The sequence below is a fragment of the Pinus tabuliformis genome, chromosome 4_2, assembly GCF_031772625.1.
Source record: "Pinus tabuliformis cultivar Carrire ecotype Pingquan chromosome 4_2, CPIR1, whole genome shotgun sequence".
NCBI lineage: Eukaryota > Viridiplantae > Streptophyta > Pinopsida > Pinales > Pinaceae > Pinus > Pinus tabuliformis.
In genome coordinates, this window is record NC_142304.1 from 889,846,121 (window position 1) to 890,422,836 (window position 576,716).

At 37.0% G+C, this 576,716-nt stretch overlaps 1 pseudogene; it reads left to right on the forward strand.

Moving 5' to 3' along the window:
• The first annotated feature begins 124,254 nt into the window (after nucleotides 1-124,254).
• Nucleotides 124,255-125,997, forward strand: LOC149172563 (glucan endo-1,3-beta-D-glucosidase pseudogene; annotated as a pseudogene).
• Nucleotides 125,998-576,716: the final 450,719 nt, after the last annotated feature.

Here is a 576,716-nt window from a genome sequence, read left to right on the forward strand (position 1 = left end):
TACAAGAACAAAATCATTACAGAATTTACGAGGTACCATTCCAAATGAAACAGTGTAATTTCTTTGCGAAAATAAAGCAAGCAGAAATAGACAAATTTTTGAATCATTTACAGTCCCAAAATATACAAAATACATTGCATGTTTGACAAGGGGACTGGGTTCAAAACACTAGTACTGAAAAACAAGCAAACTAACTGTGAATGCTACACCTAAAGAAGACCTGACAGAGAGTACCCATCTCAAATCTATTGAAAAAGTAGAACCAGAAACGACTGATAGGAGAGTCGAGGCTCAGACCCTAGAAACCCCAATTGGTTACAAGAGATAATAAGAAAAGACCCTACCTGTTTGAGCCAGTAATAGCCAAACCAGAGTCCACACCTAGAGTGCTCGACAAGCCACCTGCAAAGACAAGAACCAAAAGTTAGAAGCATGGAACCTTTTAAGCATTGAAATGGAGTAATGTGTAGAGAGGGTTTGTGAGCTTTTTCTTACTAGAAGAGCAGCGTCGAACTGAAGGAAGGTTTCGACCGGTCACCAGCCAGCAAGGGAGCCCTGCTAACAGAGGAGAAAGACCCTTAGTACAACAAGAAAAACCAACTGAACATCTAAAGCATAGAGAGCAAACTTACCACCATTTAGCCAACGAGTTGAGGCTGAACGTCGAGTTCCCAGATGGTGGCAACTTATTAAACCACAGTCACAGAACCAGTCGGATCAAAGAATACATATGGCGAGAGAAGAAGATAGTGTAAGAAAAAATGCATTCAGAAGACTTTAATCGCAAACAACACCCACGAAACCTATAAGGCAAAGGAGCCCAGTAGTAGACCACCGAGGACCACATCTCAAACCCCACAAGCTCATTGATGGAGCAGGAAGAATAGACAGAGCCATCTGGCTCTCAAAATCTAGATGAGGAACAATGTTGTGGTTGAAAAATACCAACAGAACCAGTGAACAGAGGAGAGGCCGAAGCCGAATGCCATAGAGACAACCACCAGAATTGCAGAGGAACAGTCTAGAAACCCTCTCAGCCATCGAAGAATGAAATGAAAAATTCCAAATGAACAAGGGTTTGGTGTATAATCCAAAGGTGGGACAACGAGTTTCGAGGATGGGACAGGTGTTTCCCTTACATCAATTCACAAGTACCAATCATTAATAAACAATCAAAAAATATCCACTATCAAATCACCGAGAGTTTAATTATTGTAATCACCACACTAATCATCACTTAACCATTGATTAATTGCGAGGTTCAAAAGGGCTAGAACCATCGAGTGGTATCATAGCTGGAAAGGATTTCCTGCGGAAAGGAGTTTTTGCATGTGAAGAAAGAAGGGGTACAGTTTTTTTGAAGATTTGTAAGCTTGTAATTTTTTATTTTATTTTGTGAAGGTGAGAAGATTGCAGCAAACCTAGAGTAGGAGTGCTCAATTGGTTTGAGAGGAGAGAACCACAGAGATGCCGAAAGAGTAAGCTCAGGAGAGAAGCTTGGTAAGGTATGTGGTAGAAAGGAGGACCTGCTATTGCAGAGGTTTGGTTACAGCTCAAAGAGGAGCATGAAGGCAGTTCCACTGAAGAACTGAAATAGTGGGTAGAATTGCTAAGGACAAGGAAACGCATATGACCAGGAGGTCATAAATTTTTGTACCTTGGGAGTCTGATGTAGGAGCATCTGAGTACCTTAATGAAAAAAAACTAGAGAAAGAAGACACGTGGACAAATAGGCCAACCATGAATAAAATTTAGTTAGTTAACAAGTTTTAGTTAAAAATTCAGTTAAAACTGCCATGTATGTATAACAAGATATTAAAAATTCATTAGTGAATCAACAAACAGAGAAAAAAAACATGTGCGTGTGAGAGATTGGAAGGAAAAGGATACAATGTAGTTTTGGGAGAATTGGTGATTAAGGTTGAGATGCCTTAAATTGTAACTGAGTTTGTAAATAATGAAAATGTGTCTTTGTGAATTTATATGGAAATGCGTCTTTGTGAATTTGTGTCTGTGTATCTTCTGTTTGAATTGTTTGCCAGAGACTTGGGTTTTCAAACCGGGACAAGGACAATGACAGGGGAATACCACGGCTTGTATTAGATTCGCCCAGTTGACCAAGGAATGATCCATTGCCGACATCATCTTTATCAGACCCTCCAAAGGTCGATGTGCCAATGGCATGGCCGAGGATTTGCTGGTCGTGGTGGAAGATTTTTATCCAGGGGTGATGAGGATGTGGAGAACAAGCTTTGGAAAGTGTTGTCCCCATCATTTAGGCATTTAGAGTGTTTTCATTTTCAAATATTTTGTTTGCAATTGTCATGATGTTGAACGAGGTCTCGTTTTGGAGGAGCGACACATCTTTCATTCCCTGCATGGGTTTGTGGCGAGTCAGAAGCTAAGAGCTTGTGGATGTGGTTGGCTTTTCATTAATATATCCATAGGCTATTAGAAATATTCCACTGATATACTGCAGAAATGATTGGTGCCATATAAACTATATATTTTTAATCCTTCATTGGATGGCATTGGAAGTGAAATACCTCATTGTGACGGGTGTAGCTGGAAGAAGTCGAATGGCTATTGTTGGTGGTGATAGAGTGTAGTGTCTACAGGTTTGTTGGGTTCAACCGTAGCTGGAGCATGGATGGACCAGGTGTGGCTTTGAGCAGAAAGAGCGGCAGCAAGAATCTGTGGAAGCAACATGATCAAAGAACCCCGAAAAGGAAGTCCGTGTGTGGCGAGGGCCTTCAGTATTCCAAGAAAAAAGCACAATTCTTGAAAAGATGAATGAATCATTGGCCCATAAGGCAAGTGAGACAATGAGAAGCATTGCGGATAGGCTTTGTGGGCCCATAAATCTAGGCTCGTATTAGTTGTGCACATCAACACAAAATTTGTCCAACATTTGATCAATCTAATCAACTGAAATATGTTAAATATGATGAGTTCCTCCTCTTCTAGATCTCATGCATATTAGGCATGCATAAATATTAAACATCTGAATTGCAACATATGACTCCTCACACAAATGACATATTTGAACTTGAGCTAATAAAAAAAAATCACAAGATTTTCAATGTGCAATATTCATATCAATGAGAGTTACAAGTTGATATTAGACATAGCTATCTTTTAAACATATTTTTTTCATAATATTTTGATCCATATTTATGTAAGAACGAAATGAAATGCAGACTTAAACATAAATGCAAAGCTATAACAAAATTTAAACTTCAATTCATTAATACAAAATACTAAGAAATTGTTTACATGAAGGAAGGAAATAAACTAACTCGGGCAATGGTAGCTACCTTTGAGAAGAGATGTGGTGGCTATAGGCCTTCTGAACTATGTCACAATGAAGCTCAGAGGTCTTTTTATTATTTAGAAACAATGAAAAACCTCAAACATCTATAAACCTAACCTTAGGAGATGAAGCGCCAAAGGCCCCATTGGGCTTAGTTGGAATGCCAACTTTCTAGGGTCATATTTTGGGCATATGATCTCTGTTTGGTGCACATGATACCTCATTAGAAATATCTATCTAAAAAAGTACTAAAAAGAGAAAGTTGTGCTAAAATTAAGGAAACTGAAAGGAAACAATGTAGTGGGTTCAAGTGGAATAGTCGGGTTGCCACCAATATCCACCTAGATCATATTTTCTTTTTCATCTTTGTACTATGCCTAATTTGGTTGAGCATTTTTTTCTTTGTTGATATGCTTTTTGTTATTCATCTTTATGTTTCCTCTATTATTCATGTTCTTAAATTTTTATTTCCTTTGCCTTCTTTTTGTTGTTTTCCTCTTCATTGTGCATTTTCTTGTATTCTTTACTCTTGAGACTATTCAATTGCCATTTGTTATGCCTTTCTTTGTCAATATACACTTTGATATTCTTTTTGATATAATTTTTGTTGTTCAATTTTTTGCTTTATCTATTCTTATCATAGTTCAATTTTCATTTGTTGTGATTATGTTTGTTAATCTGCTCTTTGCTTCTTCCTTTGTTGTTGACACTCCTCAATAAACTACCATTTCTTATGCCTTTCTTTGTTCACTTGCTCTTTATTTTTCATTTCTATTTAAGATTAATCTAAGCTGGTGATTAAGATGGATCTAGGCTCTTTGTTGTTTATTTCTATTTGATATGTATCTAGGTTGATGATTATTGTAACACAAAAATTAATGCCCGACATCAATAATTACTTTGTCCACACACTAAAGAAAATGCATATTATTAATTTAATTAATTTGAAAATAATGCACATTATTCATCTATTTACATTATACCACAAATTAACATCTGCACATAAATAAATGCATCATCATTTGCCATTTTTGTGTCTTTTTCTATCGATCTACTCTTTATTGTTCATTTCTATTTAAGATGGATCTAGACTTACGATTAAGATAGCACGGACGATCGGTTGAATGAAAGCACATCGCAGTGGGTTCAATGGTGGGCGGTGGCACACAACGAGCACAAAGGTGAATGGGTGAAGTGTTGGGTGAGTCGGACCCAAGCACTGGGCGCTCCTGCTCGTGGTTGGGGTGACACAACATGACACGAAATGGTAGTGCAGGGGAAGGCAAATGCGGGCGCGAAGGTGATGAGCTGGGCGCCCTCGCCAACGACGAGTCAGGTAAGTGACCCGAGGGCAAGGGCACTCCTGGCTAAGCGTGAGTCAAGCCGGGGTAAGGCTAAATGAAGGACGAGTTGGTGAATTTGGCATTTGTGAAGGTGAATTCTGGGGTTGCCTTACAACGTCTGAAAATTGTAAATACTTGTAAATTATATTATTATTATTCAGGCAAGTTCTAAATAGGGAGTTGCCCCTCCCTTTGAAATATGTATTAATCCGTTGTGCATACTTTTAATGATGATGATGATGAATGTTTCTACTATGTAAAAGAATGATGAGTAGTTAGTAGAGTTGAAAAATATTCTAAGTATTGAATGTTAGGCGTAGTCCGTACTTGAGAGTGTTGGTGAAAAGAAATTGGGTAGCTGTGTTGCACCTGCTGATGAGCAGTTTAAAGACCATTGCTAGGATAGAGGTGTGGCAAGTTGTACCAGAGGCTTTGATTCAGTTGAAACAGATTTATAGAAGAAGCAGATACACTTGCACTTCATGACAACTGGTATTAGAAGTTGATATTGGGTTTTTGAAGCTGATGAGTGTTGAGGGTAAACCAGGAGTTGAAGACTTTCCAAATGGATGAAGATGGTTGAAAGATCATTTCAAAAACTTGAAGACATGACAGGTTATTGGAAAGATGAAACACAAAAACGCTATGAAGCTCTTGTACAGGAGTGGGAACTCTTGATACATATGGGAGATAAGATTGTGGACATGCGGAAGGACTTGAATAATCTTCATGGGAATATTGATGAACTCAATAAACTTGATGAGAAGATACGACAGGGTGATCGTAGACTCCAAGAACTCATGGATGAACGAGTTTGACTAAGGGAGAAGAGCACCATGGTGCAGGCAAAAGTCAAGGAACTTGAGGATGAAATTAAGAAGGACTTTCTTGGTAGGAAGCTTGTTGTAATAGAGCAAGATGAGCTTGATTACATTGACAGACTATCACCGAAACATGAAGGGAGATGTTCGGAAGACTGGGCCACTTTGAATGGAAGGAGCCAATGTGTGCTTGATACGTACACTTAAGCAGGATGCGATGGAGGACAAGCTTGAAGGAACTCAAGTTGAGCCAGGGTTGAGTTGCTTAAATGAATCGAACAAGGAGTTGAAGTACCTTAAGAAGGAATTTAGGTCGAAGCATAAGTCGAAAGACTCTTCTATGGTTAGATTATTGAAGAAGGTTGTTGAAGTAAGACACAAGATCATGCTTAGAGAGGATGGTGATGCCTTGAAGCTAAGTTTTGTGCAGGTAATCGTACGTGACTATTAGCCTCACTCTCTTAAAAATCAATAATAAATCCAATTATTAAATTAAATAAATATAATCATGAGAATTCCTCAAACTAAGGAGTCTAGTTTGGATGATAGATTCTCTCCAACTAGCTCTCCTAAATTAGTGTGTAAGTTGAGAAACTGTCTCAACCAAGTGAGTCTAAGATAGACGCACTATATTAAGACCACTTACTCATGTATTTAAATGTATTATTAAATTATTTGAATAATGGGAATTACATGATCATGAGAGACCACATGATGGCTCTCTGCCTTTTCCGCAAGTTTAATTGTTGTATGTTAATTTGCTGTGCATATGGTTATATGGCTTTGTGATTCTTCTTCATGTGGTATCAGAGCTTATGGTTTTCTCTTTGAGAGTGAGAGAGTAAGTGAGTAAAGAATGGTCTCTTTCTTCATTGTAATCTACATAGAGGTGTAATCTCAAGTGAGTGGACTATTGCATGAGAGGAGGTTCTGTAGACTTAGTGTCGTGGTGAAACCTATATGCAGTGAATGGAGGGTTGAAGTTTGTGTGTGAATATGCCTAGGAATTGAGAGGGCATAGGCGTTCGATGGAAGCTGCGTGTGATACCACTTACATAATCGCAGAAGCATATTCGTCTACTAATTTTTAAGATGAAATGGGAAGCATAAGGTATTGGATGCTTGCATCCTTAGATATCTTACTCCTTACTGTCACAGGAATTGCAGGCGAGCTTCTGCCTCTATAATTGCACCATAACCATGATACATTATTGGCGGCATCAAGACTCATCTTCATTTCTCATTTTGCGTGCTTCCCAAGATGGACATGCATGATAAAATTGGTGTTGTATGAGATCCCTTATGCGAGAGCAATGGTGGTTCTGGCACGGGATCAGCCCTTGCTTCTGCCTGTGAAAAACCTTCCGGGCCAACCCTGTCATATAGTGATCGTTTTTCATCATCTTTCAATACCTCATAAGCACGTTGAATTTCCTGAATTTTTTTTCTCTGCATCTGGATCCGCTTTATTCACATTGGGATGTTTCTTCTTAGCAAGTGCATAGTAGGCCTTCTTGAATTCTCCTGGAATGATAATTTGTGGAGTCATCTGACATCTTGGAAGAAGTGAAGGCATTGATTGTAAACAAAATTCACCAAGTGGAGCCATCAAGTGCATCGATGCAAGAGAATTTTGAATGCTTCGCTTGACATAATATGCCAGCTGAAAGCGCTCGTTCCATTTTTAAAATTGAGATCCTGTGGTATATGCGAGTCGTCGTTGTAAATGAAGAAATAGAAACAAGCTCCTGAGTTTTGTCGGTGATATGTTCGCGATCTTTTGGTATGTACATAGAAAAAGTTACACCATCTCATACCTATCTGCAACTTGACATACGACTTCTCAAATTTATTGAGGTCGTCTCTTGAGAAACTGTAAAGTAAAGTTCGTCTGCTGATCCATGCTTAACATATAGTTACTTCATTAGATATTTCATGGTTGTGATCAGATGTCTCATTACCAACTCCAGTTTCTGGAATTTTGATTTAATTAGCTTGTGAGAAAAGAATTTGTTATGCGTGACACAACATTGATTTTAGGGACCACAGTTGCATTGATTGTAGTGATGGTAGTAAACACAGCTGCATTGACAGGTAGATAAACTATTGTAGCTAGAGGACCGACTATAAGTTTCTGTTGATATTGGTGCAGGCGTATATTCATTAGATAACTCTCTTCCTTCTCCTCAGTGCTATCCACTTTTGTGTTTCAAATGCTAGATGGGATGAACAAAAACATGTTCTCCAACTCTTTGAGTTTTTTATAAAAATATTACGAGCTTCATTGTTCACAAATTGCAACAACCTTGGAAATGCACTACTCTTGTTTTGATTCTGTTGATTATCGCTCCACATATTCGAACATCATATGCAGCCTGAATTCCCACAAAGATATGTTTAACAAGGCCAACTACACTGCTCACCTGAGCAAGGGGGTATTTTCATTGAGACATTCCAAAGCTTAATCCAGTTGATGGCAAACGCTAACAAATGATTTCTGCACACCCTTGACAGATAGCCAATTATAGAGTGGAATGCCCAGCATGTTTGACTGATATGCGTGGAGTATTTGGCCTGATACTACTCATTGTTGACCTGGAGCCCTTTGGTGATTCAAAGATTGTGTGTCTCATAGTAGGCATGGTACCGACTACTACGTTGAAGTGGCGAAAATTTCCATTGTGGAGGACTTGCCTAAAGGTATGCGCCCAGAAAATTACAAACTTTTTGATACATATGGTGAATATTATTCAAATGCATTTTCCCATTATTCACGTATGGTGAATGCTTAAAAGAAAAAAATTTAATTCACTTCTTTCAAAGTGATTTAAAAAAAATGAAGGAGAGATAAGTAGTGTTTGTAAATTTTTTATGTAACTTATATTTTGAAGTGATGGAGAAATAAGGTATATTTTTTAAATGAGTGATTTTTTTAGGAGAGATAAAGAGAGGTAAAAAAAATATTAAAGTTAACTTTGACGCTAGAGCTTGGTATTATCATTGTTTTAGAGTCAGTTTTTGAAGACAATTTGACACCAAGGAGTTCTCAGTCTATGCTTGAGATGCCTCACTAAAGACATTGTCATGATGACGCATCTTGAAGGTTAATAAAAACATATCTTTTTGTGGTGAGCGTGTCCTAGATCAGCCTGAAATTGAATAAGAGGATCATAGGTACACTCAATGTCATGAATGTGCTTGCATGATTTGAGTCGAATTTGTAAAACACTCTCTTTATTATGCTTAAACAAAACAACTACATGCACATAAGAAAATTTACATATACAATTAATCAATCAAGCTCCTGAAATCAAAGCTCCCATAGTCAATTAAGTTCATAAGCACAAAGCTTCACATCATCGACTTGATAAAAGTAATATTTTGCAACAACATTTCACAACAGCTAATTCACACCATCAAGTTAAGGACACTACAAAATCAAGCATTTCAAGCCAAGACGACATCAACATCATCAACACTTTTTGTATCACTTGCAAATAAACATTTTTTAACTGAATTGTACGGGTGCATTCTTGGTTGTAACTGACACCCTAATTTGACTTGTTAAGGTGAATACATTAAGTCAAGTAAGTCCTCAACTGAGTCATCAAGATTGAACTTGTCATTTGTATCTTGGGTGCATTTTCGATAGTGTTTGACACCCTTTCCTTTTTTTACAAATCATCACATTCAATAAGTACATTCAAGAAATCACAAGTGTCAGTAATCAATCAAGCAAGTTCAAGTGAGCATCAAATCAAGCCAGTGTTTAAAGCGAGTGTGTCATTCAAACAACCAAGCAAGCGAGCATGTCAAAATCAAGTGCGAAAGTTCAAATCATGACATCTACAACAAACGCGCTGGTGTGAAGTTTATTGAAGCATTCACAAAGTCTCAATGAAGCATTCAAGCAAAGCAATCGTCATCAAGCAAGCATGAAATCAAGAGTTCAAGAAAACAAGTTATAAAATTCTAGCAAGTGTTTATAGCATCAACAATAAGCAATAGTACTAGCGACCCTGAATTCAAATTGAGCAAGCTAACATGGCGACACACATTCAATTGTCCAAAATTCTTACCAATTTGATTTTATCATCAACTGGAGACATGGTGAACATCAACAAAACAACTCTTGCTAAAATTCAAGCGCATATTCAACATGCACATGAAACGATTGAGTTCCTTCAACTGGAGTCGCAACTGTAGAGAAATGAGTTGCAAGAGAAGTGTGTTGCTTCCAAGTCTTTGACCAATCCAGAGACAACTGATCATTCAACTTCATTCATCCAACCAACTTCAAGTGTTGAAGTTGTTCCAGTTCAACTTTCTTCCAAACCAATCATCAAGCCATGGGAAGAAATTCAAAGTAATCGAAATCGATGCGGATTAGGATATGACAAAGATGAAAACAACTTGCATATCCCCGATTATTCTAAGCCGATCAAGTTCATCAGTGCAGGGTTTCTTGATCAAATAACATCAATAAGCCATGAGAAAGTTGCAGACAAACAAACATGCATACAAACTCAAGTTGCAGCCAAACCGAAATGTTCTCATTGTCAAAGAACCAGTCATCTGGAAAATCAATGTTTTGATCTCCATCCTTGTAGCCATTGCGACAAGTCAAATCATACATCAAATAAATGTTGCAACCAATGATAGTCAGCTAGATTGAAGATAAATTATGCATGGATTGGTCCCTAGGAATGGTCATCCACAGCCAGTAGATTGTACAAGTTTTACAATCAGATTCACTCACACATATTGCAGCCAACATCCAAATGCAGATGGTACTCTCCTGTAATTGAACGGGGGAGTACAACAGTGAAATACTCCACCTGCAGGGGGGAGTTCAGATATAATTTGGATAAGATTGCCTCTCCTTTCAGCTGACAAAGGGAGGAAAATTTCAATGAAATTGACAAGTGGTTGTCATATTGAAAGTCTCGACAACATCAACAAAACAACTAGTGGGCATCTTCATCAGCCAATGGGCATTCATCAAATTGTGTGAGTGGATATCGGATGTTGTTTTCAAGAAAAGGATAGTTGGATCCTTTTATGGCTTGTCACATGATGGAGCTGTCAATAAACATTCAGAGATGAATTAGTCATGCAGCTGACTCATGGTCTCTTCATATTGTAGTTTTTTTAGCATCCAGCTTTGTAGGTTTTTCAGGCAAATGTTTTTTGAGGATCAACTTGAGAACTTGGAAGATGGTTCCTTGTTTGTTTTGGATTTATCATTTGGGGGGGGGGGGGGAGATATTAGCCTCATTCTCTTAAAAATCAATAATAAATCCGATTATTAAATTAAATAGATAAAATCATGAGAATTCCTCAAATTAAGGAGTCTAGTTTGGATGAGAGATTCTCTCCAACTAGCTCTCCTAAATTAGTGTGTAAGTTGAGAAATTGTCTCAACCAAGTGAGTCTAAGATAGACACACTATCTTAATACCACTTACTCATGTATTTAAATGTATTATTAAATTATTTGAATAATGAGAATTACATGAGCATGAGAGACCACATGATGGCTCTCTACCTTTTCCGCCAGTTTAATTTTTGTGTGTTAATTTGTTGTGCATATGGTTATATGGCTTTGTGATTCTTCTTTAGTGACAAGAAGTTTGCTACATTGGTGGACACGAGGGCTACTCATAACTTAGCAGGAAAAAAGAAAAATATTTTGAGAAGAAAGTTGAATTGGGAAGAGAGTGGAGTGCTTTCAAAGCAGTAAACTCTACCATGAAAGTTGTGACTAGTGTATTGAAGGACACTCAGGTGAGAATGGGTTCATGGTTTGGAAACTTGGACTTGAGGACTGTTGACTTGGACGATCATACTATGGTGTTGGGGCAAGACTTTTTGAATGTTCCATAAGCCATACTAATGGTAGACTGAGACATTCTCTTGATTACAGCTGAAGGAAGAACTATGTTGGTTCCGATGAATAGGAGGAGTTGCTTGGGATATAGACCAAAGATGGCTTATGTGACTTTGTATCCAAATGATCCGAATGTGAAGCATGACCATGTGGAGAAAAGAGGGCTTGGATGTATGACTCAAACAATGAAGGAAAGGAAGTTAGTTGACTTTGTTGCAAGAGCTAGAAGGAAAGATGAAGGTGGAAAGTCAGTTTCACACATCTTGAAACACTTGACAGGTGCATCTTCTACGGAGGATCTTCACCATGGAGTTGCGGATGGAGGGAGTTTGAATAATTCTTCAAAGGCAGTGGTTGGGGAAGATTATGCAAGTAGAGATCCGACTGGCATAGTGGATTTTTGCAAGTATGCCATGGGCATATATGACTTTCAGTTGATGAAAGAAAAACTTGAGAAGCTTGGTTGTACACATGAGGAGGTTGAAGCTCTGCAAGTACTTGAGGACACAGTACCAATCAGATGCATGGGTGGATGAGAGTCAGGGAGGGAACTTCCTAGACCTCCTTTCTTGATAGACAACCAGCTTGGAGATAGGTGTGTGTAGGTCCTTGATTATCTAGGAGAAATGCACCACCTTTACAAGGGGCCTTGGAGATAAGGCTTCTTTCTTTTACAGGTTGATGATGCTTGGATGAATGCGACTATATGACAGCACATTGACATTAGCATAATGGGCAACATGTTGCAGACGAGATGATGGACATGTCATGGATCTGACCATGGCTTATTTTACACTTGGATGGATTCTTGATCAAGTTGAGATTGTGACAGGATGCTGAGAAACAACCAATAGTGGCATGGGGAGGTACATTCTCATGGGTTGAGAATTATGGTTGGATTAGCTACCCAACTAGTTCGATGACATGGGGACATGCAGTGCACCAAGTTTGTGTCAGATAGATGTCTTGGTTATGACCGAGATGTTGTGTTGGATGGAGTATTATGAAGTGGACCACATGATGATGATACATGATGAGAGTTATGGATTGAGGAAAATTCCTATTTATGGATACATAGACCTTAGCGGTTTATGTGATATTGGAGCAGAGATGGGTAACATGAGCATTTTTGGATGTTGAAGCTAGCGACATTTTGCAACGATAGATGACGATTTTGTCGAGTACGACAATAGTTTATAGTGGGGGAGTATGTCATGTCCATGAGTTGGCGTTTGCGATGTGCGATGGGCGGTGGCATGAATTTCAATTAAAGTCGACGAGTTGGCATGTGTGACAAGCTAGGCATTTAGTTAAACATGCCTGTGCGAACAAGACACAAGTTGTGATGAGACAACACAAGGCTTGAAAAATCAAAAGGTGAAATTTGGCTAACTATGGAGACGTGCGACAAGTTTATTGGAGGGTCGAAAAGCCGAAGGGGTTGGTGGAGCCGATGCATGGTTGGGGCGAGCTGACTTAACACAATGGTGCAATGACTAAACTACATGGTTGGACTGGGCAGGCCGACACACCATTATCCATGGAGGATGCATATATATTGGTTGTAGAGGCATGGAGGAAAATCATCGAAGTTCAATCATCCAAAGAAAAAACCAAGTGAACTCATTACTTGGGAAGCATAGGAGGAAGAACGAATGAAGGGGCCGAGAGTGTAGGCAGATAGGGGCTGCAATAATTGGCCAAAAACAAGAAATAATCGAACTAAAGGTATTCAAATCGAGCGAGGTCGGAGCTACATGGGCGAGTTGGGTAGACAAGCCGTAGGGCGCGTTGTCAGGGCACACCTGCCCAAAGGTCTGAACAAAGAGCGATTGAAGTGGAATGGGTTACATGGTTGGGTGGATAGCCAGACTACGGTGTGATGGGCGGTGGACAGTAGGGCAATCGAGCTGAATGATAGTACGAGTGGTCAAATGAATGGAAGCACATTGTAGTGGATTGAATGTGGGCAGTGGCACACAACGAACACAAAGTTGAATGAGTGAAGTGTTGGGTAAGTTAGACCCAAGCTCTAGGTGCTCCTGCCTGCAGGTGGGGTGACATAACATGACATGACATGGTAGTGCAGGCGAAGGCAAATGAGGGCGCGTAGGTGATGACCTGGGTGCCCTACCCAACGACGAGTTGGGTAGGCGACCTGAAGGTGAGGGCACTCCTGCCCAAGCGTGAGACAAGCCGGGGCAAGGCTGAAAGAAGGCCGAGTTGGTGAATTTGGCATTTGTGAAGGTGAATTTTCGGGTTGCCTTACAAAGGCTAAACATTGTAAATACTTGTAAATTGTATTATTATTATTATTATTATTATTCAAGCAAGCTCTAACCAAGGAGTTACCCCTCCCTTTGAAAGAAGTATTAATCTACTATGCATACTTTTAATGATGATGATGAATGTTTTCACTATGTAAAAACAAATGATGAATGCTTAGTAAAGTTGAAGAATATTCTAAGTATTGAATGTTAGGCGTAGTTCGTAATCAAGAGTATTGGTGAAAAGAAATTGGGTAGCGGTGTTGCACCTGCCTATGAGTGGTTGACAGACCACTGCCAGGATAAGGGCGTGATAGAGAGGGTGGTGGTGTTTTTTTATTTTATATATATATATATATATATATATATATATATATATATTTAATTTAAATATTTGTTAATCTAAATTTATTTTTTTTAATTGTTTTAAATTTTTATTTTTATTTTTATAATTTAATTTTTTGTTTTATTTTTGTTATTTTCTTTTAATTTAATTTTATGTTATTTCTTTTATTTTATAAGTTTAAATTAAAAAAATAATTCTTAAAATTTTATTTTATTTTATTTTTTATTTTGTTTATTTAAATTATTTAATTTAAATATTTTTTTTAATTGATTTTTTTATTTTAATTTTAATTTTTTTTGTCTTAATTTTTTTTGGTTTTTATTTTAGTTTTTTTTCTAATGATGTTTTTATTTTTTATTTATTTTTTTAACTTGAAAAAAAAATAAAAATTGTTTTTAGATTTTTTAACAACAAACCACCTCGTTACGCTTAGGATCATTGTGAAGGAATGCCACAATGATAAATCCAATCTCTTTTGTTCCTTTGTGGACTTTAGAAAGGCTTTCGATCCGGTTCCTAGAAACAACCTTTGGAACATATTAGAAGAGCTAAAGGTTCCTTTTGAGTTGAGAGTTGCCGGTATAAGGTTATATGAGAATGTAATTGCCAAGTTAAAGAGAAATTAGGGGTGGTCTAAAGATATTAAGTGTAATATCATAGTTAAACAAGGTTGCCCCCTCTCCCCTACCCTATTTGGCATTTACATTGACAAGCTAGAAGGTTGTTTAGAGGAAGCAGTATGTGCTGGCACAATCTTAGCTGGGATAGTCATCATCCTTCTTCTCTGCGCTGACAATATTGTTCGTCTCACAAGGTACCCATCTGATCTTGATAAGAAACTTATACATCTTAAGGATTTCTGCTCTACCATGGGTATGATTGTTAACACTGACAAAACAAAAGTTATGATTATCAAATCCAAGAAGGACACTTACGCTAATTTTATGTATGACAATAGTAACTTGGAGGAAGTGTCTTCATACAAGTACCTAGGAATTGATATTCATCACAAGCTCAACTGGAACTATAGCATTGATAAAAGGATTAATGGGGGATGGAAAGCTTATTTTGGTCTTGAAAATAATTGTAAAATGACAAACCTCATAGTGTAGGATAGAAATAAGTTCCTCTTTGAAACTTTTTTCACTCTGGTTATCTTATATGGATGTGAGGTTTGGGGTTGTAGCATCTCTAGAGAATCCTGGAGAAAGATTGAGCAAATCCAGAAGCATTTTATAACATATAACCTCAAAATTAAAAGCAACACACCCTATCCTATTCTCCTTATAGAAGTGGGTCTTTCCTCTATCGAGAGCCTAGCTATGACTAGGCTTCTGTTGTACAAGCACAAACTCAATAACATAGGATACCATAGACTTCCTAAGCTAGCTTTAAATTCCGTCCAAAACCACCTAAGGCTCAAAAAAGGTTGGTATAAAGACACGAGGGCCTGGTTAAACCATTGGGAGATTGATGAGAATGTTGCATTGCGAAACATTAATGACATTAAAAATGTTTTTACTTCTAAGTTCAAAGAAAAAATGTGGTGTGAGAAAGATTTAGCAGCTAAAATAAAATTAAGATATTATAAGGAGGTCATCAACCCCACCCTAGAAGATCAAAAGTATCTCTCTGTTTTAACTAGCTTAAAGAAGAAAATTAATATAGCCAAGATTAGAACGAACTCTCATGAGGTCCATAGTGAAACAGGTCATTGGGTAGTTCCTAAAACACCATGGATGGAAAGGTTCTACCATCTCTGTGAGAATACGAACATCGAGGATGAAAATCACTTCCTCTTAGAGTGCCCCGCATACAACCACATTAGATCTCAGTTGCAAGATCTTTGTTGCAATACTGACCTTCCTAGCCTTTTACGTTGTCAAAATTACAGTGAGCTCGAGAGGCTTCTCTCCAAGCTTTTTGAGCATAGGAATAAAATCTTAAATCAAACTAAATAATTCGTTTCTTTAGGTCCAATAGACCAAAGTTTGGTCTCAGTGGATGTTAACCATCATCATCATCATCATCATCATCATATATATATATATATATATATAATTTATTTATTTATTTATTTATTTATTTGTTATTTTCCGTTAATTTTTTATTCATTTTTTTTACAAGTTAATTTTGGTTTTTTTTTTTTTACATTTTTATAGGTTTTGTTTTTTTCTTTTCTTTATATATATATATATATATATATATATATATATATATCTATATCTATATATATATATATATATATATATATATATATATATATATATGATGATGATGATGATGATGATGATGATGATGGTTAACATCCACTGAGACCAAACTTTGGTCTATTGGGCCTAAAGAAACGAATTATTAGATATATATATATATATATATATATATATATATATATATTTTGTCATGTTTTTTATTTTTATTTTTATGTTTATTAATAACATGAAAATCACAACATTTAAAAAAAAAATTATCCACACTTAATTCATTAGAAAATTTAAAGTGTAAAATGTATGCCCTCTAAACAAAAAGGGTTGATGCTCATCAACACTTTCCAAAATCAAGATGAAAATCACTAGCAAAATAAAATGTTCACACTTGATACATACAAAAATTTAACGCATCAAAAATAAGAGCTCTAAAAAAATGTGTTGATGTTGCATCAACACTTTTCAAAATCAGCATGAAAATCACTAACATTTAAAAAAATTGTTCATACTTGATACATAACTAAATTTAAAGTGGCAAAAATATGCTCCAAAAAAAGGGTGTATTCTGAATCACCATTTTTCAAAATCAAGTTATTTTTTGTTACCTCAAAAAAATGGGTATTAGGTAATTTTCTTGTTTGTTCGGTAACTATGTTAGTACATCTCTTAGTTGGGTTTGCAGGACTGGTTGGCATTGTCATATAATCTTGTCTTCAGTAACATGCATGTGTGCAAACACAAAATTCATTTCATGCATTTCCTCTACATGTCTTGCTTCATTTTCACTTGTTTGACCAATAGTCATCTTTGGCATGGTGATTGCTATGTCATGCTTGCGACCTTATTCTGGTGATATCAAAGGTTTTTCTTTGTGTGCATGAGTTGTTCCGACTATGTAAACACCCATCATACTCACACCCGAAAGATGTAGACATTGTCGTGCAAGTGTCGTCACAATCATTCAATGACCCATCTAAAGTGTCGAACTTGTCGCTCTTACCTTTAGATGGTTGCACTGAGCACATGTTGTCTTGTTGGTTTGAGATGTCTTGTCATCGAGTCATGTTAAGTGTGTGTTCACAAGGTCATATATACACAAGTTCTTGTGAAGAAATTTACTTCATAACATAAATAATTACTGAGACGAATCAATATAAAAAGAACCAGCAACAACCATAAACACATAAACACAAATGTTCATCCAGGAAAACCCAAAATCCAGGGAAAAACCCATCCTAATAAGATCTCATTAGCATTGGCCAATACCCTGGCCAATCTGACCAAGTGAGCCTTCACCGCTCACCTCTAGGTCTTGCATTACAATGAAGTCCTTCTAGCCTTTTATAAGCTCGATTACATATAATACCACAGGCAGAATACTATGGGTGCACAATACCATGTGCCCCAAAAGCGTCACTGTTTAACCTAGTCAACTTTGACTCTATCCTAAGTCAAGTTTTACCTAACAATTCCCCCCTTAAACTTGACTTGGGGTTCCTTGACTAACACCAGCCAAACCTGCTAAGTGAGGCAATCCCGCTCACTCTAGCTCTTACCCCCCTAAGAGTTTTTACCCAAGGTATTGTTAACCCAACATCCCCCCTATCACCTAGGTCTAACCCAAACTTTACCGGTCATTACCCAGGAGTACACATGCCTTACTAGGTCTTACAGTAGTATGCCCATTTACATGCAATAGTTTTGACTTCATTATTTTTTTTTTGTTTATTGCTGCTACGATTCTGATCCATCCTCTCTCAATTTGATTTGCTCAAAAACTTCTATCAAACCTCTCCAACTGCAAGCCTGACCAACTGCGAGCCCGACGAGAACCTCGTAGATTCCAGCAGCAATGGCCTCACGTAGCAGAAAAGGAACAATTTTCGAAGCCACATGAACAATTTTCTTCTACTGACCTTTTTTAAATAGCCTCATGAATCCCAAACAATTCATCAGCATGTTCCAAACCGGTAAGTATCGCAAATGCAGTGCGATCCCTAGCAGTTATGGCACTATCTTCCGCACATTCTCCTTGAGGTTCTTCCGCGTACGATTGTCCCACCATTATTTTCAGACCCAGATATGTAAAAAAGGTTGCATTGATCTCATCAGGCACTATAAACCCCTGGCGTCAAAGAATCCCTTTGAAGCCAATATCTGGCTCTGATACCACTTGTTTATAAATTTACAACATAACATAAATAATTACTGAGAGGAATAAATATGAAAATAACTAGCAACAACCATAAACACATAAACACAAATGTTTATCTGGGAAAAGCCCAAATCCAGGGAAAAACCCATCCTAATAATATTTCATTAGCATTGGCCAAAACCCTGGCCAATCCGACCAAGTGAGCCTTCATCGCTCACCTCCAGGTCTTGCATTACAATGAAGTCCTTCCAGCCTTTTATAAGCTCCATTACGTATAATACCATGGGCAGAATACTATGGGTGCACAATACCATGTGCCCCAAAACCATCACTGTTTAACCTGGTCAACTTTGACTCTATCCTGAGTCAACTTTACCTAATAGTTCTCTCGCTCATACACACAACCATTTTCCCCAAAAATTTGTCGACCGGACAACCTTCCATCAAACGAATCTCCACTGAGCTGCACTACGCAGTCTCAGCCCTCAGTGACTCTGGATTGTTTCCCAGAATTGCGTAAATCTTGAGGCTGCCCTCCTAGGAAGCCTGAACTACGGCATTCTGGAAATGAGCCAACTGACTGTCTCCTAGAACTGCACAAAAGTTTTCGAAGAATCCTTTCCAATCCATGCTTCCCGCAAGACCATTCACCAAGCCTCCCTCTGGTCAACCGGAAGATCTAGCTTGAGCTGTGACCCAGGGCTACACTCATCCCCAAAATAATGCAGTAGCTGTCTAGACTACCTGCTTGCACTACCTGTAGAAACTTTGCAGACATCAAGGATAGGCCTCTGCTTCTTGTCACTACATTGTCTCGAGAAATTGCGCAGTTCTTCCAGGGAATTCACCTGTTGTGCCGCTCTGCTCTCCTGCTGAAAATTGTGCAGTTTTAAATTGCAACCCTCCTGCTGCCAGACACTCCACTCAGCCTGGAAACTACACAATCATGTCCTGCCTTGACTATCTCCCAGAACTGCGTAGTTTTGACTAGCAGCTCCCGCAACCTGATCACGACCTCCTGAGGAAAACTGCACAATTTTCACTGCTAGTGCTTCAGGCTACCCGCACTGCCTCCTCAGAAAAATTGCACAATTATGCCTCCCAATTGAGCCCTCTCTCACAGATGTCACTATTTTCCGAGGCTGCTCAAATCTACCTCCCAGTGACCTCTCCGCAGTTTTTATAATAATGCCCTAGAGTCTCGCATCTCGGCTTGAGTTGTGCTCTTCACAGTCTCAGTACCTTGTCCTCCCTCCTGGTCACCTAGACCGATCACAGAAAACAATGCATCATGGTAGATTAGGATATTTCTGGATTTGATGTCGTCTCGTCATGAGTGATTGCAAAAGCAGGTACATGAATGGAACATGGCACGACAACGAACAAGATGAAGATGGAGAACATGCTAGAAGACTTGCTCACAGTTGGACGAACACACAAAGCATACCAAGTAGAAAGCGAAGGAGATACATACACATGCATGAACCATCAAGCGAATACCAAGACCATCAAAGACCCCGCACACTTTGTCATGCAGAGGTGAAGATATGATACACCAAGAGAATACTTATCACCCAGCAGCATAGCAGCTCGACACAGACACCACAGTCATCATGTTCATGTCAGCAGAGTCATGTCAAGTTGTTTCATGAGTTGTATTGGCCACATCACTACTTTGGACCATACTTGTTGTAATCAATGTAATGTAACATGGAAGTCCAAGAGACCCATGGATGAATTTGAAGAGTCATGTAATTTGAAGAGTCATGAGGGAACTCGAAGAGTCACAAGGGTCAATTTCACCCTTGGCTATATATACCCCCTCATTTGTACATGCAAAGGAATTTTCACCTTGGCTCCTGTCACATAGGCTTAAGATTCTGTAATGTTTTATTTGAGGAGTGAGCAGTGGCTCCAATGCTCCAGTATGGGGCTAGTGATGTATAGTGTACAAATGTGTCTTAGACCTTTTTCTTAATTCAGAAGCCTGTCAGAGGCCATCAAGTTTTCATGCATGCATTGTATTCGTTTGTAAGACTATTCTTTAAAAACTTGTAATGCATGTTTAATTAACTTGTACTAGGATAGTTCAACTACTTCGGTTATTCTAGCGCATATATATGTGAAGATGTGCTGTAATGGTCGCTATTTTTGTCTCGCCAGTGTGGAATACTTCGCTGGACACTAGACATATTGTTATGAAACCAGCTCAAGAAAAAGATAGAAAAGATAGATCAACGCCTTAGAATTTAGCCCCTTTGAGAGGGCAACCTCCTTTACATTACATAAATGAACAATTCTTGGATGATACAAATGAAAAGACCTCCTTTCTATATATAGGAGTCTAAGGGGTCATAACATAATTAGAGCCGACATAACAATAATAATGTAAGGGCATAATAATAACAATAGTGGGCTTCTATGGGGCACAATAGTAACAATATGGGCACTACATGGGTACATCAATATAATAAGTGGGTTGTACTAATAACAATAAGGGGTTACACTAGTAGTATAGGGGCCTAGCATGCCCCTCTCCTTCAGAAAGAGTTGTCCTCAACGCTTGAGTAGTTCTTGATTCTTCTGTATAAAATTCTTGTCCTCCCATGTGGAATCTTCAGCAGGTAAGTTCTTCCACTTGATGAGATACTCTGGAATTGATCGATTTCGTAGCTGTTATGTTCTTGTTTCTGTGACTGCTCCAACCTCCAATATGATTTTCCCTTCCTCTTCAATTTCTGGCAATATTGTTTGAATTGGGATCTTTTGCAACTTTTGAATAAGTGGCCATACTTCTTCATCCTTCTTCCATTCATCCATTGCTTCGTTCATCCAATCTAGTTGGATAACAGAATTAGCACAAAACAATGCTTCCACAACCTTATCCTTAAAGAGTATTCCCATTCGGTAAGGTCGCCATTTTTTAAGTGCATGTAGTATTGCCAACATTTCCTTTTCATAAATAGCTTGCTTGAGATGTAGCAGTAAACATACCCAATCACCTACATCAAAACTTATTTCGTTGCGATGTTGATCTACCTGTTGTTTCATTCGATTCTGCACCAAAGTGGTGTTATCCTTTAAAAGTTGGAGAACTTGTTGTTGATGCTCGATGTGACCTTTCACTGCTTTAACCTTTTTCTTCTTGGTATGTCCTTCTACCTTGAGAGTTTTAGGAGTGTTAATTTCTTCCAATGCTTTATAAGACAAGGTCGGATTCATTTCTTGATGCTTGATGTGATCTTTCACTTCTTGAACATTTTTATTCTTGGTATGTCCTTCTATATTAACAGTTTGAGGAGTGGTAATTCTTGCCAATGCTTTACAGGATATGGTCAAATTCATTTCTTCTTTCTCTAGACTTTGTTCATGGAGTATATCCTCTTCTTTTGACCTTTCTTGCTCCTTTTCTTCTTCCTCTTCACAATCTATGTAGAATAATTTCTTCTCAGCACACTTATGACCTTTAGTGTATTTGCTATCACACCTATAAGAAAGCCCTTTTTCTCTTTCTTCTTCCAATTGTTGTGGTGTCAACCTTATAGGTTATGGAAGACTAGCGGCAACAACACTTCCGTCTTTATAGTTGTGAATGGTATTCTTCCTGGTTGCCATAATTTTGCTTTCCATTTTTCTTGCTAACCTGAATGCATTCTCTAATGAATCGGGTTCTCAAAGGTGAACATCATGTTGGATATTATCCTTTAAAGACCCTATGAATAAATCAATCCTATGTTCCTCTAGAATATCTTTTACCCTTATGTTCAATTTTTGGAACTCCTCAATGTGCTCCATTATTGAACCCTTTTGTTTGAGACTTATCAATTGGCTAAAAAAAGTGTTGCTTTTTGTATCCTCATAATGTGCTATCAATTGTTCCGTAAAAATTGCCCAAGTGATAAATTGTTTGTGAGAGAAAATCCATTGATACGATACAAACTGATTTGGTTGCAAATATAAAGTTGCAATACGTACCTTTGGTGTGTTTTGCACATTATTGAGATCGAAAAATTGCTCCATCTGTAATATCCATGTTGCAGGATCCTTGCCATCAAACTTCCTCATATCAATTTTTGGAATATGGTGGGTCTTTGATCCAACATTAGAGTCTATGGAATCATCATTAACATTTCTTTTTTTCTCCTCATGAGTTTCCTTTACTACCCTTTCACCATTAGTGACCCTTCTTGTAGCAACTTATTCATATTTATCTTTAATTCTTCCATGTATGTCTTCAAATCTATCTTCAAATCATCCATCTTAGCTTCCATGTCATTCATCTTAGCTTCTACACCTTTCTTTAAACAATCCATCTTAGCTTCTACGCCTTTCTTTAAACCATCCATCTTAGATTTTGTTCCTTTTTGTGCAAGGGACAGTTGTTGCACTTGGTCTTGTAATTTTGATATATCATGTTGCATTTCTTCCTCTTCTTCATGAGTCATGCTAAAGCTTTCAGGTTCCTTACTAGGTGTTTGCATTTTCTTTCCTCGGGGCATCAGTTACCGATAATAATGCTCTACTATGCCCTTTGAATTCCTTTAAAATAAATTTTCAAACCAAGCTTAAGCAAAAATTTAAGAAAATCTACACACCTTTTTTCACTTTGTAGGAGCTCGATATTGCCTCTGATATATCTCTATACTTTCCAATCATCTAGATCTGAATTTGTGACCTGCAGTAGCCCTCTGTGTCCTCTTTCCAATGCCACAAGTCTGACCCAAATTGGATTCTCCAAAGAAGAGTTATGCGAAATATCCCACAGTGACTTGATTATAGACTAGTTCAATAGAGCGAACTTGTACGACGTGCCACGAGTCACTCTTTCGACCTTTGGATCTGAAAAATGTATACAAAAAACTACAGTCCGTCCTCTTTCTGTACCTTCTTACGAAATTTCAATCCGATTCCCAGAAAGAAAGTTATGACGCTTTTCCGCAGGTCACCTGGTTGGAATGTAATTCAGGAGTCTGCAAAAAGACCAACTTCCTCAGATCATATCTCCGCAAATATAGCGCTAACATCTCTAATATTCGGACCCGAGGTACAACGCTATTTCTTCTCAAATTGGGTTTTTTTGCAACTTCTGAAATGTCACAGAAAAGAAGTTATAGTGAAAACTCCACGATGACCTGTTTGGAGTAGTGAAACCCTAGAATCCAAAGCTTTGATACCAAATGTTATGAAACCAGCTCAAGAAAAAGATAGAAAAGATAGATCAACGCCTTAGAATTCAGCCTCCTTTACATTACATAAATGAACAATTCTTGGATGATACAAATGAAAAGACCTCCTTTCTATATATAGGAGTCTAAGGGGTCATAACATAATTAGAGCCGACATAACAATAATAATGTAAGGGCACAATAATAACAATAGTGGGCTTCTATGGGTCACAATAGTAACAATATGGGCACTACATGGGTACATCAATATAATAAGTGGGTTGTACTAATAACAATAAGGGGTTACACTAGTAGTATAGGGGCCTAACACATATTCATTCTTGTATGTTTATTATAACGACCATCTCATCTTTGTGGACTACTCCACTGGGTGTTGTACATGTTATTTATTTACCTTAGTGTTTGTGACTTCTGCATAGGTGTGGACTACTCTGTCGGTGGCTGTGCAGATCCTGTTGTGTTGTGTGTGTCTCTACCTGAGGTGGGACTACTCCCTCTCAACCAGAGAATCACTTTCACTCTCCCCCTCTGTAGTGAAGGAACTTAGACATAAGTTACACTAAGAAGTCACGAGGCACACACACATCACTTTTTAAGACCAAGTATATCGCTCTCATGTGCTGACAAGCAAGAGATAAGGCATATCTTTAAGATAATGACAACCAGACCATTGTACTAGATGGGGCTTCTACACCAAATAGTGTGAGGTCTAGTTCGGACTTCATACCAAGGAGATCCCCTGAATGTTGGTATGTCTAGGATAACCAATAACAAGGAAATTTACATCAAGTGAAACCATGTAGAGAGATGGATTGTACGAGAGAAAAAAAAAATTGACTTAGTTTGAGGGGCTTACCAAAGTTGTGAGATCTTGAAATAGCCATCAACGGTAGTTGAAGTGCCTTGACTCCTTGGTAGGTCCCGCAACTTCCCAAGATTGTAGAATTGCATTTTGAAGCTTGGACCAAATCATGCATGGTTTTAGGATAGTTGTTATTGTTTGTTTTAGTAAGACCACTTCTCATTGGATAGCAGCCATCTCTGTCACAAAATTTATTGGATTTTTCAACTTCAACAACCAGATTGCTCAAGTCGGAAGACTCTTCTGATAAAAAATTAAAAGATAAATTAATTGGTGAGATCTCATGGGTAAGCTAATTTGAATAGTTTTCCTCATTCAATATAAGAGATGATGAGAGGTAGGAAGGGTTCTCTATGATCTGACTATTTTCAATTTCATCATGGACATCCTCACCACCTTATGTTCATCGATGGGATAACTCATCGAATGAAGAAACAAAAGAGCATGGAGCATCTCCTTCGCAAGTAGATGCATTGCAAATGGTAGCACACAAGGGATATTGAGGTGAAGAGGAAGTTTTGATATGAACATCTTCTTTAACTGAACCAGATGCTAGATCTAAATTAAAATCTTCATGAGAACCTAAAAGATCACTTGATGTGCTTGGGCATTCATCATGACATATAACAATACAACCATTGTCATTAGAATGATTACTGCCGAAGATTGGGGGTTTATTGAAAGAGTTGATTTCATTGGATGGTCTACCAAGATTAGTATATTAAGAATCATCCAGGAGTGGAAACTGATTATTTTGACATGGAAGATTCTGAAAAAGAGAGGAAATATTAAAAGCATCTTCACCTTTCTTCTCCTCTACCCATATAATGTGACTTCTTTATACCTAATTGCAATTTGAGCCAGCGGCTTGAGAATAAACAGAATGTGAAGAACTAGCTCGTGGAGCATATTGATCAAAAGGGTCATGATACATAGAGTCAAGATATGTAGATGATAGAGTATAACAAAAAGCTGGATTAACTTTGAGACTAGAGTTGTGAATGGTGACATCATCTTATAGAATGGAGGAGTGAGGCTTCACTGTAGGCTTCATGAGCGATTATGAAATTTCCTCCATTGAATTAGAATCATGCAAAGCGGAAGAGTAATGAGAAGATTGACTGGAGATTTGATGTGCATATTTCCTAGTTTTACAACCACCACAGGGAGGCACCCGCATTGGGACTGGAAAGTGAGGAAGACAAATAAAAAAAGGGGCAGTAAGCTCCTCCTTTAAAATTTGAGGTGTCTCATTATTCACGAGAGTTGGGGGAGTGGAAAAATCAAGAGATTCAGGTTCACCATATGAAGAGACAAGAACCAAGTGCTCAAACTCCTATCTCAAGAAATCCCAGTTCAAATGTTCTTGAGGAATTTCATTTCAGAGGTGAGGGAATCGATTATAAAAATCTTCAATTGATTCATCAGGCTTAATTCTTAAAATATTGATTCTTCCATAAACATCTCGGTAGTTATACTTATCGAAGGCTTTATGAAGCTTCTTGGAAAGCTAGTCGAGTGAGTGGATAAAAGTAACGGTAATGTATCAGACCATCGATTAATATGAGCTTTGAATGTGAGGGTTAGTAATATAGCCATGACATATTTGGAATGTATTCTATTAGAAAGACAAATATGAACAACTTGAAACAAATGGTCATGAAAAGTTGATTCACCCTCAACATCGAACTTAAATTCGGACAGGATATGAATAAATTCTGTTGGGATGGTACAATTAATCTCTTTAGAAAAACATTCCACGATTATGATTTATGGAAGAGCCATTTTAAATAAGAGATTCAAACTAGACCCAACGAGCGCAACCTATCGTTTGACCCTCCTTCTAGCACCATTTTATTGATGGTGTTGGACATTCGTTAACCAAGGGGATCTCCTCAATATAAAGTCACAATCAGACCTCACATTGTTTGATGTAGGAGTCCCATCTGGTGTAAAGGCCTGGTTTCCAAATCCTTAAAGACTTTTCACCTTGGCTCGTCCCGCAAAGAATTAGAGAGATCAACAAGTTCTTTGAGGAGCAAGGAGTGGCTCAAATGTCCCACTATTGGGGATAGTGATGTACATTGTGAACATGTGTCTTGGAACTTTTTCTTAATCAAATAAGCCTTTTAAGGCCAACATGCTCTTCACGCATGGACTATGAATCTTTGTAAGACTATTTTGTGGATGTTTGTATTTCATGTTTTCTTTCACATGTAAAAAGATAATTGAACTATTTCATTTATTTTATTGTTTATCTTATTGAGAATGTGATTTAATGGTTGTTATTTTTGTCCCATCCTTGTGGACTATTCCACGAGATACTGGAAAAATATTTCCTTGTTTGCTGGTTGTAACGACTGTCACATCCATTGTGGACTATTTTGTTGGATATTGGAAAAATATTTCTGGTTCTTGTGTGTCTCTTCCTCGGTGGTACTATTACCTCTCACTTAGAGGTTCACTTTTCTCCCCCCCTTTGCAGTAGAAGAACCTTGACATTGTTGCAACTACAGACCCACCACACACACCTCCCTTTCTTTTCGAAGACACCATTGCATCACTCTTCTATTAGGACAACTAGAGCCAAGGGAAATCTTTAAGGATTTGGAAACCAAGCCTTTATACTAGATGGGACTCCTACACCAAATGGTGTGAGGTCTGATTGGGACTTCATATCAGGGAGATCCCCTTGGTTGACAAATTTCCAACATCATCCACATGCTCACACTTAAATTTCTAAATAAAATTCCTTGAAAATTGTTAAAAAGTGGTTTTCTTACCTCTATTCTATAAACTCTCTTTCTAGTAAACATTTTTTTAAACCCTTTTTCCAATAAAATATGGCCATAACCTAAATGCATCTCACATATATTAAACAATTTTACTACAAAACATGATCTCTTATTTTATATTCAATCAGCTATAGTAAGACTACAAATACCATGGAAATTCAAGTAATATACAACCACTTTATTCTCACACATTAAAGTTCTAGAAAAAAAATACCATGAAAATTGTTAAAAAGGTGTCTATAAACCATCCTTTCTATAAATATTTTTACAAACTTTTTTTCCAATAAAATATGCCCATAATCTAAACAAACCTCATCGATCTTAATTTTTTTTATTGTAAAACAATATCTCTTAGTTTATGTATCCTTTCTCTAAACATTTTTTCAAACCCTTTTTCTGATAAAAGTATTACCACAACCTAAACGAATCTTTACTTTATCAAGTAGAACGATTTATGTGCCTAATTTCTTCAAATAAAGCAACCTCTTTGGAAAAAAATAAAATTAATTAGAATTTATGCCTTCAAATAGGTTACATTAGAGAAAAGATCATGGGAAAAACCACGGGTTTTCAAAAAATGGAGTTCGAAAACCATTGGTAATTTGATGGGGTCAAAATGTTTAGATAACATAATATTAACATAACACGACAATACATTACAATATCTTTTCTATAATAACACTTCTTGGCACAATAAAATTTAATAATTCAAATTGAAGTGTAATTAAATAAATATTTGTGTTTATTTGAAATAGAAGTTTCAAAAAAATAATTTAATTATCAATAATTATGTTTATAAATATTGTTGTTTGAATATGCCCTAAAACTACTTTTTTTAGCTAGAGCTCGTCTTCCTTAGATGTAAGGAAACAAGTTAATTTTGGAAGACCCAATGACATTTGTAAGGAGTAAAAATATTTCCTTTTATGGACCTATTGATGGCCAAAGCTTACCATGATCAACATTAGGGAGGTTGCTTGTTCATGACCCCAATTAGGCCTTATCAGTTTGAGATGGCGATTCCAACTGGTTAAAATGGGTCTAGTTACCCTTTTCCTAAAACTAGCCTAATCTAAAGTTAATCTAATCTAACTCTAAATATACCTTCTGCTAAATAATGTATGATACTACTCTTTGTTATAACCAAACAAAAAATAAGGCAATTGTTTGAAGAAGGTAAGGATTTGAGTTAGCTGAAACAAGGGCTCTGCCAATCCACATTAATGTTTTCTCTTGTGAAAGTAGTCTTTTGAAAATATGTTTAATCAAATTAAATGCAAAATGAAATCTACTTCAATATGTAGCTAATAAAAATAAATCTAATCTCTTTCATCACAAAAAGATATACATATCATCCCAGTCAAGAGCAAAGATGAAAATAAATTGACCAAAATTGAACCTAAGATTAAGGTGGCCTAACAAATCAAAGAAATAGTTCATATGATTTGTAGCTAATAAAGTAGATGTGTAGATATGAATATCTCTATAAATAGTTATGAAGATTCACTTAAACACATAATTAAATTCAATTATAAATGAATTCAAAATAAACAATACCATTGCATTAAGGAAATAGTTCTCATAATACAATCATAATTAAAACAAAGATAAATGTGTCATGAAACCGCTAATAACTACATCAACCTGCTCATAATTATTAGTGATAACATGGATATATATATATATATATATATGAGTTAATTGCTCAAATATCAATCAAAGTTTCACAATGAAAAAATAGTTTTCCAATTATTTAAATAAGCAATACAATTTAATGGAATTTAGAATAGTGGAAAACTTGTAAATTAAACACTTATCTGGAGAAAAAAATAAATAAATAATTGAAAGAAAATGAAGCCAATCAACCAATCATTAACTCTAACAACACTGTACATGAGTTTTGGATCTATCTGAAGCATTTATAGTACATAAAATCTCAAGAACTTTCATGATAACATGAAATTATTGAAGTTGTAATATGTCCCAAAATTTGCAATTTCCTCCAAGGATTTGACTCCTAAAATAGTATAAATATCTTCCTCTCTTTAGAAATTGAAACTTCTCTCATGTGTTCCTCTTTCTCTTATAAAAATGAAAATTTTCTTTCCTTCATGATTTTGAGCCTCCAAAATCTCTATTAACCATTTGTAATCCAAAAAACTAACTATTTTAAAATCCCATATTATCTAAATAATCAAATTAAAACAAAAATAAATGTTGGAGTCACGGTTGTGTTGTGGTCACCAACAACCCCCCTCTTTGTTTGATATTAGTAATAACATCAAGCAAAGGGGGACCCTTAACCAAAAAATCCAAAAAATATTTTTGTTTGAAAAATCTTTTGTATTAACTCCCTAAGAGCTATATCGCATCGCAAAGGAAAAAGGAGCGCTTTCCCAAAGCGCATAAATACACTGAGGAGGAGCGACGCGAGAACTCATCGCATCGCGTGCATTAAAAGCGCTCAAAAAGGGAAAACCTAAAGAATTGCCGACGGCCGATATGCGACGTCGCTCGTCGCAATGTCGCATAAAGCAGCACAGAGTGACAAAGCGAAAAACTTGCGACCTTGCGATATTGCGATATGCGATCTGCGACCATGCAAAGCTGCGACCTGCGATCTATGGTGTGCGACAAATGAGACTATCAATTGCTGCGATGCCACCTATTTACATCGCAATCTTCGATGCTGCGATGCAAATCACAGAAGCCATTCGTTGCAGGAATTCCTCGGCATGATCTGTGAGCCCAAAATTAGGCGCGCACCTTACGAGAAATTAATGATTGTACGCCTATGTATCCAAAGATGATTATGTTGCGTTTTTCGAAGAGTCAAGTCATAATGGGTGACATGATTATGCATTCATTAGAACTTAATGCTTTCATGTCAATCTTTTCTTCTGTCTCTTTTCATTTACGTGAACTATAAGACAGCTACTGATATAAATCTATATGTAGGAAACATCTAAGGAAAAGCGCCAGAGCTAGAAGAACAGAGAGGAGATGACTTCGTAGATGGATACTGCATACAGCAGGGCCGCGGATTCCAGAGTATCACTCAACAAATGCTGATGGAAATAGGCTATCCAGGACTCAGAGTCAAAGGCGCACAAAAGCAAAGCGTTTATGAAAGATCCTGAGTCCCAAATTGGGTAAAGCAAAAAGAAAAAAACTTAAGGGGAAAGACGTCTCAGAAAATCCTGGAACAAAGAATGGAAACAAGTTTCAATTGAGAAAATCGTTCATGCAACAAAATCCCCAGCTCATTGAGTCATTCGCACGGCCGGAAACCGAAATAGCAACAGCACAATCAGTTTGAAAGAAATCTGAGTTGTACTAAGTATACACGCCGTGAAGACACTCCTCCAGAATAACACTTTCAAAAATATCTTCTAGTTTGTCAGAAAGAGGTTCCAGCTCTTGTTATTTCTAATTTTCAAGCTTGAACAAAAGGAAAGGACAAGCAACCGACTCTTTCACGGCGAACAGCGCATCGCTTACAGCACTAAGGAGCAGATACAGAAATGGTTAGAAATTAGATTCAGTTTCTAGAAATAAATTTGTTTTAGTAAAAGGGTGGTCATTTGAAGCTGTTCCCTAAATTTGTGTAATTAAAATTAGCCGGTTAGTAGTATTTAACCCTTCTCGTTGCATTGGAGAAGGGTCCGGAAATTTGTCAAAAAACTTGTCCTCAGAACATGCACTTTTGCACCCTCGGAGGGGGTTTTTGATGAATGGACGGATCAAGATTTATTTATGTTTGCATTTTAATACCTGCTACTGATGTTGCACTTCTGTACTCTTAGTAGGCATTAGAAGTGAGTAGAAATAGATCGTTATTGCTTAAGGTCTGTGAGTATAAAATCAGTCATAAATGGTACTTTTATCTCTTGACGAATTTCTGCTTGCATTCTTAGAGTAATATACAGCTGATGTTGTTTATATGTTAACGTATGAATGAGTGGACTACCATTTGGCACTTTTGTACGGTGGAGTCATTAATTTATGCTTAATACATGAATAACTGATTATGCGATATGTTGTTCACAACCGTTTTGCTTAACTTTTTATGCAGGATGGTTCATCTTAATTGATTTATATTCTCATAATAGCTGAATAATCTTCATTACCAATTATTGTGTGAAATCTTTCTAGATCGCATAATGGAAAAAGTTCTATCCCGGGTTAGCGTAGATTAGATGTGTTGATTTTGATAGATTAAAGTAGTATAAAATTCAGTCTCAGAGTTTAGAATTAGATTAGCTTAGAAATAATTCCATATTTTCATTATCATATGCTACACACACACACATCACCAAACTCTACACACACACACCCCCCTTAGAACGGGAAGCTGGTCCCGTTATCCCCAGTCGGACCCGCTACACCAAACGGGCACGGAGCCGCCAACCAGGTTCCCGATCGGGTGGGTATCCCCCTTGTTTTTGACCCGATTTCAGGGCCCTCAACATATTTGGCACTAGAAGGAGGGCTCGAACTATGAATGGCACCTAAAGAAATATCTAAATACCATTCTGAGAGTAATACACCCTCATCAACTCCCTTGACTTCTCCAACACGGTTAAACCCGGAATTTGAAGTCACTCGAGTATCTACCACTGCTACATATTCGAATATATCAGACTAATCTATCATTGAACCCCCTGAAATTCGAACTTTGATTCGTAAACTCCAGGGATTCTCTATTTTTAACCAGAAGTCTGATAAATCTAAAAGCAGCGTGACTTCGCAAGTACAACCTTGCTCATCCCCTTACCAGATCAAAGAGTGAAAAATTTGGCATACAACCAAGTGAACTCCCTCTCCCTACCAGGAAAAGAGCAAGGAAAACACCAGCAGAGTCTGACAGTCAGACTCCTTCATCCACTTCGTCCATATCAACTCCCTCACCGTGAAGTCAACCACCCACTCTTTCATTCCAACTCACTCACCCATCTTCTACAAACCTTCCTCTTCAAATATCAAAGATCTTAATATCTTCATCTTCTCAGCATCAGGGATCATCTTCTGCACTTCCATTAACTAGCAGCTCAGCGATGGCCCAGTCTCCATGGAACAATCCTGGGGCGGTTTTAATGCCTCCACCCCTAAGCCCTATACCGGCCCATCCTGAGAAATGGCTGCCTAAATTCAATCCGGAAGCAGGAATGCTAGCCGAGGAACATATCAATAATTTCATGCTTTCTGTTAATCTCAACGGAGACACTAATGAAGACACTGTTGTCCGGCTTTTCCCTTATACAATGCAAGGAACAACCGGGTCATGGTACTTTTCGTTACCTTCCGGATCCATCACAAGCTGGGACATTTTTCAAAGTCAGTTCCTCACCAAGTTTGGTGATGACAGATCCACGGCGACATTGATCAATGACCTATCTAATCTTAAGGCTGAGGCTAGAGAACCCATTAAAGATTTTAACTTACGGTTCAATAATATCCTCAACAAAATCCTCGCTGCCTCACAACCCAGCGAGGAAGTAAGATGTGAATGGTACATCACGGCTTTACCTCCAAACTTTGCTATCTTCGTATATAGGGCAAACAAGACCACCTTAGTTGACAACTTGACATAAGCGTTAGCAGTGGAAAAATGTGTGGTAGCCCTAGAAAAGAGATCCGCTATAGAAGAACGCAAATCTAAGAAGATCTCTTTCAAAGAAGACACCAAGAAGAAGCAAACGAAAGATCCTTTCGATTTGGAAGGATTACAAAAAGTGTTGAAAGCCATGTCCAATGAGATGATTGATATTAAGAAACAAGTAGCAGAGACTTCTTCGAAAAAGCCCTTTAGGACTTTTAAAAGAAATCCTCCCATGGAGGTAAGACCACCTAGTGTTGTCTCAAACGTTGAATCTGAAGAAGACGGAGAAGAAGAGAATACCACTGAAGGGCAGACTGACGAGGAAGAGGTCGTAGAACTACAAGGAATGTGGGACTTCATCCTCCCACAAGAAGAGGATCAAGAAGCATTTCCTGTTAGCACGAGAAGCAAAAATCAACTTGATCCTCCGCTAACTACCCCAAAACAAAAGGGCGCAAGCCCTGCATTAAAAGAAAATGTCGCAACAAAAAAGACAACTGCTAAAGCGACCCAGTTTAGCCCAGTCCAATCTGATCAAATGCCTCCATCAAGAACACTAATAGTGTCGGATGAAATGGAGTATAACATCATTGATGACATGAAGAAGACTAGGGCTAATATCACTCTGTACGAATTGAGTAAATTGAAACACCAGCAGAAAATAATGATGAAAGAATTACATGCTGTGCCTACTACATCTTTACCTACAGCTGTAGCTTCCCACAATCTGGGAAGGCCTCCAACCAACACGATCAATAAAATTGATCCAAATGACATCGCCTTGATTGGAGGAAGATCAAGATCTCATACTCCTCCTTTTCTTCTCACATATGAAATATTCAACAAAAACGTGCACAATTGCTTGGTCGATTCTGGTGCTTCAACGAATATTTTACCCAGGTCAATATGTGCCAAATTGAATGTGCAACCTCAAAAATCCGCAGTACGTATAGTTCAACTTGATCAATCCCAAGTCGAAGTCATTGGTGAACTTAATCAGGTGACCATAAGATTGTCGTCTAACCCAAAAGTGTGTCAGGTTATCAACATTCTAGTAGTTGATATCCCTGAGTTCTATGGTTTGATTCTTAGCAGGGATTGGTCGGAAAAACTCCACAGATATTTTTCAACCGATTGGTCGCACATGTGGTTACCATACAATGGTAAACCAAATCAGATAAAGGTTTAACGAGAGTTGCACCAAAAATACATAGTGACAGAACTGGAAGGAGAAAATGAGGCCATAACGTACAATAGCAGCATTGTAGGCAATTACGCAATAGATTCTTTCCTAGGTAATTTCAATGCTCATATTTCACCATACTTAGAGAATTCAGTTTTATCCCAAGTTGAAAATTTCTCCCAAACTGATGACTCAAAATGTTTTAGTTTTTTAGATAATTCTGTAAATACATTTTTATTTTGGAAATTATATTTTGACGGATCTAAATCCAATGAGGGAGCAGGACCAGGATGCGTTCTGATTAACCCAGACGGGAACAAGATTATGCTCACATGCAGACTTGAGTTCGATTGCACGAACAACACAGCGGAGTACGAAGCCTTGGTTCAAGGCCTATACAAAGCAATCGGATTGAACGTTAAGTATCTTCAAGTCTTTGGAGATTCGGAGATCGTCGTAAAACAGGTACGTAACACCATACATTGCCTGTCAAGTCATTTAAAGCATTATCAATCATTAGTTCAAGATCTCACTGCACATTTCGTAGCATTCAACATCTCGTCAATTCCAAGAATTCAAAACGCGAGCGCATACCTGTTAGCTAACGTAGCCTCTAGACTTATCCCTTCCGAAGATTTTAGTCCTGATAGGTTTTCAATAGAATTAATCTTTAGACCATCCATCCCTGACAATATCACCAATTGGAGAGTGTTCAACGACGATCCTGACATCGTAAATTTCCTTACTTCTGAAGGATCCTACTCAAATCAGATAATCGACGAAGACCACCATGATCACCAAATACAACAAAATGGCTCTGACAATGCTATACCGAAATCCGTGGTCAAGTTAGAAGATTTATATGATTTGAAAAGTCGGTTTAAAAGGTCCGCCAATGCTAAACTTTGCAGTTCTACCCTGAACTATGAATTAGTAAACCTAGGGACCGATCAGAAGCCACAAAACGTTAACCTAGGTCACGGCCTAACCCCTGAAGAGAAATCAACATATATCCGTCTTCTGAGACAATACAAAAACGTTTTTGCCTGGAATTACGATGAGCTAAAAACATACAACACTTCTATCATTCAACATGTTATCCCTATGATTGACAATGAAAAACCTGTCCAACAGAAGCTCAGAAAAATACACCCTAACCTAGAAAATCAGATAAAAACTGAGCTTAATAAGTTGTTGAGAGCCAGAATAATTTTCCCCGTAAGGCATTCTAAATGGGTATCCAATATGGTGCCCGTTAGGAAGAAAAACAGACACATTAGAATCTGTATCGATTTCCGAAATCTCAACAAAGCCTGTCAGAAAGATAACTTTCCCCTCCCACCTATGGAGCAAATATTATAGGCAGTAGCAGGCTCAGAATTAATGTCATTCCTGGATGGATTTTCAGGATACAATCAAGTACTGGTGCATCCCAATGATCAGTTAAAGACTACGTTCCGAACCAAATGGGGCACTTATGCATATCGGAAGATGCCATTTGGTCTGATCAATGCTGGAGCTACCTTTCAGAGAGCCATGGACATCGTGTTTAAAGGGTTAGTCAATAAATCAGTAGTGATTTACCTGGATGATATAACAGTGTACTCCAAAAAACGAAACAACCATCTCAAAGATTTGAAGCAAATCTTTCAAAAATGCTTGAGGTATGGGATTTCGCTCAACCCAAAGAAATCTTTCTTTGCATTAAGCGAAGGGAAATTGCTCGGAATCATAGTGTCGAAATCTGGTATTCACATAGAACCCGACAGAATCAAGGAAATTTCCGAAATATCCATACCTCATAACAAGAAAGCCATGCAATCCTTCCTTGGACAGATCAATTTTGTCAAAAGATTTGTCCCAGATTTTTCACGTATTATTTCTCCCTTACAAAATATGATAAAAAAGAATTCAAGTTTCAAATGGGGTCTAGATGAGCACGAAGAATTCAACTTAATCAAACAAGCTATCATCAATGCTCCATCTTTGGCCACCCCAATTTTTTCGGAATCTTTTATCTTGTACACTTTTGCCTCAGAGAAATCCTATGCCGCGATTTTGACCCAAGTAAATCAAGAGAAAGCGGAAGCTCCAATCACATTCTTTAGCTCGAACTTACAAGGTGCTGAAATTAATTACTCAGACGTAGAGAAACAAGCATATGCTGTTTTCAAAGCGATCAAATATTTCAGACCTTTCTTGCTTAAATTCCACACTAAAGTCATAGTACCGTTTCCGGCGGTAAGAAACCTTTTGGTGCAGAAAGACGTGGGCGAAAAGAGAGCTAATTGGATTACCGCTTTACAAGAATATGATCTCGAGATCAAACCAGCAAACATCGTAAGAGGTCAAGGCTTCTGCAAGATGTTAGCTGGAGCATTGCAAATCCCGGAGAACTCATCTGAAGAGATACAAGTGTACGAGGTAAGCCTAAACGATGCAGAATCATCATATGCTGACACCATTTATTTTCTTAAGAACGGGTATGCTCCATCACGTCTGGATCATACCAAGAAAAGAGCTCTGAGATTAAAAGCTAAACAATACCAGCTCATAAATGATGTCTTGTTTAAAAGAAATTACGATTCTATGCTTCTTAGGTGTCTTGAGAAAAATGAAGCTGAAAAGGTTTTGCAGGAACTCCACGATGGACCAGCGGGTGGACACTATGCCGGAGATGCGACTGCACATAAAATCTTGCGTGCAGGATATTATTGGCCCACGCTATTCAAAGACTCATACAATCACGTAAGGAAATGCCAAGTCTGCCAGACTGCTGCAGGAAAACAAAGGAAACCGTCCACGCCGCTACAACCAGTCATCATCGACCAACCATTCAGTCAATGGGGCTTGGACATAATAGGTGAGACCGTTCCTCACTCTTCTAAGCAGCATAAGTATATCCTTACGGCAACTGATTATTTTACCAAATGGGTAGAAGAAGTTCCTCTCAAGACAGTTCATTCTGAAAATATTATTGAATTCATAGATCAATTTATCATCACTAGGTTTGGATTGCCAACAGCATTAATGTTTGATAACGCTTCATATTTTTCTGGAAATACTATGACTGAGTTTGCGCTTAAAAGAGGGTTCAAACTGAAATATTCTGCCAACTACTATCCGCAAGGTAATGGATTGGTTGAATCAACAAACAAGAACCTAATCAGAATTATCAAAAAAACAGTCGACCAAAACCAAAAGAATTGGCACAAAGCGCTGGTAAATGCTTTATGGGCTGATAGAATCACGAAGAAAGTTTCAATCGGCACTTCTCCCTTTAATTTAGTTTATGGGAGATAAGTGGTTCTTCCGACTCACCTAGTCATTCCCTCTTTGTCTTTAGTGCAATATATCGATGAAGTACCTACTTCCTCTTTACAATTAAGACAAATGGAGATAATCAAACTAGAAGAACGACGAGAACAAGCTAGGAAAATCCATGCTCATCACCAAGCGCTAATAAAATCTTCTTTTGACTCAAGCATCATAACCAGAACAAACTTTCAGATGGGTGATTTAGTTTTGAAATGGGATAAGGCTTATGAAGAAAAGGGCAAACATACGAAATTTCAAAAGCTGTAGCTTGGCCCTTTTCAGATTGTAGAAGTCGTAGGCCCGTCTACATTCGTGTTGCAGGATCTGGCAGGAAGGAGAGATTCTTTACCTATCAATGGACTGATTCTTAAATTATACTTTCCATAGAAGAGAAATCTTCTATTTTTTGTAGGATAGATTTAGTTTTTAGTTTTTATTTTGTTTTGTTTTTCTCTTTTTATGAATAAAACCCGTTGTAATTGATCATTTAAAAAGGATTCATGAAAGAGCACGCCAATTCTCTATCAGATTTTGATTTCGCTTGTACAAATAGCAAATTTTTTTGAAAATCTGAATTTTATTATTGACAAATAGAGTTAACTTCACTTTGATTACGATACTCGTTTCAACCTCTAAAAAACTTTGACAAAAGCAACCTTTGGTAAAAGAATTGTTTTGTATCAGCACCACGAAAGGTATCATCAATAATAAAATAAGCATTCTCTGCAAAGTTGTTGTTTTCAAAAACTCTATTATTGTCGTCCAGAGCTTTCTTAAGGAAAAACAATGACTTCCTCCCTGCTAAAAGGAAATTACAACATTCAGAGAAACAATCCAAGCAAAACACTATATCTCAAAGAATAAGAGGTCTCATCACGAGCCGACTTATCATGATCACAGATATTATAACTTGATGACTTTGCCAATACTGTCTATCAAAACAGGGCAATGACCTAAGATTGTTGCAATCAAAAGACAAGAGGTCTCATCACGAGTCGGCTTGTTCAGCAAAAGTGTAAATCAAGTGAATGACTGTGTCATAATTTGGCCACCAAACCAAGACATTGTTCTTTAGATAATTAAAAAAGGAAAAGTGTGTCAAAAAGGATTTTTCTCTGGAATGTTGCGAGTAACCTCAAGAAGGAAAAAGGATCATTGTTGGATAACATGGTAACCCTGTCGAGGCTATGGACGCTTGCGGGCAGTAGAGGCTCTACCTACGACAAATGAGCATACTTTTAAGCCAGTACGCAGAGAAGACCTTATTTTATCTTTAATCAAGACCAAGTAATGTCTGGTGCGAATGCAAAAAAAAAAAAAACCTAAGGAAGCAAGCAATTGGGATATGAAAAGGGTTGAGACAAAATATCGTTGACAAGGTGAGGGGTAATCTACTCTATCTGTCCATAACAAAATTTAGACATATAAAAATTTTGTTGTTTCGGAAGTGAACGGTCAATAGAAATGCAGAGATAACTGGTTCTTCACAGTGAATCGCCATTGTTGTGGTCACCAACAACCCCCCTCTTTGTTTGATATTAGTAATAACATCAAGAAAAGGGGGACCCTTAACCAAAAAATCCAAAAAATATTTTTGTTTGAAAAATCTTTTGTATTAACTCCCTAAGAGCTATATCGCATCGCAAAGGAAAAAGGAGCGCTTTCCCAAAGCGCATAAATACACTGAGGAGGAGCGACACGAGAACTCATCGCATCGCGTGCATTAAAAGCGCTCAAAAAGGGAAAACCTAAAGAATTGCCGACAGCCGATATGCGACGTCGCTCGTCGCAATGTCGCATAAAGTAGCACAGAGTGACAAAGCGAAAAACTTGCGACCTTGCGATATGCGATCTGCGACCATGCAAAGCTGCGACCTGCGATCTATGGTGTGCGACAAATGAGACTATCAATTGCTGCGATGCCACCTATTTACATCGCAATCTTCGATGCTGCGATGCAAATCGCAGAAGCCATTCGTCGCAGGCATTCCTCGGCATGATCTGTGAGCCCAAAATTAGGCGCGCACCTTACGGGAAATTAATGATTGTACGCCTGTGTATCCAAAGATGATTATGTTGCGTTTTTCGAAGAGTCGAGTCATAATGGGTGACATGATTATGCATTCATTAGAACTTAATGCTTTCATGTCAATCTTTTCTTCTGTCTCTTTTCATTTACGTGACCTATAAGACAGCCACTGATATAAATCTATATGCAGGAAACATCTAAGGAAAAGCGCCAGAGCTAGAAGAACAGAGAGGAGATGACTTCGCAGATGGATACCGCATACAGCAGGGCCGCGGATTCCAGAGCATCACTTGACAAATGCTGATGGAAATAGGCTATCCAGGACTCAGAGTCAAAGGCGCACAAAAGCAAAGCGTTTATGAAAGATCCTGAGTCCCAAATTGGGTAAAGCAAAAAGAAAAACGCTTAAGGGGAAAGACGTATCATAAAAGCCTAGAACAAAGAATGGAAACAAGTTTCAATTGAGAAAATCGTTCAGGCAACAAAATCCCCAGCTCATTGAGTCATTCGCACGGCCGGAAACCGAAATAGCAACAGCACAATCAGTTTGAAAGAAATCTGAGTTGTACTAAGTATACACGCCGTGAAGACACTCCTCCAGAAGAACACTTTCAAAAATATCTTCTAGTTTGTCAGAAAGAGGTTCCAGCTCTTGTTATTTCTAATTTTCAAGCTTGAACAAAAGGAAAGGACAAGCAGCCAACTCTTTCATGGCGAACAGCGCATCGCTTACAGCACTAAGGAGCAGATACAGAAATGGTTAGAAATTAGATTCAGTTTTTAGAAATAAATTTGTTTTAGTAAAAGGGTGGTCATTTGAAGCCGTTCCCTAAATTTGTGTAATTAAAATTAGCCGGTTAGTAGTATTTAACCCTTCTCGTTGCATTGGAGAAGGGTCCGGAAATTTGTCAAAAAACTTGTCCTCAGAACATGCACTTTTGCACCCTCGGAGGGGGTTTTTGATGAATGGACGGATCAAGATTTATTTATGTTTGCATTTTAATACCTGCTACTGATGTTGCACTTCTGTACTTTTAGTAGGCATTAGAAGTGAGTAGAAATAGATCGTTATTGCTTAAGGTCTGTGAGTATAAAATCAGTCATAAATGGTACTTTTATCTTTTGACGAATTTCTGCTTGCATTCTTAGAGTAATATACAGCTGATGTTGTTTATATGTTAACGTATGAATGAGTGGACTACCATTTGGCACTTTTGTACGGTGGAGTCATTAATTTATGCTTAATACATGAATAACTGATTATGCGATATGCTGTTCACAACCGTTTTGCTTAACTTTTTATGCAAGATGGTTCATCTTAATTGATTTATATTCTCATAATAGTTGAATAATCTTCATTACCAGTTATTGTGTGAAATCTTTCTAGATCGCATAATGGAAAAAGTTCTATCCCGGGTTAGCGTAGATTAGATGTGTTGATTTTGATAGATTAAAGTAGTATAAAATTCAGTCTCAGAGTTTAGAATTAGATTAGCTTAGAAATAATTCCATATTTTCATTATCATATGCTACACACACACACATCACCAAACTCTACACACACACACCCCCTTAGAACGGGAAGCTCGTCCCGTTATCCCCAGTCGGACCCGCTACACCAAACGAGCATGGAGCCGCCAACCAGGTTCCCGACCGGGTGGGTATCCCCTTGTTGTTGACCCGATTTCAGGGCCCTCAGCAGGTTGCCATGAAACACATGGGAGCGTTGGATCAACACTGCCATTAACAGAGAGCACAACAATCTCCCCCCTCAACGCGAGCCAGGTGTGGTTCAAACTCGAGACCTTTGGCTCTGATACCACACCGTTACACCAAAACCCACAGGTGTTAGTAAACGAACACATCGCTAGATTTAAGCACATGCCATGAAACACACACGGGAGCGTTGGATCAACACTGCCATTAACGGTGAGCACAACAATCTTCGCCCTCAAGGCGAGCCAGGTGTGTTTCGAACTCGAGACCTTTGGCTCTGATACCACTTGATAGAGTCACGATTGCCGTTACACCAAAACCCACAGGTGTTAGTAAACAGACACATCGCTAGATTTAAACACATGCCACAAAACACACAGAAGCGTTGGATCAACACGGCCATTAACAGGGAGCACAACAATAAAATCTAAATTAAAATATAAAATAACAAATAATAAAATACTATTATATAAAAAATATAAATTAAAACTTTGACAATCTAAAAATAAAATAACTAAAACTATTTATTAAAATAACACTAATTAAATAATATTCCAATAAAATTGAAATAAAAAATTAAATTAAAGTAAGTTTATATATTTTTATAAATAAATTAGGATAAAGTAAAAGCTAAACTATAACAAAAGTGAACGTACACAAAAACTAGATCCAAAATAAGTTCAAGTTGAACTAAATTACAAAGCACTTAAAACTATATTAACAATAAAATATAAAAGAAATAAAACTATTGAAATATGAATTAAAATTAAAATTAAATAAAAGTAAAGATATAAGTTAAAATTACAAAACCTAAAAGTACATTAATTTAAAACTAAATCCAAGGTTAAAATAAACCAGATTATAGATTAGAATTAAAACAAGATCAACTTAAAATAAAGGTTAAAATAAACCAGATTACAGATTAGAATTAAAAGGGTGATTAAGACTTCGAAAAATAAATAAATTAAAGTGAAACAAAAAGGAGGGCAGCGGAGTCAATGGATCTCACAAATTTTAAGTTTAAAATAGACCAGATTACAGATTAGAATTAAAAGGGTGATTAAGACTTGGAAAAATAAAAAAAATCAAAGTGAAACGAAAAGGAGGGCAGCGGAGTCAATGGATCTCACAAATTCGCGTGAGGAAGGTTTGAAAAACACCTTCCTATTTTATGCTAAGGAATTCTTCTGCATTTCAACACATGCAAAATCTACGTGTGTTGATCGAGGTGGTTCTTGACCTTTATTTGCATGCACAACATCATTTGGGAATCTCTTGTACATATTAAGGAACTGAAATAAGACTGATTGAGATGCATGTTTCCATAAATACTGCTTGGATTCTAGTTAAGAATAATTGAAACCGGAGGAATGAAATGTAACTGTTAAGAATAATTGAAACCAGAAAAATGAAATGTAACTGTGATATAAGGAAATTATTATGTCAAAAAGGGAGGAAGGGAGTTGTTTTAAGCATGATTTTGAATTCAATTGAAATTTTAATTTTTGTTATTTAAATTGGGTTTTTGATTTTATATGGATTCAACATTGATATAAAGAGGAAATTGTTGTGCCAAAAGGAAGGGGAGTTGTTTTTAGTGTAATTTTTTGGACTTTCTAGTGTTTGAATTTAACCGAAAAAATTGAGGTGAAATCTTAATTTGTGTTATTTAAAGTGGTTTTTTGATTATATGGATTCAACACTGATATAAAGAGGAAATTATTGTGCCAAAAAGAAGGGGAATTGTTTTTAGTGCAATATTTTGGACATTCAATCTAACTGAAAATTTTGAGGTGAAATCTTAGTTTGTGTTATTTGAACTGGTTTCTTGATTATACATGGTTTCAACACTTTCAAAAACCCCAAAGCTCTTCGATTGTGCAAGGGTTACCCATCGCACTGAAATAAAAGTGTTAACCGAGCTAAAAATTGCAAAAAACAAGATTGGATATTTTTTTTCAAAGTTGTTGCAGGTTTGGTGAAGATGGCCACTTGGCGTACTCCGATTTATTCACTAGGGACTAAAAGGTAACCCAAAAATAGCAGAATGAATGCTTTAGGATAGTATCCCCAACTCTTCCATTGAAAAACCTTGGTGAGCGGATCGGAGTAGATCTTCCTTGCGCGACACTCATGAGACATTTTACACTTCAAAATTTCTGAGCGGATCGGAGTAGATCATTAATGCTTGCGAGCAATTTTGTTTTTGACTCATTTTCCACGGTTGGCTTTCATCGACTGATGCATTAGTTTCAACCTGTCTGTGAGCATAACTGCTACTGTTTGACCTGCCAACTATCGAATATGGGATCTCATGTTGTCAACTGTACCAATCTGCTGCTGAGATATGGAAATAAAAAAGCGTGTTCTTATCGGATATATATCTCTGTGATCTTCTCATGGAAATACCATGTGATCCTGTCATTGATAAACATGTGGCAAATCAACCTTCTCCCAAACTGCAATGAAACACCAAGTGGATCGTGCCATTCCTCACGAGATCTCATTCGAAAATGAATTAATTTTTTATTTTTTTTTAATTGCGCCGAAGACTTGTCTATTTTTTTTAATTGCGCCTAAGGCTGGGTCTATATTGGAATTTGTGTTAGAGAATTTTGTTTTTTTATTAAATAGATGAATCAGATTAAATTTTAAAGGAATATTTTTTTTTCTCATTTAATTAATGATATCAAAAGGTTTTTTTTATCAAGTTTTTAGTTTCAAACTTTAATTATTTTTTTATTTTTCCACATCTTCCATTTCATTTTCTTTTTTAGATGAAAAAAAGCTTGGTTGATATTATATACTAATGAATTTTCCAGAATTATAGGATTCTATATTGTCATACATTTGTCACATCGATCCAAAAACTTAAGTAAGGTGGACATATTCATAAAAAGAGACCCACATATCAGCCCATTCATAACATGGACACAAAAAGGAAATGCAATATGTATCATAGATCCCCATATGACATACAAAGAAAATCAAAGAAGTCAGCCAAAAATTGTAGATGTAGCAAGGAGGGATCAAAAATAGAAATAACGAGAGTCATGGTAATGGAACTCATCCACATTCCTTGATATGATCAAAATCCAAGAGGGTGTAAGAGAAAGAACTTGAGTTTGCGGAGAGGCCCTGCTTGGAAAGTGTAGCAGCTGTCACAATTGCCTCCCTGAATATAAGCTGGAATGAGATGGAGGTGAAGGATTGTCTAAGGAGTTGGATCTGAGCAATCGATTTATGGAGATGAGGTGGACAAAAATTTGTATTAGTAGTAATTCCATCAATTAGAACACCGAGTCACCATATACATGCAGTGAGTCAATAGCCAAATATCTAGAGAACCATAGGAGTCCCCAAAGGGCCAAAACCTCAGCCCTCATATTGGTGCTAGTACCCCCGGACCAAGTGATTTTGTAGTCACTCTGATGATCCACCCGAAGCCAAACACCACAAACACAACATCCTCTTTGAGCCACGCTGTCAAAGTGCCCAGCCAGAAATCATGGAAGATGGGGAATGAGTCTGCTAAAGAGATCCTTTATCTTCCGGGGATGTAAAGTTGTATTCGCTATTCACAATAAAATTTTATGTGATATATTATGTATGTTGAATTGCACACCATCAAATATAAACATGTTCCTAGCTTTCCAAATTTCCCAAAACAAAAAGAGAGGAGTTTCCTAAAATTTCCCACCAAAAGCTAGCCACCAACTAATACATTGTTCAATACCTGTGAATCTCCTACCAGCAATCTCCAGTGAGAAAAAGATGTAGTCCCAAATCATGCAAGTCATGTTGCATTCGAGAAATAGGTGAATATTGCTCTCAAATGTTTCACAACATAGAGGGCATCTTTCGGGACCACTAAATCCCCTATTACATAGACATTCCTAGGTAAGTGCCTTGTTCTTCCAAACTAACCACACATAAAGAATGATCTTTAAAGGAACATCTAGTTTCTAATTCTTTCGGAATCAATGAGTGTGATTTAGTGAACAATGGGTCAATATAAGATACCTGTAGGATTTCGCGAATTCCACGATATTATTCTTCATTTTCCCATCCCATGAAATATGGTCGCCATCCTCTGATCTGCAGAGTCCCGCCCGCCTGAGATTCTGTGTGTAGGACTCCAAATTCCGCACATTATGTCTATCTAGGCCAATGACCGTTGCCGATTTCGAAATGGGGAAACTACCATTCCAGCTAGAAATGGCCTCATTTAAGAAAAATATTCCTCTGAATTGTAAATGGGTCAATGTTTCCACTGACAACGAGAGTGTATCCACCATGCCTTAGATATTATCCATGTCAATGATAATATGATTTCCATTTCCAAAAGACCAATTAATCCCTTGAAAAAACAAATCTTTCACCTTATTGAAGTCGTTCTAGATGTAAGAACCATAGTTGATCCCAATGTTTCCACTCCTGGTCCAATCCTCAGCGTTTTTGTGACGAATATATTTTGAGTTGATGATATCTCTCCAGATGTCTTCATTAAAGACACCTCTCCACAGGGATTTTATGATAAGAGCCAAGCCAAAAATCTTAATATCCAGGATTCCACATCCACTAACATCCTTAGGGATGGAAAACTTCTCCAATTTGATTAGGTGAAATTCGTGCATTCCCCTGATCCCAACCAGATGAATTGGACCATGATACCTTTAATCTTCATTATAATGGAATATGGTAAAATGTTGAGGTGTGCCTAATAAACCACCATCTGTTGTAAAATGACTTGTGTTAATATGTATCATCCACCAAGAGATAGCCATCAATGTGCCCAACAAAAGAGTCTTTTCCTAAATTTTTCTACAAGCCAATTGCAATCTGAAACTCTGTAGTTATTCGGCTTCGGGTGAAAACTGAGATAAGTAAATTCGTCATCCAAGGGCCGAGTGCCAAAATTAAAAATCTGGGAAATGTGATTTATCTCAACAAGATCTTCATACGAATGTAATATAATAGACTTATCCTCGTTAGTTATCATACCTGAGGCAACACCAAATATAATCAAAATATGTGAAATACCATCTATTGGACCCTCGAAACCATACAAAATGTGAGCATGTCATCAAAAAAAAAACTGAGTGATATAAATATCTTTGCCCAAATGAATGCCTTTAAAAACACCGCTGATTGGGCAACATTTAACTTGAGACTGAAGAATTCCATCACCAATATAAATAAAAAGGCCAAGAGTGAATAGCCCGGTCGTAGCCCCCTCCGAGCTTTGAAAAAGTTAGAAGAAAACGATCGGGTTAACAAAGTGTACATTAGTCACACAGGCCATGATCCATTCAATATTCTGAACAATTAGATCAGCCTTGGAAAGTATGAGATGCATGAATGCCCTGTATACACAATCGTAAGACTTTTTTAGGTCCACTTTCATAATGAGAGCCTTCACTTTCGTGGTGTGTATAGAGTGTATCACCTCCCGAGGCATGGCCACAACATCATGGATCAGTCGATTTGGCAGGAATCCAAACTGTTCCCCAGAAATGACACTTGAGAGGGTACTGTTAAGGCGCGCAACAATAATCTTGGAGATAAGTTTGTATACAATATTACAAAGATAAATGGGCCAAAAATCAAGGAAATTATTTGGGATCAATACTTTAAGAATAAGAGCGACAAAAGTGGAATTAATGGATCCCAAAACAAAGTCAGTGGTTCTAGACTCTTCAACCAAGTGTAGCAGGTCCAATTTCAACAACTCAAAAAAGCAAAGAAATAATTTCAAAGACCAGCTGTTTGGACCTAGGCATTTATCCAAAGCTAATTGTTGGCTTAATGGGCCCTAACCTAGGTTCAACGTTAAGCAGCCAAACAAATCCCTACACTACTGGCCCTTTCAGCATCAATCCGCGGAGCACGGACTGAAGTCTCACCTGAAGCAATATGGGGGGATGTAGGAACCAAGTTTCTGCACCCTGAGATGGTTTTGATGTGGGTTTTTAGACCTTCACTCTGTCTTCATGCATATAGATAAACCCTTTAGGGCTTATCAATGTACTTATCTTATTCATCCTTGGAGCCTCTGCGGAAGTCTCCGATCGTACTTCATGGACCCTAAATAGATAGATCAGGTGCTTACATGCCTCTGTAATTATCCTTACTTCTGTGTCTACACACATTAGCTTAAGTATTGGCTAACTTTAACATGCATTATGGTTATCTTCGTGTAACATATATTCTTACTTGCATTCATAGGACAGAGTGAAATACATTGATTCACGCATCAATATAACATTAATTCATAACCCCAGTATTCAACATAGCATAAATGCATCATTCACAACAGAAATAGAATAACACATACACATATGGAAAGTACACAACAATTTCAGAATACTTCTCTTTATTGATGATTCAGATTCTCAATACATACTCTATCTGCCCTGTGCACACAACTGCAGGGGTCCGTGCACTCAGTTACGGACTTCTACCCTAGGCATCTACGCACTCAGCTGCAGAGCCTCTTCCTACGCTAAGACTCTTGCTCTTGGCTCTTTATAGACTCATCAAGTACTTCTACTTGCCCCCTTTTTTCCCCTTAGACTCCTCTAAGACCTCCTTTTATACAATCCCATGGTCCGCAAACCAAGGGCGGGTCTCCAAAATCAACACAACCTATCTAGACTAAGGACGGAAAACCCTTTTTGACTTTAGATATCTTCATGCTCCGCGGCCACAAAATGTGGAGACTTTACATTTATTTATACAATCTTCGGGTCTTCTACCCCAAAACTTGGGTTTTTAACCCCGAAATTGACCCCTAGGGGACCTGTTCCTAGCAAGTCCCCTACACAAACATGGCGACTCGCCCTCGAGTCACTCGGCTGGCGTGAAGATCTTGTCATGAAGACCTCCCAGCTCAACTTGGAAAACTGCTACCTTAGCAGCGCACTGTGTTGCTGCCTGCTTCATCTTCTCAACAACCTGCTCTGTTGCCGACCTTGCATTGTCAGAATTAATCTTCTGCTGAGTCTCCTGAGAGTAGACAACTTTCCTTCAATAGTGGTTGTGATCAAGTAGGCCTCGTCCAACCAAGGCTTCAAGCGAGCCTTCAGAACAGTTTGCTTGTGCTGAGCTTCATCTACCTACTCTTTCAATGCCTTGGCCTCCTGCAGCTTAGCTAACCTCTATGTAATGGCGATAGTGTGCGCTATTGCTTTGACTTCGTCATATCACTGTTGCAGCTCTCGTTCTTCTATTTCCAGCTATTGTACCGTAGGATCTTCTTGTAGGCAGGTGACTACCTCGAGCGACTACTCGAAAAGCGTGGTACAATCATTTACTGCGCTCTCCACTACTACTACCTCGTCTTTCATGGCGGTCTCGCGTTTCTCTCTAATCTTTAGCGGAGTCGAAGCCTGAGCCTTCAACTGCAATCCTACAATTTTTAGATTCAGCTCCAGTTGAACCTTTGCCAATTCAGTTCGTGCATCTCGCACTCCAACAACGAGCTTCTGAACCCTCACATCGATCGGCTCAGCCTCGGGAATGCCCAACTCCGGGATAGTCCTGCACGCCTCAGTTACGACGGTGGTAATGCATTGGTTCTTGTCTGTAATGTCTTTGACAAGGTTAAGGGCGGAGTCTCTCTGCATGGTTAGCTAGGCATTATTGACCTTCTGTTCACTGATCACCTATAATGCACGTTGTTCACGGGCCCGAAGTTCCATGATCACGTTGTCCTACAAAAGGTAAAGCGCCTCATTCAGAAGCACGGCCAGGTTGAGTCCAACTCTCTTGAGTGCGCTGACAATGGGTCTGTCAGCTTCAGTCTCTGTTGTTAGTGCTCCATCTAGCAGCACTATTGCTTAGGGATCCCTTCCGTGCAACATCCCTGTGGCTTTTGAGGTGTCGGGCGCCAAGCTGGTTGACATCGTGTTGGTCTATATCTGTGATGCGTGGATCTACAGCTTGCACAACCCCATCTGTATAGCTCCCAACGCTTGCTACTGTTGCTGCTCAAACTGCTGCAAAAGTTCCTCAATGGCATCCCTCACCGTATCACCTATGTCGTTTAAGTCCCCCTCTGTTAGGGTGATCGGATCCAAAGACATCTTGCTAGCTTATGATTTCTTCTGTGGCCCTACTTTCTCTGGATCTCTGGTGTGCTTGGTGTGGAATGGAGTTGCCTATAGGTCTGCTCCACCTTTCTATGTCTGATCATCTTCTTCCTCGGTCTCCGGGGAAGGCAACTTTTGACTCCAGTCAGAGTCGCGCTCTTCTTCGCTTTCCTGTCCACCCGACTACTACGCGGCAACGCGCTCTACCTTGGCCTTGTTGTTAGCCTCCTTCCTCCTCTTCGCATCGAATTGTTCCATATTCAGGTTGGCTTCTTCATTCTTCCATTGCATGGAGATCTTGCTAGACCCCACCATCGAGTCCGTGGCATTGCACTAATCTGCCCACCAGTAGTCAAGGATTGCGACAATTACATCATCAGTGGCCAAGTATGGTAGTTCGTGCCATTTCTTCTCAGGGTCCTTCTGCGCCCATATTGACACATGGTGGAATTTAGCCTTGAATTCCATGTATTCCTGTAACTTCTCAAAATTTGTAGGTGTCAATTGTGGCTTGTCGTTGATGGCCATATGTATGCTCATTTCCATCGAGATCCAGACTCATTTCCATCGAGATCGAGAAGATCTTGCTGTCTTTTATCTGCTGAGGATCCTTCATCGCCCACACCAAAGAGAACTTCGCTGTTGATGGTAGGTCTGGTGTGATCGGAGGGAATCGGCTATCGTCAAATCATGAACAATGACTTTAACAGTCACTTTTCGGCTATCCTGCGCATTTTTTCCTTTGGTATCACAGCTCCCCGCGTGGTTATGTGGCCTTTGTTACATATCTTTGTTCCGCAAAGTTTCTTGATCGCACAGCTCTCCGAACTGGGTAGTGTAGTTTATAGTCCCACACTTCCTCTTAGCTACCTTGAGTGCTAAGACTTTGCTTCCCTCATATAGTCACCTAGCTGGATCACTGGTGTATGGCTTCAATCGGCTGCCATTCACCTTCCCTGGTATGAGTTCTCCATTCAATTTAACTAGTTGAACTGCTCCACCATTGGTAATCTCCTTGATAACATATGGACCTAGCCACTGCATCCTAAATTTCCCTGGAAATTTATAAAATTTATTTTCATATAACAAGACCAGATCATTTACCTTGAAGGTGCACAATTTGATGTGCCGATCGTGCCATGCCTTTTCACACTCCTTTTGAACATGTTGATGAAATCCAACTAGAAATTGATCCTCCTCAAGCTCTGCTAGTTGTGCAAGCCTCTCTTCCAGGGCTTCGCGATCTTCCATTCCTGTGAGTGCCACTATGCACAGACTAGGTACAATGTATTCCATTGGCATCACAACTTTTACGCCATACACGAGTCTGAAAGGCGTTTGCCTAGTCAGCTTCTTGCAAGTTGTTCTGTAGGCCCATAACATTGCGGGTACGCGCATATCCTAGTCATTTCTCTCAGCATTGCAGACCTTTGTTAGTGCACTCTTCAGTATCTTATTGAATGCTTCCACCATCCCATTAGCCTACAGATGATAAGGCGTACTTTTCCGATGATACACCTGAAATTATTCTGTCAACACGCTAATTGTTTCATTAAGAAAGTGCGTATTGCGATCGCTCATCAAGATCTTTGGACAACCAAATATTGTCAACATATATTCAAAAATAAACTTTTTTGTTGTCACGCCTGTACAATCCTTCATAGGCCGTGCCTCCGCCCACCTGGTCAAGTACTCAGTCACGGTGATGATGTACTACACACCCGTCTTCTTTCCTTGAGGCTGAATTGGACCCACAAAGTCAATCACCCATTTCTTGAATGGTTGTACTGTCAGCTGTGGCATCAGAGATAGTCCATCCCTTTGCGACAGCCTACCAGTCCTTTGACATGCGTCACATGCCCTAAAATATGCTTTCGAATCCTTATGCAGGGTCGGCCACCACAACCCAGCATGTAGAACCTTCTGCGTTGTTGCTTTCCCTACATAATGTCCTCCTGCAACTCCTCCATGAGCCTTAGCGAGCATGCTTCTTTGTTCAAAGTCAACCACATAACATCGCAATATTTTCTCTGACCCCATTTTGTACAAGTGCCCTGCAATGATAGAAAAGTCTGCCACACACACTACTAGTTCCTTCTTCTGTTTACTTGTATAACCTTCTGGAGCTGATCCTGTCGTCATGAAGTGGATAATATCTTCAAAGTGACTGTCCACGATGCATATCGCAAAGAGTTGCGCATCAAGCAGCCCTTCCTCCAAATTAGTAGGTTCCCCTCTCATTTCAATGCACGACAGATGATTAGGTCCTCCATTTAGTCATCCTAGCTTCACAATAACTTCAAATCCGTACTCTTAGAACAAAAACAACCACCTACATACTACCCCGCCCCAATATAGGCTTGTTGAATAGGTACTTCAACGCGGAATGATTCGTATACATCTTAAAGTTTCTGCCCAACAAATAGTGCCTGAACTTCTAGAGCGAGTACACCATAGCTAATCCTTCACGCTCTGTCGTGGAATAATCTTTTTCTGCTTTAGAAAACTTCCAACTCGCGAACGTTATAGGGTGATCCAGTTCTCCCTCACTAGCTTGTGTCAGCACGACCCCCAACGCAATACATGATGCATCCACGTGCACATGAAATTCCTTCTTCTAGTCCGGGAAGACTAGGATCGACGTGGTGACCATTTTCTCTTTTAGCATGTCCAAGCTCTTCTGACATTCATCATTCCAACAGAATGTAGCATCCTTTTTCAACAATTTCTCCATTGGCACGGTGATCTGGGCATAGCTCTTAATGAACTTCCTATAGTATCCGGTATGCCCTAGAATTGCGCACACATGTTTCACATTCCTTGATGCCTCCAGGTTGATTATCACCACGATTTTTGTGGGGTCTACAATCAATCCTTGTCTGCATACCACATGACCGAGCAGGATCACAAAAGGGACACAAAACATACACTTCTTTAGATTGAGTGCGATCTAGTATCTCTGACATGTATCTAGCATCAAGCGCAGACTTGCCACATGGTGCTTGACCAATCCAAACACTGTCCAATCGTCAAAGTAAACCTCCAGAAATTTATGAATGAAGTCTTTTAATGCCACAATGACTACACGTGAAAAGATTGCTGGTGCATTCTTTATCCCAAAAGGCATTACGGTGTACTGAAAACATCCCCATTCAGTCACAAGGGTCATCGTGCTTCTATCCTTAGGCGTGATTTTGATATGATGGTACCCAGAGAACCCATCAGTAAAAGAGTATGCTTCTTGGCTACCTACATTATCCAAGACCTCATTAGTGAATGGGGTCGGGAAAGGATCATGCACACAAGCATCATTCAATTTCCGGAGATCCATGCATATCCTTATTTCTTTTTTTTGTGTCTCTTCCTAAACCACTATTGGGCTTACACAATCAGATTCTTCCACTAGTTCAATAATTCCTACCGCGAGCATCTTATCTAATTCAAAGTAGACCGTTTCCTTATACTTCAAATTAAGGCGGTAAGGTCTTCGTTTCATAGCTTTCCTGTCTGGTTTCAAGGTGATCTTCATGACACCCAAGTCTCCTATTATTCCCTTTAGATTCGAAAACTTCGTGGGGAACAAACCTTGATATTCACATAGGAGCTCAGCGACCTTGTCTATTGTCGCATCATCCCAATTGTCCCCAATCTTTACAAATTTCGGCTCCGCCTCTTTGTCAATGTTGACCTGCCTAGTTATCAGTGGCGTGGTTATGTCTGGATCCTCTATCTTCTAACCTTCAACCTCAAAGTGACCCTCAGTTTCCAGAATATTAATCTTTTTTGGATCCTCGTCTTATTCTTCAATGGTCACGTTATAGCATTTGAGCACGTGGTTCAACTGGGTAGTCCAATCAGGTTGTATCAGGTCCAAAGGATCCTATGGTATCATAAAGATCATTGCTTTAACCTCCTGTAGTGCTGCGTCAATACAATCAAACCCATCCTCAAACATGAACGTCATTATATACCCCAGGCGCAAGATGTCCCATTCTTCAGTGCCATGGTGGAGCTCTATTTCCAAGTACCAATTCATTGGTATGACATCCAGGGTATGACAAAACATATGCACCCATTCAAGCTAGGGATCTGCTCCATAAGCCTTAGTCCATTTGGTCAGGTGATCACACGGATCATCCTTTCCATCATATTTGTTTGTTATTTGCACTTTCGGCTGTCCAAAACATATTCTCATCATCCTCCTATAGTCGTACCAATCACCGAAATTATCCTTGTGTGTACCCCACCATCTTGCGGGCGTAGCGCATAGTTCCCAAGCCAAGGCTCAAAAGTGATGCTTCTCTGACACTTCTATCTCAAATGCATCCAAAAAGCAGTCATAATTAGTTATCCCATGATAGTGAGGCAAATTCCTTGCATCTAATGATACGCAGTGCAGTGGATTGGTCATCATATTACAATGCAGCATAGATACTTCATGCAGCCGGTTCTTCCAGTGATCTAATTATTTGTCTGAATTTGATGTGTAGGAGTTCTTACGGTCCCATGCAATACGTCTGTCTGCTGTCGGATTTAGCAAGTCCCAGTCTCACACCATTATCTTGTAAATTTGTTCCAAATCGTCATCACTTTCATAATCACGGACTGGTTCTATATAGTGTGGTCCTTCTGCAGGATCTAGTGACACCAGTATGCGGAGCGATTTCTTTTCAAATATCATCTTTCGCTTCTTCAAGTTGATTACCCTATTCATGTCAATGGCCCAATCGATTCCAAGGAGCATAGGGTAGGGATTGCTATCACCCATAATCTCTATTACCTCAAAATCTGCCAGTGCGCTCGCACCTTCGATGTCAACTGTTATCCCCTGCAGTCTCCCCATTGGGATAATTTTATGTTGATTCGCAATCCTCAACGGGATCAGAGACCACTGGAGTGCACGTCGCCCCATTCTTTCCCATGTTTTTTTTTGCAAAACATTTGCATCAGACCCATGATCCAAGATAACTTAGTCCATTTCATATTCGCTTATCTGCATAGTGAGCCTCATCTCACGCCCAGTCATTGCCTTATGCTTGCCAAGATTTCGAACTATGCGCGGTTCACCAGTAGCGCCATCCTTGCCAGCACACTGATTGATCAATTCCTGTAGGCCCTTCACAGCCTTACTATCGTGGAGCAGTTTCATGAAGGTCTCTAAGAACGTGGTAATCATGGACGGGTCCATTTCTTTAATTGGTTTCTCCTGACTTCCTGATCGAAAGGCCTCAACGAAGCTTTTCTTTACTTCCATAAATGTTGCTTTCGCGTGCTCCAAATCAAACCCAGTCTCCTTTTCTGGTGCTATATGAACCCATTCACCTTCTACAGGCTTCTTCTCTTTATCCTCCCGGGTCGCCGTTCTGCTCCACAACATAATTTTTACCTTAGGGTCTTCCTCACGAGGCTCAACCCTCATCATCTGGAGGTTTTGCATCGGCTATGTCCCCTTTTCTCGAATCTTAGCCAACAATATAGGGCAATCCTCAGTCGCATGGTCAAACTGAGTACAGTAGCAGCATGAGAGTCGCATCAGATTTGGATAGTCTCTCGCGTAGTGTCCTGGTCCTCAACAACTATAATAAATAAGCTGCCCTCAGCCTCTACCAGGCCCCCCTCCACCTCAGCCTCAGCCGCACCCTTGATACTCACCTCGTGTTCCCCCAACACCTTGGTTTGGAGGCTACGTTTCTGCCTGCACCTGGTATGCAAGTGTCATGTCCATCATTAATTCGTAGCTATGGAAATTGCACTCGTCATGACCTACTGATTGACAAAAATTGCAGAAGAGTTGTTGTAGTTTCTGTACAAATTTCTACAGCAAATGGAAATTGTTGGTCGCATGTTTCCCGACTATTTGTCATATGGCACACCATAGCGTGGGCCCTACACTTTTCTCCACTGTAGCTTCCAACCTTAGAGGCATTGGTCCCCCTACTGCAACATAGTTCCCAAAGACTAGACAACGATCCTTGTCATGCCCCTGACCTTTTCATTTTAGGCACTAAACTTCTTCGCACGCCTCTGGATGAGCTATTTTGTCTTTCTTCAGAATTTTCATTTCGAGGCAAAGGTTTTGCAACTATGCATGAATTTGCTGAACCCCCATATTAACATCTTGCATTGGTGTCTCATGCAATCTCATTGCAATTTCTAGAGCTTCTTCGTGGGTCCCAATCTTCTGTTGTGACAGCGCAACCCATAGGTGGGGCAGGAGCGAGGCCAAAAACCATTCACGGTGCTGCCCATCAGTTAGGTTCATGTTGGCTTCATGTATCATATACTTCAATCTTTGATCCAAATCCGAGGGCGTCTCCCCAAGATTCATCATGATCTCCTTGAATCCCACAATTGATTGTGCTTGAGACTTAGGTCTAATGAATTCTCTATTCAGTGCAGCTTGGATATCTGCCAATGTGGACGTTGGGTTATGATTACTATACTTAACGTACCATGTTAGTGCGCAGTCCTGCAAAGCACTAACCATCATGGATTTCTTCATTTGGTCATCGGTGATACCCTAAGCTTCCCACACAACCTTCGCGACGAACCAAAATTAGTCTAGATCTTCATTCCCTACACCCTTGAATAAAGGTAGCTTTACAAAGTTCACCATTTTGAACAGTGGTGGAGGTGACAGTGGTGTGGGTGATGGGGTGAGTGGTGGAGGTGAGGATGGAGGCAGTGTGGATGGATGGGACGAGGATGGGTGCAGTGTAGGTATTCGCAGGAACCTTTGTCCTATTAGATGAATAGAACTCAATGGAGAAGACTGCATTTCTCCTTCGTCGTCACATAAAGGAGGTTCAATCAATGGGCTATACTCATGACCTTTCTTTCCTCCGTCCCTAAAAGACCTTCCACTTCACATAGCTCCAAAAATCAAGGTAACTGCATGACCCACTTTTCACACAATAGCATCTTAATCCAAGTATTTAGTGATTTTAAATACTCATCTCGCGGTCCTTTGAAGGAGCGGCACTCTACCTCGTTGTAACTGGCAGAAGTATCAAATGTGAATTCTGGCACAAATCCTCCTAGGATGCATTCGAGCTAATGGTCAACAACACGTGCGATATTATCTTCAGAGGATTCCAATCTCTTCACTAACTCCGGTGTCCAAACAATCGGATTTTCAAGCCTCCACCTTCCTTGGCCATCTGCCAACTTCGCGATTCACTCGTATAAATCAACTGGGAAGGAACAGAAGAAGATTTCATGTATTTCTGTGTTTAGATATATGTCCAACCATTTTTCTTTAATCAATCGGAGATTCTTGTTCTCTTGCGCTGTGAATTCGTGGATCTTTCTATCCAACCAGTTTTCGATCTCTTTCTTAGTTAGATTCCAATGATACGACATCACACATCTCATTATGCAGGTCTCGTTCCCCGAAACGGAACCATTTGTTGGCTTAATGGGCTCTGACCCAGGTTCAACATTAAGCAGCCAAGAAAATCCCTACACTACTAGCCCTTTCGACATCAATCCACGGAGCGCGGGCTGAAGTCTCACCCAAAGCACTATGTGGGGATGGAGGAACCAAGTTTCCATAGCATGAGATGGTTGTGATGTAAGTTTTTACTTTCACTCTGCCTTCATGCAGATCGATAAGACCTTTACGACTTATCAAAGTACTTCTCTTATTCATCCTTGGAACCTCTACAGATGTCTCTGATCGTCCTTCGCGGACCATAAATAGATAGATCAGGTGCTTACGTGCCCTGTAATTATCCTTACTTCTGTGTCTACCCATATTAGCTTAAGTATTGGTTAACTTTAACATGCATTATGGTTATCTTCACATAACATATATTCTTAATTGCATTCACATGACAGCGTGAAATACATAGATTTGTGCATCAATATAGCATTAATTCATAACCCCAGTATTCAACATAGCATAAACACGTCATTCATAATAAAAATAAAATAACACATACACAGATGGAAAGTACATAGTAATCTCATAATACTTCTCTTTATTGATGATTCAGACTCTCAATACAGACTCTATCTACCGTGAACACACAGCTGCAGGGGTCCATACACTCAGCTGCGGAATTCTACCCTAGGCCTTTCCGCACTTAGCTGCAGACTTCTACCCTAGGCCTTTCCGCACTTAGCTACAGAGCCTCTTCCTATGCTAAGACTCTCGCTCTTAGCTCTTTACAGACTCATCAAGTACTTCTACTTCCCCCCTTTTTTCCCCTTAGACTCCTCTAAGACCTCCTTTTTATATAATCCCATGGTCCGCGGATCAAGGGCGGATCTCGAAAACAGACAAAACCTATCTAGACTAAGGGTGGAAAACCCTTTTTGACTTTAGATATCTTTGCGCTCTACGACCACAAAATACAGAGACTTTACATTTCTTTATACAAACTTCAAGCCTTCTACCTCAAAACTTGGGTTTTTAACCCAAAAATTGACCCCTGGGGGACCTGTTCCCAACACTAATGACTTCAAGACCCGATGGATTTCCTCAATATTGACAAGGCTGAAGAGGGCATCATTCTGAGCCTCCTTGAACATGTGAGGATAGTCTTGAATACTCCAAAGTAGGTCATCAATGCCCACCTACCTGTGAGCTTGGAAGAAATTCTCCAAGTAGTGGGTTGCTTCTAATTGAATATCCTCAATAGTGTATATCATGTCCCCATTCCTATTTCAGATCTGGAAGATTGTGTTCACATTCTTCCTGAATTGGAAAATTTGTGTAAATAGTTTGTGTTCTGCTCTCCCTCCAAGAGACAGATAACTCTTCTCTTCAAGCTCCAAGTAGATTCCTGGATGTGTAAAATCTATTATTTCCTAAATTCCAAAGCCTTGAGCCAGTCCCACAATGGTCCCGAAAGATCCCCTTGATCCAGGGAGTGATTAACTTCAACAATGTCCTAGAAGATATTACGAAGTTCCAGGGAATGTTCCTTATTTTTTCCCCTTTCCCACACTCTGACCCGACTCTTCAGTGCATGTAATTTATCAGAGAAATACAACATCAGGGAGTTATGCATCTTCCGCTCAAATGATTTCCAAATTTTTTGAATTAAGTATTTAAATTTCTCATCTTCTAACCATGTTCTGTTGAATTTAAAAGGAATGCGCAATTGGAAAAGTACCTACTGCCACTGTAAAAAAATGGGAAAATGATCCGATAAATGTCTTCTTACCACCAAATATTTCAAAAATCCCATTCTTTCCAAAAGATTTATGTGTACATAGAACCTATCCAGTATTTTCCCAATATGTGCCTCCCCTGAACGACTGTTGAACTAGGTTGGGGATAGAGGGTGAGGTCGAATGTCACAATATGGTTGGAATAAAAAAGAGATTGTAGATAATCAGTGAGAGTATCAGTGCGACACCTCTTACCCCAATATTCCTCCCTCATCTGTATCACATTGTAGTCTCCCACCATGATCAACGAACAAATCTTATGGACATCACAGTCCTCCATCCACTTCCAAAATGTGGTTTTGTCTTTATAAGGGGCATATAAGTTTAGAAAATCAATTATACCCTGATCTTCATGGATATGCCCAGTCAAAAGTATACCAGCAAAAAAATTGTAAGTTGTAAGGGATGCCCATATGTGATCCTAGAGTGCGGCCAAACTACCCGAGAGCCCAAATGAGTCCACGACCACCATATTCCAATCAAGGAGAGTTTTACTGAAATATGAGAAAACCTTATTTGAGAAAGACATCATTTCTTGTAATAAAATAATGAAAGGGCAAATGGATCTAATCTGTTGTTTGAGGGATAAGAGTTTCGAGTGGTTCCCCAATCCACACATGTTCAAAGAAAGACAATTCATGGAGGAGGTTGCAACATGGGCACATCATTTCTAAGGGCCCAAGGAAAAGAATCAGTAATGGGGATGTCACGCAAGTCCACAGAATCACAAAAGTGGAGGGATTTAGTAGATGAACCAGGCTTAAAGTACTGAGAACCCTGCCCCCCTTTCTTGTGGATAGTAATGTTTCGAGTGAAATTAGGACTAATAAGAATCGGGGATTTATGGGAAGGGCCCATGTGAATAGATAAAGTAGCCAAATCCATGGCTAGATTTACCATAAGAAAATCGATATTTTTTCCAACCAAATTATGGGGGGATTTTTCCGGGAACATCCTAGCAGGGGTAGGGGGAGAGGAAAAATGAAGAGGTCAGAGTGAGGTGTCTAGGGGAGGGTGTAAGTCCTGAATAGGGGTAGTGTATGGGTGGTGAAAACCATAAATATCTTAGGAGGGGTGGATGGAGAGTGGATCAGGGGAAGTGGAAGGAAGAAGAGGAAGGGGAGAATGTGGAGAGTGGGGATATGGGAGGCGTGAAAGGGGGATAGTTACAAGACGAGTCAAATGTTTTCTCATTATTAGCCCATCTGGGGGGGCACTAGACTCAGAAGGTGACAAAACCGAAATGAGAGCATTATGGGGAGAGGAAGAAGACAGAGAAGAGGGAATATTGAAAATAGAAGGAGATTTATTAGAGGAGAATTTTGTACTTGAAGTCTCCAGAGGGTCACAAGAATAACTAATATTGTGGCCCCGAAACGGTCCTTCCCAGCGTCGTAAAATCTCGCTATGTGAGAGCCTTTGGGGGCAGTTTTTCAGAAGATGGCCAGTGTAATGACAAAGGAGGCAACATAATGGGATGAACCAGTAATTGATTCATTGTCGATGGACCACTTGTCCCCATGCCAATTCAATCTGACCCAGAAGGCCACCAGAGAGACTCAATTCCACCAAAATCCACGCAACTCTTTTATCTTTAGCACCAAGGCACTTCAAATCAACATATATAAAATGTCCCATAACATTACCAATCTCATTCAATATCTTGCACATCCACTATTCCAAAGGTAATCCAGGTAGCTTTACCCAAATATATTTGTTATTGGGTGTGTCCTGAATTGGGTTGAAACCCACATACCAGTTATGGAAGTGTAATAATATTAATTCCCGAACCCATGGTATTTTCTTAATCCTCTTAAGGATATCTTGATGCATGAAATGGAAACTGAACTAGTTTTTCATTAGTCTACTAGCTTTAGCAGGGTAGCCAAGAATCATCTCCCACTTCTTCTACACCCACTCCTGCATATCCAACTCTGAGAGATCCACAAAATACCATCTACCAACAAGTGCATGCTTTTGTAGCCTGGAAACTCTATTCCACATAACATCATAGCCAAAAAACAAAAGTTTGGTCTTCGGTGTAGGGTTGATAGCTCGACGACATGTAGGTTTCCCATGTTGATGTGCAGCAGTGTGGAATGAAGCCCCAGAGTCTCCAGGCACCGCATGTGAACCACTAGGTGGGCATGTAGTGCAGGGTAGTGTGGTCAAACAAATTGGGTCCACCAGTGGATAAGTGGGGATATTATTGTGGAGGAGAGCACATTCTGCATGCAAGGTGGCCGAAATAAAATCCTCATGGGATGACACATTAGCGTCCAAGATTGAAATTATAGCATCAAGATTCATGAATGGATGTGGAGTGGCCGGAAGCGACATACGAAAACGAGAAAAAATAGGGATCAACCATTCAAGAGTAAAGCATGAGGGTATATGAAGAGGTAAATGTTGAAAATAGGAAAGGGGTGACAAAGGGTGGAAAGAACAATGTGATGTCACTAAGAATAAACATATAGGAGGAATATAGTTAATAAGTCTAGACCAGTCAAACCAACAACTCCCATAAATGTCGCCAGTCTAGAAACATGCACAAAAATTCCACCGTAAGAAATACTTGGCGTTTATGGCCATCATTTTCCAAATAAGGAAAAAGTGGGTGATGGGGGATGTAATATAAAGTATTCAAAAGCACACATCACAAGAGATATCGCTTATCAGAAATCCAAAAATAGGCCGGGTCCCAAGAAAAAATATAAGTGATAAACCTTCAGGAGGGAGGAATATATTTCAATCAAAAATAGTAACCCACTAACTCATGCTAGACTCCCAACATATAACAATTAAATCTTCCACCCTAAAGGAATCAAGATCAAGAATTCCAGTTAGGAAATATAAGAATGAAATCCAACATTGAATGATCAAGCCATTAAATTAGAAACTTTTGAAAAATCACCGAGAAAATATGTGGAGCCACACCAAATAAAATTCGGTCTATGATGAGGGCTCATGAACAACCCCAGGGCCACCAAAAGTCAAGGAAAATGCAGCACCAGACCAGGGAAGGAAAGGATTGCGTAAACATATGAATTAGACACAATTCTAAGAGTGAATCTAACCCCCAAAAAAATAGCCAGGAACCTATGTGGAATACGAAATCACACCACCATGTTCCAACTATTAATTTTTCATAGTACTATATTGTTCTTTGCTTTGATAACTGCATTTCTCGATTAACACATTAAGTTCACCTTAGAGAATAATTAAATTATTCATATTTACATCATTATTCATCAACATATGCAACTATGGAAAAATATAAATAACATCATCATCTGTTCAACAGAACATAAAGGAACAAGAGAAGAAAAACATGCACACATAGAGACACCAGGATTAGTCGGAGACCAGGGAAAAATCCACTATGGGGAAAACCCTTGCAAATATTCTTCTAATATATTGTCATCAAATGATTTAGCAAAAGAGAGTGCAATGATCCATATCTTCAAAACAACTAGAATAGCCATGAAATGCATCTACACATCAAAACTTTGATTTAGATAATTGTAATGTATTGTCATTTCCTGTAGCCTGCTTCCGAACACTTATGTCATTGAGAGAAATCTTCAGAACACTGAAATATCATATTGGAGTCCCGGATGCAGGGAGGATGAGATATGCAAGCTACTATGACAAGCCTAGTCACTCTTTGTGAACTACATGATAGTGACTATGGTAGCTCAGACGCTCCCATACCATTCTGTGCGAGCGACTAGGGACCAAACTGACACAGACTCTTGGTCTCTATCATAAAGACTCTGCGCTAGCATCTAAGGGTCCTTGGTTACTCTCATGACCTTTGTGTTCCAATGTCTAGGTACTAAAATGCTCAGTTTTGTGTGAGCGTCTAGGAATCAGAAAACAATAGTTCAGTGCAAGCTTCACCCTTTAGCTTCAGACCCTTGTGTGAGCTTCCTCCGTTAGACCTGTGCCAGCCAAGACAAAATAGAAGAGGAGAAGAGAGCTTGATCAATATGTCCAAATGAGCTCGAGGTATCTTCTATTTATATGCTTCCATGGGGTTCCACTTGACATGTCCAATCGTACATGTGCATAGGGTTGACATGATCCTGAATATATGTATGAATAAAATAATTCACAACTCAACTTAAGCTTTTCCAAATGAGGTGATATTTAGGTCAATTTTTGTCCTCTCGGAAAGAGGAATTTGATGCCATCATCATATCCATCAAATGAGTTATCCAAAGTGAAATTTTACCACAGTTTCATATTTTAACTCTCCCTTTCAACTATGGAGAATTCTGGTGGGCTCCAATATTCCAACAATAATGCTGCAACTCCTGGGGCTTCCTTCTTTACTTTTATCAACCCAGTAGTTCATAACAAACTTGGAAGCGACGGTGTTGTATGCATAAGTACTAGCTCTTACTGCAGGCTGCCACTTGGTCAACTGGCGCAAGTTTGCTAGGAGCTTAAGCCAACTTCTATGAGTTCTCAGAAGAAGCTTTTAACTGTGATGAAAGGAAACTAAATCTACAAGGGCTATTCTACTTGCAGAAAGAGAAGAAAAACTGAAATGAAACGCAAACCCTAGCAAACCCTAGTTTACCTACTAACCCTACTTTTTCAAGAAAAGAGATGGAATCTAATGAAATGAATGCCATTGACTACTGAAAAGGTAAATTGCATTTATTTAGGCTACCTCTGAAAAGGAATGAGAACAAATCATCTTTTTTGTAATTTTGAGTGTTATTATGTGAAATTACTATGCTTGTGATTTATTTGGTTATGACTATGCAGAGGTTTGGTGGCAAAGGAAGATGGATTTGGCTTTTGCAGAGGGTGAGGAAGGTGTGGAGATATCCTAAGAGACCCTTAGTACCCTTCTGAAGACTTTCATAGTGATCGGACTTGGAAAATTCACTCACAGGAAGTGCTACAGGAGGCTGTAGGGGATCTACAGGAGGATCTACAAGAGGAGGCCGAAAGCTGTTTTTGGAGTTTTGAAGGTGGAAAAATGATGGGAAAGGGGAAATGAAGGCTAGATGAAGGTGTTGAAGTGTCTATAACTTGTCAAGGAAGATTAGGGACAAATGTGATGGTCAGATTTTTTGAATGGCAAGAAAGCAGCTTTATGGAAAAAAACGCAGAAATTAAGGCAGATTGGTGAAATGTCGTGAATGAGTTGGGAAATCTATGAGAAGTGAGCTGGTGCTAGCTTTTTTATGGAGGGACGGTGAGTTGAGATATCCTGCAATAGATCTGCACATTTACTTATCAAAACTGACCAAAGAAAGAACTAAAAACTGAAATTTCTCTAGCTTGACCTAATTTCTGACCTGAAAAATAGAAAACATTGAACAGTACCTTATAAACAGAAAGGAATGAGAGAGAACTATGGTAAAAGAATAGGAAATGATCTAAGCAAATGAATCTGAATGAATATCAGCCTTTCCAACTCAAACTATCACACTAGCAGTTGCATGGAAGAGCAAAAACTGTGTTTTTGGTGGCAACAGAAGTGCCTTGACCTCAAATCATAGTCCTAGGAAGGGAGAAAAGAGATCAAGGCCTGTTGTTGGACTTTTTGAACCTTTTTCTGTCACTACAGTAACCTACTTGAGTAGCTGAAACAAAAACAACTATGCTAACCATCAAAAGCAACCTAGTCTAACAAAGTAAAATGAACCTATGCAACAAAAATTAACTCATGAATGGAAGCAAAAACATATAAGTACACAGAGGAGGTGCTGGGAAACTTGGGTTGGGCCCGAACCCAAGAGCTTCAGCCCTCTGAAAGAGATCAGTGCTGGTTCAGGAACTGTTTTATCTTCATTATCAAAAATAATAGTTACATTACATAAATTATTCTCAAAAAGGAACTCGAAAATGCGCTGAACACAATGTTGCATAAAAGTGCGAAAATCTACTAATAACTGACTAACCTACTGAGGCTCTAAGCCTTCTTATTTTTACAAATGGGGACTTCCAACAGTCCTCCTAAAATCAGGTAACTCAGCCTCCTAGAACTGAAGATAAACAACAGTCCTACTTGACTTGCTCGGTTGCCCCTTGGAATCATCAATGTGGGCCTTTGTGCTCAGAGTTGTTGATGGAGGATTCAAGGAAAGGGGTAATTAATGAAGGAGACACCCCCCTACAAGTCCTCTTCCTTGTTTTCCTCGAGTTTTGGCTACCATTTGCTCATAAATTCCTTGTCTTTGTCCAAAAGTGTCCAAAAAATCTGCATAAAACACTCATTAGACTACATGGCGAAGTGACTAACCCAATTCACTCTATTAGCATAAATATATTCAAAAACATGCAACAAACTAATGAGAATGGTGGATTAAGTTGAAATAAGACACAGAATGAGCCCATATAATTACCTATTTCTGGGGCTCATCAAATTCCACCTAATCAAGATGACATACGTCCCATCTCAAGTATCTAATCATCTCCGATCATCAATGTAAACCTCTTTCTTTTACTTACCTAACTCTTGATCCTTCTCATATGCTGAATATTCTTGAATCTAGAAGAAGAAGAATTGTCTACTGGAGGGGAGATTAAGCTACCACCCTCTATTCATCGGGCTACAACCTGAAATATCTATTAGCGGGCTACTACCCAAAATATCTGTCAATGGGCTACTACCCAAAATATCAGACGACAGGCTACTACCTAGAAATATGTCAATGGGATACTACCCATAAATATGTCATAAGATAACTACATGAAAATATGTCGCCAGATTACTACCTGAAAAGTCATCGGGCTACTACCTGGAAAGATGTCATCGGGCTACTACCTGAAAAGTCATCAAGCTACTACGTAGAAATATCGACGGGGAATCAGATCTATGACCCACATCATCTTTGGAGAGCATATCATCAGGGAGCACATCTCATACTAGAACCACATCAGGGAGCTACTACTCAACCCAAAATCTCATGGGGGAGCTACTATTATGACCCCATATCGTGCAATAGGTGATATGGGGGAGCTACTACTCAACCCATCCTATTTCCTACTTAACTTCCCATCAATGACCTTGAATAGTCAAGTGGTAGAAAACCTACATCATAATCCTATCTTGGGAAAGATACCTGACTTACCAAAGGTAAGGCTCACATCCCCAAGCCTCCTCAATCGTTGGCCAGACAGAGAGGATTAATCCCAACAAGCCCAACTTGTGGGTATGATGCCAACTAGGGTATACTCTGTAATAACCAAGATAGAGTGAGCTACTACTCCAAACCTATGGGTAACAGATAGGGGTAACACCCTATTGTCCAGAGTTCCCTCAACTCCAAGAGCGCTCTATCTTAATTCATCACCCTAGGAGCTCACACAGGGGGGAAGATTATAGCTCAGTTTCCTTGATCAACGTTGATCTCATCATACTCATATCATCGTACTTCTATCAAGAAATCATCATCTACCAATCATATATATATGGGATTCTTTTCCAATCAGATCCCACTCTTTATTATTGCAATGTATCCATGTCATGTCTAGATCATGTTCATACAACTCTCTTGATCCGAACTTAAACAAGAAAGAAACAACTTATAGATATACTCATAAAAATAGAGATGCAGTAGAAAAACACTTCATTTCATTAATATAAAAATACTAAACTATGCTTACAAATAGAATAGAAATAAGATAGCTTGGGTGATGGTAGCTTATCTCTAAGAAGAGATGTGGCAGCTGCATGCCTTCGAACTGAGTTACAATGAGGCTCAAGGGTCTTTTTATTATTGAAAAATAAGAGAAAACCCTAAGCAACCAAAACCCTAATCCGAGGAGATGTAACACCAATAGTTTATGGGCCTCGTTGCGGTTAGTTGGGCAACCAACTTCTCGGGGTCGTAACTTTGTCATATTATCTCCATTTGACGTGTATGATACTTGTTGGAAAGATCTATCCAAAGACTACAACTGCTGATGTGATTACTCTTTAAATTTCTAGAGGAATTTTTCCAAAAAAACGTCATTTAGGGCCTCAAAATGGCTCCGGAAGTTTAGGACCCAAAAACTGCCAAAAATAGTAAATTGTGCTACAATTAAAGAAACTAAAAAAATGAAATAAACAATGGTGAGGGTAGAACTGGAATAGGTGGGTGGCCACCAATATCCACCTAGATCAGTCCTCCCCCCTTAGGAAACAATGGCCCCCATTACGTTGAGTTCCTCGATTAGATGAGGAAAATTCTGCTGAACTTGGTCCCTGGTGAGCCATTTGCCTCGGTGAAGGAGTTGGTCTGTTTTGACAACTTGATATAGCTGTATCCATTGTTTTTTAGTGTTCTTGATCTATGTGTCCATGATATGATTAGTTGTGGCATGTTCCATGTAGTCTGGGTTGAGCTCGGTTGGTGTGAGCTATTCTGCAATGTCAGATGTGTCCAACGATGGTGGAAAGTATGGCCAAAGGCGATCTACATTGAACACTAGGTGCAGAACAAGGAATGACGGGATGCTGACCTCGAAGGAATTCTCCCTGACGGCCTTGGTGATGGTGTATGGACCATATCGGAGCGAGTGAAGCGTGCAGTGGGGTCCAACAAGACACTCCTTCTGCAAATGTAGCCAAACTTTTTCGACCACCTAGAATTTGTGTGGCACTCGATGCTGATCATGGCACTACTTATACTTAACATTGGATCTATCCAATATATCGTGGACTTGTTGGCGGATGTGTTGAATGTGCTCAATGGAGTTGTTAGCCATTTCAGCTTTGTACTGCATGTGAGCCGACTCTACCTGAGTGGCTGAAAATGGTATGGCCACATCAATGGGCATAATGGTTGAAATCCCAACCCTACCTGAAAGGGGTTGTGGCCTTTTGAGCTGTAGAGAGCACTATTATAGCTGTGTTGGATGTAGGGGATACTTTCATCCCATGTGCGTGGATGCTTTGAGTTGTACATGTGTAGAATATGTACGATCATCATGTTAACAACCTCTATTTGGCCATCAGTTTGGGGATGGAAAGCCATGGACTTACTGAGTTTTGTATCCAATATCGACCAGATACTTGACAAAAATGCACTCAAGAAACTACTGCCTTGATCTGAGATAATGGACTATTGGATCCCAAATTGTACCCACACTCGCTTAAAGAAGAGCTTCGCAGTGGCCTCTGCTTTTATACTCTTTTTGCAGGTTGCCATGATGGACATATTAGAGAATCTATTAATGAACACGAAAACACAATCATTGCTGTGCTTAGTAAAAGGAAGGCCTGACATATAATCCACGGAGACAGATTCCAAAGGCCGACTAGGAGTAGGTATAGGATTATACAGGCCTTGCTTCTTGATGGTTGGTTTGGCAATGACGCAGACGGTGCAAGATCCTGAGGAAGTTTTGGTCAATAAAAATACTTTTTCAATACCGCCACAATTTTCTCTACTCCAAAATGTCCAGCAACCCAGCTGTAGTGCACGTCCCAAATCATCTTGGCATGCTCACTTGAAGGAACACATATGTGTCCCAACTGGCATAACAATGCATCTTGAAGGTGAAAATTTGGAACTTTCTTCCCTTCCAGGAGTGTCTGGTATATGCTACCAAGTTATGGATTGCCCTTGTAAAGATGCAGTCATCTTGATGTCTCGTGCCCACAGGAGTCGAGCATAATGATTATCGCCATGACTGGTGCTTGGCTTAGGCAATCAGCCACATTATTGGTGTTTCCCTTCTTATACTTAATGTTCAAATGGAACTGTTGCTGATAGGTAGACCATTTCTGATGATGATCATTTTGCAACATCCCTTGTGTTTTTATGAAATATAGAGGTCGGTGGTCTGTGTGGATGACCGTTTCCTTCCCCAGAATGTAGTGCTTCCATTGATGAAAGGCCTGCACAATAGAATACATTTCTTTGTAGTAAGTGGGGTACTTTCAGACTGTGTCTGAAAGTGTCTCACTGTGGTAAGCCACTGGATGCCTATGTTGAGTAAGAACTACACCAATAGCATAGTCTGAGGCATTTGTCTCAAACTCAAATGGTTGTTGCAAGTCTGGTAATGTGAGCACTAGTGCAGAACGGAGGGATTCTTCAACTCAGAGAACACCCGCTGCTAGGTTTCCAACCAAAAGAACTTGGATTTCACTTCACCGTTAGTGACTTGACTTAAAGGCCAAGCGATATGAGAGAACCCCAACACGAACCTACAATATAAATTGGCAAGACTGATGAGCACCAGTATTGCAGCAAGAATGTTGCAACCCCTGGGGCTACCAACTTTACTTTATCAACCTGAGGTTCATACAAACTTGGCGGTGACAATGCTATATACACAAGTAAATGTGATGGGTTTGCTCTTAGTCACTACTAATCTGGTGACAGACCACTAAGGTTTTTTAAATCGGGCTTCTATTAATTCAGAAGAAGCTTGATTACCAATGAGGAAAAGAGAAATATAGACTAAAAGAAATCTTGTCTACAGTAGTAAGGAAAAATACTGAAATCAAATGCTTAAACACACCATTCTTATAATTAATTTCTAAGAGGCTTTGCTTGAATAGAATGCTAAGTTAACATGTATGCAAACCTACTTTCCTAGGCATGCAAATTAAAACATCAAACATTCTAATGTTGTGCATGTAAATGAACAAAATAACTTTTTTTTGTCCTTTTTTGTGTGAATGTGTGAAAGCTAATTTATTTTGGTGATGTGGAAGGTGGCTTAGGGATGATGGTGAATGGTAAGAAGGCATGGGAGGCAAGTAAGGGTCATTTTCTAGCATTCTAAGGGCTTTTTCCACAATTCAGCCTCAAAACAGGCCACTACAGGTCAACCCACAGGATTTCCTAATGCATCCTACAGGATGTCTTGAATTCCTACAGGTTCCCCTGTATTCCTACAGGGTACAACCAAGATCAAAAGGAGGGGTTTAGAAGGTGAGTAAGGCTTTGGGAAGGTGGTTGGTGGATGGAATGAGGCAAGGGAGTGCCTAGGATCACTACAGAGCTCAAAATCAAAGTTGTGAGATGGTTGGATTTGCTCAACAAGATTGAAGAAGTATTCTTATGGAATGATTAATTTGGTGAGGGATTTAGTGAAAGAAGGTGATAATCATGGATGGATGAAGTTAGGATGAGGTTGCTGATCATGAGATCCCACTGTACTTCCGAAACTCCTGCCCTGCATCAATCATTGACATTTATCCATAAATCATGTAAAAGAGAAGGATTTCAATTAACTAAGGAAAACATAATTTCATGAGCTAGCTTCCTATTTCATGCATGGGAAAACTTGCAGAATAGTATGAAACCTTGATCAGATCTAATTTAAGACTGAAGATAGAATAAATGGAAATCAAATCCTATTCTTGCAAACTAATAAAATGCTGGCCTAAGTAACATAAAACCCTAAATTCCATGAGAAATCATAATTCTATCTTTTTGGGGCTACATAGGGGTTCCTTCCTCAAACCATGATCCCTGAAGGGAGGAGTGAGGCCAAATCCACCTAGTGAAATATATTTAATATTCCTTTATCTCTTATAAGATGCTGCTGAAGTAAGGCACAAATGGAAGTAAACTAATCAAATCCACAACTATTTGCATTGAAATAATGCTAAAGACAATTAAATCATTAATTTATGAAATCAACTAAGCATACAAATACAAGAAGAGGAGCCTTTTATGCTATGGTTGGGCCCTAACCCAAGAGCTTCATTCCTCTGAGTCAACTCAGTGCTAGATCAAGGAAATGCTCATTCTCATTATCAAAACAGAAAATTACATCACAAGGTCTTCCACCAGTCTTGAACTCGAAAATGACTTGTGTTTTTACAGCAATACTTTTCAATCAAAATAGAAGGCTTTTATATATTCTTTTCACTTTGAAAATATTGGAAAATATAGATCCTACCTCCTTATCACTGCCTGATGAAGCCAACCTCTAGATTTTCCCTTTAAAAATGTTCACTGCCAATCCTATAGGTGTTGCTCTGTCTCCTATAGGTTTTCCTATAGGATCCTGTAGGTGCTCCTGCGTTGGAAAAAAAGCTCACTATCTTTCATGTAGACTGCTCTAGGGACGAGAGCACCTTTTCTTTGGTGTAGCCTCAAGAATGTGAATGCCTCTTATATATGGGAATCAACATTTTATTTCCTCATATGGGTGATTTGAGTGGGATGGTGTGCTGGCAGTCGAAGTACGAGTATCCATTTTTGGATTGTTGGTCCCATTACCACATCATCATTCTCCTTACCTCATAACCAACTCCCACTTCGGGCATCCGTAGCTTAACCACTTTCGACGTCATCTCTTCTTCCTCTCGACTTGACTACTGCCACGTGTGAAATAACTAACTGTACTCTCCTCGTTGACTGAGCGAAGGTGGCCAAGTTAACTGGCCACCTTTAAATTATAAAACCAACTCTTTCACAACTTTACATGTTTGATCATATTATTCTATTGAGAGAGTGGAGGTGAGATACATACTTGTGGTACTGATGCCTTGATGTTGTTTGTTGAAGAGTGAAGTCCTTGCTATGTATTAGCTGCATGTGTGTGTGTGTGTGTTTTTTATTATCCTCTGATGTTTTTCTCTGATGTGTAGGTACTGGATGTTGATGTTGATGATCCTGATGTTGTTGCTAAGCTCTAGAGGAGCTTCTTTGACCTTTGGATCTTCATGCTGAAGCTGACTACAACCTCTATTATTTATTTATTTTTTTGTGGGATAGGATGCTATAGGATTTCCTACAAGATGTCCTATAGCTGTCTCTCCCTCAATTTTTTTAAGGAGCATGAGGATGGTTGGCAAGGGTAGATAAGGGGTCTAGGGATTGGTGAATGAGAGGTATAGCTTTGAGGTGTTGTCCCCTTGTTCTATGTCTTCTTCCTCTTTTATTTGTTTTTTCCATTTGAAAACTGTAAAAAATTTTGAAACTGAATTTATTGGATGAATGCAAGGGTGATCATGGTGGAGAGAGACAGGGTGATGAGATGGTGAAGTAGACATTTTTTTTTTGACATAATCATGTCATTCCCTTGCTCTAGGTTTACTTTCTTTAGGATTCCCAAGCCACTGTAATTCCTACGGGATCATCCTGTAGGTTTTCACGGAATCCTGTAGGTTTATAGGGAATCCTATAGAAAACACAAAACCCTTGCAACCTGAGCTAAATGAGTAAAAAAATGGAGGGAATGATGAAATGATGAAAGATATGGAATGAAGGAATGAAAACATGAATTGTATAGCTCCTTTTGATCCTCTCTTGTTGCTCTGATCCTTCTCCTGCTAACCTGCAAACGATATTTTCAAAGTATTCTTTTCTCTTATTTATTTATTTATTTTCTTTTTGAAAGAAACTAGTCTGCCTCCAAGAGGTGTTCATCCTAGGTGCTTGCCCTGGGTGCCTCAAATGAGGTTTTCACCCAGAGATATTATTATTTCTCTCTTTTTTTTTTGACACCATTGGGCCGCTCAAGAGGTTTTTAACCCAACATTGGGACTCAGGGCCTTATGGAGGTTTTCACATATCTCCTTTTTTTTTCTTTGAGTGACTAGATGAGGTAGAAGCTGAGAGTTGCTCCACAACCATCACTGACTTGTTGATTCCATCAATGAATTATTTCTTTGACAAGGGCTTCTTGTAAACCTTCAATCTGTGCCCATTAACAAGTAAAGGAATAGCCTTTGTATCAATGGTTCTTATCCACACTCAACCATTATCATGAAATTTCTCTATGACATAAGGCCCTAAACATCTAGTCCTTAACTTGCCATTAAAATATTTGTATCTAGAATCATACAACAAAGCCCAATCACCTTCTTGAAATTTTTTTTTCCTTTATGTTCTTGTCATGCCAGATCTTCCTCTGAACTTGAGTCACCTCTATGTGCAGGAGGGCCTGCATTCTAAACTCATCTAACTCATTCAGTTGGAGAAATCCCTCTTTCTGTGCACTGGTGAGATCTAGATCCAGTTGGGCTGCCATCCTCAATGTATTGTACTCAAATTCAATGGACAACGGGGCCTTCTTCCCATAGACCAACTCATAGGGATTGAATCTAGTGGTGGTCTTCCAGGTGGTATTGTAGGTTGAAGTGGCCTCAACTAATCTATCTGCCCAATATTTTCTGCTACTACTAACCACTTTGGTCAGAATGCTCTCCAGCGCTCTGTTGGTCACCTCAACTTGCCCATTAGCTTGTGGGTGATAAGGAGTGGATGTTCTATGCTTGATCTTGTGGTAGCTTAACATGTCTTCAATCATGTTAGATGTAAACTGGCTTCCTTGATCGACCAGTTCTCTAGGGTACCCAAACTTATAAAATACATTTTCCCTTAAGAACTCAACCACTTTCTCCTCTGTTGTTGCCTTGATTTCTTTGGTTTCAGCCCACTTGGTTAAATAATCAGTGCACACAATGATGTACTATTTTTTCCTAGATGGAGGGTCAATAGGTCCAATGAAATCCATGCCCCAATTGTTAAATGGCTCGAAAGTCACTTGAGGTTGCAGAGGCATTTCATCCCTCGGAGTAGGTTTTCCCATCCTTTGGCATTGATCACACTGACTAGTATACCTTCTCACATCCTGATGAAGAGTGGGCCAATAACAACCAGCTTGTAGCACCTTGAATGTTTTCCTCTTGGCTGCAAAGTGGCCTCCATAAGGCCCATCATGACAGGTGAGAAGGATGTCAAAGACTTCCTCCTCCTTGACACATCTTCTCAGAATTTGAACAGGCCTATCTTGAAGTGGTTTCCCCTAATCCAAGTGAATGGGGCACTCTTCCTCACAATCTTTCTTTTCTGTTTGGAGGAAAAAATCAGTGGGAACTGTGCAGACACCAAGTAGTTTGCTATGTTAGCAAACCATGGAGAGAGAACTGAAATGGCGAATAGGTGTTCATCCGAGAACTGATCATCGACCATTCCTTCCTCCCCTGCAGGCAAAGTTAATATAGACAAAAAATCTGCAATAACATTCTCCTTGTGAGGCTTATCAATAATAGTTAGATCAAACTGCTGTAATAAAAATAACCATCTAATAATCTAGGCATTCACATCAGGTTTATTCATCAAGTATTTAATTGCAGCATGGTCAGTATGTACAAATTTTTGGTAACCTGTAATGTAATGCCTAAATTTGTTTAATGAATGCACAACAACTAGGAGCTTCTTTTCGATTATTTTGTAGTTCAGTTTGATCTTTGACAGAGTCTTATTGATGAAGTAAATGGCAGATAACTTGTCATGTATCTGGCCTAGAGATGCTCCTATGGCTTTGTGAGAGGCATCAACATGTATATGGAAAGGAAGGGCCCAATTTGGGCCTCAAAGAATAGGTGTAGTGGTCAAATTGTCCTTCAGGGTGTCCAGGGCCTCTTGAAAGCTTTTTGACCATAAAAATTCAGAGTCTTTGGCCAACAACCCAAATAAAGGAGAATATTTTTTATTTATGTAGCAAAGTTGTTCAATCACCCCTCTAGTTCCATGATACACATCTTTTAGTCCAGGTAGAGAAGGGAACTTGCCCGTGGAGTGTTTTTTTCACAGACCGAGCAAACTTCAATCAAATTTAATGGACATTCATTCCTAGGGTGCCTCCTTGTGTATCTATGGTAGAAAATGGCTAAGGCTCTCTCTGCCTCCTCCTGCTTTCTCTTGATGTGCATAGTGTCCATCTGTAGGGTAAGGGTTTGCAACATCTCACTCTTGAAATATTCTAACATATTTCCATCTTCACCCTTGAATGATGTATTGGAAGAGGATGGACTTACCATAGGTTGACTACCCCTACCCTTTTTCCTAGCCGCCTTAGAATGATTTCTAAATACAATATTGATATATTCATAGGGTATCCAATAGATGTCCCCTCATACTAACAAGTTTAGGGTATCCAGAGGATCTTCCATTACCCCTCTAAGTAGGACTAGCTTCAGTGACTCAAGATCAAGTGTGCACCTATCCCTTTTGTAGCTAAGCTAGAATCTTTCCTCATAATACTCTAGGGATTCATCATGCCTTAAGGTCACCCTAAAATTTTTCTCTTTAGTGTCTTTTGACCTAAAGTAATCTCGATACTTGTTGTTGAATGCTTGCTGCATCTCAGGTCAAGTTGTGATGCTATTCCCAGGTAAACCCGTGAACCAGTGCAAAGCTGCATCCTTGAGAGTGGATGGGAATAGTTTCAACTTCTGCTCATCATTGGTGTAATCATAGGTTCTTCATATGACAACAAACTCAAACAAGAAAGTGTCTGGATCTTTTGAGGTTAGGCCATGGAAATGAGGAAGAGCGTAGGGGCTTATATTCTTCATCTTGGTATGCCCATTAGTTTCTCTAATGGGAAAAGAACCCTCAACTCTTTCTCTATCTCCTCTGTCATTTATATTTTCAGCCATTGGGTCAGTTGGAATGGGTTCTGCTTCTTCTTGTCCCCCTGTAGGATCTTCAAATATCTCTGGTTGTTCACCTAAGGGGTCCTCCAATTCACAGCCACCGAAGAAGAGGGAAGGTTGGCTATTTGAAGCGGTGGGGGTATTGGGTAGAAATTTTCCTAAGTTATCCCTATTCCTATGAGGCATGAAAGAGGTGTTTTTGTTTTGTTTTGTGTTTTTTTCAAGATTTGAAAATAATTGCGGAATTGAAATCACAAACTGAATGGAAACTAACTGACTGAACGAAATCTCACTTGCATAATGGAAAAGAAGGAAAACTAAATTACTTTTGTATAAATGACGCTAATAGCAAAATGTCAGAGATAAGAAATGGAAGAAAGAAAGCAGAAATCACATACTACTCAGACACCTCCCCGAAACGGTGCCAAAAAGTGATGAGCACTAGTATTGCAGCAAGAATGATGCAAATCTTGGGGCTACAAACTTTACTTTATCAACCCGAGGTTCATACAAATTTGGAGGTGATAGTGTTGTATGCATACGTAAATTTAATGGGTCTGCTCTTTGTCACTGCTAAGTTGGTGATAGACCACTAAGGTTTTTCAAACCAGACTTCTATGTTTAAACACACCATTCTTCTAATTAACTTCTAAGAGGCTTTGCTCAAACATAATGCTAAGTTAACATGTATACAATCCTACTATCCTAGGCATGTAAATTAAAACATCAAACAGTCTACTGTTGTGCATGTAAATAAACAAAATAAGTCTGTTTTTCTTTTTGTCTTTTTTTGTGTGAAAGTGTGAAAGCTAATTTCTTTTGGTGATGTGGCAAGTGGCTTAGGGATGATAGTGAATGGTCATAAGGATTGGGAGGAAATTAAGGGTCCTTTTCTAGCTTCCTAGGGGCTTTTTCCACAATTCAGCCTCAAAATAGGCCACTACAGGTCAACCTACAGGATGTCCTAAATTCCTACAGGATCTTCTGTATTCCTACAGGATACAGCCAAGAGAAAAAGCAGGGGTTTGGAAGGTGATGTAAGGCTTAGGGAAGGTGGTTGGTGGATGGAATGAGGCAAGGGAGTGCCTAGCATCACTACAGAGCTCAAAATCATAGTTGCGAGATGGTTGGATTTGCACAACAAGCTTGAATAATTATTCTTATGGAATGATGAATTTGGTGAGAGATTTAGTGAATGAAGTTGATAATCATGGATGGATGAAGTTAGGATGATTTTGTTGATAATTAGATCCAATTGTACTTCTGAAACCCCTGCACTGCATCAATCATTGTCATTTATCCATAAATCATGTAAAAGATAAGGATTTCAATTAACTCAGGACAACATAATTTCATGAGCTAACTGCCTATTTCATGCATGGGAAAACCTGGAGAATAATATGAAAACTTGATGAGATCTAATGTAATATTGAAGATATAAGAAATGGCAATCAAATCCTATTCTTGCAAACTAATAAAATGTTGGCCTAAGTAACATAAAACCCTAAATTCGATGAGGAATCGGGATTCTGTCTTTTTGGGGCTGCATAGGGGTTCCTTCCTCAGACCATGTTCCCTGAAGGGAAGAGTGAGGCCAAATAGAGCTACTAACAAATTTTTGGTATTCCTTTATCTCTTCTAACTATTGTTGAAGTAAGGTAAAAATGGAAGCAAACTAATCAAATCCACAACTACTTGCTATGAAATAATGCTAAAGACAATTCAACCATTAATTTATGAAATGAACTAAGCATACAAATATAAGAAGAGGAGCCCTTTATGGTAGGATTGGGCCCTAACCCAAGAGCTTCAGCCCTCTGAGTCAACTCATTGTTGGATCAAGGATATGCTCATTCTCATTATCAAAATATTAAATTACATCACAAGGTCTTCCGCATGTCTTGAACTTGAAAACGACTAGTGTTTTTACAACAAAAATTGAATCCTAATTAGGCTCTAGGCCGCCTTATTTATACAACTGAAGTCTCCAATGACTTCCTTAAATATAGGAATGCTCAGCTCCAAAACTCGAGATAAACTAACTCTTTAACTGTCACTGGCTCAACTGCCTTTTGATCTCCATGACTTGGCTGCTTGTAACTCTGAGCTAATGTGATTGATGGAGGAATATTCGAATGAGTGATGAGTAAATTAGGAGGATCTGTCTCCTACAATATCTCATCCTTGTCTCATTTGAGTTTCAGCTATTAGTTAGCCAAAATTTCCATGATTTTCTCTCAAAAACCTGTAATCAATGCACATTAGTCTACTAGTCATAATATCTCAATTTGACTCATCTCATTAAGAAAAATACAATCAAAACATGTAATAAATTATGAGAAGAGTTGATTTGAATAATCTAGGAGGTGTATTAAGGTCCATATAGTTACGAAAAGATGAGGCTCATAAAATACCCAAAAATATGCGGAGCTCTGTTAGGGTGGTTGGGGTTGGCCAATCCCGAATGACTTGTATCTTGGATGGGTCCACAAGTACACCATGATCATCAATGGTATACCCCAAATATTGAACCTGGGTTAGGTCAAAGGTACATTTCTCCAAGTTAGCACACAACTTCTATCGTCGAATGGTTTGAAGGACCTATCGAATATGGTGGAGGTGCTCTTCCCAACTCTGGCTAAAGATCAAGATGTCATCTAAATACACCACCACGAATGCATTATTGAAGGGATGCAAGATGTCGTCCATCAGTCTCATGAAGGTTTTAGGGGTGTTTTTCAATCCAAACAACATGACCAACCATTCAAAAAGGCTCTCCTTGGATTTGAAGGTAGTATTCCACACATCAGAGGGTTCGATAGGCACCTGGTGATAACATGATTTCATGTCAATATTGCTGAAATATTTCGTCCCCTTGAGCTGGTCCAGAAGGTCATTAATTCGTAGGATTGGGTACTTATTCTAGACAGTGATATTTTTCAGTGCCCGATAGTCAATACAAAGCCTTCAAGTCCCATCCTTATTCTGTACCAATACAATTGGGCTCCCACTAGGTGATGAGCTAACATCATGTCATTTCCATTAGTGTGGTTGTCCTAAAAATGCATCAGAAACTTCAAGAGGAGAAAGTTCACACAATACCTGATCTATGAATGGCTTGATGCTATAGGGAAGGTGACACTGTTGGCTGACGTGAAGATCTCATCCTTGGTGAAGCCACCCAATGGTGTACGACTGTGGATGTGTTGTAGTCTTTAGGCCTGGACACTTCACGACTTTTGAGGAAATGAGGTTCTTTTGGCTCCTGCTGTCAACAATGAACTACAGCGGAGAACCCTTCACCCACATCTGTGAGTAGAAGAGGTGTTCCCCTCCTCTGGATCTTCGGCTCAATTTTCTAGATCTTTGTGGTGGCCACAGTGGCACTCAGCTCCACATTAATGATGTGCTTCCCTTTGTCACTCCCCTTGTCGAGTTCTGATTAAGGGTTGGAACCTGCATCTAATTTGGAAGCCTTTAGCTTAGCCACAAGTGGCTGCTTGGACCAATACTCACTTTTATTGTGAGTGGATCTCTTATGGAACTCACACCATTTTCCCATATCCTTCTTATTCTTCATGGTGTTTTTCTTTACTTGGGGCTTCAACGGGTTGACCTAGGTAGCCATGCCTTGGCTTGCTCCCTTCTTCTATGGTTTGGGGGTGCCTTTTCCTTGCTTTGGATTCGTAGATCCAAAGTCTTGCTTCTTCTCTTTAATCTTCTTCTCAATCTTTACAGCGTGCTGATATGCCATGCTGAGCGAGGAAATATCTAGGAATTCCATCTTGTCCTGGATGTACTTGTGTAGACAGTCGCGGTACTTCAGAACCAAATTCCTCCTAGTATCCTTGATACCTAGCTTTTTGTGAAGGGTATGGAAAGTATTTGTGAACTGCGACACATCTTGGTCCCTTCCCTTCCGTAGTGTGGTACACTTTATGTATTTATCTTCATAGCTTTGGAAAGGGTAATATTGTTCCTTGATGGCATCTAGGAAAGAATTCCAAGTGGGGACAACTGAAAGCAATGAGGGTTCACTCTTGTCCTTTTGTTCACAATAGGTTTCCCACCAGTCCTTGACGTGTGGGGTGGCTTTGAGAAGTGAAAATGTAATATTTTCCCGATTGGAAAAGTCATGAACTGAAAAATATCCTTCGAATAGATTAACCATTTATCTATGACGTCTGGATCTATGAGGCCTTCAAATATGGGAATATCGAAGTTAACTTGTACCTTAAAAGGAGTGGTTCCTCCAGAGTGGCTACCGAATGAAGATGCATTGCCTGTGGGTAGCCGTTGAAGGATCTGGGAAAAGTTATCCATCATCGCGTCCCTCTGTCGCTCAAGTGCTTCTTCGAGCAACATTTTGAAAGGATCTCCTAGTCCCTCATCTTTCTTTTCTTCCACCATGGGAGATCATCGGGTTTTGCGAGGCTGATCCTGTAATGGTTCAACCAGATCGAGCCCTAACTCCTTATACCCTGACCTCGTTGGGGACATGCAAAGAAAAACAGAGAAAGCGCAGGCCCCTCTGATACCATGGATCTAAACTTAAAGAGGAATACAACAACTTAGATATATACTCATAAACAGAGATGCAGTAGAAAAACACTTCATTTCATTAATAGAAAAATATTGAACTATGCTTACAAATAGAATGGAAATAAGATAGCTCGGGCGATGGTAGCTTATCTCTTAGAAGAGATGTAGTGGCTACATGCCTCTGAGATGAGTTACAATGAGGCTCAAGGGCCTTTTTATTATTGAACAATAACAAAAAACCATAAACAACCAAAACCATAACCTGAGGAGATGTAACACCAAGAGTTTATGGTCCCCACTCGGGTTAGTTGGCACCCAACTTCCCGGGGTTGTAACTTGGTCATATTATCTTTGTTTGATATGTATGATACCTCATTGGAAAGATCTATTCGAGGACTAAAAATTTCAAGGTGACTAATTTTGTAATCGCAAGAGGAATTTTGCCAAACAAACGTCGTTTAGGGCCTCAAAATGGCTCTGAAAGTTTAGGACCCAAAAAACTGCCAAAAATAGTAAATTGTGCTACAAGTAAGGAAAATTATAGAAACAATGGTGAGGGTCCAAGTGGAATAGGCGGGTGGCCACCAATATCCACCTGGATCATCTCTAAGAAGATTCTTCAACTTTCTCATATCTAGTCATGTTAACAACATCATACTTAACCTGGATTGTGCCACGGACTTATCATCATGTCATATTTCTTACTAAGGCAACACTCATATGTGTTCATCAATAATCAACATCGGCATCTACATATAGTTATATATCATAACAATATCTCAGACCAAGAATAGATCGTATCATGCAGATTCTTTACGACAATCTGTATGAAGTGGATCAATCATGAACTTATTCAGGTTATATGCACATCATATATATACATATGGATGTTCAAAATGGAACATCAATGCTTCAATCAACTGTCAGGTTCCAGGTCAAGTTCAAAAACATTTTTAGCTTCAAATTAGAGTGCCCAAGGATTTTCATTTCCAATTTTCAAATTTTCTTCAATAGTTTTACAATATAGATTACCTTTTCCCAACTTCAGAAATCAATTCATCATGCCAGGATACATTATTACAATCTTCAGAATCCATCTCCCTCTTACTTATATCATTAGGGGTTCTTTATCTGACAAAAGTAGATCATCAATATATAAAAACCAAAGTCAAAATCAAAGTCATACCTTGGAAGACTTCTGAGGTAAAGGCTTGGATCAACACATCATCTTCGCTTCATCAGATAATTGTCAATGCGGACATATCTGGATCGGGGCAACTTACTTCATGCAATTCTCACTGCAACCATAACACTTTACCAAACCATCAACCTTTCATAAATTCTTATCGTGCAATTAAATCATATCATCAAAGCTTATAAGGGAGATCAATACTAATATCAAAAGTCATCAATATCTTAGTGTCAATTCTTTGAACCAGATGACAAGTAGGTCTGTCATCAAGTCATGAAATCATCTATTATCATGCCAACAGGTTGTCATCAACCATGCAATATCAATCAATTAATTCCCATAATACAAATCATTGGAAGTCACTATGCTCATATATCATTGTCATCAAGTAAAATCATCAGTCGGCAAGTCAAAACATTAGACATCATGTCAATATCCAAATTTTCTATCATAGTAAATTCTATAGTCCAAGACGTATCTCAATCATTGAGTCAGAGATATAGCTCATCATCAGACATCATACAACCCATATATATCAATCAAATAAATTATGTCAAACTCTTATTGCATAAACTCAAAAAATAATTACATATCTACATGTATGTCATGGTTACCTGCAAACATTCAAACTTCCCTGTTTTCATATCTTTCAGATATATGCTACTTGTATGTAGAACTGACATCCTCTAGGTGAACATATTGATTTAGAGTTCAGACAACTTCAGAAATATTCAAATGATGTTCAATTGTAGTCAAACTTCTAGATGCTCCCTTCAGGTTAGCATGTGAGTGACTTTAGATGCCTGGACGCTACCTGGGCCTTAGCATGCGTGCGTCTAGGAATGAGTATTCCCAATTCTATGTCTGCAACTGGAGCAAAAACCCTAATTTCTATACAGGTTTTAGATCTGATACCTTGTTGTAGATCAATAATGTCAGGTTGACATAGATCATATACCAACAATACATAATGAAAATAGTAATTAGACTAAGAATATTGAGAAGAGATTCTCCCTCTGACTGGGAATATACTTCATTCGTCTTCTTTCATGTCATCAACTTTTCTTTACTATATTCACGCAACATCAGATCTATTAGATCATGGAATCAAACATATATCCATCATCATCATATCAACTACTACATCATCACATCATGACATCGATATTTCATCAAAAGTTTAAATTCACATGATAGGGATAGTGGACAGGTTTGAAAACATACTTCAAAGATCATGAACACAATATCACTTCTATCAAGTCAATCCATCATGCTTAGGTAATTCATTTTTACAATATTCCATTATCAAAGACATGACCATGGTTAATAAGAGATCTAGAGTATCAATCTCATAGTCCTATCATCAAGGTTACCATAGGACCAAGTAAGGTCATTCAATAAAAAATTACCAAAACAACAAGAGTGTCAACATCATTTCATCATACTTATCACAAGAATTATCAGTATTAATGAGGTATCCTACTATAAGAAATCCATCTGTCTTATGCATGTCAAGTGTCAAGAGTATCAAGGTACTAGCCTTCTTCACAGAATCAAGTTCTCCAAGAATAATATATGTTAGCCAAACATCAAGTTATGCCACTATATCCAAGATTGGCAATAAGTAACCTCATAGAATCAAGAAGATTAACATGATCAAAATTTTCAATAGCAGGTGCATCAGTTCATCATAGGAAACATAAATCCAAATTTATTTCATATGAAAGCCTGAGCCATTTGCGAAGGATACATTCTCAACATACCATAAGGATTACCTAGTCATCCAATGTTGTAGCTGAAACATAACATTGAAGAAATATACCTTTCATACCTTGTAGTGTTCACATACCTGTGCACCTTCTCATAGGTAGCTTGTAGTGCTTGTCACCTTTTCATCAAGTGCCTCTTTACTACTTTCCAAATCTAGATTTTCTTTCCTATATCTCAGATGCTCCTCAAGAGGGATATACTTATCACATCTCATCAAGGATGTTAGATACATCCATACACTCAAATACATATGCAGGAAGTATAAGCAATGATCAAAACAATAATCATAATAATCAAATTCATAATTCTAAATAAGAGTAAAGACATATAGTACCATCATAAGTCAAAGAGCACTTATCTTCAATGAGAGGTGATCCTCTCCCTCTTGAAATACCATTCAAGAGTGATTGTGATCCATAGCCCACATAAGATGTTGCCTTCAATCAACTTTATGAACAAATAGGCCATCTTGGGCTTCATCAAATCTGTCCTAGGTGCTTGAGCATATTCACATAGACCATGCTAGATTTTCATACATCAAATATCAAGTATTTTCCATAAACCAAGGTTTATCTCAAACCATAATCATCAAATCCTTATGCACTAACTACCTAGGGTTTCCTTCATACCATATCATTCTTTTAGGCCTCTGCCATCCTCTTCTTGCTTCCATCAAAAGTGTCTCCATGGGGGTGATCTCCATGGCTTTTATACAACCTAGATCTGAAACCATGTTAATTTTTCATAGGATTATATTGTTCTTTGCTTTGATAATTGCATTTATCCATTAAAACATTAATTTAACCCCGTAAAATCATAAAATTATTCAAATTTACATCAGTATTCATCAGCATATGAAACTATGTAGAAACAACAATAACATCATCATCAATGCAACAGAACATAAAGGAACAAGAGAAGAAAATCATGCACACAGAGACACCAGGATTGGTTGGAGACCAGGGAAAATCCCACTATGGGGAAAACCCTTGAAAATATTCTTCTAATAGATTTTCATCAAATGATTTAGAAGAGGAGAGTACAATGATCCATATCTTCAAAACAACTAGAATATGCATGAAATGCATCTAAACATCAAAATTCTTATTCAAATTAATATAATGTACTGTCATTGCCTGTAGCCTATTTCTGAACACTTCTGTCATTGAGTGAAATCTTTAGAACACTAAAATATCATCTTGGAGTCCCGCACGGAGGGAAGAGGTGATATGCAAGTGACTATGACAGACTTGGTCTCTCTCTGTGAATTGCATGATAACGACTTGGTAGCTCGGTCACTCCCATACCATTATTTGCGGGCGACTAGGGACCAAACTGACAAAGATTCCCAGTTGCTCTCACGAAGACTTTATTCTAGTATCCGAGGGTCCCTCGTCGCTTTCATGACCACTGTGTGCCAGCATCTAGGGACTCAAATTCTCAGTTCTATGCCAGCATCCAAGAATCAGAAAACCCTATTTCAGTGTGAGCTTCACCTTGTAGTGTCAAACCCTTATTCGAGCTTCCTCCATCAAACCTATGCGAGCCAGGAAAAAATAAAAGAGGATAATAGAGATTGATCAATATGTCTAAATGATCTTGAGGTCTCTTTTATTTATAGGCTTCCATGAGGGTCCACTTGACCTGTTCATTGGTACATGTGCATATGGTTGGCCTGATCCAAAATATATGTATGAATAAAATAATTCATAACTCAACTTCCTCTTGTCCAAATCGAGTGATCTTTTGGTCGATTTTGGTACTCTTGGAAAGAGGAATCTAATGCCATAATCATCTCCATAAAATGAGTTGTCTGAAGTGGAATTTCACTATAGTTTCATATTTTAACATCAACATCAGCGAATGCTCCATATCATGAGAACTTCATAGAGATTTGTTGACACATCAAGATCAACCCTAAACAAAAAAAATCATCTCCTCTACGAGATACTATAATTCAAGCCTCTTATACCAGTGAACCCACCCAATACCCAATCATTCCAATTCCAAAAGATAAATCATCAACCCAAAGCAACCAAAATCTAGTCCTCATACACCATCAAACCCACCTAGTACCGAGGAGTGTCAGATCTAGAAGATACTTTATAATCAAGAAAATACAAAAATACACAATTGATATAGTAAACTAACAACGTCAACAACACCTTTAACCCAAACATTTCCACCATCTTCAAACTAGACCTTAAGAAATTTTCGTGAGAAGTAAACTAACAACAAGAACACCATCAACACCCCCATCACCTCCACCATTTATGGAAACATTTGAAACTTAAATAATTTCATGGTCGTGAGATGTTAAAATTAAGAATTCATTTCTTCCAGAGATAAATGAGCTTAGTCTGGTCCTACGGGATCCTAGTCTTGATGTCCTCCTCCAATTTTAATACCTAAAGAAAAACCTTTCCACCTAGACATAAGGTCTCCTAAGCTGAGCGACACAATGTTTAATGAATTTTAAATAGAGGATATAGATATCTGCAAGGAATAGTAGTCCAATATGAATAATCTCCAACATGAGGAAGTTAAAAATCCCTTGTATATGTACGGCCTCCGAAAATCCTAGGAGATGACACAAACCTTAGGTGCAACCCCAATGACAAACTCCCATTATATCCAATATGGTCTATGTTGCCAATCTAGTGACCCCAATTTTTAGTCTTCCAGACTTCGTTTCTCTCACTGATGAAAAGAATTTGGTGCAACCCCTATGAATAGATCCAGCTCCATCTCCATCCCAATATCTAACTTAAGTATATGTCCTCAGGCCTAAATATTTTTGCAACTGACACTGTCAACATCATGGAGTTATTGTTCTCACTTTAATTAATAAGAAGGCCACTAGTTCTGGCACTTATATTGACTTCCTACCTATTTTGATTTCGATTTATTTTCCACTAGTGCACTATGTTTCGATGCGACAAACGTTTTGAACATGGATTGATATGAAGTTTTAATAAAAATGAGCCAAAGAAGTTGAGGGTTTTGATAAGGTTTGTCAAAAGGTGTTCCACCCTGTTTTGAAATTAAATTGTTTAGTTGGTCAAGACATTAAATATAATCATAGAGATAAGTAGCTAACATATTCTTATTGATGCATGCCACATTATTGTAACAGGATTTGGAATGGAATAAATTAAAGCCGAATTTTCCATGGTTAGTGAATCAAGCCCTATGTATGCTTTTAAATTGTTTTGAATTCTTTCACAATAGACATTTTTTAAAGAGTTGTTCAATATACTAGTGTGTTTAGCTGTCAAATGCTATAACTGATTCTTTCATATTTTATTTAAATATTTTTGTAATCTTTGCGAACAATATCTAGGCCAATCATTAACACACTTCTGCAGATTTTTGCCCAGTTCTGTATTCCAAAATGAGAAAAATTAAATGTTGTGATGCACTTAATAATTACTATTATGATGCAATCAACCCATAGAATACCAAAACATCCTATCTCCAGTTCAATTTAAAATAACCAATTTAAGCAGTGTTGGAATCACATGTGGTGGAATTGTAAACATAGTTTTCTTCTCATTCTCAGATTTTGTATCAATTGAAGAGCCAATATTCGCAATGGTTTAAAAAATGAATAAATAGAAAAGTAAAGGAGTCATATAGATCCTAAGCTAAAGTGATTGTTTCACTCAAATAACATAGAACCGACAAAATCCAAAGCATTAATATGGGGACTACATGGGCACAACAATAACAATAATGGGGTTACACTAGTATTATAGGGACCTAATATGCCCCTCTCCTTCAAAAACGTGTTATCCTCAACACTTCAATAGTTATGGATGCTTCTGTATAAGATTCTCATCCTCCCATGTGGAATCTTCAATGCGTAAGTTCTTCCACTTGATGGAATACTCTGAAATTGATCAATTTCGTAGTTGTCGAGTTCTTGTTTCTATCATTGCTTCATGTTCTAGTATGATATTTCCTTCCTTGTCAAGTTCTAGCAATATTGTTTCAATTGAGATCTCATCACCTATAACCTTATTTAACCATGAAACATGGAAAAATGGGTGCACTCAGGAAGATGCAAGAAGCTCCATTTTGTATGCCATAGTACCATTTTTTTGCAACACCTTGTAAGGACCATAGTACTTTGGTGATAATTTATTATCCTTCTTAGATTTTTTGAGGGACATTTGTTAGTATGGTTGTAGCCGTAAAAATACGTAGTCGCATACATCAAAACTTCTTTCGCTACTATGTTGATTTTCCTGTTATTTCATTCGATTTTGTGCCATTGTGAGGTTATCCTTTAAGAATTAGAGAACTTGTTTTTGTTGGTCAATGTGATCTTTCACTGCTCGAACCTTAGAAATTTCTCTTAAACATGATGTGATGGATGGTGGATGATATCCATAAAGTGTCATAAATGGGGTTATTTTTTGTTGTAATATGGAAGGAATTGTTATACCACCATTTAGCCAGAGGTAACCACTTGACCCATTATGTTTGTTTATCAGATAAAAAGCAACAAAGATATCCTTCCAAACATGTGTTCACTATCTTAGTTTTCTCATCAGATTGAGGATGATGAGATGAGCTATGAGGTAATTGAGTACCTAGACAAGAAAATAATTTCCTCCAAAAATTTCTAGTGAAAATGGGACCTTTATCGCTTCCAATAATATTTGGGTTTCCATGGAGATTTTCAATTGTTTCCATAAATGCAGTAGAAACTATACTGGATTTAAATGGATGAGATAATGCAAAAAATGTGCATACTTGGTAAGTGTATCAACTACCACCATGATGACACTCTTTCCTTTGGACTTGGGTAAACCTGTGATAAAATCCATTAAAATATCCTCCCAACATTGACTTGGAATGGATAAAGGTTGTAATAGACTCAGGGTCTTAATTGTCTCAACTTTATTTTGTTGGCAAACCAAATATTCAACCACAAAATTTTGAAAATCAAATTAACGGCCATCCCAAAAAAAATCCTTCTTAACCTTGTGGTAGGTTTTTAAAAATCATGAGTGCCCCCCTAAGGGAGAGGTTTTCGATTCCAAAAGAATATTTTGTTTGAGTAGGGAATTCTTAGAAAGATATAAGTGATCTTTGTACCATAATGAATCATTTTTCTGGCTAAATGTATTAGATGTACTGAGATTTTGCTGCAAATTTTAAATGAGTGTCCACACTTCTTCGTCATTCTTCCATCATCCCTTGCTTCACTTATCCAATATGATTGGATAATAGAAAAGGCACAAAGAAATTCTTCCACCTCCTCATCCTTTCTTGAGAGTGCATCTGCTACAACATTTTTCTTCATTTTTCTGTAGATGATTTCAAAGTCATAACCTAATATCTTTGTCACCCATTTTTGCTACTCTTTTGAAGTTAATATTTTTTCCAAAAATTATTTAAGACTATCATGATATGTTTTTACCTTGAAGTGTCTTCCCATTAGGTAAGGTCGCCATTGCTTTAGTGCATGTAGTATTGCCAACATTTCCTTCTCATAAATAGGTTTTTGTAAATACTTTCCTTTTCTTGGATGAATTTCAAAATAAATGGGTCTTCCTTCTTGCATTAAAACAACACCAATTCCATTTCCTAAGGCATCACATTCCACAATAAAGGTTTTTGTGAATTTTGGTGTAGCTAAGAACGATGCTTGGCACATTGCCTCTTTAAAATGTTCAAAGGCCTTAGTTGCTTATGGAGTCCAAGAAAATGCATCTTTCTTGAGTAATGCTGTTAGAGGTGTTGCTATTCTCCCATAATTCTTAACAAACTTACAATAATACCCTGTCAACCCGAGAAATCCTTGCAGATGCTTTACGATTCTGTAGATTTTCCATTTCTTAATGGCTTTAATTTTTTTAGGTCTACCTTAACACCTTCATGAGATACAATATGACCCAGATATTCCACCTCTTGTAGTCCAAGAAAACATTTGGAGGTTTTTGCATATAATTTTTTCTCCTCCAATAGTTTGAGCACCCTATCAACATGTTGAAAATGAGCCTTCCAAGACTTGTTGCTGATTATTATATCATCAAAAAATACTAACACAATTTTTTTATGGAAGAGTTTGAAAATGGAATTCATCAAAACTTGAAATGTAGAAGGTGCATTGGTAAGGCCAAAAGGCATGACCAAAAATTCATAATGACCCTCATGAGTTCTAAATGTTGTTTTCAGAATTTCTTTAGTCTTCATTCTAGTTTGATAATATCCTAAATGAAGATACAACTTGGTGAATTAAATTCCTCTATGTAATTCATCCAATAATTCATCAATGTCAGGAATGAGAAATTTATCTTTAAGAGTGAACTTATTGATCTCCCTATAATCCTGACACATGCACCATGATCCATCCTTCTTGTGCACCAATACTACTCGTGTGGAGAAAGAACTTTGACTAGGTTGAATTATACCAACCTCTAGCATTTCTGCAACCATACATTCAATTTAGCTCTTTTGGGCATAGGGATATATATATATATATATATATATATATATATATATATATATATATATATATATAAGGTCTAATGTTTGGAGGAACTCTTCCTGGGATCAAATGAATAGAATGATCATGATCAAAAATAGGTGGAAGGCCTTTGGGAGTCTCAAATACCTTGGAATGATTGTCGAGTACTTTTTGGAGATCTAGAGAAATAGATGATTTTGGTGTTTGAACCTCCAGTGAGAATGATTGTGAAATTACGCCTTGTTGTTCTTTCTTTAGAAGATTTGTCATGCCATTATAGTTTATTATATTTCCTGGTTTCCCCGCGATACCCCTTAATTCAAATTAATTTCCTTCCCAAAAAAATATCAAGAAAAGTTCTTGAAAATTAAAAGTTATCGTACCCAAAATTTGTAACCATTGGACTCCTAGTACAATATCAGCACCACCGATTGGAATGGAAAGCATTCAACTATTCAATACATATTCCCCCATGGTTAGCCTGATATTATGGCACTTTCTAGAGAAATTTATAGTTCCTCCATTTTCAACCATCACTTGAAACTTTGGTGATGGATATAGGAAGAAATTCAATTCCTTGGTTATCTTACAGTGAATAAAATTATGGGTACTACCCGAATCAATCAACACTATTGCATTTTTCTTCTTTTATGTCCTTCTATCTTGAGAGTTTTAGGAGTGGTATTTCCTTCCAATGCATTACAAGATATTGTCAGATTCATTTCTTCTTTCTCTAGCGTTGATTCCTGGTGTATATCCTCTTCTTTTGATGTTTCTTGTTCCTTTTCTTCCTCCTCTTCACAATCTATGTAAAATAATTTCTTCTTAGCACACTTATGACTTTTGGTGTATTTTTTATCATAACTGTAACAAATCCATTTTTTTCTTTTTTCTTCCAATTGTTGTGGTGTCAACCTTGTAGGTTGTGGAAGGCTAGGAGAAACAACAATTCCATATTTATAGTTGTGAGTGGTAGACTTCCTTGTTGCCATAATTTTTCTTTCAAATTTTCTTGCCACCATAAATACCTTCTCTAGTGAATCAGGTTCCCAAGGGTGAACCTCATGTTGGATGTTATCCTTTAAACTTCATATGAAGCAATAAATACTATGCTCCTTTAGAATATCATTTACTCTTATATTCAATTTTTGGAAGTCCTCAATGTGCTATGTCATTGAACTCTTTTGTTTGAGTCTTATCAATTTGCTAAAGAAGGTGTTTCTCTTTGTATCCTCATAATGTTGTAGCATTTCCTTTATAAGAATTGACCAATTGACAAGTGGTTTATGAGAACAAAGCCATTGATACCATACAAACTGATTAGGTTCTAAATATAAAGTTGCAATGCGTACCTTTTGTGTTTTTTGCACATTATGGAGATAAAAATATTTCTCCATTTGTAGTGTCCATGTTACCAGATCCTTGCCATCAAAATTCCTCATATAGATATTTGGAATATAGTGGGTATTCAAACCAAAATTAAATTCTATTAAATCATGATTAACATTTCTTTTGTTCCCATCATGATTTTCATATAATATATTTTAGCCATTACGAAGCAATTCTTGTACCAACTTTGCCAAATCTTGTTTCAAACCTTCCATGTCTACTTTTAAACCATCCTTCAAACCTTCCATTTATGATTTTAATGTTGGCATTATGATTCTGGTCTGGTTCAATGGTTTAGGTGTTGTACATGATGGCAACTCACTCAAGTGGCAAAACTCTGTTCAGGCTCTCAAAATGATGGAAATAAGAGGTTCGCTGGTGCATCGTTCAAAAGGTGCGGACCCGCAGGTTCACCATTCAGGGAGTACGGACATACCCACAGGTTCTCCGTTCATAAGGTGCGGTCCCCCAATTCACTCTCTCCAATGCAGAGAAGCGCGCTCACGTGGGGTTTCTTATGTTTGGGCCTTGGTATTTAGCCCGTCGATTCATGATCCTATGGTTTTAACTCGTGGCATAGGATCTAAATTATTGAACCCCGGTTTGGATCCCTTGTATTGGTTTTTGATGGTTTTGTCCCATGGTGTGGATAAGGGTTTGACTATAAAAAGGGGAAGGAGATCACTTGGCAAAACACTTGTGAAATTTGAATATCTTAAGATCTGAAATTTTGGGTGTTTGGTTTTACAAAGCTAGATCTAAATCAAGGAGAAAACTTAAGGCGAATCTATTGATAAGTCGTGATCTCTCGGGTGCATGATCAGATCTGTGGATCTGACTGTCTGTGACACATTGGAGGACTGTTAATTTGGCCCTAATCAGAGGTTCGTAGGTGATCCACGGCGTAAGTGCGGGGGTACGCAGCGCAGGAGAAGACACAGTGTGGGGGTACGCAGCGCAGCAGAAGGCGTAGTGCGAGGTACGCAGCTCAGAAGAAAGCACATTGCGGAGGTATGCAGAGGCACAAAAGGACCAGTGTGGAGGTACGCTGTCAGATGGACAGTGAAGGTGCGGACCTGAGCTGAGGTACGCAGTTCAGCAGAAGGAGTAAGTGCGGTGGTACGGAGAGTAGCAGAAGGATCCAATGTGGATCTGAGCAGTTCAAGCACAGAAAGACTGCGGATATATGCAGGTTTATGTTATATACCTAGGGGGGATAATATGGGGTACCAAGGGTGGTACCCAAGGTAATAATGTAATAATGGGATGGGCCATAGTAATAAATAAGGTGGTTAACCCATGTCATGTAAGGGACCACAAGTAGTTAATAATAATGTAATGGGCCCATGGTATTAGTTGATGGTATGAGGGAACCATGGTAATGATGCATGGTATTGTATGTATGAGACCTATATAAAGGCTAGAGACTCCACATGGAGAGAATATGAAGAGAAGTATTATTGTATGAACAAGCATATGGGTTGTGGAGTGTTCTCCTTCCTTAAGGAGTGAATGTATGGTGTTGCCCTACCTTAAGGGTTTGATAATAAAGAATCATTTCATATTATTTCTATGTTTATTTGAATTTTATTATATTTTCATATTAGATCTATAATATTCCTGGGTTAGATCTACAACAAGTGGTATCAGAGCACTTTCTTGGGCACCAAAGTGGGGATTTTTTTTTTTTTTTTTGCAGGGATTTTTGGGCGGCGAATTTGCAGATCCGATCTGTACATTTGGGTGCCAAATCTGCATAAAATAATTGCAGATCGGTATTTCTTGTGAAAAAATATCCAAATTCAAAAAAAAAATCAGTTGAATCGGAGTCCGGATGAAGGAGATATCGCTGATTTAAAAATCAGTGGGGTTGTAGACAATTTTCAGGACAGCGAGTTTGCGGCGCAGATATAGAAGTCCTGGTGCCAGATCTGCAAGATCTAATGGTAGATCTGGAATCTTTTTGAAAAAACACATGATTTCAAGAAAACAATAAGTCGAATCGGAGTCCGGATGAGGGAGATATCACTGATTTAAAATCAGCTCTTTTTGCAGAAATTTTCGGTGACGGTGGGAGAGTAGCAGCGCAGATCTGAAATTCAGTGTCTAAATCAGGATTTCTATCACATGGGCAGATGCAGAAGGATTTTTCCATTTCCAAAAACAGGTTATAATAGAGATTCTGAGCAATATTTACGGATTTGTAACCATTTCAATTTTTCACCAATATTTTTGTGATGGCGGGCCTAGATCGGAGTTTGAGGGACTTGTATAAATTTGATGGCTCTCATCCAGTTAAATGGCTAGAAAAAATGGAGAAATATTTCAAATCAGAATACATCTATGATTATCATGCTCAGTTGAGCAGGGGAGAAATGTATTTGGACCTTGAAATATGCAAATGGTGGCAAGAGCATCAACGTTCCAATGGAAGGTTTTTGACTTGGGATGCCTTCAAAAAATCTCTTATAGAGCGCTTTGACCATAAATCTAATCTTGTGGATAAGCTCACACAGACAGACACACAGCCTAGCCAAGCTTTTATTTTTACAGGAAAGAAGGAAACCAAGGAACCAAAAGGGTTATTTTTGGCGGGTATCTTTGTATTGCAGGTTCATGGATTGATTCAAAAGGAGAAAATCATTGTGTCTATCAATCCGAGTTGCAAACAAAATCTTATAAATGTCAACTTGGCAAAAAATTTGCAAGTCCCAGCAAAACAAATTGAACATACACAGGTTGATGATAAGGATGTTCAAATCTATAAGGATTTGAAGCTTTCTATGGACAAGTATGTGTTTCATGGTGATTTTTATGCTTCAGATATGGATAACATGGATGTTGTTTTGGGATATCCTTGGATGGAATCCTTGGGTACTATCAATATTAATGTGCAGAAGAAATTCCTGAAGCTATGGTATAAAAAGAAGAAAATTACATTACAGGATATTTCCATCCATAAACAGGTAGAGCACATGGAGTTTGAAGCAGAAGAGGTTCAAGGGACTGACATATCAGATGATGAGCCTTTGATGATCGACAATCAAACACAAACAGAGGCTGCAGAAGAAAAGGTTACAGGTGATGATACATCAGAGAAGGGCTTAGTGGTTGAAGTCATATTGAAAAAGAAGACACCACAACAGGCACCACAGCAAGGTGAAGTCAAGCAAAAGCCATCATGGGTTAAAACTTCAACATATCATCACCCACATCACCCCGCAAGACAACCATCATGGAAACCAAGTAGTCAAATGATGGATAGAAAGGAGAGACGATCCACCTACTACAAATCAACACATAAGAGCTGCCATGGTAAACTTCCATCTCAAGTGAGCGAGGCACCAGCGAGATCGAGGGTTCACCTTTCTCTTCGATGGCTAGATGCACGTGCATGGTATCAGTGGACTACTCTTTTGAGTAGATCTTATTGTTTGTGTTCTTCCCATGTTTCGGGGACGAAACATGCTTAGGGGGGTGGAATGTTATATACCTAGGGGGGATAATATGGGGTACCAAGGGTGGTACCCAAGGTAATAATGTAATAATGGGATGGGCCATAGTAATAAATAAGGTGGTTAACCCATGTCATGTAAGGGACCACAAGTAGTTAATAATAATGTAATGGGCCCATGGTATTAGTTGATGGTATGAGGGAACCATGGTAATGATGCATGGTATTGTATGTATGAGACCTATATAAAGGCTAGAGACTCCACATGGAGAGAATATGAAGAGAAGTATTATTGTATGAACAGGCATATGGGTTGTGGAGTGTTCTCCTTCCTTAAGGAGTGAATGTATGGTGTTGCCCTACCTTAAGGGTTTGATAATAAAGAATCATTTCATATTATTTCTGGGTTTATTTGCATTGTCTTATATTTTGATATCAGATCTATAATATTCCTGGGTTAGATCTACAACAGTTTATATTGGTGAAGTTGCGGACCTGTCTTGAAACATTTGTTGGCTATCTTTTATCTATTGCTGCAGAGTTCTGGGTTTAGATTTCTGGTATTACTTTTCTGTTTACAACATTCTAAGAAGTTGGGTGATTCATTGGTTGATTGTATAAGGAGATTGGGTGATTTTCATGTACTTGATGATTATTTGATCTTCTTGGATCCAGTCTGAAAATTAATGAAACGTGGTCCTTAAAGAAGTAGAAGAGAAAAGGGGGTTGTAGCTCCCTTCCAGGAGAGACTGAAAATGAGAGAGAGTTGTAGCTCTCTGCATGTTGCAGCCTGCATACTGGTAAAGGACTGCACGAGTACAAAATCCTTGTAAAAGAAGTTTCTAATTGAAAGAAGATAGAGACATATTGCAGCAGGTGGTTTTCACCCAATGTGTGTTCTTTGGTGTTCTTATCTGTTTTTCTTGTTCTTTTTCATTATTATATGGCACTGACATACAAATTAATGATCAATATCTGAAGAATAAATTAAATTATAAACCTGGAAGGCATATTGAAAAGAATTTGATAATACTGATTCTCCCCCCCTCTCAGTATTATTTCCAACAATTGGTATCAAAGCAGGTTCTTCAGAAGAAGCTTGATCACTTGAAGAAATATCTTGCATCATGAGCAACTACGAGAGGGAAGCATCAATCAGGCCATCAATTTTTGATGGGACAAACTTCGTTTATTGGAAGGTAAGAGTTACTACCTATCTTCAATCTCTTGGTACAGAAGTCTGGGATATCATAGATACAAGGTATACTTTTCCATCAGCAACTCCTACAGATCCTGCTGAGAAGAAGAAATATGAAACAAATGCAAAGGCGATCAATACTCTATTAGGATGCCTATCTCAATCAAAATTTGTCAAGGTAATGTAGTTTAAATCTGCAAAAGAGATATGGGACAAGATTGTTCTGAGCTATGAAGGAGATGATCAGGTAAAACGAGCAAAAATTCAAACCCTCAGGATTCAGTATGAAAATCTCAGGATGTATAATGATGAAAGTGTGCCTAACTATTTTCTTTGTGTAGATGAGATTGTTAATTGTATGAAAAATTTGGGTGAAGAAATAAAAGAGGCTGTTGTGGTTGAAAAAGTTCTAAGATCTTTGTCCCCTAGGTTTGAATCTAAAGTTTCTGCTATAGAAGAAAAAGAGAATCTACAAAGCCTTAAAGTGTCACAGCTGCACGAAATTCTAAATTCTTATGAAATGAGGAAAGGAGGTCCATCAGACAGGAGAGAAGCTGCCTTCAAGGCTTCAGGCAAAGGCGAGTACTACGAGTCAGGAGACGTGTCAGAAGAAGAAGAAGAATCAAATTTTGTCAGAAATCTTCAACGGGGTACTGGATGGTTCCGAGGTAAGTTACCTTTCAAATGCTTTGCTTGTGGAAGAGTCGGTCACTATGCTACCAAATGTCCTCACAAGGATAAGATTGAGAAAGGGAAGGAACCTGTTAGATGGAACAAGAAACAGAATGCAACTAAGAAAAGTTACTACACTCATGAAGACAATGATGGCCTATCAAATAGTGACGAAGATGAACGAGGTAATGACTATAAACTTTTAATGGCTTTTCAAGATGATGATTATATGGATGCTATAGATGTGGATGACATTTATGAAGAGATTTCTAGACTCAAGACATGTTTAGAAGAAAAGAATGTGATTATTGATACTCTGCAATTTCAACTTGATGAAAAAGAAAAATCTCTTGAGAAGTTAGAATGTGAAATTATTGGCCTTAGAAAAGAAATTGAGAAAACAAAGGTTATTAATCTTAAGTTTGTTAAAGGATCTGAAAGTCTAGATGAGATTATCAATGTATAGCGTTCTCCACTAATCAAGACAGGTCTGGGTTATAATGGAGAAACATCTCAAGCATCCACCTCAAAGAGTTATCTTGATGCAGCAAGGAGGAATGAGCAAAAGCCCAATGGAGATCATCAGGTAATGCAGGGATGAATTACATCAAGAACAAATGGATACTACCAAGTAAATCAGGGGGAATCCATCTTAAGGGTGAACAAAAGCTACAACCAGCCACAGGTAAAAACTTCTCAATTTACTTCAAGAATGGATGACAATAGAAATTACAATCATTTGGCTGGTAGATTTGATAATCGCAGAAGTTTCTTCAATGGTCAATGTTTCTCTTGCCATAACTTTGGTCACAAAGCAGCTCAATGTGTTGCCTATAAGACAATCATGACTAGAGAAGCTCAAAAACAAAGAAGTATGACCAGGATTACGAAAAGGACCTATAACAACTTTTCGGCCCTTGATAATGAAATTGAATGTTCTATTTGTAATAACTTCGGTCATGAAGATTCTGAATGGAGGAGCAGGTTTCGGCAGAAAAAGGAACAAGCCTCAAGCACCCGAACATGGAGAATAAAGGAACCACAACCAGAAAGATGTGGGATAACTTTTTATGTAGAAGGATAGGAAAATCTATGGTACATCGACACCGGATGTTCGAAGCATATGACACGTGATAAAGAGAAACTTGAATCATATACTGCTTTAGAAAAGGGTAAGAAAGTTTCTTTTGGAAATGATACCCCTGCAGCCATAAAAGGAAAAGGCACTGCTCAGTTGAAAGAAAAGGTCAAAGCTGGAAATGTTTTGTATGTTGATGGCTTGAAGCATAATCTACTGAGTGTCAGTCAGATGTGCGATCAAGGAACCGAGGTAATATTTCGATCAAATGGATGTAGCATTTGTGATCTTGATACAGGGAAAATAGTGATCAAAGGCAGAAGAACTCCAAATAATCTATACATATTTGAAGAAGGACAACAACAATGCTATTTGAGCAAGGATGATGAACATTGGTTATGGCACCGAAGGTTGGGGCATCTAAGCTTTTCACAAATAAGGAAAGCATGCAAATACCAGGCAGTTCGTGGTCTTCCAGATATCAAAATTCCAGACAACACCATATGTAAATCATGTCAGTTTGGTAAGCAAACCAGAACTAACTTCCCTGAGAAGGAAGGATCAGCCAGCATGCCTCTTCAACTAGTCCATACAGATGTATGTGGTCCATTCAGGACAAGGTCACCTCGAGGAGAAGAATACTTTATATTATTCATTGACAACTTCTCCAGGATGGTTTGGTTGGGACTTATGAAACACAAGGACGAAGCAATCGAAAAATTCAAATCTTTCAAAGCCTTGGCTGAAAACGAATCAGATCACAAAATTAAGTGCCTCAGGTCCGACAGAGGTGGGGAGTTTACCTTAAATGAATTTTTCGATTTCTGTGAAGAACATGGAATAAGAAGGGAATTCTCTACAGCTAGGACTCCTCAGAAAAATGCAGTGGTGGAAAGGATGAACATAACAGTCCAACAAATGGCTCGTGCTATGCTTGATGAGTCTGGGACTCCCACAACCTTCTGGGGTGAAGCTGCATTTGCTGTGGTTGTTATTCTCAACAAAACAAATGTCCGAGTGAACAACACTCAAACTGCTCGTGAGCTCTGGTATGGTGAGACTCCTTCGGTAAAGCATTTCAAAATTTTTGGGAGCAAATGCTATATTAAGAACACTGATGAACAGCTTGGCAAACTTGAACCTAGAGCAGATGAAGGCATTCTCCTTGGTTATTCTCCCCACAACAAAGCATATAAGTGTTACAATAAAAGACTTGGAAGAATTGTTGACAACATTGATGTAGTGGTTGATGAAAAAGGATACATCCCCAGGCAAGTAAATCATGAAAATATCGAAGAGCATGAAGACTACTCTCCAAATTAGACAAATGATGAAGAAGAACCTCAAGAGGCACCTGAGGAGCAAATAAGGATAGAAGAGAAGACTCCATCCAGGTACGTTCAAAAGAATCATCCAGAATCTCAGATTTTGGGGCAGAAAGAAGCAGGTGTACAAACAAGAAGAACAATTGCAGAAGCCTCAAGCTATTTGGCATTGCTCTCCTCCACTGAACCACAAAATGTAAGAGAGGCATGCAAAGATGAATGCTGGGTCAAGGCGATGGATGAAGAACTTGAGCAGATAAAAAAGAACAACACTTGGGAATTGGTTCCTAGACAAAAAGATAAGAATGTCATAGGGACAAAATGGATCTTCAAAGATAAGCTAAATGAAAATGGAGAAGTAATTAGAAACAAGGCTAGACTTGTGTGTAAAGGGTATGCTCAACAAGAAGGAATAGACTTCGAAGAAACTTTTTCTCCCATTGCTAGACTTGAGGCCATCCGATTTTTCCTTTCTCTCTCAAGCTTTCAAAAGTTCAAAGTTTTTCAAATGGACGTGAAATCAGCCTTTCTGAATGGGGACTTAGAAGAAGAAGTGTACATTGAGCAACCAGATGGTTTCATCCTTGGGAATGATCCAAATCTTGTATGCAGACTAAAGAAGGCTCTCTATGGTCTTAAACAGGCTCCAAGGGCTTGGTACTACCATTTGGACAAATATATTCATCAACAAGGTTTTTCAAAGGGATCGGCAGATAGCAATCTTTACATAAAAATTGAAAATGACAAATTACTAATACTTTTTGTGTATGTAGATGATATTATCTTTGGCAGCAATGAAGAAGCTATGAGTCAAAGCTTTGCCTTGGTGATGCAGAAAGAATTCGAAATGTCTTTGCTTGGAGAACTGACATATTTTCTTGGATTGCAAATCCAACAAAATGAAGGCGGGATCTTCTTGTCTCAAACCAAGTATCTCAAGTAGATTTTGAAGAAATATGGCATGGAAGATGAAAAACCAGTATGTACCCCCATGGTCACAGGATGTAGCCTCAGTGAAAATGATGAATCAGCAGCAGTGCATCAACCAACCTACAGATCTATGATTGGAAGTCTACTTTATTTAACAGGTACCCGACCAGACATCATGCATGCAGTGGGAATAGTTGGAAGATTTCAGGCAAATCCAAAGGAAACTCATCTTCAGGCAATGAAGAGAATTTTCAAGTACCTTCAAGGAACTCAAAACTATGGCTTATGGTATCCTAGAGATACATATCTCACACTTCATGCTTATACAGATGCAGATTGGGCCAGAAGCGTGGATGACAGGAAGAGCACAAGTGGTGGTGCATTCTTTATGGGTTCCAGATTAGTATCTTGGTTCAGCAAGAAATAGAGTTCGATTGCTTCATCTATAGCTGAAGCGGAATATGTGGCTGCTGCATCTTGTTGCACTCAACTCCTTTGGATGATGCAGACCTTGCAGGATTTTCAGATCACTTGTACTCCACCTATCTCCATCTTATGTGATAATACAAGTGTAATCAGCATTTCAAAGAACCCAGTCATGCATTCAAAGACACAGCACATACCGATCAAGTATCACTTTCTCAGGGAACAATTGCTTCAACAAAAGGTCAAGTTGGAGTATGTTCCTTCTAAGGAACAAGTTGCTGATATACTCACTAAACCATTGCCCAGGGAGACCTTTGAATACCTCAAGCAAAAGCTGGGGGTTGTTGATGCATCATCCAGTTGTTGAATCTCATCTGTTTCAAAGATTGTTGGTTGTACGCAAGTTTCATATGGGGTATACGCATACATTGGTCAAAGATCGAATGGCACAGGTTCAGGGGGAGCATATATTCTTCTAATAATGCATTGTTGGCATTATGGTAGAAGATATTGGAGGAAGTACAGAAGCAGAACATGGATGCTGATCTGAATATTGCTACAATATGCCTCTATCTCTTTCACGGTCATGTATGGTGGATTATGGTTCTTCTTGAAGAAATTTTTCGTTTTCAGATCTGATCTTTAGTCAGGGGGAGCATGATCAGCAAAGCAAATTCCTAAGCATGTTCTCAGGGGGAGCATAACCCTTTTCCCTTGATGTCAAAGGGGGAGAATGACGTTGAGGATCTTGAGGTTGCCATCAAGTCCAAATGGGGAGATTGTTGGCATTATGATTCTGGTCTGGCTCAATGGTTCAGGTGTTGTACTTGATGGCAACTCACTCAAGTGGCAAAACTCTGTTCAGGCTCTCAAAATGATGGAAAATAAGAGGTTCACTAGTGCATCGTTCAAAAGGTGCAGACCCGCAGGTTCGCCATTCAGGAAGTGCGGACATACCCGCAGGTTCTCCGTTCATAAGGTGCGGTCCCCCAGTTCACTCTCTCCAATGCAGAGAAGCGCGCTCACGTGGGGTTTCTTATGTTTGGCCCTTGGTATTTAGCCCGTCGATTCATGATCCTATGGTTTTGGCCCGTGGTATAGGATCTAAATTATTGAACCCCGGTTTGGATCCCTTGTATTGGTTTTTGATGGTTTTGTCCCATGGTGTGGATAAGGGTTTGACTATAAAAAGGGGAAGGAGATCACTTGGAAAAACACTTGTGAAATTTGAATATCTTAAGATCTGAAATTTTTGGTGTTTGGTTTTACAAAGCTAGATCTAAATCAAGGAGGAAACTTAAGGCAAATCTATTGATTAGTCGTGATCTCTCGGGCGCATGATCAGATCTGTGGATCTAACTGTCTGTGACACATTGGAGGTCTATTAATTTGGCCCTAATCAGAGGTTCGCAGGTGATCCACGACGTAAGTGCGGGGGTACCCAGTGCAGCAGAAGACGCAGTGCGTGGGTACGCAGCGCAGCAGAAGGCGCAATGCGAGGTACGCAGCTCAGAAGAAAGCACATTGCGGAGGTACGCAGAGGCACAAAAGGACCAGTGCGGAGGTACGCTGTCAGACGGACAGTGAAGGTGCGGATCTGAGCTGAGGTACGTAGTTCAACAGAAGGAGTAAGTGCGGTGGTACGCAGAGCAGCAGAAGGATCCAGTGTGCATCTGCGTAGTTCAGGCACATAAAGACTGCAGATATACGGAGGTTTATATTGGTGAAGTTGCGGACCTGTCTTGAAACATTTGTTGGCTGTCTTTTATCTATTTCTGCAGAGTTCTGGGTTTAGATTTCTGGTATTACTTTTCTGTTTACAGCATTCTGAGAAGTTGGGTGATTCATTGGTTGATTGTATAAGGAGATTGGGTGATTTGCATGTACTTGATGATTATTTGATCTTCTTGGATCCAGTCTGAAAATTAATGAAACGTGGTCCTTAAAGAAGTAGAAGAGAAAAGGGGGTTGTAGCTCCCTTCCAGGAGAGACTGAAAACGAGAGAGAGTTGTAGCTCTCTACAGGTTGCAGCATGCATACTGGTAAAGGACTGCACCAGTACAAAATCCTTGTAAAAGAATTTTCTAATTGAAAGAAGATAGAGACATATTGCAGCAGGTGGTTTTCACCCACATTGGGTTTCCACCTTATATCTGGTGTGCTTATCTGTTTTTCTTGTTCTTGTTTATTATTATATGGCACTGACATACAAATTAATGATCAATGTCTAAAGAATAAATTAAAGTGTAAACCTGGAAGGCATATTGAAAAGAATTTGATAATACTGATTCACCCCCCCTCTCAGTCTTATTTCCAACATTTAATCCATCCTTCAAACCTTCCATTTTTTATTTTAAACCATTCTTCAAACCATCCATCTTAGCTTCCATTTCATTTTTGGATACTCTTTGCGAGAGCGAAATTTGTTGCACTTGGTCTTGTAACTTTGATATATCATGTTGTATTTCTTCCTCTTCTTCATGCTTCATAGTAGAGCTTTTTGGTTCCTAAATAGGTGTTTCAATTTTCTTTATTTGAGTCAATTTGGAATCACACAATGATATTTATGCTTCACTATGCCCTTTTGAATCATTAAAAATTGTTTTTCAAACAAAATTTATGAAAAATTTAAAAAATACTCACCTTTTTATTTCTTTTTAGGAGCTAGATTTTGTAGTTGTTGTATCTCTATAATTGAGAGTCTCTAAGATACAAAATTTCTTCCTGTAGTATTCCTTTGAGTCTTATTTTCAAAATAACAAGTTAGACCAAGATTGTATTCTTCAAGAAAGATTTATTCCCAATCTCCCACGATGACCTGACTAGAGACTAGTTCAGTAGAGCGAACTTGTACAGAGTGACACATGTCACTGTTCCAATATTTGACGCTAAAATTGATACCCAAAAAACAATAGTCTGTCCTTTTTCCGTCAATTTTTACAAAATTCAAATCCGATGCTCAGAGAGAGAGAGAGTTATGATTATTTTTCCTAGGTCACCTGTTTGATATAGAATTATGGAGCCTGCAAAAACCCTAACTTCCTCAGATCATATCTCCACAAAATATAGCGAGAAGATCTGAAATTCGTACAAAAAGTTCACCAAGATTTTGGCTCTATGTGGTTAGAATTTCAACTTCTGGAGCTTTGTAGAAATTTTTTTATAGTGAAAATGCCACAATGGCTTGTTTAAAGCATCGAAGCCCTAGAATCCAAAGCTCTGATATCGAATGTTATGCAACCAACTCACATAAAGATAGATCGACGACTTAAAAATTATCCTCTTCGAGGGGGAAACCTCCTTTACATTACATAAATGAAAAATTCTTGGATGATACAAATGAAAAGACCTCCTTTATATATATAGGAGTCTAAGGGGTCAAAATATAATAAGAGCATACATAACAATAATGATGTAAGGGCACAAGAATAACAATAGTGGGCTTCAATGGGGCACAATAATACTAATCTGGGGATTACATGGGCACAAAAGTAAAAATAATGGGGCTACACTAAAAATAACAATAAGGGGATACACTAGTAGCAGAGTGACCCAATAGAGAAGACCACAATGGATGACAACAAAGGGAAACAAATTTCTGATTTGTTCCTGGGTTCTTAAGGGACCAATGCTACATTTTTGTTTGATCATTTGGAGTATGGGAGGAACTTCTCTAAGTGAGGAGAACTTCAAGATACCTTTGGGGGGCTAGACGGATGAGATTGGCTTTCTCTAGAGTCCCTTGATAGCCTAGGGAAAACTTTTATCCCTTAGAGTTCTAGAAAGAAGTTATGGAGTGTCTTTTGCTTGTTCCATTTGGTTTTGCAGTGTATTCTCAATTCCCCTTGTTGGGTAAAAACAATGTGTGATATGTGCAGCATCGAGGTTAAGCCTCTCGATTCCATGGAGCTCATTGGTTTTTGAAAAATTATATGGTGGAGGTAGTGGTACTCTCAATTCCCTGGAGCTCAATGGTTGTTGAATAACTATAGGGTGGAGGTAGTGGTCCTCTCAATTCCCTAGAGCTCATTGGTTGTTGAAAAAATGGAGGGAGGAGGTATCAGTCCTCTCAATTCCCTAAATACTTGTTGATTACTATCTGATTTGTGGTTGGAGGTAGGGTAACCTTTAGAGTGTCTATTTCATCCAACAGTTGTTCTACAATCCCTTGAGAAATCCATCTCAGTCTTTGGAATCCAGCTCGGGGATGCTAGCTGCAAGGGAGAACTAGTTTTAGTTATCTATTGTTGGGTGGAGATTCATAGTCCCAAGCTTAGTTTCCCAAATCGTTCCAAGATAAGTGTTCTTATGTATTTGCAATGCTAGTGAATATAAGATTGCATTTCTAGACTTGATTGATGCATATAACTATATCGACTATTGTTTATTTTCTTACTATTTATATGAATGACTAATATATTGTGCAATGTCTTAAGACATCCAAATTGCATGTAGGAATATTTATTTAACTATATAAATATTAGCATGATAACTTCTTTTTATTATGAGAAGATGAATGCATCGACAAAACTTGCATTGAAATAGTATACATGTTACACTGATTTGTGATTTTATACAAGGAAATTATTGAAGCCTTCATTTATGTGTTCATGGATGATGGGTCTACACATCCATTTTCCTAGGACTTGGTCCAACATATTTATGTTCTCTATTGTGTATGGCACAACTTCATAATTCGATTTGACTTGATTTGTACCATTGCATCTTCTGCAATATGTGTTTCTGTTGTCGATGCATTGATGTTGAATCTTCCAAGGATAGGAGCCATATACTATCTTTTGTCCTAGTGTTGGGATAATGTGGTAAACCTGGCTTGGAAGGCTTGCTACAACCATGGTACTCATGTAGAGTGGAACCTTGCCAATGTTTATTTATATATTGGTTAATTCTGTTAGTAGGTTGTCTAGAAACCTTCCATAAGTTGTTTTGTTCTTGCCTTTCATGTAGGAGAGCATTTATATCTGTATAGATAACCACTGTGAGGTTGTAATATGAATTGAGTTAGAATTGGAGTGTGTGGTATGCATGTTGGATACCCTTCAAGAGTCACAAAACGTGTAGCAAATGGTATCTAACAAACATATGTGTAGTCCGTGTGAACAATTCTTATCCATAATAAGGGAATGCTGGTATGCTTCAAATATTATCATTCATTCACCTACAATTATTATTTATTCCTTCAATGGGGGAAGGGATCTCTATTTACCTAAGGAGTTATAATCTCCTTGTGGTCCTTTTGGCACCATATGCCTTATGGTGACTCTTATAAGCTCACGGTAATTTTAGATCCTTAAATGAGACTTGTAGAACTATAAGCCAAGACGTGAATGACCTCGATAAGGTATTGAGGACCTTAGGGTCCAGAGATCCTTGAGGGCATAAATGCATATTTCCATTATCAATGTTCTTTGCTTCAGACACTGAGAATTTAGAGGGAATCGTTTTGATGCAAGATCAGGAAGGATAACACCACCAGGTGTCATAGAAAATCTTAGCAACCATGGTTGGGCCTTGTTGTAAGCCCAACCTTTTGTATAACCACTGCAATCTGACCATGTTGAATTTCCTTTGTGAAGTCCATTATGAAAATCACTCGACTCAAGAATGCACATGACACCCATAGCCATGTTCCAAAAGAGCCACGTTATCTAAGTCATGGATGAAGCCTCTCAATGAATGGCTTCATGTAAATATAAGCATAAGGCTTAGTATTCCAGAAATAAATAATTTATACCTTATATGAAAGGCCTAACAGAGGCTCTGCATGGGAATGACAAATTGGGTGGTTAGATTATGACTTATTTCCAAAAGGTCAACGAAGGCATAAACCTAGAGGTTATAAGGCCACACAAATGGAAACAAGTGAAGTAGTTGATGGAAAAATTCACGTCCCAAACTCTATCACATCGAGGCAAGTCTTGGCACATTTAAGAGGAGAGCTTGGATAAAGGGGGGACTTGGCATACCTGACAAGACACCATCGAATATGAGTTCTACTAGCCAAGTGCATGCCAAAGCATTGGGAGGAAGGCCCTAGGATGACATGTCCTAGGAGTTCCATCCTGAAGCTAAATAAAAAATGCACAGAGGAGGAGGTTTCTAGGAAAGTAAGGGTAAGATGACTTGGCATGGGGGTGTGTGGACCCACAGTACAGGTGTTATCAGGAAATCTAGTGTCTATGCAGAGCTGCTAGTCCCACTAAGGCTGGTAGCTACATTAGAAACAAACAAACTAAAACCACTTTCGTTTTCCTTTATGAGAGATAGATAAGAGGGGAAAGAAGGAGACCAACCTCTGTCTTGCGCTTGGTTCCTTTCTTGATTCCTCTCCCTTCTGGTAGATCTTCGCCACTTGCATCCTCATTTACCCAACTTCAAAGAGTACCCGTAGAATCAAAGAAGCATAACACTATCCAAGAATAGAGATCTACTATCATAAACAATATAGGACTAGATATATATTGACCACACAAATGCATATATCATCAATCATCCAAGAATGTGGAGGAAAACTCGAATAGATTTATTAATAATAAAGAATAGCAAAGAGGATTACAACCAATTGTTGTGACCCAGCGTCATCCTCTCAGCAAGAAATCCCTTCTTCACCTCATGAAAAGCTTAGATCACACAACACTATGATGTTACACCAAGAAACCAGCAGCACTTCCTTACAAGATACAAAATTCCAGCCTCTGGATCTCTGGGATGAGGGATCCATATATAGATGTTTGCAAGGGGGGTGAGTCAGCTTCTGAGATTTGATTAGTGTCTTCTCTCTGATATTTCTTGATTCCACTTGGATATTGATGATCTCTTACTCACCCCTTGGCGAATGCAGAGAGACAAGTGTCACAGGAGAAGTTTATGGAAGATTCCATGATCCTCCACCTCACAGATTGACCCTGCCATTTGTCCACTCTCGCCCATCATACCCCATAGAAGGGCTTTTCAGTATGCATGGCACCTCCCGTGTGCATTTAGGTGGGATGCAACGCACTTTTACCATGGAGCAGGTGAGATGGTCCAGTTTTGACCAGTTCTGAGTAGTTTTTCATGGAGAACTTCTGGGAGATGCTGTAATCAGTTGACCTTGTTATTTTAGGGGTTGGAACAATACTTTTAGGGACTTAAGAGCCCTTGGTTTATGGACATTTATGATTGGGTTTGTAGTGCCCAAAAATGTCTATAACAGTTGCCCCCTAAAGCATGAGGTCGTTAATCTTTTTTGATGTCGGGTGAAATGTTTTATCATGAGGATCTGGAGTTTTTTCAAGCTGGAAGGTGACCTATAATAAGATACAATACAACACATTATCTTCATAACATTTTCATGATCTAGCTGAGGCGGGCATTCCCATGCTCAGCTTTATAAATTCATTTTCATGTACATAAGACAGACAATCGTCTGTGTGCAGACTGATGATTCTTGTAGAGCCATCATCCCTTGGATTGGATGATTATCTGTGCAGCAATGATGTACATTTGATGTCTTTATTTTCTTGAATATATATTGCAGCCCGGATGGATGAAACTAGATCCGGGGTCTTCAATATCGTTCGATCTTCACTCAAAGTACAAGTCGATCCATGTGAGAGATGTTCTAGAGTCGAACATGGAAAGACATCGCCTGATTACCAGCCAATTATGTAAGTTGTTAACAGGCGCGAGAGGAATCACCGATAATGATGATGACCCTCAAGGTACTATAGTACAATTCACGTGGTGTGAATAAGGGACTTGGCGTCGAACACCATGCAAAATCTTTTGGTCGAAGGCCATTGATGTAAACCTGTCGCCGGAGGTGAGAAACTTGCCATTGAGGCATGCAAGCTTCAAAGTACTGAAAGGGTTGTTCCTAGATCAACTTCCTGGATAATGAGCTGATGTCGACAAGAAGTGATCCGTCATAGGAGGGCCTTAGTGAATCCCACAACATGACACGGAACGGAGAAAATGATTTTAATGGAGGTGAAAATGATCTAATGACATAAGATTCAGGGTGGAAGTCATGAAATAATGGAGCATAAATGTATTGCAGTGGATGAGACACAGGTGAATTCTCTAAGCGACTTCTCTTAAACATATCGGCGAAACTGACATGATGGATTGGTAACATTAACCCAAAATATGGATGGTGTGATGGACCAATGGTGATATGACCAGTGAACGAAACAACCCAACCCGACTCGGATGCGGAGTGAAAGTGTCATGTTCAAGAGCAACTTGCTACCAATAAAGTTTCTTCAAATTTTCTTCCCAATTCTTCCCCAGTCATTGCTAACCAGTACCTCTTTATTTTTTTCAATCTTGACGATGATAACATATGCTTTTTCTATAATCTGCCCTTCGGGCAAACCCATCGCTATGTTTTAATGAGCCTAGCGATAGTGAAACTCGTTCTTGTCTATATGGACAAGTTTGTCGCTATTCGGTTTTAACGAGTTTAACGACAAAGATAACTCGGTCCTTTTCAATTTTAGAGAGTCTGAAAAAGGGACGTAAAGAAAACTCCAATAATCATTTTTCGTCATATAATCCCTTAAGTCCCAAAAAGTATAAAACAATACAAAAGGGATGATTTTTCGGTACTTTTAATGAGCCGAACAAAACAAGCGCTCGATATTTTTGTGTAATAATCCCTCAGGTCCAAAATATATTAAAATCTAAAGGAGGGATAGCACTTCCAGTCACTTTAACGAGCTGGAGAGGCCAATCGCTCGACAATAGTTTCATATTTTACGAGTCAATTGAAAAGAGCTTAAAGGAGACTCATTTTTTGAGGAATGAGTGATAAATTTGGGTAGCAACTAATTCCAAGTAAGGTTTGAAATTTTCCAATCACGACAGTGTCACAAGGATGGCTAATAGGATCACTCTTCGCAGCTGTTCCTCAAAAAGGGTAAACAATCAAATGGAGGTGAATGATCGGCCCAAAAATAGAGTGGAGGTGATGATGAGAACACGACCAAGGCTTCAAAGGCTGATGATAATACATTCACGATGGTTATTTACCGGAAATTATATCATTTTTTAATGAGCTTAAACTCTGGGGGAACATTTGCTCATTGCTTATGTTTATTTTTTAACGAGCTCGAATTCCGCATTAAAACTGCTTGATCCAGTCATATAATAAGGATGTCTCATTTAAAATGGCATTTTTTCAAAGCTTTGCCCCGCATCCTTTCTTTGTGCAAGTTAGGAAATGACCAACCCTACCAGTTTAAAGGGTTAGAGGACCTACAAATTTAAAAAATAAATGGTCGCTCTTCGCTTGCACACCAAAAGGTTTGCATGCCCCCAGGTATAGCGAAAAATTTCCGGGTTACCAAAGATTGTTCTATCCATACTTCAGGCAAAACACTTCTTCAGCGATGTCTACTGAAATAAACAAAGGTGAGTGGCACAACTGGCTCCACTCACATAACTTTGATGAAGGAATCTTATTCCAGTCTAATTTCATAAACTAGTCATATATCCTTCGCGGAAACCCACCCTATACCCAAGGTTTTCCTATCGAAACAGGCCAGGGTGCATGCCCCATGGGTTTCAGTCATGTCCTTCGAATCACTCGCACTCATCTGGAGGATGGACTGGGGATTGATGAGACATTCCTTGTGTGAAAAGACCATTTAGGGATGGTATTTGACTATTTGCTATGTGTGAACCGGGAAATGAAAGTTGGTCTACGAGCTTGACCACTCTTCCTTCATGCGGAAAACACATTACTCTAAAGAGTGAGGAGACAATGGCTCCCATGCAATAAATATAGTTGCGCCCAAGGAGTAGATTATAATCCAGGGGTCCTTGGACTACCATTATGTTCATGTGAACGGTTTTCCTTCTCAATGTTATCGGCACATTGGGAAGGATCCCTAACGGTCGACTGGTTCCTTTGTCAAAGCCTGTTAGATTTCTCATTTCAGGCAAAAGCGATGGCGAACCAAGCACTTTCCAAGCAGTTGAGGAAAGGATACTCATAGAAGCCCCTTTATCTATGATGGTACCGGCCATGACCATCCTATATATTTGAGCAATGATTCGAAATGGTACACTAGCCAGTAAACGGGGTTTGCCTAGGAGATTCCAATCGAAGGAAACAACTAGGTTGCTTGGAGGTGGGACCGAATAAACGGCCGGATATGACTCTGACGAACTTCCTTCCTGCGGTAAAGGAACGGGTAGACTGCCCCCATGTTCGTCGAAGTCTGTGCTTACGAAGAAAATTTGGACGGTGTCATTCTTGTTCTCTTCGGTGACTGTATCATCTGAAGATGGATCCTCTGAAGGCAAGACTGGGTCAATTGTCACCTCGACCTTTTGAATTTCGTCTTGTGTGGATTCAGATGGTTTATCTTCAATGATAGATGCTTCGGCCGACCACAATGGCGTGTCAGCCAGATTCTCAACTAGTGATGGACTCGGCAAGAGTTTCTTATATCTAGGAGGAAGTCGTAACGATGAAACCAGACGGTCATCCAAAACTCTTTTAGCCTCGTCTAAGAAGGGACAATGGTGGGTGGCATGATCACCTTCACACAGTTTACAAGGAAATTTACATTTTCCTTTTAGTCCAGGGGCTTCACTTTTACTAGTCGACGGTGTATTTTCAACATGATCATCAGAGGTTGATGACACTGGATTGTGCAAATGAGGAGACCAGTCCCTTAAGATCCGAGGGATGCAAGGAAAATCTTGATGATAGTGGTCTCCTTTGCAAATGACACATCGCGATCTAGGGCTGGATAGCGTAGTGTGTGGATTTTCGCTAGAAGATGCCTGGTTGCCCCTTTTCGCCTTTGGCTCCTTCTTCTTCTTCTCCTTCTTCTTCTCAGTTACTTGATTTTTGGCTTTACCAGCTTTATCAAGTGAAGAGGAAGGAGGAGAGGGAGAATTGGACGAAGTAGAAGGTTGAGGGGTAACTTTGGTATCGTTTAGTTGCTGACTTGATTGTTCAGGAATCATGGTGCTCTGAATGACAGAGGTTGAGAAGATCCATATGGGCAAGCCGACTGTCAATCCGGGAAGCGACAATGTGGCCATATGGGGTGCACCAACATCTCCCCAAGAGGGGAAAGCACTAGGATTTCCCCCAAGGGGAACTCCTTGGTTGGTGGACTCCATTTTCTCAACCTAAGACCAACGTATGAAAGGTGATGTTTATTCCGATTAAAATAAATTTTAGACGCTTTGACACAACTTGTTTTTTCAATTTTTAAGAGTCGAGAAAAAACAAAAGATGACTCTAGTCGCCTTCGATTTTTAATTAGCTTGAAGTGACAAGTGCTCAGATGGACCTTTTCCTTTAAGGAGTCTGAAAAGGAATGAAAGAGACTACTCTAGAAATCTAGACAGAGGGATTACCAAACCAATCACAAAATTGCAGAATACTTTTTACGATATGGCAGTCAATCTTCCTGAATGCTGTGTTCAGTGCATTGCGATCGATAGGGCGGCAGACACGACTTCCTATGGATAAAGGATAAAGCCTATTGTGGTATCCCAATATATAATCGACGGTACGTGGGAGCACAAGTCTGTACTAGCACTTATCGTCTCAAAGTGGAGGAATCACCCAACCAGCAATGAAAACAACAATTACCAGGCTTTACGATGCCAGAATACGTCTCTAGCCTAGCCTTCTAGGTGTTGTGTGTTAGTTTCCAAAGCATTTTTAGATTCATTAAATTTATTTTACAGTTGATCTTGCTTAAGAAATTTGCCTTTCAGGTTCCTCGCATGATGTAGATATACAATTTCCTAAAATGCAATCTAAGATGATAAACAATGATTTAATCTTCTTTTTGCAATGAAAATCCTAGCTACTAAGGAAAGAGAGATGATATTCCTTCAACATAGAGCAAAGAGCACACACTATATGCACTGTCCTAAATCAAACCAAAAAACAGTATAAATGCAAATGCACATGCATGTATTTTTTTTCAGCCTTCTTAATGTGTGAATGATAAAAAGAAAGCTAAGCACAAAACTGAATTATTTTTCAAAGTGACATTACTAACAAGTTTCTTTTCAAGACAAAATGAAGATAATGACGACACTTTGTGATTTAGAATTGAAAACTTTCTTTCGACACTTGAAAAAATATTATTTCAAACCAAATACAAGAGTAACAGTGTAATCAACTATCAAGAACAATCGGATTCTCTTCTATGACTGAAAATGACACTTGCGACACTTCCAAATCAAAAACAACAGTTCAATTACGCTACTTCTTTGTAAACGAGAACTGAAAATGGCTCAAAATACATAAAAACATTGACAGTTCTTTGCACAATGGAGGCGAAATAATGGCAAGGAAGGGGGTTTCAATAGAGGTATACTGACTACAGACAGAAAAACTCCTGAATAGAGCTGAAAAGAGTGGACACAAGAACCAAAATCTAAGAGCAGAAGAGGCCTTGTCTGATCAGTGCACCTGTAACACAGGGAAAGTGAGATGTAGAACACCTACCACACTTGGGAAGTGCGATGCATCTAGATTCCAGAGAAGAGACAGTGCGATGATCTAGGGATGAGACTTCAACTGGGTTCCGGGTCACAATTTGCAGCTTAGTTCAGGGATTTAGGCCGAGCAAGTGGTAATCAGTAAATCAATCACAGGGGTAGATCTAAGGAGGTTACTAGAGCCACCACAAGGGCAATTAGAGAGCTTGTAAATCAATTGTTCAGTTCATAAACAAAACCCGGAGATAGACTGAAGCAGCATTGATCTACTTTGCACTTGCATAGCAAATGCAGTTCGAAGGCTAGCTGGCTTGACTTCAGGCTCCATCTGTAAGTTTATAAAGCAAACAAATATAGACAAACAAACAATCTATTCGCTCCCCAGCGGAGTTGCTATTTTGTTATCGGGAAATCTAGTGTCTATGTAGAGCTGCTAGTCCCACTAAGGTTGGTAGCTACCTTAGAAACAAACAAACTAAAACCACTTTCGTTTTCCTTTATGAGAGATAGATAAGAGGGGAAAGAAGGAGACCAACCTCTATCTTGCGCTTGGTTCCTTGCTTGATTCCTCTCCCTTCTAGTAGATCTTCGCCACTTGCTTCCTCATTTACCCAACTTCAAAGAGTACCTGTAGAATCAAAGCAGCATAACACTATCCAAGAACAGAGATCTACTATCATAAACAATATAGGACCAAATATATATTGACCACACAAATGCATATATCATCAATCATACAAGAATGTGGAGGAAAACTCGAATAGCTTTATTAATAATCAAGAATAGCAAAGAGGATTACAACCAATTGTTGTGACCCAACGTCATCCTCTCAGCAAGAAATCCCTTCTTCACCTCATGAAAAGCTTAGATCACCCAACACTATGACGTTACACCAAGAAACCAGCAGCACTTCCTTACAAGATATAAAATTCCAGCCTCTGGATCTCTGGGATGAGGGATCCATATATAGATGTTTGCAAGGGGGGTGAGTCAGCTTTTGAGATTTGATTAGTGTCTTCTCTCTGATAGTTCTTGATTCCACTCGGAGATTGATGATCTCTTACTCATCCCTGGGCGAATGCAGAGAGGCAAGTGTCACAGGAGAAGTTTCTGGAATATTCCATGATCCTCCACCTCACAGATTGACCGTGCCATTTGTCCACTCTTTCCCATCGCACCCCATAGAAGTGCTTTTCAGTATTCATCACACCTCCCGTGTGCATTTAGGTGGGATGCAACGCACTTTGACCATGGAGCAAGTGAGATGGTCCAGTTTTGACTAGTTCTGAGTAGTTTTTCATGGAGAACTTCTGGGAGATGCTGTAATCAATTGACCTTGTTCTTTTAGGGGTTGGAACAACACTTTTAGGGACTTAAGAAACCTTGGTTTATGGACATTTATGATTGGGGTTGTAGTGCCCAAAAATGTCTATAACAAGAGGCGAGCCCAAATGCCACTTCGTAGAAGCACAAGGTGGAGCAGTCAATTGAAAAGGTGGTATGATGACATAACCCAAGACGTAGTGGAAATCATGTGACTATGTTAGTCCATTCATTGGCATAAAAGGGGCCCCACAAAGAATGTTATCCCAAAACATCATGCTTAGATTAATTAGTGAGTGTGCTAGTAGAATGGGCTAGGCTAATGGACCTAGGAGATGGTGAAAGTCTCAATTAGCTGACGACCTTCCATATATATATATATATGGCATAGTTCGATGGGCAACCAAAACCATCAATGAGTTGGTAGCCTATGTATATATATATATATATATATGGCATAGTACGGTGGGCAACCAAAACCATCAACAAGTTGGCAGCCTATGTGCTCATGCTAGGTAGCAGTAAGAGGCTGAATAGAATGCCATTGTCATGTGGCAAAAGGATAATGAGGCAGTGGGAAACTATACATAACCTTAAATCTTGATCCAGAAGCCAAGTTAGGAAAAATTTTATATCACCAGAAATGTCTTATCATGATGGTTACAATAGTGATATTCATTTTCACTACTAAAGATAGAAAAGAAATTGATTTTATCTGATTTCTCGAACTGTACAAGAGAGATCGGAATACCAAGTGAAAAATTTCATGCTCGAATTGAGGTGGGGGATGTTTACAGGTGGTATCAGAGCATTTAGGTTCAACGTTTGGATTTTATGGTCTCTATCATGGGCAAATGACCAGTAGGGTACCTATAAAGGGTTTAATATTGATTTTTAGAAATTATCTAAATGAATGTGTAGGTGTTAAAAGTTGGCATATAATTGATTTATTGCATGCATGGATGATGTGGTTATATTTTAATTTAGATATGTAGCATGGCACTAACAGTTTGTATTAACTAATATTTGATTGATGAATATGTAACACAGAGGAAGTGATGCTTGTGGCTTGATGTTGATTATCATGGATATACTAACATGTCCTATTGTGTTACAAAAAAATTCAACATGGAATCTTCATAAGTGCAAGTTCAGTCTTATGATTGTGTTTATTAATTTGTCTCATGACATATCTAACAATTGTGTTCAGATGAAAACACAACAATAACAACAAAATACAGTGAAACACATAGAAATGAGGATCAGAATGGTGTAATATAGCTCCGACTAGTCACAACATGGAAATGAAGAGGCTAGATCAAATGAAGAAGAAATATCAAATGGCTAATGGGGAGGGGAAAACTCTCTGATTAGCTAGATACTTTGAGGATCCTAAGGGTTGAAGTTAGAAGTGTAACCACCCAATCCGACATTTACCCATGTTCACAACCTACCAAGGTAAACATGAGAACAAAGAGTTACTATGACATGACCTGACCTCCAAGATCAATTTAAGGAAGTGGGTCCTACAATTGACCATGAACTGACAACTCACAACATCCCTCAGGGCTACATGTTAAAATTTGCAACTAAGGCCAAATTCCACCTTGGGACAACTCATTTTATGGAGATGATGATCGAATTAAATTCCTCTTTTCAATAGGACCAAAATTAATATAAATATCATCCAATTTGGACAAGAAAATGCATGTTTTTGAATTTATGCCCACACATATGCAAATTATTTCGGTCATCCACATTATCGTGTATGCTCATGAATCCCAATGGACGTGACTCTTCACCCTCAATGAATTTTATAAATATAATTTTCCTCTCACCTCATTTGGAATCATCATCACTCACACATTCTTCTCCTTCCTTCTCTCATTGGTTAATACAGCATTGGGTATTCTCTATCTCTCACATGTGTGGCGGAAGGAGGTCGACTTTGTAGAAAAAATCGTAGGGCCAGAAATCTCAGGAGTTGACCCACCTTGGCTAGCGTTGACCATAGACTCTTCGACCATCTTTGACTCCGACTTTTGGTGGATTATTTTTGTTTCTTTAGGATTCTTTTTGGACATATAAATCAAGAGAATTTCAAAAATTTTGACCAGCGATGACTTCAAGGTTGACTACAACTTTGACGACAGAAAGTTGCAACAAAATTTCTCTATCCTTTGACTAAATTTGACAAGACTATTTTGGGCTGATTTTGACCAAAAAGGAATGGTTAATTTGACTGTGGTTGACTGAGCTCAAGAAGGAAGTTTTAACAATTGTGTTGACCATATTTGACTTTCTAGTTAGGGTTGAGTTTGATTTTAGTTGACTATAGATTTGACAGGGCTAGTTTGACTTGAATTTGGCAAGTCAATTTTGAATTTTGTACTCTCTCTCTCTGTTGAACATTTGATATAATAATAATAAGAATTGATCAAAGAGTTTTCCCCACATTGGGGTTTTTCCCTAGCATCTGCCAAATCTGGTGTCATCTTCTCGTGGCTTCCCTTTGGCATTCTATCTTATGTTTTATCTACAATTACTGTCAATGTGATTTATGGTTATGTGATTGCTATTGGAATACTAAATTGGAAGTTGTCATTGGGCTGCTAAAGGAACATTGAAGTAATTGTGCTAAGCATAGAATATACCATTGTTAAACAAAATTAACACTACATGACACTTAAGGGCCAAAGAACCACCCTAGGTGACCAAACCCTTAGGTGGGGATGCTTTTGAATTACTTAGACTCCCAAATTCATGCATGATAAGCCCTGGTTGTGGTTACAGGCGTCCAACACAGAGAAAATTTTAAGAATGGAAATTAATTTTAAATTTTAGAAACCTCAAGGAATCTTACTGGTTCCTAATATCAAAACTATAAATATTTGGAAATATCTCAGTAAAAAAATTCAAATTTCTAATGATTTTCTATATAATATCTATAAATTTTTGGTAATCCTTAAGGTAAAATAATTTTATATCATAAAGTTTGGGCGAACCATTTTTAGAAAAAATGAAAATTGGCAAACATTTTTTTTTTAAGCATGGAAAATTAGCCCACTTATGAATATGATCCCCTAAAATTTTCCATGCTCCAATTGCATGCAAAACGCTACCTGAGTGCAGTTGTGACCCAACTTGCCTAGTTCAGAGGGTGCGATCCTGATATCTGAGCCACAATTCCAGATCAGCCTCCATACCACTACTCAGAACTGCATCAATCTTTCCAAAATCATAAATGACATAATGACGATGTTATTTATACAAAACTTGAATAAGAATATGACCTAACCAAGTAATTCATTTCATCAAACTTATGGTGAACATGTAATCTATAGGTCATGAATGAATTTCTGATCATATTAGTCTGAAACTTATATGAGAATCACCAAGAATGTCTAATTCCCTCTCATAATAGTTCGAATAACATTTGTTAGTCCATGCATTCATCAAACATTCATACATTCATCAAAACATGTGAAGAGTCATAAGTAATATACATCACATAACTAGCATATAACCAGCATAGAACCCATGGAAACTCAACCATAATATTTCCAACATAATTGCTACAAATGTTCATACATAACAATAACGAAATGTCTCATAATAACATATGAAAATAACAACCAAGCCAGGGACTTCGACGTACCACCCGACCATAGGGTGGGATGAACCAAATCTCACTTTCATCGAATCCCCCCATGCCATATTCGAAGCATGAATGTGGGATCTCATGGAATAAACCAAGCCAAATCAAGCCAAGGGTTCTAGAGGCCAAACCACCTCAACCCTCAACCCCAATGATTCCACCTTAATGATTGGACATTACTAACACCAACTAGATCAATATTTATCCAACTTGTCCAGGGATCCAAGAACTAGTAACTCAACCCAAAACCTTCTAGGGTTGTTGGCTTTTTGGGGGCCTCACACATGTTTGGAGTTAACTAGCAAAACAAATCCCTACACTACTGGCCCTTTTGGCATCAGCCCACAGTGCGCGAACTGAAGTCTCACCTGAAGTAGTATGGGGGGATGCTGGAACCAAGTTTCCACACCCTTGAGATGTCTAAGGTGTCGATTTAGTCCAACAGTGCTTACCTTAGCACAGGTCACTTAGTGCACTATCCTGACCTGCGAGACCTTCGCGATCTGTTAGGATCGCTTTTCGCGCAACCCTAACCAGGGGCTGAGATGATTTTGTGCTGCTAGGGTAGCGATCTGCACTATTTCACCAAGTTACCCCACGTATCTTACTTATCTTCTTACAATTGTTAGTTAACTTCGCCTAAAAAGATACTTTATCTCACATTCACTTAATGAACACAATCAGATATGTTTGTGCACTGTATAAACAACAAAAATGCAATTTATACCCAATATATTCAATGCAAAAAACAGGAAATAATTACACAGAATTGATACAAAAACTTCTCTTTATTAATGCTTCCATGGTTACAGACTCGACTCACCCTGCACACTCAGCTACAGGGGTCGGCGCACTCAGTTACAGAATACTAGGCCTTTGCGCAATCAACTGTAGAGCCTTCTCCTACTATATGACCATTCTTCAAATTCACCTACTCCAAGAATAATCTATTTATTAAATTATTTCTAAAATCTAAACTCCAAACCAATAATTCAATTTACCACATATATTATATAGTGAAGAAATTTTCTATACTAATTACTTATAAAAATTTATAATGGATTATTTGAACCATTTAACATTAAACCAATGATTTAATCATTTTTATACCTATCACATTTGATGAGCTAAATTTATAAAATTCTATCAAAATATATTCCAATAATAACCTATTAATTAAATTAAATCTAAACTCCAAATCCAAACCAATATTACAACTCAATCACCATACCACATATATTATAGTATGGAGGAGTCTTCCATACTAGATACCTATACAAAACCATACCACATATATTAGAATATGGAGGAGTCTTCCATACTAGATAACTATACTATTGGATTATCAAACCATTTAACATCAAACTAATGGTTTTATCATTTTTATCACATTTGATGAGTTAAATTTTGAACAACTTGTCAAATATGTTCTCAAACAAAAATAAATCATTATGTAAAATGTTAAAAGTTTAGGCATGTTTGCATATTATGCTTTTTGGGAATTGGAAAAATGATGATTTTATTTTTAATTACTTTTTATTCATAATAATGATTTCATTTTAAAATTATAGTGTGTTTAGATATCAAATTAATACTTGAGACACTTTTTCATTGAATAATGGATCTTTTTTATATAATGATTTGACCATTTATTTTATACATGTATTGATATCGATTAGTTCATTATATTTTTTTCATCTATCTCAATGCTTTTAGAGTGGAAAATGTGGAAGAATCAGCTCATAGGACCATTTTTTCGGTGGGACCCAATTTATCAAATTGGGGTGAGAAACCTTCCAAGAGAATTTTGAGGCATCAAATGACATTTTTGGGTAAAACTTTGCTTCTTTAGATGTGCACCTTTTTTTCCTATTCTATACATAGATACCTTTCCAACGACACAAGAAGCATATCAATCAAATTCCATATGCAAAAGTTATGTCACTTAGAAGCTGGCCTTTATGTTTTCACCACCATAATTTGAGAGGATGCCTCGTCATCCCTTATTATTCATGGAAAAAGGGTTTGACATGTGATTATCATGAAGAATACTCTAGAATAATTCATAATTTAACTCTGGTTAAGAGTCGAGGTAGTCAAACTTAACCACTAGTAGGCTATTGGGTTTTGTTATAATTGGGCTACTAGGAGAAAAGGGGGTTCCATTCTTCCAAGTGCATTTGTTTTGTAGATGAGAAAAAATAGTCGACAAGGATAGGAGATAGAGCACACAGAGAGGATTTGTGCATTGTAGTAGCCCATGAGCCGCAAGCTATACTTTTTCGTAATCACATCCAACTTTTATTCAAAGAAAGATAGTGTTGCAAACTCACCTTCAAGCTGATCTTTATTCAAAAAGTGTTTACCAAGTTATACCTTGTGTCAAATCATGGTTTGTGATTTTTATTTCATTGTTCTTTTTTTTTGCATAATTTTAATTTGCATGTATATGCAATTAATAATAACCAGCAGATCCATAAATTTAAAGAGAAATATAGCTTTAGTATATATGTTGTGATAAGCTGTCCAATGGAATATCCACGATAATTTACAAATAAGTTATACATTGTTTATTTCTCTTTGCAATTGATCATGTAGTTTGAAGAAAGAAAAAAACATGTTCTTAACTTATAAAATACTTAGAAACGATTTATTTTACTTTTAACTCTCATTACAAGGAAATCTAGTTTTAGTGAAGAATTTAGTGAAATCCCTTTTCCCTTTAGTATAGATTTTTAAAAAAATGATCTTTTTGGAATATAAATGTTTGAGTGCATAATAATCATATAAGCACAATGATGTAATATATTTAACAATTTGCTAGTGCATCAAAACTAGAGAAACCATGGTGGAGAAATTAATTTGGTACTCCACACTCTTATATTTGCACAAGTGAATAATGCATTAGGGAACTAAAATGGGTGGCTCATCATATTTAAGGTAAAAAGGAAATAGCAATGGGTTTATAATTTTTACCATTTTAAATGCATTTTCCCTCTTGAATGAAGTATGGTGCTTATGAAGTTCTGATTTGGTCCTTACTCTTCATTTGTGATTTAAACTAATTAAAAAAAAAAAAAAAACTTCTATTGAATTTTCACATTTCCAAAGACATTTTTCATCTACCATGAAAATAAAATTATATAATTTTCATTGTTATGGCTTATTTCACATTTCCATGTTTTTTATTATGGTTTTAATATAAATTTATTAAAGTAAAAAATAAAAATAAAATCAAATATTGATGGTATGCTTATATTCAAATGTTTTTAGTTGTGGATTGGGTATACATAGGTTGCACCTTCACAATGTAAAACATTATGTATTGGACATATTGTTTTTTCTAATACATCACATATTCTTCTATAAAGCTTAATACATTATTAAATTGGCATGCCATCATTGATATGTTATATCTTTGATATATTATATCTTACTTTAATAGTGATATATCCTTAAGCCATAAGAAAAAAACTAATATAGTTAATATACATCACCGAATTCCTTTTAAGCTAATTGAAGACACTTTCTACCATATATAACAAAAATAAAATACACTAGATCATCAAAATGCATCATCATTTTGATGTAATTATGTATTCATGATTAGAGATATGTTCTTTCTATGTCAATGCTTCTCAATAACCAAAGAAATATTTATACTATGATAAATATAAAAACAAAATCATACAACTTGCATTTTGATGTAATTATGTATTTATGATTAGAGATATCATTATGTATTTATGATTAGAGATATGTGTTTATGCTCACATATCTAGCATGCACGAGATAGCGTTTATGCTCACATACTGTAAACCCAGGTAACAACTTTGACGAAAGTAAAAATAAATGTAAGACATTATTGCCCATGTCACCAAGTAAATGAAGGGTGGCATCATCCATCTGGAGAAGGGTGGCTTAGTGTCATGCCCGTTGGGCGTTTGACATTTCCATCCCACATTTATAAATTTATATTTATATTGAAGTTCGACCGTGAGTGAATCCTGAGGGAAAATCAGTACACTTGCAAACCTGGTGGATAGAAATTTATATCCAGAAAACCATAATTTGTGATTTTCAAGTTTTACCTATTTACAATTTTCCTATTGATTATAATGTTTGGCTTTCAAATTCCTATTCCTTTGTTTAAAGAATGCTTCATACAAAATTAACTAAAGTAATGTTGGTTCCTAAGAAACATCATAATATTTTATTTTTTCGAAATCCTCATTCAACACTGGACTAGAGTTTGATTACAACGTAAAAAAAACCTCACTTTCATAGAGAGTTTTAATTACGAAGGTTTATCAAAAGTTTTGATTATGAAGGGTGGTTTCTAAGATTGGCTATGCGGCTCTGCACTGGGTACTTTGTTGGTAGTTTCTTTTATTTTTTAAACTCTTTCCAGTCATTTCCCAAACGAATATGGCTCCCTATAATTCATCCTCAGGATTTTTCAAGCATTCACTTAGGGTTTTCAGGCATTCCCTTAGTCTTGTTTACTCCTTCACAACACATTCTAAGCTACGACGAGGATTGTGGGCAATGTTCCATGTCTCGTCATCGGGTACTCTTGCAACTAAATTTGTATTGCCTCTGTATCACCATCTTAATTTCCTGTAAATTATTTTAATTTCTAGTTTTGCTTACAGACCGTTCTGGAGACTCCAGCCCTTATTTACCTCAAAATACAGATAATATTCTGGGTGCTCTTTTGTTGCAACAATTACTCATTATGCTTTTCTTCCTTCCATGAATTTTACTAACAGTAACCCTTGCATACTTTCAGGTTTGATTCACAACCAGATGTTGTTTTAAAGTAGAACCACACTATGTTACCAGGTTCCTTAATAAATCCCCTCTTTTGTTTCATTGTCGCAGGCCCCCTTTTTTGGTGACCATACCCTGACATGTTTCTCGACATTTTCTTGAAATGATTGATTGCGTTAGAGTTGGCGAATAGTTCTATACATGTCGTGTGGTTATTACAAATTATATAAAAAGGCCTTTTGTTATATACTTCTTTTGTGATGTCTCCATACACAGTCCATCTGCCTTAAACTTACTTAAGCTCAATTGGATACTCTAAGTTATGTCTGGACTTTTATGTTAGGGTTTCCTTTGAAAACCCTTGTTCAAAACACTCCAATTTAGAATTTGATGATAGAAAATATGAACCAAATATAAACCAAGGATGCCAATTGAGAGCTTGAAATATACTAATAAACTCTTCGGAGGAACTGAATCTCAGTCAATGATCTAGGAAATTTGAATGTCGATGAAGCACGTGCTCTTGAAAAGGCCCAGAAAAGACATATGTTGAGGATCCATGTGTAGTGCGACATGATTTAGCAAACCAAAAGGTGAAGGATGCACATGCAGCTTAAAAGAGTATGTCAAAGATAAATGGTGCACTTTGGGGGCCTGCCAAACAACTTTAGCACCAGCCTCAAGAGCATCTTTTCCTGGTGAACAAGGGCAGTTGAAAAAGGAGACAAGAGATACCCGTAAAGATAAAGAACATGGATCTAAGGACATTGAAGGGAAGAAAAAGGCAGTGAGGAATTTGATTTAGTAGAAACTATTACCGAGAAGAATATAACCAAATCTAAAAATGATGAAAAAAATTTCCGAGCAACAAAAAAACACAAAATGAAGAAATGATGGCATAGCTTGAAACACCGATGGGTGTGCATAGTCACACTTGGTATGAGACAAAGAGAACTATATTTATATTCCCAAATATTCAAATATTTATTTCACTTGATTAATTTTAATCCTGAAAGGACATTTAACCATATATATTATGGCTATGGAACTCAATTTATCAAAATCCTTACCATTTTAGAAATTCCCAAATATTTGATATTTATTTCACTTGATTAATTTTAATCCTGAAAGGATATTTAGCCATATATATTATGGCTATGGAACTCAATTTATCAAAATCCTTACCATTTTAGGAATGGAAGTCTTGCTGAAGTTTTTCTAGCTTCTCTCTGTAGCTACATAATTATGAATGAACCCTATTTCCTTGTTTCACAAGCACCCAAGGAAAATTTATATAAAAGGATGTTATAACCCCAAGGTCATTTTGCAACAAGATGTCATGTGGTTCAACTTGGTAACTATGGTAGAAGGTTAGCAATTGATCAAAATTTATTTTCTTGATTATATGCTTATTATATTTCATCTCTTCTATGTCTAGAAAACAAACTACAATTAACATGTTTGAAAGACATAAAGTTTAGTTGCAAACTATGGTATGTGCCATTACAGCTACCGTGATAAAATTCACATATATCCTAGTACCATTATTATACTGCTACTCTGCCTATGCCAATAATCAACATGATTAAATAATGGTGTCTTTCATATGTATGTGTATTTATTAGCACAACTCACTTTTGTTGAGTCTTATTGGAAGCCATTCTTTAGCATGGAAAATCCCTATTTTTTCATAGATAAAGTCCAACTATAGGAGTACCAAGGACGCACAATTTCCATATTAACATCACATCATATCCCACCTTTACACGATGGCATCATACCATCTGTGTCAAACTCTAGGAAATGTCGCAGTTATCCATAATCACACGTGACTTGTCTTCATAGAGTTTTGAAATTTCAATAGTGAAGCAATTTTATGGTTTGAAAGTTTCAATAAATATTTTTTGTATTAGAGTGGGGATGATTAGAATGGATTGGTTTTTGAAGTTCGCAGGGAGGGGCCATGGTGGGTACATGTAATGAATGTATGAGGCCAATGTGGTTGTGGGGTAGATGCCTACAATATTTGAATTTTTTCCCTTTTCTTTGCATTTTGATTGTGCTTATCGATGACTTTTGAAGGTCAATTGGCAGCAGGATTTTTTTTTTAAATGGATAAGATGACATTAGTGGGTGTATATTTTAAGTGTATTGAACATAATGAAATGGGTTTTATTGAATATGTTTTGAGCCTATTTAGCTTGGGTATGAATAAACTCAGATGTTTGATCTTCTTTTATTACACCCAAATAGTTACACCTCAATTCTATGAGAAGCGTCTTGGCTTGATAAGGTTAGATACGTGTATAAAAACCTACAATTTCCTTATTATTTGTTTTTAATAGTGTATATCTTAGTTACATAATCTAATGACATAAGTAACCACTCTCTCCCTGATCACTGGTTAGAGCGAGGCTTGAAATCCCCCCAAGACGGAATTAGTTTGCCTACCAAAGGCTTGTTCTAGAGGAAGGTGTATGGGACTTTACTCATCCATGTGAGTGGGTTATATAGTATCTTATTCTCGGATTCAAAATAAAATTTTAGACAAGGAATTTGGTATGGGTTTAATGCACAAAGAATGCAAGAATTTATCATTCTAAGTGAATAAGGTTAGTAGTATAGAGGTTCATTGCAGGTCTCAAGACTGTATCTCTATTCTAGATGGATTGTCACAGAGTGCATTCATGTAAAACTCTAATGGTTGTTGTCTATATTTCAGTTCTTTTAATTTCAACAAGTAAGAACTCAATCTAATAACTTCATTATCCATTACATATATATACAAACTTCATCTTTTGAAGCATTAGTGGTTGCATGTTGCGTTAATGTGTGTTTTTGAAATTTGAAGGGTTCCTACATCCATTAAGGCCGAAAATTGGGTTAATGTGGGTTATGGTTGTATGTTGTTTGGTATTGCACATTGCAGGGGAAAATGAGCCGGAGGAATCACCACAACCAAACCCTAGAATTGGTGTAAACTATGGAATAGAAGGGAACAATTTTCCATCACCGAAGCAGGTAGCCAAGATGCTTGGAAACACCATTGTCAATAGAGTCAAGATCTACAACTCATATCGCTTTATACTACAAGCATTTTCCAACACACACATTGCAGTTGTTGTGAATATTGAAAAAAGGAAAGTGCAGAGGATAAGTGCTAGCCCAACTGTAGACCAAGCTTGGGTGGGTCAGAGTATTTCTCCTTACTACACTTCAAACTTAATAATTATGATCACTGTAGGGAATGAGGTCCTTACAAATAGTGATGGGTCATTAGACTCTCCTCTAGTGCCTACAATACAAAACATTCATTATGGTTTGGTTTCTTAAGGTATCTACCCCACATAATATGTATATCCTTTCAAGTTTATTTCCTCCTTCGGCCTCCACATTTTCTACTAGTTTACTACCAATTATGAGGCCTCTCGTCAAATTCTTGGATAATATAGTTGCTCCATTTATGTGGAATGCATATCCTTATTTTTCATACAAAGACTATCCCAAAGAAGTTTCATTGAGCTATGTGTTGTTTGGGAATTCTCTAGGGATTTCATATCGAAAAGGGTTCACCTCTAACAATATGCTAGATGATTGAATTGATTCCATTTGATTTTCTATGGTTTCTTTGGGTCACAATGACACTATCCCTGTAACTGTCTTTGAGACCGGTTGGCCTTCCAAAGGAGACCCAGATGATATAGGAGTGAATCTTGAGAATGCTAGAAACTATAACACCAGAGTCATCAAACATGTTACTTCCAATGAAGGAACTCCAATGAGGCCTAATAAAGTCATAAAGAACTTTATTTTTTCACTTTATAACAACAACGATAAGCCAAGGCCAATAACTAAGAGGAACATTGGGCTACTAAACCCAGATGGTTCAAAAGTATATGATGTATATTTGAGTTGTGGTTGGTGTGTATCTCCTCCTCCACCATATTCACCTCCTGCAAGTCCATGGGCTAACCCGATTTCTTTATTCTTAGGACCAACGAAAGGTTCAAGGGGAGGCCTTGGTACTGTTGTTTGTTGCATTGTCAAACCAAGTTCTGATCCATTTGTTCTTCAAGAGTCTTTGGATTTTTCTTGTGGGTTTGGTGGTGTAGATTGTGCTTCAATTCGTTAGGGTGGACCTTGCTATAATCCAAATACCACTGATGCCCATGCTTCATATGCAATGAATAGTTACTATCATTTTCACAATACAAATTACTGGATTTGTGATTTCAAAGGCACTCGTCTGGTCACATTTACTGATCCAAGGATTCTTCCACTCATTTTCTCTTCAAAGGAATTTCTTCCTTTACCATTTCCTTTTTTTTTCTGGCTACTTGAAACATATGATGCATTATTTGTTTTTGTGCTTCATATTTAATATGATTCAATACATCAAATTTCCATATATTGGGAATTGGACATGGAATTATTCTTCTATATTCCAATTTATGCACTATAATCACTCATAATGTATAGTTCAAATTTTTAAACCAAAATTTCCATGAAGATACCAGCTTGCAGGTCACTAAAATTTTCAATATAAACTATTAAAATGAGGGTCTGACTAGTTAGATCATGTGTTATTTTGGTTTAGGCTATGGATCTTGTCACTATCCTCAAGAATGAGCATCAAATAAAATTGGCAAGGTGCTTTCAGTAACTCAATCTTATCCCTTCCTCTTGGATATCAATGATTGTAAAAGCCAATCCTTTTTCCAGAACAATGGACTGATTGTAATACTCATTATCTGAACCAGTTGGTAGTTGTGATGGTGTGCTTACAAATGATTTTGTAAGCCTGAGGAATTTTAGCAAGTTATCCAAAATGTGATTTAAACTTAATCGTCACATGTATTAATAGAACCATTGGAGCTTATTCGACATATGTATTTATAGTACCACTGCCTAGATATGAAATTCAGGGAACTTATTATCATTTCTAATCAATTGGGATCGAAAGTGTAATGCGTTTGAATGAATTGTGCGAATATTGCTAAAGAAATACATCAATTGTGTTATGATATTGGTTCAGGGTAGAATGAGGAATCTCTTTCACCCTTGGGATAAGGGAAACGGGGAACAACGAAGCATGAGATATTTGATTCACTGGGAGAATTGAAGAGGTTGGTGGAACTTTCATACGTGGGTGAATAATTGGTATCTAATGATAGCACCCCATCTCAACACCTCTCTGAAGCTTAGGAATAGAATAGATATGAAGATTCATAGCCCATATCCATTGTGTGTGTTTCTCTTCCAGCCTCGTTGAAGTTTTTCTACTCATGATGGGAATTGTGTCTCTATGAACTCTAAGCAGTGGTAGTAGTTAATGCATTTTATTATTGTTTGGTCTGCTTGATAGTTGGGAAATACCCTAACTTGGTTCTGCATAAATACTTTCTATCTTTATAATGCATAAACTGTGTATTGGTTTTGTCTAATTGTATTTTTGCTTTTGGGTGTTGTTGCAAGATATATTTACTGTATTGGCTTATGTTTGACACATTCTTCAAATGGGTAGTACTGCCTATATACAATTGTAACCTTAATACAGATTAGGACTTCCATTTTTCTGGGAAACTAACTATTTAGTTTCACTTTGTTAAACATAGCTTATACTTGAACTTCTTGTGTATTATCCATGTTTTTTATCAAATGAGTGGATCTACCCTGAAAGAGTGTTTGAATTCTTCATTGTATTTGTTTTAGGCATGCTGATCAGCTGGTTCATTTATTTTTATTGTCACCCTATCCGCAGTAATCAGGTCCCATGAAGAAGATTGTTTAGTATGTTTGATTGAAATTTGTGGAGATTCTTTTTTATGTAAATTCCAAACGGTTAGTTAAATTTGTTATCAAATTAAACCATCCAATTAAAATTAGTTCATACTAACATGACTTGACTAATATGAAGATATTGAATCAAAACTAGGTTTTTGTGATATGACTTAATTGATATGAATCCAATTCAATGATGGGTGACTTGTTGGGTTGGTGAAATCCTCACTTAGGATACACATTTTATCTTTCCAGAGCATTTGTTTTCCTTCTAAATTCCATTTGACCAATATTTGTAGCTAACTTGAATTCTAATGTGTACAGTTGTTACTAATTACATCATGCTATCGAATTAAAGTATTTTCATTCACCATGGTCCATAAGAATTGGTTATAAGTCATAACCAAGATATTTTTGAAAAATTCTTTCTTATGGAGTGAATATACAAGGAAGGTGCTTATAAGAATGAACACACATTAATAAAACAACCATATAAACATGGTGTCTTCTTGTATCTTCCTCTCATAGTGTATAGTTGTATTGCATTGGTGTTACAATGTGCAGTAGCTATAAAAAAAAAGAGAGTGAGAATAGTGAACAACAAGTCTTGAACTAAGGGAAAAGTGGTAAGAATGTAAGAATGTTTTCCTAGCATATAAAGGCCTCAAAGGGGTTCAAAGAATGTTACAATGTACATTCCCTTAAAAAACAATTGAGAGTAAGAATAGTGAAAATCAAATCTTGAACTAGGCGAAAAGTAGTAATAATGTTTGCGGGGCATACAATATGTTCAAAGAAAGCCTTCTAGAAAACTATTTATACAACATACATCATTATACATGGAGAATGGTTTATGTTTGGCCTTCCTATTGGGATGTCATATTTTGAGTCGGTCTGGATGCTCCTCATCAATTTTTTTGGCTTTTTATCTAATGCCAAATCAAGCAATAGATAGGGGTTGTAAAGTGTTTCATTTAGTTGACTTGAATATCCATTTTCATTTTCAAGTCAAGTGTCTTCATTGAATTTGACTTAAAATTAAAATTTCCAACGTGTGTTGAATCATATCTTTGATTTTGAAAGAACTATGGTTTGAGATAATAGAACATAGTTAATTAAATTTTAAAAATATTTGGTTAAACCAAACAAAAATGGCTAATTTTGATCAAAATTTGTTGATTTATAGTATGATCTTCCACCTTCTTGTATTCAATGAAAGTCTTCATCGTTGAATCATTCTACATTGGTGAAAATTTTTACTTGATTTGTTATATATATTGTCTATATTTGACCATATTGTTCCCCATAATGTCAAATCTTGTGTTTGCTGGATTTGTTGATCAATGGTGGAAGCAAGGTCCAATATTAATTCAAGGTGATCTTGATCAATTTTTCCTAATTGTTTGAGCAATATTGAAACATATGGTTTGAGAACTTTGTCATTGAAAAATGCATATTACTACACATTGTTTATAAATGAAAGTGTAAGGTCCATACTAGGGTCTCTAGATTTTCCATTTTGGGTCTCTGAATAATGCATTTTGCAAGTTTAATTGAACAATATCTTTAAGTTTGAACTAATGTATGAAGTTGTGGAAGTTCCATTACTATTTATACTTTATTATTGTTAATTGGACTTATTGGTTGGTTGATGCAATCTATTGGATGAATTATTTATCACACTATGTTAATTATTATTCCAATGCTATGTCTTGATGGTATTTCCTTGTTTGAGTTGCTAATGGAGATGGTTCTTTAAAGACAATGTTATCAAATATTGGGATTAGAAACCCAAACATACTTGGAAAGAATTGAGCCATGGTGTGTTGTGGATAGCCCTTTATGTGTTGGGTGTGCATGGTTGTAAATTTAGCATATGCATGGTTGTACATATGTGATATATGGACAATTCTTGATCAATTTTGTTTTTCTCTATGATTAGGGATAGGATTTTTTCAATTCATTGAGTTGGGTGCTAAGCACATATGAGAATATTTCCATAAGTCATTCATTATCATATTTCCACCTAACTGACATCTATAACTAACCTTAATTCTAATAAATGAATAAATTATTAATTACATCATGGTATTCATTTAAAATGTTTTTATCTATCATGTGCACTAGGTACAAATATTTTTTTTTTGACAAACTCCTGCCTATAGTGTGATATACTTGTTCGTGAACAATAGTTTTCCCTCTTGGGAATTCCATTTGATAAAACTACATTGATAGAACATGAATTATCAGATGAAAATCCACAGTTCCCTTTTATGATTTCTATTTGATTGACCAATGTTGATAGCTAACATGAATTATTATTTGTATAATAGTTTCTATTATAGCATGTTATCAATTAAAGGTGCTTCCATCATGAGCACTAGGTGTTATCAATTAAAGGTGTTTCCACCAAATATTATAAGCCCTAGGAATAATATTATAAGTCCAAGGGATTATAAACCCCAACATTAATATTATTTTATATAATTAATATTATAAACCGTAAAATTAATATATCAAACCTAAGATTAATATTAAACCAAAGAGAATAATATTAAACCATAAGATTTATATTATAAACCCTCGGATTAATATTATAAACCCTACCATTATAAACCTTAAGATTATAAACCCTAAACCAAATATTATAACCTACAATAAACCCTAAACCTTAAACCCTATGATTATAAACCATAAACCCAATATTATAAAGCACAATAAACACTAAACCCTAAACCTAATATTATAAAGAAGAATATTAAAACATAATATATTCAATGTCATACTAAAACATTTAATAAATTGTAATGTAATATATCATTGTGACAATGTCTGTCACGTTGTTTATCCAATTGCGATGATGCTTATCACACTTCGATGTTGCTTATCACAGTGCGACGTTTCTTGTCCCATGGTTGACCACGGTTGATTATGGTTGAACATGTTTGATCATGGTTGACATTGATTGACCATAATTAACCATGACTGACCATATGTAACCATGAACAACTAAAGATTACTATGGTTGACCATGATTAAACTTAGTTGATCAAGGTTTACCATATTCAACCATAGAGACTTTGATCATGGTTGGCAATGGTTATGACTATCGTTGACCAAAGGTGACCACAACCCAAGGGATTAACATTATAAACCCAAGGGATTAATAAACATAATCGATTAATATTATAAACACTAGGGGTAAATATTATAAACACAAGGGATCAAAATATCAAACCTAACATTAATATTATAAACACTAAAATTATACACCCTAATATATTATACATATTAGAGATTAATATTATAAACCCAAGGAACTATTGATATTATAAACCAAAGGGGTTAATAAACCCAGTGGAATAATATTAAACCGTATGATTTATATTATAAACCCTAGGATTAATATTATAAACCAGAAACCCAATATTATAAACAAGAACATTAAAATCTAATCTATTTAATGTCAAATGTGGCATTGAATAAGTTACAATGTAATATATCATTGCGACTGATTACCACACTACTTATCGCATTGTGACAATGCTTGTCAAATTATGATGTTTAATAGATTTATGTACCATTCCAACCCCACAATATTAAACCCTAATACTATACCAAATATTATAAACCCTAGGATTAATATTATAAGTCCAAGGGATTATAAACCCCAAAATTAATATTAATTTCTAGAATTAATATTATAAACCGTAAAATTAATATATCAAACCTAAGATTAATATTATAAACCCAAGAGAATAATATTAAACCATAGGATTTATATTATAAACCCTAGGATTAATATTATAAACCCTACCATTATAGACCTTAAGATTATAAACCCTAAACCAAATATTATAACCTACAATAAATCCTAAACCCTATGATTATAAACCATAGACCCAATATTATAAAGAAGAATATTAAAACATAATCTATTCAATGTCACAATGAAACATTGAATACATTGCAATGCAATATATCATTGTGACAATGTCTGTCATGTTGCTTATCAAATTGCGATGATTCTTACCACACTTCGATGTTGCTTGTCACATTGTGACATTTCTTGTCCCATTGTTGACCACGATTGATTATGGTTGAACATGTTTGATCATGATTGACATTGATTGACCATAGATAACCATGACTGACCATATCTAACCATGGTTGACCAAATATTATCATGATTGACCAAAGATTAACATGATTAAACGTGGTTGATCAAGGTTTACCATTTTCAACCATAGAGACTTTGATCATGGTTGATGTGACTATCGTTTACCAAAGGTGACCACAAGATTGTCACCATGGTCGTGACTAAGGTTGGCCAAATATGAGAATGATAGACTGTGGTTGAACTATGTTTCGCACGGTTGAAAATGATTGTCCATGGTTTGATATATTTAGGCATGGTCAACCATACTTTTCAATGATAAAATATGGTTATCCAATTTTACAGTGGTTGGCCACGTTCAAACATAGAGAGCATGGTTGACCATGCTTGACCACTCTAATATCGGTTGATCCTAGTTGGTCATTAGGAAGGGGTAGAGCAACAAGTTTTCTAGGTTGGGAGGGATGGGAATGGTTGACCAAGGTTGACCATGGATGAACATGGATGACCAAGGTTAACCATGGTTGACTATAGCTAACTAAGATTGTGTATCATTGAGAATGGGTGACAATGAGTAACAATGATTGATCATGTATGACCATGATTGAGTTTGTTTTACCATGTTTGACTTTGGTTGGTTTTGTTTCTCCATATTTAATTATAATACAAATATAATCAATATTATTTATTAATATTAATCCCAATAATAACAATATTAATATTAAAAATGTTAATGTTAATATCTTTGAGCTAAGACTTCTGTGATCCATAATATTATTAACAACATCTTCCAGAAAAAATCACATAGGAAATATTCTTATTGACGTGTTTCGAACCATCTAGTGTGGTTCATCTTTAGGATAAGATGAGGTACCAGATCAGGGCAATGAAATAAATAGATGTAGAGAGCTACTAACTAGTCATTAGTGAGTAACGACTAGTTTGATTGAGGACAGAGGAAAGATTTGAATTAAAATTTTTTAAGTTAAATCAATTAAATATTATTTTTTAGTGGAGGTGGAGTGGGTGAAGATGGAGGTGAGGGAGGTGACATGGGTGGAGGTGGTAACTATGGAATACGTTGCTTTATCAAGTGGATCACACTTCTCAGAGAGAACCGAGTGAGCTCTTCCTTGCTCTCTCACTACGGTGAAATTAATGGACTGTTTTCTAATTCCTTGCTACCTTTCTAGATTTTTCCGCTCCACGTCGTTGCAAACATTAATGTATTCGCATGACCCGTTTTTCCCATAACAACATCTTAATCCAAGTATTCCAAGATTTAATATACTTACCTCGCAGTCCTTTGAGAAAATGTCGTTCTGCTTCGCTGTAGCTCACGGTTGTGTCTATCACAAACTCAGTGATGAATCCCCCTATTATCCGGTCGAGCCAGTGGTCCACAACTCTCACGATCTTGTCTTCTAATGCCTCTAGTCTGCACACTAATTCCGGAATCCACACTATGGGTTGGTCGAGCTTACACCTTCCCTGACTGTCGGCTAATCTCGCGATCCACTCATATAGCTCAGAAGGAAAGGATGTGAAGAAAATCCCGTGGATTTCTGTATATACATACCAATCCAGCCACCTTTTCTCAGATGCTTGCGGAGTTTTGTTTTCCTGTGTCACGAACTTGTGAATCTTTTGGTCCAACCACCCTTCAATTTCCTTCTTTGTTGGGTTCCAGTGTTCCGACATTAGACATCCCTTAGGCAGATCCCAGCACCTGCAATGGAGCCATTTGTTCGCTACGTGGGGCCTGACCCAAGTTCAACAGTGAGTTTAGCCAAGCAAATCCTGGTACTACCAACCCTTTCAGCAACAGTCCGCGGAGCGTAGATCGAGGTCTCACCTGAGGTAGTATAGGAGGGTTCTGGAACTAGGTTTCCGCACCCTAGGGATGTCTTGTTGAGGATTCTGGAGGTGCGCGATCCTAAACTATGCACTGCACTGCCCTCCATAGCTTTCTATCCTTCGCAACCCATGCACTCCTTGGTGAACACAGTATTATCCTAATCTCGATCATTACTGTGCTAATATATTAGTGCTTTTAACTTAGTTTGTGCGAGCCCAGTGTTCTTATAACTTATTCACTTCTCGATAAGTGTGCATAACCAAAACACATACTAATGCATAAAGATAAACAGTTTATAGAAATCCAGATCTACAAATAGATGCACAATATTTTGAATCAACTTATCTTTATTAATCAGCCTTTCCAAGTTCAGTACATTACAGACCCGACTTCGCCCTGCACACTCAGCTGCAGGGGTCCGCGCACTCAGTTGCAGACTCTACTAGGCTTCTGTGCACTCAGCTGCAAAGCCTCTACCTACTACTATGACCCAAAACACTTCAGATTCACTCCTATCTTTTAATCATGCCTTCACATCTATCTATTACTTGTTCATCCAACAAAACTTGAGACTCTACACATAGAGCCTCGCTCTATTTATACAATCCCATGGTCCATGGACCATGGGTAGGCTGACACACTTTTCATTAAACTATATTATTTTAGCGCGGACAACCCTAGACTCTCATGCTCCGCGCCCGCATTTTGCAAGGTCTTTACATTACATTGACTAGAACTTGGGCTTTAAGCCCCAAAACCTTGCTATGGGGGGATTTTCTACCCAACAGTCGTGTATGTTTTCATATGATGAAAAGCAATGGGACAAACTCAAGAAAAGGCTCTAATATGCTTCAGACAATTATTATTTGGTTTTCTTGTTTTGGTGATTGATGATTATAGTATGTTGATTCTATTTAGAAGTGGCTTTGGATTTGTATAAATTGTTGATGCCTTGATGGATAACTGATTGATGAACATAATTTCATTTCCTTACTGATATATGAGATAATATGATCAGATCTGATAGTGAACAGTTGGCACAGGTTTAGGGGGAGCATTTTCTATGCTTCTAATAATGCATTGTTGGCATTATGTTTGCTTGAGAATTTCTTGTTACGTAATGATGCTTATATTAGTGATGCTCATGTTCCCGAAGTTTTGGAATGATGCATCATTCTTTTTTGTGGTTATGGGTTTTATTCATGGATGATTACTTAAGTTGCATATTGATGAAGTGGTGTTGGTGTGATAGTTATTCTTGCATGAAGAAAATGGGCCAAGAGAATGATGTTGCCGTAGGTTTCATGAAGAAATTTGCTAAATGATGCTTGGAGACATTTCATCCTTATTCACATGTTGACGATGTTGAGGAATGATGCTACTTTTCCCTATATTTCTTTATGATGATATGCTTGGTTCTCACATATCTCGGTTGATGCATGAAAATATATGTTGCTTTGATGAATGTTGATTGAGGCTATTCCTACAAAGGGAAAGAGAAATTTGACTTTGATAAGGCCAAGAGGTCGAGTTGATAGCGGATCTCTATGGAAAAATCTTATGATGGCGATGTTGCATACTTGGTCACAGGTTGATGATATTGAATCTAAATTGTCTTATCTTGCAAATTGATCATGAAAAATGTGCTACTGACAGATGCTTATGGTGCAGATCCTGTATGGTGTATGATAGTTTCTGATGACTATCATGGTCTCTTTGAGGTTTGTTTGGTCACGGTTATAAATTTCATATATGTCTTTTGATGTAAATTTCATGTTAAGATCTATGAAGTAATTGTAATATTCAGTCATGATTGAACTATTGAGGTAAAATCTATTATGAATGTAATCCCATTTTGGCTAGTTGATGTAATAATGAAGTCAAATATGTAGCCCCACTGTGATTGGGTGATTGATGTAAGTTTGAGTCCTTGGTAATAGGAAAATTTATATTCATAGAGTCATGTACTTCATTGCGCATCCTTTAGAAGTTTCAATGTGTGCTTAGAGGGAGCATGGTCGGGATTCAGTGTTCATACTCAGTAGATTAGATCTACAAAACTCATGTCAACAAAGGGAGAGAGGCCTTCATTCATCATTGGTCAGCCCTTTGCCCTTGATGTCAAAGGGGGAGAGTAACTTGGTGTTTGAAAATATTGGTGCTTATCTTGATGTGGTTTATAGGTATTTACAGGTTGTGGTGACCAAACACCAAAGTAGTTGCCATCAAGTCCAAAGGGGGAGATTGTGGGCATTATGACTAATGTGTTTTCCTTCACGGAAACCTACTTAATGAATATGTAAACAAGATGTGTCTACATGTGACAGAGAGTTTAGTCAAAGGAATAGAAGTTGAGAGATAGAAGAATTATAAAGATGAAGCATGAAGAACTATATGTGGGTTCTATGAACCAAATTCACGTACAGACGTGGGTATGAAGAAGAAAATGCATGTATGGTTTCTGTACCATGGTATTCTAAATATCAATGGTCTTTACCATAATATTGACCCATGGTATTGATCCCAACAACAAATATTTGATCCAGTCAAAGAATACCAAAAGTGTTAGTGTGGTTTTGACCTGTGCTGTTGGATAACGGCTAAGCTATATAAGGAGATGAAGATCAAAGCATTTTTTGCGCAAGTGATGGATATTTCATGAATAGTTAGATCTAAATCAAGTGTGCATGTAATGAACTATTAATAAATTGTTTTATCTAAAACTAAGTGTGCACACGAGAATTTGATGATGGATCACATCCAATAGATCTGAAATAACTATATTGATATTGGATTGATTAGATCTGTAATATTTATGTCTGAGGCATGTTTTTTATATATGTGAAGAGATTGGTTTGTTATGAAGATATGATGTGCAACAAAGCTAGAAGTCAGTAATTGCAGATCTATACATGGGTTTGATAACCTAAAAGGTGCATACATACGCCGGTTTAATACTTGTAAGTCGCGTATCTATTGAGATCTATATGCGGGTTTTATTCCTTAAAATCTTGTATACATCCGGAAGTGTTTTGAGGAAAGAACATACATAAGTTAAGGATTTTGTTGAATAAGATGTTTGGTCAGTCTAGTCAATCTTGTTGTGTTTCTGTTGTCTGTGAATGAAGTCTTACTTGATGATCTGGGTTTAAGAGTGATGATTGAAGTTGAATTGATTGATTGAATAGTGATGATGATGCTAGCTATATGTGATTGAAGATTTGTGATGGTTATGTCATTTTCTCATAATGATCCAGTGGTTCAGGGTTTAACTTAGTGCGTGTTTCAAAATAATAGTGATTATGTTTAAGGGTTCATTGTTTTGATATTTGTACGTGGGTATGCTTCAAGGAAGTCGCATATACATGCGGATTTTCTAAAGTAAAGTAGCGTATGTATTCTGACATTTTATTGATCAGGGTTTTCAGTTGGTTCATTTGGCTGATGAAATGTTTGGGTTCAGTATTGGTATTCTGGTTACAGTGATCCAATTGCTTTGGTTGCTTGAGAATAAGTTGATTGATTTGGGTCTCAGCTGGTTCGGTGATTAGTTGATTTAGTTGGTTCAATGATCCAATGATTTTTTGTAGTGAACGGTTTCAGTTTTGATATTTGATATTCGGCTTAAATGATGGTAGTGGCTCTAGTATGAAAAACTTATGAAACATGGCCTACAAATTTGATGTTTTGGTTTAGGTGGATCCAGTCTGAAAATTTATGAAACATGGTCCACAAAAGTACAGAGGGTTGGATTCTTCAGTAAGGGAGTCGAATCTTCCTTCCATTGGTAGTTGGTAAATCAGATCATGCGGTAGGAGCTCCCTTCTGGTGGGTGTTGGTAAATGATATCAAGGGGTTGGAGCTACCTTCCAGTGGATGCTAGAAAACGAGAGAAGGTTGTAGCACTCTACAGGTGGGTACCTCCGTGATGGTATGACTCTACACCATTACAATATTGTAAGAAGTTTTTCATTATAATAAAAGATGAAGACAAACACGACAACAATGGTGGTTTTTTCCCACATTGGGTTTCCACCTAAAAATCCGGATGTTCATGTGTGTTGATGTGTTGCTTATGTGTAATGGTTTATTCTATTCTTACTCCACATGGTTACTATTTAATTAATGCCTATTGAAGTACTGATACACTGGTTTAAGTTAAACAAATGATGAATTAACTGAAAAGTAATTTAACTCGATATATGCTAGTTGTCTGCATAACAGTGCCGTATATATGCAAGTTTCTTTCAGTAAAGTTGCGTACAGAAAGATGAAAAAAGAATTAAAGTTTAAAGTGAGTTTTAAATACACTTCCCTCCTCCCTACTCTTAGTGTTTTTTTCCGGCACTATGTTGTTTTTTTAAGTGTCTAAGTGTGTGATCATAGTGAAGTCCTATCACTATTCACATTAGTTTCACTGATCCCACACTTAGCCAAATTTCTGAAAATTCCCAGCAACTTAGCCTCATCTGGCCTTTTTGAACTGTGCATTGTGCAGTTCCAACAATCAAGCTGCAACCTTACCTCTTGAAATTGTGCAATGCGTAGTTCCTTTCTCCCACGACTATAAAATAAGCGGTTTTAGTGCTCAAGCCCGAGCCTTGGCCTCCAAAATTACGTAATTCAGCCCTCTAGCTTGGCCCCAACTATGCATTGTGCAATATATGGGCTCAAGCTCAAACCCTGATCTCTTGAACTACATAATTACATAATATCTATGCCTACTCTTCCTCCTCGAAATGTACAGTTGGATGAAACAGTACAAAATCCCTCATCCTTGCACACTAACTCCCAAAACTGCCCAATTTCTCTCTCTTGCCCAATTAGTAATCCGCATTGTGTAGTCTCAAGGCTTAAGCCTCAACCCTGAGCTCTTGAACTATGCAATTTCGCAATCACCTGGGTCCCTTTATCGTCAAAAACTGTGCAGTAGGTTGATCTAGTGCCCATCCCTTTATCCTACCACACTAAGCTCCTAGATTGCATAGTTTTATTCCTTAGTCTAGCTTGAATGGTGCATTGCATAGTCTAAAGGCTCAAGCTTCACCTCTAATTTTCTGAGATGTGGAATTGCACAATCATTGAGCTTCTTTCCCAGCCTATCGCCCAGTTCTGACTCAGTTAGTGGATCAATATGCACCATATTAGACTAGGGGTTTATCAGAGTTATGTTGTCTTGTCATGAGTGGATTGCAGATGCAGGAACTCTATCATGCTATGGCAAGGTGATAAAGAAGGAGATGGATTAGGAGGAAATGATAGAAGACAACTCTGTAGCTAAGGAGATAAGATGATCATCAAGAAAGAAGAAGAAGGAACACCAGATAATAACAGAAAATGAAATATCAAGACCACATGGAAGTCTCCTTATCTTCAAGTTATAAGGAGGAGGAAGAATAAGAAGATGCACCATATTTTCGAGAAGACACAAAGAAAGAAGCAACAAAGAATGGATTGAAATTTCCATGTCGTCATGTAGTTCATATCATCAGTGTCATGTCATGTCATTTCATGTAATTTCATGAGTCATCATGTGCCACATCATTTTGTAAAATACGTAATTCAATATTGGATAAATGTATTGTAAAGTGGAAGTCCAAAGGACATGTACAAAATATTGGGAGATATAAAGTCTAAAAGTCATGGGAAGTCAAGCAGTCATGAGGGTAGTCAAAATGTCACAAGAAAGGTGAAGCATCACCTCCCCATTGGTTATATATACACCTTCATTGCGTGGGTAAAGGAATTTCACCTTGGTTCCTCTCGCAAGGCATTAAAGAGACCAACTAGTTCTTTTGAGGAGCAAGGAGTGTCTCCAATGCTCCACTAATGGAGTTAGTGGTGTTCATTGTATACATGTGTCTTGTAATTTTTACTTAATATCAAAAGCCTTATGGCAAACATGTTCTTCATGCATGGATTATAAATATTTGTAAGATTGTTCTGTGAATTTTTGTAATTCATGTTTTCTTTCATTTGTGCTAAAGTAGTTGAATTATTTCAGTTATGCTGATACTTATAATATTGAGAATGTCCTGTGATGGTTATTATCACTGTCACATTCTTGTGGACTATTCCGCTGGATATTATACAAATATTTCTTGCTGTATTAGTTGCCATGACCTTCACATCTCTATCGACTGTTCCACTAGATGTTGAACAAATTATTCTTGTTTATGTGTGTCTCTACTAGGGTCGTACTATTACCTCTCTCTTACAGGCTCACTTCATTTACCCTTCTATAGTAAATGAACTTTGACACACATATGAAAAAACACTCACCAGGAACATCCCGTTTCTTTTCGAAGAAACATTTGCATTCCTCTATCTTTGCTGATAATTAGAGACAAGGAAAATTTGTAAGAATACATGTTAACCATGCCAATACTTCAGATGGGGATCCTATTTCGAATGATGTGAGGTCAACTGGAAGGAGGTTCTTGCATCTCTCTTGTTATTCACTATGTGGGAGCAGTCCTTGGTGGGCTCCTACCTATCTAAGTGGTTTGTAGAGAATAAGAAATATAGATTCATCCCATTCTATATCATATGGGGTATCTAAATGGCACAAAATGCTTTGATTTTTTATCAGAGGGAGATGGGCATGAGGGATACTAGGATCAAGATGACACACTACTTTCTAGAGAAAGGAACTATGATCCATAAACATCCTAGAAGATGCATTATTATGAAGGATTTTAAGCACAGTTTCTTGGTCATATTTTTTGATGAGGATGCTACTTCAGGGGTTTGTGGGAGTGGAATGTTGAATTTTATGAGTCCTATTGACTTCTATAAGTTTAAATGGTGTAGTGGCTATGGCAGTAATACTAGGGAAGAGTTAATTTCTTATTGGGGCATCCTCTATTGTGCCAAGTGGCTAGAAATTGAAGTGATCAATATATTTGTAGACTCTAAGGTGATCATCAATTGGAAAAATCAACGTTCATATTTGCAAGCTCCTCCCTTTCCCACTAGATGATTAAAATTGGGTCTTTGTTTTCAACATTTCATAGGCTATCTATCTCCCACATTTATAGTGAACAAAATGTTGAATAAAACTCGTTATCTAAAGAAGGTTTTAGGGTGTCTTTAGATAAGATTCATTTCCAAGTATATTCCAATAGCACCTTTATGTGAGATGGAAAACTAGATATATGAGGGGATCCTTTACTTGGTATTTTTTTGCACAGTTTTGAGGATTGGCTTTAGTTTATTAATTGAAATATCCTGGATTTTTGTTACTACTTTGTTTTGTACTCAAGTTTATTTTGGATTGCAATATTTGATCATCATAGGATAGAAAATGGGATAGAGGCGACTTCTTTTTCTTCTCTGGGTTGGAGGAGGTTCACATCCTCATTTTGTTGTATATTTCTAGTATCATGCTATCATATATATTATATAGGTTCCTAAAGGGATGATGTCATTGTTAAACCCATGCACATTGTAATTTTTTCATACATGAATGAAAAATTCATTTTTTTCTCTTGAAAATAATAATAATAATAAGATATATATATATATATATATATATATATATATATATATATATATATATATATATATATATATATATATATATAACTTGAAAAGAATACATTTTTATGGTTAATCATTTCAATGTCTTATCATCCTATATTTTAGTTCCTTTCAAGAATCTACAAAGATTTCTTACAATTGCAAATTTAACCTATACACAATCTCGGTGTCTAATGCAATTTTTAAAGCATTGATTCCATTTATGCATTTTAATTCAAATAATTACAATTACAACAAAAACATAGTGAATGTTTCAATCTCTATCCCAATGTAAATATAGCGAAGATACACTACAAAGAATGAATGAATAAGGTAGTTAAATAATTAAAGTAAATGAACACTCATAATTTCAATTTTGAATGTTGTACAATTTTGTTAAAGCTCATACAAATTATTGGCAAAAGTTTGAAAAATTTAAGGTTTTATATACTATTTACCTAACACTCTAGGAAATAAATTAATACTTTGCAAATGAAATATAAAAAACACATAAGATGAAAATATATAATAATAAATGAATCTTGACTAGAAAATTATTTTGATCATATATACAAATTAAAAATAAAGATGTCCTTAAACTACATCATTTGAGTTTCTAGTTTCATTTACACATAAAATGACCAGTGTTCTTGCATGAACAATAACTGAAACTAATTCTTCATCCTAATAAAAATGAATAAAAAGGTTTTAATAAGTTTTTTTTTTACATAAATAAACAATTTAATTTAATATTTTATGATTTGTGACTTATCGTTTTAATCTAAAATTTAACATGATTTCTCATTTTTCATTTTTTTTTACCTCAACCCAAATTGTAATCACTATAAAAATTTGAAACAATAAATTAGAGGAAAATATATATTTATAAGCATTCAAAACAAAACCATGCCTAAAAAAAATTCATCAAAATGTTATTCAAGATCCATTTTTAAAAGAAACAGAAAATACAGATGTGACAAAATAAAAATATAGATTAATTTATTTTACAAAAATGACTCCATAAGAAATACTAACATAAAAATACTTTTCATAATAAATCCCTACATTAATTATCTATCAAAATTTTAACAACACTATCAATAAACATGTGTGGGTTTCTTTCTCAAAATTTGTCTGTAATAGTTCTTAACCCTTCAAATCTATTATAATTGTTTGAAGAAATAGATAATTTAGAGAAATTGTAAACTTTGCCACCCATTAAAAAAATTCAAAAATATATATGATTGCGTGACTTTGCAAACCCAAATATGGATAAAAAAATGTCATCAAAATGTTTTTGAAGAAAATAAATTATTTCAAAAATTTGAAAATAAATAAATTATTTCAGGAGTAATCTTGAGGAAGTAAATTATTAAAAATATTCTTCAAGAAATATTTAGTAACACCTAGAGGGACACTATTGAGAATTATTTATTTGTCAAAGTTGTTATACCTGCATAATGCAAATTAATTATTCATAAGATCGTCTCCTTTTTTCTTCAGCCATTGATTACTAACAAAAAAATACATATTCATATAGAAATACAACATAAGGAATGTAACAATCTCAAACATTACCATCCAAATCCAACACACAAACCACTCAAAGCATCCAAACACAAACACACAAACTATTCAAAACATCCAACATGGACTAGGTTAAAGAAGATAATGATAAGTTCATCTTAGGAAAAGAAAATATAATATAAAGGCACCACAAATTTTTTTAACAACAATAAAATGAAGAGAAAAAAAAACATGATGTGAATCCATGACTAAACTTTTTAACAACTATAAAACAAAGAAAAATAAAAACATGATTTAAATTCAGAGGCTTACCATGAAGCTTTTTAACAAAGACTTAATGTAGAAAAAATGCCTACATGCTTTGTGTATAATGACAAGATTCAAAATTATAAACTCACCAGTCTCAATCCAAGTCCAATGAGGATTGTATCGACACATTATTGCTTTAATCTTCAAGTAGATAGATAATAATAAACATGTAAATTTCAAAGTATGAAGTTTATCTCAAACATTTAATAATAATGATAATGTCAAAATGAGACATTGTTGTCTTCAAGTAGAACCAACCTAGATCCATCTTACTCGGGATCTATCATGTGCCAAGATAGATCAAATCCCTCACGATGCAAACCTTTCATCAAGCTCTACACTCCAAAAACAAGGTTTGCACCTGGAGGGATTTGATCCTTCTTGACACATGATAGATCTAGAGTTAGTTGGATATTATTTATTAAAATTAAACTTAAGTTATTGTGTAGATAGGGGCATTCTACAACCTGATACCAAGGAAATGTTTAATTGCTTTTATGTTCAACTAGAGTTGACACATGTCCCTTTTAAAATAAAAATAAAATATTCGTTAAATTAAAAAAATAATGTGAGCTATAATTAAAATAAGAAATGAATATACATATTTGGTTAGTTTTACTTTAAAATATTATTAAACATAGTGCTACTCTAATTGTACTCATTGAATTTGTTGTTGATATTAAAACCCACAAAAGAGATATTGTAAAAATATTTTTCTCTCATTCTCCATTATAAATAAAATATTTTCATGCTTATTTTTATATCAATTTTTAAAATTATTTTAAAGTAATTAAAATAACAAAAAAAAAGATATTATTTATATTTTCATATTTCAATAGAAGATATAAATAAACTATTTGAATATCCATGTTAACTATTTTATTTTAATACCAACGATAGAGAAAACATAAACATATATACATAAACCCCAATAAAATATTTCAATGTCCAATGAGAATAAATAATTGAAAATAAAAATATACAAATGCCTAATTCATTCAGTGCTTAATATAAAATTAATATATGACATTTAAAAATATTAATAATAATTAAAAAAATCAATATACAACATAAATAAAATATTTCAACATATACAATAAAGTAATATTGAAATGTATGTAAAATATATTAATGAAAGAACCTTTAATGTGGAATTTTTTTTATATTTATTATATAAAGAAATTGAAGATTTAATTTCTTATTGCACAACTCAATGTCGACTATAATAAAAAAGAAAAATTAATATACACCTTTGGTTACTTTTACATAAAAGTATTATAAAACATAGTGTCACTTTAATTGTGCTAAGATATTACAACCTAATATTAAGAAAATATCGAAGAGATATGATAAAAATATTTTACTCTAACTCTTACTTATTAACAAAGTATTTCCATGTCTATGTGAAGTAAGATATTTTTATATCAATTTCTAAAATTCTTTTAAAGTAATTAAATAAATAATATATATAAAATATTGACTTCATATTTCAACACAAGATATAAATAAATTATTTGAATATCCATGTTAACTATAACACACACACACAAACCTCAATAAAATATTTCAATGTCCAAAGAAAACAAGTAATTGAAAGTAAAAAGATATAATTCCTTCATAATAACAATACTAAGAGCGAGATGCGTAATTTATTTAGTTATTAATATAAAATTAATATTTTACATTTAAAAAATATTAATAATAATTAAAAATTCAACGTGCATCATAAATAGAATAGTTCAATATGTAAAATTAAGTAATATTGAAATGTATTTAAAAATATATTAATGAAAAAAAAAACTTTAATATGGATAATGTAATGCACAAATAAAATATTCCAATTCCCATGTTAACTAAAATATTTCCATGTCAACAATTTACATATTATATATATGGTTAAAAAATTCTTTTAAAATATTAGTACTTTAAAACTCAAACCTTGATTGTATTTCATGCAAATAGTCTATCAGTTGGGACACCACTTGTCCGGAGTACTAGCCGGTGTTAATTTGGCCATGGCTTCACACATTTTTTCCTAGACAGAGCTTAGTCTCAAAGAAGATAGTGACTTGTGCAACAAATCTATTTTTCCAGCATTGGCCTAAGACAACTCCATTTGTCGCTATTTATTGACTTGTTGCTCCATGTTTTTCCTTGGAAAAAATTGACATCACCTGTCGGGAAACTGCCATTTCAGTGGAGTCACCCCTTCTTTTTCTCTATGACACTATAGTGTATATGGTATTTTAAAATTTTCCCACAACTTTAAGCTCATTTTGCACTTACTTTCCTCTTATAGATTAGATGGCAGTTCAATCGCTCTCATGCCTAGGCTCTTATGCAATAAATTTTTAAAACTTATTCCTTTTGGAAAAAGGCTTTGGATGTAGCTTTTTTGAACTCCTCCTTGCTTGGAAATATTTTCTAGATCCATGCTTCCTCTTTTGTTTTTTAGTTTTCCCCCATCTCTTTTATGCTTATCTCTCTAGTACGTTTTGATCAATCTTGCTCTCTGTCCACTCTCATATCTTATTTTATGTTTTGGGGCGTATTGTAGGCTCGAAATGTCTACTTCAACATTGGGGGAAAACCACTCGATTGGGACCTTAGAGAAGATCATTTTCCATTTGCAATGGTGGTTCCAACTAGTTAAACTAGGTCTAGTTACCTTCTCTCTATCTCTACTAGCTTAAAATATGACTTTCACCTACCAATAGAGAAGGGATATCACTTTGACTCTTCTTGCTGATTAGGCAAGGAAGTGATCCTTAAGCTAATCTAGGGCTCAACCACGCCACTATTAAAGTTTTCCTCTTTGATAAGATGACTTCTAGAAATGTAATGATTAATCTAAATGAAAACTAATCCTAGAATGCAAGCAAAATGAAAGAAATCCCAAGCCTATCTTGATTTGGAAGATGATATATAATCCAACCGAGAGAAAAGTAATTAAATGTTTTGGATTCTAAGCATGTACGATTTATGATGAATATCTGGCTAATGAAAACTTTCTACTAGCTGATATTATAATTACCAAAACATCTTATGTTTGTAGGTCATTTAACAATGAATAATTGACTATCAAAACCAAGAAATAGTTCTCATCATTCCAATAGTAATTAAAATGTCTTTTGATGACATATTTCCAAGTAAATAGTTACTTAGAAAGATGATTTAAATATTTGAGCAAAGAGAAATTAATAACAGATCTATGTGACAATGAATTAGATAGCTAATCCAAAAGACATTTTTTCTCATATCAAACATGAATGCACAACATGAGAAAATTTTACATAGATCTACCATTACATAAATGATTTGCAATTAAATAAAAGTATTCAAATTACGAACTAATGAAACCTGATTTCTTGCTCCGTTTCTTTAAATCTGATCTCCTACAATCTCCTCCAAAGTATAAACTTTGCTGTTAAAAGCAAGAGTTGCAGTGCAAGTTTTGCTTCTCATACATAGTACATAGTTCAGAATGAAAATAGACAAATCCCAATAATCCACAGATATAAGATTGATCCTCTCTACCTACAATAATGAAACCCCTATTACAATAGTGTTTTAAGAATTCCAAAATTGCAGAAAAGAGAAACCCTTTGTTCATTCTACAAACCCTTATTTATAATTACAAAAATGAATTCAAAATAGGAGAGTTGTTGAAGAACAAATATGGTCCAACAAATTTCATTGGTCAAAATTTGTTTTCTTCTATTGTGGGAGCAATTCCATTGATTGAAGTCTTCTCTTCCTCATCTCTTTAATTGTTCTCCTACCAAAACTATCAAAATTTAATTAAATAACAAATTAAAATAAAAAATATCAAATCTCAAAAATAAAACATCTTCCAATCAAAACATAATTAAATAAATAACTAAAAGGAAATTAGAGCTTTTCATTGATCCTTGTAAATATCTTATTGGTCAAAGAGAACATAGTCAAATGGATCTACATTTAATAGAGGTTATGAGCAAATGAAAATGCAAAGAATTAAACTCAGAAAATTTATTTTGTTTACAAATTCAGAGCTTGATTTTCTGTTAAATTTTAGACTAATTAAATGACCAAATCTGGTAATGAAACCACTTTGGAAATATTCTCCATGATTTTATCTATCTAACGACTCGACCTCGGCATTATTTTTCTAAGTAAAACTCAACTTATGAGCTCCCAAAGTTGAAGTGTCAAAATTTCTAGAATTCTAGAAAAATCATTACCTCGAACAAAATTAAGAGATTTTAATTAAAATTTAATATTAAATTAAAAAACAATTTGTACTTAATTAATATTAATTTAATTATAATTACAAAATTAAATTAAATAAATTACAAATTAATTATATACGATTTAAAACAAAATTTAAATGAATTAATTATAATTGATTAAAATAACACCTAAATTATAATTAAAATATATTAATATTAAAATTAAAATTAAAATTAATATATATATATATATATATATAGATATTAAAATTATGATTTAAAATATAATAAAATTATAATTTAAAAATCATTTAAAAATTTTAACAAGATGATTTTTAAATTATAATTTTATTATATTATAAATCATAATTTTAATATATATATATATATATATATATATATATATATATATTAATTTAATCAAAGCCACCCATTAAATTTTTTAAATGATTTTTAAATTATAATTGTATTATATTTTAAATCATAATTTTAATATATATATATATATATATATATATTAAAATTATGATTTAAAATATAATACAATTATAATTTAAAAATCATTTAAAAAATTTAACAAGTGGCGTTGAGATCCATAATCCATCCATCGAATAAAAAGTTCGAAGCGGATTTAGATCCATAGGATGGATCGAAAAACAAAGGAGGGGCCGTTTACGTGAGGGGACATCAGGAAAGATCCACGATCGAGTGTTTTTTTTTAAAACACAAAACCTATGGCATAAATAAAATGCCGATATTTGATATCCGAGCTTTTATATATCAATTTATTTTTATATCGGGATTTTTTTGAAATATCGATTTTTTTTTTGATCTAGATGATTTTTATTTTTATTTTTATTTTTTTTTATATCCGGATTTTTAAAATATTAAGAATTTTATTGTGTTTTTTTGTATAAGAAGTTTTGATCGAGATTTTTATTGGGATTTTTTCATCGGGAGTTTTGTAAAAGAGTAAGGAAGGAAGTGAGGTGAAGAGGGGCCCACTTGGAGTGGAACACATCAATTATAAACTACAGGGGCTTCGTAATTAAAAATCTGATAAAATAAACTACAACCACTTTGCAATTTTGAGATTTCTGATTTCGTAATTTCTTTTAAAATTGAGAATTGGAATCAATTATCGAGATATCGAAAACACATAATTTCAATTGTTCTACACTTTGGCTAGACGATTTTATAGGACCATTAGTGAAAAATGAAATTATTAGTTAAAATTAACTAGGAATCAATATTTACAATCAATTACTAATTTATTTACAAAAATTAAAATAAGCTAGAGAAAATTAAAACTCAACAAAGCAATCAAAATAAAAATTTAATGAAAATGAAAAATTGGCAAAATTGTAGGACACTTAACCAAAAGAAAATATTAAAAAGGTGATTTAGCCAAAAATTTATGGAAAGGGTCCCCATTATTTGAAATAAATAAGTAAAAAATGGGGGTGTTGAGTTTTCACTACAGCACTAGCGACACATCGGAAAGAACCGTTATCTTTGGTTAAAGATAATGAACTTTAATTTACCCAAAAGTTAAAAATAATGGATTCCACAAAACTGTCTAATAGTAAAAAATTTAAAATGGGTCCCACATAAACAGATTAAGCAATATGAGTTCAAAAATATAAGTACTCATAGGAGACTTGAGTAAAAGTCATGAATCCAAATTTTGGGCAAAAATTATTTTAAAATGTTCTCGTATGAGAAATAGAAGAAGGTACAAATAAGAGTTTTTTGATAAAGCATACATCCATTGTTATCAATGGTCTTTGACATCTCTTCGCTACCATTGAGCCTAAATAGTACCCAGGAAAAATTATCTTTTATGCCATACAAACATAGCCCCGCTGCCAGCGAGTGTTCATAGCCCTGACGTGTTTACTTGTATTTCTCATGCTTCCTCTTTTAATCATCCTTTTGATAAGTGGATTTGCGAGATTTTAATTTATGATGTACCTGAGTGAAAGAAGTAGGATGGTAATAAAGACTTATGTTAATGGATATAATACTTCCATAATGTTGACTCCAAATTATTTTCTCGTGACTATCAATTAAAGGATTTTATAAAGTGGAGGGATGAGAGGGTTTCATTGAGTTAAACTTAGATCAGTTCTTTCCTTGAAAAGGTGAATTATATCACTTATAAAGGATGTGTTTTTCTCCATGAAAAAGTTTTTAAAAAAGAGGGATTTTTAGTTCCATAAATATATACCTTTAATTATAAATGAAATTCATTGAAATAGATAAAGTAAAGATTTCTCATGTATGCCAATTGTTGTTAAGGAAAAGGCCTTCCACATAAATCATAGAACGTCATCAAAATCAAGCCAAACCAAAAGAAAATGAAAATGAATTCCAAATTAAAGTGAAAAATAAATGAACAAAGTCCAAAAAATATAAAAATGAATAAATAAAAAGCTAAAAGAGAAAATATCGGATTTACAAAACCAACTCCAATAAGATTAACTATAAAATGTCTCAACAAAAGAAAAAGGGGAAAATCATGTGTGTCTGTGCTATGTTGAGAATCTAGTAAATGTTATCCTGAGGAGTAATAAGTGATTAGGCTTATGAAATTAAAGGGTGAATAACAGTCTTTAAGTAAAATTTAGCCCAAATAAAAAGTCTTTTTCTGCTCCAAAAATTTTTGTTTCAAAGCAAAACTTGCATAAAACCATCTTGACAATTTTCCAATAAAAGCAATGCTTATGAAACAAATACAAAGTTCAGGGACTCCCCAGTTTAACTAATTTGATTAAGATCATTACTGTTGCTCCAAAACCCGGAAAAAAATGATAAAGAGAATGAGTTCCCAATATGAGCTGGTAGATGAGTAAAAACGTTTATGAAGAGAATTGGAAAATTTTGTTTGATCTTACCTTAGAGATATCATTTTCTCCAATAAAAATAAACTCTTCTTTTGATTAAAATTAAAGACATAAAGAATTTTTTTTCAATGTAGTTCTCATTGGCCCAAAATCATCATTTATTAAATCTAAACTAAGGCAAACAATGAACAAGAAGAAAACAGTGTTTCATGTCCAAGGAATCTGAGGTAAATAAAATCCATTCATAAATGAGAATGATGATGTGATTTTGCAGCGATGATTTTCCTCTCTATATTTCAGATTTCATGTCAACTCCATGATTATCAAGACCAAGACCAAAACAATGTAATGCATATGTGTAGATGGAGAGGTCTTGAAATTTTGCATACTAAATATAGTGTGATATATCAAAACACAAATATAAGAGAAATCAAACATGATTTAACCATGATCCATTAACTTTACTTGTTCGAAATTCCTTACCAACTTTTGCATTACCATAGTGGTTTCTCAAGAGTTCCTTGAAAATAAAATGAAGATGCACACTAAAAAGATGATTGAGATAATGAAATGGGCATCCAGAAGTGAGAGAGGAAAAACATAAACGAACCATAGGTGATGAAATTTCTCATTAGCTAAGAAGTTTTCTGATAAGAGTAAAAAGAGGCCCATGTGCACACACCATGAAAAATGTATATCCCCAAAGTCACAAAGTCATCGTGATTAATGAATACTTGGATTTGATGAAATTATAATTAAAATACATCCAATCTTTTGACCACCATGATAACATGAAAATGAGCATATATACAAACATAATCAGATAGGACTTCATATAACCATAGTATAAGATCAAAATGAATTGATCAAACACTTGTGAGGATACTTAACCCAAAATTTTGAAGTTCTGAGGTTCTGAGAGAATCAAAGTGAAAGATAAGAGCTCCGATAAATAGGACTTCCGAAATGGGATCAATCATGTGATAGATAAAATTCCGATAAATAAAGATTTTGTTATTTAAATGTTTTTGGCAGAATTTATTTTCAGAGGCTTAATTGATTTTTACTTTCGATATCATAAATCCAATATAGATTTTCTTGTAAATCTTTTAAATAAGAGTTTTAATAAAAGGAAGACCAAAATTAATATTGGATAAAAACATAATATCGGAACTCGCATACAGTAATAAATCAATATGATGTCTAGATTATGACATCGAGGAATTTGAACAGATAAAATAAAATAGGACTTGTGGATCTTAGATAAATTCCTCAGTGTTTTCAATTGGTTCTGATGTAACATAAACCCAAGAATTCGATATCAAAAAGTGAACCACAGAAAAACATTATTCTGATAGTTACCAGATATAGGCTCTGAATCGATCTAGAAGAAAAAAATGTGAGAGAAGGGGACGTAAAATGAATGAGCGCAACGGAAAGGTTTCTTAACTCAATCAACAAATATAAGATTCAAAACAAGCATAGATAAAATCATGGATAAGATCATTTGCTATAAGATTTTTGTGCAAATTTTCCTTTGTTTATAGAAAATCTGAGCAATAAAGAGTATATTTCATTTCAGTTACATCGATGAGAGGCAGAATATGATTATTGACTCATATTTCTAAATGTACGAAGGAAGGAAAATATGAATAGAAGAAAAACTAAATAATACCCAAATTATGATAAAACAACAAATACCACCCTGGACATGTTACAAAATAGAAAAGGGTTAGGTGCTTGCCTATCTAAAGTCTCCAAAATCAAGCCAATGAAGACCTCATGGATCTTCAAGTTCTCCCATGAATTTTTCAAAATTCGCATATGTTCAACATCATCTACTTATTCAGTAAAAAATGCTAAGTAATGAACTTTCAAATTGTGTCCACTTCAAGTTTACATCGAAGGACAAGAGTGGTGAAAATGAGCTTTTAGAAATACTTGTGAATAAAAAATTGCCCAGCCATAGCAATTCCCTGGAACTTCTTCATATATGACTTTATTACAAAAACATTTTTTAACAATGTGATGAAGTTTTGCAAAAAAAATGCAATCAAGCACATCATAACTGTATATAATATGACTATATAAGAACATTGATATGTTCTAAGCCATTTTACCGGAGAATAAAAGGGGATGCTAAGGGAAAATCTTGGACTCACTACTTGCTTATTGAAAGTCCGCAATAACAAAATAACTACAAACATGAAAGGAAACTAAAGTATGGATTAACATTGAGAAGGTTTCTAGAAGTGTCCCATTATTTATCAAAATTCAATGATGCACTCTCAAGAACTCAGGTTTGTGAAAAACTTAATTGAAAATCAGATATAAATTGGGTAAACATGATCATCAAATAAAATTTCAAAATAAAAAGTAGTTGATGATCATGTTCGAAATTCTGAAATTGGTTTTCGTATAGGCTTATTACTTTACTTGACGAGTGTTTATAATTCGAATGCTCAAAATTCTAGTGTAATGTGTTTAGAAATTTAAAAATGAAATTCGAAAGAAAAATGAATTCAAATCGAAAGGAACCGAAAATGAAGCAAATTACAATTTACATTAATGTTACAAATAATAGTACAACATGGTTGGGAGTCATTTGCACAGATTTATTTCCCACAACTATCAATAAAAATTAGAAAGTTAAACTCATTATTTTCATTCACTTGCGAAGAAGAGAAAGTTTCAAGATTATGATCCCAACAAGATATGTCATTGTCGTAGGAATAATAGATTGGAATGGAGTCATGAGTACTAAAATTACTATGATGATTTTGAGAATGGACCAAAATTATTTCTTGATTAGTATTATTCTCATCTTCAAAAATAGATTTTCTTAAGGAATGAGAAATATGGGATTCAGTTAAACTTGTTTTTGAAGAATGAGGGAAATGAGGTTCATAATTTTTAGTTTTCAATTCATCATTACAAGTAACTTCATACGTGTCATTTTCCTCCGAATTAAATAAATCAGAACCAGGTAAGTGATTGAATACCAAATTAAGAGAATCTTCAGGATTATTGTTTGAATTAACAATTAAATTTTCTCTACCAATATTTAATAATTCATTATTAATATCAGTTTCTTTGTCTTCTAAAATTAAATTTGAATTCAAACAGATTGTTGATTGATTATGAATTAAATTAATATTGTTAAAGATATCAGGGTATAGAGAAAAATAGGAAGTTGAAGATATATACCTGAAGGTTTCTCTATGCATAGATGATTTCTGATTTTCCATAATATAAAATTCGAACTCTTTATGCATTTGATCAATCTGTAAATTGTTGTTGAGTTGCTCCATAATTTGCAATTTATTATCCGCAGATTGTGAATTAATTTCAACAGTATTTTGTGCATTGTTGTCATTATGTGGTTGATTAAATTGTTGTTGATTTAATTGTTGCTTATTGATGTTGATAGAATATGCATCTTGTTTAATTTCTTCTTGATCAACATTTTGTAAATCTTGAGCATTTCCAACACAATAAATAGGATTTGTAATTTCATTTTGTAAAGAATCGGAGTTGCCATTTTGAGCAAATGAATCATTATCAACAAACGATATACTTTTTGGTTTTTGATATTTATCATAGGACAAAGACACTAAATGTATGAACCATCCAATTAATTGGAATTGAGGAGGAAAATCTTTGGACCAAAATTGCATTACAATTAATTTAAATATAACATGAAACATATACAAAGTCTCACCTTCCATCATACGCAATTCTTCTAATTGATCACACGCCTTTTCATAGTCATACTCTTAAAATGTGTGAAGGAAAATCTTTGAAAACTTGTCCCAACTACGTACGGAGGCAACTGGACATGATAAAAACTAGTGTTTGGATTTTCTTGTCAAAGTAAGTGTAAAGATCCTATAAATAATATCTTAATCAATTTTGAAATTACTGCAACTTAAAATAAACTAAAGGAGATGGTTAAAAGCAGACGTTTTACCATTGTATTTTACCTAAGATAGGGTTTGGACTTCTCTTACTGGAGTGGAAGTTGGACTAGGTCCAATAAAACAACTCCAAGGAAGTCTTTTACATGGAGCCATATTAATAAAATAAAACCTTGAAAATTTTCAAAGAAAACAATTTACTATGACCTATCCTTCTAGCGCCAAAAATGTTATAGGCTCGAAATGTCTACCTCAACATTTTGGGAAAGCCACCGAGTTGAGACCTTAGAGCATATTCTTTTCTATTTGAAATGGTGCTTCCAATTGGTTAAACTATGTCCAATTACCTTCTCTATCTCTACTGGTTTAAAATATGGCTTTCACCTACCAATAGAGAAGGGACATCAGATCGATTCTTCTTGCTAATCAGACAAAAAAGTGATCCTTAAGCTGATCTAGGGCTCAACCAAGCTACTATTAAAGTTTTCCTCTTTGATAAAAGGACTTCTAGAAATGTAATGATCAACCTAAACGCAAACCAATCCTAGAATGCAAGTAAAAGGAAAGAAATCCTAAGCATATATCGATTACGAAGATGTAGATCTAACCCAACCGAGAGAAAAGTAATTAAATGATTTGGATTTTAAGCATGTCTAGATTATGATGAATATATGGCTAATGAAATAGTTCTACTAGTTGATATTATAATTACCAAAACATGTTATGTTTGCAGGTCATTCAACAATGAATAATTGACTATCAAAACCAAGAAATATTTCTCATCATTCCAATAGTAATTAAAATGTATTTTGATGAAAAATTTCTAAGTAAATAGTTCCTTAGAAATCTTATGTAAATATTTGATCAAAGATAAATTAATAATAAATATATGTGACTATGAATTAGATAACTAATCGAAAATACATTTTTTCTCATATCAAACATGAATGCACAAAATGAACAAATTTTACACAGATCCACCATTACATAAATGAAATTTGAAATTAAATGAAGGTATTCAAATTATAAACTAATGAAACATGATCTCTTGCTATATTCTTTAAATATGATCTCCTACAATCTCCTCCAAAGCATAAACTCTGCTACTAAAAGCAAGAGTTGCAATAGTGCAAGCTCTACTTCTCATACATAGTTCAGAATGAAAAGAGACAAATTCCAATAATCCACAGATCTGATATTGATCCTCTCTACCTACATCAATGAAACTCATATTACAACAATGGTTTAAGAATTCTAGGATTGCGGATAAGAGCAGCCCTTTGTTTGTTCTACAAACCCTTATTTATAATTTCAAAAATGAATTCAAAATAGGAGAGTTGTTAAAGAACAAATCTCCTCCAACAATCTTCATTGATCAAAATTATTTTTCTTCTATTGCTAGAGAAAATCCATTGATTAAAATCTTCTCTTCCTCATATTTTCAACTATTCTCTTGCCAAAACCAATCAAAATTTAATTAAAATAAAAAATACCAAATATGGAAAATAAAACATCTTCCAATCAAAACTTAATTAATTAAATAAATAAAAGGAAATATTAACTTTTCATTGATCTTTGTAAAGATATTATTGGTCAAAGATAACATAGTCAAATGGATCTGCACTCAACAGAAGCTATGAGCAAATAAAAATACAAAGAATTAAATTAAGAAAATTGATTTTGTTTACAAATTCTGACGTTGAATTTTTGCTAAATTTTAGACTTATTAAATGATCTAATCTGGTCATGCAACAGCTTATGAAATGTTATCTATGATTTTATCTATCTAACGAGCTATTTTGAACGTCATTTGGTCAAGTAAAGCTCAACTTATGAGCTCTCAAAGTTGAAGTGTCAAAATTGCCAAAATTTAAAAAAAATTGTTGTCTAAACCAAAATTAAGAAATTTTAATTAAAATCTAATCCTAAATTAAATTAACAATTATTACTTAATTAATAATAATTTAGTTATAATTACAAAATTAAGTTAAATTAATTACAAACTAATTATACATCATTTAAAACACAATTTAAATGAATTAATTAAAATATATTAAAACTCAAATGAAATATATTCAAAATATAATTAAAAATATAATAAAATTATAATTTAAAAATCATTTAAAAACATTGTAGATCGGTGTTTTTTTTTAAACACAAAACCTATGACATAAACAAAATGCCGATATCTGATATCTGATATCATAACTTTTATATATTGGATTTTTTTTTTTTATATATTTGGTTTTTCTTTTTTATATCGGGATTTTTATATTTGGTTTTTTTTTATTGGGTTTGTTGTATTATAAGTTTTGATCAGAGTTTTTATCGAGATTTTTTCATTGGGATTTTTATCGTGATTTTTTCATTAAGACTTTTGTAAAAGAGTAAGGAAGGAAGTGAGGTGAAGTGGGGCCCACTTGGAGTGGAACTCATCCATTATAGACTATAGTCACTTAGTAATTAAAAATCTAAAAAGTAAAATGCAACTACTTTGTAATTTTGAGATTTCGGGTCTCTTAATTTCTTTTAAGATTGGGAAGTGGATTACTAAGATTCCAAAAACACAATTTTAATTTTTCTACAATTTGGCTAGGCGATTTTGTAGGACCGTTAGTGAAAAATGAAATAATTAATAAAAAATAGCTAGAAATTAATATTTATAATCAATTACGAATTTATTGCACCATTTGTAAACCGTGTAACGAAATAAGATTAAACAAGTATCAATAGAAAGCTAACAAAAATTCGAACTCACTTAAGCAATCAAAATAGAAATCTGATGAAAATGAAAAATTGGAAAACTTGTAAGACACTTAATCAAAAAAAATTTAAAAATGCGATTTAGCCAAAAATTTATGGAAAGGGTCCCCATTATTTGAAATAAATAAGTCAAAAATGGAGAAGTTGAGTTTTCAGTACAACAGGACCTTAACTACTAGTTTTCTTCTTTGTTGATTTTATAATCTTTGCCATGCCTATCTCAAGCCAACTTCCTTCTCCCTTGCGTTGGATGTTGCTAATGATTTCCCTTAGTCATGGCTATTATCACTCAATCTCTTTCACCCGTGTCTTTTCTATGTGGCCTCCACCCGTATATTTTGCTGTTCCTATCTCCCCTCCCTTATCCCTCTACCTTATTCTCGTTTTATACCTCTCATGCATGCCTTGCCAACGTGCAAACCATGTCCATATGGGTGCATCTTACCATCAAGAGTGGGCCTATTGGGGCAACACACCTATGCACCACAACTTGGAGGACATTGTTGCATGTTCTCACAAACACACTTCGAGCCCCATCCAAGAGGAACTAACCCATATTGATGAGGAGGGAACCTCTCATAGGCTCTAGCTCTTGGGCATTAAGGTACTTGCTGAGATGGTAGACTCGGTACTTTGACATTAGGCACACCCACGGACACGTCAAATAGGATATGCACATAGTTGATTTGTATCGGCACATGAAGTTCCTCTTTGGAAAAACCTTATTGGATTGGCACAAACATCAATCAAATTCATTCGTTCACTTGACAATATTCATTGCCATACGGAGGACATATATCGAAGGATGGAATGCATTGAACAACACCTTGGCATCCAACCCCTAGCTAGAGGCATTCTAGGTGACAATAATGATTCCATGCAGGTTGCCATTCTTTTGTTCTATTGGTTTTTGGTTCCTATTGTACACTTCTAAGGTTAGTTAGGCGAACTTTTCAATTTTTGCATGTTAATTTTTTACTATCTCAATACTCTATTATCTCTTGCCTCTCTACGGAAAATGAACATTTGGCTTTGGTCTAGTCTCCCTAGTGAGAGATTGACAAAAGATTTTTCAATAATATTGTACTGCATAATACAAGTCACTCAAAATAAAAACAAATGAAAAGAAAACCTTCAATATATAATATAAATCAATTGAAAAAATAAATTCTTATGGTTATAACTTTTCTAGTATCATTATTTTTACATTTTGGCCTTTTTCTAATGGTTATTTTTTAATCAAAAAAATGTTGGTTGGAATTGCATGTTTATGCTATGTAGTTTACACAATCCAAATATCGAGGGGATTTTCAAGGAGTTGAATCCATTTATGCAATTTGATATGATATGATATATATATATATATATATATATATATATATATATATATATATATATACACACACACCATGATTTATGAAGTCTCAAGAGAGATCAAATTTTTGGAGGTGCAAATCTTTTAAATTTTGTATTATAAAAAGGGTTTGCACCTAAAGGGATTTGATCTCTCCATACTTGTTACATTTGTGATTAAAATGAAATATATATTAGTTATATAATTATCAACTTTTACTATGATGAAAACTATTTAAAAATTCCACGAGGGCTTTCACTGGGGGAGCAATACCATATCCAGGACAAAATGACATAATATATTGAGCATATAATAGGGGCTAAAGGATTTTTATATTGGTAGGTATAAAAAATGGAGTTCAAAGTTAATGAAAAAATAAAAAAAGGCATAAATGAAAGTAGGGGTTTTTTAAATTAGGAAGGTATATTGGGTTCGTATGAGGGGTTTAAATAATGTGATTTTTAGATGTATTTTCGAAATTGTAGTCAAATTAAGAGTATTGTTTAATATAAAAATCAACTATATACATTTTCTTATCATATTAATGAGATAAAATAATTAAAACTTTACATTGTAATTGGTTTTCAATTTTGTTTGGGTAAAAATTCTATTTTATTTACTGAGAAACAAAGAGTTAAACTTTTTAATCAAAATTTATTTGTAATTGGATGGAACTTTTTTGCCCCATATATATCATTTTCTACAAATTAAATATAATAATATATATTAAAAAATTATAAAAACAATTCAATTATAATATTATAGTAACATATGAATTTAAATTAAGCATATAGTCGTAATAACTCAAATTAAAATAATTAGAGATTAAAATTATATACAAAATTATAGTAAATTAACTCACCAAATCTTTAAAGGTTTAAATTCTATATAAGACATTTCATTTACGAATCTAAAATTAAAAATTATTAATAAAAATCCAACAAATAAATAAATGTATAAAAAAGAAAAGGAAAAAAAGATGAAGAAGAATTAAACAAATTAATTAATTAATTAAACAAATTAAATAATTAAATAATAAATAATAAATAATAAAATTAATTAATTAATCAGTTTTTTAATTAATTAATTAATTAATTAAAAAAATAAATAAATAATTAATTATTTTGTTTAATTAATATAAAAAATAATTAATTAAACAAATTAATTAATAAATAATTAAGAAATTAATTTAAAAAATTTAAATATTAACAAACTAATGAGATAATGGCCAACCAAATTTTTTATAGTATTTCTTTCATAACTTATATATATACTCTGAAATGCAACTCACATGGATACATCATTAATATCTTCAGAATATCTATTGATGGAAGTTAGTCCAAAATATTGGGTTCATAAAACCCTATAATAAGACAGTCCTCCTCTATCTAAAACTATCCTGACTTGTATAGATTCATTATTTAATAAATTTAATTATAATTAATATATAATTGGTATAAATTCATTATTTAATAAATTCCATTATAATTAATATAGTTATTATTATCATGTAAAAATATTTATTATTTATCATACATTTTCATTGAACGTATATATCTTTAAATTGTTTTATCTTTTTCAAAATAATCATATCACCCAAGTTCATTTTGACTAAAGTATACAACATATCTGCATCGCCTAAAAATTTTGTGTCCATGGCCTAAAAATTTTGTGTCCAGATCGTTTGAAAATCTTAATTTTCAGTTATAAAAGCATATTTTGAAGATTGACGTTGACTGGGAAAATATAGAGGAATTTCTCAGTAAAACATATAATTTTAGTTGTTTTTAAAGATTGACTTTTACGCTAAAAATATAGAGGAGTTTCTACTTTAAAAAGAGTGAAACATATAACGTGTTTTTCATGAGGTAAGTCGGGCAAAAGGTTAGGGGCGTTGTTTATGAAACATATAATTTTCCTTTTCATCATGTAATTCGGGCGAAAGATTAGGGACAGTGTTTATGCCTTCACATTTTAATTTTGCGTTTAATGCTCTACTTCGATTAGGGCGAAATATGAAACAAGTGTGAACCTGTTCGGGCAGTACAACGTTTGCAACTAGTGAGTTGTTGTTTAATCCGCCCTACTTACTACCCATTTTCTCACTGCTTTCCTTTAGCGCGTTTTCTGACTGCTTTTCTTTAGTACGTTAGGTCGGTGCAGTCAATTTTTTGATAGCACTCATATCTGTAAGGAATATTTTGAGAATTTGCAATCGATTTAAGTTCAGAGGTTTGGGACGAAGACACAGTACACTTTCAACTCGTCAGTTCTGTTTGCCATGGTCCAACCATACTCATTTTTCGCTCAATCAACTCGTCAGTTCTGTTTGTCCTGGTCTAACTATATTGATTTTTTTGTTTAATCATTAAAATTTAGATAATATTTTGATAAATTTTGCCATGGTCTAACCATACTGATTTTTTTTGTTCAATCATTAAAATTTAGATAATATTTTGATAAACTTTAGTGGAGATTTTTTAATTTCAAAATTATAAGGGTTTTAAAAAGTTTTGATAATTCTAAAACCATTTTCATTTAAAAAAATATAATTTCTAAATATTTTTCCCAAATTCCAAAAAAAAAATTAACTGTCCAGACAATTCCTCCCATATTACCTACTGTCCCTTTTGTTTAATCCGTACTACCTACTAGCCATGTTCTCAATGCCTTTCTTTATCGGGTGACAGCTCCGCTGGCTCCATGACTTGTATATATGTCTCTTTCGTATTGATTTTGGGTTGTCTCTGGTCTCTACCGTTTTCAGGATCAAGAGCCAATCTGTTGCGACCTCGGCTTTTCTGCTTTCACGTGGTTGCCGTTCCTCTGCAACCGCATTAACATCAGCATCTTCTTCTCATTCTCTCGTTACCACGCCTCTGCTCTGTCCATTTCCACAATTTTATAGAAACTATTGGGTAGGTTTGCATGCTCTCTTTCATATTTATTTTGCATCGTTTTCAAGATTGTTGAAAATATAATTTCAACTATGCAACAGTTGAGCCATGCAGCAGCATGAAGACTATAGCCGCACACTTCACCAAGGATCGGGAGGCAGAAACACTCAAAATTTAAAATTGCAGAATAAAGGATCCACTTTAAATCTCAACCGTTAAATCTGGCCGATCAGCGGTCCAGATCGTGTCGGCATATCGGCGGGTTGGAGCATCGGAGGCAGTCAGTGGCAGCAATATGAAACATCGCCGATGAGCGATCGCCGATATCGCATCAGCACATCGCTATCGGCAATGTCATAAGGTCGGGGTCTTTAACATGAGTAAAGTTGCGATGCGATGAAGTGCGGACCCGATGGCTTCCCAAAACCAAATTGTATAATGTTTGTCTTTTAGTTGACCGCCGTGGAGGAAACGCTGAGGCCTTTAATGCATTTACGAAGGTTGGTGGAGGCCCGTCTTAAATGATTATGGGCACATACGTAATTTTTGGTGGAGTCCCATTAATATGAGCATGGGCGCATAGTTTTAATTTTTTTTTTATATGTTTTATATTTATTATATACGGCATGTGTTAAATATATAATGTATGGCATTTTTTTTTATATGTTTTATATTTCTTATATACGGCATGTGTTAAATATATAATGTATGGCACACGGGAAGTTTTTTTTAAGGGTGTGCTCACAAAAAAAATACGAGGGTGCAGTAAAAGAAAAAAAACACACAGCAGTGTGTAAAATGTGAAGAACCAGGTGATGTAATTTTTTTTGGTGTAGAGAAAAACCATGTGTGGTTTTGCACCGCAGTGCATAAAGGAAATGGTGGAGCGATTTTTGTAAACCTGTGTTATTTTTATTTACAGCAGTAAACTTATGTAAACTTTTATTACAGCAGTAAGTTGTTGTTTTTCACAGCAGTGAATATAAAAGGGATTTTACAGTGGTAAATCTTTGCATCAGGTTTTAATGAATAGAATGTTTTAATGGTGGTGAAATACTCTGTTTCTCAGTGAATTTTTAAAAGTCTTCTGTGTGCACAAAAGATCCTGGAGTAAAGTAAAACAGAGCATTGCCTCTGTGTGTTTGAACATCTGGTTTTTGGTATTTTCCCCATTAAAAATACCCAACAGTGGTATCAGAGCAGGCCCAGGCTCTTTGAAGGTGACAAAGAAGCTGAAAGAAGGACCTGTTGCATCAGTAAAACTTCTCAAGCAAAGTGAAGGCTCAGTCAAGAGAATACTCAGGTATTTCACAAAGTTTTTTTTGTGTTGCTGAAAAAAACAGTCAGCTGTTTAAACACACAGTCAAGGATTTAGTGGCATAAATCAGAATACAAGGAATGGCCAGCACAAGCACTGGTATGGGTTTGTTTAACACCCAGCTCCCACAGTTTAATGGGAAGAACTATGATTATTGGTCAATAACTATGACAGCCCTGCTTGCCTCCCAAGACTTATGGGAAATAGTTGAAGATGACTTTGAAGAACCAGCAGATGAAACTGAGTTCAATGCATTAACTCAGGGAGAGAAGGATCTGCTTAAGAACAATAGGAAGAAGGATTCAAAAGCCCGAGTGTTGTTGTATCTAGCAGTAGACCAGAGTATGTTTCCAAGGTTAGCAGCAGCTAAGACAGCCAATGAAGCATGGCAAACCCTCAAGACAGCCTATCAAGGCATGGAGAGAGTGAAGACAGCAAAACTTCAATTGCTGAGGAAGGATTTTGAGAATCTGAACATGAAAGAGTCAGATAACATTGACTCATTCTTCACTCATGTGATTGGTGTAATCACACAAATGAGAACTCATGGAGAAACCATTGAAGACAGAAGGATTGTGGAGAAAATATTGAGGGTCTTACCCTCAAAGTTTGATGCCATTGTCACCACCATTGAAGAGACAAAGGATCTCTCAAGATTTTCAGTTGATGAGCTACATGCATCACTGATAACACATGAGCAGAGGTTGAGTAGGAATGAAAACTCATCTCTAGAGCAAGCCTTCAAGACCCAGATGTCTTTTGAAAGAGGAAGAGGTCAAGGTAGAGGAAACAAGAGAGGAAGAGGCAGAAGCTAGAACAGAGGAGGAAGGAACAGCTCATCAAATGCACAAGGAAGATGCAGCAATCCAAATCAGAACCAAGGCCAAGGCAGCAGCCAACAAGGAGGACAACATCATGCTCAAGGACAAAGGTATGAAAAATCCAATGTCCAATGTTATTACTGTAAAAAGTATGGGCATTATGCCAGTGAATGTAGGAAGAAGCAGCACGATATGAGTAGTAGACAAAATGCAAATGTTACTAGGGAAAACAGCAGCCAAAATAATGTGTTGTTAGCATGTAACATGGCTGAAACACATAGTGAAGACATATGGTTCTTAGACTCAGGTTGCAGCAACCATATGACAGGAAACATTGCCCTCTTCTCAGCCTTAAATCAAAACTTGAAATCAGAGGTCACATTAGGAACTGATAGTAAAGTGTCTGTTATGGGAAAAGGGGAGGTAAAAATATTTACAAAACAAGGAGAAAAGAAAACCATAGCAGATGTATACTATGTCCCCGGAATGAGATGTAACCTATTGAGTGTTGGACAGCTTATCCAAAAGGGTTACAATGTTTATTTTGTAAATGATGTGTGCACCATCATGGATATACCACCCAGCAAAAGATGCATTGCTGAAGTGAAGATGACAAGGAACAGGATGTTCCCTCTCCGGATCAGGGCAGACATGAAGAACAAAAGGGAAATAGCAGCAGTCACCCAAGAGGCCTTTCAAAGCGTGCCAAAGGATGAGAACTGGTTATGGCACTTGAGATTCGGGCATCTAAATTTTGGAGGTCTGAATTTGTTGAGTAGGAAAGGAATGGTGAAAGGATTGCCATTGATAGAGAAGCCGGACAGCCTTTGTGAAGGCTGCATATTGGGAAAACAACATAGAGAAAGTTTTCCATCAGGGAAAAGCATAAGGGCAAAGGCACCCTTAGAGATTATCCATTCAGATTTGTGTGGACCAATGCAAGCTCCATCATTAGCAGGCAGCCTATATTTCTTGACATTCATTGATGATTTTACAAGAAAGACTTGGATATATTTCCTCAAGAACAAAAGTGAAGTCTTTGAGAAATTTCAAAACTTCAAAGCACTTGTGGAGAACCAAAGCGGGCTGCACATAAAAGTATTGAGAACTGATAGAGGAGGTGAGTATATCTCCAAGGAATTCCTAAGATTTTGCAGAGAAAATGGAATTCATAAACAGTTTACAGCAAGGTACACTCCGCAGCAAAATGGAGTTGCTGAAAGGAAGAACAGGACCATCATGGAGATGGCAAGGAGCATGTTGAAGGCAAAGCATTTGCCAAATGAGTATTGGGCTGAAGCTGTACATTGTGCAGTTTATATATTGAACAGGTGTCCTACAAAAGCAGTCTTGAACAAAGTGCCAGAAGAGGCATGGAGTGGAAGAAAGCAAGGAGTCACCCACATGAGAGTTTTTGGATGTGTGGCTTATGCACACATTCCAGATCAGCTAAGGAGGAAGTTGGACAGCAAAGGGGAGAAATGTCTATTCATTGGATACAGTGAGGAATCCACAGCCTACAGGCTGTATATCCCATCTACCAAGAAGTTTTTTGTCAGCAGAGATGTTCAATTCATTGAAGAGGAAGCTTGGGATGGAAGCATAGAGAAGACAGTTAATGTCAAGAACTGTTTGTCTCATGATGAAGATGAAGAGGAAGTGGCTGAAATGAATCCCCAAACAGAAGCGCCAACACAAGGACAACAAGGGACACCATTGAGGACAACACAAGGACAGCAAGGTACACCATTGAGGATAAATGAGAGTGCTTCTCCAAGCACACCACAAGGAGGAAATTCAAGTGCATCTTCAAGCACTTGCACACCAAGTGAACGAGGTAAGAAGTTTAGAAATCTAAGTGACATTTATAATGAAGGAATGAATTCCTTATTTGCCTTGTATTGTCATGTTGATGATCCTATTCATTTCGAAGATGCAATTAAAGACAGGAAATGGATAGAAGCTATGGATGAGGAGATGAATGCCATAGAGAGAAACAAAACATGGGATTTGGTAGAGTTACCAAAAGGCAAAGAAGTCATTGGTGTGAAATGGGTCTACACGACCAAAAGCAATGCTGAAGGCAAGATTGAAAGACATAAAGCAAGGCTGGTTGTCAAAGGCTACAAGCAGCAGTATGGGAGAGATTATGAGGAGACTTTCGCACCGGTTGCAAGAATGGAAACCGTGAGAGCAGTGCTGTCCATAGCAGCACAAAACAAATGGAAAGTCTACCAAATGGATGTGAAATCAGCATTCCTAAATGGAGTGTTAAAAGAAGAGGTTTATGTTGAACAGCCTCTCGGCTATGAGAAGAAAGGTGAAGAGCACAAAGTGTGCAAATTGAAGAAAGCTCTTTATGGGCTGAAGCAAGCGCCAAGAGCATGGTACAGCAGGATAGATTCATATCTATTAGATAATGAATTTGACAAATGTGAAGGAGAACCCACAGTCTACATCAAGGAAAAGGATGGTAAAATTTTAATTGTTGTCTTGTATGTAGATGATGTTATTTTCACTGGAAATGACAGTTATCTTATTGAGAATTTTAAATCAGTCATGAAGGATGAATTTGAAATGACTGACATGGGTTTGTTGAGATACTTCTTAGGCATAGAAGTAGATCAAAATGAAAAAGGAATTTTTATATCTCAAGCAAGATATGTAAATCAAGTTTTGGGCAGATTTAACATGGAAGAATGCAAGGCAGCCATCACTCCCACAGTAATGGGATTAAAGCTCAGCAGAGAGGACAGCAGCAAGGATTTTGATCCTAGCTTGTACAAAAGTATTGTAGGCAGCCTTATGTATTTAACAGCAACTAGGCCTGATTTAATGTATGCTGTTAGTTTAATTTCCAGATTTATGGAGAGGCCAAAGGAGGCACATTGGCAGGCAGCAAAGAGAATTTTGAGGTATGTCAAAGGCACTAAAATGTTTGGAATTCTATATCATGCCTCAGAACATTCAGATTTAATTGGTTACACTGATAGCGATTGGGCTGGAAGTGTAGATGATCGGAAGAGCACTTCCGGTTATGTTTTTCATATGGGTTCAGGAGCCATTTCATGGGCTTCTAAGAAACTGTCCATTGTAGCATTGTCTACAGCAGAGGCTGAATATGTGGCAGCTACAGCAACAGCATGTCAAGCAGTGTGGATGAGAAGGATGTTGAGAAGTCTAGGCCAAGAGTAGACAAAAGCAACAGTAATTTATTGTGACAATAGCTCTGCTATTGCATTGTCAAAGAATTCAGTGTTTCACAAACGAACGAAACACATTGATACAAGGTTTCATTATATCAGAGAATTGGTAAGCAATGGAGAAATCAGTTTGCAACATTGCAGCACTCAGGAACAGGTTGCAGACATCTTGACAAAGCCATTGGATCAGAAAAGCTTTGAATTTTTGAGGAAGTGTTTGGGTATGATTGAATGCCCGACAGTTGAAATTAAAGGGGAGTGTTGAAAATATAATTTCAACTATGCAACAGTTGAGCCATGCAGCAGCATGAAGACTATAGCCGCGCACTTCACCAAGGATCGGGAGGCAGAAACACTCAAAATTTAAAATTGCAGAATAAAGGATCCACTTTAAATCTCAACCGTTAAATCTGGCCGATCAGCGGTCCAGATCGTGTCGGCATATCGGCAAGTCGGCATATCGGCGGGTTGGAGCATCGGAGGCAGTCAGTGGCAGCAATATGAAACATCGCCGATGAGCGATCGCCGATATCGCATCAGCACATCGCTATCGACAATGTCATAGGGTCGGGGTCTTTAACATGAGTAAAGTTGCGATGCGATGAAGTGCGGACCCGATGGCTTCCCAAAACCAAATTGTATAATGTTTGTCTTTTCGTTGACCGCCGTGGAGGAAACGCTGAGGCCTTTAATGCATTTACGAAGGTTGGTGGAGGCCCGTCTTAAATGATTATGGGCACATACGTAATTTTTGGTGGAGTCCCATTAATATGAGCATGGGCGCATAGTTTTAATTTTTTTTTATATGTTTTATATTTCTTATATACGGCATGTGTTAAATATATAATGTATGGCACACGAGAAGTTTTTTTTAAGGGTGTGCTCACAAAAAAAATACGAGGGTGCAGTAAAAGAAAAAAAACACACAGCAGTGTGTAAAATGTGAAGAACCAGGTGATGTATTTTTTTTTGGTGTAGAGAAAAACCATGTGTGGTTTTGCACAGCAGTGCATAAAGGAAATGGTGGAGCGATTTTTGTAAACCTGTGTTATTTTTATTTACAGCAGTAAACTTATGTAAACTTTTATTACAGCAGTAAGTTGTTGTTTTTCACAGCAGTGAATATAAAAGGGATTTTACAGTGGTAAATCTTTGCATCAGGTTTTAATGAATAGAATGTTTTAATGGTGGTGAAATACTCTGTTTCTCAGTGAATTTTTAAAAGTCTTCTGTGTGCACAAAAGATCCTGGAGTAAAGTAAAACAGAGCATTGCCTCTGTGTGTTTGAACATTTGGTTTTTGGTATTTTCCCCATTAAAAATACCCAACAAAGATCAAGAGCCAAATGCTGTGTTTCATATTTATTCTGCATCGTTTTTAACTCTGCTATTTTTATAGTTTTAGATTCTAGTTGTTGGACCTCTTTTCTGTTGCAGTGACAATAACAGCGTTGTCGATATCGTAGGTTCATCCATTAGAAGATGACGCTGCCAAAACTTGCCCTCCACTTGTCTGCGTTCCTCCTTGCCCTTTTTCTAGACCCATCATCTGCTCTTCCCAATTCTTCATTCCATGGAGATGCCGCAGTGCTTATTTCAATGAAAGGACAAATGATTGATCCTCATCATGCCTTAGATAGCTGGAGACCCTCCAATTACACCGTCCATTGCTCATGGGCTGGCGTCCAATGTGATCATATAGGTCGAGTAGTGGCTCTAAATCTCTCTAACATGGGTATTTCAGGTCCATTCCCCACTCAAGTCACAAATTTACGCACCCTCCGTTCACTAGATGTCTCCTCTAACAACCTCAATGGAAGCTTCCCCTCCAACATATCAAAATTGAGGAACCTAGAGGTCCTCGACGTCTCCTATAACTCCCTCACTGGAAGCCTCCCCTCCAACATATCAAAATTGAGGAACCTAGAGGTCCTTGATGTTTGGGTCAACTATTTGTCAAGGGCATTGCCACTGGATTTGAGCTATATCGTGAAGCTCAGGCATTTAGACCTAGGAGGAAATCTCTTCTCGGGCAGCATTCCCAGCGAGTATGGGAAGCTCAAAAATTTGGTATATTTTAACTTGGAGAGAAATAATTTGAGTGGAAAAATACCCGCAGAGCTCGGCAATCTCGTGAACTTAGAATACATGTACCTATGTTCTAATAATCTCTCTGGCGAAATACCCGTGGAACTCTTGGCGCTGGAATTGTTGAGAGAGTTGCGTCTGTGCGGCAACAGATTGCATGGCGGGATTCCATCTTTCATTGGGGACTTGCGAAATTTGGAGGCTTTAGATCTTTTTGCGAACAATTTCACAGGTCTCCTACCTCAGCAATTGGGTGGAAGTGGAAAGCTGAAGTATGTGACGGCTTTTGACAACAAACTAACTGGTCCCATCCCTCCGAATCTCTGCAAGGGTGGAAGGCTGCGGGTTTTAGATATAGATAATAATCTATTCTCTGGCCCGATTCCTTACTCTCTCGGCACATGCAATTCTCTGGAATCTCTCTTGTTGGGGGAAAACTATTTGAATGGTTCAATTCCTCCAAGCTTGTTATACTTACCCATGCTGGTTTGGATCGATTTGCATAGCAATTATCTCACTGGGAGCATACCGGGCAAAATTAATAATGTATCCTCCACTCTATGGTCAATGGATATTTCCAATAATCGTCTTAGTGGCTCTGTTCCTTCATCAATATGTACGTCACCTTCTATGCTATTTCTCGTGATTGGTGGAAATCAATTAACAGGTACTATACCGCCAGAGATTGGCCAATTGAGGAACATTGAAGTGATCGATCTCAGCGAAAACAGGCTTTCTGGTATGATCCCTACAGAGATTAGTAAGTTATCTACATTGAGCACTCTTCGGATCAATGGAAATCAATTAACAGGCAATGTTCCACCAGAGATTGGTCGACTGAGAAAGATTGAGGTTATAACTTTGACCAATAACAGGTTTTCTGGTATAATTCCTAGAGAAATTGGCAGCTGTATTTCTCTGGTACACATTGATCTTAGCCAGAACGAATTTAGTGGTCCCATCCCACATGAAATCGTCAGTATTCTCGTTCTCAACTATCTGAACGTATCCAGAAACCACTTGAATGGGAGCATTCCCAGTTCATTGCAAAATATGCTTACTTTGACCAATCTGGATTTCTCTTATAACAATTTTTCCGGCCGTATTCTAGAGGGCAGTCATTTTTCACATTTCAATAAAAGCTGGTTTGCAGGGAACCCCTACTTATGCGGGTCACAGTTGGGCCATTGTGGGTCAGCACACATGGAGGTTGGACTTGTTTCTGCTCTCTCAGCTCTGGGATTTTTACTCTTCTGCTCTCTAGTGTTAGCATTTTGGTCAGTCAAATCTAAGGCAACAGCCATCAAGAAAGAAGGCGACGCCAGGTCGTGGAATATGACCACCTTCCACAATCTCAACTATGGGATCGGCGACGTGTTGGAATGCGTAAAAGAAGAGAACATGATCGGCAAAGGAGGAGCGGGAGTTGTGTATAAAGGTATAATGCCTGATGGCCAATGGATTGCAGTGAAGAAATTAATGGGTACTACAGCCTCTTCAAATGATCGTGGTTTCTCTGCGGAGATCAAGACAGTGGGAAAAATCCGCCATCGGCACATAGTCAGATTGTTGGCCGTTATCTCCAACCACGACACTAATCTCCTGGTGTATGAATACATGAGTAATGGAAGCCTGGGGGAGCTGCTTCATGGAAACAATGGTGGGGATTTGTATTGGCAAAGTAGATACAAAATCGCAGTGGAAGTTGCGAAGGGTTTGTGCTATCTTCACCATGATTGCCACCCACTCATCCTTCATCGTGACGTGAAATCCACTAATATTCTTCTTGACTCCAACTTTGAAGCCCATGTTGCAGATTTCGGCCTCGCCAAGATCTTGCATCATTCCGGTGCATCGGGAAGCATTTCTTCAGTAGCAGGCACCTTCGGCTACATAGCTCCAGGTAAATTACTGTTTCACATTTTCCCTACCTTTTAATTTTGGGGATCAAACTCTTAATTTTAATTCCTGAATTTACACAGAGTACGGGTACACACTGAAAGTGGACGAGAAGAGCGATGTGTATAGCTTCGGAGTGGTTCTGCTTGAGCTGATTAGTGGCAAGAAATCAGTGGATGAAAGAGAATATGAAGAGGGCATGAACCTAACAGGGTGGGCGAAGAAGATGACGAGCTGGAAAAGAGAAGAAGTTATGAAGATTATTGATGCCAGACTCACTAACGTTCCTGAGGAAGAGGCGATGCATATATTTTTCGTAGCTATACTGTGCACACAGGAGCAACCTGTCCACAGACCCACCATGCGCGAAATAGTGCATATGCTCACATTCTGTAAACCCATGCAATAATTTTGACGTTCCCATGTGACCATGTGACCCAAGAAAAAAAGGTTAGAGACGTTAATTTTCACATTCCCATGTGACCAAAGAGAGAAATGTAAGAGACGTCATTGTCCATAAGGGTGACATCCTCCCTCCGTCTAAACTCAGGATAAGGCGGTTCATTTTATGGAAATGTTATGGAATCTGATCCCTATTTTGATCAATAAAAAAATAATTGAAAGGTTTCCCACGTTTTAATAATATACTAGTAAGATTATGTAACAATGACTTTGAAGTTTCGGTTTAAGTGATCAATATTATATTGAATTTATTTACTAGATATGAGCATGTTGGCATATGAAAATGGTTACCATTAAACCCAATATTCTAAATTGGAGTGTAATATTTATATTAATAAAATAATCTAACCTCATCATCTAAATTCAAATATGATATTTTTAATTAGTTTCAAAAGTAAATATATTTTTTTAATTAAAAAATAAATATATGGAAACATAGTATATGAATTATTTTTATATCTTTATCTTGATAAAAGTTTTGTGTGTAGTTGTATATGTATTATTATTGGTAGGATTCTACTAATCTATTTGTGACTTGATTGCTATTAGTTTAGTTTTGACTTATGTAAATCTTAATGTTAAACTTTAGAAATAAATAATACATTTTTATTCGAATTAAAAAAATTAATTTGTAAATACTTGATTGGAAAAAAAAAATTGATGTCTCATTTCAATTTTAATGCCTTATGTCTCAGTCTCACTAATAAAGTCTCCTAACACTGAGATGTCAGCAATATTCAAGGTCAACATATGCTATCATGCTTACAATTGACATGTTGATACTTCCAATTAGACGTGTGATGAAACAATATTGGTTATCATCCATGAATTCACTCACTACTCTGAATTTGTTAATGACTTGGTGATTTATGCATTTCTCTCCGTGAAAAGAAAAATTAACTTTTTTTTTCATACGATAGACTGTCCACGACCAATAACTGACCTAACTACTAGAGGGTTGATTTGGCTTGTAGCAATTGTGAGGTCTAGGAATTTAACAAAAAATTTGAGGCATTCAATAACACAGAAATTATGGAATTGCTTCCATTAAGCAACAGTTTCGGTTCAAACCCAAAAGGTACATAAACAAATATAACGTTGCGTGTGAAAATTGAACTAACAAATCGAAATTACAAGTACTTTCTGTTGAATTCTATAGATATGGGATGTCTTCATAATTAATATTTTAGCCCTTCAAATCTATGTAATGATAAATATAACACATGTTCTTCATGTTAGTTTCAAAAGGGAAAATTTTAAATTTTTGGCTCCAAGATAATCAAGTCGGCCCTCCATCAATTCAAATCGACCCCAGTTGAAGTGACACCCATTCAGCCTCCCAAAATACTATAAATATGGCACTCGACCTCCTTCTCTTGACACATAATTCAGATCACTCATCTATTCTTTTGTTTATCTATGCGAAGGAGAGAGAGAACAAGAAGTGCACATGAGTCACAAGAACCATGCACGAGTCACAAGAAGTGTGCATGAGTAACAAGAAGTGTGCATGTGTGCATGAGTAACGCATAGTTCACATGACTTATTGAAGTCGAGTATCGTGGGAAGTTTGACTAGGTTTGACCAAGCTTATATTGCTAGTCGATGTCTAGGGAGGGAAAAAGAAGTGCACACGAGTCACAAGAACTACACATCAGCCATAAGAAGAGTGCATGAGTAAAAAAATGTGTGCATGTGTGCATGACTAACAAGAAGTTCACATGACTTACTAGAGTCGACTATTGTGAGAACTTTGACTAGGTTTGACCAGGGTTGTATTGCTCACCATTTTGACTTTGTATTTGACTAGAAGTGTAGGTTTTAACCCTGTATAGAAATTACCTGCTTACAAATTCTAAAACATAGAAAATAAACAATAGCAAGAGAATAACAGGTAAAACAAATATACACAGAGATTTTCCCCTGCATCCGAAAACTGGGACTACCAGATTGATTTTTCATTATGTTCCTTTCAATGTTACAATACATATATATACATGCCGAAGCATCCAATACCATGGATCGAAAACCATCGCGCTCAAAACCATGTGTGAAAACCATGCACAAAACCATAGGTAGCTTCGTCCAACCTAATATAGGGTCCAAAAAATTTTTCCCCAGGGTGCTACCCCGGACCCCATAGAGGGGGGCTAACCACCCCCGTCAAACCCCGTGTGACCCCCCCACTGCGCAATTGGCACAATGAAGGGGGGGCTTCGCCCCCCCTCTAACCCCCCGATTAACTAGGGTGGCTAGTCATGGAAAGAATATAACACAACCCAACAAGAAGAAATAGATGTATCTCTTGTTGAAATGAAGAATTTATCTAAGGAAAAGGTTGTTGGGTTTTCTTATGGTAAATCTTGCATTGTCTTTGTGCATTATTATCTCTACTATCCTATTGCTTTTATGGTTGAGTTTCTAAAGTGTAATTGCTTAATGATAAACTAAAAGTGCTAAAATAATATCTATATCATTAGAAGTAATTATTAGTTTTCCGAAAATAGTGCTTGTATCTATTGCACTTGAAAAATCAACATAGTGTCATATTGTTGGTGAAAAAAAGGGCACTAAGATCACTTTTGAAGAGACCTATATTTACAGTTCGATTGTTTGTCTATAAACATGGGTTCCTCTATGAAGTTAGAGAACAAGTTGGAAGGATCTAGAAATTTTAGGGCTTGGAAAATAAGGATTGATCTCATTCTTGAAAACAATGATGTTTTGGATATTGTGAAGGGAAATGTTACTAAACCTTCAGATAATGAAGGGAAAAGAAATACATGAAGGATGGCATCATAACCATGAGTATTATTGTGGATTCTATTAAATATCATTTGATTCCATATGTCTCAAATCTTGACACTTCAAAGAAGGTTTTTGATGCCCTGGCTGGATTATATTCTATCAACAACATTGGTTAAGTAATGTATTTGAAGAATGAGCTTCATGATGTTAAAATGACAAGAGATGATATCGTGGCCTCATATTTTATAAGGATCTCTCATCTAAGAGATCAACTTCAAGCAATTATTTCTGATAAAGAACTTGCAGCTACAACACTTAATGGTTTTCTTGGCTCATGGAACTTATTTGCATCTAGTATTTGTGGCAGAGAAAAGATTCCAAGTTTTGAGGATCTATGGACCTCATGTACTCAAGAAGAATCTATACTTTTCTCAAAGGGGAAGATTCCAAGTCCTCAAGATGATCACTCTCAAGCGTTTACAACCCACTCTAAAAATAGTAGAGGAAGGAGAAAATTTAGAAAATTTCAAAGGAATGCAAGTAGAAGACCAACCCTCAAAAGTAGGATATTTAATGTTTTCATTGCCACAAGTTTGGTCATTATAAAAATCAATGTACTGAAGGGAAGGGCGATAAGAAGAGGAAGGGAAATGGTGATGATGAGCATCCACATTAGGAGAAATCCAAGAATGACACTACAAAATCATTAAGAACTAATGATAAGGACAAGTTTTACTAGGTTGATAAAATTGCAAATAGATCTTTGATTTATGCAAGTAGGCTAGGAGCAAAAGGGATATGAGGGGGTCTTTCACATAAAACAAGGGAAGTTATAAACTCTGTTCTATGATCCCTTCTTGGAAGAACTGATTTACAAACTCTAGAAATCTATAATTCTTCGATAAGAAAACCCTAGAGATTGTGGATAAAACCCTAGATTTATACCTAAATCAACGTTTCTACTGAAAGATTAAATCCTAGCTCAGGTAAGAAAGAAAAGAAAAACAACATGTTGATGATGAGGATGAGGATGATGAAATTGCAGATAGATTTCATTCATGCAAGAAGACAAGGATCAAGAAGGAGTTGAAAATTCCCTACAATCCTCAAAATATAAGTACTTTATATCTCTCTTACTTAATTATGATTGTTTTATTATTAGTTAGCTTCTTGTATTAATTTCCTTTTTCTAGGTTATAATCATTTCTTCCATGATGTCCTAATGAGGGCTGCAAGTACATCGTAAAGGTTTCAAAGGATTTGGTAGTAGATGAAATCATTGTGAAGAACAAAGCAAAGATTGAGACAAGAGGATTCTCCTAGAGTGATTTATCCTCAAGAGGGAGAATTTGTACTACCATCTAGAACCATGTATGATGACTAGAAGAGTTCCTATATTAGAGGAAGAAGGTAGGTCAACTAGTTTGAAGGATGCCATAATGAAGATTGTGTCAAGATTTGAAGAAATTGAATGGTGAATTCCTAGTGGATATACAAGTATATGGTAGTGTTGACGGTGTTGGACCCACCAACATTCATGGGATCTCCCCGATATGAAGTTCCAACTAGACCTCACACCATTTAGTGTGGGAGACCCATCTTGTATTATGGCCCAGTTTCCATTATCTTAAAGATATGCCTTAACACTTGCTTTTCAACACATGAGAGTGGTATACTTAGTCTTCCAACAATGAGGTTCGTGTGCCTGATGAGTGTTTAGTGTAACTTGTATCTAAGTTCTTTCACTGTAGAGGGACAGGGTGAGAGTGAGTCTCAAGTCGAAAGGGAATAGTTCCAACTCAGTTAGAGACACACAACACAACAAGATCTGTGCAACTTCCAGTAGAGTAGTCCACATAGATGCGACAATCACAAACAAAAAGTGAACAGGTAACACGTACAACACCCAATGGAGTAGTCCACACGAGTGTGAAGGTAGTTATAACAAGTTTACAAGAATGAATCTATCCAATGTCCGACAGAGTAGTCCACACAGGCGAGACATCGTTAACAATTGATACAACACATTTCCAACAACATATGCACTAAAACAACCAAAATAGTTCAACTATCTTAGTACAGGTTAAAGCAACATGCATTACGAGTGTCCAAAGAATAGTCTTACAAACGAATACAATAAATGTGTGAAAACATGCTGGCCTGTTAACAGGCTTTTGAATTAAGCAAAAGTTCCAAGACACATTTGTACACCATACATCACTAACCCCAATAGCGGGGTGTTGAAGCCATTTCTCGCTCCTCAAAGAAAAGAATACAAACTCTCAAGGCTATGTGGGAGGATCTAAGGTGAAAAGTATTTTGCATGTAAAAATGAGGGGTATATATAGCCAAGGGTGAAACTGACCCTTGTGACTCTTCAACTTCCCTCATGACTATTCGACTTACATGACTAATAAACTTACTTGACTCTTTAACTTCATCTGTGCGTCTCTTGGACTTCCATATTACATTACATTGATTACACAAGTATGACCCAAAGTAGTGATGTGGCCGAGGTGACTCATGACACAACTCGACATGAGACTCCTGGTATGCACATGCTGGTTGTGCTATTTGTGTCGAGTTGTTGTGTTGCTGAGTGATGAGTGTGCTCATGATGTACCATCAAATCTAGAAATAACCTAGTCTACCATGATGCATTGTCTTTTGTTTTTGGGTGCAGCTGACCAGGATAGAGGACAAAGCTCTCAAACAATGCAGAGCACATGTCACATTGGGATGCGAGACTCCGAGACATTTTCGGGAAAAACTACACAGAGGTCACTGGGAGGTTAGGATGAGCAGTTTGGGAAAACAGTGACATGTGCAGGATATGGCTCAGCTCGAAGGCAGAATTGCAAATTTTTTTTGGGAAGGCGATGCGGGTAACATGAAGCACTGGTAGTGAAAACTGCATAGATTTCCATAGGAGGCCAGTATCCGGATGTGGGAGCTTGCTAGTCAGAAGTGTTTAGATCTGGGAGGCAGTCAAGCAGGTTGATGTCCGCGCAGTTTCCAGGCTCAGCAGGATGCTGGGCAGAAGGTGGACTTCTTGAAAAATCTGTGCAATTTTTGAGAGGAGTGGCAAGTAGGCTGGCAAGTGGGACTACTTGAAAAAACTATGAAATTTCCTGGGATAGTGCAATGACAACCATCATTCTCTTGTCCCTCATGTCTATGCAATTTCTTCAGGAAGTGCAGGCAGGCAGGTTAACAACTTCTGTGCATTTTTTGGAATGAGTGTAGCATTGATTCACTGCTTAAGTCAAATTCTCTAGTTGACTAGCAGGAGGCTTGTTAGGTAGGCTTGCGGGAAGCGCAAACTGAGATGGATTATTGGGAAACTTCTACACTTTTCTGGGTGATAGTCAACCAGGTTAATTCCAGGATTGTGCAGTGCGGATTGTCTGGAGGGAAGCATCAAGATCTACGTAGTTTTGGGCAACAATTCTTGGTCACTGAGGGCTGAGACTGTGCAGTGCAGCTCAGTGGAGGTTCGTCTAATGGAGGGTGGCTTGGTCAATAGATTTTCGGAAAAATGGTTAAGTGTGTGAGCGAGTGAACTCATTTATACATGACCTTGTGAACACACACTCAACATGAGTCAACGACAAGACACCTCAAACCAACAAGACAACATGTCTCAGTGTGATTGTCTAAAGGTTGAGAGTGACAAGTGCAACACTTGAGATAATTGATTGAATGATCGTGAGGACACTTGCGCAACATTGTTTACAACTTCGTGTGTGAGTGCGATAAATGTTTACATAGAGAACATGAATTATACACACAAAGAAAAACCTTCGTTATTACCATAATAAGGTCGAAAGCATGACATAGCAATCAACATGTCGAAGATGACAGTTTGTCAAACAAGCGAAAAGGAAGCAAGACATGTAGAGGAAACACATGAAATGACTTTTGCATTTCCACAAATGCATGTTATTGAAGACAGGATGATATGATAATGACAAGCAATCTTGTAAACTCAACTAAGAGGTGTACTTAGAAATGTTTTCTTTACTTACCATACTTACCCCGAGATGATCATGCATCCAACGAATTTTGCATGCGGTCATAATCCTTTACCATCACTTTGTCCCTTGGTTCTTCTCCTCAACTCCTTGGGAGTGATCTCAACATGTCACCTTTTCATGTAGTCACTGAGAGATAGATCAGCACAGCTTCAGATGGTAGTGACTGTTGTCGGGATGAGGCCCTCGGAGGCCCAACTACGTAATTTTTGTATGCAAGATAGACAAGGTAGCTTGGACAACAGTGTGTAGATTTGAGGCACAAGACACTGCTGCAGGGTGGGGGTCCTAGGAGGACACCTCTACGCAATCTTTGAGTGCAATGCAACTAAGAGGAAATACTACATAGTTTCTGGATGCAAGGCACTGCCATGGGATTGGTTCCGGGAGGACACATCTACGCAGTTTCAGGTTGCAAGGAAGAATGAGCAGCTAAAGGACAATACTACGTAATTTCTAGAGACAATGGGTTCCGGTTGGGGGAAAGACACTTGGGGAAACCACTGCACAGTTTTGGATGCTAAGGGAGGCTGGCGTCTCTGTGCACTGTGCATTTCCAGTAGGCAAGGGAGAAATCTTGAGGGTTGCAGAAGCAAAGTGCACAGTTCTAGGAAGCTGGATGAGGCTAGGTTTCTTGGGAAATGGCTAAATGTGAGATCAGTGAGACATATATAAGTAGTGATAGGACTCGTCTACGATCACAGAAGAACACTTAGTGATACAACGTAGACCATCCAGAATGTATAAAACATAATCTGCTTGATGCAACAATCTTCATGACAAGAGCATGTTAAGTGAGTGTGAAACATGTCTATGATTATAACAACTCATGTTTGCATGCTTTCCCTTGAAGAAAAACAACATTCCCTTTGCATGACAAACAACAATCCCTATGCCCAAAGATGACACTTGCTACATGCATATGAGAACATGCAAAACTCTTAATATCAAGGAGGGGAAGATTGAGATCATCAGCTCACCAAAAAGTGATTAAGGACGATCGATAACAGGATCGAAGGTGGGCTCCAAAAGTTGCATGCGAGCCAAAATTTTGGAGGGTGGTATAGCTGCTACAACATTGGCGACACACTGGTAGAACTCCAGTTCTAAGTATGGATCTTGTTTCGTGAAAAGTGAATCTAACCCTTCCGAAAGTATTGTTCGATTCTTTGATCGTGATGGCTTCCGCACTAGCTTGTGTGAAAGATGTAGTTCCTACCATTCTCTTAATCGGTCAGCACACATTACAAGCCAATACAAATTAGTTGTTTCAATTAGGGACGAGGGGTATATTGATGTCCAAGTAATATAACTATCAGAGTTTAAGTTTCATCTCTGGTGTTGCTCCGCTACTAGCAGGTCTAGACAGTACCCTAACAGAGTCATGCAGGAACACAAGCATCGCTTCGCCACCAGCGAGCCTGGTTAGTACCCTGATGGAGTTTCTTGCATCACCTCTCTGTATGGGAAGACTTTCTTTTATTTCACCTGATTCATTTTTCATTTTTCATTTTTCATTTTTTTCATTTTTCGAAGAACTATGCATAGGAACTTATTTATTTCAGATGCGGAAGAGGGATACTGACTTATTGAAAGAAAAATAGGTTGTTCCTTCAGAGAATTATGTTATGTATACCTCTAACATACTTGTTAAGGTTTACCCCCTTACCTTACTCTACTTGACTGAGTTGATAATGGTTAACCCAAAAGAACCGATTAGAGTAGGTGGTACTAGTTAGCAATGCAACCGTTATGTTTTCACCAAGACTCACACTAAACATAACGCATTTTCCATCAAGGCATCATCGACTGAAGAAAAAATTCTCTTCATAAAGAGAGAGGACAATAGATAACCATATTTTGATAGTTGTACAAGTCCTCTTATATTTACTCAGCTTGTCTTGAGAGCCAAACACAGTTTCATGTAAGGCTAACCGATGGACACGAGCAAGCAAAGAAAGAAAAAAGCAAAAAGCAGAAGTAAAGCAAAAGAAAAAATAGTAAGCAAAGCAAGCAAGCAAGGAAACCAAACCAAGTAAGCAAGCAAAGCAAACATGAAAACCAGGAATCAAAGCAAAGAAAGAAGGAAAACACTACTCCTACTCCTATGCTAAACAATGCATGGGCCTACTCGCGTGAAGTGATATTTCTAATGCAACCACCGTTGCATTGGTTGGCCCATGTTGGTGAAGGCATGGTAAACAAGAAAGCTATGCATGTAAACCAACAAGAAAGATAGATCAGTGAAGACCAACACGTTCTGAGTTCTAAAGCATCCACGGAAAAGAATAGAGTGAATGCACAAGACAAACATTTTGTGGACTGAACATGATGCTGTGACACACTGCATGCAGATGATACACATGCACACTCTCTTGACTATGAGAGACAAGAAAACATGAGAAAGAGAGACAACTTATGCCTTGCAAGTGTGTTGACTGTGTATGATTCCTCTAATGCATTAGCGATGGGATCATGTGATTTGAGTGGAGGAAGTGAACACGGTGTCTTAGATTGATCTTCAATGTGAATCAGAGAGTGATGATGAGCCTTAGGTGTTTCAACAATTTTCTGATCAGAAGTGGAACTAATCTCAGGACAACAAGGGCCTGACATAACCATCAGCTCAAGCTAAAGTGCCTCGATAGCCTACAGGGTTTCCACTTCATCAATAGATAGATCATCGGAGGCCAATGGCTTAGGAAGATTAACAGTGAGTGAATCAACATCATGATCAAATGAAGAAGTAAAGAGACCATGAAAAACATGACCAAAAAATTCAGGATGTTCGTCAACATCCTCATGATTTGATGAATCATGCAGAGGGGTAGATGATAAACAAGGATGTTCACCCTCTGTGTTTTCAGAAATGACAGATGACATATGGGATGGATTTTCAGAGGAAGATATGTCCTCTCCGCAATGTAATGACATGCTGACATCTAATGTGTCTTGTGAATGATCTAATGTGGAAACATCAGGAGATGAGTTTTCAAAGGGGAAACCAAAAGTGGCAAAATCACAAGGGATGTCAGGATAGAGTAGATGAGGCACATAGGGAAGGGATTCATCTTTCATGGTGTGTTCTTCTTCAGATTCCGGCACACACTCATCATGAATGATAGCACAGGTTGTCTACACAACACCAACTCTGTCGACAACTTGATCCTCGTGAACAGAAGATGTGGAGTTTGGAATGGGAGAACACAACACCGTATAATTCAGAGGATCAATGGAATGTGGGGACAAAGTTTGAGGGAATGAATTCACATGACAACGAGTAGACTTGCAAGCCAAATCTGCGGATACATTGAGAGCAGGTGGGGTGGGAGGATGTGATAGTTCAACAAATGTGTGTGCACCTTCTCCCACCTCGCACTACAGAGCTAGAGTTGTTTGATGAGAAGAGGATGGACAATCACTTGTGACAGTGACCTTGTCCATCTTAGATTTGGCAACTCTAACACCGAGGTATGCTGGGAGGGGTTCAAATGATTCCAAGAATTGTGGATTTTCGGAGATGTAAAGAAGATACTTAAATCTTCCATCAAGGAATTCCCAATCAATTTCATCTTCAGGAAATCGATATGCAAGATTATGAAAGTGCATGTGAAATTGTTCAATGGATTCATCAAGTGCTTTCCATAATTTATGAATTTCTTGATTGAGTGCTTTACAGTCAAAATAAATGAAAGCATGGGCTATCTCTGCAAGCAGATGATGGGAAGAGTGAATATATTTTTTGGGCAGCGTGGGACACCATAATAGTGGGTGCCCTTGAAGCGTGTATGTGAACAATGCGCAGGTCATGTAATCTTCATAGATGTCATGCCTTTCGCAGTATCCTATAATGCCAACTGTGTGTCTAAGCAAGGATTCTTCACCTTCACCATCGTATGTTTTACGTGACAAGTTATTCCAAAGCTCTTCTAAGATTTCAAAGTCGTTTCCATAAGACATACACTCCAGAAGAGAAATTTTGTGGTTAGTCATGATAAGTATGTGAAGACTCAGAACCGATTTTGAGGACTTAGCTTGTCATCTGGCCCTCCTTCTAGCGCCAAAAATTTTGATGGTGCTAGACCCAACAACATTCAGGGGATCTCCTCGGCATGAAGTCCCAACTAGACCTCACACCATTTGGTGTGGGAGTCCCATCTGGTATGATGGCCCAGTTTCCATTATCTTAAAGATATGTCTTATCTCTTGATTGTTAGCACATGAGACTGGTATACTTAGTCTTCAAACAGTGAGGTTCATATGCCTAGTGAGTGCTTAGTGTCACTTGTATCTAAGTTCTTTCACTGTAGAGGGAGAGGGTCACAATGAGTCTCGAGTCAAAAGGGAGTAGTCCCAAATTAGTTAGATCAACACAACACAAAAACATCTGCACAACTTCCGGGGAGGTATTCCACATAGATGTGACAGTCACAAACACAAAGTGAACAGATAACACGTACAACACCCAATGGAGTAGTCCACACAAGTACGATGGTCGTTATAAAAAGTTTACAAGAATGAATCTGTCTAGTGACCGGCGGAGTAGTCCACACAGGCAAGACAACATTAACAACTTATACAACAAATTTCCAACAACATATGCACTAAAACAACCAAAATAGTTAAACTATCTTAGTATAGTTTAAAGCAACATGCATTACAAGCATCAAAAGAATAGTCTTACAAACAAATATAATACATGTGTGAAAATGTATTGGCATGTTAACATGCTTCTGAATTAAGAAAAATTACCAAGACACATACATACGCCATACATCACTAACCCCAATAGCGGGGCGTTGGAGTCACTGCTCGCTCCTTAAAGAAAAGACTACAAAATCTCAAGGCTATGTGGGAGGAGCCAAGGTGAAAAGTATTTTGCATGTAAAAATGAGGGGTATATATAGCCAAGGGTGAAACTGACCCTTATGACTCTTCGAATTCCCTCCTGACTATTTGAATTAAATTATTGTTCAATTTTCATGACTCTTTAGCTTCATACGTGGGTCTCTTGGACTTCCACGTTACATTACATTGATTACTATTATTGGGAAAAGTGTCTATTTAGAACTACTCTATCCCACTAAGGTGTGACAACTACCTTAGAAACAAACAGAGAAAACTACTTTTGTATTCTTCTTTATGAACTATAAACAAAGAGGAATAGGATGAACCAACCTGTGTCTTGCGCTAGTCCTTTGATCCAATCTCTCTCCTCTTTGACAGCTTCCAGCTACCTGCTCTCTCACTTGCCCAGCTTCACCAAGTACCTGCAAGATCACAGAAGAAGGAAACTATACAAAGACATGGGTTTATATTCACAAATAACTTAGGATCAGATTTAAGTTAACCATACAAATGTAACAAGCATCAATGAAACACATGCATGGAGAAGAAACTAAAATAGTTTTATTGATATACAAGAAGATCCAGGAGGATTTACAACCGATGATTCCTGACCCAGCATCAACCTCCCAGCAAAGAAGTCCCTTCTTCAACCCCAACAAAGCATAGATCACCCAATTCTCTGATATGTATCTCAAAACCAACAACAATTCCTTACAATGTGCAAAATTCCAGCCTCTGGATCTCTAGGATGAGGGATCCATATATAGATGTATGCAAGGAGGATGAGTCAGCTCATGATTTGATTAGTGGCTTCTCTCTGTCAGTTTTTGCTTCCACTTGGAGACTGAAAGCCTCTTACTCATCCTTGGTCGAATTCAGTGAGGCAAGTGTCATTAGAGAAGATTCTGGAAGCTTCCATTGTCTCTCCACCTCGTGGAATGACACTGCCACTTGTCATTTCCCGCTCAACGCACCCTGGTAGTGCATTTAGGTGCGTTGCAACGCACCTAGGTAGTGGACTTAGGTGCTATGCAACACACTTGGCTAGTGGAGCAGCTGAAATGATCCTGTTTTGACTTATTTTGAGTAGTTTGTGGTGGAGAACTTCTGGGAGAAGCTGTAATTTGTTGACCTTGTTCCTTTAGGAGTTAGAACAACACTTTTAGGGACTTAGGAGCCCTTGGTTTATGGACATTTCATGCTTAGAGCTGTAAGGCATAAAAATGTCTATAACAGTTGCCCCCTAAAGTATGAGGCCGTTTATCGGGTGAAATGCTTTATTAGGAGGATCCGAAGTTCTTTCAATGTTGGGAGGAGACCTGTAATAAGATACAATACAATACATTATCTTCATATTGTTTTCATGATCTAGCTGAGGCAGGCATTCCCATGCTCAGCTTTAAAAATTGATTTTCATGTACATAGGATAGACAATCGTCTGATGGTAGACTGATGATTCTGATAGAGCCATCATCCTTTTGGTAGGATGATTATCTGTGTTGCAATGTTGTAGATTTCAATGTCTTTATTTTCCTGAATATATATTGCAGCCCGGATGGATGAAACTCGATCCGGGGTCTTCAATCTCGTCTGATCTTCACTCGAATTACAAGTCGATCCATGTGAGAAATGTTTTGAAGTCGAACATGGAAAGACATCGCTTGATTACCAGTCAATGATGTAAACTGTTAACAAGCGCGAAATGAATCACCGATAATGATAATGACCCTCAAGGTACTGCAATACAATTCACGTGGTGTGAATAAAGGACTTGTCGTCGAACACCACGCAAAATCTTTCAGTCGAAGGTCATTGATGTAAACCTGTTGCCGGAAGTGAGAAACTTGCCATTGAGGCATGCAAGCTTCAAAGCACTAAATGGGGTGTTCCTAGATCAACTTCTTGGATAATGAGCTGATGTCGACAAGAAGTGATCCGTCATAGGAGGGCCTTAATGAATCCCACATCAATGACATAGAACGGAGCAAATGATTTTGATGGAGGTGAAAACGATTTGATGATATATGGTTCAGGGTGGCGGTCATGAAAGAATGGAGTATAATGTATGGTAGTGGGCGGGACAGAGTGATCCGGATTTAAACAGGAACGCAACAAATTACAGAGATAACCATATACACAGAGATGCAGCGGAAATAATACTTCATTTCATTAATGGAAAATACTGAAATATGCTTACAAACAGAAATGGAAATAAACTAGCTAGGGCGATGGTAGCTTATCTCTGAGAAGAGATGTGATGGCTACATGCCTCTGAACTGTGTCACAATGAGGCTCGAAGGCCTATTTATTGTTGAGAAACAATGGAAAAACCCTTAACATTCCAAAACCTAACCCTAGGAGATGAAACGCCAAACTGTGGGCCCCGTTTGGGGGTAAGTTGGTACATCAACTTCCCAGGGTCGTAACTTTGGCATATGATCTCCGTTTGACGCTTACAATAGCTCATTAGAAAGATCTATCCGAGCACTATCATTGTTGGAACGAGCAACACCAGTCCATTCCATGGACTCGTGTTGCTCCTGGATTCCCAAAAAAACGTCGTTTAGGGCCTCAAAACGGCTCCGGAAGTTCAGGACCCAAAAAACTGCTAAAAATAGTAAGTTGTGCTACAATTAAGGAAACTGAAAATGCTGAGAAAGAAAATGGTGGGGGTCCAGGTGGACTTGGCAGGTGGCCACCAATATCCACCTGGATCATTCCTCCCCCCTTAGGAAGCAATGGTACCCATTGTGTTGAGCTCCTCCATGAGATGAGGAAACTTCTGCTGAACTTGTTCCCTGGTGAGCCACTTGCCCTGCTGAAGGAGTTGGCCCGCTTTGACAACTCGATACAGTTGGATATTCTGTTGGCGAGTGTTCTTGATCTGTGTGTCCATGATCCGATCAGTTGTAGCTTGTTCCATGCAATCTGGATTTAATTCTGTGGGTTTGAGCTGTTCTGCAATGTCGGATGTGTCTAGCAATGGTGGAAAGTATGGCCGAAGGCGGTCCACATTGAATACTGGGTGCAGGCCAAGGAATGGGGGAATGCTGAGCTCAAATGCATTGTCTCCCATAGCCTTAGTAATGGTGTAAGGACCATATCGGAGTGGTATCAATTTCCGATAGGCTCCAGTAAGGCGTTCCTTTTGCAAATGCAACCAGACTTTGTCGCCCACCTGAAACTTGTGTGGCACCCGATGTTGATCATGTCGCTGCTTGTACTTGGCATTTGATTTCTCAAGAATGTCATGGACCTGCTGGCGAATATGTTGGATGCGCTCAATGAAGCTGGTGGCCTTATCTGTTTCGGACTGGACATGAGCTGAATTCATGTGAGTAGCTGCAAGTGGCATGGCCACATCAATGGGGCATAGTGGCTGGAATCCCAAACCCACCTGAAAAGGGCTATGGCCAGTGGAGCTGTGAAGAGCTCGGTTGTAGCTGTGCTGAACGTAGGGGAGGCTCTCGTCCCATGTGCGTGGATGCTTTGAGTTATACATGCGCAGAATGTGCACAATCATCCTATTGACAACCTCTGTCTGGCCATCAGTTTGAGGATGGAAGGCTGTGGACTTCGTGAGTTTGGTGTCCAGCATTGACCAGAGACTGGACCAAAAGGTGCTGAGAAACCGACTGTCCTGATCTGAGATGATAGACTGTGGGATCCCAAAGTGCACCCACACTCGTTCAAAGAAGAGTTTAGCAGTGGCTTCTGCTGTGATATTCTTCTTGCAGGCCATCATAATGGCCATCTTTGAGAACCTGTCGACGACCACAAAAACACAGTCATTTCCATGCTTAGTGGAAGGAAGGCCTGACATGTAATCCATGGAGATGGATTCCCAAGGTCGACTAGGGGTAGGCAACGGGGTATAGAGGCCTTGCTTCTTAATGGTCGGTTTGGCAATGGCACAGGCAGTACATGATCGGATGTACTTCCCAACATCCTGTCGAAGATTCGGCCAATAGAAATAGTTTTGCAGTACTGCCACTTTTTTCTCGACCCCGAAATGCCCAGCAGCCCGACTGTAGTGTGCTTCCCAAATCATCTTGGCACGCTCGCTTGAAGGAACACAAAGGTGACCGAGGTGGCATAATAGGGCATCCTGGAGGTGAAAATCTGCAACCTGCCGACCCTCCAAGAGTGTCTGGTATGTGTGGCCGAATTCTGGGTCGCTTTTGTAGAGAAGTGGCCAATCAGAAGTCTCGTGCCTGCAAGAGTTGAGCACGGTGGTTAGCGCCATGATCGGTGGTCGACTGAGGCAATCTGCAACATTATTGGTGCTGCCCTTTTTATACTTGATATTCAAGTGAAACTGTTGCAGGTATGTAGACCACTTCTGATGGCGATCATTCTGCAATTTCCCTTGGGTCTGTATGAACTGCAGAGGTCGGTGGTCTGTGTGGATGACCGTTTCCTTCCCCAAAATGTAATGCTTCCATTGTCGGCAGGCCTGTACAATGGAATACATCTCTTTATCATAAGTGGGGTACTTCCGGACTGTGTCTGAAAGTGTTTCACTGTGATATGCCACTGGATGTCCATGTTGAGTAAGGACTGCCCCAATAGCATAGTCAGAGGCATCTGTCTCGACCTCAAATGGTTGTTGTAAATATGGTAACGCGAGCACTGGTGCCGTGCAGAGGCGATCCTTCAACTCCCTGAATGCCTTCTGTTGAGATTCAGACCAAAAGAATTTTGCTTTCACCCCGCCCTTGGTGACTTGACTCAAGGGCCAAGAAATATGAGAAAATCCCAACACAAACCTGCGGTAGAAGTTGGCAAGACCTAGAAAGCTGCGGAGCTCTGTTAGAGTGGTTGGAGAGGGCCAATCCCGAATGACTTGGACCTTGGCTGGATCGACATGCACCCCCTGTTCATCAATGATGTATCCCAGATACTGAACCTTGGTCATGCCAAAAGTGCATTTCTCCAAATTGGCACATAGCTTGTGTTGCCGCAGTGTTTGGAGAACCTGTCGGATGTGGTGGAGGTGCTCTTCCCAACTCTGGCTGAAGATCAGAATGTCATCCAAGTATACTACTACAAAGGAGTTGGTGAATGGCCGCAAGATGTCATCCATTAGCCTCATAAAGGTTGCAGGAGCATTCGTCAATCCGAAAGGCATGACCAACCATTCGAAGAGGCCCTCCTTGGATTTGAAGGCAGTCTTCCACACATCTGAGGGTTCAATTGGTACCTGGTGATATCCTGACTTCAGATCGATCTTGCTGAAATATTTCGCCCCCTTTAGTTGGTCTAGGAGGTCATCAATCCGTGGGATCGGGTACCTATTACGGACAGTGATCTTGTTCAGCGCCCGATAGTCAATACAGAGTCTCCACGTCCCATCCTTCTTCTGTACCAACACTATCGGGCTCCCACAGGGCGAAGAACTCGGACGGATGTGACCTTTCTGCAGGAGCTCCTGAATCTGCCTCTTGATTTCATTGTTCTCCAGAACGGAGCGCCGATAAATTGGTCCATTGGGTAGCGGCGCACCTGGGGTCAGATCGATGGAGTGCTTGACTTGACAGTGCAGAGGAACCCCTGTCGGGGAGGTGAAGATGTCTTCGTACTCCTCCACAATCTTGTCCATCTGTAGCTGCCATGCAGAGGGACCCCGTTTGGAGGCTGCGGCCACTGTCTTCTTCTTCCCTTGAGGGCATATCATCAGGAAAACAAATTTCCTGGTTTTGGAAATGATCTTACTGCATTGTTTTGCAGTAATCAAAGAGATGGCGACAGGTGGTGCTACCTCTGGTATCCTGAACAACTTATTTCCCAATGTAATAATAACAGCACGGGGCCTTGATTCATACACAACATGTCGCTTCCACAAGTATGGTTGTCCTAGTAATACATCACAAACTTCAAGGGGAGCAATGTCACACAATACCTCATCCATGAAGGGCTTGATGTTGTATGGAAGGCGACACTGCTGGCTCACGCGAAGATCTCTCCCTTGGTGAAGCCACCCAATGGTGTATGGTTGTGGATGTGCTGTGGTCGGTAAGCCCAACCGCTTCACGACCTCTGCCGAAATGAGGTTCTTTTGACTCCCGCTATCAACAATGAACTGTATCGGGGAGCCCTTTACCCACATCTGGGAGTGGAAGAGACGCTCCTCCTCCTCTGGATCTTCGGGTTCATTTTTCTGGATCTTTGCGGTAGCAACAGTGGCGCTGGGATCCGCATCAATGATCTGCTTCCTTTTTTCATACCCCTTATCGGTTTCTGACTCAGAGTCGGAACATGCATCTGATTCTGAAACCTTTAGCTCAGCCACCAGTGACTGCTTGGCCCGACACTCACTTGTGTTGTGAGTGGAGCTCTTATGGAACTCGTACCATTTTCCAGTGTCCTTTCTCGGCTTCGCAGCGTTGCTCTTTGCTTGCAGCTTCGGCTGGTTGTCGGCTGTCCCGCCTTGGCTTTGTCCTTTGTTTTGTGGTTTAGGGGCACCTTTCCCCTGCTTTGGATTCGCAGATCCAAAGTCTCGCTTCTTTTGTTTAAACTTCTGCTCGACCTTGACGACATACCGGTATGCTGCGCCGAGTGAGGGGATTTTTAGGAACTGTATTTCTTCCTAGATGTACTTATGCAGGCAACCACGATATTTGAGTATCAAATGTTGCTCCGAATCCCTGATACCCAACTTTGTGCGAAGGGTATGGAAAAGATTGGTGAACTCCGGCACGTCTTGGTCCCTTCCCTGCCGCAGCGTGGTCCACTTTATGTATTCATCCTCATAGCTTCCGACAGGGTAGTACTGCTCCTTGATGGCATCCCGGAACGAATCCCAGGTGGGTGTGGCTGAAAATAGTGAGCCAGTACTTTCATCCTTCTGCTCGCAGTAGGTTTCCCACCAGTCCTTGACGTGGGGGGCTGCTTTGAGAAGAGCAAAAACAATCTTTTCCTGACTCGAAAATTCATGAACAGAAAAATAACCCTTTAGCATATTTAACCATTTATCTACGGCATCGTCATCTATCTGACCCTCGAATATGGGGATTTCAAAATTAACTTGTACCTTAAAGGGTGTGGCGTTTCCAGAGGAGCTGCTGGAAGCCGATGCGCCGCTTCTGGGTAGCCGCTGAAGGATCTGCGCAAAGCTGTCCATCATCGCGTTCCGTTGTGGCTCGAGCGCTTCTTCGAGCAAGATTTTGATGGGTTCTCCAGCCCCCTCGTCTTTCTTCTTGTCCGCCATGGGAGGCCGTCGGGATTTGCGAGGCTGGTCTTGCAAAGGTTCAACCAGTTCAAGCCCTAACTCCTTATATCCCGACCTTGTTGGGGACATACAAAGAAAAACAGAGAAAAAGCAGACCGCTCTGATACCACTGATCCGGATTTAAACAGGAACGCAACAAATTACAGAGATAACCATATACACAGAGATGCAGCGGAAATAATACTTCATTTCATTAATGGAAAATACTGAAATATGCTTACAAACAGAAATGGAAATAAACTAGCTAGGGCGATGGTAGCTTATCTCTGAGAAGAGATGTGATGGCTACATGCCTCTGAACTGTGTTACAATGAGGCTCGAAGGCCTATTTATTGTTGAGAAACAATGGAAAAACCCTTAACATTCCAAAACCTAACCCTAGGAGATGAAACGCCAAACTGTGGGCCCCGTTTGGGGGTAAGTTGGTACATCAACTTCCCGGGGTCGTAACTTTGGCATATGATCTCCGTTTGACACTTACAATAGCTCATTAGAAAGATCTATCCGAGCACTATCATTGTTGGAATGGGCAACACCAGTCCATTCCATGGACTCGTGTTGCCCCAGGATTCCCCAAAAAACGTCGTTTAGGGCCTCAAAATGGCTCCGGAAGTTCAGGACCCAAAAAACTGCTAAAAATAGTAAGTTGTGCTACAATTAAGGAAACTGAAAATGCTGAGAAAGAAAATGGTCGGGGTCCAGGTGGACTTGGCAGGTGGCCACCAATATCCACCTGGATCACACAGGTGGCCTTTCTGGATGACTTCTCTTGAACATGTCGGCGACACTTATGTGATGGATTGGTAGCATCAACCCCAAATGTGGATGGTATGGCGAGACCATGGCGATGTGACCGGTGAATGAAACAACCCAACCCGACTCGGGCCCGGAGTGGAAGTGTCATGTTCAAGAGCGACTTGCTACCAATAAAGATTCTTTGAGTTTTCTTCCCAATTTTTCCCCAGTCATTGTTGACCAGTACCTCTTTATTTTTGTCAAGCTTGAGGAGGATAACATATGCTTGTTCTATAATTTTCCCTTCGGGAAAACCCATCGCTATGTTTTAACGAGCCTAGCGATAGTGAAACTCGTTCTCGTCTAAAGACAAGTTTGTCGCTATTAACCTTTTTAACGAGTTTAACGACAAAGATAACTCGGTCCTTTTCATTTTTAGAGAGTCTGAAAAGGTACGTAAAGGTAACTCCAAAATTCCTTTTTCGTCATCTAATCCCTTAAGTCCGAAAAAGTATAAAACAATACAGAAGGGATGAATTTTCGATTAGCTTTAACGAGCCGAACAAAACAAGCGCTCGATCTTTTTGTGCAATAATCCCTCAGGTCCAAAAAGATTAAAATCTAGAGGAGGGATAACACTTCCTGTCCCTTTAACGAGCTGGAAGGCCAAGGACTCAACAATCTTTTCATATTTTACGAGTCAGTTGAAAAGAGCTTAAAGAAGACTCGTCTTTTGAGGAACGAGCGATAAAATGGGTAGCAGCTGATTCCAGGTAAGGTTTGGAATTTTCCAATCACGGCAGTGTCACAAGGATGGCTAGTGTAATCACTCTTCGCAGCTGTTCCTCAAAATGGGTAAACAAACAAATGGAGGTGAATGATCGGCCAATGAAAAGTGGAGGTGATGGTGCAAACATGAGCAAGGCTTTAATGGTTGAAATGCTACATTCACGGTGGTTATTTACCAGGGCATAGTTCATTTTTTAACGAGCTTAAACACAGGTGGAAACATTTGCTCGGTCCGGGGTTATTTTTTAACGAGCTTGAACCTCGCGGTAAACACTGCTCGATCAGATGGTCTCGTTTTTATTTTTTACCATAAATAGCTTTGTCCTTCCAAAGATCGTACAGTATTTTCAACTGCTTCATCAAACTAGTTAGAAATGAACAATATTTGCTTGAAAACGAGATTAAAACGCTAATATTTTACTTTGAACTACGTAAAAGTAATTAAAAAGTGTTTTTTACCTCTCATTTTACCATTTCATTTGAACTTGGTTTGTTGGAGCTTTGGAGGTGCTTTCCCCCTTGATTTTCATCAGTTGATTTCGGGAGATTCTGTGGACGATTCTCGGCGTCGTCTGGACCAGGTAGGAGCTAAACCTGAGCTCTTTCATTTCATGGTTTCCATTTTGCATTTTGAGCCTAATTCCCTGCTTTTCTGAGCCCCTGGGGTTTGAGGGACTCGTTCTGCCATCAACGCACCCCCAGTGTATCGAAACCTGCGTTGAATGCTGGCTTGTATGAAGGCAGTTTGACATTCAACGCACCTAGAACACTGCTGCAGGTGCGTTGGGCGCAGAAAGGGAATTTGTTGCACAATTTTTGATGGAATTTTTCCCTGTTTCTCACCAAAATCAGGATCTAACTCCTCTCTTGTTGGTTTTTCAGAGATCTTGGAGCAAGATGACCCTTACATGGCGAGAACGTGAGCATGAAGAAGAGGACATGATTTCCCTACATGATCCAGTTACAGTGAACGCGCTGCGGAATTGTGGCTTGCTGAAGTTCTTCCGCATTTCTAGCATGAGACAGCAGATCAACTTACTGTAGTATTTTCTCGATGCTTGGGATCCTATCAATCAGGTTTTCCAGATTAGGGGCAAATCTATCCCCTTGACTGCAGTAGACATCTATTTCTTGACTGGCTTGTCGAGGCAGGGTGCCCCCATCTCTTTGTCAGGTTCGGCCCGAGGAGGCGATTCTGTGAGAGATTATGTCCGCCGGTATTGCAGAGAAGGATCTCAGCCGAGTAAAGATGGCAAGATCATCATCCGTGATGTCACTGACAGGTCCCTTAGGGCTATCCTGTTTACTTTTGGTAGGATGGCCGGTAGTGCGTCTCTTCATGTAGCCAACAGATCCTATATGCAGCATGCCTTGGAATGCCTCCAACTGAAGGTGTTCAACTGGTGCGACGCAGTACTTCTTGTGATGAAAGAATAGTTGACCAAGATAAAGAACGGGAGGTTGAAGAACTTTGGATATGGTTCTATTTTGACCGCCTTTGCCTTGGAGAAGATACCACTGATGCAGCCGCAGTACATTGCACTCGATTTACCTTCTCCTACTGAACCACGTATGCAGAGATGGGTTGACCATATGTCTAGGCACGCTGGTCAGTCTCAGATTTCATTTTCGGACACATTCTTCAGGTGGTTTGATCGTCAGGAGATGGTTTATTCCGAGTATCCATATGCTGGCATGGACTTCCGGGGTGATCCAGATTTAGTACTGCCAGATGGCGAGCAGTGGGGTGCTATTGGTAAAATCTCTGACCATATTGCTGTTTACTGTTTTTGTTTATAATGTCCTTTTGATTTGTTCTATCAAGACTCTAATCAAACTCATGTGTACATGCAAATGTTGGTCTTGTTCGTCCAGTAGTTCGCCTGAGAGTACCAGCTGTTGCCCCAGCAGGAGAGGCCGCCGGAAGGGCTATTCTTCGCGACCTCGATGTGGCCGAGACTCTCACAACTTTGCAGGAGTAGGTTGAGGGACTCACTCTCGGTATACTAGATGTGAGGACTGACGAGCTACCTTTGCAGTTACAGCGGCATACTACTGGTGTGCCCAGACGATGGACTCGTCTCCTACGCATGATCACACAGGCTGTGACTTGCTATCACGAGCATCATTAGACTAGGGTGCCCCCTAGCATTTTGAGTTTTTGGGTCGCTTGACCGATTTTGTCTTGGTTACAGAACATTATGTGTAAACCATAAACAGCTATATATATTTTTGATTTTCGGGGTTTTATTTTGGTTGAGCTATATGATCCACATGTAAAACATTGATGATGTGTTTCTTTTTATAAATGTTGCAAATGTCTATCTAACACATAGTTTGCTAATGAGTCGGTTAATGTGTTTAAGTTTCTGGAAATATGTTGGTATTGAATAAGATCAAATTGTCTTTCCAAAATCTTAACCCTTAGGAACATGCGATAAATAGCTGGGTTTCAGACGGAATATATACCATTGAGTTGTAGAATTACGAGCTGTGAGTCTAGCTGGACAATTAGTCGGCGTATACCATGAGTGATGGAATTAGTGAGAAGTTCTATCAACGCGCTATACTCAGCGATGTTATTCGTTGATCGACCAATACATACACCTCTGAAACTTACTAACTCGCCGCTTGGATAAAAAATGGCCCAGGCTGCAGAGGACAGGTTCCGCGAACTACGACTCGCTCCGTCGGCATATCCAACACATGGCTCCAATGGGTTTGACATCTGCAATAAATGTAAAAAGGTGGATTACTCGACCAAAACAAACACTTTAGCGAAAACAAAAATATAACAAAAGCATATTGGTTACTATTACGCATAGTAACGCTTGAGGTACAACCCATTACGAGGTTGCGCCAGTGGAATTCCGTCATAATCCATTAACTCGTAGGCTCCCTTTGCTAACACCCGCTTAACAATATAGGGGCCCATCCATAAAGACTTAAATTTACCTGCTCCCAATTTATCGGATTCTTGGTCGTAAAGCAAGACCAAGTCACCTTCTGAGAAGACACGGGGTTTGACATTTTTGTCGAACTGCGCCTTGACTCGTTTCTTATGGGCTTCGTTAGCCAAAGCGGCGTCACGAAGGGTTTCATCCAATTGGATTAATTCCAAGAAACGAGCCTCTTCTTCTGAAGTTCCGAGGAGGAGATCAATTGCGAGTTTGAGAGACGAGATTTCACATTGGACTGGTAAGACTGCTTCCAGGCCATATACCAGTTGGAAGGGTGTGAACCCGGTTGCATTCCTTACCGATGTTCGGTAAGCCCACAAAGCTGAGTACAAGATTAGGTGCCATCTTCTTTTGTGAACTCCGATTATCCTTTGCAGCATGCGTTTCAGGACCTTGTTGATCGCTTCAACTTGTCCGTTGGCCTGCGGATAATATGGAGTAGAGCTGTCGTGAGACAACCCTAGTTTGGCAGCTAATTCAACCATCATGTGATTGCGGAAATGCGATCCATGATCTGTGACTATAGCCTGTGGTACGCCGAATCTGGCGACTGCATGATTGAAAAAGAATAGGGCAGTTGTTTCACCAGTATTATCTAATGTAGGCATCACCTCGGCCCATTTGGTAAAATAGTCAATTGCGACTATGATATACCCATGCCCCGCGGTCGAGGTGGGGTTACATGTCATGAAATTGATGCCCCATTTGGCAAATGGCCCAACAACAACTATTGGCTGTAGAGGTGTGGGTGGTCTTCTGGTTTTGCTATCAAAAATTTGACAAGCATGGCAACTTCTGACTGTGGTTATGAAATCTTTGAACATTTTTGGCTAGAAGTATCCTGCTCGTAATTTTTTTTGTGTTGTAGCATATCCAGATTGATGTCCCCCACACGCGCCTGAATGACACTCATTCAGGACTTTTTCGGCCTCCTCATGGGTGCGGCACCTTCTCAAAACTGCATCAATACCACGACGGTAAAGTGTATCACCGACGATCATGTAGTCTTTTGCTTGGTATCGTATACGTTTTTGTTCAGAGTGGGAGGTGTTTGGCCTAAATTTTTGGGTTTGGAGATAAATGATTATATCCCCATACCACTCATTGCTTGTAGATATCAGAAACAAACATTCGTCCATGATTGTTTCTTCGGATGTTTCATCGTTGGACGACGATGGGAGATCGCATAATAATTCTGCGAAAACTAGAGCTTTCTTTGATTTGGATTTTACAAATTCCAGATCAAACTCTTGAAGGATTGCTATCCATTTTGAATATTTTCCCCCCAACAACTGTCGCGACAATATATAAGTCATGGGGTTGCAATCTGACAGAATGGTAGTCTTCCGAAAGAGGACATAGTGTCGAAATCTTTGTATCGCTTGAACAACTGCAAGCGCTAGTTTTCAACATAAGAATATTTGCTTTCTGTATCATTTAAGTTCTTACTTAAATAATATATAGGATGTTCAATTCCATCGACTTCTTGGACTAAAACCATTGCGATGGTCGTATCTGCTGCAGCCAGATACAGGTTAAAATCTGTTTGATAATCAGGGGCGTACATTAATGATGCTTTCATTAGGGAATCTTTTAAAACATCAAAGGAAGTTTGCGCGACCTAATCCTAGACAAAGGGTACCTCCTTTTTCAAGAGACGAGTATAACCTTTAGCAAGTTCAGCGTAATTTGGAATGAACCTCCTCAGAAAGTTTGCTTTCCCTTGGAGTTTCTGAATCTGAAGCAAATTTGAAGGTGGAGGCAAATTTATGATTGCCTGGACCTTACACGGGTCGAGACAAATCCCATCCTTGGAGACTACAAAGCCAAGTAAATGACCAGAACTGACGCAAAATACACATTTGTGCGGATTGAGTCGTATCTTGTAGTGTTGGCAACGTAGAAATATCGCTCTTAAATGCTGCGGATGATCAATCCGCTTTCGCGAATGAGCCGGAAGGTCGTCGAGGTATGGTTGAACGATGTTTTTGATGTCATGGAAGGCATAATTCATTGCCCTCTGAAACGTCGCCCCTGCGTTCTTTAAACCAAAGGGTAATTTTCGATATGCGAATGTGCCCCACGGACAAATGAATGCAGTCTTTGACTGGTCCTGTGGGCGGATATTTATTTGATTATACCTGGAGAATCCATCCATGAATGAAAAGATTTCGCGTCCGGTGCATTCATTTATTATCTGGTCAATGAAGGGTGTAGGGTAGTTGTCTTTTAGACAAGCTTGATTTAAATCCCTATAATCGACGCACACTCTAATTGTCCCTTGTTTTTTCATAACAGGGACAATATTCGATACCCAATTGGTTAGCGGAACTGGGTAGATGAAACCAGCATGGAGAAGTTTTTCAACTTCTGCCTTAATGGCAGCAGCTTTCTTGGGGTGCACCTGCCTTAGCCGTTGTCGTACTAGTTTGACATCTGGATACATCTTAATTTCGTGTTCAACGATACTCGAGTCGATGCCTGGCATTTCATTGTATGACCAAGCAAAGACATCTCTGAATTCGCGAAAAAGAGCGTTTTATATTTCCAGTTCTGAAGGAGAACAACATTTGCCGACATAAATATTTTCTACAACATCTGTTTTGGTCGAGATATTTATGGCTATAGTCTCTTCAATGTTGGACAAGTTTCTCTCTGAATCCACCGTATTTACAGTATTTGACAAAAAATCAACTACTGAAGGATGGTAAAGGTCATTTTGAGTATCTTCTTCACAATCCGGAAGAAGAGAACGATGGTGGGAATCATTCCATGGTGCTCCTTCAATTACCATAGCTTGTAGAATTCCTTCGTCGGTGACATGCACTTGCGACCAAGGATCTGAAGGAGTACCATATTCTCTAGACCTATCTATCTAAACGCTTGATGAGCGTTGATTTGGGTTTGCCTCCCATGCTAGGAACATTGATTGCTATAATATTTCCATTGGGCTTGAGGGCAAAACCACTGCATGATCCATGTTGATATTGTTTTCTGAGATCTTTATAGAAGATATCATGTTGCAGGTTCCTATTGACGCTACTTCCGCCAGATCGATTGGAGGTGGAGGAGCGAAAGTTCCCATTAGTATAGGATCTTTTAGTAGACCTACTCCGATATTCTGAAGCGAATGGGGGCTTCCATGGATCATGGGAATGCTTCCTGTAACTTGAGAACCATTGGGGAGGAAATTTTGTTGATCGACGATTGCGATCCCTCCTTGAAAGGGAAATGCAATCTTTCTAAAATAGGTCAACACAACCGCTGCCATGGCATATATCCATGGTCGTCCCAGTAGGATGTTGTAATCAAGATTCCCATCGATGACTTCAACATCTATTTCTACTATTTTCCCTCCTAGTTCAACTTTCAAGTTATTTAGGATACCATATGGGGTATATGTCCTTCCGTCGAATGCTTTTAATGTCGTCGCAGACCGTGACAAGGTTGGAGATCCTAAAGTTTTCCAGCAACTCATCGACATAATACATGTAGATGCCCCCTCATCAATAATTGTTCGATGAACAATTTTTTTGAGGGCTTTCACTTGTACAAGGAAAGCTAGTTGAGCCGGTAACTGAGGATCGTATCCTTTGTGGTCGAGGGATACAAGATTGGAATCCTTTGGATCTATCCTGCCAATGGCCGATAATAAAGCCTGCCTTTGGGATGGGCAATTTTGTAGTACTTCAAGAGTCAACATAGCGGATGGCGATTGGGCCAAATCTTCCACTATGTTATAATGTTGTGCCGCTCTAGCGCGGGGATTAAATGTCGACTTGTGTACTACTCCCTTCGGCGGTTTTATTGTCAATTCAGGGATGGTGGGTGGTACAACTTCTGTCAAAGTTGTTGTCAAACTACTTGGTTGATCTTTATCCTTGTTGTTCGACAGCTGCGGATTCCCATATACTTTGTTCCTTCTCGAAATCAAAGCATCATTCTGCTGTTTTGAAATCGACAACATTAGCACTTGAGACAGGGAAGCATTTCCACTTTCAACCAGATTTGTTCCTGGATTTGGAAATGGATCAGTTAACACTGCTAAGGTTTTCGAATTCTTAAAGAACTTCTTAAGCTCAGTTCTGTGTGGACAATTCGCGGTCCAATGATCCTCATCGCATATAAAGCATGGATTTTTTGCTTTCCTATCTCCAAGAGGGTTTGAAGAAGATTTTTCAGGTGATGATTCATCGTGTTTCTTCTTATTCCCTTTGCCTTTCTTCTTGCTTCCTGGTTGTTTGGTTTCTTTGCCCTTATCTGTCGATACGGAATTTACTTCCGAAGCAAGAAGTTCGTCTTTTGCATTTTGACCTGAAATCTTACGGGCCTTTTTGGATGTAGCCTTTGTCGATTTCGTGTCTGTCGTGCCAATCACACCATCGCCGGCATGAGAGTCATTGTTTGATTTAGGAGGAGGAGGAATTGAGAATTCCGGTCTAGGGGCGTCAGGTATTTTGTCGTAGAGCGTGCCGGACTGAGTGTAAATCAAGTCCAGATATTGTGCACGAGCGATCACTTGCTCTTCCATTATGACTCCCCCCTTTGCCACATCTTCCGTGATGGAAGGCAATAATGACTTGATAAACCATTCAACTAATAGTTGATCGGGAATGTACGTTTTTACCATCCTACGACGACGTCGCCACTCATGTATATGATCAGATATGTGAGTGGCCGTTGTCTGTTTGAAGTTGGTAAGAAGTTCTGTTCCCATTTCATACCTTATCGGTAATTGAAAATGGGTTAAAAAGGTGGTGGGTAAGGTACTGAAGTTGTCGAACAAAGCTCTAGGCAATTCAATGTACCATTTTGCCGCTGGACCCGTCAACGTCCTCTGAAAGACGCGAAGTCTTATCGAATCATCATTTAGGGTGTTTGATGAACACCATAGATGAAAGGTCATCACGTGATTCGATGGATCTTCACCCCGATTTCCATTAAATCTAGGAATATCTGATGGAAGTTTATGCGGAATCGCTGGCCACCAAGGGGCGTAAGCAATTGGATCGTTTGTTAACCGGTTTAAATCAGGTAACTCTAAAGTTGCCACAAATGGTAACTGTTGATTCAGGTTAGGTGAAGCATACCCAGGATACGATGGAATCGCCTGAGCAGTTGGTCTTTGCATACCGGCATAATGCATTTGATGCTGGTATGTTTGGTAAGGTTGGTGGACTTGACCATTGTAAAATGGTTGATTTTGACCGTTTTGAATGTACAGCTGTCCACTGTTCGCAAAGATTTGCTGCTCAGAACCTTGGTATACTTGTTGGAATTGCGGTTGTTGGTATTGCACCAGCCATGGTTGTGAAGCCATGTGCTGTTGCCCGATACTAACCGTTTGACCAAGGTGAGGGGTAATTGTACCCGTCTGGACTTGTGTTGCCCCACTGGTCGGCGATTGTGGTTGAGTCGCCGGGTCAAGGGGCTATTGCATTACAACCTGAGAAACTTGAGGTTGACATACAACAGGCAACGCTTGAACTTGCGACACCGTCACAATAGCTGGCGTAGTCGGGATGTTCGACATAGGTACACATTGTTGCATCGAATACACAACTCTTGGTTGTTGAGGTAGTATAGGTACCCAACCACTTGAGGTAATTCCAGTATAACCTGAATGCTGTTGTGAACTCCCGTATGGATATCCTCCCGGAGGGGATAATGAAAGGGCATACTGCCCCCCATACGGTGGTAATCCAGAACTCAAGGGAATTGTTTGCCCTTGGGGACCGAACTGCCCAAATTGACCTCCAAATGGATCAATTTGTCGAGACTCAACATAAGAGTTTCTGGATACTATTCCGGATGAACAAACAGGAACGGACTAGACAGTCGAAATAGCCCCTAAGTGGGCTCGTTCTAGCGGTTGAGAGCTAGTGGGGACAAATGGTATTCCGCCAAACATTGTCGGAATGACAGCAGGGAGTTCTGCCGTCGCCGCGTCAGATGACACAGTCCTAGATGTTGACGGTTGTTTAGACATTTCTAGTCTATCCAAAAGATTACCTAGCGATTCTACAGGGACTTCCACTGGTGGTAGACTAACTTCTGATGTTGAAGGATATAGAGTGATCCCGACTCCAAAGTGCGTTGGAGTACTTGTTTGAGGATCTTCTATAATTGCTTCTATTGCAATCAGACCAGGTGGAACGGGAAGACCGTCAGGTCCGTAAAATATTTCTGGTGCCGAAGAAGGTGTGAAATCAACAACGACAGATGTTTGGAGAGTAATACTCCCCGAACCGGTTGTAGATGGAAATGGTTCAGTAACACAAGTGTTTATTCTCAAACTAGGATCAGTACCACTGTCCTTCTGTGGCTGTTGAACTTCTTCTGTTGAGGTAGGGATTCCAGAAATTTTTGGAGTAACCGAAGTCTCTGATGTCGTTGGAACACTTGTTCTAACTTTGATAGGAGACTTGGAACCGATTAAACGAGTTCGCTTTGTCTGTACTAGTTTCGCTTCCGGAGACAAAGACGGTTGACTCGTAAGCCTCCGCGAACGACGGGGTTTCAATTGACTTTCTTCCACGATTGCAAATTACTCGGTCAACTAAAATAAAGGGAAGGTATGTTTCTGAATTAAATGAATTTTAGACGATTTTGACACAACTTGTTTTTTCAGTTTTTAAGAGTCGAGAAAAAACAAAAGATGACTCTAGTCTCCTTCGATTTTTAATGAGCTTGAAGTGAAAAGTGCTCAGATGGACCTTTTCCGTTAAGGAGTCTGAAAAGGTACGAAAGGGACTGCTCTGGAGGTCTAGGTAGAGGGAGTACCAAACCAATCGCAAAACTGCAGAATACTTTTTACGGTACGACACTCAATCTTCCCGAATGCTGTGTTTGGTGCATTGCGATCAGTAGGGCAGCCGACACGACTTCCTATGGATAAAGGATTTAAGCCTATAGGGGTCTCCCAATATATACTCGACGGTACGTGGGAGCACAAGTCCATACTAGCACTTATCGTCTCAAAGTGGAGGAATCACCCAACCATCAGTGAGGACAACAGTTACCAGGCTTTACGACGCCGGAATACGTCTCTAGCCTAGACCTCTAAATGTTGTGCATTAAGTTCCGAAGCGTTGTTAGGTTCATTGAATTTATTTTAAGTTGATTTTTCTTATGAAGTTTGCCTTTTGGGATCACCACGAGATGTAGATGTAATTCCTAAAATGCAATCTAAAGATGATAAACTAACTTTTTATCTCTTTTCGGCAATGAAAATCCTAGCTACTAGGGGAAAAGAAAGACAAAATCTTTTCACAAAGAGAAAAGAGCACAATGTAAATGCACTTTCCTAAATCTAGCCAAATAGATTGTCAATATGCAAATGCACATGCATGTGTTTTGTTTTTCACTTTCTTAATATTGATGCCTAAAAAGAAAGTTGATGCACAAATCTGAATTCGCTTTCAAGTGACAAACACAAACAAGCTTCTTTTCGAAATCAAAAGGTAGAGATGATTACGACACTTTATGATTTTGAAATAAATACTCCTTTCGACACTAGAAATTCACAAATTCAAACCAAAGGCAAAAGTAAAAGCATAATCGACTATCAACAGCAAATAAACTTTCTCCTATGATCAAAATCGACACTTGCGACAGATCTAAATCAAAGGACGATAGTACGACTATTCTACTTTTGCAATGGAAAACTGTAAACGACTCAAAAAACACATAAAAACATCTACAGTTCTTTTGTACAACTAAGGCGGAATATCAGTAAGGAAAAGGGGTTTGAAACAGTCAAATACTGATCACAGGCTGCAAAAATGATCCAGATGGATATTGGTGGCCACCTGCCAAGTCCACCTAGACCCCCACCATTGTCTTTCTCAGCATTTTCAGTTTCCTTAATTGTAGCACAACTTACTATTTTTAGCAGTTTTTCGGGTCCTGAACTTCCGGAGCCATTTTGAGGCCCTAAACGACGTTTTTTGGGAAATCTACCGCCATCAATTTTTCTGATAAAAATCGTCTTTTCTGTCGTAGCCCTCGGAGAGATCTTTCCAACAGGCTATCATGCACGTCAAACGGAGATAGTACGACCAATTCGCGACCCCGGGAAGTTGATGTACCAACTTACCCAAAAACGGGGCCCACAATTTGGCGTTTCATCTTCTAGGGTTAGGTTTTGGAATGTGAAGGGTTTTCTATTGTTTCTCAACAATAAATAGGCCTCCGAGCCTCATTGTAAGAGAGTTCAGAGGCATGTAGCCATCACATATCTTCTCAGAGATAAGCTACCATCGCCCTAGCTAGTTTATTTCCATTTCTGTTGTAAGCATATTTGAGTATTTTCCATTAATGAAATGAAGTATTATTTCTGCTGCATCTTTGTGTATATGGTTATCTCTATAATTTGTTGCGTTCCTATTTAAATCCGGATCAGTGGTATCAGAGGGTCTGCTTTTTCTCTGTTTTTCTTTGCATGTCCCCAACAAGGTCGGGATATAAGGAGTTAGGGCTTGAACTGGTTGAACCTTTGCAAGACCAGCCTCGCAAATCCCGACGGCCTCCCATGGCAGACGAGAAGAAAGACGAGGGGGCAGGAGATCCCATCAAAATCTTGCTCGAAGAAGCCCTCGAGCGACAACGGAATGCGATGATGGACAGTTTTGCCCAGATCCTTCAGCGGCTACCGAGAAGCAACGCATCGGCTTCCAGCAGCTACTATGGAAACGCCACACCCTTTAAGGTACAAGTTAATTTTGAAATCCCCATATTCGAAGGTCAGATAGACGCAGATGCCGTAGATAAATGGTTAAATCTGCTAGAGGGTTATTTTTCTGTTCATGAATTTTCGAGTCGGGAAAAGATTGTTTTTGCTCTCCTCAAAGCAGCCCCCCACGTCAAGGACTGGTGGGAAACCTACTGCGAGCAGAAGGATGAAAGTACTGGCTCACTATTTTCAGCCGCACCCACCTGGGATTCGTTCCGGGATGCTATCAAGGAGCAGTACTACCCTGTCGGGAGCTATGAGGATGAATACATAAAGTGGACCACGCTGCAGCAGGGAAGGGACCAAGACGTGCCGGAGTTCACCAATCTTTTCCATACCCTTCGCACAAAGTTGGGTATCAAGGATTCAGAGCAACATTTGATACTCAAATACCGTGGCTGCCTGCACAAGTACATCCAGGAAGAAATACAATTCCTAAACATCCCCTCGCTCGGCGCAGCATACCGGTATGCCGTCAAGGTCGAGCAGAAGTTTAAACAAAAGAAGCGAGACTTTGGATCTGCGAATCCAAAGCAGGGGAAAGGTGCCCCTAAACCACAGAACAAAGGACAAATCCAAGGCGGGACAGCCCAAGACAACCAGCCGAAGCTGCAAGCAAAGAACAGCGCCGCGAAGCCGAGAAAGGACACTGGAAAATGGTGCGAGTTCCATAAGAGCTCCACTCACAACACAAGTGAGTGTCGGGCCAAGCAGTCACTGGTGGCTGAGCTAAAGGTTTCAGAATCAGATGCATGTTCCGACTCTGAGTCAGAACCCGATAAGGGGTATGAAAAAGGGAAGCAGATCATTGATGCGGACCCCAGCGCCACTGTTGCTACCGCAAAGATCCAGAAAAATGAACCCGAAGATCCAGAGGAGGAGGAGCGTCTCTTCCACTCCCAGATGTGGGTAAAGGGCTCCCCGATACAGTTCATTGTTGATAGCGGGAGTCAAAAGAACCTCATTTCGGCAGAGGTCGTGAAGCGGTTGGGCTTACCGACCACAGCACATCCACAACCATACACCATTGGGTGGCTTCACCAAGGACGAGATCTTCGCGTGAGCCAGCAGTGTCGCCTTCCATACAACATCAAGCCCTTCACGGATGAGGTATTGTGTGACATTGCTCCCCTTGAAGTTTGTGATGTATTACTAGGACAACCATACTTGTGGAAGCGACATGCTGTGTATGAATCAAGGCCCCGTGCAGTTATTATTACATTGGGAAATAAGTTGTTCAGGATACCAGAGGTAGCACCACCTGCCGCCCTCTCTTTGATTACTGCAAAACAATGCAGTAAGATCATTTCCAAAACCAGGAAATTTGTTTTCCTGATGATACGCCCTCAAGGAAAGAAGAAGACAGTGGCCGCGGCCTCCAAACGGGGCCCCTCTGCACGACAACTACAGATGGACAAGATTGTGGAGGAGTACGAGGACATCTTCACCTCCCCGGCAGGGGTTCCTCTGCACTGTCAAGTCAAGCACTCCATCGATCTGACCCCAGGTGCACCGCTACCCAATGGACCAATTTATCGGCGCTCCGTTCTGGAGAACGATGAAATCAAGAGGCAGATTCAGGAGCTCCTGCAGAAAGGTCACATCCGTCCGAGTTCATCGCCCTGTGGGAGCCCGATCGTGTTGGTACAGAAGAAGGATGGGACGTGGAGACTCTGTATTGACTATCGGGCGCTGAACAAGATCACTGTCCGTAATAGGTACCCGATCCCACGGATTGATGACCTCCTAGACCAACTAAAGGGGGCGAAATATTTCAGCAAGATCGATCTGAAGTCAGGATATCACCAGGTACCAATCGAACCCTCAGATGTGTGGAAGACTGCCTTCAAATCCAAGGAGGGCCTCTTCGAATGGTTGGTCATGCCTTTCGGATTGACGAATGCTCCTGCAACCTTTATGAGGCTAATGGATGACATCTTGCGGCCATTCACCAACTCCTTTGTAGTAGTATACTTGGATGACATTCTGATCTTCAGCCAGAGTTGGGAAGAGCACCTCCACCACATCCGACAGGTTCTCCAAACACTGCGGCAACACAAGCTATGTGCCAATTTGGAGAAATGCACTTTTGGCATGACCGAGGTTCAGTATCTGGGATACATCATTGATGAACAGGGGGTGCATGTCGATCCAGCCAAGGTCCAAGTCATTCGGGATTGGCCCTCTCCAACCACTCTAACAGAGCTCCGCAGCTTTCTAGGTCTTGCCAACTTCTACCGCAGGTTTGTGTTGGGATTTTCTCATATTTCTTGGCCCTTGAGTCAAGTCACCAAGGGCGGGGCGAAAGCAAAATTCTTTTGGTCTGAATCTCAACAGAAGGCATTCAGGGAGTTGAAGGATCGCCTCTGCACGGCACCAGTGCTCGCGTTACCAGATTTACAACAACCATTTGAGGTCGAGACAGATGCCTCTGACTATGCTATTGGGGCAGTCCTTACTCAACATGGACATCCAGTGGCATATCACAGTGAAACACTTTCAGACACAGTCCGGAAGTACCCCACTTATGATAAAGAGATGTATTCCATTGTACAGGCCTGCCGACAATGGAAGCATTACATTTTGGGGAAGGAAACGGTCATCCACACAGACCACCGACCTCTGCAGTTCATACAGACCCAAGGGAAATTGCAGAATGATCGCCATCAGAAGTGGTCTACATACCTGCAACAGTTTCACTTGAATATCAAGTATAAAAAGGGCAGCACCAATAATGTTGCAGATTGCCTCAGTCGACCACCGATCATGGCGCTAACCACCGTGCTCAACTCTTGCGGGCACGAGACTTCTGATTGGCCACTTCTCTACAAAAGCGACCCAGAATTCGGCCACACATACCAGACACTCTTGGAGGGTCGGCAGGTTGCAGATTTTCACCTCCAGGATGCCCTATTATGCCACCTCGGTCACCTTTGTGTTCCTTCAAGCGAGCGTGCCAAGATGATTTGGGAAGCACACTACAGTCGGGCTGCTGGGCATTTCGGGGTCGAGAAAACAGTGGCAGTACTGCAAAATTATTTCTATTGGCCGAATCTTCGACAGGATGTTGGGAAGTACATCCGATCATGTACTGCCTGTGCCATTGCCAAACCGACCATTAAGAAGCACGGCCTCTATACCCCGTTGCCTACCCCTAGTCGACCTTGGGAATCCATCTCCATGGATTACATGTCAAGCCTTCCTTCCACTAAGCATGGAAATGACTGTGTTTTTGTGGTCGCAGAAGCCACTGCTAAACTCTTCTTTGAACGAGTGTGGGTGCACTTTGGGATCCCACAGTCTATCATCTCAGATCGGGACAGTCGGTTTCTCAGCACATTTTGGTCCAGTCTCTGGTCAATGCTGGACACCAAACTCACGAAGTCCACAGCCTTCCATCCTCAAACTGATGGCCAGACAGAGGTTGTCAATAGGATGATTGTGCACATTCTGCGCATGTATAACTCAAAGCATCCACGCACATGGGACGAGAGCCTCCCCTATGTTCAGCACAGCTACAACCGAGCTCTTCACAGCTCCACTGGCCATAGCCCTTTTCAGGTGGGTTTGGGATTCCAGCCACTATGCCCCATTGATGTGGCCATGCCACTTGCAGCTACTCACATGAATTCAGCTCATGTCCAGTCCGAAACAGATAAGGCCACCAGCTTCATTGAGCGCATCCAACATATTCGCCAGCAGGTCCATGAAATTCTTGAGAAATCAAATGCCAAGTACAAGCAGCGACATGATCAACATCGGGTGCCACACAAGTTTCAGGTGGGCGACAAAGTCTGGTTGCATTTGCAAAAGGAACGCCTTACTGGAGCCTATCGGAAATTGAGACCACTCCGATATGGTCCTTACACCATTACTAAGGCTATGGGAGACAATGCATTTGAGCTCAGCATTCCCCCATTCCTTGGCCTGCACCCAGTGTTCAATGTGGATCGCCTTCGGCCATACTTTCCACCATTGCTAGACACATCCGACATTGCAGAACATCTCAAACCCACAGAATTAAATCCAGATTGCATGGAACAAGCTGCAACTGATCGAATCATGGACACACAGATCAAGAACACTCGCCAACAGAATATCCAACTGTATCGAGTTGTCAAAGCAGGCCAACTCCTTCAGCAGGGCAAGTGGCTCACCAAGGAACAAGTTCAGCAGAAGTTTCCTCATCTCATGGAGGATCTCAACGCAATGGGGACCATTGCTTCCTAAGGGGGGAGGAATGATCCAGGTGGATATTGGTGGCCACCTGCCAAGTCCACCTGGACCCCCACCATTGTCTTTCTCAGCATTTTCAGTTTCCTTAATTGTAGCACAACTTACTATTTTTAGTAGTTTTTTGGGTCCTGAACTTCCGGAGCCATTTTGAGGCCCTAAACGACGTTTTTTGGGAAATCTACCGCCATCAATTTTTCTGATAAAAATCGTCTTTTCCGTCGTAGCCCTCGGAGAGATCTTTCCAACGGGCTATCATGCACGTCAAACGGAGATAGTACGACCAATTCGCGACCCCGGGAAGTTGATGTACCAACTTACCCAAAAACGGGGCCCACAATTTGGCGTTTCATCTTCTAGGGTTAGGTTTTGGAATGTGAAGGGTTTTCTATTGTTTCTCAACAATAAATAGGCCTCCGAGCCTCATTGTAAGAGAGTTCAGAGGCATGTAGCCATCACATCTCTTCTCAGAGATAAGCTACCATCGCCCTAGCTAGTTTATTTCCATTTCTGTTGTAAGCATATTTGAGTATTTTCCATTAATGAAATGAAGTATTATTTCCGCTGCATCTTTGTGTATATGGTTATCTCTGTAATTTGTTGCGTTCCTGTTTAAATCCGGATCAAAAAATCAGAGACAAAACTGGAAAAATGAAGCAAAGAACCTCAGCTGCACAGGGCTAGGCTGATCAGCGCACCTGTTACACAGAGACACTGCATTGCAGCGCAGGTAGCCCTCTCGGGAAGTGCGTTGAAATGCAAATCCTCTTCACAGAGCTTGCGCTGGGGCAGAAATGAGAATTCTATCCGGGTTCTGGGTCACAGTTTGTAGTTTAATCTATGGTTTTTGGCCGAGTAAAAGCAATCAGAAATGCACAATCAGAGGTAGATCTAAGGGGGGGTCTAAGAGATATCACAAGGGTAATCAGTTAGTTTATGAATCAGCTGTTCAAATCATAAACAGATCCAATGAATGGATTGAAGCAGCAGATGTCTACTTTGCATTTGTTAATGGCAAATGCAGTTCGATTGCTACTTCTAAGTTTATGAAATAAACAACAAGGGAAACACAAACAAACTAACTAGACACGATCCCCAGCGGAGTCGCGTTATCGGGAAAAGTGTCTATTTAGAACTACTCTATCCCACTAAGGTGTGACAGCTACCTTAGAAACAAACAGAGAAAACTACTTTTGTATTCTTCTTTATGAACTATAAACAAAGAGGAATAGGATGAACCAACCTGTGTCTTGCGCTAGTCCTTTGATCCAATCTCTCTCCTCTTTGACAGCTTCCAGCTACCTGCTCTCTCACTTGCCCAGCTTCACCAAGTACCTGCAAGATCACAGAAGAAGGAAACTATACAAAGACATGGGTTTATATTCACAAATAACTTAGGATCAGATTTAAATTAACCATACAAATGTAACAAGCATCAATGAAACACAAGCATGGAGACGAAACTCAAATAGTTTTATTGATATACAAGAAGATCCAGGAGGAGTTACAACCGATGATTCCTGACCCAGCATCAACCTCCCAGCAAAGAAGTCCCTCCTTCAACCCTAACAAATCATAGATCACCCAATTCTATGATATGTATCTCAAAACCAACAGCAATTCCTTACAATGTGCAAAATTCCAGCCTCTGGATCTCTGGGATGAGGGATCCATATATAGATGTATGCAAGGAGGATGAGTCAGCTCATGATTTGATTAGTGGCTTCTCTCTGTCAGTTCTTGCTTCCACTTGGAGACTAAAAGCCTCTTACTCATCCTTGGTCGAATTCAGTGAGGCAAGTGTCATTGGAGAAGATTCTGGAAGCTTCCATTGTCTCTCCACCTCGTGGAATGACACTGCCACTTGTCATTTCCCGCTCAACGCACCCTGGTAGTGCATTTAGGTGCATTGCAATGCACCTAGCTAGTGGACTTAGGTGCTATGCAACGCACTTGGCTAGTGGAGTAGCTGAAATGATCCTGTTTTGACTTATTCTGAGCAGTTTCTGGTGGAGAACTTCTGGGAGAAGCTGTAATTTGTTGACCTTGTTCCTTTAGGAGTTAGAACAAAACTTTTAGGGACTTATGAGCCCTTGGTTTATGGACATTTCATGCTTAGAGCTGTAAGGCACGAAAATTTCTATAACAATTACACAAATATGACCCAAAGTAGTGGTGTGGCTGAGCCGAATCTTGACACAACTCGACATGACACTTCTGGTATGCACATGCAGGTTGTGTTGTTCATGTCGAGCTACTATGTTGCTGAGTGAGGACTGTGCTCGTGGTGTACCATAGATTCACCTCAGCATGGCAGAGTGCACGGAGTCTTCAATGTTCTTGGTGTTCGCTTGATGGTTCATGCATGTGCATGTGTCTCCTTTGCTTCCTACTTCATATGCTTCATGTGTTTGTCCAACACCGAGCAAGTCTTCTATCATGCGCTCCTTATTCATCCCATTCGTCATCGCACCATGTATCATCCCTGTACATAATTTACAATCACTCGTGATGATACAACATAAAATAAAAGAATCCCCTAGTCTAACATGATGCATCGTCTTTTGTTTCCAGTTGCAAGTGGCTGGGAGATAGGACAAGGCTCTGAAACAACGCAGATCACATGTGAGGCTAAGATGCGACGCCCGAGACACTATCGGGAAAAAATACATAGAGGTCACTAGGAGGCTATGATGAGCAGTTCAGGATAACAGTGACATATACAATATATGGCTCAGCTGGGAGGTAGAATTGCACATTTTTTCTGGGAAGGAAGTGCCAGTAGCAAGGACCACTGGTAGTGACAATTGTGCTGATTTCCAGAGGAGGCTGAGAACAGCCTGTGGGAGTTTGTTGGTCAGAACTGCATAGATCTGGGAGGCAATCAAGCAAGTTGATGTCTATGTAGTTTCCAGGTTGAGTAGGGTGTCCAGAAATAGGTGGATTGATTGACAAAATTGCGCAATTTTTGGGAGGAATGGCGAGCAGGCCAGCAGGGGACTGCCTGAAAAAACTGTGCAATTTCATAGGAAAGTGCAGTGACAGGCAGCAGGTGTCTGTCCCTCACATCTGTGCAATTTATTCAGGCATTGTAGGTAGGAAGGTTGACAAATTTTGTACAGTTTTGGGGATGAGTGCAGGCCTAGGTCACTGCTTAAATCAAATTTTCTAGTTGACTAGTGGGAGGCGTGGTAGGTAGGCTTGAGGGAAGCGCAAATTGAGATGGATTCTTGGGCAACTTCTACACTGTTCTGGGTGATAGTTAGCCAAGTTAATTCTAGGATTGTGTAGTGCACACTACCTAGAGGGCACCATAAATCTTTGCGCAGTTCTAGGCAACAATGCTTGGTCACAGAGGGCTGATATTGCACAGTGCAACTCAGTGGAGGTTCGGCTGATGGAGCGTGGTCCGGTCGACAAATTTTCGGAAAAATGTGTGAGCGAGTGAGCTTGTGTATACATGACCTTGTGAAAACACACTCAACATGAATAGATGAAAAGACACCTCAAACCAACAAGACAACATGTCTCAGTGTGACTGTCTAAAGGTTGAGAGCAACAAGTGTGACACTTGAGATAGATCATTGAACGACCATGACGACATGTGTTACATTGTTTACAACTTCGTTTGTGAGTGTGATAGATGTTTACATAAAGAACACGACTTATACACGCAAAGAAAAACCTTTGATATCACCAAAACAAGGTCACAAGCATTAAATAACAATCAAGATGCCAAAGACGATAGTTGGTCAAACAAGCAAAAGGGAAGCAAGACTTTTAGAGGTAACACATGAAATGAGTTTTTTGTTTCCACACATGCATGTTATTGAAGACGGGTGATATGATAATGACACAAAATCTTGTAAACTCAACTAAGAGGTGTACTTCGAAAGGTATTCTTTACTTACCATTCTTACCCCCAAGATGATCATGCATCTCACAGATTTCACATGCAGTCTTGATCCTTTACCATCACTTAGTCTTTTGATCCTTCTCCTCAACTCCTTGGGAGTGATCTCAGCATGTCACCTTTTCTTGTAGTCATTGATAGATAGATCAATGCAGCTTCAGCGGGAAATGACTACTGCTAGGATGAGGCCTTGGGAGGCCCAAATCTGTAGTTTTTGTATGCAAGACATAGAGGGCAGCTTGGAAAACACTAAGCATTTTTGAGGCGCATGACACCTTTGTGCAATTTCTGAGTGCAGTGAAGCTTGGGAAGCTGAGAGAAAATACTGTGCAGTTTCTGGATGCAAGGCACTACCACGGGATGTGTTCCCAGAGGAAATACCTACGCAGTTTCAGTATGCAAGGCAAATTGAGCAGCTAAGGGACAATACTGCATAATTTCTAGAGACAATGGATTCCGGCTGGGGAAAAGAAACTGGGGGAAACCACTGTGCAATTTTGGATGCCAAGGGAGGCTTGGGTCTCTATGCACTATGCATTTCCAGAAGGCAAGGGATAAATCTTGAGGGTTGAAGAAGCAAAGTGTACAATTCCAGGAAGCTAGATGAGGCTAGGTTTCTCGAGAAATGGCTAAGTGTGATATCAATGACACATATCTAAGCAGTGATAGGAATCGACTATGATCACACACGACCACTTAGTGATACAACGAAGACCATCCAGAATGGATAAAAGATACTCTGCTTGATGAAACAACCTTCATGACAAGAGCGCGTGAAGTGAGTGTGAAACATGTTTATGTGATGATAACAACTCATGTGCACATGATTTCCCTCAAAGAAAAAAAACATTCCCTTTGCATGACAAACAAAAATCCCTATGCCCAAATATGACACATGCTACATACAGATGAGAACATGAACAACTCTTAAGATCAAGGAGGGGAAGCTTGAGATCATCAACTTACGAACAAGTAACCAAGGATGATTGATTGCAAGATCCAAGGTAGGCTCTGAAATTTGCATGCAAGACAAAATTTTGGAGGGTGTTGTAGCTACTACATCAGATAGATGTCAACATAGAGAATTACAAAGAAAGATTCAAGGATTCTCCTAGAAAAAGGGAGAATACTATGACAAAACGTTTTCTTCAGTTTTCAGGTACACTTCTATTAGAACTATTATCATTTCTATTGATTTGAAAATTACAAAAAGCAGATGCAGAGATGACGTTTCCCAATGGGTTAATTGAGGAAGAAGAAGTGTACATAGAGCTACCCTAGGGATTTGGTGTTGGAATTATTGGATTGATGGATATATGATGAGTCTTGGTTGATCTTGTTACTACACAACTTGTTTTTTATGGAGAAGAATGACTTACATGAAGAGGGAGCAACAATGGGAAGAGGATTTTCTTCCATGATAGAGGGAACTGTCAAACCTTGATTTAGTGTTAGAAGGAGTTTACATCTGAGTTTGATAAGAAGGATATTGGTTGAATACATTACTTTTTAGAACTAGAAGTGTGGCAGAATTTAGGTAAGTGTATTATCAGGATCCTTCTAAGACTTGCGATGATGGATAACTAGTCCATGTCCACTTCCATGATAACCAATATGAAGAGGCTAAGTTGCAAAGGTAGTGTTATGTGGAATTTTGCATCTACCGATAAACACAATTTCCCTAGGTGGGTAGCTACACCTAGAAAAACAAATTTAAAGCGCTTAACCTTTTTCTATAGAATATAAATAAGACAACGGACCTACTTGTTATCTTACACTTTCCCTTTGTCTCCTTTGTATGGCTCCCATCACTCCTTCTCAAACTTAATCCACTCGAAAAGTACCTGCAATCATTAGTAGAGGAAAAAAAGCAATCAAAGAAAGAGATCTACCTACTATAAGAAAATGGAATCGAAAGAATGTATACATATAATCATCATACATAAAGACAAGAATATGGAAAAAGGTGTAAACAACTTTATTAAGTAGAAGGAAGAGTTACAACCATGAAGTTTGATCCAATGTCACTCCTCCAGTTTGGGTTCCAACCAACATCACATCAAAATCACAACACTCCAGCAGCATAAAAATAATTTCTTATAATCTCAGACCTCACATTAACAATATCTCCTTACAAATTCTCAAATTCTAGCCCCTAATCACTTAGATGAGTGCTCAATTTATAGGAAATGGAGGAGGTTTGGTCATAAATGAGGGTATTGAATGGCCTTCCAAACTTAGAGTTAGCTTCCATGGAGGAAGGAATGAGAGGATAAGAGGTTACTTAACTCATTCCCTATCCAATTTTGAACTCATAGGAGATGATAAGTGTGGGAATATTCTAGAAGGCTCCAGAAGATAAGAATATTCCTAGAACCGAATGAGGATTTCGCTCAATATCGCCCAACGTTGGTCAAAGTGGACCTAAGTGCTCTGAAATGCACCCTGACATGGGCCTACCTGCACTGAAGCTCACTTACCCATTACCAAGGGTGCGCTGGTCCCTCAAGGAGGCACTTCTGGAGGGATTTAGGCTAGGAAACTCTTAGGGAAGGAGGCATTCAAAGTGATGACTCCTCTAGGGCATGTAGCAACTGGATTAGCGTTTGATGAGCCATAATAGTATTGATCTGAATGTATGAGTGATGTGCCCAAATGGATCTATAACAACTGCCCCCTAAAGCATGAAGTCAAAAATGATAATTTCGAGTGATATGCTTTACGATGTGATGAGTATGTTCTGAAGTGGATGGTGACTTGCATCAATTACAATACATAATATCATGATATTATGATTTTTTCTCATGAATTGCTGAGGGAAGGCATACACATACTCATCATATACACTTTCATTACAAGTACATAGATAGTCATCTACAGATATAGATCCATGATGGGATGACCATTAGTGTAAAGCCATTGTACGAATGATTTTGTACTTTCCTGAAATCACAACCTGGATGGATGAAAATAGATCTGGGGTCTTCTATCTCATTCAATTATTCACTCAAGTATGAGTCTAACCATGCGAATATGTGATTTGAAGTCGAACATGGGAATACACCGTCTAATTACTAGCCAATGGTGAATGGATGTTTTGACGTCAAACACCATACAAAGTCTTTTGGTCGAAGGCTAGTGATGTCAACCTATCATTGGAAGTGAGAAACTTGCCATTGATGTATGCAAGCCTCAAGGTACTGAAAGGGTGTTTCTATGTCAACGTCTTGGATAATGTACTGATGTCGACAAGAAGCAAATCATCACAGGAGGGCCTTGATGTATCCCACATCAATGACATGAAATGAGTGTAATGATTATTGGAGACAGAATGTGACTGACGACACAAGGTTCAGGAATGACGGTCATGAAAATGAAGGTTTATGAGTATTGCAAAGGATGATTTTAACTGAGTGACTTCTCTTAAAGATGTCGGCGACACTGAATGAATTGGTAGCATTGACCCAAAACATATGATTGTTGTATAATTCTACCCTTCGGGTGAATCCATCGCTATGTGATGTTTTAACGAGTCTAGTGAAGTTGAAACTCGGTCTTGTCACGATGGAAAAGTTTGTCGCTATTTGATGTTTTAACGAGTTTAACGATAATGATAACTTGGTCCTTTTCATGTTTAGAGAGTTTGAAAAGGGACAAAAGGAAATCTCCACAAGTTCTTTTTTGTAAATTTATCTCTCAGGTTTGAAAAAGCGTAAAACAATACAAGAGAGAACCAATTGACCATGTTCGATCAACGTATTCCTTTTTCATAAATAATCTATCTCTGTCTGGAAAAGGGTTAAACTTATACTGAGTAGATGTCATTTCCAATCTGTTAACGAGCTGAAAAGGACAAGCGCTCAAAAATATTTTCATATTTCGAGTCTGAAAAGAGTGTAAACAGGACTCCAAGGGGGTTCCTTTTTTCGATGTTTAACAGAGCTCGAAAAAGAGATAAAAGTATGCTATGTGGTCAAAATACAATTCACGATCGTGCACTTGAAATTTTGTAAATTAGCTGTAAATCTATTCAAAGCAACACCAAGTGGATCAAACATACCCGTTTCATTGGTAAAAATAGGTAAATACTAAAGCTTACTCATTTAATGATCATGAAATAAACATAAAAATAAGAATTTACCATGTTATTTTCACCATTTGATATTTACCATTTAGTTTGTGCTCTAACCCTGTTTTTTACTTCGATCTTTAGCAGCTGATTATGAGAGATTTTGTGGATCATTTCTCATGCCGTCTGGACCAAGTAGAAGATCTACCCCTCCTCTTTGTTTTCATGTCATTCTTTTACAATTTCATGCAAGTTTTTAGGGTTTTTAGGGCCCCATGGGGTTATAATATTTCGCCCTGCGATCAACGCAGCTGTCCATGTCGAAAAATACGATGCAGAGCACCCACAAAAAAGGGTAGGTACACTGCAACACACTATCTACTTGCCAGGGCTGCGCTGGGTGAGTTTCACAAATTTGTTTCCCCTATTTGGCCCAAAATTTCTCCAGTTTTTTTCATTAAATGGATCCTAAATAAGCTTGTGGTTTGATTTTAGGCTTTCATCAGATCAGAATCTTTACTACTTGGTGAGAAAGAGAGCATGAGGAACAAGACATGGTTGCCCTAAATGATCCAGTTACAGTTGAGGCCCTTAGAAACTGTGGGTTGCTCAAATACTTCAGGTTGTCCAGGATGAGGCAAAAATTAGAACTATTGCAGTTCCTAGTTCATGCATGGGATCCAACCGATTGGGCATTTCACATAAGGGAAAAAGTGGTCCCTATTATGATTGATGATGTTTACTTTCTTATAGGGTTGTCAAGACGTGGTGCCCCCATTTCTCTTTCAGGTTCTTCCCATGGGGGTGAATCAGTGAGGGACTATGTTCGATAATGTTGTTGGCCAGATACACATCCTAGCAAAGACAGAAAGATAATCATCAAAGATATTAGTGATTTTCCTTTGAGAACAATCCTTTTCACCATCACAAAGTTGGCAGGCAGTGTGACACTTCATCTGGTGAACAAATCATACATGCAGTATGCACTTGAGTGTCTTGAGCCAACTTTATTCAACTGGTATGAGGTTGTACTCTCTTCACTGAAAGAGTAGATGACAAAGGTAAAGAGCGGTAAGACGAAGAATTTTAGCTATGGATCGCTCTTAATTGCTTTTACCTTATAGATAATTCCATTGATGCAACCTCAACATGTAACACTGGATGTAGCTAGTCCTAGAGATCCACAGATGCAGAGGTGGGTTGAATTGATGGCTAGACATGCTAGTTAGTCATAATTTACATTTTCTATTGCATTCTTTAGTTTGCTCGATTGAAAACACATTGTCATCGAGGAGCATCCATACGTAGGGATGGATTTTCATGGAGATCCAGGGTTGAGTTTACCAGTGGGTGCTCAATGGGGTGCTATAGGTAAATTGTTTTGGACCAAATCTTTTTTGATTTTTAAGTTTCTACATGCTTTTGTGTTTTGATGTTTCCAAGACTAAAATAAAATCGTCCTCATGCATACAGATGTTGTCACTATTTAACCTATGAGACACCAACAAGAGGCAGGTGGACTAGCGCGGAGAAATGTTGGGAGGGCAATTCTCCAGGATTTGGATTTGATTGAGACACTAGCAAAGTTGTAGGATCATGTAGAGGGATTAACCCTTGGTATTCTAGATATCCGGATCGAGGAGTTACCTATGAGGCTGCAACGCCATACTATTGGTGTTCCTAGCCGTTGGATGTGGCTATTGTGCATGATAGCTCAGGCTGTGACCTGTTATCATGAGCATCACTAGGTCTACTTAGGATGATTTTTGTATGCATTTTGAGTTTTTAGGTCAGATGACCAAACATTTTTTAGACACAAGTTTTTTAAAAAGTTTAAAACATCTATTTATTTTTACTTTCAGAGTTTTTATATATGGTTATGTGCAATCCTATTCAACTAATGAAGTGAATTGAAAATTCACTTTTACATGTGTCGCAAATGTTTGTTTAACACATAGTTTGTTAATGAATCGGTTAATGTGTTAAAGTTTCTAGAAATATGTTGATATTGAATGTACTCAAAATGTATTTCCAAAAGACGAAATCTAAGGAACATATGAAGAATCATTGGGTTTTTGGATGGAATAAACATTTTTTAGTTACAATATGATGAGTTGCGAGTCCAGCCTAATGATTATTCAACAAATGCCAAGTGAAATGGCATCAACCAGAAGTTCGATCAACATGCTATACTCAACGATATTGTTCGTAGAACGACTGATACAAATCCCTTGAAAACTCATTAACTCGCCACTTGGAGCGAAAATGGCCCATGCTGCAGAAGATAGGTTCTGTGTACTACAACTAGCACCATCGACGTAACCAACAAATGGTTCCAAAGATTCCAACATCTGCAACAAATGCAAAGAGGATTAATTAACCACATAAAAACTCTAAAAGACACATTGACACACACACATGCAATTAAAGCATATATACAATGATTTTACTACACTCAATTAAGCATAGTAACGTTTGATATGCAACCCGTTTCAGGGCTACGACAATGGAATTCCATCATAATCCACCAACTCGTAGGCACCCTTTTCCAAAACACACTTGACAATATAAGGGCCCATCCATAGTGGTTCAAATTTCCCTGCTCCTAGTTTATCAACTTCCTGATCATAAAGTAAGACCCGGTCTCCTTCTGAGAAAATGCAAGGCTTGACATTTCGGTTGTATTATGCCTTGATTCGTTTCTTATGTGCTTTGTTAGCTGATGCGGCTTCACGACGGGTTTCATCCAGATGGATGAGTTCTAAGAAACACACTTCTTCATCAGAAATGTCAGGTAACAGGTCAATTGTGAGTTTAAGAGATGAAATTTCACATTGTATTGGCAAGATTGCTGCCAGACCATACACCAATTGAAAGGGTGTGAATTCATTTGCATTCCTAACCGAGGTTCGATATGCCCACAAAGCAGAGTATAGGATTAAATGCCAGTTTCGTTTATAAAACTTATCATTCTTTGAAGAATTCGCTTCAGGACTTTATTGATGGCCTCAACTTGTCCATTAGCTTGTGGATAATAAGGAGTAGAATTATCATGTGAAAGTCCTAACTTGGTAGTTAACTCAGTCATCATGTGATTGCGGAAATGTGACCCATGATCTATAACTATAGTCAGTGGTACACTAAACCGGGCAACCATGTGGTTGAAAAAGAAAAGTGCAGTAGTCTTACCATTGTTGTTTAATGTAGGCATCACCTCGGCCCATTTTGTAAAATAGTCAATGGCGACTATAATGTACCCATGCCCCCCAGCCGAGGTGGGGTTACATGTCATGAATTCAATGCTCCATTTTGCAAATGGTCCAACAACGACGACATGATGCAATGGTGCAAGTGGTAATCTGGCTTTACGATCATATATCTGGCATGCATGATAGCTTCTAACATCAATAATGCAATATTTGAATATGGTAGGCCAGAAGTAACCAGCACGGAGAACCCTCTGTGCGGTAACATAACCAGATAACTGTCCACCACAAGCACCTGAATGAATCATTCAAAACTTTATCAGCTTCCTCATGAGTGAGGCACCTCCATAAAATCGTATTGATACAACGACGGTAAAGAGTGTCACCAATGATCATATAATCTTTGGCTTGGTATCGGATACGTCATTGTTGCAAGCGAAAGGTATCGGGCCGAAAAGTTTGGGTCCGAAGATAAATCATTATATCTCCATACCACAGGTCAGATGACGTAATCAAGAACAGAGACTCATCCAGAATTGATGGTTCTAATGTTGAATCAATGGTATTTGAGGGAAGGTCGTAAATAAGCTCGAAGAAAACTAGAGATTTCTTTTATTTTGATTTGATGAATTCCAAATCAAATTCCAGCAAAATGATGATCCATTTTGAGTATTTTCCCCCCATCAATTGACGTGACAAAATATATGTCATAGGGTTGCAATCCGAAATGACAGTGGTCTTTCGGAGCAGGATATAGTGGTGAAATATTTTTACAGCTTGAACAGAAGCCATAGCTACATTTTTTATGTAGGAGTACTTAACTTCTGTATCATTGAGATTGCGGCTCAAATAATATATGGGAGGTTCAATACCATCTTCTTCTTAGACTAAAACCATTCCAATGGTTGTATCTGCAATGGAGAGATACAGGAAGTAGTTGTTTTGATAACTTGGGGAATACATTAATGAGGCTCTAATCAAGGTATCTTTAAGAGCATCAAAGGAATATTGCGAACCTGATCCCAATGGAAGGGTATCCCATTTTTCAAAAGGCGAGTAAATATTCTAGCCATTTCAGCATAATTGGGAATGAACCTCCTCAGAAAGTTAGCCTTCCCTTGGAGTCTATGTAACTGTAGTAGATTGGAAGGTGGAGGAAAGTCAAGAATTACCTGAACCTTAAGTGGATCGAGTTAAATTCCTTCCTTAGACACTACGAAACCAAGAAAACAACCAGAACCAACACAAAACACACATTTGTGTGGATTGAGTCGTATTTTGTAGTGTTGGCATGTAAAAATATAGCTCTCAAATGCTGCGGGTGATCAGTCCTCTTTCGTGGATGAGTAGGTAAATCATCAAGGTATTGTTGAAAAATATGCTTGATGTCATGGAAGGCATAGTTCACTGCCCTTTGAAAAGTTTCCCCTGCGTTCTTAAAACCAAAAGGGAGCTTCCTGTAAGCGAATGTGCCCCGTGGACAAATAAAAGAAGTTTTAGATTGGTCCTCTGGGTGGATATTCATCTGATTATAGCCAAAAAATCCATCCATAAATGAAAATATTTCATATTCGACACATTCATCAATAATCTGGTCGATAAAGGGAGTGCGATAATTGTCTTTTGAACAAGCCTGATTAACATCCCTATAATCGACACACACTCGTATTGTCCCTTGTTTCTTCATGACAGGAACAATATTGGAAACAAAATCAGTAAGAGGAACAGGGTATATGAAACCAGCATGCAAAAGTTTCTCAAATTATATTTTAATGGCAACAGTCTTCTTTGGATGAACAGGACAGAGGTGATGTTGCATTGGTTTGACATCAGGATACATTTTGATTTCATGTTCAACTATACTAGAGTCAATTCTTGGCATTTCCTTATATGACCATGCAAATATATCTCGAAATTCATGAAAGAGAGCACGATAAATATCAAGTTCTGATGGAAAACAAGATTTTCCGACATGAATGTTTTCTACAATGTTAGGTTTGGTTGAAATATTGATAGAAATAGTTTCTTCGATATTTTACAAGTTTTGCTCAGAATTTACTGTATCTATGAAAACATAATTCGAAAGGATATCAACAACTAAAGGGTGATTAAGTTCATTTGAAAAATATTCTATGTGATCTTGAAGATGGGAACGATGATGATAACCTTCCCATGGTTCTTCTTCCATAATCATTGATTGGATGATTCCTTCAACAGTAGAAAATATACGTGAAAAAGGATCGGAGGAAGTACCATATTTTAATGAATGATCTACGCATACAATTGGCGAAGATGGATTTGGGTTCATCGCGCAAGCCAGAAAGATTGATTACTATGCAATGTCAATAGGGATTAGCGACATGATTTCATTACTACTATCAACATCAAAAATATTTGTAATCTTCCTTAAGTTAGATGAAGTGGAAGATATCATGATGCAAGTCTCAACTTTTGCCACTTCCGCCATGTTTGGTGGTGGCAGTAGTGAAAAAGTACCCATTAGGGAAGAATCCTTGAAGAGACCTACACCAATGTTTTGAACAGATAGCGTGGGTCCGTGAACTAACATAATGCTTCCAGTAGCCTGTGAACTAGAGGCAAAGAAGGCGAGTTGATCGATAACTGTGATTCCACCATTATGAGGGAATGCAATCGTATGAAAGTATGTTGAAACCACAAAATCCATAGCATAAATCCACGGTCTTCTTAGAAAAATTTTGTAGACAAGGGGTCTATCAACAACCTCAACTTCAACAGTTATTGTTTCCCCCCCAGTTCAACTTGCAGATTACTCAATATTCCACAAGGCATATATGTGCGACCATCAAAATCTTTTAACGTTGTTGGTGAACATGACAAAGGCAGTGACCGAAGTGTTTTCCAGCATTTCATAGACATAATACAAGTAGATGCCCCCTCGTTGATAATGGTTCGGTGAATAAGTTTATTCAAGGCATTTACTTGAATCAGGAATGTTAATTGTGTTGGTAACTGTGGCGTATAACTCGCATGGTTGAAAACCACAAGATTGGAGTCAGTCGTATCGATTCCACCAATTGCTGAAAACAAAGCCTGCTTTTGGGAGGGACAATTCTGAAGCACCTCAAGTGTTGACATAGCAGAAGGTGACTAAGACAAATATTTTACTATGTTATAGTTCTGTGTAGCTCAAGCTCGAGGGTTAAATGTTGATTTACGTACAACTCCCTTAGGTGGTTTTATTGTTAACTCTGGTGCAATAGGTGGTGGAATAGGATCAAACGAAGTTGAAGTCAAAGGATTAGGTTGATCAGTCTGGTTATTTGATGATGATAGTTGATTTCCATAATATTTACTTCGTGTTGACACCAAAATATCAATTTTAGGCTTAGAGGCGGATAACATAAGCACTTGGGAAGTGGAAGCATGGTCTGTAGCAACCATATGTGTCTCTAGGTTCGGAAAAGGATCAATCAACATTGCGAATGTATTAGAAGTCTTTAGAAGCTTTGAGACTTCAAAGCGGTGAGGACAATCGCGCATAAAGTTCTCATCGTTACATATTAAACATGGGTAACGAGGTTTCCTAGCCGAAGGAGAGGAATCAGATGATTTCTCTTGAGGCGAATTATTTTGTTTTTTCTTGTTTTCCCCTTCTTCTTGCTTCCTGGTTGCTTTTCATTCTTTCCTTTGTTAGATGACACGACATTGATTTCGGAAGCAAGAGTGTTGTCAGATGCATTTGAAGTTTGATTGGAAATGGCAAGTGTTTGACCAGATGGTCTACCTACCACTTATGTGCTTGAAGAACCAATCACACCATCACTGACATGAGAGTCCTTACTCGATGGTGATGGAGGAACAATGAAATCTGGTCAGGGTGCATTTGGGATCTTGTCACAAAGCGTGCCAGACTATGTATAAATCAAGTCCAAATATTGGGTATGATCAATTACTTGCTCTTCAATGAAAACTCCACCTTTTGCCACATCCTCGGTGATAGATGGCAGCAAGGATTTTATAAACCACTTAGCTAAAAGCTGATCAAGAACATAAGTTTTAACCATTTGATGATGGCGGTGCCACTCATGAATATGATCAGGGATATGAGTAGCATTAGTTTGTTTAAAGTTGGTTAATAGTTCCGTTCCAGTTTCATATTGTATGGGTAACTGGAAATGGGTTAAAAATGTGGTAGCCAAGGTTGTAAAGTTATCAAAAGAAGCTCGTGGTAACTCAATGTACCACTTCGCATCCAGAACAGTAAGCATTCTCTAGAAAATACATAGTCTAATAGAATCATCATTCAAGGAGTTTGATAAACACCATAAATGAAATGTCATGACATGGTTGGACGGGTCTTCTCCAGGGTTTCCATTGAATTTTGGAATATTTGAAGGTAACTCATGAGGAATCACTGACCACCAAGGTGCATTAAGAATTGGGTCATTGGTGAGCCAATTTAGATCTGGTAACTCAAGTGTTGCAATGAAAGGAAACTGTCTATTAAGGTCAAGTTGATCATATCCAGGGTAAGATGGGATTTCTTGGGAAATAGGCATTTGCATACCAGCATAAGACATCTGCTGCTGGTAACCTTGATATGGGTAAGCTTGTTGAGAAAAACTAGTGTAAGGTTGTTGTTGAGCACCAGGATACATTTGTTGTTGTCCAAACCCAACATAGGCTTGTTGACCAAGACCTGGGTAAACTTGTTGTTGACCAAACCCAACATAGGCTTGTTGACCAAGTCTAGGATGAGGTTGGTATTACTAGAATTGCTGTTGTTGATATTGGGGCTACCAAGGCTATTGAAGCAACTGTTGTTGTTGTTGATATAACGATTGTTGACTTAATGATTGTTGACCAGCAATGTAAGCTTGACCAGGTTGCGAATACACTAAACAAGTGTAATTCTAAGTCATTCTAGTAAAAGGTAAACTAGCCTAAGGTTGTTGGACTCCAGGCACAAGTGGTTGTTGTAAAATTGCCTCAGAAGGATAAATCCGTAAACCTGAAACTTGTGGGTCTGAGGTTGAAGGACTAGCTGGCACAGGTTGAGATACAAAAATATGAGCTTATGACTACGGTAAAGTTGTAACAATAGGTGTTGTAGGTATGGATGAGACAGATTGCATAGGTTGTGATGGATAGACAACCCTAGGTTGAACGGGCATTGTTGGCCGCCACTGACAGACAGTCATTCTAGGCTGGCCTAAAGATGATGAGATACCGACATATGGTTGCCCCACAAAAAATGGAGGATAAAGAGATTGTGCATATTGCTCTCTGTATGGGGGTAGTCTAGTGTAAAGCGGATACATAGGATGGTAACCAGATAAACCAGCTTGATATTGACTCGATGGGTCCAACAGTTCAATATTCGTTAATGAGGAACCAAATAAATTCCTGTAGAGGACATTGGTGAAGACCAAGGGCTAGAAGAAACACCTAAGTGGGTTACAGATAAATATTGCTGATCCAATGGGATGGATGGAACACCATATCAGTGTGACTCAGGTGTCGTAGTAAACATCGAATAGGTTGCAGTAGAAGATTTTACCATAGCTATAACAGATGGTACAATTTGGGATGTTGACTTTGCCATAGTCAAATTTCCAAATAAATTTCCTAACGAATCAATGGGTGTTGGAAAGTAATCAAGATCAAGTGGGACAGTAAAATGAGGAGCATGAGGATAAATATAAAGTTCAGTTCCAAAATGGAATGGAGTTTTGGGTGTTTCTACCTTAGGTTCCTCTTCTATTGAAATCAAACCAAGTGGAAGGATTTCATCATCAGGTCCGTAATAGATTTCTGGTATTTGTTCCTGAGTTAAAGAGGAAGTCTCGACAGCTACTGATGTCTGAGGATGTACCGATCAATCTTCTTCTGGTAAGGTAACAACTTCTGATTGTTCAACCTCAACATCCAAATGTTCTGATAAAATAACAGGTTCAGGTTGGGCTTCTTGAATAACTTCTGTTTTAGAAGTAACTTTTGACTGAACAGTGATAGCTTCAAGATTAACTTATGGTTGAAAAAATTCAGGTTCAGAAGTAATTTCTTGTTCAACAACTTCAGGTCGGGAATCAACTTGTTATTGAACAACTTGGGTTATCGTTTCACTAGATTCAGTCCTAGTATCCTCAGGTAATTTTGGAGATTCCACTTCAGTAATAGATGTACCAATAACTGTAGGAGTAACTAGAGTCATAATACTTACCAGTATAGGTGTTTATGGTAATTCAGATGAAGAACCTGAAGTTTGTGAAGTACTGGATTCAGCCAAATGAGACCGCTTTGACTGGATAGGTGTAGCTTCAGGCGATAAAGGCAGTTTACTCACTGCTCTCGGCGAACGACAGGGTAAGGGTTGATGTTCCTCCACGATTTCTGATTGATTTTATTACAAAAAAGAAATAAATAAAAAGGGGTAATCTAGGCAAAAGATTTACCAAGCAATTGTGAATTGTAGAATACCTCCAGACGAACCGAGAAGTACGGGCAGGCAATCTCCCTGAATGTTGTGTTCGGTGTACACAGTGTACAAGGAGGCCCACTCGGTTACCTAAGGGTGGATAGAAACCAAGTGTTTTCCTCCCATATATACCTGAAAGTACGTGGAGGCCCAATCCATATTAGCATTGTCTAATGCGAAATCGCACAATGAGAGCATTCCTTTATACTTTACGTACTGTAAAACCGCCCTATATACTCGAAGGTACGTGGATGAGCTACGATATACTCACGTACGTGGAATGAGGTATCACACTCGAAATGTATCGCAAACAAGTTCGTGATAGCTACTATGTTTTACAACTTTGGAACAAGTCTCTAACCTAGAACCTCTAAATGTTTTGCGTTAGGTGACAATGCTCCATTAGGTTAATTGAGGTTAATTTTAAGATGATATTGATTAAGAATTTTCCTTTTAAGGTTCACCATGTGATTTCTTTGAAATTCCTAGAATGCAACTAATATGATAAACATTCTTTTCATTCATTTTTAACAATGAAAACCTTAGCTAGTAGGGATAGAGCAATCAGATTCTTTTAATCAAAGAGAAAAGAGCACATCTAATGAAATTTCCTTAAACTATTCCTATGAGCACACTCAAACTCTTTCAATGCACAATGCAAGTTTTTCTTTTCAATTCCCTTAATATTAAAATGAACAAAAGGAAACTAATGCACATACAACCAGACAATATTTTTGTAAGAATGAAGACTTTACGACAGTTCTTTTTCGAAATAAATGAAGACTATTACAACACTTTATTTTGAACAAATATTAATCAACTATAAACCAACTTTGACAATGAATTGATAATGATAAAGAAATAATTTAAGAAACACTAAACAATCAAGGCCAAAGTAGGGCTAGCAAAGGAAACACAAATTGATTTCAGAAGTACAACAATTCAACAAGCAAAAACAAAAGGAAATTTGGGAAACGTCAAGTCAAAGGAGGGATTTCTAACCTAAGGAGGATCAACACAACTCTGAATGGGAGATACTACACTTCAGAGCACTGTCCTCAAGCCAAGGGTGCTCTACAGAACTTTGTCTCTTGACCAAACCTACACTGGTGCCAGAGAGGCCTTCCTAGGGGCTTTCAAGCACAATTTTTACCAAAAAAATCTTCAAAAAGGCTTAAACAATATCAATGGAAGAAATTAAAGTCTATTAGGGTGTACTAGGATGAAGGTAAGCTACCCGGAACGATGATTGTTCCCCAGTAGAGTCGCCAATTTTTTATGTGGAATTCTTCATCTACGGATAAGCACAATTTCCCTAGGCGGGTAGCTACACCTAGAACAATAGATTTAAAGCACTTAACCATTTTCTATAGAAGATAAATAAGACAAGAGACCTACTTGTTATCTTTCACTTTCCATTTGTCTCCTATGTATGGCTCCCATCGCTCCTTCTCGAACTTAATCCACTCGACAAGGACCTGCAATCATAACAGAGGACAAAAATCAATCAAAGCAAGAGATCTATCTAATATAAGCAAATGGAATCGAAAGAATTTACACATATAATCATCATACATAAAGACAAGAATATGGGAAAAAGGTGTAAACAACTTTATTAAGTAGAAGGAAGAGTTACAACCATGAAGTCCAATCTAATGTCACTACTCCAAATTGGGTTCCAACCAACATCACATCAAAAGCACAACACTCCAACAACATAACAATACTTTCTTATAATATGAAACCTAACACCAATAATATCTCCTTACAAATTCTCAAAGTCCAACCCCTGATCACTTAGACGAGTGCTCAATTTATAGGAAAATGGAGGAGGTTTGGTCATAAATGAGGGTATTGAATGGCCTTCCAAACTTAGAGTTAGTTTCCATGGAGGAAGGGATGAGAGGATAGGAGGTTACTTAACTCATTCCCTATCCAATTTCGAGCTCATAGGAGATGATAAGTGTGGGAATCTTCTAGAAGGCTCCAGAAGATAAGAATATTCCTAGAACCCTATGAGGATTTCGCTCAATCTCGCCCAACGCAGGTCAAAGTGGGCCTAAGTGCTCTGAAATGCACCCTAACATGGGCCTACCTACACTGAAGCACACTTACCCCTGACCAAGGCTGCACTGGTCCCTCAAGGAGGCATTTTTGGAGGGCTTCACACCAAGAAAATCTCAGGGAAGGAGGCATTCAAAGTGATGACTTCTCTAGGGAATGTAGGAACTGGATTAGGGTTTGATGAGCCCTAATAGTACTGATCTGAATGTTGGGAGTGATGTGCCCAAATGTATCTGTAACAGGGAGTAGCAATATTACTATAACAAGATTTGCTTCAGTGTCAAGCAATTGTGGTGATATTTCTTATGAAGGAAGCAACTACAAGGTTATACAAATTCAGGTTGGGAAAAGAGTGTTGATGATAGGAAGAGTACATCATGATGATGATTTTTTTTGGATTATGCTTGGTCATGAAGCAGGTATTTGCTGCACTCAAGACTATAGAGGCTATGCATGTTGTAGCTACTTTGGTGAGCTGTGAAGTAGTGTGGTTTTAGTAACTTCTCGCATGATTATTTAATTAGGTGTAAGAGACAACCATGATGGCAAGTCGAAGAAAATTAATATCAAGTACCAAGACATGGTACAGAAAGGAACAAGGTGGCTCCAGTTGAGTAGGTTGTTAACATTCTCAGAAAGCCTATGTGCCAGGGAAACGTTTGTAGACTTCAAGGACAAGCTTGAGAAGTTTCTACAATTTAGGGACAATCTTTAGAAGTTTGTACACGTTAGGGACAATCTTGAGAAGTTTGTAGAATTCAAGGACCAACTAGTTATAGGGAGTTTTGATGTTGTTTAATCAAGGGGCAAATATTTTCCTTTGGTTAGAATATAGACAGGTCAAATTATTGACTAGGGGTCATGTAATGTGGCTAGGGAAAATGGCCCTGAGATTATCAAGGCTTGGAGTTCTCCCTAAAGGGGAAAGTGTGTGCCTTTAGCCTTGGGAAAAAGAATTACCATTCAATTAACATGTAGGAATGGTAATAGCCCAGGGTTTCACCATACGTCATAGGTGTTGACCAAGTTCCACATGATGACTTGGATAAATGGTGACTTTCTCCAAGTGAGCACTTGTGAGCATGCTATTGGTGTAGGATTCTTTCCATGGGTAGTGTATTGACACATAAATATAGCTAGCTCATTCAACCTTTTCCTTAGGAAAATCATTCTTTGTGGGTCAAGCATGTTGATCAAAATTAGGAAGAATGGTCCTAGAGGCCCAAAATTACTCAACCATAGAGTTGAGTGGTCACCTTTAAGCATCAATCGTAGGATTACTCTCTAGATAGGTTGTGTGAGCACATTAATAATCCTAGAACAAGGCCTTAAATGGATTTGGGATGAGAATTACTCAAATGGATTTAGTGTGTCCTTAGGTTTTTACCATGAGTAAAAGAGATTGACCAAGATGATTGTAACAAGTCATTTTGTCACATCTACTCAAAAGGCCAGAAAACAGGATCAATCAACATCCTTTAACACTCTATCATTATCCCTTTGCAAAGCCCTAAGCATCACCTCTCTAAAAAGTCTAAGTTTTTAGGTCAATCAGCTCAAAAACCATGTTTTTAGCCCCAACTCACTCTGCATGCCTATCCACCTACGATGGTTGTAAGTTGCATAATTGAGTATCTACACTAATCAGCGTAGGTTTCTCTAATGTACATGTGTGATGATTGTATAATTTTGGGAAAAATAAAAATATTTTCTAATCTTCTCCTTCCAAAAGATTCTAAGGTGGTTTTAACCATTTACCATGGATAGAGATCTCGAATTCCTATATGATCCTACTCTAGTGGTCTTATCTCTTATTCCTATAGCTTATCCTCCCTCATATGTGGATCTCAAGCCTATATTGGTAAATCCTAAACTACCACTTTCACCCCATAAATTTACTTCCTCCCATAGAGTCTAGGTTACCTTTCAAATATTCTAGTGCCCTCATGTTTTTGCCTTGAGCTTAACGAATCATCATCCATTTATGCATTAGGGTTGAGTTTGGAATTTTTATTTGTGGCAAGGAAGGACAAGATAATTGTGGAGACATCTACAAAGTCAACATCTATAACTAGTTGTAACTCTCTCCTAATTACTACTACAAAAAACACTTTATTTTACTATACTTGTGTCATGTTGATGCTTATGTATTTCAATGCCATTCTCACTCATTGATTAGAGACATTATATTATGTTATGCAAATATTGTAGTTCTCTTTCTTGTTTTAGTCATTTTACAGGTTCCATTTATAGCGCGTGGATCTAGAATTGGAGCTTATAAGTGAAGAGAAGAGGAGGAATTACTACAGATCCTAGGTAGGTCTCTTTTTTGTATTCTAATCTCTCTAAGGAAAACATAGACCCTTTTTACCTTCGTTGTTCTAGATCATATCACTATATCAAGGGAGTTAATTTTTGTCCACATAAGTGAATTTTCCATATGATAAATTGGCAACCATACTTGGGAATGGGATTTCTCTTTAGTGATTTCCTTGGCCTAGTCATTTTTAACCTTTCAAAGTGACCTACATTGACTTGTTAAAACAGTTATTGACCTTAAGAGAACATATTTCTGAGCTTGGTGGTGTTTTTGATGTCGTATTTTGAGAAAATTAGTCCCAACACACTCTTTGTTCTGAGATAGAGAAACCTGACACAAAATTTCCTATCTGTAAGTGTGATGGTTCGCACTAGTGCCCACTTTGCACATGTGATGGTCCTGTAGAACGCAAGAAAATTCATTTCTATGCCTTGCCCTGAGATTTGATTTGATCCAGAAGGTTTTCCTGTGTCTCTGAAATTATTTGTGTCTTTAAATCTATCACTGTGTTAACATTTGAATTTTTTTCCTTTGATGAGATTTTGTTTCATTTTTCTTTCTTCTTGTCATTAGTGTTTGTGAACACTTGATCTTGATTACTGTTTTAATGAAAATAATTTTCATATTACAGTTTTGGTACATGTGAGATATTTTGATCAATGATCTAGCTTCATTTTCATTTTCATTTGATTTGAAATTGAAAGGAAAAGAAAAGAAAAAATTTAGTTTCTTAAAATTTTTTGAGTGTTTTTGCTTTAATTTTTGCAAATTGTGTATGAATGTTAATCGCCTTTGAGTGTCATCTCTTTTGATCCTTGGAATTCTCATCCAATTTTAGTTTGGAAATTATATTAATGAAGTCTCATATTGCATTTCACTTCATTGGGAATATCCTTTACTTGCACTTAATTGGTTCTTTGATTGCATTAGTGGAGAAAGGTACTACTTTTCATAAGTAGTCTTGTTATATTTTTCTTTCACTAATTTTGAATTATCTTGTGCTTGTTTTGAAGAATTCTCTTACATAGGCTACATTTTCATAGTTAGAATTCTCATTTTCACAATAGGAAAGGAAATTGGGCATATATTACATTTGCATACTTCTCAAGGGAATTGTGCATAGATTACATTACATGGTTTGGCATATTTTAGGGCTTTGAATTGAATTGGAATAGTACATTGAAATATTTGATTAGGAAAATCTTGTTTGTTGCATATTTTATTTTTACATCATTTTTTTGTCTATTCCTTCTCGTAGATATATCTTCATTGAAAAATAAAAGACTTCTTGTTGTCATACTAGTTGCATCATAGGGAATTCAGGTGAATTCATACTGTGAGCATTAAAATTGAAACTTAATTGAAGATCAACTCTAAAATTTATCCAATTAACCTATGGATAATTTGGTACATTAATGACACACATAGAGGTCTAGGCTAGAGATGTGTTCTAATGTCTTTAAACGTAGGAGTTGACATTATTTGTCCGTGTTAGATTCTAGGGGTTGTCAATATTCCATGTACATAAGTATATCAAATCGTTCGCCATGTACCTTTGGGTATATTAGATGGTACTCCACGTATGAAAAGTATACCAAAATACTTCCTATCATGCATTACACATTAACAACACTACTACAGACTATGCTTCCATGTACCTCTAAGTATATTTTGGAATTCCCCTATAGGTTGCTATCCTACCATAGGTAACCAAGTCATCTACCTTGTTTATTGTGATGCACTGAACACAACATTCAGGGAGATTTCCTGCACGTACTTGAAATGGTATATTGTAGCTCACAGTGGTTTGGTAATCCTTATATGCCTAGTTACCCTTTTTTATTTTTATTTTATGTCTTTAATTTCTAAAATAAATTAATTAACCGTGGAACAAAATCCTTACTGTGGAACAAATCCTTAGTAGATCTTAGGTTGAGAATAATGATGACAGTTTCTGAGTCTACCAATCAAGGAAACGAATCTAACGAGAATCCTAGTCTTTTTCCTCCTTTCATAAATATTGGTGCTCCTTATATGGCTACGTTGTCCCTTCCTGGCTTTACCATAGGTTTACCGGTATGGTTGTTTCCAACCTCCTTCGCTCCAAATGTCCAAATTAATTCTCAACCAAGTATTCCTCCACCTAAACAACATCAACCTTAAGTTGATCCTAAATTTGACCCTTTTCCTTCTTCACCTATTGTTTCTTCATCCCTTTCTTCCTTCCTTCCAAGTGAAAGTCTTGATTCTAGTAACTAGGAAGCTAAGGAGAAGAGGAAAAGGACGATGAAGAAAAAGCAAAATAAGCAGGGGGAAACCAAGCATCCATTGCTGTGAATGAAACTGATGTTAAGAAACTTTCCATCAAGCCCCATAAAGTTAAATTCCATTGTATTCTTTAAGGGTGATCACCTTCTTAGAGATTGTCCTGGTATTCCCTAGGTATTAAAAGTGTCATCTAAAGGCTCACAACAACCCTTGTCATCATCCTTTGTAGATCATGTCTGTGATAAAACATTAACTAGTGATAGTAAGGTCCATGGGAAAAAGGGTAAATTAAAGTTTCCTTGTAGGTTATGCAAAGGGAGTCATCCTATTCACCTTTTTTCTTATCTAAATGAAGCATCCAAAGTGTTGGAGAACCTTATATCTTCTTAGCCTTGACTTTCGGTTGGTTACCAGAAGTTTTCTTCGAATCCTCCACTAGTCGATGAAGTGATTGATACAAGTCCAATCAATCCCACTCTCTTTGAACATGAATCCCATTAGTCCATTCCCAACAAACCATTGGTTGAGAAAATGTTTGAATTGATTCCACCTTTTGATTGTACTTTTCCCATAGAGAGTGAGGTTCATACCACTCATGTTCTTCTTGTTTCTTTAGATCTTGTCTAACAGGGGGGAATTTCTCATGTTTTCATGAAATCCCCTTCAAGTGATGAATCACTAGGTAACACTATTCAATAGGTACAAGTAAGTAAACCCATTTATAGCATGCCACATGTGCAAATTAGTCAGCCTATTACAAGAGTGATGCAAATTCCACTAGGGCAATCGTTACAAGGAATACCCCAAACTCTTGTTGGCCAGACAACAACCATGAAACATCCTTATCTAGGCCAATAATTACAAAGTCAACCTTTGCAACAATATCAAGCCTTTCCTAGGACTGGATAACCTGGTATGGGTTATCCTAATTATCAAAACATTTTGTATCAAGGTAGCATGTAAATGTCAATAGCCCAACCCATCCTGTCCTATACTAGATATCCCTCACCAACAATTAACCTTCCCCCACAAGGTTACTGAGCTACCTAAGGTTCGAAGAAGAGTTTATTTTCTTGTGTCAAGCTTGTTAAAAAAAGAAACAAGTTATTGGAGCAAAGCTTTTTTTTCTTATTTCAAGCTTACTAAAAAATTAACCAAGATGTCATGAGCATATTTCTTTTCCTATGTCAAGCTAGTTAAAAAATGAAGCATATCTCTCTTCAAGTCTATTCTTTCACTTGATCTCGTAAATAAACCTTCATTCCATCCACCTATTAGTAACCAATAGTCTACTTAGGTGAATGAAATGAATCTTGGGGTTCATGTTCCTAGAATTGAGTCATTATGTTGGGGACATGAAACTTATCTCAAGCATAGTTTCTCCCTTGTTTCCATCTTGTGTAAAAATGAAGCCACTCTCAAGCATAATTTTTCTCTGTTTCAAGGTTTTGTAAAAATAAAACCACCTTCAAGCATAGTTTCCCTTTGTTTCAATATCTTGTAAAACTGAAACTACTCTCAAGCATAGTTTTTCCTTGTTTCAAGCCCGTGTAAAAATGAAACCAAATTCAAGAATAGTTTTTGATGTTTCAATCTTGTGTAAAAGTGAAACCATTTTCATTTTATCCTGCATGATTTCCATTTTCATTAGCATTTTTTTTCCATATGAGCCTTGGTTTTCTCTTTCTATCATCACCATTTGTTGGGCCGATCATATGCTTTCCCTTGGTTTTTTATGCCTGCATGGGGAATTGACGCGGTGAGTGTTCTTGTTATCCTACCTCTTGAGCTCTATGTGCTTTGGGAAGTTTTATCATTATGAAACCAATTTCTACCCTTTATACCACTCATTCCTTCAGGAGGAGTCATCTTTCACCTCTTTTCAAACCCCTGAAACATGAAAAGACTACAGAGCACTCGTCTTTTCAAACTCATTAAAGTAAATGAAAATATGTCTTCCTATTATAAGTTTAACCCTTTTCTAGTCTAGGATAACCTATTTACAAAAAAAGAATAATTTAGTTGAACATGAATAAAATTTTCTTCAGAGTATTGTTTTCTGCCTTTTCGGATTTAAGGGACTAAATTTATGAAACAGAACCTTTGGATTTTTCATTTTCACCTCTTTTCGAAACTCACTAAACATGAAAAAGAAGTCAAGTTATACTTTTGCTAGACTAGTAAAATTATTAAACAACGACGAACTCACCAAACATGACAAGACCGAACCAATCCTTCTCATGGTTTGTTAAATATACTTAGAAGGATTCATCTGAAGGATGAAATTATAGATCAAGCATATTTTATCCTCCTCAAGCTTGTCAAAAGTAAAGAGGTGCTGGCCAGAAATGGTTGGGGAAATTGTGAAGCAGGGTACTTAACTTATTAATGGTAGTAAGTCACTCTTGAACATGGAACTCCTTCACTTCTTCTCTGTACGTTTTGGGTTGGGAAATTTTATTTCCTCTTTGGTTAATCATACCATATCAAAATCCTTCATAATTGGTTTTGAGTCAATGTTGCCAACTCCATAAAGTGTCACCGATGTATTTAAGAGAAGTCATTCAATTAAAATTTGCTACAATACCTTAAGCCTTACTTCATGTCTTTTGTTCCTAAGCCATCTCTTCATTAACATCATTCTGTCTCAAATCTTGATACCCGTTTCATTTCGTTGATGGGGGATACATCAAGGACCTCCTATGACCTATCACTTCCTGTCAACGTCAACTCATTATCCAGGAAGTTGACTTAGAAACTCTCTTCAGTGCCTTGGAAATTTCATACCTCAATGGAAAGTTTCCTCGCTTTCGGTGTTGGTTCCTCATCATGGGCATTTGACTGAAAGATTCTTTGTTGTGTTCGACTTCAGCTCATTTATTCACACCACTTATATTGTACTATTTGAGAGACATTATCATTCTCATAGGTTTCTCTCTCATTTGTTAATATTTTTCATCATTGGCTGATAATCAGATGATGTCTACCATGCTCGAATCTAGTCATTTATTTGCATGGTTAGACTCATAATATCAAGTGATGAGGTAGAAGAACCTGAATCTAGTTCCATCCATCTGGGATGCGATTTCAGGATTCATAGAAGATTACAAAGTATGGTGGCTATGATCATTCAAGACAATCATCCAAGCATGTGTCCACACTCTGTCATCCGTGGATGAGACTTCTTGATCATTGTACATGTATATTGGCTTATACACTGAGTATGGGTATGCATACCTCAATAATGATATCATGATGATAATATGTATTGTAACAGATTAAGATATCGACCTAATTTGTTCTTGATCCAGACTTGTTACAAGGTAAAGCACTTTAACCCTCAATCACTACTTCGGACTTTGTACTTTAGGTGAAAATCTATTACAGATCATTTTGTCACATCCACTTAAAAGACCTAAAAACCAGATCAATCAAAATCCTTGAACACTTTGTCATTATTCCTTTGCAAAGCCCTAAGCATCACCTCTCCAAAAAGTCTAATTTTCTGGGTCAATCAACTCAAAAACCATGTTTTTAGCCTCAACACACTTTGCATGTTTGTCCACTTGTGATGGTTGCAAGTTTGATAACTGAGCATATACACTGATCAACGTAGGTTTCTTTACTCTGCAGGTGCAATGCTTTTAGAACTTAAGAAAAAATAAAAAATTATTTTTGAATCTTCTCCTTCTAGAAGCTTCTAAGGTAGTTTTAACCATTTACCATGGATAGAGATATCAAATTCCTATATGATACTACTCTAATGGTATTATCTCTTATCTCTAGAGCTTATCCTCCCTATATGTGGATCTGAAGCCTAGATTGGTAAATCCTAAACTACCACTTCCACCCTATAAATTTATTGCCTCCCATAGAGTCTGTGTTGGCTTTTGGACATTACTAGTGCCCTCATGTTGCTACCTTGAGCTTAAGGAATCATCATCCATTTATGCATTAGGGTTGAGTTTGGATGTTTTCTTTGTGGCAAGGTAGGACAAGACAATTAGGGAGACATCTACAAACTCAAAATCTTTAAATGGTTGTAACCCTATCCTTTATTTATTAATACAAAAAGCACTATGTTTTCTTTATACTTGTGTCATGTTGATGCTTATGTATTTCAATGCCATTCTGACTCATTGAATAGAGACATTAGTTTATGCTACGTGGATATTGTAGTTCTCTTGCTTGTTTTAGTTATTGTTGCAGGTTCCATTTAAAGCATGTGGATCTAGAGTTAGAGCTTACAAGAAAAGAGAAGAGGAGGACTTACTACATATTCCAGGTAGGTCTCTTTTTCATATTCTAATATCTCTAAGGAAAACATAAATATTTTTTCCCTCTGTTGTTCTAGATTAGACCACTAGATCTCAGTAGTTCATTTTTGTCTGCGGAAGTGAATTTTCCATACAACAATGATGATAAAGTAGGAGTAGTATGTATACCATGGGTTAGAGACGCTGACCAAAATCATGGTGGCTAGTTGATGCTAATGATGTACCATGGGTCAGAGTTGCTAACCAAAATTATGGTACCTAGTTGATGTTATTGATCCACCATGGGTCAAAGTTCTTGACCAAGATTATGGTAATCAAATGATGTTGATGATGATGACATTGTTTTACCTTTTATTAGATAAATTTGTTAACAAGAGAACATTTGGATAGTCATTATGAATACCTCCATAGCTAAGAGTGAGTGTTGAATTTTGTAGCTATGGTTAGTCTTCATAATTAATATTTTAGCCCTTGAAATACATGTAATGATAAATATAAGACATGTTCTTCATGTCTGTTTCAAAAGAGAAAATTTTGAATTTTTGGCTCCAAGATAATCGAGTCGGCACTCCATCAAGTCAACAATTCAACCTGAATTGAAGTGACACCCATTCGGCCTCCCAAAAGACTATAATAAGGTACTCAACCTTCCCCTCTTGAAAAACAATCTAGATCGCTCATTAACTATTCTTTAGTTTATCTATGTGAATATGAGAGAGAAAAGGAAGTGTGGACGATTCACAAGAATTGTGCATAAGTCACATGAAGTAGACATGAGTAACAGGAAGTGCACATGAGTAACAAGAAGTTTGCATGACTTGTTAGAGCTCAATTTTTTGGGTAGTTTGACCAGGTTTGACTAGGGTTATATTGTTGGTCAATTTGACTTTGTATTTGACTAGAAGCATTATATGTATCTCTTGTTGAATTGAAGAATTTCTATAAGGAAAAGGTTGTTGGGTTTCTCCTCGGGTGGGATTTTCCATGGTAAACCTTGTGTTGTCTTTGTGCATTGTGATCTATATTGTCCTTATGCTTCTATGGTTGAATTTCTGAAGTGTAATTTCTTAATTATAAACTGAAAGTGCTAAAAGAATATTTATATCATTAGAAGTAATTATCAGTTTTCAAAAATTAGTTCTCGTATCTCTTTCACTTGAAAAATCAACACTTTCATGTCTAGATATTTTCCATATTAGATTTTTTTGGGAGAACTCTTTCCATTGAAGGTGATTCAATTGTTGATATGGCTTAATATATATTTTTGGCATTATTTCCAGAAGTGCCTGAAAACCCATACACATATCAACTCACTATTTTCTATAACAAAGTGGTGAATTTTTACGATAAGATTGTTGACAAGGTCTTCTTTTGCTCCACGAATCACATATAATGTATAAATAAACATAGTGTAAATTTTTATAAAACGACATTATTCTCTAATCCTTTTTCCTTTATTTTATTTCCACGATAGTACTTCTCCATTTTCTTAGCAGGTTCAATAAATTATGAATCTTTTTCAGTGCCAATATCTCGTGCAACATAAGAACATCGATGATTATCAATGAAAATATTGAACAAATATAGAGACACTAGCCTTCCAAGTCTACATTCAGCACTATGAACGAAAATCCACCTCAAATGCTCACATATATTTTATATTGAATAAGGGTGGGATAGAATGTAAAAGGACCAAGAAAGGATTTTCAGGTAGAAAATTGTTTCTTGGTCCACGTGCAGGCATGGAAACGAGATAATATCAAATCATTTTATTAATGTACACAAATTACTAAAGAAATGCAGGGTTGTTGATAGAACTTCACAACAATTTTCTGCATCCACTCCCAAAAAGAACATTACTAATCACTATATATCGATTGGAAATGAAAATGTAATTTCCAACCAAAATGATAATGTTTTCCTTGCAGAAATCAGTTCAATATCAAATAAGTGAGTGAATGGCGTGAGTTCAACATCTCTCTTGCTAGTGGGTTATCATCCTCTGAATTGAATAACGGTCGATCAAGAGACATTGCAAAGAAGTTTATTTTCGTTACAACTCTGATTACCATCAAATAATGGATAGCCTATGCATAATGTATTATGTTGTTGATTATACGGTTGGTCAAAATTTTATTATGTTATGTGCATGTTGTTGAATGGCTATAGAGCCCTAATCCACATATCTGCTTCTCCAAAACATAATTTTTAATTAGAATTGAGTTTTAAAAATGATGGATAATGAATTATACCTACTAGAAAGTTAAAAAATTTAAATGGCTTAGTAATTGTATTTAAGCTTATTTTTAATTATAGATTTAGTTTATTTGAGTAGTTTTATTTAGTTGAAATGTTAAAATGGTTTAGTAATTTTATTTGAGATAATTTTAATTTAATATAATAATTTTACGTGGATTTGGTTTATTTTTGTTGGAGCTCATATTCAACAACATCATTCCTTACAACATGATGAAGACGATGACATTGTCTAGGAATTTTATATTGTCATCTATGAGAACATTATGAAAGGTGAAGCTAATGTGCATGGGTAGCAGATGAATGTGCTAGTGTAATTTGTAATGTCAAGGTAGCTTTGGTGCAAAGTAGCATCAAATTGTAAAGAAATTTCTTAACTTGGCAGTATTTGATCTACACAACAACAAACATATTACTATTTATTTAATTTCCACTCGAGTGGGAAGGACTACCTTGCCATGCAACACTTGTCTTAATAAAAATCCTCTATATAGATAAACATTATTATTTATTGAGATAAGAATGCTTTTGTTTTCTAATTATATTATTATTTTTAATTTTCCACTAAGATTTTTAATTTCCTATAATTATGGTACATTGTGTTCTTTATAATGGTAATATATTGATGGTATATTATGATATTTATAATTATTGTACATTATAAGATTTACTAGGATTGGAATAAATACCAGCCTAGATCCATCTTAACTTTGGATCTACCGTGTCGAGAGAGATCCAATATCTTTTCACTCTAAAAGAGGTTTGCATCTCAAGAGATTTTATCCCTCTCAACGCTTGGTAGATACAAAGCTAAGATGGATCTAGGTTGGTTTATTATCAATTATTGCACTGAGAGACATTCTCCAACCCAATATTGTAGAGATGTTGTAATGTCGCATCCTGTCCTATCTTGTTCTCTTTAACATTTTGACTTAGTCAAATAACATAAAAATAAAATTAAAAATAAAATAAAATAAAATCATAAATAAAAATAAGATTAAAGTAAAATAGTCAATTTACTATCAACAACTTTTGGATTCTAAATTTTGAATATAATATTTTAAAATCTAATATTTTATTTTAAAAATAATATAATATTCTTTAATATAATTTTTATTAACTTTTCTATGAAATTATTCATTTTTTTTTAACTCTAACGAAAATAAAATAAAAATAAAAATAACCCTCTATGAAAATTTTTTACTTGGACAACATAAAATAAAATTAATAAAAAAAATAATGTTAAAATAAAACTAATTTCATGGTATTGGCACATGGTAGAGAACCCATGGTTCTGACCCATGTTATTTGTTGATGTTCCAGCATAAATTATAGAATTCACCCTTTCACCACATTAATTGTCAACTTGGAGCTCATTTGGTTATTTCAAGGCTACCATACAAGGTCTATGCAGGTCACAATGTCCCTACCCAACACTAAACATTCAATAAACAATATAACAATGTTTAACAACAAGCAATAACAATAACAACAATCGGAGTAACATCAAATTAGGATTCACAACAACACAAACTTAATGAACCATTACAATGATAAGGAAATAAACATAACATAAATAAATCTACACATGCACCACTAATCCAATAGCACTTGGTCAGGAGAGTGGGTCCAACTCCCTGACCGGGGCTGTGGCAAAAAATTGAAGACTAGTTAATACTTTGAAGTTCAGGATTGCATTAATCAAAATGAAAATACAGAAGTCTACTATTACATTCTCAGAACTCTCATGTCTCTCTCTAGCGGTGGCTACTTTTCCAGCCCCGTAACCTTACTTATACACTTCAATATTACAAATATGGTATCAATGATTTCCATAGATTACGACAATTGTCTCCCTACAAATACACAATGATCATTTGAGACATAAACATAATACGAAGATATAAAATACATCGGTCCAACAACCTCTCTTTGGTTGAATCATCATTACAGCTACCATCCCAATATAATGCTAACAAATCATCCATAACTGTACATTGAATTGTAGTATGTTGATCATTACTCTTTTGAATCTGTAAGAAAAATGGGTTAACAAGTTGCATAAGAAACACTCCCTAGGACTACGTTTGACCGATTAATAATTCACAAGGACATGAAAAACATATTACCTTCATTCGTCAAGATACAAATTAACCTTGCAAGGACATGAAATAGGTGAAGGAAAGGGGTTAAAAGGAAGGTAAAAAGTAGTAAAATTTAGCAACCAACATCTCCCCCCAACTAGCTTTTTTGCATGTCCTCATGCAACTTGTTTTCTTTATAGGTCCGGGTTGGAACCACTATGGTTGGTGTGAAGCTATGCAAGGTAGTATCTTGTGGCCATATCTATCCCAAGAAGTTTGAAACCATTGGTACAAATGATGTCCTTCCACCATTCTTCTGCTATCACATAGGCTAGTGTGTATTTCTCAGAAGGCAACCAAATAATGGGAAACTAAAATCTCAAACCTATTCATTAGGTCCCATAATGTCAGATGCATGTGACATATTGTAGAATTCGCTCGAAATCTAGAGTGAAATTAAGGGCCGCAAAAGGTTCAAATACCCTCATTGTTGATGAAGACAACATCCATCGTATCTAACAGGCATCCCAGGCTTCCTCCTAACAAGTAAGAATATGCCTTGTACACATGTCAACACACCACTTCTATGTTGTCAACATATGGTCCTTTTGTCCTTCCAGCTGCAAAAATGTGTGATGTCTGTTATATATCCACTAATAATAATGTTCCATTCTAATCACAAGTGGTAGATTTGCTTGATTCTCTTCCAATGTGTCAACGACTTTCTTCTATTTAACGTGATTCATCATGAAGGAAGTAAATGTTCAAACCTTAATGTGCCCCTCATATGGCACTGGATTGAATGACTGATCACTCTCCAGGATATAATTGTGCATATAAAATTCACACATTAAGTGTTGGTTCAGTAGGTTGTGAGCTTTCAGGATTCGTAGGAACTGCATAAGATCTTCTATGTCATGGCTAATTTCCTGGTGGGTACTTTCCAGACATAGAAACAAATATTTCTCATGAAGTATGGCTATTAGCAGGAGGTCAGAACACCATTACCTACTGTGCTAGGGTGAACATTTCAACCTTGTCAGCCTTGAGTAAGTGCACTTTCCCTTGTAATTCTTAAATCTTTTTCTATTGTTTTTCTTGTTTCTTTTTAGCTTTCTCTATCTCGGTGACATGATGAACCACCACTCTTTATTCTTGTTCCCTAATTCCTTTCACTTATTTCTGGTGATCCTCCAAAGAGATAGATCCCCACTGAAGATGAGACATAGCGGTTTTCCATTTCTGAAACTCTACGGTCAACAGAAAATCTCGAGACTCAAATAAATGAAGAAATGACTTAGTCTATGTGGCTACCAAGCTCGTCAGCCTATCTTCAGTTTTTATTGTTTTGGTAGCTATTTTGGCTCTGAGAGTCATGTTCACTTAACCAAAGTTCCTCCTTTTCCTTATTTCATGTCTCCGAAAGCGTAATACTTGTCTCCTCAACTTGGTAATTTCCATTTTTAATTGCATGTTTTCCCTAAACACTGACCGATACTGGTTCTAGATGGGGGCCTTCCATTTTTCACATTGTTCAATGAATTCTTGTTTAATAACGACCTCCTCCATCGGTCTCAGGCCGGCGTTGGGTTTGATGGATTGATGTCAACGGAATCATGAGCCATTTCTTGTTTTACCCTTATTTCTTCCATTTTTTCAACAAATTGGGGGTGACTCTAGTGCCTTCTTCTACAGGTCCCAGTACCTCCACATTTCCTCCAAATGGATTATGAGCCACTATAGGTCCCTGAAAAGTAGTATCATCGACATTTTCTTCCTCTAGTCATTCTGTTGCCCTGTTTTATCCTTCTGCATTCTTAGGAATTGATTCTGTCCTTCGCAGGTTAGTACCAATAGCCATGTCTCTTTCCAACTACTCGGGGGGTGACTGTGAAATAGTGTTGACAACAATTTCTTCAATTTTCCCACTGGTCAACATTGGTTCTTATGTAACAGTGTCAAAAATTATTTCTTCAATTTTCTCACCGGTCGACACTGATTCTTGTGTAATCATGTCGACAATGATTTCTTCAATGATCTCACCATTTGACACTGGCTCTTGTGTAACAGTGTCAGGGGTGGCTTCTTCTCCCATTGGCTCAGTGTTGAAACTAGCTCTTGTGTATCCATGTCAAGGGTAGCTTCTTCTTCCATTAGCTCAATGGTTGATACTGGTTCTTGTGTTACAGTGTCAACAATGGTGTTTTCTCCTGTAATTGCTCCTACAAACTTTACTACCAGAGGAGAGATTCTTTCTCTTACCGTGTGGGTAGGAGAGTGGAATTTCCTTGCCCCTTTTGGAAGGGAAGTGGGGAGAAGAGAATGAGGGGTAACTTCCTCAATTTCCATTCCTTCAACGCCTTCTGTCTCAGTTTATCCAATTTTGTCTCTATCCGTCATATCAAGTAGCTGCTATGTCATTTATTCCTCCCTTCCTTCCTCTACTTCTTCCATATCTTATTCCCCTAACTCACCCAATTATTCGACAATTGACGTTGGTTCTTGTGTAAGAGCATCGACTGCGGCTCCTTCCTTTGCTGGAAATTCTTTCTCTGCTTCTTCCATTGCTTTTCCCCCAATTCCCCCAATTGTTTGGAAATTGACATTGGTTCTTGTGTAATAGCATTGACTACATCTCCTTCCTTTACCAGCAATTCTTCCTCAGCTCTTGCTGGAATCATAGCTGTAAGCTCTTCTTCTCCTAATTCAATGAATTTTGGTCAAGTCATGGGGCTCTGTAAAAGGGCATGCGCGACCAAAAACTTGACAAGCCCATGGTTTGTGAGGATTTCCAATGCTTGGCGTGACCAACATGTAGACCATGCGAGTAATTGAAGATTGTTCCAAAGGAAAAATGCAATGTCTAGAGAATGCAATTGATGGGACAAAAGACATGCAAGACCCCTAAAATGGTATTTAAGCAAAGTATAAAGTCGACCCTCATAGGTAATGTATCACATGATGAAGTATGCAACCTCGACCCATGGATGTGGAAAATAGTTTTGGTCATATCCTCTCTCATTTTGAACCACGGTTTCTCTTGCTTGCAAGAACAATTTCGGAAATTTTGGCAAGGGAATTTTCTAGGCAAGCCATTTCTATCCTCCTTGAAAAAATCCGCTAATAGTTGAGATAATATCTTATGTTACAAGAATGTCCAGTCTACAGACTCTAGAATAATCCCCTTCCAAATTCAATGCAAAATTGACTATAATGCCTTCGTCAAGCCCCTACAACCTCTCAAAGTAGATGTGTCATCTGAAATCTTGAAAAATCTACCATACATCCGGGTGATGTCGAACCTGCACTGTATCTTCTTGTTCATGCCTATCATCTTGACCACCCATTCCGACAGTTTCTCTGTAGCACCACTTGGAGTAGCAGCAAAACTGTTGAGGGGGTGTTAACTGGAAAAGTTTCAGTGACAGGGATTATGGTAACAAGGAATGTGGTGACAAGGAAATCCAGAAAAAGGTTATGGGAAAACCAATGGTAAATCCATTATGATTATTGTAATTAATTTGACGCATTGGAAAATACCGCAATTAATGTTGACGTACATGATTCAAGTTCCAATGTGTGTGGAAAAGTGTGCAAGGTATGGTGGGGATCACAGATTGATACAAATTATGACAGTAATGGTCGTGGGATGTACGAGTTGGGGCGAGGTTTAATAGTTATGATGGCATGATGTTATTTTTATTAAATATGATATCTTTACAATTAAATGCGATACCTCCCCCCAACTAAGGGATGATCATCCTTGGTCATGGTTGGTCATGTCATAAGTGAAATACCAATCAAATCCACAAAGTCGGTTGGGGAAGTACCTGGCGACTTACCTTGATGGAGCATCATCATGAGTGAAGTAGCAACACCAGTGGAGTAACAACACCAGAGGAGTAACAACATTGGCAGAGTAACAACACCAAGTAAGTAACAACATCAGCCGAGTAAGAACACTAGTGGAGTAACAACACCGATGGAGTAACAACATCGATGAGGTAACAACATCGACGAAGTGTCAGCATTGGCAAAGTAACAACACTAGCAGAGTAACAACACCAGTGGAGTAACAACACCAGTTAAGTAACAACATCGACGAAGTGTCAACACCAATGGAGTAACAACACTTGAAAGAAAAATGCTGAGAGTTGTAACACCATTTTATTATATGTATATATATATATATACATATATACATATATACATATATATATATATATATATATATATATATATATATATATATATATATATATATATATATATATAGATAGATATATATATATATATATATATATATAGTGTTTCATAGTGTAATGCCCAATATCCTTTTTGAAACACCTTTTTCTTGATGAATTTGTCGTGCCACTTGGTTTGCTACTGCTGATTGCAACATTATTCTGTATAACTATCAAATGAATTTCATCTAACTCATTTAGCTATTCCAGTCAGTGTTTCTAGGCTGCTGAAAGATCCAAAACTAATTCAAGAGCTGCCTCTTAATTTTGAATTCCATTGGAAACAAAGGAGATTTCTTGTATACAAGCTCATATGATGAAAATCATGTTGTATTCCTCCATGTCGTTCTATATGCCCAAAGTGCTTCAGGAAGTTTTTCAGCCCAGTTTCAATGATGGTTTGCCATAGTATTTTTGAGGATATTCTCTAGTACCTTATTTGTGCTCTCGACTTAACCTTTCACCTAAGGATAATATGGATATGTCACTTTGTATTTGATTCCATACTTCGTCATGAGAGTTTCTATTAGATTTTATGTGAACTGCGCCCCTCCATCTGAAACTATCTCTCTAGGAGCTCCATACCGATTGAAAATTTCTTCGAATAAAAAGCCTGGGATAACCTTTTATGTGGCTTTTGTGACAACTTTGGCTTCTACCTGCTTTGTCAAGTAATATGTATAGACCAGAATGTGAACTTTTTTATATGTAGGAGGATTGAATGACCCAAAGAAATCGATAGCCCATTTCTCAAAGGGCTCAAAAACTAATTGAGGTTGTAACAAAATTTCATCTAATCGACCAGGCTGACCCATCCACTGGCAACTACCACACCCTCAAACATATTTCCTTGCATTGTGAAAAATAGAGGGCCAATAGTATCCCATCTGCAACACCTTATGACCTATTCGCCTGTCCGCAAATGCCCTCCCCAAGGGACATCGTGGTAAACTTTCAAAATGTCATAGATGTCATGCTCATCTACACAGTGCTAGATTTTCTAATCAGGTATGTATAGAATAGGTATCCCTCTATCCATGAGTAACAGGCACTATGATGGATGATTTTTTGCTACTCCCTGTATGAAAAATGATGAGGTACTTTTCCTGTAACAAGATAGTTAGGAATATCTGCATACCACAAAGTGTGATTAGAAATTGCAAAAATCTGTTCATTCGGAAAACTATCCTTTATAGGTGTGTCCTCATCACTAGTATTCAACCTAGAAATGATATATGCTACTACATTATCTTTCTATGGTTTATCGACAATGGTAATATCAAATTCTTGTATCAATAACAACCATATTGTAATTTGACTAGGAGTTATGGGTTTGTTCATCAAATACCTGATGTCTGAGTGATCAGTGTGCACGAAAGTGGGATACCCTATAATATAATGAGAAAATTTATCAATAGCATAAATAACAGCCAAAAAATATTTTTTTAGTTACCTTATAATTTAGTTCAGCAGGAGTTAGGTTCTTCCTAACATAGTAAATCACATACGGTTTTTTTTCCTCCTGTTGTCCCAAGACTACCCCTACTATTGTATGAGAAGCATCCATGGAGATATGAAATGGGAGTTTCTTGTCAGGACCATGTAATATTGGAACTTTACAAACTAGTTCTTTGATTTCCAAGAAAGCTACTTCACATGCTTTTTTCCACACAAATTCTGCATCTTTAGGTAATAATTGGAAAAGTGGAAATGTTATCTTATATATCTTTTCTATAAAACATCTATAATATCCATCATAATCAATAAATCTATGTACCATCGTTGGCGTCTTTGGTGTAGGAAAATTTAAGATTACCTCTACCTTGTTAGGATTAACCCGTATTCCTGCAACTGAAAGAAGGTGTCCCAAAACTATTCCTTCTTCCATCATCATATGGCATTTTATTGTACTAAGAGAAACATATGTCTATTTGCATCATTTAATTACTTTCTCTAAGTTTTCTAGACCTTCTTCTAAAAAATCCCTAATATTGCCCGTTGAAAGGTAGCGGGTGCATTACAGAAGCCAAATGGAAGGACTCGATATGTGAAAGTTCTCCAATGGAAAGTAAAAGCAGTTTTATACTGATCCTCGAGAGCTATCTGGATATTGTTATATCCACTAAATCCATCCAGAAAGGAGAAGAACTTCTTCACAGCTAATGTATCAAGGACCTGGTCAATAAAGGGTAAGGGGAAATGGTCTTTTTGAGTTTATTTATTCAATTCCCTATAATCAACACAGATCCACCACTTTCCATTTTTCTTCAGAAAATGACTAGTGGGGATACCCATTGACTGTTCAAGATTGGATAAATAAACCCAACATCTACTAGTTTCTGCAGTTCTTCTTTGAGAATGTTCTTTAAGGTAGGATTCATCCTTCTCTGTGGTTTTCTAATAGGTCAACATTATTATTTTATGTATATGTGATGGGTACATAGATCAACATGGATCCCTTTCATATCTGTATATTCCTAGGAAAAGGCTTCCTTCTGATCTCGAAGGACTTTCAACAATTGTTCAGACTGGGAAGGTGAAAGATTAGGATTAACATTCAATGTTTTCCCTGGATCGATTTCTACAAGAATACTATTATGGGGTACAATGACAAGAATGTTCTCAACTTCAATTTCTGGTTCAATGGTTTCCTAGATGGTGCAACTCATAATAGATTCTAATAACTGGCGGGTTGAATTAAAAACAAAGTTGGGACTACTGATAAATGTGCTAATAGCATCATCTTCCATTTCATCCTTAAAACAAAGGGCTTCACCGATGGTAAGAATTGGTCTAATATCTTCATTTTCAGGTTTAGTCTCCTCCATAGGTGGATATTTGTATTAAGGTAAATCCTAGTTTAACTGATGAACTCGGCTCTGCAAGGGGATAAAGGATAAGGTTCTTTGTGAACTTCCCATTGGATATTACCATATTTCCCAATTGAAACCAAATATAAGTGTCCGTGTTCGTAAGACAAGGTATTCCTAAAATCAAACGATGTCCCTCGACTAGAGATTGAGTATGCAACACTAGAAGATCGACAAGGTACCACCAAGAATCTACAAAGATAGTCACATCTTCTAACTTCCCTACTAGTCATACAGTGGAATAGTCTGCAAGTTCTAAGATTGTAGGATTTGGTTTAAGGTCATGTAAGCCCAGTGTAAGTGTAGTTAATGACGTTATAACATTAATTGCAGTCCCTAGGTCTACCAACACATTTAGGATGTCAACTCCATTAATTTTTACTGTAAGAATCAAGTTCCCTAGATCTCCATATTTAACAGGTGTAGGCTTTCACAACATTATGTCTGTTAATTTCCCCATGACATGGATAGTGAGTGGGTCCTTCGGTTTTCTTCTAAGATTATTAGAACACAATTCTTTGATAATTTTGGCATAAATCGATACATCCTTCATAGTCTGAAGTGACGAGATCTTGACAAATAAGTTCTTCAATTCCTTGAAAAAGTGAAATTCAGGATGACAGATTTGTTTGCTCAAGGATATTCTCTCAGGATAAGGTGGACCAATTTGACATCCTCGAGTGACAATTTTTTGAGAAGGTGGGTGTTGTACCATTGGAATTTGCATTGAATCGCCCTCGGTTGTTCTAGAGGAATTCATAGGTTCTAGTTCTGAGGCTTCATCGTTAGTGTGTTCAAGAATTATCAGTGAAGTCTTAGTATTTCCCACTCGACCGGATTGAAGATTCAGTTCATTACATTACGCAATGGCAATACTGTATACAGGAAAGTTGAGTGTCAACCTTTTGAGTGCCCCTATTATTTGGGTTTAGGTTGGATTGAATAGGAAGTCGTGGACGAAGAGGAGGATTAATAGTGGAGGCATTAGACGAAAGTTGTAACTGTTGTTGCGGAATAGGTTGATTGTTTTTATTTTGATTTCTGATTGCCAATTCTTGGACCATGAATGGGTTGGACCACGTTGGGGAGATCATGATTGTTAGGGCATTGGATACTGATATTATTGTGGCCATGAAGGTGTAAAAGGTACAGACTGAGCCCCAAAATTCAAATTATTAAATAATGAGAAGGGTCTTGAGGCATACCTTGATTCATGTTTTGTGGCCATGGTTTCCATGGTCTCTTTGATCCCATGAAGTAAAGTTGATCTACCTCTTCATTTTCTCCTTGAAAAACTGCCTTCAGCCCAGGAAGAGATGGACACATGCTAGTAGAATGACTCTTCTCACATATTGCACAAGTTTCAACAGTATTGAGTGGGCATTCCTTTAGCGGGTGCTTCTTTCTACATTGAGGGTAGAAAATGGCCATTGCCTTCTCAACTTCCATCTGTTTCTGTTTTTCCTGTAGAACATCCAGTTGTGAGGACAATGTGCTTAGAATATCAGTCCTCAAATTATCCAACAAGTTTCCAATTTCTGATTTTGTGACCCCATTGTTGGATGTATTGAGCACCCGTACTCCTTGCTTCTACCTTGTAGCTCCATGTGAACATTTGATGCACAACTCACAAATGGTGTCAAATTCTTCCTTTGATAAATCTCCCTTTCCTACCATATTCAGGAGTTCCAAAGATTCTTCCCTTTAGTGCCCAGAGAAAGATTTTCTTTAAGATATCCATATCCAAATCACTATGGCCCAATCTTTGTAGACTGTATTTGAAGCATTCCATAAAGTCCTCCATGTTCTCATCCTCTTTCTACACAATCTTAAATATTTCCTCCTTAATTTCTTGGGACTTGCAGTAGGCTTGATATTTTTCAAGGAAAATTGTCTTCATCTTACCCCATGTTGTAATATATTTTCCCCCTAAACCCATAAATCATCTCAGAGCCATTCCTTTCAAAGTAGAAGGGAATCAATTTTTGAGCATCAGAAATATAATTATATCCTCGACAGACAACATCAAATTCGAAGAGGAATGTGTTCGGATCTTCATAAGAAAGACCATGGAAATTAGGTAATGTTCTCAAAGGAATATCTTTCATAGGTGCATCACCTCTAATATCTCCAAGTGGGAACTCAATCGTGGAAGTTGTACAAGCCATGAATATCTTCCAATATTCACTTGGAATCTCAACGGGTTCTAGTTGTTCTATAACGTGTGGTTGAGGTTGTCTAATAGCACTTCCTCGATCAAATGGTGGAGTTAATTCCCTCGAGTCTCCCTCTTCTTCTTCTGAACTTGCAATGCTAAATTCCTCGGATCCTCTGCTTCCTATTTCCCCTTCCCCGAATTCTGTTTTTGCTATTGGGGGAGGTTCTCATTGTGAAACTGATTGTCCTCCACATTTCATATGAGATCTAACCCTAACAATAGCTCAGGATGATGCTCATGACTCAACCCTTGAAATGATTTCTTGGATATAGGTAACTCTGCCTAGATATTCCCTTCCTCTTTTTGTGGGTCTTCCTCTACCCCTTTTATTCGTGTATATGTTCATGCAATAAAAAAGAAAAATAAAGACATTCAAAAAAATTTGAAGCTCACGACTTGGAACAAGGTAGAAACTTCCCTTCCCAAGACGAGAGAGTGGCCCCTAAGAAGAAGACAAAAGGAAGAGAAAAAACCAACCACAAAATCTAAGCTTAGGACTTGAAATAGGGTAAAAAAATTCCCTTCCCAAGACGCGAGAGTGGTTCCTAAAAGAAAAAAGAGATTGAAATAACCAAAGAAATCTAATGCTCACGATGTGGAGTGGAGTGAAAACTTCCCTCCCCAAGAAGAGAGAGTGGTTCTAAAAAACAAGAAATCAAAACACCTAAGGTGATCTAATGCTCAAGACCTAGAATAGGGTGAAAAATTCCCTTTCCAGGATGAGAGATTGGTCCTATGGTCAATATTGGTCGCACTTTCATGCCTTCGATAGCATCCTCGAAAACAATGCCGAAATGTTGATGTTCAGGTATGAATTATAGAATTCACCCTTTTCGCACATTAATTGTCAACCCGGGGCTCGTCTGTTTATTTCAAGGCTACTATGCAAGGTCTATGTAGACCACAATTCCCCTACCAACATTAAACATTCAATCAACAATATGATCATGTGTATCAAAAGGCAACAACAATAACAACAATCAGAGTAACAACAAAATAGGATTCACAACAACACAAACTTAATGAACCATTACAACGATAAGAAAATAAGCATAACATAAATAAATTTACACACACACCACTAATCCAACAACACCTGGTCATGAGAGTGGGCCCAACTCCCTGATCAAGGTTATGGAAAACGATTGAAGACTAGATAATAAGCAGAATATCAGGATTGCATTAAAAATGAAAATACAGAAGTTTGCCCCGTAACCTTATACACTTCAATATTACAAAGATGGTATCAAGGATTTCCAGAGATTACAACAGTTGTCTCCCTACAAATACACAACGATCATTTGAGACATAAACATAATATGAAGATAGAAAATACATCGGTCCAACAACCTCTCTTTGGTTAAATCATCATTACAACCAACACCCTAATATAGCATTGCCAACTCATCGATAACTGTACACTGAATTGTAGTTTGTTGATCATCACATTGCAAATCTACAAAGGAACCTAGGTTAGAAAGTTGCATAAGAAACACTCCCCTAGGACTATGCTTCATCGATTAATAATTCACAAGGACATGAAAAATAGATATACCTTTGTTGCTTGAGATACAAATTAACCTTTCAAGGTCACAAAATAGGTGAAGGAAAGGGGTAAAAGGGCAAGTAAAAAGTAGGTAAATTTAGCAACCAACATTATTCATGTGGAATATAGCCTATTTAAAGGGGGAAATTGTAACATTCCTCCCTAATGCAACTCAAAATCTTTGAACCATTCTTAGAATCTTCTACAACATTTCCAACATGAACAATAAATTTTCTCCTTATCATTTCACTGATATAGAGATATTTTAGGTATAATCATGTATTTTACTTCTAACTGCATTAAATTTTTAGTCTTCACGTCTTTCATCCCATTAAGTATATATTTACATGTGTGTTCTACATGAGAATCTATTATTATTTAGGATGTCGGTATTATCATTTATGGTCAACATTGGTATCATAACATTTGAATGTATTTAACTCATAGGACTTTTTTCTATGGCTTACTTTACCCGAATTGCTAAAATCCATTCCCTGCACCTTCTAAACCTTCCAGTTTTATTGATCTCCATCTTGGGGTTCACAATAGATCGATCGTTCTTAGAGTCCTAGGGTTTAGATCTAGGGTTATGGAGAAAACTTGACAGTTATGGAAACACCTGCCTCCTCTCCCACTGTGTTGACATACCTCATTTGGCTCTTCCGGAGGTGAAGGTGATATCTGTAGCCTCTGCCTACAATTTTTATGGCTATTGTGTTGTGAGTATCCTTTATATAACTAGTACTGAGCTAATTTATACTAGTTCATTTTTTTGTGAAGGGATTGCTACTATTTAGTTTGTTCTATTTTTATGCCCAATCGTGAATCCCTTCTAATCATACCACTCTATGTACAAGCTTGTGCAACATTGGTTTATTAGAAGACTTCTCAGCAGTATGCTACTCATGTTAAGGTCCCATTGTTATTCCAACACCCACACTGGTTCTATTAAGTAATTTTATATATATTTAAGGACTTATCCTTGGTATAGATTGTACTCAATAGTTAGGAATAATTTTGTAGAAATTTGTTTGTAGTAGGTTGCAAAATTACTAACCAATTTGATGACTTCCCTATAGATAAATATACAATTTTATTTTCCTATCTAAATATTATGTTTGACTCACACTCAGTCTTCTAACTATGCACCATTGATGTTTGTAGGTTAGGCTTCTTTCCCAAAGGTATTGGTAGCATCGAAGTCGACTGTTAATCTTGAGCACCAAGTTCTAGTGGAATTCGCCTTCTTTGTGTGACAACAGGCTCTTAAGGAGCTGATGGTTTTAAGTTATTGATAACGACTTTGTCTTAATTTATGCGCAAATGGTTCAATATAGTAGGTTGTTGTAGCTGGTCGTTCCACCAAGAAATACCTGTCATGGGTTTTGTATTGTCTAGAAACAAAGTTCATTACCTATGTTCATATGATTAATGGTTGATTGTCATGAGGGTTTGTACAAAATTTCATTTGAATATATACTTGAAGTAGTTTCATTTTTCATCAAAAGAAAATAATAATTAAACTCCTTTGTAAATGTTTATCATTTGTGCACAAAAATTTAAGAGAAAGTATATAGTTCCATTGCTCCATTGTTTTTTTCTTGTCTTTACAATGAACTACAACTATGCATCCTACGAAATTAATAAGATTTATTTTGTTCTTTTTTACTATAATAAATTGTGGGTGGAGATGTTTTTTCAACTCTGTGTGAAAGCATGGAGCTCAGTTACATTTTTTTTTGGTGAAAAGAGGACACGTTTTGATGAAAAGCATATGCTCCAGGTAAAAAAAATAAAAAATAATTAAGTACTCCGATTTGTTGAGGCCCTTAAAAATAGCACTATCTAGCCTTTAAAAAAACCTAACCCCAGGATAGGAGCTTTATCAAACCTTAAAGCTTAGTTGGGCCTTAAAGATGGAAATTTTAAAATTTATGTAAATATCAATAATGATATGAAAACTTTAAAATTATAAGTTTTTGATAGTAAAAAATAATTTAATTACTAACTACTTTTGAATATGTAATTAACAATGATGTGGATTAATTTCTCATTACATTTCTAGCATTTTGGTGTATAGATTTGAAAAAGGATTCTATCTCACTTTCAATTGAAATTTTAATATCCTTATATTTATATTTTAGTAATTTAAAAATTAGTTTTTACTATGATTTAAATTTTCAATGTTATAATTTAAATAATAAATTTATTATAAATATAATTTAAATAATATAAGAAAATTTATCAATTTAATTTTAATAAATATCATAATTTTTATACGAATAAGTGTAATTTTTATATTATAATTTTTATGAGCCAATGTAATAATAATTAACGTTGTTGTAATAGTTGTAAGTTATAATTAAATATAGTTGTAATGGATGTAATGAGATATGCATTTATAAATCTCTCTCAACCTGTAAAATGTGATTGCACTCAATTTTGTCCTTAGTGTGCAAAAGTGCAAAGTATAGAAATTTTTATTTCTGACTTAGGCTTGCAATAATATTTTTAAAATAATAAAAACATAAAGAAATCATAAATTTTAAAACATTATTTGATTAATTTGAATTTGAGTAATTTAGGTTTAAATGTGTTTATCAAATTATTTATAAAATAATAATATTATAAAATTCAGTTTAGTTTAGTTTATTGTTTTTATTTATTTATTATAATTTAATTTATTTTTTATTGAAATTTTCTACTTAAAAAAATTATAAAATGATTAAGTATAAAAATATGCTATATTTAAAATCAAAGCTTACCTTAAAGACTAGTATTAAGAGGCTTCAATTTTTTTTGAAAGATAATAATGATAGCTCCATAGAGCTAAAGGCACGATCCAGGGTTTGTTAAACACTTTATTGAGATATTTGATATTTGAATTTCAATTATGAGCATTTTAAGCACTCAATCCAGTTGTTCAGGGCCTAAAAAACATAGATTTAGCTCTTCTTTTGCATATTTCTCTGCAACATCATTTTGTACTCTCTCAACCTCCAAAAAAAATTGTCCTTAAGTGGTGGAGTTGATCATGTTGAATTCGGAAAAGAGCCCTATATCCAACGGCATATGAGTTTGACATTTTCAAATTGATATGATATTTTTTATCTAATTTCTTTTAAACATAATGCTTCAAACTTTTTTGAGCAATTGCAAAAGGGTTGAATAAAAATCAATTAAAAGATACACAATGAAAAAAATTCAAAAAATACCACTATCTTGGTAGTCTCTTGGTTTTTCAATTTATTTAAAGAGTTGGAAAAAAACTTACATGAACACGTGTCTCCAAAATGCAATTGAAATATTATTTAACCAAATTGGAAAAAATAAAAAATAAAAATATAATTTTACATTAAAAAATATTTTTTTAATATGAAAAACTTGGTTACTTAGAAAAACAATAAAAAATATAATTTTACATAAAAAAATAATTCTTTAATATGGAAAACTTAGTTATCAGTGTAGAGCATGTTCATATATATATATATATATATATATTTTAAATTACAGACTAAATTAAGCTAACACATATCTCTTAAGTTTTTTCAAAATTTGCAAAGAAATATATCACATTTAATGAAAATTGAGAGATTATAAGACTTTATTTCTTTTTTTTTCAAATATCATTAAGACAACAACATAATTTTCCACATATTGTTTCTTTACTTTAAATCAAAATTCACCATTCTTATATAAATTTTGAATTTTTTTTAATTTTATAACTACATTTGACCCAAAAATATAATTTATCTTTATACTTTTCACCCTTCTATATAAATTATTTTCATATTAATATATTCACTTAGTAGAGAATCCATGCCACTCCCATCTTCTTTTATTCGTTACAGAAACTGGATATATTATTAGCCGCAGTTCCATTAACAACGACAAGAGAATGAATAAACTCTGATATTGTCGAACTTTCCATTTTCATACTCTGCACAGTCATTAGATATGCGTTATAATTATGATGTATAAATATTGTTATAGTATGTCCATTTTGGAGCCAAGGTCTGGCTCTTAGCAGCTATTGAATTAGCCTAACTCAGACTTCCTGAGAGGGTTTGGTCGCATTTATCGTTAACTTTTGCCCACCACCATATTCATTATTCCTTTATACTACATGCATTATATATTACAGCACTGAAATAGAGCCCACTCTTTCCATATAAACACAGTGATTTCAGCCTGTTTCTCAACGTTATTTATATTTCCTTTGAAGAGTATAAGTATAATTTGAATTTAGGAATGCAAACATTTATCAAACAACTCACATTTGAAAAAAACAATGTCTATTAAAAAAAAACAGGTGTCATCATTACTTATCTATTCTTATAACTGGCTAGCTACAAAATTCATACCAGGTGTCATCATTACTTATCTATTCTTATATCTGGCCAGCCAAAAAATTCATAGAAATAATTTGCAGATAGTAAACTGTAAAGACATTTCAGGGGTGCCATTTATAGAAAAACTAGGAGGAGCTCCTTTCCTTTCAGGAAAACCACACTGGGTCTACTAGGGTTTATCTAACTCCACCAGGTCTTGTCTGGGTTTATTAGGGCTTATCCGACCTCACCAAGTCTTGCTCACAACTTTCACAGGTATGTAAAAAAATCCACTGGCTACAACCAACTCAAGAATTTCCTATGGCAACATCATTCCTTACCTCACCAGAGGTAATAAGTTCTCTCCTCCTCTTTCTTGATTTCGTAAGGGTCCTCCCTCTACCCTCTCACAGATATGTATTTCTAGGGTAAAGAGTAACTGTCCATTATTTGTATGATAGGGGAAATCCTCATTTAGCATTTTCACCTTACCTCTCTGATGACCATACTAATCCTGTTAATTTAATTAATATAAACATTCATGTTTAACATTACATTAAGCCTTCCATTAGCCCACAATCTGGAAAATTACCTTTAAAAGTAAATTAAAATATTTACTTACTCATTCGAGGTATTACAGAAATTAACCAACCTAGATTCATTTTATTCTGGATCTACCAAGTTCCAAGAGGAATCAAATCTCCTTTCACTCTTAAAGAAGTTACCTTTAAAAGAAAATTAAAATATTTACTTATTCATCCTAAATATTACAGAAATTAACCAACCTAGATTCATTTTATTCTGATCTACCAAGTGCCAAGAGGGATCAAATCTCCTTTCACTCTAAAAGAAGTTTTCATCTCCAGATATTTGATTCCTCCTAGCACTTGGTAGATGGAGAGTTAAGACGATTCTATGATGGCAATTAATGCAAGAGATGTAATATTCCATCCCCTAAATAATTCCACTAGGTAAAAATTCATAAAACTAAAAACTAAATTAAATAAAAAGATTAATGTAATGTAAACATTCCAAAATAAAATAGAAATAACCCTATGTTAAAATAAAAATCCTAAGTTAATTTTTTTATTAATTTATGTTGATTAGTTTACAAAAACTTGACTTGGTCAAATCAGTTTTTGAGCTCCATGTTTATTAGAACTCATGGTATTCATGTGGAGTATAGTCTATTTAAAGGGGGAAAGTAAACTAGCCTAGATCCATCTAAACTCCATAATTACCAATAGCTAACAAGCATCAAATCCCTCTCAACACTTGGTAGATCAGGAATTAAGATAGATCTAGGCTAGTAATTAATTATAAATGTAAACAATAATTTCATGTTTTTAATTTACTTTATGTTTATTTTTAGGTTTACATAATTTGACCAAGTCAAAATGTTTTATTGATAATTATAATTATTGTTTTATTTTATTTATATTTATATTTTGTTATCACAACACGTTACCTTTTTTATTTTGGATTTCATTTACGAAATATTATAAAAATAATTTAAAATAAAATACTTATAAAATATTTTGATTTCAAAATGAGTTATGTTTTTTTTGGCTCTGTAGCACAGTTACTCTACAGAGCCTCTATGAGTATATAGAGTCTTTAGAGAAATGTAGAGAAGAAAGAGAAGTCAAGCTAGAAACAAAGTTAATAGCCATGCTGGAAAATAAATTCACATCTCTTGAAGACAAGATTAAAAAAAAAATAGAAAATAACATAGAACTATTGGAGAATAAGATAGAGGCAATGGATACTAGGTTCCCAGTTATAGAAAAACAAAACCAAGATATGAACCAAAAATCCCAGTAAGTAGATGTTGATACTTTAGAGAGTCTTAAAATGAAGGGTATGATTAAAGAGCTAGAAGAAAAAGTTAATAGCCACCTCACCCTAAATAGTGTGGCAGGTAAATTAGATATCAAACCAATTAAAGACAAAATAAAAAAATTGATAGAATTCGACCATGAGCGTAACAAAATGTCCTTGAACCTTATAATCTTCGGTTTGAAAGAGAAGGTAGACAAGGATACTTTAGCCATAGCCCAGATAGAATTACATAACAGATTACAAATTGAAATAGTGTGTCTGACAGAAGCAACAAGGTTGGGGAAAATAACTGAGAATAGAGGAAGATTGATCCGAATAAAGGTAAGCTCTACTAACCATAAGTATGACATACTTAGTAAAACCTCAAGTCTAAAAGGAACGAGAATATTTATAAATGAAGATCTCATTCCAGAAGATCAAGCAGAATTGAGAAAGAAGGTTCAAAAGGTAAAGGAAGCTAGGAAGGAAGGAAAATGGGCAATAATCAGAAATAGAAAAGACGTTATTCGAGATAGAAACCAAAAACATAATAATGCTCCGGATTCTTTCTTGGAACTGTCGAGGATTTCCATGGAACAAAGGCCCTAAGCTAAGTTGGATCTCAAATGATGTTGATATTATTTTGCTTGTTGAAACTTGGGAGCACGAAGAATCTAAGGTCCCTAACATAGATGGCTTTACATTATGGTCTACATAGAATAAGCGATCTTCCCATAGAGGCATTAGGGGTATAGCTTGTTACATTAAGAAGAACATCTCTACCCATGCTAGGATTTATAAAAACGACCCTTACAACCAATACAATGGGATAAAAAATTACTGAGATTTATGATAAAAGGGCCTACATAGCAATCTGTTATTTTCCCACCATCAATCCTAACTTCTATAAGAAAAAGAATCTAGATAAAAATAGTCCTTACAATGGTTTAGAGAATGATATTTCTAGCCTAAGGAATGAAGACAATATCCTTTTAATGGGTGACTTTAATGCTTGAACTTCAAGCAACCAAGCTATTGTTCTAAGTAATAATTCCAACCCTAATCCTCTTTGGTTAGACGAAGACCTTCCTCTGGCTAGCCAGTACAAAAGGAGCTCTGAAGACCACAGGGAGAATTTGTTTGGGTTAGAGCTAGTCAAGCTCTGTAGTGCTCAGGATCTCATAATTTGCAACGGTCTAAAGAAGTGGCCCAATTCTAGCCAGATGACCTGCATCCATGGGCTTCGTAGCAGCGTGGTAGACTATTTTATCTACGATATCCATCTATACAACGGAATAACAAATTTTGACATCTTGAACGACCATGAGCCTGACTTTGATTATAGGCCTTTACTTATAACTCTCATTTTTGTCATGCATAGAGATCCCATAGAAGATAATCCTTATAGCCAAAATAAGTTAATATTTGATAGAAATAAAAAATATCTCTTTCTAAATGAATTAAAAACTAATTTGCTTCCTTTATCTAGTATAGACAACATAGAAGATATCTATCATAATTTTACTACATCACTCTCATATTCTACTAACAAGTTCTCAATTGAAGTTTCAAGTAATAAAAGAAATAGTAAAACCAACCCATGGTATGACAAAGATTGTAAAAGTGCGAGGAGAGCAATTAAGGAAATTGTTGATGAATCTCTTAAAATTGGCAAGATAAAAATATACAAAGCCCTAACTAAAAGGAAAAAAGGCAGTATATTTGTAAAAGAAAAGAGAATCTCTTACACCTCTCTAACGTAGCTCCTAAGAAATTCTGGAGGCAGATTCTAACTAGGAAAACTAAAGATAATATTAAAATTGCTTTACATGACTGAAATTCCTATCTTAAAAAGCTTTATGAATCTGCAAATGTCATGGATAAATTTGAAACCCTGCTCACAACAAAAGAAGTTTTCTCATTAGAAGACATTGATTTTGGGGTTAATCGCTTGGCTAATGGGAAAGCTAATGACATTGAAGAGTACCAGGCGTAAATCTTAAAAATTGGAGGTCCTATCCTCATCCCCCACATTCACAAGCTTTTCAATCAAGTGGTCAAGCAGGGGTTCCCTAAACCATGGACTCAAAGCCTCATTATCCCTATTTTTAAAAGTGGGGATGCAAATAACCCCTCTAATTATCAGACAATTATGATCAGCCCTCTCCTAGCTAAGTTATATGGTATTATTTTGGAAAGGAAGTTGAGCATATGGCTTGAAAGTGAAGGTAAGCAGACTAAAGGCCAAGCGGGTTTTAGAAAGTAACACTCAATAACAAACCACCTTGTTACGCTTAAGATAATTGTGGAGGAATGTTGCAATGATAAATCCAATCCCTTTTGTTTCTTTGTGGACTTTAGAAAGGCTTTCGATATGGTTCCTAGAAACAACCTTTGGAACATATTGGAAGAGCTAAAGGTTCCCTTTGAGTTGACAACTGCCGCTATAAGGTTATACGAGAATGTAATTGTCAAGTTAAAGAGCAATGAGGGGTGGTCGAAAGATATTAAGTGTAATATTCGAGTTAAACAAGGTTTCCCCCTCTCCCATACCCTATTTGGAATTTAATTTACATCGACAAGCTAGAAGGTTGTTTAGAAGAAGCACGATGTGCTGGGATGATCTTAGCTGGGATAGTCATCATCCTTCTTCTCTACGCTGACGATAATTTTCTTCTTGCAAGGTGCCCATCTGATCCTGATAAGCAACTTATACTTCTTAAGGATTTTTGCTCTACCATGGGTATGATTGTTAACAGTGACAAATTTTTTTTTATGATTATCAAATCCAAGAAGGACACTTACGCTAATTTTATGTATGACAATAGTAACTTGGAGGAAGTGTCTTCCTACAAGTACATAGGAATTGATATTCATTACAAGCTCAACTAAAACTATAGCATTGATGAAAAGGATTAATGGGGGATCGAAAGGTTATTTTGGTCTTGAAAATAATTGTAAAACGACAAACCTCGTAGTGTGGGATAGAAATAAGTTCCTCTTTGAAACTTTAGTCACTTCGGTTATCTTATATGGATGTGACGTTTGGGGTTGTAGAATCTCTAGAGAATCCTGGAGAAAGATTGAGCAAATCCATAAGTGTTTTGTAACATATAACCTCAAAATTAAAAGCAACACACCCTATCCTATTGTCCTTACAGAAGTAGGTCTTTCCCCTATTGAGAGCCTAGCTATGACTAGGCTTCTGTTGTACAAGCACAAACTCAATAACATAGGAGACCATAGACTTCCTAAGCTATCTTTAAATTCCAGCCAAAACCACCTAAGGATCAAACGAGGTTGGTATAAAGACAACAAGGCCTGGTTAAACCATTGGGAGATTGACGAGAATGTTGCGTTGCAAAACATTATTAACATTAAAAATATAGTTACTTCTAAGTTCAAAGAAAAAACATGGTGTGAGAAAGATTTAGCAGCTAAAAGAAAACTAAGATATTATAAGGAGGTCATCAACCCCACCCTAGAAAATCAAAGTATATCTCTGTTTTAACTAGCTCAAAGAAGAAAATTAATATAGCCAAGATTAGAACGAACTCTCACGAGCTCCATAGTGAAACGGGTTGTTGGGCAGTTCCTAAAACACCATGGATGGAAAGGTTCTGCCATCTCTGTGAGAATACGAACATCGAGGATGAAAATCACTTCCTCTTAGAGTGCCCCACGTACAACCACATTAGATCTTAGTTTCACAATCTTTGTTGCAACACTGACTTTCTTAGCCTTTTACGTTGTCAAAAATACAGTGAGTTTGGGAGGCTTCTCTCCAAGATTTTTAAGCATAGGAATAAAATCTTAAATCAAACTAAATAATTCGTTTCTTTAGGTCCGATAGACCAATGTTTGGTCTTAGTGGATGTTAACCATCATCATCATCATCATTAATAAGACATCATTTTGGCCAATTGTATTGTAACAAACCTATTTACAAGTTAATAATATCCATGGTAAAATGAGGGTGAATATCCATGGTTAAGATCTTGTTATATTGTAAGTATAAATTTTTTATGCAATTATTAATTAAATTTAAATATGGTTACAAAATCATTATTGATACCATTACAACTCTCGTACCTTTTTCCTTTTAGATTTAATTTAATAATTGTTATTAAATTAAATTAAAATAAAATATTTATAAAAACTTTGATTTTGAAATGAGTTATCGTTTTTGGCTTGTGGCATTGATAAGCCAAGTTATTGGCCCATGGTATTGTGACAAAGAATATTCACAAATTAATCATTATTTTACACCACTACATGTCTCTGTGCCTTTTGATTTTAGATTTAATCTAAACAATATTATAAAAATAGATTAACATAAAATATTAAAAAAATGTTGAGGTATAATTTTTCTTACATTATGTTTACACATCATAGTAGTTGTAAAGCACCTCTCAACACAAAAATAATATTAGATATTTAATTATATTAGATATTTATTTTTAAGTTATTTTTATATAAAATATAGATTTAAGAAAGATGATTTTCATGGAAGTTTTTATATTTTTTTTTGAATGTGGTACTTTTATATTAAATTGAATATTTTGAAATATAAAAATGATTTAACATATTTATAAGTGACATTTTATGGTTGATTGAAAACCTAAATGTGAAATTGTTTTAAACATATATATATATATGTATATATTTTTTTAAATATTATATGTTACGAGGAGTGAAATTATCAAAAATTAGAAATATATATATATATATATATATATATATATATCTATATATATATATATATATATATATATATATAAGTACTGCGATATGTTGTTAGAAGGGATGAGTTAGGCATATTTGTTTAAATTGATGGAATTAAATACTTTCTATCATAATTTTATTAGCCTTTCTCAATGTAGGACTATAACAATCTATTTGTTTGTTCACCATATTAGTTTAGCATTGACCAATGTATGTTTTAATGTTTAAGTTTGTAAAATAATTATTTATTTTTCAATATTATTGAAGAAGAATAATTTTCAAATATTTGATTGGACCATAACTTTTAAAGTCTTATTACAACCTTTGTGCCATCTCGATAACTGTCTCAATTTTTTTTGCCATAATTTCTAGATGTTGTTTCAATATTTATGCCTTGATTTTTAAATACTTGTGCAAAACCACACTCACATAAATAACCTATTTATTGCTCAATATAATTTACGCGCTATTTTTATTAAAAAATGAATAATACCAAAGCATAAATAAATATACCTATTTGTACCATTATTTATGTTTTTTTTTGACATTTTAACATGTAGGAGTAAAAGTGCAAACTTTGATACTACCCATGATTTTACTTAGTTTAAATAATTTTTTAAGCGTATAAACAATAATAATATTTTGTTCACATGTTGTTAGAAAAGGTTCCCCAAACAAATAAGGTATTAGCAATTTCAAAATCTAAACATTAGCCATAACCATTTGGATGCATATATTTATTTCGGTTTTAGATTGTTAAATTGCATTTAATGCTATTATCATTGCAAAACATGGGATTTTTCATAGATGATAAGTATTACTATGAGTATGCCTTTATAGGTTTTTAAGTTTTGTTGTGGAAAAGTCTTATAAATATCTTGTATTCTTTCTTACAAAGTGTTTTATAGTGTTACTCGTTTTATTTTAATTTTCCAATATGTCTTTTTAATTTCTCAACCTTTCTCTCAATCATAACAAGTTTTCACAATAAGGATTACAACTATAAATGCTGCAAAAAAGAGCTTCTAATCATAATATGGGGTTGTGTAGAATAATTACCAATATGAATGTGAATTTGTAGCATATACAAATTTATTATGTAAATTAATTTCCATTAAAACTTTATGAAACTATTTTTATTTTGTTCCACATTAATTCAAAACTTTATGGACATTTATGCTAATAAAGATAATTATTAATTTTTAATATAAGTATTGAAAGTGTAATATAATTAATATTATGATATGGGGTTGTGTAGAATAATTACCAATGTGAATGTGAATTTGTAGCATATACAAATTTATTAGGTAAATTAATTTCCATTAAAACTTTATGAAACTATTTTGATTTTGTTCAACATTAATTCAAAACTTTATGGACATAAAGATAATTATTATTTTCAATATAAGTATTGAAAGTGTATTATAATTAATATTTGTAAGTTAGTAATTGGGGTAGATTTTTAATCAATATATTTATTTAAATTTATTAGTAAATTTGATTATAATTTTTTTATATTAATTTAGTATTATTAATTATTATATTTATTAATTTTTATTACAGTGTTTAATATATTTATTACAATATTTAATATATTTTTTGAAATGTTTCAATATATTATTAAGAATATTGATAATTTAGATAAGCATGTTATAATATAAACAAAATTAAAGACGAAATCAAATTAATAAAATGAAATGTGTGTGTCAAATTATATTATTATTCTTTTTTTTCAATTAATCCAATATAAATATTTTTATTTTTAACTTATTAAAAATTATTTAGTTAGGTATTTAATATATTTATTATAAATACTATATTGGTTTTCAATATAGTACTTGTATTATTTGTTATTGAAATGTTTCAATACATTACTAATAAGATTGACAATTTAGATCAATCATGTTATAAGATAAACAATACTTATTCCATGAATATTTGTTTCTTCAATTGCTTATATTAATGAAGTAAAAAGCATGGAGGCATTCATTGTTTAGTTATAAATAGTAAGCGAGAGAGTTCAGGTTTCACTATACAAAATATTGTACTAAATTGTTTCTCAAATAAAATTTAGTCAATTATAGTGAATAAAACAAAGACTTAGTCTAACTTATATAGATGAAATAGATTTTTCATTGGAATTTTCCAAAATAATTTCAGGGAAGAATGTGATTTTTTGTTGTTTAAAATGCATTTTTGAAAGCATAAATTGATTCAGCACTATGAAAAGTCCCAGGGGGACTTGAATTTTCTAGATTAAACAACTTAAACTCAAATTTTAAAAATCTTGCTGATTTTGATTAAAATTAACCAAAAAAAATGTAGTGAAAAAGGTCATTTCGTTTATAAGTTAGACTATACCTAAAAGAATCATATCAAATAATCATAGTCAATAGTAAACATGAACATTATGTTTAATAGACTATAGTCAACATGGACATCTTTTTTGGAAATTATATGTACATTAGTCAACAAAAGGCAACCAAATAATTGTTATCTTTTATTATGAATATTTAAAGTGTAATATGGATAACATTTATAAGTTAGTGAGTGGGATAAAATTTTTAATTAATTTTTAAATAACAAATTTATTAAAATTTAATTGTATATATAGTTTATTTAAATTTATTATTAAAATTGATTATATTTCTTTTATATTAATTTAATTTATTAAATCATTAAAAAGTGTTTATTAAACTTTATTAAAGTATTTAATATATTTATTACAACTACTATATTGAAAATTAGTATAGTATTAATTGTTTTTGAAATGTTAGAATACATTACCTAAAGGATATTTAGGATTTAGATAATCATGCTATAGGATAAATAAAATTCAAAATTTTTAAGTGTTTAATATCTAGTTATAAAGGGAAGTCATAGTCAAGTTTAACTATAGGAAAAATTGTATTAAATTGTTTCTCAAATAAAATTTAGTCAACCATAGTCAATAGTCAACATGAACATTATGTTAACAAAATCCAATCATAGTCACCCATATTCAACAAAAGTAAACCATAATCAATTATAATCAACATGGGCATGATGTTTTGAAGATTATATGTACATCAATCAAACATAGTCAACCATAGCCAACAAAAATCAATCTTTGTCAAAAGTCAACAAATGCAAAGCAAAGTCAAGTATAGTCAACATGAGCATCATCTTTCAAAAATCAAATATGCATTAGTCAACCATATTCAACAAAATTCAACATGATATCGTGCTTTATAAATTATATTTACACTAATCAATAATAACCAACAAAATATAACCTTTGTCGACAAAAATCAACGATAAGTGACAAATTGCAACCATAATCAACCATATTCAACCTAACCTTGTCAACAAAGGTCAACCATAAGCAATAAAATTAAACCATAATCAAACATGGTAAAATTTTTTAGCCATAATCAGTAAAATTAAATCATAGTTAACAATAGTTAACTTGGGTGATCAGGCGCTCAGTATTTAGCTTAAAAATCAAAGTTCTCAAAATCGCTCGAAACCTAAATGATCGCGTATGACTCGGAAAAATGATCCTAACACAACTCATTTCACTGAAAACTGAGTTCGTATGAATAAGTTATTGTGTTTTATTCACTTTGCAAAAAAAATACAAAGTCACTGCATAGTCAACAATCAATATTGCTGACAGGCAGGTGATTGTGTAGGGTGAATTTGGTCAACATTTAATCATAGTTTGAAAAGTGATATTCTCATTGGGTTTCAGATAGGTGCATTGGCATAGTTTGATTGGCTGACATTTGGGCCAATGAGAGAATTCCACGTGGCAAGCCCAAAGGCCACCACATGGCACCTCTGAATAGCCTAGGCAGACTCAACAGTTGAGCAAAATTTTATTGGAGGTGCCGAGGGTCAACCCAGTGACATCCCTCCCTAAATCAAAGCCTTCTACCAACTCTGCTACTAGTTGTTGCTTACCCATATAGCGGACGATACATATTTAAACTGTAATGGTTATTGGTATGGAGGTTAGGGGAGGGCTAGCCCGCAGGCCATCCCTCTTAAAGTGAATGCAACAACAGTCACCACAAATAGTTATGCTTATGTTAACCGTCGGGCTCCAAAACTATAACGGTCTCCCCATGTGAATTCAATGATGTCACACCCAATGGTTAATGCAACGGCTTTAGCATAAACCATGACTCTGACGGTTAGCGCCATGTGAACGCAACGATGTCACAACCAACGGTTAATGCAGTCTCTCAAACGTAAAGCATAAATCTAATGGTTAGCGCCATGTGAACGGATCTGATGGCTATGGTGGAGGTCAGCTAACCTGGCGGTCATCACTACGAGCCTGCGATGTTAACAAATCGTGACATGTGTCACCTCTGATGAAGCCACGAATGGTTTCAAAAATGGTCAAGTTTATCCGCGTAATTAAGCATTAATATGGGTTTAGAATTCAACTAATCTGCAGTTAACTCTGAGATTAAACTGGCGTAGTTTTCGCGGTTCTGACATTTTTGTGCCAACTCCTAATTTAGTGGCCCTAACTAGAGTCATTCCAATTTTGGAGGAGCCTTTTAACGATAAAAATATCTAAGTCATAAATGGAGCATTTTTCAACCAAATTGAGCTCAAGAAAAGGTGTTCCTAGCTAATTTCGACATTCTAAACACATTGGTGCAGGTATTAGGAGTAGTAGAGATTTTTAAGCAACATTTTTTCCCTATTGAGCTAATACAGAGGCTCAAGCCATGGAAGCTAGACCAAGGAGATGTAGCTCAGGAGGGGTGAACTCCTTCATCAAAACAATGTGTTAAAGTGTCCCTTTGATGGTTTGATGTACTTTGAATGTGTACTATTAAGTACTTGTTTTTGAAGCTATTTGTTCATGTCTGACATATTAAACTTGATGAAATTTACCTGTTACAATCACCAAACAACCTAAGGAAACTTATGCACAGGAAGAAATGAACAAACACATGTTTATAAATCTCTTATTGAAATTAGCACAACAAAACTAACATTCAATAACAGATCAAGTTGGTATCAAAGCTAGGTTGATTTGCTTGACTGCTTGAGTTTTGTGCAATTAGGGTTTTAATGGTTGCAAAATTACGATGCTTACAATGTTAAAGTTGCAAAGAGGAGAAGGGAAATTGTTGGCTGCAACTCCTGAGGTTATGCCGAGAAGAAGGTGAGTGACAAGGCCACAATCTCCACCACCCAAAGTTCCAATTCCAGCTGCACTTGAAACTCCTCAAGTTTTGCCTTCAACTGAGATTGAAGAGGTACAAGTAGTACCAATTTTTGGGCCTGAATCCACAACCATTATGTCTGGAAAAAGATAGCCTAAAGGTCCTTCTTTAGAAGAGGAATAATTCAAGAAAGCTTTCTTCACTTTAACTGAGATGGTTAAAGTCCTATATGAAGAGAGGAACACTAGAATGGTTGGAGAGAGTTCTAAACCTCCACATGGAGAAGGAAGCTTAGGAGACAAAAAAATATGATAAGAAGGATTCCAAGGGTAATGGTGGAAAGCCACCTCCATCTCCACCATATTCATCATCTTCCTCATCATCATCATCATCTCACACAACATCATCTTCCACTACCACCACTGAAACTGTCCATACACATTCAAAAACCCTAAAAGGAAAGACTACCTCACTCAAATTGGACATTAAGTTTGAACTTACCATGTACAATGGTGAAGTGAATGCAGAAAAGTTAGAAAATTGGATTCGACAATTGGAGGTATACTGCAGAATTTAGAACCTTCAATAAGATGACATAAAGATCCAGTTGGCTTCATTGAGGCTAGAAGGAGCAACATTAGTCTGGTGGGAAGCAAAGAATCAAGAGGAAATGCGAATTCATGGTAAGATATCCATTTCTTGGGTTGAATTTGTTTCTGCAATTAAAAGACAATTTTACCCTTTAGCCTATATGCAAAAATCCATCATGAGTTGGAAAAATTTTAGGAAGCTTAAAGGCAAAACTGTCCAAGAATATACACAGGAGTTTAGAAAAAGGGCTTTTATGTTAGGAGTAAACTTGAATTCCCAAGATACACTATTGAAATATATTAGGGGTTTACATTCCTTTTTGAAACATACTATGCTTATGTTCAATCCAAACAATTTGGATGAGATTTGTGTGCAAGACACACACCTTGAAGCAAGGGGAAAGAACATTCAGGAAGTGGGTAGTAAGAAGAATCCTTTCAAGGGAAAGGAGAAAGAGAAGGGAAAGAAAAATGAAAGTGTGAAGAAAGAATGGGAGAAAACCATATGCCAACATTGTTCCAAAGCTGGGCATGATGAAGCCCATTGTTGGAAATTACATCTCGAACTAAGGACCAAGAAACAAAACAATAAGGGAAAACAAAAGATGACCGCTACCACACAGCATGACCTTGGTTTAGATTCTGGTGATGAGACCAATATTTCATCCATGGCCACAAAAGGGAAAGAAACAATTGAAAGTACTAGTTCCTCACATAGTCAAAGCAACACTCCAAATGAAGAATCAAGAATAAAGTTGTTTCATGTAAGGTTAATTTCAAATCATACAAATATGGATGCATTATTCGATAATGGTTCACAATCAAACTTAATTTCAGAAGACTTGGTTAAAAATCTCAACCTTGAAACTGTACCTCATCATAAGCCATATCCATTGGGTTGGATAGTTAACAATGCAAACTTACAGGTTACAAGGAAGTGTTTGTTCAAGTTCGCCATTACTGAAAAGTTCATTGATGAAGTTGAGTTAGATGTAGTTCCACTTGACATCTCAGGAATCATTTTGGGTAGTCCTTATTTGTATGATAGGAAAGCAATATTTTATCTCCATGAAAACAAATACATATTTCTCAAGAATGGGGTGGAGTACATTGTGAGAGCCCATCGCAAAAATCTGAACATTTCTTTGGTTAATGCAGGGCATATGAAGAGACTAGTAAATTCAAGTAAAATTTTTGTAGTTCTCATGATCAAGAAAAAGAATGATATTGATTATGAATATTTTGAAGGTTGTGATGACAAATTGAAATCTGATTTGTTTGATGTGGTAAGAAAGCATGGCGAGATGTTTCAGGAACCAAAGGGGTTACCTCCCAAGAGGGGAATTTAGCATGAGATACAACTACAGCAGGATGTTCCACTTCCAAACATTGGCATGCATTGCATGTCGATTATGGAGAGCATGGAAATGAAGAAGAAAATTCAAGAACTACTAAACAAAGGTATCATACGCCCATCCACTTCGCCATGTGGTTTGCCCATTGCTTGGGTGCCAAAGAAGGATGGAACTTGGCACATGTATGTGGATTCCATGCATTGGATAAAATCACAGTAAAGAATCGTTATCCACTCCTAAGAATTGATGATTTTCTTGATCAGTTGAGGTATGCAAAGTATTTCACTAAGTTTGATTTACGAAGTGGTTATCATCAAGTTAGAATAGCTGAAGAGGACATTTGGAAAACCGCATTTAAAACTAAACAAGGATTATTTAAGTGGATTGTTATGCCTTTCGGTCTTACAGATGCTCCAACTACATTCATGAGAGTAATGAATGATGTATTGAGACCATTTCTAGATGACTTTGTCAATGTGTACTTAGATGATATACTCATATTCAACAAATCCAGAGATGAACATGTCATGCATGTAAACAAAGTACATGATGTCTTGAGAAAATAAAATTGTTTTTAAAGATATCGAAGTGTGAATTTGGAAAGACGTTTTTAGTGTATTTGTTACACATTGTTGGAGGAGGTGAGTTGAAGATAGAGCCCTCTAAATTTGAGTTAATTTTGAATTGGCCCAAGCCCAATATAGCTACAGAGGTAAGAAGGGCAACATGATATTGGAGAAAGCTTATTGCTAATTTTTCTTCAATCGCAGCTCCATTACATGGATTGACAAGTGTCAAGAAAGTCTTCCGTTGGGGAGATGTACAAAAAAAAGCATTTGATGCTTTGAAGCAAAATATTAGTTCAGTACCTGTATTGGCTGTTCCGGATCTTAGACAACCATTTGAGATTCAAACGAGTGCTAGTGATTACGCCATGGGAGCAGTTCTTATGCAGCATGGTAAGCCCATTTCATTTCATTCAAATTTTTTTAATGGAGCTAAACTAACTATCCCGCTTATGACAAAGAACTTTATGCATTGGTACAAACTGTCAAAAAATTGAAGCACTACTTGATTGGAAAGGAGACCATTATCCATACCGACCATCAACCATTGCAGTACTTACAGTCACAGTCAAATTTGCAGCAGTCATGACATTTCAAATGGATGGGTTTTCTACAACAATTTTATTTGGTTATTAGGTATAAAAAGGGAATCTACAATAAGGTAGATGATTTGCTTTCAAGGTCTATTGTAAATTCATCTATTATACTCAAACATAATTCTATTTTGCATGAAAGTTACGTTGAACAATATTCATATGATAATGACTTTCAAGATGTGTATGCAAGCTTGAGTCAAGGAAAACAAATTGAAGAGTTGGATTATCATGTACATAATAGTTTTTTGTATCACTTGGGCAAGTTGTGTCTTCCACAAAGAGAAAGAAATAGTATCATAAGGAAGATACACACTTCATTGATTGTTGGACACTTTGTGTAGGCAAGACAATAGCGAATATCCAAAGGTATTGTTATTGGTGACACATGTTTGAAAATGTTTCTCGCTTCATAAGAGGATGTCCTTTTTTTCCAACAAGTAAGGCTATAAATACAAAAGTTGGATTGTACGCTCCACTTCTGGTGCCTTCACATCCATGGGAGAGTATCTCAATGGATTTTGTAGGAGGTCTTCCATTGTCAAGGAAAGGTCATGATTACTTGTATGTAGTTGTAGACATGTTCAACAAAATGTGCATATTAACACCATGTAAAAAGAAAATTATAGCTGAACAAACAACTCATCTTTTCTTCCAAAACATTTGGGTTCATTTTGGTCTTCCTACTTCTATTGTAAGTGATCGAGATTCTCGATTTGTTGGGAATTTTTGGTCAAATTTGTGGGACATGATGGACATAAAGTTGAAGAAGAGTACAACCTTTCATCCACAAACAGATGGACAAACCGAGGTGGTCAACAAAATAGTCATTCATCTTCATAGAGGATATTGCAGCAAACATCCCAAGTTATGGGATGAATAGTTGCATTACATACAACATGCATATAACAAGGCAAAGCATTCTTCCACAAACACATCGCCATTTGAGGCATGTTACGGGTACTTGCCAAGATCACCATTGGACTTCATCTTTGAGAAAGATCTCACCATCGATGGCCACAATGAAATCGATAAGGCAAGGAAGTTCATAGAAAAAATTCAGTTGATACATTATACAATGCAGGAACAGCTTGAGAAAATTCAAAGCAACTACAAAGAAAGGCATGACAAACACCAGGTTGATAATAAATTTCAAGTTGGTGACGAAGTTTGATTATATATTAGAAAGGAGAGACTTCAAGGGGAAGGTAAAAATCTTAAGTCAATCGGTTATAGTCCTTTTAAAATTCTGGAAAAGATTGGTAACAATGCATTTAAGCTTGATTTGCCTCTTTATATGCAAATATACTCTGTTGTTAATGTTGAGAATTTGAGATTGTTTAAGCCTCCTTTGATTAATGATCAAGGAGAGCATTTTCAGTTGCCATCAATAGATGATTTTTTTCCAGAATATATTGCTGAACTTCAGTAAGATCTCATACTTGACAGAAGAATGAGGACTTCGAAAAAAGGGGATGTTGAATACCTTAGAGTGGAACTCAAACGAAAAAATCCTTCTAAAGCCAAATGGTTGTAGATTCAGAAGGTAAGGGAGTTGTACCCTCACTTGTTGAAGAATTTATAGTATCTTTTCAGGTACAAAAGGCTTCTAGTGGGGAGGAATGATCAGGCGCTCAGTATTTAGCTCAAAAATAAAAATTCTCAGAATGGATCGAAACCTAAATGATCACGTCCATCTAAGAAAAATGATTCTAACACAACTTGTTTCACTGAAAACCAAGTTCGTATGAGGAAGTTATTGTGTTTTGTTCGCTTTGCTAAACAGGCAAAATTTGCAAAACAAATACACAGTCACTGCACAGTCAACAATATGTACTACTGATGTGGAAGGTGACTGTGTAGGGTCAATTTGGTCAACATTCAATCACAGTTTGACAAGTGACACATTCTCATTTGGTTTCAGCTAGGTGTGTTGGTATAGTATGATTGGTTAACATTTGGGCCAATGAGAGAATGCCACATGGCAAGCCCGGAGGCCACCACGTGTCACCTCTTAATAGCCTAGGAAGACTCAACCGTAGAGTAAAATTTTATTAGAGGCATCGGGGTTCAACCTTGTGACCTCCCTCCGCAAACCAAAGGCTTCTACCAACTTCGCTACCAGTTGTTGCTTACCCCTATAGCGGATCATACATATTTAAACTGTAACGATTATTGGTATGGCGATTAGGGGAGGGCCAACCCACAGGCCAACCCTCCCCTTTTGAATGTAATGATAGTCGCCACAAACAATTATGGTTATGTTAACCATCGAGCTCCAAAACTGTAATGGTCTCTTGATGTGAACACAACAATGTCACACCCAATGATTAATGTGATGGCTCCAACATAGACCATGACTCTGATGGTTAGCACCATGTGAATCGATTTGATAGATACGGTGGAGGTCAGCTAACCTGGCGGCTAGCACTACGAACCTGCGATGTTAACAAACCATGACATGTGTCACCTCCGATGAAGCCGCCAACGGTTTAAGAAATGGTCAGGTTTATCCGCGTAATTAAGTGTTAATCCTGGTTTAGCATTCAACTAATCTGCAGTTAAATATGAGATTAAATTGGTGGAGTTTTGGTGGTTCTAACATTTTTGGTGCCAACTCCTAATTTAGTAGCCCTAACTGGAGTCATTCCAGTTTTGGAGGAGCTTTTCAAGGAGAAACTGTTTGAGTCATAACTGGAGCATTTTTCAACCAAATTGAGCTCAGGAAAAGGTGTTCCTAGCAAATTTTGACATTCTGAACAAATTGGTATAGGTATCAGGAGTAGTAGAGCTTTTTAAACAACCATTTTTTCCATATTGAGCTAATACAAAGGCCCAAGCCATGGAAGCTGGACCAAGGAGATGTAGCCCAAGAGGGGTGAACTCCTTGATCAAAACAATGTGTTAAAGTGTCTCTTTGATGTTTTGTTGTATTTTGAAAGTGTTTTTTTAGTACTTGTCTTTGAAGCTATTTTCTTCATGTTTGTCATATTAAACTTGATGAAATTTAGTTGTTTCAATCACCAAAAAACCTAAGGAAACTCATGCACAAGAAGAAATGAACAAGCACATGTTTATAAATCTATAATTTAAATTAGCACAACAAAACTAAAATTCAATAATAGATCATTGGGCCTCCTCTTTTGGAAATTATGTGTCTACTAGCAATTTCCCCAGTTGTTGCAAAGGAAATGTCATAAGGCATAAATTCGAGAAGCATTGTGACATATTAAAAACCATTGAAGATAAAAATTAGTAAACAAAATATATCCATGTAAACAGTTGAATCCATGAAAGGCCCAAGTATTGGCAGATGAAGCTTATGTAAGATGGGTTTACCTTGAGCATGTATGTGACAGTCTCAAAACCTGAACAACAAAAGGAAAGACGAAAAGGACCTAGTCTTCCATAGGATACTACACACACCCAATGGAAAAATCAAAGTGTTATTGAGTTTTTAAATAGGAAAAAGATTGTACCTCTGTGAGAATGGTCTGGAAAATGAGAAAGAGGAGAAACTACAAGCCAGATGAAATTAACCATTAAACAGATAGTTCTCTTGACAAACCACATTAGAAAAATGACAAAAATTCAACTCAAAATCGATAGCTTAAGTTCTAATTTGATCAAGACCCATCATCTCTATCGTAACCCAACTGTAGCCCAAGAAATCTCAGAGGATTTTTTTACATGAGAAGGGCAAGAGTTCGAATCTCATCATCTGCTATCTAAGCAAATTGGGTTCAATTAATTTCAAATTCCTTAAATAAAAAAACTAACCTGGAAATTCGTCCATTAGAAGGAAGAGATCCAAATATGAAAATATGCAATGCTAAAGTTTTCCAATGTTACATTAAGAATTTGATCATGCTTTAGAAATACTCCAAAGGATTGGCATGGGAAGCTCCCAAACTTATAATCTCATAATCTATTAGTGATCCTTGAACATTATGCACAACATACGTAATGGCCATACGTAGGAAAAATAATTTACCTTTTACGAGAAGAGCCTGGGGAGATCTTGGAGCTCTTCTGCAAAGAACAAATGGGTTGAGTGTATAATTTTTGACAGTTAGTCATTATGTTTATTAAACTTTATGGAAAAAAAATATGTAAAAACATGTGAAATGTGCAAAATTTTTTGGGCAGTTTGTACCCAGAAAGCTCAAACAACAAGTGGTTTTTCTAAAAATAAATATACCACTTTGTAGTTGTTAGAAATGAAGATGTTCCATGGTCAGATGGCACAATCTGCAAAAAGAAATAAAATCAAATAATCGAAAGAACCAATTATCAATAACAAATAAATGTGGTAAAATATTCCAATTTTCCATTGGTAACCAACATACTCGCAAGTACGGTGGAGGAAAATTAGAATTTATGGGCTAGTTTAGTATATCGTTTTAAGACTGTTGTCTGCTAATGAAAATAGATAAGCAAAATCACAAAATATTGTTTTAAAGGTATGACATGAAGCTGTTTAGTCAATTTAGTGTGTCCTAAATTGCTACATAAGTTATCAATCTGGAAATCATAAACTGATGAAGTGTGGTGCACTGTATGTGAAAGACACCTCTTTCTTACTTTATTGTTTTCAGTTTTTATCTAGTTTTTGGGTTTTGTTCTTATTGATCTCCTAAAGTGTTTAATGCAAATGGAAATCCTAGTCTAAGGTTTCAAGAATACTTTTAAAGATCAAGTATGGATGAAGCATTGAAGACAAGGTTTATGCCTTTTATGGTGATTTCCAAACTTAGCACTTCAAAGTTCTCAAAACATGATATTTATAAAATCAAAACTTGAACAAAAGTGTAAACATGCAGCTACATAAATCAAGCAAAAGATGAAGTACTGAAAATGAGGTTACTCTCTGCTGTCCATCTAACTATAGAAATAAAATCTAATTTACTGCACTCAAAACCAAAAGGCAAGGAAGCTGGAAACTAGTCACTAATTTCACCCATAATCACAATATTTCGTCAATTAACTTCTAAAATGGGGTTAAGCTAAATACACCGGAAATATCATCATATGGCATGAAAGAATGGAATTTAAACTATCTACTTGTAGACGAATGAAAGCAAAATCAATTACTTCACCTACAATCAAAATAGCTCGCCAATTAACTTCTAAAACAGGGTTAAGCTAAAGGCACTGGAGATATCATCATGTAGCATGAAGAACTGATATCTAAACTATCTACTTGTAGGCTAATGAAAGAAAATTCAAATTACTTCACCTATAGTCACAATATCTTGCCAATTAACTTCTAAAATGGGGTTAAGCTAAAGGCACCGGAGATATCATCATATAGCATGAAGAACTGATGTCTAAATTATCTAAAAGCAGTAAACAAATCTCACTAAATTAAAAGCATAACAACTGGAATTAAAATCTAAAGTTCAGTAGAGGGAGCAAGTCTCAGATCACCACTTGATGCAAAAACTATATTAACAAGCTCGAGCATAACCTATCCTGAAATGCACTGATTATTGTTAGTGGAAAATATAGCAATGCCGCAAAAACATGTACAGGAGTAAAGTGATTAATAACATAAATAAAACATGAGAAATGTATAGTTCAAATAAGAGAAAACATGCATGAAAAACTATACAAAACGAAAGAGAAATTTCAGCCAGCAGGGGCCCTCTGCACAGCCTTGGATTAATACGCTTGTCACTTCAAACCACGCTTTAAATAGTCATATGAAAAACAGAGTTTTTATATTATGAAACAGAGGATATGTCTCCTGGTTACAATAGAAAAATAATGATAAAAAAACAACATCAAGACTAACTACTTGCGCTGAAAATGCTTATTTTTATAGAGGAAATAGATAACTGTGTTTTGGAGAAAATTCTTCAGTAATGGATAGGTGAACAGGTCAGAATTTGGAAGTTCAGCCTCTTGGTTTCCATAAACATTAAATCTATGCAAAGTGGAAGTTAGATTGTGTTATGGGGACAGCATGCAGATGGCAAAAATGGATCCATGAATCCAGGAATGATTTCAGACTTTTTCACATGCTGGAATAGAGTCCTAGTTGACGTAGGACTCTCTATTGACCATCTTTTGACCGATTCCTTTCTTCACGAATTTAGCTAAGCAGATAGGACCTCATCCATGTGTCGATCATTTCTGAGCTGCCCATGTGTCTTGTTTCTCCTGTCGAAACCTGTAACCTACAGAACAATGGAAACAACTGCGGAATTGTGAGTTAGCCATAGAAAGTGGCTACATTCCGTAGCTGATGAAAAAAATCTAAATCAAATAGCACACACAAGGATATAGTTTGAAAATCACTCAAATTCACTTCTGAAATCAATATGTAACAACGTTTCATAGCTTATGAGGCACTGATGTGGGAAAACAGAAGAGAAAAGGTGTAGGAAAATATGTAGAAGAGAGGTAGTTCTAGGGCTCAACATACCCCCACTATGAAGATGTTGCATGTCCTCATGCAACCAAAACTGTGACTATCCTTCCTTCAATTCATTTACTTTGAGACTTCTGCTAATACATCTAACCTTTTCTTCTTCTTCCTTGGTGTTACTATCATCCTGGACTTCATCATAAGGCACATGTATTTGAGGTTGATAAGGGCTCTGCTCAACCTCCTATTCTTGTTCTTCAATTTCCTATTTTTCTTGCGCCACAATCCTAAATGCAGCATGGTATTGTCATGGATAACTTTGTCCAATTTGTTTTGTTCTTTCAATGTCTCATTTTCCCTTTGGATATGTCTGTTCAAGATTTCCAGTTCATAAACTTCTTGGTTTAATGATTGGATCAAAGTTTCCTAAGCTGTACTAGGCTGATTTGTAGTTTTTTCCAATGTTTTAACAAAATCATACATCTGTTGCTGAGTTTGATCAATTTCAGGTGTGGTCTTCCTTGGACTGATTTCAAAATCTAAATGAGGAGAAGGAGAATACTGTGGACTATGACCAGGAGGAGTGACTTCTAGTCACTGATCTAGAGTTTCACCTCCCAGGTCTATGAAGTGAGCTCCTTTGATTTGTGTTTTCTTCAATTTGCCCTTTAGTTTAGAGCTCCTTGTTAAACCCTATGAGCTTGTATCTCTTTTCTATACTCTGTTTCTCCTTTCCTTCTTCTTTTGCCTTAGCTGACTATTCCTTAAGATGAATTAGTCTCTCAGAAAGTACTTGTTCTTCTTCTGAAGAAGGTTCTGGGGTCTGATAAATATCTTCAACATTTCTTTTCCCTTTCTCTTTTACTTGTTTTTTAATCTCAGTCAATGTTTTAGATAACATTTCTTCTTTACTGGTCTCCTTGGTTATACTAGTAGGAGTTTCTTGGATGTTTACATTTGTTCTCTTTCTCTTACTTTTTCTTGTTGAGCATCCCTCAAGAATTTCAGGTGGGTCCTGGAAGAAATTCCTAATTAGGAATTGTTCCCATGTATCCTTTCTTTCTTTCAATTGATTTCAAACAGAATTTTAATAAGGCCATGATGATAGAGATGAGGCTCCACATAATTAAGATTCTTTTGCACAGTGGTAGACATTTTTCTCAAGCTACCCAATAAGAAATAAGTAAGATTGATGGTTTCACTCTCCAAGAAATTCATTAATAATCTTATATGGTACATGTACATAGAGCCATACCTTCCTTCACATGTAATGAATTTATGAATTATCAACAACAAACTAGTCCATTTTCCCTTTAGGGCTGAAATAGGAATTCCTCATTTAAAAATGGATATGTCCATACTTGGGTTACACAGAATGACCCTCCAGACCTTTTCATAAAAGTCCTTATTCTTAAACCATCGTTCTCCTTCTTGTGGAAGCTCTGTTGCTACTGCAATGGATGACTCTGTTACCGGGAATCTGATATCCCCAATTTCAACTTCCATACCATTGAAGGATCTTGCAAATGTCTTGGTGACTTCCTTATTATGACCCATGAACTTCTGAATAAAAACCATCTTGCTTTCCTTAACATGCTCTTTATTTGTGGATAGCCCTCCATAAATTTAGATCCATCAGGCTCTGTTCTTACTAGAAGACCCATTCCTCCTTCTTACTTTGAAGATACCTCTATAAATGATGGTTTCACGGGAGAAAAACGGTGATATGAGCGGAGAATGGAAGAGGGTTGCAGAGAAAACTAGTGGTTACAAAGTGGGAAGAATACGGAGCATGCAATGAGAGTGGGTTCACGAAGCAGAGGTCTGTGTAAACAAACCCTGAACTGAAAATCGTAAAACTCAGTGTGAAAGTGTGGAGACAGAGTAAGACTGGCAAAACTGAACAGAGTTTGAAATAAAAGGATGCGGAGTGGACATTGGTGGGTTCATAAAATGACTACGGAGTGGAGCATCAGAGGAAGAGAGCCATGGTCAATTGGTTCACGTCATGATTAGCCGTTTTAACAAGTGTGATGCAGAGTACGAGTTAAACTCGGAAGAGGATTATGATACCGTTAGAATTTGATGCGGAGGACATGGTGGAGTTAAGGTGGCTATCAAATCAAATCATTATACATTATGGAGCTTATGATTTACAAACTATACAAATTATATGTTTAAAATGCTATTTGAAAATGATTTTGCTCATACCTTGGAATCATACCACTTCCATTTGCTAACTTTTGATTGGATGCCTCTGTAGGTGCTTTTAGCTACTGACATATTCAAAATATTTTCCTCTTCCATACCTGCATCTTGCTTTTATCATTATTTTTCTAATCACTTCACTGTCACTGCAGAGTAATAGAGAATTAGCTGCGGAATCAACAATCAGCTGCGGAATCAATGTTCACCTGTGGAATCAGAATTCAGCTGTGGAAACTGACATAGTGAATAACATATGACTTGGCAAAATGAATGGAGATGGATGAAATGAAAGATGACTATATGAATGATATATGGAAAAATGATTATGAAGACAAGCTGAAAGAAATTTAATGATGGAATGTGGTGGCGAGATGGAATGAAATGAAATGGAATGGAATGAAACAACTATGAGTGAAATGAGAGATTTTTTTGGAAAATATAGGGCGTTAGAAGCTTTTGATTTTCGCCCTGTATTTTCTGTATAAGACTACCAATCAGTGATTGGTTTTCAAGCTTATACATTATTATTATTATTTTATTTTATTTTATTGTTATTAATTTTTTTTTTTAAGATAATGATGAAAAGAACAAAGACTAGGCCGGTGGAGAAGAATGATTCTTCTTCACCAACCTCATTGCAGAATTGCCTTGAAAGATTTTGATAAACTCCTCCTTTGAGAGTGCCTTATGATATATCTTCAGTTTGTGACCATTCACAATGAGAGGAGTTTGATGCTCGTCAATTGTTTTGATTCTTACCGCTCCATTGTTAAAAACTTTTTCAATCTCATATGGCCCAAGCCAATGAGTCTGAAATTTACCTTGAAAATATTTGAACTTGGAATCAAATAGCAATGCCCAATCTCCTTCTTAAAACCCTTTGTCCTTGATGTATTTGTCTTGCCACTTAACTCTTTGATGTTGAACTAGACCAGTTCTTTTAATCGCTTCTTGCCTGTTCTCATCTAGTTCATTCAATTGCTCCAGTCTATGCTTTTGGGCTTCTGATAGATCCATTCCAAATTGAACTGCCATCTTGAAGGTCTTGACTTGGAACTCAATGGGGAGTAGAACTTCCTTCCCATAAACAAGTTCATAGGGAGTGTGTCCTGTTGTGTTCCTCCATGTAGTTTTGTAGGCCCATAAGGCTTCATGAGGCCTTTCTACCCAATCTCTTCTATGTAGATGAACAGTCTTGGTAATGATGCCTTCAATTACTTTGTTTGTGGACTCCACTTGAATATTTACTTACAGATGATAAGGAGTGGATTTTCTATGCTTGACCTTGTGCTCTTCCATTAGCTTCTCCATCATTCTGGATGTGAATTGACTTCCCTGATCTGTCACAATTTCTCTTGGAACACCAAAGCAGGTAAAAATATCCTCATAAAGAAAATTAACAACTGAATTTTCAGTAGAAGAAAATAATGCTCTGGCTTCTACCTATTTAGTGACATAATCAGTACATACCAATATATATTTTTTCTGTTTGGATGGAGGATTAATAGGTCCAATAAAGTCTAAAGCCCATTTTTCAAAGGGTTCGGTGAGTACCTGAGGTTGTAATGGCATCTCATTTGAAGGGGTAGGTTTCCCTACCCTTTGGCAGCTGTCACACCTTTTGACATATTGTTTTGCATCTTTGAAGAGGGACGACCAATAATATCCTAAAGAAAGGATTTTATAGGTCATCCTCTTGTTAGCAAAGTGTCCGCCGCATGGTTCATCATGACATGATTTGAGAATATCAGGCATTTCATCTTCCCTGACACATCTTCTGATCACAAACTCTGGCCCTGTTTTAAACAATTTGTTAGAAATCCATGGATATCTTGAACTCTCTTGAATAATATTTCTTCTTTCACTAGGAAATAAATTTGGAGGTAATTTCTCTGTAATAAAATAGTTAGCCATATCTACAAACCAAGGAATTTTAGTAGTTACTGCAAATAAGTATTCATCAGGAAACTTATCCTCTACAAGTGAATATTCTTTGATATTATGAATTCTAGACAAGAAATCTGCAACTGTGTTTTGTTTCCCTGGTCTATCTAACACAGTAAGATTGAATTCCTATAAAAGTAGGAGCCACATTGTAACTCTACCATTAGTAACAGGTTTGTTCATTAGATATCTAATTACAGAATGATCAGTATGAATAAAAGTTTCATAATCTGTTATATAATGTCTGAACTTATTAATTGCATGAACAATAGCTAAGAACTCTTTTTCAGTCACAGTATAATTCAACTCATTGGGAGTCAAATTTTTACTGTTATAGCAAATGGCATAAGGAACAAGTATTTTTGTCCCAATACAACTTCTAGAGCTGTATCTGAAGCATCTGTAGAAATATGGAAAGGAAGTTTCCAATTTGGTCCTCTCAAGATAGGTGCTTCAGATATTCTTGTTTTTAGAACTTCAAATGTTGATTGGCAATCAGGACTCCATTTGAATTCACGGTATTTTGTAAGTAGTTTGAAGAGTGGAGATGCTATTTTGGTAAAGTTTTATATAAATCTTCTATAATATCTAGTAAATCCTAGAAAACTTCTAACATCTTTTTGACAATTTGGAATAGGTAACTTGGAGATGACTTCAACTTTTGATTTATCAACCTTAATCTGATCCCCTGAAATATGATGTCCTAAAACAATAGCTTCAGTAAACATCATAAAGAATTTTTCATGGCTTAATGAAAGGTTTGTTTCTTTACATCTTATAAGGACTTTTCCAAATTTTCTATGGCTTCTTCAAATGTGTTACCATAGACTTTAAAATCATCCATATATACCACTACACAATCATGGATTAGATGGGAAAAATTCCTAGTACTGCGCTTTGGAATGTTGTTGGTGCATTGCATAATCCAAAAGGAAGCACTCAGTAGGCAAAAGTTCCCCATGGACAAGTAAATGTGGTTTTATCCTAATCTTCAGGTGCTACTTGTATTTGATTATAACCACTAAAGCCATCTAGAAATGAAAAGTACTTTTTTCCTGCTAATGTATCTAATACTTGATCAATAAATGGCAAAGGAAAGTGATCCTTCAAGGTTGCTTTGTGCAATTCCCTGTAATCAATGCACACCCTCCATTTACCATTCCTTTTGGGTACTATCACCAAGGGAGAAACCCATCGGCTATCTGAGATTGGGTAAATGAAGTTCACATTAAGTAGCTTTTGGAGCTCTTCTTTTATAATCTCCATAAGATTTGGATTCATCCTTCTCTGAGGTTGTCTGATTGGTCTACTGTTTTTCTCAATATAGATATGATGGATGCAAGTCTTAGGGTCAATACCTTTCATATCAGTATACTCCCATGCAAATGTAGCATAATTCTTTTGCAAGATTTTGATTAGCTCTTCTTAATATTGTAACTTTTCCAAATTTTTGTTAATATTCAATGTTTTACCTGGAAAAATTTCAACTACAGAACTGCAAAACTCTTCCATAGAGTAGAGAGACATTTGCCTTGATGACAAATATTCAATATCAGAATCTAACTGAAATTGTGTACGATCATATTCTGAAGATGTTTCAAAATTTTCTAATGTATTCAAGATTTGACTATCTTCACTAACTTCAGAGAGAGTAAAGAGAGGTTGTATAGTATCTTCATAATTGACCCATTCATTGTCTCCTACTTCTGTAATTTCTTTTTCCAGAGGATACAAAGTGAATTTCTTTGTTGAACTACCATCGAAAATGTACATGTCCCCAGATCTACAACTAATAAAAGCATCAACTGTGGCTAGCCAAGGTCTTCCTAGGATGAGTGGGTGCCCTCCTAGATTAATCTTGGGAGTCAAAATCATGAAATCTACTGGATATTACCAAGAATCTAAGGAGACTGAAATATCTTCTAGTACACCATCTGGTTTGATTACTGATCTATCTGCAAGTTGCAATAAGGTAGGAGTAAAAAGAAGATTAGGAAGTTTAAGTTGTTCCATAGTCTGTCTACTCATAATGTTTATAGCCGCCCCTAAGTCAATCAATGTATTTGGAATTTCTATCCCATTTATGTATGTCTTGACAATTTGACTACCTGGATCCACATATTTCTGCATCGTAACCTTTCCCATCATGATATCTGCTATTTTTCCTACAAGGTGGATTCTTTTTGTGTCTCTTGGTTTCCTACTTGGTCTTTTGATACTCAACTCCTTTATTGTTTTTGCTATAATAAGAATCTCTCTAATGGATTGTAGTAAGGGAATATAGATACAGTCATTCTTTAATTCATCTAGGAAATCATAGTCAGGCAACACGATTTGTTTTTCCACCCCGTTGTCAATTTGTAATCTCTCAGGGAAAGGAGGTGTGGATGTAGATGCAGGTTTTTCAACTATAGGAGTTGTGGGGGTTAACTCTCTTTGTTTTTCTTTTTCAATGATTGGGTTTTGAAGGGATGCTTCTTCAGAACCTTTATTGACTTTTAGAGAATCCTCCTCAAAGGCATCTTGTTCTTGAACATTTATAGAAGGTTTTTCCTTTTCTAAAATTCTACCAGATTTAAGTTGAACATCATTAAGATCTAGAAGAGAAATCATATAGGTAGGAAATTGTTGTCCTTCTACCATGTAAGAATTCTAAGGGTTTTTGTTGTTGAGATTTGGCAATGGCTGGGCTGGTAGTTGATTTGGCTTCTGTTGAAATGGAAGCATGAGTTGAGGATTTTGATTTTGTTGAGGAGGTTTTCGTTGTGGAAATGACAATGAAAGTTGTGGGCTTTGATTTGGAAGTTGTGGATTTTGTTGTTGATTTTGTGCAAGACCGTAGCCTTGATAAGATGGAGGATATTAATAATATTTAGCAAATCTCCCATAAGGATTTTGTACCCCTTGTGCCCATGATTGAGATTGATACTGATTTTGAGGTTGGGGCCATGGTTGTTGCCAAGAATTCCAATTCGGTGGGGGCTGAAAATTCATAGGATTGTTAAATCCTAGATTTTGTTGCCCTTGCCAAGGTCTTCTTGAAACAAAACAAAGAGATTATATTGAATTTGGGCCCTCCTGAAAGGCAACTTTGAGTCTTGGGATTGAAGGACAATCCTTGGTCTCATGAATTTTTTAGCAAATCATACATTTTTCTACAACTTTTGCATCCAAGGGACATTCCCTTAGAGCATGTTTCTTTCTACATTTTGGGCAAAAGATTGCTAAGGCATCAACTTCTGTTTTCTGCTTGTTTTGGATTTTGAGGGTGTTTAGTTGTTCACTAAGGCTCCCTAGAATGTCAGTTTTGAACTCATCAAGCATATTGCCAATCTCTGCCCTACTTACTGTCCCAGTTGTAGATTTGTTCGCTCTAATAAGAGAAGGATCTCTAGGCCCTTTTCCAGTTTTAGATTTTTCTCTTTAGAGATGGACACATAGTTCTTCTCACTTAGTGGAAGTTGAGAGATGTCTCTTTTCCCCATCATGTTTAAAATGTCTATCCATTCATCTCTAATGGCTTTCAATAGAAGGTCTTTCAAGGTTTCCTCATCTAAATTGTTCATTTTCTCTCTCTTTAAGTTGTATTGAAATCTTTCAAGTAAATCCTCCAAGTTCTCATCTTCTTTTTGCATCATTTTGAATACCTCATCCTTATGATTAGTAGGCATGCAATAATCCAGATATCTATCCAAAAATGTTTGCCTCATACCATTCCAAGTCCTAATAGATTGAGTGACTAATCCCAAGAACCATTTCAGAGCATCCCCTTTCAATGTTGAAGGAAACAATTTGAGTTTTTGAGAGTCTTATAAATAGTCATAGGTTCGGCATAAGACTTCAAACTCAAATAGAAATGTCTTTGGATCCTCACTCCGTAATCCATAAAAAATTAGGAGGAAAAATGGTGAAATGTCTTTTGTTGTTGTATGGGTTTCCTAATCAACTATAGGGAATCCAAATGAGTTATCTCCTTCCCTATTTCCACCATTATTACCTCTACCTCCTCCATTGTTACCTCTACCACCACCTGCATTATTTCCTCTACCTCTACCTCTACCCCTTCCTCCAAATAGGGAAAATTCTCCATCTTATACTTCTTCTGCCATGATAGTTTCCTCAGATTCCTCTGGCTCTTCTCTTACTGGCTGATGAGGGAGAGTTTCTACCTCCTCTTCTTCTCTAGGCAATTCTACTTCTTTCACTACAACAGGCTTCCCTATGGAGGTGAAGAAGGGTTCTTTTCCTAGGTCAAATTTAGTAGATATTTTGGGAGAATCTTCTAATTCATTTGTTGCCCCTTTAATTCCAGGAATCCTAAGGCTAGGAGTATGAGTCTGGGATGGAGGTGTATCTTGTCTATGCCTTGAAGTTGTTGGAGTTGTAAAAATCGAACTTTTGCCCCTAGCTAGAAACCTTCCCCTAGAATTTCTTGCTTTATGCATGCCATTTTTTATTTTTTATGATTTTTAATTGGGCTAATAATCCTTTTTCTGATTTTGCAGATCATACTAGGTGCAATAAGAGAGCATACTCAAGAAATTATCGAACTAATAACTCTCTTTTTTGATCATCCAGTTCACAGTAGGTGCAAGAGGAGAGCATACTTCAAGAAATTATCAATTTTTCCCTATTTTTTTTTTGTAAGAGATAGGCTACCTAGTTACACTTCCCCGATAATGGCGCCAAAATGTTTAGTCAATTTAGTGTATCCTAAATTGCTACATAAGTTATCAATCCAGGAATCGTAAATTGATGAACTGTGGTGCACAGTATGTGCAAGAAAACCTTTTTCTTACTTTAATGTTTTCAGTTTTTATCTTGTTTTGGCGTTTTGTTCTTATTTATCTCCTAAAGTGTTTAATGAAAATGGAAATCCTAGTCAAAGGTTTCAAGAATACTTTTAAAGATCAAGTATGTATGAAGCATTGAAGACAAGGTTTATGCCTTTTATGATGATTTACAAACTTAGCGCTTCAAAGTTCTCAAAACATGCTATTTATAAAATCAGAACTTGAACAAAAGTGTAAACATGTAGCTACATAAATCAAGCAAAAGATGAATTACTTAAAATGAGGTTACTATCTCTGTTGTCCATCTAATTACAGAAATAAAATCTAAACTACTGCACTCAAAACCAAATAGCAATGAAGCTAGAAACTAGTAACTGATTTCACCCATAATCACAACATTTCGTCAATTAACTTCTAAAACGAGGTTAAGCTAAAGACACCAGAAATATCATCATATGACATTAAAGAATGAAATTTAAACTATCTACTTGCATACGAATGAAAGCAAAATCAATTACCTCACCTACAATCACAATAGCTCGCCAATTAACTTCTAAAATGGGGTTAAGCTAAAGGCACTAGAGATATCATCATGTAGCATGAAGAACTGATATCTATACTATCTACTTGTAGGCTAATGAAGGCAAAATCAAATTACTTCACCTATAATCACAATAGCTCGCCAATTAACTTCTAAAATGGGGTTAAGCTAAAGGCATCAGAGATATCATCATATAGCATGAAGAACTGATGTCTAAATTATCTAAAAGAAGTAAACAAATCTCACTAAAATAAAAGCATAACAACTGGAATTAAAAGCTAAATTTTAGCAAAGGAAGCAAGTCTCAAATCACCACTTGATGCAAAAACTATATTAACAAGCTTGAGCATAAGCTATCCTGAAATGCACTGAGCAGTGTTAGTGGAAAATATAACAATGCTGCAAAAACATGTACAGGAGTAAAACGATTAATACCATAAACGAAACATGAGAAATGTACAATTCAAATAAGAGAAAACATGCATGAAAAAATATACAAAATGAAAGAGAAACCTCAACCAGTAGGGGCCCTCTGCATAACCTTGGATTAATACACTTATCACTTCAAAACAGTCATATGAAAAACAGAGTGTTTGTATTATGAAACAGAGGATATGTTTGTTGGTTACAACAAAAAAATAATGCTAAAACAATAGCATCAAGACTAACTACTTGCGTTGTAAACACTTATTTTTATAGAGGAAATAGATAACTATATTTTGGAGAAAATTCTTCAGCAATGGACACATGAATAGGTCAGAATCTGGAAGTTCAGCCTCTTGGTTGCCATAAACATTAAATCTACGCAAAGTGGAAGTTAGATTGCATTATGGAGATGGCCTGTAGATGGAAAAAATGGATCCATGAATCCAAGAATGGTTTCAGACTTTTTCACGTGCTGGAACAGAGTCCTAGTTGACGTAGGACTCTCTATTGACCATCCTTTGACCGATGCCTTTCTTCATGAATTCGGCTAAGCAGATAGGACCTCGTCCATGTGTGGATCATTTTTGAGCTACCCATGTGTCTCATTTCTCCTGCCGACACCTGTAACCTACAGAACAATGGAAATGGCTGCAGAATTGCAAATTAGCTGCAGAAAGTGGCTACATTTCGTAGCTGATGAACAAAATCTAAATCAAATAGCACACACAAGGATATAGTTTGAAAATCACTCAAATGCACTCCTAAAATCAATATGTAACAAATTTTGATAGCTTATGAGGCACTAATGTGGGAAAATAGAAGAGAAAAGGTGTAGGAAAATATGTAGAAGAGAGGTAGTTCTGGGGCTCAACTGAAGCATCAAATTTAAGAACAATAGTTTGGTTAGAGCACCAATATTTTTTACTATTATGCCCCTATAATAAATTAGTATTATGTTTGGGGAACACCTTCTGGAATCAAATGAATAGCATGATCATGATCACGAATACGTGGGAGGTCTTTGGGAGTCTCAAATACCTTGGAATGATTGTCCAAAACGTTTTTGAGATCTAGAGAAATAGATGATTTCGATGTGGGAACCTCTAGTGAACATAATTGTGAAATTACACCCCATTTTTCTTTCTTTAGGAGCTTTTTCATGCTATTAGAGCTGATTATCTTTCCCGGTTTCCCTGTGATACCCCTTAATTCAACTTCCTATCCTTCCAAAAAAAAATTCATGAAACGTTCTTGAAAATTATAAGCTATTGTACCTAAGGATTGTAGCCATTGGGCTCCTAGTACAACATCAACACCACCCATTGGTATGGAAAGCATTAGGCTATTCAATACTAGTATGAAGGAAATTCTGAGAGGCTACCTTTATGAACATATTTGTAGAAAAGGTAAGCAAAATTTGTGTCTAGAGCATGTTCCAAGGGTGTCAAGATGTAGGGATGCCTTAGCTTCCCCTGCTTCTCTAGTTATGCACCAATCTTTTAGTAGCTTCCAGATTTGAAAATTTTGTCATTCTAGTTAATATTCTTCACTGAATAAATAATTCCAGAAGGCATGACAATTTTGTAATAGGTACTAAACTTGTTCTTTAGGAAGACAACTTCCAGATCTAGAGTGGATTCAACACCCTTTTCAAAGTCAATCCTTAGCCTGTGGATACTATCTGGATGAATAAAATGGCCTTCAATCTTACAGAAAGTCAATCATTAGCCCGTGGATACTATCTGGATGAATAAAATGGCCTTCTATCTTATGGGCTAGTTGCACTTCTGGAATTTGCTAATCACCACCATGAAATTATTTTCTAGCCACAATGAACAATCCAACAACCACAATTGCGAAAACAACGCCTGTAACAATCCAATGCTTCGTCTAACAACTGCACCATCTCCTTTAGGCTACGACTTGGAAAGCAATTTTGTCTCTAACAGGCGAGGCCTTTCAAATGGGGTGATATCATTGTTATTCATCTGGAATGGAAAAATATTATTAATCTCAACAGCTCCTGAATTTGAGAATGAAAGACCGATTTGGGGCTTAGAATTAACAACAAGATTTGAGGCAATTCTGTGCAACAGGAAAAATGGTGTAGAAACGAACATAAGAAACTAACCTAAACTAACTATTAGGTTTTTTATTATCCTAACTATTAATCCAAGGGTCTATAACTTTTCAGTCATTTAACATCCGATCGAAAGGTTCAGAAAAGTACACGGTGGCATTTGGGGGAGTTGATTTCAGAGGGGAATGCCTTACGACGTAATTAATCTAGCATAGTTAACAAAACTCAACCATAGGCACCATGTTTTAGAAATTATATGCACAATAGTCAATTGTAGTTAAGCATAGTCAACTATAGTCAACATGGGCATAAACATTAATATACTTATAAAAGATAGTCACCATCCTTTTTGTGTAAATGTCGAAGTTTCAATAGGAGTAGTTGGTTTTGTGTGCATAATAAAAAAGGGTTTAGTGTTTTAATAAAAGTAGTTTCTAGTGGTTGGTGTCATGGTTTGAAGCCTATGAATACACATTACAATGATATACCTATGAACAACCAAGTAGAGTAATAGATCATTTCACTTATGAGCTCATTTTCAGACTGAAATCCAATACTACTTCCTTTCTTGTGAGTGAAGATGAAGGTGAGTCTAGCCCTAATTTCACTTGTGGAACAAGGTATGAGACATTAATGTTTCCTCTATGCGCTTTGGATTTTCAATATTAGTTGAAATTGACTGATGCTTTTGTTCCTTCTAGGTAATTGCCTATCATTTCAAACCCTTGTTCTCCTTGTTTTTAAAGTTAAAAACCAATGAGTTTCTAGAAATCTAGCTTTTGGAGTTGATTGATCCCAAAACTTTGTTTTTTCAGGATCATCTTATGCAATGAATATTATTTTTTAGTTGAAAAAATAGTTTTTCCCATCTTTCTATAAATCCTAATATGAGCAGTTAGATTCTGAATGTTGGGGCATTCTATTCATATGATAACTAACTAGTTTTCTCTCTATGAGGAGGCAGTGGTATAGTGGAAATTTATAGAAACATATAGGTATAATAGGTATGATTCATATTCTCATCTAATATTTTCCTAAAAATAACGAAGATTGTTATGAAGCAATCTATATCTTTTATTTCAAAGATTATGGCCGCATCACTATGCAAGTAGATCATTCTATTTTCTAAATCGATTCAAAGCTTATATTTATATAAAGTAAAATGAATAATAACTTGTATTTAGATTTGTTGCAAAATTTATCATAGAAATTTTTTATTGGTTAGCATTAAATGTTTAATATTACATTTATGGACATTTCAATTTATGGGGGTGCTTAAAATTTCACTTTATATCTAGCTTAGTTTTAAAATTTGACATTGGATTTATGTTCCAAGATTTCAAATTCCACATTTGATTTCATCTTATGCTAATGAGAATCCAAATTCCACATTCAATTCCCAATGTTCAATTTAAATTCGTATTCACATTCTAATGCATAAGTCCAACTTGGACAACTAGGTTCCATTTTATTTCGATTTCACAGTGAATTAACTAAGAATGACATTAGGAGGACACATAAGAGGCTTGGATAGTGAAAAGGTTAGCTAGCGCCCAACATGAGGTTTGGAGTTTTTCTACTTTCTTATGAAAGCCCATAAGGTGGATTTGTTTTGTTCAATTTTGATTAAGCACATAGTGGAATCTTTGAAGTGAATAAGGTATGTGAAGTTCACAAATGTAAATTCTTGAATTGTAACAATTTCCTAGAGATTTGTACCTTTTTTAACTAAAACAAGTTCTTGGTGATCTATAAATTCTTGAACTCCTGCAAATTTGAGTATATAAAAGATGTACTCAATCTTAAAAAAAGTTTCTATGTGCTTTTTGTTTCATTGCAAGTTAATAGCTTAATGATAATAGTAATTCTTAAATTCCATTTCAATGTCTTCTGGGTTTCATTTCAAGTTAATATCTTAATGATATTAGTAATTCTTATGGGTAATATTGATGGAACCATGAATGATTATTTATGTATAAAGATTAATGATTTACTGATACATTAATAATGAGATATATTAACTAGTACGCCCATTAAACTAATGAGGCACATTATCTAATAAACTTGTACATTCATCTTAATAGGATACATTAATAATGAGATAGATTAAAGTTATAGTCATAAATTTATTGATAGTTTGTGTTGATAGTCTCCAATTAGAGGCAATAATTGTGTCAAATGCACCTAAAAACCCAATAAATTTAATAACTACAAAGTAAAGTTAATATCTACCAAGTGAAGTTAATATCTTGTGTTATGTATAGCTTAATTTAGTGGTTTGTAGTTTGCATGATTTGTACTTCTATACCTTGTATTATATATTGACACTTTATGAAACCTAGTATTGCAAAATTCATCATAGTAGTTGCATTTACTATTTGGTTCTTGTACCCAATTTTAGAGTTCCAACCCATTACTTGAGCGATGAAAGAATTTCAACAAACAAATTTTTTCCCTTAAAAATACATATTTCAAAAATGGAAAACATACATTGACCAATGCAAAATTTATGCAAGTCATTGTGTTGGAGTCATCAATTAATTTATGCACTTCACATCTCAATTCTTTAGTTTCTACTAAAGCAAGACATTAAGATTTTATTTGTCTATTGATCACTATTAGTTTTCTTGTTTATGTACACTAAATTGGTTGGATGAAGATTTTTCGTTTGTTTATTTTTTCACTTATTTATTTCTTGCAGAGACAAGTAGTGTCCAGAGAAGAAAATAATGTTCTTTGAAGGGGTGGTTGTGTCAAACTACTCATGAAGATAACATGATAGAATGCAATGCAAATTTTGCAGTAAGTGTCGAATTTGGTTGGTTGGGAGCTATTTTAGGTACAAATTATCATGAAAAAGAAAATGGAGCCCATTTTTGTGGAAAGGTTCGCCAATGAGTCGATCTACTTCCCCTGCCACTCTTGGGTTCATTTAAATAAGGATAATCCTGAGAAGAGAATATTCTTCAACAGGTTGGTTATTTAGAGTTCTCAAACTAGACATTAGATTTGCATAGTTTATATTTTGTTTAGAGATGAAGTCTACTAGGGTCTACCTAGATTGGTGCATAGTGTCATACTAGTTTTCCATGGGTTGTGTTCAGAACATAGGTCAAGTAAATTTCCCTAGTAAGGAGGAATAATGGATAAGGTTACGAAATGAAATTATATTCATGAACTTAGCAGGCCCTATATAATCTATGAGAGGAAAAAAATATAGGTGGACATTTTCTTTGCTCTAGCAACTGAACAAGCTACACACATTCTGAATAATTAGGAAACTATGTCTTGATTGTGCAGATTACAATCCCAACATGGTTCATGTCAAATTTTCATTTTTTCTTGTCAAAAACTTGGGAAGAAAATATTACTATGGTTTTTTTCTCTTTTTCAAATAATAAAAACCAAAAGTTTCCTTAAAAAACTGTTGATGGGCTAGAGGATCTCCAGTAGAATGACTTGAAAGATAATAGTGGAGATGGAAAATGTGAACTAAAGTAGTGGGACATAATTTATGACTATGTGAATTACAATTATTTAAGGAACACTGATAAAAGTGAGGATCTTGCAAGACTGATTCTTTGGGATGGTGATATAACTTATCCAAGATGTCATTGCATTGGTCGTCCTCCTATGAATACAAGTGAGGGTTTCTTCTTTGCTTTGTAGATGCAGGTACTGCATGAATATTGGTTTTAGTGATAATAGGCCTTATGATTCATGATACTGACATGATCCAAATTGATTTTACTTTGATTATGCATTTTTATCTTCAAAAATCATGTTATGCAGATTTAAAAGGTTACAACGAAGGGTTGAACTAGTAAATGAATAAAATATTAGAAAAACTAACAAATGTACCTCCACCGACTATGAGAACTACCATAAAGTTTCCATGATACTTTGACATGATCATACTATAAAGTAAAGTAATTCAATAGTGCATGATTCAGATGCTTGACTGAACTTGACCTTACCTACTTGGATCTTTATATGACTATCTCTAAGAGTTCCCTCAAATTGCATACATGTTTAAGACTAATAGTTATTCTCAAATTTATCTATTATTCATCCCAACTTAATTAGCATGGCATTAGTCTTTCATGTTTTAGTGCATTTTTTCATTATGTACAAATTTCAATAGTGCACCATACCTTTTGGTGGTTCATTTGTATGAAACTAAGAGCTTGAAGCTATGATTTTCTTCGACTTTATGGGAATTTTTAAATGGGTTGCATAAGAATTTTCATAAAAGCTCATTTTATATTGTGATATTATGGTTTATGCCTTCTGTTGTCTTTTTGATATGATATGGTGATTACAAAACTATCTTTAGGTTATCATTGATTCTTGTTTTAACTTCAAATTGTTAATATTTGAATAACATCCCAACATATTTTGTTACCTTGCCTTACTTATACTATTCTTTTACATAATATAGCCATAGTAAAAATACTCGAAACTCGTAAGTGTATGTGAATAAGTTTCCACATCAAATTCTCAAAGAAATGTAGAAGACCTATGATTCTACTTTATAGCTTTCACAAAGAAGATAACGAAACTGAAAGATCTTCATACTATTTTAAAATATGGTCATTCTTTAATTGTTGCTTTGCTTAGTTTTTTCATTTTTCTTTGGTAAATTTCAGATGCAATTTCAACTATATGGGGTTGAGAAATTTACGGTGCCTTAATAGTAGTACAATTCTTATAGACAAATCCATCTACAGAAAGGAGACAAGAAAAACTTTCTACTATATATTTTTGTTGGGATTATTCCATAACTTTGTGATAAATGGAGGCGAAGTTATTAAATCTTGCTTTATAGTGGATAAATACACCATGGAGTTAAGTGCATCTGCATATGATAGAAATTTGTGCTTTAATATGCAAGCCTTACATGTAGACTTGCTTGCAAGGTATGTGGTTTAATTTGAGACACTTAAAACATGACTTTACTTTCATATTCCATTCTACATGAATACTTGATGAATTTGATGGGATCGAATATTGATAGAAGGAACAATCAAATGCTTTGATATGAGATGCTACGTTAGTTGGAAAAAATGGACATTTCTTCTATTGACAAGCACATTGTAATGTATTGATGGATCCCTCACAAATAGGTCTTCATTTGACAATAATTTTAGTTTCCTAAATGAAAATTTACAATTTTTAGCTCTATCACTTTTATATCACCCATTTTAAATCCCTTGTACAACAAGCCTAAACTGCATAAAACAAAACAATATTGTCCTTGTCGTATCCTAATTCCTAACGGAAAAGGAAGTGGTTAATATGCTATGAATTCCCTTAAAGAAAATATTTAACCAACCTTAAATCTTAATTGGAACTAATCTGGTTCTTTAAAAATGGCCATTAATGTGAGGAAATGGTTTTTGGATTGGAGAGTACTGCCATTTTCCTACTCATTTTTATCAAGAAAGTAGACACTAATTCATTGGTAACTTGTCATGCTTATTTCTAATTGATGTCTACTAAAATCATCATAGACTATTAATGTGTTTCATAGTCTGTATTATTTCTTCCCTTAGTTAGGGTACTCTACATAGGATATTTCCTAGTAGCTAGGACATTACATATGCAGTCAGTGCTGCTCCCATACTTGTATTTAAGTGATTTTCCCATACATCTTATCAATTAAGACACTACAAAGGGTGTGTGATGGTCCAAACTTATTATCTTAGTATGAATTTCAATAGAAACACATCCCTAATATTTTTTCATCTTTTTACACATTCCTGCCACTTTTATGATCTAAATTTCCAATTACTTGCATGGTGCAACTACAAGTTGTCTACCTCATAATCGACAACAATAAACCATGGTTTCCACAAAAGTATCAAGTAGCATAACTTAAGTCCTTATATATGATAGAAACTAAAAAAAAAACCAAAGACCAAAACAACGTTATTCTGCTCATTACATCACAACCTCAAAATGTCACTCACTCACATGCAGGCTCATCATCAGATCTATTGTACAAACTTAATGCTCCAGATCCTTTCAGCTTCTACTATTCTTCCAATATGGATCTTGGTCTCCATGAGTGAACCCATGATCTTCAAGAGCTTTCTAAACTCTTTTCTACACTAGAACCCGAGATCTTATTTTCCAACCTCCTTTGTGAAGGGATACACCTCTTCTCTATTTTAGATCCCCATGGCAATCATCTTCTCATCTTCTTGGACATCCCAAAATTCCAACTATTGAGCTACCACAATTTGTCCATAAATTAATTTGGATGTTCCTTTCAGAGGATCTAATCCTCTATAAAATCTGATCATATAGTTGACTATGCCAACTAGGTCGACATTATCACTAATCATCAATTACCATCTAGAATATTACCCAACTTATTCCTAGGTATTTGTGATGAGGTCCCTTTGTCCTTCAGAATTCAATAAACTAGGAATCTGGAATGGAAATATTTTTGGGTGATGCAAGACAATTTATACAATTATATCAATGCTTCTCAGCAAACTTGTCACAAAAGCCTCATAAATTGATCTGAATAGAAATTGGCATCAGCCCATGGTATTAATCCACCCATGTTATTCATCCATCAATGGAATTTACCCATGCTATTGTAAGTGGCATCCACCCATGGTATTCATTCACCCATGGTATTTGGCATCAACCCATGGTATTAATCCACCCATGTTATTCATCCTCCCATGGAATTTACCCATGGTATTGTAAGTGGCATCCACCCATGGTATTTATCCACCCATGGTATTCATTCACCCATGGTATTTTCCCATGGTATTGTGACATCCACCCATGGTATTCATTCACCCATGGAATTGACCTGTGCGTGACATCCACCCATGGTATTCATTCACCCATGGAATTGACCCGTGGTATTGTAACTGAAAAATACTATACCACGGGTCAATTCCATGGGTGAATGAATACCATGGGTGGATGTCACAATACCATGGGTCAATTCCATGGGTGAATGAATACGATGAGTGGATGTCACAATACCATGGGTGAATGAATACCATGGGTAGATGTCACTTACAATACCCTGGGTGGACAAATACCATGGGTGGATGCCACTTACAATACCCATTTTAATAAAAAAATTATTTGTGGCAGACAAAAATTGTCCTTTTACAAAATGTGACTTATTACTTATAGTATTTTTCAAATACAATACCATGGGTCAATTCCATGGGTGAATGAATACAATGGGTGGACGTCACAATACCACGAGTTAATTCCATGGGTGAATGAATACCATGAGTGGATGTCACAATACCGTGGGAAAATACCATGGGTGAATGAATACCATGGGTGGATGTCACTCACAATACCATGGGTGGATACCACTTACAGTACCATGGGTAAATTCCATGGGTGGATTAATACCATGGGTTGATGCCATTTTCCATTTGGATCATAAATAACCACCCAATACTGCCTCAAGTTGGCATACTCTCCTATGACATATTTCTCTTTAGGTATAACTATCATTTCTTAAACATATTTGGTTGTTGTACAACCTCAAATTCCCTACCTCTATCAGCTTCATGCATTGCAACTTCCCCATTGTTCATAACCTTTGAATATATGCACAAACTACATGCAATGTTCATCTCATCACTTTGAAGGAAATACTCAAAATATTCTTGGTCACTTATATTTTGTACTTCTTGATCATAATAGAAAACATTTACATACTCAATCTTTCATATTTGCAAACTTAACACAAAACGCATTAGAATAATCAAAATTTCCCACATGCATATTTTGCAATGGTGGTTTCTCTTTAACTCTAGTTTTCTAGATTTTTTTCTTCCATATTTTATGTTGTAATCCCGTTCCTAATTTCTTCTAGCATGCACATAGCCACATGCCCTCTTTACTCATAATTAGCATTCTCCACAACAATCTGGGAACAATCTTTCTAGATATTATTACATTCATGTACTTGATTGTTAATTTTGTCGTCAACGTAGAGATACCTTTCTATAGATTTTATTTTCAACATTCTAATAAATTCTTCGCCTTTTAATTTTCCTTCTCCCTTCACATCTTGTTGTATTTTGGTCAACTTCTACTTACCTTCTAAGGCAATCTGATGTGCCTCTTTAGGAGACACCTCCTCCCACTTATCTTCACTCTTATAAGCCATCTTCGGATTTCCTTTCTATCGAGCCCCATCCAAGGTATGCACCTCTTTTATATAATATAACCTCATCCTCATCTTCGTGAAGTTTTCTCTTACTTCCATGGACTCATTTTTTTATCATTATCTACTATATTCTAATCACTTTATTACAATTTTCTTTATAGATCCAAACACATCTTACCTAGTCACCACGTTGGAGTTGTCTCTTTCTTGAAAAATGCTACAAGACACTTTTTTTGTTAGTGGCATGCCTTCCTCCAACAAAATTTCCCAACACTGTCCTTCTTGGAGCTATTCTCATTGTATTTTCTTCCCACTTTGATATGTACACCATTCTTTGCATATCCTTCCCATGTTGCAGCATCAAAGTGACAGGTGCATCTAGCGTGGCTTATTTCAGTAGCTCTATTTGTATGCAAAATTTTATGAAAATGGTGTCATTAGCACTTGTTCCTACAATGTTACTTCCATTTCACTTCTCATTTACATAATATAGATTGTCTTATCTCTAATGGTAAATTTCACTCAGTTATATTTCAAATAAATGATATGGTAATCCTCAACCATTTTTCTTGTTGGTTTCATCTTCAAAAAATGTTAGTTGGGTTCATTTGCTAATGTTTTTACTTATTGATTCACTATTGCTTCTACCTTGTGAGCTTTTCACATTGTGTTTATGTTCTCTTCAATTTCTTCTTAGGTTAGACTCTAGGAAGTGAGAATCCTTGCATATTGTAGCTTGATTTACATTTTTATCGGAGTTATTTTGTCAAAACCAATTTTATTTCATAACGTTGTTGAACTACTCTTTCAACGATTATTCAAATAAATCTAGACTAGTTGAAACACATACTTTTTCAAGAGATGTAAAATATTCATAGCTCAAATGTTGTAGATCCAACACAAAATGGTAAAAGTTAGGACAAAAAGTCCCTTCTTTTCCATCTTCTCACCATTGCAAAATTACGTTTCTTCTTTTTCTCTTTCTCTTGGTTGCCTCTTGTAGTTTAGTTAATCACAAACATGCCTACAGTTCATAAAAATAAAATATTCAAAATCAATGGTTCTAGTTCTTCGATTAGAAACAAACACTCAAGAAAACAAACAAGGAAAGAGGAAAACAAAGAAGCTTGGATTTTAAAAATATGCATGTATATGTTTGTATGTACATGTCCATGTGTCAGAACACATTTTGGTTGCTATTTCATGATCATGTTGTTTTCCAATTTCTCTAGTCACAACTACTCTACTATTGACAAAAATAAATGAAAATCAGCTAGAATTTAGGATTTTTCAAATAATTTTTGTTTATCATCGCATGTATCAACCTAACAAGTGATGGCTCCATGTTAGGGGCATGGGTGTAGAGGATCCGAGTCAACCCCATGGTCTAAGACATGTAATTAAATATTACCCATATGTTGTTGATAGTCTTCTTATTTGGTATACCTTAAAGGAATGGGAGGAAGATTATGTTTCCATCTATTACTTTGATTCCAACATCGTGTAAATTGATATTAAACTTCAAGCATGGTGGGATGAAACAATAACCAAAGGGAATTATGATAAAATAAATGCATCTTTGTGGCCAAACTTGTAGGCAAAGGAAGATCTAATAGGGATCTTAACTACAATAATCTAGGTGGCATTAGAGTAGCATGATGCTTTAAATTTTGGACAATACCCATATACAGGGTATGTACCAAACAAACCCTATATTATGAGAAAGTTTATCCGTAATGAAATAGATCCATTGTGTAAAATCTTTCTTTCAAATACTAAAAATTTCTTCCTATCATCAATGCCAACTTAGCTCCAAGCCACCAAAACCATGGTTGTCGCTGACACTCTCTCAACACATTCACTAGATGAAGAGTACTTGGGCGAGATACATGAGACTAAGTGGACTAATGATGGAAGAGCACTAGAGTCCTTTCGAAGTTTTTTTGCCACAATTTAGGGGGTAAAGGAAATCATACATCAAAGAAATGAAGATTTGAGTAACAAGAACATGAATGGGGTTGGCGTACTTCCTTACGATTTATTGCTTCCATCATCAGGTCCAAGGGTAATTGGTCATGGTATCCCCAATATTATTTCAATTTAGCTATTAGTATGAAAGTCTGTTTTTTTCCATATTTTGGGTTTCAGAACTTGTAATGCTTTAACATCAAGATGATGCTATGTATACATATATGTCTAAACCAATGAAATGTGTTATGTGTTATAGATAAATTGAATGTTATTATTCATCTCCTATTCAAAACCATGTACACAGTCCAACAAGATTCAAATGCACCAACACATCTTAAATTTCATCAAAAATGAAAAACTTGTGTTTGAAGATAATTGTTTGACACCAAGAATTTTATAATGTATAGATTGTAGTTGCATTCATCTTTAAGGCTATGCATAAATTGAGCCTACTAATAATTTGAGAGTAAAAGTGTGAATGAAAGAGAGGTGATGAGAAACAAAACAAGTACACTAATAACAATCTAACACAACACACTTCTTTTACTTGAATGTGTAACAAGTACATTATTAACAATCTCAACTAACGTAATTATGATAAATGAATGTGTATTACAATGAATTATGTTGTATGTGTTTATAAGGGTCTATAATATCTTCACCCTACAATTCCTTTTATAATAAATCCTTTCAAGTTTTATAGAGAACCATTAAGATTTATCTTACCTTATCCATTTGATGTCTAAATTCAAATTTAACTCAAGCATTATTGATTTCCCATGCTCGAATTGTATGTTGCATTTTTGTCATTTATCAAGATTAGTGCTAACATAAAATTGATTCCGCATGATCATGAACATATTGTGAGCATCATTACTGATAGACACACATAATAAGATAACACACTTTATATCATATGGCATTATCGTAGTTTTTAAAATTTTAATTTAGAATGATTTCTTTTAATTAATACATATCTTTTTAAATTGTTTTAATGTTAAATGTGTATAATAATGATATGGTAGTTGTATAGTTCCAACAAGCATGGTTTCATGTGGTAGAGAAAGTGTTAAAAAACATTTCTTATACATTGACCACTTACTCAACACCTAGAAGTGGTAGGATTTTTTGAACTTTATAGATTTATAAAATGTATACGGATCATCTTGTTAATATTGTCTAAGTGACAATGTAACTCCTAGTTGCCTAAGTAGTTCCATAATCATGAGGTAAGGAATAAACCCTTGATGATTTGTCCTTACATTTTTAAAAGTAGAGTTGTGTTTGTAAATTAATATGGCAAACTTTTTTGAATTCAAGTGTGGAGATTAATTTAACAATAGCATTAGTTAACATTTGAACTTCTAATTTTCCATCATTTAGATATCTAAAATTTTTAATTCTCCATTTAAATCTTCACATGATAAAGGAAAGAAAGAGATCCCAATTATAAAAGATTACACAGTGGCAACAACATTAATATTTATCTTTTACTTAAATTTGGCTACATTTAGATCACATAGCATATCAAATCACTTTTCATCTATGCTCTTTTTCATATGCTACATGTTTCCTTTGCAACATTTGGTGCAATTTCTAGTTTCTATGTTCAACGATAGGGACTACGCTGCCTTGCACCACTTGTTTAATATGAAGATGTCTTTGGGTATATGGAATTAAATACACAAATGCTTTGTCGAAGTTTTGATTAGAATTCACATTGTGATTTATCAAGCACCCAGAGGGATCAAATCTCATGAAAAACTCTTTTTGGATTGCAAAACTTGATGAAAGGTTTGCACCTCGAGAGATTTGATCCCTATTAGAGCTTGATAGATCCAAAGCTAACATAGATCTATATTGGTTTAATTATTAATAGTTAATTATTATTATTATTATTATTATTTATTTTTTATTTTACTGTAACATAACATGATAATATATATATATATATATATATATATATATATATATATATATATATATATATATATATATCTATTGAAATTAGAGAAATTAGAGATAGTTCTTGGGCATATGGTATTGATGAGCCATGGTATTGACACATGGTATTGTAACAAAGCCTACTTACAAGTTAATAATATCCATGGTAATGTGAGAGTGAATATACATGGTCAAAAATATGGTTATATTATAAGTATTAAGTTTTTATGTGCTTATTAATGAAATTTAAATATGATTACTTAATTATTATTTTAATTTCTATGGTAAAATTGATCTTAATTTATAGCTATTATTTATATCTTATATATGTTAATGTGATAAAGTATTTAGAAATATTTCAAAAGTAATTATAATCTTTTTGTTTTAATATTTAATTAAAAAAATTCTATAAACTTAAATTCAAATAAAATATTTATAAAATATTTTGATCGTGAAATCAAATATGGTTTTTGGGCATGTGGTATTGATAAGTCATGGTATTATATTGGCCAATGGTATTGTAACAAATGTCTATTTACAAGTTAATAGTATCTATGGTAAAGTGGGTGTGAATATTCTTGATTAAAATATGTTATATTGTAAGTTTATTGTAAGTGTTGAAGTTTTTATGCGCTTATCAATTAAATTCAAATATTGTTATAAAATCATTATTTTAATTTGGAGTCGTCTTTAGTGCAACATTTTGGACTTTCTGTGGAATCCGGCCTAAACATTTGAGGTAAAATCTTGATTTGTGTCATTTAACCTGGTTTTTGTACTATATATATATGGATTTAGCACCGTGACAAACCCTTGGGGCACTTGGATTGTGCAACGATTACCCATCAAACTTGTGATTTCAATAAATTCTTGCAGGATTTTAGAGAAATTAGACTGGAAAAACCCACTGAAAAAGGTTCCAAAAAGTCTAATTAAAGACAAATCATTTTAATTTATAAGGTAAAATGAATCTTAACCTATAAATACTAATATATTTTAATGCGATATGTACATTATGATTTTTTTTTTATCTAAAAAATTATTCGTAACTTTATTAAAAACAAAATTAAAATATAAAAAATTGAATTTTATGATTTGAATTATTTTTAACCTTTTACACACATAACAACATCTCCCCCATGTTGGGATCTATATTACTTTTAATTTCTTATTATTATTATTTAAAGGTTTTGTAAATATTTACAATAATAAATTGAACATATTAATATGCATTCATAAAAATGTTTACATACTTTCTTACATTACATCTACACATTTTCCCTATAATACAAGTCATTACATCTACACATCTCCTTGCATCATTACATCTACACATGTCCCCTATAATATAAGTAGAGAGCATCTGCCAAAACAAAATTTTGATAGAAATTTAATAGTTGGTTTATGCTCAATTTTGATAGAAATTTTATAGTTGGTTTATGCTCAACGTTCAATCGACATTCAATCGACATTCATGAATTTCATTTATTGAATATTATATTATGTCTATTGGCCATGGGTGGATTCAATTAGTGACTGATTTGTCATGAAATATATTATTTTTCCTTTAGGGAGCACTAAAGGGTGTTAGTAACTTCAATTTTCATTCTAAGTGATAGACCAATATAGTTTTATGTAAGAAAAATATGGTTGTTGTAGGTTATGTTTTAGTTTGAAATGATGCTTACATTAGTAAATAGGTAGATTAGTTTGTTGGTTTTGTTGAGAGATTTTCTCAAGAAGAAATTCTTTGTTTTGAATCTATTGGATCTCATGGCCACTATTTATGTGGCTTGTAATTTGGCTTTGTGGTGTAGAATACTAATTGATTTGTGAGTGAATTTTCTCACCATGTCTACTCTTCCAATTTTATTGTCGGTAGTTTATCAGAGCCTATACTAACTTTATAATGACATAATTACCTTATGGGAAAGCTAGGAAAATGTGAGAGGCATGAGAGGTAAGACTTATTACCTTATGGGAAAGCGAGGAAAATGTGAGAGGCATGAGAGCTAAGTCTTTGTACATAGGTTAGTTGTAGAGTGTGTGAAAATTTATATATGTTGTGAATTTTATTTGTTCGTGTAGATCTATGCGTTTGTGTGGATGGTGCATGTGAGAAAGGCCACCTGGAGAAGGAGAAAGTCATTGTACGTTGGCTCTGTTGTATGTACTAGAGAAAAGAGTCACCAGTTATTGGCCCTGCATCTCTTGTGTGTTGGAGCTGCTAATAAGCCACAATCATTTCCTTTGGATGAAATCACACTCATACCCAGAGGACGTTGTGATGGGAAGAATCATATACAGTGATATGGAGACTGGAGCCCCTCCACCATAAAATCTACTATTATGATTTATCTTTCATTTTCTTTGTGCTGCTCAAAGAAAGTGAAATGGAACCATCAATTGCGCCCTCTCCTCTTTGTATAGATGTTCCACAAATTAAATGGGGAAATGGTAGCGAGATAATATGGGTTATGAAGCTACAAACTTGCAACTTCGATTCACCTGACTTTGGGCTTCATAGAGATATGGGATAGCCATCGAATGCCTTATATCACACACAATAGGCAACACCACTGTCACCATCGTTATCCACATCATTCTAGAAATCAATCATTTTCTTCTGTTCTGTTCAATGCAATTTGTATGTCGACTGACGACATGGTAGACTCAATGGCGTACAAGAAGTGTGGTAGTCGTGAATAAATGAGAAATGACCTGTGAAGCTTTATTTATTTATTTAGTGTTTTTTTCGACAACTCATCGGTTGACACAGATGCAACTGTAGTAATTTCGGTCACAAAAATTTAGATCTGAATCATGTGAACTATGCATTCCACACCAAAGGAGATGATGATTCAACACTTGTTATCAACATTGATAGGAACTTGTGGTTGAAGCGAATGATTATCTGTGGAAATTCAAAGGCAATGGTACCATTTATCATTAGGCTCCAGCAAATATACCACGTCCCCAACCAATTTTAGTGCCATGTCCAGGAACTTATTATTGGTACATAGAATTGCATGGGAATTAATATTGGCCTCCGCACTACTATGGCATTAAGTATGAGGGATATCCTTACTGGTATTTAAGGCATGTGCACAGATGGGTGTTTTGAACAAGACGTAAGTGAAAAACATTCAGTAAGGTTCAACAGTACGTGGATGTATTGCCAAGAAATGATTAAGTTGAGTAATTACTTCTAATTGGAAGGAGTGCAACATAGCAAGGCACCGGTAGCTAAAGAAAGGAATCCAAATTTACAACAAATTTAGATTAATGTATTTATCATTTTTTGATGTGATTTTGATATTTAGTGATGTATTTTAAATTGTGAGGTGCAAAACCAAGTAATGAACAAAAGAATATAATCAACTTAGAGGTTCTCAATCTTCCTCGGTACTGAGAGAACACATCACTAGATAATTTTGTGAATATATTATATGTTGATGCATCTCGTTGTGCTTTGGGCATCAAGAGAATCTGTTACATGAGATTCCTGTGTGTATAAAGGTCACATAAAGGTCAATTGCATAATTGATTACCAAATACAGTCCAGTATCAAGATTGTCTTTCGGGAGATCGAGAACTATCAATTATAAAAAGTTCCTCAAAGATAGTCAGAGGTGATTATGTCTTAAATGAGTTGAATGGGAAAATAAAAAATTGTGTTGGTGAAAAGAGCACTGTCTAGGATACTTCAGAGTGGGGATAACTACCGAGGAAGACCAGTCATATAGATGCGACTATATGCAATTTATGTGTCTTGTTTTTATCTTTGTAATGATGTAATGTAAGAATTAAAGGGGGGACTTGGAAATAATTCTTACATTAGACTTAAATAGGTATATTAGTTTGTTGGTTTTGTTGATATATTTTCTCAACAAGAAATTCCTTTTTTGAAATTTGTTGCATCCAATGACCACTATTTATGTGGCTTGTAATTTGTCTTTTTGGTGTAGAATACGAATTTATTTTTGAGTGAATTTGTGCACTATGTTTACTCTTCCAATTTTCTTGTGTTTTCTACACAAGAAAGGAAAAATGTGGTGGTTTTAGGTATATGCAAAGTTTGGAAACTTGATTGAAAACTAAGTAGTGATATATTTTGGCAATCGATTTACAGTGGCACATTGTCTAAGTTAACCATTGAAAATATAGTGAAATTTATGTTAATTCAATAGGTCCTTGGTGCTAAGGTTTGTGCAAAAAAATGGTGGTTCTCATAACTAAAGTTGTGTACATGATAAAAATCGTGATATGAGGTTTATTCAGTAGTTTGGAAATTTCTAGAAAGAGCCTGAGGTGAGATATTTTTTTTTCTTTTCATTTTCTTTTTTAATATAAAATGAAATTTTTGTTGATGTGCAAATTTTTCTGAGGTCCATGTAACCAATATTTATTTTTAGAATGAAATCAAACTTTGCTTTTGACCTAACATATTTTTCTAATAGCTTTCTCACATTTACTTGTCATTATTTTATCTAGATCCAAACATAGTTAGACACTTGTTTAAGAATAATGTAACCTACCTTGTAAAACAAATTATATTGTGGTAATTTTGTAACAAAACTAGTTTCAATGATATCAGCCTCACATCTAATTCATTTAGTTGTTTTAGCATTCCTATCCACCTGATTTATTATGGGCATGAAAATTTGGTAATGTGATTATGTCCCAAGCTCTTTTAATAAGGTTTGAATGTGTATTTATTTTCTAAATTGTTTGATAGTTTATTCGTTTTTCCCTAACAATGTTGTTATGTTGTCTTTCTAGGTTCCTCATTAGGCATGTTTCATGTCATTTGGTTTAGACTTTCCTTGTCAAGCCTCTTTAATTTGGTAATCTTTTACTTTGCTATGATGGATCATGCCCTATATGTTTATCAACTATAGGCCCTTTGGAAAGCTTATCGGGACTTGGATGTAAAATATTCATTATTACGTGGAAAGATTATAGGGACTTGGATGTAAAATATTCATTATTATATTATTTATATTAGAGCAATTTTATTGGACCATTATGTTGTCGGGGCCATATGCACTGCTTATAGTCTTAAGGGGGTATCTCCAGTATGATGCTCTTGTTAGAATTCACACCATTTGGGATAAGAATCCCATCGAGATTGTTGGTATGACTACCATATTATGCCTTGTGAAAGTTAGATTTTGGACAAATTAGATATGAAAGGGAAACCCAAAATGGAATGCAAGTGAAATCAACATTAATGAAAATACCTTAAGTGAATTTATACAAGGAATGTTACAATAGATTTTAACCTTAAAGAAAGAGTTATAGCAATATTTGATTAAGATACACGATGAATACATTATACTAACTATTAATTGTGATACAATATAGAATCAAAAACTTGCATAATGACATGTAAAAATAAATAAAAAAATCTTAGAAATATAAAGGTTTTCAGTTAAAAAAAGAGTTCATTACCCTCCCATGTGCACAATAATCATATACTACTGATAACAATAAAGAAAAATAATACAATAGCTAATAACACATGATGAAAAATCCTTACCATGTCCCTTTCGGCTTCTGAGTATTAGTGCTAAAATATCTATACAACTTGTGTACTATTACATTGTGATGATGTTGATGTATGTGTAATTACTAAATAAATGAATTATGCATATATGATGTTGAAGTAAAGAAGACAAATTGTACTTATGACTGGTTACTTTGTTTATCGTGCATACATTGTTAACTAATCACATAGACAAAAATATAAATGTAGAGACATAGTTGAGGTGTAGTACTCACATGTTTGTCATGCCATTGATGAGGAACCATAATAGGGTTGCATGCTCAGATGATAAAATGTGCCTTAACTCGTGGGAATAATTTGAGTTATGATAGTGGTATTAGAAAATTTTCTATGAAGGGCACCAAACCACCAAGGGAGTTGGATATTAGAGCTCATTTGTGACGCATTTTTGCTGAAAATACTCTTCTTCATGAGTGAGATAACGTTGGAACAATTTGATATGGTAGGAAGTTGACTATATGAGGAGGTGTTTTAAAAGTCTTACAAGTTGGAGTTTGTTTTCTATTTTGGGTGGCCATGGTATCTATGTGACTAATTACTTGAAGGGAAAATAATTGGTTGGATTCTGGTTTTTATTGGGGCTTGGTTATTAGAGGCTTTTGTGTAGGCCTGGTGACTGGGTTCCTTATAATAAATGGAGATGGTTGTTCACATGTTGGGAGTGATGGTGCATCAAGGTAGAATCTACTTGATATTCTCTCTCAATTAGTTGATAGAACCATATATATGGAGGTAGAATGCATCTACTTGAAGATAAAGTGAATGATTCATTGATTTGATCAGAGAAACATTTGAGACAATTGTAGTATTGAAGAAGGCTATGGGATGAAATACTTTCAACACATGAATAATAGAAAAATCGAAAGAACCAAAGGCATATGATCGTACTAGGAGTGAAGATGTACTAGGTAACTTTTGTTGGGATATGGAGTGGTATTTAGGTCAGATGAGTGGATGCTTAGACAAAGTGAAAGTTGGATGTTCTGCTACATATTTAACAAGGGAAATGAAGCTTTGGTGGAAATTTAAGATGGAAGACTTGGAAGACTTGGAAATCTAGGATAGAAGTAAACTTATTCAATATCACACACACACACACATAAAACATAATCTTATTTTAAAAAATTTCAATGGTCTAATTCTCAATAAAAGGGATAAGTTCAATTCCTTCCATACTCAATATCGATTTGACACATAGTAAATCAAATGTTAAAATTGATTTACGTTTTTCATAAAAAATAAAAATATAATAATTTCCTATTTATGTTAATCTTTTCAATCGATGTGTGTGTGTGTGACCCTTTTTATATTAAAGTACAATAATGTGTTTTCTAGTTATATCATATTTTTTAATCTTATAATAAAGTTGAGAGTGCATTTTTCTATCATGATTGTTTCAAATCCCATCTTCCTATTAAAAACAAATTTCTCTCTCTATATATAATTATATAATTATAATTTTGATTAAAAAATTGTTAATGATACGATATTATTACCAATATTATTATATGGCTTCTCTGGTATAAATATTAATTAGATAATATAACCACATAATCAAAATTTAAATATGACATTTTCACCTAATTTTTAAAATAAATATAATATTTTGGTTAGAAAACAATATATAGCAAGTGTTGTATGCAATGTAATCTCATAGAAAAAGTTTGAATACAAAATTACTTAAATGTTTCTTTTCCCTCAAAAAATCTTGTGTCATGTCTCTAAATTGTGGTAAAGTAGAGATTTTGTTTTTTAAGTAATTTCCCTCTTCTTTCATTATTGTACCAAAAAAAACTATTAGATTTTTATGGTTCCGTTGACCTTTATAGGAAGCAAGAAAACATGTTAATTACTCCAAATAAATTACGGGTAAGAGAAAAATAATATCCTCATTTCAGAAATAAAGAATAAAGTTGTAAACACAATAATTATAGATAAATTTGCAAGATTACCTTAATTATGAATTTTATTGTTTATTTATATCTTATACCAGTGCAACCATTGATCCAAATGTTTTACTTCATTGATGTATTCAGAATTGCAAGTAAAAAGAGCATAAAAACCACATGTGCATACACTTTAAAGAAGAGGAAAATTAAAGGCAACCATTAATACAAGGAACACATACAACTTGATAACGGAATTCATCCAATGTGGACTACATCTCCGGAAGCTGTTCAAAGTGGGGAGGCCTCTTTCATTAATCTTAGCAAAATGAAAATGCATATATGGAAAAATTACACATTATACCTCCAAATTTGGGGATGGCCCAAAAATGGGATGATCAAATGAGGAAACTAACTACAACATCATATTTTTGGTGAAAAATCATGAAATTTGAGTATAGAGTTAGCCAAAAATTGTCACTCTGACCTTTAGGGCTCTAGGGAATTTAAAATATTCCCCGTAGATTCTCTATGGAATATTTTGTCAAATATTCCCCTATATATTTGTTCTTGAACTTTGCACCCAAGGTGGCACGATTTCAATGGTGGCGTGATTTGTAACATGGTTTCATGGCTTGGCCCTTGTTGTTCTATCCTCTTCGAGGCCAAGTGGATTTGTATGACATAAATAATAATCGTCCGACAAAGTTTTAAAAAGAATTGGCGAGAGCATTCTTAATGACCGGAAAGCGGGGTCATTGGGCCACCCGTCAGCCACAGGTTCGACCCCGACGACCGCTCTCTACGTATATTTTTATATGTAAAATAAAATACAATGGTTGTATTTGTTAATATTTTGACAAATCTATCTATCCTTCCAACAAATTTCACTACTAAACTAGCCACTGGATTGGCAGGTCCACCAACTATACGGCCCACCAAACTTACCTAACTACCTTTAATACACCCACCAAACTTAGTAATAATTTCCAAAACCACTGCCAAAATTAATCGAATCTACCAGACTAGCTGTAACCAAGTTTCTTGCCAAGTTTCCTTCCATATTTGGCCCAGTCCAGGCTCAACTGACCAATTAAGGGGTGCCATGTGACACCTTGTGATTGGGCCAAATGACACCCCTGAATTGGGCCTTATCCAACCAAGCCAACCCTGCCACATTTTGACTCCGGATTGGTATAGAATATTACCTGATTCTCCTGACCATACTGCCACATCACCATCGGTACTGTTGACATCAACTAACATGTGGCAGCCTGTGGGTATTGCATGAATAATAATTTTTAATGTTTTCTAAAAACATCAATGTTCCATAACTTTCACATATGGTGTCATATTGAGGTGTCGTTTGCACCGTTGTATTCAGAATGACAAGCTCTTTGATTTGAGATGGGTTTTGTTGATATTCGAAGACTTAAATATTTTGGTCTTTTGGGATCCTCTTAGATCATTCCTCCTGACTCAAGAACATTTGGGCCACTAAAAGCCTTATCAGTCAACTAGCAAGTGAGGGAATTTCTCCCTCACTTTCTCATTTCCAATCCAATGAGCCTTACATGGATGCATCCCCTTGAAACCCACACAAAGGTACTCAACGTCTCCCTATCTTGAAGTCTTGGTCCTCTTATCAAGAATGATGTCTTCAGGAAGTTTGTCCAAGTACTTTGGTTAAAAATCATCCACTAAAGGAACCTATCCAATATATTTTGAGTTCATGATCAAAGGAGGCTCATAGAACTTCAAGTTTTCAACATTCACCATGGAATACATTTGCATGTTTGTTGGCAAGTCAAGGCAAAAATCATTGTCTCCAAGCTTATCCAAGATGGTGAAAGGACCATATCAAATTGGTCTCAATTTCTTGCCTTCTCCCTTTATTTTATCCTTGCTAATATGGAGCCATACCCTGTCTCCGACCTGGAACTGGTGATAAAGTTGGTGTTTTTCATGTCGAGCCTTGTATCGATCCTGAGTTTTCTCCAAGTGTTCCTATACTGTCTAATGAATCATTTGGATTCGTTGAATGAAATTTTGTGCTTTTTCCTAGTCACTTTGTTTGTTGGAATATTCATCCTTCCCAAAGACCATGTCTAAGGGATCTTTCGAAAAGTACACAAAGTAAGTCTCAAATGGTGAGCTTTGAGTAGATGATTGCATGGCACTATTGTATGCATGTTTCACATAAGGAAGTTTTTGATCCCATAACTTAGTAAGGTTTCCATAATAGCCTCAAAGAAAATAAACCACTATTCAATTGACCAACTCTGTTTGCACATTTGTCTATAGATGGAATGTCGTGCTCCTCTTAAATTTGGTGTCCATCATTCTCTACAAGCTTGCCCAAAACTCCGCAAGGAATTGAGAGTCCCAATTAGATACACTTGATGTCTAGACAACCCAAAGTGGACCCAAACATACTGAAAGAAGAGTTGATTAGTTTGCTATATAGTAATTTTCTTCATACAAGGAATTAAGATACACATCTTAGTAAATCTATCCATTATGACATACAAATAGTCATGAAATTTTCTAGACAAAGGGAAAACCCCTAGCGAATTCCATAGACACACTTTCCAAGGATGACAAGGAATTGGGAGAAGTGTGTATAGCCCGAGTTTTTATTAGTGTGCTTACAAACAAAACACATCACACATCCCTTTACATATTTTGATACAATTTTTCTCATATGGGGCCAATATAAAAACCTATGTAAATGAAAGATAGTCGTCCCTACACCAAAATGACCTGAAACAAGAGAAGTATGTTCTTCTCTGATTACATGGACTCTTTCATTTGTGGGAATATAACTTTTTCCAGGCTGGTACAAGAGCTTGTCTTGCAAATGGTAAATGTCTACCTGCAATCCAAGGGTTAGCTTCTCATAAATATCCTTGAAATCTTCATCCACAATGTATTGTTCAACATAAATTTCATGAGACAATGAAGCATTTTGAAAAATAACAGATGCAAAAATAGGAGGACGAGAGAGCATATCTGCTACTTTGTTCCTAGTTCCCTTTTTGTGTTTGATTACCAAGTGAAAATGTTGAAGAAATCCCATCCACCTGAAATGATGTGCCTTCTGCAACTTGGTTTGAGATTGTAGGTATTGTAATGGTTACTTATCCGTATGAATAATTGTCTCCTTACCAATCACGTAATGTTTCCATTTCTTGAAGCTTTGCACCAAAGCATACAACTCCTTGTCATTTGTGTGATAATTCACAACAACTTGGGAGAAATTCTCTAAATGGTAACATATGGGTTTCCTTTGTTGCATTAACATTGCACCCGTGGTGTAACCACTGGCATTTCTCTCAATTTCGAAATACTGTTGGAGGTTAGTTAAGGCCAAAACTGGTGTGGTCCTAATCTTCTCTTTCAAGTTATCGAAAGCCTTCTATCACTTTCCTCCCCACTGAAAGGTTTGCTTCACACCTATTAAAGCATGCAAGGGAGATGCTATAATAGAGAAGTTGGAAATGAACCTTCTCCAATACTACACTGCATCCAAAAAGCTTTAGAATTCTGTAATGTTGGTAGGCTTAGGCCACTTAACAATCACATCAACTTTTGAAGGGCCAACTTTCAACAATACTCCTCCAACAATATGACTTAGTTAAACCAAAGAAGTCTTACCAAGTTCGCACTTGGACATTTTTGCATATAGTTTTTATTTTTGGAAAACATTAAGCACCTTCTTAACATGAGTCACATGATCTTCCTAACCTCTATAAAAAGCAAGTATATCATCAAGATACACTAGAAAAAATCATCAAGAAAAGGTCTAAGAATAGCATTCATCACCGTCATAAATGTCGTCGGAGCATTACACAATACAAATGGCATAACAAACCACTTGAAAAACCATTTTTTTTTCTTGAATCCAGTCTTCCACGCATCATGCTATACAATTCTAACTTGTTGGTAGCCACTTCGCAAATCCAATTTGGTGAAATAACTAACATTTTTCAACTAATCTAATAAACCATCAATGTGAGGGAGAGGGTAGTGATTTTTCACATTAATATTGTTGAGTTCCTGATTGTCCACACATATACTCCATGTGCTATCCTTATTTGGCACCAACAATACGGGTGAACTGCAAGGAGAAGATCTAGGTCTTATGACCCATTCGTTCAAAAATTCATGCACTTGTTTCTTGATCTCCTCCATTTCAACAAATGAAAACCTATACATACCTACATTAGGTAAAGGGGCATCCTATTGGAGATGAATTTCATGTTTGATCTCTGTTTTTGGAGGAAACCCAATTGGTTCCTAAAAAATGCCATCACAATTAGAAAAAATTCATACAATTTTTTCTTGTGAGCGACATCACAAACTTGGAGAGATTAAGAAGCCTCTGCATTTTTTGATATCACAACCATGAACATGAAACCTTTGATGTAGTTAATAAGCCTCTTAATTTGACTTGAACTAGAAATATTTGCACTGATATTCACATGATGGTCTCTGACAATATACTCCACCTCATCTTGTGTGAGATGGTATTTGTTATCATGCCAAAGGATCGCTTTCTTGACATACAAATATGAACTCCCAAAAACAATGCCACATATATCTGATGGTACAGAATCTAGATAAACCTCATCTAGAAGTTTTGATGCAATGACAAACCTAACCCTACATTGCTTGGTTACATGAAGTTTCACCTTTTCACATACCCAACCAAGAGAGTAGTGTTTTTGATGAGGCTTGGTCTATAATGCCAACATTTTAACTATAGATTTTGAAGTCAAGTTTACTTGAGAGGCCTAGTCAAATAGTGTTTCAACTCTAGTATGTTTCACCACAACCCTAACATGGAATAGGTCACTCCTCTTCAATTCATCAACAAGAGAATCATTTATAGAACTTGAACTTGCATGAATTTCAAAGCTTGAATTAACATGAAGAGAACTATTACCATGTATGGCCACTATTGTAATCGGCATCACATCGCCGAAGTCAGATTTAAGGTCCCATTGAACAATTTCCACCATCTTTTTCTTTCCCTTTCCACCAAATCTCTTTATATTCAACTCTAGATAAAACTTCCAATAATGTTCATCATTGTGGCCTTCCTTTTTACAACATATACAAGATGGCTTTCCTCCTTCCTATTTCTTGGTTGTAGTTATCTTCTTGTCTTTTCCCTTTCCTTTTCCTTTGAATTTTCCGTTATGAGGTTTGGATGATGACTACCTAGGATGATCATCCTTTTCATGTTTACCCATGCTTTCAAGATGGATGGACTTCACACTCGTTGCATCAATAGTAGTAGGTTCAAACAACAATAATTTTTTTATTGATATAACTATGTAATGCACCAATATACTTCATCACAATCTCGGGTGAATCTAAAGGAATTCCCAATGTTAAATCTTGTTTCTGAATTCTTCTATGAAACTTTGCACACTTCGGACCATTCCTTGCCTCAAATATTTTCATTCCATCGTGGCATTTTCCAATAACCTAAAGGATAGAAATGTTATTTTAATGCATAAAAAATTTAGACCAGGAGGAAAGGAGTTTACCCACATGTTTACTACCTTTCTGAAGCTTGTTCTCCCACTAGATGAGAGTGATTCCACTCAACCAAAGAGATGCTAACTAGATCTTGGCATCATCTTCTTCAATCTGCTGAATCCAACAGTATACTTCAATCTATTTGATCCAATTGTTTAACTTTTTTGCACTACATTCTCCATTAAACATGGGCAAGTCAAACTCTTCATATAGCTTTAGAAAATTTTTTTTAGAATCATTCCTATGTTTCCTATTAGAATTACAGGAGTGATACAATGAAGAAGAAGAACATTCACTAAAATATGGAGATGGAGGTTCTCCCCCTTCTCCTTGATTTACCAAAGCATGATCCTTTATTGGTTCTTTCTTCTTCTCCTTCTTTACTACTGCCTTCTCATACTCTACAAATAATTTTTCATCTTTGTTGGCCATGGTGTAAAAAGATGCGTGGAAATATTGCTCTTCCTCCAACGGAGCATCATGATCTTCCATTTTCCTTCTTTATGCTGCATACCCCACTTCTAGATTTAAGGACCTCAGTTTACCTTCACCCTTTTGAATCTTATTCCTAGTTATCATTCACACTCGCAATTCACACAAGAAGACCTGCTCTAATACCAACTTGATCCAAACATTTTACTTCATCATTGTATATTCAAAATTGCATGTAAAAATAGCTTGAATACCACATGTGCATACACTTTAAAGAAGAAGAAAATTAAAGGAAACCATAAAGGCAAGGAAAACACATGACTTGATAATGGAGTTCATCCAATGTGGACTACATCTCTGGGACATGTTCAAAGTGGGGAGGCCTCTTACATCAATATCAACAAAATCAAAATGCATACGTGGAAAAATTACATTTTATACCTCCAAATATCAGGATGGTGAATTGCGAAATTTGAGTATAAAGTTGGCCAAATTATGTCACTATGACCTTTGAGGCTCTAAGGAATATAAAATATTCCCCATAGATTCTCTATGGAATATTTCAAGAATATTTTATAAAAGAATCTTGTGTAGATTCATTGTCAAAAGTTGTGCCTGGGGTGGTGTGGTTCCACAGGCAGCTGGTTCCAAGGCTTGGCTTGCACTATTCCATCCTCTCCCTAGCCCGACGAATTTTTATGGCTTAAATAATAATCGTGGGGTGGAGTTTACAAACGCATGGACTATCGCATTGGTAACAACTAGAAAGTGGGGTCGATGGGTCACTTGTTGGTAACGGGTTCGACCTCGACGACCCCCCTCCATGTATATTTTTATATGTAAAAGAAAATACAATGATTGCATTGGTTGACTGTTTGAAAAATTTGACTACTAAATTGGTCATTCGTTTGGCGGGTCTGCCAACTTGGCGGCCTGCCTAACTGATCTAGTTTCCTCTAATGCACCCACTAAACTTAGAAATAACTGCCAAAACCACTGCCAAAATTAACGAATTTACCAGACTAGTTATAACCAAGTCACTTGTTAAGTTCCCGCTAGATTTTCTCGGTTCAGGCCCAACCGACTAATTGTGGGGTGCAATGTGATGCCCTGTAATTGGGCCAAATGGTGCCATGTTAAATTGCAGCAAGAAAAGGCTTCATTTGACTTGTGCCATAGTCAAATGGAGAAATTTTGTTTTCCACGTCAGCAGGATGACTTCAGTTGCATTTAGCAGGAGTAAAACGGCCAAATCACTAAGTTAAATTAGTCAATTCAACTTTGTAGGCTAGAAATAGAGTTGTGCATGAGTTGATTGCTAAAACCTAGCAATCTAGTGGAGTTATTGTTAGTTAAACTCAGTTATCTTAGCTCTAGTCTAGAATAGAGTCAATAGGAGTTCAGTTGAGTAGTAGTAATTGTTGTTAACTCACTCATCACTCAATTAGCTCATTAATTTACTAAAAATAACCCTAGTCATGCGTCAAATTTGAATTTCCTAGTTGAGGTGGAGGAAAATACACATTGTAATTATCAATTATGTACTAGTTGAGTGTACAAGTTTTTCATTGGAGCAGGTGATCAATTCATTCAAGATTTGTGCAAAGAAATAGGGAATTCTCCTATTTTTAGGGGTTAATTTCCTGAAGGATTGCACAAGGAAATGTGAGGAAGGTTGAAGCCTATTTTGGCTAAGTGTTGGTCATAGCAGGAGATCAATATTGCAGAGCTAGTGGTACTTAAAGGGTTGAAGTTGTCACTGTAATATATCCATATTCTATCTAATTTAGTGCAAAACAGAGGAGGGGTTTTTCCTAGTTGGGTTCCCCAGTAAAAATACTTTGATCATTGTGATTGAATGGTTGCATGTTATTGCATGAGTTTCTATTGTATGTTTTCCTTTCCACAAATTGAGTAGAAGAAATATGTGTCTTTTGTTTTGAATTTGAATTGATTAGCAAGTACAAATTTCAAGCTATTTCTACACGCCCTTGGATTGGGCCTTATTCGACCAATCTGGATCTGCCACGTTTCAGCTCTAGATTGGTCTAGAATATTCCCTATATTTGTTGACCGTACTTTCATGTCATCATCCATATTGGTGATGTTCGCTACCATGTGGCAGCTTGTGAGTCTTTCCTACACAATAATTTTTATTGTTTTCCAAAAACTTCAAAGGGCCATAACATTTACAAACTATGTCAGATTGAGGTGTCGTTTATGACGTTGAATTCAGAACAACAAGCTCTTCGATTTGAAATAGATTTTATTGAGATTCAAAGACTTAAAAAATTTGGTATTTTGGGATCCTCTTCGATCAACCATATAAATTAAATGGTTGATAAACATCTCTAGGTATCAATCCATAATAGACATTGAAACACTTCATCATACATCTCAAGTTGAAAAATAAATAAAAAAACTATAAAAAATAACATAAATATATTATTATTATTTTTATTAAAAATAATTAATATATTAGCTAAACATATATACATAGGAAAATTAAAAAATGTAACAAGATTATTAACTACAGAGATTCATCCTCAACATTGTTATGAATATTTTTATTTTATTAATATGGTTCGTTACAATATCATGGGCCAATACCATGGTTTATTGATACCACATGCCAAAAAAACCATAACTCAAATCATTTGGCACTTGTTCATATGACATTTTTTAATTAATGAATTTAAATAAAAGGGAAAATAATGCATAACTATTTTGGAAATAAATTTCAATCTTTAATTTGTATGCTACCAAAAACGTTATAGAATATTTTATGGAGGTTAAATCCCTATATCCACTTAATAATTATTGATCATCAAATTAAAATTGTGGAAACCTAATTCCAAAATAGACATCCCTATCAACATTATTAGTAATAATACAATTATGCATTAATTAATCAATAATTATGAATTTCTTATTAATTATAAATTTCTTAAATTGGAATTATAGCATTGAGAAAATGATAAGTGGAGGATGGAAGCTTTATATGGGTTTGAAGACAACTGTAAGCTAGCAAATCTTTGTATTTGGAATAAATAAATAAATAAAAATCCTCATTGAAAGTGTGGTCATCTTTGCTATTTTATATGGATGTGAGGTTTGGGGTTGTAGTATATCTAGAGAATCATGGAGGAAGATTGACCAGATCCAAAAACACTTTATAAATTATAACCTCAAGATTAAAAGATGTACTCATTACCTTATCCTTCTTAATGAACCTAACGTTCCCCTATTGAAAGCATGACTATTACTAGGTATATTATATATAAGAAGTTATGCAACATGAAATCCAAGAGGTATATAAGAAGTTATGCAACATGAAATCCAAGAGGTATATAAGAAGTTAGGTAACATGAAAGCCAAGAGGTTTCCCGAAATTGCTTCTAATGATAGCTAAACCGTGACTTGGTGCTCAAGCGAGGATAATGCTCAATCTTCGCTAAAACATTGGGGGTTAGAAGAGATCATCTTGCAGAATAAAGATAACATTAAAAATAGTATTACTTCCGATTTAAGGATAATTTATGGAGCAATAAAGAGTTAAAGGGAAAAAGGAAACTAAATTATTATAACAAGGTGATAAACCCAACCTTGAAAATCAGAACTATTTCTCTATATTGACTAGTGTTAAGAATAAAATGAACATTGCAAAGATAAAAACTCATTCTCATGGGCTTTATAGTTTCATCATGAGCTTTATAATGAAACTGGGTATTGGGGCGTACTCCCAAACCACTATGGGAAGAAAAAATCAAAATTTGAAAACACTATGGGAAGAAAAAATCAAAATTTGAAAATTCGTGAATACGATTCGTGGAAAACTATGTTTAACTTGATACGATAAGCATTTGTTTAACTCTCTATAAGTTTATATTAAAATTAATGAAGCTACTGAGGCACGTGATAAGGGTAAATAGTTATACCCTAAAGGCAATTCATTCAAGTGAAAGTGGTATAATGAGTTGGGTAAACAATCATCAATATGCTATAGGGAGCAAGGTAAACAACCATCAATATGCTATGGGGAGCAAGGTAAACAACCATCAAGGCTCAATAACATATTAATATATGCTAAAATATTTATAATAAAAAAAAATTGAAAGATAGTGATAGTAAAAAAATGAAAAATAGTAATAATAAAAATATTATTGAAACTTTATATTAAAAAATTGTAGTTAGATAATGAGAAGTGTTCTTTAATTAGAAAATGAGAATGAAAAGTAGTAGTTTTTATATTAAAAAGATTTCAGAAATTTTATATTAGAAATAATAATAAGCATTTTTATTAGAAAATAAGAATGAAAAACAATAGTTTTTATATTAAAAAGATTATAGAAATTTTATATTAAAAATTTGCAATTAAATAATGGTAACTTTTTTATTAAAAAATATAAATTGTTTATTAAAATATTGTAGAGGAAGATAAACTTTATATTTTAAAAAGATAAAAATTGTAAAACTCATATTTTAATTTTTCTATTTTTTTAATGATAGCAATTACCATAGCTATTAGGTCCACCTTAAAAGAGAGGAGCCCTGGTGTGGAATTAAATTAGAAGGGTTCATTTTCTGTCGGCTACACAAAGTATAATCTGCATACACACTTATTGCTAAATCAATTTGGATCCAATACGAATTGTGATTAACAAATAAATTTAGAGGTATGTGGAGATCACTTCAAATTTACCTTTTATGTCAAGTTTCTAGTTCTTTTCATTGAGCTTTATATTTGACATTTTTTTATTTATATTATTAGATTTTACTTGCATATTGTTCCACTCTGCAATTTTAAAAAATTTATTGCATTCTCTGGTTCATTATTTTTAAATCTTTATAAGAGAAAAATAAACAAGAGTATCCTTGTAAAAGAAAGATTTAAAGAATTTTTTTTAAAATTTAAATATAATCATAAGTTAATTCAATTTCTTTAAATTTAGAACAAGTAAAAATAAATAATATATAATATGTTAATATTTTAAAATGTATGTATTAAATTTTATATAGATGAATTATTTATGTATCTCCGAATCATTAGAATTTGAATTTGGTAACTATGTTTCAAAGTGCTTCTTTTCCTTCATTCATATGTAAGTTACCTTCTTTGCCATTTATTTTCATTCATGCCAAAATCAATTATTAGCAGTTTGGCCAAATATTGAAAAATTCAAGCTCAACAAAAACTGGCTTTCTAGTATGATCCCTATGGAGATTAGTTTGATATCTACTTTGAGCACTCCTCTAATCTATGGAAATCAATTAACAGGCAACGTTCTGCCAGAAGTTGGTCGACTGAAGAAAAACAAGCTTTCTTCTATAATTCGTAGAGAAAATGGTAGCTGTATTTCTCTGGCTTTCTGGTATAATTCCTAGAGAAATTCGTAGCTGTATTTCTCTTCGTACTAGGCAGAACAAGTTCAATGGTCCAATTATATCTTGGCGAGCTGTTGGTCTATTATTGGTTGTAACCAGAGTCTGTTTTAGTAATCTCTTTCTTAGTAACGAAAGATGTTGGTTTTAAAATTCCAGTAGTCCTACTTTGGCCTCTACCGTCCGTATTCGAAATGGTTGTCAGTTTTCACATTTCAATGCAACCAGGGAATCCCAACGTATGCGGAAGTGTAGTCGTTTTCACATTTCAATGCAACCTTGTTTGTTTGGGGAAATCCCAAGTGAAGGCACATATTCAATACTATGTTAACACCTTATAATAACCCATTGACCACAATATAAATAATGTTTCTAACGTAAATGGACTCCTCCCATTGCTATTTTGACTTTTGTACTTGTTGAAATACACTAACATCCATGCAGCATTATAAATTATATAAAGCTCTCAATTCAAAACTCAAAATTCAATGAATCAACGAATTATTTAATACTCCAATGTAAAACTGGGATTCAATTATTTCCCAATAAAGTGGAGCAAGAAAAGCTATTTTGTAATGGTTTCATCTCATAGGGGTTCCATTTGTTTTATTTCCAAATAAAGGGAAACCAGAAAACATGCTGTGTAATTGTTTAGGCGTTTTATTTGAATAATCACATAGGATGTTGTTGTTTTTTTTGGTGATCTTCGAAGGTTTTTATATTGTTGCTTAAAGGTCATAGTTATTAAAATATCCAAGGGGCTGTAATTTTCAACAAACCTCACTTTCTACATTTACTCACAATCTTCACATGCATTTTCTTTCCATGTTGTTCACAAGGATGGCCTATCCATATTTCTTTCATGACTTCGTAAAAAAAACCATGTGTAAAATGGCATCATTCAACTTTTAATTATTCCACGTTCTTCTGTAACTTTATTGAAATTTGAGTTAAATTGATATAATGTTATAAAAATTCGAATGTATGCATTTTCTCTCCATGGTAGTGATGGCGATGTCCTGTTCATAATTATTACAGATTTGACTTTGGAAAAATAAAATAGAATCCAGAAATTTATGTTATTTAAATTTTTAGTGTAACTTACATAATATTTATTACAATAGAATTTGGAATTTTATGTTAATTAAATAGGATTAAAAATTAATATATACAAGTTGAAATCAATATATTAAGTGCAATCATTCAAATAAAATTAGAAATGAACATTTACATTGAAATAAATATATGTATTTCTTAAAAAAAAAAATATTAATGTTAAAATAATCTAAACTCAAGTTAAGACCTTACACATACTTTTACTCTTTTAATTTAATGAAATTTCAATCATTTTTAGCATCTTGGTTTTTATGTGAATTTAAAACTTTGATAAATTAGAAATCCATTGAAAAGATTTACTTCTATCACTTTCTATGGTTAATAATGTTTAATATTATATAATATCATTTAATATTAAATGTATATTTCATAATATTATGTTAAATATTTTACCATGATTTATTCTAGACATGACAATATTATGCTTAACATTATCATATTATAAAAGTATGTCTAATATAATATAATATATTATTATAATATTAATATTTTGTATTATAATATATTGAACTTAGTATTGTATTAAAGTTAATATTATATTGATATAAAGTTATTAGCTCTAATATTATATTAAACCTAATAATATTAATATAAGAATATATTAATATTAAACATTTAATATTAATATTAAACCCAATATTATATTAAAATTATTTATATTTTTCAAATACTTAAACGTGTAGTCATTTCTTTAATTACAATAAGGGAGAATTGAACAGAATTGTCTAAACAAATCCTCGATGCCTTCACCTCTTTTCTATTATTTTATGTTTATTCTAGATAAACTCCTCATATTATAAACTTCATCACTTTCTATGGTTAATAAACTTCATCACTTTCTATGGTTAGATAAACTTCATCACTTTCTATGGTTAGATAAACTTCATCACTTTCTATGGTTAATAATGTTTAATATTATATAATATCATTTAATATTAAATGTATATTTCATAATATTATGTTAAATATGTTACCATGATTTATTCTAGACATGACAATATTATGCTTAACATTATCATATTATAAAACTATGTCTAATATAATATAATATATTATTATAATATTAATATTTTGTATTATAATATATTGAACTTAGTATTGTATTAAAGTTAATATTATATTGATATAAAGTTATTAGCTCTAATATTATATTAAACCTAATAATATTAATATAAGAATATATTAATATTAAACATTTAATATTAATATTAAACCCAATATTATATTAAAATTATTTATATTTTTCAAATACTTAAACGTGTAGCCATTTCTTTAATTACAATAAGGGAAAATTGGACAAAATTGTCTAAACAAATGGTCGATGCCTTCACCTCTTTTCTATTATTTTAAGTTTATTCTAGATAAACTCGTCATAAATTCTATGATAGAAGCAATGCCTTAATTACCAAGAACATAACAATCTTATTTCACTTAAATAACTTAATAAGTTTTAAGATATTCAACATACCTTAAATCTATTATCTTAATATGATAAATAATTATAATATGTTAATGGTTATAAAATAATCATTATATAATGTTGATCTAGATTGGATCACTATATTTTTTTTCATCCTTGCCAATACTTTCAGAGTGGAAAAAGTGGAGGAATCATCTTACGAGGTTGTTTTTATCGGTGGAACCTAGTTTGGAAAAACATGGTATGAAACCTTCGGGGAGAAATTTGAGCCATCAAATGACATTTTGGGGGGGTAAACCTTGTCACTTTAATGTGACACCTTTTCATGCTATTCTACACACAAATAACTTTCCAATGATGCAAGAATTGTGTCAATTGTTGTCTGTATGTGAAATTTATGCCACTCAGAAGTTTACCTTCCTATTTTCACCACCATAATTCAAGAGGATGCCACGTCAAACCCCAATATTCATGAAAAATGAGCTAGCCATATGATTGTGATGTAGAATACTCTATAAGATTCAATATTGTAACTATGGTTAAGAGTTGAGGTAGTCAAACCTAACCATTAGTAGGTTATTGGGTTGTGTTATAACTAGGCGCTAGGAGGAAAGGGGGTTCCATTCTATTGGGTCCCTATAATACTAGTGATTACCCCATTACTATTGTAGTTGAATCCCTTATTAATATTGTTGTGCCCCTATTATCCCCATATTGTTATTATTGTGCCCCATAGAATCCCTGTATTGTTATTTTTGTGGCTTTATATTATTATTGTTAGGTCGGCTGGGTTATATTGTGACTCCTTAGACTCCTATATATAAAAAGGAGGTTTCGTCATTTGAATCATCCAAGAATTGTTCATTTATGTAATGTAAAGGAGGTTGCCCCCTCGAAGAGGCTGAATTCTAAGGCGTTGATCTATCTTTTTTATCTTTTCTTGAGCTGGTTTCATAACACTTGGTATCAGAGCCTTGGATTCTAGGGTTTCGCTGCTCGAAATAGGTCATCGTAGAATTTTCGCTATAACTTTTTTCTGTGACATTTCAAAAGCTAAAAACAAAACCCATTTGAGAAGAGATCGTGTTGGAAGTTTGTCTTTTTGCAGACTCCTGAATTACATTCCAAATAGGTGACCTGGGGAAAATCGTCATAACTTTCTCTTTGAGCATCAGATTGAAATTTCGTAAGAAGTCGTAGAAAGAGGACAGAATGTAGTTTCTTGTAGATATTTTTCAATGCCAAAGGTCAAAACAGTCACTCGTGGCATGTCATACAAGTTCACTCTATTGAACTAGTCTATAATCAAGTCACTGTGGGATATTTCGCATAAGTCTTCCTTGGAGAATCCAATTTGGGTCAGACTAGTGGCATTGGAAAGAGGACACGGAGGGCTACTACATGTCGCAATTTTAGAACTAGATGATCAGAAAGTACAAAGATACATTAGAGGCAATATCGAGCTCCTACAAAGTGAAAAACAGTGTGTAGATTTTTTTAATTTTTTCTTAAGATTGGTTTGAAGATTTATTTTGAAGGAATTCAAAGGGCATAGTAGAGCATTATTATGGGTAATTGATGCCCCTAGGAAAGAAAATGAAAACACCTAGTAAGAAACCTGAAAGATCTAGCATGACTCATGAAGAAGAGGAAGAAATGCTACATGATATATCAAAATTACAAGAACAAGTGCAACAAATGTCACTCTCACAAAAGCTAACAGAAGCTAAGATAAATGACATGGAAGCTAAGATGAGTGGCATGGAAGCTAAGATGGACAACTTGAAGATAGATTTGAACACAAATTTGAAGACAAGCATAGCAAATTTGAAGACAGATTTGACAAATTTTCTACAAGAAATACTTACTAATGGTGAAAAGGTAGTAAAGGAAACTCATGATGCAAACAAAAGAAATGTTAATCATGATTTCTTAGACTCTAATGTGGGATCGAAGACCCACCATATTCCAAAAATCGATATGAGGAAGTTTGATGGCAAGGATCCCGCAACATGGATATTACAAATGGAGCAATTTTTCGATCTCAATAATGTGCAAAACACACAAAAGGTACGTATTGAAACTTTATATTTGGAACCAAATCAATTTGTATGGTATCAATGACTTTGCTCTCGTAAACAAATTATCATTTGGGCAATCTTTACAGAAGAATTGATAGCACATTGTGAGGATACAAAAGGCAACACTTTTTTTAGCCAATTGATAAGTCTCAAACAAAAGGGTTCAATAATGGAACACATTGAGGAGTTCCAAAAATTGAACATAAGGGTAAAAAATATTCTAGAGGAGAATAGGATTGATGTGTTCATAGGGACTTTAAATGATAATATCCAACATGATTTTCTCTTTTGGAAACCTGATTCATTAAAGAAGGAATTCAGGTTAGCAAGAAAAAAGGAAAGCAAAATTATGGCAACCAAGAAGCATACCACTCACAACAATAAAGATGGAAGTGTGGTTGCCCCTAGTCTTTCACAACCTATAAGGTTGACACCACAACAATTGGAAGAAAAAAGAGCAAAAGGGCTTTGTTACAGTTGTGATAACAAATACACTAAAGGTCATAAGTGTGTTGAGAAGAAATTATTCTACATAGATTGCGAAGAGGAAGAAGAAAAGGAGCAAGAAAGGTCAAAAGAAGAGGATATACTCTAGGAACAAAGCCTAGATAAAGAAGAAATGAGTCCAACCATATCTTGTAATGCATTGGCGGGAATTACCACTCCTCAAACCATCAAGATAGATGGACAAAGCAAGAAGAAAAAGGTAATAGTGTTGATTGATTTAGGAAGTACCCACAATTTTATTCATTGTAAGGTAGCAAAAGAATTGAATTGCTTCTTATATCCAGCACCAGAGTGTCAAGTGATGGTTGCAAATGGAGGAACAATAAATTGCTCTGGAAAGTGCCATAATATCAAGCTATCGATGGGAGAATATGTATTGACTAGCCCAATGCTTTCCATTCCAATGGGAGTTGTTGATGTTGTACTAGGAGTCCAATGGCTATAATCCTTGGGTACAATAGCTTTTAATTTTCAAAAACTTTTCATGAAATGTTCCATGGAAGGAAAGGGAGTTGAATTAAGGGGTATTGCAGGGAAACCAGGAAAGATAATTAGCTCTAATGGTATGAAAAATCTTCTAAAAAAGGAACAAAGGGGTGTAATTGCACAATTATGTTCGCTAGATGTTTCCACATTGGAATCATCTATTTCTCCAGATCTCCAAAAAGTCTTGGACAATCATTCTAAGGTATTTGAGACTCCCAAAGGTCTCCCACATATTCGTGATCATGATCATGCTATTCATTTGATTCCAGGAAGTGTTCCTCCAAACATCAAGCCGTATAGATATCCCTATGCCCAAAAGAGTGAAATTGAACGTATGGTTACAGAAATGCTAGAGGCTGGTATAATTCAACCGAGTCAAAGTTCTTTCTCTACTCCAGTAGTATTAGTGCACAAGAAGGATGGATCATGGTGCATGTGTCCATATTATAGGGAGCTCAACAAGCTCACTATTAAAGATAAGTTTCCTATTCCCGTCATTGATGAATTACTAGATGAATTGCATGGATCAATTTACTTCACCAAGTTGGATCTTCATTCAGGATATCATCAAATCAGAATGAAGACTAAAGACATTCTGAAAACAACATTTAGAACAAATGAGGGTCATTATGAATTTTTGGTCATGCCTTTTGGCCTTACCAATGCACCTTCAACATTTCAAGGTCAAACCATTCCTTAGAAAATATGTGTTAGTATTTTTTGATGATATACTAATCTACAGCAAGTCTTGAAAGGATCTTGTTGAACATGTTGACAGGGTGCTACAACTGTTAGAGGAGAAACAATTATATGCAAAAAGATCCAAATGTTTCTTTGGAGTACAAGAGGTCGAATATTTGGGTCATATTGTATCTCATGAAGGAGTTAAGGTAGACCGTAGCAAAATTAAAGCCATTAAGGAATGGAAAATCCCCACATCCATGAAGCATCTGTGAGGATTTCTGAGGTTGACAGCATATTATCGCAATTTTGTTAAGAATTATGGGAGAATAGCAGCACCTCTAACAACATTATTGAAGAAAGATGCATTTTCATGGACTCCAGAAGCAACAAAGTACTTCGAACATCTTAAAGAGGCAATGTGCCAAGCACCGGTCTTAGCTACACCAAACTTCACAAAAACCTTTATTATGGAATGCGATGCTTCAAGAAATGGAATTGGTGCTATTTTGATTGAAGATGAAAGACCCATTTCTTTTGAAAGTCGTCCAATCAAGGGAAAGTTTTTACACAAAGCTATTTATGAGAAGGAAATGTTGGCAATACTCCGTGCACTTAAGGAATGGCAACCCTACCTAATGGGAAGACACTTCAAGGTAAAAACGGATCATGATAGCCTTAAATACTTTTTAGAACAAAGATTATCCTCTGAAGAGCAACAAAAGTGGGTCACAAAGATGTTGGGTTATGACTTTGAAATCATATACAAAAAAGGGAAGCACAATGTGGTGGCAGATGCACTCTCAAGAAAGGATGAGGATGTGGAAGCATTGTTGTGCGCCATTTCTATTATCCAACTAGATTGTATAAATTAAGCAAGGGAAGAATGGAAGAATGACATAGAAGTTGGGCACTTATTCTAAAGTTACAACAAGATTCTAGTACGTCTGATACATTTAGCTAGCGAAATGATTCTTTATGGTACAAAGATTGCTTATACCTATGTAAGAATTCAAAACTAAAAAAAAAGATTCTTATGGAATTGCACACTTCTCCCTTAGGAGGGCACTCAGGATTTTTAAAAACTTACCACAAGGTTAAGAAGGAATTCTTTTGGGATCGCCTTAAATCGGATATTCAAAAAATTTGTGGCGTAATGTTTGGTTTGCGAACAAAATAACCTTGAAACAATTAATAAACCGGGTCTATTACAACCTTTATCCATTCCAAGCCAATGTTGGGAGGAGGTTTCAATGGATTTTATCACAGGTTTACCCAAGCCTAAGGGAAAGAGTGTTATCATGGTGGTAGTTGACAGACTTACCAAGTATGCACACTTTTGTGCATTATCACTTTCATTTATAGCCAATACAGTTTCTATGGCATTTATGGAAACAATTCAAAAGCTACATGGAAACCCAAAGATTATTGTAAGTGACAGAGATCCCATTTTTACTGGAAATTTTTGGGTAGAATTATTTTCTTGTCTTGGTACTCAGTTAGCTCATATCTCATCTTATCATCCTCAATCTGATGGGAAAACTGAGATAGTAAACAAATGTTTGGAATGATATCTTCGTTGCTTTGTATCTGATAAACAGACATAATGGGTCAAATGGTTGCCTCTGGCTGAATGGTGGTATAACACTTCCTTCCATACATAAACAAAAATGACCCCATTTATGGCACTTTATGGATATCAGCCACCATCCATCACATCATATTTAAGAGAAAATTCTAAGGTTTAAGCAATGGAACATCACATCCAACATCAACAACAAGTCCTACAACTCTTAAAGGATAACCTCATGTTGGCACAAAAATAGAATGAAACAACAAGCAGATCAACATCACAACGAAAGAATTTTTGATGTAGGTGATTGGGTATTCCTACGACTACAACAATATAAGCAAATGTCCCTCAAGCAAGCTAAGAAGGATAATAAATTATCACCAAAGTATTATGGTCCGTGCAAGGTGTTGCAAAAGATTGGTACTATGGCATACAAATTGGAGCTTCCTGCAGCTTCTCGATTGCACCCAGTTTTCCATGTTTCATATTTGAAGAAGGTTATAGGTGACAAGCTCCCAGTTCAAACAATATTTCCAGAACTTGACGAGGAAGGAAAAATTATATTGGAACTGGAAGCAATCACAAAAACAAGAACTCGAGAGCTACAAAATCGATCAATTGCAGAGTATCTTATCAAGTGGAAGAACTTATCCACTGAAGATTCCGCATGGGAGGATGAGAATTTTATACAGAATCATCCAGAACTACTCAAGCATTGAGGATAACACTTTTTTGAAGTAGAGGGGCATGCTGGGTCCCTATAATACTAGTGATTACCCCATTACTATTGTAGTTGCATCCCTTATTAATACTTTTGTGCCCCTATTATCCCCATATTGTTATTACTGTGCCCCATAGAATCCCCGTATTGTTATTTTTGTGGCTTTATATTATTATTGTTAGGTCGGCTGGGTTATATTGTGACTCCTTAGACTCCTATATATAGAAAGGAGGTTTTTTCATTTGAATCATCCAAGAATTGTTCATTTATGTAATGTAAAGGAGGTTGCCCCCTCGAAGAGGCTGAATTCTAAGGCGTTGATCTATCTTTTCTATCTTTTCTTGAGCTGGTTTCATAACACATTATTTCGATTGCATTTTTTCCATAGATGAAAAAAATATCCAAGAGGGATAGGAGATAGAGCACATAGAGAGGATTTGTGCACTGTAGCATCTGACGGGCCATTGGGCATACTTTTTTGTACTTGCATCCATATTTCCATTCAAAGAAAGAGAGTGAAGCAACCTCACCTTCCAGCTAGGTTTTTCACTCAAAAGGGTTTCCCAGAGCATATCTTGTGTCAGATGTGTGTGTGAGCTTTTATTTTTCCATTCTCTATTTTCTAGATAATTTTCATTCGCATGCATGCACTATTAATAGTAAATCTACAAATCCAGAAATCTAATAAAAATATAATAGTGTAGAATTTCATATTTTTATTATTTTATCATATCTGTTGTGATGAACTTCCTAGTGGAATATCCATAGAAATTTACAAATCACATTGGTATTAGAGCAGGTTTCTTTGGGTATATTGTGGATAGTTGCAGGGGATCTAGATCAGTAGGGACAAAACTCATAAAACCCTAATCATGGCCGATGAATGTATGAATGACCCTCATGATCCTACAAAGGAGATGTTTTTGCAGCTAGAACAACAAGTCACATATATAGATTGTAATGTAAATATCCTCATGGAATCCTAGAGAAATAAGATTGGGATATTTGGAGAAGACGGGGGTTCAAATGCAGAAGAAAAATTAGAAGGGGGATCAAGAGATTGGGAAGAAATGGAGAATGAGTTGAAGAAAGAACCCGAAAAAGATCAACCTAGTTCAAGTGTCATGAATCAATAACAATCCTTATATAAAATGAAAGCAAAGGTTGATATCAAGTCCTACCATGGCGATATTACCACTTTGAAGCTATATCACTAGTTATAGCAACTGCAAGTGTATTTCAACGTCCATCAAATTGAGGAAGGACCAAATATCTTATTTGCACTACTATAATTAGAGGGCCATGCTCCGACTTGTTGGGAAAGAAACATGGATACCCTAAGGTTGGAGGGAGAGCCTCCAGCGGCTAAGTAGGAGGACTTCAAGACCCTCACTAAGTCACAATTTTACGCTATCGTGTACATAGAGGACCAGTGGATTTGGCCATCCCTACTTTAAAAACCTAGGGCAAAGCATGCAGAAGTACACCACAAAGTTAAAAAAAGATGGCCATAATGTTGGGTATCTATCCAAAGAACCTAGATGTACTCCTTAAGTATTTGGGGGGTCTACACCACCATATGCAGGAGCAAGTGACATTGTTCAAGCCCAAATCAGTGGACGTTGCTTGTGTACAGGCATGGTACTTGAAGAGAATAGGCTTGAAGAGAGCACAATTAAGTGGATCTAAGAAGAAGGAGGAATAGGACGCTTCTAACGAGGGAAAGAAGAAGAAAAAAGGGGGAAACGATTAAAAAACGACAACCACAACACTAGTGAAAATATCCTAGCAACCACTACATTCACTGCAACATTGATGACCATACAAAGGAGAAGTGTTGGAAGTTACATCCATAGCTAAACTCGAACAAAAAAAAGAAATATAATAAGAAGAAGAATCTCATGTCCATTGATTTGAGCAACCAAGTTGAAAGTAGCTCAAACGGGGATGAGAAGTTTGTTTGTATGCCAGTTTAGAAGGAGGTGAATATGAGTAGCCTTCAACAAGAAGAGGTGAAAGAAATGACCAAACTATTCCATATAAAGATACAGGTCAAGAATACAAAGATTGATTCTCTATTTGACTCAAGATCATAGATGAATCTCATTGTAGCAGAGTTGGTCAAGAAGTTGGGGCTAGAAGTTTGTGATCATCCAAATCCATCCATTGGTATGGGAAAAATAAGGATGAAAAGTTGAACATAACAAAACAATGCAAAATTAGATTTTCTATCAGTGTTGATTTTATTAATGAAGTAGAACTAGACATAGTTCCCCTTGATGTATGTGGAGATGTGTTTGGGAGTCCGTACATGTACATGCAAGATGTAATATTCATGCGTAGAGCCAACTAGTAATGGATCGTCAAGGATGGAAAATCATTCATCATCAATGTGCACAAAGGCAAGTCAATAATTTCATTGGTAAGTGCCAAACAAACCAGTAATTTGATCAATACCAACATGAACTATGTTTTACTATTTTTAAGAGAAAATAAATTTGTAAAAGAGCTAGTAAAAGGAAAGGCAGCCCGAAAGGGGTGTAATAAGAGACAAAAATAACAACTGGAAGAGTTTCTACAAGAATACAAGGATAGATTTCGAGAGCCTAAAGGCTTACCACCTAAGAGGGAAGTGGAGCATGAGATCCAACTATTGTTAGACTCCCCATTGCCAAATATTGGGATGTGCAGACCGTCTATTATAGAAGCAAATGAGGTAAATAAAAATCATAACATCTACTAGAATAGAGTGTCATTCAACCAAATGCATCACCATGTGGGTCAGCCTTCATCATTGTAACAAAATAATGATGGGGCTTAGCGAATGTGTATAAAATAAAAGGCATTAAGAAGAATCATGCTCAAGAATAGATAAACCTTGCCTAGGATAAATGATCTATTGGATCAGTTGCAACAAGAAAAGTACTTCACCAAGTTAGATTTAATGTCTGGATATCACCAAGATCGAGGAAAATGTAAGACCTGCTTCAAAACTAGCCAAGGTATGTATGAGTGATTAGTCATGCCATTTGGCCTATGTAATGCACTGGCTACATTTATGCGATTGATGAATGATGTACTGATCCCTTTTATAGATTCATTTGTTATAGTATATTTGGATGATATATTGGTATAGTGCTACTTGGGAGGATCACATCTCACATTTGATGCAAGTGATGGAGACATTAAAGAAGCACCAACTACTAGTGAATTTGAAGAGGTGTGAGTTTGTAAAGTTGTCTTTGGTGTATTTGGGGTATGTGACAGGTGGAGGAGAGCTGAAAATAGTTCCTTGCAAGATGGAGGCCATCATGAAATGGTTGGTGCCCGCTAATGTTTCTGAGGTCAATGGTTCCATTAGGAAAACACAATACCTGAGGAAATTCATAGCCTCATTTTTAGTGGTAGCAGTACCACTCCGTGCCACAGCAACAAGTGGCAAGATTTCTAGTGGGGAAAGGGTCAATAGAGGGCTTTCATGGAGTTGAAGAAGAAAATTAGTCAATAACCAGTTTTGGCATTACCAAACAAAATTGAATAAATTTAAAAAAAATTGATAGTAAATCATTTTCTCTTTTAAAAATAATAATTGGTATCATATTAGTTTAACTATTAAGATTGAAATTAGTTTAATTATATAAATCAAATACCTAATAATTTTTTTTTATCAAAAACCTTTAATTTTAAAATATTTTTAATACATTTTCTTTTAATAACTTATTAACTTATCAAAATCATAAAACTACATATTCACTGTCATAAATTTATTAAAAAATTTCAACAATAAACCTCATAAATTGTAAATAAAAATCCTTCATTAGTTTGGAAAAAAAAATTACATATCCCTTCTCATAAATATATAATTTTATTAAAATATTAAATTGAAATGCTCCAATAAATTAAAGTCATTTAAGTTTTCCCTCTTTATGGCTATTTACTCCAATATAATATACAACGCAAGTGGAGATCAACTTCTCTTCCCAAATGGTGAGAAATTTGATGTTATTTATTTATTTAAATGAATTAAGTGATTTCATTCACATTTTGATTTAGTTACTCATTTTTATTTGATTTTATATATTTTTTATTTGATGTATTATTATCTTTCATAATATTTAAGAGATACAATGGTTTTAATTAAATGTATATATCTTTTTTATTAAAAAAATAATAAATATGAAAAATTAAACTAATTAAAATATTTTTTTTATAAAATATTTAAATTTTTATAAGATATTTTATAAGATATTTAAAATTTTGAAAAAAACTCGTATCTTTATTATTTAAAATTATAATATTAAAAGATTCGTTAAAAACCAAAAAAGATGATAATTTAAAAAAATTAATAATTATATATTTTTTGACTTGGAAAACAAAATTGAATAAATTTAAAAATATTTGATAGTAAATCATTTTCTCTTTTAAAAAAAAATAATTGGTATCATATTAGTTTAATTATTAAGATTGAAATTAGTTTAATTATATAAATCAAATACCTAATAAAAAAAGTTTATCAAAAACCTTTAATTTTAAAATATTTTTAATATATTTTATTTTAATAACTTATTAACTTATCAAAATCATAAAACTACACATTTACTGTCATAAATTTATTAAAAAATTTCAACAATACACTTCATAAATCAGAAATAAATATCCTTCATTAATTTGTAAAAAAAATTACATATCCCTTTTCATAAATATATAATTTTATTAAAATATTAAATTGAAATACTCCAATAAATTAAAGTCATTTATGTTTTCCCTCTTTATGGCTATTCCACATTTTAAACATACATCAACTTACTTTAAAAATAAAAATAGTGCAGAGGGCATTCGATCGAACACGAAATTTTTTTACTACAGAGTTTGGGTTCATGAGCGTAACTATACATTGCTACAGTTATTGTAGCTCTACGACAACGATTGCCATTGTTCCTTGTTTCCATCCCATCATCTTGCGAAGCATTGGGTGAGATTCGAGACTCATCTTTCTCTACACCTGCTCACCATTTTTGTGTAGAAATGGGGAGCAGTTTTTTCAAAAATGTGTAAGTTAATTTTTTATATAATTTTGATAGCAATATTAATTTTAATGAAGCATTGTCATTTTTTAGTGTTATTTTAAATGAAATATTAAATCAAATAATAACACTAGTCACTGGGTTGTAAAATGATCTTTTTAAGTGAATTAAATATATATGAAAAAACCCAGATGCAGGTGAATTAAATGACATTTGATGTTTTTAATGAGGGGCGACAGAGCGTGGCACTGCCAGCTGCAGACCAGCACAGCTATTGATGAGAGTATCTAGCTCAAGCAGGTTAACCTTAAGCGAGGGAGATTTTGCCTGAATCCAGTATTAACTGCTCACTCCATCCAAGGTGAGGCTCTTGTTGATATTACCATGGCGATCTTAGCTCTCCTTCCCACTGTATGCATTCCGCTTTCTTGTCTCAGGCCTTTTCTGGCTGAGCGTCTTTGTGGCAGGACTGTTTCTGTTAATAGAGGTAAGCTCTCGGTTGCTCGTGTCGTTAGAATTGTGCTATCCTCCTTTCACTCTCAAGCTTGTTCTCTGCACTTGAAGTGGTTACCAATTGTGTTGTATTGTTTCCACGCCATTGCTTCCGGTATTACTGTGCTTCCCTTCCATCGCCTCATCATGGTTCGAGATCGCATGAAAAGTCGCTTTGGAGGAAGCCGTGGTGGCCATGGGCGTTCGCAGTCTGTTCGTTCTGTGGATATTACCCCGCCTCCTGGTACTCAGCCCTCTTCTCCGGTGAATTTGCCTCCTCTCAGCCCTTCCCGCAAGCCGATTCCACACAATGCTTTTAGACTACCCACTTCAAGTTTCAGAGCAATCTTAACAAGCCTGTTATCTCGGCCAATATTACAATTATCTTCTCTAAAGAAGAGGTTCTGCCTCAAACTATGGTCTGCTTGACGTCTGAGCCTTCTCAGGGTGGTGTCAGAGAGGCGGGTAGCCAGAGCATTGAGAAGATTGTGGCTAATGGCAGTCAGGCGAAAAGGAAGGGTAAGCTGCATGATAAGGGCAGTGCTCCTAGTGATAATTAGCCACCAGGTGGCTACTCTTAGGGAGCCTTTGTCTCGATGGTTAGGGAAGGCAATTCCAGTGACACTCATCCCTCGTCGGTTCATCTTGGCGGCGTTGATGCGGGTAACATGGCAGGAGACAATGAAATGTTGTATGGCAACGCATGCCTGGTGGTGGAGGAGCCTCCAAATGAGAACGTGACGATTTGATGCCACCTGGGACCTTCCAGACCTTCCCGGTTTTTTTCTGATGGTTTGAATGATCAAGTTCATGCGGTTTTGGACGCAGCTCTGGTTCTGCCTCTATAGCCTGGCGGTTTCGTTCTTCGTATTGGTGGGCAGTAGTATAAAGCTCTTTTGTGGTTTTGGCCAACGTATCTGTCTCTCTTTTCTGGTCTTGTCTTCTTATTAGGTGGTTATACCATCTCTTCCTCATGATCTTTTTGTTAAATTTTGTTTACTCTGACTGGTTCCTAGCTCACTGTAACTGGTTCTCCCTTACCCGGGATAGTTTTGCAGTGTTGAATGCTCTCGGTTGTTCTTGCCCGAGGCCTCAACCCCCTTGTAACATTATTTTGATTTTCAATTAATAGAATTAGTCTTTACCGAGGAATATATATATATATATATATATATATATATATATATATATATATATATATGAAAAAAATTAATATATTAATCTAGATTCCTCACAAATGCTTACTGTTAAATAAAAACAATATTGATACACCTTAGAAAGCCAATAAGCAATTATGAGAAAGCGGTAGAGTTAAAAACTCGGGAGTCTAATGAATTAAGAGCTAAAGACGGTGTAGCTAAGGAAAAAAATGGGGAGAAGGTTGTCTCAGCTTCGTAAAAGAATGGTAGCCATGTCCATAACCTTCCGGTTGTAGTATGAACATAAGCCAAAGGATTAAAGGTATTAAACATGTCGCATATGTTGCGATGACATGGATGCACTTGCCTAGCACATTTTATTGATGCCATTATATTTTAAACAAGGTAATATGTTGATGTGAGAGACAAAACAGGAGGCTAATGGAGACAATGTATAATACAAAACAGAAGTGGCGATCAACTTCTCATTGCCAAATGGTGAGAAATTTGAGGTTGTTCGGGAATCATGGTGTGATCCAATCAAAAGTGGCAGATTTCATATATATATATATATATATATATATATATATATATATATATATATATATATTTGGTATGGACTGTTCAACAAGACGTCAGCAAGAATGAACAAAGTCATTCCACATTATAGTAATGACAAATCTAGTTAACAGTGGCCATTGAAAACAAATCTAGGTAACAAATTGTGCAGTTTTCTTAGGAGATAAAGGTAGAGAGAAGCCCCTTCAAATAGTTCTAGTAATCCTTGCACCAATCCTTCCAGTAATCCTTCAACAATTCCAACAAAATAATCATTAAGAAAGGGTTCCTCTAATGCATCTTGAGGGAAACCTTAAAAAACACTAAGTAGAGAAAAGGAAGGCCATGAAAGATTTTTCACCTTTCTAGCAGAGTAAAGGCGAGAGAAGCACTTCAAATATTTAGAGTAATCCTTCCAGTGTTCCAGTAATCCTTCAACAATTCCAACAACCAAGTGTGGAGCCTTTGAGTATAATAGATGGAATGGTAATGAATAATAAGTACAATAAATATTTAATGACAATTTGAAACACTCAAGATGGAGTGGCGGTGTTATTCTATTATTGCTCAAGGTTACAATCGGGCATGGAGTGGGAGATTTATGCTATTATTTCTCCATGTTACAATGAGAGATGGACTGGCAGAGTTAAAATTAAGAGCATGAATGGTGAAATTGATGGTCACCTGTTTTTTGGCATTATTATTTCTATTGCGAATTACTGGAACAATTGTTGTAGTGGTGAAATTGATGGACACCTATTTTTTGGAGTTATAGAGACACCTGTTCTTTGGAGTCATTATTAACAGCATGAAAGGGTGAAATTGGTGTACAATTAATGAAACCATAGACAAATATTATTTTGAATTGGATAGGTCACCAATGGTTTGAAACCAATGATGATCTAAAAACAAACATATACTATACTTTCATATCTAAATTTTAAAATGGTAGAAAAATCTTTATCACTACCACTATCACTATCATTATCACTATCCCTATTATCACTCAAAATTTTTAAATAGTTAATAATATACACACTATCCCTCGTATCCTTGAAAATTTTTAAATAATTAAAAATATACACACTATTAACTTTAGCTTTTATTTTCATTTAATCTTACCCTAAATTAAAAAAAGAAAAGTGTTATGAAGGTGAAATTCGTTGGAGGGGTGGTGCATATTCATGCAGGAAGCAACAACAAAAATATCATACCATTGGAAAAAAAAAACTAAAATAACCAAAATTCTCATTTCCAGAAAATTAGTTAAGGTTGTAAAGAAAATCAACTAAAGTATACAAACAATTATCATGCAAGTGAATAAAGTTTATTGAATTACATAGAGTGTTTAATCTGCCAAAATATTATATATATATATATATATATATATAATCAAAGAAAATAAACTGATATATATTAAGTGGAAGTAAGAGAATTAAAGAAAAAAATGAATTATTTAATCAAATAATATAAAGGAGTTTTGAAGTATAAAATGAGAATTAAAAAATGACATAATAGAGAATCTTGTATGAGGCTTTTCGAATAGCACATTGTAGACTAACTACATTAAAGGGGAATTTCTAAGGAAAATATCACTATCACTATCATTATCACTATCCCTGTTATCACTCAAAAATTTTAAATAATTAATAATATACACACTATCCCTCTTATCCCTGAAAGTTTTTAAATAATTAAAAATATACACATTATTAACTTTAACTTTTGTTTCCCAAATGTGGGTGTACGTCGGAATTCAACTGCTGGCAGGGGAATGGGACAACAAGTGGCTTTTCCACATGGCCATGCGTAAACCCACACACAAAGCCATAAAACTAAATTACATCAGCAGTAAATGGAATTTAAGTTGGCACTCTATTCAACTCGCCCGCGTCTACCAGCTTCAACTCTACATAATGGCGCCCTCAGGTAATTTACATTCCACCTCCTCTGTCTCTAATCCTATGCCTCTGAATTGCCATTGTCCCTTCGTTTCAATGGAACCAAGTTCACGCACTGCTACGGGCAGGCACTGCAGCGTTCTATGGTACATTGAATTTGGTTCAAGTAGTCATTATTCACAAAGTTTTATCTGCAACCTTATTCTCCATTCTGAGCCTGCTGAACTTTCTACCTCTGAGCCGACCTCTGAACCTATTGAGCCCTCTCAATTCTTAGTGTCAACTTCTCACATAAATTCTCTTCGTCCCCACGTCATCATGCCCCAGCTTCGCCATAGAATGCAGAGCAAAAGAGGGAGCAGCAGAGGCACACTGCCTCGCTCTCCACTGTCACTAGCCTCAGATTCCTCCTCCCCCTCGGCTCATTATGTCTCAAACCGCCATCCAGACACTCGCAGTGGCAAAGGCCGCTCATGAGCTCTCCACTCCCAACCTTCGCAAATCACCTCCCCAGCCTCTGACATCCCCTCCAGCTCATAGAAACCCCTTCATTCGGCCCAGTTCATCTATTGCTACTCCCTGAACCAACCACTCATATAAGCCACCATATCAATTACCTTCCACGAGGAGCCAACCAACGAAGATGGATGCCCAACTTGCGAGGAGCCAGCCAACGACAATGGATGCCCACATTGCACAAAGGAGAAGATGGATAATCCTCAGGACAAGACTACTATGAAGGAGAAGAATCGCAATCCTCAAGTGAAGGGCGACACAGGTGCGTTGCAGAAGGAAGAGGACGACAGGGATGCATATAGGTGTTTCATCATTGAAGAACACCCATCAACACCACATGACACATGACTCACCAGCATAGCATGACACATGACTCACCATGCGTCTTCAGGTTTCAGGTTTCCGGAAATCACGTCAATAGGATTGTTTTGTGCATTTTTGAAAATTATGCTAGCTACTTTTTTCATTTGTTGGTTTCCCCTGCGTGGGCAGCAAGTTCATTTTTGCAAATTCATTTTTTGGATTGGACTGGTTTCCCATCTCTTGTCAGTATCAATCTTGTTTGGATGCTTTATGCCTTGAACCTTGGCACTGACTCGCAGATGCCAAAGCCTCAGTGTATTATTATGTTAAAGTAAGAGAATTTAGACTTAGAAAAAAAAAAAAAAACCTTTAACTTTTGTTTTCATTTAATCTTACCCTTAAAAAAATAAAAAATAAAAGAAAGAAAAAGGGGGAGGTGTTTTGAAGGTGCAATTCATTGGAGGGGTGGTGTATATTCATGCAAGGAGAAACAACAAAAATATCATACCATTGGAAAAACAAAACCAAAATCACCAAAATTCTCATTTCTAGAAAATTAGTTAAGGTTGTAAAGCAAATCAACTAAAGTATAAAAACAATTATCATGCAAGTGAATAAAGTTTATTGAGTTACATAGAGTGTTTAATCTGCAAAAAAATTATATATATATGTGTGTGTGTGTAATAAAAGAAAATAAAGTAATATATATTAAGTGGAAGTAAGAGAAGTAAAGAAAAAATGAATAATTTAATCAAAGAATATAAAGGAGTTTTGAAGTATAAAATGGAGAATTAAAGAATGGCATAATAGAGAATCTTCTATGAGGCTTTTCCAATAGCACATTGTAGACTGATTACATTAAAGGGGAATATCTACGGAAAATCAATTAATTAGCAAACTAAATATTAATTCTAGAATCAAATAGAGAAGGAAAGGAAGATATTTATCATTATTTATTAATATATTAGTTCAACCATAAACTCAAAAATTAATTAAAAAAATTAATTTGTCCTTCCTTTAAATTAAATTTTCTAACAACTTAAAAACTTCATAATCATTAAATTATTATATATTGACATCTTATTATATGTCAATATCTACATATGCATATTCAACACATTTCTTCATTATTTTATTCCAATATCTACATATTCACAATATTTCATCATTAGTTTATCTCAATATCTAAGTATATTTTATACTATATTTGAAGTAACTTTATAATTACATAATTTATATGCTATAAATCATTTTATTATAAAGTAAATTATGAGAAAATAGTGAAATTTAACTATGTGTAAATAATGAAAATAGTGAAATTTACCTATGTGTGGATAAAGAAAGAATGCTTTCAAGATAGGTACAGAAAATACACAATAAGATAGCTTGCAATAATAAGTACAATGAAAAATACAAGTCAATAGAAAAGAAATTATTAAATGTCAATTGAAATGAAGAGATTCATAAAATGAGTGAATGCCAAAAAACTCATGCATACTCCTTAAAAAAAATACAAATTAATTGGCATTGTAAATTTTCATCCTAAAAGAATGTGAATATACTTACATTCACAAAGTTTATCGCTGGGAAAAAAATTAAAGATTAAACGATAACATATGTTTTCTAGCTTAATAAAAAAGAGATTAAAGAAAAATTCTCCTTTCTAACTAAATGTATAATAGGTTATTTTACAAGGAAATTTAAAAAAGTGTTAAACATGTTGTTAAGAGAAAACACTCTTTAGCTTTCTAAGTTGGTTTTTAACTTACTGACACTGTTATTTAGAATTGGATACATGCTACCAATGGTTTGAAACGGATGATCATCTTATTTGGAAATACAACTTTCCACTATTATGCCAAGTGTATGTGTAAGGTGTGCGTTACATTTTGTAGTCTTCCCATTATGGTTAGTCCTAATAGGTGTCAATTAACAAATGGCATGGTAAATTTTTAATGGAGCTTTGTAAAAAAATAATTTAAACAAGGTTTAATCATGGGATTTAGATATCCACGGAAGTTAGTTGTGTGAATTCAATCCATCCATATTGTGGCAACGACAAGAATATACTGGCATCTTTAAATTCAAACCATCAATTTTTTTATTAGTAAAATCATTAAAGTGCCCAAATCCAATAGGAGAGACACCTATCCACATAATTAAAAAGATTATAGAAATTCTGTATTAAAAATTTGCAATTAAATAATGATAATTTTTCATTAAAAAATATAATTTTTTATTAAAATATTGTAGAGAAATATAAGCTTTATATTTTAAGAAGATAAAAATTGTAAAACTCATATTTTCATTTTTCTATTTTTTTAATGATAACAATTACCATAGCTGTTATGTCCACTATAAAACAGAGGAGCCATGGTGTGGAATTAAATTAGAAGGGCTCATTTTTTGTGTGCTACAGAAAGTATAACTGCATACACACTTATTGCTAAATAAATTTGGATCCAATAGAAATTGTGATTGAGACATAAATTTAGAGGTATGTGGAGATCACTTCAAACCTACCTTTTATGTCCAGTTTCTCATTCTTTTCATTGAACTTCATATTTGACATTTTTTTATTTATATTATTAGATTTTACTTACATATTTTTTCACTTTGCAATTTTAATAAATTTGATGCATTTTGCTGTTCATTATTTTTAGATGTTTGTAAGAGAAAAATAAACTTAAGTATCCTTGTAAGAGAAAGATTTAATAAATTTTCTTAAAATTTTAAATATAATCATGATTTAGTTCAATTTCTTTAATAAAACAAGTAAAAATAAATAATAAATAATATGTTGATATTTTAAAATATATGTATTAAATTTTATATAGATAAATTATTTCAGTATCTCCGAAATCATTAGAATTAGAATTTGGTAACTTGGCTTCTTTTCCTTCATTCATATGTATGTCACCTTCCTTGCAATTTATTTTCATTCATGCCAAAATCAATTAACAAATAATATTCTGCCGGAGTTTGGCCAAATATTGAAAAGATCAAGTTCAACAAAAACTAACTGCCTTTCTAGTATGATCCCTACGGAGATTAGTTTGATATTTACTTTAAGCACTCCTGATCTATGGAAATCAATTAACAGGCAACGTTCTGCCAGAAGTTGGTGGACTGAAGAAGATTGAGGTTATAAATTTGAGGAAAAACAAGCGTTCTTCTATAATTCGTAGAGAAATTGGTAGCTGTATTTCCTTGGCTTTCTGGTATAATTCTTAGAGAAATTGGTAGCTGTATTTTTCTGGCTTTCTGGTATAATTCCTAAAGAAATTGGTAGCTGTATTTCTCTTGTACGCACTGATATTAGGCCAAACAAGTTCAATGGTCCAATTATATCTTGGCGAGCTGTTTGTCTATTATTGGTTGTAACCAGAGACTGTTATTAGTAACCAGAGTCTGTTTTAGTAATCTCTTTTTTAGTAACGAAAGATGTTGGATTTTTCTACTTAAAAAAAAATTCCAGTAGTCCCATCCCACTGCAAATTGTCAGGATTCCCTTTGTCAACTATATGAAGGTAAGGGGAGCATTCCTAGAGAATTGCAAAATATGCCTACTTTGGCCTCTCACCATTTCTCATATTTTAAAATTTCCGTCCGTATTCGAAATGGTTGTCAGTTTTCACATTTCAATGCAACCGTGTTTGCAGGAAATCCCAACGTATGCGGAAGTGTAGTCGTTTTCACATTTCAATGCAACCCTGTTTGTTTAGGGAAATCCCACGTGAAGGCACATATTCAATACTATATCATTGCTTATAATAACCCATTGACCACAATATAAATGATGTTTCTAACGTAAATGGACTCCTCCCATTGCTATTTTGACTTTTGTGCTTATTGAAATACACTAAAATCTAATATTAGATTCATTGAAATACACTAACATCCATGCAGCATTATAAATTATATAAAGCTCTCAATTCAAAACTCAAGATTCAATGAATCAACGAATTATTTAATACTCCAATGTAAAACTGGGATTCAATTATTTCCCAATAAAGTGGAGCAAGAAAAGCTATTTTGTAATGGTTTCATCTCATAGGGGTTCCATTTGTATTATTTCCAAATAAAGGGAAACCAGAAAACATGCTGTGTAATTGTTTAGGCGTTTTATTTGAATAATCACCTAAGTGTTTTGGATGCTCGAAGGTTTTTATATTCTTTTTGCTATAATTTTTGTTGTTCAATTTTTTCCCCTATCTATTCTTATCATAGTTTAATTGTCATTTGTTGTGATTATCTTTGTTGATTTTCTCTTTGCTTCTTGCTTTGTTGTTGACACTTCTCAATAAACTACCATTTCTTATGCCTTTCTTTGTTCACTTGATCTTTATTTTTCATTTCTATTTAAGATTAACCTAAGCTAATGATTAAGATGGATCTAGGCTCTTTGTTGTTTATTTCTATTTGATATGTATCTACGCTGATGATTATTGTAACACAAAAATTAATGCCCGACGTCAATAATTATTTTGTGCACACACTAAAAAAAATGCATATTATTAATTTAATTAATTTGAAAATAATGCACATTATTCATCTATTCACATTATACCACAAATTAACATCTACATAGAAATAAATGCATCATTGTTTGCTATTTTTTGTCTTTTTCTATCGATTTGCTCTTTATTGTTCATTTCTATTTAAGATGGATCTAGACCTATGATTAAGATAGCACAGACAATCTGTTGAATGAAAGCACATCACGGTGGGTTGAACGGTGGGTGGTGGCACACGACAAGCACAAAGGTGAACGGGTGAAGTGTTGGGTGAGTCGAACCCAAGAGCTGGGCGCTCCTGCTCGTGGGTGGGGCGGCACAACACGACATGAAATGGTAGTGCAGGCGAAGGCAAACACGGGCACAGAGGTGACGAGTTGGGCGCCCTTGCCAACGAGGAGTTGGGTAGGCAACCCGAGGGCAAGGGCACTCCTGCCCAAGCGTGAGTCAAGCCGGGGTAAGGCTAAACGAAGGGCGAGTTGGTGAATTTGGTATTTGTGAAGGTGAATTTTGGGGTTGCCTTACAACAACTGAACATTGTAAATACTTGTAAATTGTATTATTATTATTCTTCAGGCAAGTTTTAACTAGAGAGTTGCCCCTCCCTTTGAAAGAAGTATTAATCCGTTGTGCATAATTTTAATGATGATGATGATGAATTTTTCCACTGTGTAAAAAAGAATGACGAATGCTTAGTAAAGTTGAAAAGTATTCTAAGTATTGAATGTTAGGCGTAGTCTGTACTTGAGAGTATTGATGAAAAGAAATTGTGTAGTGGTGTCACACCCGCCGATGAGTAGGTGAAAGACCACTGCTAGGATAGGGTCGTGACAATTGGTATCAGAGGCTTTGATTTAGTTGAACCATAATGATAGAAGAAGCAGATACACTTGCACTGCATGACAAGTGGCATTAGAAGTTGATATTGGGTTTTTGAAGCTAATGACCGTTGAGGGTAAAGTAGGAGTTGAGGACTTTCCGAACAGATGAAGATGGTTGAAAGAGCATTTCAAAAGCTTGAAGACATGACAGGTTATTAGAAAGATGAAACATAGAAATTCTATGAAGCTCTTGTACAAGAGTGGGAACTCTTGATACATATGGGATATAAGATTGTGGACATGCGGAAGGAGTTAAATAATCTTCATGGGAATATTGATGAACTCAATAAACTTTATGAGAAGATACGACAGGGTGATCGTAGACTCCAAGAACTCATGGATGAACGAGTTTGACTAAGGGTGAAGAGCACCACGGCGCAGGAAAAAGGTAAAGGAACTTGAGGATGAAATTAAGAAGAACTTTCTTGGTAGGAAGCCTATTGTAATAGAGCAAGATGAGCTTGATTACATTGACAGACTATCACCAAAACATGAAGGAAGATGTTCGGAAGACTGGGCCACTTCGAATGGAAGGAGTCAATGTGTGCTTGATAGGTACACTTAAGCATGATGTGATGGAGGACAAGCTTGAAGGAACTCAAGTTGAGCCAAGGTTGAGTTGCTTAAATGAACCGAACAAGGAGTTGAAGTACCTTAAGAAGGAATTCAGGTCGAAGCATAAGTCAAAAGACTCTTCTAAGGTCAAATTATTGAAGAAGGTTGCTGAAGTAAGACACAAGATCAAGCTTAGAGAGGATGGTGATGCCTTGAAGCTGAGTTTTGTGTAGGTAATCGTATGTGACTGTTAGCCTCAATCTCTTAAAAATGAACAATAAATCCAATTATTAAATTAAATAAATAAAATCATGAGAATTCATCAAACTAAGGAGTCTAGTTTGGATGAGAGATTCTCTCCAACTAGCTCTCCTAAATTAGTGTGTAAGTTGAGAAATTGTCTCAACCAAGTGAGTCTAAGATAGACACACTATCTTAAGACCACTTACTCATGTATTTAAATGTATTATTAAATTATTTGAATAATGAGAATTACATGAGCATGAGAGACCACATGATGGCTCTCTGCCTTTTCCGCCAATTTAAATTTTTTGTGTTAATTTGTTGTGCATATGGTTATATGGCTTTGTGATTCTTATTCATGTGGTATCGGAGCTTATGGTTTGCTGTTTGAGAGTGAGAGAGTAAGTGAGTAAAGAATGGTCTATTTCTTCATTGTAATCTGCATAGAGGTGTAATCTCAAGTGAGTGGACTATTGTGCAAGAGGAGGATCTGTAGACTTAGTGTCACGGTGAAACCTATATGTAATGAATGGAGGGCTGAAGTTTGTGTGTGAATATGCCTGGGAATCAAGAGTGCGTAGGAGTTCGATGGAAGTTGTGTGTGATACCACTTACATAATCGCAGAAGCATCTTCATCTGCTAATTTTTAATATGGAATGGCAAGCATAAGGTATCAGATGCTTGCGTCCTTGGATATATGACCGCTCACTGTCGCAGGAATCACAGGTGAGCTTCTTGAAAGAAGAGGATTTGCCTCTGTAATTGCACCATAACCATGATACATCGTTGGCGGTATCGAGACTCATCTTGATTTCTCGTTTTGGGCACTTCCCAAGACGAACACGCATGATAAAATTGGTACCGTATGAGATCCCTTATGCAAGAGCAATGGTGGTTTTGGCACTGGATCACCCCCTGCTTCTGCCTGTGTAAAACCTTCCGGGCCAACCCTATCATATAGTGATCAATTTTCATCATCTTTCAATACCTCATAAGCACGTTGAATTTCTTGATTTTTTTTTCTCTACATCTGGATCCGCTTTATTCACATCGGGATGATGCTTCTTAGCAAGTGCAAAGTAGGCCTTCTTGAATTCTCTTGGAATGATAATTTGTGGAGTCATCCAACATCTTGACAGAAGTGGAGTCATTGACTATAAAACAAAATTCACCGAGTGGAGCCATCAAGTGCACCAATGCAAGAGAATGTTGAATGCTTCACTTGACATAATACGCCAGCCGAAAGCGCTCATTCCATTTTTCAAATTTGAGATCTTGTGGTATATGCGAGTCGTCTCCATAAATGAAGAAACAGAAATGGGCTCCTGAGTTTCATCGGTGGTATGTTCGCAATTTTCTGGTATGTACATAGAAAAAGTTTCACCATATCATACCTATCTGCAACTTGACATAAGACTTCTCAGATTTATTGAGGCCATCTCTTGAAAGACTGTAAAGTAAAGTTCGTCTGCTGATCAATTCTTAACATACAGTTACTTCATTATAGATTTCATGGTTGTGATCATATGTCTCATTACCAACTCCAATTTCTATAATTTTGATTTAATTAGCCTGTGAGAAAAGAATTTGTTATGCGTGACACAACACTGATTGTAGGGATGGTAGTAGTCACAACTGCATTGATTGTAGGGATGGTAGTAGCCGTAGCTACATTGACAGGCAGATAAAATATTGCAGCTGGAGGACCGACTATCAGTGTTTGTTGATGTTGGTGTAGGCATATATTCATTAGATAACGCTCTTCCTTCTCCTCAGCACTATCAGCTTTTGTGTTGCAGATGCTAGATGGGATGAACAAAAACATGTTCTCCAACTCTTTGAGTTGTTTATATGTAAAAAGCTTATGAGCTTAATTGTTCACAAATTGAAACAACCTTGGTAATGCACTACTCTTGTTTTGATTTTGTTGATTACCGCTCCACATATTTCGAACAACATATGCAACCCAAATACATGCAAAGATCTATTTAATAAGGCTAGCTACACTGCTCGCCTGAGCAAGGGGGTAATTTTCATTAAGACATTCCAAAGCTTAATGTAGTTGATGGAAAATGCTAACAAATGATTTCTGCGCACCCTTGACAGATAGTGAATTATAGAGTGGAATAGCCAGCATGTTTGACTGATATGTGTGGAATATTTAACCTGATACTACTCACTGTTAACTTGGAACCCTTTGGTGATTCAAAGATTGTGCGCCTCATCGTAGACATGGTACCAACTACTGTGTTGAAGTGGCGAAAATTTCCATTGATACATATGGTGAATATTATTCAAATGCATTTTCCCATTGTTCATGTATGCTGAATGTTTAAAAGCAAAAATTTTAATTCACTTCTTTCAAAGTGATTTAAAAATAAATGAAGGAGAGATAAGTAGTGTTTGTAATTTTTTTATGTAACTTGTATTTTGAAGTGATGGAGAAATAAGGTATATTTTTTAAATGAGTGATTTTTTTAGGAGAGATAAAGAGAGGTAAAACAAATATTAAAGTTAACTTTGATGCTAGAGCTTGGCATTATCATTGTTTTAGAGTTAGTTTTTGAAGACAATTTGACGCCAAGGAGTTCTCAGTCTGTGCTTGAGACGCCTCACTAAAGAGATTGTCATGATGATGTATCTTGAAGGTTAATAAAAACATATTTTTTTTGGTGATCGTGTCCTAGATCTGCCCAAAATTGAATAAGGGGATCACAAGTACACTCAGTGTCATGAATGTGCTTGCATGATTTGATTCGAATTTTTAAAACACTCTCTTTATTATGCTTAAACAAAACAACTACATGCACATAAGAAAGTTTACATATACAAGTCATCAATCAAGCTCCTGAAATCGAAGCTCCCATAGTAAATTAGGTTCATAAGCACAAAGCGTCACATCATCGACTTGATAAAAGTAATATTCTACAACAATATTTCACAATAGTGAATTCACTCCATCAAGTTAAGGATGCTACAAAATCAAGCATTTCAAGCCAAGACGACATCAACATCATCAACACTTTTTGTACCACTTGCAGATAAACATTTTTTAATTGAATTTTAGGGGTGCATTCTTGGTTATAACCGACACCCTAATTTGACTTGTTAAGCTGAATACATTAAGTCAAGTAAGTCTTCAACTGATTCATCAAGATTGAACTTGTCATTTGTATCTTGGGTGCATTTTCGATACTGTTTGACACTCTTTCCATTTTTTACAAATCATCACATTCAGTGAGTACATTCAAGAAATCACAAGTGTCAGTGATCAATCAAGCAAGTTCAAGTGAGCATCAAATCAAGCCACTGTTTGAAGCGAGTGTGTCATTCAACCAACAAAGCAAGCGAGTGTGTCATTCAAAAAACCAAGCAAGCAAGTGTGTCAAAATAAAGTGTGAAAGTTCAAAGCACGACATCTTCAACAAACGAGCCAGTGTGAATTTGATTGAAGCATTCAAAAAGTGTCAGTGAAGCATTCAAGCGAAGAAATCGACATCAAGCAAGCCTGAAATCAAGATTTCAAGCAAACAAGTTATAAAATTCTAGTAAGAGTTTACAACATTAGCAATAAGCAACAGTACTAGTAAGCTTGAATTCAAAGTGAGAAAGCTAACATGGCAAAACACATTCAACTGTCCCAGATTCTTACCAATTTGATTTTATCATCAGCTCGCAACATGGTGAACATTAGAAAAACAACTATTGCTAACATTCAAGTGCATATTCAACATGCACATGAAACGATTGAGTTCCTTTAACTGGAGTCGCAACTGCAGAGAAATGGGTCACAAGAGAAGCATGTTGCTTCCAAGTATTTGACCAATCCAGAGACATCTGATCATTCGACTTCATTCATCCAACCAGCTTCAAGTGTTGAAGTTGTTCCAGTTCAACTTTCTTCCAAACCCATCATCAAGCCATGGGAAGAAATTCAAAGTAATTGAAATCGACGCGGATTAGGATATGACAAAGATGAAAATGACTTGCATATCCCTAATTATTCTAAGCTGATCAAGTTCATCAGTGTAGGGTTTCTTGATCAAATAACATCAACAAGCCATGAGAAAGTTGTAGACAAACAGACATGTGTACAAACTCAAGTTGCAACCAAACCCAAATGTTCTCATTGTCAAAGAACCGGTCATCTGGAAAATCAATGTTTTGATGTCCATCCTTGTAGCCGCTGCGGCAAGTCAAATCATACATTAGAGAAATGTTGCAACCAATGACAGTCAGCTAGATTGAAGATAACTTATTCATGGATTGATCCCTGGGAATGGTCATCCACAGCCAGATGATTGTACAAGTTTTACAATCAGATTCACTCACACATATTGCAACCAACAGTCAAATGAAGATGGTACTCTTGTGCAGTTGAACGGGGGAGTACACCAGTGAGATACTCCACCTACAGGGGGGAGTTCAGATATAATTTGGAGAAGATTGCCTCTCCTTTCAGCTGAAAAATGGAGGAAAATGTCAATGAAATTGACAAGTGGTTTTCAGACTGAAATTGTTGACAACATCAGGGAAGCAACCAGTGGGCATCTTCATCAGCCAGTGGGCGTTCATCAAATTGTGTTAGTGGACACCAGATATTGTTTTCAAGAAAAGGACAGTTGGATCCTTTTGTGGCTTGCAGATGATGGAATTATCAAGTAACATTCAGAGATGAATAAGTCATGCAGCTAACTCATGGTCTCTTCATATTGTAGTTTTTCGAGCAGCCAGCTTTGGCAGTTTTTTAGGCAAATGTTTTTTGAGGATCAACTTGAGAACTTGGAAGAGGTTCCTTGCTTGTTTTAGATTTATCATTGAGAGGGGGAGTGTTAGCCTCACTCTCTTAAAATTCAACATTAAATCCAATTATTAAATTTAATAAATAAAATCATGAGAATTCCTCAAACTAAGGAGTCTAGTTTGGATGAGAGATTCTATCCAACGAGCTCTCCTAAATTAGTGTGTAATTTGAGAAATTGTCTCAACCAAGTGAGTCTAAGATAGACGCACTATCTTAAGACCACTTACTCATGTATTTAAATGTATTACTAAATTATTTGGATAATGAGAATCACATGAGCATGAGAGACCACATGATGGCTCTCTGCCTTCTCCGCTGGTTTAATTTTTGTTTGTTAATTTGTTGTGCATATGGTTATATGGCTTTGTGATTCTTATTTAGTGACAAGAGGTTTTCTACATTGGTGGACACAAGGGCTACTCATAACTTAGTAGGAAAGAAGCAAAATATTTTGGGAAGAAAGTTGAAGTGGGAAGAGAGTGGATTGCTTTCAAAGCAGTAAACACTACCAAGAAAGTTGTGACTAGTGTATTTAAGGACACTCAGGTGGGAGTGGCTTCATGGTTTGGAAACTTGGACTTGACGATTGTTGACTTGGATGATCATACTATGGTGTTGGGGCAAGACTTTTTGAATGTTGCATAAACCATACTAATGGTGGACTGAGACACTCTCTTGATTACAGCTGAAGGAAGAACTATGTTAGTTTCGATGAATAGGAGGAGTTGCTTGGTATATAGAAGAAATATGGCTTCTGTGACTTTGTATCCAAAGGATAATGTGAAGCATGACCATGTGGAGAAAAGAGGGCTTGGATGTATGACACAAACAATGAAGAAAAGGAAGTGTGTTGACTTCGTTGCGAGAGCTAGAAGGAAAGATGAAGGGGGAAAGTCAGTTTCACACATCTTGAAACACTTGATAGGTGCATCTTCTATGGAGGATATTCATCATGGAGTTTTGGATGAAGGGAGTTTGAATAATCCTTCAAAGGCAGTGGTTGGGGAAGATTATGCAAGTAGAGATCTGGCTGGCATAGTGGATTTTTACAGGTATACCATGGGCATATATGACTTACAGTTGATGAAAGACAAACTTGAGAATCTTGGTTGTACACATGAGGAGGTTGAAGCTATGCAAGTACTTGAGGACACAGTATCAATCAGATGCATGGGTAGATGAGAGTCAGGGAGGGAACTTCCTAGACCTCCTTTCTCGATAGGCAACCAGCTTGGAGATAGGTGTGTGCAGGTCCTTAATTATATAGGAGAAATGCACCACCCTTACAAGGGGCCTTGGAGATAAGGCTTGTTTCTTTTATAGGTTGATGGTGCTTGGATGAATGCGACTGTATGACGACACATTGACATTAGCATAATGGGAAACAGTTGTAGACTAGATGGTGGACATATCATGGATATGAGCATGGATTGTTTTACACTTGGATGGATTCTTGATCAAGTTGAGATTGTGACAAGATGCTGAGAAACAACCAACATTGGCATGGGGAGGTACATTCTCATGGGTTCAGAATTACAGTTGGATTAGCTATCCAACTAGTTCGATGACATGGGAACATGTAGTGCACCAAGTTTGTGTCAGATAGATGTCTTGGTTATGACCAAGATGTTGTGTTGGATGGATTATTATGCAGTGGACCACATGATGACGATACATGATGAGAATTATGGATTGAGGAGACTTCCTGTTTATGGAGACATAGACCTTAGCGGTTTATGCGATATTGGAGAAGAGATGGGTAGCATGAGAATTTTTGGTTTTTCAAGCTACTGACACCTTGCGATGATGGATGACGATGTTGTCGAGTACGTCAACCATTTAGAGTGGGGGAATATGTCATGCCCATGAGTTGGCATTTGCGATGTGTGATGGCGGTGGCATGACTTTCAATTAAAGGCGACGAGTTGGCATGTGCGACGAGCTAGGAATTCAGTTAAACGTGCTCGGGCGAACAAGACACGAGTTGCGATGAGCCAACATGAGGGTCAAAAAATCGAAAGGCGAAATTTGGCTAAGTGTGGAGAAGTGCGACAAGTTTATTAGACAGTCGAAAAACCGAAGGGGTTGATGGAGCTAACACATGGTTGGGGCGAGCCGAATTAACACAGTGGTACAACAACCGAACTACATGGTTGGCATGGGCAGGCCGACCCACCATTATCCATGGAGGATGCATATATTGGCGGTAGATGAATGGATGAAAATCATCGAAGTTCAATCATCTAAATAAAAAAACAAGAGAACTCATTACTTGGAAAGCATAGGAGGAAGAAGGAACGAAGGGGCCGAGAGTGCAGGCAGACAGGGGCTGCAACACTTGGCCAAAAACAGGAAATAACCAAACTACAGTTGGACGGACCGAGCGAGGGTGGAGCTACCTATACGAGTCGGGTAGACAAGCCACAGGGTGAGCTGTCAGGGCATGCCTGCCCAGAGGTCTGAACGAAGAGCAGTTGAAGTGGAATTGGTTACACGGTCGGGTGGATAGTCTGACTACACTGTGATAGGTGGTGGACAGTAAGGCAGTCGACCTGAACGATAACATGAGTGGTCAAATGAGTGGAAGCGCATTGCGGTGGATTGAATGGTGGGAAGTGGCACACAACAAATACAAAGTTGAATGAGTGAAGCGTTGGGTGAGTCAGACCCAAGCTCTAGGTGCTCCTACCTACGAGTGGGGCGACACAACATGACACGACATGGTAGTGCGGGCAAAGGAAAACAAGGGCGCTGAGGTGATGACCTGGGCGCCCTGCCCAACGACGAGCCAGGTAGGCAACCCGAAGGTGAGGGCACTCCTGTCCAAGCGTGAGTCAAGTTGGGGCAAGGCTGAAAGAAGTCTGAGTTAGTGAATTTGGCATTTATGAAGGTGAATTTTGGGGTTGCCTTACAAAGGCTAAACATTGTAAATACTTGTAAATTGTATTATTATTATTATTTGAGTAAGCTCTAACCAGGAAGTTACGCCTCCCTTTGAAAGAACTATTAATCTGCTATGCATATTTTTTATGATGATGATGACGAATGTTTTCGTTGTGTAAAAACAAATGATGAATGCTTAGTAAAGTTTAAAAATATTCTAAGTATTGAATGCTAGGCATAGTTCGTACTCGAGAGTATTGGTGAAAAGAAATTGGGTAGCGACGCTGCACCTGCCTATGAGTGTTTGAAAGACCACCGCCAGGATAGGGGCGTGATAGAGAGGGTGGCGGTGTTTTTTTTATTAATATTTTTTTTTTTTTAATTTTAAAATTTAAATATCTTTTTAATTTTAATTTTAATTTTCTTTTTAATGGTTTTGAATTTTTATTTTTATAATTTAATTTTTTGTTTTATTTTTTTTATTTTCTTTTAATTTTTTTTATGTTATTACTTTTTTTTTTTAAATTAAAAAAAATAATTCTTAAAATTTAATTTAATTTAATTTTTAATTTTTAATTTTTTTTATTTAAATTATTTAATTTAAATATTTTTTTATTAATTGATTTTTTATTTTTTTTTGTCTTAACTTTTTTTCGTAATCATTTTAGTTTTTTTTCTAACGATGTTTTTATTTTTTATTTATTTTTTTAACTTATTTTTTTTTTTAGTTTTTAGACTTTTTAACAACAGACCACCTCTTTACACTTAGGATCATTGTGGAGTAATGTCGCAATGATAAATCCAATCTCTTCTGTTGCTTTGTGGACTTTAGAAAGGCTTTTGATACGGTTCCTAGAAACAACCTTTGGAACAAATTAGAAGTGCTAAAGGTTTCTTTTGAGTTGACAGCTGTCGCTATAAGGTTATATGAGAATGTAATTTCCAAGTTAAAGAGCAATGACGGGTGGTTGAAAGATATTAAGTGTAATATTGGAGTTAAACAAAGTTTCCCCCTCTCCCCTACCCTATATGTCATTTACATTGATAAGCTAGAAGGTTGTTTAGAGGAAGTTGGATGTGCGGGCACGATCTTAGCTAGGATAGTCATCATCCTTCTTCTCTACGCTAACGATATTTTTCTTCTCACAAGGTGCCCATATGATCTTGATAAGTAACTTATACTTCTTAATGATTTCTGCTCTACAATGGGTATGATTGTTAACACTGACGAAACAAAAGTTATGATTATAAAATCCAAGAGGGACACTTACGCTAATTTTATGTATGACAATAGTAAATTGGAGGAAGTGTCTTCCTACAAGTACCTAGGAATTGATATTCATCACAAGCTCAACTGGAACTATAGCATTGAGAAAAGGATTAATGGGGGATGGAAAGCTTATTTTGGTCTTGAAAATAATTGTAAAACTACAAATCTCGTAATGTTGGATAGAAAGAAGTTCCTCTTTGAAACTTTAGTCACTCCGGTTATCTTATACGGATGTGAGGTTTGGGGTTTTAGCATCTCTAGAGAATCCTGGAGAAAGATTGAGCAAATCCAGAAGCGTTTTATAATGTATAACCTCAAAATTAAAAGCAACACACCCTATCCTATTCTCCTTATAGAAGTGGGTATTTCCCCTATCGAGAGCCTAGCTATGAATAGGCTTTTGTTGTACAAGCACAAACCCAATAACATAGGAGACTATAGACTTCCTAAGCTAGCTTTAAATTCCATCCAAATCCACCTAAGTCTCAAACAAGGTTGGCATAAAGACACCAGGGCCTGGTTAAGCCATTGGGAGATTGAAGAGAATGTTGCATTTCAAAACATTAATAACATTAAAAATATTGTTACTTCTAAGTTCAAAGAAACAATGTGGTGTGAGAAAGCTTCAGCAGCTAAAATAAAATTAAGATATTATAAGGAGGTCATCAACCCCACCCTAGAAGATCAAAAGTGTCTCTGTGTTTTAACTAGCTTAAAGAAGAAAATTAATATAGTCAAGATTAGAATGAACTCTCATGAGGTCCATAGTGAAACAGGTTGTTGGGTAGTTCCTAAAACACCATGGATGGAAAAGTTATGCCATCTCTGTGAGAATACGAACATCAAGGATGAAAATCACTTCCTGTTAGAGTGCCCCGCGTACAACCACATTAGATCTCAGTTTCAAAATCTTTGTTGCAATATTGACCTTCCTAGCCTTTTACGTTGTCAAAATTACAATGAGCTCGGGAGGCTTCTCTCCAAGATTTTTGAGCATAGGAATAGAATCTTAAATCAAACTAAATAATTCGTTTCTTTAGGTCCAATAGACCAAATTTTGGTCTCAGTGGAAGTTAACCATCATCATCATCATCATCATCATCATCATCATCATCATCATATATATATATATATATATATATATGAAAAAAATCATTTATTTATTTATTTATTTGTTATTTTCCGTTAATTTTTTATTCAATTTTTTTTTATTTTTACAAGTTATTTTTGGTTTTTTTCTTTTACATTATTATAAGTTTTGTTTTTTTCTTTTCTTTTTTTATATATATTTTTTGTCATGTTTTTTTATTTTTATTTTTATGTTTATTACTAACATGAAAATCACAACAGTTAGAAAAAAATTATCCACACTTAATTCATTAGAAAATTTAAAGTGTAAAAAGTAAGCCCTCTAAACAAAAAGGGTTGATGCTCATGAGCACTTTTCAAAATCAAGATGAAAATCACTAGCAAAAAAAAAATGTTCACACTTGATACATCAAAAAAATTTAACATGTCAAAAATAAGAGTACTTGAAAAGTGTTGATGCTACATCAACACTTTTCAAAATCAACATGAAAATCACTAACATTTAAAAAAATTGTTCAGACTTGATACATAACTAAATTTAAAGTGGCAAAAATATGCTCCAAAAAAAAGGTGTATTCTGAATCACCATTTTTCAAAATTGATTTATTTTTTGCTACCTCAAAAAAATGGGTACTAGGTATTTTTCTTGTTTGTTCGGTAACTATGTTAGTACATCTCTTATTTGAGTTTGCAGGACTACTTGGAATTGTCATATCATCTTGTCTTCAGTAACATGCATGTGTACAAACACAAAAGTCATTTCATGCGTTTCCTCTACATATCTTGCTTTGTTTTCGCTTGCTTGACCAATTCTCATCTTTGGCATGGTGATTGCTATGTCATGCTTGCGACCTTATGCTGGTGATACCAAAGGTTTGTCTTTGTGTGCATGAGTTGTTCCATCTATGTAAACGCCCATCATACTCACACCACAAAGTTGTAGACATTGTCATGCAAGTGTCGTCACAATCGTTCAATGACCCATCTAAAGTGTCGAACTTGTCGCTCTCACCTTTAGATGGTCGCACTGAACACATGTTGTCTTGTTGATTTGAGGTGTCTTGTCATCGAGTCATGTTAAGTGTGTTTTCACAAGGTAATATATACACAATTTCTCTCACTCACACACACAATCATTTTTCCCAAAAATTTGTTGACCAGACAACTTTCCATCAAATAGATCTCCACTGAGCTGCACTACGCAGTCTCAGCCCTCAGTGACTCCAGATTGTTTCCCAAAATTGTGCAAATCTTGAGGCTGTCCTCCCGGGAAGCCTGCACTGCGAAATTCTGGAAATGAGCCAACTCACTGTCTCCTAGAACTATACAAAAGTTTTCCAAGAATCCATTCCAATCCATGCTTCCCGCAAGACCGTTCGCCAAGCCTCCCTCTGGTCAACCGAAAGATCTAACTTGAGCTGTGACCCTGGGCTGCACTCATCCCAAAAAATATGCAGTACCTACCTAGCCTGCTTTCCTGCACTACCTGCAGAAACTGTGTAGACATCAGGGACAGGCCTCTGCTGCTTGTCACTACACTGTCTTGGGAAATTACGTAGTTCTTCCAGGAAATTCACCTGTAGGCCCTCTTTGCTCTCCTGCTGAAAGCTGCATAGTTTTCAATTGTAATCCTCCTACTACCAGACACTCCACTCAACTTGGAAACTACACAATCATGTCGTACCTTGACTGTCTCCCAGAATTGCGTAGTTTTGACTAGCAGCTCCTGCAACCTAATCGTAGCCTCCTTAGGAAAACTGTGCAATTTTCACTGCTAGTGCTTCATGTTGCCCGCACTGCCTCCTCAGAAAAACTGCACAATTATGCCTCCCAATTGAGCCCTCTCTCACAGATGTCACAGTTCTCTGAGACTGCTCAAATCCACCTCCTAGTGACCTCTGCGCAATTTTTCCCGACAGTGCCCTAGAGTCTCGCATCTAGGCTTGAGTTGTGCTCTTCACAGTCTCAGTACCTTTTCCTCCCTCCTGGTCACCTAGACCAATCACAGAAAACAATGCATCATGGTAGATTAGGATATTTCTGGATTTGATGTTGTCTCGTCATGAGTGATTGTAGAAGAAGGTACATGAATGGAACATGGCGCGACAACGAACGAGATGAAGACAGAGCACATGCTAGAAGACTTGCTCACGGTTGGACAAACACACAAAGCATACCAAGTAGCAAGCGAAGTAGATAGATACACATGCATGAACCATCAAGCGAATGCCAAGAACATCACAGACCACACACACTTTTCCATGCAGAGGTGAAGATATGATACACCAAGAACATACTCATCACCTAGCAACATAGGAGCTCGAAACAGACACCGCAGTCATCATTTTCATGTCAGTAGGGTCATGTCGAGTTGTGTCATGAGTCGTCTCGGCCACATCACTACTTTGGACCATACTTTTTGTAATCAATGTAATGTGACGTGGAAGCCCAAGAGACCCATGGATGAAGTTGAAGAGTCATGTAAGTCGAAGAGTCATGAGGGAACTCGAAGAGTCACAAGGGTTAGTTTCACCCTTGGCTATATATACCCCCTGATTTGTACATGTAAAGGAATTTTCACCTTGGCTCCTGCCACATAGGATAAAGATTTTGTAATATTTTATTTGAGGAGCGAGCAATGGCTCCAACGCTCCAGTATGGGGCTAGTGATGTATAGTGTACGAATTTGTATTGGACCTTTTTCTTAATTCACAAGCTTGTCAGAGGCCATCAAGTTTCCATGCATGTGTTTTATTCGTTTGTAAGACTATTCTTTAAATGCTTGTAATGCATGTTTTCTTAACTTGTACTAGGATAGCTGAACTACTTCAGTTATTCTAGTGCATATATATTTGAAGATGTGTTGTAATGGTTGCTATTTTTGTCTCGTCCATGTGGAATACTCCACTAGACACTAGACATATTCATTCTTGTATGTTTATTATAACGACCATCGCATCTGTGTGGACTACTCCATTAGGTGTTGTATGTGCTATTTATTTACCTTAGTGTTTGGGACTTCTACATATGTGTGGACTACTCCATCGGTGGCTGTGCAAATCCTGTTGTGTTGTGTGTGTCTCTACCTGAGGTGGGACTACTTCCTCTTGACCAAAGAATCACTTTCACCCTCCCCCTCTATAGTGAAGAAACTTAGACATAAGTTACACTAAGCACTCACCACGTACACGTACATCACTTTTTGAAGACCAAGTATATCACTCCCATGTGTTGACAAGCAAGGTCTAAGGCATATCTTTAAGATAATGACAACCAGGCCATCGTACTAGATGGGGCTCCTACACCAAAAAATGTGAGGTCTAGTTGGGACTTCATACAAGGGAGATCCCATGAATGTTGGCAGGTCTAGCATCGCCAATAACAATGAAATTTAGATCAAGTGAAACCATGTAGAGAGATGGATTGTACGATAGAAAAGAAATCTAACTTAGTTTAGGGGGCTTACCAGAGTCGCGAGATCCTGAAATAGCCATCAACGGTAGTTGAAGTGCCTTGAATCCTTGGCAAGTCCTGAAACTTCCCAGGATTGTAGAATCGCATTTTGAAGCTTGGACCAAATCATGCATGCTTTGAGGATAGTTGTTATTGTTTGTTTTAGTAAGACCACTCATTGGATATCAGTCATCTCTGTCACAAAATTTATTGGATTTTTCAACTTCAACAACCAGACTTCTCAAGTTAGAAGACTCTTTTGATAAAAAAAATTCAAAGATAAATGAATTGGCGAGATCTCATGGGTAAGCTAATTTGAAGAGTTTTCCTCATTCAAGAGAAGAGATGATGAGAGATGGGAAGGGTTCTCTATGATTTGACTATTTTCAATTTCATCATGGACATCCTCAGCACCTTATGTCCATCGATAGGGTAACTCATCGAATGAAGAAACAAAATATCATGGAGTGTCTCCTTCACAAGTAGATGCATTTCAAATGGTAGCACACAAGGGATATTGAGGTGAAGAGGAAGTTTTGATATGAACATCTTCTTTAACCGAACCTGTTCTAGATCTAAATTAAAATATTCATGAGAACATAAATGATCACATGATGTGCATGGGAATTCGTCATGCCATACAACAATACAATCATCATCGTTAGAATGATTACTGCCCAAGACTAGAGATTTATTGAAAGAGTTGATTGCATTGGATTGTCTACCGAGATTAGTATATTGAGAATCATCCAGGAGTGGAAACTAATTATTTTGACATGGAAGATTCTGACAAAGAGAGGAAATATTAAAAGCATCTTCACCTTTCTTCTACTCTACCTTTATAATGTGACTTCTTTATACCTGTTCGCAATTTGAGCCAGTAGCTTGAGAACCAAGAGAATGTGAAGAACTAGTTCGTGGAGCATATTGATCAAAAGGGTCATGATACACAAAGTCAAGATATGTAGATGATAGAGGATAACAAAAATTTGGATTAACTTTGAGACTAGAGTTGTGAATGGTGACATCATCTTGGAGAATGGAGGAGTGAGGCTTCAATGTAGGCTTCATGAGTGATTATGAAATTTCCTCCATTGAATTTGAATCATGCAAAGCAGAAGAGGAACAAGAAGATTGAATGGAGATTTGATGTGCATATTTCCTACTTTTACAACTATCGCAAGGAGGCACCCGAATCGGGACTCGAAAGGGAGGAATACAAAGAACAAAAAGGGGTAGTAAGCTCCTCCTCTAAAATTTGAGGCGTCTCATTATTCACAAGAGTTGGGGGAGTGGAAAAATCAAGAGGTTCAGGTTCACCATATGAAGAGACAAGAACCAAGTGCTCAAACTCTTGTTTCAAGAAATCCCAGTTCATATGTTCTTAAGGAATTTCATTATAGAGGTGAAGGAATCGATTATAAAAATCTTCAATTGATTCAACAAGCTTAATTCTTAAAATATTGATTCTTCCATAAACATCTTAGTAGTTATACTTATCGAAGGCTTTATGAAGCTTCTTGGAAAGCTATTCGAGTGAGTGGATAAAAGTAACAGTAATGTATCACACCATCGATTAACATGAGCTTCGAATGTGAGGGTGAGTAATCTAGCCATGACATCTTTGGAATGTATTCTATTAGAAAGACAAATATGAACAACTTGAAACAAATGTTTAGCAAAAGTTGATTCACCCTCAACATCGAACTTAAATTTGGACAAGTTATGAATAAAATTCTATCGGGATGGAACAATTAAGCTCTTTAGAAAAACATCCTAGGATTATGATTTGGGGAAGAGCCATTTTAAATAAGAGATTCAAACAAGACCCAATGGGCACAATCTATCGTCTAACCCTCCTTCCATCACCATTTTATTGATGGTGCTGGAAATTCGTTAACCGAGGGGATCTCCTCAATATAAAGTCCCAATTAGACCTCACACTGTTTGGTGTAGGAGTCCCATCTGGTATTAAGGCCTAGTTTCCAAATCCTTAAAGACTTTTCACCTTGGCTCCTCCTGCAAAGAATTAGAGAGATCAACAAGGCCTTTGGGGAGCAAGGAGTGGCTCAAATGTCCCACTATTGGGGCTAGTGATGTACATTGTAAACATGTGTCTTGGAACTTTTTCTTAATCAAATAAGCCTTTTAAGGCCAACATATTCTTCATGCATGGACTATGAATCTTTGTAAGACTATTCTGTGGACATTTGTATTTCATGTTTTCTTTCAGATGTAAAAGGATAGTTGAACTATTTCAGTTATTTTAGTGTTTATCTTATTGAGAATGTGATTTAATGGTTGTTATTGTTGTCCCATTCTTCTGGACTATTCTGCGGGATACTGGACAAATATTTCCTTGTTTGTTGGTTGTAACAACTGTCACATCCATTGTGGACTATTCCGTTGGATATTGGACAAAGCTTTCTGGTTCATGTGTGTCTCTTCCTCGGTGGTACTATTACCTCTCACTTAGAGGTTCACTTTTCTCCCCCCCCTTTGCAGTAGAAGAACCTTGACATTGTTGCAACTACAGACTCACCAAACACACCTCCCTTTCTTTTCGAAGACACCATTGCATCACTTTTCTATTATGACAGCTAGAGCCAAGGGAAATCTTTAAGGATTTGGAAACTGGGCCTTTATACCAGATGGGACTCCTACACCAAATGGTGTGAGGTCTGATTAGGACTTCATATCAGGGAGATCCCCTTTGTTGACAGATTTCCAACACCATCAACACACTCACAAGTTAAAGTTCCAAACAAAATACCTTGAAAATTGTTAAAAAGTGGTTTTCCTACCTCTATTCTATAAACTCTCTTTCTAGAAAATATTTTTTTAAAACCTTTTTCCAATAAAATATGGCCATAACCTAAATGCATCTCACCTATATTAAACAATTTTACTACAAAACATGATCTCTTATTTTATTTTCAATCGGCTATAGTAAGACTACAAATGCTATGGAAATTCAAGTAATATACAACCACTTTATGCTCACACATTAAAGTTATAGAAAAAAATACCATGAAAATTGTTAAAAAGGTGTGTATAAACTATCATTTCTATAAATATTTTTTCAAACTTTTCTTCCAATAAAATATGCCCATAATCTAAACAAATCTCATCGATCTTAACTTTTTTTATTGTAAAACAATATCTCTTAGTTTATGTATCCTTTCTCTAAATATTTTTTCAAACCCTTTTTCCGATAAAAGTATTACCATAACCTAAACGAATCTTTACTTTATCAAGTAGAACAATTTATGTGCCTAATTTCTTCAAAATAAAGCAACCTCTTTGGAAAAATAAAATTAATTAGAATTTTATGCCTTTAAATAGGTTACATTAGAGAAAATATCATGGGAAAAGCCACAGGTTTTCAAAAAATGGAGTTCAAAAAACGTTGGTAATTTGATGGGGTCAAAATGTTTAGATAACATAATAATAACATAACACCACAAAACATTACAATATCTTTTCTATAATAACACTTATTGGCACATAAAATTTAATAATTCAAATTGAAGTGTAATTAAATAAATATTTGTGTTTATTTGAAATAGAAGTTTCAAAAAAATAATTTAATTATCAATAATTATGTTTATAGATATGGTTGTTTGAATATGGCCTAAAACTACTTTTTTTTTAGCTAGAGCTCTTCTTCCTTAGATGTAACGAAACAAGTTAATTTCCCAAGACCCAAAGACATTTGTAAGGAGTAAAAATATTTCCTTTTATGGACCTATTGATGGCCAAAACTTAGCATGATGAACATTAGGGAGGTTGCTTGTTCATGACCCCAAATAGGCCTTTTTTTTAGCTAGAGCTCTTCTTCCTTAGATGTAAGGAAACAAGTTAATTCCCGAAGACCCAAACACATTTGTAAGGAGTAAAAATATTTCCTTTTATGGACCTATTGATGGCCAAAACTTACCATGATGAACATTAGGGAGTTCACTTGTTCATGACCCCAATTAGGACTTATCAGTTTGAGATGGTGATTCCAACTGGTTAAAATGGGTCTAGTTACACTTTTCCTAAAATTAGCCTAATTTAAAGTTAATCTAATCTAACTCTAAATATACCTTCTACCAAATAATGTATGATATTACTCGTTGTTATAAACAAATAGAAAATAAGGCAATTGTTTGAAAAAGGTAACGATTTGAGTTAGCTGAAACAAGGGCTCTACCAATCCACATTAATGTTTTCTCTTGTGAAAGTAGGCTTTTCAAAAATGTGTTTAATAAAATTAAATACAAATTAAATCTACTTCAATATGCAGCCAATAAAAATAAATCTAATCTCTCTCATCACGAAAAGATATAGATATCATCAAGAGCAAAGATGAAAATAGATTGACCAAAATTGAACCTAAGATTAAGGTGAGCTAACAAATCAAAGAAATAGTGCATATGATCTGTAGCTAATAAAGTAGATGTGTAGAGATGAATATCTCTATAAATATTTATGAAGATTCACTTAAACACATAATTAAATTCAATTATGAATGAATTCAAAATAAACAATACCATTGCATTAAGGAAATAGTTCTCATAATACGATCATAATTAAAACAAAGATAAATGTGTCATCAGACGGCTAATAACTACATCAACCTGTGAATAATTATTAGTAATAATATATATATATATATATATATATATATATATATATATATATGAGTTAATTGCTCAATTCTGATATCAATCAAAGTTTCACAATGAAAAAATAGTTTTCCAATGATTTAAATAAGCAATACAATTTAATGGAATTTACAATAGTGGAAAACTTGTAAATTAAACACTTATCCGGAGAAAAAAATAAATCAAAAATTGAATGAAAATGAAGGCAATCAACCAATCGTTAACTCTAACAACATTGTACATGAGTTATGGATTTATCCGAAGCATTTATAGTTCATAAAATCTCAAGAAATTTCATGATAGCATGAAATTCTTGAAGTTGTAATATGTCCCAAAATTTTCAATTTCCTCCAAGGATTTGACTCCTAAGATAGTGTAAAGATCTGCCTCTCTTTAGAAATTGAAACTTCTCTCATGTGTTCCACTTCCTCTTTCTCTTATAAAAATGAAAATTTGTTTTCCTTCATGATTTTGAGCCTCCAAAATCTCTATTAACCATTTCTTATCCAAACAACTAACTATTTTAAAATCCAATATTATTTAAATAATCAAATTAAAACAAAAATAAAATCTAAAATAACAAATAATAAAATACGATTAAAACATAATTATATAAAAAATATAAATTAAAACTTTGACAATCTAAAAATAAAATAAGTAAAACTATTTATTAAAATAACACTAATTAAATAATATTACAATAAAATTGAAATAAAAAATTAAATTAAAGTTTATATATTTCTATAAATAAATTTGGATAAAGTAAAAGCTAAATTATAACAAAATTGAACGTACACTAAAACTAGATCCAAAATAAATGCAAGTTGAACTAAATTACGAAGCACTTAAAACTATATTAACAATAATAAATAAAAGAAATAAAACTATTGAAATATGAATTAAAATTAAAATTAAATAAAAGTAAAGATATAAGTTAAAATTACAAAACCTAAAATTACATTAATTTAAAACTAAATCCTAACAATAAAACAAGATCAACTTAAAATAAACCAGATTACATATTAGAATTAAAAGGGTGATTAAGACTTAGGAAAAAAAAAATTAAAGGGAAACAAAAAGGAGGGCAGCGGAGTCAATGGATCTCACAAATTCGGGTGAGGAAGGTTTGAAAAACACCTTCCTATTTTATGATAAAATCTACGTATGTTGATCGAGGTGGTTCCTGACCTTTATTTGCATGCACAAGATCATTTGGTAATCTCTTGTACATATTTAAGGAACTGAAATGAGACTGATTGAGATGCACGTTTCCATAAATATTGCTGGGATTCTGGTTAAGAATAATTGAAACCAGAATGAAATGTAACTGTTAAGAATAATTGAAATTAGAGGAATGAAATGTAACTGTGATATAACGAGGGAATTATTATGTCAAAAAGGAAGGGAGTTGTTTTTAGCACTATTTTTTGGGTTTTCCGGTATTTAAATTTGATCAAAAAATTTGAGGTGAAATTTTAATTTGTGTTATTTACATTGGGTTTTTGATTATATATGGATTCAACATTGATATAAAGAGGAAATTATTGTGCCAAAAGGAAGGGGAGTTGTTTTTAGTGGGATTTTTGGACTTTCTCATGTCTGAATTAACCGAAAAAATTGAGATGGAATCTAAATTTGAGTTATTTAATCTGGTTTTTTTATTATATGGATTCAACATTGATATAAAGGCTAAATTATTGTGCCAAAAATAAGGGGAATTGTTTTTAGTGTGATAATTTGGACTTTCCAGTGTCTAAATCTAATCGAAAAATTTAAGGTGAAATCTTAATTTGTGTTATTTAAACTGGTTTTTGGATTATATATGGATTCAACACTGATATAAAGAGGAAGTTATTGTGCCAAAAGAAGGGGAATTGTTTTTAGTGCAATTTTTTGGACTTTCCAGTGTCTCAATCTAACCTAAAAATTTGAGGTGAAATCTTAATTTGTGTTATTTAAACTGGGTTTTTTGATTATATATGGATTCTAACACCTTCAAAAACCTCTTGGCTTGATTATATATGGATTCTAACACCTTCAAAAACCTCTTGGCTCTTCGATTGTGCAGGGGTTACCTATCAAACTTGTGATTTCAATAAATTCTTGCCAGATTTTAGATCAATTAAATAGGAAGGAACCATCAAAAAAGCTTCCAAAAAATCACACTAAATACAGCTCGAAAAAAAGTATTACGACAACTAACAACTAACGTAATCTGAAATAGATGTGTTAGCTGAACTAGAAACTGCAAAAGACAAGATTGGATATTTTTTTTTCAAAGTTGTTGCCCGTTCCTCCTCATGGTGAAGATGGCCACGTGGCATACTCCGATTTATTCAGTAGGGACTAAAAAGTAACCCAAAAATAGCTGAATGAATGCTTTAGGATAGTATCCCTAACTCTTCCATTGAAAAACCTTGGTGAGCAGATCGTAGTAGATCTTCCTTGCGCGACACTCATGAGACATTTTACACTTTAAAGTTTCTGAGACGATCTTGATCATTAATGCTTGCGAGCAATTTTGTTTTTGACTCTTTTTCCACGGTTGGCTTTCATCGAGTGATGCATAATTGCCACTGTTTGACCTGCCAACTAGTGGCACCGAATATGGGATCTCATGTTGTCAACTGTACCAAGCTGCTGGTGAGATATGGAAATAAAAAAGTGTGTTCTTATCGGATATATTATCTCCGTGATCTTCTCATGGAAATCCCATGTGATCCTCTCATTGCCACAAACATGTGGCAAAACAACCTTCTCCCAAACTGCAATGAAACACCAAATGGATCGTGCATTGCAAAGAAATTAATGCCATCCTCACGAGATCTCATTCGAAAATGTATTAATTTTTTTTTTTTTAATTGCGCCGAAGACTTTGTCTACATTGGAATTTGGGTGAGAGAATTTTGATTTTTTATTAAATAGATGAACCATATCTAATTTTAAAGGGATTTTTTTTTGGGTCTCATTTAATTAATGATATTAAAAGTTTTTTTATTAAGTTTTTAGTTTCAAACTTCAATTATTTTTTATTTTTCGAAGTCTTCCATTCCATTTTCTTTTTTAATGAAAAAACTTGGTTGATATTATTTACTAATGAATTTTCCAAAATTATGGGGTTCTATATTGTCATACATTTGTAAGATCAATTCAAAAACTTAAGCAAGGTAGACATATTCATAAAAAGAGACCCACATATCAGTCCACTCATAACATGGACACAAAAAGGAAATGCAATATTTATCATAGATCCCCATACGACATACAAAGCAAATCAAAGAATTCAATTGAAATTGTAGATGTAGCAAGGAGGGATCAAAAATAGAAATAACAAGAGTCATGGTAATGAAACCGATCCACATTCCTTGATATGATCAAAATCCAAGAGGGTGTAAGAGAAAGAACTTGAGTTTGCCAAGAGGCCCTGCTTGGAAAGTGTAGCAGCTGTCACAGTTGCCTGCATGAATATAAGCTAGAATGAGATGGAGGTGAAGAATTGTTTAAGGAGTTTGATCTGAGCAATCCATTTATAGAGATGAGGTGGAAAAAAAATTGTATTAGTAGTCATACCATCAATTAGAACATGAGAGTCACCATATACATGCAGTGAATCAATAGCCAAATATCTAGAGAACCATAGGAGTCCCCAATGGGCCAAAATCTCAGCCTTCATATTGGTGCCAGTACCCTCGGACCAAGTGATTTTGTAGTCACTCTAATGATCCACCCGAAGCCAAACACCACAACCGCAACATCCTCTTTGAGCCACACCGTCAAAGTACCCAGCCAGAAATCGTGGAAGATGGGGAATGAGTCTGCTACAGAGATCCTTTATCTTCTGAGGATATAAATTTGTATTCCCTATCCACAATAAAATTTTATGTGATATATTATGTATGTTGAATTGCACACCATCAAATATAAACCTATTCCTAACTTTCCAAATTTCCCAAAGCAAAAAGAGACGAGTTTCCAGAAATTTCCCACCAAAAGCTAGCCACCAACTAGTACATTGTTCAATACCTGTGAATCTCCTACCAGCAATCTTCACCGAGAAAAAAGATGTAGTCCTAAATCATCCAAGTCATGTTGCATTCGAGAAATAGGTGAATATTGCTCTCATATGTTTCAGAAAATAGAGGGCATCTTTCAAGACCACTGAATCCCCTCTTACATAGACATTCCTGGGTAAGTGTCTTGTTTTTCCAAACTAACCACACATAAAGAATGATCTTTAAAGGAACATCTAGTTTCTAATTCTTTTGGAACCAACAGGTGTGATTTAGTGAACAATGGGTCAATATGTAGAAATTTCACCTGTAGAACAAACTGATATATGCAATGTCCTAAAGCATAATACTTGTTCTACTTCTACAAAACATTAAGTGAAAGCATAATCGAATTCATGAGAAACATCAAGTAGAATCATGCATAACTGATCAAGAGGAATAATCACACATAACACAAGATATATCCAGGGGAAAGCACCAGCATAAAACCCCAACCATGTATTATCAATCAAGTGGAAATCCTCTTCACAATGCAAAAAGAATTAGCTCTCAAGCTGTTCAATTCTCAATGAAATATGAAGATATGTCTCATGAACGAACCAAATGTTGTATATAAAGGCTCTACCTATGGTCCAATCCCTATTTCCTTGCACAGTTTGGTTAGGAAATAATAGCAAAAGCATATGCAATTAATTCCAAACATACCAAGTTAACCAATGGTCCAACTACGCAATCCTTGAGAACACTAGTTCCTCAACCATGCAAAAACTACTTACGAGAAATAGTCAAACATCTGATAGTACACTGTCCCACATCTGATCTCAAGTGGGTCTCTGACAGAACTAACATGAAACAGTTATCCATAAGTGAATTCTCAGTTACCTAAAATAATAGTTGTCACATGCATGCAAGCATTAACAAACTATATTTTATCATTTTAACTTCTTAAAATAATCTAACTAGACTTGACTAGTTAGAACTAAGTCAACTGATTCTCTCATTATAGAGCTCATACTTATTCCCTGAATCGGTGGAGGAAATTATGGATAAATTCCTCAATCATTGGGACAACTCATGTGCATTCTCACAAAGACTTCAAATTCAAATTTCCTTAGTTGATTAACTCAACTGAATTAATTAATTAATATTTCCAACTCTTGTTAAGACCAAAATTAATTTTACTTCCTATAGATAGACTAGGGACTGGTATAAATAGGAAGGGACCCAGAAATTCTATTCTTAGAACTTTCTATTTTTAACAGTTTCACCTCTCGCCCAATGTGGCCAATGACCTCATTGGCCAAACTGCTATTTTTAGACATGCTATTTTTGGCAGGTCTATTTTTAGCACCTTCTAAATTTAACATTTCTTGTTGCACATTTTTCAACATGATATAAGATACCTGTGGGATTTCGTGACTTCCACCATATCATTCTTCATTTTCTCGTCCCATGAAATATGGTCGCCATCCTCTGATCTGTAGAGTCCCGCCTGCTTGAGATTTTGTGTGTAGGCCTCCAAATCCCACACATTATGTCTATCTAGGCTAATGACTGTTGTCGATTTCGAAATGAGGAAACTACCATTCCAACCAGAAATGGCCTGGTTTAAGAAAAATATTCCTCTGAATTGTAAATGGGTCAATATGTCCATTGACAATGAGAGTGTATCCTCCATGCCTTAGATATTATCCATGCCAACGATAATATGATTTCCATTTCCAAAAGAACAATTAATCCTGTGAAAAAAGAAATCTTTCACCTTATTGAAGTCATTTTAGATGTAAGAACCATAATTGATCCCAATGTTTCCACTCCTAATCCAATCCTCAATATTTTTGTGATGAATATATTTTGAGTTGATGATATCTCTCCAGATGCCTTCATTAAAGAGACCTCTCCATAGGATTTTTATGATAAGAGCCAAGCCAAAAATCTTAATATCTAGGATTGCACGTCCACCAACATCCTTAAGGATGGAAAACTTCTCCAATTTGATGAGGTGAAATTCATGCAATTCCCCTGATCCCAACCAGATTAATTGGGCCATGATACCTTTAATCTTCATTATAATGGAACATGGTAAAATGTAGAGGTGGTCCTAATAAATCACCATCTGTTGTAAAATGACTTGTGTTAATATGTATCTTCCACCAACAGATAGCCATCAATGTGCCCAACAAAAGAGTTTTTTCCTAAATTTTTCTAAAAGCCAATTGCAATCTGTAACTCTATAGTTATTTAGCTTCATGTGAAAACCAAGATAAGTAAATTCGTCATCTAAGGGCCGAGTGCCAAAATCAAAAATCTGGGAAATGTGATTGATCTCTGTAAGATCTTCATATGAATGTAATATAATAGACTTATCCTCATTAGCCATCATACTTGAGGCAACACCAAATATAATCAAAATATCGTGAAATACCATCTATTGGGCCCTTGAAACCATACAAAATGTGAGCATTTCGTCAACAAAAAAACTATGAGTGATATAAATATCTTTGCCCAAATGAATGTCTTCAAAAAAACCCGCTGATTGGGCAACATTTAAGTTGATACTGAAGAAATCCATCACCAATATAAATAAGAAGGCCAAGAGTGAATAGCCCGATCGTAGCCCCCTCCAAGATTTGAAAAAGTTAGAAGGAAAATGACCAGGTTAACAAAGTGTACATTAGTCACACAGGCCATGATCCATTCAATATTTTGAACAATTAGATTAGTCTTGGAAAGTATGAGATGCATGAATCCGCTGTATACACAATCATAAGCCTTTCTCAGGTCCACTTTCATAATGAGAGCCTTCATTTTCGTGGTGTGTATAGAGTGTATCACCTCCTGAGACATGGGCACAACATTGTGGATCAGTCGATTTGGCAGGAAGTCGAACTGTTGCTGAGAAATGACACTTGAGAGGGTACTGTTAAGGTGCGCAACAATAATCTTGGAGATAAGTTTGTATATATATTACAAAGATAAATGGGCCAAAAATCAAGTAAAGTATTTGGGATAAAGAATTTAAGAATAGGAGTGGCAAAAGTGGAATTCATGGATCCCAAAGCAAAGTTGGTGGTTCTAGACTCTTCAACCAATTGTAGGAGGTCTAATTTCAACAACTCAAAAAAGTGAAGAAATAATTTCAAACACAGCTATCCAGACTTGGGCATTTATCCGAAGCTAATTGTTGGCTTAATGGGCCCTAACCTAGGTTCAACGTTAAGCAGCCAAACAAATCCCTACACTACTAGCCCTTTTGGCATCAATCCGCAAAGCGTGGACTAAAGTCTCACCTCGAGCAGTATGGGGGGATACGGGATCCAAGTATTCGCACCCTTAGATGGTTGTGATGTGGGTTTTTAGACCTTTTCTCTTCCTTCATGCAGATTGATAAGCCCTTTAGGGCTTATCAAAGTACTTATCTTATTCATCCTTGGAGCCTTCGCAGAAGTCTCTGATCGTCCTTCACAGACCCTAAATAGATAGACCAGGTGCTTACGCGCCTCTATAATTATCCTTACTTATGTTTCTGCCCAGATTAGCTTAAGTATTAGCTAACTTCAACATGCATTATGGTTATCTTCGCGTAACATATATTCTTACTTTCGTTCATATGACAAAGTGAAATACATTGATTCCTGCATCAATATAGCATTAATTCATAACCCCAATATTCAACATAGCATAAATGCATCATTCATAACAGAAATAAAATAATGCATACATATATAGAAATTACACAGTGATTTTAGAATACTTCTCTTTATTGATGATTGAGATTCTCAATATAGACTCTATCTGCCCTGCGCACACAACTGCAGGGGTCCACACACTCAACTACGGACTTCTACCCTAGGCCTCTGCGTATTCAGCTACAAAGCCTCTTCCTACACTAAGACTCTTGCTCTTGGATCTTTACAAACTCATCAAGTACTTCTACTTCCCCCCTTTTTTCCCCTTAGACTCCTCCAAGACCTCCTTTTATACAATCCCATGGTCCACAGACTACGGGAAGATCTCCAAAACTGACACAACCTATCTAGACTAAGGGCAAAAAATCCTTTTTGACTTTAGATATCTTCACACCCTGCGACCACAAAATGTAGAGACTTTACATTTATTTATACAATATTTGGGCCTTCTACCCCAAAACTTGGGTTTTTAACCCCAAAATTGACGCCTAGGAGACCCGTTCCCAGTAGGCCACCAACACAAACATGGTGACTCACCCTCGAGTCACCTGGCTGGCACGAAGATCTTGTCGTGAAGACCTCCTAGCTCAACTTTGACAACTACTACCTCGACAGTGCATTGTGTTGCCGCCTACTTCATCTCCTCAACCAACTGCTCTGTCACTAGCCCTGCATTGTCGGACTTAATCTTCTGCTGAGTCTCTTGCAAACTAGAAAACTTGCCTTCAATAGTGGTCATGATCAAGTAGGCCTCGTCCAACCAAGGCTTCAAGTGAGCCTTCAGAACAACTTCCTTGTGCTGAGATCCATCTACCTGCTCTTTCAACGCCCTGGCCTCCTGCAGCTTAGCTAACCTCTACGTGATGGTGATAGTGTGTGCTATCACTTTGACTTCATCGTAGCACTATTGCAACTCTCGTTCTTCTATTTCTAGCTATTGTATCGTAGAATCTTCTTGTAGGAAGGTGACTACCTCGAGTGACTACTCGAAAAGTGTGGTACAATCCTTTACTACACTCTCCACTACTACTACCATGTCATTCACAGCGGTCTCACGTTTCTCTCTAATCTCTAGCGGAGTCGAAGGTTGAGCCTTCAACTGCAATCCTGCAATTTTTAGGTTCAACCCCAGTTGAACCTTTACCAATTTAGTTCGTGCATCTCACGCTCCAGCAGCGAGCTTTTGAACCCTGACATCAATTGGCTTAGCCTCAGAAATTCCCAACTTCGGGACAGTCTTGCACGCCTTAGTTACGACCCGGGTGATGCGCTAGTTCTTGTCTATAATGTCTTTAACAAGGTTAAGGGTAGAGACTCTCTGCACAGTTAGTTGGGCGTTGTTGACCTTCTGTTCACTCATCACTTGTAATGCTCACTGTTCACGGGCCCGAAGTTCCATGATCATGTTGTCCAGCAAAAGGTAAAGCCCCTCATTCAGAAGCACGGTCAGGTTGAGTCCAACTCTCTTGAGTGTGCTCACAATGGGTCTGTTAGCTTTACTCTCTGTTGTTAGTGCTTCGTCTGGCAGCACTATTACTTAGGGATCCCTTCGGCGCAACATCCCTATGGCTTTTGAGGTGTCGGGCACCAAGCTGGTTGATGACGTGCTGGTATATATCTATGATGCGTGGATCTGCAGCTCGCATAGCTCCGTCTGTATAGCTCCCAACGCTTGCTGCTATTGCTATTCAAACTGTTGCATAAGTTCCTTAATGGCATCCCTCATCCTATCACCTATGCCGTTTAAGTCCCCCTCTATTAGGGTGATTTGGTCCAGAGATGTCTTGCTAGCCTATGATTTCTTCTGCGGCCCTACTTTCTCTAGATCTCTGGTGTGCTTGGTGCAGAATGGAGTCGCCTATAGGTCTGCTCCACCTTTCTCTGTCTGATCATCTTCTTCCTCGGTCTCTGGGGAAGGTTACTTCTAACTCCAGTCAGAGTCATGCTCTTCTTCGCTTGCCTGTCCACTTGACTGCTTCACGGCAATGCACTCTGCCTTGGCCTTGTCGTTATCTCATTCCTCTTCTTCCTATCCAATTGTTCCATATTAAGGTTGGCTTCTTCCTTCTTCCGTTGCGTGGAGATCTTGCTAGACCCCACCATTGAGTCTATGGCATTGCACCAATCTACCGGCCAGTAGTCGAGGATTGCTATAATTGCATCATCGGTGGCCAAGTATGGCAGGTTGTGCCATTTCTGCTCAGGGTCCTTCTGCACCCATATTGACACATGGTGGAATTTAGCCTTGAATTCCACGTATTCCTATAACTTCTCAAAATTTGTAGGTGTCAATTGTGGCTTGCGGTTGATGGCCATATTTATGCTCATTTCCATCAAGACCCAGAAGATCTTCTTGTCTTTTACCCACTGAGGATCATTCGTCGCCCACAACAAAGAGAAGTTCGCTGCCTCTGGTAGGTCCGGCGTGATTGGAGGGAACTCGCTATCGTCAAATCATGAACAACGACTTTAATGGTCACTTTCCGGCTATCTTGCACGTTTTTTCCTTTGGTAGCGCAGCTCCCCACATGGTTCTGTGGGTTTTGTTACATATCTTTGTTCTGCGTAGTTCCCTGATCATGCAAATCTTCAAACTGGGTAGTGTAGTTTATAGTCCCACACTTCCTTTTAGCTGCCTTGAGCACTAAGACTGTGCTTCCCTCATATAGTCACCTAGCTGGATCACCAATGTATGGCTTCAATCGACTACCATTCACCTTCCCTGGGAAGGGTTATCCATTCAATTTAACCAGCTGAACTGCTCCACCATCGGTAATCTCCTTGATGACATATGGCCCTAGCCAGTGCATCCTAAACTTTCCTGGAAATTTATCAAATATATTGTCATATAACAAGACCAGATCATTTACCTTGAAGGTGCACAATTTGATGTGTCGATCGTGCCATGCATTTTCATGCTCCTTTTGAACTTATTGATGAAATCCAACTAGAAATTGATCCTCCTCAAGCTCTGCTAGTTGCGCGAGCCTCTCTTCCAGGGCTCTGCGATTTTCCATTCCTCTAAGTGCCACTATGCACAGACTAGGTACAATTTATTCCATTGGCATCATAGCTTCTACGACATACACGAGTCTGAAAGGTGTTTTCCTAGTCAGCTTCTTGCAAGTCGTTCTGTAGGCCCATATCACTGCGGGTATGCGCACATTCCAGTCATTTCTCTCAGCATTTCAGACCTTCGTTAATGCGCTCTTCAGTATCTTATTGAATGCTTCCACCATCGCATTAGCCTGTGAATGATACACCTAAAATTCTTTTGTCAACGTGATGATTGTTTCATTAAGAAAGTGCATACCGCGATCGCTCATCAAGATATTTGGACAACCAAATCTTGTCAACATACATTCAAAAATAAACTTTGCTGCTATCATGCTTGTATAGTCCTTCACATGCTGTGCCTCCACCCACCTAGTCAAGTACTCAGTTGCGGTGATGATGTACTGCACACCCATCTTCTTTCCTTGAGGATAAATTGGACCCCCAAAGTCAATCACCCATTCTTGAATGGTTGTAACGTCACCTACAACATTAGAGGCAATTCATCCCTCTGCGATGGCCTGCCAGTCCTTTGACATGCATCACATGCCCTACAATATGCTTTTGAATCCTTATGCGGGGTTGGCCACCACAACCCAGCACATAGAACCTTTTACATTGTTGCTTTCCCTACATAATGTCCTCCTATAGCTCCTCCCTCAGCCTTAGCGAGCATACTTCTTTGTTCAAAGTCAGGCACATAACATCGCAATATTTCATCTAACTCCATTTTGTATAAGTGCCCTACAGTAATAGAAAAGTCTACCACACGGACTACTAGTTTCTTCTTTTGTTTACTTGTATAACCTTCTGGAGCTGATCTTGTCGTTAGAAAGTGGATAATATCTTCAAAGTTACTATCCATGATGCGTACCACAAAGAGTTGTGCATCAGGCAGCCCTTCCTCCAAATTAGTAGGTTCCCCTCTGGTTTCAATGCGCGACAGATGATCAGGTCCTCCATTTAGTCATCCTTGCTTCACAATAACTTCAAAGACGTACTCCTGGAACAAAAACAACCACCTACATATTACCTACCCCTAATAAAAGCTTGTTGAATAGGGACTTCAACGCGGAATGACTCATATACATATTAAAGTTTCTGCCCAACAAATAGTGCCTGAACTTCTAGAGCACGTACACCATAGCTAATCCTTCGCGCTCTATCATGGAATAATATTTCTCTGCTTTAGACAACTTCCAACTTTCGAATGCTATAAGGTGATCTAGTTCTCCCTCACCGGACTGTGTCAGCACAACCCCCAACGTAATACATGATGCATCCATGTGCACATGAGATTCCTTCTTCTAGTCTGGGAAGATTAGGATCGGCGCGGTGACCATTTTTTCTTTCAACATGTCCAAGCTCTTCTGACATTCATCATTCCAATAGAACGTAGCATCCTTTTTCAACAATTTATCCATAAGCGCGGTGTTCTGGGCATAGCTCTTGATGAACTTCCTATAATATCTGGTATGCCCTAGAGTTGCGCGCACATCTTTCACATTCCTCGATTCCTCCAAGTCCATTATCACCCAATTTTCGCGGGGTCTACAATCAATCCTTGTCTACATACCACATGACCGAGCAGGATCCCGAAAGGGACACAAAACATACACTTCTTCAGATTGAGCGAGATCTGGTATCTCTGACATATATCTAGCATTAAGTGCAGACTTGCCACATGGTGCTTGACTAATCCAAACACTGTCCAATTGTCAAAGTATACCTCCAGAAATTTATGAATGAAGTCTTTTAATGCCGCAATGACTACGCGTGAGAAGATTGTTGGCACATTCTTCAGCCCAAAAGGGATTACGGTGTACTAAAAACATCCCCATTCAGTCACAAAGGTCATCTTGCATATATCCTTAGGTGTGATTTTGATATGATGGTACCCAAAGAACCCATCAGTGAAAGAGTATGCTTCTTGGATGCCTACATTATCTAGGACCTCGTCAGTGAAACGTGGTTAGGAAAGGATCATGCACAAAAGCGTCATTCAATTTCCGGAGATCCACGCATATCCTTATTTCTTCTTTCTATTTCTTTTCCTGAACCACTATTGGGCTTACTGAATCGGATTCTTCCACTAGTTCAATAATTCCTACTGTGAGCATCTTATCTAACTCAAAGTAGACCCTTTCCTTATACTTCAGATTAATGTGGTAAGTTATTTGTTTCATAGCTTTCCCATCCAGTTTCAGGGCGATCTTCATGACACCCAGGTCTCCTATTATTCCCTTCAGATAAGAAAACTTCATGGGGAATAAATCATGATATTCACATAGGAGCTAAATAACCTTGTCTATTGTTGCAACATCCCAATTTTCCCCAATCGTATCAAATTTTGGCTCTACCTCTGTGCCAACGTGGACCTGCCTAGTTTTCAGTGGCATGGTTATGTCTGGATCCTCTATCTTCGGAACTTCAACCTCACAGTGATCCTCGGTTTTCAGAATATTAATCTTTTTGGATCCTCGTCTTATTCTTCAATGGTCACGTTATAGCATTCGAGCGCATGGTTTAGCTGGGTAGTCCAATGACATTGAATCAGGTCCAAAGGATCTTGCAGTATCCTAAACATTGTTGCCTTAACCTCCTGTAGCACTGCGTTGATACAGTCAAACCCATCCTCAAAGATGAACGTCATTATAAACCCTAGGAGCAAGATGTCCCATTCTTCAGTGCCATGGTGGAGCTCTGTTTCCAAGTACCAATTCATTGGTATGACATCTAGGGTATGAAAAAATAGATGCATCCATTCAAGATGGGGATCAACTCCATAACCCTTAGTACGTTTGGTCAAGTGATCACGCGAATCATCCTTTCCATCATAATTGTTTGTTATGCGCACTTTCAGATGTCCAAAACGTATTCTCATCATCCTCCTATAGTCACACCAATCACTGAAATTATCCTTGTGTGTACCCCACCATCTTGCAGGCATAGCGCATAGTGCCCAATCCAAGGCCCGAAAGCGATGCTTCTCTGACACTTCTCTCTCAAATGCATCCAAAAAGCGATCATAATTAGTTATCCCATGATAGTGAGGGAAATTACTTGCCTCTGATGATATGCAGCGCAGTGGCTTGGTCATCATATTACAACACAGTGTAGATACTTCACGCAACCGATTCTTCCAGTGCTTTAATTCTTCATTTGAATTCGATGTGCAGGAGCTCTCATGGTCCCATGCAATATGTCCGTATGCTGTCAGATTTACCCAGTCCTGGTCTCACACCGTTAACTTGTAAATCTGGTCCAAATCGTCATCACTTTCATAATCACGAACAGGTTTTGTATAGTGCGGTCCTTTTCACGATCCAGTGACACCACTACACGGAGTGATTTCTTTTCAAATATCATCTTTCACTTCTTCAAGTTGATTACCCCATTCATTTCAGTGGCCCAATCGATTCCAAGGAGCACAGGGTAGGGACTGCTATTATCCACAACCTCTATTACCTCGAAATCCGCCAGTGCGCTCGTACCTTCGATGTCAAATGTTACCCCCTGTAGCCTCCCCATTGGGATAATTTTATGTTGATTCGCCATCCTCAACTGGATCAGAGACAACTAGAGTGTAGGTCTCCCCATTCTTTCCAATGTTTGTTTTGGCAAAACATTTGCATCAGACCCACGATCCAAGATAACTTAGTCCATTTCGTATTCCCCAATCTACGCGGTGAGCCTCATCTCACACCTAGTCCTTGTTTTATGCTTGCCAAGATTTCTGACTATGTGTGGTTTGCCAGTAGTGTCGTCCTTGCCAGTGAAGCAATTCATCAGTTCCTGTAGTCCCTTCACAGCCTTACTATCATGGAGCAGTTTCATGCAGGTCTCCAAGAACGTGGTAATCATGGACGAGTCCATTTCCTCAACTAGTTTCTCCTGACTTCCTGAGGGAGAGGCCTCAACGTAGCTTTTCTTTACTTCAATAAATGTTTCTTTCGCACGCTCCAAATCAAACCCAATCTCCTTTTCTGGTGCTCTATGAACCCATTCACCTTTTGCAGGCTTCTTCTCTTTATCCTCCCCAGTCGTTGTTCTGCTGCACAGCATAATGTTTACCTTAGGGTCTTCCTCATGAGGCTCAGACCTCATCATCTAGAGGTTTCCCGTCGGCTACGGCCCCTTTTTAGGAATATTAGCCAACAATATATAGCAATCCTCAGTCGCATGGCCAAACTGAGTACAGTAGCGGCATAAGAGTCGCATCATATTCAAATAGTCTCTCGCATATTGTCCTAGTCCTCAAAAATCATAATAAATAAGCTGCCCTCAACCTCTACCAAGCCCCCCTCCACCTCGGCCTCGACCACGTCCTTGATACTCACCTCATGTTCCTCCAACACCTTGGTCCGGGGGCTGTGTTTCTTCCTGCACCCGGTATGCAAGTGTCCTGTTCATCATTAATTCGTAGCTATAGAAATTGTGCTTGTCATGCCTACTGATTGACAGAAATTGCAGAAGAGTTGTTGTGGTTTCTGTACAAATTTTTGCAACAAATGGAAATTGTCGGTTGCATGTTTCCCGGCCACTTGCCATATGGCACACCATAGCGCGGGCCCTAGACTTGGCCCCACTATAGCTTTTGGCCTTAGAGGCATTGGTCCCCCTACTGCAACATTGTTCGCAAAGACTGGACAATGATCCTTGTCATGCCACTAACCTTTTCATTTTAGGCACCAAACTTCTTCGGGTGCCTATGGCTGAGATGTTTTGTCTTTCTTCAGAATTTTCATTTCGAGGCAAAGGTTCTACATATGCACATGAATTTCCTAAACCCCCATATTAGCATCTTTCATTGGTGTCTCATGCAGTCTCATCATGATTTCCAAAGCTTATGCCTGGGTCCTAATCTTTTGTTGTGATAGCGCAACCCTTAGGTGGGGCAGGAGCCAGGCCACAAACCATTCGCGGTGCTACCCATTAGTTATGTTCATGTTGGCTTCATGTATCATACACTTCAATCTTTGATCCAAATCCCACGACGTCTCCCCAGGCTTCATCATGATCTCCTTGAATCCCACAATGTATTGCAATTGAGACTTAGGTCTACTAAATTCTCTATTCAGCGTAGCTTGGATATCTGTCAATGTGGATGTTGAGTTATGGGTACTGTACTTAATGTACCATGTTAGTGCGTAGTCCTGAAAAGCACTAACCAACATGTCTTTCTCCATTTGGCCATCCATGATACGCTAAGCTTCCCACATAGCCTTCGTGACAAACCAAAACTAGACCATATCTTCATTCCCTACTCCCTTGAATACAGGTAGCTTTACGAAGGTCACCATTTTGAATAGTGGTGGAGGTGGCGATGGCGTGGGTGATGGGGTGAGTGGTTGAGGTGAGGTTGGAGGTAGTGTGGATGGATGGGATGAGGACGAGGGTAGTGTAGGTATTCGCAGGAACCTTTGTCTTATCAGATGAATAGAACTCACTGGAGAAGACTGCATTTCTCCTTCGTCTTCACACAAAGGAGGTTCAATCAATGAGCTATACTCATGACCTTTATTTCCTCCACACCTGAGAGACCTTCCACTCCGCATAGCTCCAAAAATCAAGGTAACTGCATGACCCACTTTTCACACAATAGCATCTTAATCCAAGTATTTAGTGATTTTAAATACTTACCTCGTGGTCCTTTGAAGAAGCGACACTTTGCTTCATTGTAACTCACAGAAGTATCGACCGCAAACTCTGTCACAAATCCTCCTAGGATGCGGCTAAGCTAATGGTTAACAAAATGCATGATATTATCTTTAGAGGCTTCCAATCTCCGCACTAACTCTAGTGTCCAAATAATCATATTTTCAAGCCTCCACCTTCCTTAGCCATCTGCAAACTTCGCGATCCACTCGTATAAATCAACTGGGAAGGAACTGAAGAGGATTTCATGTACTTTTGTGTATAGATATATGTCCAACCATTATTCTTTCATCAATCATGGATTCTTGTTCTCTTGCACTGTGAATTCGTGGATCTTTCCATCCAACCAGTTTTTGATCTCTTTTTTAGTTGGATTCCAATGATACGACATCGAACATCTCATTATGTAGGTCCTGTTACCGGAAATAGAACCATTTGTTGGCTTAATGGGCCCTGACCTAGGTTCAACATTAAGTAGCCAAGAAAATCCCTACACTACTGGCCCTTTCAACATCAATCCACGGAGCGCAAATTGAAGTCTCACCCGAATCAGTATGGGGGGATGCAAGAACCAAGTTTCCACACCATGAGATGGTTGTGATGTCTGTTTTTATACTTTTTCTCTGCCTTCGTGCATATCGATAAGACCCTTAGGGCTTATCAATATACTTCTCTTATTCATCCTTTGAACCTCTGCAAAAGTCTCTAATCGTCCTTCTCATACCCTAAATAGATAGATCAGGTGCTTAGGCACCTCTGTAATTATCCTTACTTCTGTGTCTACCCATATTAGCTTAAGTATTGGTTAAATTTAACATGCATTCTGGTTACCTTCGCATAACATATATTCTTACTTGCGTCCACATGACAGAGTGAAATACATAGATCTGCGCATCAATATAGAATTATTTCATAACCCCAGTATTCAACATAGCATAAACACATCATTCATAGTAGAAATAAAATAACACATACATAGATGGAAAGTACATAGTAATTTCATAATACTTCTCTTTATTGATGATGTAGACTCTCAATACAGAATCTATCTGCGCTGCACACACAGTTTTAGTGGTCCATGCACTCAGTTGTAGACTTCTACCCTAGGCCGTTATGCACTCAGTTGCAGACTTCTACCCTAGGCCTTTCCGCACTCAGCTACAGAGCCTCTTCCTATGCTAAGACTCTCGCTCTTAACTCTTTACAGACTCATCAAGTACTTCTACTTCCCCCCTTTTTTCCCGTTAGACTCCTCTAAGACCTCCTTTTTGTACAATCCCATGGTCCGTAGATCAATGGTGGATCTCCAAAACCGACACAACCTATCTAGACTAAGGGTGGAAAACCCTTTTTGACTTTAGATATCTTCACGCTCTGCAACCACAAAATGCGGAGACTTTACATTTCTTTATACAAACTTTGGGCCTTCTACCCCAAAACTTGGGTTTTTAACCCCAAAATCGACCCCCAGGGGACCTGTTCCCAACACTAATGACTTCAATACCCGATGGATTTCCTCAATATTGACAAAGCTAAAGAGGGCATCATTTTGAGCCTCCTTGAACATGTGAGGCTGGTCTTGAATACTTCAAAGAAGGTCATCAATGCCCACCTACCTGTGAGCTTGGAAGAAATTCTCAAAGTAGTGGATTGCTTCTAATTGAATATCCTCAGTAGTGTATATCATGTCCCCATTCCTATTTCAGATCTCGAAGATTGTGTTCACATTCTTCCTGAATTGGAAAATTTGTGTAAATAGTTTGTGTTCCGCTCTCTCTCCAAAAGATAGATAACTCTTCTCTTCAATCTCCAAGTAGATTCCTGGATGTGAAAAATCTATTATTTCCTGAATTCCAAAGCCTTGAGCTAGTCCCACAATTGTCGCGAAGGATCCCCTTGATCCAAGGAGCGATTAACTTCAACAATGTCCTAGAAAATATTATGAAGTTCCAGGGAATGTTCCTTATCTTTTTCCCCTTTCCCACACTTTGACCCGACTCTTCAGTGCATGTAATTTATCATAGAAATACAACATCGGGGAGGTATGCATCTTCCGCTCAAATGATTTCCAAAATTTTGAACTAAGTATTTAAATCTCCCATCTTCCAACCATGTTTTGTTGAATTTGAAAGGAATTCCAAATTGGAAAAGTACCTACCGCCACTGTAAAAAATGGGAAAATGATCCGATAAATGTGTCCTTACCACCCAATATTTCAAAAATCCCATTCTTTCAAAAATATTTATGTGTACATAGAACCTATTCAGTATTTCCCCAATATGTGCCCCCCTTGAACAATTGTTGAAACAGGTTGGGGATATAGGGTGAGGTCGAATGTCAACAAGATGGTTGGAATAGAAAAGAGATTGTAGATAATTGACGAGAGGATTATTGTGACACCTCTTCCCCCAACATTCCTACCTCATCAGTATCACATTGTAGTCCCCCTCCATTATCAACAAACAAATCCTAAGCACATCACAGTCCTCCATCCACTTCCAAAATGTGGTTTTTTATTTATAAGGGGTATATAAGTTTATAAAATTAATTATACCCTGATCATCATGGATATGCCCAGTCAAAAGTATACCAACAAAAAAACTCTAAGTTGTAAGGGATGCCCATATGGGATCCTAGAGTGCGGCCAAACTATTCGAGAGCCCAAATGAATCCACGACCACCATATTCCAATCAAGGAGAATTTTGCTGAAATATGAGAAAACCTTATTTGAGAAAGCCATCATTTCTTGTAATAAAATAATGAAAGGGAAAATGGATCTAATCCTTTGTTTAAGGGATAAGAGTTTCCAGTGGTCCCCCAATCCACGCACATTCAGAGAAAGACAATTCATGGAGGATGTTGCAACATGGGCACATCAGTTCTAAGGGCCCAGGGAAAATAATCAGTAATGGGGATGTCATGCAAGTCCACAGAATCACAAAAGTGGAGGGATTTAATAGACGAACCAAGCTTAAAGTACCGAGAACCCTACCCCCCTTTCCTATAGATAGTAATGTTCTAAGTGAAATTAGGACTAATAAGAAGCGGGGATTTATGGGAAGGGCCCCTGTGAATAGATAAAGTAGCCAAATCCATGGCTGGATTGACCATAAGAAAATCAGTATTGTTTGCAACTGAATTATGGGGGGTAGTTTTCCGGGAACATCCTAGTAGGGGTAGGGGGGGAGGAAAAATGAAGAGATCAAAGCGAGGTGTCTAGGGGAGGGTGTAAGTCGTGAATAGGGGCAACGTATGGGTGGTGAAAACCAGAAATATCTTAGCAGGGGTGGATGGAGAGTGGATCAAGGGAAATGGAAGGATGAAGAGGAAGGGGAGAATGTGGAGAGTGGGGATATGTGAGGGGTGAAAGGGGGATATTTACAAGACAAGTAACATTATTTCTCGTTATTAGCCCATCTGGGGGGCACTAGGCTCAGGAGGTGACAAAACCGGACTGAGGGCATTACAACGAGAGGAAGAAGACAAAGAAGAGGGAATATTGAAAATAGAAGGAGATTTATTAGAGGAGAATTTTGTACCTGAAGTCTCCAGAGGGTCACAAGAATAACTAATATTGTGGCCCCGAAATGGTCCTTCCCAACATCGTAAAATCTCGCTATCTGAGAGTCCTTAGGGGCAGCTTTTCAAAAGATGGCCAGTGCAATGACAAAGGAGGCAACATAATGGGATGAACCGGTAATAAATTCATTGTCGATGGACCACTTGTCCCCATGCTAGTTCAACCTGACCAATAAGGCCACCAGAGTGACCCAATTCCACCAAAATCCACGCAACTCTTTTATCTTTAGCACCAAGGCACTTCAGATCAACATATATATATATCTATATATATATCTATATATATATATATATATATATATATATATATATATATATATATATATATATATATATATATATATATATATATATATATATATATATATATAATTTCCCATAACATTACCAATCTCATTCAATATCTTGCACATCCACTGTTACAAAGGTAATCCAGGTAGCTTTACCCAAATATAGTTGTTCTTGGGTGTGTCCTGAATTGGGTTGAAACCCACATACCAGCTGTGGAAGTGTAAGAATATCCGTTCCTGAACCCATGGGATTTTATTAATCCTCTCGAGGATATCTTGATGCATAAAATGGAAACTGAACTTGTTTTTCATTAGTCTACTAGCTTTAGCAGTGTAGCCAAGAATCATCACCCACTCTTGTATATCCAACTCTGAGAGATATGAAAAATAGCATCTACTAACAAGTGCACGCTTTTGTAGCTAGTAAACTCTATTCCACATAACATCATAGCCAAAAAACAAAAGTTTGGTCTTCGGTGCAGGGTTGATAGCTCGACGACATGTACGTTTCCCATGTTCATGTGAAGCAATGTGGAATGAAGCCCCAGACTCACGAGGAACCTCATGTGAACCACTAGGCAGGCATGTAGTGTAGGGAAGGGTGGTCGAATAGACTGGGAGAACATTCTGCATGCAAGGTGGCCAAAATAAAATCCTCATGGGATGACACATCAACGTCCAAGGTTGAAATTATAGCATCAAGATTCATGAATGGATGTGGAGTGGCCGAAAGCGACATACAAAAATGAGAAAATATAGGGATCAACCATTCAAGAGCAAAGCATTACGGTATATGAAAAGGTAAATGTTGGAAATAGGAAAGGGGTGACCAAGGGTGGAAAGAAAAATGTGATGTCACTAAGAATAAACATATAGGAGGAACATAGTAAATAAGTCCAGACTAGTGAAATCAACAACTCCCATAAATGTCGTTAGTCTAGAAACATGCGCAAAAATTCCACCAAAAGAAATACTTGGAGTTTATGGCCATCATTTTCCAAATAAGGAAAAGGTGGGTGATGGGGAATGTAATATAAAGTATTCAAAAGCACACATCACAAGAGATATCACTTATCAGAAATCCAAAAATAGGCTGGGTCCCAAGAAAAAATATAAGTGATCGACCTTCAAGAGGGAGGAATATATGTCAATCAGAAATATTAACCCACTAACTCATGCTAGACTCCCAACGTATAAAAATTAAATCTTCCACCCTCAAGGAATCAGGATCAACAATTCTAGTCAGGAAATCTAAGAATGAAATCCAACATTGAATGATCAAACCAGTAAACTAGAAACTTTTGAAAAATCACTGAGAAAATATGTGGAGCCACACCAAATAAAATTCGGTCTATGACGAGGGCTCATGCACAACCCTAGGGCCATCGATAGTCAAGGAAAATGCAGCACCAAACCAGGGAAGGAAAGGATTGTGTAAACATATGAATTAGACACAATGCTAATATTGAATCTAACCCCCCAAAAAAATAGCCAAGAACCTATGTGGAATATGAAATCACAACACCATGTTCCAACTATTAATTTTTCATAGTACTATATTGTTCTTTGCTTTGATAACTGCATTTCTCGATTAACACATTAAGTTCACCCCATAGAATAATTACATTGTTCATATTTACATCATTATTCATCAGCATATGCAACTATGCAAAAAGATAAATAACATCATCATCAATGCAGCAGAACATAAAGGAACAAGAGAAGAAAAACATGCACACATAGAGACACCAGGATTGGTCGAAGACTAGGGAAAAACCCACTATGGGGAAAACCCTTGCAAATATTCTTCTAAAATATTGTCATCAAATGATTTAACAAAAGAGAGTACAATGATCCATATCTTCAAAACAACTAGAATATCCATGAAATGCATCTAAACATCAAAACTCTGATTTAGATAATTGTATTGTGTTGCCATTTCCTGTAGCCTGCTTCCAAACACTTATGTCATTGAGAGAAATATTTAGAACACTGAAATATCATATTAGAGTCTTGGACGCAAGGAGGAGGAGCTATGCAAGCTACTATGACAAACCTGGTCGCTCTTTGCGACCTACATGGTAGTCACTATGGCAGTTCAGACACTCCCATACCATTCTGTGCAAGCAACTAGAGACCAAACTGACCCAGACTCTCGGTCTCTCTCATAAAGACTCTGTGCTAGCATCCAAGGGTCCTTGGTCGCTCTCATGACCATTGTGTTCCAATTTCTAGGTACTCAAATGCACAGTTTTGTGAGAGCTTTTAGGAATCAGAAAATGATATTTCAGTGCAAGCTTCACCCTGTAGCTTCAGACCCTTGTGTGAGCTTCCTCCATTAGACCTATGCTAGCCAAGACAAAATAGAAGAGAAGAAGAGAGCTTGATCAATATGTCCAAATGAGATTGATGTATCTTCTATTTATATGCTTCAATGAGGGTCCACTTGACATGTCCAATCATACATGTGCATAGGGTTGACATGATCTTGAAAATATGTATGAATAAAATAATTCACAACTCAACTTACGCTTGTCCAAATGAGGTGATATTTAGGTCGATTTTTTTCCTCTCTGAAAGAGGAATTTGATTCCATCATCATGTCCATCAAATGAGTTATCCAAAGTGAAATTTTACCGTAGTTTCATATTTTAACACCCCCTTTCAACTATGGAGAATTCCACCTGATCAAGATGACATACGTCCCATCTCAAGTATCTCATCATCTCCGATCATCAATGTACATCTATTTCTTGTACTTTCTTAACTCTTGATCCTTCTCATATGCTAAATATTCTCGAATCTAGAAGAAGAAGAATTTTCTACTGGAGGGGAGCTTAAGCTACCACCCTCTATTCATCGGGCTACAACCTGAAATATCTATCAATGGGCTACTACCCAAAATATCTGTCAATGGGCTACTACCTCAAATATCAGATGATAGGCTACTACTTGGAAATATGCTAATGGGATACTACATGAAAATATCTCATCAAATTACTACCTAAAAAGTCATCGAGCTACTACCAAGAAATATGTCATCAAGCTACTACCTGAAAAGAAATTAGGCTACTACGCAGAAATATCGATGGGGAGTCAGATCTATGACCCACATCATCATTGGAGAGCATATCATCAGGGAGCACATTTCAACCCTCAAGCACATCAGGGAGATACTACTCAACCCAAAATCTCATAGGGGAGCTACTACTATGACCCCATATCCTGCAATAGGTGATATAGGGGAGCTACTACTCAACCCATCCTATTTCCTACTGATCTTCCCATCAATGGCCCTGAATAGTCAAGTGGTAGAACACCTACATCATAATCCTATATTGGGAAAGATACCTGACTTACCAAAGGTAAGGCTCACGTCCCCAAGCCTCCTCAATCGTTGGCCAGACAGAGAGGGTTAATCCCAACAAGCCCAACTTGTGGGTACGATGCCAACTAGGGTACACTGCAATAACCAAGATAGGATGAGCTACTACTCCAAACCTATGTGTAACAGATAGGGGTAACACCCTATTGTCCATAGTTCCCTCAACCCCAAGAGTGCTCTATCTCAATTCCTCACCCTAGGAGCTCACACAGGGGGGAAGATTATAGCTCAGTGTCCTCGATCAACGTTGATCTCATCATACTCATATCATCGTACTTCTATCAAGAAACCATCATCTAGTAGTAACATTTGTCTCCTGTTTATAAAGGACATCACATCAAATCATGTTACAGCATAAATAATCATATAAATGACAAAAGAATACCATAAGCATCCTCTCTCTAAATGAGGTTCCAACCGCAAGCCTAAGCTTCTCTCATACAACTGCATAGTCTCAATCTATGAGAGTATCACAACCCCATAGATATATATATATATCTATTTATCTATCTATCTATCTATCTATATATATATATATATATATATATATATAGATATAGATATATATACACATACACACACACACACACACACACACACACACACACACACACACACATAGGATTCTTTTCCAATTAGATCCCACTCTTTATTATCTCAATTTATCCATGTCATGTCCAGATCATGCTCATACAACTCTCTTGATTCTAACTTAAACAAGAAAGAAACAACTTACATATATACTCATAAACACAGAGATGTATTAGAAAAACACTTCATTTCATTAATAGAAAAATGTTGAACTATGCTTACAAAATAGAAATAAGATAGCTCGAGCGATGGTAGCTTATCTCTGACAAGAGATGTGGCGGCTGCATGACTTTGAAATGAGTTACAATGAGGCTCACGAGCCTTTTTATTATTGAAAAATAAGAGAAAACCATAAACAACCAAAACCCTAACCCGAGGAGATGTAACACCAAGAGTTTATGGGCCCCGTTGCAGTTAGTTGGGCATCCAACTTCTCGGGGTCGTAACTTTGTCATATTATCTCCATTTGACGTATATGATACCTCATTAGAAATATCTATCTAAGGACTACAACTGCCGATGTGATTACTCTTTAGATATCAAGAGGAATTTTTCCAGAAAACATCATTTAGGGGCTCAAAACGGCTTCGGAAGTTTAGGACCCAAAAAACTGCCAAAAATAGTAAATTGTGCTACAATTAAGGAAACTAAAAAACTAAAAGAAACAATGATGAGGGTTGAAGTGAAATAGGTGGGTGGCCACCAATATACACCTAGATCAGTCCTCCCCCCTTAGGAAGCAATCGTCCCCATTGCATTGAGTTCCTCCATGAGATGAGGAAACTTCTACTAAACTTGGTCCCTGGTGAGCCATTTTCCTTGATGAAGGAATTGGCCTGCTTTGACAACTTGATATAGTTGTATCCGTTGTTTTTGAGTGTTCTTGATCTGTTTTTCCATGATATGATTAGTTGTGGCATGTTCCATGCAGTCTGGGTTGAGCTCTATTGGTGTGAGTTGTTCTGCAATGTCAGATGTGTCCAATAATGGTGGAAAGTATGGCCGAAGGTGATCTACATTGAACACTAGGTGTAGACCAAGGAACGGTGAAATGCTGAGATCAAAGGCATTCTCCCCGATGGCCTTGGTGATGGTGTATGGACCATATCGGAGTGGGCAAAGCATACAGTGGGGTCCAGGAAGACGCTCCTTCTACAAATGTAGCCAAACTTTTACGCCCACCTAGAATTTGTGTTGCACTCGATGTTGATCATGGAACTGCTTGTACTTAACACTGGATCTATCCAATATATCATGGACTTGTTGGCGAATTTTTTGAATGCACTCAATGGAGTTGTTAGCCATTTTAGCTTTGTACTGCATGTGAGCCGACTCTAAGTGAGTGGTTGAAAATGGTATGGCCACATCAATGGGGAATAATGGCTGAAATCCTAGCCCTACCTGAAAGGGGTTGTGACCTGTTAAGCTATAGAGAGCTCTTTTATAACTGTGTTGTAAATAGGGGAGACTTTCATCCCATAGGCGTGGATGCTTCAAGTTGTACATGTGCATAATATGTATGATCATCCTGTTAACAACCTCTATTTGGCCATCAGTTTAGGGATGGAAAGTCATGGACTTAGTGAGTTTTGTATCAAACATCAACCAGAGACTTCACAAAAATGCACTCAGGAAAATACTGTCTTAATTTGAGATAATGGACTATGGGATCCCAAACTGTACCCACACTCGCTTAAAGAAGAGCTTAGCAGTGGCCTGTGCTATTATACTCTTCTTGCACGCTGCCATGATGGCCATATTATAGAATCTATCAATGACCATGAAAACACAATTGTTTCCATGCTTAGTAAAAGAAAGGCTTGACATATAACCCATGGAGATAGATTCCAAAGGCCGACTAAGAGTAGGTATAGGATTATACATGCCTTGCTTCTTGATGGTTGGTTTCGCAATGGTGTAGGCGGTGCAGGATCTTATGTGCTTCCCAACATCCTGACCAAGTTTCAATCAATAAAAATAATTTTTCAACACCACCATGGTTTTCTCTACTCCGAAATGTCCAATGACCCAACTATAGTGTGCCTCCCAAATCATCTTGGCATGCTCACTTGAAGGAACACATATGTGTCCCAAGTGGCATAATAGTGCATCCTGAAGGTAAAAATTTGGAACTTTCTTCCCTTCCAGGAGTGTCTGGTATATGCTGCCAAGTTATGGATTGCTCTTGTAAAGATACAGTCATCATGATGTCTCGTGCCCATAGGAGTCGAGCATAATGATTATTGCCGTGAATGGTGGTCAGCTTAGGGAATCAACCACATTATTGGTGTTTCCCTACTTATACTTAATGTTCAAATGAAACTATTGCCTATAGGTAGACCATTTCTGATGAAAATCATTCTGAAACTTCCATTGTGCTTGTATGAACTATAGAGGTCAGTGGTCTGTGTGGATGACCGTTTCCTTCCCCAAAATGCAGTGCTTCCATTGACAAAAGTCCTACACAATAGAATACATTTCTTTGTCGTAAGTGGGGTACTTTCAGACTGTGTTTGAAAGTGTCTCACTATGGTAAGCCACTGGATGCCTATGTTGAGTAAGAGCTACACCAATAGCATAGTCGGAGGCATCTGTCTCAATCTCAAATGGTTTTTGCAAGTCTGGTAATGTGAACACTAGTGTAGAACAGAGAGATTCTTCAACTTGGAGAACACCCGTTGCTAGGTTTCCGACCAAAAGAACTTGGATTTCACTTCGCCCTTAGTGACTTGATTTAAAGGCCAAGAAATATGAGAGAACCCCAACACGAACATACAATATAAATTGGCAAGACTGATGAGCAACAGTATTGATGCAAGAATGTTGCAACCCCTAGGGCTACCAACTTTACTTTATCAACCCAAGGTTCATAAACACTTGGAGGTGACAGTGTTGTATGCACAAGTAAATGTGATGGGTCGGCTCTTAGTCACTGCTAAGTTAGCGATAGACCACTAAGATTTTTCAAACCAAGCTTCTATTGTTTCAAAAGACGCTTGATTACGAATGAGGAAAAGAGAAATATACACTAAAAGAAATCTTGTCTACAGTAGTAAGGAAAAAGACTGAAATGAATTGCTTAAACACACCATTCTTATAATTAATTTCTAAGAGGCTTTTCTTTAATAGAATGCTAAGTTAACATGTATGAGAGCCTACTTTCCTAGGCATGCAAATTGAAACATAAAAAATTCTACTGTTGTGCATGTAAATGAACAAAATAACTTTGTTTTTTTTCTGTCTTTTTTTGTGTGAATGTGTGAAAGATAATTTATTTTGGTGATGTGTAAGGTGGCTCAGATGATGGCGAATGGTCATAAGGCTTGGGAGGCAAGTAAGTATCATTTTCTAGCTTCCTAAGAGCTTTTTCCACAATTCGGCCTCAAAACAGGCCACTATAGGTCAACCCATAGGATTTCCTAATGCATCCTACAGGATCCCTTGTATTCCTACAAGGTACAACCAAGATCAAAATGAGGGGTTTGGAAGGTGAGTAAGGCTTTGGGAAGGTGGTTGGTGGATGGAATGAGGCAAGGGAGTGCCTAGGATCACTTCAGAGCTCAAAATCAGAGTTGTGAGATGGTTGGATTTGCTCAACAAGATTGAAGAAGTATTCTTATGGAATGATGGATTTGGTGAGGGATTTAGTGAAAGAAGGTGATAATCATGGATGGATGAAGTTAGGATGAGGTTGCTGATCATGAGATCCCACTGTACTTCTGGAACTCCTGCACTGCATCAATCATTGACAATTATGCATAAATCATGTAAAAGAGAAGGATTTCAATTAACTAAGGAAAACATAATTTCATGAGCTAGATGCATGGGAAAAATTGCAGAATAATATGAACCTTGATGAGATCTAATTTAAGACTGAAGATATAAGAAATGGAAATCAAATACTATTCTTGCAAACTAATAAAATGTTGGCCTAAGTAACATAAAACCCTAAATTCCATGAGAAATCAAAATTCTGTCTTTTTGGGGCTATAAAGGGGTTCCTTCCTCAAACCATGATCCCTAAAGGGAGGAGTGAGGCCAAATCCACCTAGTGAAAGATATTTAATATTCCTTTATCTCTTATAAGATACTGCTGGTAAGGCACATATGGAAGCAAACTAATCAAATCCACAACTACTTGCAATGAAATAATGCTAAAGACAATTAAACCATTAATTTATGAAATCAAATAAGCATACAAATACCAGAAGAGGAGGTTTTTATGGTAGGGTTGGGCCCTAACCCAAGAGCTTCATTCCTCTAAGTCAACTTAGTGCCGGATCAAGGAAATGCTCATTCTCATTATCAAAATAGAAAATTACATCACAAGGTCTTCCACAAGTCTTGAACTCGAAAATGACTAGTGTTTTTACGGCAAAAATTCAAATCCTAATGAGGCTCTAGGCCTCCTTATTTATACAACTAAATTCTTGAACAAATTCCTTAAATCTAGGGAGGATCGGCTCCCAAATTCGAGAAAAATAGGTTCTTTACGTATCACTGGCTCGACTGCCTTTTGATCTCCATGACTTGGCTTCTTGTAACTACGAGCTAGTGCGATTGATGGAGGAATATTCGAATGAGTGAGGAGTAAATGAGAAGGATCTATCTCCTACAATCTCTCCTCCTTGTCTCATTCGAGTTTCAGCCCTTAGTTAGCCAAAATTTCCATGATTTTCTCTCAAAAACATGCAATCAATGCACATTAGTCCACTAGGCATAATATCTCACTTTGACTCGTCTCATTAAGAAAAATACAATCAAAACATGTAAGAAATTATGAGAAGAGTTGATTTGAATAATCTAGGAGGTGTATTAAGGTCCATATAGTTACCCAATGATGAGGCTCATCATAACCCCCTACTAGAAGTGTTGCTCATCCTCTATGCAACTCAATCTATATCCATGCCTTTCATTTCTCTAGTGGCCTCCTTGAAATCCCATGCTTTTGTTGTAGTTTCCTCTTCCTATGCATATAATCCTGCCTTCCTCTCTATCTCCTCCCACTGCTTTCCTTCTTCCTTTTCCTTCCTTCCTCCCAAAATTCCTAAGAGCAGTGGTGGATTGAGTCTCAAGCCAATCCAATTGACTTTGAGTCTTTGGAAATCTTGCTTGTACATGGGTGTTCTATTTTGTGCTTCTCTCATTCTATGAGGAGAATGGTACTCTCTGATTTTCAAGCTGTAGGGAAAAGTATTCCATCTCCTCTTGCAAGCTTGCATGCTTTCATCTCCTAACAGTCTAAACATGTCCTCAAAGTGTGTGATTTCTTGCTCTTGGGTAGCAAGGTACCTAGGTGCAAGTTGACGGTCATTTACAATCAAGTTATGGGTTCTGATGACAACCAATGGATTTGATTTCTCAACTCTTATCATGAGGAGTTTTGTTTCTTCCCTTGCCATTACTTTCTTCATTTCTATAGCTCTTTCTTCCACATGATTCATCCATGATGCCAAAGCCATAAATTGTAAGTCCCCTAGTTTTGAATTAGGGTCGCACACATTCACATCTGTCAAGGCCAAGTTATGTAGGTAGAACTCAGACATTTTAGCCCTATCCTCCAAGGTTCTTTAATCACAGAGATCAATGAATTGTCTATAATCCTGGAAGGGCATAGTGCCTCTCTGTGCTAGATTCTTGATTTGGAACTGCAACCACTATTCCTTAAGATACAATGCATAGGACTTTGCTGGCATCTTGCACTAGTTTTCCTCTAAGGATAGAGTGGCCATGGATACCAGTTGATTCTCTCTTTCTTGTAGTTTTCCCTTAACCATGCATTATCTGCCTCCAACTGAGCTTTCATCATTGCCTCTCTGTCCCTCAGGTTGCTTAGTTCTCTGCCCATCTCCTTTACTTTCTCCTCCATGTGACCTATGTCCTCTACTCCTTTAGATTTGGCTATTTGCATCCACCTATGCATTCTTACCCTTTCTTTCTCGAGCTCAAAGAATAAGGGGATGGAAAGTTTCTATGGAATGACCCTACCACCTTCAATGAACCTATAGTAGGAGTCAAGGTTGGGTTGAGGACTAGGTTCCCTCAGCTCTAGATCCTCCTTATTTTTTTCTTGTTGCATGATCCCTTCATTGTCCAATTTTTTAGTTTCCTCTGGGCTTAGCAAAGTTTCTTGTAGGATGGCCTCTACTTCCTATAGGTACGTTTGTGTCTCCTGTGGGAGGCATTTTCCTTTGGATGAGGTAGATCTAGTGATAGTCTCCTAACATAAGTGATAGGAGAATTGGGAGAGTCTTGTCCTCATGATCCTTCTCCTTGATTTTTCATAAGAGGACCTACCTTTTCTTGTTGTTTTAGTGAGTGTTCAATGAAAATAGGAACCTTGGTGGGAGTTTGAGGTTTTCCTTGCCTTTTTCTTGTAATTTTTCTTGTCCTAAAGTACAATGAAGTTTGTTTTTGTCTCTTCCCTTTTTTCGTGATATGGGTACTAAGTAGTGAGGGCAGTTGTTTCCTCTCTCTTTGTGGGTTCTGGAGATACCCAGGGTGATTCCTCCCCTTCTTTGCCTTGCATTATAGACCTATGTTCGTCCTTGTCTTCTGTCTCCCCTTTTCCATTCTCCTTCTCATCCTTGACATTCTTCTCTTCTTCTCCCTCTAGTTCCTCACTCCGGTCCCCAATTTCGTTCTTTGCATCTTATTCTCTCTCTTCATGACTTTCCTTCTCCTTTTCTTCCACTTCTTCCTCCTCTATTTCCTCTTCATTCTTCTATGTTTCTTCTTCATCCATTTCACTAGCAGTGGGGCTTTTGTCATACTCAAGGGATTTTATGTCTTCCTCTGTCTGCATGTCAGTGAAATTTTCCCATGTGACAGGGAGTCTTAGGTTTTGGTTGGAATCTTCTATGATAAGTCTAACCCATGATGGGCTACATGTTGGTGGTTTCTTTCCTACACCTTAATGCTCATATATATCATTGATTGAATAAGGAAGTAGGGTATGCCAAGTCTATTTTGAGGAGGTGTGTCTGCTCCAAACCTCAACTCTTGGAGAAGCCTAAAATGGTATCCATATACCACACTGTACCTACCTTCAAATGATAAATATTTTATAAGGTAGTAGTTAATTTCATTCCCAGGATATGGCAGGCCTGCTCTTCTGACCCCATTTTTGTCTTCCATTGCCTCCTCTCCTTCCAAAAATAATTTCTTCTTTGCAATTTGGCTGTTACCCTTATACTCCTTTCTCCAAGGGTTCCCTAAAGGAAGGGTGGTGATTCTGCCTATGATTTTAGGGGTGAGTTCTATAGATATGTCTTTGACCACAATAGTGGCATGGTTCCTAGTCAGCGGTATGAGGGAGAGAGAAAAGTCTCTGGCTACTTCATCATCATATCCCCTTAATTTTTCAAAGAAACCCATCCAATTATGTCTTGTGAATATCTATAGTACAGGAGGGTTTTGATGAATCCTCACTGTGTTAGTGGGTTCCCTCTTATTAAACCCCCCTGTCATTTTTCTTTGATGGATGTGGATGGTTGTATATGTCTGATGCCAAATCTAATGGATGAGGAATTTTAAATGAAAATTTTGTGTACAATTCCCCTAGATTGAAATATTTTTCAATCAAAATAGAAGGCTTTTCTATATTATTTTCACTTTGAAAATGTGGGAAAATATAGATCCTACCTCCTTATCATTGCCTGATGAATCCGACCTCTAGATTTTCCCTTTAAAAATGCTCACTGCCAATCCTATAGGTGTTGTTCTGTATCCTGTAGGATCTCTTGTAGGATCCTGTAGGTTTTTCTATAGGATCCTGTAGGTGGTCCTGCATTAGAAAAAATGCTCACTGTCTTTCCTGTAGACTGCTTTAGGGCCGAAATCACCTTTGCCTTGGTGTAGCTTCAAAAATGTGAATGCCTCTTATGCATGGGAATCAAAATTTTATTTCCTCATATGGGTGATTTGAGTGGGCTGGTGTGCTAGTAGTCGAAGTACGAGTATCCATTTTTGGAATGTTGGTCCCACTACCAGAACACCATTCTCCTTACCTCGTAACCAACTCCTACTTCAGGCATCCGTAGCTTAACCACTTTCGACGTCATCTCTCCTTTCTCTTGACTTGACTGCTACCACGTGTGAAATAACTAACTTTATTCTCCTCGTTGACTGAGCGAAGGTGGCCAAGTTAACTGGCCACCTTTTGATTATAAAACCAACCCTTTCACAACTTTACATGTTTGATCATATTATTCTATTGAGAGAGTGGAGGTGAGATACATACTTGTGGTACTAATGCCTTGATGTTATTTTTTGAAGAGTGAAGTCCTTGTTGTGTATTAGCTACATGTGTGTGTGCGTGTGTTTTTTTTCATCGTCCTCTGATGTTTTTCTTTGATGTGCAGGTACTAGATGTTGATGCTGATGATCTTGTTGTTTTTTATAAGCTCTGGAGGAGCTTCTTTAACCTCTCGATCTTCATACTGAAGTTGGCTGCAACCTCTAATTTGTTTTTGTGGGATAGGCTGCTACAGGATGTCCTATAGCTGCCTCTCCCTCAATTTGTTTTAATCATTTATTCACTTTTGGAGCATGAGGATGGTTGGAAAGGCTAGACAAGGGGTCTAGGGATAGGTGAATGAGAGGTATAGCTTTCAGGTGTTGTCCCCTTGTTCTATGTCTTCTTCCTCTTTTATCTGTTTTTCCCTTTAGAAAATTGCAAATTTTGTTGAAATTGAATTTATTTAATGAATGCAGGGGTGATCATGGTGGAGAGAGGCATGATGATGAGATGGTGAAGTAGACATTTGTTTTTGACATAAGCATGTCATCCCCTTGCTCTAGGTTTACTTTCTTTGGGATTCCCAAGCAACTATAATTCCTACAGGATCATCCTATAGGTTTTCAGGGAATCCTATAGGTTTACAAGGAATCCTATAGAAAACACAGAACCCTTGCAACCTGAGCTAAATGAGTAAAAAATGGATGGAATGAAGGAATGAAAACGTGAATTGTATAGGTCCTTTTGATCCTCTCTTATTGCTCTGATCCTCCTCCTGCTAACCTGCAAACAATATTTTCAAAGTTTCCTTTTCTGTTGTTTATTTCTTTATTTTTTTCTTTTTGAAATCAACTAGTCTACCTCCAAGGGGTGTTCATCGTAGCTGCTTTCCCTGGGTACCTCAATGAAGGTTTTCACCCAGAGATCTTTTTATTTCTATCCTTTTATTTTTGACACCATTGGGTTGCCTCAAGAGGTTTTCAATCCTATAGTGGGACTCAGGCGCCTTATGGAGGTTTTCATATGAGTCTCCCTTTTTTTTTGATTTACTGGATGAGGTCAAAAGCTGAGACTTGCTCCACCACCATCACTGTCTTGTTGATTCCATCAATGAATTATTTCTTTGACAAGGGCTTCTTGTAAACCTTCAATCTGTGCCCATTAACAAGTAAAGGAATAGCCTATGTATCAATGGTTCTTATCTGCACTAAACCATTATCATGACATTTCTCTATGACATAAGGCCGTAACCATCTAGTCCTTAACCTGCCTTTAAAATCTTTGTATCTAGAATCATACAACAAAGCCCAATCACCTTCTTGAAATTGTTTGTCCTTTATGTTCTTTTCATGCCAGATATTCCTTTGAACTTGAGTCACCTCTATGTGTAGGAGGGCCTGCATTCTAAACTCATCTAACCCTTCAGCTGGAGAAATCCCTATTTTTGTACACTGGTGAGATATAGATCTAGTTGGGCTGACATCCTCAATGTATTGTACTCAAATTCAATGGACAACATGACCTTCTTCCCATAGATCAACTCATAGGGAGTGAATCCAACGGTGGTCTTCCAAGTGGTATTATAGGCCGAAGTGGCCTCAACTAACCTATGTGCCCAATATTTTCTACTACTGCTAACCACTTTGGTTAGAATTCCCTCCAGTGCTCTGTTGGTCACCTCCACTTGCCCATTAGCTTGTGGGTGATAAGGAGTGGATGTTCTATGCTTGATGTTGTGCTAGTTTAACATGTCTTCAATCATGTTAGATGTAAACTGGCTTCCTTGATTGACCAGTTCTCTAGGGTACCCAAACTTATAAAATACACTTTCCCTTAACAACACAAGCACTTTCTCCTCTGTTGTTGCCTTGATTTCTTGGGTTTCAGCCCACTTGGTCAAATAATCAGTTCTCACAATGATGTATCATTTTTTCCTATATGGAGCGTCAATAGGTACAATGAAATCCATGCCCCACTTGTTAAATGGCTCGAAAATCACTTGAGGTTGCAGAGGCATTTCATCGCTTGGAGTAGGTTTTCCAATCCTATGGCACTGATCACACTGACTAGTATACCTTCTCACATCCTAATGAAGAGTGGTCCAATAACAACCAGCTTGTAACACATTGAATGTTGTCCTCTTGGCTGCAAAGTGGCCTCCATAAGGCCCATAATGACAGGTCAGAGGGATGTCAAAGGCCTTCTCCTCCCTGAAAAATATTCTTAGTATTTCATATGGGCCTATCTTGAAGAGGTTGCCCCTAATCCAAGTGAATGGGGTGTTCTTCCTCACAATCTTGCTTTTCTCATTGGAGGAAAAAATCGGTGGGAACTGTGGAAACACCAATTAGTTTGCTATGTCAACAAACAATGGAGAGAGAAATAAAATGGTGAATAGGTGTTCATCCGAGAACTAATCATCAACCATTCCTTCCTCCCCTGCAGGCAAAGTTATTATGGACAAAAAATCTGCAACAACATTATCCTTGTCAGGACTATCAATAATAGTTAGATCAAACTGTTGTAATAAAAGTAACCATCTAATAATTTGGGCATTCACATCAAGTTTATTCATCAAGTATTTAGTTGTGGCATGGTCAGTATGTACAAATTTTTGGTAACCTGTAATGTAATGCCTAAATTTGTTCAATGAATGCATAATAGCTAGTAGCTCCTTTTCGATTATTTTGTAGTTCAATTTGGTATTTGACAGATTCTTACTGATGAAGTAAATGGCATAAGGTAACTTGTCATCTATCTGGCCTAGAGCTACTCCTATGTCTTTGTGAGAGGAATCAACATGTATATAGAAAGGAAGGGCCCAATTTGGGCCTCAAAGAATAGGTGCAGTGGTTAACTTGTCCTTCAGGGTGTCCAAGGCCTCTTGAAATCTTTTTTACCATAAAAATTGAGATTCTTTGGCCAACAACCCAAATAAAGGAGAAGTTAACTTGTTGAAGTATTTTATAAATCTCTGATAGTATCTAGATAAACCTAGAAAAATCCTAGCATCTCTCTATTTTTGTGGAGGTGGGACCCTTTGGATGATTTCTATCTTATTTGGGTCCACTTGCAGTCCTTTCTGAGATATTGAATGACCTAGAACAATCCTTGCAGTCATCAAGAACTCACATTTTTTAGGACTAAGGGATAGGTTCATTTCAGTGCATTTGTTCAACACCTTACCTAAGATGGACAAAGCCTCCTGGAAATCACACCCATAGGGTGTAAAATCATGCATATAAATTTCTAATACATCGTGGACTAGCTCAGAAAATATACTCAGGACTGATCTCTGGAAAGTGGCAGGGTCATTACATAGGCCCAAAGGAAGGACCATATAAGCAAAAGTACCCCAAAGAAAAGTTAAGGTGGTTTTATCCTGGTCTTCCGGGCTTATCTGGATTTGATTGTACCTTCTAAACCCATCTAGGAAAGAGAAAAACTTTTTCCTTGCCATACCATCTAGAACTTGGTCAATGAAAGGTAGAGGGAGATGTTCCTTCTTTGTTGCTTTGTTTAACTCCTTGTAATCAACACAAATCCTCCACTTCCATTTTTTCTTTGGAACCAACACCAAAGGAGAGATTCATTCACTATCCGAGATAGGGTAAGTGAATCCTGCATCTAGTAGCTTTTGCAGTTCTTCTTTGACTATATCCTTGAGAGTTGGATTCATTCTCCTTTGGGGTTGTCAGATTGATTTGCAACCTTCTCTGATTTAAATGTGGTGAGTACACACCAAGGGGTGCACTCCCTTCATTTCCTTGTAACTCCAAGAAAAGGCATCTAGATGTTCCTTTAGCATGCTGCATAACTTTTCTTCTTGGTGTACAGAAAGAGATGGGTTGATTTTCAAAGTTATCTCAGGGACAGATTCTATGGTTTTGACACGGGTAGGGTTTGAATTAGCTATGCATGGATCAATCTGATGTTTGTTTTGGGTTTCTTTTACTACTTCCTCTAAGGACAATGTGGTGGGAGTTGGAATTTGGAGTACGAGTTCAATTAAATCATCTTCATCCGGTTGTCCTCATCCCATGGCTATTTCTAAGGTATAGAGTTGGGATGAGTAGTCTTCATCTTCCTCCTCCTCTTTCAGCCATAAAGGTAAGTCATGTTCTAGAGATGGTTGAGAAGGAGGGTATAGGACTAACTTCTTGGACATATGCTCATTTTTGATAGTCATATTTCCAACCCTGTAGTTGATGTATGCATCGACAGTGGCTAACCAGGGCCTCCCAAGGATGAGAGGGTAACCAGTAAGCTTGGACTTATGTCGGAGAACTAGGAAGTCTGCATGATACTCCCAAGAGTCAATGGAGACCATCACATCCTACACAATCCCCTCAGAGGTCACTGTGGAATGGTCTGCAAGTTGCAAGACTATTGTGGTCTTTCTCAATGAACCCTGGAGATTTAGCTTGAGCATCGTGTCCTTATTCATTGCATAAATGGAAACCCCAAGATCAATAAAAGTGTGTGGGACAATGGTGCCATTGATTTGAAGATCTACTATAGGGCTTCCAGGGTCCAAATACTTTGGTCAAATTACCTTCCCCCACATTAAGTTGAACAGCTATCTAATGACATTAATGGTAGGGTTTTCTCCTTTTCATCTCCCTAGATGTTTGAAACACTTCTCCTTTATCAACTTGTTGTAAATAGGTACATGCTTTATGGCTTGGAGAAGTGGAATTTGGACACATAGATTTTTTAATTCACCCAGAAGTTCATTATTTTCTGGGTTAGGCTAGATTGGTTGAGTTAATCTCTCAGGAAAGGGTGGTGGATTTACTCTAGGCATGCTTTGATCTCTTTCCTCCTCACTCTCCCTAGGTGGAGGTAGAGGTTGGTTATCTAGGAGTACTCTCCCATATATTAGGTTGATTTCCTGAATCTTCATAGCATAAGCGGGATAGGATGTCTCTCCACTTACACTTATTATGCCTGTCTATTGTTCGAGTTCATATTTGGCTAGGTAGGCATCTGGGGTTGTTTAGGTGGAGTAGGGTGTAAAATATGTGGTTGAGTAGGTGGTGAAGGCAATAAAGCTGGAGCATTTTTTTATGGGGACCTCCACCCATGGGGCGGTGAATTCTACTGAGGCTGTGGCAGAGCATATGGAGGAAATGATTCGCTGGTTGGCTGGGAATGATATTGAGGTGCAAAAGACCAAAGAGGAGGTGTAGACTAGGAAGGATGAGCACGGGGCCCCCAAGAGGGAATGGATGTGGTCTAGATAGGATTGTAATAGACATGTGATGACCCTTGCATGCCCTGCTGAAATGGTCGAGGCCCATGAGGTCTCCTTTGATTTATGTAGCAGAGTTGTTCAGTCACCCCTCCAGTTCCCTGATACACATATTTTAGTCGAGGTAGAGAAGGGCACTTGTCTGTGGAGTTTTTTTCTTCACAAACTGAGAAGAATTCAATCAAATATAATGGACATTCATTCCTAGTGTGCCTCCTTGTGCATCTAAGGTAGAAAATGGGTAAGGCTCTCTCTGCTTCCTCCTGCTTTCTCTTGATGTGCATAATGTACATTTGTAGGGTAAGGGTTTGCAACATCTCACTCTTAAAATCTTCCAGCATATTTCCAATTTCACCCTTGATGGATGTATTGGAAGAGGATGGAATTACCATAGGTTGACTACCTATACGCTTTTTCCTAGCTGCCCTAGAATGGTTTCTAAATATAGTCCTGATATCTTCATAGGGTAGCCGATAGCTGTCCCCTGCTACTAACAGGTTTAAGGTATCCAAAAGATCTTCCATTACCCCTCTAAGTAGGACTAGCTTCAGTGATCCAGCTGGATATTGGTGGCCACCTGCCAAGTCCACCTGGACCCCCACCATTGTCTTTCTCAGCATTTTCAGTTTCCTTGATTGTAGCACAACTTACTATTTCTAGCAGTTTTTCGGGTCCTGAACTTCCGGAGCCATTTTGAGGCCCTAAACAACGTTTTTTGGGGAATCCGGGGGAAACATGGGTCCATGGAATGGACCATTGTTGCCCGTTCCAACAATGATAGTTCTTGGATAGATCTTTTTAATGAGCTATTGTACGCGTCAAACGGAGATCATATGCCAAAGTTACGACCCCGGGAAATTGATGTACCAATTTATAGCCCCAAACGGGGCCCACAGTTTGGCGTTTCATCTCCTAGGGTTAGGTTTTGGAATGTTAAGGGTTTTCCATTGTTTCTCAATAATAAATAGGCCTTTGAGCCTCATTGTAACACAGTTCAGAGGCATGTAGCCATCACATCTCTTCTCAGAGATAAGCTACCATCGCCCTAGCGGGTTTATTTCCATTTCTAGTTGTAAGCATATTTCATTATTTTCCATTAATGAAATGAAGTATTATTTCCGCTGCATCTTTTTGTATATGGTTATCTCTGTAATTTGTTGCGTTCCTGTTTAAATCCAGATCAGTGGTATCAGAGCGGTCTGCTTTTTCTCTGTTTTTCTTTGCATGTCCCCAACAAGGTCAGGATATAACGAGTTAGGGCTTGAACTGGTTGAACCTTTGCAAGACCAACCTCGCAAATCCCGACGGCCTCCCATGGCGGACGAGAAGAAAGACGAGGGGGCAGGAGATCCCATCAAAATCTTGCTCGAAGAAGCCCTCGAGCGACAACGGAACACGATGATGGACAGCTTTTCCCAGATCCTTCAGCGGCTACCCAGAAGCAACGCATCGGCTTCCAGCAGCTACTCTGGAAACGCCACACCCTTTAAGGTACAAGTTAATTTTGAAATTCCCATATTCAAGGGTCAGATAGACGCAGATGCCGTAGATAAATGGTTAAATTTGCTAGAGGGTTATTTTTCTGTTCGTGAATTTTCGAGTCGGGAAAATATTGTTTTTTCTCTTCTCAAAGCAGCCCCCCATGTCAAGGACTGGTGGGAAACCTACTGCGCGCAGAAGGATGAAAGTACTGGCTCACTATTTTTAGCTGCACCCACCTGGGATTCGTTCTGGGATTCCATCAGGGAGCAGTACTACCCTGTTGGAAGCTATGAGGATGAATACATAAAGTGGACCACGCTGCGGCAGGGAAGAGACCAAGACGTGCCAGAGTTCACCAATATTTTCCATACCCTTCGCACAGAGTTGGGTATCAAGGATTCAGAGAAACATTTGATACTCAAATACTGTGGTTGCCTGCACAAGTACATCCAGGTAGAAATACAATTCCTAAACATCCCCTCGCTCGGCGCAGCATACCGATATGCCGTCAAGGTCGAACATAAGTTTGAACAAAAGAAGCGAGACTTTGGATCTGCGAATCCAAAGGGGAAAGGAGCCCCTAAACCACAGAACAAAGGACAAAGCCAAGGCGGGACAGCCCAAGACAACCAGCCGAAGCTGCAAGCAAAGAACAACGCCGCGAAGCTGAGAAAGGACACTAGAAAATGGTGCGAGTTCCATAAGAGCTCCACTCACAACACAAGTGAGTGTCGGGCCAAGCAGTCACTGGTGGCTGAGCTAAAGGTTTCAGAATCAGATGCATGTTCCGACTCTGAGTCAAAACCCGATAAGGGGTACGAAAAAGGGAAGCAGATCATTGATGCAGATCCCGGCGCCACTGTTGCTACCACAAAGATCCAGAAAAATGAACCCGAAAATCCAGAGGAGGGGAAGCGTCTCTTCCACTCCCAGATGTGGGTAAAGGGCTCCCCGATACAGTTCATTGTTGATAGTGGGAGTCAAAAGAACCTCATTTCGGCAGAGGTCATGAAGCGGTTGGGCTTACCGACCACAGCACATCCACAACCATACACCATTGGGTAGCTTCACCAAGGACGAGATCTTCGCGTGAGCCAGCAGTTTCGCCTTCCATACAACATCAAGCCCTTCACGGATGAGGTATTGTGTGACATTGCTCCCCTTGAAGTTTTTGATGTATTACTAGGAAAACCATACTTGTGGAAGCGACATGCTGTGTATGAATCAAGGCCCCGTGCTGTCATTATTACATTGGGAAATAAGTTGTTCAGGATACCAGAGGTAGCACCACCTGTCGCCATCTCTTTGATTACTGCAAAACAATGCAGTAAGATCATTTCCAAAACCAGGAAGTTTGTTTTCCTGATGATACGCCCTCAAGGAAAGAAGAAGACAGTGGCCGCGGCCTCCAAACGGGGTCCCTCTGCACGACAACTACAGATGGACAAGATCGTGGAGGAGTACGAGGACATCTTCACCTCCCCGACAGGGGTTCCTCTGCACTGTCAAGTCAAGTACTCCATTGATCTGACCCCAGGTGCGCCGCTACCCAATGGACCAATTTATCGGCGCTCCGTTCTGGAGAACGATGAAATCAAGAGGCAGATTCAGGAGCTCCTGCAGAAAGGTCACATCCGTCCGAGTTCATCACCTTGTGGGAGTCCGATCGTGTTGGCACAGAAGAAGGATGGGACGTGGAGACTCTGTATTGACTATCAGGTGCTGAACAAGATCACTGTCCGTAATAGGTACCCGATCCCGCGGATTGATGACCTCCTAGGCCAACTAAAGGGGGCAAAATATTTCAGCAAGATCGATCTGAAGTCAGGATATCACCAGGTACCAATCGAACCCTCTGATGTGTGGAAGTCTACCTTCAAATCCAAGGAGGGCCTCTTCGAATGGTTGGTCATTCCTTTCGGATTGATGAATGCTCCTGCAACCTTTATGAAGCTAATGGATGAAATCTTGCGTCCATTCACCAACTCCTTTGTAGTAGTATGCTTGGATGACATTCTGATCTTCAGCCAGAGTTGGAAGAGCACCTCCACCACATCGGACAAGTTCTCCAAACACTGCGGCAACACAAGCTATGTGCCAACTCGGAGAAATGCACTTTTGGCATGACCCAGGTTCAGTATCTGGGATACATCATTGATGAACAGGGGGTGCATGTCGATCTAGCCAAGATCCAGGTCATTCGGGATTGGCCCTCTCCAACCACTATAACAGAGCTCCACAGCTTTCTAGGTCTTGCCAACTTCTACCGCAGGTTTGTTTTGGGGTTTTCTCATATTTCTTGGCCCTTGAGTCAAGTCACCAAGGGCGGGGCGAAAGAAAAATTCTTTTGGTCTGAATCTCAACAGAAGGCATTCAGGGAGTTGAAGGATCGCCTCTGCACAGCACCAGTGCTCGCGTTACCAGATTTACAACAACCATTTGAGGTCGAGACAGATGCCTCTGACTATGCTATTGGGGCAGTCCTTACTCAACATGGACATCCAGTGGCATATCACAGTGAAACACTTTCAGACACAGTCCGGAAGTACCCCACTTATGATAAAGAGATGTATTCCATTGTACAGGCCTGCTGACAATGGAAGCATTACATTTTGGGGAAGGAAACGGTCATCCACACAGACCACCGACCTCTGCAGTTCATACAGACCCAAGGGAAATTGCAGAATGATCGCCATCAGAAGTGGTCTACATACCTACAACAGTTTCACTTGAATATCAAGTATAAAAAGGGCAGCACCAATAATGTTGCAAATTGCCTCAGTCGACCACCGATCATGGCGCTAACCACTGTGCTCAACTCTTGTGGGCACTAGACTTCTGATTGGCCACTTCTCTACAAAAGCGACCCAGAATTCAGCCACACATACCAGACACTCTTGGAGGGTTGGCATGTTGCAGATTTTCACCTCTAGGATGCCCTATTATGCCACCTTGGTCACCTTTGTGTTCCTTCAAGCGAGCGTGCCAAGATGATTTGGGAAGCACACTACAGTCGGGCTGCTGGGCATTTCGGGGTTGAGAAAACAGTGGCAGTACTGCAAAATTATTTCTATTGGCCGAATCTTCGACAGGATGTTGGGAAGTACATCCGATCATGTACTGCCTGTGCCATTGCCAAATCGACCATTAAGAAGCACAGCCTCTATACCCCGTTGCCTACCCCTAGTCGACCTTGGGAATCCATCTCCATGGATTACATGTCAGGCCTTCCTTCCACTAAACATGGAAATGACTGTGTTTTTGTGGTCGTCAACAGGTTCTCGAAGATGGCCATTATGATGGCCTGCAAGAAGAATATCACAGTAGAAGCCACTGCTAAACTCTTCTTTGAATGAGTGTGGGTGCTCTTTGGGATCCCACAGTCTATCATCTCAGATCGGGACAGTTGGTTTCTCAACACATTTTGGTCCAGTCTCTGGTCATTGCTGGACACCAAACTCACGAAGTCCACAGCCTTGCATCCTCAAATTGATGGCCAGACAGAGGTTGTCAATAGGATGATTGTGCACATTCTGCGCATGTATAACTGAAAGCATCCACGCACATGGGACGAGAGCCTCCCCTATGTTCAGCACAGCTACAACTGAGCTCTTCACTGCTCCACTAGCCATAGCCCTTTTCAGGTGGGTTTGGGATTCCAGCCACTATGCCCCATTGATGTGGCCATGCCACTTGAAGCTACTCACATGAATTCATCTTATGTCCAGTCCGAAACAGATAAGGCCACTAGCTTCATTGAGCGCATCCAACATATTTGCCAGCAGGTCCATGACATTCTTGAGAAATCAAATGCCAAGTACAAGCAGCGACATGATCAACATCGGGTGCCACACAAGTTTTAGGTGGGCGACAAAGTCTGGTTGCATTTGCAGAAGGAACGCCTTACTGGAGCCTATCAGAAATTGAGACCACTCCGATATGGTCCTTACACCATTACTAAGGCCATGGGAGACAATGAATTTGAGCTCAGCATTCCCCCATTCCTTGGCCTGCACCCAGTGTTCAATGTGGACCGACTTCTGCCATACTTTCCACCATTGCTAGACACATCCGACATTGCAGAACAGCTGAAACCCACAGAATTAAATCCAGATTGCATGGAACAAGCTGCAACTGATCGGATCATGGACACACAGTTCAAGAACACTCACCAACAGAATATCCAACTGTATCGAGTTGTCAAAGCAGGCCAACTCCTTCAGCAGGGCGAGTGGCTCACCAGGGAACAAGTTCAGCAAAAGTTTCCTCATCTCATGGAGGAGCTCAACGCAATGGGGACCATTGCTTCCTAAGGGGGGAGGAATGATCCAGCTGGATATTGGTGGTCACCTGCCAAGTCCACCTAGACCCCCACCATTGTCTTTCTCAGCATTTTCAGTTTCCTTGATTGTAGCACAACTTACTATTTCTAGCAGTTTTTCGGGTCCTGAACTTCCGGAGCCGTTTTGAGGCCCTAAACGACGTTTTTTGGGGAATCCGGGGGCAACATGAGTTCCATGGACCGATGTTTCCCATTCCAACAATGATAGTGCTCGGATAGATCGTTCTAATGAGCTATTGTACGTGTCAAACGGAGATCATATGCCAAAGTTACAACCCCGGGAAATTGATGTACCAATTTACCCCCAAACGGGGCCCACAGTTTGGCGTTTCATCTCCTAGGGTTAGGTTTTGGAATGTTAAGGGTTTTCCATTATTTCTCAACAATAAATAGGCCTTCGAGCCTCATTGTAACATAGTTCAGAGGCATGTAGCCATCACATCTCTGCTCAGAGATAAGCTACCATCGCCGTAGCTGGCTTATTTCCATTTCTGGTTGTAAGCATATTTCAGTATTTTCCATTAATGAAATGAAGTATTATTTCTGCTCCATCTTTGTGTATATGGTTATCTCTGTAATTTGTTGCATTCCTTTTTAAATCCGGATCATTCAGTGACTCAGGATCAAGTGTGCAACTAGCCCTTTTGTAGGTAAGCTAGAATCTTTCCTCATAATACTCTAGGGATTCATCAAGCCCTAAGGTCATCCTAAAAATTTCCTCTTTAGTGTCTTTGGACCTGCATTAGTCTCGATACTTGTTGTTGAAGGCTTGTTGCATCTCAACCCAGGTTGTGATGCTATCCCCAGGTAAACCCATGAACCATTGCAAAGATGCATCCTTGAGAGTGGATGGGAATAGTTTCAACTTCTGCTCATCATTGGTGTAATCATAGGTTCTGTGTATGACAACAAACTCAAACAAGAAAGTGTCTGGATCTTTTGAGGTTAGGCCATGGAAGTGAGGAAGAGCAGAGGGGCTTATATTATTCATCTTGGTATCCCCATTAGTTTCTTTGATGGGAAAAGTACCCTCAATTCTTTCTCTATCTCCTCTGTCATTTATATTTTCAGCCATTAGGTCAGTTGGAACGGGTTCTCCTTCTTCTTCTCCCCCTGCAGGATCTTTAAATATATCTGGTTTTTCACCTAAGGGGTCCTCCAATTCAAAGCCACCGAAGAAGAGGGACGGTTAGCTATTTGAAGCGGTGGGGGTATTGGGTAGAAATTTTCCTAAGTTATCCCTATTCCTATGAGGCATGAAAGAGGTATTTTTGTTTTGTTTTGTGTTTTTTCAAGATTTGAAAATAATTGTAGAATTGAAATCACAAACTGAATGGAAACTAATTGACTGAATTAAATCTCACTTATAGAATGGAAAAGAAAGAAAGCTAAATACTTTTGCAGAAATGAAGATAATAGTAGAATGTCAGAGATAAGAAATGGAAGAAAGAAAGCAAAAATCACATGCTACTCAGAAACCTCCCCGAAAACGGTGCCAAAAAGTGATGAGAACTAGTATTGCAGCAAGAATGATGCAACTCTTGGGGTTACAAACTTTACTTTATCAACCCGGGGTTCATACAAACTTGGAGGTGACCGTGTTGTATGCACAAGTAAATTTTATGGGTCCGCTCTTTGTCAGTGCAAAGTTGGTGATAGACCACTTAGGTTTTTCAAACCAGACTTCTATGCTTAAACACACCATTCTTCTAATTAAATTCTAAGAGGCTTTTCTTAAACAGAATGCTAAGTTAACATGTATATAATCCTACTATCCTAGGCATGTAAACTAAAACATCAAACATTCTACTGTTGTGCATGTGAATGAACAAAATAACTCTGTTTTTTCTTTTTGTCTTTTTTGTGTGAAAGTGTGTAAGCTAATTTCTTTTGGTTATGTGGTAGGTGGCTTAGGGATGATGGTGCATGGTCATAATGATTGGGAGGCAAGTAAGGGTCCTTTTCTAGCTTCCTATGGGATTTTTCCAATTCGACCTCAAAACAATCCACTACAGGTCAACCTATAGGATGTCCTAATGCGTCCTACATGATGTCCTGAATTCGTACAGGATCCCCTATATTCCTATAGGATACAATTGAGAGAAAAAGCAGGGGTTTGGAAGGTGATGTAAGGCTTAGGGAAGGTGGTTGGTGGATGGAATGAGGCAAGGGAGTGCCTAGGATCACTACAAAGCTCAAAATCAGAGTTGTGAGATGTTTGGATTTGCTCAACAAGCTTGAATAAGTACTCTTACGGATTGATGAATTTGGTGAGAGATTTAGTGAAAGAAGGTGATAATCATGGATGGATGAAGTTAGGATGAGGTTAGTGACAATGAGACCCAATTGTACTTCTAAAACTCCTGCACTACATCAATCATTGACTTTTATCCATAAATCATGTAAAAGAGAATGATTTCAATTAACTAAGGAAAACATAATTTCATGAGTTAGCTGCCTATTTCATGCATGGGAAAACCTAGAGAATAATATGAAACCTTGATGAGATCTAATGTAATATTGAAGATATAAGAAATGGCAATCAAATCCTATTCTTGGAAACTAATAAAATGTTGGCCTAAGTAACAGAAAACCCTAAATTCCATGAGAAATCAGGATAATGTCTTTTTGGGGCTGCATAGGGGTTCCTTGCTCAAACCATGTTCCCTGAAGGGAGGAGTGAGGCCAAATACACCTACTGAGAACTTTTTGATATTCCTTTATCTCTTCTAAGCTATTGCTGAAGTAAGCTCCACAACTACTTGCAATGAAATAATGCTAAAGACAATTCAACCATTAATTTACGAAATCAACTAAGCAAACAAATAAAATAAGAGGACCCTTTTATGCTAGGGTTGGGCCCTAACCTAAGAGCTTCAGCCCTCTGAGTCAACTCATTGTTGGATCAAGGATATGCTCATTCTCATTTTCAAAACAGAAAATTACATCACAAGGTCTTCCACATGTCTTGAACTCGAAAACAACTAGTATTTTTACAACAAAAATTCGAATCCTAATTAGGATCTAGGCCTTCTTATTTATACAACTGAAGTTTCCTACGACTTCCTTAAATATTGGGAGGCTCGGCTCCAAAACTTGAGATAAACTGACTCTTTAAATATCACTGGCTCAACTGCCTTTTGATCTCCATGATTTGGCTGCTTGTAACTTCGAGCTAGTGTGATTGATGGAGGAATATTTCAATGAGTGAGGAGTAAATGAGGAGGATCTATCTCCTACAATATCTCCTCCTTGTCTCATTTGAGTTTCAGCTCTTAGTTAGCCAAAATTTCTATGATTTTCTCTCAGAAACCTGTAATCAATGCACATTAGTCTACTAGTCATAATATCTCAATTTGACTCATCTCATTAAGAAAAAATATAATAAAAACATGTAATAAATTATGAGAATAGTTGATTTGAATAATCTAGGAGGTGTATTAAGGTCCATATAGTTACGAAATTATGAGGCTCATCAAAGACCCAAAAATATGCGAAGCTCTGTTAGGGTGGTTGGGGCTGGCCAATCCTGAATGACTTGTCTCTTAGATGGGTCCACATGTACACCATGATCATCAATGGTATACCCCAGATATTGAACCTGGGTCAGGTCAAAGGTGCATTTCTCCAAGTTAGCACACAACTTATGCTGTCAAAGGGTTTGAAGGTTCTATCAAATATGGTGGAGGTGCTCTTCCCAAATCTAGCTGAAGATCAAGATGTCATCTAAATACACCACCATGAATGCATTAGTGAAGGGATGAAAGATGTTTTCCATGAGTCTCATGAAGTTTTCATGGGTTTTCGTCAATCCGAACAACATGACCAACCATTGAAAAAGGCTCTCCTTGGATTTGAAGGCAGTATTCCACACATCAGAGGGTTCGATAGGCACCTGGAGATAACCTGATTTCAAGTCAATATTGCTGAAATATTTGGCCCCCTTGAGCTAGTCCAGAAGGTCATTAATTCACAGGATTGGGTACCTATTTTGGACAGTGATATTTTTCAGTGCGCAATAGTTAATACAAATCCTCCAGGTCCCATCCTTATTCTATACCAATACAATTGGGCTCCCACTAGGTGATGAGCTAACATCATGTCATTTCCACAAGTTTGGTTGTCCTAACAATACATCAAAAATTTCAAGAGGAGAAACGTCACACAATACCTCATCCATGAAGGGCTTGATGCTATAGGGAAGGTGACACTGCTGGCTGACGCGAAGGTCTCATCCTTGGTGAAGCTACCCGATGGTGTACGACTGTGGATGTGTTCTAGTCTTTAGGCCTGGACACTTCACAACTTCTAATGAAATGAGGTTCTTTTGGCTCCTGATGTCAAAAATGAACTACAACGGAAAACCCTTCACCCACATCTATGAGTAGAAGAGGCATTCCCTCTCCTCTGGATCTTTAGGCTAAATTTTCTAGATCTTTGTGGTGGCCACAGTGGCACTCAACTCCACATAAATGATATGCTTCCCTTTGTAAGTCCCCTTGTCGGGTTCTGAGTAAGAGTCAGAACCTGTGTCTGATTTGGAAGCCTTCAGCTCAGCCACAAGTGGCTGCTTGGACCAACACTCACTTGTATTGTGAGTGGATACCTTATGGAATTCACACCATTTTTCCGTATCCTTCTTCCTCTTCGTGGTGTTGTTCTTTACTTGGGGCTTCAGCGAGTTGTTCTAGGTAGTCGTGCCTTGGCTTGGTCCCTTCTTCTATGGTTTGGGGGTGCCTTTTCCTTGCTTTGGATTCACAGATCCAAAGTCCTGCTTCTTCTGTTTAAACTTCTTCTCAATCTTTACAGCGTACTGATATGCCATGCTAAGCGAGGAAATGTCTAGGAATTCCATCTCGTCCTAGATGTACTTATGTAGAAAACCACAATACTTGAGAACCAAATTCCACTCAGTATCCTTCATACCTAGCTTGATGCGAAGGGTACGAAAAATATTTGTGAACTCCGACACATCTTGGTCCCTTCCCTTATGTAATGTGGTACACTTTATGTATTTATCTTCATAGCTCTAGACAGGGTAATATTGTTCCTTTATGGCATCTCGAAAATAATTCCAAGTGGGGTTAGCTGAAAGTAATGAGGGTTCGCTCTCATCCTTTTGTTTACAATAGGTTTCCCACTAGTCCTTGACGTGTGGGGTGGCTTTGAGAAGTGAAAATGTAATATTTTCTCGATTGGAAAAGTCATGAACGGAAAAATATCCTTCCATTAGATTAACCATTTATCTATGACGTCTACATCTATGAGGCGTTCAAATATGGGAATATCGAAGTTAACTTGTACCTTAAAAGGAGTGGCACCTCCAGAGTGGCTACTAGATGAAGATGCATCGCCTATGGGTAGCCGTCGAAGGATCTGGGAAAAATTATCCATCATCGCATCCCTCTATCGCTCGAGTGCTCCTTCAAGCAACATTTTGAAAGGATCTCCTACCCCCTCATCTTTCTTTTCTTCCGCCATGGGAGGTTGTTGGGTTTTGCGAGGCTGATCATATAATGTTTCAACTAGATCGAGCCCTAACTCCTTACACCCTGACCTCGTTGGGGACTTGCAAAGAAAAGCAAAGAAAGAGCAGGCCCCTCTGATGCCATTGATCTAAACTTAAAGAGGAACACAAAAACTTACTTATATACTCATAAACATAGAGATGCAGTAGAAAAACACTTCATTTCATTAATAGAAAAATACTGAACTATGCTTACAAATAGAATGGAAATAAGATAGCTCAGGCGATGGTAGCTTATCTCTTAGAAGAGATGTGGTGGCTACATGCCTCTGAGATGAGTTACAATGAGGCTCAAGGTCCTTTTTATTATTGAACAATAACATAAAACCCTAAACAACCAAAACCCTACCCCGAGGAGATGTAACACCAAGAGTTTATGGCCCCATTGGGGTTAGCTGGGCACCCAACTTCCTGGGGTCATAACTTGGTCATAAAATATTTGTTTGATGTGTATAATACCTCATTGGAAATATCTATTTGAGGACTAAAAATTCTAAGGCAATTACTTTTGTAATCGCACGAGGAATTTTGCCAAACAAATGTCGTTTAGAGCCTCAAAATGGCTCTGAAAGTTTAGGACCCAAAAAACTGCCAAAAATAGTAAAATGTGCTACAAGTAAGGAAAATGAAAGAAATAATGGTGAAGGTCCAAGTGTAATAGGCGGGTGGCCACCAATATCCACCTGGATCATCTCTAAGAAAATTCTTCAACTTTCTCATATCTAGTCATGCTAACAACATCATACTTAACCTCAATTGTGCCACAGACCTATCATCATGTCATATCTCTTACTAAGGCAACACTCATATGTGTTCATCAGTAATCAACATCAACATCCAAATATAGTGATATATCATAACAATATCTCAGACCAATAATAGATTGTATCATGTAGATTCTTTACGACAATGTGTATGAAGTCGTTCAATCATGAACTTATTCAGGTTATATGCAGATCATATATATACATATGGATGTTCAAAATGGAAAATCAATGCTTAAATCAACTGTCAGATTCTAGGTCAAGTTCAACAACATTTTTAACTTCAAATTAGAGTGTCCAAGGATTTTCATTTCCAATTTTCAATGCTTCTTCAATAGTTTTACAATATAGATTATCTTTTCCTAAATTAAGAAATCAATTCATCATGCCATGATACATTATTACGAGCTTCAGAATCCATCTCCATCTTACTTATATCATCAGGGATTCTTTACCTAACAAAAGTAGATCATCAATATATAAAATCCAAAATCAAAATCAAAGTCGTACCTTGGAAGAATTTTGAGGTAAAGGCTTGGATCAACACATCATCCTGGCTTCATCAGATAACTATCAATGCAGACATATTTGGATCGAGGGAGCTTACTTCATGCAATGTTCACTACTGTTATGTAACCAGCTCAAGAAAAGATAGAAAAGATAGATCAACGTCTTAGAATTCAGCCTCTTCAAGGGGGCAGCCTCCTTTACATTACATAAATGAACAATTCTTGGATGATACAAATGACAAAACCTCCTTTCCATATATAGGAGTCTAAGGAGTCACAATATAATCCAGCCGACCTAACAATAATAATATAAAGCCATAAAAATAACAATAGAGGGATTCTATGGGGCACAGAAATAACAATATGGGGGTAATAGGGGCACAACAATATAAATAAGGGGTATAACTACAATATTAATGGGGTAATCACTAGTATTATAGGGACCCAACATGCCCCTCTCCTTCAAAAAAGTGTTGTCCTCAACGCTTGAGTAGTTCTGGATACTTCTGCATAAAATTCGCATCCTCCCATGTGGAATCTTTAGCGGATAAGTTCTTCCACTTGATAAGATACTCTGAAATTGATCGATTTCGTAGCTGTCGAGTTCTTGTTTCTGTGACTGCTTCTGGTTCCAATATAATTTTTCCTTCCTCGTCAAGTTTTGACAATATTGTTCGAATTGGGAGCTTATCACCTATAACCTTCTTTAAACATGAAACATGGAAAACTGGGTGTAATCGAGAAGCTGCAGGAAGCTCCAATTTGTATGCCATAGTACCAATCTTTTGAAACACCTTGTACGGACCATAATACTTTGGTGATAATTTATTATCCTTCTTAGCTTGCTTTAGGGACATTTGCTTATATGGTTGTAGCCGTAGGAATATCCAATCACCTACATCAAAACTTCTTTCACTGCGATGTTGATCTGCCTGTTGTTTCATTCTATTTTGTGCCAACACGAGGTTATCCTTTAAGAGTTGGAGGACTTGTTGTTGATGTTCGATGTGATGTTCCACTGCCTAAACCTTAGAATTTTCTCTTAAATATGATGTGATGGATGGTGGTTGATACCCATAAAGTGCCATAAATGGGGTCATTTTTGTTGTTGTATGGAAGGAAGTGTTATACCACCATTCAACCAGAGGCAACCATTTGACCCATTGTGTCTATTTATCAGATACAAAGCAACGAAGATATCCTTCCAAACATTTGTTTACTATCTCAGTTTTCCCATCAGATTGAGGATGATAAGATGAGCTATGAGCTAACTGAGTACCAAGACAAGAAAATAATTCTGTCCAAAAATTTCCAGTGAAAATGGGATCTCTGTCACTTACAATAATCTTTGGGTTTCCATGTAGCTTTTGAACTGTTTCCATAAATGCAGTAGAAACTGTACTGGCTTTAATTGGATGTGATAATGCACAAAAGTGTGCATACTTGGTAAGTCTGTCAACTACCACCATGATGACACTCTTTCCCTCAGACTTGGGTAAACCTATGATAAAATCCATTGAAACCTCCTCCCAACGTTGGCTTGGAATGGATAAAGGTTGTAATAGACCCGGTGTCTTAATTGTTTCAACTTTATTTTTCTGGCAAACCAAACATTCCACCACAAACTTTTGAATATCTGATTTAAGGCCATCCCAAAAAAATTCCTTCTTAACCCTGTGGTAAGTTTTTAAAAATCCTGAGTGCCCTCCTAAGGGAGAAGTGTGCAATTCCATAAGAATCTTTTGTTTTAGCTGGGAATTCTTACAGAGGTATAAGCGATCTTTGTACCATAATGAATCATTTTGCCAGCTAAATGTATCAGAAGTACTGGAATCTTGTTGTAGCTTTCGAATAAGTGCCCACACTTCTTCGTCATTCTTCCATTCCTCCCTTGCTTCGTTTATCCAATCTGGTTGGATAATAGAAATGGCACACAACAATGCTTCCACATCCTCATCCTTTCTTGAGAGTGCATCTGCCACCACATTTTGCTTCCCTTTTTTGTAGATGATTTCAAAGTCATAACCCAACATCTTTGTGACCCACTTTTGTTGCTCTTCAGAGGATAATCTTTGTTCTAAAAAGTATTTAAGGCTATCATGATCCGTTTTTACCTTGAAGTGTCTTCCCATTAGGTAGGGTCGCCATTTCTTAAGTGCATGGAGTATTGCCAACATTTCCTTCTCATAAATAGCTTTTCTTAAAAACTTTCCCTTGATTGGACGACTTTCAAAAGCAATGGGTCTTTCATCTTGCATTAGAACAGCACCAATTCCATTTCCTGAAGCATCACATTCCACAATAAAGGTTTTTGTGAAGTCCGGTGTAGCTAAGACCGGTGCTTGGCACATTGCCTCTTTAAGATGTTCAAAGGCCTTTGTTGCTTCCAGAGTCCATGAAAATGAATCTTTCTTCAATAATGTTGTTAGAGGTGCTGCTATTCTCCCATAATTCTTAACAAACTTGCGATAATACCCTGTCAACCCAAGAAATCCTCGCAGATGCTTTATGGATGTGGGGATTTTCCATTCCTTAATGGCTTTAATTTTTCTAGGGTCTACCTTAACTCCTTCATGAGATACAATATGACCCAAATATTCCACCTCCTGGACTCCAAAGAAACATTTGGATCTTTTTGCATATAATTGTTTCTCCTCCAATAGTTGTAGCACCCTGTCAACATGTTCAACATGATCCTTCCAAGACTTGCTGTAGATTAGTATATCATCAAAAAATACTAACACAAATTTTCTAAGGAATGGTTTGAAAATTGAATTCATCAAACCTTGAAATGTTGAAGGTGCATTGGTAAGGCCAAAAGGCATGACCAAAAATTCATAATGACCCTCATGAGTTCTAAATGCCGTTTTCGGAATGTCTTCAATCTTCATTTTGATTTGATGATATCCCGAACGAAGATCCAACTTGGTGAAGTAAATTGATCCATGCAATTCATCCAGTAATTCATCAATAACAGGAATGGGGAACTTATCTTTAATAGTGAGCTTGTTGAGCTCCCTATAATCCGGACACATGCGCCATGATCCATCCTTCTTGTGCACCAATACTACTGGAGCTGAGAAAGAACTTTGACTTGGTTGAATTATACCAGCCTCTAGCATTTCTGCAACCATACGTTCAATTTCACTTTTTTGGGCATAGGGATATCTGTACGGCCTGATGTTTGGAGGAACACTTCCTGGAATCAGATGAATAGCATGATCATGATCACGCATAGGTGGGAGACCTTTGGGAGTCTCAAATACCTTGGAATGATTGTCCAATACTTTTTGGAGATCTGGAGAAATAGATGATTCCAATGTGGAAACATCTAGCGAACATAATTGTGCAATTACACCTCTTTGCTCCTTTTTTAGAAGCTTTGTCATGCCATTAGAGCTGATTATCTTTCCTGGTTTCCCTGCAATACCCCTTAATTCAACTTCCTTTCCTTCCGTAGAAAATTTGATGAAAAGTTCTTGAAAATTAAAAGCTATTGTACCCAAGGATTGTAGCCATTGGACTCCTAGTACAACATCAGCACCTCCCATTGGAATGGAAAGCATTGGGCTAGTCAATACATATTCTCCCATGGATAGCTTGATATTATGGCACTTTCCAGAGCAATTTATTGTTCCTCCATTTGCAATCATCACTTGACACTCTGGTGCTGGATATAGGAAGCAATTCAATTCTTTTGCTACCCTACAATGAATAAAATTGTGGGTGCTTCCTGAATCAATCAACACTATTACCTTTTTCTTCTTGATTTGTCCTTCTATCTTGATGGTTTGAGGAGTGGTAATTCCTGCCAATGCATTACAAGATATGGTCGGATTTATTTTTTCTTCATCTAGGCTTTGTTCCTGGAGTATATCTTCTTCTTTTGACCTTTCTTGCTCCTTTTCTTCTTCCTCTTCACAATCTATGTAGAATAATTTCTTCTCAGCACACTTATGACCTTTAGTGTATTTGCTATCACAACTGTAACAAAGCCCTTTTGCTCTTTTTTCTTCCAATTGTTGTGGTGTCAACCTTATAGGTTGTGGAAGACTAGGGGAAACAACACTTCCGTCTTTATAGTTGTGAGTGGTATGCTTCCTGGTTGCCATAATTTTGCTTTCCATTTTTCTTGCTAACCTGAATGCCTTCTCTAATGAATCAGGTTCCCAAAGGCGAACATCATGTTGGATATTATCCTTTAAAGACCCTATGAACACATCAATCCTATGCTCCTCTGGAATATCTTTTACCCTTATGTTCAATTTTTGGAACTCCTCAATGTGCTCCATTACTGAACCCTTTTGTTTGAGACTTATCAATTGGCTAAAAAAAGTGTTGCTTTTTGTATCTTCATAATGTGCTATCAATTCTTCCATAAAAATTGCCCAAGTGATAAATTGTTTACGAGAGAAAAGCCATTGATACCATACAAACTGATTTGGTTCCAAATATACAGTTGCCATACGTACCTTTTGTGCGTTTTGCACATTATTGAGATCGAAGAATTGCTCCATCTGTAATATCCATGTGGCAGGATCCTTGCCATCAAACTTCCTCATATCGATTTTTGGAATATGGTGATTCTTCGATCCAACATTAGCATCTATGGAATCATGATTAACATTTCTTTTGTTCTCATCATGAGTTTCCTTTACTACCTTTTCACCATTAGTGACCCTTTCTTGTAGCAACTTCTTCAATTCTTCCATGTCTGTCTTGAAGTCTATCTTCAAATCTGCCATCGAATCCTCCATCTTAGCTTCCATGCCCTTTATCTTAGATTCCACGCCATTTATCTTAGATTCCACGCCACTTATCTTAGCTTCTGTTAGCTTTTGTGAGCGTGACATTTGTTGCACTTGTTCTTGTAATTTTGATATATCATGTAGCATTTCTTCCTCTTCTTCATGAGTCATGCTAGAGCTTTCAGGTTCCTTACTAGGTGTTTGCATTTTCTTTCCTCGGGGCATCAGTTACCGATAATAATGCTTTACTATGCACTTTGAATTCCATTAAACCAAGCTTACACAAAAATTAAAAAAAAAAAACTACACACCTTTTTTTCACTTTATAGAAGCCTGATATTGAATCTGATGTATCTCTGTAATTTCAGATCATCCAGTTCTGAAATTGCTACCTATAGTAGCCTTCTGCGTCCTCTTTCCAATGCCACAAGTCTAAGCCAAATTGGATTCCGCAAGGAAGAGTTATGTGAAATCTCCCACAGTGACTTGCTTTTAGACTAGTTCAGTAGAGTGAACTTGTACGACGTGCCACGAGTCACTGTTTCAACCTTTGAATCTAAAACACACACCCAAGAAACTACGGTCCATCCTATTTCTGTGTCTTCTTACTAAATGTCAATCCGATCCCCAGAGAGAAAGTTATGACGATTTTCCCCAGGTCACCTATTTTGAATGTAATTCAGGAGTCTGCAAAAAGACCAACTTCCTCAGATCATATCTCTGCAAATATCACGCGAAAACCTCTGAAATTCGGATCCAAGGTTCAGCACGATTTCTTCTCAAATGGGTTTTTATTTCGACTTTTGAAACGTCACAGAAAAAATGTTATAGCGAAAATTCCACAATGACCTGTTTGGAGCAGCGAAACCCTAGAATCCAAAGCTCTTATACCAAATGTTATGTAACCAGCTCAAGAAAAGATAGATCAACGCCTTAGAATTCAGCCTCTTCAAGGGGGCAACCTCCTTTACATTACATAAATGAACAATTCTTGGATGATACAAATGACAAAACCTCCTTTCTATATATAGGAGTCTAAGGAGTCACAATATAATCTAGTCGACCTAACAATAATAATATAAAGCCACAAAAATAACAATAGAGCGATTCTATGGGGCACAAAAATAACAATATGGGGGTAATAGGGGCACAACAATATAAATAAGGGGTATAACTACAATAGTAATGGGGTAATCACTAGTATTATAGGGACCCAACAACTGCAACCATAACAATTTACCAAACCATCAACCTTTCATAAATTCTTATCGTGCAATCAAATCATCTCATCAAAGTTTATAAGGGAGATACTAATATCAAAAGTCATCAGTATCTTAGTGTCAATTCTTTGAATTAGATGACAAGTAGGTCTGTCATCAAGTCATGAAATCATCTATTATGATTCCAACAGGTTGTCATCAACCATGCAATATCAATCAATTCATTTCCATAATACAAGTCATTGGAAGTCACTATGCTCATATATCATTCTCATCAAGTAAAATCATCAATCATCAAGTCAAAACATTAGACATCATATCAATATCCAAATTTTCTATCATAGTAAAATCTATATTCCAAGACGTATCTCAATCATTGAGTCAGAGATCTACCTCATCATCAGACATAATACAACTCATATATATCAATCAAATAAATTATGTCAAACTCTTATAGCATAAACTTAAAAAATAATGACATATCTATATGTATGTCATGGTCACCTAAAAACATTCAAACTTCTCCGTTTTCATATCTTTCAGATATATGCTACTTGTTTGTAGAACTGACATCCTCTAGGTGAACATATTGATTCTCCGACAAATTCATAAATATTCAGATGATATTCAATTGTAGTCAAACCTCTAGATGCTCCCTTCAGGTTAGCATGTGAGCGACTTTAGATGCATGGACGCTACCTGGGCCTTAGCATGTGTGCATCGAGGGATGAGTATTCCCAATTCTATGTCTATGACTGGAGCGAAAACCCTAATTTCTATACATGTTTCAGATCTGGTACCTTGTTGTAGATCAATAATGTCAGATGCACATAGATCATATACCAACAATACATAATGCAAATAGTAATTAGAGTAAGAATATTGAGAAGAGATTCTCCCTCTAACTGGGAATATAATCCATTTGTCTTCTTTCATGTCATCAACTTGTTTTTGCTATATTCACGCAACATCATATCTATTAGACCATGGAATAAAACATATATCCATAATCAACATATCAGCTACTACATTATCACATCATGACATCAATATTTCATCAAAAGTTTAAATTCACATGATAGGGACAATGGACAGGTTTGAAAACATACTTCAAAGATCATGAACATAATATCACTTCTCTCAACTCAATCCATCATGTTTAGGTAATTCATTTTTACAATATTCCATTATCAAAGACATGACCACAGTTAATAAGAGATCTAGAGTATCAATCTCATAGTCCTATCATCAAGGTTACCATAGGACCAAGTTAGGTCATTCAATAAAAAATTACCAAAACAACAAGAGCGTCAACATCATTTCATCATACTTATCACAAGAATTATCAGTATTAATGAGGTAGCCTACTATAAGAGATTCATCTGTCTTATGCATGTCAAGTGTTAAGAGTATCAAGGTATTAGCCTTCTTCACAGAATCAGGTTCTCCAAGAATAATAGATGTTAGCCAAACATCAAGTTATGCCACTATATCCAAGATTGGCCATAAGTAACGTCATAGAATCAAGAAGATTAAAATGATCAAAATTTTCAATAGGAGGTGCATCATTTCATCATAGGAAACATAAATCCAAATTCATTTCATATGAAAGCCTGAGCCATTTGCGAACAATACATTCTCAGCATACCATAAGGATTACCTAGTCATCCAATGTTGTAGCTGTAACATAACATTGAAGCAATATACCTTTCATACCTTGTAGTGTTCAAATACCTGTGCACCTTCTCATAGATAGCTTGTAGTGCTTGTCACCTTTTCATCAAGTGCCTCTTTACTTCTTTCCATATCTAGATTTTCTTTCCTGCATCTTAGATGCTCCTCAAGAGGTATATACTTATCACATCTTATCAAGGATGTTAGATACATCCATACACTCAAATAAATATGCAGGAAGTATAAGAAATGATCAAATCAATAATCATAATAATCAAATTCATAATTCTAAATAAGAGTAAAGACACATAGTACCATCATAAGTCAAAGGGTACTTATCTTCAATGAGAGTTGATCCTCTCCCTCTTGAAATAGCATTCAAGAGTCATTGTGATCCATAGCCCACATAAGATGTTGCCTTCAATCAACTTTATTAACAACCAAGCCATCTCAGGCTTCATCAAATCTGTCCCAAGTGCTTGAGCATATTCACATAGACCATGCTAGATTTTCATACATCAAATCAATAATCATAATAATCAGATTCATAATTCTAAATAAGAGTAAAGACACATAGTACCATCATAAGTCAAAGAGTATTTATCCTCAATGAGAGGTGATCCTCTCCCTCTTGAAATATCATTCAAGAGTCATTGCGATCCATAGGCCACATAAGATGTTGCCTTCAATCAACTTTATTAACAACCAGGCCATCTCAGGCTTCCTGAAATCTGTCCCAGGTGCTTGAGAATATTCACATAGACCATGCTAGATTTTCATACATCAAATATCAAGTCTTTTCCATAAACCAGGGTTTCTCTCAAGCCCTAATCATCAAATCGTTATGCACTAACTACCTAGGGTTTCCTTCATACCATATCATTGTTTTAGGTCTCTGCCATCATCTTCTTGCTTCCATTAAAAGTGTCTCCATGGGGGTGATCTCCATGGCTCTTCTACAACCTAGATCTAAAACCATGTTAATTTTTCATAGGATTATATTGTTCTTTCCTTTGATAATTACATTTATCCATTAAAAAATTAAGTTAACCCGATCAAACCATAAAATTATTCAAATTTACATCAGTATTCATTAGCATATGAAACTATGTAGAAACAACAATAACATCATCATCAATGCAACGGAACATAAAGGAACATGAGAAGAAAATCATGCACACAGAGACACTAGGATTGGTTGGAGACCAGGGAAAATCCCACTATGGGGAAAACCCTTGAAAATATTCTTCTAATATATTGTCATCAAATGATTTAGAAAAGGAGAGTACAATGATCCATATCTTCAAAACAAATAGAATATGCATGAAATGCATCTAAACATCAAAAATCTTATTCACATTACTATAATGTACTGTTATTGCCTGTAGCCTATTTATGAACACTTTTTTCATTGAGTGAGATCTTCAGAACACTAAATTATCATCTTGGAGTCCAGCACGGAGGGAGGAGGTGCCATGCAAGTGACTATGACAAACTTGGTCGCTCTCTATGAATTGCATGATAACGACTTGGAAGCTTAGTCACTCCCATACCATTATGTGTGGGAGACTGGGGACCAAACTGACCAAGACTCCCAGTTGCTCTCATGAAGACTCTATGATAGTATCCAAGGGTTCCTCAGTCACTCCCATACCATTATGTGTGGGAGACTGGGGACCAAACTTACCAAGACTCCCGGTTGCTCTCATGAAGACTCTATGACAGTATCCAAGGGTCCCTCATTGCTCTCATCACCACTGTGTGCCAGCGTCTAGGGAATCAAATGCTCAGCTCTATGGCAACATCCAAGAATCAGAAAACCCTAGTTCAATGTCAGCTTCACCTTGTAGTGTCAGACCCTTATGCGAGCTTCCTTCGTCAGACCTATGCAAGCCAAGAAAAGATAAAAGAGGATAATAGAGATTGATCAATACTCCCAATTGAGCTTGAGGTCTCTTCTATTTATAGGTTTCCATGAGGGTCCACTTGACGTGTCCATTAGTACATGTGAATATGTTTGACTTGATCCAAAATATATGTATGAATAAAATATTTTAGAACTCAACTTCCTCTTATCCAAATAGAGTGATATTTAGGTCGATTTTGGTACTCTTGGAAAGAGGAATCTGATGCCATCATCATCTCCATCAATTGTGTTGTCCGAAGTGGAATTTTACTATAGTTTAATATTTTAACACAAACATCAGCCAATGCTCCATATCATGAGAACTTCACAGAGATTTGTTGACACATCAAGATCAACCCTAAACAAAAAAAATCAATCTCCCTCTACGAGATACTATAATTCAAGCCTCTTACACTAGTGAAGTTGAACCAAGGAAAATTTTAAGGATGGAAAATTTTCTTGAAGTTTAAAACATTGGCGAATCTTACTAATCCCTAATATGCAAATTATAAATGTTTATTGATATATTTGTAAAATTAATCAAATTTATAATTATTTTATATATAGTCTCTCTATAATGTTGGCGATTTTTAAGGTAAAATAATTTTAAATTCTAAAATTTGGGCGAATCGTCTTTTATAAAATTGGAAATTGGCGAATCTTTTTTGTGGAAAAATCATGGAAAATTAGCCCACTGGGCGAATATTAGCCCCTAAAATTTTCCTAAGTGAACCCACCCAATACCCAATCTTTCTGATTCCAAAAGATAAAGCATTACCCAAAAGAAACCAAAAGCCAATCCTCATACACCGTCAAACCCACCTAGTACCGAAGAGTGCCAGATCCAGAAGATACTTTCCAATCAAAAAAACACAAAAATAAACAATTTATATAGTAAAATAACAACGTCAACAACCCCATTAACCCAAACACTTCCACCATCTACAAACCAAATCTTAAGAAATTTTCATGAGACGTAAACTAACAACAAGAACAACATCAACACCCCCATCACCTCCAACATTTATGGAAACATCTGAAACTGAAATAATTTCATGGTCGTGAGATGTTAAAATTAGGAATTCATTTCTTCCAGAGATAAATGAGCTTAGTCTAGTCCTGCGGGATCCTAGTCTTGATGTCCTCCTCCAATTTTAATATCCAAAGCAAAACCTTTCCACCTAGACATAGGGTCTCCTAAGCTGAGAGACACAGTGTTTAATGAATATTAAATAGAGGATATAGAGATCTGCAAGGAATAGTAGTCCAATATGAATAATCTCCAACATGGGGAAGTTAAAAATACCTTGTATATGTGCGGCCTCTAAAAATCCTAGGAGATGACACGAACCTTAGGTGCAATCCCAATGATCATCTCCCATTATGTCCAATATGGTCTCTGTTGCCAATCTAGTGACCCCAATGTTCAGTCTTACGGACTCTGTTTCTTTGACTGATGAAAAACCTCTAGTACAACACCTATGAATAGATCTAGCTCCATCTCCATCTCCATCCCCATATCTAACTTAAGTACATGCCCTCAGGCCTAAATTTTTTTGCAACTGACATTGTCAACGCCGTGGAGTTGTTGTTCTCATCGTAATTAATAACAAGGCCACTAGTTTTGGCAGTCAGATTTACTTCATACCTATTTCTATTTCGATTTATTTTCCACTAGTGCACTATGTTTCGATGCGACAAATGTTTTGAACGTGGATTGATATGAAGTTGCAGTAGAAATGAGCCAAAGAAGTTGAGGGTTTTGATAAGGTTCGCCAAAAAGTGTTCCACCCTGTTTTGAAATTAAATTGTTTAGTTGGTCAAGGAATTAAATATAATCATAGAGATAAATAGCTAACATATTCTTATTGATGCATACTGCATTATTGTAACAGGATTTGGAATGGAATAAATTAAAGCCAAATTTTACATGGTTAGTGAATCAAGCCCTATGTATTCTTTTAAATTATTTTGAATTATTTCACAATAGAAAATTTTTAAAGAGTTCTCCAATATACTAGTGTGTTTAGCTGCCAAATGTTATAACCGATTCTTTCATATTTTATTTAAAAATATTTTTGTAATCTTTCGAAACAATATCTAGGCCAATCATTCACACAATGTTGCATATTTTTGCCCAGTTCTATATTCCAAAATGAGAAAATTTCAATGTTGTGATGCACTTAATAATGACTATTATGATGCAATCAAGCCATAGAATAGCAAAACATTCTATCTCGAGTTCAATTTAAAATAACCAATTTAAGCAGTGTTGGAATCACATGTGGTGGAATTGTAAACATAGTTTTCTTCTCATTCTCAGATTTTGTATCAATTGAAGAGCCAATCTTCACAATGGTTTAAAAAATGAATAAATAGAATATTAAAGGAGTCATATAGATCCTAAGCTAAAGTGATTGTTTTAATCAAATAACATACAACTGACCAAATCCAAAGCATTAATATGGGGACTACATGGGCACAACAATAACAATAACGGGGCTACACTAGTATTATAGGGACCTAATATGCCCCTCTCCTTCAAAAAAGTGTTGTCCTCAATGCTTTAATAGTTTTGGATGCTTTTCTATAATATTCTCATCCTCCCATGTGGAATCTTTAATGGGTAAGTTCTTCCACTTGATGAGATGCTCTGAAATTGATCGATTTCGTAGTTGTCAAGTTCTTGTTTTTGTCACTACTTCATGTTCCAGTACGATATTTCCTTCCTCATCAAGTTATAGCATATTGTTTCAATTGAGATCTCATCGCCTATAACCTTCTTTAACCATGAAACATGGAAAACTGGGTGCACTCGGGAAGATGCAAGAAGCTCCATTTTGTATGCCATAGTACCAATTTTTTACAACACCTTGTAAGGACCATAGTACTTTGGTGATAACTTATTATCCTTCTTAGATTGTTTGAGGGATATTTTTTAGTATGGTTGTAGCTGTAAAAATACATAGTCGGCTACATCAAAACTTCTTTCGCTACTATGTTGATTTTCCTATTATTTCATTCGACTTTGTGCCATCGTGAGGTTATCCTTTAAGAGTTAGAGAACTTGTTTTTGATGGTCAATGTGATCTTCCACTGCTTGAACCTTAGAAATTTCTCTTAAACATGATGTGATGGATGGTGGATGATATCCATAAAGTGTCATAAATGGGGTTATTTTTTGCTACAGTATGGAAGGAAGTGTTATACCACCATTTGGCCAGAGGTAACCACTTGACCCATTTTGTTTGTTTATCAAATAAAAATCAACGAAGATATCCTTCCAAACATGTATTCACTATCTCAGTTTTCTCATCGGATTGAGGATGATAAGATGAGCTATGAGGTAATTGAGTACCCAGACAAGTAAATGATTTCCTCCAAAAATTTCTAGTGAAAATGGGACCATTATCGCTTACAATAATATTTGGGTTTCCATGGAGCTTTTCAATTGTTTCCATAAATGCAGTAGCAACTATACTGGATTTAAATGGATGAGATAATGCAAAAAAATGTGCATACATGGTAAGTCTACCAACTACCACCATGATGACAGTATTTCCTTCGGACTTGGCTAAACCTGTGATAAAATCCATTACAATCTCCTCCCAACATTGACTTGGAATGGATAAAGGTTGTAATAGACTCAATGTCTTAATTGTCTCAATCAACAATGTATTTAGGGAATTGTTAGGTCTACCTTAACACCTTCACGAGATATCATATGACCCAGATATTCCACCTCTTGTAGTCCAAAAAAACATTTGGAGGTTTTTGCATATAATTTTTTCTCCTCCAATAGTTTGAGCAACCTATCAACAAGTTGAAAATGATCCTTCCAAGACTTTTTGTTGATTATTATATCATCAAAAAATACTAACACAATTTTTTTATGAAAGGGGTTAAAAATGGAACTCATCAAAACTTGAAATGTAGAAGGTGCATTGGTAAGGCCAAAAGGCATGACCAAAAATTCATAATGACCCTCCTGAGTTCTAAATGTTGTTTTCAAAATGTCTTTAGTCTTCATTCTAGTTTGATAATATCCTAAATGAAGATACAACTTGGTGAAGTAAATTCCTCTATGTAATTCATCCAATAATTCATGAATGTTAGGAATGAGAAATTTATCTTTAAGAGTGAAATTATTGATCTCCCTATAATCTCGACAAATGTGCCATGATCCATCCTTCTTGTGCACCAATACTACTCGAGAGGAGAAAGAAATTTGACTAGGTTGAATTATACCAACCTCTAGCATTTCTGCAACCATATATTCAATTTAACTCTTTTGGGCATAGGGATATATATAAGGTCTGATGTTTGGAGGAACACTTCTAAGGATCAAATGAATAGAATGATCATGATCAAAAATAGGTGGAAGGCCTTTGGGAGTCTCAAATACCTTGGAATGATTGTTAAATACTTTTTGGAGATCTAGAGAAATAGATGATTTCGGTGTTTGAACCTCTAGCGAGCATAATTGTGCAATTACACCTTATTGTTCTTTATTTAGAAGATTTGTCATGCCATTATAGTTGATTATATTTCCTGGTTTCCCTGCGACACCCCTTAATTCAAATTACTTTCCTTCCCAAAAAAAATGTCAAGGAAATTTCTTCAAAATTAAAAGCTATTATACCCAAAAATTGTAACCATTCGACTCCTAGTACAATATCAGCACCAACAATTGTAATGGAAAGCATTCAACTATTCAATACATATTCCCCCATGGTTAGTGTTGGGTCCCTATAATACTAAGTGATTACCCCATTAATATTGTAGTTGCACCCCTTATTAATATTGTTGTGCCCCTATTATCCCCATATTTTTATTACAATGCCCCATAGAATCCCTCTATTGTTATTTTTGTGGCTTTATATTATTATTGTTAGGTCGGCTGGGTTATATTCTGACTCCTTAGACTCCTATATATAGAAAGGAGGTTTTTTCATTTGTATCATCCAAGAATTTTTCATTTATGTAATGTAAAGGAGGTTTCCCCCTCGAAGAGGCTGAATTATAAGGAGTTGATCTATCTTTTCTATCTTTTCTTGAGTTGGTTTCATAACATTTGGTATGAGAGCTTTGGATTCTAGGGTTTCGCTACTCCAAACAGGCCATCATGGCATTTTCGCTATAACTTTTTTTCTCCAACATTTTAGAAGCTAAAAAAAAAATCCGTTTGAGGAGAAATTGCACTGAATCTCGGGTCTCAATTTCAGATCTTTTCGCGCTATATTTGTGGAGATATGAGCTGAGGAAGTTGGTCTTTTTGTAGACTCCTGAATTTCATTCCAAACAGGTGACCTGGGGAAAATATTCATAACTTTCTCTCTGAGCATCGGATTGAAATTTCGTAAGAAGGTACAGAAAGAGAACGGACTATAGTTTCTTTATATATTTTGCAGAGCCAAAGGTCGAAACACAGGCACGTGGCACATCATACAAGTTCTCTCTACTGAACTGCTCTATAATCAGGTCACTATGGGAGATTTGACATAACTCTTCCTTGGAGAATCCAATTGTGATCAGACTGGTGGCATTGGAAAGAGGATACAGAGGGCTACTACAGGCTACAATCAGAATTGGATGATCAAAAATTACAAAGATACATCAGAGGCAATATCGAGCTCCTACAAAGTGAAAAAAAAGGTGTGTAGATTCTTTTAAATTTTTTCTTAAGATTGGTTTGAAAATTTATTTTGAAGGAATTCAAAGAACATAGTAGAGAACTATTATCAGTAGCTGATGCCCGGAGGAAAGAAAATGCAAACACCTAGTAAGAAACCCGAAAGCCCTAGCATGACTCATGAAGAAGAGGAAGAAATGCTACATGATATATCAAAATTACAAGAACAAGTGCAACAAATGTCACGCTCACAAAAGCTAACAAAAGCTCAGATAAATGGTGTGGAATCTAAGATAAAGGGCATGGAAGCTAAGATGGATGATTTGAAGATAGATTTGAATAAAGACATGGCAGATTTGAAGACAGATTTGACAAATTTTCTACAAGAAATACTTACTAATGGTGAAAAGGTTTTAAAGGAAACTCATGATGTGAACAAAAGAAATGTTAATCATGATTTCATAGAATCTAATGTGGGATCAAAGACCCACCATATTCAAAAAATCGATATGAGGAAGTTTGATGGCAAGGATCCCACAACATGGATATTACAGATGGAACAATTTTTCGATCTCAATAATGTGCAAAACACACAAAAGGTACATATTGCAACTTTATATTTGGAACCAAATCAATTTGTGTGGTATCAATGGCTTTTCTCTCGTAAAAAAATTATCACTTGGGCAATTTTTATGGAAGAATTGGCAGCACATTATGAGGATAGAAAGCAATACTTTTTTTAGCCAATTGATAAGTCTCAAACAAAAGGGTTCAATAATGGAGCACATTGAGGAGTTCCAAAAATTGAACATAAGGGTAAAAGATATTCCAGAGGAACATAGGATTGATGTGTTCATAGGGTCTTTAAAGCATAATATCCAACATGATGTTCACCTTTGGGAACCTGATTCATTAGAGAAGGCATTCAGGTTAGCAAGAAATATGGAAAGCAAAATTATGGCAACCAGGAAGCATACCACTCACAACTATAAAGATGGAAGTGTTGTTGCCCCTAGTCTTCCATAACCCATAAGGTTGACACCACAAAAATTGGAAGAAAAAAGAGCAAAAGGGCTTTATTACAGTTGTGATAGCAAATACACTAAAGGTCATAAGTGTGCTAAGAAGAAATTATTCTACATAGATTGTGAAGAGGAAGAAGAAAAGGAGCTAGAAAGGTCAAAAGAAGAGGATACTCCAAGAACAAAGCCTAAATAAAGAAAAAATGAATCCAACCATATCTTGTAATGCATTGGCTGAAATTACCACTCCTCAAACCATCAAGATAGAAGGACAAATCAAGAAGAAAAAGGTAATAGTGTTGATTGATTCAGGAAGTACCCACAATTTTATTGATTGTAAGGTAGCAAAAGAATTGAATTGCTTCTTATATCCAGCACCAGAGTGTCAAGTGATGGTTGTAAATGGAAGAACAATAAATTGCTCTGGAAAGTGCCATAATATCAAGCTATTGATGGGAGAATATGTATTGACTAGCCCAATGCTGTCCATTCCAATGGGAGGTGTTGATGTTGTACTAGGAGTCCAATGGCTACAATCCTTGGGTACAGTAGCTTTTAATTTTCAAGAACGTTTCATGAAATTTTCTATGGAAGGAAAGGAAGTTGAGTTAAGGGGTATTGCAGGGAAGCCAGAAAAGATAATCAGCTCTAACGGTATGACAAAGCTTCTAAAAAAGGAACAAAGGGGTGTAATTGCACAATTATGTTCACTAGATGTTTCCACATTGGAATCATATATTTCTCTAGATCTCCAAAAAGTATTGAACAATCATTCCAAGGTATTTGAGACTCCCAAAGGTCTCCCACCTATTTGTGATCATGATCATGCTATTCATCTAATTCCAGGAAATGTTCCTCCAAAAATCAGGTTGTACAGATATCCCTATGCCCAAAAGAGTGAAATTAAACGTATGGTTGCAAAACTGCTAGAGGCTGGTATAATTCAACCAATTCAAAGTTCTTTCTCTGCTCCAATAGTATTAGTTCACAAGAAGGATGTATCATGGCACATGTGTCCGGATTATAGGGAGCTCAACAAGCTCACTATTAAAGATAAGTTTCCCATTCCTGTTATTGATGAATTACTGAATGAATTGCATGGATCAAGTTACTTCACCAAGTTGGATCTTCGTTCAGAATATCATCAAATCATAATGAAGACTGAAGACATTCCGAAAACAACATTTATAACTCATGAGGGTCATTATGAATTTTTGGTCATGCCTTTTGGCCTTACCAATGCACCTTCAACATTTCAAGGTTTGATGAATTTCATTTTCAAACCATTCCTTAGAAAAATTGTGTTAGTATTTTTTGATGATAAACTAATATATAGTAAGTCTTGGAAGGATCATGTTGAACATGTTGACAGGGTGCTACAACTATTGGAGGAGAAACAATTATATGCAAAAAGATCCAAATGTTTCTTTGGAGTACAAGAGGTGGAATATATAGGTCATATTTTATCTCATGAAGGAGTTAAGGTAGACCCTAGCAAACTTAAAGCCATTAAGGAATGGAAAATACCTACATCCATAAAGCATATGCAAGGATTTCTTGGGTTGACAGGATATTTTGCAAGTTTGTTAAGAATTATGGGAGAATAGCAACACCTCGAACAACATTATTTAAGAAAGATGCATTTTCATGGACTCCAAAAGCAGCAAAGCCCTTTGAACATCTTAAAGAGGCAATGTGCCAAGCACCGGTCTTAGCTACACCAGACTTCACAAAAACCTTTATTGTGGAATGTGATGCTTCAGGAAATGGAATTGGCACTATTTTAATGCAAGATGAAAGACCCATTTCTTTTGAAAGTCATCCAATCAAGGGAAAGTTTTTACACGAAGCTATTTATGAGAAGGAAACATTGGCAATACGCCAATTTCACTTAAGAAATGGAGATCCTACCTAATGGGAAGACACTTCAAGGTAAAAACAGATCATGATAGCCTTAAATACTTTTTAGAACAAAGATTATCCTCTGAAGAGAAACAAAAGTGGGTCACAAAGATGTTGGGTTATGACTTTGAAATCATCTACAAAAAAGGGAAGCAAAATGTGGTGGCAGATGCACTCTCAAGAAAGGATGAGGATGTGGAAGCATTGTTGTGCTCCATTTCTATTATCCAACCAGATTGGATAAATGAAGCAAGGGAGGAATGGAAGAATGACGAAGAAGTGTGGGCACTTATTCGAGAGTTACAACAAGATTCCAGTACGTTTGATACATTTAGCTGGCAAAATGATTCTTTATGGTACAAATATCGCTTACACCTCTGTAAGAATTCCCAACTAAAACAAAAGATTCTTATGGAATTGCACACTTCTCCCTTAGGAGGGCACTCAGGATTTTTAGAAACTTACCACAGGGTTAAGAAGGAATTTTTTTTGGGACGGCCTTAAATCAGATATTCAAAAGTTTGTGGCGGAATGTTTGGTTTGCCAACAAAATAAAGTTGAAACAATTAAGACCCCGGGTCTTTTACAACCTTTATCCATTCCAAGCCAACGTTGGGAGGAGGTTTCAATGGATTTTATCACAGGTTTACCCAAGTATGAGGGAAAGAGTGTCATCATGGTGGTAGTTGACAGACTTACCAAGTATGCACATTTTTGTGCGTTATCACATCCATTTAAAGCCAGTACAGTATCTACTGCATTTATGGAAACAATTCAAAAGCTACATGGAAACCAAAAGATTATTGTAAGTGAGAAAGATCCCATTTTCACTCGAAATTTTTGGACAGAATTATTTACTTGTCTTGGTACTCAGTTATCTCATAGCTCATCTTATCATCCTCAATCTGATGGGCAAACTGAGATAGTAAACAAATGTTTGGAAGGATATCTTCGTTGCTTTGTATCTGATAAACAGACACAATGGGTAAAATGGTTGCCTCTAGCTGAATGGTGGTATAGCACTTCCTTCCATAAAACAACAAAAATGACCCCATTTATGGCACTTTATGGATATCAGACACCATCCATCACATCATATTTAAGAGAAAATTCTAAGGTTCAAGCAGTGGAACATCACATCAAACATCAAAAATAAGTTCTCCAACTCTTAAAGGATAACCTCGTGTTGGAACATAATAGAATGAAACAACAGGCAGATAAACATCGCAGGGAAAGAAGTTTTGATGTAGGTGATTGGGTATTCCTACGGCTACAACCATATAAGCAAATGTCCCTCAAGCAAGCTAAGAAGGATAATAAATTATCACCAAATTATTATGGTCCATACAAGGTGTTGCAAAAGATTGGTACTATGGCATACAAATTGGAGCTTCCTACAGCTTCTCGATTGCACCCAGTTTTCCATGTTTCATGTTTAAAGAAGGTTATAGGTGACAAGCTCCCAGTTCAAACAATATTGTCAGAACTTAACAAGGAAGGAAAAATTATATTGGAGCCGGAAGAAGTCACAGAAACAAGAACTCGAAAGCTATGAAATCGATCAATTTCGGATTATCTTATCAAGTGGAAGAACTTATTCACTGAAGATTCCACATGGGAGGATGAGAATTTTATATAGAAGCATCTAGAACTACTCAAGTGTTGAGGACAACGCTTTTTTGAAGGAGAGGGGCATGTTGGGTCCCTATAATACTAAGTGATTACCCCATTAAGATTGTAGTTGCACCCCTTAGTAATATTTTTGTGCCCCTATTATCCCCATATTTTTATTACTGTGCCCCATAGAATCCCTCTATTGTTATTTTTGTGGCTTTATATTATTATTGTTAGGTCGGCTGGGTTATATTGTGACTCCTTAGACTCCTATATATAGAAAGGAGGGTTTGTCATTTGTATCATCCAAGAATTGTTCATTTATGTAATGTAAAGGAGGTTTCCCCCTCGAAGAGGCTGAATTCTAAGGCGTTGATCTAGCTTTTCTATCTTTTCTTGAGCTAGTTTCATAACAGTTAGCCTGATATTATGGCACTTTCTAGAGAAATTTATAGTTCCTCCATTTTCAACCATCACTTGACACTTTGGTGATGGATATAGGAAGCAATTCAAGTCCTTGGTTATCTTACAGTGAATAAAATTATGGGTACTACCCGAATCAATCAACACTATTGCATTTTTCTTCTTTTATGTTCTTCTATCTTGAGAGTTTTAGGAGTGTTAATTCCTTCCAATGCACTAGAAGATATGGTCAAATTCATTTATTCTTTCTCTAGGGTTGGTTCCCGGTGTATATCCTCTTATTTTGATCTTTCTTGTCCCTTTTCTTCCTCCTCTTCACAATTTATGTAAAATAATTTCTTCTTGGCACACTTATGAATTTTATTGCATTTTCTATCGTAATTGTAGCAAATCCATTTTTTTCCTTTTTCTTCCAATTGTTGTGGTATCAGCCTTGTAGGTTGTGGAAGGCTGGGAGCAACAACAATTCGATATTTATAGTTGTGAGTGGTAGACTTCCTTGTTTCCATAATTTTTCTTTCAAATTTTCTTGCCACTCTAAATGCCTGCTCTAGTGAATCAAGTTCCCAAGGGTGAACCTCATGTTGGATGTTATCCTTTAAAGTTCCTATGATGAAATAAATCCTATGCTCCTCTAGAATATCATTTACTCTTATATTCAATTTTTGGAAGTCCTCAATGTGCTATGCCATTGAACCCTTTTGTTTGAGTCTGATCAATTTGCTAAAGAATGTGTTTCTCTTTGTATCCTCATAATGTTGTAGCATTTCCTCTATAAGAATTTACCAATTGACAAGTGGTTTATGAGAAAAAATCCATCGCTACCATACAAACTGATTAGGTTCTAAATATAAAGTTGCAGTGTGTACCTTCATGTTTTTTCACATTATGGAGATCAAAATATTTCTCCATCCATAGTGTCCACGTTACGAGATCCTTGCCATCAAAATTCCTCATATCGATATTTGGAATATGGTGGGTATTCAAACCAACATTAGATTCTATTAAATCATGATTAACATTTCTTTTGTTCTCATCATGATTTTCATCTAATACATTTTGGCCATTAGGAAGCAATTCTTGTAGCAACTTTGCCAAACCTTGTTTCAAACCTTCCATGTCTACTTTTAAACCATCCTTCAAACCTTCCATGTATGATTTTAATCCATCCTTCAAACCTTCCATTTTTTATTTTAAACCATTCTTCAAACCATCCATCTTAGCTTCCATTTCATTTTTGGATACTCTTTGCAAGAGCGAAATTTGTTTCACTTGGTCTCATAACTTTGATATATCATGTTGTATTTCTTCCTCTTCTTCATGCATCATAGTAGAGCTTTCTGGTTCCTAAATAGGTGTTTCATTTTCATTTATTTGAGTCAATTTGGAATCAAACAATGATATTTATGCTTTACCATGCCCTTTTGAATCATTAAAAACTGATTTTTCAAACAAAATCTATGCAAAATTTAAAAAATACTCACCTTTTTCTTTCTTTTTAGGAGCTAGATATTGTAGTTGTTGTATCTCTATAATTGAGAGTCTCCAAGATACAAAATTTCTTCCTATAGTATCCCTTTCAGTCTTCTTTTCAAAATAAAAAGTCAGACCAGGATTGGATTCTTCAAGAAAGAGCTATTCCCAATCTCCCATGATGACCTGATTAGAGACTAGTTCAGTAGAGTGAATTTGTAAAGAGTGACACATGTCATTATTTCTATATTTGACCCTAAAATTGATACCCAAAAAACTACAGTTTGTCCTTTTTCCATCAGTTTTTACAAAATTCAAATCCGATGCTCAGAGAGAGAGAGATTTATGATGATTTTCCCTAGGTCACTTGTTTGAGATAAAATTATGGAGCCTGCAAAAATCCTAACTTCCTTAGATCATATCTCCACAAAATATAGCGAGAAAAGATCTGAAATTCGTACACAAAGTTCACCAAGATTTTGGCTCCATGTGGTTAGAATTTCAACTTCTGGAGCTTCGTAGAAATTTTTTTATAGTGAAAATTCCACAATGGCTTGTTTAAAGCATCGAAACCCTAGAATCCAAAGCTATGATGCCAAATTTTATGCAACTAACTCACATAAAGATATATCAATGACTTAAAAGTTATCCTCTTCGAGGGGGAAACCCCCTTTATATTACATAAATGAAAAATTCTTGGATGATACAAATGACAAGACCTTCTTTCTATATATAGGAGTCTAAGGGGTCAAAATATAATAAGAGAATACATAACAATAATAATGTAAGGGCACAAGAATAACAATAGTGGGCTTCAATGGGGCACAATAATAATAATCTAGGGACTACATGGGCACAAAAATAAAAATAATGGGGCTACACTAACAATAACAATAATGGGATACACTAGTAGCAGAGTGACCCAATATAGAAGACCACAATGGATGACAACAAAGGGAAACAAATTTCTGATTTGTTCCTGGGTTCTTAAGAAACCTATGCTACATTTTTGTTTTATCATTTGGAGTATGGGAGGAACTTCTCTAAGTGAGGAGAACTTCAAGATACCTTCGGGGGGCTAGACAGATGAGATTAGCTTTATCTACAGTCCCTTGATAGCCTAGGGAAAATTTTTATCCCTTAGAGTCCTGGAAAGAAGTTATGGAGTGTCCTTTTCTTGTTCCATTTGGTTTTGCAGTGTATTTTCAATTCCCCTTATTGGGTGAAAACAATGTGTGATATGCATAGCATTGAGGTTAAGCCTATCGATTCCATGGAGATCATTGGTTTTTGAACAATTATAGGGTGGAGGTAGTGGTACTCTCAATTCCCTGGAACTCAATGGTTGTTGAATAACTGTAGGGTGGAGGCATTGGTCCTCTCAATTCCTTGGAACTCATTGGTTGTTGAAAAAATGGAGGGAGAAGGTATAAGTCCTCTCAATTCCCTAAATACTTGTTGATTATTGTCTAATTTGTGGGTGGAGGTAAGGTAACCTTTAGAGTCTCTGTTTCGTCCAATAGTTGTTCTACAATTGCTTGAGAAATCCATCTCAGTCTTTGGAATCTGGCTCGGGGATGCTAGTTGTAAGCGAGAACTAGTTGTAGTTATCTATTGTTGGGTGGAGATTCATAGCCCCAAGCTTAGTTTCCAAAATTGTTCCAAGATAAGTGTTCTTATGTATTTGCAATGCTAGTGAATGTAAGATTGCATTTCTAGACTTGATTGATGCATATAACTATATTGACTATTGTTTATTTTCTTACTATTTATATGAATGACTATAAACTGTGCAATGTATTAAGACATCGAAATGGCATGTAGGAATATTTATTTAACCATAGAAATATTAGCATGATAACTTATTTTTATTATGATAAGATGAATTCATCAACAAAACTTGCATTGAAATAGTATAAATGTTACTCTAATTTGTGATTTTATACAAGTAAATTATTCAAGCCTTCATTTATGTGTTCCTGGATGATGGGTCTACACATCCATTTTCCTAGGACTTGGTCCAACATATTTATGTTCTCTATTGCGTATGGCACAACTTCATAATTCGATTTGACTTGATTTGTGCCATTGCATATTCTACAATATGTGTTTCTGTTGTCGATGCATTGATGTTGAATCTTCCAAGGATAGGAGCCATATACTATTTGTTGTCCTAGTGTTTGGATAATGTGGTAAACCTGGCTTAGAAGGCTTGCTACAACCATGGTACTCATCTAGAGTGGAACCTTGCCAATGTTTATTTATATATTGGTCAATTTTGTTAGTAGGTTGTCTCGAAACCTTCCATAAGTTGTTTTGTTCTTGCCTTTCATGCAGGAGAGCATTTATATTTGTATAGATAACCATTGTGAGGTTGTAATATGAACTGAGTTAGAATTGGAGTGTGTGGTATGCATGTTGGATACCCTTCAAGAGTCACAAAACATGTAACAAATGGTACCTAACAAACATATGTGTAGTCCATGTGAGCAATTCTCATCCATAATAAGGAAATGCTAGTAGGCTTCAAATATTATCATTCATGCACCTACAATTATTATTTATGCCTTCAATTAGACCTGAAGGAAGGGATCTCTATTTACCTAAGGAGTTATAATCTCCTTGTGGTCCTTTTGGCACCATATGCCTTATGGTGACTCTTATAGGATCAGAGTAACTTTTAGGTCCTTAAATGAGACTTGTAGAACTATAAGCCAAGACGTGAATGACCTCGATAATCAATTGAAGGCCTTAGGGTCCAGAGATCCTTGAGGGCATAAATGAATATTTCCATTATCAATGTTATTTGCTTCAGACAATGAGAATTTAGAGGGAATATCATAATAAACATCATAATATTTTACTTTTTCGAAATCCTCGTTCAACACTGGACTAGAGTTTGATTACAACAAAAAAAAACCTCACTTTCATAGAGAGTATTAATTAGGAAGGTTCATCAAATGTTTTGATTATGAAGGGTGCTTTCTAAGATTGGCTATGCGGCTCTGCACTGGGTACTTTGTTGGTAGTTTCTGAAATTGTTCGAGTTTTATTTTTTAAACTCTTTCCAGTCATTTCCCAAACGAATATGGCTCCCTATAATTCATCCTCAGGATTTTTCAAGCATTCACTTAGGGTTTTCAGGCATTCCCTTAGTCTTGTTTACTCCTTCACAACACATTCTGAGCTACGACGAGGATTGTGGGCAATATTCCATGTCTCGTCATCGGGTACTCTTGCAACTAAATTTGTATTGCCTCTGTATCACCATCTTAATTTCCTGTAAATTATTTTAATTTCTAGTTTTGCTTACAGACCGTTCTGGAGACTCCAGCCCTTATTTACCTCAAAATACAGATAATATTCTGGGTGCTCTTTTGTTGCAACAATTACTCATTATGCTTTTCTTCCTTCCATGAATTTTACTAACAGTAACCCTTGCATACTTTCAGGTTTGATTCACAACCAGATGTTGTTTTAAAGTAGAACCACACTATGTTACCAGGTTCCTTAATAAATCCCCTCTTTTGTTTCATTGTCGCAGGCCCCCCTTTTTGGTGACCATATCCTGACATGTTTCTCGACATTTTCTTGAATTGATTGATTGAGTTAGAGTTGGTGAATAGTTCTATACATGTCGTGTGGTTATTACAAATTATATAAAAAGGCCTTTTATTATATACTTCTTTTGCGATGTCTACAAACACGGTCCATATGCCTTAAACTACTTAAGCTCAATTGGATACTCTCACTTAAGTCTGGATTTTTATGTTAGGGTTTCCTTTGAAAACCCTTGTTGAAAACACTCCAATTTAGAATGTGATGATAGAAACTATGAACCAAATCTAAACCAAGGATGCCAATTGAGAGCTTGAAATCTACTAATAAACTCTTCGGAGGAACTGAATCTCAGTCAATGATCTAGAAAATTTGAATGTCGATGAAGCACGTGCTCTTGAAAAGGCCCAGAAAACACAGATGTTGAGGACCCATGTGCAATGCGATATGATTTAGCAAACCGAAAGGTGAAGGATGCACATGAAGTTGAAAAGAGTATGTTAAAGATAAATGGTGCACTTTGGGGACCTGCCAAACAACTTCAGCACCAGCCTTAAGAGCATCTTTTCCTAATGCAACAAGGGCAGTTGAAAAAGGAGACAAGAGATACCTGTAAAGACAAGAACATGGATCTAAGGAGACTGAAGGGAAGAAAAAAGGCAGTGAGGAGATTGATTTAGTAGAAACTATTACCAAGATGAATATAACCGAATCTAAAAATGATGAAAAAAAAAATCTAGAAACAAAAAACACAAAATGAAGAAATGATGGCACAACTTGAAACACCGATGAGTGTGCATAGTCACCCTTGGTATGAGACAAAGAGAAATATATTTATATTCCCAAATATTTGATATTTATTTCACTTGATTAATTTTAATCTTGAAAGGATATTTAGCCATATATATTATGGCTATGGAACTCAATCTATCAAAATCCTTACCATTTTAGAAATTCCCAAATATTTGATATTTATTTCACTTGATTATTTTTAATCTTGAAAGGATATTTAGCCATATATAATATGGCTATGGAACTAAATTTATCAAAATACTTACCATTTTAGAAATGGAAGTCTCGCTGAAGTTTTTCTAGCTTCTCTCTGTAGCTACATAATTATGAATGAACCCTATTTCCTTGTTTCACAAGCACCCAAGGAAAATTTATATAAAAAGATGTTACAACCCCAAGGTCATTTTGCAACAAGATGTCATGTGGTTCAACTTGGTAACTATGGTACGAAAGTTAGCAATTGATCAAAATTTATTTTCTTGGTTATATGATTATTATATTTCATCTCTTCTTTGTCTAGAAGACAAATTACAATTAGCATGTTTGAAAGACATAAAGTTTAGTTGCAAACTATGGTATGTGCCATTGCAACTACCGTGATAACATTCACATTATTATAGTGCTACTTTGCTTATGCCAATAATCAACATGATTAAATAATGGTGTCTTTCATATGTATGTGTATTTATTAGCACAACTCACTTTTGTTGAGTCTTATTGGAAGCCATTCTTTAGCATGGAAAATCCCTATTTTTTCATAGATAAAGTCCAACTATAGGAGTACCGAGGACGCACATTTTCCATATTAACATCACATCATATCCCACCTTTACACGACAGCATCATACTATCTATGTCAAACTATAGGAAATGTCGCAGTTATCCATAATCACACGTGACTTGTCTTCATAGAGTTTTGAAATTTCAATGGTGAAGCAATTTTATGGTTTGAAAGTTTCAATAAATATTTTTTGTATTAGAGTGGGGATGATTAGAATGGATTGGTTTTTGAAGTTCGCAAGGAGGGGCCATGGTGGGTACATGTAATTAATGTATGAGGCCAATGTGGTTGTGGGGTAGATGCCTACAATATTTGAACTTTTTCCCTTTTCTCTACATTTTGATTGTGCTTATCGATGACTTTTGAAGGCCAATTGGCAGCAGGATTTTTTTTTTAAATGGATAAGATGACATTAGTGGGTGTATATTTTAAGTGTATTGAACATAATTAAATGGGTTTTATTGAATATGTTTTGAGCCTATTTAGCTTGGGTATGAATAAACTCAAATGTTTGATCTTCTTTTATTACACCCAAATAGTTACACCTCAATTCTATGAGAAGCGTCTTGGCTTGATAAGTTTAGATATGTGTATAACAACCTACAATTTCCTTATTATTTGTTTTTAATAGTGTATATGTTAGTTACATAATCTAATGACATAAGTAACCAATCTCTCCCTGATCACTGGTTAGAGCGAGGCTTGAAATCCCCCCAAAACAGAATTAGTTTGCCTACCAAAGGCTTGTTCTAAAGGAAGGTGTATGGGACTTTACTCATCCCTGTGAGTGGGTTATATAGTATCTTATTCTCAGATTCAGAATAAAATTTTAGACAAGGAATTTGTTATGGGTGTAATGCACAAAGAATGCAAGAATTGATCATTCTAAGTGAATAAGGTTAGTAGTATAGAGGTTCATTGCAAGTCTCAAGACTGTATCTCTATTCTAGATGGATTGTCACAGAGTGCATTCATGCAAAACTCTATTGGTTGTTGTCTATATTTCAGTTCTTTTAATTTCAACAAGTAAGAACTCAATCTAAGAACTTCATTATCCATTACATATATATACAAACTTCATCTTTTGAAGCATCAGTGGTTGCATGTTGCGTTAATGTGTGTTTTTGAAATTTGAAGGGTTCCTACATCCATTAAGGCTGAAAATTGGGTTAATGTGGGTTATGGTTGTATTTTGTTTGGTATTGCACATTGCAGGGGAAAATGAGCAGGAGGTATCACCACAACCAAACCCTAGAATTGGTGTAAACTATGGAATAGAAGTGAACAATTTTCCATCACCAAAGCAGGTAGCCAAGGTTATTGGAAACACCATTGTCAATAGAGTCAAGATCTACAACTCATATCACTTTATACTACAAGCATTTTACAACACACACATTGCAGTTGTTGTGAATATTGAAAAAAGGAAAGTGCAGAGGATAAGTGCTAGCCCAACTTTATGCCAAGCTTGGGTGGCTCAGAGGATTTCTCCTTACTACCCTTCAACCTTAATAATTATGATCACCGTAGGGAATGAGGTCCTTACAAATAGTGATGGGTCATTAGACTCTGCTCTAGTGCCTACAATACAAAACATTCATTCTGGTTTGGTTTCTTTATCTTTGGACAATAATATTAAGGTATCTACCCCACATAATATGTATATCCTTTCAAGTTCCTTTCCTCCTTCGGCCTCCACATTTTCTACTAGTTTGCTACCAATTATGAAGCCTCTCCTCAAATTCTTGGATGATATAGGTGCTCCATTTATGTTGAATGCATATCCTTATTTTTCATACAAAGACAATCCCAAAGAAGTTTCATTGGACTATGTGATGTTTGGGTAATCTCTAGGGGTTTCAGATCCAAAAGGGTTCACCTATAACAATATGCTAGATGATTGAATTGATTCCATTTGATTTTCTATGGTTTCTTTGGGTCACAATGACATTATCCTTGTAACTGTTTTTGAGATCAGTTGGCCTTCCAAAGGAGACCGAGATGATATAGGAGTGAATCTTGAGAATTCTAGAAACTATAACACAAGAGTCATCACACATGTTACTTCCAATGAAGTAACTCCAATGAGGCCTAATAAAGTCATAAAGACCTTTATTTTTTCACTTTATAACAACAACTATAAGCCAAGGCCAATAACTAAGAGGAACATTGGGCTACTAAACCCAGATGGTTCAAAAGTATATGATGTATATTTGATTTGTGCTTGGTGTGTATCTCCTCTTCCACCATATTCACCTCCTACAAGTCCATGGGCTAAACCAATTTCTTTATTCTTAGGACCAACGAAAGGTTCAAGGGGAGGCCTTGGTAATGTTTTTTATTACATTGCCAAACCAAGTTCTAGTCCATCTGTTCTTCAAGAGTCTTTGGATTTTTCTTGTGGGTTCGGTGGTGTAGATTGTGCTTCAATTCGTTAGTGTGGAACTTGCTATAATCCAAACACCACTGATGCCCATGCTTAATATGCAATGAATAGTTACTATCATATTCACAATACAAATTACTGGATTTTTGATTTCAAAGGCACTAGTCTGGTCACATTTACTGATCCAAGGATTCTTCCACTCATTTTCTCTTCTAAGGAATGTCTTCCTTTACCATTTCCTTTTTTTTCCTAGCTGCTTGAAACATATGATGCATTATTTGTTTTTGTGCTTCATATTTAATTTGATTCACTACATCAAATTTCCATATATTAGCCATTGGACATGGAATTATTCTTCTATATTCCAATTCATGCACTATAATCACTCATAATGTATAGTTCAAATTATTAAACCAAAATTTCCATGAAGATACAAGCTTGTAGGTCAATAAAATTTCAATACAAATGATTAAAATGAGGGTTTGACTAGTTAGATCTTGTGATATATTGGCTTAGGCTATGGATCTTGTCAATATCCTCAAGAATGAGAATCAAATAAAACTGGAAAGGTGCTTTTAGTAACTCAGTGTTATCCCTCCCTCTTGGATATCAATGACTGTAAAAGCCAATCATTTTTCCAAAACAATGGACTCATTGTAATACTCATTATCTGAACTAGTTGGTAGTTGTGATGGCGTGCTTACAAATGATTTTGTCAGGTTGAGGAATTTTAACAAGTTATCCAAAATGTGATTTTAACCTAATCGTCACATGTATTAGTAGCACCACTGGAGCTTAATCAACATATGTATTTATAGTACCATTGCCTAGATTTGAAATTCAGGAAACTTATTATCATTTCTAATCAATTGGGATCGAAAGTGTAATGAGTTTGAATGAATTGTGCGAATATTTCTAAAGCAATACATCAATTGTGTTATGATATTGGTTCAGGGTAGAATGAGGAATCTCTTTCACCCTTGGGATAAGGGAAACAGGGAACAACGAAGCATGAAATATTTGATTCAGTGGGAGAATAGAAGAGGTTGGTGGAACTTTTATACGTGGGTGAATAATTGGTATCTAATGATAGCACCCCATCTCAACACCTCTCTGAAGCTTAGGAATAGAATAGATATGAATATTCATAGCCCATATCCATTGTGTGTGTTTCTCTTTCAGCCTCGTTGAGGTTTTTCTACTCATGATGGGAATTGTGTCTCTATGAACTCTAAGCAGTGGTGGTAGTTAATGCATTTTATTATTGTTTGGTCTACTTGATAGTTGGGAAATACCCTAACTTGGTTTTGCATAATACTTTCTATATTTATAATGCATAAACTGTGTATTCGTTCTGTCTAATTGTATTTTTGCTTTTGGGTATTGTTGCAAGATATATTTACCGTATTAGCTTATGTTTAACACATTCTTGAAATGGGTAGTACTACCTATATACAATTGTAACCTTAATACAGATTAGGACTTCCATTTTTTCTGGGAAACTAACTATTTAGTTTCACTTTGTTTAACATAGCTTATACTTGAGCTTCTTGTGTATTATCCTCATTTTTTATTAAATGAGCGAATCTACATTGAAATATTGTTTGAATTCTTATTTGTATTTGTTTTAGGCATGCTTATCAGTTGGTTCATTTATTTTTCTTGTCACCCTATCCGTAGTAATCAGGTCCCATGAAGAAGATTGTTTAGTGTGTTTAATTGAAATTTGTGGAGATTCTTTTTTATGTAAATTCCAAGCGGCTAGTTAAATATTTTATCAAATTAAACCATCTAATTAAAATTAATTAATACTGACATGAATTGACTAATATGAATATATTGAATCAAAACTAGTTTTTTGTGATATAACTTAATTGATATGAATCCAATTCAACGATGGGTGGCTTGTTAGGTTGGTGAAATCCTCACTTAGGATACACATTTTATCTTTCCAGAGCATTTGATTTCCTTCTAAATTACATTTGACCAATATTTGTAGCTAACTTGAATTCTAATGAGTACAGTTGTTACTAATTACATCATGTTATTGAATTAAAGTATTTTCATTCACCATGGTCCATAAGAATTGGTTATAAGTCCTAACCAATATATTTTTGAAAAAATCCTTGTTATGGAGGGAATATACAAGGAAAGTGCTTATAAGAATGAACACATGTTAATTAAACAACCATGTAAACCTACTATCTTCTTGTATCTTCATCTCATAGTGTATAGTTGTATTTCATTGGTGTTACAATGTGCAATAGCTATAAAAAAAAGAGAGAGTGAGAATAGTGAATGACAAGTCTTGAACTAAGGGAAAAGTGGTAAGAATGTAAGAATGTTTTCCTAGCATATAAAGGCCTCAAAGGGGTTCAAAGAATGTTACAATGTACATTCCATTAGAAAAACAATTGAGAGTAAGAATAGTGAAAATCAAATCTTGAACTAGGAGAAAAGTAGTAATAATGTTTTCCAAGCATACAATATGTTCAAGGAAAGCCTTCTAGAAAACTATTTATACAACATACATCATTATACATGGAGAATGGTTTATGTTTGGCCTTCCTATTGGGATGTCATATTTTGAGTCGGTCTGGATGCTCCTCATCAATTTTTTTGTTTTTTTATCTAATGCCAAATCAAGCAATAGATAGGGGTTGTAAAGTGTTTCATTTAGTTGACTTGAATATCCATTTTCATTTTCAAGTCAAGTGTCTTCATTGAATTTGACTTAAAATTAAAATTTCCAACGTGTGTTGAATCATATCTTTGATTTTTAAAGAACTATGGTTTGAGATAATAGAACATAGTTAATTAAATTTTAAAAATATTTGGTTAAACCCAACAAAAATGGCTAATTTCGATCAAAATTTGTTGATTTATAGTATGATCTTCCACCTTCTTGTATTCAATGGAAGTCTTCATCGTTGAATCATTCTACATTGGTGAAATGTTTTACTTGATTTGTTATATATATTGTCTATATTTGACCATATTGTTCCCCATAGTGTCAAATCTTGTGTTTGGTGGATTTGTTGATCAATGGTGGAAGCAAGGTCCAATATTAATTCTAGGTGATCTTGATCAATTTTTCCTAATTGTTTGAGCAATATTGAAACATATGGTTTGAGAATTTTGTCATTGAAAAATGCATATTACTACACATTGTTTATAAATGAAAGTGTAAGGTCCATACTAGGGTCTCGAACTAATGTATGAAGTTGTGGAAGTTCCATTACTATTTATACCTTTATTATTGTTAATTGGACTTATTGGTTGGTTGATGCAATCTATTGGATGAATTATTTATCACACTATGTTAATTATTATTCTAATGCTATGTCTTGATGGTATTTTCCTTGTTTGAGTTGCCAATGGAGATGGTTCTTTAAAGACAATGTTATAAAATATTGGGATTAGAAACCCAAACATACTTGGAAAGAATTGAGCCATGGTGTGTTGTGGATAGCCCTTTATGTATTGGGTGCGCATGGTTGTAAATTTAGCATATGCATGGTTGTACATATGTGATATATGGACAATTCTTGATCAATTTTGTTTTTCTCTATGATTAGGGATAGGATTTTTTCAATTCATTGAGTTGGGTGCTAAGCACATATGAGAATATTTCCATAAGTCATTCATTATCATATTTCCACCTAACTGACATCTATAACTAACCTTAATTCTAATAAATGAATAAATTATTAATTACATCATGGTATTCATTTAAAATGTTTTTATCTATCATGTGCACTAGGTACAAATAATTTTTTTTTGACAAACTCCTACCTATAGTGTGATATACTTGTTTGTGAACAATAATTTTCCCTCTTGGGAATTCCATTTGATAAAACTGCATTGATAGAACATGAATTATCAGATGAAAATCCACAGTTCCCTTTTATGATTTCTATTTGATTGAACAATGTTGATAGCTGACATGAATTATTATTTGTATAATAGTTTCTATTATAGCATGTTATCAATTAAAGGTGTTTCCATCATGAGCACTAGTTGTTATCAATTAAAGGTGTTTCCACCAAATATTATAAGCCCTAGGAATAATATTATAAGTCCAAGGGATTATAAACCCCAACATTAATATTATTTTCTATAATTAATATTATAAACCGTAAAATTAATATATCAAACCTAAGATTAATATTATAAACCAAAGATAATAATATTAAACCATAATATTTATATTATAAACCCTAGGATTAATATTATAAACCCTACTATTATAAACCTTAAGATTATAAACCCTAAACCAAATATTATAACCTACAATAAACCCTAAACCTTAAACCCTATGATGATCCGGATTTAAACAGGAACGCAACAAATTACAGAGATAACCATATACACAAAGATGTAGTAGAAATAATGCTTCATTTCATTAATGGAAAATACTGAAATATGCTTACAACCAGAAATGGAAATAAACCAGCTAGGGCAATGGTAGCTTATCTCTGAGAAGAGATGTGATGGCTACATGCCTCTGAACTGTGTTACAATGAGGCTCGAAGGCCTATTTATTGTTGAGAAACAATGGAAAACCCTTAACATTCCAAAACCTAACCCTAGGAGATGAAACGCCAAAACTGTGGGCCCCGTTTGGGGTAAATTGGTACATCAACTTCCCGGGGTCGTAACTTTGGCATATGATCTCTGTTTGACGCGTACAATAGCTCATTAGAACGATATATCTTAGAACTATCATTGTTGGAACGGGCAACATCGGTCCATTTCATGGACCCATGTTGCCCCCGGATTCCCCAAAAAACGTCGTTTAGGGCCTCAAAATAGCTTCGGAAGTTTAGGACCCAAAAGCTGCTAAAAATAGTAAGTTGTGCTACAATTAAGGAAACTGAAAATGCTGAGAAGGACAATGGTGGGGGTCCAGGTGGACTTGGCAGGTGGCCACCAATATCCACCTGGATCATTCCTCCCCCCTTAGGAAGCAATGGTCCCCATTGCGTTGAGCTCCTCCATGGGATGAGGAAACTTTTACTGAACTTGTTCCCTGGTGAGCCACTTGCCCTGCTGAAGGAGTTGGCCTGCTTTGACAACTCGATACAGTTGGATATTCTATTGGCGAGTGTTCTTGATCTGTGTGTCCATGATCCGATCAGTTGCAGCTTGTTCCATGCAATCTGGATTTAATTCTGTGGGTTTGAGCTGTTCTGCAATGTCGAATGTGTCTAGCAATGGTGGAAAGTATGGCCGAAGGCAGTCCACATTGAACACTAGGTGCAGGCCAAGGAATGGGGGAATGCTGAGCTCAAATGCATTGTCTCCCATAGCCTTAGTAATGGTGTAAGGACCATATCGCAGTGGTCTCAATTTTCGATAGGCTCTAGTAAGGCGTTCCTTTTGCAAATGCAACCAGACTTTGTTGCCCACCTGAAACTTGTGTGGCACCCAATGTTGATCATGTCGCTGCTTGTACTTGGCATTTGATTTCTCAAGAATGTCATGGACCTGCTGGTGAATATGTTGGATGCGCTCAATGAAGCTGGTGACCTTATCTGTTTCGGACTGGACATGAGCTGAATTCATGTGAGTGGCTGCAAGTGGCATGGCCACGTCAATGGGGCATAGTGGCTGGAATCCCAAATCCACCTGAAAAGGGCTATGGCAAGTGGAGCTGTGAAGAGCTCGGTTGTAGTTGTGCTGAACATAGGGGAGGCTCTCATCCCATGTGCGTGGATGCTTTGAGTTATACATGCGCAGAATGTGCACAATCATCCTATTGGAAACCTCTGTCTGGACATTAGTTTGAGGATGCAAGGCTGTGGACTTCGTGAGTTTGGTGTCCAGCATTGACCAGAGACTGGACCAAAATGTGATGAGAAACCGACTGTCCCAATCTGAGATGATAGAATGTAGGATCCCAAAGTGCAACCAGACTCGTTCAAAGAAGAGTTTAGCAGTGGCTTCTGCTGTGATATTCTTCTTGCAAACCACCATAACAGCCATCTTCGAGAACCTGTCGACGACCACAAAAACACAGTCATTTCGATGCTTGGTGGAAGGAAGGCCTGGCATGTAATCCATGGAGATGGATTCCCAAGATCGACTAGGGGTAGGCAACGGGGTATAGAGGTCGTGCTTCTTAATGGTCGGTTTGGCAATGGCACAGGCAGTACATGATCTGATGTACTTCCCAACATCCTCTCGAAGATTCGGCCAATAGAAATAATTTTGCAGTACTGCCACTGTTTTCTCGACCCCGAAATGCCCAGCAGCCCGACTGTAGTGTGCTTCCCAAATCATCTTGGCACGCTCGCTTGAAGGAACACAAAGGTGACCGAGGTGGCATAATAGGGCATCCTGGAGGTGAAAATCTGCAACACGCCGACCCTCCAAGAGTGTCTGGTATGTGTGGCCGAATTCTGGGTCGCTCTTGTAGAGAAGTGGCCAATCAGAAGTCTCGTGCCCACAAGAGTTGAGCACGGTGGTTAACGCCATGATCGGTGGTCGACTGAGGCAATCTGCAACATTATTGGTGCTGCCCTTCTTATACTTGATATTCAAGTGGAACTGTTGCAGGTATGTAGACCACTTCTGATGGCGATCATTCTGCAATTTCCCTTGGGTTTGTATGAACTAAAGGGGTCGGTGGTCTGTGTGGATGACCGTTTCCTTCCCCAAAATGTAATGCTTCCATTTTCGGCAGGCCTGTACAATGGAATACATCTCTTTATCATAAGTGGGGTACTTCCGGACTGTGTCTGAAAGTGTTTCACTGTGATATGCCATTGGATGTCCATGTTGAGTAAGGACTGCCCCAATAGCATAGTCAGAGGCATCTGTCTCGACCTCAAATGGTTGTCGTAAATCTGGTAACGCGAGCACTGGTGCCGTGCAAAGGCGATCCTTCAACTCCATGAATTCCTTCTGTTGAGATTCAGACCAAAAGAATCTTGCTTTCGCCCCTCCCTTGGTGACCTGACTCAAGGGCCAAGAAATATGAGAAAACCCCAACAAAACCTGCGGTAGAAGTTGGCAATACCTAGAAAGCTGTGGAGCTCTGTTAGAGTGGTTGGAGAGGGCCAATCCCGAATGACTTTGACCTTGGCTCGATCGACATGCACCCCCTGTTCATCAATGATGCACCCCCTGTTCATCAATTGGCACATAGCTTGTGTTGCCGCAGTGTTTGGAGAACCTGTCGGATGTGGTGGAGGTGCTCTTCCCAACTCTGGCTGAAGATCAGAATGTCATCCAAGTATACTACTACAAAGGAGTTGGTGAATGGCTGCAAGATGTGATCCATTAGCCTCATAAAGGTTGCAGGAGCATTCGTCAATCCAAAAGGCATGACCAACCATTCGAAGAGGCCCTCCTTGGATTTGAAGGCAGTCTTCCACACATCAGAGGGTTCGATTGGTACCTGGTGATATCCTGACTTCAGATCGATCTTGCTGAAATATTTCACCCCCTTTAGTTGGTCTAGGAGGTCATCAATCCACGGGATCGGGTACCTATTACGGATAGTGATCTTGTTCAACGCCCGATAGTCAATACAGAGTCTCCACGTCCCATCCTTCTTCTGTACCAACACGATCGGGCTCCCACAGGGCGATGAACTCGGACGGATGTGACCTTTCTGCAAGAGCTCCTGAATCTGCCTCTTGATTCATTGTTCTCTAGAACGGAGCGCCGATAAATTGGTCCATTGGGTAGCGGCGCACCTGGGGTCAGATCGATGGAGTGCTTGACTTGACAGTGCAAAGGAACCCCTGCCGGGGAGGTGAAGATTTCCTCGTACTCCTCCACAGTCTTGTCCATCTGTAGTTTTCGTGCAGAGGGACCCCATCTGGAGGCCGCAGCCACTATCTTCTTCTTTCCTTGAGGGCGTATCATCAGGAAAACAAACTTCCTGGTTTTGGAAATGATCTTACTGCATTGTTTTGCAGTAATCAAAGAGATGGCGGCAGGTGGTGCTACCTCTGGTATCCTGAACAACTTATTTCCCAATGTAATAATAACAGCAAGGGGTCTTGATTCATACACAGCATGTCGCTTCCACAAGTATGGTTGTCCTAGTAATACATCACAAACTTCAAGGGGAGCAATGTCACACAATACCTCATCCGTGAAGGGCTTGATGTTGTATGGAAGGCGACACTGCTGGCTCAGGCGAAGATCTCGTCCTTGGTGCAGCCACCCAATGGTGTATGGTTGTGGATGTGCTGTGGTCGGTAAGCCCAACCGCTTCACGACCTCTGCCGAAATGAGGTTCTTTTGACTCCCGTTATCAACAATGAACTGTATCGGGGAGCCCTTTACCCACATTTGAGAGTGGAAGAGACGCTCCTCCTCCTCTGGATCTTCGGGTTCATTTTTTTGGATCTTTGCGGTAACAACAGTGGCGCTGGGATCCGCATCAATGATCTGCTTCCCTTTTTCATACCCCTTATCGGGTTCTGACTCAGAGTCAGAACATGCATCTAATTCTGAAACCTTTAGCTCAGCCACCAGTGACTGCTTGGCCCGACACTCACTTGTGTTGTGAGTGGAGCTCTTATGGAACTTGCACCATTTTCCAGTGTCCTTTCTCAGCTTCACAGCGTTGTTCTTTGCTTGCAGCTTCAGCTGGTTGTCTTGGGTTGTCCCGCCTTGGCTTTGTCCTTTGTTCTGTGGTTTCGGGGCACCTTTCCCCTGCTTTGGATTCGTAGATCCAAAATCTCGCTTCTTTTGTTTCAACTTCTGCTCGACCTTGACGGCATATCGGTATGCTGCGCCAAGCGAGGGGATGTTTAGGAATTGTATTTCTTCCTGGATGTACTTGTGCAGGCAGCCACGGTATTTGAGTATCAAATGTTGCTCCGAATCCTTGATACCCAACTTTGTGCGAAGGGTATTGAAAAGATTGGTGAACTCCGGCACGTCTTGGTCCCTTCCCTGCCGCAGCGTGGTCCACTTTATGTATTCATCCTCATAGCTTCCAACAGGGTAGTACTGCTCCTTGACGGCATCCCGGAACGAATCCCAGGTGGGTGCAGCTGAAAATAGTGAGCCAGTACTTTCATCCTTCTATTCGCAGTAGGTTTCCCACTAGTCCTTGACGTGGGGGGCTGCTTTGAGAAGAGCAAAAACAATCCTTTCCCGACTCGAAAAATCATGAACAGAAAAATAACCCTCTAGCAGATTTAACCATTTATCTACGACATCTATGTCTATCTGACCCTCGAATATGGGGATTTAAAAATTAACTTGTACCTTAAAGGGTGTGGCGTTTCCAGAGTAGCTGCTGGAAGCCGATGCGTTGCTTCTGGGTAGCCGCTGAAGGATCTGGGCAAATTTGTCCATCATCGCGTTCCGTTGTCGCTCGAGGGCTTCTTCAAGCAAGAATTTGATGGGATCTCCTGCCCCCTCGTCTTTCTTCTCGTCCGCCATGGGAGGCCGTCGGGATTTGCGAGGCTGGTCTTGCAAAGGTTCAACCAGTTCAAACCCTAGCTCCTTATATCCCGACCTTGTTGGGGACATGCACAGAAAAACAGAGAAAAAGCAGACCGCTCTGATACCACTGATCCGGATTTAAACAGGAACACAACAAATTACAGAGATAACCATATACACAAAGATGCAACGGAAATAATGCTTCATTTCATTAATGGAAAATACTGAAATATGCTTACAACCAGAAATGGAAATAAACCAGCTAGGGCGATGGTAGCTTATCTCTGAGAAGAGATGTGATGGCTACATGCCTCTGAACTGTGTTACAATGAGACTCGAAGGCCTATTTATTGTTGAGAAACAATGGAAAACCCTTAACATTCCAAAACCTAACCCTAGGAGATGAAATGCCAAAACTGTGGGCCTCGTTTGGGGTAAATTGGTACATCAACTTCCCGGGGTCGTAACTTTGGCATATCATCTCCGTTTGACGCGTACAATAGCTCATTAGAAATATCTATCCGAGCACTATCATTGTTGGAATGGGCAACATCGATCCATTCCATGGACCCATGTTGCCCCCGGATTCCCCAAAAAACGTCGTTTAAGGCCTCAAAACGGCTCCGGAAGTTCAGGATCCGAAAGACTGCTAAAAATAGTAAGTTGTGCTACAATTAAGGAAACTAAAAATGCTGAGAAGGACAATGGTGGGGGTCTAGGTGGACTTTGCAGGTGGCCACCAATATCAACCTGGATCATATGATTATAAACCATAAACCCAATATTATAAAGCACAATAAACACTAAACCCTAAACCTAATATTATAAAGAAGAATATTAAAACATAATATATTCAATGTCATACTGAAACATTTAATAAATTGTAATGTAATATATCATTGTGACAATGTCTATCACGTTGTTTATCCAATTGCGATGATGCTTATGACACTTCGATGTTGCTTATCATAGTGCGACGTTTCTTGTCCCATGGTTGACCACAGTTGATTATGGTTGAACATGTTTGATCATGGTTGACATTGATTGACCATAATTAACCATGACTGACCATATGTAACCATGACTAACTAAAGATTACTATGGTTGACCATGATTAAACTTAGTTGATCAAGGTTTACCATATTCAACCATAGAGACTTTGATCACGGTTGATAATGGTTATGACTATCGTTGACCAAAGGTGACCACAACCCAAGGGATTAACATTATAAACCCAAGGGATTAATAAACATAATCGATTAATATTATAAACCCTAGGGGTAAATATTATAAACACAAGGGATCAAAATATCAAACCTAACGTTAATATTATAAACACTAAAATTATACACCCTAATATATTATACATAGTAGAGATTAATATTATAAACCCAAGGAACTATTGATATTATAAACCAAAGGGGTTAATAAACCCAGTGGAATAATATTAAACCGTATGATTTATATTATAAACCCAAGGGATTATAAACCCTAGGATTAATATTATAAACCCTAAACCCAATATTATAAACAAGAATATTAAAATCTAATTTATTTAATGTCACAATGTGGCATTGAATAAGTTACAATGTAATATATCATTGCGACTGATTATCACACTGCTTATCGCATTGTGACAATTCTTGTCAAATTATGATGTTTAATAGATTTATGTACCATTCCAACGCCACAATATTAAACCCTAATACTATACCAAATATTATAAACCCACGCTTTATATTATAAGTCCAAGGGATTATAAACCCCAAAATTAATATTAATTTCTAGAATTAATACTATAAACCGTAAAATTAATATATCAAACCTAAGATTAATATTATAAACCCAAGAGAATAATATTAAACCATAGGATTTATATTATAAACCCTAGGATTAATATTATAAACCCTGCCATTATAGACCTTAAGATTATAAACCCTAAACCAAATATTATAACCTACAATAAATCCTAAACCCTATGATTATAAACCATAGACCCAATATTATAAACCCATAATAAACCCTAAACCCAATATTATAAAGAATAATATTAAAACATAATATATTCAATGTCACAATGAAACATTGAATACATTGCAATGCAATATATCATTGTGACAATGTCTGTCATGTTGCTTATCAAATTGCGATGATGCTTACCACACTTCGATGTTGCTTGTCACATTGTGACATTTCTTGTCCCATGGTTGACCACGATTGATTATGGTTGAACATGTTTGATCATGATTGACATTGATTGACCATAGTTAACCATGACTAACCATATCTAACCATGGTTGACCAAATATTACCATGATTGACCAAAGATTAACATGATTAAATGTGGTTGATCAAGGTTTACCATTTTCAACCATAAAGACATTGATCATGGTTGATGTGACTATGGTTTACCAAAGGTGACCACAAGATTGTCACCATGGTCGTGACTAAGGTTGGCCAGATATGAGAATGATAGACTATGGTTGAACTAGGTTTCGCACGGTTGAAAATGATTGTCCATGGTTTGATATATTTAGGCATGGTCAACCATACTTTTCTATGATAAAATATGGTTATCCAATTTTACAGTGGTTGACCACGTTCAAACATAGAGAGTGTTAACACCCAGGTTGTTCCCTATGACTCCCAAGGGAATACGGCCGGGGTAACCACTAACCAATCTTTGGATCACTGTTTCTAGCCAAACTGTGATCAGAGAGGGCTCTCTCTTTATGATTTGTAACTGTTTATGACAGGGTTTTAGGCTAGCTATTATGCACTGGTTTTGTTTATGTTTTGGTTGATGAAAATCCTTTTAGACTCTAGTGATGTAGTTTTCAGAGAGGTTGAGTACCATTGGGCAATGGAGTCTGTGGCTATATGTGTTTGAAATTTTGAGATAAAAGATGGAACTTACAGGGCCATTTGAGTGTTTAATAGAACAGATTTTTGATTAAATGACTGGAAACAGGTAACACAAACAGTGAAAGCATTTAAGAATTTTCACTTATTGTCTATATATTTCCAACAGACAACTTTAAGAGGAGAAAGACGGAGGCCTCAGGGGCAAAATTGAATCCCTGAGAATGCCTGTCACAGTAAAAGACACAGTTTTGAAATGCAGCAATTAAGAATTACAATTCTGTCACTGTATCTGAGGAAAACATGTATAATAGCTCAGTTTGAGTCCAGGGTAAACATGGTTAAGTCCTGGAACTATCCTTTCACCTTGCTATCAAGTGTAAAACATTTGAACAACAAAAGAGAACAAAAGACTCGAAAAACATATAACAAAGAGATTTGAGAATACTTATTGTTTTATGCAACACCCTGGAATCCTGTAACCTTCATCTTTCACCACAATACATCAAAGAACACCAAGCCTTGGAAATTCCATCCTTCCTTTGTATTACTTCTCTGAAAATATTACAACGAGCGAGAGCTCTTCAAAAGAAAATTGCAACAACCCCTTCAACTGCTGTGAAGGGTGAATATATACTTGCGGTGATTTACAAAATATCTGAGTTCTGAGTTCTCCCAGATTTTACATTCTTACCAACTACTTTAGATATTATGATCAAAATTTAATGCAGCATTGATTACAGAGTACAGGCATTTTAATGCTCTGTCAGAAGATATTTTAGCCTTTGGAGACAGCTAAGTCGGTCGAGATATTCTGAATAAATGCTGGAAGATCTGTCTTTAAGGCTTTGTACGCTGTATCCTGGACTTGTCACCTGTGATTGTGACTGTTGCTTGTGGTGAGTCAATGGTCCTGCTGAGTTGGCTCAGCCTCTGCCTCTTCTCTGTAGATATCTTTCTTCAAAATTGTGCCTGCGCATGTATGCTCATTTGCCTGGAGAATTGGCGCTACTGATTCTGGCCTGACAAAACTGTCTGTGTCAAATTTCTCCAGGCATCCTGTGTGGGCAGTTGGTGTGCTAAGATTGCCCCTAGAGTTTCATCTGCTTCTGTGAATTTGAAGAAGTTAGGTGGTGTATCAAACAGATGGTCAACTTCATTCATGAGGAAAAACAGGTTCTCCACTCTGTCATACATTCTCTGCCCGGTGGCTGGCCCTGGTTCTGCTGAAGTGCTGGGCGGTTGTGCAATCTCTGCTACTGCCTGGGCATCAATTCTCTTATTGTAATTGTCCAGGGTGAGCAGTCTTCCTACACTGCTTAAAATGCTGGGGAGGCCTCTGTTTTGTAGTGCCACGAACTTTTCCAGGAATCTGTTGATTTCAGTTTGCATATCCTGTGTCCTCCTCTCCAGTGTTCCAACCAGGTTCCTCAATGTTATGACTCTCTTGGCTACAGCAATTGTTTCTGTCCTGTTGGTGATTCCCATGACAGCTAATTGAGAGCTAGTCTTATAGTTCAGAGTATTGATTATCCTAGTAGCAGCTTCTGGCATGTGTCCAAGGCTTGCCCTGGCCCTCTGTATTTCTCTGTTTGCTTTAGTGATGAGCACCATTTGCTCATCCATGGTCTCAATATATTGCCACTGGTTGGCAATGGACCGCCCAATGTTGCTCCATAGCACTGCTTTCATTTCAGCTGTCACCTTTTCTAGTGCAAGCTCTTTCTCTAGTTCAGCAATTCTCCTCTTAAGAGCTTTTACCTCTCTCTCCTTGGCTGCTTCATTCTGTTTGCTCTTGTCAAACTTTTCATTTACCTTAGCCAAGGTTTTCTTAAGTTCATCCAGTTCTTTCATTTGAGATTCCATGGCTTGGATCTCAGCTTGCAGCTTTTGCATGTCTAAACTAGTAGCCTGTTCCGATGTTGTAGTTGTTGTTGCGGTGGATGGCGCTGTAGTTGGTGCTATAGCTTCTGTTTGCTGAGGAGGAGGAGCGGTCTTTGGAGGGATTTCCTCAAGATTTATTATCACAGGAGGAGGCTGGGAGGGTTGGCCCCCTTCTCTTTGCTTCAGTGTTTCTTGTAGTGCTGCCTTTGCAGCTTCAGTTTGTCCTAGCTGGTCTTGAGTCCTAACCAGCTCTTTGTATAGGGATACCAGCAGATCTGTAGCATCCTTCTCTTGCCTTTGCTGGGCAACTTCATCTGTTTGTGGATGGATGGTGGCCGGGAGTTTGATTTTCTTTCTTAGGGCTGCCATGTCTGCATCCCTTATCTTCAGAAGTTCCTGGATGCCTTTGACATCTTTAGGATCATGCCCTATCTCTATAATTACCTCTTCCAAGGACTTGATCCTATTGTCCTTGGCTTGTGATGATGCTCTTTCTAATTCCAGCTGAGAAGCTGTGTTATCCAGGCTGCTCTTTAGTTTATAATTCTCCAATGTCTCATCTGCCAGGGAGGCATACACCATTTCACCAGTTTGTTTATGTAATTCAATCTTGTCCATAGGGTGTATGTCTTTGGCAAGAACCTCCATGTTGGTTCTTAGATAGTCCGAGGTGGACTGAGGTTGCAAAGTTGTGGGCATGAAGTGGCTCATTACCATTTTGCCTTCGCTCACATCGAAAGCAGACATGAGTCTCTGCTGGTTGCTAGGAGCTAGGTTTAACAAGTGATCATACAGCTGCACTTTTATGAGATCACTCCTCCTTTTGATGTCAATGAATTGCTGCTTTATACTTGACTGCCCCTTTCTATGTTGACCGGAGGAGCTGACCTCTCCACCCATAGTCATGTCATGTCCACGCTGAGATGAGCTGGCCGAAAGTTCTCCACTGGGTGGGCCCATGCCCATGGCTTGCCTTACTGCTATGTCCTCCTCTTGGGAGTCATTCAGTCTTTGTCTCTTCTCTCCTCTGATGAAGGATGAGGTGTGGGGGGTCTCTCTCTCCCTTTTCCTAGTCACATCCTCCTTCTGTGGTGTTTGGAGGACTGAGGTGTCTACATTGGTGTCTGTGCTGGGAGGCACCTTTGTTTGGGGCTGCTGCTCAGTGTTACTAGGTTGATCTGTCCCCTTTTCCTGCTGCAAGGGCTGTTGTTCACTGGACTGTGCTTTTTCTTGTTGCTGCCCCAGTTCTTACTGTTCCATTTCTTCTTGCTGCTGTAGCAAGGTGTCAACTTGTTCCTCTGTCAATACAGGTGGCTGTTCCACCTGTTTACCTTTGTCTTTGCCTGCTGCCTGGGATGTCTTGTCAGTAGTTTGCTGCTGTGCTGCTGAAGATCTAGCAGCTGTTCCAATTTGCTTTCTGTAGGAGGTGGGCACCTGTCCACAAGTTTCCAAGTCAGTTTCTTTTTGCACATTCCTAGCTTCTTTCTCAAGTAGTTCTACCTCAGTGAGTTGTTCTACTAGTGTACCCTCTTCCCACTCTAGTGCATTGGCATACTTTTCAATTTCAGGTTGTCTTTTATGCGCATAGTTGCCCAGTCTGTATCTAATTCTCCTGAGGGAGATAGTATGATTGGGGTCATAAGGAATCCACTCAAAACTGGTCTGCAATCTGAGGCCTTCCAGGATGCTGTGTGCCTCTTTCCACCCTTCCTCTTTCTTGTTATACAGGAAGGAACCTAGCTGACTTCTTACCTTCAATTGTGATTTCTTGTTTCTACTCTGAAAGTGAAGGTAATCTGAGTTCCCAAACTGCCTGAAATACTCTAAGGCAAAAAGCCTCATGGGGACATACCTTGGCAACCTAAATGGGTTCAATTCACAGCCATATATCCTAATGACTGTGTGGTTCTGGTAGAAGTACCAGTTGCCAATATTGTAAGATTTGTTCAAATGTAGAATCCTCTTCATTTCATCGGTTAATCTAGGAGGAGGAGTACCTTGCAGTGCTGTTAGGGCTGGATGAACAAATAAATCAATAAACTCACAGTATGTATAGGGTGATACTGAGGTAGAATGAAAAACAGAGGTCCAGAAAACAACTGATCTTGGGATTCCTTGGGCATTGAGTGGCCTCAAAGGAACAGAGAAGGTAGCTGGCTGGTAGAAAAGGAATAAATGATATATATAGGAGCTGTACCTGAACAGTCTCTCCCTTTTCAAATTCATGAACTGCTCATGGATTTTCTCTGCTATGTAAGTTGCATAATCATACTGCACAGCTGGAGGCTTACCAGGGGCAAATATGGACAGCATTTCCATTATGCTTTCATCTACATCTTCCAACCCCCTGAATCCTAGGACATAGCCAATTAGATCCACCAACATCCTGCCCAACTCATTTAGATAGTGGTACCCAATAGGAGGGGTTCTGACTGTTTCAGAGCCTGGTGTGACAAACAGTTGGTTAATTTTGACAATCTGGTCACTGGACAGCTTGATCCCTGTGTTAATCAGATTCTGCATTGACAGAGGGGTCAATTTCTTGGCTGTATTGAAGCACAGCATCTGGTTTATGCTCTCTGGGGTGATCTGGAACAGGACTAGGCCTGTGGGACTCATGACTGCTCTTTGGCTGGGGTCATAGCATTCCTGGCAGCTATAAATAAGCTCTGGCATTGGATTGACTTGGGGAAGGTTGTATATGGGCAAATTTGACTCCCAAATCCCCAAGATATCTGCCCCACTGAGGTGCTGGGCTCTTAATTCATTCAACATTAGCACATTGTACTTGGTTCCCATGGGGAACCAATCCAGCATTTGGTAGTCCATGTCCCCCAGGGCTTTCCATGCTAATTCCTGGTGAGGGGCATTGATGGGCTTAATATTCAGTGCAATAGGGGTCTCCATAGCTCTTCAAGTTGCAATAATTGTAGGTAGACAGGTGGGATGGTAAAACACAGTCTGGAGGCAGTTTTCTGTGGAAACAGTTGAGGTTTTGAGTATTCAAGGGGAATTCTCTCAATAGCAATTGAAATACTACTGGAGTCTAGTGACAGAACTTCTCTGTGGCCTAACTGAACTCTCCAATCGGGTGAATTATGTCTATTAGGAGCTCTGCCGGGAAAACGCAGAATTACAGAGGTTTTATGAGGATTGCAGGTTTCTAAAGCTCTGCAGGTACTTCTTGGCCCTCACAATGACAATGGTGGATGAACAAATGGAAATGAACGGTGCAAATATCGTTTTTATGGTTCTATTATCCCTCTGAGCAATTTTAAGCTTAATGAAGGTCGTATGGAGGGCGAGACGGTCTAAATACCTGTAATTCGACGAGCAGAGGTTGAAACACAGGTGCACAGTTGCTGTTTGAGGAGGTCGCCCGGGCTAATTGACTGGTTGGCGAAAATTTGAGTTCAAACGGTCATGCAGAGCATTCAGCAGAAATCACAGTGAAAATGGTAAAAACACGGGAAAATTGGTAAATATGGGTTATTTTATCAATTTGGCGCTTTTTTCTGCTGACGTCAGCATGACGTCATTGGTGGGTCATGGTGAGGTGACGTCAGTTGACGTCATCGGGCGACGTGGCAGTGGGTGACTGGTCAAGGGGCGGCGAGGTGGGAGTCCAGTCAGCAGTGAGGTGGACCCATACGAGAGGCAGGTACGAGCAGGCAATGACGTGGCGGCGAGTCAGCGGCGGGTAGGTGGCGGTCAAACTGCAGCGGTCACGGTTAAGGCCTTAACCGCCGCGGTTTCTTGGGGCGGTTTAGGTACGGCGCAGAGGCTGTCAGAGCGGGCTCCGAGATGGTCCATCGGTTGACGCGTGGAGGAGGCGTGACAAGGCGCAACGTCACTTTCCCGGAGGTTAACGTGCCGCCACAGGAAGCGCTCCGATATTGATGTGGGCCGTCGGATCTGATGGGCTTGATCCGACGGCTGGCGGAGGAGAAAAAAGGCGCGTTTGATAGTGCGGGCGGAAAAATCAAACTTTGTGGGTTTTATGGGTTTTTTCAAATGTTTTGATTAACCAACCATGCGGTAGGATTGGGAAACGTGCCAGAGGCGGGTATTAGCCTTTGCAAAGGTTTTATATGCCAAAGGGGTTTGGAGAGGGGTTTTATCAGTGCAGAGGTGATTTGAGGGCAAATTGACTTGCAGCAAAGGGGAAATAGGGTGGAATAGGTTCACCAAAGTGGCCAGATGCCATTTTGGTCCCTTTTGAACAATACACGGCTATTATGCCTAGGGGAGGGAATATACATAAGATTTGGGGTTTTATACACCTTAGTGTTAATAATATTAGGGGTGGGGGTAAGATAAGGGAGGTTATATAGTAGAATTAGGAGTTAATATGAATGAAGGAGGGGAATTAGAAAGGGGGTGTTAGTGATGGACTAGAGAGGGAAAGAAAAGAAGTTAGTGATGCTCTTTGCTGTGAGTTCATGGAATTCACCACTTTGTTTGCTGATAGATTTATTGCCTTGGCAAGAGACCTATTGATGCCTGTGTAATGGTGATCATATTCTTTCTGCAACCACAACTGCCTACCCAACTATTTGCCTAGCATTTTTTGTTTCTTCTTGGAGGGGCACTTGGACTTGCAACCCTCAATTGCCTTTTCTTTTCTTTGGCTTTTTCCTTTTCTCTCTATCTACTTCTACCCTTATGTCTTCCAAGGTCCCAGATTAAACTTTTGGGAACCTTTGCTTCTCTACCTGAACTACTTGTCTGCCAAGATTAAGCTGTTTGGACAGACCTCTTTCTCTATTCTACAACTCAAAATTGAAACATGGCATGATCCAGATTAGACTGTTGAATCATCCACAAAATTTGAAATAAGGTCCTCAATACTTGAAACACTTTACCCAGCTCTTGCTTTCTAGGAAATATGGGATCTTTGGGATACCAGAGCAGAGCATATTTGGCTTTTCTCTTGCCAATCATGAAATATGAAACCTATTACTATAGGTATCCAACAGTGGCTCCACATGGGGATGGTTTTTCTTTTGAAAGACCAAGAACAGCAGGTCAGATTGCCTTATTCCTTGACTGCCCATCTTTGTCTTTGAAATCTGCTGCATGAATGTGTCAAAATAGTGTGCCTTTCTTGGAGAACCTCTGATTCTATCTGCCTGTTGCTGCTAGGTGCAGCATTTGGGAAAACCTCTTTATACAATTTAAATCAGAAAGGAATATGTACAACTGCATATATACAATGAACCTCTGAATTTCTATCATAGTGAACAGTCAAAATAGTGCTTCAGCATCCTGCCATTGACAGGGCCTTCATCCAGTTCAGTTACAGTCAAACTTTTTAGGAAGTAGGTGTTATTACCTTGTACTGCTTGGACAGCAAATGGTCCTTTCCATAAAGAATCAAACTTCCCATGTTTTCCTTTCTCTTCTCTTCTTGCATCCCACTTTAAAACTTTGTCCCCTACATTGAAATCTTCTGCTTTAGTTCTTCTATCAAAGGCCTTTTTCAGTTTCTCTTGTAGTATCTGCACTCTGCTGAAAACTTGTTCTCTGGTCTGCTGTAGACAAATTATCTGGTTAATCCTTCTTTGCATGTCATTGGGCTCTGCTTGGCTTTCTTGTAGAAGTTTCATAACCGGCACTCCTAGTGATGAAGGAAATCTGGCCTCTAATCCATAGACTAACTCATATGGGCTGGTCCCAATTGATCTTTTAGTGGTTAATCTGTCTGCCCATAAAGCATTTACTAGTTTCTTATGCCAGTTCTTTTTGTTCTCTTCCAGCACTTTCTTTATGATGTTTATCAGGCTTTTGTTTGATGATTCAGCAAGGCCATTTCCTTGAGGATAGTAAGCTGTAGAATGGCCCAAAGTAATGTGAAATTTATGGCAGAAGTTCACCATCTTCTTGGATCTGAAGGCAGCAGCATTGTCTGTTATTATCTTGTCTGGGCAGCCAAATCTAGCCAGTATATTGTTTTCCAAAAATTGAATGATTACTGAATCATTTGCTTGTCTGCATGGGACAGCTTCAATCCACTTGGTGAAGTAGTCTGTTGCTGTCAAGATCCATCTGTGTTGTCCTGAAGATGAGGGATGAATTTCTCCAATGAAATCCAAGCCCCATTGTTGAAAAGGTCTCTCTGTTGCAATGGGCCTCAAAGGAAGTGGCAGCAACTGTCTTTTGCCTTCAAACAGTTGGCACTTGTGGCATGATGTTGTGAATTTCTTCATATCAGAAACATAGTGGGCCAGTAATAACCAGCCCTTAATATCTTGTCTACAGTGGACTTCCAGTACAAATGTCCACCACAGTCTCCAGCATGGAATTCTTGCATGATATTGTCAGTTTCACTCTCAAGAAGACAGTGCAGCAAAATACCTTCATGGTTTTTCCAGAGTAGATTCTCATCTATCACACAAAATTTAGATGTTTTCATTTTTAGGAACCTAGACTTAGTTCTGGACAGTCCTGGGGGAGCACACAGGTTTTGTAACACATAACAGATATCAGAGTACCATGGAGATTGTTCAAAGGCTACATTGATCTTTGGAGTCGCCAGCTCTGTTTCACTGTCCAGTTGGTTGATATCTAAGGCTTGGAAATTTGCTTCTGTCATTAACTTGGCCAAACCTTGCCCTTTTATCAGCTTTGTAGGCTTTATTTCAATGTCAAATTCAAGTATATTTGCAATCCATTTTCCTCTTCTTCCCTCTAAGTTTTCTTGTGTGAGGATGTCTTTGACAATAGGACTTGGTACATAAGCCACAACATGGGAGTAAAGGATGTAAATCCTAAAGTCTTTGATAGCTTTGATTAAGGCATAGGCTTGTTTCTCCATTATTTGGTACTTTAGAGGAGCATCTCTAAGAGCTCTGCTGAAAAAAGCAATGGGCTTTTCATTCCCTTGGTCATCTTTCTGTAATAAAACAGCAGCAATAGTATGTTGGGAGGCAAAGGAGAAAATGATAAAGTCTCTGTCAAACTGAGGGTTAGTTAACACTGGGGTTTGAGTCAAAGCCAATTTTATACTTTCAAAAGCTTGTTTTGCTTCAACAGTCCATTTGACCTTTGAATCTTTCTTTAGCATATTGTTTAGTAATCTGATTAACTCTGCTAAATTTGGGATAAACCTTCTCAAAAAGTTGATTTTTCCTAAGAATCCTTGCAGCTCCTTGATATTCCTTGGGTGAGGCATTTGTAGGATAGCTTGTATCCTATCTGGATCAATTCTTATGCCATCTTTCGAAATGATGTGTCCTAAAAGTTTCCCTTCTTCCAAGCCAAATAATGACTTCTTGGGGTTTAAGGAAATACCATATTTCCTGCATGTTATGAAGATTTGTCTTAAATGTTTCAAGTGTTCTTGGTCAGATTTTGAAAAGGGTGTAAGATCATCTAAGTAAATGACCAAGAAATCATGAATTTGCTTTGCAAAAGCAATGTCCATTGCTCTCTGAAATGTTGCCCCTGCATTTTTCAATCCAAAGGGCATCTTCACATACTTGAAAGTGCCCCATGGGGTAGTAAATGCAGTTTTGTCTTGATCATCAGGGTGTACCAGGATTTGATTGAAGCCTGAGAAACCATCCAACAATGATATCCTTGAGGCTCCTACTACTCTTTGAAGGATGTGGTCCATTTTGGGCAAGGGGTAGTTGTCTTTGAGTGACACTAGGTTCAAATTCCTTAAGTCTACACAAAGTCTAATCTCACCAGTTTTCTTTCTTGTAGGGACCAAATTTGAAATCCATTCAGAAAACCTGATTGGTGCTATGATACCAGCTTTGAACATTTTTTGTAATTCCTTTTCAATGGAAGGAAGAAGCACAGGATTGATTCTTCTCAATTTCTGTTTGAATGGTTTTTGATTAGGCTTGAGGGGAATGGTGTGCTGGATAACAGAGGTATCATAAGACTTCAAGTCCTCATAACCCCAGGCAAAGACATCTTGGAACTCTTTAAAGAGATCAATATATTTGGGTTTTTGATCAGGGGGCAAAGCAGCAGATAGCTTTATTATTTTAGGCTTGTCAGTGGTACCAATGTTACATTCTTCAATTGTTGCATCTAATGGCTGCATCTTTGGTTTCCTGGGGACATCATTTGAGTCAAAAATATCCTCTAGTGGGGTAAGGCCTGCTGGAAGAAGATTGTCTTTGAGTTGTATGATTTCATCTTCAGCGTTGCTCAGCTCTTCACAGTCAATTTGGTGAATTTGCTGAATGTTTTCTTTGTTGAAAATGGTTGGACTGAGTAATTGTTTTGCTGTCCTAGGTGACATTGGGTGAGCAGATTGTTGAAACTGTAATTGTGATTGACTTGCTCCATCAACTATTTGAGATTGACTTGCTGTCTCAAGGTCAATATTTAATCCTGTAAACTCTTGTTGCAAGGTTAAAAAGTTGTTTATTTGCATGTCATTCTCAAATACTTGCCACTCTTTGACATTGTTTGGAATAGAAGGCCTATATTTGACCTCTGCTGTGAAACAATTGTTGGGTTGTAGTGGGAATTTGAAGGTGCTGGCAAATGTTGCCAAGCTATGTGCATGGAGATTGTGGCCCCTTGGAATCTTTGTGATAACAAACTCGGAGAAAGTCTCTAGTATTTCAATTACAGCAGACCTATAGGACCTCAGCCTTTTGTCATTGGTGACAAAATTCCCTTTTACTTGTTGAATTACTAGATCAGAGTCCCCCATGATTGAGAGGCTATGTGCTTGTAATGATTTTGCAATCTTGAGGCCTAGTAGCAGAGCTTCATATTCTGCCATGTTGTTAGTGCATTTAAAGTTCAATCTATAAGCCCGGCCTTCTGCACAGCCTTTCTCTTTGTTATGTATCCATACTCCAGCTCCTGCCCCTAACTTGTTAACTGAGCCATCAAACTCTAGGATCCACCAGATGCCTTGCTGGTCAGGAGATTTCAAATTCTGTTCATGGGATGGCAATGTGAGCATGAGTTGAGGTTTCCTTTCCCATTTGTCTCCTAAGATAATTTCATCATTTGTTTGACAATCTTTGACAACTAGAGGAGGGTTAATGGGTATTGTTGGCCTAATTGAAATTTGGCAGGTGCTACTTGTTTGATCACTGTTTTGTTCTTGTATGAGTGTTTCGGTCTTAATGTCATTGTTTGAGAAGCTTGCGCTGTCATTGAAAAGGATGAAGGAGTCTATGTCTGAATGGACAGCATATATTGGGAAATTTTGAGGCTTTTCTTCACTGCTGACCATATATTTCATGAGTGTTTCCCTATAAAGTCTTTTTGGTTGCCCAAAGACAGAAATGGTTGCATATGACATATCTAATTGCAGGGAGCCTTGGAGTTTCGCTCCCCATGATCTTGATAAGAGCATCCCATATTTGGGTGGGATATCAGCAACAACAACATCCATTAAAATGGTTTTGTTGGGAAATTGAACCAAGGACACACATAAATCCTTAATTAGGCCCAAGCATTTGACTTGACTAGAATCAAAAGAAAACAGGTCTTTGTATGGTCTTGTGATGTCTAAGTTTAACCTTTCCATGACCGCTTTTGGCATAAGGTTGTGAGAGGCACCTGAGTCAAACATTGCATTATGCAGTATTTTATCATGAATATGCAAGCTGACATAAAAAGGTAAAACCCCTGTGACTACTGTCTTTCCATCTACCTCTGGGCCAAACAGTAATTCTGGAGTGTCATCTAACACATTTACATCATCTTTGCTGTTGGTGAGCTGAAGGGATTTTTTGATCTGTTGTTTGTATATGTCATGCTTGGCTAGCTCTGAAAGGGGAATTGCTACCTTTAACTTGCCAATCTCTGTTCCTAGGTCAAAGGGTTTATCCACCTGAATTTTAGAGTCACGGATAGCAGTCCTTTCTCTGTTCATTGAATCTTCTTGTTGGATTTCATCTTGATTTTGGAACCTGCCCCTTATATTGATGTCTTGAGGGGTAATGTTCGGATTTGGGTGGGAGGATGAGGTTGCCGTGGGCTGTTTTGGTGTGGACAGTAATTCAGTGACTTCCTCAACCACTACTTCTTTTGTAGGTAAGTTTGTTCTGTCATTAGGTTCAGTGACTAAGGTTTCTTTAGATTGTTGTTTCTCCTTTATCTTTTCGGGCTGATTCACGTTCACAGTCCTACTCCTTAGTTTGTATTGCTTATGGACTTCATAGACAGCAGTATCATATCCTTGTTTAAAGTCAAAGGATTCTCCTGATTGAGTTTGGAATGTTTTGCTTTCATCCTCCTCATGGTCCTCCTGAGTTAAGAATACATGACTTTTGCCATCCAGACCTATTAAGTTGATTTCAGGATCTTCATTGAGCTGATTTGCTGAGGAAGTTTCTGCATAATTTTCTTGAAAAGGGGGTCTGATATCTTGGTCAGCACTTGTTTTTCCTATATTGGGGTTCTGGACTCTCCTAAAATTTGGGTTTCTAGGAGGGTTGTTTTGTGGTGCCTCCCATGATGATTTCCTTTCTACTGATTCCACTCTCTCTCCCAATCTCTTCATGCTATTTAGAATTGCATCTAACTTTTGATCAAAACCCGAGGTTTCTTCTTTGAAACCAGTCTTCTTTTCCAGCTTTGCCCTGTTTCTTTTGGCAATTAGGTTGGCCTCTACAGTGACTGCAACCCTTTGGGCTTCTGCAAGGGTTGGAGGGTCTCTCTCTCTCAACTGATAGGCCATATCAGAATCAAAACCATCAGGGAAGTTATAAAGGGCCAAATCAGGAGGGGGCCTTAAGTTCTGGGGGATAGCATTGTATATGTTGTTAAACCTAGCACAATACTCCAAAACCGTTTCTTGGGGACCTCTTTTAATAGTGTTATATTCACCAAGTATATGGTGCGGATCTCTCTTTTTCTCCCATCTGTTGGTAAATTCCTGGTATAGAACTTCAGGGGTTGCAATGGAATTTGCATTTAAGGATCTAAACCAAGTTCTGACATCCCCAGTTAAGCTTTGAACAAAGATTCTCATCCTGACACTGTCATCATCTATTTCATAGGTCTCAAAGTGGTCTTGCATCTTTTTAGCATGCTGGATGGCTGTCAAAGGGCCATGGGAGTCAAAAAATGAGAGTCTAGTTTGGTAGTCTTGGGGTAGAGCTGGAGCATTGGCTGGTATCTGCAGAGGTGCATATCTGTTAGCCATGTTTATGGGATTTATAGGGTTAATAGGAACAAACGGGACAACAGGGATTACAGGTGTAACCGGGTTAAGAGGATGGGTAATAAGTGGGGAACTGGTTGAGGGAGTATGTGCAGATGGTGAAGATGGAAGGAGAGGACTTTGGGGGGTTGATGGTGAACTGGGGGAATTGGGTGTGGAACGGAAAAGAACTTTGCAAGGAGTTGGAATGAGGATAGGTTGGTCTAAACTTATATCTGAATCAGCAAGCTGTTCCTGCTTTTGCTGTCTCCTTATGTTCTTTGGTATGATATTTGGATTATCAACAATGATGGGTTGATTAGGGTCAGGGTTTGCCCTAGTGTGCCTTGGGTTTCTTTTGGGAGCCAGCTTCTAAGTATTCTTTTAGAACTTTATACAGAGGGTTTTGTATGTACAAGGACTAGGTAAGAATTCTGGAATGACTATATATTTTTCAAAGCTAAGATGAAGATTCCCTAGTTAGCTCTTCCCTAAAGCTGTCCCTGTGTTTATAGAAACAGTCCTAAGGCCTCTTGGCTAGTTTCAGGCTTGATGGTAGCTTTTGAAAATAGATAGTAATTGAAAAAATCTTAAGTTCCCCAGCGGAGTCGCCATTTATGTTAACACCCAGGTTGTTCCCTATGACTCCCAAGGGAATACGGCCGGGGTAACCACTAACCAATCTTTGGATCACTGTTTCTAGCCAAACTGTGATCAGAGAGGGCTCTCTCTTTATGATTTGTAACTGTTTATGATAGGGTTTTAGGCTAGCTATTATGCACTGGTTTTGTTTATGTTTTGGTTGATGAAACTCCTTTTAGATTCTAGTGATGTAGTTTTCAGAGAGGTTGAGTACCATTGGGCAATGGAGTCTGTGGCTATATGTGTTTGAAATTTTGAGATGAAAGATGGAACTTACAGGGCCATTTGAGTGTTTAATAGAACAGATTTTTGATTAAATGACTGGAAACAGGTAACACAAACAGTGAAAGCATTTAAGAATTTTCACTTATTGTCTATATATTTCCAACAGACAACTTTAAGAGGAGAAAGACGGAGGTCTCAGGGGCAAAATTGAATCCCTGAGAATGCCTGTCACAGTAAAAGACACAGTTTTGAAATGCAGCAATTAAGAATTACAATTCTGTCACTGTATCTGAGGAAAACATGTATAATAGCTCAGTTTGAGTCCAGGGTAAACATGGTTAAATCCTGGAACTATCCTTTCACCTTGCTATCAAGTGTAAAACATTTGAACAACAAAAGAGAACAAAAGACTCGAAAACATATAACAAAGAGATTTGAGAATACTTATTGTTTTATGCAACACCCTGGAATCCTGTAACATTCATCTTTCACCACAATACATCAAAGAACACCAAGCCTTGGAAATTCCATTCTTCCTTTGTATTACTTCTCTGAAAATATTACAACGAGCGAGAGCTCTTCAAAAGAAAATTGCAACAACCCCTTCAACTGCTGTGAAGGGTGAATATATACTTGCGGTGATTTACAAAATATCTGAGTTCTGAGTTATCTCAGATTTTACATTCTTACCAACTACTTAAGATATTATGATCAAAATTTAATGCAGCATTGATTACAGAGTACAGGCATTTTAATGCTCTGTCAGAAGATATTTTAGCCTTTGGAGACAGCTAAGTCGGTCGAGATATTCTGAATAAATGCTGGAAGATCTGTCTTTAAGGCTTTGTACGCTGTATCCTGGACTTGTCACCTGTGATTGTGACTGTTGCTTGTGGTGAGTCAATGGTCCTGCTGAGTTGGCTCAGCCTCTGCCTCTTCTCTGTAGATATCTTTCTTCAAAATTGTGCCTGCGCATGTATGCTCATTTGCCTGGAGAATTGGCGCTACTGATTCTGGCCTGACAAAACTGTCTGTGTCAAATTTCTCCAGGCATCCTGTGTGGGCAGTTGGTGTGCTAAGATTGCCCCTAGAGTTTCATCTGCTTCTGTGAATTTGAAGAAGTTAGGTGGTGTATCAAACAGATGGTCAACTTCATTCATGAGGAAAAACAGGTTCTCCACTCTGTCATACATACTCTGCCCGGTGGCTGGCCCTGGTTCTGCTGAAGTGCTGGGCGGTTGTGCAATCTCTGCTACTGCCTGGGCATCAATTCTCTTATTGTAATTGTCCAGGGTGAGCAGTCTTCCTACACTGCTTAAAATGCTGGGGAGGCCTCTGTTTTGTAGTGCCACGAACTTTTCCAGGAATCTGTTGATTTCAGTTTGCATATCCTGTGTCCTCCTCTCCAGTGTTCCAACCAGGTTCCTCAATGTTATGACTCTCTTGGCTACAGCAATTGTTTCTGTCCTGTTGGTGATTCCCATGACAGCTAATTGAGAGCTAGTCTTATAGTTCAGAGTATTGATTATCCTAGTAGCAGCTTCTGGCATGTGTCCAAGGCTTGCCCTGGCCCTCTGTATTTCTCTGTTTGCTTTAGTGATGAGCACCATTTGCTCATCCATGGTCTCAATATATTGCCACTGGTTGGCAATGGACCGCCCAATGTTGCTCCATAGCACTGCTTTCATTTCAGCTGTCACCTTTTCTAGTGCAAGCTCTTTCTCTAGTTCAGCAATTCTCCTCTTAAGAGCTTTTACCTCTCTCTCCTTGGCTGCCTCATTCTGTTTGCTCTTGTCAAACTTTTCATTTACCTTAGCCAAGGTTTTCTTAAGTTCATCCAGCTCTTTCATTTGAGATTCCATGGCTTGGATCTCAGCTTGCAGCTTTTGCATGTCTAAACTAGTAGCCTGTTCCGATGTTGTAGTTGTTGTTGCTGTGGATGGCGCTGTAGTTGGTGCTGTAGCTTCTGTTTGCTGAGGAGGAGGAGTGGTCTTTGGAGGGATTTCCTCAAGATTTATTATCACAGGAGGAGGCTGGGAGGGTTGGCCCCCTTCTCTTTGCTTCAGTGTTTCTTGTAGTGCTGCCTTTGCAGCTTCAGTTTGTCCTAGCTGGTCTTGAGTCCTAACCAGCTCTTTGTATAGGGATACCAGCAGATCTGTAGCATCCTTCTCTTGCCTTTGCTGGGCAACTTCATCTGTTTGTGGATGGATGGTGGCCGGGAGTTTGATTTTCTTTCTTAGGGCTGCCATGTCTGCATCCCTTATCTTCAGAAGTTCTTGGATGCCTTTGACATCTTTAGGATCATGCCCTATCTCTATAATTACCTCTTCCAAGGACTTGATCCTATTGTCCTTGGCTTGTGATGATGCTCTTTCTAATTCCAGCTGAGAAGCTGTGTTATCCAGGCTGCTCTTTAGTTTATAATTCTCCAATGTCTCATCTGCCAGGGAGGCATACACCATTTCACCAGTTTGTTTATGTAATTCAATCTTGTCCATAGGGTGTATGTCTTTGGCAAGAACCTCCATGTTGGTTCTTAGATAGTCCGAGGTGGACTGAGGTTGCAAAGTTGTGGGCATGAAGTGGCTCATTACCATTTTGCCTTCGCTCACATCGAAAGCAGACATGAGTCTCTGCTGGTTGCTAGGAGCTAGGTTTAACAAGTGATCATACAGCTGCACTTTTATGGGATCACTCCTCCTTTTGATGTCAATGAATTGCTGCTTTATACTTGACTGCCCCTTTCTATGTTGACCGGAGGAGCTGACCTCTCCACCCATAGTCATGTCATGTCCACGCTGAGATGAGCTGGCCGAAAGTTCTCCACTGGGTGGGCCCATGCCCATGGCTTGCCTTACTGCTATGTCCTCCTCTTGGGAGTCATTCAGTCTTTGTCTCTTCTCTCCTCTGATGAAGGATGAGGTGTGGGGGGTCTCTCTCTCCCTTTTCCTAGTCACATCCTCCTTCTGTGGTGTTTGGAGGACTGAGGTGTCTACATTGGTGTCTGTGCTGGGAGGCACCTTTGTTTGGGGCTGCTGCTCAGTGTTACTAGGTTGATCTGTCCCCTTTTCCTGCTGCAAGGGCTGCTGTTCACTGGACTGTGCTTTTTCTTGTTGCTGCCCCAGTTCTTGCTGTTCCATTTCTTCTTGCTGCTGTAGCAAGGTGTCAACTTGTTCCTCTGTCAATACAGGTGGCTGTTCCACCTGTTTACCTTTGTCTTTGCCTGCTGCCTGGGATGTCTTGTCAGTAGTTTGCTGCTGTGCTGCTGAAGATCTAGCAGCTGTTCCAATTTGCTTTCTGTAGGAGGTGGGCACCTGTCCACAAGTTTCCAAGTCAGTTTCTTTTTGCACATTCCTAGCTTCTTTCTCAAGTAGTTCTACCTCAGTGAGTTGTTCTACTAGTGTACCCTCTTCCCACTCTAGTGCATTGGCATACTTTTCAATTTCAGGTTGTCTTTTATGCGCATAGTTGCCCAGTCTGTATCTAATTCTCCTGAGGGAGATAGTATGATTGGGGTCATAAGGAATCCACTCAAAACTGGTCTGCAATCTGAGGCCTTCCAGGATGCTGTGTGCCTCTTTCCACCCTTCCTCTTTCTTGTTATACAGGAAGGAACCTAGCTGGCTTCTTACCTTCAATTGTGATTTCTTGTTTCTACTCTGAAAGTGAAGGTAATCTGAGTTCCCAAACTGCCTGAAATACTCTAAGGCAAAAAGCCTCATGGGGACATACCTTGGCAACCTAAATGGGTTCAATTCACAGCCATATATCCTAATGACTGTGTGGTTCTGGTAGAAGTACCAGTTGCCAATATTGTAAGATTTGTTCAAATGTAGAATCCTCTTCATTTCATCGGTTAATCTAGGAGGAGGAGTACCTTGCAGCGCTGTTAGGGCTGGATGAACAAATAAATCAATAAACTCACAGTATGTATAGGGTGATACTGAGGTAGAATGAAAAACAGAGGTCCAGAAAACAACTGATCTTGGGATTCCTTGGGCATTGAGTGGCCTCAAAGGAACAGAGAAGGTAGCTGGCTGGTAGAAAAGGAATAAATGATATATATAGGAGCTGTACCTGAACAGTCTCTCCCTTTTCAAATTCATGAACTGCTCATGGATTTTCTCTGCTATGTAAGTTGCATAATCATACTGCACAGCTGGAGGCTTACCAGGGGCAAATATGGACAGCATTGCCATTATGCTTTCATCTACATCTTCCAACCCCCTGAATCCTAGGACATAGCCAATTAGATCCACCAACATCCTGCCCAACTCATTTAGATAGTGGTACCCAATAGGAGGGGTTCTGACTGTTTCAGAGCCTGGTGTGACAAACAGTTGGTTAATTTTGACAATCTGGTCACTGGACAGCTTGATCCCTGTGTTAATCAGATTCTGCATGGACAGAGGGGTCAATTTCTTGGCTGTATTGAAGCACAGCATCTGGTTTATGCTCTCTGGGGTGATCTGGAACAGGACTAGGCCTGTGGGACTCATGACTGCTCTTTGGCTAGGGTCATAGCATTCCTGGCAGCTATAAATAAGCTCTGGCATTGGATTGACTTGGGGAAGGTTGTATATGGGCAAATTTGACTCCCAAATCCCCAAGATATCTGCCCCACTGAGGTGTTGGGCTCTTAATTCATTCAACATTAGCACATTATACTTGGTTCCCATGGGGAACCAATCCAGCATTTGGTAGTCCATGTCCCCCAGGGCTTTCCATGCTAATTCCTGGTGAGGGGCATTGATGGGCTTAATATTCAGTGCAATAGGGGTCTCCATAGCTCTTCAAGTTGCAATAATTGTAGGTAGACAGGTGGGATGGTAAAACACAGTCTGGAGGCAGTTTTCTGTGGAAACAGTTGAGGTTTTGAGTATTCAAGGGGAATTCTCCCAATAGCAATTGAAATACTACTGGAGTCTAGTGACAGAACTTCTCTGTGGCCTAACTGAACTCTCCAATCGGGTGAATTATGTCTATTAGGAGCTCTGCCGGGAAAACGCAGAATTACAGAGGTTTTATGAGGATTGCAGGTTTCTAAAGCTCTGCAGGTACTTCTTGGCCCTCACAATGACAATGGTGGATGAACAAATGGAAATGAACGGTGCAAATATCGTTTTTATGGTTCTATTATCCCTCTGAGCAATTTTAAGCTTAATGAAGGTCGTATGGAGGGCGAGACGGTCTAAATACCTGTAATTCGACGAGCAGAGGTTGAAACACAGGTGCACAGTTGCTGTTTGAGGAGGTCGCCCGGGCTAATTGACTGGTTGGCGAAAATTTGAGTTCAAACGGTCATGCAGAGCATTCAGCAGAAATCACAGTGAAAATGGTAAAAACACGGGAAAATTGGTAAATATGGGTTATTTTATCAATTTGGCGCTTTTTTCTGCTGACGTCAGCATGACGTCATTGGTGGGTCATGGTGAGGTGACGTCAGTTGACGTCATCGGGCGACGTGGCAGTGGGTGACTGGTCAAGGGGCGGCGAGGTGGCAGTCCAGTCAGCAGTGAGGTGGACCCATACGAGAGGCAGGTACGAGCAGGCAATGACGTGGCGGCGAGTCAGCGGTGGGTAGGTGGCGGTCAAACTGCAACGGTCACGGTTAAGGCCTTAACCGCCGCGGTTTCTCGGGGCGGTTTAGGTACGGCGCAGAGGCTGTCAGAGCGGGCTCCGAGATGGTCCATCGGTTGACGCGTGGAGGAGGCGTGACAAGGCGCAACGTCACTTTCCCGGAGGTTAACGTGCCGCCACAGGAAGCGCTCCGATATTGATGTGGGCCGTCGGATCTGATGGGCTTGATCCGACGGCTGGCGGAGGAGAAAAAGGCGCGTTTGATAGTGCGGGCGGAAAAATCAAACTTTGTGGGTTTTATGGGTTTTTTCAAATGTTTTGATTAACCAACCGTGCGGTAGGGTTGGGAAACGTGCCAGAGGCGGGTATTAGCCTTTGCAAAGGTTTTATATGCCAAAGGGGTTTGGAGAGGGGTTTTATCAGTGCAGAGGTGATTTGAGGGCAAATTGACTTGCAGCAAAGGGGAAATAGGGTGGAATAGGTTCACCAAAGTGGCCAGATGCCATTTTGGTCCCTTTTGAACAATACACGGCTATTATGCCTAGGGGAGGGAATATACATAAGATTTGGGGTTTTATACACCTTAGTGTTAATAATATTAGGGGTGGGGGTAAGATAAGGGAGGTTATATAGTAGAATTAGGAGTTAATATGAATGAAGGAGGGGAATTAGAAAGGGGGTGTTAGTGATGGACTAGAGAGGGGAAAGAAAAGAAGTTAGTGATGCTCTTTGCTGTGAGTTCATGGAATTCACCACTTTGTTTGCTGATAGATTTATTGCCTTGGCAAGAGACCTATTGATGCCTGTGTAATGGTGATCATATTCTTTCTGCAACCACAACTGCCTACCCAACTATTTGCCTAGCATTTTTTGTTTCTTCTTGGAGGGGCACTTGGACTTGCAACCCTCAATTGCCTTTTCTTTTCTTTGGCTTTTTCCTTTTCTCTCTATCTACTTCTACCCTTATGTCTTCCAAGGTCCCAGATTAAACTTTTGGGAACCTTTGCTTCTCTACCTGGACTACTTGTCTGCCAAGATTAAGCTGTTTGGACAGACCTCTTTCTCTATTCTACAACTCAAAATTGAAACATGGCATGATCCAGATTAGACTGTTGAATCATCCACAAAATTTGAAATAAGGTCCTCAATACTTGAAACACTTTACCCAGCTCTTGCTTTCTAGGAAATATGGGATCTTTGGGATACCAGAGCAGAGCATATTTGGCTTTTCTCTTGCCAATCATGAAATATGAAACCTATTACTATAGGTATCCAACAGAGAGCATGGTTGACCATGCTTGGCCACTCTAATATCCGTTGATCCTAGTTGGTCATTAGGAAGGGGTAGAGCAACGAGTTTTCTAGGTTTGGAGGGATGAGCATGGTTGACCAAGGTTGACCATCGATGAACATGGATGACCAAGGTTAACCATGGTTGACTATAGCTAACTAAGATTGTGTATCATTGAGAATGGGTGACAATGAGTAACAATGATCGATCATGTATGACCATGATTGAGTTTGTTTTACCATGTTTGACTTTGGTTGGTTTTGTTTCTCCATATTTAATTATAATACAGATATAATCAATATTATTTATTAATATTAGTCCCAAAAATAACAATATTAATATTAGAAATGTTAATGTTAATATCTTTGAGCTAAGACTTCTGTGACCCATAATATTATTAACAACATCTTCCAGAAAAAATCACATAGGAAATATTCTTATTGACGTGTTTCGAACCATCTAGTGTGGTTCACCTTTAGGATAAGATGAGGTACCAGATCTGGGCAATGAAATAAATAGATGTAGAGAGTTGCTAACTAGTTTTTAGTGAGTAACGACTAGCTTGATTGAGAACAGAGGAAAGATTTGAATTAAAAAAATTTAAGTTAAATCAATTAAATATTATTTTTTAGTGGAGGTGGAGTGGGTGAAGATGGAGGTGACGGAGGTGGCATGGGTGGAGGTGGTAACTATGGAATACGCTACATTATCAACCGGATCGCACTTCTCAGAGAGAACCGAGTGAGCTCTTCCTCGCTCTCTCACGACGGTGAAATTAATGGATTGTTTTCTAATTCCTTGCTACCTTTCTAGATTTTTCCGCTCCGTGTCGTTGCAAACATTAATGTATTCGCATGACCCGCTTTTCGCATAACAACATCTTAATCCATGTATTCCAAGACTTAATATACTTACCTCTCAGTCCTTTGAGAAAATGTCATTCTGCTTTGCTGTAGCTCACGGTTGTGTCTATCACAAACTCAGTGATGAATCCCCCTATTATCCGGTCGAGCCAGTGGTCCACAACTCTCACGATCTTGTCTTCTAATGCCTCTAGTCTGCACACTAATTCCGGAGTCCACACTATGGGTTGGTCGAGCTTACACCTTCCCTGGCTGTCAGCTAATCTCGCGATCCACTCATATAGCTCAGAAGGAAAGGATGTGAAGAAAATCCCGTGGATTTCTGTATATACATACCAATCCAGCCACCTTTTCTCAGATGCTTACGGAGTTTTGTTTTCCTGTGTCACGAACTTGTGAATATTTTGGTCCATACACCCTTCAATTTCCTTCTTCTTTGGGTTCTAGTGTTCTGACATTAGACATCCCTTAGGCAGATCCCAGCACCTGCAATGGAGCCATTTGTTCGCTACGTGGGGCCTGACCCAAGTTCAGCAGTGACTTTAGCCAAGAAAATCCCGGTACTACCAACCCTTTCAGCAACAGTTCAGTGCGGATCGAGGTCTCACCCGAGGTAGTATGGGAGGGTGCTAGAACTAGGTTTCCGCACCATAGGGATGTCTTGTTGAGGATTCTGAAGGTGCGCGATCCTAAACTGTGCGCTGCACTGCCCTCCGTAGCTTTCTATCCTTTGCAACCCATGCACTCCTTGGTGAACACAATATTAACCTAATCCCGATCTTTACTGTGCCAATATATTAGTGCATTTAACTTAGTTTGTGCCAGCCTAGTGTTCTTATAACTTATTCACTTCTCGATAAGTGTGCATAACCAAAACACATACTAATGCATAAAGATAAACAGTTTATAGAAATCTGGATCTACAAATAGATGCACAATAGTTTGAATCAACTTATTTTTATTAATCAGCGTTTCCAAGTTTAGTACATTATAGACCCGACTTCGCCCTGCACACTGAGCTGCAGGGGTCTGCGCACTCTGTTGCAGACTCTACTATGCTTCTGCGCACTCAGCTGCAAAGCCTCTACCTACTACTACGACCCAAAACACTTCAGATTCACTCCTATCTTCTAATCAAGCCTTCACATCTATCTATTACTTGTTCATCCAACAAAACATGAGCTCTACACATAGAGCCTCGCTCCATTTATACAATCCCATGGTCCACGGACCATGGGTAGGTCGACACACTTTTCATTAAACTATATTATTTTAGGGCAGACAACCCTAGACTCTCACGCTCCGCGCCCGCATTTTGCAAGGTCTTTACATTACATTGACTAGAACTCGAGCTTTAAGCCCCAAAACCTTGCTATGGGGGGATTTTCTACCCAACAGTCATGTATGTTTTCATATGATGAAAAGCAATGGGACAAACTCAGGAAAAGGCTCTAATATGCTTCAGACAATTATTATTTGGTTTTCTTGTTTTGATGATTGATGATTATAGTATGTTGATTCTATTTAGAAGTGGCTTTGGATTTTTATAAATTGTTGATGCCTTGATGGATAACTGATTGATGAACATACTTTCATTTCCTTACTGATATATGAGATAATATGATCAGATCTGATAGTGAATAGTTGGCACAGGTTTAGGGGGAGAATTTTCTATGCTTCTAATAATGCATTGTTGGCATTGTGTTTTCTTGAGAATTTCTTGTTACGTAATGATGCTTATATTAGTGATGCTCATGTTCCCGAAGTTTTGGAATGATGCATCATTCTTTTTTGTGGTTATGGGTTTTATTCATGGATGATTACTTAAGTTGCATATTGATGAAGTGGTGTTGGTGGGATAGTTATTCTTGCATGAAGAAAATGGGCCAAGAGAATGATGTTACTCTAGGTTTTATGAAGACATTTGCTAAATGATGCTTGGAGACATGTCATCCTTATTCACATATTGATGATCTTGAGGAATGATGCTACTTTTCCCTATATTTATTTATGATGATATGCTTGGTTCTCACATATCTCGGTTGATGCATGAAAATATATGTTGCTTTGATGAACATTGATTGTGGCTATTCCTACAAAGGGAAAGAGAAATTTGACTTTGATAAGGCCAAGAGGTCGAGTTGATAGCGGATCTCTATGGAAAAATCTTATGATGGTGATGTTGCATACTTGGTCACAGGTTGATGATATTGAATCTAAATTGTCTTATCTTGCAAATTGATGGTGAAAAATGTGCTACTGACAGATGCTTATGGTGCAGATCCTGTATGGTGTATGATAGTTGTTGATGACTATCATGGTCTCTTTGAGGTTTGTTTGGTAACGGTTATAAATTTCATATATGTCTTTTGATGTAAATTTCATGTTAAGATCTATGAAGTAATTGTAATATTCAGTCATGATTGAACTATTGAGGGAAAATCTATTATGAATGTAATCTCATTTTGGCTAGTTGATGTAATAATGAAGTCAAATATGTAGCCCCACTGTGATTGGGTGATTGATGTAAGTTTGAGTCCTTGGTAATAGGAAAATTTATATTCATAAAGTCATGTACTTCATTGCACATCCTTTAGAAGTTTCAATGTGTGCTTAGAGGGAGCATGGTCGGGATTCCGTGTTCATACTCAGCAGATTAGATCTACAACGCTCATGTCAACAAAGGGAGAGAAGCCTTCATTCATATTTGGTCAGCCCTTTTCCCTTGATCTCAAAGGGGGAGAGTAACTTGGTGTTTGAAAATATTGGTGCTTATCTTGATGTGTTTTATAGGTATTTACAAGTTGTGGTGACCAAACACCAAAGTAGTTTCCATCAAGTCCAAAGGGGGAGATTGTGGGCATTATGACTAATGTTTTTTCCTTCACGGAAACCTACTTAATGAAGATGTAAACAAGATGTGTCTACATGTGACAGAGAGTTTAGTCAAAGGAATAGAAGTTGAGAGGTAGAAGAATGATAAAGATGAAGCATGAAGAACTATAGGCGGGTTCTATGAACCAAATTCGCGTACACATGTGGGTATGAAGAAGAAAATGCATGTATGGTTTCTGTACCATGGTATTCTAAATACCAATGGTCTTGACCATAATATTGACCCATGGTATTGATCCCAACAACAAATATTTGATCCAGTCAAAGAATATCGTCATTGTTAGTGTGGTTTTGACCTGTGGTGTTGGATAAGGGCTAAGCTATATAAGGAGATGAAGATCAAAGCATTTTGTGTGCAAGTGATGGATATTTCATGAATAGTTAGATCTAAATCAAGTGTGCATGTAATGGACTAGTAATAAATTGTTTTATCTGAAACTAAGTGTGCACCCGAGAATTTGATGATGGATCACATCCAATAGATCTGAAATAACTATATTGATATTGGATTGATTAGATCTGTAATATTTATGTCTGAGGCGTGGTTTTTTATGTATGCGAAGAGATTGGTTTGTTATGAAGATCTGATGTGTAACAAAGCTAGAAGTCAATAATCGCAGATCTATACGTGGGTTTGATAACATAAAAGGTGCATACATACGCCAGTTTAATACTGGTAAGTTGTGTATCTATTCAGATCTATATGCGGGTTTTATTCCTTAAAATCGTGTATACAACCGGAAGTGTTTTGAGGAAAGAACATACATAAGTTATGGATTTTGTTGAATAAGATGTTTGGTCAGTCTAGTCAGTCTTGTTGTGTTTCTGTTGTCTGTCAATGAAGTCTTACTTGATGATCTGGGTTTAGGAGTGATGATTGAAGTTGAATTGATTGATTGAATAGTGATGATGATGCTAGCTATATGTGATTGAAGATTTGTGATGGTTATGTGATTTTCTCATAATGATCCAGTGGTTCAGGGTTTAACTTAGTGCGTGTTTCAAAATAATAGTGATTATGTTTAAGGGTTCATTGTTTTGATATTTGTACGCGGGTATGCTTCAAGGAAGTCGCGTATACATGCGGATTTTCTAAAGTAAAGTAGCATATGTATTCTGACATTTTATTGATCAAGGTTTTCAGTTGGTTCATTTGGCTAATGAAATGTTTGGGTTCAGTATTGGTATTCTGGTTACAGTGACCCAATTGCTTTGATTTCTTGAGAATAAGTTGATTGATTTGGGTCTCAGCTGGTTCCATGATCAGTTGATTTAGTTGGTTCAATGATTCAATGATTTTTTGTAGTGAACAGTTTCAATTTTGATATTTGATATTGAGCTTAAATGATGGTAGTAGGTCTAGTATGAAAATTTTATGAAACATGGCCTACAAATTTGATGTTTTGGTTTAGGTGGATCCAGTGTGAAAATTTATGAAACATGGTCCACAGAAGTACAGAGGGTTGGATCCTTCAGTAAGGGAGTCGAATCTTCCTTCCATTGGTAGTTGGTAAATCAGATCATGGGGTAGGAGCTCCCTTCTGGTGGGTGTTGGTAAATGAGATCAAGGGGTTGGATCTACCTTCCAGTGGGTGCTGGAAAATGAGAGAAGGTTGTAGCACTCTACACGTGGGTACCTTTGTGATGGTATGACTCTACACCATTACAATATTGTAAGAAGTTTTTCATTATAATAAAAGATGAAGATAAACACGACAACAATGGTGATTTTTTCCCACATTGGGTTTCCACCTAAAAATCCTGGTGTTCATGTATGTTGATGTGTTGCTTATGTGTAATGGTTTATTCTATTCTTACTCCACATGGTTACTATTTAATTAATGCCTATTGAAGTACTGATACACTGGTTTAAGTTAAACAAATGATGAATTAACTGAAAAATAATTTAACTCAATATATGCTAGTTGTCTACATAACAGTGATGTATATACGCAAGTTTCTTTCAGTAAAGTCGTGTACAAAAATATGAAAAAAGAAATTAAAGTTTAAAGTGAGTTTTAAATACACTTCCCTCCTCCCCACTCTTAGTGTTTTTTGCCAGCACTATGTTGTTTTTTTAAGTGTCTAAGTGTGTGATCACAGCGAAGTCCTATCACTATTCACATTAGTTTCACTGATCCCACACTTATCCAAATCTATGAAAATTCCCAGCAACTTAGCCTCATCTGGCCTTTTTGAACTATGCATTGTGCAGTTCCAACAATCAAGCTACAACCTTACCTGTTGAAATTGTGCAATGCGTAGTTCCTTTCTCCCACGACTATAAAATAAGCAGTTTCAGTGCTCAAACCCGAGCCTTGGCCTCCGAAATTACATAATTCAGCCCTCTAGCTTGGCCCCAACTATGCATTATGCAATATATGGGCTCAAGCTCAAACCCTGATCTATTGAACTACATAATTACAAAATATCTATGCCTACTATTCCTCCTCGAAATGTGCAGTTGGATGAAACATTACAAAATCCCTCATCGTGGCACACTAATTCCCAAAACTACCCAATTTCTCTCTCTTGCACAATTAGTACTACGCATTGTGTAGTCTCAAGGCTTAAGCCTCAACCCTGAGCTCTTGAACTATGCAATTTCGCAATCACCTGGGCCCCTTTATCCTCCAGAACTATGCAGTAGGTTGATCTAGTGCCCATTCCCTTATCCTACCACACTAAGCTCCTAGATTGCATAGTTTTATTCCTTAGTCTAGCCTGAATGGTGCATTGCATAGTCTAAAGGTTCAAGCTTCACCTCTAATTTTTTTATATGTGGAATTGCACAATCATTGAGCTTCTTTCCCAGCCTATCACCCAGTTCTCACTTAGTCAGTGGATCAATATGCACCATATTATACTAGGGGTTTATCAGAGTTATGTTGTCTTGTCATGAGTGGATTGCAGATGCAGGAACTCTATCATGCTATGGAAAGGTGATAAAGAAGGAGATGGATTAGGAGGAAATGATAGAAGACAACTCTATAGCGAAGGAGATAAGATGATCATCAAGAAAGAAGAAGAAGGAACACCAGATAATAACAGAAAATGAAATATCAAGACCACATGGAAGTCTCCTTATCTTCAAGTTATAAGGAGGAGGAAGAATAAGAAGATGCACCATATTTTCGAGAAGACACAAAGAAAGAAGCAACAAAGAATGGATTGAAATTTCCATGTCGTCATGTAGTCCATATCATCAATGTCATGTCATGTCATTTCATGTAATTTCATGAGTCATCATGTGCCACATCATTTTGTAAAATATGTAATTCAATATTGGATAAATGTATTGTAAAGTGGAAGTCCAAAGGACATGTACAAAATATTAAGAGATATAAAGTCTAAAAGTCATGGGAAGTCAAGCAGTCATGAGGGTAGTCAAAATGTCACAAGAAAGGTGAAGCATCACCTCCCCATTGGTTATATATACACCTTCATTGTGTGGGTAAAGGAATTTCACCTTGGTTCCTCTCGCAAGGCATTAAAGAGACCAACTAGTTCTTTTGAGGAGCAAGGAGTGTCTCCAATGCTCCACTAATGGAGCTAGTGGTGTTCATTGTATAAATGTGTCTTGTAATTTTTACTTAATATCAAAAGCCTTATGGCCAACATGTTCTTCATGCATGGATTATCAATATTTGTAAGATTGTTCTGTGAATTTTTGTAATTCATGTTTTCTTTCATTTGTGCTAAAGTAGTTGAACTATTTTAGTTATGCTGGTACTTATAATATTGAGAATGTCGTGTGATGGTTATTATCACTGTCACATTCTTGTGGACTATTCCGCTGGATATTATACAAATATTTCTTGCTGTATTAGTTGCAATGACCTTCGCATCTTTATGGACTATTCCACTAGATGTTGAACAAATTATTCTTGTTTATGTGTGTCTCTACTAGGGTGGTACTATTACCTCTCTCTTAGAGGCTCACTTCATTTACCCTTCTGTAGTAAAAGAACTTTGACACACATATGAACAAACACTCACCAGACACACCCCGTTTCTTTTCGAAGAAACATTTGCATTCCTCTCCCTTTGCTAATAATTAGAGCCAAGGAAAATTTGTAAGAATACATGTTAACCATGCCAATACTTTAGATGGGGATCCTATTTCGAATGGTGTGAGGTCAACTGGAAGGAGGTTCTTGCATCTCTCTTGTTATTCACTATGTGGGAGTAGTCCTTGGTGGGCTCCTACCTATCTAAGTGGTTTGTGGAGAATAAGAAATATAGATTCATCCCATTCTATATCATATGGGGCATCTAAATGGCACAAAATGCTTTGATTTTTTATCATAGGGAGATGGGCGTGAGCGATACTAGGATCAAGATGACACACTACTTTCTAGAGAAAGGAACTATGATCCATAAACATCCTAGAAGATGCATTATTATAAAGGATTTTAAGCACAGTTTCTTGGTCATATTTTTTAATGGGGATGCTACTTCAGGGGTTTGTGGGAGTGGAATGTTGAATTTTATGAGTCCTATTGACTTCTATAAGTTTAAATGGTGTAGTGGCTATGGTAGTAATACTAGGGAAGAGTTAATTTTTTATTGGGGCATCCTCTATTGTGCCAAGTGGCTGGAAATTGAAGTGATCAATATATTTGTAGACTCTAAGGTGATCATCAATTGGAAAAATCAACGTTCATATTTGCAAGCTCCTTCCCTTTCCCACTAGATGATTAAAATTGGGTGTTTGTTTTCAACATTTCATAGGCTATCTATCTCCCACATTTATAGTGAACAAAATGTTGAATAAAACTCGTTATCTAAAGAAGGTTTTAGGGTGTGTTTAGATAAGATTCATTTCCAAGTATATTCCAATAGCACCTTTATGTGAGATGGAAAACTAGATATATGAGGGGATCCTTTACTTGGTATTTTTTTGCACAGTTTTGAGGATTGGCTTCAATTTATTAATTGAAATATCCTGGATTTTTGTTACTACTTTGTTTTGTACTCTAGTTTATTTTGGATTGCAATATTTGATCATCATAGGATAGAAAACGGGATAGAGGCGGCTTCTTTTTCTTCTCTGGGTTGGAGGAGGTTCGCATTCTCACTTTGTTATATATTTCTAGTATCATGCTATCATATATATTATATAGGTTCCTAAAGGGATGATGTCATTGTTAAACCCATGCACATTGTAATTTTTCATACATGAATGAAAAATTCGTTTTTTTCTCTTGAAAATAATAATAATAATAATAATAATATATATATATATATATATATATATATATATTTTGAAAAGAATACATTTTTATGGTTAATCATTTCAATGTCTTATCATCCTATATTTTAGTTCCTTTCAAGAATCTACAAAGATTTCTTAGAATTGAAAATTTAACCTATACAAAATCTCGGTGTCCAATGCAATTTTTAAAGCATTGATTCCATTTATGCATTTTAATTCAAATAATTACAATTACAACAAAAACATAGTGAATGTTTCAATCTCTATCCCAATATAAATATAGCGAAGATACACTACAAAGAATGAATGAATAAGGTAGTTAAATAATTAAAGTAAATGAACACTCATAATTTCAATTTTGAATATTGTACAATTTTGTTAAACCTCATACAAATTATTGGCAAAAGTTTGAAAAATTTAAGGTTTTATATACTATCTACCTAACAGTCTAGGAAATAAATTAATACTTTGCAAATGAAATATAAAAAATACATAAGATGAAAATATATTATAATAAATGAATCTTGACTAGAAAAGTATTTTGATCATATATACAAATTAAAAATAAAGATGTCCTTAAACTACATCATTCCAGTTTCTAGTTTCATTTACACATAAAATGACCAGTGTTCTTGCATGAACAATAACTGAAACTAATTCTTCATCCTAATAAAAATGAATAAAAAGGTTTTAATAAGTTTTTTTCTACATAAATAAACAATTTAATTTAATATTTTATGATTTGTGACTTATCATTTTAATCTAAAATTTAACATGATTTCTCATTTTTCATTTTCTTTTTTTTTTACCTTGACCCAAATTGTAATCACTATAAAAATTTGAAACAATAGATTACAGGAAAATATATATTTATAAACATTCAAAACAAACCATCCCTAAAAAAAATTCATCAAAATGTTATTCAAGATCCATTTTTAAAAGAAACAGAAAATACAGATGTGACAAAATAAAAATATAGATTAATTTATTTTACAAAAATGACTCCATAAGAAATACTAACATAAAAATACTTTTCATAATAAATCCCTACATTAATTATCTATCAAAATTTTAACAACACTATCAATAAACATGTGTGGGTTTCTTTCTCAAAATTTGTCTGTAATAGTTCTTAACCCTTCAAATCTATTATAATTGTTTGAAGAAATAGATAATTTAGAGAAATTGTAAACTTTGCCACTCATTAAAAAAATTCAAAAATATATATGATTTCCTAACTTTGCAAACTCAAATATGGATTGAAAAATGTCATCAAAATGTTCTTGAAGAAAATAAATTATTTCAAAAATTTGAAAATAAATAAATTATTTCAAGAGTAATCTTGAGGAAGTAAATTATTAAAAATATTCTTCAAGAAATATTTAGTAACACCTAGAGGGACACTACTGAGAATTATTTATTTGTCAAAGTTGTTATACATGCAAAATGAAAATTAATTATTCATAAGATCGTCTCCTTTTTTCTTCAACCATTGATTACTAACAAAAAATACATATACATATAGAAATACAACATAAGGAATGTAACAATCTCAAACATTACCATCCAAATCCAACGCACAAACCACTCAAAGCATCCAAACACAAACACACAAACTATTCAAAACATCCAACATGGACTAGGTTAAAGAAGATAATGATAAGTTCATATTAGGAAAAGAAAATATAATATAAATGCACCACAAAATTTTTTAACAGCAATAAAATGAAGATAAAAAAAAAACATGATGTGAATCCATGACTAAACTTTTTAACAACTATAAAACAAAGAAAAATAAAAACATGATTTAAATTCACAGGCTTACCATGAAGCTTTTTAATAAAGACTTAATGTAGAAAAAATGTCTACATGGTTTGTGTATAATGACAAGATTCAAAATTATAAACTCACCAGTCTCAATCCAAGTCCAATGAGGATTGTATCGACACATTATTGCTTTAATATTCAAGTAGATAGATAATAATAAACATGTAAATTTCAAAGTATGAAGTTTATCTCAAACATTTAATAATAATGATAATGTCAAAATGAGACATTGTTGTCTTCAAGTAGAACCAACCTAGATCCATATAACTCGGGATCTATCATGCGCCAAGATAGATCAAATCCTTCACGATGCAAACCTTTCATCAAGCTCTACACTCCAAAAACAAGGTTTGCACCTGGAGGGATTTGATCCCTCTTGACACATGATAGATCCAGAGTTAGTTGGATATTATTTATTAAAATTAAACTTAATTTATTGTGTAGATAGGGGCATTCTACAAATTTATACGAAGGAAATGTTTAATTGCTTTTATGTTCAACTAGAGTTGACACATGTCCCTCTTAAAATAAAAATAAAATATTCGTTAAATTAAAAAAATAATGTCAGCTATAATTAAAATAAAAAATGAATATACATATTTGGTTAGTTTTACTTTAAAATATTATTAAACATAGTGCTACTCTAATTGTACTCGTTGAATTTGTTGTTGATATTACAACCCACAAAAGAGATATTGTAAAAATATTTTTCTCTCATTCTCCATTATAAATAAAATATTCTCATGCTTATTTTTATATCAATTTTTAAAATTATTTTAAAGTATTTAAAATAACAAAAAAAAGATATTATTTATATTTTCATATTTCAATAGAAGATATAAATAAACTATTTGAATATCCATGTTAACTATTTTATTTTAATACCAACGATAGAGAAAACATAAACATATATACATAAACCCCAATAAAATATTTCAATGTCCAATGAGAATAAATAATTGAAAATAAAAAGATACAAATGCCTAATTCATTCAGTGCTTAATATAAAATTAATATATGACATTTAAAAATATTAATAATAATTAAAAGAATCAATATATAACATAAATAAAATATTTCAACATATACAATAAAGTAATATTGAAATGTATGTAAAATATATTAATGAAAAAACCTTTAATGTGGAATTTTATATATATATATTATATAAAGCAATTGAATATTTAATTTCTTATTGCGCAACTCAATGTCGACTATAATAAAAAAGAAAAATTAATATACACCTTTGGTTACTTTTACATAAAAGTATTATAAAACATAGTGTCACTCTAATTGTGCTAAGATATTACAACCTAATATTAAGAAAATATCGAAGAGATATGATAAAAATATTTTACTCTCACTCTTACTTATTAACAAAGTATTTCCATGTCTATGTGAAGTAAGATATTTTTATATCAATTTCTAAAATTCTTTTAAAGTAATTAAATAAAAAAATATATATATAAAAGATTGACTTCATATTTCAACACAAGATATAAATAAATTATTTGAATATCCATGTTAACTATAACACACACACACGAACCTCAATAAAATATTTCAATGTCCAAAGAAAACAAGTAATTGAAAGTAAAAGGATATAATTCCTTCATAATAACAATACTAAGAGCGAGATGCATAATTTATTTAGTTATTAATATAAAATTAATATGTTACATTTAAAAAATATTAATAATATTTAAAAATTCAATGTGCATCATAAATAGAATAGTTCAATATGTAAAATTAAGTAATATTGAAATGTATTTAAAAATATATTAATGAAAAAAAAAATTTAATATGCACAATGTAATGCACAAATAAAATATTCCAATTCCCATGTTAACTAAAATAATTCCATGTCAACAATTTACATATTATATATATATGGTTAAAAAATTCTTTTAAAATATTAGTACTTTAAAACTCAAACCTTGATTGTATTTCATGCAAATAGTCTATCAGTTGGGACCCCACTTGTCCGGAGTACTAGCCGGTGTTAATTTGGCCATGGCTTCACACATTTTTTCCTAGACAGAGCTTAGTCTCAAAGAAGATAGTGACTTGTGCAACAAATCTATTTTTCCAGCATTGGCCTAAGACAACTCCATTTGTCGCTATTTATTGACTTGTTGCTCCATGTTTTTCCTTGGAAAAAATTGACATCACCTATTGGGAAACTGCCATTTCAGTGGAGTCACCCCTTCGTTTTCTATATGACACTATAGTGTATACGGTATTTTAAAAATTTCCCACAACTTTAAGCTCATTTTGCACTTACTTTCCTCTTACAGATTAGATGGCAGTTCAATCGCTCTTATGCCTAGGCTCTTATGAAATAAATTTTTAAAACTTATTCATTTTGGAAAAAGGCTTTGGATGTATCTTTGTTGAACTCCTCCTTGCTTGGAAATGTTTTCTAGATCCATGCTCCCTCTTTTCTTTTTTAGTTTTCCCTCGTCTCTTTTATGCTTATCTCTCTAGTACGTTTTGATCAATCTTGCTCTCTATACACTCTCATGTCTTATTTTATGTTTTGGGTCCTATTGTAGGCTCAAAATGTCTGCTTCAACATTGGGGGAAAACCACTCGATTGGGACCTTAGAGAAGATCACTTTCCATTTGCAATGGTGGTTCCAAGTGGTTAAACTAGGTCTAGTTACCTTCTCTCTATCTCTACTAGCTTAAAATATGACTTTCACCTAGCAATAGAGAAGGGATATCACATTGACTCTTCTTGTTGATTAGGCAAGAAAGTGATCCTTAAGCTAATCTAGGGCTCAACCACGTCACTATTAAAGTTTTCCTCTTTGATAAGATGACTTCTAGAAATGTAATGATTAATCTAAATGAAAACTAATCCTAGAATGCAAGAAAAATGAAAGAAATCCCAAGCCTATCTTGATTTGGAAGATGATATCTAACCCAACCGAGAGAAAAGTAATTAAATGTTTTGGATTTTAAGCATGTACGATTTATGATGAATATCTGGCTAATGAAAACTTTCTACTAGCTGATACTATAATTACCAAAACATCTTATGTTTGCAGGTCATTTAACAATGAATAATTGACTATCAAAACCAAGAAATAGTTCTCATCATTCCAATAGTAATTAAAATGTCTTTTGATGACATATTTCCAAGTAAATAGTTACTTAGAAATATGATTTAAATATTTGAGCAAAGAGAAATTAATAACAGATCTATGTGACAATGAATTAGATAGCTAATCCAAAAGACATTTTTTCTCAAATCAAACATGAATGCACAACATGAGAAAATTTTACATAGATCTACCATTACATAAATGATTTGCAATTAAATAAAAGTATTCAAATTACAAACTAATTGAACCTGATTTCTTGCTCCGTTTCTTTAAATCTGATCTCCTACAATCTCCTCCGAAGTATAAACTTTGTTGTTAAAAGCAAGAGTTGCAGTGCAAGTTTTGCTTCTCATACATAGTTCAGAATGAAAAAAGACAAATCCCAATAATCCACGGATATGAGATTGATCCTCTCTACCTACAATAATGCAACCCCTATTACAATAGTGTTTTAAGAATTCTAGAATTGCAGAAAAGAGAAACCCTTTGTTCATTCTACAAACCCTTATTTATAATTACAAAAATGAATTCAAAATAGGAGAGTTGTTGAAGAACAAATATGATCCAACAAATTTCATTGGTCAAAATTTGTTTTCTACTATTGTGGGAGCAATTCCATTGATTGAAGTCTTCTCTTCATCATCTCTTTAAATGTTCTCCTACCAAAACTATCAAAATTTAATTAAAAAACAAATTAAAATAAAAAATATCAAATCTTGAAAATAAAACATCTTCCAATCTAAACATAATTAAATAAATAACTAAAAGGAAAATAGAGCTTTTCATTGATCCTTGTAAATATCTTATTGGTCAAAGAGAACATAGTCAAATGGATCTAGATTTAACAGAGGTTATGAGCAAATGAAAATGCAAAGAATTAAACTCAGAAAATTCATTTTGTTTACAAATTCAGAGCTTGATTTTCTGTTAAATTTTAGGCTAATTAAATGACCAAATCTGGTCATGAAACCACTTTGGAAATATTCTCCATGATTTTATCTATCTAACGACTCGCCCTGGGCCTTATTTTTCTAAGTAAAACTCAACTTATGAGCTCCTAAAGTTGAAGTGTCAAAATTTCTAGAATTCTAGAAAAATCATTACCTCGACCAAAATTAAGAGATTTTAATTAAAATCTAATATTAAATTAAAAAAACAATTTTTACTTAATTAATATTAATTTAATTATAATTACAAAATTAAATTAAATTAATTACAAATTAATTATATACGATTTAAAACAAAAGTTAAATGAATTAATTGTAATGGATTAAAATAACACCTCAATTATAATTAAAATATATTAACATTAAACATAAAATTAAAATTAAAATTAATATATATATATATATATATATATATAATTTAAAAATCATTTAAAAATTTTAAGTGGCTTTGATTAAATATATATATATATATATATATATATATATATATATATATATATATATATATATATATTGTTACTATTGTACCCCATAGAAGCCCACTATTGTTATTATTGTGCCTTTACATTATTATTGTTATGTCGGCTCTGATTATGTTATAACCCCCTAGACTCTTATATATAGAAATGAGGTCTTTTCATTTGTATCATCCAAGAATTGTTCATTTATGTAATGTAAATGACGTTGCCCCCTCGAAGAAGCTGAATTCTAAGGTGTTGATCTATCTTTTCTATCTTTTCTTGAGCTAGTTTCATAACATTTGGTATCAGAGCTTTGGATTCTAGGGTTTCGCTGCTCCAAATAGGTCATCGTGGAATTTTCGCTATAACTTGTTTCTGTGACGTTTCAGAAGTCGCAAAAAAAAACCCATTTGAGAAGAAATCACACTGAACCTTGGGTCTGAATTTCAGATCTTTTCACGTGATATTTGCAGAGATATGATCTAAGGAACTTGGTCTTTTTGCAGACTCCTCAATTACATTCAAAACAGGTGACCTGGGGAAAATCGTCATAACTTTCTCTCTGGGGATCAGATTGAAATTTCGTCAAAAGGTATAGAAAGAGGACGGACTGTAGTTTCCTGTATGCATTTTTCAGATCCAAAGGTTGAAACAGTGACATGTGGAACTTCATACAATTTCTCTCTTCTGAAAAGGTCTATAATCAGGTCATCTTGGGATATTGTGCATAACTCTTTCTTAGAGAATCCAATTTGGATCAGACTGGTGGCATTGGAAAGAGGACACAGAGGGCTACTATAGTTCACAATTTCAGAACTTAAAGATCTGAAAATACAGAGTTACAGTCGTTTCAAAGTCGAGCTCCTAAAATCAAGAAAAAGCAAGATGAGGAAGTTTGATGGCAAGGAACCGGTAAATTGGATACTTCAGATGGAGAAATATTTTGATCTACATGGTGAAAAACTGTTACAAAAGGTATGTATTACATCTTCGTATTTAGAAACAGATCAATTTTTATGGTATGAAGGGCTTTGTTCTCGTAAAAAACTTGTTACGTGGTCAATTTTCACGAAGGAAATGATAGCACATTATGAGGATACAAAGAGCAACACCTTCTTCAGAGCAACACCTCAACAATTGGAAAGAGTAAAAGGGTTTTGTGACATAATGGAAAGCAAAATTATGGAAACCAGGAAGCATACCCCTCACAACTATAAAGATGGAAGTGTTGTTTCTCCCAACCTTCCACAACCTACAAGGGTTACACCACAACAATTGGAAGAAAAAATAGAAAAATGGCTTTGTTACAATTGTGATAGCAAATGCACTAAAGGTCATAGGTGTGCTGAGAAGAAACTATTTTACATAGAATATGAAGAGGAGGAAGAAAAGGATCAATAAGCATCAAAAGAAGAGGATATATGCCAAGACACCACGCCAGAGAAAGAAGAAATGAATCAGACCATATCTTGTAAAGCATTGGCAAGAATTACCACTCCTCAAACTCTCAAGATAGAAGGACATATCAAGAAGAAAAAGGTGCAAGAAGTGAAAGATCACATCGAGAAAGAAGAAATGAATCCAACCATATCTTGTAATTCAATGGACGAAGTTACCACTCCTCAAACTATCAAGATAGAAGGACACATCAAGAAGAAAAATGTTCAAGAAGTGAAAGATCACATCGAGAATCAAGAAATGAATCCGACCATATCTTGTAAAGGACTGGAAGAAATTACCACTCCTCGAAAGATAGAAGGACATATCAAGAAGAAAAAGGTTCAAGCAGAGAAAGATCATATCGAGCATCAACAACAAGTTCTCCAACTTTTAAAGGATAACACCACTTCGGTGCAAAATCAAACGAAACAACAGGTAGATCAACATCGTAGTGAAAAATGTTTTGATGTAGGTGATTGGTTATTTTTACTGCTACATCTCAAGAAAGCTATTTATGAGAAGGAAATGTTGGCAATATTACATGCACTTAAAAAATGGCGACCTTACCGAATGGGAAGACTCTTCAAGGATGAGGATGTGGAAGCATTGTTTTGTGCTATTTATATTATCCAACCAGATTGGATAAACGAAGCAAGGGATGAATGGAAGAAGGACGAAGAAGTATGGCCACTTATTCAAAAGTTGCAAAAGATCCCAATTCAAGCAATATTGCCAGAAATTGAAGAGGAAGGAAAAATCATATTGGAACCCGAAGCAGTCACAGAAACAAGAACCCGACAACTCGGTGAAAGTGTTCTGAGGCTCGGTGAAAGAGTTAAAAACATACTCTATATATTCTTACTCTATATATTCTTCGCATATATTCTTCGGTGAAAGTGTTCTGAGGCTCGATGAAAAAGTTAAAAACATACTCTATATATTCTTGGCATATATTCTTACTCTATATATTCTTCACATATATTCTTCGGTGAAAGAGTTCTGAGGCTCGGTGAAAGAGTTAAAAACGTACTCTATATATTCTTCGGTGAAAGTGTTCTGAGGCTCGGTGAAAGAGTCTGCGGGTTGCGGTGGGCACGGGCGATCTGCAGTCAAGTTTTCTGATATCAGGTGCACACATTCCTTATCTTTTTCTTTTTCTAATACATATTTGCTCATATAATTTCAAGTATGAATATTTCACCACAGTTACCAAAGATTACCAAGGGGAGACCTAGCACAGTTACTCTACAAGGCCTTTATGAGTATATAGAGTCTTTAGAGAAACGTAGAGAAGAAAGAGAAGCCAAGCTACAAAAAGAGTTAGAAGCCATGCTGGAAAATAAATTTGCATCTCTTGAAGAAACGATCCAAAAACAAATAGAAAATAAAATAGAACTACTAGAGAATAAAATGGAGGCAATGGAGACTAGACTGCAAGTTATAGAAAAACATAACCAAGATACTAACCAAACATCCCAGCAAGGAGATTCTGATACTTTAGAGAGTCTTAAAATGAAAGACATGATTAAAGAACTAGAAGAAAAAGTTAATAGCCGCCTCACCCTAAATAATGTGGTAGATAAGTTAGATATCAAACCAATTAAAGATGAAATGAAAAAATTAATAGAATTAGACCACGAACGTAACAAAAGGGCCTTAAACCTTATAATATTCGGTTTAAAAGAGGAAGTAGATGAGGATACTTTAGCCTTAGCCCAGACAGAACTACATAGTAGATTACAAATTGAAACATTGTGTCTCACAGAAGCAACAAGGTTGGGGAAATTAACCGAGAATAAAGGAAGACTAATCCGCATAAAGGTGAGCTCCACTGATCATAAGCACGACATACTTAGTAAAACCTCAAGTCTAAAAGGAACGGGAATATTCATAAATGAAGATCTCATTCCAGAAAACCAAGCAGAATTAAGAAAGGAGGTTCAAAAGGTAAAAGAAGCTAGAAAGGCAGGAAAATGGGCAATAATCAGAAATAGAAAAGCGTTTATTCGAGATAGAAACCAAAAAGATAGTAATAAATAGCAATTAAACATGCTCCGGATCCTTTCTTGGAATTGTCGGGGCTTCCCATGGAGAAAAGGCCCCAAGCTAAGTTGGATTTCAAATGATGTTGATATTATTTTGCTTGTTGAAACTTGGGAGCATGAAGAATCTAAGGTCCCTAACATAGATGGCTTTACGCTATGGTCAACCTGGAACAAGAGATCCTCCCGTAGAGGCATTGGGGGAACAGATTGTTACATTAAGAAGAACATCTCCCCCCATGTTAGGATTTATAAAAACGACCCTCACAACTAATATAGTTGGATAGAGATCAAAGACATTAATAATAAAAATTCCTACATAGAAATATGTTATTTTCCCCCCATTAATTCTAACTTCTATAAGAAGAAGAATCTAGATAAAACTAACCCTTACAATGGTTTAGAGAATGATATTTCTAGCCTAATGAATGACGGTAATATCCTTTTAATAGGTGAATTTAATGCTCGAACTTCAAACAACCAAGCTATTATTCTAAGCAATCATTCCAACCCTAATCCTCTTTGGTTAGATGAAGACCCTACTCTGGCTAGCAGGTACAAAAGGAACTCTAAAGATCTCGGGGAAAATTTGTTTGGATCAGAGCTAGTCAAGCTCTGTAGTGCTCAGGATCTCATAATTTGCAACGGTCTAAAGAAGTGGCCCAATTCTAGCAAGATGACCTGCATCCATGGGCTTGATAGCAGCGTGGTAGACTATGTTATTTCCGATCTCCCATTATACAACGAAATAATAAATTTTGACATCTTAAACGACCATGAACCTGACTCTGATCATAGGCCTTTACTTATAACTCTCAATTTTGTCATGCATAGAGTTCCCATAGAAAATAATACTTATAGCCAAAAGAACTTAATATTTGATAGAAATAAAAATGATCTCTTTCTAAATGAATTAAAAACTAATTTTCTTCCTTTATCTAATATAGACAACATAGAAGACCTCTATCATAATTTTACTACAACCCTCTCATATTCTATTAACAAGTTCTCAATTGAAGTTTCAAATAATAAAAAAATAGAAAAACCAATCCATGGTATGACAAAGATTGTAAAAGTGCAAGGAGAGCAATTAAGGAAGCTGTTGATGAATCTCTTAAAATGGACAAGATAAAAATATACAAAGCCCTAACTAAAAGGAAAAAGAGGTAGTACATTCGTCAAAGATAGGAGAATCTCTTACACCTCTCTAAGGTAGCTCCTAAGAAATTTTGGAGGCAGATTCTAACTAGGAAGACTAAGGATAATAATAAAATTGCTCTTTGCGATTGGAATTCCCATCTTAAAAAGCTTTATGAATCTCCAAATGTCATGGATAATTTGGAAACCCTTCTCACAACGAAAGAAGTTTTCTCTTTAGAAGACATTAAGTTTGGGGTTAATCGCCTCGCTAATGGGAAAGCTAAGGACATTGAAGGTTACCAAGCGGAAATCTTAAAAATTGGAGGTCTTGTCCTCATCCCCCACAACCACAAGCTTTTCAATCAAGCAGTCAAGCAAGGGTTCTCTAAACCTTGGACTGAGAGCCTCATTATCCCTATTTTTAAAAGTGGGGATATAAATAACCCCTCTAATTATCAAACAATTATGATCAACCCTCTCTTAGCCAAGTTATATGGTAGTATTTTGGAAAACAAGTTAAGGATATGGCTTGAAAGTGAAGGTAAGCGGGCTAAAGGCCAAGCAGGTTTCAGAAGGCATCACTCAACAATAGACCACCTTGTTATGCTTAGGATCATTGTGGAGGAATGTCGTAATGATAAATCCAATTTATTTTGTTGCTTTGTGGACTTTAGAAAGGCTTTCGATACGGTTCCTAGATCCAACCTTTGGAATAGATTAGAAGAGCTAAAGGTTCCTCTCGAGTTGAGAGTTGCTGCTATAAGGTTATACGAGAATGTAATTGCCAAGCTAAAGAGCAATGAAGGGTGGTCGAAAGATATTAAGTGTAACATCGGAGTTAAACAAGGTTGCCCCCTCTCCCCTACCCTATTTGGAATTCACATCGATAAGCGCGAAGGCTATTTAGAGCAAGTAGGATGTGATGGCACGATCTTAGCTGGGATAGTCGTCATCCTTCTTCTTTATGCTGACGATATTGTTCTTTTGGCAAGGTTCCCATCTGATCTTAATAAGCAACTCAGGCTTCTTAAGGATTTCTGCTCTACCATGGGTATGACTGTTAACATTGACAAAACAAAAGCTATGATTATCAAATCCAAGAAGGACACTTACACTAATTTTATGTATGACAATAATAACTTGGAGGAAGTGTATTCTTACAAGTACCTAGGAATTGATATTCATCACAAGCTCAACTGGAACCATAGCATTGAGAAAAGGATTAATGGGGGGTGGAAATCTTACTATGCTCTTGAAAATAATTGTAAAATTGCAAACCTTGTAATGTGGGATAAAAAGAAGTTCTTCTTTGAAACTTTAGTCACTCCTGTTATCTTATATGGCTGTGAGGTTTGGGGTTGCAGCATCTCCAGAGAATCATGGAGAAAGATTGAGCAAATCCAGAAGCGTTTTATAACTTATAACCTGAAAATTAAAAGTAATACACCCTATCCTATTCTCCTTATAGAAGCAGGTCTTTCCCATATTGAGAGCCTAGCTATGCTTAGGTTCAAGGATAATTTTAGGGGCGAATGTTCGCCCTTTGGCGAAATTAAGGGGTTTTAAATTTTTAGTGGGCGAATATTTTGTATCATAGTACATTTTTACAAATCACCTCAAATAGCCCACCTTATTTTAAGGGAGAGGGTAAAAAAGGTAAATTTAACCCTTGAAATTAGGACTTACAACCTTCCATTCGCCCATTTTCAAGAATAGGTTTTATTTAAGTGAATCCATTGGCCCATTTTCAAGAATAGGTTTTATTAAGTGAATCCTATGGGCCAAATACCATATTTATAAAAGAGGGATGGTAAATTAATAAAAATATAAATAAATGAGAGGTATGGTAAATAAATAAAACATTTTTAATATTTACTCCATAAGTCACCTTATATACATGTAAGGGTGTAAACAAATATAAATATAAGTAAAGTGGAGGTATAAATAAATAAAACGTCTTTTTATACTTACTCAAAAGGTATGGTAAATAAATAAAAATATAAATAAACTAGACGTATCGTAAATAAATAAAACCTATTTTTATATTTAGTCCATAACCCTCGTTCTATTTATGAAGGCTCAAGAAAAAGGTTTTATTTAAGTGAATCCTAGGGGCCAAATACCATATTTGTAAAAGAGGTATGGTAAATTAATAAAAATATAAATAAACTAGAGGTATGGTAAACAAATAAAACACTTTTTTATATTTACTCCATAAGTCACCTTATATTTACGAACACTCAAAAAATGGGTTCTATTTAGGTGAAACCTATGGCCAAAATACCATGGGACAAATACCATGGACTAGATTGTTATTAATACCATGCAAAAAACCATTATTAAACCTAATATTAGAATTAATAAAAATAAAAATGGCACATGGTATTGACCCATGGTATTCACCAAAATGGCACATGGTATTGACCCATGGTATTCACCTGGAATGTAGCCTATTTAAATCGGGGAATTAAACCAGCATGTAGCCTATGCTAAGATTCACTAGGACTTTACAAAGTTTTATTATTTAGTGAAAGACTAGCCAAGATCTTACAAGATTTTATAATTGAGTAAAATATTCGCCATTCTTGGTGAGAGATTCGCAAAAAGATTATATATACATATTATATTATTGATAAAATCGCCTTCCATTTTTCCTATATACCATGGAGATTCGCCCATTTATTATATTTATAAATTTAGGGGGGGTTCTTAAAATTTTCCCTGCTTAGGTTTCTGTTGTACAAGCACAAAATCAGTAACATAAACGATCATAGACTTCCTAAGCTAGCTTTAAATTCTAGCCAAAACTACCTAAGGCTCAATCGAGGGTGGCATAAAGACACAAGGGCCTGGTTAAACTATTGGGAGATCAAAGAAAATGATGCATTGCAAAACATAAATAACATTAAAGATATTGTTACTTCTAAGTTCAAAGAAAAAATGTGGTGTGAGAAAGACTTAGCGGCTAAAAGAAAATTAAGTTATTATAAGAAGGTCATCAACCCCACCCTAGAAGATCAAAAGTATCTCTCTATTTTAACTAGCTCAAAGAAGAAAATTAATATAGCAAAGATTAGAACGAATTCTCATGAGTTCCATAGTGAAACAGATCGTTGGGCAGTTCCTAAAACGCCATGGACGGAAAGGATCTGCCATATATGTAAGAATAGGAACATCGAGGATGAAAACCACTTCCTCTTAGAGTGCCTCGCGTATAACCACATTACATCTCAGTTTCACAATCTTTGTTACAATACTGACCTTCCTAGCCTTTTACAATGTCAAAATTATAGTGAGCTCGGGAGGCTTCTCTCCAAGCTTTTTGAGCATAGGAATAAAATCTTAAATCAAAATAGATAATTTGTTTCTTTAGGTCCGATAGACAATTATTTTGTCTCAACGGACGTTAACCATCATCATCATCATCATTAAAATTATGATTTAAAATATAATAAAATTATAATTTAAAAATCATTTAAAAAATTTAACAGGTGGCTTTGATTAAAATATATGTATTAAAATTATGATTTAAAATATATTAAAATTTTAATTGAAAAATCATTTAAAAAATTTAACAAGTGGCTTTGAGATCCATAATCCATCCATCGAATAAAAAATTCGAAGCGGATTTAGATCCATAGGATGGATCGAAAAACAAAGGAGGAGGGGCCGTTTACGTGAGGGCGACATAAGGAAAGATCGGCGATCAAGTGTTTTTTTTTTAAACACAAAACCTATGGCATAAATAAAATGCTGATATTTGATATGCGAGCTTTTATATATCAATTTATTTTTATATCGAGATTTTTTTGAAATATCGATTTTTTTTTTTTTTTTATCGGGATGATTTTTATTTTTATTTTTATTTTTTTATATCAGGATTTTTAAAATATTGAGAATTTTATTGTGTTTTCTGCATAAGAAGTTTTTATCGAGATTTTTATTGGGATTTTTTCATCGGGACTTTTGTAAAAGAGTAAGGGAGGAAGTGAGGTGAAGTGGGGCTCACTTGGAGTGGAACACATCAATTATAAACTACAGGGGCTTAGTAATTGAAAATCCGATAAAATAAACTACAACCACTTTGCAATTTTGAGATTTTTGATTTCATAATTTCTTTTAAAATTGAGAATTGGAATCAATTATTGAGATATCGAAAACACATAATTTCAATTGTTCTACACTTTGACTGGACGATTTTATAGGACCATTAGTGAAAAATGAAATTATTAGTTAAAATTAACTAGGAATCAATATTTACAATCAATTACTAATTTATTTACAAAAATTAAAATAATCTACATTTTGTACATTTTTTTAGCCCAAGGAGTGAAAATTATTGAACTTCGGATGAGCACCATTTGCAAACCATGTAACCAAATGAGATGAAACAACTACCGATGGAAAGCTAGAGAAAATTAAAACTCAACAAAGCAATCAAAATAAAAATCTAATGAAAATGAAAAATTGGCAAAATTGTAGGACACTTAACCAAAAGAAAATATTAAAAAGGTGATTTAGCCAAAAATTTATGGAAAGGGTCCCCATTATTTGAAATAAATAAGTAAAAAATGGGGTGTTGAGTTTTAACTACAGCACTAGCAACACATCGAAAAGAACCGTTATCTCTGGTTAAAGATAATGAACTTTAATTTACCCAAAAGTTAAAAATAATGGATTCCACGAAACTGTCTAATAGTAAAAAAATTAAAATGGGTCCCACATAAACAGATTAAGTAATATGAGTTCAAAAATATAAGTACTCATAGCCGACTTGAGTAAAAGTCATGAATCCAAATTTTGGGCAAAAATTATTTTAAAATGTTCTCGTATGAGAAATAGAAGAAGGTACAAATAAGAGTTTTTTGATAAAGCATACATCCATTGTTATGAATGGTCTTTGACATCTCTTCGCTGTGATCGAGCCTAAATAGTACCATGGAAAAATTATCTTTTATGCCATACAAACATAGCCCCGCTGCCAACGAGCATTCATAGCCCCGACGTGTTTACTTGTATTTCTCATGCTTCCTCTTTTAATCACCCTTTCGATAAGTGAATTTGCGAGATTTTAATTTATGATGTACTTGAGTGAAAGAAGTAGGATGGTAATAAATACTTATGTTAATGGATATAATACTTCCATAATGTTGACTCCAAATTCTTTTCTCGTGACTATCAATTAAAGGATTTTATAAAGTGGAGGGATGAGAGGGTTTCATCGAGTTGAACTTAGATCAGTTCTTTCCTTGAAAAGGTGAATTATATCACTTATAAAGGATGTGTTTTTCTCCATGAAAAACTTTTTAAAAAAGAGGGCTTTTTAGTTCCATAAATATGTACCTTTAATTATAAATGAAATTCATTGAAATAGATAGAGTAAAGATTTCTCATGTATGCCAATTGTTGTTAAGAAAAAGGCCTTCCACACAAATCATAGCGGCGTCATCAAAATCAAGCCAAACCAAAAGAAAATGAAAATGAATTCCAAATTAAAGTGAAAAATAAATGAACAAAGTCCAAAAATATAAAAATGAATAAATAAAAAGCTAAAATAAAAAATCTCAGATTTAAAAAACCAACTCCAATAAGATTAACTATAAAATGTCTCAACAAAAGAAAAATAGGAAAATCATGTGTGTCTGTGCTATGTTGAGAATCTAGTAAATGTCATCCTGAGGAGTTATAAGTGATTAGGCTTATGAAATTAAAGGGTGAATAACAGTGTTTAAGTAAAATTTAGCCCAAATAAAAAGTCTTTGTCTGCTCCAAAAACATTTGTTTCAAAGCAAAACTTGCATAAAACCATCTTGACAATTTTCCAATGAAAGCAATGCTTATGAAACAAATACAAAGTTCAGGGACTCCCCAGTTTAACTAATTTGATTAAGATCATTACTGTTGCTCCAAAACCCAGAAAAAATGATAAAGAGAATGAGTTCCCAATATGAGCTGGTAGATGAGTAAAAACGTTTATGAAGAGCATTGGAAAATTTTGTTTGATCTTACCTTAGAGATATCATTTCTCCAATAAAAATAAACTCTTCTTTTGATTAAAATTAAAGACATAAATAATTTTTTTTCAATGTAGTTCTCATTGGCCCAAAATCATCATTTATTAAATCTAAACTAAGGCAAACAATGAACAAGAAGAAAACAGTGTTTCATGTCCAAGGAATCTGAGGTAAATAAAATCCATTCGGAAATGAGAATGATGATGTGATTTTGCAGCGATGATTTTCCTCTCTGTATTTCAGATTTCATGTCAACTCCATGATTATCAAGACCAAGACCAAAACAATGTAATGCATATGTGTAAATGGAGAGGTCTTGAAATTTTGCATACTAAATATAGAGTGATATATCAAAACACAAATATAAGAGAAATCAAACATGATTTAACCATGATCCATTAACTTTACTTGTTTGAAATTCCTTACCAATTTTTGCATTACCATAGTGGTTTCTCAAGAGTTCCTTGAAAATAAAATGAAGATGCACACTAAAAAGGTGATTGAGATAATGAAATGGGCATCCAAAAGTGAGAGAGGAAAAACATAAACGAACCATAGGTGATGAAATTTCTCATTAGCTAAGAAGTTTTCTGATAAGAGTAAAAAGAGGCCCATGTGCACACACCATGAAAAATGTATATCCCCAAAGTCACAAAGTCATCGTGATTAATGAAGACTTGGATTTGATGAAATTATAATTAAAATACATCCAATATTTTGACCACCATGATAACATGAAAATGAGCATATATATACAAACATAATCAGATAGGACTTCATATAACCATAGTATAAGATCAAAATGAATTGATCAAACACCTATGAGGATACTTAACCCGAAATTTTGAAGTTCTGAGGTTCGGAGAGAATCAAAGTGAAAGATAAGAGCTCTGATAAATAGGACTTCCGAAATGGGATCAATCATCTGATAGATAAAATTCCGATAAATAAAGATTTTGTTATTTAAATGTTTTAGGCAGAATTTATTTTCAGAGGCTTATTTGATTTTTACTTTTGATATCATAAGTCCAATATAAATTTTCTTGTAAATCTTTTAAATAAGAGTTTTAATAAAAGGAAGCCCAAAATTAATATTGGATAAAAACATAATATTGGAACTCGAATACAGTGATAAATCAATATGATGTCTAGATTATGACATCGAGGAATTTGAATAGATAAAATAAAATAGGACTTGTGGATATTAGATAAATTCCTCATAAAGTGTTTTCAATTGGTTCTGATGTAACATAAACCCAAGAATTCTATATCAAAAAGTGAACCATAGAAAAACATGATTCTGATAATTACCAGATATAGGCTCTGAATCGATTCAGAAGAAAAAAATGTGACAGAAGGGGACGTAAAATGAATGAGCGCAATGGAAAGGTTTCTTAACTCAATCAACAAATATAAGATTCAAAACAAGCATAGATAAAATCATGGATAAGATCATTTGCTACAAGATTTTTGTGCAAATTTTCCTTTGTTTATAGAAAATCTGAGCAATAAAGAGTCTATTTCATTTCAGTTACATCGATGAGAGGCAGAATATGATTATTGACTCATATTTCTAAATGTACGAAGGAAGGAAAATATGAATAGAAGAAAAACTAAATAATACCCAAATTATGATAAAACAACAAATACCGCCCTGGACATGTTACAAAATAGAAAAGGGTTAGGTGCTTTCTTATCTAAAGTCTCCAAAATCAAGCCAATGAAGACATCATGGATCTTCAAGTTCTCCCATGGATTTTTCAAAGTTCACATATGTTCAACATCATCTACTTATTCAGTAAAAAATGCTAAGTAATGAACTTTCAAATTGCGTCCACTTCAAATTTACATCGAAGGACAAGAGTGGTGAAAATGAGCTTTTAGAAATATTTGTGAATAAAAAATTGCCCAGCGATAGCAATTCCCTGGAACTTCTTCATATATGACTTTATTACAAAAACATTTTTTAACAATGTGATGAAGTTTTGCAAAAAAAATGCAATCAAGCACATCACAAGTGTATATAATATGACTGTATAAGAACATTGATATGTTCTAAGCCATTTTACCAGAGAATAAAAGGGGATGCTAAGGGAAAATATTGGACTCATTACTTGTTTATTGAATGTCCGCAATAACAAAATAACTACAAACATGAAAGGAAACTAAAGTATGGATTAACATTGAGAAGGTTTCTAGAAGTGTCCCATTATTTATCAAAATGCAATGATGCACTCTCAAGAACTTAGGTTTGTGAAAAACTTAATTGAAAATCGGATATAAATTGGGTAAACATGATCATCAAATAAAATTTCAAAATAAAAAGTAGTTGATGATCATGTTCGAAATTCTGAAATTGGTTTTCGTATAGGCTTATTAATTTACTTGATGAGTGTTTATAATTCGAATGCTCAAAATTCTAGTGTAATGTGTTTAGAAATTTAAAAATGAAATTCGAAAGAAAAATGAATTCAAATCGAAAGGAACTGAAAATGAAGAAAATTACAATTTACATTAATGTTACAAATAATAGTACAACATGGTTGGGACTCATTTGCAAAGATTTATTTCCCACAACTATCAACAAAAATTAGAAAGTTAAACTCATTATTTTCATTCACTTGCGAAGAAGAGAAAATTTCAAGATTATGATCCCAACAAGATATGTCATTGTCGTAGGAATAATAGATTGGAATGGAGTCATGAGTACTAAAATTACTATGATGATTTTGAGAATGGACCAAAATTATTTCTTGATTAGTATTATTCTCATCTTCAAAAATAGATTTTCTTAAGGAATGAGAAATATGGGATTCAGTTAAACTTGTTTCTGAAGAATGAGGAAAATTAGGTTCATAATTTTTAGTTTTCAATTCATCATTACAAGTAACTTCATACGTGTCATTTTCCTCTGAATTAAATAAATCAGAACCAGGTAAGTGATTGAATGCCAAATTAAGAGAATCTTCAGGATTATTGTTTGAATTAACAATTAAATTTCTCCACCAATATTTAATAATTCATTATTAATATCAGTTTCTCTATCTTTTAAAATTAAATTTGAATTCAAAGGGATTTTTGATTGATTATGAATTAAATTAATATTGTTAAAGATATCAGGGTATAGAGAAAAATAGGAAGTTGAAGATATATACTTGAAGGTTTCTCTATGCATAGATGATTTCTGATTTTCCATAATATACAATTCAAACTCTTTATGCATTTGAACAAGCTGTAAATTGTTGTTAAGTTGCTCCATAATTTGCAATTTATTATCCGCAGATTGTGAATTAATCTCAACAGTAGTTTGTGTTGGCATTATGATTCAAGTGTTATCCTTGATGGCAACTCACTCAGAGGTTGGCACAGGTGCTCAGAGGTTGGTACAGGTGATGGCAACTTAATCAGAGGACAGATCTTAGTACAGCATGCCAAGAAAGTTCATACACACAGGTTCGTTAAGCCCAAGTCGTGTATACAAGCAAGTTCACTATATACCAAGTCGCGTATACGCAGGTTCTCTATATATCAAGTCGCGTGTACACGCTGGTTGGCTTCAGTAAAAGCGCGTGTATGTGGAAAACCTATCTTTGGTCCACGGCGGTTATTCCTTGGAAGTTGTGCCTATGGTTTTGGACCTTAATGTCTCGATGAAAGTGTTGATCCCTAGTTTTGAAGCTGATGGTATTGGGTTACTATGGTTTTGGACCGTGGTATTGTAAAGGGCCTAAGGCTATATAAGGAGAAGATCATTAGGCAAGTGAGAGCAAGCATTGTGTGTCTGACGAAGTGAGAATATCTGGTATCACTGTTTATCTGTTCGGGACGCTTGGCAAGGGTCGGATCTAACAGCGAAGGCATAAGTAATTATTTCTAGATCTGCACGTGCGTTGCCTTTGGAGAAAGCGCGTATACACGCGGTTTTGGTACAGTGAAGTAGCGTATGCATAAAAAGATTTGATATTTAAGGTTGCTGTTGATTCTGGTGGTTGTTGCAGAGTTCTGGGCTCTCGTTTGGGTTCTGTGTTCTTGATGACAGGGTTTCAGTGATTCAGTATTGGGTTGTTTAATGAATTTTGATGCAAGTATAAGTTGATGATTGTATTGCAGTAATGTTTGTTTTGTACTCTTGGATCCAGTCTGAAAATTGATGAAACGTGGTCCCTGAAGGAAAGAAGGTTGTAGGGTCAGCACCTACGTACTAGTAAATGGATTGGCTAGTACAAGAGCTGAGGGGGTTATAGCTCCCTTCCAGAAGTAGTTGGAAAACAAGAGAGGTTTGTAGCCCTCTGCAGGTTGTAGCCTGCGTACTGGTAAAGGACTGCACCAGTACATTGTAAAAGAAGTTTCTTATTAAAGAAGAAAGAGACGATTTGCAACAGGTGGTTTTCACCCACATTGGGTTTCCACCTTATATCATGGTGTTCATGTGTGTGGCTCTTGTGTGATGTTCTGTTCTGTTATACTGCACCTGTTTACTGTTAAATATGCTTAATAATGTTCTGATGCATTTACTGAAGATAAGCTAACTGAATCATAAGATCTCTGGATATACGCTAGTTGCATTAGACACAGTACCGTGTACACGCAGGTTCACTTAATTGAAGTAGCGTATATGTTTCTGAGTATGAAATTGAGAAAGGTTTTACTGATCTGATAATACTGATTCACCCCCCTCTCAGTATTATTTCCAACAATTGGTATCAGAGCAAGTCCTTCAGAGGAAGCTTGATCGCTTGAAGGAAAAGATCCATCAGAATGGCTAATCCAGAAAGAGAGGCACACATCAGGCCACCAGTCTTTGACGGGAACAATTTTACTCACTGGAAGATAAGAACCACTGCATATATACAATCACTTGGAGCAGAAATTTGGGGAATCGTAGAAGGAGGATACAAATTCCCATCAGCAACTCCTACAGATCCAGCAGAGAAAAAGCAATATGAGCTCAATGCCAAAGCTGTTACTGTCCTATTGAGTAGTTTGACACAATCAGAATTTATGAAGATCATGCATTTCAAATCAGCTAAGGAAATATGGGACAAAATCGTCACAAGCTACGAAGGAGATGATCAGGTAAAAAGAGCAAAGCTTCAAACTCTCAGAATCCGGTATGAAACTCTTAAGATGCGTAGTAATGAAAGCATAGCTAATTATTTCCTTCGTATGGATGAGATTGTGAATTGTATGAGGGATCTGGGTGAAGAATTTGAGGAATTTGTCTTAGTTGAAAAGGTTTTGAGATCTCTGTCTGCTAAATTTGATTCTAAAGTATCTGCCATAGAAGAAAAGGAGAATGTGCAGAAAATCACCATGTCACAGCTTCACGGGATCTTAACTGCTTTTGAAATGCGACAAGAGGTACCACCAGAAGCCGCATTCGAAGTGTCAGAGGAAGAAGATGAGGTAAATTTTGTCAAGAATCTTGAACGGGGAACTGGACGGCTCAAAGGTAAGCTACCTTTCAAATGTTTTCTATGTGGTAGAGTTGGTCACTATGCTGCTAGATGCCCTCATAACAAAGGAAAGATATCTGAAGAAGATGGTAGAAGCTATTATACCCATATTACAAGTCCATTCAATGATAGTGAAGATATTAGAAGTCTCATTGCACATGAAAAGAAGAATGCTTCATCCAATAATAGCAAAGATATTAAAAGTCTCATGGCACATGAAAAGAAGAATGCAGAAACTGAAGAAGTTACCAAATTAAATGAACAATTGGAGACAGTAACCAGGGTAAGGGAGAAATTGCAGGATGTAGTAAAGGATCAGAGCATAACTATTCAAAGGCTTTAATCAAAGATCCTCTCTCTAAAAGAAGATCTTAAAAAATCAAGAGAACAGAACAAAGAAGCTCTTGAAGATCAAGAACGTGAAGTGATCAAACTAAAGAGACAAGTGGAAGAAGGAAGAAAAGTTGAAGAAGACCTAAGGAATCAGTATCTGATAAAGGAAGAACAACATCAGGTTGAGGTAAATATCTTGAGAGGTAAACTAGAAGAAAAGGATAAGCTTTTACGATTTCAAGATAGTACTAAAGTCTTGGATGATATTCTTAATAGCCAAAGGTCTCCTGCTATCAAAACTGGTCTTGGTTTTCACGAATATGTTGAAGGTGAATCTAGTTCACAAGGTGAGGCAAGAAACTCTAATGAGAAATCTGAAATGCTCAACAAGGAACAACCAAGGAAAGAAATTCCTCAAGGAAGATCCTTTACTCCTAACTATGGACGTGATAGACGATTATTTCCTCCACTGAATAATGTTGAATGTTATGTATGTCATAATCTTGGACATGTTGCAGCCAGATGTAGAAGTAGAATGGTTCAAGAAAGATCATCGCATCCCAGGTACTTCGGAGGATATTGCTTTTCCTGCAATGCATATGGACACAAAGCGATTGATTGTGATAGAAGGAACATGAAAAATGTAAGGTGTTATACATGCAACAACTATGGGCATAAAGCAAGGGAATGCAAGAGTAGATTTCAAAATTCAAAACAAGAGGACCATACATCATCACAGTTCCACGAACTGAAGAAGACAGAGACAGAAAGGTGTGGCATAATTCAGACAACTGACATAACAGACACAGGGGAATCTGAAAGTGATGAAATTCAGTATTCCATCCTGCATACGCTGATATAATGAAGACAAGTCGTGTATATACGTGAGTTACAGGCTGCAAAGTCGCGTATATGAAGAAAGGGCAGCAGAACAGACCCAGGTTTAGTCATGGTTGGCTCAGGCTCAAGGGGAGCAGAACAGACTCAGGAAATGGTTCGGTCATGGTTGGCTCACACTCAGGGGGAGCATATACTTCAAATCATTCATTGTTGGCATTATGGTTAGAAGTTGCTGATGAAACTAAATGATACATCTTGTTGTTTGATCAAAGGAATAGTATTGCAGGCTGATGCTTATGGTACAGATATGAATGGCTGGTCTTAGAACCTGCATCTGCTCAGGGGGAGCATGGATGAATTGATACAACTTGGCATATACAAAGGGGGAGCCAAATCAGAAACTTCAGCATGTACTCAGCGGGAGTATGGACAGCAGTATGGACAGTAAAAGGTATACCAAAGAAGAGAATATCTTGGTCCGCCCTTTTCCCTTGATGTCAAAGGGGGAGAGTGACTTGGTGTGGTGGTTGCCATCAAGTCCAAAGGGGGAGATTCTTGGTATTATGATTCAAGTGTTGTCCTTGATGGAAACTCACTCAGAGGTTGGTACAGGTGCTCAGAGGTTGGTACAGGTGATGGCAACTTAATCAGAGGACAGATCTTAGTACAGCATGCCAAGAAAGTTCATACACGCAGGTTCGTTAAGCCCAAGTCGCGTATACAAGTAGGTTCACTATATACCAAGTCGCGTATACGCAGGTTCTCTATATATCAAGTCGCATGTACACGCTAGTTGGCTTCAGTAAAAGCGCGTGTATGTGGAAAACCTATCTTTGGTCCACGGCGGTTATTCCTTGGAAGTTGTGCCTATGGTTTTGGACCTTGATGTCTCGACGAACGTGTTGATCCCTAGTTTTGAAGCTGATGGTATTGGGTTACTATGGTTTTGGACCGTGGTATTGTAAAGGGCCTAAGGCTATATAAGGAGAAGATCATTAGGCAAGTGAGAGCAAGCATTGTGTGTCTGACAAAGTGAGAATATCTGGTATCACTGTTTATCTGTTTGGGACGCTTGGCAAGGGTCGGATCTGACAGCGAAGGCATAAGTAATTATTTCTAGATATGCACGCGGGTTGCCTTTGGAGAAAGCGCGTATACATGCGGTTTTGGTACAGTGAAGTAGCGTATGCATAATAAGATTTGATATTTCAGGTTGCTGTTGATTCTGGTGGTTGTTGCAGAGTTCTGGGCTCTGGTTTGGGTTCTGTGTTCTTGATGACAGGGTTTCAGTGATTTAGTATTGGGTTGTTTAATGAATTTTGATGCAAGTATAAGTTGATGATTGTATTGCAGTAATGTTTGTTTTGTACTCTTGGATCCAGTCTGAAAATTGATGAAACGTGGTCCCTGAAGGAAAGAAGGTTGTAGGGTCAGCACCTACGTACTAGTAAATGGATCGGCTAGTACAAGAGCTGAGGGGGTTGTAGCTCCCTTCTAGAAGTAGTTGGAAAACGAGAGAGGGTTGTAGCCCTCTGCAGGTTGTAGCCTGCGTACTGGTAAAGGACTGCACCAGTACATTGTAAAAGAAGTTTCTTATTAAAGAAGAAAGAGACGATTTGCAGCAGGTGGTTTTCACCCACTCATGGTGTTCATGTGTGTGGCTCTTCTGTGATGTTCTGTTCTGTTATACTGCACCTGTTTACTGTTAAATATGCTTACTAATGTTCTGATGCATTTACTGAAGATTAAGTTAACTGAATCATAAGATCTCTGGATATACGCTAGTTGCATTAGACACAGTAGCGTGTACACGCGGGTTCACTTGATTGAAGTAGCGTATATGTTTCTGAGTATGAAATTGAGAAAGGTTTTACTGATCTGATAATACTGATTCACCCCCCTCTCAGTATTATTTCCAACAGTTTGTGCATTGTTGTCATGTGGTTGATTAAATTGTTGTTGATTTAATTGTTGCTTATTGATGTTGATAGATTATGCATCTTGTTTAATTTCTTCTTGATCAACATTTTGTAAATCTTGAGCATTTCCAACACAATAAATAGCATTTGTAATTTCATTTTGTAAAGAATCGGAGTTGCCATTTTGAGCAAATGAATCATTATCAACAAACAATATAATTTTTGGTTTTTGATAGTTATCATGGGACAAAGACACTAAATGTATGAACCATCCAATTAATTGGAATTGAGGAGGAAAATCTTTGGACCAAAATTGCATTACAATTAATTTAAATATAACATGAAACATATACAAAGTCTCACCTTCCATCATACGCACTTCTTCTAATTGATCACACGCCTTTTCGTAGTCATACTCTTGAAATGTGTGAAGGAAAATCTTTGAAAACTCGTCCCAACTACGTACGGAGGCAACTGGACATGATAAAAACCAGTGTTTGGATTTTCTTGTCAAAGTAAGTGTAAAGATCCTATAAATAATATCTTAATCAATTTTGAAATTACTGCAACTTAAAATAAACTAAAGGAGATGGTTAAAAGCAGACGTTTTACCATTGTATTTTACCTAAGACAGGGTCTGGACTTCTCTTACTGGAGTGGAAGTTGGACTAGATCCAATAAAACAACTCCAAGGAATTCTTTTACATGGAGCCATATTAATCAAATAAAACCTTGAAAATTTTCAAAGAAAACAATTTACTATGACCCATCCTTCTAGCGCCAAAAATGTTATAGGCTCGAAATTTCTACCTCAATATTTTAGGAAAGCCAGTGGGTTGAGACCTTAGAGCATATTCTTTTCTATTTGAAATGGTGGTTCCAATTGGTTAAACTATGTCAAATTACCTTCTCTATCTCTACTGGTTTAAAATATGGCTTTCACCTACCAATAGAGAAGGGACATCAGATCAAATCTTCTTGCTAATCAGACAAAAAAGTGGTCCTAAAGCTGATCTAGGGCTCAACAAAGCTACTATTAAAGTTTTCCTCTTTGATAAAAGGACTTCTAGAAATTTAATGATCAACCTAAATGCAAACCAATCCTAGAATGCAAGTAAAAGGAAATAAATCCTAAGCATATATCGATTACGAAGATGTAGATCTAACGCAACCGAGAGAAAAGTAATTAAAAGATTTGGATTTTAAGCATGTCTAGATTATGATGAATATATGGCTAATGAAATAGTTCTACTAGTTGATATTATAATTACCAAAACATGTTATGTTTGCAGGTCATTCAACAATGAATAATTGACTATCAAAACCAAGAAATATTTCTCATCATTCCAATAGTAATTAAAATGTATTTTGATGAAAAATTTCTAAGTAAATAGTTCCTTAGAAATATTATTTAAATATTTGATCAAAGAGAAATTAATAATAAATATATGTGACTATGAATTAGATAACTAATCGAAAAGACATTTTTTCTCATATCAAAATGAACAAATTTTACACAGATCCACCGTTACATAAATGAAATTCGAAATTAAATGAAGGTATTCAAATTATAAACTAATGAAACATGATCTCTTGCTCTATTCTTTAAATATGATCTCCTACAATCTCCTCCAAAGCATAAACTCTGCTACTAAAAGCAAGAGCTGCAATAGTGCAAGCTCTACTTCTCATACATAGTTCATAATGAAAAGAGACAAATTCCAATAATCCCCAGATCTGATATTGATCCTCTCTACCTACATCAATGAAACTCATATTACAACAATGGTTTAAGAATTCTAGGATTGCAGAGAAGAGAAGCCCTTTGTTTGTTCTACAAACCCTTATTTATAATTTCAAAAATGAATTCAAAATAGGAGAGTTGTTAAAGAACAAATCTCCTCCAACAATCTTCATTGGTCAAAATTCTTTTTCTTCTATTGCTAGAGAAAATCCATTGATTGAAATCTTCTCTTCCTCATATTTTCAACTATTCTCTTGCCAAAACCAATCAAAATTTAATTAAAATAAAAAAATACCAAATATGGAAAATAAAACATTTTCCAATCAAAACTTAATTAATTAAATAAATAAAAGGAAATAGTAACTTTTCATTGATCCTTGTAAAGATATTATTGGTCAAAGATAACATAGTCGAATGGATCTGCACTCAACAGAAGCTAAGAGCAAATAAAAATACAAAGAATTAAATTAAGAAAATTGATTTTGTTTACAAATTCAGAACTTGAATTTCTGCTAAATTTTAGACTTATTAAATGATCTAATCTGGTCATGCAACAGCTTATGAAATGTTCTCTACGATTTTATCTATCTAACGAGCTATTTTGGACGTCATTTGGTCAAGTAAAACTCAACTTATGAGCTCTCAAAGTTGAAGTGTCAAAATTGCCAAAATTTAAAAGAAAATCATTGTCTAAACCAAAATTAAGAAATTTTAATTAAAATCTAATCCTAAATTAAATTAACAATTATTACTTAATTAATAATAATTTATTTATAACTACAAAATTAAATTAAATTAATTACAAACTAATTATACATCATTTAAAACACAATTTAAATGAATTAATTAAAATATATTAAAACTCAAATGAAATATATTAAAAATATAATAAAATTATAATTTAAAAATCATTCAAAAATCTCAACTTGTGGTTTTGAGATCCATAATCCATGGATCAAATAAAAAATTCGAAGTGTCCTTGGATCCATAGGATGGATCGAAAATCAAAGGAGGGGCCGATTACGTGAGGGAGACACAAGGAAACATTGCAGATCGGTGTTTTTTTTTTAAACACAAAACCTATGACATAAACAAAATGCCGATATCTGATATCATAACTTTTATATATCGGATTTTTTTTTTATATATTTGGTTTTTCTTTTTTATATCGGGATTTTTATGTTTGGTTTTTCTTTTTTATTGGGTTTTTTTGTATTATAAGTTTGGATCAAAGTGTTTATCGGGATTTTTTTCATTGGGATTTTTATCGAGATTTTTTCATTAAGACTTTTGTAAAAGAGTAAGGAAGGAAGTGAGGTGAAGTGGGGCCCACTTGGAATGGAACTCATCCATTATAGACTATAGTCGCTTGGTAATTAAAAATCTAAAAAGTGAAATGCAACTACTTTGTAATTTTGAAATTTTGGGTCTCGTAATTTCTTTTAAGATTGGGAAGTGGAATCAATTACTAAGATTCCAAAAACACAATTTTAATTGTTCTAGAATTTGGCTAGGCAATTTTGTAGGACCGTTAGTGAAAAATGAAATAATTAATAAAAATTAGCTAGAAATTAATATTTACAATCAATTACGAATTTATTGCACCATTTGTAAACCGTGTGTAACGAAATAAGATGAAACAAGTATCAATAGAAAGCTAACGAAAATTCGAACTCACTTAAGCAATCAAAATAGAAATCTAATGAAAATGAAAAATTGGAAAACTTGTAAGACACTTAACCAAAAAAAATATTAAAAATGCGATTTAGCCAAAAATTTATGGAAAGGGTCCACATTATTTGAAATAAATAAGTCAAAAATGGAGAAGTTGAGATTTCAGTACAACAGGACCTTAACCACTGGTCTTCTTCTTTGTTGATTTTATAATCTTTGCCATGCCTATCTCAAGCCAACTTCCTTCTCTCTTGCGTTGGATGTTGCTAATGATTTCCCTTACTCATGGCTATTATCACTCAATCTCTTTCACCCGTGTCTTTGCTATGTGGCCTCCACCCATATATTTTACTGAGAAACAAAGAGTAAAACTTTTTAATCAAAATTTATTTGTAATTGGATGGAACGTTTTGGCTATATATATATATATATATATATATATATATATATATATAATTTTCTACAAATTAAATATAATAATATATATTAAAAAATTATAAAAACAATTCAATTATAATATTATAGTAACATATGAATTTAAATTAAGCATATAGTCGTAATAACTCAAATTAAAATAATTAGAAATTAACACTAGAAAATTATATATAAAATTATAGTAAATTAACTCACCAAATCTTTAAAGGTTTAAATTTTATATAAGACATTTCATTTAGGAACCTAAAATTAAGAATTATTAATAAAAATGAAACAAATAAATAAATGTATAAAAAAGAAAAGGAAAAAAAGATGAAGAAGAATTAAACAAATTAATTAATTAAATAATTAAATAAACTAATTATTTAATTAATTAAACAAATTAATTAATTAAATAATAAAAGATTAATAAATAAAGTAATTCATTTAATAAATAATAAATAATAAAACTAATTAAATAATCAATTTTTTAATTAATTAATTAATTAAAAAAATTAATTAATTATTTTGTTTAATTAATATAAAAAATAATTAATTAAACAAATTAATTAAGAAATAATTAAGAAATTAATTTTAAAAAATCTAAATATTAACAAACTAATCAGATAATGGCCAACCAAATTTCTTATATTATTTCTTTCATAATCTATATATATACTCTGAAATACAACTCATGGATACATCATTAATATCTTCAGAATATCTATTAACGCATCCCTGATGATGGAAGTGAGACCAAAATGTTGGGTTCATAAAACTCTATAATAGGGCAGTCCTCCTCTATCTAAAACTATCCTCACTTGTATGGATTCATTATTTAATAAATTTAATTATAATTAATATATAATTGGTATAGATTCATTATTTAATAAATTCAATTATAATTAATATATAGTTTATTATTATCATGTAAAAATATTTATTATTTATCATACATTTTCATTGAATCGTATATATCTTTAAAGTGTTTTATCTTTTTCCACAATTAATCAAAATAATCATATCACGCAAGTTCATTTTGACTAAACTATACAACATATCTGCATCGCCTAAAAATTTTGTGTCCAGATCGTTTGAAAATCTTAATTTTCAGTTATAAAAGCATATTTTAAAGATTGGCGTTGACTGGGAAAACATTGAGGAATTTCTCAGTAAAACATATAATTTTAGTTGTTTTTAAAGATTGACTTTTACGCTAAAAATATAGAGGAGTTTCTACTTTAAAAAGAGTGAAACATATAACGTGTTTTTCATGAGGTAAGTGGGCAAAAGGTTAGGGACGTTGTTTATGAAACATATAATGTTCTTTTTCATCATGTAATTCGGGCGAAAGATTAGGGACAGTGTTTATGCCTTCACATTTTAATTTTGCGTTTAATGCTCTACTTCGATGAGGGCGAAAGATGAAACAAGTGTGAACCTGTTCGGGCAGTACAACGTTTGCAACTAGTGAGTTGTTGTTTAATCCGCCCTACTTACTACCCATTTTCTCACTGCTTTTCCTCAGCGCGTTTTCTGACTGCTTTTCTTCAGCGCGTTTTCTGATTGCTTACGTTAGGTCGGTGCAGTCAATTTTTTGATCGCACTCATATCTGTAAGGAATATTTTGAGAATTTGCAATCGATTTAAGCTCAGAGCTTTGGGATTGGGACGTAGTACACTCTCAATTGATCAGTTCTGTTTGCCATGGTCTAACCATTTTTCGCTCAATCAACTCGTCACTTCTGTTTGCCATAGTCTAACCATACTGATTTTTTTGTTCAATCATTAAAATTTGATAATATTTTGATAAATTCAAGTATAATATTTTAATAAATTTTAGTGGAGATTTTTTAATTTCAAAATTATAAGTGTTTTAAAAAGTTTTGATAATTCTGAATCTATTTTCATTTAAAAAATATAATTTAAATATAATTTCTAAATTTTTGTTCCCAAATTCCAAAAAAAATAACTGTGCAGACAATTCCTTTCCTCCCATATTACCTACTGTTCCTTTTGTTTAATCCGTACTACCTACCACCCATTTTCTCAATGCCTTTCTTTATCGGGTGACAGCTCCGCTGGCTCCATGACTTGTATATATGTCTCTTTCGTATTGATTTTGGGTGTCTCTGGTCTCTACCGTTTTCAGGATCAAGAGCCAATCTGTTGTGACCTCGGCTTTTCTGCTTTCACGTGGTTGCCCTTCCTCTGCAACGGCATTAAGATCAGCATCTTCTTCTCATTCTCTCGTTACCACGCCTCTGCTCTGTCCATTTCTATAATTTTATAGAAACTATTGGGTAGGTTTGCATGCTCTCTTTCATATTTATTCTGCATCGTTTTCAAGGTCAAGAGCCAAATGCTGTCTTTCATATTTATTCTGCATCGTTTTTAACTCTGCTATTTTTATAGTTTTAGATTCTAGTTGTTGGACCTCTTTTCTAACAGCGTTGTCGATATCGTAGGTTCATCCATTAGAAGATGAGGCTGCCAAAACTTGCCCTCCACTTGTTTGCGTTCCTCCTTGCCCTTTTTCTAGACCCATCATCTGCTCTTCCCAATTCTTCATTCCATGGAGATGCCGCAGTGCTTATTTCAATGAAAGGACAAATGATTGATCCCCATCATGCCTTAGATAGCTGGAGACCCTCCAATTACACCGTCCATTGCTCATGGGCTCGCGTCCAATGTGACCATATAGGTCGAGTAGTGGCTCTAAATCTCTCTAACATGGGTATTTCAGGTCCATTCCCCACTCAAGTCACAAATTTACGCACCCTCCGTTCACTAGATGTCTCCTCTAACAACCTCAATGGAAGCCTCCCCTCCAACATATCAAAATTGAGGAACCTAGAGGTCCTCGACGTCTCCTATAACTCCCTCACTGGAAGCCTCCCCTCCAACATATCAAAATTGAGGAAACTAGAGGTCCTTGATGTTTGGGTCAATTATTTGTCAGGGGCATTGCCGCTGGATTTGAGCTATATCGTGAAGCTCAGGCATTTAGACCTAGGAGGAAATCTCTTCTCGGGCAGCATTCCCAGCGAGTATGGGAAGCTCAAAAATTTGGTATATTTTAACTTGGCTGGAAATAATTTGAGTGGAAAAATACCGGCAGAGCTCGGCAATCTCGTGAACTTAGAATACATGTACCTATGTTCTAATAATCTCTCTGGCGAAATACCCGTGGAACTCTTGGCGCTGGAATTGTTGAGAGAGTTGGGTCTGTGCAGCAACAGATTCCATGGCGGGATTCCATCTTTCATTGGGGACTTGCGAAATTTGGAGGCTTTAGATATTTTTGCGAACAATTTCACAGGTCTCCTACCTCAACAATTGGGTGGAAGTGGAAAGCTGAAGTATGTGACGGCTTTTGACAACAAACTAACTGGTCCCATCCCTCCGAATCTCTGCAAGGGTGGAGGGCTGCAGATTTTATATATACATAATAATCTATTCTCTGGCCCGATTCCTTACTCTCTCGGCACATGCAATTCTCTGGAACATCTCTCGTTGAGGGGAAACTATTTGAATGGTTCAATTCCTCCAAGCTTGTTATACTTACCCATGTTGGATTCGATCGATTTGCATGGCAATTATCTCACTGGGAGCATACCGGGCAAAATTAATAATCTATCCTCCACTCTATGGTCAATGGATATTTCCAATAATCGTCTTAGTGGCTCTCTTCCTTCATCAATATGTACGTCACCTTCTATGCTATTTCTCGTGATTGGTGGAAATCAATTAACAGGTACTATACCGCCAGAGATTGGCCAATTGAGGAACATTGAAGTGATCGATCTCAGCGAAAACAGGCTTTCTGGTATGATCCCTACAGAGATTAGTAAGTTATCTACATTGAGCACTCTTCGGATCAATGGAAATCAATTAACAGGCAATGTTCCACCAGAGATTGGTCGACTGGGAAAGATTGAGGTCATAACTTTGACCAATAACAGGTTTTCTGGTATAATTCCTAGAGAAATTGGCAGCTGTATTTCTCTGGTACACATTGATCTTAGCCAGAACGAATTCAGTGGTCCCATCCCACAGGAAATCGTCAGTATTCTCGTTCTCAACTATCTGAACGTATCCAGAAACCACTTGAATGGGAGCATTCCTAGTTCATTGCAAAATATGCCTACTTTGACCAATCTGGATTTCTCTTATAACAATTTTTCCGGCCGTATTCTAGAGGGCAGTCATTTTTCACATTTCAATAAAAGCTGGTTTGCAGGGAACCCCTACTTATGCGGGTCGCAGTTGGGCCATTGTGGGTCAGCACACATGGAGGTTGGACTTGTTTCTGCTCTCTCAGCTCTGGGATTTTTACTCTTCTGCTCTCTAGTGTTAGCATTTTGGTCAGTCAAATCTAAGGCAACCGCCATCAAGAAAGAAGGCGCCGCCAGGTCGTGGAATATGACCACTTTCCACAATCTCAACTTTGGGATCGGCGACGTGTTGGAATGCGTAAAAGAAGAGAACATGATCGGCAAAGGAGGAGCGGGAGTTGTGTATAAAAGTATAATGCCTGATGGCCATCAGATTGCAGTGAAGAAATTAATGGGTACTACAGCCTCTTCAAATGATCGTGGTTTCTCTGCGGAGATCAAGACATTGGGAAAAATCCGCCATCGGCACATAGTCAGATTGTTGGCCGTTATCTCCAACCACGACACTAATCTGCTGGTGTATGAATACATGAGTAATGCAAGCCTCGGGGAGCTGCTTCATGGAAACAATGGTGGGGATTTGTATTGGCAAAGTAGATACAAAATCGCAGTGGAAGCTGCCAAGGGTTTGTGCTATCTTCACCATGATTGCCACCCACTCATCCTTCATCGTGACGTGAAATCCACTAATATTCTTCTTGACTCCAACTTTGAAGCCCGTGTTGCAGATTTCGGCCTCGCCAAGATCTTGCATCATGCCGGTGCATCGGAAAGCATTTCTTCAGTAGCAGGGACCTTCGGCTACATAGCTCCAGGTAAATTGCTGTTTCACATTTTCCCTACCTTTTAATTTTGGGGCCAAATTCTTAATTTTAATTCGTGAATTTACACAGAGTACGGGTACACACTAAAAGTGGACGAGAAGAGCGATGTGTATAGCTTTGGAGTGGTTCTGCTTGAGCTGATTAGTGGCAAGAAACCAGTGGATGAAAGAGAATATGAAGAGGGCATGAACATAAGAGGGTGGGCGAAGAAGATGACGAGCTGGAAAAGAGAAGAAGTTATGAAGATTATTGATGCCAGACTCACTAACGTTCCTGAGGAAGAGGCGATGCATATATTCTTCGTAGCTATACTGTGCACACAGGAGCAACCTGTCCACAGACCCACCATGCGCGAAATAGTGCATATGCTCACATTCTGTAAACCCATGCAATAATTTTGACGTTCCCATGTGACCAAAGAAAGAAAGGTTAGAGACGTTAATTTTCACATTCCCATGTGACCAAAGAGAGAAATGTAAGAGACGTCATTGTCCATCAAGGGTGACATCCTCCCTCCGTCTAAACTCACGATAAGGCGGTTCATTTTATGGAAAGGTTATGGAATCTGATCCCTATTTTGATCAATAAAAAAATAATTGAAAGGTTTCCCACGTTTTAATAATATAATTTTTTTTAATTAAAAATTTGAAGATTGATTATGTAACAATGAGTTTGAAGTTTCGGTTTAAGTGATCAATATTATATTGAAATTATTTACTAGATATGAGCATGTTGGCATATTAAAATGGTTACCATAAAACCCAAGATTCTAAATTGGAGTGTAATATTTATATTAATAAAATAATCTAACGTCATCATCTAAATTTAAATATGATATTTTTAATTAATTTAAAAATAAAATATATTTTTTTATTAAAAAATAAAAATATCAAGACATAGTATATGAAATATTTTTATATTTTTATCTTGATAAAAGTTTTGTGTATAGTTGTATATGTATTGTTATTGGTATGATTCTATTAATCTATTTGTGATTTGATTGCTAATAGTTTAGCTTTGATTTATGTAAATTTTAATGTTAAACTTTAGAAATAAATAATACATTTTTATTTGAATTAAAAATTTTAATTTGTAAATACTTGATGTTTTATTTCAATTTTAATGCCATTTGTCCCAGTTTTACTAATAAATTCTCCTAACTCTGAGATGTCTGCAGTGTTCAAGGTCAACATATGCTATCATGCTTACAATTGACATGTTGATACTTCCAAGTAGACGTGTGATGAAACAATATTGGTTATCATCTAGGAATTCACTCACTACTCTGAATTTCTTAATGACTTGGTGATTTATGCATTTCTCTCTGTGAAAAGAAAATTTTATTTTTTTCATACGATATACTGTCGATGATTCGATATCTGACCTAACTACTAGAGGGTTGATTTGGCTCGTAGAAATTGTGGGGTATAAGACTTTAACAAACATTTGAGGCATTCAGTAACACAAATTATGGAATTGCTTCCATTAAGCAATAGTTTTGGTTCAAACCCAAGAGGTACAGAAACAAATATAACGTTGCGTACGAAAATTGGCCTAACAAATCTAAATTACAAGTACATTTTGTTGAATTCTATAGCTATGGGCTGCCTTCATAATTAATATTTTAGCCCTTGAAATATATAATGATAAATATACCACATGTTCTTCATGTTAGTTTCAAAAGAGAAAATTTTAAATTTTTGGCTCCAAGATAATCAAGTCAGCCCTCCATCAAGTCAAATCGACCCCGGTTGAAGTGACACCCATTCAACCTCCGAAAAGATTATAAATAAGGCACTCGACCTCCTTCTCTTGACACGTATTTCAGATCACTCATCTATTCTTTTGTTTATTTATGTGAAGGAGAGAGGGAACAAGAAGTGCGCACGAGTCACAAGAACTACACATCAGTCACAAGAAGTGTGCATGAGTAACAAAATGTGTGCATGACTAACAGGAAGTTCACATGGCTTACTAGAGTCGACTATTGTGGGAACTTTGACAAGGTTTGACCAGGGTTGTATTTCTTGCCATTTTGACTTTGTATTTGACTAGAAGAAATAGATGTATCTCTTGTTGAACTAAAGAATGTATCTAAGGAAAAGGTTGTTGGGTTTTCCTATGGTAAATATTGCGTTGTCTTTGTGCATTATTACTCTACTTTCCTATTGCCCTTATGGTTGAATTTTTACAGTGTAATTGCTTAATGATAAACTAAAAGTGCTAAAATAATATCTATATCATTAGAAGTAATTATTAGTTTTCACAAATTAGTGCTTGTATCTATTGCACTTGAAAAATCAACATAGTGTTAGAGCTTTGGTGAAGAAAAGGGCATTGAGATCACTTTTGAAGAGACCTACATCTGCAATTTGATTGTTAATCTATAGCCATGGGTTGCTTTATGAAGTTAGAGAACAAGTTGGAAGGATCTAGAAATTTCAAGGCTTGGAAAACAAGGATTGTCCTCATTCTTGCAAACAATGATGTTTTGGATATTGTGAAGGGCAATGTTACTAAACCTTCAGATAATGAAGGGAAAAAAAATTCCATGAAGGATGCCATCACAACCATGAGTATTATTGTGGATTCTATTAAAGATCATTTGATTCCATATGTCTCAAATATTGACACTTCAAAGAAGGTGTATGGTTGGATTATATTCCATCAACGACATTGGTTAAGTAATGTATTTGAAGAATGAGCTTTGTGATGTTAAAATGACAAGAGATAATATTGTGGCCTCATATTTTATGGGGATATCTCATCTAAGAGATCAACTTCAAGCAAGTAATGAAATTATTTCTAGTAAAGAACTTGTGGCTATAACATTTAATGGTTTTCCTAACTCATGGGACTCGTTTTCATCTAGTATTTGTGACAGAGAAAATATTCCAAGTTTTGAGGATCTATGAACCTCATGTACCCAAGAAGAATCTAGACTTTTCTCAAAGGGGAAGATTCCAAGACCTCAAGATGATCACTCTCAAGTGTTTACAACCCACTCTGAAAATCGTAGAGGAAGGAAAAATTTTAGAAAAATTCAAAGGAATGCAGGTAGAAGACCAACACCTCAAAATAAGGATATTTAATGTTTTCATTGCCACAAGTTGGGTCATTATAAAAATAAATGCACTGAAGGGAATGGTGATAAGAAGAGGAAAGGAAATGGTGATGATGAGAATCCATATTAGAAGAAATCTAAGAATGACACTACAAAATCATTAGCAACTAATGATAAAGACATGCTTTACTACGTTGACAAAATTGCAAATAGATCTTTGATTTCTGCAAGTAGGCTAGGAGAAAGAGGGAGCTGGAGGGGCCTCTCACATAAAACAAGGGAATTCATAAAACTTGTGCTATGATTCCTTATTGGAAGAACTGATTTATAAACCCTAGAAATATATAATTCTTTGATAAGAAAACCCTAGATATTGTGGATAAAACCCTAGAGCTATACCTAAATCAATGTTTCTGCTGAAAGAATAAATCCTAGCTCATGCAAGAAAGAAAAGGAAAACAACATGTTGATGATGAAATTGCAGATGGATTTTGTTCATGCAAGAAGACAATGATCAAGAGGGAGTTGAAAATTCCCTACAATCCTCAAAATATAAGTACTTTATATCTCTCTTCCTTGATTATTATTGTTTTATTATTAGTTATCTTCTTGTCTTTATTTCCTTTTTCTAGGTTATAATCATTTCTTCCATGGCGTCTTAATAAGGGTTGTAGGTACATTGCAAAGGTTTCAAAGGATTTGGTAGTAGATGAAATCATTGTGAAGAATGAAGCAAAGATTGAGACAAGAGGATTATTTTAGAGTGATTTGTGCTGAAGAGGGATAATTTGTATTGACATCTAGAACCATGTATGATGACCAGAAGAGTTCCTAGCTTAGAGGGAGTAGGTAGGTCAACTAGTTTAAAGGATGCCATAATGAAGACCATGTCAAGATTTGAAGAAAGTCAGTGGTGAATTCCAAGTGGATCTACAAGTATATGGTAGATGTCAACATAGAGAATTACCAAGAAAGATTCAAGGATTCTCCTAGAAAAAGGGAGAATACTATGACAAGATGCTTTAGTTGTCAAGTACACTTTTGTTAGAACTATTATCATTTCTATTGCTTTGAAAATTTCACAAAGAAAATGCAAAGATCACTTTTCTCAATGGAGTAATGGAGGAAGAAGAAGTGTACATAAAGCTACCTTTGGGCTTTGAGGTACATGAGAAGAAGTATCATGATTGAAAACTAAAGAGAGCTTTATATTATCACAAGCAAACACATTGGGCTTGGTATTATTGGATTGATGAATATCTAATGAGTCTTGGTTGATCTTGTTATTACATGACTTGTTTCTGATGGGAGAAGAAGGACTTAAATGACATAGGGAGCAACAGTGGCAAGAGGATTTGCTTCCATGATAGAGGGAATTGTCAAGCCCTAATTTAGTGTTAGAAGGAGTTGACATATGAGTTCGATATGAAGGATCTTGGTTGAATAGATTGCTTTTTATAACTAGAAGTGTGGCAGAAGTTAGGTAAGCATATTATCACAATCCTTCATAGACTTGGGATGATGGATAACTAGTCCATGGCCACTTCCATGATAACTAATATGAAGAGGCTAAGTGGCAGAGGGAGTAGCCATATTACTATAGAAGGATTTTCTTCAGTGTCAAGAAGTTGTGGTGATAGTTATTGTGAAGGAATCAACTACAGGGTTATACAAATTCAGATTGGGAAAAGAGTATGAAGATAGGAAGATCACATCATGATGATGATTTAGTTTGGATTATGCTTGGGCATGAAGCAAGTATTTTGCACTCAGGACTGTAGAGGCTAAGTATATTGTGTCTAATTTGGTGAGTTGTGAAGTAGTGTGGCTTTAGTACCTACTTGCATGACTGTTTAATTAGGTGCAAGAGACAACCATGATGACATGTCAAAGAAACTTAATATCAAGTACCAAGACATGGTACAAAAGGGAACAAGGAGGCTCCAGTCGAGCAAGTTGCTGACATTCTCAGAAATCCTCTGTCCTAGGGAAAAGTTTGTAGACTTCAAGGAGAAGCTTGAGAAGTTTGTACAATTTAGGGACAAGCTTTAGCAATTTGTACACTTTAGGGACAAGCTTGAGAAGTTTGTATACTTCAAGGACCAGCTAGTTAGAGGGAGTTTTGATGTTGTTCCATCAAGGGGCAGACATTTTCCTTTGGTTAGAATATAAACAGGTCAAATTATTGACTAGGGGTCGTGTAATGTGGCTAGGGAGAAGTCCAGAGAGAATAAATGCTTGGAGTTCTCCCCAGAGGGGAAAGTGAGCGACTTTAGCCTTGGGAAAGAGAGTTAACTTTCAATTAACATGTAGGAATGGTAATAGCTCAGGGTTTCACCATAGGTCACAGGTGTTGACCAAGTTCCACATGATGACTTGGATAATTGGTGAATTTCTCCACGTGAGGACTCGTTGAGCATGATATTGATGCAGGATGCTTTCCATAGGTAGTGAATTAACACATCAACATAACTATCTCATTCAACCTTTTCCTTAGGACAATCATTCTTTATGGGTCAAGCAAGTTGATAAAAATTAGGAAGAATGGTCCTAGAGGCCCAAAATTACTCAACCATAGAGTTGAGTGGTTACCTTTAAGCATCAAGCTCAAGATTACTCTCTAGATAGGTTATGTGAGCACATTCAACATCATGGCCTAGAACGAGGCCTTTGGATTTGGGATGATAATTACTTAAATGGATTTAGTGTATCTTTAGGGTTTCATCATGAGTAAAAGAGATTGACCAAGATGATTGTAACCAATCATTTTGCCACATCTACTCAAAAGGCCTAAAAACCAGATCAATCAACATCCTTGAACACTCTGGCATTATCCCTTTGTAAATCCCTAAGCATCACCTGTCCAAAAATTTTGAGTTTCTAGGTCAATCAGCTCAAAAACCATGTTTTTAGCGCCAACACACTCTGCATGCCTATCCTCCTACGATGGTTGAAAGTTTCACAACTAAGCATCTACGCTAATCAGCGTAGACTTCTCTACTCTGTAGAAATGGTGATTCTATAATTTCGAGAAAAATAAAAAATATTTTTTAATCTTCTCCTTCCAAAATCTTATAATGTGGTTTTAACTATTTACCATGGATAAATATCTCGAATCCCTATTTGATCCTACAATAATGGTCTTATCTCTTATCCCCATAACTTATCCTCCCTCATATGTGGATCTCAAGCCTAGTTTGGTAAATCCTAAACTACCACTTTCACCCTATAAATTTACTGCCTCCTATATAGTTTGGATTAGCTTTCAGAGATTACTAGTGCCCTCATGCTGCTGCCTTGAGCTTAAGGAATCATCATCAATTTATTCATTAGCGTTGATTTTGGAAATTTTCTTTGTGGAAAGGAAGGACAAGATAATTGGGGAGACATATACAAAGTCAACATCTATAAATAGTTGTAACTCTCTCCTATTTATTAATACAAAAAAACTCTATTTTCCTATACTTGTGTCATGTTGATGCTTATGTATTTCAATGCCATTATGACTCATTGATTAGAGACATTAGTTTATGATATGCAAATATTGTAGTTCTATTTCTTGTTTTAGTAATTTTTTGTAGGTTTCATTTATAGCATGTGGAGCTAGAGTTGGAGCTTACAAGCGAAGAGAAGAGGATGACTCACTACAAATCCTAGGTAGGTCTCTTTTCTGTATTCTAATATCTCTAAGGAAAACATAGACCCTTTTTACCTCTGTTGTTCTAGATCATACCACTATATCTAGGGAGTTCATTTTTGTCCACATAAGTGAAATTTTCCATATGATAAATTGGTGACCATACTGGTGAGCAAGATTTCCCTTTAGTGCTTTCCTTGGCCTAGTCATTTTTAAACTTTTAAAGCAACCTGAATTGACTTGTTCAAACAATAATTAACCTTAAGAGAACATGATTCTGAGCTTGGTAGGGTTTTTTGTGTCGTATTTTGAGAAAATTAGTCCCAACGCGCTCTCCATTCTGAGACAAGGTGACCAAACACAAGATTTCGTCCTTGTAAGTGTGATGGTTCACATTGGTGCCCACTCTACACATGCAATGGTCCTGTAGAATGAAAAAAAAAAAAATCATTTCTATGCCTTCCTCTGAGCTTTGATTTGATCCAAAAGGTTTTCTTGTGTCTATGAACTTATTTGTGTCTCTATAAAGCTATCAGTGTGTTAACATATAGATTTTTTTTTCCTTTGATGAGAGTTTGTTTCATTTTTATTTCTTCTCATCATCAGGGTTTGTGAACACTTGAGCTTGGTTGTTGATTTGATGAAAATAATTTTCATATTACAGTTCTAGTCTGTGTGAGATCTTTTGATCAATGATCTAGCTTCATTTTCATTTTCATTGCATTTTCAATTGAAATGAAATGAAAAGAAAAAAATAGTTTCTTAACAATTTTTGAGTGTTTTTGGTTTCATTTTTGCAAATTGTATATGAGTGTTGATCACTTTTGAGTATCATCTCTCGATCTTTGGAATTATCATCTAGATTTAGTTTGAGACTTATATTAATGAAATCTCGTATTATATTTGATTTCATTGGGAGTATCCTTTACTTACACTTAATTGGTTCTTTGATTGCATTAGTGAAGGAAGGTACTACTTTTCATAAGTAGTCTTGTTATATTGTTCTTTCATTGATTTGGAATTATCTTGTGTTTGTTTTGAATAATTCTCTGACATAGGCTACATTTTCATAGTTAGAATTATCATTGTCACAATAGGAAAGGACATTGTGCATATATTACATTTGCATACTTTTCAGGGGAATTGTGCATAGATTACATTGCACAGTTTGGCATATTTTAGGGCTTTGAATTGAATTGGAATAGTACATTGAAAGATCTAATTAGGAAATTATTGTTTGTTGCATCTTTGATTACTGCATCAGTATTTCTATATTACTTCTCATAGATAGATCTTCATTGAAAAATACAAGAGTTCTTATTATCATACTAGTTGCATCATAGGGAATTTAGATGAATTCGTAATGTGAGCATTGAAATTGAAACTTAATTGAATATAAACTCTAAAATTTATCCAATTAACCTAAGGAGAATTTGGTACATTAATGAAACACATAGAGGTCTAGGCTAGAGACATGTTCCAACGTCTTTAAACATAGGAGATGTCGTTAATTGTCTATGTTACATTCTAGGGGTTGTCGGTATTCCATGTACGTAAGTATATCAGATCGTTCTCCACATACCCTTGGGTATATTAGATGGCACTCCACGTATGAAAACTATATCAAAATACTTCCTATATTGCATGACACATTAACAACACTAGTACAGACTACGCTTCCACATATCTCCAGGTATATTTTGGAAGTCCCTTGTAGGTCGTTATCCTACCATAGGTAAATGAGACATCCGCCTTGTTTATTGTGATGCACCGAACACAATATTCAGGGAGATTGCTTGCACGTACTCGAAATGGTATATTGTAGATCATAGTGTCTTGGTAATCCTTATATGCCTAGTTACCCTTTTTTTATGTCTTTAGTTTCTAAAATAAATTAATTAATCACATAACAAAATCCTTACCATGAAAAAAATCCTTAGTAGATCTTAGTTTGAGACTAATGGCGACAGTTCCTGAGTCTATTAATCAAGGAAACCATTCTGACGAGAATCCTAGTCTTTTTCCTTCTTTTGGAAATATTGGGGCTCCTTATATGGATACGTTTTCCCTTCTTGGCTTTACCATAGGTTTACTGGTATGGTTTTTTTCAACCTCATTCACTCCAAATGTCCAAATTAATCCTCAACCAAGTAGTCCTCCACCTGAACAAAATCAACCTCAAGTTGATCCTAAAGTTGACCCTTTGCCTTCTTCAACTATTGTTTCTTCATCCCCTTCTTCCTTCTTGCCTAGTGAAAGTCTTGATTCTAGTAACCAGGAAGCTATGAAGAAGAAGAAAAGGATGATGAAGAAGAAGAAAAATAATAAGGGGGGAACCAAGCATCCATTGATATGAATGAAACTAATGTTGAGAAAATTTCCATCAAGCCCCATAAAGTTAAATTCCCTTACATGATTTGTAAGGGTGATGAACTTCTTAGAGATTGTCCTAGTATTCCCCAGGTATTAGAAGTGTCATCCACAAGCTCACATCAACCCTTGTCATCATCTTTTGGAGATCATGTTGGTGATAAAACATCAACTAGTGATAGTAAGGTCCATGGGAAAAGGGGTAAATTCAAGTTTCCTTGTAGGTTATGCAAAGGGAATCATCCTATTCACCTTTTTCCTTATCTGGATGAACTATCCAAAGTGTTGGAGAACCTTATAGATTCTTAGCCTTGACTTTCGGTTGGTTACCGAAAGTTTTCTCCCAATCCTCCACTAGTTGATGAAGTGATTGATACAAATCCAATCAATCCCACTCTCTCTAAACATGAATCCCATAAGTCCATTCCCAACCAACCCTTGGTTGAGAAAGTGGTCAACTTGATTCCACCTTCTTTTGATTGTACTTTTCCCGTAGAGAGTGAGGTTCATACCACTAATGGTCTTCTTGTTTCTTCAGATCCTGTCGAACAAGGGGACATTTCCCCTATTGTCACGAAACCCCATTCAAGTGATGACTCACTTGGTAAGACTATTGAATAAGTACAAGTATTTCAACCCATTTATAGCATGCCACATGCATAAATTAGTCAACCTGTTCCAAGAGTGATGAAAATTCCACTATAGAAATCGTTACAAGGAATACCCCAAGCTCTTGTTGGTCAGACAACAAACATGCAACATATACTTCCAAAGTCAAAATTTCCAACAATATCAAGGATTTCCTAGGAATAGACAACCTTGTATGGGTTATCCTAATTATCAAAACATTTTGTATCAAGGTGGCATGAAAATGTGAGTAGCCCAACCCATCCCGTCCTATCCTAGATATACCTCACCAATAATTAACCTTCCCTCACAAGGTTACTGAGCTACCTAAGGGCCGAAGTAGAGTTATTTTTATTGTGTCAAGATCGTTAAAAAATGAAACAATTTCTTGGAGAAAAGTTTCTTTTCTTATGTCAAGCTTATTAAAAAATGAAACAAGAAGTCATGAGCATAGTTCTTTTCGTGTGTCAAACTAGTTAAAAAATGAAACATATCTCCCTTCAAGTTGAGTCTTTCACTTGATCTCATAAATAAACCTTCATTCCATCCACCTATTAGTAACCAATAGTCCACTTAGGTGAATGAAATGAATCTTAGGGTGTATGTGCCTAGAATTGAGTCATTATGCTGGGGACATGCAACTTATCTGAAGTATAGTTTCTCCCTTGTTTCAATTTTTGTAAAAATGAAACCACTCTCAAGCAAAAATTTTCTCTATTTCAAGATTGTGTAAAAATGAAACCACTCTCAAGCATAGTTTCCCTTTGTTTCAAGATTTTGTAAAAATGAAACTACTCTCAAGCATAGCTTTTCCTTATTTCAAACTTGTGTAAAAATTAAACCAAATTCAAGCATAGTTTCCCATGTTTCAAGCATGTGTAAAAATTAAACCATTGGCATTTTATCTCGTCTGATTTCAATTTTCATTAGCCTATTTTTTTTCCAGGCGAGCCTTGGTTTTCTCTTCCCATCGTCACCATCTATTGGGCCAATCATATGCTTTCACTTGGTTTTTTATGCTTGCATGGGGAACCATTGTGGTGAGTGGTATTATTATCCTGTCTCTTGAGCTCTATGTTTTTTGGTTAGTTCCATCATGATTGAACCAATTTATACCCTTTATACCACTCATTCCTTCAGGAGGAGTCCTCTTTCACCTCTTTTCAAACTCCCAAAACATGAAAAGACTACCAAGCACTTGTCTTTTTGAACTCGTTAAAGAAAATGAAAATACATCTGCCCAGTATAAGTTTAACCCTTTTCCAGACTGGGATAGACTATTTACAAAAATGAATAATTTAGTCAAACATGAATAAAAGTTTCTTCTGGGTATTGTTTTCTTTCTTTTTGGACTCAAGAGACTAAATTTACGAAAATGAATCTTTGTAGTTTTCTTTTTCGTCTCTTTTTGAAAATCTCTAAACATGAAAAATAAGTCAAGTTATACCTTCGTCAGACTCGTAAAATTATTAAACAACAATGGATTCATTAAGCATGAAAAGACTGAACCACTCCTTCTCATGGTTTGTTAAATATACTCAGAAGGATTCATCTGAAGGATGAACTTGTAGATCAAGCATACGTTATCCTCCTCAAGCTCGTCAAAAGTAAAGAGGTATTGATAAGAAATGGTTAGGGAAATTGGGAAGCAAGGTACTTAACCTATTAAAGGTAATAAGTTTCTATTGAACATGTCACTCCTTTACTTCATCTCTATGACTTTTGGGTTGGGAAATGTAACACCCCTTCCTCCCAGGTCCATGTTGAACCTTAGAATTACCCTCTCCTTGACAATTTTTCTCACTTCTTTTCCTTTCTTTTCTATAAGATTACAGATCCCCATCAATGATAAATGATAGATTTTGTCTTAAGAAGGGAATTAAATGATTGACATGTTAATTTTTATGTTTTTGCTATTTGAATAAATTTTTGCAAAGTAGCTATAGAACGCAACCTATTCTGCAGCTAACTGTGTATTCCGTAGCTACTTCCATGGTATGGCAGGTTCCACATGTCAAATGAAGAAACCGCCCACATGGGCATCTCTAGAATCATATCTACATGGATTCTATCCTAGTCACTCAGCTCGGATCGATAAGAAAGCAAGCTCAAGACTGTAGTCAAAGGTGGAGTCAAGCATATGACACCTGGAAGCAATAGGACCCTTTGTCTACTCTTTCGTGGTTATTCAATAAATCCAACAGTTATGTTGCAGCATTAACTCGGATCAGCCACCTGTGTTAACAATTCTGTGCAAACATCTCGCTCGAATTCAAGTCACCTTTAGCTGATCAGACATTTACGTACTCCTATTGTGATATGTATATGCCACCTATAGCTAGTTTTCCTCAAAGACAGTTATGATTATTTCCTTTTAAATACTGGTTGTGCAAAACCGAGAGGGGTTTGAAGATTTTGATGTATTAAGTTCAGACTTTCAGCTCTGTATTTTTGGACTGTGTTCCTATCTATAATATAAAATCATGTGTTGACTGATGATCGTTTGAAAGAGAATTTTCAATTAGTTAGTAGCTCAACCTAGTCAGTTGCAGAGGGCCCCTACGCTGAAGGAGGTTTTCTTTCCATTCGTTTTTTTGTTTAGTTTTAATTTCACCATTTGCTTTTAGCAGTATTTCTAGCTTAGGTTGATTTCTTTTAGTTTGATTTCTTTTAGTTTTGATCAACATCATAATGTTAAAACTCAATTGTGCAGTCCTGTTTCTCCAACACATTTCATGAAAGGAAACGATTTTGTCTCTAAACAGAGTAAGGTTGAAGTAATGAGAATGCATTGTTGACTAGTTTACTCACTATTTTTGTTATTTATTTTCTATTTTAGATTGTTAATACACTGCGTTAATGAATTTTTTTTATCACCATTTCAAGTTGATACCCCTCCTAAACTAAATGGTTAAACATTCACTTCACACAATGGTTGAAATCAATCAGTTACCTTCTGCATGTTTTCATTTAATTCTCTAGATCATAAAGTACAGAAAGTTGCTTGTATTCCATCTCAAGAAGGTTATCTTTCAAAATTGAAGGTTAGAGTAACTAGAAGTACTTCAGTTGATTTCATTCTCTGTATTTATTTCAACATGCATTACAACTTCACCTTTTAATTTTAAGAATTAGATTCATGACTTAGGATTAATGACAAGATAGGACAAATGCTTTGTTTTTTCCTTCTTTTAAATTAGATTTTGACTAGTTTTAGCTCTTGGTTCACCTTTAGGGAGTTTAGATTCAGTTTCTCATAGTGCAGATTGTACATCATTAGAAATCAAAGAACGAAAACCCCCAAAACAATATAAAAATACAAAACAATGAAGTAGGAAGGGTTTTTAAGCACATATACTGCACTATACTTCATCAGCTTACAAACCTAGATTGATAATTTATGCAAGCAATTTAGGACAATAAATTGACTAAACATTTTGGCGCCATTGCTGGGGAAGTGTAATTAGGTAACCTTATCTCTTACATTCAAAAAAAAAAATGATATGCATAGAGAAAAAGACTCTAGGGGTAGATTTATAGCTAGAGGCAGGAGTTCAATTCCTACAACACCACTTACTCCACCAAGAATAAGAAGAGATACACCTCCATCTCAAGCTCATACTCCTAGCCATAGAACTCCTGAAGTTCTAAGGTCAAAAGTCCAATAAAAAAGGATCTCTTACTTCATCTACTGAGGCAGTCCTAGAGGAGAAAAATCTTGGGTCTCCAACAGAAGGAGTGGCCTTTTTTACCTCCATAGGGGAGCACATTTTAGTTGAAGAATTAAGAATACCTAGTGAGGAAGAAGTAGTAAAACCTCTCTCCCACATACCATTAATAGAGGAACCTGAGGAAGAAAAAGTAACCTTGCAGGTTGAACCTTATACTGACTTTGAAGAAACTATAATGGTAGAAGAAGGAGAGGATGGAGAATTCATACTGTTTGGAGGAGGGGGTAGAGGAAGAGGTAGAGGAAATAATGGAGGAGGCAGAGGAAATAGAGAAATAGATAATTCTTTTGGATTCCCTATAGTTGATGAAGAAACAAATGCCACAATGAAAAATAGCTCACCTTCCTCCTCCCAAATTTCCATGGGTTAAAAAGTGAGGATCATGAAACATTTTCATTTGAGTTTGAAGTGTTTTGCAAAACCTATGATTACTTAGAAGACTCTAAAAAACTTAAGTTGTTTCCTTCAACATTGAAAGGAGTTGCTTTGAAGTGGTTCATGGGGTTGGTCACTCAGTCCATTAGAACATGGAATAACATGAAGAAAGTGTTTTTGGATAGGTATTTGGATTATTGCGTGCCTACCAATCACAAGGATGAAGTGTTCAAAAAGATGCAAAGAGAGGATGAAAATTTAGAGGATTCGATTTATAGATTCAACTATAACTTGAAAAGAGCAAAGATGGATAATTAGATGAAGATAACTTAAAAGCTCTTCTATTAAAAATCCATTAGAGATGAGTGGATAGATATCCTTAACATGATGGGGAAGGGAGATATCTCTCAACTTACATTAAGTGACATAGGAGAATTATGTGTTCATCTCTCAAGAGGGAAATCCAAAACTGGGAAAGGTCCAAAAGATCCTTCTCTTTTTATAGTTAATAAATCTGCAACTAGATCAGTGAGTAGGGCAGAAATTGGGAATATTCTTGATGAATTCAAAACAGATATTCTAGGGAGCCTTAGTGAGCAAATAGACACCCTTAAGTTGCAAAACAAGCAGAAAACCAAGGTTGATGCTTTAGCTATTTTCTGTCCCAAATGTAGAAAAAACACGCTTTAAGAGAATGCCCTTTAGATGCAAAAATCATAGAGACTTGTGTGATTTGTTTAAAAAACCATGAGACCAAGGGTTGTCCTTCAATTCCAGGTCTTAAGGTTGTTTTTCAAGAAGAAACAATTCCAAATTCAGCAGAATCTCTTTGCTTTGTCTCTAGAAGACCTTGGCAGGGGCCACAAAATCAGGGATTTAACAATCAAATGTATCTTCAGCCCCCACCAAATTGGAATTCTTGGTAGCAACCTTGGCCTCAACCTCAACCTCAACCTCAATCTCAATCTCAACCTTGGGCTCAAGGAATACAAAATCCTTATGGAAGATTTTCTCAATATTATCAATATCCTCCATCATATCAGAATTATCCTCCCCAACAAATTCCATAAAAAAATTAGCAGCCACAACTTCAAAATCAGAACCCTCAACTTTCACTACCATTTCCACAACAAAACCAAAATCCTCAACTCTTACTACCATTTCAGCAGAGACCAAATCAGCTACCTTCCCAACCATTACCAAACCCCAACAATAAAAATCCTCAGAATACTTACATGGTGGAAGGACAACAATTTCCAACTTATATGATCACTCCTCTATATCTCAATGATGTTCAACTAAGATCTAGTAGGATATTAGAAAAGGAAAGGCCTTCTGTAGTTATTTATGAACAAGACAATTCTGAGGAAGATTCTCTACAACCCAATAAAAGTTTTGAAGGAACATCTCTCCAAAACCAAAATACTGAAAAGGAAAAATAGAAAGAACCAGTGACCTCAACTCTTATCATTGAGCAACTAGTATCTACTTTTTCACCTCCTTTTCCTGAAAGATTACAAGTTGATAGAGGAGTAGAAAAGCAGATTATGTTGCCTAATTATGATTTTCTAGATGAATTGAAAAATGTCTATATCAAAATCCCTTTGTTACAAGCCATTAAGGAGATTCCAATCCTAGCTAAAACAATAAAGGAGTTGAGCATAAAGAAACCAGGAAGAAAAGCAAAAGAAACAAAAATAATTCACCTGGTAGGAAAAATAGCAGACATAATGATGGGAAAAATTGCCATACAAAAATATGTAGATCCAAGAAGTCCAATTGTGAAAACACATATCAATGGAGTTGAAATTCCAAATACATTGATTGATTTAGGAGCAGCTATAAACATCATGAGCAAACAAACCATGGAACAACTCAAGCTTCCTAATCTTCTTTACACACCTACATTACTGCAATTAGCAGATAGATCTGTAATCAAACCAGATGGTGTGTTAGAAGATATTTCAGTGTCCTTAGATTCTTGGGAATACCCTGTTGATTTTATGATCTTAACCCCCAAGAACAATCTAGGAGGACATCCACTTATATTAGGAAGACCTTGGCTGGCCACAGCTGATGCTTTCATTAGTTGTAGATCTGGTGACATGTATATTTCTGATGGGAATTCAACAAAGAAATTCACTCTATATCCTCCAGCAAGAACAATCACAGAAATAGATGACAAAGAATGGATTGATGATGAAAATGACATTCAGCCTCTCTTTACTATTTCAGATATTAGTGAAGATAGTCAAATCTTGAATACAATGGAAAATTTTGAATCATCTCTAGAATATGAACATGATCAATTCCAAGAAAAATCCAATATTGAATATTTTTCATCTAGGCAGATGTCTCTTTATTCTATGGAAGAATTTGGTAGCTCTACAATTGAAATATTTCCAGGGAGAACATTGAACATAAACAATAACTTGGAGAAATTACAACAAGAAAAGCTAATCAAAACATTACAACAACATTCTGTTGCATATGCATGGGAATATACTGACATGAAAGGAATTAGTCCTAAGACTTGTATACATCACATCTACATTGAGGAAAATTGTAAACCTATCAGACAACCTCAAAGAAGGATGAATCCAAATCTTAGGGAAATTGTGAGAGAAGAGCTGCAAAAATTGTTGAATGTAAACTTCATTTATCCAATTTCAGACAGCCAATGGGTTTCCCCTTTAGTGATTGTGCCTTAAAAGAATGGTAATTGGAGGGTGTGCATTGATTATCGAGAATTGAATAAAGCTACCCTTAAAGGTCATTTTCCTTTGCTTTTATAGATCAAGTGTTAGATACATTAGCAAGTAAGAAGTATTTCTCATTCTTGGATGGTTTTAGTGGTTATAATCAGATTCAGGTGGCACCTGAAGATTAAGATAAAACCACATTTACTTGTCCATGGGGAACCTATGCCTACCAAATACTTCCTTTTGGATTATGTAATGCACCTGCAACATTCCAAAGAGCAGTACTAGGAATTTTTTCTGATCTAATACATGATTGTGTAGAGGTATATATGAATGACTTTACAGTATATGAGAATACATTTGAAGAAGCTTTGGAAAATTTGGAAAAAGTTCATAAAAGATGTAAGGAAGCAAACCTTTCACTAAGCCATGAAAAATGTTTTATGATGTTTATAGAAGGGATTGTTTTAGGACATCACATTTCAAGAGATGGAATTAAAGTTGATAAATCTAAAGTTGAAATCATCTCTAAATTATCAATTCCAAATTGTCAAAAGGATGTTAGAAGTTTTTTAGGATTTACAGGATACTATAGACGATTTATAGAAAAGTTCACTGAAATAGCATCCCCACTCTTAAAATTACTCACCAAGAATTGTGAATTCAATTGGAATCTTGATTGCTAGTTAGCATTTGAGACTTTAAAAGCAAAAAATTCTAAAGCACCCATCTTGAGAGGTCCAAATTGGAAACTACCTTTTCACATTTCAACAGATGCTTCAGATACAACTCTGGGAGCTGTGTTCGAACAAAAATATTTGATTCCCTATGCCATCTACTATACAAGTAAGAATTTGACTCCCATTGAGTTAAATTATACTGTAACTGAAAAGGAATTTTTAGTTGTTTTTCATGCCTTCAAAAAGCTCAGACATTATATAACAGGCTATGAAACCTTTGTTCACACAGATCACTCTACAATTAGATACTTAATGAATAAACCTATTACTAATGGCAGAGTTACAAGATGGCTATTACTCTTGCAAGAATTCAATATTACTATGCTAGATAGACCTAGAAAACAAAACACAGTTACTGATTTCTTGTCTAGAATTCAAAATATCAAAGATGACACTCTGGTTGAAGATAAGTTTCCTGATGAATATCTTTTTGTAGTGACTACTCAGACCCCTTGGTTTGCAGATATTGCCAATTACTTAGTCACAGGGAAATTTCCTTCACATTTGTTTCGTAGAGAGAAAAGAAAAATCATTGAAATAAGTGCAAGATACTCATTGATCACTAATGAATTGTATAAAACAGGTCCAGATCTCATGATTAGAAGATGTGTTAGGAAATATGAAATGCCTGAGATTCTTAAGGCATGTCATGATGAACTGTGTGGTGGACACTTTGCTGACAAGAGGACAGCCTATAAAATCCTTTATTTAGGATATTATTGGCCATCCATCTTCAAAGATGCCAAATAATATGTCAAGAGGTGTGACAGCTGCCAAAGGGTAGGAAAACATGCTTCTTCAAATGAAATGCCACTACAAATTCAGGTACTCATTGAACCTTTTGAAAAATGGGCCTTGGATTTTGTTGGACCAATTAATCCCCCATCTAAGCAAAAGAAGTATATATTGGTATGCATTGATTATGTCACTAAATGGGTAGAGGCTAAAGCATTACCTTTTGCTAATGAAAAATCTGTAGTTAATTTTATTTTTGAGGACATCTTCACTCATTTTGGTGTTCCAAGAGAAATTGTGACAGATCAAGGATCTCAATTTACATCTAAAATGGTGAAAAGTCTTATGGAAGATTACACGATCAAACATAGGAAATCTACCCCCTATCATCCACAAGAAAATGGTCAAGTTAAATCTACAATTAAGGTGATTGAAGGAATTCTCACTAAGACTATGCATCTACATAGAAGAGATTGGGCAGAAAGGCTTCCTGAAGCCTTATGGGCTTATAGAACTACATGAAGGAACACAACGGGACACACACCCTATGAACTTGTTTATGGGAAACAAATCTTGTTCCCTATCGAGTTTCAAATCAAAACCTTCAAGATGGCAATCCAATTGGGACCTGATTTATCAGAGGCACATAAACATAGATTGGAGCAACTCAATGAGCTTGATGAAATCAGGCAAGATGCAGTTCAAAGAACTAGTAGTCCAACAACAAAGGGCTAAATGGCATGACAAATATATCAAGCAGAAGAAGTTTCACGCAGGATATTGGGCACTTTTGTTTGATTCAAAATTCAAAGATTTTCAAGGGAAGTTTCAAACTCATTGGTTTGGGCCATATAGATTGAAGAAATCTTTAATAACGAAGCAGTAAGGATAAGGAAAATAGATGGAAACAAAATACCTCTCCTTGTGAATGGTCATCGGTTGAAGATATATCAGAAACCAATTTCAAGAGAGGAGTTCATTAAGATTTTTCAGAATAACTCTGAGATGAAGCTACTGAAGAAGAATTCTTCTTCTCCACTAACTTAGCCTTTATTTTTCCTAAAAAAAAATGAAAAAAATATAAAATAAATAAATAAATTGTATGAGTTTGAAAAATAATAATTGATTGGCATACTTATACAGAAAATACAGGGTGAAAATCAGAGATTTCTGACATCCTATATTTTCCATTTCCTTTCTGTAATAAGTAGTGACAAAAAGCTACATTCATTTGCAGTTTAGAGTCTGCAAATTCATAGTCTCATTCCATCTCATTTTGTTTTCATTTTATTTTACGGTTCCATTTCATCTCACTGTGATATTTCATTTACAATTTATTTTTATAGTTTTACTCCATTTCACCCTATTTCCCATTTTATCTTACATCTCATTCCATCTCACTATCATAACCCATTTCAATTTCATTTTTACACTCATATTCCATAAGCCATACTTCACTTTTCCTTCTTTTCACACTCTGCAGCTGATTCCATTCTGCAACTAATCCAATTCTGCAGCTACAACTTACTTATCAGCTCTAGCACAATTGTACAGCTCACAAATAAATCATGAATGCAAGAAATTGAAGAATCAAGTTTTGGAGACCAAACATGCTAAAAAGTACCTACGGATCAACACCAAAAGTGTTATCAAGAAAAAGGTTAAGTTCCTAAAGGTAAAATGCAAAATTTATTTCAAACAGCAAGTTAAAAACATAAGGCATGCATAATATGAATAATCGTATGTATCTTTAACGAGTCATCATTTGATTTTATTGCCACTTCATCATACCACATATTCGCCACATCTTCCATACTCGGTACCAAACGGTCCATAATAACTTCATCATACCACATCTCTGCCACACTCTGCATACTCTGTACCTAAACAGTCCCTAATAACTCCATCTTTTAAAGGTCAAGACTACGATGTGACCAACGTATCCACGTCTCTCCAAACCCTCACCATCTACTTATTCCACACAAACTCGTAGTTCTTTTTCACCATACCCGCAGTCAGTCCATTTCATAGACTAGGAGAGTAATTCTGAAGGTTAAGAAATTTTGCAAAACAGAAGCCATGGGACTCATTGTCAAGACAAATCCAGTAGGAGCAAATATATGGATGGATACCCACAACTCAAGGAGATGTTGCAGAAGGCTGGATGGCTCAATTTCATTGAAAATTTTGATGGCTTCCACAAAGAGATCACAAAATATTTTTCTAGATCATTTGATGGAACTAAAGTAGAAATTGGAGACATTAAGTTTGCAGTAACAGAATCTTACATAGCAGAGGCTACACAATTACCAAGATATGGTGAAAGATGGTTCAAAAACAAGGAATTCCATAGTGAATCATGGAAAGTAATCCTCAGGAACCCAGGTATGGATGTCTCTGTGTTTAGAAAAGGAATTCCTATTTCAGCACTTAAAATTAAATGGAGAAGCATGCTTTTGATATTACAGAAATTCATTACCTGTGAAGGGAGATTCAGGTGCATGTATGTCTATCATATACATTTATTGATAAAATTTCTAGAAAATGGAGAAATCAATCTCCCTTTCTTCCTGCTAAATAGTTTAATAAGGATGGGTTCAAATGTACAAAAGAAAATAGAATTCATAGACACAACCATGTACCATCATGGGTTGGTAAAGATACTGGTTGAGTTTCATTTGAAAAGAATAGGAGATACTTGGGAAAATTTCCTGATAAGAAAATATTTCCAAGAGGCACCAGAATCACCTGAAGAGGGTAATGTCAGAAGTAGTAGGAGAAAGAAGACCGGTATAACCATTCAAAGCAAACCTGAGTCCTCAACACAAAAAAATGATGAAGAGCTAGTCTCTGAAAAATTAACAGAGATTAAGGAGCAAATCAAGCAAAAAGGGAATATAAAAAAGAAAGTTGGTGGAATTAATGGAAACAAACCTGAATCTTAATTACAACAAGATGATGAACAATCAATCTCTAAAAAATTGACAGAGATTAGGAAACAAATCAAGAGAAAAGAAAAGATAGGAAAGGAGAAAAAGGGTACAAAGGAGGAGAACGTAAGCCCTCGACAGTTGGAAGGAGCTCTAGACTCCGAGGTATGGTAAAGAAGATATCATCAAAGGGAACACATTTCATAAATCTAGAAGAAGAAACCCCAGTACCATCTCTTGATAATGTTCCATCTACACACAGTCCTCAAAATTCTCCTGAACAGTATTTCGAAGGTAGCCCCAGCAGAGGATCTCCAGGCATAGACCCAGTGCAGCAACAAATATATGATTATATAGAATCACTAGAGAAGAAAAGTGCCTCAATGGATCCAGAATCCTCAGCCAATCCAGAACCCTCTGTCAATCCAAAAGAACCTCTAATTGACTCTCTCAAAAGAATAAAATTAGATGTACTAGTAGAGGTGTCTGAGCAAATGCAATAGGAAAGAAGAATTCACATTTTTGGCAAATTGCATGGGGACATGCAATGATTTTGTAGTGGGGGTATGTTGAACCTCAGAATTTCCCTCTCCTTGACAACTTTTCTCACTTCTTTTCCTTGATTTTCCATAAGATTACAGATCCCTATCAATGATAAATGATAGATTTTGTCTTAAGGAGGGCATTAAATGATTGACAAATTTTATTTTATTTTATGTTTTTGCTATTTGAATAAATTTTTGAAAATTAGCTACAGAACACGGCCTATTCTATCGCTAACTATGTATTCCGTAGCTACTCTTTCCTGGTTAGTCAATAAATCCAACAGTTCTATTGCAGCATTAACTCGAATTAGCCACCTGTGTTAACAGTTCTATGCAGACATCTTGCTTGAATTCAAGTCACCTGTAGCTAATTAGACATTTACGCAGTTCTGTTGTGATACATATATGCCACCTGTAGCTAGTTTTCCTCAAAGACAGTTATGATTATTTCCTTTTAAATACTGGTTGTACAGAACCGAGAGGGGTTCGAAGATTTTGATGTATTAAGTTCAGACTTTCAGCTCTATATTTTTGGACTTTGTTCCTGTCTATAATATAAAATCATGTGTTGACCAATGATCGTTTAAAAGAGAATTTTCAATTAGTTAGCAACTCAACCCAGTCAGTTGCAGAGGGCCCCTGCACTGAAGGAGGTTTTCTTTCCATTCGTTTTCTGTTTAGTTTTAATTTCACCATTTGCTTTTAGCAGTATTTCTAACTTAGGTTGATTTATTTTAGTTTTGATCAATAGCATAATGTTAAAAATCAATTGTGCAGTCTTGTTTCTCCAACACATTTCATGAAAGAAAACGATTTTGTTTCTAAATAGAGTAAGGTTGAAGTAATGAGAATGCATTGTTGACTAGTTTACTCACTGTTTTTGTTATTTATTTTTTAGTTCATATTGTCAATACACTGCGTTAATGAATGTTTTTTATCACCATTTCAAGTTGATACCCATCCTAAACTAAATGGTTAAACATTCACTTCACACAATGGTTGAAATCAGTCAGTTACCTTCTGCATGTTTTCATTTAATTCTCAAGATCATAAAGTACAAAAAGTTGCTTGTATTCCATCTCAAGAAGGTTATCTTTCAAAATTGAAGGTTAGAGTAACTAGAAGTACTTCAGTTGATTTCATTCTCTGTATTTATTTCAACATGCATTACAACTTCACCTTTTAATTTTAAGAATTAGATTCATAACTTAGGATTAATGACAAGATAGGACAAAGGCTCTATTTTTCCTTCTTTTAAATTAGATTTTGACTAGTTTTAGCTCTTGGTTCACCTTTAGGAAGATTAGATTCAGTTTCTCATAGTGCAGATTGTACATCATTAGGAATCAAAGAACAAAAACCCCCAAAACAATATAAAAATACAAAACAACAAAGTAGGAAGGGTTAACTAAGCACATATAGTGCACTACACTTCATCAGCTTAAAAACCTCGGTTGATAATTTATGCAAGCAATTTAGGACACTAAATTGACTAAACAATCCACCCAAGCAACCAACCAGCCGAGGTAAACATGCGACGAAAGAGGTCACTATATGGGAATAAATTTCCTAGGTGACCTTAAGGAAATGGAATCGACAAAACATATCAAAAACACCCATCCACATCAGCACCAACACCCTAAGGAGACATGTCAACCACTCATACATCCTGTCCCTGAGTCCCACTGATGTTTCAAGCCTTTTACCCCATGGTCTCTCTCATGTTATAGGCATGACAGTGTCCATAATCTAAATTCACTCTCACAGGCCTATGTGCCAGCATCCCTGGACTCTTTTCAGCAAACCTATGCCAGCTTCCCCGAGATTTGAGCCAATTTTTTAGCCCAAAATCCAAACCTATGTCCAAAACTTGTCACAACCTCTAGAATCCATCAAAGACACGATGAAAATATAAAAAAATTAAAATTCAACCTCGAGACTAGGCCTGAGCATCCCAAACCGGGTCTGACATTCTATCAAACACTTGGTATCAATGACACCTACAGTTCTAGGATAAAATACAGAGCATGAATTCCTGAAAGAACTTATGAAACATAACCAAAAGGATCACCACCTTCTCCATTGAATTTTTATAACATCAATTAGTTCTTTGGTCCATCCATTTAACAATTACAAGTAAATACATGAAATAACCATAACATGAAACAATCACATAACTATGCTTATAGCATAAAACCATATAAATATCACATATATGAAAACCATTAAATCCACATATAAACAAGTGAAAATGTAAGAGAAATTAGCTTTTATTAATCATAGGCAAATCCGACCAAGTTCGGGACTTCCACGTACCACCCGACCATAGACATGGCTGAACTAAATCTCTCTTTCAGCCAGTCACCCTCGTGCCATATTCCAAGCATGAATGTGAGATCTCATAAAACAACCAATCCAAGAAAAACCAAGGTAATCCAAAGTTTAAACCACCTCCACCCTCATCAAACCATGATCACACCAAACCCGGTGTTCTGATCACAACTGAACCGAACTTGTAATTCCATCTGGAATCCATCACTATCCTTGAGGATTTTTTGTCTCCTTGTCTCTCAGGCTTTACCGCAATCCAATCCCGGATAAATAGGCCCTAAACTGAGACCGTTCTCTCATTCTTTACTGCAATCCAAAACCGAATCATTAGGCCTTAAACCGAGACTTCTCCCTCGAGCTTTATCGTGTATCCTGCTAAAACTGGTTAAGGGATTCCTAGGCCTTTGGGAATGAAACTTGAGACCACATCTGCCCCAGATTTTGAAATCCATCTGGCAAACCAAAGCTCAAAAACTGAATTAAACATTCCAACACCGTGGCATCTAGAAAAAGGAAAGGCTAGGCTAAAAACCACTGCCATAACCCGGAAAAACTATGCCACCGATAGCAAGAGAACCATACACCAAGATGCAAATCCATTCATGTCCAAACCAACTAGGAAATCACACATGAAAAAGGTTACCTACAATTATTCCTGCTAAAGCTGCTTGATCTTGCTTTTCCTTCCTTGATCCTTGATTTCCTTCCTTTCCCTTTGCTTTTTTTTCCTTCCTTGATCCAAAGCTAGACTGCTCCAAGAAAGCTCTAAGTGACCAAGAGTGAGAGAGAGAGAATAATGAGAGAGCTCCAAACTTGAACTGAAGAAAGGTTACCAACTGGTCCTCAAAATCCTTTTTTATTAATGAGACCTCTATTTTCTTCATTTTCCATTATTTTCCTTCAATTTCCTCCTCACATGTATCCTGCCACCTTTCACCTTACGTTTCTCCTAATTTCCTTTATCTTCATAATTAAATGTGCCAAAAATGTATTTCTGCCTTTTAATGCCTTTGCCTTATCCTTTGCCAATTTTCCTGAGCCAAAACATGCATCTAGTGATGCCCACTAGGATATATTTACCCAACATTTAGCTTGGAATAAGAGTCCCTTAACCGTGGTCTTATTTTTCCTTTATTAACTTTTATTACATGAACTTTTGACCAGTGCTGCTATAGAATCCCCCCCCTTAGGGAAGATCGTCCTTGGTTTTAAACCACACCATCACCTTAGGAAAACCATTGAAAAGAAAACATATTGCCCATGCAACTTTATAACTTAGCTCGTTGTAGTATTTACACTGAAAGACTTGCTCAAAAGAAAAATATCATGACAACATGACCATATAACAATCATACATCATACTGGATCTTTATAAAACAATTCATTACAATATTTACAATAACCACACATACACATATGTACATTTTCTAAACCGGAAAATAAAAGGATACAATGTCTGTGTCAATCAACATGGGAATCCAAAGGATCACATCTCCACCCTCAAAAGTAGTACCAGGATTCACCTCCTTGCTAGGAAGTCCAAACTCCACTGTCACAGTCAAAGCTGCATCCAATGTCCAATGCTACAATCCTGTGCCACTTGTCCCCTTAGTGAACAATTACCGACTCATTTTTCTAGCGTGCACTCCCAATGTGCATTTGATTCCATCTGGAAATGCTAATGACCAAAAAAAAAAAATCTGTGACCTTCCCTTCTCTACTACATAGTCCCTTGGGAAATTCGGTCACCCCCTTTCATGCAGTCACTCACCTTCCAAGTTCCCTGGAATCCCCTAGCTCAAGCGATCCATCCCTTGGCAATGCTTTCTTACATCAGAAGATCAACAATCAAGGAATATATCCGCCTCAAAACCATCATACCGATCATAGCATGTTCATGGAAATCAATGGACACTATTCGGTACTAGTGTCCCACAATGGCCTTGCTCCTGAAGTACTTTACCAACACACTGCTGCATGTTCCAATATCTTTTCTTGTTGCTGCCAATTCTTGCAGTCGATTTCAACGAAAAAAACAGGTATGTTCATGCATTCCTGTTCCAAGCACATAATTTCCATTATATTCAAATAAATCAAATTAACCTCAAATCATAGCTCATTGGTAGTTTGTCAATAAGGCACACTTGCAATCTTGTTCGCTTCCTGTCACAACAAGTCAAACTAACTGTTTGATCAAAACATCATGTATAAAAGTATCACATATGATTATCTCAAAACACAACCATCATATATCAACATCATAAATCACATGTAACCATCATAAACCAGAATCATAGATCACATATAATCATCATATACCATAGTCATAAATCACATGCATAATAAAACTGAAATAAAATGTTGATACTTATCCTGTCATCAATCCTTAGCTTCTACCTTTGTCTTTATTCTGTGCGCACTCTAGATCAATTTCCACACCAGAAAAAGATTCTGTGCCTTCTCCTCAACCATGTGCACATACACATAATGTTCATCACATACATACAACTACACATGTCATACAACATCATTCAATACATGCATCTACACTAGTACCATATGTACCACATGTACACAGTACCACCTGTACACTGAAACCACCCGCACAATGTGTGCACAACATCACATGTACGCGACACCACCTACACAACGCGTACACAACACCACATGTACACTGCACCACTGTACAACCTGCACACAATACCACATGTAGACAATACCACACGCATGACATGTGTGCAACACCATATGTACACAACGCCACATGCACGACATGTACACAACACCACCTGCATACACGCCACTTGTACAACATGTACACAACAGCACATGAACACAAAACCACTTATATAATCATGCACATAACACCATATGTACATAGCACCACATGTACAACATGCATGCAACACCACCTGTACATAACAATGCATATCCAACATGTACATAGCATCATTTGTACACAATACCACATATCCCACATCTACATGGCACTGTCTATACATAGCACTACATATGCAATATCTTCACAACACTACATGCACATAACATCACATATGTAACATGTGCACAACAATAGTACCCCACATAAAAACCACATTGTCTTTACCAAGCAACCTTGCTTCCAGTGTCTTATCCATGCTTGTCCCAACATGCCGCATACCACATTGCTTTAATTTTGTTGATGTATCCCTTTGTATAGCATGTCCATAACATAGACATAATATAATCACATAATATAAACTCATAACGATATGATACTGACCTTGTATATTTTTCAGGCTACTCTTCCCACTTGATTCCTCATGAACCAAGAATTTCTTCATGCCATTCACCTACATAAGAAATCATTCCTCAACAAGAATGATCCTTGACAACCCTATGAGATAGTGACATAGATACATATATACATACATATATAATCATTAGCATAAAACTATCATCATCCTGGCAGACAACAACATACATACATACATGTATACCTATATAAACATCATCATATTCATGATCATAACATAATTACCAGATAACACAAAGTCTAGGTTAAGATAGCTTCCTTTATTCATGCACATGAGAACAATCGTTCCCAACATAGAAAAGGCATACGACACCTTAGATCCACTTACTGTACCTTTTCTAGTTACCTTTCTCATGTTTGTACTGCCACTGTCCATTTACCGCTATGGACCAACCAATCCAACCGAATGTCATAGTCTTACCTTCTACTACGCTTACTCATGCACATAGCTTCATCTGAGTCTTACATTACCTTTTGGATACCACACAGCTCACTCAAAGCTCCATTAACTTCCTATTCCCCAAACCAATTCCCAAGACTCAAAACATGAAGGCAAGCCAAGAAATAAACAAGAAGAAAACCATGAAAACCAATAATGATACGACACCGCAACAAAGTGGTATAGCTATGCACCAGACACATGCAAAATCACAAATCAAGCACAACAATTGAAAAATACCAAAAACATAAGACTAACCATAGACACAATGAATCAACCTCCATGGTTCCCAAGGAAAGCTAAACCAGAGCCTTCTTCAAAATTTTATGTAAATTTCTTTGTCATGCAACTCCTTGCATCACACTATCATAGACACATAATTGTTAGTGCATAAATAAACATAGTAATACACGAGTTACCTTATCTTTTTGTGCTACACACATTGCTTGAAACTGAACACATCCACACCATCTCTCAAGGGACTCCAATCCCCTTGATAAATACACCTCTAGCTAATGTACCTGTCAAGCACATGTTCAAGAGTCTAGCACATATCCACATAATTTCAGAAAAAATCAAAGTTAAGAAGACTTCCTATATGAAAAACACTCATTCATTTGAAATTAGGGTTTTCAAACATAGCCAAAGGAACTCTTCTCCAGTTCCTTCCTTTTACATTTTTACTTGGTTGCAATCGAGGCTTACTAGTACTGTCACATCACCCAATTGTTAGTTATATAGGCACATCAATTGTTACCTTGTCACGCTAATAACAAGCATGTTTCCCTACAACTTTCTCACACATGTCAGTCTAACGTTCTAAAGATCAAAACAATCATATATAACAAATTTAAATCAACCTTTACCAATAATAACAATCATGTTATAATCCATCGTCAACTCATATTCCTTAGACACAATGCTACAAGTATCACCTACTATACTAAAGTACATATCAACAGTCTCAACATATATGTGTTAGTACGATCATCTTAAGACAAAATCATGTTGGAAATAATACTGAGAAGGGGGGGGGGGGGGGGGGGGGGGTGAATCAGTATTAGTAATTTAACAATTTTTCATTTCCATAACCAAATTGATATACACTACTTCTGTTAATTAAACCTGCGTATATATGCAACTGCGTTTAGAGAAAACCGCGTATATCTTGCAGACTTCTAATTTAGTTAGCTGATCTTAATCTGTGTATCAGAACCATAAAACAGTAATCAAGTGCAGTAAACAGTACAGGCAATCACACACATGAACGCAATATATAAGGTGGAAACCCAATGTGGGTGAAAACCACCTGCTGCAATTCGTCTCTATCTTCTTTTAATAAGAAACTTCTTTTTACAATATTTATGTATTGTTGCAGTCTATACCAGTACGTAGGCTTCTACCTGCAGAAGGCTACAACCTTCTCTCATTCTCCAGCTTCTCCTGGAAGGTAGCTACAACCCCCTTAGCTCTTGTACTAACTGATGTACTAGTACGTAGGTGCTGACCTACAAAAGGCTACAACCTTCTCTTTTCTTCCAGCGACCACGTTTCATAAATTTTTAGACTGGATCCATAAAAATATCAAATGTATCTACATTAACCAATCTCCTTTGCACCAAACAAAACTGAATCAAACAATCACTTCTCTAAATGTTGTAACCAGAATGCAGTAATAGTAACTAGAAACCAATCCTGAACCCAGAACACTGCAGCAATAAACAGAAGTAGCTAAAGCATATTTTATGAGACGTATGCTACTTCAATATGTAGAACCTGTGTGCATACGCTTATGTATTAAGCCAAACCTACGTATATGCTGTTTTGAATACCGAACCAGCGTGTATATGCGCCTTTGCTATGATGAACCTGCGTACAAATCTATAAAAGATAATTTACCCTTTTCAATTATTCAAACATCAGTTATACCCAGATCATTGGATTTATAGATCAAGTCATGCGCCAAATATAACAGATCAAAATCACACAAAGATACTTCTCTTCAAGCCTTAAGATCTTGACCCATCAATAGAACATATCCTTCTTCTAGTGCTTAGGTTCCTCCTTGATTCAGATGCAGCTATGCACCATAACCCAATGACCAGTATTCTAGATCTTTCTCTTCATAAGATAGTCAATCCTTGAATGCCTTTGCCTAATGGTCTCCTTCCCCTTTTATAGTCTTAGGCCTTACTCAATACCATGGTCCAAAACCACTTAGAACTAATACCTGGGACCGAATACCTGGGTTCAATACTTTGGACGAGATACCATGGTCCAAAACCATAGGTCCAAATACCATAGACTAAAAACAAGTTTTCCCACATGTACGCGCTTTTCCTTGCATGAAAGTGCTTGCATACGCATGTGTGCCTTTTGATTGGCGATCCTGTGTGTATACGCAACTTTGTTAAGTGGAACCTGCATATATCTCTCTTTCCTTCATTCTAAGAGCCTGAACTGTGATCTGTCATTTGAGTGAGTTGCCATCAAGGACAACAACTATGTCATAGTGCCAAACCTGTGTCATAATGCCAAAAATCTCCCCCTTTGGACTTGATGGCAACCCCAAGTCACTCAAAGTCATTCTCCCCCTTTGACATCAAGGGCAAAGGGTTATGCTCCCCCTGAGTACACGCTGAAATTTTTGCTCTGCTGTGCTGTCCATGCTCCCCCTGACTGTAGGCAAGGTCTGCAAAAAGATGTTCTAAAAGAAAGAACATGACTCTATGCATCATAAATGACCTTCCTATCATCAAAGACTTATACATACGTCCATCTCCCAACCAAGTGGGGATGTACCAATATTGACTCATCCACCCAACCAAGTGGGGATACACCAAAAGTTTATACATGATAAAACAAGAGCATTGCATCATCCATCCTAGGCATAGTGGGGAAACAAAATAGGTCGTTACATGACCTTGATGATAAAAGATATACATGAAATAGAGAGAAAATATCTAAAAAAAGACTATGATAGTCATCAACTATCATCAGCAGCATCTGTCAATCATCATTCACACCAGCAACCATGTTCTCCCTGTACACCTGTTCCACCTGAAACCAAAAACCACTATGAAATTGAACCAAGATCTTCTAAGATAATGTCAACAATGCATTATTAGAAGTATATGCTCCCCCTGAACCTATGCCAGATGGTCTCTGTCAGACCCATATCAGACTCTTTTCATCCTGAGTCTGGCTGACTATTTTTCTTCAAATCAACATATACGCGACTGTATCCACAGAAACAAGCGTATGTATGCGGATGCTCCTCATGAAACTCGCGTACAACCACTTTTCTCTGAAACAGATAAGTTTCAGCAACAAGATGATGCATCAACTACTCCTAGCTTCTATCTGAGGTATTCAAATGTCTCCCTGGGCAATGGTTTGGTAAATATATCAGCAACCTATTCCTTGGAGGGAACATACTCCAATTTGACTTTTTGTTCAAGCACTTGTTCTCGCAGAAAATGGTATTGATAGGTATGTGCTTTGTCTTTAAATGCATGACTAGATTCTTTGAAATACCAATTGCACTTGTATTATCACATAAAATGGAGATAGGTGGAGTACAAGTGATTTGAATGTCTTGCAATGTTTGCATCATCCAAAGGAGTTATGTGCAGCAAAATGCAGAAGCCACATATTCTGCTTCAGTTTTAGATAATGCAATTGAAATTTGTTTCTTGTTGAACCAAGATACTAATATGGAACCCATAAATAATGTACCACCACTAGTGCTTTTTTTGTCATCCACGCTTCCTGCCCAATCTGCGTATGTATATGCATGAAGTGTGAGATCTGTATCTCTAGGATACCATAAGCCATAGTTTTGTGTTCCTTGAAGATATTTGAAAATCCTTTTAACTACCTAAAGGTGTGCTGTTGGTTGATGTACTGTTGCTGATTCATCATTTGCACCGAGGCTACATCCTGTTACCATAGGGGTACATACTGGTTTTGAATCTTCCATGCCATATTTCTTGAAGATCTGCTTGAGGTACTTGGTTTGTGATAGAAAGATACCGTCTCTGTTTTGTTGGACTTGTAAACCAAGAAAATATGTGAGCTCACCAAGTAGGGACATTTCGAATTCGTTCTGCAACACCAAAGCAAAGTTTTGACTCGTGGCTTCTTCATTGCTACCAAAGATGATATCATCAACATACACAAAAAGTATTAGCAATTTATCATTGTCAATTTTTATATAAAGATTGCTATCTGCTGATCCTTTTGAAAAACCTTGTCGATGGAGGTATTTGTCCAGATGATAATACCAAGCCCTTGGAGCCTGTTTAAGACCATAGAGAGCCTTTCTGAGTCTGCATACAAGTTTTGGATCATCTCCAAGGATGAATCCATCTGGTTGCTCAATATACACTTCTTCTAATAAGTCTCCATTTAGAAAGGTAGATTTCACATCCATTTGGTGTACTTTGAACTTCTGAAAGCTAGAAAGAGCAAGGAACATTCTTATGGCTTCAAGTCTAGCAACCGATGCAAAAGTTTCTTCAAAGTCTATACCTTCTTGTTGAGCATATCCTTTACAAACAAGTCTGGTCTTGTTTCTAATAACATCTCCATTTTCATTCAGCTTGTTTTTGAATATCGATTTGGTCCCTATGAAATTCTTATCATTAGGTCTAGGAACCAATTCCAAAGTGTTATTTTTTTCAATCTGCTCAAGTTCTTCATTCATGGCCTTGACCCAGCATTCATCTTTGCATGATTCACTTACATTTCTTGATTCGACGGAGCAGAGCAATGCTAGATAGCTTGAAGCTTCTGTAATAGTTCTTCTTGTTTGAACACATGCCTCTTTCTTCCCCAAAATTTGGGTCTCTGGATGATTCTTCTGTACGTACCTAGATGGAGTCTTTTCTTCTACCCTTATCTATTCTTTTGGTGCCTCATAGGTTTCTTCTTCATTATTAGTCTGATTTGAAGTTGAAGGATAGTCCTCTTCATCTTCAAAATCTTCGGTTCTTATCTGCTTTGGATTTTCGCCTGCATCATCAACCACCACATCAATACTTTCAACAATTTTTCCAAGTCTTTTATTGTAACACTTATATCCTTTACTTCGGGAAGAGTAACCAAGGAGAATGCCTTCATCTGCTCTAGGTTCAAACTTGCCAAGATTTTCATCAGTCCTTTTGATGTAACATTTACTTCCAAAAACTTTGAAGTATTTTATCGTAGGAGTCTTACCATACCAAAGTTCATGAGGAGTTTGAGCACTGTTTACCCGGACATTTGTTTTGTTGAGAATAGTAATGGAAGCAAATGCAGCTTCACCCCAGAAGGTTGCAGGATTTCCAGACTCATCAAGCATAGCACGAGCCATTTGTTGAACTGTTCTATTCATCCTTTCCACCACTCCATTTTGTTAAGGAGTCCTTGCAATAGATAATTCCCTTCTTATTCCATGTTCTTCACAAAAGTCGAAAAAATCATCCGAGGTAAATTCCCCTCCTCGATCAGATCTGAGGCATTTGATTTTGCGATCCGATTCATTTTCAACCAAGGCTTTGAATGCTTTGAACTTTTCGAAAGCTTCATCTTTATGCTTCAAAAGTCCTATCCAACACATTCTTGAAAAGTTTTCAATGAACAATATAAAGTATTCTTCTCCTCGAGGTGACTTTTTCCTTGATGGACCACATAAATCAGTATGGACAAGTTCAAGTGGCTTACTAGCTGATTCTTCCTTCTTAGGGAAATTAGCTCTGGTTTGCTTACCAAACTGACATGACTTTCATATTTTATTGTCTAGAATGCTGATGTCAGGAAGATCGTGAACAACCTAATATTTGCATGCTTTCCTTATCTGAGGGAAGCTTAGATGCCTCAATCTTCTGTGCCATAGCCAGTGTTCATCATTCTTGCTTAGATAGCATTGTTGTTGTCCTCCCTTGAGTATGTATAAATTATTTTAAGTTCTTATTCCTTTGATCACTGTTTCTCATGTATCAAGCTCACGAACAATACATCTATTTGATCGAAATATTACCTCATTTCCTTGATCACACATTTGGCTAACACTCAATAGATTATGCTTTAAGCCATCAACATACATAACATTTCCATCTTTGACTTTTTCCTTCAAAAGAACAGAACCTTTACCTTTTATGAGTGGAGGGGTGTCATTTCCAAATCATACCTTCCTTTCCTTTTCTAAGGAACTATATGACCGAATTTTTTCTTTATCACCTGTCATATGCTTCGAACATCCACTGTCGATGTACCACTGATTTTCCTATCCTTCCACATATAAGGCTATACCACATCTTTCTGGCTGCGGTTCTTTCTTTCTCCATGTTTTGGGACCAAATGGAGCTTGCTCCTTCTGAGATGTTTTCCAAAACTTACTCGTGCATCCAAAATCTTCGTGACCGAAGTTGTTACAAATAGACCATTCTATTTCATTTTCAAGAGCAGAAAAATTATTGTAGGTCCTCTTCATGATCCCAGTCACATTCCTTTAATTTCGTGCTTTTCGAGTCATGATGGTTTTGTAGGCAACACATTGAGCAGCTTTGTGTCCAAAGTTATGACATGAAAAACATTGGCCATTAAAGAAATTCCTGCGATTATCAAATCGACCGACCAGGTGATTGTGGTTTCCATTCATTCTTGAGGCAAATTGAGAATGATTTACCTATGGTTGGTTGTAGCTTCTGTTCATCCTTGAAGTAGATTGATCCCGATTTACCTGGTGATCTGCTTTATGCCTCTGCTGACGATTGTCAACCTATTCACTTCTCCTTGCTACATCAAGATAACTTTTGGAGGTGGATGGCTTTTGTGCTTGAGATGCTTCTTCAGTATATCCAAGACCTGTCTTGATTAGAGGAGAATGCTGCACTTTGATAATCTCATCTAAAGTTTCATATCCTTTAGCAAATCTAAGATTAAGAGCTTTTGTTTTCTCAATATTTTTTCTAAGTTCCACATTTTCACATTCTAACTTTTCATTGTGTTTTTCCCTTTCAACAAGTTGGAATGTCAGAGTATCTATGATCATACTCTTTTCTTCTAAACAGATTTTAAGTTTAGAAATTTCTTCATAGAGATCATCTTCATCTATCGCATCCAAGAAATCATCATCTTCAAAAGCCATCAAAAGTCTATAATCATTACCATCTTCATCTTCATCACTATTTGAAAGTCCATCGCTGTCTTCATGTATATAATAACTCTTCTTACTTAAGTTCTGTTTTCTGTTCCATTTAACTGGTTCTTTACCTTTATCAAGCTTATCTTTATGAGGACATTTGGCTGCATAGTGACCGACTCTTCCACAAGCAAAGCATGTGAAAGGTAGCTTACCTCTGAATCTTCTAGAACCCCGTGGAAGGTTCTTGACAAAGTTTGATTCTTCCTCTCCTTCTGATGTATTCCCTGACTCATTGTATTCTCCTTTTCCCGAAGCTTTGAATGCGGCTTCTCTCCTGTCTGATGGTCCCCATTTTCTCATTTCGAAAGCGGTTATGATTCAGTGCAGCTGTGACATAGTAATACTCTGAAGATTCTGCTTTTCTTCTATGGCAGAAACTTTTGATTCAAACTTAGAAGACAAAGATCTTAGAACCTTTTCAACTAAAGTAACTTCTTTTATTTCTTCACCCAAGTTTTTCATGCAATTAACAATCTCATCTATACGTAAGAAATAATTAGCCACACTTTCATCATTTTTCATTCTGAGAGTTTCATATTGAATTCTGAGAGGTTGTGGTTTTGCATGTTTTACCTGATCGTCTCCTTCATAACTTAGAATGATCTTGTCCCATATTTCTTTGGTGGTTTTGAGCTGCATAACCTTGACGAATTCTGATTGAGATAGAGTCCCCAATAGAGTATTGACAGCCTTTGCATTTGTTTCATACTGCTTTTTACCAGTCGTATATGTAGGAGTTGCTGATGGAAATGTGTATCCTCCTTCCACAATATCCCAAACTTCTGTACCAAGAGATTGAAGATAGGTTGTGGTTCTTACCTTCCAATAGACGAAGTTGCTTCCATCAAAGATTGGTGGCCTGATGGATGCCTCTTTTTCGTAGTTGCTCATGATGATAGATCTTCCCTCAAGCAATCAAGCTTCTTCTAAAGGACCTGCTCTAATACCAATTGTTGGAAATAATACTGAGAAGGGGGGGGTGTGTTATAGAAATTTTTGTGCCTTACAGCTATAAGCATGAAATGTACACAAACCAAGGGATCCTAAGTCCCTAATGATGTTGTTCCAGCTCCTAAAGAAACAAGGTCAACAAATGACAGCTTCTCCCGGAAGTTCTCCACCAGAAACTGCCCAAAACTAGTCAAATCAGGATCAATTCAGAGGCTCCACTAGCTGCCTGCGTTACAAAGCACCCAAATACACTGGCTAGGTGCGTTGCAACGCAGGTGAATGCACAACCAGGGTACGTTGAGAGGGAAATGACAAATGGCAAGCTCAGTCAACGAGGTGGAAAGACAATGGAAGCTTCCAGAATCTTCTCCAATGACACTTGCCTCAATGAATTCGACTAGTGATGAGTAAGAGGCTCTCAACCTCCAAGTGGAAGCAAGAACTGACAGAGAGAAGCCACAAGTCAAAGCATAAGCTGAATCATCCTCTCTGCTTACATCTATATATGGATCCCTCACCCAGAGATCCAAGAGGCAGGAATTTTTTACTTTGCAGAGAATTGCTGTTGGTTTGAGATTGAGATTAGTGCATTGGGTGATTTATGCTTTGTTGGAGGAGAGGAAGGGATTCCTTTGCTGGGAGGTAGATGCTGGATCGGGACTCACTTGGTTGTATCTCCTCTTGGACTTCCTTATCATATCAATAAAACTATTTGAGTTTCTCCTACATGCTGTGTATCAATGATGTTTTGTTATATTTGCATGTTTAGTTTAAATCTAATCCTAAACTAGTTATGAATGTAAATCTATGTCTTTTGTGTAGTTTTCCTCTCTTGTGATCTTGCAGGAACTTGGTGAAGCTGGGCCAGTAAGGGAGCAGGCAGCGGGAAGCGAAAAAAGGAGAGAGAGATTGGATCAACAAACTAGCGAAAGACACAGGTTAGTTACATCCTTCCTTTCTGTTTACATTTCATAAAGAAGAATACGAAAATAGTTTTCCTTGTTTGTTGCTAAGGCACTGTCACACCTTAGAGTGGGATAGGGGCATTCCGAATGGATACTTTTCCCAACAACAAATTGGCGACTCTGCTGGGGATCGTATCTAGTTAGTTTAATTGTGTTTCTATTGTTGTTCATCTCATAAACTCGGGAGTGCCGAATCGAACTCCAGTCCATTCACTGGGCCTGTTTATGATCTGAACAGCTGATCCACAAATGCTCTAACAGCCCTTTGTGATAGCTCTTAGTCCTCCTTTAAATCATCCCTCTAATTGTACCTTATTGATAGCTTTTATCCGGCCAAAAACCGTAGATTAAACTGCAAACCGTGACCTAGAACCCAGAGACAATTCTCGTTTCTGCTTCAGCGCAGGCTCTGTGAAGAGGTTCTGCATTTCAACGCAGGTCTCGAGAGGGCTACCTGCGCTGCAATTCAGTTTCTCTGTGCAACAGGTGCGTTGATCAACCTTTGCCCTGTGCAGTTGTGGTTCTTTGCTTCTTTTTGCTCAGTTTTGTCTCTGTTTTTTGCAGCCTGTTATTAGTGTGTGTACCTATCTGAAAACCCCTTTTCTTTGCCTTAATTCCGCCTCAGTTGTATAAAAGAAATTGTATTTGTTTTTATGTATTTGTTACATCATTTGCAGTTTCCCATTACAAAAGTAAACTAGTCATATTGTCGCCCTTAGATCTAGACCTGTCGTAAGTGTCATTTTGATCTTAGGAGTGAGTTTGTTTGCTGTTCACAGTTGATTACGCTTTTACTTTTGTATTTTGGTTTGAATTTGTGAATTTCTAGTGTCGAAACAAGTGTTTACTTCAAAAAATCATAAAGTGTCGTAATCGTCTTTTTGATTTCGAAAAAGAAACTTGTTTGTGTTTTTCACTTGAAATTGAATTCAAATTTGTACAACAGCTTTCTTTCTTTTTAGGCATCAATATTAAGAAAGTGAAAACAAATACATGCACAAGTGCATTTGCATTTTGACAGTTTGTATGGATTGATTTAGGAAAAGTGCATTTACAGTGTGCTCTATGCTCTTTGAGAAAAGATTGTGTCTTTCTTTTCCCCTTGTAGCTAGGATTTTCATTGTTGAAAAGATATAAAAGCTTGCTTATCATCTTTAGACTGCATTTAGGAATTGTATCTACATCTCGTGGTGATCCAAAAAGGCAAACTTCTAAGAAATATCAACCTAAAATAAATTGAATGAACTTAACAACGCTTTGTAACTTAACGCACAACATAGAGGTCTAGGCTAGAGACGTGTTCCAGCGTCGTAAAACCTGGTAACTATTGCCTCACTGATGGTTGGGTGATTCCTCCTGAGAGACAATAAGTGCCAGTACGGATTGTGCTCCCACGTACCGTCAAGTATATATTGGGAGACCCCTATAGGCATAAAACCTTTATCCATAGGAAGCCGTGTCGGCCGCCCTACTAATCGCAATGCACTGAACACAGCATTCGGGAAGACTGACCGCCCGTACCCTAAAAAGTATTCTGCGGTTCTGCGATTGGTTTGGCACACCCTCTACCTAGAACTCCAGAGCAGTCCTTTTCGTTCCTTTTCAGACTCCTTAATGGAAAAGGTCCATCTGAGCACTTGTCACTTCAGGCTCATTAAAAATCGAAGGAGACTAGAGTCATCTTTTGCTTTTTCTCGACTCTTTAAAATTGAAAAAGCAAGTTGTGTCTAAAGCGTCTAAAAAATCATTTAATTCGGAAACACACTTTCCCCTTTTGTATTTTAGTTGATCGAGTAATCCGCAATCGTGGAAGAAAGTCAATTGAAACCCCATCGTTCGCGGAGGCTTACGAGTCAACCGTCTTTGTCTCCGGAATCGAAAACAGTACGGACAAAGCGAACTCGTTTAACCGGTTCAAAATATCCTATTAAAGTTAGAACAAGTGTTCCAACAACATCTGAGATTCCAGTTACTCCAAACATTTCTGGAAACCCTGCCTCTACAGAAGAAGTTCGACAGCCACAGAGGGATAGTGATACTGATCCTAGTCTGAGAGTAAACACTTGTGTGACTGAACCAGTTCCATGAGCAACCGGTTCGGAGAGTCTTGCTCCTCAAACATTCGTCGCTGTCGATTCAACCCCTTCTTCGGCACCAAAAATATTTTACGGACCTGACGGTCTTCCCCTTCCACCTGGTTTGATTGCGATAGAGGAAATTGTAGAAGATCCGCAAGCAAGTACTCCAACACATTTTGGAGTCGGGGTCACTCTATTTCCTTCGGCATCAGAAGTTGGTCCATCACCAGCGGAAGTTCCTGTAGAATCGCTAGGTAATCTTTTGGATAGACTCAAAATGTCTGAACAACCGTCAACATCTAGGACTGTGTTGACTGACACAGCGACAGCAGAACTCCCTGCCGTCACTCCGACAATGTTTTCCAGCGTACCATATGTCCCGACTAGCTCACAATCGCTAGAAGGAGTCCATCCAGGGACTATTTCGACAGTATGGTCCATTCCTGTTTGTTCCTCCGGAATAATATCCAGCAACTCTTATGTTGAGGCTCGACAAATTGATCCATTTGGAGGTCAATTTGGGCAATCCAGTCCCCAAGGGCAGACAATCCCCTTGAGTTCCGGATTACCACCGTATGGGGGGCAGTATGCCCTTTCATTACCCCCTCCGGGAGGATATCCATACGAGAGTTCACAACAGTATTCAGGTTATACTGGAGTTACGTCAAGTGGTTGGGTACCTATACTACCCCAACAACCAAGAGTTGTGTATTCTATGCAACAATGTGTACCTATGTCAAACATCCCGACTACACCGGCTATTGTAACAGTGTCACAAGTTCAAACGCTGCCTGTTGTATGTCAACCTCAGATTTCTCAGGTTGTAATGCAACAGCCCCTTGACCCTGTGACTCAACCACAATCGCCGACTGGTGGGGCGACACAGGTCCAAACGGGTACAATTACCCCACACCTTGGTCCAACGGTTAGTATAGCGCAACAGAACATGGCTTCACAACCGTGGCTGGTGCAATACCAACAACCACAATTCCAACAAGTGTACCAAGGTTCTGAGCAGCAGATCTTTGCGAATAGTGGACAGCCATACATTCAAAACGGTCAAAATCAACCATTTTACAGTGGTCAGGTCCACCAACCTTATCAATTATACTAGCATCAACTACATTATGTTGGTATGCAAAGGCCAACTGCTCAGGCAATCCCATCATACCCTGGGTATGCTTCACCTAACCTGAATCAACAGTTACCATTCGTGGCAACTTTAGAGTTACCTGATTTACACCGGTTAACAAATGATCCAATTGCTTACGCCCCTTGGTGGCCAGCGATCCCTCATAAACTTCCATCAGATATTCCTAAATTTAATGGAAATCCAGGTGAAGATCCATCGAATCACGTGATGACATTTCATCTATGGTGTTCATCAAACACCCTAAACGATGATTCGATAAGGCTTCGCCTTTTTCAGAGGACGTTAACGGGTCTAGTGGAAAAATGGTATATTGAATTGCCTAGAGCTTCGTTCGACAACTTCAGTACCTTAGCCACGACTTTTTTAACCCATTTTCAATTACCGATAAGGTATGAAATGGGAACGGAAATCCTAACCAACTTCAAACAGACAACGGCCACTCACATATCTGATCATATACATGAGTGGCGACGTCGTCGTAGGATGGTAAAAACGTACATTCCCGATCAGCTATTAGCTGAATGGTTTATTAAGTCGTTACTTCCTGCCATAATGGAAGATGTGGCGAAGGGGGGAGTCGTAACAGAAGAGCAAGTTATCGCTCGTGCGCAATATCTAGACTTGGTCTATACTCAGTCTGGCACGCTCTACGACAAAATACCTGACGCCCCTAGACCGAAATTCTCAATTCCTCCTCCTCCTAAATCAAACTATGACTCTCATGCCGGCGATGGCGTGATTGGCACGACAAACGCGAAATCGACAAAGGCTACGTCCAAGAAGGCCCGTAAGATTTCAGATCAAAATGCAAAGGATGAAATTCTTGCTTCGGAAGTAAATGCCGTATCGACAGATAAGGGCAAAGAAACCAAACAACCAGGAAGCAAGAAGAAACAAAGCAAAGGGAAAAAGAAGAAACAGGATGAGTCATCTCCTGAAAAAACTTCTTCAAACCCTCCTGGAAATAGGAAACCCCCCCCCGCAGGATGTCACATATGTGATGAGGATCATTGGACCTCACAATGTCCATACAAAGCTGAGCTTAAAAGATTCTTTAAATGTTCGCAAACCTCAGCTGTGTTAACTAATCCATTTCCAAATCCAAGAACAAATCTGGTTGAAAGTGGAAATGCTTCCTCGTCGCAAGTGCTATTGTTGTCGATTTCGAAACAGCAAAATGATGCTTTGATTTCGACAAGGAACAAAGATTACAGGAATCCGCAGCTGTCGAACGACAAAGGTAAAGATCAACCAAGTAGTTCGACAACAACTTCGACAGAAGTTGTACCACCCATCATTCCTGAATTAACAATAAAATCGCCAAAGGGAGTAGTACACAAGTCGACATTTAATCCTCACGCCAGAGTGGTGCAGCATTATAACATAGTGGAAGATTTGGCCCAATCGCCATCTGCTATGTCGACTCTTGAAGTACTACAAAATTGTCCATCTCAAAGGCAGGCTTTGTTATCAGCCATTGGTGGGGTTGATCCTAAGGATTCCAATCTTGTATCCTTCAACCACAAAGGATACGATCCTCAGTTACTAGCTCAACTAGCTTTCCTTATTCAAGTGAAAGCCCTCAACAAAACTGTTCATCGAACAATTATTGATGAGGGGGCATCTACATGTATTATGTCAATGAGTTGCTGGAAAACTTTAGGATCTCCAACATTGTCGCGATCTTCGACGACATTAAAAGCATTCGACGGTAGAACATATACCCCGTATGGTATCCTAAATAACTTGAAGGTTGAACTAGGGGGAAAAACAGTAGAAATAGATGTTGAAGTCATCGATGGGAATCTTGATTACAACATCCTACTAGGAAGACTGTGGATCTATACCATGGCAGCTGTTGTGTTGACCTATTTTAGAGAGATTGCATTTCCCTTTCAAGGAGGGATTACAATCGTCGACCAACAAAACTTCCTCCCCAATGGTTCACAAGTTACAGGAAGCATTCCCATGATCCATGGAAGCCCCCATTCACTTCAGAATATCGGAGTAGGCCTACTAAAAGATCCTATACTAATGGGAAATTTCGCTCTTCCACCTCCAATCAACTTGGCGGAAGTAGCGTCAATAGGAACCTGCATTATGATATCTTCCACGAAGATCTCAGAAAACGATATCAACATGGGTCATGCAATGGTTTTTCCCCCAAGCCCAATAGAAGTATTGTAGCAATCAATGTTTCTAGCATGGGAGGCAAACCCGAATCAGCGCTCATCAAGCGTTTGGGTAGATAGGTCTAGAGAATATGGTACCCCTTCAGATCCTTGGTCGCGAGTGCATGGAACCGATGAAGGAATTGTACAATCAATGTTGATTGAAGGGGCACCATGGAATGATTGCCACCATCGTTCCCTTCTTCCATATTATGAAGAAGATACTCAAGATGACCTTTATCATCCTTCAGTTTTTGAATTCCTATCAAATACTGTAAATACGGTGGATTCTGAGCGAAACTTATCCAATATTGAAGAGACTATAGCCATAAATATCTCGACTAAAACGGAGGTTGTAGAGAATATTTATGTCGGCAAATGTTGTTTTCCTTCAGAACTGGAAATATATAACGCTCTTTTTCACGAATTCAGAGATGTCTTTTCTTGGTCATATGATGAAATGCCAGGCATTGACTCGAGTATCGTTGAACACGAAATTAAGATGTATCCAGATGTCAAACCGGTACGACAACGGCTCAGGCAGGTGCACCCCAAGAAAGCCGCTGCCATTAAGGCAGAAGTTGAAAAACTTCTCCATGCTAGTTTCATCTACCCAGTTCCTCTAACCGATTGGGTATCAAATATTGTCCCTGTTATGAAGAAACAAGGGACAATTAGAGTGTGTGTCGATTATAGGGATGCAAATCAAGCTTGCCCGAAAGACAACTACCCTACACCCTTCATCGACTAGATAATTGACGAATGCGCCGGATGCAAAATCTTTTCATTCATGGATGGATTTTCCAGGTATAATCAAATAAATATCCGCCCACAGGACCAGTCAAAGACTGCATTCATTTGTCCGTGGGGCACATTCGCATATCGAAAATTACCCTTTGGTTTAAAGAACGCAGGGGCGACGTTTCAGAGGGCAATGAATTATGCCTTCCATGACATCAAGAACATCGTTCAGCCATACCTTGACGACCTTCCGGCTCATTCGCGAAAGCAGACTGATCATCCGCAGCATTTAAGAGAGATATTTCTACGTTGCCGACACTACAAGATACGACTCAATCCGCACAAATGTGTATTTTGCGTCGGTTCTGGTCGTTTACTTGGCTTTGTAGTCTCCAAGGATGGGATTCGTCTCGACCCTTGTAAGGTCCAGGCAATCATAAATTTGCCTCCACCTTCGAATTTGCTTTAGATTCAGAAACTCCAAGGGAAAGCAAACTTTCTAAGGAGGTTCATTCCAAATTACGCCGAACTTGCTAAAGGTTATACACGTCTTTTGAAAAAGGAGGTACCCTTCATCTGGGATCAGGTTGCGCAAGCTTCCTTTGATGCTTTAAAAGATTCCTTAATAAAAGCATCATTAATGTACGCCCCCGATTATCAAAGAGATTTTAACCTGTATCTGGCTGCAGCAGATACAACCATCGCAATGGTTTTAGTTCAAGAAGTCGATGGAATTGAACACCCTATATATTATTTAAGTAGAAACTTAAATGATACAGAAAGAAAATATTCTTATGTTGAAAAACTAGTGCTTGCAGCTGTTCAAGCGATACAAAGGTTCCGACACTATGTCCTCTTTCGGAAAACTACCATTCTGTCAGATTGCAACCCCATGACTTATATATTGTCGCGACAGTTGCTGGGGGGCAAATATTCGAAATGGATAGTGATCCTTCAAGAGTTTGATCTGGAATTTGTAAAATCCAAGTCAAAGAAAGCTCTAGTTTTCGCAGAATTATTGTGCGATCTCCCATCGTCGTCCAACGATGAAACATCCGAAGAATCAATCGTGGATGAGAATTTGTTTCAGATATCTACAAGCAATGAGTGGTATGGAGATATAATAATTTATCTCCAGACCCAAAAATTCAGGCCAAATACCTCTCACTTTGAAAAAAAATGTATACGGTACCAAGCAAAAGACTACATGATCGTCGGTGATACGCTTTACCGTCGTGGTATCGATACAGTTCTGAGAAGGTGCCTCACCCATGAGGAGCCCTAAAAAGCCCTGAATGAGTGTCATTCAGGCGCGTGTGGGGGGCATCAATCTGGATATGCTACAGCACAAAAAATCTTACGAGCAGGATACTTCTGGCCGACCATGTTCAAAGATTGCATAACAGCAGTCAGAAGTTGCCATGCTTGTCAGATTTTTGATAGCAAAACCAGAAGACCACCCGCACCCTTACAGCCGATAGTTGTTGTTGGGCCTTTCGCCAAATGGGGCATCGATTTCATGACATGTAACCCCACCTCGACCGGGGGGCATGGGCATATTATAGTCTCCGTGGACTATTTTACCAAATGGGCCAAGGCGATGCCTACATTAGATAATACTGGTGAAACAGCTGCCCTTTTCTTTTTCAATCATGTAGTCGCCAGATTCGGCGTACCCTAAGCTATAGTCACAGATCATGGATTGCATTTTCGCAATCACATGATGCTCGAATTAGCTGCCAAGCTAGGGCTATCTCACGACAGCTCTACTCCATATTATCCGCAAGCCAACTTACAAGTTGAAGTAATAAACAAGGTCCTGAAGCGTATGTTGCAAAGGATGATCGAAGTTCACAAAAGAAGGTGGCACCTAATCCTGTACTCAGCCTTGTGGGCTTACCGAACATTGGTAAGGAATGCAACCGGGTTCACACCCTTCCAACTGGTATATGGCCTGGAAGCAGTCTTACCAGTCCAGTGCGAAATCTCGTCTCTTAAACTCGCAATCGATCTCCTCCCCGGAACTTCAGAAGAAGAGGCTCGTTTCTTGGAATTAATCCAATTGGATGAAACCCATCGTGATGCCGCTTTGGCTAACGAAGCCCATAAGAAACGAGTCAAGGCACAGTTTGACAAAAATGTCAAACCCCGTGTCTTCTCAGAAGGTGACTTGGTCTTGCTTTACGACCAAGAATCCGATAAATTGGGAGCAGGTAAATTTAATTCTTTATGGATGGGCCCCTATATTGTTAAACGAGTGTTAGCAAAAGGAGCCTACGAGTTAATGGATTATGATGGAATTCCACTGGCGCAACCTCATAATGGGTTGTACCTCAAGCGTTACTATGCTTAAATAGTGACCAATATGCTTTTGTTGTATTTTGTTTTCGCTAAAGTGGTCGTTTTGGTCGAGTAATCCACCTTTTTACATTTATTGCAGATGTCAAACCTTTTGGAGACATATGTGGGATATGCCGACGGAGCGAGTCGTAGTTCGCGGAACCTGTCCTCCGCAGCCTGGGCCATTTTTTATCCAAGCGGCGAGTTAGTAAGTTTCAGAGGCGTATGTATTGGTCAATCAACAAATAACATTGCTGAGTATAGCGCGTTGATAGAACTGCTCTCTGATGCCATCACCCATGGTATACGCCGACTAATCGTCAGGCTAGACTCACAACTTGTAATACTACAACTCAATGGTATATATTCCGTCCGCAACCCAGCCATTTATCGCATGTTCCTAAGGGTTAAGATTTTGGGAAGACAATTTGATTTGATTCAATACCAACATATTTCCAGAAACTTAAACACATTAACTGACTCATTAGCAAACTATGTGTTAGATAGACATTTGCGACATTTATAAAAAGAAACACATCATCAATGTTTTACAACTCAACCAGAATAAAACCCCGAAAATCAAAATATATATATATATAGCTGTTTATGGTTTACATATAATGTTCTGTAACCAAGACAAAATCGGTCACATGACCCAAAAACTCAAAATTCTAGGGGGCACCCTAGTCTAATGATGCTCATGATAGCACGTCACAACCTGTGCGATCATGCGTAAGAGACGAGTCCATCGTCTGGGCACACCAGTAGTATACCGCTGCAACTGTAAAGGTAACTCGTCGATCCTCACATCTGGAATACCGAGAGTAAGGCTCTCAACCTGCTCCTGCACAGCTGTGAGGGTCTCGACCACATCAAGGTCATGAAGAATAACCCCCCCGGCAGCCTCTCCTGCTGGGGCAGCGGCTGGCACTCTCAGGCGAACTACTGGACGAATAGGACCAACATCTGCATGCACACATGAGTTTGATTAAAAGTCTTGATAGAATAAAGCACAAGGACATTATATATAAAAACAGTAAACAGTGATATGGTCGAAGATTTTACCAATAGCGCCCCACTGCTCGCCATCCGGCAGTACCAAATCCGGATCACCCCGGAAGTCCATGCCAACATATGGATACTCGGAATAGACCATCTCCTGACACTCAAACCACCTGAAGAAGGTATCAGAGAAAGAAATATGAGATTGACCAGCATGCCTAGACATATGGTCAACCCATCTCTGCATGCGTGGTTCAGTAGGAGAAGGTAAGTCAAGTGCAATGTACTACGGCTGCATCAGTGGTATCTTCTCCAAGGCAAAGGCGGTCAAAATAGAACCGAACCCAAAGTTCTTCAACCTCCCGTCCTTTATCTTGGTCAACTGACTTTTCATCACAAGAAGTACTGCATCACACCAGTTGAATATTTTCGGTTGGAGGCATTCCAAGGCATGCTGCATATAGGATCTGTTGGCCACATGAAGAGACGTGCTTCTGGCCATCCTACCAAAAGTATACAGGATAGACCTAAGGGACCTGTCAGTAACATCACGGATGACGATCTTGCCGTCTTTACTCGGCTGAGATCCTTCCCTGCAATACTGGCGGACATAATCTCTCACAGAGTCACTCCCTCGGGCCGAACCTGACAAAGAGATGGGGGCACCCCGCCTCGACAAGCCAGTCAAGAAATAAATGTCTACTGTGGTCAAGGGGATAGATTTGCCCCTAATCTGGAAAACTTGATTGATAGGATCCCAAGCATCGAGCAAATACTGCAGTAGGTTGATCTGCTGTCTCATGCTAGAGATGCGGAAGAACTTCAACAAACCAAAGTTCCGCAGCGCGTTCACCGTGACCGGATCATGTAGGGAAATCATGTCCTCTTCTTCATGTTCTTGTTCTCGCCATGTAAGGGTCATTTTGCTCCAAGATCTCTGAAAAACAAACATGAGAGGAGTTAGATCCTGGTTTTGATGAGAAACAGGAAAAAAATTTCATCAAAAACTGTGCAACAAAATCATTTTCTGCGCCCAGCGCACCTGCACAGTGTTCCACCTGTGTTGAAGGTCAAACTGCCTTCATATTGCTTGACATTTAGCGTAGGTTTCGAGTGCCCAAGGTGCGTTGATGGCAGAACGACCCCATCAAACCCCAGGGGCTCAGAAAAGCAGGAAATGAAGCACAGAATGTAGAAAGGAAACCATGAAATGAAAGAGCTCGGGTTTAGCTCCTACCTGGTCCAGATGGCGCCGAGAATCATCCACAGAATCTCCCGAAATCAGCTGATGAAAATCAAGGGGGAAGAGGCACCTCCAAAGCTCCAACAAACCAAGTTCAAATGAAATGGTAAAATGAGAGGTAAAAACACTTTTTAATTGCTTTTTACGTAGTTCAAAGTGAAATATTAGCGTTTTAATCTCATTTTCAAGCAAATGTTATTCATTTCTAACTAGTTTGATGCAGCAATTGAGGGTACAGTACTATCTTTGAAAAGGCAAAGCTATTTATGGTAAAAAATCAAAACTAGACCATGTTATCGAGCAGTTTTAGCACATAGTTCATGCTCGTTAAAAAATAAACATAAGATCGAGCAGTTTTAGCACATAGTTCATGCTCGTTAAAAAATAAACATAAGATCGAGCAAGTGTTTCAATCCGCATTTAAGCTCGTTAAAAAATGAACTACCCTCCGGTAAATAACCACCGTGAATGTAACATTATCAGCCATTAAAGCCTGGGTCGTGTTTGCACCGTCACCTCCACTTTTCATTGGCCGATCATTCACCTCCATTTGATTGTTTACCCATTTTGAGGAACAGCTGCGAAGAGTGATTTCACTAGCCATCCTTGTGACACTGCCGTGCTTGGAAAATTCCAACCCTTACCTGGAATCAGCTGCTACCCATCTTATCACTCGTTCCTCAAAAGACGAGTCTTCTTTAAGATCTTTTCATCTGACTCATAAAATATGAAAAGATTGCCGAGTTTTGGCCTTCCAGCTCGTTAAAGCAACCGGAAGGGCTATCCCTTCTCTAGATTTTAATCTTTTTGGACCTGAGGGATTATTGCACAAAAAGATCGAGCGCTTGTTTTTTTCGGCTCGTTAAAACTATCGAAAATTCATCCCTTCTGTATTGTTTTATACTTTTTCGGACTTAAGGGATTAGATGACGAAAAAGGACTTCCGGAGTTACCTTTACGTTCTTTTTCAGACTCTCTAAAAATGAAAAGGACCGAGTTATCTTTGTCGTTAAACTTGTTAAAAACATTAATAGCGACAAACTTGTCTTTAGACGAGAACGAGTTTCACTATCGCTAGGCTCGTTAAAACATAGCGATGGGTTTGCCCGAAGGGCAAATTATAGAACAAGCATATGTTATCCTCCTCAAGCTTGACAAAAATAAAGAGGTACTGGTCAGCAATGACTGGGGAAAAATTGGGAAGAAACTCAAAGAACCTTTATTGGTAGCAGGTCGCTCTTGAACATGACACTTCCACTCCATGCCTGAGTCGGGTTGGGTTGTTTCATTCACCGGTCACATCACCATGGTCTCGCCATACCATCCACCTTTGGGGTAAATGCTACCAATCCATCACACAAGTGTCGCCAATATGTTCAAGAGAAGTCATCCAGAGAAGTCAACCGTGTCCCATCCACTACCATGCATTATACTTCATCCTTTCATGACCGCCACCCTGAACCATATATCATCAGATCGTTTTCACCTCCATCAAAATCATTTGCTCCGTTTCGTGTCACTGATGTGGGATACATCAAGGCCCTCCTTTGACGGATCGCTTCTTGTCAACATCAGCTCATTATCCAAGAAGTTGATCTAGGAACACCCCTTCAGTACTTTGAAGCTTGCATGCCTCAATGGCAAGTTTCTCACTTCCGGCGACAGGTATACATCAATGACCTTCGACCGAAAGATTTTGCGTGGTGTTCGACGCCAAGTCCTTTATTCACACCACGTGAATTGTACTGCAGTACCTTGAGGGTCATTATCATTATCGGTCATTCCTCTCGCGCTTGTTAACAATTTACATCATTGACTGGTAATCAAGCGATGTCTTTCCATGTTCGACTTTAGAACATTTCTCACATGGATCGACTTGTACTTAGAGTGAAGATCGAACGAGATTGAAGACCCCGGATCTAGTTTCATCCATCCGGGCTGCGATATATATTCAGGAAGAATAAAGACATTGAAATGTACAACATTGCAGCACAGATAATCATCCTACCAAAAGGATGATGATTTCGTCAAAATCATCAGTCTACCATCAGACGATTGTCTGTCCTATGTACAGAAAAATGAATTTATAAAGCTGAGCATGGGAATGCCCGCCTCAGCTAGATCATGAAAATAGTATGAAAATGATGTATTGTATTGTATCTTATTACAGGTCTCCTCCCAGCATTGAAAGAACTTCGGATCCTCCTAATAAAGCATTTCACCCGATAAACGGCCTCATACTTTAGGGGGCAACTATTATAGACATTTTTGTGCCTTACAGCTATAAGCATGAAATGTCCATAAACCAAGGGATCCTAAGTCCCTAATGATGTTGTTCCAGCTCCTAAAGAAACAAGGTCAACAAATGACAGCTTCTCCCGGAAGTTCTCCACCAGAAACTGCCCAAAACTAGTCAAATCAGGATCAATTCAGAGGCTCCACTAGCTGCCTGCGTTGCAAAGCACCCAAATACACTGGCTAGGTGCATTGCAACGCAGGTGAATGCACTACCAGGGTGCGTTGAGCGGGAAATGACAAATGGCAAGCTCAGTCAACGAGGTGGAAAGACAATGGAAGCTTCCAGAATCTTCTCCAATGACACTTGCCTCAATGAATTCGACTAGTGATGAGTAAGAGGCTCTCAACCTCCAAGTGGAAGCAAGAACTGACAGAGAGAAGCCACAAGTCAAAGCATAAGCTGACTCATCCTCTCTGCTTACATCTATATATGGATCCCTCACCCAGAGATCCAGGAGGCGAGAATTTTGTACTTTGCAAAGAATTGCTGTTGGTTTGAGATTGAGATTAGTGCATTGGGTGATTTATGCTTTGTTGGAGGAGAGGAAGGGATTCCTTTGTTGGGAGGTAGATGCTGGATCGGGACTCACTTGGTTGTATCTCCTCTTGGACTTTCTTATCATATCAATAAAACTATTTGAGTTTCTCCTACATGCTGTGTATCAATGATGTTTTGTTATATTTGCATGTTTAGTTTAAATCTGATCCTAAACTAGTTATGAATGTAAATCTATGTCTTTTGTGTAGTTTTCCTCTCTTGTGATCTTGCAGGAACTTGGTGAAGCTGGGCCAGTAAGGGAGCAGGCAGCGGGAAGCGAACAAAGGAGAGAGAGATTGGATCAACAAACTAGCGAAAGACACAGGTTAGTTACATCCTTCCTTTCTGTTTACATTTCATAAAGAAGAATACGAAAATAGTTTTCCTTGTTTGTTGCTAAGGCACTGTCACACCTTAGAGTGGGATAGGGGCATTCCGAATGGATACTTTTCCCAATAACAGGGTGAATCAATATTATCAATTTAACAATTTTTCATTTCCATAACCAAACCTACGTATATATGCAACTATGTTAGAGAAAACCGCGTATATCTTGCAGACTTCTAATTTAGTTAGTTGATCTTAATCTATGTATTAGAACCATAAAACAGTAATCGAGTGCAGTAAACAGTACAGGCAATCACACACATGAACACAAGATATAAGGTGGAAACCCAATCTGGGTGAAAACCACCTGCTGCAATTCGTCTCTATCTTCTGATAGCTTCTTCTGAAGGACCTGCTCTAATACCAATTGTTGGAAATAATACTGAGAAGGGGGGGGGGGGGTGAATCAATATTATCAATTTAACAATTTTTCATTTCCATAACCAAATTGATATACGCTACTTCTGTTAATTAAACCTGCGTATATATGCAACTATGTTAGAGAAAACCGCGTATATCTTGCAGACTTCTAATTTAGTTAGTTGATCTTAATCTGTGTATTAGAACCATAAAACAGTAATCGAGTGCAGTAAACAGTACAGGCAATCACACACATGAACACAAGATGTAAGGTGGAAACCCAATCTGGGTGAAAACCACCTGCTGTAATTCGCCTCTATCTTCTTTCAATAAGAAACTTCTTTTTACAATATTTCTATATTGGTGCAGTCTTATACCAGTACACAGGCTTCTACCTACAGAAGGCTACAACCTTCTCTCGTTCTCCAGCTTCTCCTGGAAGGAAGCTACAACCCCCTTAGCTCTTGTACTAGCTGATGTACTAATACGTAGGTGCTGACCTACAGAAGGCTACAACCTTCTCTTTTCTTCCAGGGACCACGTTTCATAAATTTTCATACTAGATCCGTCAAAATATCAAATGTATCTGCATTAACCAATCTCCTTTGCACCAAACAAAACTGAATCAAACAATCACTTCTCTGAATGTTGTAACTAGAATGCAGTAACAGTAACCAGAAACCAATCCTGAACCCAGAACACTGCAGCAATAAATAGAAGTAGCTAAACTATATTTTATGAGACGTACACTACTTCAATATGTAGAACCTGCGTGCATACGCTTGTATTAAGCCAAACCTACGTATACGCTGTTTTGAATACCGAACCAGTGTGTATACGCGCCTTTGCTATGATGAACTTACGTACAGATCTATAAAAGATAATTTACCCTTTTCAATTATTCAAACATTAGTTATACCCAGATTATCAGATTTATAGATCAAGTCATGCGCCAAATATAACAGATCAAAATCACACAAAGATACTTCTCTTCAAGCCTTAAGATCTTGACCCATCAATAAACATATCCTTCTTCTAGCACTCAGGTTCCTCCTTGATTCAGATGCAGCTATGCACCATAACCCAATGACCAGTATTCTAGATCTTGCTCTTCATAAAATATTCAATCCTTGAGTGCCTGTGCTTAATGATCTCCTTCCCCTTTTATAGTCTTAGGCCTTACTCAATACCATGGTCCAAAACCACTTAGAACCAATACCTGGGTTCAATACTTTGGACGAGATACCATGGTCCAAAACCATAGGTCCAAATACCAAGGACTAAATACCATGGACTAAAAACAAGTTTTCCCACATGTACACGCTTTTCCTTGCATGAAAGTGTGTGCATACATATACGCGCCTTTTGATCGGCGATCCCGCGTGTATACGCGACTTTGTTAAGTGGAACCTGCGTATATCTCTTTTTCCTTCATTTTGAGAGCTTGAACTATGATCTGTCATTTGAGTGAGTTGCCATCAAGGACAACACCTGTGTCATAGTGCCAAACCTGTTTCATAATGCCAACAAATCATTTGAACACATACTCATATTATGTAGTTCATCAAACATTCAACGAACTTGCAACATACCATGTTAAACAAATTAACTAGACGACATAATCAAACAATCAAGCACCAAATATACAACATAAGAAAACTCGTACCTTACTATATCTCAAGGGAGGTTATTTTGTCTGCACAATCAAGCTAGTTAGCATGATATAGATTCTCAACACATCAGCTTAAACATAAATAAGATCACGATATCCATAACAATTGCTAACTAACATGTTCACATCCTAACTCATAAACAATTATCATTTATGCATAACAATCACATATGTACGGTTAGTCTAGATTAGTTGACACCAAATCACAAATATGCTAGCTCATACTTGAATATCGCAACCATAACCATTTGCATAGTCCAAGCTACGTTAACACAATACATATAACATCAATATCTTCAATGCAATGAACAGAACCATCACACATATGTCCAATCCAAATTACAACATCAAGATCTCAATGAGATAACCCTAACCATCAAGTTAATAGCATAAAACAACAATAAGCTATATATCATGCTCATCAACAACATATAACCTAATAATTAGGTTGTCTAATGTCAAACAACAATAACAATGCATACAATTACAGGTTAATATCATTCTTGACTATCCGACACATGTTCATATAACTACACTAATCAACTAACATCTATCATGAATGTAATCATAACATCAAAAGCCATGTACATAAACCTAATGTATATAACCCTAATGCATATAAAAATTCCTAACTTACATACATGCATGTCAACATACAATACATGTATGACGATCTGCTCTTACCCCAAATACTAATGCTGCAACTTCATGATGATGATCTGGATCTCCTGCTCTATCTCAACCAGCACATTAGCATCATAACATACCAATATCACCCTGATGAACTAAATTGCGTACCATGACTTCATAAGGCATGTTTGACCTACTATTCATGCATAACTATAACCAAGACCATACATGCATGACAACTGCATATAGACATATAACACATGAGTACCTAACCATATTCACATCATTCTAGCTAGAGTCCAGTCATCAATGCATGACCATATCAACTTCACAAACCATTACCTTATGCACGACAACAACCATTGTACACATTCCCACATGCAACCATCAACATGCATACACAATGCCAAAATAAACTTCAAATACACATGAACACATGTAGTAGAGCATAAGAAATCAATTCTTGTAACCAACCTACAAGACTAATACATGTAATCAAACAACCAAGAATGCAACCTTAGATACATGTAATCAAGTTGCATATAATCATATAACCACTCATATAATTTTAACGATACATTCCACAAAATAAATATCAAGTTCCTCATGACAACCTTACTACAATCATGATCAATCATTATGTAATGCAACAAGCACATGGAATGCGAGTGTAAGAGGCACACATGCAACTGACATGCATGCATGACGAACACATTCACCCAAGGAGAGCACAACCATGCTCTAATACCAATCTATAACACCCCCTCCTCCTAGGTCCACCCAAGAAACCGACCAACCGTGATAAACATGCGATGAGAGAGGTCACTATAAGGGATTCAACTTCCTTGGTGACCTTAAGGAAATGGAATCTATAGAACATATCGAAAAAAACCATCCACATCAACACCAACACCCTCAGGAGACATGCCAACCACTCAGACATCCTGTCCTAGAGTCTCAATGACGTTTTAAGCCTTTTAACCCCTGGTCACTCTCATGCTCATGATCAATCATTATGCAATGCAATAAGCACATAGAATTGATCCAAGTGGATCTCAAGACACCAAGGGGATGGATAAGGCTCGAAATTCAAAATTGTAGGAAGGAAAATTTGTTGGCATCAGTTAAGAGGGCTCGTCTTCCTGATCACGGTGGCGCGAACGGTTCGTCAATTTGAGCTCATATGCAAAAGATAGAGCTCTTTAAAGTTTGGTATGGCAGGGGGAAATTGAGGCCCACAATGTGCCACATGGCATCCCAGTCAACACGTGGGACCTAGATGGCAGCTTGACATTTGACATCCCATCATTGGCCTCCTAAACTTACACCAGCAACAAAAATCATTTTAATTTTTGTTATAATATAGTTATTAAAATAACTATATAAACCATAGAACCAAAAATCATAAATCCCAAAAAAACTATATATTAACTAAAGTGGGGAAAAAGGTTAATATATATATATATATATATAAATCAAAACTATATAACAAAATTATTTTGTTATATTAAACAAAACTCGATAACCAACGTGGAGGGTTGTTAAAAGGGTTGATACATATAATATATAAACATTGACATATATTATAATATATACCCAAAACCCAAAACCGTTTTGTAACCAACGCATTTGGTGGGATATACTTGGGTTAAAACAAAACCATGCAACCATGTACATATATTTATAGCCACCGTTGACTATGGGAACATGTATGCGGTCAGAGTTAAGGAGATGGGATGGGTACGGGTCGTGTGAGGTACGGGCCCGCTACCCGAAGTTTGGTTATAAAATTTTAAATAGTTACTATTTACCAAACAAGTTCTGGAAAAATGTGTCAATGTTAAATAATAGTGGGGTTATGAAATCAAAACAAGCTAAAAGTTGAAAAAGAAAAATTGATTCCCTGACCTGCATCAATTAAATCCTAAGTTTTACCACTACACCAAACCAATTTCTTGGTAATTCCATCAGGAATATTATTTAAGAGTTCAGTTTTGCCAGCGCTGGGAGGAGGAGGACTGCACGAATTTCGAGACAGGAGCGGGCACGCAAATTGAGGTAGTGTAATAATTTTTAACGTAGGAACCATGAATTTCGCAGGAGGGCAAAATTTCCAACTTCTCAGAAATTGACAAATTTTATATGGTTTTTACACTTCTTGTTGCCACAAGCGCAACGGTGCTGTTTATTTCTTCATCAGAGGTCTGAATTTTTCGGTCATTTTCAGATTGCACGTGGAACCATGATTTCAGCGAAAACAGGGAGCGGAACCATGAGCCATGAAATTTTCCCAAGGAGGTAAAATTTCACTTTGTCAGAATATAGTCAAGTTTATACTTGTTTGTCATGGTTTTCTGCAGGGATCCTAATGGTGAAATCAGATTTGACATATGAGCAGTCGATTTTCAGCTCATCCCTGAAACAAAATCTTTGAGGAATCCTGAGGGAATCTAAAAGATTCCTTGTGCTTTGAATTTTCAAATTCTCAGAATTTGGATTTTGGATAGTCATTTCAGCACTACTCGACGCCACAAATCTGATGGTGTATTCAGTTTTGTCTCTCTCTCATTTCTTCTTTCAGTCACTTTTCTAAGTGCCAGTGCAGATGTCCATCTTCATGTGCGAACAATCTTCTTCTTATGATCGATGTTGTGAGATCGATGCTTTAGCAAGCTTCAACACTTTGACAGATTTTGCTTCAGATGGCCCTTGGTGATGAGGTATATGATGTGTTCATGTACTTCTTATTTCTGCATTATGTTGTACAGATCCATGATTGATGATTGATGTAGGATTTTGTTTATTTCACGTTGTCATGATTCCTTGCTTTATGTTATGTGGAATATTTCTATGTGATGTACTTTCTATCATAACTCTTTATGTTATGCTTTGAGATCCCTTGTTGTATGTTGTTGGGATACTCTTGTTGTCGTCATGCATGTGTTTTGCTTTGACATCCCTTTTGTGCCATGTTGGCGGGATGCACACCATGCTTGTTTTGTGTCATACTGATAGGAGTCTTTTGATTGAGAGTTCTAGCTGTGGAACATCTATTTTAGAGCCACTCCTGCGTGAGGGCATTCTTCCTTGTATGATCGAGACAGCATCTCTATGTACATCATCTTTCTTGACAACACATAATGCAGCGGCCTACACCATCTTAACATCAGGGCCTGGAGACGTAGTCCCTCCTGGACGAACTCCATTATGAACGACTTCTGTTTTCATGTGTTGATGATTGTTATGTTACTCTTCTTTACAACATGCAGATGTATTCATTAATGTTCATTTAATTGCAATTTTAACACATCACGAAAGTAAAAGGTCTTGGAAAGGTCCTTCTTCACACCCGGACCTGGATCAAGAATTCAAGTGTAAGAGGCACACATGCAATTGACCTACATACATGACAAACACATTCACCCAAGGAGAGTGTAACCATTCTCTAATACCAATCTATAACACCCCCTCCTCCTTGGTCCACCCAAGCAACCGACCAGCCGGGATAACACATGCGATGAGAGAGGTCACTATAATGGATTCAACTTCCTTGGTGACCTTAAGGAAATGGAATTGGTGGAAGATATAAAAAAACCCATCCACATCAACACCAACACCCTCAGGAGACATGTTAGCCACTCAGACAACCTGTCCCAGAGTCTCAATGAGTTTTAAGCATTTTAACCCCTGGTCACTCTCATATTGTAGGCATGACAGCATCGAGAACACAAATTTTCTCTCACAGGCCTATGTGCCAGTGTCCATGGACTCTTTTCAACATACCTATGCCAGCGCCCCTGAGATTTGAGCCAACTTTCTAGCCCATAATCCTGACATCTGCCCAGAACTTTTCACAGCCTCCAAAATCCATCAAAGACATGATGACAATATAAACAAATCAAAATTTAACCTTAGGAATAGGCTTGAGCATCCCCAACCAGGAATGACATTCTGTCAAACACTTGGCATTAATGCAACATATAGGTCTAGGATACAAGATAGAGCATGAATGACTGAAAGAAATTATTAAGCATAACCAAAAGGTTCACCACCTTCTCCATTGAACGATTATAACATCAATCCAGTCTTTCATCCATCCATTTAACCATTACAAGTAAATACATGAAATAACCATGACATGAACCAGTCACATAACCATGCTATTAACCAACGTAAAACCATATAAATATCATATATATGACAACCATTAAATCCACATATAAACAAGTGAAAAAGTAAGAGAACTTAGCTTTTATTAATCATAGGCAAATCCGACCAGGTTTGGGACTTCCACGTACCACCTAACCATAGACTTGGCAGAACCAAATCTCTCTTTCAGCTAGTCACCCCCATGCCATATTCCAAGAATGAATGTGGGATCTCATGGAATAAAAAATCCAAGAACAAACAAGAGAAGCCAGAGGTTAACCACCTCATCAAACTGTGATTACACCAAACTCGGTGTTCCGATCACAACCAAACAAAACTTGCAACACCATCCAAAATCCATCACTATCACTCGTCTATAGCCAAATTCTTAATTTTAATTCCTAAATTTACACAGAGTACGGGTACAAACTGAAAGTGGACGAGAAGAGCGATGTGTATAGATTCGAAGTGGTTTTTCTTGAGCTGATTAGTGGCAAGAAATCAGTGGATGAAAGAGAATATGAAGAGGGCATGAACATAAGAGAGTGGGCGAAGAAGATGACGAGCTGGAAAATAGAAGAAGTTATGAAGATTATTGATGCCAGACTCAATAACATTCCTGAGGAAGAGGAGATGCATATATTCTTTGTAGCTATATTGTGCACACAAGAGCAACCTGTCCACAGACCCACCATGCGTGAAATAGTGCATATGCTCACATACTGTAAACCCATGCAACAATTTTGACGTTTCCATGTTACCAAAGAAAGAAAGGTAAGAAATGTTAATTTTCACGTTCCAATTTCCCATGTAACCAAAGAGAGAAATGTAAGAGACGTCATTGTCCATGTGACCACATAAATCAAGGGTGACATCCTCCCTCTGTCTAAACTCACGATAAGGCAGTTTATTTTATGGAAAGGTTATGGAATCTGATCCCTATTTTGATTAATAAAAAAATAATTGAAAGTTTACCCACATTTTAATAATATAATTTTTTTCAAATTAAAAGTTTGAAGTAAACTTATGTAACAATGGACAATGGCATTTTAAATGTAGTTGCAATGCCATTATGACTTTGAAGTTTCCGTTTAAGTGATCAATATTATATTGAAATTATTTACTAGATATGAGCATGTTGGCATATGAAAATGGTTACCATAAAACCCAAGATTTGAAATTGGAGTGTATTATTTATATTAATAAAATAATGTAACCTCATCATCTAAATTTAAATATGACATTTTTCTAAAAAGTTTGAAGTCCGACAGCGTAAATTGCATATCGGTCGCGGAGGAGGAGAGTTGCAAAGAGAGTCGAGGATGTACCGATTCTCGATACCGATAAAGGTGGATCCTCGAATTAAGAATTCAATACTGACTGAAGGCTTTATGGGTTATTTATATACATTCAATTTTAAAAGGCTCGACAAGTATCTAGGGGCCTTAACTTTCGGGGGCCTATTGCATCGCCAAAAGTCTGGGTCTTTGTCCCAATACCGCTGACAGCTTTCCTTCGATGCGATTGCTCGGGGCTCACTAACCGCTCCTTTTTGTGTCATAAGGCACCTCTTTGTAACCTTCAATTGTTGATGCAACGCACCTTTAAGTATCAAAACTTTAAAGGAAAAATGTTAGGAGTAGAAAGGCACAATGATCTTAAAAATTCCTTGTAATGTCAGTTGATTAGGCCATGGCCCAACCATTGAATTATAATATATTAATCGTTCCAATTAAAAAAAAAAACTAAATATAATTCTTTTTATTAACAAATAAAATATCCAAAAATAGTATATGAATTATTTT